The sequence below is a fragment of the Patagioenas fasciata genome, chromosome 11, assembly GCF_037038585.1.
Source record: "Patagioenas fasciata isolate bPatFas1 chromosome 11, bPatFas1.hap1, whole genome shotgun sequence".
In the NCBI taxonomy this organism is placed as follows: Eukaryota; Metazoa; Chordata; class Aves; order Columbiformes; family Columbidae; genus Patagioenas; species Patagioenas fasciata.
The window spans coordinates 12,311,227-12,779,301 of NC_092530.1; the positions used below are offsets into that span (position 1 = coordinate 12,311,227).

The 468,075-nt window shown below is 42.2% G+C and overlaps 11 protein-coding genes and 2 long non-coding RNA genes across 39 annotated transcripts; 7 read left to right on the plus strand and 6 right to left on the minus strand.

The window, feature by feature from the left end:
- Positions 1–12,682: 12,682 nt before the first annotated feature.
- LOC136106091 (phosphatidylinositol-binding clathrin assembly protein-like) lies at positions 12,683–46,223 on the plus strand. 11 transcript variants are annotated; one of them, XM_071813449.1, is made up of 23 exons: positions 12,683–13,164; positions 20,909–21,051; positions 23,868–23,943; positions 24,757–24,859; positions 25,038–25,131; positions 25,234–25,345; positions 26,407–26,513; positions 27,129–27,170; positions 32,035–32,120; positions 32,814–32,937; positions 34,704–34,840; positions 35,155–35,258; positions 36,000–36,146; positions 36,616–36,675; positions 36,771–36,881; positions 37,762–37,893; positions 38,000–38,030; positions 38,522–38,642; positions 40,593–40,616; positions 40,747–40,803; positions 41,142–41,249; positions 41,814–41,868; positions 42,079–46,223. In XM_071813449.1, exons 1-22 carry the CDS (start codon positions 13,035–13,037, stop codon positions 41,826–41,828), a joined length of 2,064 nt encoding a protein of 687 aa, XP_071669550.1. In that variant the 5' UTR covers positions 12,683–13,034; the 3' UTR covers positions 41,829–41,868; positions 42,079–46,223. The 11 variants fall into 11 exon arrangements, with proteins under 11 accessions (XP_071669550.1, XP_071669549.1, XP_065702220.1 ...); XM_071813448.1 differs by having other exon boundaries at positions 41,814–46,223; XM_065846148.2 differs by having other exon boundaries at positions 12,684–13,164; positions 37,798–37,893; positions 41,814–46,223.
- A 1,028-nt stretch (positions 46,224–47,251) lies between these two features.
- VBP1 (VHL binding protein 1) lies at positions 47,252–57,180 on the plus strand. 2 transcript variants are annotated; one of them, XM_065846189.2, is made up of 6 exons: positions 47,252–47,393; positions 51,688–51,812; positions 52,566–52,632; positions 53,095–53,193; positions 54,878–55,016; positions 55,984–57,180. In XM_065846189.2, the coding sequence occupies exons 1-6, from the start codon at positions 47,304–47,306 to the stop codon at positions 56,052–56,054; spliced, it is 591 nt and encodes a 196-aa protein (XP_065702261.1). In that variant the 5' UTR covers positions 47,252–47,303; the 3' UTR covers positions 56,055–57,180. The 2 variants fall into 2 exon arrangements, with proteins under 2 accessions (XP_065702261.1, XP_065702262.1); XM_065846190.2 differs by having other exon boundaries at positions 47,271–47,393; positions 51,692–51,812.
- Positions 57,181–58,399: 1,219 nt separating this feature from the next.
- Positions 58,400–66,253, minus strand: RAB39B (RAB39B, member RAS oncogene family). Of its 3 annotated transcripts, none has more exons than XR_010652084.2 (3): positions 65,961–66,248; positions 59,590–61,926; positions 58,400–59,414 (listed from the first exon to the last, which is right to left on the minus strand). XR_010652084.2 is itself a non-coding variant. In XM_065846187.2 (3 exons), the coding sequence occupies exons 1-3, from the start codon at positions 66,173–66,175 to the stop codon at positions 60,749–60,751; spliced, it is 528 nt and encodes a 175-aa protein (XP_065702259.1). In that variant the 5' UTR covers positions 66,176–66,253; the 3' UTR covers positions 58,400–60,748. The 3 variants fall into 3 exon arrangements, 2 of the variants coding, with proteins under 2 accessions (XP_065702259.1, XP_065702258.1); XM_065846187.2 differs by having other exon boundaries at positions 58,400–60,840; positions 61,706–61,926; positions 65,961–66,253; XM_065846186.2 differs by having other exon boundaries at positions 58,400–61,926.
- Positions 65,956–67,641, plus strand: LOC136106109 (uncharacterized). Its single transcript, XR_010652086.2, has 3 exons — positions 65,956–66,154; positions 66,991–67,218; positions 67,320–67,641. It is a non-coding gene; the product is annotated as an uncharacterized lncRNA (long non-coding RNA).
- Positions 67,396–152,079, minus strand: LOC136106105 (synaptotagmin-like protein 2). 8 transcript variants are annotated; one of them, XR_010652083.2, is made up of 20 exons: positions 111,851–111,895; positions 98,546–99,123; positions 96,146–96,297; positions 92,207–92,300; positions 90,693–90,786; positions 90,425–90,518; positions 88,684–89,802; positions 87,289–87,387; positions 85,198–85,289; positions 84,616–84,717; positions 82,725–82,894; positions 81,816–81,918; positions 81,006–81,167; positions 80,212–80,290; positions 79,539–79,638; positions 78,386–78,591; positions 75,576–76,676; positions 72,744–72,887; positions 71,261–71,463; positions 67,474–67,538 (listed from the first exon to the last, which is right to left on the minus strand). XR_010652083.2 is itself a non-coding variant. In XM_065846182.2 (17 exons), the coding sequence occupies exons 2-17, from the start codon at positions 98,644–98,646 to the stop codon at positions 76,531–76,533; spliced, it is 2,913 nt and encodes a 970-aa protein (XP_065702254.1). In that variant the 5' UTR covers positions 98,647–99,123; positions 151,948–152,079; the 3' UTR covers positions 74,887–76,530. The 8 variants fall into 8 exon arrangements, 4 of the variants coding, with proteins under 4 accessions (XP_065702254.1, XP_065702252.1, XP_065702253.1 ...); XR_011740847.1 differs by lacking the exon at positions 71,261–71,463 and having other exon boundaries at positions 67,396–67,538; XR_011740848.1 differs by lacking the exons at positions 67,474–67,538; positions 71,261–71,463 and adding an exon at positions 67,574–71,193.
- On the plus strand, positions 127,037–148,671 carry VSIG1 (V-set and immunoglobulin domain containing 1). The gene is made up of 8 exons (XM_065846843.2): positions 127,037–127,121; positions 130,442–130,602; positions 136,934–137,041; positions 143,453–143,651; positions 144,947–145,102; positions 145,797–145,916; positions 146,862–146,988; positions 148,381–148,671. Exons 1-8 carry the CDS (start codon positions 127,085–127,087, stop codon positions 148,562–148,564), a joined length of 1,092 nt encoding a protein of 363 aa, XP_065702915.1. The 5' UTR covers positions 127,037–127,084; the 3' UTR covers positions 148,565–148,671.
- A 75-nt stretch (positions 152,080–152,154) lies between the features above and the next one.
- PSMD10 (proteasome 26S subunit, non-ATPase 10) lies at positions 152,155–156,333 on the minus strand. The gene is made up of 5 exons (XM_065846185.2): positions 156,161–156,333; positions 155,938–156,036; positions 154,633–154,779; positions 154,364–154,530; positions 152,155–153,345 (listed from the first exon to the last, which is right to left on the minus strand). The coding sequence occupies exons 1-5, from the start codon at positions 156,272–156,274 to the stop codon at positions 153,192–153,194; spliced, it is 681 nt and encodes a 226-aa protein (XP_065702257.1). The 5' UTR covers positions 156,275–156,333; the 3' UTR covers positions 152,155–153,191.
- A 93-nt stretch (positions 156,334–156,426) lies between these two features.
- ATG4A (autophagy related 4A cysteine peptidase) lies at positions 156,427–168,710 on the plus strand. Its single transcript, XM_065846807.2, has 13 exons — positions 156,427–156,546; positions 158,046–158,156; positions 159,311–159,382; positions 159,734–159,832; positions 161,096–161,197; positions 161,744–161,816; positions 162,859–162,938; positions 163,766–163,953; positions 164,059–164,137; positions 165,051–165,196; positions 165,789–165,845; positions 166,986–167,097; positions 167,413–168,710. Exons 1-13 carry the CDS (start codon positions 156,537–156,539, stop codon positions 167,475–167,477), a joined length of 1,194 nt encoding a protein of 397 aa, XP_065702879.1. The 5' UTR covers positions 156,427–156,536; the 3' UTR covers positions 167,478–168,710.
- Positions 168,711–170,179: 1,469 nt separating this feature from the next.
- On the minus strand, positions 170,180–294,261 carry COL4A6 (collagen type IV alpha 6 chain). 2 transcript variants are annotated; one of them, XM_065846805.2, is made up of 45 exons: positions 293,837–294,261; positions 293,525–293,573; positions 250,446–250,529; positions 215,869–216,003; positions 214,767–214,811; positions 208,981–209,097; positions 207,516–207,584; positions 206,455–206,490; positions 205,983–206,045; positions 205,310–205,345; positions 205,147–205,188; positions 204,210–204,302; positions 202,727–202,780; positions 201,465–201,524; positions 200,477–200,521; positions 199,295–199,348; positions 198,052–198,121; positions 197,231–197,341; positions 196,257–196,406; positions 194,548–194,652; positions 193,517–193,677; positions 192,372–192,551; positions 191,594–191,777; positions 186,906–186,977; positions 186,367–186,474; positions 185,097–185,318; positions 184,701–184,862; positions 182,517–182,687; positions 181,691–181,834; positions 181,291–181,416; positions 180,795–180,976; positions 180,436–180,499; positions 179,829–179,903; positions 179,317–179,424; positions 178,446–178,553; positions 177,960–178,031; positions 176,590–176,715; positions 176,109–176,225; positions 175,474–175,635; positions 174,513–174,611; positions 174,102–174,248; positions 173,643–173,759; positions 172,714–172,905; positions 172,191–172,477; positions 170,180–171,547 (listed from the first exon to the last, which is right to left on the minus strand). In XM_065846805.2, the coding sequence occupies exons 1-45, from the start codon at positions 293,872–293,874 to the stop codon at positions 171,287–171,289; spliced, it is 5,103 nt and encodes a 1,700-aa protein (XP_065702877.1). In that variant the 5' UTR covers positions 293,875–294,261; the 3' UTR covers positions 170,180–171,286. The 2 variants fall into 2 exon arrangements, with proteins under 2 accessions (XP_065702877.1, XP_065702876.1); XM_065846804.2 differs by having other exon boundaries at positions 293,651–294,261.
- A 69-nt stretch (positions 294,262–294,330) lies between these two features.
- Positions 294,331–375,897, plus strand: COL4A5 (collagen type IV alpha 5 chain). Its single transcript, XM_065846806.2, has 51 exons — positions 294,331–294,719; positions 316,598–316,657; positions 326,783–326,872; positions 327,957–328,001; positions 328,873–328,917; positions 329,024–329,086; positions 329,856–329,909; positions 330,617–330,643; positions 331,872–331,952; positions 332,978–333,040; positions 333,573–333,608; positions 333,708–333,749; positions 333,857–333,949; positions 336,098–336,151; positions 336,259–336,315; positions 338,387–338,431; positions 338,537–338,590; positions 338,769–338,810; positions 339,272–339,404; positions 340,175–340,348; positions 341,538–341,621; positions 342,818–342,910; positions 343,470–343,540; positions 343,763–343,954; positions 344,417–344,585; positions 345,270–345,362; positions 345,453–345,557; positions 346,110–346,207; positions 346,474–346,624; positions 347,238–347,351; positions 350,656–350,823; positions 351,680–351,769; positions 352,567–352,716; positions 354,005–354,103; positions 355,120–355,209; positions 356,094–356,233; positions 357,169–357,295; positions 358,533–358,613; positions 359,186–359,284; positions 359,844–359,894; positions 360,737–360,922; positions 366,968–367,101; positions 367,495–367,567; positions 367,715–367,786; positions 368,172–368,300; positions 368,521–368,619; positions 369,881–370,093; positions 370,419–370,596; positions 371,101–371,215; positions 371,532–371,704; positions 373,189–375,897. The coding sequence occupies exons 1-51, from the start codon at positions 294,630–294,632 to the stop codon at positions 373,268–373,270; spliced, it is 5,067 nt and encodes a 1,688-aa protein (XP_065702878.1). The 5' UTR covers positions 294,331–294,629; the 3' UTR covers positions 373,271–375,897.
- A 3,024-nt stretch (positions 375,898–378,921) lies between these two features.
- IRS4 (insulin receptor substrate 4) lies at positions 378,922–400,481 on the minus strand. Its single transcript, XM_065846511.2, has 2 exons — positions 396,765–400,481; positions 378,922–381,130 (listed from the first exon to the last, which is right to left on the minus strand). Exons 1-2 carry the CDS (start codon positions 400,261–400,263, stop codon positions 381,126–381,128), a joined length of 3,504 nt encoding a protein of 1,167 aa, XP_065702583.1. The 5' UTR covers positions 400,264–400,481; the 3' UTR covers positions 378,922–381,125.
- Positions 400,482–401,159: 678 nt separating this feature from the next.
- On the plus strand, positions 401,160–448,771 carry LOC136106462 (uncharacterized). 6 transcript variants are annotated; one of them, XR_011740853.1, is made up of 5 exons: positions 401,160–401,907; positions 403,733–403,818; positions 409,517–409,672; positions 444,889–445,057; positions 448,553–448,771. It is a non-coding gene; the product is annotated as an uncharacterized lncRNA (long non-coding RNA). The 6 variants fall into 6 exon arrangements; XR_011740850.1 differs by having other exon boundaries at positions 444,889–448,771; XR_011740855.1 differs by lacking the exons at positions 444,889–445,057; positions 448,553–448,771 and adding an exon at positions 423,174–423,988.
- Positions 448,772–450,880: 2,109 nt separating this feature from the next.
- HMGN5 (high mobility group nucleosome binding domain 5) lies at positions 450,881–458,485 on the minus strand. Its single transcript, XM_065846791.2, has 6 exons — positions 458,263–458,485; positions 457,044–457,073; positions 456,572–456,601; positions 455,596–455,646; positions 452,842–452,985; positions 450,881–451,565 (listed from the first exon to the last, which is right to left on the minus strand). The coding sequence occupies exons 1-6, from the start codon at positions 458,275–458,277 to the stop codon at positions 451,518–451,520; spliced, it is 318 nt and encodes a 105-aa protein (XP_065702863.1). The 5' UTR covers positions 458,278–458,485; the 3' UTR covers positions 450,881–451,517.
- Between the last annotated feature and the right edge of the window lie 9,590 nt (positions 458,486–468,075).

Consider the following 468,075-nt stretch of genomic DNA (forward strand, 5'->3'; position numbering starts at 1 on the left):
CGTTGGGAGAAAGGGATGGTTTGATGTTATTCCATCAGGTATGGTAACCTATATACTTGTGGCTGCAAAATTGGAGACACCTAGGCGACAGCACCATTTTTTTTTTCCATTGGCAGCATAATGTTAATCCTCCTAATGACCTCTAGGTAACTTCACTGACCACAGTTATTCATTGAGAAAATAGAGGGAGGAGTGTGTGGAGTAGCTGTTTTGTATCGAGGGGAGGTGAGAAACAGAGACGTGCAGCAGTACGGAGCAAAGAGCAGAGCAGCTCTATCTATGAGGTTTGTTTCAATCCCATGGATGAGACACTGCATGGAAAAGGTTAAGTAGGTGAACAACCCTAAATTCAATTTTACAGGTTAGTACAAAGTCTACATCTTTTCTAGAAACAGAAGTTCTTATTCAGAACGCTATACCTTTATTAGTTACTCTACAGCAGTGAGGAAAATGTGCCAGGTAAGGCAGCGAAGCATCATTCAGTAGCTCTTTGCATCACCCCTTAGCTCTCTGACTCGTGCTCCCCAGAGGAGGCGGCTGTGGCCAGGCTCACCCTCAGCCTCCTCAGCGTCCCAGAGAGCAGAGCCTGACCATGCCGGCACGTCCCCAAGACGCTGCAAGACAGGTAAAGAAAATAACCTTTACAGGGAGAACAGCAGGTGTGTGCCAGCCCTGCAGATACATATCCAAGCGGTCTACAAGCAGAAAGAGGAAACAGCTTTGAATCGTGTCTTGTGTTTATCAGGGTTATTTTTCCTTATGGGTGCCCTTGATCCCTCTTCCCAGACAACTGGCAGGTTCAAGGAGCTCCATGGCACAAGGAAACCCCCAAGGTCGTTCTGCTGGGGAAGACTCAGCAGGTCTGGCCGTGCCGTGCACAAGTCCCACACCTGGCTGTGGGGATGGCTGCGTGTGCCCACCAGCTCTCAGTACAGGTCATTGGCTTTGTTTGACACATACATAAGCTGTCACTTAGCTTGAAAGCCCTGTGCAAGCTCTTCCTGCTGTGTGGATCAAGAGGACAAGACATGCAGCTGCTGGCACCTTCTCCCTTACTGAACACCCAGGGGAGACTCAGCCTTGTTCCTCGGGGGAGGGAAACCTGCAGCCTCAGGAGGGGGCAGACAAAATCACACTCAGCTGCAAGTTTTGCCTACAGATACTGTATCTTAGCAGCAGTTAGGGTGTGCTTTCTCAATATCCCCTACGCAATAATAAATGGTCAAAAAATACTTTAAAAATCAGATTTCCATGATAATTCTGAGAATCGCACCACAGCCAAGCGGAGTCCTCTGCCTGGAAAAGACTGACACAAAGGCTTCCCAGAGCTGCCAAGCAGCAGTCGGCATAAGACAGGATCAGTAACCACAGCCCAGGGTTGAGCAACCTGTTTGTCTAAGCGCAATCTGGCCACTTCCCGGGGCGGTGCTCGCTTCCCCCTGCACCAGCCAGCCCAGTACAAAGGGCCAAGGTCGGGGCAGGTGGGGGAAACCCAGCCAGAAAAACTGCCAGGCATGGGGTGAGACGGTGCGGGGCAGAAGCAAGTCCTACCCTGCTGTGCCCAACACCTGGCTGCTGCTTCCAGGGGGAAATTACGGCCCAGGAGCCTCCAGAACGTCCCATCACACCTTCACAGGAGGCTGGCAGAAGCTCTAGGATGTGCACAAGGTGTCCAAAGACGTCTGTAGCTGAGTAGGTGTGAGCTCAGGGGAATACAACTTCCACATCCCAAAACATCACCTTTTATTTTGGCTGTGAAAGCACGCAAATAGTTGTCCTTCAGAAGATGCAGAGCCTCTCCTTATCTGCTGTTGACATCATGCGTGGCCCCATGGCCATCACCCCAAAGAGGAAGAGGGGAAAAAGGGAAACTATTTGGTGAAAGAAGGTACTTAATACTAGTGAATGGCCACTGGAAGGATTTTCAGGGTTTGTGGGATCTACTTTGTGCCATGATTGCTTTTTTTTTTTTTTCCTTTTAATAACTAGCCTGAGGAAAAATCTCAAGGCAAAGCCAGAGGAGAGATCCAGCACCAAGATCGGGGGTCACACGTAACCTCAGGATGAATCTCTGCTGCTGTCAAGGCAGAGAGGAGGAATCGCTGCCTCCTTAAAGGCTGATCTTCCATCTCAACTTGCGAAACCTTTCAGGGGAAGTGGTCGATCTCTGGCTGTTGTTTGGAGTCATTTTCATGGAAGTCTCCAAATAGATGTTATGCCTCAGTGCTGAAGAAGGCATTTTTTAGAAAAGTAAACAAAGTGCTGTTGCCACAGACCATGTTTTGTCGAGGACAGTACTTAAAGTGGATGAAGTTCAGCTGTTATTCCTCTTGCTCTATTTTTGCTCACTTCTGCACATGCCCACAGCAGAGGGAAAGGAACTCAGCATCAACTTGTGCAGCCTGATGCGAAGCAGAGGAGAAATCCAGGACACAGACCCTCAAGTAAAAGCAAGTCACCTGAATTTCTTTGCACCAAAGGACATTTTTCATCAACTCATTGGCAACAAAATCAGTCCAAGAGCTGTTCTGACTGGTGCTAAGTTGACTGGAGGAGTTGCTATCCACGATTGCCCATTCTCAGCCCCTGCAGTGACCATTGCCGAGGTCTGCGAGGTCCAGCTCACTTCTGCCAACACCAAATAATCCAACTCTTGGACTTACCAAAGTAATCCAGGATTTGTGATGCGGGTTGTTCTTCTGTCACACTAGGTTAGACACATATGTGTGAGCTCGAGGACGGCTGGCGAGCAGGGCTGGCCTCCTCCTCCCGGGACACAGCCCCGTGCCCCCAGCTGCCGGACACCTTCCCCACACGCTTGTTCTTCACAGCCCCAAGGGAATGCCAGCAAAATAGTGTGTACTGGAATTAAAAACCAAGCACACCTATATCTGTATAAAAACTACTTTTCTCTTTATAGTGTATGTATATATATATGTATATATATCTATCTTGAGGACATATGTATGTATATATTCTTGAGAAGCACAAGATGTCTGTCTCTCGCACTGGGGCCAGAGGTGTGCAGGGCCAGCCTGGAGCCGTGCTGTTGCCAGTGGGCAACGGGCAGACCAGGGTTTCTATTTCAGCTCTGCCTCGCTGCCCAGTGCTTGCTCTGCTGCACCTGTGCACACCAAAACCTGAGGGAATGCGCACACCAGAGCTCTCTGTGCTGGCAAACAGGCAGGGAAAGGGAAAGTGCCTGTTTTCTCTGTCACCTCCTTCCATGCAGGGCTGCCCTGTGGCAGGTGTGACCATCACCGGCAGCAAGGGCTGCGACGGGGATGCTGCAAAACACACCCGACTGCGGTGACTCATGTTTTCAATTGCACAAGAGAGAACAGAAAACTTCCTATTTTGATATTTTTATTTTATTGCCATTGGAAACGTGCTCTCCCACGCTCTCAATATCTGACAAGTCTGAGCCCATGTTGTGGCTCCTGGTGTTGGGGTTTAATGTCCTGTTAAGACAAAGCCAGCGGTGCAGCCTCCTGCTTCCAGCTGCAGGACCACAGCCCTGCCCTGCACTACAGATGCATCACGAAGGGCAGAACTGGCCCTGCTCTCTGCGTATGCTTTCTGTAGACCAACATCACGTTCTTCTTTGGAAGATTAAGGTGAGCTGTGTGTTACAGAAGTTGGCACTTGTGCCCCCCGCAATGATTTTGCTTCCGTTCATAGATGACAGTGGTCCAACCTCCCTCTTACCCACTCACACGTTGAACTATGGGATTTATTGCAATACTGGTCATGAGTTTTGGTTTGCCACAAGTGGGTACCAACATAGTGGTCTCTGCTGCGCTGGTATGGGAGCAGGGGCACTGACCCTGCAGCTGCTCACCACGATCAGTGCTGGTGCTGCTGTCTGAGCGTGCAGGCATGCAGCGGGACAGAGCTGTGAGGGCTGGATGAGCTGGAAACACATGTTGGCCTTGGTACAAGTATCTCCCCTCCAGTGCCCCGGGCTCCTTGTCCCGGGGAGATAAGGCAGGCAGCGGTATCTGGTGGTGCCCAGGAGCAGGGTGCTCTGTGCTGGGGTGCACCAGCCCTGCACCGGGAACCTGCCAACACCCAGTGGCTTTAAGACAGAGGGCTCTGAGCCATGCTGTGGCTTCCCGATGCTATCAGTTTCTCATTCAAGAGGCTTCGCAGTCCCTGTTGTTATTTTTACTACTTTTTACCTTCTGAAGCAGGCAGACAGCTGACCACGTTAATGCAGGTGTTTTCCTCCATGGCATGTGGGCTTTTGCAGTTGTTGGACGGTTCCTCAGAACCGTGGAGGGTGGTGCTCCCAGGCACCTGATGCGGCGATGCCCGTTGCCCCAGGAACATGGTGCCCATTGCAGCTAATCTTGGGCTGAAGTTGGTCTGTTGTCCACCACTCCCAAGCTGTGACCCGCTGCCTGTTGCACACTAATTCTCGACCTGCCCTGGGCCAGTGGTAGGCGGCACCACACACAAATGTCTCTGTCATCGCCTTTACACTCCTTCAGTCTGCACAACTTTAGTTCTTCATAGTAAAACGGGAGCCAACGCCTTCCAGAGGAGTAAACAGCTCCTCTCCCCGTGAGCCAGCCTTGCCATTATCAGCTAATTAATTTGTTGTTGTTCTCCTTGGCTTTTCTCCAGTGCAGTCAAAAGCAGGACGGGGTTTCCTGACCCCGCCGCCGTGGCCTGGCCGGGTGCCGTGCCCGAGGCTGACAGCGCACACTCAGCAGCGGCCTCATCTCATCCCTGGCAGGTGGATGGGTGGCAGTGCCATAGCTGTCCCCCATAGCGATGCTGTTTAGTGAAACCAGCTCTCTTTTGCTGATATTTCGTACACCCATCCTGACCTCTGGGATGAAAATGGCTTGTGTAAAAAGAAGGCAAGAGGCCAGAAAGGAATGTGGCACCGTCTGCTTGGCTCACTTTGTAAAAATACCATGCATGGTTCTGTCATCCCCACAGTGGGCACGGCAGCTTCTCCCATCCCTGTTGGGCTGATAGGATCTGATTTTCAACTTGTTTTCCTGTAAGGTCCCACTCCATCTGTCCCGTCCCCAGTAATTCTTGAACCTGCTGCCCATCTTACTCTCAAGGTGTGAATGTCTGGAAAATATTAAGGTCTCACAAATTTTGTGAGAACGGGTAATCAGGCTGAGAAAAAAGAGACAGGCAACAACGCATTAAACCCTGGGAAAAACCTTGATGGGACTCCATGCCTTATTAGACACCAGAAAATCCACTCTTCAGTTAAGCTTTCTCTCTCATGTGGATTTGCTGGTGTTTAATGACGTGTGAACTCCCACTACAGCTTTTCCTGTGGTTAGGACGTTTGCAAAGTGTGGCTTCTCTGATGTCTTATTAGAAAAAGAGTTGTGCTGCGGCCTTGGAGAATCCTGTCTGTCAGTCCCCAGGCACAAACCCATAGAAAGTCATGTACTAGTTTATTTATTAGTTCTGTGGCACATGGAGCTGCTCATCAGATCAAGCATTTTCCCATAAAAACAGATGAAAGGACAAGAGGGAAAGGCAGGTTGTGTATGGCAGGAGCCATCCCACCCCATCCCATCCTGTCTCACAGCACCCGCTGTGACACCAGCTGAGGCTCCTTCCTCCACTGAGACCAACCCCTCATGTGTCTCTAGGCATTCCCAGCTACCTTTGTGAACACCCCAGTTTTGGTTAAATTCTTAGCGTCACCAGTATCTTGATTTGGTTCATTTTAACTTGTATGAAAAAAATTAGTCTCATGTAAAAAATTCCATCTCCTGGATGACTTTGAATCAACAGTGTTTTAGTGGCATTGACCTAATGCTTGTTCCATCAGCAATGACAGGTAATGCAAATAAGCATTTCAGTTTCAAAACACTTGTAACTCTACTGTTTGTGTCTACTTCTATTTCTCTCTTTCATGATCAGCTTTTCAGAGGTTTGTGAGCACCTGGTAACACAATGAGATGCCTCAAGGCCATTTCACAAGTGCCTTAGCTCTTTTGTCCATCTCTTCTTTTTTTCTTTTTCTTTTTGCAAGTCTGTATAGAAGGTATGTGCTGGTTTGCCCTTATCTTCTGTTTCACTGACACACTCAAGGAATTTCATGTGTTCTAAGGTGGAAGATTTTCCATTATAGACTTCAGCAGCTTTGTCCCTATTTATTCATGCTTAGCCAAGTGTCTCAGGTTCTGTTCCCATTCATTTATTTGGTATGAAACTAACACTGACTGGGCTGTAATTTCCAGCACTGCTCTAAGCTGATTTTAAACCAAGATTGTTTTTCATTGCCAGTGTTATATGTTTTTGGAGGCTGTGCTGCTGGCTCCTTCCTCTGTTGCCATGGCGCAGCCAAATCAGCTCTCCTGCCCCAAATCCTTCTTCCCAAAACCAGGATGGAAACATTGCAGGTGCTCTTTGGTCCACTATTTGTATAAGTTTATCAGGCTGATGATTCTGGATTTCTTACTTCTCCAGGGTTATTGAGTCTGTTGTTTAAATGACCAGTGTTAGAGCAGGGAACGCTTCTCCCGAGAAAGCAAACAGGTAGCCAAAATGCTGATGTCACTGGCCAGACTGAAAATCCTTCATCTACGGATTGCTTTGAAGCACAGATTGCCTTTCTGCCCCTTTCTCTCCTGCAGCTTATGGCTGCAGCGCCTGCACGACACCCTTGCCTTGGCTCCCAAACAACCTCGTGCAGAGACACCCCTGAACGCCGAGGTGATGGGAGCAGGACGGATTAATACATTGATCAGCTGCCAACCCAAACCCTCTGCGCTGTTTGGATCAGGGCAGATGAGAATTACGTTTCATTAGGTGTCTGCTACACATGCACACAGTTCTGGTGAATATCCAAGGCTTGTCCTGGGATGGTTCCAAAGCCAAAACAGCTCTGCCCCCACCCCATCTTAAACCGGGACTAATCTTCCAAGCCTAAACTTCATATTAAATTAATCACATAACAGACCAAACCGGAACAAGTTGAGGTAGTTGTCTTACACTGATTACATCATATTGTAGTATTTATTTTGCTTTATCTTTTTAAAAACCTTGCATTGTAGCATTAAAGATAGAAGTCAAAGAAAAGGGTCTTTCACAAACCTTAGTTAAATGCTCAGCAGTAAGAATCAGAACAGCTGCTTCACCAAACAGAAACTCTTTTACAGGGAGATATTTCAGAAATAATACAGAAATATTTTAATATATGTAATTATTGACAGCAATACACCTGTAGGGAATTACAATTAGTTTAAGGGCAGGAACTCGCAGTGGGAGCTGGGGGGCTCCTGCTTTTCTGCCTCCCAGCACTTTCGCAACCATGGCATAACTCCGGATTGTTTTTTCCTTCCCCTTCTTTCTTTTCCTCTTTCTTTTCTCCCTTCTCTAGACAGAGTCAGCAATTCAACAGTTCGAACTTCACCAGCAGTTTGAGAGGCAGAAGTTGTGGGTGTCCGAGGGGCAGAGGGCACAGCACCCAGCCCTGCCCAGGCCACCGCTGCTCAGCAGAACCTGACACAGAGAAAGGGCAGAGGAAACTTGGCTTACATGGGACATGGGATGAGAAAACAGGGCGACTTCTACCAGTCATACACTGTTAGGCACAAATTTCACGTCTGCAGAGCACATGGAAAAGGGGCATAAAGGCCCTGGGGGTTATGTCCAATTTTATTTCTTCTTCCTTACGATGCACAATATGTCATAAATCTTCTTGGAGAAACAAATGGTCCATTTTTTGTTTTAAGCACAATACATGGGTCAGGAGCTGTAGATACAACTCTTTCTAAGAGTGAATCACCTCCAGCTGATTTCTTGTCATTTTCAGGCCAGGTTGGTTTGCCACTCTGTAAATTTCAGAAACGTTACTGATGTCAATGAAACATCAAGATAAGTGGGTTTGTTCTAGATTTATGCAGAAATTAGCAAGCTCCATTAAAAAAAAAATAAATAAAAAAATCACAGTTTACTCTCCCAGCAAACTTTTCTCTTTCCCCCATCTCTTTCATGACTCCTCTCTGTATGCCATTCTGTCCTTCCACACACAAACTGAGAGATGAACTCCACTCCTTGTCGCTCATCTTTCTTTGCATCTTCACTTTTTTTTCTTGTTTTGTTATTTTCACCCTACATTTTGCTATTAAAATGTTTCTTTAAAGAGCTGCTTATTCAGGCCTGTCTCTCCCTGGAATTCTCTCTGATCCTGCACTAAAAACCCAACTCAGACATAGTGCTGAGTTTGGCTTACAGCCAGGCAACCTCCAACGACAGACTCATGATCTGATTTTTTCCTGTTTTGCAGTTAGGCAAGGTTTGGGTGAATTTGGTCATAGAGTGTCCCAGTTCTGGAGCTGTACTTCTTATCCACATTTTATAATTTGAATAGAGGGACACCAAGATCTTTAAAAGAGACTGGTAGAATATGATGCCCATAAATCCAAGTTGAACAGCAGTGTGGTTTTTTTTTTTTTCTCTCTCTCACGTCTCTGCCCAAGTAAGAATTAGCATTGAAACTTATTCTGGTTTCATGGTTTTTTATATGATGCTCATGTGTCATTTCTCTCCCAGAAACCTTCACATTCAGCAGCCAATTTCAACCATGTCTGACAGCAGTAAAGATCCCCAAGAGACTCTGAAAAACCCATGGAAAACAGGGAGCTGAGCAGAAAGGACTCTTGATGCCCCACAGAGAGATTTCGTAATTTTTAGATCACAATCACAATATTAAAAAAAAAAAAAAAAATTTAGCATTGATTTTTATCTCACCTCTATGTAGAAAAACAACAGCCACCAGTAAGGTAGGTTCTGCAATATTTTGGATTCAGTGTTGTTGAGCAGATGGTATTTATTGACAAACCTGCTGCTAAACTGTTTGCATTCCCAGGGCCGTAGGTGCAACCAGCCCGAAGCACACTCACTACTCATTACTGAAATATTCATTTCCCTGGAAAACCATCTGTGTCATTCAGTCATGGCAGAGGCCCAGAAACATCCCATTCCCTCCGCCACCACCTCCCCAGCACTATTTATGCATCCACGCCTGGAATATGTTTCCTGTCTCCTTTCTGAAGCCCTCACCACCCACCCTACAGTAAACACAGGGGAGCAAGATGAACGAGGTGTAAATTGTATATATAATCTCCAGTTTTTCATCCTTACAAATGCAAACTAAATCCATGGGTGCAGGAGAGTGGCTAAGAGCAAGTCTTGCTAATGGAACAACCTAAACTACATCATAGCACATAGTGCTTTCACATGAAAGGGGTGCAGGAGACAGAGGTGGGCAAGGAGTCTCACAAAGAGGTATGGATGTGGTGTGAACACAAGAGCTGCCAGCTTCCCTCTGTGAGGCGTGCTTTGTTCTGGATGGAGTTTGCCAGACCCACGGAGGCAGCGACCAGCAGATGGGCTCAGGCAGCTCCTGCAGAAACACACGACACCCCGGCTCACGCTGCCGTGCTGCAGGAGCCCGGCGAGGGAGACACCTCCGCCCCAAAAACATCCACGCTTCCTTGTCTCCTTGGGACCAGTGACACTTTTGGCATTGGGGAGCTGAAGGAGAGGTGGGTAAGGAGCTCCATTGAGCTCTATTGAGCTCCAAGAGTTCCATCACTCCCTAGGAGCTATTTACATACTTCTCAAATAAATATATACACAGCAATTTGCATAGCTAGTTGTGTATCATTCATGGTGTCATGCACAAGCCTCTGTAAATACATCTTTAATTTAGGATGATGAATGCACCTTGCCACTCCACCCTAGGGGGTGGTAGCTTCTTCTTCTTTGTCCTTACCTGATCCAAAAAGAGTAGAACTTCACCCAAACACAATCTCTTACCAAGAAAATAAAGTTCTGCACTGCACCAGGAATGTAGATGTGTCTCGTAAGGTGGACAGATGATGGCCCAGATTGGCTTGTCACTGATTTCCTCCTGACAAGAATTCCTTTTCCTTCACTGACAGATTCATAAGACACCAGATGTCTCAATAGTCTCATATCTGTGTAAGTCTGGAAAAACATAATAATTCCAGACTGGCAATGGATATGAACACAGAGTTTGCCCAGAGAGGTTGGGGAATCTTGGTCCTTGGAGACCTCCGTGTTGTTCTGAACAGGGACCTGGGTGACCTGACCCACTGTTGAGGCTGCCCCTGCTTTGGGATCCAGCTGTACCACAGGACCTCCAGTGGTCTTTCCTAAAATACACTTTCCTGTGCTTCTATGACCGTAGCAAGTGCGCCTATGGTACATTTTATTATTTTGAATAATTCTTTCGAGGATCCCATCTCAGCATAATCTGTTGTCTGGAATAGGAATTACACAGGCACTCTGTTTAATTAGTAAATTAAACCAAAAGAAGGCACATCCATAGAGCACCCCACTCAGACAGCCTGCAGCCACCCGCTCTGTGTGTAGGACGGGGGCAACCTGGAGCCAGTCAATGCACTGGTCAAAGAGGGACCTTTGAACTCAGATTTGTGCCTGACTAGCACATGGAGTAAAGGCAGAGCCATAGCAGCGGGAACACACTCAACTCAGGCAATTTTATGCAAAATTTAGGCTTTCTGGGACAGAATTCAATGAGAGAGTCCCTGCTGGGGTGAAGGTAGCACAGAATAGCTGCTGTGCTTCAGCTCACACCCTCACTCATTGCAAAATAGCTTCCCTGCTTAGACAAGCCCTGAGAGATGTAGACTTTTACAATATGTATTTAATCTTTCCATCTCATCTTTTCTTACTGTTTTGATGTTTCCTCAGGCTTTGAAGATTCAAGATCATTTTTTTCCCCAGAAACCGAGTCTTAAGGCAAAAAAAAAGGCAGCTAGAAATTGCCTGCTGCCAGTCCGACTAAAGAGTTTGTAACTTTTTCCACCACAGGAAATGTTCAATATTTTAATAGCAGTCACCATGTTTTAATGCATTTATGCCCTTAGGGCTATATAAATCCTTCACTCACAACGTTACCCACCTCGGATCATAGGACCGCTAATATTTGCACAGTGTACGGAATGGAAAGACAGACAGCTCCTTCTGGGAGCTGTTCCTGCTCGCTTTAGTTTGTTCTGTTTAATCCTGTATTGAGTCGGCCTGGGATGGGGTTAATTTTTTCCCCAGCAGCCCTCAAGGTGTTTTGCTGTGTATTGGTAGCTGGAAAGGTGCTGATAACACGCCAGGGGTTTGGGGCTGGGCAAGAACTTTGGAGGGGACATAACCAGGACAGCTGACCCAAAGGGATCTTCCACACCATATGACGTCTGCTCAGAAATAAAACCCATGAGAAAGGAGGAAGGCGGGGGTGGGGGGCACTCATTACAACATTTGTCTTCCAGAGCAACCGCTACACGTTCTAAAGCCTTGCTTCCCAGAAAGTGGCTGGACATCGCCTGCTTTTGTTTCCTTTTGCTTCCACGTGAAGCCATTGCTTTTGCATTATTAAATTGCCTTTATCTTGACTCACGAGTACTTTTCTATCTTATTTTCTCCCCCCCACATCCCATCCAGCTGAGGAGGGTAGTGACAGAGCATCTTGGTGGGCAGCTGGTGTCCAGCCAAGGTCAAACCATTACAAAACCTCTTCTACATTTTTAGACAAGTAATAGGCTGGTACGAAGATAGCCAGGCTGGGAGGACTGGGGGAGCTGCAGAGCCCGTGGAACCATTAGCATGTGATTGACGGTGGTTTGAAACACTTCCCTGGTAATGGTCCAGCTGCAACGGACCAGTGTCCATACCAGGGAAACCACTGTCACACCTGGCAAAAGCTGTGCCCACGCTCCTGTTTGCTCTCTGGAAAATAGCAAACAAGTGAACACACACGAATGGTGAGCCATCATCCTCCCTCCCATTTTCAGCCGGTCCCATCACTCTGTTCCCGTCCCACCCAGTTCTTTGGGGTAATTTCAAACATGCAAGACTCATCTCCTCAAAACCAGTTCAGGGCCAAGCGGATGCCGCCGCTGCTGCAGTTTAACAAGTTTCAGCCCCGCAATGAAACCTGTTCCCCCCCAGAGCAGCTTCTCATGAAGCTTCTCAGCAGCCCCACAGAGCAACCACACAGCCCGGACCCCGGCACACCCCAAGGGTTTGTAACCAGAACACGCAATAGGCTCAGCAAGGGAGGTCAGAATCTTTCTTTTTACAGATGTTGCTTCTGCAAATCAAGTTTGCAAGAGAAAAGTTTTCTGAGCTTTTATTCTTCCTCCTCAGCCTGTATGAGAGAGAGTTTCCCTGCAGCACGCAGCGATGCGGTGAGGTCCTGCAGGGACCCACGTCGCTGCACAAGGGTTCACGGAAAAACTCGTCCCGTGAAAAACTGGCAGCAGGTCCCGCGGGATCATTTCCAGCCCGGCAGCGCGCGGCCGCGCCGCTTCTCCGGCGGGACCGCGACCGACAACTTTGCGCTTTTATTTTAAACGCGCGAATGCCGCGGGGCCGGTGGCGGAGCCGCCCCGCACTGCCGGCCGGGCTGTCCCCGCGGTGACACCTGACGCTCGGCGCGGGTGGAGCGGGTGCTCCCTGACGTGACGTCATGGCGCGTCACTGACTCCTCCCGTGACGGAGGGGGCACGCGGGGCACGCGGCCGCCCCGAGCGCGGCTTTCCCGCCACGCGCCGCGCGTGTCCTCTCGCGCGGCGACAGCGCGCGCGCGCGCGCGCGCCGCCCGGTGCCGCGCGAGCCGCCGGAGCGGGGCGGGCGCGCGGTCACCTGACGCCGCCGCCGCGGCCGCCGCCATTTTGTCTGTGAGCGTAAATGTGAAAGGGAAAGCCGGGGCGCAGCGCGCACAGCGGAGCCGAGTGGGGCCGGGCGCGCCCAGCCCAGCCCAGCCGGCGGGGCCGGGAGCCCAGGGGTCGCCGCCGCACGGGGCTGCGGGAAGAGCTTCTGTCGCCACGGCGGCGGTCGAGAGGAGCCTGTGAAGGCGGAGCCCGGCGAGGACTCCCCGGTCGCCCTCGCTGCATCGGAGGGGCCGCCGGCGCCCTTCCCCCGGGGAGGCTGCTCTCCCTCCCCGGCCGCCGGGGAGCCGCTGAGCCGGCCTGTCCGCCCGCCGCGGGTCCGCGCCGAGGATGTCGGGGCAGTCGATCACCGACCGCATCACGGCGGCGCAGCACAGTATGACCGGCTCGGCCGTGGCCAAAGCCGTCTGCAAGGCCACCACCCACGAGGTGATGGGCCCCAAGAAGAAGCACCTGGACTGTGAGTGGGACTCCGCGGGGGGGCCGGGGGGGACCCGGGACCCGGGGCCGCTCGCAGCTACGGGGTGTCTGTAGGGGTCCGTAGGTGTCTGCAGGGCTGGGTGAGCCCGGGTGGTCTGCTCTTCAAAACTTGGCTCACACGTGGAGGGAGCGAGGTTTGTAACACCCCAAAACAAAAATATCCCAGCCTGGTGAACTCTTCTTAGCTTGCGTGCTCCGCTTACAGCAGCGCTTGTTAATCCGGAACCTGGCGACAAGGTGGGGTAAGCTGTGTGGTTTTGCTGTTGTGAGCGACAAGTTAAATTTTTGACTCTTTTTCCGTCCTTCTGTGCATCTGGTGGAATGCAGCCGTTTAAATATTCTACCATTTCCCGAAATATCATGGCTTTGCCTCACAGCTCGTGGAAATGGGTAAAAAGACTTGAAGCGAGGTGAAGGGAGAAGGCGCACCACTACATCTTTCCAGAATGAGAGTATGTTGCCGCTGACATTTTTTAAACTAAGTATATTATAACTCTTCTCTGTACCCCCAAAGATGCAGAAAGCTACCCTTGATAGCTACAAAAGTATCAGTGGTGTCGCTTTACCTCAGGTTTTAGTAACAGCATAGCAATTGAAGTTACTGTTTCACTGCTTAAAAGTGCACTGGGTGCTCCAAACCTTGTAATTGTGCAGTATACCCCTGTTAGAAGTGTGTGTTTCCATCGGGGAGAGGAAAGAAGATGGGAAGCTGTAAGTTGGCCTCTTCAAAGTCGAAGGAGCAGGCTGGTAGTTTTGCAGGACTCGTTCAACTTGGTGGTGCTAAGGGGAGTCTGCTGTTGAGGCTTTTGGAAGCGTACTCGGCTATATTGTTTGAGGATGGTTTGGCTGACACACTATGGCACTTATATGTTAATACAGACTTCTTGTGTGAGAGCTTTCGGTGTGGATCAAATAGTTAACAACCAGATATAAATCTCATTTGTTATTGAGCTGAATGAGTGGAATCCAGCTACTGTGTTGAAATTAAAGGCTTTAAAACTGGGTAACTGACTTTTTTTTTTTTTTTTTTTTTTAGAAGATACTTTTTTAAAGTTACCTTTGTTGTATCTTGTGTTCTGCCTGTGGCAGAACAACTTAATGAGGTAACCCTTGACTACAGAAGTGGCAACATAACAGGAAACCAGAAAGTGGTGACAGTTTGCTCAATAATTTGAAAGCTTCTGAAGCTTAAATGATTGTTTGAAAATATCCTTAAAATACTGTCATCTACTATAAGTTACCCTCAAAAAATAAGAAAACAGAAACCTGGAAAAACTCTTGCGAATGGCATAAACTGAGATTGCCTTTTTGACTTTCAAATTCCTTTTAGTATCTTTTGATGCAAACCTGTTTAGAGCTGTCAGTCTCCTGAAGGTCCCCTTCAGTGCTAGATGAGTTCTGTGTTTGGGCGTAATTCACTTTCTCAGACTTTGGTCTAAGACAAACAAAAAGCTTGTTGTTCTGACTTGGTATCTGAAATAGATGAATGCTTTGGTGGGGTGGGGGAGAAAAAGATACGAAATGTGAAATATATTACCATATATCTGTAAGGAGTTAGAAGAATCTCCATGAATATTCTTCAGTCTTCAATGAGTGTACCCAGGTGCTGCTTTTTAAATGCAAGCCTTTGCATGACACTTCTTATTTTTTCATTTGTACCTGAAACTTTTGTATTAAATGCAAGGAGGTAAGATACTGGTTTACGTACTGCAATCTCTGTAAAAATCACAGAAGGTATTTTCAAAGATACAGTGCAAGTACTTTGCAATTTAACTAAATTATGAAGGAAAACATAGCTTGGATTTAATGCAACACTGCTAGTTGTACCTTGGTTGCTACATGTGTGTGTTATTAAAAATGCTACACCATCTGGTATTACTTGTAATTGCTGCTCAAGAAAAAATCTTCACCAAGAACATGTTTTTGAGAGTTACTGTAGTTGCATCAGCGATTGTGGAGGAGTATCAGTTTGTGCACTCCGTTCAGATTAATTCTTAAGTCCTCTTATTGGCAAGTTTCCTTGTAAAAAAAAAAAAAAAAGTTATATTACACCATGGATATTTATGGGAAGATGTTACACGTGCAGTGTGTGAACTAATATTTAAGTCTTGGGTTTTGTCTGGCTGCTAACTGCTGAGTAGTATGCTCATATTTTTTTTCTTGAAGAGCAAAAAATAAACCACACACGCACACAAAGAAACCCTTAAGCAATGTCAATGGGAGTGCTTCGGTATTTTTTTCCTTCTAAAGTAGGTCACGGTGTCATCTAAATAAGTCAGCAGATCTATTTCTGTAGTATTTTTTAATATTTTAGGTTAACATAAAATGTTATACGGGGGCTGATCTTTTCTCTTAGTGGAGCACCTCAGAATCTTGTCTCTTCTTCTCCAGTGTGGGTTCTGTCACTTCACCTCAGCCTACTGAGTTTGGGTTGCAGTAGAGTGGGGCTGCACTATGCTTTTGGTGACATATCTCCTCTTGGTTAACTATTGAAAAGCCATAATAAAAAATAAATACATTAAAGCTGCAGCCAAGTTGGTAACTGGTAGAATAGACTTGTGTGTAGATCAAAATTTAGAAAAATACAAAACTTTAAATTAATTGCATCTTAGACTTTGAAATGAATATGGTAATAAAGGAAGAAAACAACTCCTGTTTTAACTTGTGTACAGCTCACTTAAGCACAGGGGAGGGGAAAGCAGTTAATGTTACTCATCAAAACTTAAAATTCCTATGCAAGCTTTGGGACTCTTATAACTCTTATAATTCAGGCACTGTAAAATTGTATTACATAGCAGAATTAGGCTCTTAATCCTTTTGCTTTAGGAGGAAATTCAGGTCTCCACCAAATTATCACAAAGTTTTTTCCAATAATGTCACCTAGTGACTGTCACCGTTTTGGTTTGGTTTTGTGTCTGCCTGCTCTTTTAGGAGCTATAGCTCATGACTGCCGGGCGAATGCTGATGCAGTGGGGTTCTTGCAGAGATACGCAAGTTGTGATTCAGTAGGAACAAACACTCTTGAACTCTTCCACAGGCAGTAGCGTGTCTGTCTTTAATTTGAAGCTCTATAGTAATCTGTGTAGCTTTTCCATATAGGAACTGAGGAAATTTGACTTGAACAAAAATAAAAGTTAATATTTTTTGTGATCTATAGGTGTCATTTTTGTTTAGAAATTGCTTAAAGTTTTTTAGAAAACCTTGTGGGTCATCGTTATGTATCCCTGTTTAATGGGGACAGAATAGCTAAATTGCTTCTGATATCTAAATTCAGATTTAGTTATTATACAAATGAAACTTAAAGATTGGTATAAAATCTGCACTAGAAAAGCACACAGGCATAAAAATATTTGTATCAATCAGGTGTTATCTTTGAATTAAGTCTTCCAGCAAGAATTGTTGGATTCCTTATGCTACACTGAGAAAGTTTGCTGAAGTGGCTCTTCTATTTTATGTGTTTATAAACTACAGTGCAACATCCAAAAATAAACAAACAAATTTACAATTTTCAAGACTGCTAGGGTTAAGGAAAGTGGTCTTAATTCTTGTATCTCTTTTAGAGCATTTTCAGTCCCATGACAAAATGGAAAAAATATGGGAGTATTAAACCATTATGGTAATCTCTAAGTATTTACGGTTCTCCTGAGAGAGATATTCCTGAATCAAGAAAATAGTTACTTTCTTGTTCCTTGAAAGTTGAAAACTGTCAGTTTTTGTCAGTACCTGGCTGAGAATTAAAAAAAAAAAAAAATATATATATATATATATATATATAAATATATATATTTCTAAACATATATATTTTAATATCTGGATTTATACATGCTGTTCTCCAAAGAGCTGTAGGGTTTCATAGATGATGTGCCAATGTTTCAGATGAGCTGTGGAAGAGAAATACTTAGTGCTCCTCCAGGCAGTAAGATTTCCACAGCTCTTCCAGGCTGCTTGAAAACCCTTATGGTACTCTTCTGGTTTAAAGCACTTTGATTTTTTTTCTTTCTTTTTTTTTTTTTTTTTTTCTCTTCTTCTCTATGTGATGTTAACATCTTTCTAAATTCCATTCTAGAAATAGCACCACAGTTTCACTTGCAGTTGAAGTGATTCCTCTGGGTAATTGGCAAAATGCTTTGAGTTGTAAAGTGTTTATATAAGCAGTGCGATAAGAAAATGAGCATCACTTGCCCTACGCATTTCATTCCAGTTTTTGCTGCCAACATCCGTGTTACAGTTGCCCAGCTGTCAGTCTCTCAGGTGCATGTGTTCCTCTGTGCTTCCAGATGTATGGTGCCAATGGCCTTTTCCTCCTTTGCTGCCAGCTGTAACAGATCTATACTGTTGTTTCTACGTAGATACTATTACTGCAGACTTAGAAGAATCATATTACAGAAATGACACTTGCTTTTTTGGTTATGTATCTCAATTGCTAGAATTCAAATGTGATGCTAACTTTAGTATTACTAGTTGTTAAATAACAATTTTAAAAGTTGCCCCGAGTAGGTTTATTAAAGAATATTTTTAAACTTGCATTTTTGCGATACAATCTATGGAAGGTCCAGTTTTGGCCTATAAAATGCACTGAGATTTTTTTTCCATTGCTCATTCTTAGCTTAGTAATTTAAATATATTTCATTTGCTTAGGCATGTGTTCTTTGATATTGTCAGCTGTGGCTTACGTATTAGTGCATTCAAGGAGATTCTGAAACCAAAGACGGCAATTGTGCCAAGTGCCCTCAATAAAAATTGTCTTCAGCATGTGTCTAATGTGCTTGGGACTTGCAGCTCACTCAGGTCCTCTAACCCCAAGCACAGCTTGAATTAGGCTCTGAGTAGCCCTACATATGTGAAAAATTTCCTTTGAGTTGCTGTTTTCAAATGGTCAGGCTCACGTCATCTTGTAGAAGCAAGTAGCACACGCTGGAAAACCTTACTAGCACTTTTACAGAATTATTGGAACCATACTTTTCAGTCACATGGAACCACATTTGTGGAACAAAGCAGTAACATGAACTTCTCAAATGCATCAGAAGTCTATCAACTTCTACTCTGTTACTTGACAGAAGACTTGTTTTAGTCTTGTGTACCAAAGCAGAAGGCAGTTGCTCCCTTCTGAAGGTAGATATCTGGATGGCTTTTTGCAGTAATAAACCTTAATGATGGCATGATAAAGCAAAACGTTTTTCAATAGATGTGGGGCTTAAGGGGACAGGTGATCAGTTACAGCATTTAATATGGTTGCTAACAGTAGGATTTCTATTACATTATGCCTGAGCAGCATTGTAAGAACACAATTTATATTAGTCTTAGACATAAATATATGCGAGGCATCTCCCAGGTGTTCAGCGTCATCTTAGGGTCTACTGGAACATCTGCTGGTAGACCTTAGCTTGAGGAAAGGTGGCAAGATTTGAAATATCTCTGGGGAGTGTGGCAAAATATGAATGAAATTAGCTTGGGAAATTTGTCTTGAGAGCAGAAAGTTTGTTTGTTTTAACCTGCATTTTCCCTCCCACTTTCATCTAGTATTTCATAATCACTCTTCAAATTGAAAATCTTCAATGAAAAATTAGATTTGCTTAGTGGTCATGTGAAGGAAAAGGACTTTGTGCAGAAATGATATTTTCAATAGGCTGTCTGTGTGGTCTTTGACCTCAGCAGATCAATGGAATTTCTTTAACTATTACCTACTTAATGTTATGGGTATTGCTGTGTATTGAGTTTGTGGGGGGTTTGTTGGTTGGTTTCTGTTTATTTGGTTTTATAAACTGAGAGTAGGACTTGTAACAGTTCTGTGACATTTCTGTGCTGCTTGCAGACATGTTAGTTACCTGAAAAATACTGAACAAGATCTAACATCAGTGTCTTTATGATGCTTACTTATAAACTGATTTGATTTAAGAAGACTTATTTTCCTTAATATGTTTTCAGTAGATGAGGCCATTAAATTAAAATTCACGTTTTCTCTCTGTATAAATTCTGGAATTGAGATTCAATTTGTGTGGCAGTCATTGTCTATGGACTGTTTGAACTTCAAGTAATTTTAAAGTACTCCTTAATGTGACACAGCTGTGAGTGGTGAGCTGCGTCTTTCAAATCACTTGCTTTTTGAGCGTCTTCACATTGCAAATATTGAAATATTTTAACACTATTCAACAAGAAGATTTTGATGCATAGCTTGCTTAAAACTTACTTTCAGAGCTCTTTTTGTGCAGTTATTTCTGTGGTTTTGTGTGTTACTAATAAGGATGAAAGTTTTCATCCCAGCTTGGGTGTTTTCTACGTATTTGGAAACTCAGAATGAAATTAGTCACTTGTTATAATTTGCATTTTATAGCTTTCTACCTCAACAAGATAATATCTAAAACTCTTTACTCTGTTAAAAGTAAATTATTCTAAACTGTGATCCTTAATCAAAAGACTTTATGTTCTTAATAAACAGATCTCTAATTAAGATATGTGGCTAATATATTCAGTGCATTAGAACAGATATAAATTCTAAGTGCAGTATTTCTAGCAAGTATTTTGCTCTAAACTATCAATGTGTGATCTCTAAGTTAGTGTTTAAATTGCTTATAATAATGTAGCCTGTCCTCTACACACTGCTAACAAGGCAAGTAAGTTGGCTGTTTCAGTGGTGCGGACAGTTTAGGATTCAGTTTTTGCCCAGCTTCCCAAGTGCTGCCCTGGGAGTTGTTGCACAAACCACAGCAACAGCAATGCTGCTCTGCAACCAACAGGCTGCTCGCAGGCTTGCCTTCAATAAGAGGCCACAAAGGAAGCTTTTCAAACTCCATGTTTGCTTTGCTGGCCTTGCCCAGTCCTCAAGGTGTACTTTGATCACACCTGAGCCAAATTTAGCTCAGAGAGAGAATAAATGTCTAATGTGCATGCCTTGAGGTGAGAATAGTCCTGGATTCAGTTCTTTGCCTTCTTCTCAGCAAGTGCCTTCCTTGGCTTTCTCAGACTTTTTTCCTCATGTAGCCACTGGAGTCTGTTCTGGTTTTGTATCAATGCTCAGGCAGGAGACTCAAAGTGCTCTGTCTCTGACCTCCTGAGTTCTACTCTTAAGTTTACAATCAGTCTTGGACACAAAGAGCTTTTTTTAGACAAAAGCCTGAGACCTGCCAAGATCCACCACAAAACATGCAGTAGGTTGTTGGTTAGGCTATTTTAACTGAGTGAAAAGATGTGTAGATGCAAATTCTTGCTCTTAATTCTTATAAAAAAGAAAAAGCCTTATTATAGTTTTGTAGCATCTCATTTGCTGTCACATGTGTCAGTATTCAGGCTTAGGTCAGAGTTATGGATGCTTCAACCTTTCCTTTCTTCACTGATTGTCTTTATGTTTTTTCTATTTTTGGTCCCTTTTTTTCTTTTGTTAGATTGGATGCGCAATGCCTGAAGCCACTCGGAGGGTCTGCAGTGGCTTTTGGGTAATAATTTGGGCATAGAATTTCTACTGGAGCAGGTTATTGATTGACGAGGTATTGGGACTCCATAAAATTATTAAAATGCCTTTGAAGTTCATATGTGGAGTCTTTTGGTAAAATGCTGTGAATTTGAGCAAGGAATGTAAAATAGCTCAATTATTTCTTAAAGAAAGACCTGAAGTTTATGTTTCCAGCACCAATGAATTTTCAATGTAAAAATATAAAGTAACATGATGATCATCTTCGAGCATATAACTCATTGTAATGCTTTGTGGGTTTTTTTTCCATTTAATTTAGATCTAATACAGTGCACAAATGAAATGAATGTGAATATTCCACAGTTGGCAGACACACTTTTTGAGAGAACTGCGAACAGTAGCTGGGTTGTAGTGTTCAAAGCTCTAATCACAACACACCACCTCATGATGTATGGAAATGAGGTAAGACATTAGTTCTGTTAAAGCCTCTTTGACTGTGTTTTAAAAAAAAATTGTCACAATCTATGGAGGTAGATATGTACTTCAGTTTTTCAAAGGTCTTTGTTTTCCTTTCTGATGGCTGTGAAGTGCTTCTTGAAAAAATAAAATGTTGCCTCGTTATTTCACAATACTGAAAAAATGCATTTGCTATTTAACTGCAGGTATCTGGGTTGGGCTGTGAAGGAATGATGAGTGACCTTTTGAGAATAAAGGCTTAAAAACTTCTGATGAGCATGACTTCATTAGGCTAGTGCTTATCAGTAAGAGCACAGCAAAGGAGTTGTTAGCACCCTGTAAATGTGCAGCCAACTCATTAGCAGATAAGAATACCTATTAAAGAGGGGGAGGAATATGGTGACTAGATTATTTGATCTTGAAAATCATCATCTTATGGGCTAAATATCCTTATGTTGTTGTCATTAACATTCCTCTGAAACAGGTTTAAATTGCATTTAGTTTACTTAAATTATGTCATCACTGTTTATGAAAAGCTTCCCAGACAGTAACGTGGTGTTAGAAATTTAGTCCTTCCTTTAAAACTTAAACTTTGTCTTGGTCAGGTGACAATTTAGTCCTGAACTTGTGTGTAGTCGTTCTCCCAATAAATGACTGTTGGCTACTGGCAATATTGAAATGATGATTTTTAAATGTACTGCTTCCAGCCCTAAAAATGCTCTGAAAACTTAGTGATGTCTCCTCTCTCCAAAGCTCTGTGTACTTAATTGCAATGATCTTTAAAACATAATGTGCTCTTTCTTAACACACTTCCCCAAGTTATTTATGTGCTTAAATTGTATTGTCAACAAACAAGAGGCTGAAGTTAGAGGATAATATAAAGTAAAATTCACTGCTTGGAATTCACTAGTTATTCCAAGTATAAAGCTAAACTGAATGCTGTAAATCAGTTTTTATATTTTACTTTCTCTTCTTCCAATACAGTTTATATCTACACACTGAAACTTGAAAGAAAAAGAAAAAAGCAGACAACTAAAACACAGAAGAAAAAAAAAAAAACCAAAACTTAAGAGTTGTGGGCTACCCGTCAGTATCTGTTTGCCCATGCAGTGTTTTGTAGTGGCAGAAGTGTTGATCTTTTATATCCGTACTGGAACTGCTCCTCACATCTGAATGGGTGTGTTTGGAAATTGAAAAAGTTTCCTTTATACCTGCTGAGATAAAGTGGCTGGAACAATAGTTCTGTAATGTCAGGTAAAACGTGAGTGTACTACTCACTTACTTTTCTAATACATTAGAAGAGACCTATTCCTTAAACATAAAAATTATCAGATGGTGGATTTCTATTTGAAGTACAAGCAAATACAGCACAAGGTCAAAATGTGTGAGCAGTCACTATCTTGCAGTTTCTTGTTCAACATGACTACCTATTTCTTGTGATGAAGTTTTGGGTGAAACAAGTTAAAACTCCCCCCACCACTGTGTTGTGCAATGCAAGAGCCCTGACCTCTGGAGGGTGAGCCATGGCCCTTTAGAAATGAGGTTCAGAACAGCAGCTAATTTTGAAATGTGTATGGACGTGTTTTGAATATCACTGTTCTTTTTCCTGATCGTGTTCCAACTGTTTTTCTCCTGTATGTTTTTAAATGCAGTACAAAGATGTACAGAGACCAGATAAACCAGGTGGAAAACAGAATAAGAAGTTAAAACAGTGCCAGAACTGTTGGTAGGCAAGCTGCATTTGTGTGAACTCTCTAGCTAGAGGCTGAAAACTCCTATGGAGTTACTGATGAGGTGATATGTGACAAGTTAGGAAATCACTTGGGCCCCTTGGAAGGTGAAAGTACTGCTTTCAGTTTAAACAGTACTTCTGAGAATAATCTTCTTGTTGCTGTTCTAAGCCCTCCTCACAATTCCTAATGAGCAGGTGCTATACTGAGCCTGACTGAAAAAAATGCTGGTTCTGCAGAGCACAGTGGTCCAAAGCTGGCAGGCAGGTGGATTTCTACCCTGAAGGGTGTAGGAACAGGCCCTGTGTGCCATGGCAGCAGAGGGATTCAGATCAAAGATGTAACAAGTCCCTTAAGCCATACTGATCATAATCCTTTTCTACAGACTAAAACACATACAAAGAAGCAAGGAAGTCAATAAATGACAATCATAGGAGATCTGTGAGGAACAGTGGCAGAGAAACTTGTTTTAAAACTAATTTGCTGTCTTGATGTGTGTCTCTTACTCTTGTTTATTTATGGAGCCAGCTATGATTTGTGTAAACTTAAATGTTGCTTAGTCAGATCACTGCATTATAAGAAATATAAATATATTTTTGAAATATATATATATATGTCATTATAACCCAACTTATAACTGCTCACCACAGTTCTAGAAGCATTATTGTTACTTACTACTTTAAAACTTTTTAACTAAGCCTGTCTCCCACTTCTACAGCAGCAGTAGAGCTGTGCAAACCTTGAGAGCTTGCATCATGCAAGTGGTTTTTCTGTTTAGTGTTTTCCAGCTTGTTTGTCCTAAACTACAGAGTTAACCTAAGCAGCTTCCTCTAGGATTATTAGTCTTTTATTGACAGGCAGGGATGTCTTTTTATTTAGTTTAAATTTATATTTTTGCCAAAAAGAATTTTGGGTTTCAGAGGGTTTCTAATCAGTAGTTTCAAGTTTTCAGTTACGTTTTTCCCTTTTAACTAATTTCTGTTGTTGATAAAGGTTACCAGAAACAATTACAAGGTAAGTGTGGTTTTCTTGTAACATGCTTAAATGTTATGACTCTCACAAAAATATTCTCAACTTTTTCTTCACCAACAGCGCTTTATCCAGTATCTTGCATCCCGAAACACTTTGTTCAATTTAAATAACTACCTGGACAAAAGTGCCATGCAGGGTAAGGATCTTTCACTGAAGGCATTAACTACTGCTTTTTTTGCTCTGATAGTGCCTGTGTCGGTATGTTATAGGAGATAAATGACATTTAAATGAAAGGGTATTATGATTTATATTGAATGAGGTACCTAACAACCAAGAATATAGGCACAAGGAAAGTGAGATTCTGAGTTACCTAGTTGAGTGCTAGAAATTTGTCTGCAGTGTATGTGACATGTGCATATGCAGCTGTAAATTTTAAGAAGTGAACTCAACGCTGACTAGAATAAACCTGATGACTGTTAGCACAATGATCTATTTTTGTCATCGCGTTTTAGTGCCTCAGGAGTAAATGTTTACTGTTAAGGTGCATGGAATGGGAACTAGGAGGTTCTATATAAATAGGCAGAACTCCTCCAAATCTCTGAGAAGTCTTCCAATTGCTTGCTGATGGTAGAAAACATTTTTGGGTTTTTATGTGGATTTGGAGGCATTGCAGATAAGCTACCAAAGTCTTTAGCATTTTACTAGGAATACATTTTTAGTCTTAATTTCAAAAGTAACTTAAGAGCTGCTTGGTTCTTGCCTAATATTTTAATGTGTTTATTCCAATAATTGTAATGAATGCTTTCCTAATCTTAGCAAGTTGGGAAGAAACTGTAACGTTACATCTCAAGGTGAAAAAGAGTGAATCTCAATGCTCTGGAAAGTGCCTTTGAAGGGCTTTTTATGCAAATTGATGTAAAAGGGACTGGTAGGAGAATAGTTCTTGAAAAGAACTTAAAAGAAGCTGTACCTCTTCAAGATGTCTAACTTATAAACGCTTAACTTGTAGGCTATGATATGTCTACCTTCATTAGACGATATAGCAGATACTTGAATGAAAAAGCACTTTCATATAGACTTGTAGCAGTTGACTTCACCAAAATGAAAAGAGGGTAAGACTGTTACTGCTTTTGTTTGGTCTTTCATGGCGGGAGGGAGATACCATTAGTTCTTGGGCTGATCATAGGTTGGTATTCCTTTTGGCCCTTTGAAGCAATATAGTATTGTTGAAACAGCATAATATGCTGAGGTCTCTAGGTAACTCATAAACATGTATCTTCTGCTCTGTAGGATAGATGGAGTGATGAGAACCATGAATCCTGAAAAGCTTCTGAAAACCCTCCCAATCATACAGAACCAGCTAGATGCACTCCTTGATTTTGATGTAAGTACTTTAAGCTTTGTGTTAGGTAACACTCTTATTTTGAAGTGAGAGTTTAATTATACTGTTAAATACTAATTTAATTTCTTATTGTTTTCTACACAGGCAAATCCAAATGAACTAACAAATGGTGTTATAAATGCTGCATTTATGCTCCTTTTTAAAGATTCCATTAGACTTTTTGCAGCATACAATGAGGGGATTATTAATCTTTTAGGTATGTGAGACTTTTTTTTTTTAGCATTTCAACTTTTGTGAAAGATATTCAGAGAACTACAGAATATAGACAATATCTGACTGCAATTTCCTAATAAATAGTCTCTGCTCCGTTTCCATTAAATTATACCTGTCTTGGTTTCAGTGGCAACTAGCATAGGCTTAAATGTACACTGCTACCTAGAAGAATACATCTTGAAACAGAAGTTGAGGTGAAAGGGTGACTGGTGAGGTGAAAACAGATGCTGTAAATGTGCAGTGAATAGCCTTTGCAATTGGACTGTAAAAGTATTAGTGAGATACCTGGTATTTTGAGTATTTCGTATAGTCACAGTGTGACTGACTTCTGGCTTCCTGTACTTTGTAGCTTGAGTATTCACCTTTACTTGGTACCTGAACCTACATGACCCTGCTAGATAACCTGCAGGGTTTTTTGTTCAAGAGCAATAAGCTCTTAGCAAAGCCTTATAATGACTATTTAAGTAAATTTGTGAAAGAAGACATCTGATCAGTCTGTTCTCTTAGTACATTAGTTTTACTCGATGAAATATCCATAAGTATATAACAAAAATGAAGGATGTGGTTGATACTCCTTTTAGTAGGTCAACTCAGTGTATGTGCCACTTCAGTAGCCATTCTCATGTCTTTTGGATATTGAGCCCACCTGCAAACCTTAAAATGTATTGAAACTGGGTCTATAAGTGTAAATATATACCAGGAATATTTTCAAGTGATAAAATAATTTGCCTCATTGCCAGTTAAAAAGATGACTTCTTGAAAATATTACCCATAATACCTAATTTAACAACTGCAGTGATTCACATCCATGCTTAGTTAAGCTTTGTGTTATATTCTAATGTATGAAATAGAAAAATCAATGTTTTTCTTTTTATTTACATGAACACCTGACAACTTTTGTAATAGATCAGCTTTAATATCTGAATAGCTTTGAGTTACTCCTGTCTGTTCTCTGAAGCTTGTCTCAAATTAACTTTTATAACACTGTGTCAGCTTTTTGCTGGGGAGTGTGTTATCTTACAAGAGTTTTATTTGCATCCTCAGAAAGATATTTTGATATGAAGAAGAACCAGTGCAAAGAAGGCTTGGATATTTACAAAAAATTTTTAGCCAGAATGACCAAATTGTCAGAATTCCTCAAAGTAGCAGAGGTAAGTAAGTCTACACCTATGGAGAGCATACAATTTAGCTGTGTGTACTGGTACAGTAGTCTATATTCATAAAAACAATTTCAGAAACAGATTAATGTTTGCTTAACCTCACTGTACTAGGAATTGCTCTATGGATCAGATATTTTAATGATTGTATAGTATAAATTCATTAACATAAAGTGAGATTCTTTGGTACCCTTTAGTAAACTTTCTGAAGTGTTGTTATAAATTTCATGAATGGTCCAAAATGAATGGTTGGAATGGTATGGTCTATTTGCAGTGCTTTCCTTTACTGTAACTGCTAAAAATGGAGAAGCAGTTCCAGTAAACAATGTGGGTGTTTCTAATGCTCCCAGTAAATATTTCTGCAGGAAAAAGGCTGGATGAAAAGCTGGCTTTGCTTTGAGATGCAATTCAATGCACTTGTGATATCTCAGGTGTGTTCCTAGTGAAACTTGTAACAGTTCAGAAAGTTATTAATATTCATTTTGAAGATCTTAGATTTTATGTAACATTCAGGCATCACTTTTTTTTAAATTTTCATTGCCACTGCATGTAGTAATGTACTTTTTTTCTTTTTTTTCTTTTTTTTTTTTTTTTGTTTTGTAAACCCAGCAAGTTGGAATTGATCAGGGTGACATTCCAGATCTTACTCAGGTCAGTGTACATACATTGATTAAACCAATTATTTTATTCTTTGCATTTTACGAGTTGGTGTGTATCATAGTAATCACTCACCTTGAGAATGTGTTCTCTTCTATGTACGTATAGATGGGAAATATGTACGGTGACTTTTTCCACGGATAAAATGTACTCAGTACTTTGTGGTTTACAGCTCTTACTAAGTTGTGGGGGTTTTTTATTCTTTTCTGTGAGTTTTATTGCTTTAAACAGTATTTTTCAAGAACTGTTTTTTGTCAGAGAGGATTTACTGGCATGTGAGCCACAAACATCTTGCCATGCCATGAGGCAAACCTTCCATTTCACTGTAACGTAGTATCCTCCAACACTCTTCAAGATTGCAGTTATCTAGTTCTGTCAATCATTTTTTCTTTCCAGTGAGCTCTGAATAGATTTGATGTTTCTATATCAGCACTTAATGCTGGCTTTGATATTACTCAGTAGTATGAGGGACATGTGCAATAGAAGTTGTGCACTGGAACATTTAGTCTAAAAGGTGGAATGCAGGGGAGCACCTTCTAGTGAGGATAAGTTGAGGGGCAGAAAGGAGGTGAGAAAGATGCTTTCACCTGGTAAATGGCAAACACTGATAGCTCACAGAAGGGCACAAAGTTGTTCTTTGCAAATTCATTCAGTTCATAGGGATGTTGTGTTTCTAACCTAGGACCAACCCAACAGGACAGAGTTATTTGGTATTCTTTCTGTAGTGCAGGGTAACCTGATGGGTAGAATGAATGGCAATTTGTCAGGAGACTTGGGCAATAAACTGCAGTGCCTTAGAGGTCTAGAGTACTCAAGCTGTTGAAGTGGAGTCAGTGTGAAACAGTTAACATCAGAATCATTTTGGTTGGAAAAGACCCTCAAGATCATAGAGTCCAACTGCTAACTGAACTCTGGCACTAAACCGTGTCCCTAAGAACCTCATCCATGCATCTTTTAAATGCCTTCAGGGATGGTGACTCCACCACTTCCCTGAGCAGCCTGTTCCAATGCCTGACAACCCTTTCTGGGAAGTAATAATTCCTAATTTCCAATCCAAACCTCCTCAGTGCAACTTGAGGCTGTTTCCTCTCACAGACCAATACCCTCTGTGCTACAACCTCCTCTCAGGTAGTTGTAGAGAGTGAGAAGGTCTCCTGTCAGAAGGTCTCCTGACAGTTAAATCTGAGCAGCTAAAATCTAATGTGTAAACTTTTAACAGTCATGTGAAATCCTATGCTACCTTCATGAAATTAAATTTCATGGGTTAATAATGTATAAAAATATCTGCTAGTAAAAATTTGCCTAAACTTCATCAGTGTCTCTTTAATATGGAAATCAAGTCTAAACCACAAACTTCCATTGTCAGTGTTGTTCATTACTGCTTGCTTTCTATCTGAAATGATACATGTTTCAGAGGACAAATCTCTAGTACTTGCTCCTAGCAATTCATATTAACCTCTCTAAGAACTTCTAGGCCTTTGTGGTAGGAAAGTAATAGGACTGTAACCAGTAGGGTAAGAGCAGCTAATGAGTGAAAACAGTAGTTTGATGTTTTCTGTTGGTGTTTGATCTTAATGTCGTACTATTTTGATTAGTACTGCAGTATTCAGCTGTTCTGTATTATGCTAATCAAATTATACTCAAGTCTGAAGTTATACTTCACTGGCTTTGTGTGCACTTGTCCAGGTAATTGGATCATTATAAGGCTCTTCAAAACAGGTTTTTTATTACTATTTACTGAGAATAGGGGATTTAAGTCCATTCTGCTACTTTTTGTATCTGGAACTTTTGGTGAGCAAAACCCTTTATCTACTATTCTCACAACATTTTTTCGAATACCTCTTTTGTTTAAATGCACTTAGAAATGAAAGGCAGTTCTGAGCTGTGGTACTAGATGGCAGCATCCTGTGTATTTTGGCACATTCAGCGCCACTGTTAAGCATTCCACTTCCATAGTAAATGTGTCATTTAATGAGTGGAATAATTGTACATCAATTTAGTACCACTTCAAAAGAATTTGATAAAGTTTCTTAATACAAGGATTTCACAAAAACTTAATTTTCAATGTGCTTATATTTCTGAAATGTTCTGACAGGATCATGTCCTTTTCTACTATTCTGGTCTACCATATTCAATTGTCTTCCAAGAACTATCTTTACATTTCTGGTGTATATTCTTTTCTGGGATTTGCATGTTTCAGAGTTTCCTTAGGCTGTTCCTGACAACAATGGTTTTAACTCTTTAGAGGTTTTTTATTACTGCTGGTCTATAACTGTTTTTATTCCTTGAATCTAATGTTCACACTACTGCCACTCTTGCCAGTTCCTATAAAGCAAACATTTTCTTTTGTGGATGCCCTGTTTCAGAATGATGGTGCTTACTTTCTGTTATAGCTGTTACTGTAGTTCCTGAATGCAACTGGGTCATTTTCCTCTGTATGGATGTTGGTCTGTCAGATGTCTTTGGGTGGGAGGAGGGAGGCTGAGTCATAAAATACAACCTTTTTCAGTTCATAATGTCTGTATTAGCCCAGGTGTCTTTTCTGACATAAAACTGCTAAGATCTGTTCACTCAAGATTTCATCTCTGATGTTTTCTTGTACGCCTGCAGCAATGAAAAAGTTCAGAGAAGTTACAGGCTTGTTGGGTTTGGGGTTTTATGTAGAGGGTTTTAGAAGCAATAAGTATAGAATATACATTTCCATGCAGGTAAGTCTTAAGTTTTAGAGTGGCTTTGGGGAAAAAAAAAAAAAAAAAAAAAAAAAAACAAAAACAAACCAAAACAACAAACCAAAACAACACCCCAAACCACAAACTATGAAAAACTTTCTGGAATTAGGGTATAATCTCCTGCTTTTAAGATTATCTAGCTGAGTCGTGCAATGCCTTTTGCAAACTGTTGTTCCTTCTGCAAGGTAAAGCTATGGGTTTTTTTGTTTTTTATTGGTGTGGGATTTTTTTTTTTGGTTGTTGCTGTTTTCTTGTATTTGTTTTTTACTTGTTTATTTTGGGGGATGGTGGTGTGTTGGTTGTTCTGTTGGGTTTTATTTTTGTCCCTGATACCTTTCCAGAAAGGTATTTCAAAATGTTCCCCCTTGGGGTTTAGCTGTCTAGTTTAAATTCTGAATTTGTTTGTGACCAGTTGTTGAGATAAATACACTGTCTTAGCTTACATAACTCTATTAATAGGAAGAAATATCAACTCAAGCCTCAACTTGAAGACAAGCAGTTTTATAGGATTATTCTCATTGCTTTTCTTTGCATCTCTTTTAGCTTGAATTGGCCTTTGTTGAATGTGGGAAGCTAGAAATGTGCTCAGTATTTCAGAGGGGAGGTTGCCAGAGCCTTTTGCGATTAATATTTTCTTCTTTCCAGTAGATGCTCTGGTCTAGCTTTTGCTACAGAAGTGCTAGCAAGGGCAAGCTTGTTTCTCTTCCAAGCAATGCCTATCATATCTGTTTGACCTACTGAAAGTTGGGAAGTGGTAAAAGAGGCTTTATTGTCTCTGAAACCCTGCCAGATGAGGAGGGCTGAGCTGGCAAATAGGTTAAACCTTTAGAGGTCTGTCCCCTTCATCTGAATCTCCAGTAGGATTTATTTCATTTGTTTTATGGAGTATGGACTATGTCGTTAAAAGCCAATGCGGCTAGAATAGCAAAGCAGTGAACTCTTCCAAAAGTGCCAGTCTAATTATTTTGTTCGATTGAGTTTGTTTTTTATAGGGCAATTTGGAGAAGTATTAATTCCTATTGTGTAATCAAGATAAGTTCAAATTTATTCTGAGCTTTGAAGCTGTTTCCTTTGGTATGGAAGAAATCTTTCTCTAGCGAATATGAGTATATGGCGGAAAGAAGGCAGGTTATGACTGCCAGTTTATGACTGGCACTTTTTTATTGGTTGCCATAGGAACCAAAGCAGCTCTGGTGTGCCTTAGCCTGTATATTTTACACTTGCTCTTTTCTGTTACCTGTCAGTTAAGAATCTTTGTCTCAGACACTGAATACAAGTGTTGTGGCTGTGCTCTCAAATGTCTCAGTAAGCTTGTGAGTATTGGTCACCTACAGCTCATTTAGGGTTCTCAAGGCTTAGCTGAGGTGTCCAGTGCCTGACTTCCTGCTGGATTTAGGTGGCGAGAAGCCTGGTTTTCCAAATCTTCACTGCTTTAAAAACAGCTTCATGTTTGAAAACTTCTCATGGATAATGCTTTTCTGGGGGACAAATCCACCATAAAACAACTTTATTTGAAATGGTGTTGCTAGTTTATAATGTTTCAGGCTATCAAAGGATTTGGAGTAATTGAATTGGTTTATTGAGTAGTCATGTGTTAAATAGTTGCTCAGTCTACAATAGTATTGTTGGACAAGGTTGAACTTGAGTGCTTTCTGTATCAAACCTAATGTTCTGCTGTAGTCAAGTGTTTCTGATTTAAGCCTTTGACTGTAAATATTGGAATGGAAAGGGAATGGGTTTTTGTTGTTATGGGGGAAAGGGAATAAGAAATGCAAAGGTTTCATTTTGGTACTTCGCTGAGTTTAAGGGAGTGCTGTTTAATCAGCTGTGATTATTGGATTAATCTTAATGTAACAAGTACTGTTGCCAGAAACAAGAAGGCAACTTGTACACACAGCAGCAGACCTACTCTGGGGGAATCCTTACTTCATGTCTCTCTGGTGCTACTCTTTTATAAGAACCACAACCAGGTAGATAGAATTCAGGTGTGCAGGATAGCAGCAAAACCCAAAGGCACAATTATTGATGTGTGGGGTTTTGTTTGTTGTTAGTAAATGAAGAGACTAATCTGCGTACTAAACAATGATGTGCTGTGTAGAAGCAGTGATTTATAAATACTTTACCTTTAGGCACCCAGCAGCTTGCTCGAAGCACTGGAACAGCATTTGGCTTCTGTGGAGGGAAAGAAAACAAAAGAAGTCTCTGCTGCCAGCAGGTGAGCACCCAATGAATTACAACGATGCCTATGCTTGGTATTTGTCATCTCCATAATAAGAATTTTCAAGATTCAGTCACTTGGTGTTCTCCTTGAATTTCATTCACTTCCAAATATACGAACAGTACTTCTGACTGGAGAGTGAGAGATCTTGGCATAGGCATCCTCCCCCAGAAACTTGGTGAATGTTGATAAATGTATTCATGTCAGCTACCTTCCTGAGTTGTTGTCTTGCTCCTCAGATTTTTTTATTTTTGCAAGTGTCTGAGGATTTACTGTCACAGTATTCTACTAAAAAAGTATACTATATAGGGAATAACTTCTATGTGTTCTTTACTGTTATATGTATAATATGTACAAACAAGCTTTCTGTGCCTCTGCCACTTGAATGGAATAGATTTCCAGTCTAGCCTGTATGACCTCATAGGAAAAAAAGACAACTGGTGTGTCTTGCACTTTCCAGTTCCTGCCCACTGAAGCTTGAGGGAGTAATCCTGTGTATTCATACTGCTTCTTCACCAAACCTCCCTCATTGGTGTGTTTGCTTTTCTGTACCAGAGTAAGGGAAGAAAAGACTGATGTGGAGAGGGAATGACGCACAACTAGATATGGCATTTGATGATTAAATGATAAGTTATGTATACCCGACTGTTCTTCTTAATGAAACTTTTTTAAAATTATTACTCTTTTTAGAGCTAGTGCCCTGTCCAGTGCTGTTTCTACACTTGCCAACACAGGAATGTCATTTAGCAGGATGGATGAGAAAGAAAAGCAGCAGGCGTTGGAGGAGGAACAAGCTAGACTGCAGGCACTTAAGGTACTATATTTTTTTACAATTTTGTATTCTGATTTTTTTTTAACCAGATACAAGTGAAAACTATGATTGGCTTAAAATGGGGTATGGTGGAAGAACTCTCATCTTAAGAGAGGCCAAGGCACAAGTCTGTAGGATGCAGGTGTGATGGCTGCCAATATGCAGTGACGCTTCTACCAAGAGTATGATTTGAATAGCAGACAGCTGATAGAAAAAAATTTATATTCTCCCTTGGAGTGTTATTTATCTCAAAGATTCACAAAATTCGTATACAATGCTTCTAGGTTACATCTCAGCAGCTGAACATACAGCATTGCTATTTTGAGACTGATTATTGGGTAGGAGGGAATTGTTTTTCCCCATGATATATAGAATATGGCTTTAGTGTGTTTCTTCAGTCATGTTGCTCATAATGAGAATATACACTACTGTTCTACTCACGTTATAACTGCTCTTATTTATAATTCTATAATTTAGTTTGAAAAACTGTTTGAAATACTAAATATTTAGTGTGTCTGTCTTGCTTCATTCCTTAAAACATTCAACTACCTGTTGAGTAGTCCTAGTAATATCCCTCTCTTAAGGTCAGAATCCTGGTCCTTCAGGTCCTTTTAACCTGTTTATAACACTGCTGCCTGAGAACATACAGAATATAAAATCTCGAACAAGGCAAGATTCTTCTCTTGCTGAAAGCTAAATCTCTAGTTCTGTAGTGTCCCAGGCACATGCTAGTGGGGCAGCTGGGAATTTTCTTTTGTTGCCTTAACATCTCTAGACAGACCTGAACAATGAAGCAACTCTGCTCATGTCATCTGGAGGCCGCGTTATGGGAGCCTTAAAACTATTTGGAGTGTGAAAGTAAACATTAATGGGAATGCAGAGTTGAGTTTCATCTCTGGAGTTACATAGGTCTGTTGAAGATTCTTTACTTTCCTGACTTGGTGTAAGGCATATTTTTCAAAATAATGTGAAGTAGGTCTTCTGCTATTAGACTACAGTCTCAGCGTGCCTTGCTGCCTGCTGCTGAACTGTTTCACTTGAATCTCATCTAGTGTTGTGATGTTGTTGGTTGGGTTTTTTTTGGTTGGGGTTGTTTTTTTTGTTTTCAGGAGCTGAATCAGATGTCACTGTTTCACTCCTGCTGCAATAGGACTTGCTGTTGTAACAGAATAATTCAGTTGGCTGATATAAGTTTCATTTATGGTGTGGGGAAGCTTGCAAGCTCACTGAACGTTTTATATCTGGAATGTAAGCTGTATAAAACGTATGCCTGGTTTTGACCTGTGCTGTATAAATGCAGATGGTGTATCTAGAAGTAACATGGGATATAAACCTAAAATTAATAACAAGCTTGATTTTTATTTTGCTAGTTTAAGAGCAACACCACATGGGTATTACTAGGATGCACATCATCAGTCTGACTTCTGAATGTCTTCTGGAGCAAAGGTCCAATAACATGTTTGAGTGACTATGAAGGAGCCTAGAATGTGTAGCTTGACTAAAAGTGTTTGACTTCTAGACAGCTGTAAATAGTTTTTTAAATAATTATTTAAAACCTCATTTCCCACCTTGAATTTTAAAGTCTTTTTTTAAAACAAATACTCTTATCTCCAATTTCAATCACCTTTCTGCTTTCAGGACTTTACAGAAGAATAACTGTTTTCTTTATTAAGACTATAGTTAAAATTTCTTCTTGGAAGAGGTCTTCAGGACCAAAGAGTTAATAAGTTAATAAAACTAAAATGCAAACTGTGTACATCATCTTTCAGGAGCAGCGATTAAGAGAGATTTCTGTAGTATCAAATTCCACTCCCACATCAGCATCCCCAAGCACCTTATCAGGAAAAAATGTGAATACCACTGTAGCTGTTGACCTCTTTGCCGTGCCAGCACCCACAACAAATAGGTGAGAGATACTTCCTTTGCTTTTTGAAGCAAGCAGGGATTACTGTGTTGGCCTGTAGCTCCGCAATCTGCTGCAAAGCACTGATCCTAGTTACTTCTCAAGTACTTCTCAAGAATAACTTCTTGCTGATGCTTTTCTGGTGTATTCATGGGAATTTTGATATCAATCAGTAAGATGTGCTTAATTACTAGTTTTGTTTTCTACCACTGTTATTGAACTAGTGAACCAAGAGCAAGTGAGATTGGTATGAGTGTTTGTCTAATGCAAGAATACAAAGCCTATTACATATCTTCATGTTTCTCTTTCTTACTCAGCATGCCCAATCTTTCTAGTGACCTTTTTGATCTTCAGCCTGCATTTGTTCCAACTGTGCAGAGTACTCCAGCTATATCGACATCGGCGAGCAGTGCCTGGGGAGGTGAGCTGATAGAACGATTTATTTTTTTTTCCCAACATATAGTAGTAGTGTCAATGTGCAGTAGATGCAATGATGGAGCTATTCAATAAAGGGGAGAGGTAGGAGAAATGTAACTAAAAATGAAAGTTAAAAAATGCTGGGAAGTAAAAAATCAGCAGATGTAACTGAAATGATGTTGGACTAGTGTTTCCCCTCCATTAAGTGATATTTAATGTATCTTTTTCATTTAAAAGATGTTAGTGACTTTAAAGCTCTTATAACAAAGCTATCATTCCCAGCTTCTTGGGCACAATGTTCTCTGTACCCTCGCTCATCTCTCCAAAGAGTGATCTGGGTAGATGGCAAAGAAATGTCTTAGGTGCTAAAATAAAGCAATGTTAACACCATTGCAAGTGTTTAAGTAAGTGTAAGTATTTTAATAGGTGGAATTGATACCCTTATGTGCTATTTAAAAGGTAGATTCTTGAAGACAAAAATGTAATATCTAACTTTCTTAACTGATATATGTTCTGTCATTTTCCCCCTCCCACCCAATGACAATACCAGAATGATTTTCCCTAAATAGAGTTGTTAGGATTTTTATCTGAAGCTAAGAATTTGTATCTTTAATGGGCTGATCACTAGGTGGAATATTTAGAGTTTGACTTTGTCTATAGGTTCTCATATTCAGTCATTTCAGTCTGTTTTTTCTCTTCCATTATTTGTACTCTCTATTCTTTCCTTCACTTCTGCATCTGAAAGGTCCTTTCTCGTCCTCAAATGGTTGTGTTGGTTCTCCACCTCATCTGGACATCTTTGACATGAAGCCCGTTGAAGAAGCTGTAAAATCTACCACCCCTTTCATCAATTCTACTTTTCCCTCCAAACAAACGGTGGAACTCTTTAGTGGTAAAAAACCAAAACAAACAAAAAAAAAAAACCCCAACCTCATGTAATGTTTTTGCAAGTGGAGATAATAATGCTCATGAACTGGGCCATGTAATCTTTTTGTGGTTTGAACCAATCTTCCCTTTTTGTTAACAAGTGGAAGTAGTGCATTAATTCCAGATGTAGTGAATTATATGTTTCTTTAAAGTTTTGTTGCTACAGGTGAAATATTTTGTTCAGATTGCCCAGCCTAGACATCCTAAGACTTTCAATGTTGCTGGAATTTTTGCTGATTTCTTTCAAACCACAACCTCCTTTCTCTTTTGTAATGGGGAATGCAGGAGTTACTTGAGCTTTTCAAATTTGTTAAATAAAAAAATCCTTTTTATTACTAAAAAGTCTAAATTTTTAACTGCAGACTTAATTTTTGGGTCCTCTCTTCCCTTTTCTCTCTTCAACTGACCTTATTTTCTTCTCTCTCTTTACAAAGATGATTTTAGTGGTCATAAACCCACGTATGCTTCTGTGTATCATCCTCTGACTGTTGATGGTAATTGGATTTTATTTTTTTTAAACTTTCTGGTTTCTCTGTAATGACTAGTATTATTCCATCCATGTCTTTGATTACTCTAAACTTCTTTTCAGGTTTTTCTCTTCATTCTGCTCCTCCAAGTACCACCTCTTCAACAATTAATGTGGACTTCGATGCTGTTTTTGGAGGAAAATCTACAGCACCAGAGTACAGGACTACAACAGGTAAAAACTAGTTTATGACTAATTTACACCCTACAGGCAACAGTTGCTTAACAATTTAGCACAACTGCTATTGCAGTTCAAAATTTAATCATTTTAACACGTTTGCAAGCTGATTATAGGGCTCATAACAAGCAATCAGTTAAATTGTAGTTATTTACTTTAAAATTAGCTTGGGCTAATCTCATATACTGTGTAATAATGGTTTCCTCTCTTTTTGGGGGAATGAACTTTGAATGTGACCCACTGGATCTCTCTTAACGGGTAAGCTTCTGTTGAACTGTTTTCAGTGCTTATCACTTCAGTGTTGGCTCTTGATGCATGATAGTGAGTTCCCTTTGACCTCATTGAGAGGTGTTGTACTTATAAAAATGCAAAACTACTTGTGTGTGTGTGTGTGTGTGTGTGTGTTCCTTGAAGAATAGCTGGGTGATGATCTTTCTCTTGGTTGGTGCTATTTTCCTATATATTCAAAGTCCTTATGAACATACAGCAAAAGAACTGTTGTGTACATTCAGGGTACTAGCAGAATCATTAAATTACCACTATATTGTGTTACAAGAACACGTTGAAACTATCTTTAACAACCTGCTTCCTCAGTTTTACGGGAGGTTCATCTTAATTTAAAAATATAATCAGTTACTACTGAAACAAAACTAAAGATTCTAGTAGATTAGTAGCTACTATATAGTATTCCATAAAAAAATGAGGTTGAACTATGCTGATCTAAGCCTTAAAAACTTCCAGCATCTTGAACCTCCATATATAAAAGTTCAAACTATTTAGTGTTCTATAAAGAAAATACCTCCCTGGCTTATGGATGTCTTTTGCTAATTGCAGTGTAACTGTTTTGTTAATAGTTGCTTTTTTGTTCTTTGTTTAGCTTTTAACTTTCTAGATGATGTTTTGCAACCCACAGTACCACCACAAAGTCAAAGAACCACTTTAGCCAACCAGCAAAGCGGAAAAATTTTGGCAAATGACCTTGATTCTTCCCTTGCTAATCTAGTGGGAAGTAAGTGTGAACCTTTTAAATTTAACTAAAATCAAAACAAGCTTCTTCCTCCCTCCTCTCAAATTAAAAATACTTATGGATTTTGCCTGTTTCTCTTTCCCCACAGATCTTGGCTTTGGAGGAACTCCATCCAAAAAGTAAGGGCATATATGTACTTATTTTTGCATGACTACTTGGTAGTCTCTGGGACAGTTAACCACCACTAATATGGCAAGAGTCTCAACTCTTGAAAGTAATCTGGTACCAAGAACAGCATTGAAACAGTGAGCATGTGGTCAGTCACCAAAACATGGTCAACCTTGACTTTTGAAGTAATTAATTTCAGTTACTCTTGAAATGGTTGTATTTTTAATTTCAGTGTTTTTATGAAGCATCGTGTTTAAAAAAAAAAAAAAATCTTGCTATTAGATAAAATTCTGTTAATCATTGTGCTGAAAGTGCAATAATGGTAGTTTACTTTTAATGCAAAACAGAACCCCCAGACTTCATAGTCACTGAAACAGAGGTCTCTTCTACCCATAGATTTCAGCTGTGTGCATGTATTAAGGCATGTTTTGGTTTTCCATTATGTTGCTGTTACTCTAGCTGTTGACTCTTTCTGAAAACTAATACTGCAGTTTCATTTTAGATCAGATATGCAGTGGACCCAGCCTACAGAGAAAAAACTTACTGGTGGAACAAACTGGCAAGCAAAACCAAGCACATCAACTACATGGAATCCTACTCCTTTACCCACTATTCCACATATGGTAATTTCTGTATTATTGAAATCACGCTTCATTCTAGCAAATGCTACTTTTCTGCTTGAATTAACTTAAAAAAATAGCAAAGGCTACCTGTGCCATGACTGGGAGCAGGGGCCAATGCTTGTACGATCACTTTGCAAACTGAATGAGACGGAGATTTTAGTATGCTTGGTTTCCCCTCAGCATCAAAGTTGTCCATTAGAGACTTAAATAATCAGCCTTTCAGTTGAGATATATCTCAGTTCTTAAGTTCTTTTTGAATTGGAACAAATGACCCCAAACCAGAAAATTTCTGATATACATATTTGAGATGCTCCTACCCTCCTCCCATGTACACACATGTGCACCTTTAAGAATCCTAAGAATGTGTTTCAAGGGCAAAACTGCTATTCCTTCCAGTTTTTGCTCCTTTTTCAGTTTTATTACATGAAACACTGCTGCAATCCCTGCAAGGCACATGAATTATCAGGTCAAGTAGTACCCTGGACTTTTGATAATGCTCAATAGCAACTTTGTATTTTTAATACTCTACAAAATACTAAGTGGAAGCTTTGTAGCTATGTAGTATTTTCATTTCTTGAAGGGATATTTGTAGACAACTGACTTTTCCTATGCTTTAAAAAGAGAATTTTAATTTATCTTCTATTAATATATATTCATACAAATACAAACCACTTATGAAATACAACTACCTTAGAGGGAAGTAGAATGTTAATCTCTGTTATATGTACAACTAGGGTAATTGCCACTTTTGCTATGAATTTTGGACTGCTATCGGACTTATTTTCCCATAGCAATAGCTTTACCTCTAATGTCTATTTTCCTCATCTTACATGAGTATGCTCATTCAAACTTACCAAAGTCGAATAGAATATTAAATCCAGTGTTGGATTCAAAACCAAACTCAACAATTCAGATGAGAGGATGTCTCATTTATATAGCACTTTTATGTGAGACTTCTGAGACCATAAAATATTTTTTTATCCACTCATGATGCTCTAGAACATGTTACATTTGAGTGCTGATGCATTCTTATTTTTAAAAACCAAAGGGCACCTTAGCACACTTTGGTCACTGTGGATGTGACCATGCTTAATGCTTTCTGGTCTAAGCATTTGTGTGCTTGGTGCCAGGTATCTGCTCACTCGTTCACTGGGAATTCCAGCAGTGAATGATGCAAAGAACTAGCTCGGCTGTGCACATCTTTAAAATTAGTCCCCAGTACTGGAAAGGTCGAACTGTCCTGGCCTGGTCTGTGGCATTTGGAGTATTAACCCTTCAATGTGTGTATCATCTGCAGACTCTTTCATAGTGAAGTATTTTAGTCAGCACTCCGTTTTTAATATAATTAGCACTACTTAACAATGCATGGCAACATAACATGAAGTGCTTACATCACTGTGCCCGTGAACATAACCTGTTAAAAGCTATTACCGGCTTAAGATGCTCTTTTTTATTTTTTTTTTCCATATTGTGATATGTTGCAGACATCAGAAATTAGGATGTGAGCAGCATTTACCAGACTAAACATCTTTCGCAATTTGCTTCTTAAGCTGAATGGTCACTGGCTTCCTTGGGGTTTTTTATACCTTTCTCACACCTAATGGGAGGAAGAAGGAATATTGCATGATGTGGCCTCTAAAAGCTTTTCACACAAATGTTTATACAAGCAATATACTTAAATCTGGCTAGATGTAGTAAAGCTTATATTTTTGCTCTAAGTCTTACTCGTGGTAACTTTCTAGGCAGGGAGCCTACCCAAGTTCACAGGCATAGTTAATGATGTTACTGTCTTTGCACTTTTTTTTTCTCCCACTTTAATTGTTTTAATACATTAGTTGAGCACAGTTACAGACAGTTATGGTACTGGACTTGAATACATCCCTTGGTTAGAATTTCCAGTTCTAATTCCTCTTAAATAATTTTCTGTCCTTACTCCTTTTGCTCTGCCAGAATGGAGCACACTATCCTGGATATGTAAGTCAATTTCTTGTAAATATGTTGGTTGTTTTAAATATTGAAAAATACATATTTTTTACCATTTTCATATATATTATTAGTATGCATGAGGTTATCTGAAATACATTAAAATTTTCTTAATTTGAAGGTACCTGCTCCGATCACATACCCATTGACCACACCTCAAGTGCCTGTATATGGAATGGTAAGAAATGTGGATGTTTTGTATTTCTGAAAAACCTACTTGTCTTTCCAATGAGTTTCATGGCAGCCATTGTTATGCTCAAATCATCCTGCAAACCTATGTTTTGTTTCATAATGTCAACAATGTGTGAAATATGATAGCTTTTTCACAATGTGCATTGAAAGAGATTACTCTAAATTTTATACAGCAAGTTTTTAAAGTCTTTGACTATACTAGGACAATGTGTATGTCTATATGTTTATTTTCTACTATACTTATAATGCAAAAAAAAGCGTATCTACTAGAATTACCTTGAATTTTATATACCTGTTTCGTGGGTTTTTTTGTTTTTCTAACAGGTACCTCCTCAGATTGGAGCTGCTCCTTTGATGGCACCCCAGTCAATGATGTATACACAGCCTGGTCTAAGGCCAACAAATCCTTTTGCACCTGTTTCTGAAACTCAGGTGAACTGTGTTCTTTAATCTTGATATCACATTGAAACTCTAGTCTTGGTAAAAGCAACCAAATGTCTCATGAAGGGCTACTTGTGTATTCCTGCATTTGGAAGTGAGGGCTTCCTCAGCTTTTGCTGGCAAGGAAGCAGATTCAGATGGTGAGACAATGCAAATATAGGAAGCAAGGACGTAAAAATCAGATGTAGGGCTAACTCCTTGCTGTGTCAAGGAAAAATGGGAGTGGTGAATATATGTAGAATTTAGACTTCCTGTGACATTAGCTGGATTCTTGGTTTGGTCATACTCACTAGAGCAGTGGTGAAAGCTTTCTGAAGGATCAGGTGATGGGGAAGTGAAAAAGGTATGGGCAAGAGGTCATTCAAGTTGAAGAAACTGTGTACTTCTGTCATCCAAATATGCTGGTCTTAGTGTTCTTTGGGGATTTTTTTAAAGTGCCCAAACCTATAGTCTTAACTTGAAAGTAACAAGGCAGTTGAACAGATTCATGATTCTAAAACAACGAGAAACCATATGTTATGTAAGTGGCATTAATATGTAATCTCTACTTCACAGATACAGTTTATGTAGAGCCGCCAAAGCAGCAAGATGTGAGAACAACCAAATACTGGTAAAAAAAAAGACGACTGAATTTCAGTCTTTACATGATGTATTCCTGAACAGGGCAACTGTTTCTTTCCCTGTATAATACAATATGATTTTGAATTGCAATGCTTTAGAGATTCTTGTTTATAACAGTCACTGCGGTGTGAAGTCATGTTTGTTCACGGTTTGTTTTTTTTTTTTTTCTTTTGTTCTTTTTCTAAACACTGATCACCAGAACTGTATTTTATTGAGAGTAACTCAGAAGGTGCAAGCTGGATTATCATCTTGAAAGCTCAGAAGAGGGGTTACATGATTGCTTTACAACCTTACTTATTGGTGGATTACCTTAGGAAGTTAACTGAAGATGTCAAAGCTATTTATTCTCTCCATAAATTCTGTGGCTGTTGTAACCAAGACACAACACAAATGAAGTTGAGCAATAAAGTTTTTATGTGCTCTGATAAATATTCTGATAGATCAGTGCTTGCATTATCATAAGGCAAATATTGTGTGAAATCAGACAGCTTTTTCACATTAGAATAGATTATAGTGATTTGCAAACTTTATAATGTGAGTTTGAAATGCTGTGAATCAACAAGATAAATACATATTATATATATATAGTAAAAATAATAAACGGCTCCATTGGTATGTCAGTGTTACGCAGCTAGTTGAAAGAGCTGGGCTCTGATCTGGGCTGAAAGTCTGTGACGGAGTAGGGGAAATGAGGGTGTTAGAGAACAGCACATGCAGCCTCCAACAGGTGACAGTGGCCGCGCTTCCATCGAGTGTCTTCTCTGCAGGCGGCATCTTCCACAGCTCAGGGAAGAGCAGCTTTGGGAGCCAGTGGATGTAGGTGTCCCCACTAGCAGCAAGTGAAAGCGATTTGAAAATCTTGTTGCTAACTGAAAAAGAGGCAAGAGATCCAATTTTTTTTGTTGTTTTCTAAAGTCAATTAGGTCAAAAGAAGCAAACCTTGCAGTAGTGCTGACACTTGTGAACTGGCAACTATATCAAAACTATCCAGCTGTAGAGAATAGCTTGTGCTGCTTTTCTGAAACAAGAACCTAGTTGTAAACCATATAAAAGTAATTATTTTTAAATGTGTAAATAAGTGCAAACTTTTAGATAATCTTTTCTTTAATGCTGCAGTAATCTTTTTCTTCTACAGTTATTTCAAGGGGAAAAATGCTATGTTATGAAATCCAGACTCCTTTTTGAGAGGAAAATCTTTTAAATCAACTAATTTATGAAGTATGCTATTCGTGATGGGTCAGATGGCTACACACTTCTGGCATGTCTTTTACATTTAACAATCTTCCTCCAAAACTGAAATTGGCTATGAAAATGCCTTATCTTGTTTTTTTTTTTTTTTTTTTCAATGTCTGATAAAAAATGATAGAATTTTTTTTTTAAAGTCATTAATAACAAGTCAATGGAATTGGGAGCAACCTTTCCAGAAGTTTTGTGGCAGAATACAATGAAAAGCTGTCCTGTAAAATGACTTCTACTCATGATTAATATTAAAGCTGAGTTTTCAAAAAATGAATAGTTTTCTATTGTTACAATAAATAGATCTCCAGAGTAGCATGTTTTTTATCATTTTGGCGAGTCTGTAGTTGCAGAAATATCGCTGACTCTCACTGTAAATGCAAATAGGCCTGAGAATTTTGTCAAACTGTCCTGCGGAAAACTTCTAAAATACGGCACTGTCCTCACAGTGGGAACAAGCCTTCTCTTTTTCTGTCCAAAGAGCGCAAAAGTAGTATATCTTAACCCCATGGAAATACGTTTGCCAAGTGAAACAACTCAAAAGCAACAAAATTAAAACCCACCCCACAAACCTTGGAATCTGTAGCCACTAACTTCCTGGGAAATGTAACCTTGTGGAAATTTAAAAGTCAGAGTGTCTGAATGTATGTTGATTTGAAAATAATTTTGACCAGTATACAGCAATATAATGTTCAAGTTTGAATTACAAAGGGCTTAAGCTTTAATCCACCTTCACTGGGTTGAACAATTGTACAATTTTAAGCCAATGAGTTCTTCAGTGCCTATAGTCACCCTCCATGTGGCACGGGAATAGATGCCATTTAGATTGGGTCATTGTGTTGAGGGGACTGTTTATTTGAGAAATAGTGAATTCCATTGATTTGTTCAGCAGTGAAAAGTTGAGTTCAGATCAGTACATGTAGTACTAAATGTCTGGGCATTACTGACAGAGCTGAGAGTGCTACAATCAGGCAGTTTCTAGCACTGTAAGTTGTTAGGACTCTTTCTCATACGAGTTGTATAAGTAATAATTCATTATTCTAATAAAATATGCAAATAAATGCCTGGCAAACAGTATATATTTGTTATAACTTTATTGCAGAGCATTCTGAATATCTGGAATATACTTTGCTCAGTAATTGATCTAGTACTAAGGTATAGCTTGCATTACTTCCGATTTGCTCTGAATTTTGTAATAGTTCTTTGCAAAGCTGTCTGATACCAATTTATTTAGTATTAAAACAGGAGAAACAGCCACAAAGTACAGTCTAAAAACTTTATAAGCTGCCTTCTTTTTTAGTCTTGTTCAGAATGTTTGATATGTTAAAACACGGCTTTCAGATTTATCTGAATGAAGAAAAGATTGCTTTACACACTTCTCTCTGCACAGAAGTCCACAGGACTTCTTTTTGCCAAGCTCTTTCTTGTGCACATATTGGAAATGCAGAGTACTGTGTTCTAAATAACATTGTTCATACATGAGAAGTAAAAACCAAGGACTTAGGATGGTGTCAAGGCTTTTACGGCTCAGAACTTGTTCTTCAAACAACCATCTTGAAGACAAAGGTTGTTCTTGAGGGTGACTGTAAGAGCCTCAAGAGTTGCAAATAGTAGTTGTGAGGAGTAAAACACTGAAGAGAGATGTATATAAATGTGACTTTGCTTTTTGTTTCTTTCCAACTCGTTTGGTCAGAATCCTGTTCTGAATACTTCAGAAAGCAGGTAACTAAGATGTCACTCCATGTTTGTCTGAACAAGGAGGAAGACTTGAAGTGTGCTGTGCACTTTGTGTTATTGTAATTTAGTGGGTCATTCAAGCCGAACTGTTGGGACTTGATGCTGCTACAGGGAGGCTGTCTTACTGGGAAGTACCACGAGAGAACTTCTGGGGAGGCTGGAAAGGTTGGACTTGGAAGTGTACCTCTCTTTGATGAAAAACCAGGGTTTTGTAATCTCTAGATGCAGCTTGACTTTGCCTCCAAGAAGTTACAGATTTTTTTTTTTTTTTTTTTTTTAAATTTTGGATACACGTAGTAGATAAATCTCAGTTCTGTTCACATAGTGGTGGAATACTTGTAGGTAAAAATAACAAATGGACTTGAAGAAAAAACAACAAACAACACACACACAAAAATCAACAACAAACTTATGACTATGAGATTGAATACAGGGTGTATCCTCGTCTGGGTTTTTTGATGTGTGGCAGGGAGGGTGGGGTTACAATTAGAATAGTATGCACTGTGGATCGGTGCTTAATTTGTACATAAAAAGGAAAACTTTGTTTAGGGTAGTTTGTATTGTAAGGACAACATCTAAAGGCACTGTGTATCGGTCATTTATTTCCATTTAAAAGATTATATTTTTGAGCAATGGAAACTGTACATGTTCTCATTTATACATTGCTGTTAGCTAGGAATATAGAAAACCTGTTGCTATTACTCTGAAGATGTATTTGACTTGTCATTGGTATATACATCACTGCATCACTACTTTATGCAGACTCTCATGATCGTTTATTTAAAGAGACTGTAGTAACTGGTACAGTTGCAGCAGGAATTGTAACATCAAATCTTTCAGTAGATCTCAAATGTGTATCTTTGTGATTAAGTTTAATCCTGTACCAAATGTTTGGCTGGAATTTCATTTTGGAGCAATGACAAAATAGGTGCTTGAACAGATTTCCCTCACCCCAACCCACACTTTATTTATTTAATAGATCTTGATTTGTATGTTATGTTTTTCCCCATAACAGGTTTGTGCCTTTTATTGGATATTTATTTAAAACAAGCTACTATAATTTAGGTTGTCCAGGCTTTTTTTCAGATGTATTCTTGTACAGCTGTTCCTTTCCATGAGTTCCTTCATTTTATAAGAATACAGAATGTGTGGAAAATATACTAGCCACAAACTTGGGAAAAACTTTGAGGGTTTATGTTCTATGACTTAATAATTTTTTAAAACGAAGCCTAGGCATAAGACTGGCTGTGATATTTTAATTGTGGAACTTCACAATTTGTTAATATACAAATTGTTTGTTTTTTAAAACTGCTCATATCCAATTATTTGATGAAAAAAGTTTTGGAAAAAAATAAACTTTGGCACATGCAAGATGTGTGTGAATGTGATCGTTCTTGAGCGTGTCCTTAGGCTTAAGGTTTTCTGTAATACCAAGAGCAACAGCTGAGCTGGGATGCTTGATTAGTTCGTTACTCTTCTGCATTTACATTTAATGTAGCATTACACTTTATTAGAAATGCTGGTGTAGCTGAACTTCTTCACTTGACAAGTTCCCTCGTGGTGCAGTTTCCTTTGGGAAGCAGTGCCTGTTTTTTCCTGTGCAGGGCAATAGCACAGCCAATGGCCGTAGATGGAGGGGAAGACATGAACCTGTTTGTGTCACACGTGGGTGACTTCAGGCCCTCCCAAGCTGTTCCACATGCGAAATGGGCCTTAACCAACACATACTGGGCTTTCCCATAATTTTGTACACATCGAGTCACTATGACAGAGGAAGCGTAAGGGTGCTTTGTACATCTGTGTAACAAGCCTCAAGATCAAACAGCAACAGTGTGAAAGTGTTTGACTGGGGAATGCTTATTGCTCACCAGCCTTCTGCTGAGCGTGGGCGAGTTCCTGTTCTCGGTTTTTGGGAAGATGCTTTGGTTTAGTTTGCCTGAAGTTAGGTCACCATTTTAGCAGCCTCCTTGTTGTAACGAACAGGGGGTAGAAATTTAAACATAGAACTACAGGCCAAGCTTCATTTCTGATCCCTTAGAAGTGTTTTTTTTATTCAGTAATTTTCAATAGAGAGTTCTTCCTGTTTCTCGTTTTCTGTGTTGCACAGGCCGTGTTTTACACGAGCTGGGCGAGAACATGGTATCCGCGCGGCTACAGACACAACAGAAGGGGCGGCTGCAAAACCGCTTCTAGCTGGGCTCCCGCGGGCCGCGCTCAGGGGACGGCCCCGCCCCGCCCGGCAGCATCGCCGCGCGCCGGGCCGCGCCCCAGCCAGCCAATGGGCGACGAGATGGGGCGGCCACCGCCCCGCCTCCCAGTCTCCTCCGCCCGCGCGTCATCGCGTCACTCAAAGCCTGACAGCCAATGAGAGGCCCGCGTTCGGCGCTGACGTGATGACGTACAGCACCGCCGTCCCAACGGAGGCCGCGCACGCACCGTTGGTTGCCCAAGATGGCGGCGGCCACCAGCAGCGAGACGGGGTGCGGCGGGGCGGCGGCCGACAAGCGCGGCCCCCTGGGCATCCCCCAGGCGGTCTTCGTGGTGAGCGGCGGCTCCGCCGGCCGGGCCGCTCCGCGCCCGGGCGGGAGGGTGCGGGAGAGGAGGGGAGGGGGCTGTGCTCCGGCAGCCGGGCCCATCCCCTGTGAGACGGCACCTGCGGCGGGGCCGCGGCCTGGCGGGCGGTGCCTGAGGGAGCGCGGGCGGCGGCGCGGCCCCTCTGGCTCGCGGGCTGAGCGGGACCTGCGGCGCCTTCCCCGCCCGCACCGGCTGTCTCCGGGGGGCCCGGCCTGGCCCGCGGTGTCGGCCCGAGCCGGCCCCGTGCCGGAGCTCGTCTTACCCCTGCAGAGCGGGCAGGGCCCTGCGCCCCGGGGCGGGGTGCCTTAGTCCTGAGGAGTAGGGTTATTCAGTTCTGCCTTGCCGTTACTATTGATACACTTTGCAGCAAACTCAATTCCCCGTTTCGAGCGTTATCATCTGATTTCACTGACCAGCTCCCATGCCAATGACGAGCATGTTGTACACACTGAGTCCTGGTTCCTTACGGCAGTTCCTCCTGCACGTGTCCATGTCTGGTTTATCGCAGACAATGCGCCCTTCCCTGCATCTTCCTCTTATAATCTAGTGCTTGACAGTTGAGCAGAATCACTCTTCTGAAGCATCCAACCAGGTTTCCTGACTTCCTCAGAACCAGAAAATGTGTATCTTTCAGAAAACAGGCTGAACTTGTTAATCCAACTTTAGAAAGTGATTTACCAAGCATTTAATAGTTCTGTTGACTGGTTGAAAATAATTTGTCGACTTACACAGTGATGTAATATCAAAATTATCTGTTGTCCACTCTCTGCTATAAGCTAGCTCTTGGTGTGCTATCTTGGTTGCTGCTTTATGTTGTTTGATCAATAAGTATTGATCAGACTGGCTATACCTGGCTATGTGGGAGTCATCTTGAAGTGTCAGATGTTTGCCCTGAACACTTTGTTTGCCATGCTGCTTTATTACTGAGATTTCCCTGCACTTTGAAAAGCTGTATTTCTCAGATCTGCCTTCATATCTTTACCAGAGCTGTTTGGACTGATCAGATATGACTGCTCTTATAGAAATAAATTGATTTGACTTGCATTTTGGTACTTCCAGGTGTAGTGCTGGTATTACCTATGTGTGTTGCTAGTGTGCAGGTCCTGAACAAATGAGCACAGTACACTTGCTTTCAGTGCATCCAGATCCTGCTTTTCCCTAAGGTTCTTTAGCAATTATTGGGGTCTGGCAAGTCCTCCTGGAATGCAAAACCATTGCTGCCTGTAGTGACCTTCCTGCCACTCCCTTATAGGAAACTGATGTAGATGCAAGCAAAAGGAAGGGGTCATGGCTTCATCTGCCCTGTGAAACCTGATCATGGGGACAGAGGAGAACTTGTGGTCTGTGCTGAGTCTGTGGTGGAGGTGGCCACCCTGGCAAGGAACAGGAGAGAACCAGCCTCGGCAAACACTGGGAGGGTGTCTGTCACATCCCTTGTATTCATGCTGATGCAGTTCACATTTGGTTCCATGTAATTCCCTTCTGATACTCATGTGTGAAGTATCCGATGTGCTGTATGTTCCGTGTGACCTGGGAGAGCTCTGGGGGCTGTGACTTAGGTCTGCGCTTCTCTTGAGTTCTTCACAACCTTGTGTCTGGAGGTAAAACCCACTGAAGTTTCCTAATTCTCAATTTTGAGAGGTGTTCTAATCAAAGGCAGATGTCTCTGCTGAAGAGATCCTTGATGGTGATTTTGGAATATTTGGATGTAGATGTTAAGACAGGCTTTATAATTCACAATAAGCGTATGCTAAGAAATTTTTAATGGCATTCTATTTCACGAAGTGAATATACCAGCTTCCTGAGGCTGGTTCTTGTTACAGGTTTTTCTTCAGAAAATAGGTTTCTGTTTTGAAAACATTGTATACTATCATGATGATAAAGACATCCTGATCACTTGCTTGGTATTTCCTCCACTATGGGCTACAGGGGCAGCCTCACTGCCAGTCTTGTCTTTAGAAATGTTTTCTTTAAGTATCTTGATTCAGTAAAGGCTCTTTAAACAGTTCATGGCAGATAGATACCTTTTCTTAGGCATTGATCTGTGGATTCTTATGCCTCTCCAGATTTCAAGTCATATTAAGCACTAACTCAAGGCTTCACTGGAGTTTAAAAACCCGTCCAAATAGAACTTCCAACTCTGTTTTGTTTTGAACTTTCGTCCAGATGTTTCCAGATAAAACGCCTTCCTTACTGTGCCTTCTTTAGCAGAGGTGTGAGTGGGAGGACAGGGGATACAAATCTCAAAATATGTCTCTTTTCCCTGTAAATGCCCACAGGCAATGATAACTCTCCACAGTAGCAGAGCGAGTGCCTGCAGCCCTTTCTTTGGGTCATCACTCAGAAGATAAACATAAGGCTGCATGGGAATGCTCTATCCTGCTCTGTTTCAGGACTTTTGCAGAGTGTCACGTGGCTTGGCTTGAAGTTTGCAAAGACTCTGTTAGCTTTATGACGTACAACAACGGTGTTTTGTCAGGGAATTCTTTTCCTTAAAAGGTAGAAATGACTTTTGGAAGGTCCTACAGAACCTGTCAGGTAATTCTGCAGTTGAGATGCTGCGTGACACACCGTGAAGCAGGAATCCTGATAGCATTGACACCCAGCTCTGCTACAAAGCTGTTCTGTTCAAACTGAAAGAAGCGACCATGTCTCAGCCTTGCAGTTGGGTAAGATGTGCTCAAAGCCCAAGCAGCAGGACTTGGAAGTCGCAGTTGAAACCTGGGTGGTAAATCTGAGCCCGCCTTGGACTGGGACATTATGCAGTGGGAGGAGATCGCCAATACACAGGGGGCCTGGATTCACATTGCAGCATCTTTGTTTCAGGAGGACTTGGGTTCTGTCTTGTCCGTCTGTCCAAGCAAACATTAGCTGAGGCACAGGTGGGCTGCTGGGCAGTGTGTGGGGTGAGTTGTTGCGCGCCTGCTTTTTCTTTCTGTCTTGGGTGATTTACATGAGTAGAATAGTTTCTACAGGAAGAAGTTTTGTTTCAGAACATCCTCAGGCCTCGCTTCTGCAACACTTGTCTGAATCTAATCCTTGGGTTTTTCTGGCTAAATCTTGTCTACAAGCTTCATCAGGAGGCAGGAATGCTTCTGGTTCGGGTGTCGGTGAGGTAGCTTAGGGTGTTCCTCAGGCTGTTGATCTGAAATGAGGTCTCTCGGGTTCTGTTGTACCACCTAGATTGTGCTGCCTGCTCAGGTCTGCTCTGGAGTTCTTATTTCTACTGCAGATTTCCTTAAGGAAGGTGGGTGACTTCTTACCAGGTTCAGTAATTTCACAGTAAGATTCTTTAGTCAAGAGAGCTTAGGAGTCATAATGGGGGGGAAACAGCTATATTTTGGATATTACTTTAGTAATGTGATGTAGGATTTTTTTTCTGATGTGAAACTACTGGAAGGGAAACACCTAATTAAAAGGGACAAGCTGAAGAGACCTCTGGTAGGCTTCCATCAGACTTTACAGAGCTATAAAGACAAATATGGACAGAATTACTGCAGTAGACGAGTGTGATCATTTTGAATTCTACATAAGTAAATGTTATCCAGGTCAGAAATGCACGGTTGGTCTCTGGACCGAGGTGCCCTCCGGAGGCAAGTGAATGATTCCTGGGCGTCTGAGGGAGCCATGTGCAGAGTCCGTGTCCTGGCCTGCTCCAGCCTGTCCGCTCTGGCTGCTGTTCCAGTTGATGGTAGGACTGGCTGGAATTGTTCTCTGGAGGTTTCTGTGGCGTCCTGCTGACTATAGGAGCAGCTTTTGAAGATAAGCTGTTTACTACCATCAAGCCTGCCTGAGCAGATACCACAGGTTTCCCCTCCCTTTGCCTCTTTCTCTGCCACAACATGCTTCATCAGGCCATGATTGTTTTCCTTCATCAGTCTTATCCTAAATAGTTTGTAATCTGATCAACCACAGAGAAGCATTAGCTCTGCTTTACAGATGGCAAACCAAAGTTTAGGTGTGGTCTGAGGATGTCCATCCATCAGCCAGGACTGAAGGCACCACCAAGGCACTAGCAAATATGGTTGTGAAATCATCCTTGCACCTACTCTGCAGTTCCCTACCAAAAAATGGGGAATGGGGAAGTTCAAAGGTGACTAAGAAAGGAAACAGAATGATTTTGTACTTCATGCCAGAAAAATAGAAGCTTGTGTATGTATAAAAGCCCCCTAGACTTAGCTGCACTAAGACGAGAGCATGACTGTATCCAGGATTTCTGTAAAACTCATCTAACACTGAGGGTTTCTTTCTCCCCTTCAAGGAAGATGTAGATTCTTTTATGAAACAGCCTGGAAATGAGACAGCAGATGTAGTTCTTAAGAAGCTGGATGAACAGTATCAGAAGTATAAATTTTTGGAACTTAATCTTGCTCAAAAGAAAAGGAGGTAAGTCATAATTTTTGCAGAATTGGGAAATGTTTAGCACAGTTTTCTTTTTTAAAAAATAAGTATTTTTTTTTTAAATATCCCAAGAAGTGAAAAGTTTCTGTTAGGAGAGCTAGTGTTTGCAGTACTTTGAGGAAAGCCCAGATTTTTTTCTTTCCTCTTCCTAAGAATTACATACAAAAGAACGTACAGTATTGCTGAATTGGTCCTTAGCTTTTTAAGGCCCCAAAGTACTGTTACAGTCTCTTAATTTTGTCAGCCTAATTTAAGTAAGAATATGGTTTGGTCAGATGACTCCTGTATCAAGCCTTTAACCTTTGGTGTGGTAATCTCGTCTCTCTTCAGTAGCTTCGGTCTTGATCTGAAGCCGGGCAAAAAGCACATTTTTAAAAGCTAAAATCCAAGTTTCAAGTAATATTTCATTTAGATGAAACTTCCCCCACGGACAAAGATTCCTCCTGATCTCCACTGGGGATTTTAGCAAAGAAGCGCCTGTTACTGTGAACACGTTGGTTGCAGTCTGAAAGCTGTTGCGTTGCTGTGCTCCAGAGCAGCGAGGCTCCGCATGCCCAGAGGCAGCTGAGGCCGGAGCTGCGCTGCCTGTATGTGCCGTACCTTTCAAATCTGTATTTGTAAACCCAGAGAGTGTCAAGTTTTAAAATGGAGGTTGGATTGTATAATAAAACTGATCACTTGTTTAAGAAACTTTGTGTCTCTGTAAAATAATAAATTATGACTGTTGTTAATTCACAGGCTAAAAAGTCAGATTCCTGAAATTAAACAGACATTAGACATTTTAAAACACATGCAGAAGAAAAAGGTAAACTATTTTGAATATCTAATGAGTATGAGAAAAGCTAACTACCTTTCCACCCTAACAGAACACATTGCAAGAAATGTTTTGGAGAGCACACTTAATATGCCTTTATAAATAACAGAATTGTTTTTAAAGGTATGTAGTACTCTTTGAAAGACAGTTCAAAAAAAGTTAATGTTTGTAATGCAAACTTCACTTTTAATACTGTATAGATTGCAGCTAAGATTTACCTTCATCTCTGTTCTTTAGAGACATTTCTATTTTGTTTTTAAATAGTATCCTTTTAAAATGCTTTATTCTTGGACCTCTAACTTTAATGTTGAATTAAAATTATGTAGAGTTCCACCTAAGTTAAAATTGTTTCAATGGCAAAAAGCAGAAAAGTGTGCTCGTTACTTTAAGTTTTATGTCTGACATAAATTTCCAGTGAAAATAGCAACTTTAAGTTTTATCATTTTTCTTAAGGATTCCACAAATCCAATGGAAACCAGATTTTTATTGGCAGATAATCTCTACTGCAAAGCTACAATTCCTCCTACAGATAAAGTTTGTTTGTGGTTGGGGGTAAGTAAAATGGACCTTTTTCTGAAACCACTTGAGTAACTTAAAAAAGGCTTATAAAAGACTGTTTGTTACTGTCTTGGGTGTACTTCTAGTGGCCATGGGCATAATTCTGCACAGTGAGCTGTGTCCTGTCAGCAGGACAAACCTAACGCAACAATTTCAATGTGCTAGTGAAGGTTTCACGTTCAGTTTTATTTGGTACCTGAATAGGAAGTCTTCAGAGAATTGTAATTTTGTTGGATTATTCTTTGCAAAAGCACGTGCATGCATGTTTTCCTTATAGCTTTGTGGTTCAAATTACCATTCAGTATTGCCTGGGGTGGGAATGTGCCCAGCAAAATAACTTAGTTTGGCAAGTAGCTCCCCAGCTTCTCTGCTGTATTTGTATTTAGCGTCTTGGTTTCCCTTTTCATGCATTTTTTTAGGGAAGGATGGGGTTTCTGTTACTTGCAGGTACCTGCCAGCATTTAGAATGGAACTTGCGCTAAAGACTGGTGGGTTCAGAGCTCTAAACACAGACTTCTAAGTACTTGAACGATAGCAGGTTGGAATATTTTGTATTCAGAGGCTTCCTTCTATGTGGAGGTAACCTGCTAATGTTTATTTTGAGACTTCCAAATCCTGGATGTTCCCAGCTCCCTGTGTTGGCTGCCAAACAAATCTACTTGGTTAGGACAGAAACTTTGTTGACATGTGCAGCATCCGGACTGATGGGGCAGTTAGTCCCAACCTCTCCCACTTCTTTTCTATCATAAAAAGAGATGATTTGTCTGATACCTGTTGCTTTTAGGAGACTGTCTTCAGAACTGACAAACATTGACTTTCGTGGAGCATCCCATGTTTATTTGTAACAGAGTATCAGAGAAAGTTCATCCTATTAACAGTTCATACAGAGAAGCTACAAGGAAATGCCACAAGCAATTTATTATATTGAGGTGTTCTTGGCCTTCTGCCTTTATCTGCCTTGTTGCTTACAGTCGCATGTTGGCTGCGTGTTTTACCATGACTGGGGCAACTATGTTGTGTAGTTATTTAAAAGCAGAATGGCTCTGGCAGCTCTGCGCAGCGTTCCCTGGGATCACGACTGGTCAGGAGTACGTGGCTCTGCTCAGGGCGTGGTTCTTGAGTGGGACAAAGCTCCACTGGTGCATCTTCACTTGTTACTGCTCTTTTATCTCTTCCCGTGGTAGCTTCTTATGGAAATAAAGATTTGTAGATTAAAAACCACCATGGCATAGGACAGGACTTTTATACCTGTTGTATCTTTAAATACCAGAGGTCTTAAGGTTAATCTCCAACACAACAGAAGTTGTTTCTGGAGTTTTGTGGCATTCAGAAGGTGCTACTAAGAAATGTGAAGTCTCTCACTTTTCAAATAGGTTGAAAATGAGATACTGATACCTGAAAGGCTGAATGCAGTCCACAGGGAGAGAAATCCCGTGTTCCTTAGCTATAGGAGGAGAACATTTTTTAAGTCACTAGAGGGATTTATGATTCAGTTGCTGAAGTGGTGGAGGCCTCAAGTGGATTCTGGCATTTCTCATCCTGAGTGTTGTCCTGACCTGTCAGGTCAGCCTCTTGTTAATGTGACAAGTCATAGACGACAGCCTGCTAGGGCTTATTCCTTACAATGCAAGAGTTAAAGCTGTTATCAATCTTTCTTTTCTTTTTTTTTTTTTTTTAGGCCAATGTAATGCTTGAATATGATATTGATGAAGCTCAGGCTCTGTTAGAGAAGAATTTGTCAACAGCCACAAGAAACCTTGATCTTCTAGAGGAAGACCTGGATTTTCTTAGAGATCAGTTCACCACTACAGAAGTCAGTATCCTTTCTTTTTTTTCTGATTTGCAGGGGAAGAGGTGTAAGTAAACCTAACGTACAGGTGATTACCAATTTCCTGACATGTTTTTATCTTAGACTGGCTGCCCTTAAAATTCCATAGCACTCAGGAGCTCAACCTTTTCTAGGAGTGAAACGGGATATTGTGTTTCCAGTGCTGATTTGTGTGTGGTTGATGTAGCAAAGCTTGTGTTTGTGGTCCGGTTCCCGTAACTCCAGCTGTGGTGGTCGCAAACCCGGACTGGGGCTGAGCGTGCCGGGTGCTGTGGGTTGATGACCAGGTGCCTCTTTACTCTTGCTGCTTCTCTGGAGCGTATGAACGTTGTTCTTCAGGCTGTTGCTGGTCAGACCCTATTCAGCTGCCAGGGTGATGTTCTCCACACCACACAAGCCCAGCTGCAGCAAGCTCCATGCTCGCTCGGGTAGCGCTGCACTTTTAAAAATGTCTTTATATTAATCATGAATGACCTCCAGGGGCGTGGGGGGCTTATTACAGTTTCTACTTAAAAACTCTTTTAATGATGAGCGTAGCCATCAACTGAAGCATTAGATTTAGGCACAATGAAGGCACAACTACTTGCTCTTTCGAGTTGATACTTAAGCTTAGTGCTGCGGGAAGTTAACGGATGCTTGAAATAGGCAAATACAGCAGATCCAGGCAGGTTGCCTGGAGTCTGACAGGAGTAGCTGGAAGTAAAACTAGAAGTGTGTTTCTCTGTAGTACCTTTTCAGAGCTTGTTAAGTAAACCGTATAAATGCTGCAGTTAGTAACAGTTACTAGTATTCCTGTGTGTTAAGGCTTTGCACCGAGTCAGCTCTTTGATTAAATTGTTTCTGTATTGACTGTTTGAAGTAAGTGAAGTGTGGCCAACTGTGGAACCTGCTTTTCCCTTTGGCTTTTTTTTCCTTTTCTGAATGCATGAACTGTTTCCTTGATTCCACACCCTCAGATATGGCTAGAGTTTATAATTGGGACGTAAAGAGAAGAAACAAGCAAGACCCTTCCAAAAACAAAGCATAGTTTTGCCAATTTTAAATGTGGTTTCCAATTCCAGATATTTTTTATTTAAACACCCCCAAGTTCATTGTTAAGGGACTGAGTTACTTTCAGCATTTCAGTAAAATATATAAAAATTAATGGTGAGCACCATTTTATTTATTTGTAAACTCAAATTTGGTTTCATGCATGCATCATGAAATGAATTATTTAAAAAGGCACCACACAGTCCAGCCAAGGACATAGAATTTTGATCAGACCAGTCTGTCATAAATAAATTTCTACCTGAAAGCTTGTCTGAAAAGTTGAGGGGCATGTATGAAATGGAGTCTGACGTTTTAGCAGGGGAAGGTAATGCAGGGGTTTACTTTTTCATCTGTGTACAGCTGATGGAGTTGAAGCTGACTTGGGATGCAGCTTGTACTGTTCTGGGAAACAGAAAAAATACAGTCAAGTCTTGGATTTTGTTTTGGTCAGTTAACCGGCAGCATCAAACTGCGAGCGTTCCTGGATATCCACTCTGGATAAACTTGGGTTTAGTAGTTATTGGTTAGTTAACTGCCTGTTGCTGAACTCTTAGTACTTTAGGTACAGCCATTTGTGGCTCGTCTTCAGAGAAGAGCGCTGAATGGAGTAAACAGCACAAGATACGTCAAGACTGCAGGTGATCTCACTCCTTTCTTTTTCATACATGTGCACACACTGCTTATTTTTGCAAATGCGTTGAACAAGGACCCCCAAATGCTGATAGCCTCCTAAATCAGAAACCCCCGATTTATGATCCCTTAGACAAGATGTCCAGTTCCTATGTCTTAATGCTCTCAGCCTTCCAGGTGGTGAAACCTGTATTGGGTAAGGATGGTTTCCTGAAGCGTTACTTCTGGTGTTAACAGTTGGAACATTTTTTTGGTTCTTATGCAGCCTTGCAAGTTTGTTGCCTTTTACCTCTGCAGTTTCTTTCTAAAATGAAATGCTCAGTGGTGATGTCAGTGGCTAATATTCACGTTCTGTGACTGAGAATACAGGTTTCGCTGTAAAACAAATGCAAATGTTAACTGTTCGATCTTCATGTAAGAAACAATATACCTGTAAATTTTTTGTACTTTTATTTCATGATATTAAAATAGTAAAACTAAACAGTTGTGGCAAACACCTGGTTTTGTGCATCTTTCTTTGAGAAAGTCATGAACCTGATTGGTGATCTCTTATATTTCCTTCCCTTACCTGGGGACAGGGCCGTGAAAAAATTCAGTGGAAGCTGCAGGAGTCAAAGCGTAGCTGCTGAATCGAGTCAGCGCATCTGTGTTTGTGAGTACCAGTGATGGTAACAGAGCAGGAGCTGCAGGGAGGGGCATAAACCAGGTAAATCCTAGAACCTGGGCTTGGCTCAGCCGTTCCTGCAGAGCAGTTCTCTTTGTTCAAATCTTGGGCTGTAGCAGAGAAAGGTTTAGATGAAATGCATTATTTGACTGAGAGGTATTTCTGTCCCCTGCTGCACTGGGCGGTGTGTGGGGCACTCAGGCTGCTTCTCTCTTTTCAGAACATCAGCAATGGCAGGAAGGGCAGCTGCAAACACCTCCTGATTTCTCTGGCAATTTTCCGTTTAGATTAATGAGATCCCAACAGGCGAACGCGTGCACCCCCCTCCCTCTGGCTGGTCCTAAGGCAGCAATCGCCTTTCTTTGTTGTGCACAATGAAATGACGAGTTAAGCATTTCTGCACCAGCAAAATAAATCCTGTGTGCAACTGCAACTGCCAATGACCTAATGCTGGGGATTGGGGTGCCAGCGTTAGAGCTTGACTTGCTCAGTAGGTTCGAAAGGTGTCTGCCTGGGGGATGGGAGATGGTTGCGGATGTCCTAACTCTTCTTGATACAAAGTAAATTAAATAAAGAAAACAAACAAACTCATAGGCAAGAACTCAGGCTTCCCTGTGACTGATCCTCATCCAGTGTTGCTCTGGTCTCAGTTGCTTTGAGTGAGAACAGAGGGTGAGTTTGCAGCAGCTGTTTTAGCAGCTGGGACACCCATCCCACTGCTGAGAACGGCCTCCTGGGGAGACCGAGGCTGTTCTGGCCATGACTGTGGGGAGCAGCGCCTTTCTTCGTTTTTGTTTTGTTTTATTTTAGAATGGCTGGTGTTTCTATAATTGCAATGTTTTCTCTCAGCAAGGGAGCCGGGCTGGTTCTGCAGATCTGGGCCTTCACGGAAGAGCGTATAGCGGAGTGTTGTAAAGAGCGGCTCTACTGCTGAGCCAGTCCCTGGTACGGCTTTCAGCTACGGCTGCAGCACAGAAGGGGTAGTAAAAAGGTAGTAAATTGGTTACTGAGAAAGAGTGGGGAGGGGGAAAGAATAAAAACCACCACAGTTTCTTTACAAGTTTTAAATTTCACGTTATCACGTAGTAACCATTTTGCTAAATACAAGCATATTTTCAGTCACATACAGACAGCTAAATACAGCATAATTTTCACATTTCGTTACAGTGCATAACAGAAAGCGAGGAAAGTGTATAGTATGCTTTTATTCTGGAGGTTCTGAGCAATTTCAGTCTAACATGCAGATTGTTTTTAAGGTGGTAGAGACCACAGAAAGTTAGCTTTTTTTTTTCACTTTTGTCCTAGAGTAAAAGAGCTCCTGACCTTTATCCTGTGAAAGGCATCACCTTCTGATTCTCTAAATCCCTCTTGCACTAGAAGTCAAAGCATTAAAACCAGTTGTTAGAAAAGAATTCTTAGCATTTCCTGTAAGTTCTTCATCTTAGAAAAAGCATTCCAAATTTTGTACAGATGAATCTACATTTCCTATATTTTAATAAGCTGTCTAGAAAATTCAAGGAATTAGAAAAACATGTATATAATGATTTCTCTATAATTTAATATAACCATTTATTACCTCTAAGTAGTTAAGACTGAGTACATTTTCTTCTGTACTGTTCCTCTTTAGAATTATGACACTCGTATTTTTCAATTGAAGATTTACTCCGAAGGCCTGAATGCACTTAGTTATTTAGGCTTTCTGCAACATCTCTCTGAGAGCAGTAGAGGGGAATTTCCAAAACTCATTAAATAAAGCACTGGTTGTCTCTTGAAAAGTGATCTTTCCCTGCTGGCCAGCTTCCTGCACAGAGAATCACAGAATTTTACTATTGCTAAAATGCTGTCTGACCCAACTCCTCAGTGCTCTGTTCCCTTCAGCGAGACAACCCAAGACACACCTCGTGAACAGCTGCGCCCTGACAGACCGGGGCGGTCTGAGAACGCAGAGCCGGCCCTTGGGAGCGCGTTTGTCCCTGCCTGGTGACAACAGGACGCACAGACCTGGTCCGAGTGAACCGCCAGAGCCCCGGCAGCCGGGCTGCAACCTTCTCCAGCTCTGCTCACCTACAAAGAGATGTTGTAAAGGGATTTTTTTTTTTAATTATTTTTTTAATCTTCAGGGTATTCACTCAACCACCACTGAATCTGCCTGGAACTCACTGGGCTGTAGCACAAGGGTTTTGATCCATGTACAGCCCGTTCAGGAGTGACTGGGGGCGCTCAGCAGTGACAAGCTTACCCTGCCCTTCCTGCAGTTTGCTGCCGGTGCCGTCCCAGCAGGTACAGCGCTGCTGCTGCGCCCCTGCAGAGCCCGGGAACTGAAACTGGTCCTAGAACACTGAAAATAAAAATGTTACTCATCTTCAGGGGTTTGGCTGGTGGTTTGTTTCTTTGTCGTTTGGTTTGTTTAGATTTGTTTTTAACAGCTTTAATACAGAAACCACGTTTTTTTTTCTTCATACACACCTGCCCATGTGCTGCCAACTATGAGAACAGGTTCAAAGGGAGAAATAGTCCAAATTCGACAGCAATCAAGAAGATTCACACTTCTATAGGCAGGGTAGCTTAAAAAGCTGTAAGAAGTATTTTCTTGTTCTCTACTTAGAGGCCTAAAATCAAATCCTAGATGCTTCCTGTGGTTTTTTACCTAACCCCTCCCTCCTGCCCATGAGCAGTTTGGTGTATAAAGCTTGCAAACTTGAGTAAAAAAAGTCACTATACTTTTGTTTGTTTTTAATGGGCTGAACCGCCCCAGTTTGCTCCAGGAGCACGGTTACCCTGCTGCACTTCAAAAGCTTGTTAAAACTTAGTGGAAGGAAAGCTCAAGTGGTCCACGGCGTTCCCAGAAAACGTCCACCTACGTTTAGCTTCTGTGACACAGCTGCCGCCCCACGCTGACCAACCCAAGGCTGCTCCTCTTTTGACAAAACACGGACGAAAACAATTTTACTCTTGAGCTTGTTTTCTGGCTTTTCTTTCCCCCGCTCAGCCAAGCCGTGTGCTGCTCCCTCCCAGTGCCAGTTCTCCCACAGATGCCAAGAAAGAAAATGGCCAACAGCAGAAAGTGCTGATGGAAGCTGTTGTTTTCCACACTATTTAACTTCTTTAAAAGCAAATCTCTCACTTTACGATGTCTGATGCACCTGAGTTAAGCTTTTCAAGTTTTTTATTTTGGAAGGGGACTGGTTTTTTTCCCTTCTCCATTCCTCCTTGTGACCTGGCTGGTAAGACACCCAACAGGCCAGCACAGCGCTGTCAGCAAGATGGAAATGGTGGTGTGTCCCACCTGGATGCAACACCTCAGCCTTAGGATAGGAGGACATGGTTCTCTCGTTACGCTCTTGATCACTTAATTCTATGGGAAAGCCCTGACCTCAGGGTACTTTCAAGGTACTCACCTAGGCAGTAGATGCGTAAAAATGCATGGAATAATTACTACTGGAACAGGAGTTGCCACTTAGAATCCCAGCTCGGCACAACAAGAAAAGCACTATGAGAGGGGGAATCATTTAAATGTTAATTATCAATCAATCAAATGACTACTGTTTTCCTCTTTAAATCCCACAGAATATTCTTTGCTATCAAACTAGGTTCAAGAACATAAGAAAGAGAACTCAGGAGTATGCATACCATGTCAGTAAACTCCTCCTGTGGAGTGAGTTGGCCTTATGAGGAAACAGTATCTGCGCTGCCTTTACACCTTCCTGGCAATAAACAGCTGACATAAACCAAGATGTCCTCTTTCTCTCTCAGCCCGTTTGTCATACTAATAAAGTATCCATTCTGTGGCTTTAATACCCAGCGTGGAGCTATAGATTCACTTAGAGGAGGACATGTACAGTACCCTGGGATGTGCCAGCCCATTCAGCTCTCTGCATAGCCTCTCCTGTCCTCTGCAGCCCCTCATTTCTGCTGCTTGTCCCCTTACAACATCTACATGCACCCTCACTCTCCGTTAGGCTTGTAGCCCCCAGTTCTGAAAGATTATTAGGAACAGAACATTTCTTCCCAGGGTCTGTTCTGGTGTCCAAAACAACGTGGGAAGCTGTTCACAATGGGAGCGTGGCTGTCCCTTCTGTCACGCTGAGTTCGCTTAGTAAAGTACGTTTGGTTAGTAGAGTTCATCACCACTTGCCTCACTAGAAGAGCTCAGCACAAACATCGCCTATCTGATTTCACCACTTCTTCTGAAGAGTGCACTACGTTTGGGACAAACCCACTCTTTACCCCTTCCCATCCCTCCTGGATCGAAATTTCCCCCCTTTTAACAAGCTCGTATATATCTCGAGTCAGATCCGTGAAGGCCTTCTCCACGTTTATGGCATCCCGAGCTGAGGTCTCAATGTACTTCATACCATATGCAGCAGCCAGTTTCTCAGCCTCGTGCCTGGTGACTTGTCGCTGTGTGTCAAGGTCACACTTGTGACCTACCAAAACGAAGACGATCTGGTAGGGCTGGACGTGCACCTTGGTCTCTTCTAGCCACTCGTGGACGTTCTGGAAGGACCGGCGGTTTGTAATGTCAAAGAGGAGGAGTCCGCCAACCGAGTTCCTGTAGTAGGCTCTGGTGATGGACCTGCAAACGAATGAGCCACAACACAGGTGTAAGTTACAGCTGCCTGCGAAAAACCGCAGAGCGAGTTTCACATGGGGTTTTGTTCCCTCATTTGTTTCTTCTGATTTTTTTTTTTCCTGAAGCCAAATGTAGCCTTTCTGAACATGCACCTTTTGCTGAAGAACACAGCATTACTGCCGCCCTGTCTGCCCTGCAGAATCCAGGGCAGAGAAGGCTATTCAGGCAACATCTTGCCACTTTCAGCTTGTGTTCTGTAGAGCTTGCCATTCAAAAAGACAATCTTAGCTTAAAGACTTCATCCTTGGATAACTAACCTCCCCACCAATTTAATACAGCTCTGTTCAACATCCCCACGGCCAATTTTGGACTCTATTTTCTATCCACGAACCCTGGCGCGGTGTCCCACCACAGCACTGCTCGGAATGCCGGCACATACCGCTACAGCTGCTGCACCAACAGGAGCAGCCAGTCTGACCTCCCGACTTACAGCAAAACGACACAACAGCTTCCCAGGGGAATCTGCATTGCGGTTGGTCTCTGTCCCGCCAAATCTCGACAACATTAAACAGTAACCAAAAAGATCCCCTGAAACACAGGCTGAGAACCAGAGCGCATCTTCCCCAGCTCCCCCAAGCCAGGGCTTCCATGCAGCCAAAACAGCACGTGAGATCAGCTCATGGCGATGGAGTGGAGCTGGGACCATGAGGCTGAGCGGAGCCACAGGTCACTGCTACACCAGGAGGAACCAAGAAGCGGTATGTTGTGTTTCTGCAAAGTCATGGATTTGTTCTAAATCCAGAACCAAGAATTGATTTCAGTCCCTGGAGGAATTCACAGCTGGGCCTGAACTTTCCTTGCTAAGAAAATGTAAGGACTGCAGCATTTTTACATTGGGACAACTGGGTCTTTTTGGTACATGCGAGACTGTTGTTAGTGGTTATTTGGTCCTGTACCTGTGTATCTAGCAAAACCGCCCCGAGAAAGGATGAACTGGAGGTCTCAAGGATTGCTTTATCCACAGACACGCAATGATGGATGTAAATCCACAACCAAAACTGAAGCAAGCCAGAAGAGGGGAAAAAAGAAGGCTGGTTGTGTTTGGCTAATTTCTTCTCTCTTGAGTATCTGGCTGAAGGACAACAGTAGCTCTGCACACTTGGCATGGAGGGAATTAGATCTGCCTTTTGCTATCTAGCCAGCTGCAAACTGACATTGGCGCTTTGAATTCACCCCCACACTGTCACGGGCATTTCTGCTTCTCCCTTGTGTTCGGTGCATCCGCCCTGGCTCCTCCTGCCAACATCCACAATGCCCCAGGTACTTCTGAAAGACGTGACAGGATCTGAGCTGAACACTGCTTTGAGGTAAAATCAGGTGAAGGTCTCAGTGCCTTTTCTTAAAGCCTTTTCCCCAGACTGTTCTCCTCACTGGCCCGCAGGAAGCAAACAGTATTGCCTGCACGCTGTACACAACTCCTTGACTGCCTTCCAAGATTCCTGGTTTCTCTCCTCCCACCGTGCCCATGCAGAGCAGTACAGGTGCTCTATGGTACATCTATTTTGGCCAAGTTTTAACAAAAAGGTATTGGCTCTGTCTGTGAGCTCTCCCCTGCTCTGTACCATGGTGGGGACTCTTGCACGTGGGGTCCAGAGCTGTTTGTTCGAGTCTCTCCCTCTCAGCGGGGCAGAGCTGCCAGCTGGAAGGAACAGCTCTCCTGTGGGTGCCGGTACCCAGCTCTGGGGCTGCACAGGCTTTGGCTTTTGTTCGCGTTACACAACATCACGTTTCAGACAAGGAAATCACAGTGTTTCAGTAACCAGAGATGGGCAAAACCTGCAGGATCTGGGAAGAATTTGACCCTGCTCTTCCACATCTCCAAAGCAGCCTCAATGCTGCCCCAGGCAGCATTTTGGAGCTTGATCTAGCAAAAGAGAATGGCACATGCTTAATTGTAATTTAAGCCTTGACTGCATGGAAATTGCTTCTAATTTATGGAGACTGAAAGAGCTCACAGCGGGGGCCAGGAAGAGCAGAAATGTAGCACAGCTGCAGACCAGAGAATGCCAACAAGGTGTCTTCAAAATAACTATGGTGGTTTCTTCCTTGTGCGGCAGCTGTTAAACTATGCAAAGCAGACTAGAACTGCTAAAATCAGAGAACTCTGAAAAAGCAGAGCTCACTCTTATGACTTTCCTTCTTAAGAAATTCCCTGTGTTATGACAAAAAGTTTAAGGGTTCTGGAGAGCACCTGCATCATCATGTTTCTTGCCAGTGCTTGCAAGCCTGAGAGGCTTCAGCTTACTTCAGTATGAGCTACATCTTGCCTTTTGCTTGCAGGAGCAGCCCAGGAGCTGCTGTCTTCATGGGGCACAATTTGCCACAGAGCTAATGGTGATTTGAAAGGGATATACACAAACCAGCCTTTTGCCTGATTTTTTCATACTTCAGAGTGCACCATCAAGGCACCTGGGTTTGCTCATTTCCCTATAGCTTCTTGCACTGGGGATTTAAGCTTGCACTTTGGCAAGGGCATTTCACAGTTGCACAATGCTTTTTTATGTCCCTCTCTGCTGCTGCCCCTCACACTCCTCCTGCCTCTGCCCTTGCGCTGAAGGTCGCCTGCTCATCACACCTGCAAGGGGCAGCCCCAGCACTGAGGGTGAGCGGCCTCCAGGGCCCCGAACTTCCTAATGTTTAAAAGGAAGAAAAAATGAAGCCATCCAACAGCTTTTGCGCTTCACAGCAAAGGCAGAAGCAGAGGACAGCACCCAGGAGGGTTTTCTACAGACCTCAGCCTGCGATCCAAAGCTGGAAGCTGATGCAACCGCAAGCTAAAGCACCTCCTCTCTCAGCAGAATGAAGCACCAGCTCCTCACCCTGAAAGGCTGCAAGGTAGCAGGAGAAAAACGTGTCCGTGGGTAAGGACTGACTGCTGCACATGCTGGGCCAGACGCCAGAGCCACACAAGTGAAGGAAGGTGGTGAGGGGTGGAGGTAGGGGAGGTTTCATCTATTGAATGAAACCAAAACATTCCTCAGGCGAGTCATTACAGCACAGAAGCAGAAGCTACATGAAGCTGCGCAGAGATGTGGAGCGAGGAACATGCTCCCGGACGGAGGAAGATGAAAGAGCGGATGAGCATCTAAGGCATGAAAATTACAAACAAACAGGAGGCAGGGAGCTGAGGGTACATTGAAACCCCTTCCAAATGAGCACTGTCTGAGCAGCACGTCTTGTGACAATACCAGCCCCCTGTTCAGACAGGAGCAAGCCTGCTCCAACCACTACTGCTGCTCCTACCATGCAGTTCTGCAGGAAACTCTTGGCACAGTCCCACATGGTGCCTTTATTTTTCCTCATTGACTCTTCGCTGCTATTGCTTAACCTCTCAAATGGTTTGTGTCCATGCAGCACTCAGTGTGATGTGCTCCGGCAAGCACCTGTCACCCTGCACAGCCACAGCCACGGGCTCGTCCTGTCCTACAGACAGCTGGTCTTTGCTGTCGCTGCGGAGAACCAAACCGCATATTCTATTGCATTTAGCGAGCCTCAGCGTAACTGTGTGCAGCTGCAAAACATCCTGGTTACTGCCTCTCTGCACCAGCGCGGAGCAGCTGCTTTCCCTGCCGAGCTGCACCCTCCACTGCTCCACTCCGGGCTGCCGAGCACCCCAGAGCCCCAGCAACCCCAGAGCCCCCAGTAACCCCAGGGCCGGGGCCCGCAGCTCCGGGCCCTCCCCAGCGGCAGCGGGGTGGCTCCTCGGTATCCACACCCTGCACATCCTATGCATCCCACACACCCTGTGCATCCTATACATCCTACACACGCGGCCATCTAGGCCTGGAGACCAACCTCGCCACACAAAGTGGTTCGCTTCCCAGGGGCTTTGGGGGCAAGGCTGCGAACAAACAAACAAGGTGAGGGACGCAGGTAAAGGGTGCAGTTGGACCCTTCTTTGTCTCATTCGCCAAACGCTCCCCCGCCGGTGCGCCCCCGCCGCCCCGCACCAGCCGGCCCGGCCCCGCCGGTCTCACCGGAACCGCTCCTGCCCGGCCGTGTCCCAGATCTGCAGCTTGATCCTCTTGCCCGGCTCGATCTCCACCAGCCTGGAGAAGAAATCCACGCCCACCGTGGGGTCGGAGATCTGGGCGAAGCGGCCCTCGGTGAAGCGGCGGATGAGGCAGGACTTGCCCACGGTGGAGTCGCCGATGACGATGAGGCGGAACTGGTACAGCCAGATGGCCTCCATGCTGCCGCCGCCCGCTCAGCGCCCGCCCGCCGCCGCGCCGCCCATGCCCGGCCCGCGGGCCCGGGGGCGGCCGCCGCGCCGCTCACCCGCAGGGGGCGCGCCGGGCGGGAAGCGCCGCCGGGCCGGGACCGCGGAGCCCCGGGGGCGGCCCGCCCTGACCCCCGCGGGCTGGCCCCGCTGTCTGCGCCGCGGCCGCGCCGCTCAGGCGGGGCCCATGGCGGCCGGCGCAGGCCCCTGCCCGGCACCCCCTGCCGCGTCACCGCCGGCGCATCCCGCCGAGCCCCGGCCCCGCCGCCGGGGTGCTGCGTGGAGCGCGGGGCCGAGCGGGTGCGGCCGCCGCCTCAGCTGTGCCGGCGCGGCCCCGAAGCCGCGGCGCCGGCGCTGGGGCCCGGCCGAGGGTCGCTCGCTCCGGCGCTGCCGCGGTGCCCGCTCTCCCCGCAGCGGCCGTTCCCTGCGGCTGCAGCGCCCCCGCCGGGGCCGGGCTGCGGGATGAGGCGCGGCCGAGCGCGGGGCGCGCAGTGATGCAATGGCCGCCGCGCTGCTGCGCTGCCGGGAGGAGCCGCCACCCCCGAAACGCGGCCGCTGCGGGCGCCGTGCGGAGGCGGGGCGGGGCGGGACCGTGCGGGCGGCGGGGGCGGCCGGGGGAGCCCGGGGCTGAGGGAGCCGTGCCCAGCACAGGGCCCGGGGGCAGAGGGGCCAGGCGGACCCAGGACTCAGGCCAAGTCTCACCTTCCTCAGCTATTCCCCAGGGCGAGGGGGTCGGGCAGGGCGCACAGCACCTTTCCGTGTTTGAAACCAGAGTGTCATTTCTGCAGAGATGCAGGCTCCTCCGCTCTGCGCGGACACATCGTTCCCATTGACCGCTCACGGGGCAGCCCAAGCGACCCTGGCGCAGCTGGAGAGCTCTGCACCACCGCCATGGGCACCTGCACCCTGCGCGCCTTGTCTGGAGAGGGACCATGGTGACAGCAAGGGATCTCATCAACCCGGAACCCAGCACAGCCATATGCACACACACACACGTGTGTATATATATATACAGTGTACGTGTACAATCTCAAAAATGAATAGTTACATTAAATACCCAGCAACTGAAATACCATAAATCTTCACAAATCCATTTTCCCTCACTCTGCTCGAGCAGGTTCTTGGCTCCGCAGGGCAAAGAACATCGTTCAGGAACCTGGGCGAACGTCGTGCAGCGTACACACAGCTACCTGGCAGTGCGAGCCCCGGTTCCGAGCGAGCTGTCCCGAACGCGGCTGGTCCCACGCGGGTCACGCTGTCACGGCAGCCCTGGCTGCACTCGCACCTCCGTGGGATTCAGCTGAGCTCGAGCACCTGCCAGAGCAGGTTCTGATCTCTAAAACGGAAAATTAGCATGCATGTTATTAAAAACAGTGACTTAAATGTGTGTATTAACTCAAATATACATTAAAAATATTACTGTTGATGCTTTTTTAAAATTTATGAAAGCGTTGATTTTTTTTCTTAAATAAAGATTACTTCATTAAAAAGAGCTCTTCCTGCGTGACCACTATTGAAATAAACACATTCACAGGGGCTATTATATTCACTAGGTCCTCAAAAAAAGGACACTTATATAGCCATGAGCTAGTTAGCCAGCTTGCAAAGCAGACTAGGACATTAGAGAGACCCTTTCAAGTCTTGAGGAATAAATGGCAAGGATTTTTTTCAATATCCTTCAAAATATATGTATTAAAAAATAATAACCCCAAATGACCCTATTTTAAAATACCTCAGAACAGGGGGGAAAAAAAAAAAAACAAAAAACAAACAGATGAAGCAATCTGCACACAACAGAAACAGTGCAAGAGAAAAATATTAAAGCCATAAATCCAAGTTAGCAGTACATTAACCGGTGACTGATGGCCAGCAATGCTTTGTGGGGAACTGTTGCACTTTACCATGATTTCTGAGTACTCGACGCCCATTAGTTCGAGCCCACAACAAATTGTGGTTTCTTGTATCTGTTCTTCTCTCCCCCTCACGCACTCACACAGACAGCCGCCCCATCCCCTTTCTTCCATGGGTTCCACGCACTTGAGCAGGCAGAAGGCGCTCAGTAATAACACACCCTGCAAGTCAGCGGCATCTCCAGGAGGTACCTCGAGGTGGAGGTGCCGGGGGACATCTCATGGCAGCAGCTGACGCACCCTGACGTGCGGGGCTGCCAGGAGCCAAGGAGAGCCCCGTGGGGAGGGCTGGTGCCCGGCAGATGCTGTCGTAGCCAGAGGAGTTCCTGGAGCATCAGGGACTGTTTTCCGCAGCAAAGCAGCCCGCGCAATCCCGTGATGCAGATACTATTTTCATCTTCTCTGAACACAAGCGTAGAGATGAACGCATGCTGCGTGACTAGGCAGCCACGATATTAATTAGCAGCAACTGAGCAGGTAGGAGAAAATGAGATCCTGGGAGAGCCTTTGTTCTGGTACTGCTTTAGAAAATGGAAAATCTGGTGTCTGAGAGACAGAGAATAACCTAGATTTGATGGAAAAGGAGGTTTGTTGGCTGGGGACAGGCCAGCAGGCCCCGGCGAGGAGCGGCAGCAGCGTGCAGGTGATAGCCGCGCTCAGAGCAGCCTCCGCAGTCCTGGGCGAGGGGCAGCCCTTCAGTGCTCCTTCCCGTGGGGCTGGGGGGCATTCTGGAGCGGCCCCTTTTCTCCTCACAGCTGCTGGTGCTGGGGGAGAGCTGCCCAAAACCAACGTCAGCACAGGTGAGGGCACGGCAGAGCCCACCCTGGCACACAGGGCCGGGCTCTTGCACCTGCTGGCAGCACCATGACTCCCTTGTTACCCGGTGCTGCCTGTGGTTTCTAGCCCAGAGCGGTTATGTTAACTTCCTTGCAGTGTTAGAGGACAAAGCCCTAATCCGATACTCAAGATGGGTTTTTGCAAACCCAGTTCCAACCCATTTCAGGCTGGTGGGTGGTGAGTGCTGTGTGCATTCCGAATGGCAGGGGTTGCTGCCATGCAACCCTGTGTTAAGAGCCTGGTGCCAGGCTCAGCAGCCCCTGGGGCTCAGGGTGGTTTCAAGGTGCTCAGCTCCTCTCGGGCTGTAGCTCTCTGCCATGAAGCCCAGGCTCCCTGTGGCCACACCACAAGCAGAGAAGATGTTGAGCCAGGGCCAGGGATGGCTGGGAGTCAGACACCCCCCCGGACACCAGCACTGCCATTCACAGAGGTCCCTCCCTCTAAATATTTCGCCTGTCAGCTGTAGTTTAGTTTTTCTCCAAAACCAGCCAGTGCCCTTTACACTCCATGGCTGGCAGCGGGATGCTGAGGCCACGTCTGAGCCCATGGCAGCACTACGAGGAGGAGAGTGCATCAGCACCATGCAATTTTAATGCCCTTTCAGTTTCCAAGGATACAAAAACCAATCAATCACACAGAATCCCTCGCTGCAGGGCTGACTGCACAGGAGCTGCCCCAGACGGTCTGTGCCTGTGCCCCAGCCTGGGAAGGCGCAGCAATTGCAACACGCTGGTGACCCAGAGCACCCAAAACCCACAGGCTGACGTCCCCAGCTCTCACAGGTTTTATATTCCCAGCCCCACTCGCAATGGAGCTGCTCATCACCAAGTGGAGCCCTGCAAGGGTACGCTACCAAACACACCGGAGACCAGCTACTGACTGAATGCGGTTGTGGGCCACACAGCAGGGCGATGGGAGTGATGACAGGGCTGGCTAACCAGACGTAGCAAACAATTTATTAGCTAGTTCCAAAAAACATCCCTGTCAAATAAGGCCTATCCAGGAGATGTGATGTGGAGACAGATTACACTGTTGACAGAGATGTGACGGCACTCATGACCTGCCAGCTGATGCGTGCCACTGTAAAACCCAGGACAGTGGGAAGGTATTAAGTGAAATAATGTTTATTATTTATATGATGCCCACAGTTAGGCAGGGTGGTGCAGACAAGCATAAAGCCAAGGGTGCTCGGGAACTGACAGCCCAGCTGACAGCAGGCACTAGGAGAGTAATTTAGGACTTTGTGAGTAATTTAGGACTGTGACAAGGTGACAGCCTTGGAGCCTCCAACAGCAGTAGCAGGAGGGAAGCACCAGCAGAGCTGAACACCACGAGGCACATGCTGAAGCTTCTGTTCCACCCTGGCTTTTGTCTGGGCTCGGGTGCCTTCTGTCGCAGTGGACTTCTGTGGCAGATCGGCAGCCTGTGTCCCCAGGAAATGTGTCAGTCTCCCCCCACAAATGTCAACCTGTTGGCAAAATGCTTCTGGTGAGCAATGGAGTGCTGCACACCGAGGCAGCTCCGGGTCCCTGCTGGCTGGGGTCCTGGGGTGGCACCCTGCAGAGGTACCACTGGTCCCCCAATGTCACATGGGCATCGAATGAAAAGCAGTAGAGCAAATACAGGCCTGATAAATGTAATAATTGCTGAGTGATGCTTGCTGTCCCTTTATAATGGTCCCCCATTAATACAGGAACGCATTACCTAAGTCTCTCTCCTACACTAGATGTCCAGGTTCCTTCTGTAGCCAACAGAGAGAGGCAGGAACATCTTGAGAGCTATTTATCTCACTTAGTTCGATGGGATAAACCATCCTCCACCACCATTGCTCTCTCCCTCGGCTGTAGAGAAACAAGGGGCCCAGCACCGAGCAGCTGCCCGACCTCAGCTTGAATTGCACCATCCCCTGAGCAGGAGGCTGTGCCTCCTCCCAAGGAGCTTAGCACCACCACAGAAACGGGGCTGCAAAGATCTGTGCCGATGGAGAACGTGGGAGACATGCAAATGCAGAGAAACTTCAGAAACAACCAGAAAACCCTCTCGAGTCAACAGCAGTGCTCCAGGGCAGTGTTAGCATTTGCTTTGCAACCTGAATGGACAGGGAAGATCAAACTCCTCTACAGTGGGACTCACACGGGCAGATATGCACAGAGGATGAGCTCATCCCTGCAAGTGCCACACAGCACCCACACGACGCAGACTCCAGCCCCACCAGCCTGCACACACGAACAAGTCAGCTGGGTTCTGAAAGAGATGAAAAACATTTCCAAAACGTTTCCCTGTGACAATAAATTAAATGTCCGCTCGTTACCATGGGCTTATTCAGATGCAGCTCCCAGTGTCTTATTTCAGATTATGATCACGTTAAAATGGTCATGGCTTGGCTGGTTGAAAAACGGGGGCTCCCATCAAGAGATCATTGTATCTGCCCAACTCTGAATTCAAGAACAGATCCTCCACTGGGAATATTATGTCCTTGTAGATGTTCAGGTCTTCCCAGGAAGGGAACAGGATCTGCTTAGAGCAAATAGGAGCCATTACAATCCGGATAAATTAGTAATGGTGAGTGGGAGAGAGAGGAGGAAAGCAAAAGAGGTTATTGTGGGTTTTCTTCCTACATAGAGGGTGTCTGAGCTACTTACATTGCCAGAGAACAGCTCCCTAGCTTTCCCCCTGAGCCCAGACTGCTTGCTTACAGCTAAAGAGCTACTTTGGGTTGTTAAAAACTAGCAGGGTGGCATTACGGGTTCTTAGATGCATGAAATCTGATTTCTGTTCCTACTGGTAGCGTCTCAAGTTTAGCAGCAGTACAGGCAGGTCTGTAGAGCAAGAAAAGGCAAAATATTCTTGCATTTGCTGTGTTCAATGCTACTAAACACATCTTTTTATCAGAAGCTGCACCTCCTGTTGAGGACTAATTGTGGAGGTCGTTAAGGTGCTGCAGGAGGTAGAACTGTGGCTCTGTGATTTTGTATATTTTCTATTTCATAAAATAAAGGATGCCAAGTAATTCACTAAACCCTGACTGCAGTCATGGAAGAAAAAGGTAAACGGAGCAGCAAAAATGCCTTCCTACTCAGGACTCCTTCCTTTCTTCCCAGAATGGTTTATTAAAGCAGGGCTGGTTTAGCCAGTTTAGGCCTACAATGGAGGCTGGATCGCCACAGCCCAGAGACCAGTCTAGTCATTCTATGATTTCACAGCATTTTGAAAAGCAAATATGTGCCTGCTGAAGTGAGCTTCTATTTCAGCTCACTTGCAGGGCAATGACTGTGCCAGCGCTGTCCCCTCTGCACAGGACTGCTACCTGGAGCCCTCCAGCACCAACCTGGCGCGACCATCAAACCCGGCAAGCTCAGCCTCTGCTCCTGCTTGTGTTTTTCCACTCCTCTTAGGATGCTGCTGCCTGTGGATGTCTTCAACCAACTTCATTTAGATTTTACTATCTGACATGAGGCATTCCAGCTGAGTGAATGGGCAATTAGTGCAAAACCAAAAGGAGTTTGGTCTAGGGCTGCTGAACTCCTGGAGGAGACACTCCCAGCTCTCCGCCATACCCACCCCTATCTCATAAGAAAGAGATCTCATAGAAGCCACTAATAGTAATTTCTCCATGGGCCTCCTGGAGGCTGATTCTCAGCCTCCCAAAAAGTGCAGCCCCTGGGAAAAAGCAGCTGCTCCTGGCCCACCCCACGGGAAGGGACTTCTGCTTCAAGAGCTTGCTTTCCACACATCAGGAGGATCTTGTGCAGCAGCGAAGCTGCCGAGAGCAGCACGGCTCTGGTAACACATACCTTCCAGCATCTTTGCAAACACGTTTTTGCGTGGTGCTTTACAGGGAGCTTCGCAGTGTCTTCTGACAACCTTCACGACAGCGCACACAGGGACATCTCCTCCCAGACATCCATTCTGACAGTAACAGCGGGCGACCAGGACACCTGGGGGATGGAAAGTAGGCAGGTGGAAACGATTAAGCCATTAAAGATATTAAAATACAAACCAGCCAACTAAATCAGACGTGGTGCTGAATATACTCACTCTTCGTTATCAGGCACTGAAGTGTGTTTATTTATTCAGCTTTTGATACACCGGTCTATTCAAGACATTTCTGACTTAATTTAACAGGCCTGAAAAAAATACAGCACTTCTTACTTCAACAGATCACATTATTACTGGGTTTATGTAGCCAGCACAATTTTCTCCACGAATCTCCATAGTACTTCATTTTTTTCCGGTCTTGGTGAAGGATAATTGATCTAACCACTCCTTTTCCATCTCCTCTGAGACGCTCATTCACTGGATGTTGTTCAAGATTCAACAATCATTTCTCTCCTCTTTGCTTTGCTTTTTTACTTTTCTTCCTTCCTTTCGTTTTTTCCTCCTTCCTTTCTTTCTCTCTCCCTCCCTTCCTTTCTTTCTTCCTTTCTCTTCAGTTAGCTTATAAACTATTTTCAATAGTTGCTGATACCAGTAATATGAAGAGTTTTGAATGGACATAGGCCACAGATTATATCTAAAATACCTTCTAGACTCTTGCTTTGTCTCCTTTTTATTTTTTTTTCTTTCAATGTTCCTGAGAAAAAGTTACATGAATAAGGCATGAACTCAGAGGAAGCACATTCACTCTCTAACGCAGAACATTCCTGGAAAGCAGTTGCCCAGCTCCACTGTAGATACTGAGGTTTGTATTTTATACCAATGGTCCCAGCCTGTGGCCCAGCATCTCCTGGGCCTGCTCCATCCCTGGGGTCACCCTATGCCCAGCACAGGCTCTGTGCCCACAGTCAGTTCCCGCTGGCCATGGGTACCGCACCCAGGGATGTGAGAGACATCAAACGCATTTACTGTATACATCGCGTCTTACCTTCTTATGGAACCTCGCTTAACCGATTCTGCCATGAATGTGTCAACACAGTCAGAAAACTTTCCATCTGTTTTCATCTTTTTTGTTTTTTTAAACCAGATCCTACCCGACTCACATGCCCACGGGCCTGAGTCTGTTACCTGTAGAATTCACACACTAGTGTCAACATCATAAACCAGATGCAAACAGGCCCTTAACCTTATACTCATAAGCTCCTCCACTCCTCCTTATGACAATGAAAGTGCCTTGAATCTTTTTCTGATAAAGCACTTTCTGCTCAGCGAGTGAAACAGATACAGCACAGCAAATGTCACTGCTGCAGATATAGCTGTGTTATGAATGTGCATGCAGTTTGGCAGCGTAATCTCTTACTCTGATAGACTATTAAATGCCAAAGAAAGCTTCTTAAGTTAATCAAGGCTCAACTTAAATAAACAAGCCAACAAAGGATTAACAAAAATCCTCAATGGAATCTGAATGCAAAAATTGTCTGTTCAGAAAGTCCTGGGTTAAGTTCACAAAAGCAACAGCACTGGGACAGAACTGGCCCACTGACCCCATTTTTCTCCCTTTATTGGCACCACCAACAAAAAAGATGATAATTTTCTGAAACACCAACATGAACATTTCCAGCTCCACTGACAGAAACAGCAGTTTTGGAAACATCATCGCAACCGCATGTGCTAATCCTGCACGTGAGGAGGAGGCGGATGGCTCCATTTTTGTGATGGAGAGGAGTAAGCTGAACCCTCTGGGAAGAGACCCAGACCTGCCCGAGCCAAAGCCCCCAGTGTTACCAACCAAGAGCAGCCCCGTGGGTAACTCCCCTGCTCCAAGCCATTGCTCCGATGAGCAGGGCTCCTCCAAGTAGTTAAATTATACACAGACATAAATATTCACGTGTTCAGCACCTAAGCAGGTAAAGGTAATAATTTAGAAACTCTCATCTTAAGCCCAGTATTGTTATTTTATCCCACAAGGGCAATAAACGACCAAACCTCAGTGAACAATACATGCCAGGCTGGAGCCCACACAAAGTACCTTTGGGCTGACATGCTACATGGATCAGGTCCTTCAGTAGACAGTCATTATTTATTTCTGCTGCTCTACAGACATTCTCTTAGTGCTTTCTGTATTATGACTAGTACATTTCAAAGTATAATACCATATTTTTCTAATTGCTAAACCATCTTCTTTATTTTTTTCCATGAAAGCTGCTGATTGTCTCCCAAATCTTCTGTTTCATGAAAAAGTCTTGTTATTTTAAGTGCACATTTTTCCATTCATTTCTTTACAACTATCTTTGCTAAGCTGAAAATTTATGCTGAGCTTGAGTTAAATAAAATCAATATGTTAAAGAAGAATATAAATATATTCACAGAGCCAAAAATCTAGCTATAAAAACACGTCTCCATGACATTTCACTTGCCCTTGGGCAAAACTGGTTCATTTTGGCATGACAAAATTTAACACCTCTTCTGCTTGCTTTTTTGTTACTCAGACCACGCTAAAAATAGGTACAAGGACACCAGTTGATGACTAGAGAACACCATTCTATTTAATCACAATATATACATCCAAAATAGAAATGACAAAGCTGCATTTCGAAAAGCGTTCACAACGCCACTCTGCCACGGTCGATGTGCCGGACGCAAAGCTTCTGCAAGCGACCGGCACAAAGGTAATTCCAGCCAGGGGCACCAGGCGAAGGGAAACCCCGAGGGCAGGAGCCCCCCAGGCAGTTCATTCACTCCCCACTTACCTCTCCCACCGGCTCCCAACTCCTGCGTTCCAGCGTTGTTCTGACCTTTCTCTCCTGACCCGTCATGCCGGGCTAACATGACTCTGTTTCCTACATCACTGTTTCCTAGTGAAATGTTTCGCACGCAAGGCATTTCAAAGGTGCGATTAGGCCCATTAGCAACGTAACTGTATTTTACATTTGGGCAAGCGGTTCAGTTTATATTGCACTGAAATGGTCCTTTCACTGAGAAACTTGCCTGAGGTCACTGGGGAAGCCAGTGGGGAACACAGCTCCTCATTGCAAAATCCCGCTAGCTGCAGGACCATCACTCCTCTCTTTCATATTAAAGCAGAAATAAATTAATATATTGAATTCCTCATAGTTATCCTCCTCAGGTTGCTTCATTTTCTGCTTCAAATAGTCCTTTCTTTCTTTAGATTCACCTTGGGTCTCAATTTTCCTCATGTTAGAGACATGTTATCACCAGCAAAGCTCCCATTCTCAGACTGTGCTGCTGGTGAGTTGGAGCAATTCTACATCGAGTACAAAGTGTACCACTTGCAGGGGAATATGAATAATACCATTCTGCTGCTTTAGTACAACTACAGCTCTGCACAGAAAAAAAATATGGCACTAGCAACAGTAAAAAAAATAATCTATTATCTCCTTTTCCTCCTGCCAGTGTTCCCAGAGCTTAATGGAATTCAAAGGTATTGGATATAAATGATTAAATAAAAAAGCAAATGATGTTTCTTCTTGGTCAAAATCAAGTATAGCATCAGTTTGGCATCCTCCATGTCCTCTGTCAGGGAATTAATTAGTACTTAACATTTAACATCTCCAAAGTGCTGTTCATCAATTGCCTTATTAACCTGACATTTCCCAGCCCCGTGGCTGGTCTCTGTCACCTCGGCGCAGGAAGTTTCCTAATTCTAACGAACACGTTCAGCCATTCTATGGCACGAACGGTAGGTTATTTCAGTTTTTTCCTCCCTGCCAGTGAGCGCAGTGGCAGCAATCCCTCGATCCATTCATTGGAAGCCGACATCATCTCCTGCCAAAAGGCCACCTCCTCTTGCGTGGAGTCCATCCAGTCCACAGAGATGCCATAGCTCAAACCTGTCAAGAACAAGAAAACCACAACACTGGGAGCTACTCCATGCACAAATACTCCACAGGGTGTAACTGTTGCAGGCAGCATCTTAACATAAAAGGTGCTGACTACCCTTCAGCAAGCTGCACCCTAATCATCTCCTGTTCTTCTGCCCATGACCTCCATTTTACACCAGCGTTCAGAATGAAGTCAATGGAAAAGCCACAATACGCAAGAACCCAAAAGATAACCTGCCAAGGAAAATAACACTGGGCTCAAGCCCCTTCTGTATCTTTCAGAATGGTAAAGAAGGTCTAAAAGGCTTGGGTTTCCCTTTAAAAGATCTTCTTGTGGACAGGGTGGGGTATTTGTCACAATTCTCTTGCTCTACACTTCATCTGTATAGGAATCAAACATATAATAGTGGTAACGTGTGTACATTAATTCCAAATCAATTTTCAACCAAATTTTCATGTGCCAACTACTTGCCAATGAGATAAAGGTCTAAATTCTGATCACAGCTTATCTTGCAGTTGGTATTTTTACATCTTGATTTTGAGCTTCTTCTTGTTGTGACTTCCACTGAATAGATAACAACCCTCTGGGTGACATGTTAGAGATTGAAAACGGAGAATACACAAGCAAATACAATAAATATATGTGTACCTGCAAGGCAGACCTTCCAGCTGTTACGAGCCTTTTCCTGATACCCTCCAGGAACAGATATCCTTTACTGCAACGTTCTGAAATCTTTCGTTTGCCTTTCACCTCACAGAGAGTCCTCTTGCTTAACAATATATAGTTTAGAAAACCTTGGATATCACACTTATAAAAATCCAAAGATGAACCTGCTATCTGTTAAAGCCTAGGTGCAGGCTACACTGAAAGCCAGGATAGAATGTTTACAGAGGGACAAACCTCCATGGTGGACAGCTGGACAAGGGCAGATGGTCCCGTCTGCTCTTTACAACTCTGGCTTAAAAATATTGGAATTTCCCTAACTTCAAGGATCAGTAACCCCATTGAAGCAGAACACTTTCAGCTAAGCACAGGTTTAAGTCCTTCTCTGAACTGGAATCTCATGCCATCAACTCCCAGAGGCAGTGACTGCCTCCCAGTGGAGCAAATGGCACCTTTGCTGAGGTCTTCCAGCGCTACACCGTCTAAATAAAAACAAAACCAGACCAATAACACCTTAGTCTACAGCCAGACAACTCCATTCTCCCAATCTGTGATTTAATTCCAGATGGTGCACCCTCGGTACTGATTACCTACCCAATCAACTACTGTAGTGCGCCCCGTTTTGCAAGTATGAGTTACTCCAGCTACCAAAGCATTTGAAGGGAGGAGGTGATGTGGACAGAGTCACCAGGTGGTGCTGTCCCACATGGCATTCCAGTTGCCTTCATGTGAGCACTCTTCCCTGGGAGAAGCAGCAATATAATGCTGATTTGTAACACCGTCTGTTTTCCTGTAACAGCAGGAAAACTCTCCGATGGACCAAGGAGATTCTTGAGTTTTGTCACACCTCAGCGCTGACGTTGGCAGAAAATGTGGGAAGAGAGGGTTGCTGTCATGTTACCAGGGCCCCCTCCATCCTGACACAGCGCAGGTACCAAGAGTCTCACTAATTACTGAGAGTCTCCACCAGGAAAATACTTTGCAACTTCCCATTATATCTTGTGGCTCAGCAATATGGTAACACTATTTACTTAATGTAAAGGAAACCACTTACCTGTCCCGAGGCCCAGCCTGATTCCTCCAAGAAAATGGTTGGTAAGTTTTTCATGATCCCACACAGTCAGTTCAACACAGGCATCCTTTAGGTCCTCAGTATGAAAGCCATCATATACAATAGTGTGATTGAAAACAGGGTTTGTGTCTCTTTTGATGATTCGGGTCTTTTGGTAACTCTTCTTACTGGTGTCTGGAAGCACATAGCTTTGAGAAGAGAAAAAATACAGCATGTACTGCAGAATATCAACTGAGATTTGAATGGTTCCTACGAAGTTCCTCAGTCTAAACAATCCTCAGTTCTGAAGAAAGGAAGAACTGGGTCTCAACATAAGAATCTATGTAGATTTAATGCAAAATGTTCATAATTCACAGATTAAACTTTTTTTTTCCCCCCAAGAAAATCCATTTTAAAAGGAAACATTTTCAGAAAGGAAGCTACTTGCTTAAAATTTAACGTTAAAAAATTGACATTACTTTCACATATTTCTATTTTCATAAATTTTCATCACTAAGAGGGCATTTTAAAATGGTTAGTTAAGCTTCTTGAGCAGCAAATCTTTCTGCAGGAGAACTCTATAAGGATTTAAAATATACAAAAAACATGGTGATCACTTCTAAGTACTGAAAATATCTCAAAATCTCCTTAAAAGAGTTTTAATTTTCTGGAATATTTGCAGCCCCTTTTCCCATGTAACAAGAGAACTGATGTTGCAGGCTGCAGAAAACATGCACATACTAAATTCTGGAAAAGATCAAAGCAGAATCCAACTGTATAACAGTTCTGATGAGCCCGTAACAAATTCTCAAAATCTGCATGCAAGCCCATATCAGGGCAAAATTCACAACTTCACATTAACACCCTGGGCTGAGGTGCAGGCCCCGTGTATTCCTTTCACTCTGATGTTATTGAGGCAAATCACTGAGTGAGTCACAGACAGTGATTGACCAAAAGCTTTATCACAGCAAGGATTCTCCTAATTTGGCCACAAGTGAATAACAAGGGCAATGCTCCCCTATAGAGCCCAAAGCAACAGGAAAGGCTTTACAGTGTGGAGGCACGGCTAGCTGAGCCTGAGAAAAGAGAAGAAAACGTACTGTTTGGTGGAGGCACTGCCCCAGGATCAAAGCCAAGACCATGCTCACGCACTCACCATTTCACAAAGGAGTCAACTCCCGAAGGACGCAACTGTAGCAGGTCCTTGACGTCTTTGACCCAAATGTGAACTTCACCAGAGGGAGGATTCTTGGGACCTGCCATTTAGGAGAAAAGAAAAACAATTGTGGCAGACCTTACAGGAGCTACAATAGCAAAATGACAGGTTTTCACTCCAGGGACCTGAGGAAGCAACAACACAACTTCTCTGCCTACTCACTCCCTTGTGAGCCCTGCACCCCCAGCTGCCACAGCACTGCTGCCACCCCACCACACTCACAGGGGACCCCTGACGCCACGTGCTGGTGCTGCTTTGAAACAAGAGAGGAGAAGGAACTGCTGGGCAAACCAAACCTTCCGCCTGCCCCACAGAAAGAGGGGCTGTGTGTTGCCACTACCACATCCCAGCACTCTACAGTGCCCCCAGTGCTCATAACAGCTGATGAGTTGGAGGTTGTTGAGCCCTTCCTCTCTCACAATAAATCCAGATGTGAAAATCAGATGCAGGCTGCAGACAGTGTGATCGGGCACTCCTGGTTGTGCCTCTGTGCTGATCTCTAAGATCCTGCTGTAATAAGATTACTCTTTAACCAGGCCTTAAACAGGCGAGGCATTGCAAGTTGCATGCCTGCACACCGGCAATGCTTCCTAACGCATGAAACACATTTTACCTAGGCTTCCTGGAGGGACGTACTTGATAGACAAATTCATCACTCCTCGATGATCCACACCATTAACAGCGGAAAGGCTCTGAAACAGAAAGAATTACGATTGACTAAACGAGGGATTGTGTAAACATGGCAAGCTCTTGTGACTGGTAGAGGGGCACAAATGGACCCACTCTGATTTTGCATGGCTGGGCCAGCCTGTTCTCAGGGCAGCTCCCCTCTTTGTGGCTTTGTTCTCAAACTCAGTCCCTCAGAACCAAAAGCCTGAGGATTCAGAGTGAGGCTGCCCTGTCAAACATGTCCAGCTGGACATAATTAAGAACCTTAGTTCTGATAGACAAATGTCCTTTATTTTATGAAACAGGATCTAAAATCAGACCTCTGAATCCAGAAGCATGCAGGAAGCTGTACACTTCAATATTTACCTCTCAAAGCTTGTTCAGCTGCATCACCTGGTACTCTGCTGTCTGTTTCTAAGGGATGGTCTTTATGTGAGTAGAGAGGGAGGCAAAGTCATGTCAGAGTTTCTGCTGATCGGTGTCAGATCACATTAATGCAGGTGTCCCTACAGATCAGTCACCAAATAAGACCCAAGAAGGCAGATGTTCAGAGTCCTGAATGCTGCACTAACATGTCCAGGGCTTGTGGGCGTTTTACTGTGCTTCCCTAGGTACAATTCAGGCTGTTCTGCTCCACCACGCCACCCAAAGACCTCAGAGGAGTCAGGAGGAACTTCTGCCATGCCTAAAGGCTCAGGGTTGGGCCAGCAAGCAGGATTGCAGCCGAGACGCACTTACTCGGGGCTTCAGCGGGTACCAGTTGAGTTTCCTGTTGCTCCAGTCCCAGCTGGCCAAGTCTATTTCGATCTCTCCCAAGAAGCTGTTACGTCCCAGTGGGTCATTGTGCCAAACGGAGAGATTTAATTTTTGGATCAGCAGTACCATTTTCTCTATTTTATACTAGAGGAAGAAAGAGAAGTCAGGTTGTTCAAGTTTTTCTTCTGTTTCTTTCACAATCTGCAATAAACTACCCAAAAGTTTGAATAATCTCTGACTGAGATACTCAAACCCACTCCACACTTGCACCAACGGACTGGCCCTGCTCTGAACGCCACTCTTTTTGTCCTGCAGCAATACTACTAACATGACAAGGCTTTTGCTGAGCACAGGGAAACCTAGCGCTCCATTTGTCACAGGACAGAACCAATATTTTTTTTAAGAATTATTAACACAGGCCCAGGCATTGTTAAACAATCCTCTAGGCTTTGATGGGTAAGATCAAACGACAAAGACGTTTCTTACTAGTCTCATGGCTGCGCACCCGGGAAGGGAAGAAGAACACCCCTTGCTCTGGCTGAAGACAGCTCAGGCTGCAGGTCCCGACCTCACCCAAAGATCATCGTGTGGTTTTGAGAAATCTTGTGTGCCACACAGACAGGTGCAGAGAACCTGGGACATCTCCACTCTCACAAACCCGAGGGGAGAGCAGTGCAGCGTTGGCAGGAGGCAGGCGGAAAAGTCTGGCCAAGAGGGCAGGATCTTTGCAGACCTGGCCCGTTGGAGGTGCCGGCTACAGCACAGGTTTTCAGAGCGCATATTTATTCTCACCCGTAACACCTCGTTGTAAATGGGATTCACTGTCCTCTTCTTCACTGAAGTTTTCCTTTTACCCATTCTAGCTTTGTCTGGGAGCAGGTAAGTTTTAACATACCTGAAAAAGAAAAACCAACTCCAGCTGGATGCTGTTCTGTATCGTCAAGCTCTAATAAGTGGGCAGCACTTGTCAATTGTAACATGAGAATAAAAGACCTGAGGTTGACTCTTTGCAGACAAAACTAATTTAGAGACCCACTAGGATATTAACTTGGCTTGCATGTGAAGTTATAAATCTCACTGGAGATGGGTGGATGCCACCAGCATTCAGAACAGGCAGCTGTCCAAGCAATATGGGAAGCCAGAAAGGTCATATAGCTATTTTCTGAAATGCCTGTAACTCTAGCATGTCTGTGCATTCAAAATCTGGGTGAAATTAGAGAGGAGGAATGAGGTGGAATGTCTTTAAGTCTCTCTCTCAGGGTTCACTCCCAAACTCCTTTCCATCACCTTTTAAACTAGAGATCACTAATCCCTGCACAACTACCATTGTGCCCCTAACAGCACTTCTTTACAGGCTTTCTTTCCGTATAGATGTGTGGGTTTACTGAAGTGTATGCACCATGGGCAGATCAAGGTTCACATGGATGAAGAGAGAACATATTCCAGTGATAACAGGAACTGTTTTTGTAGTGATCAAAGCTTTCTCAATCTGTTCAAATTTAAGTCTGTAACAACATATTTACTGATGCCAATGGTTCTAGAACCATCAGCTAGGAAAGTCCCAGCTGTAAGCATGCACCAGAAGTCTGAAGGAAGGAGGAAACCATGACACTTTAAAAGAGAAAACATCAGAAAAAAAAAATCCTCCAGAACACAAAATACAGTAGTCTAGAAGTCACAAGGCACCAAAGCGTCACTCACGGGTCAGATCTGCCTTTCTTTTCATCCACAACAGCCAAGTCCTTGCACTGGGACACATGAACCTGGAACTCCCGGTTCTTCTCGTCATAGTCTAGAGCAAACTCCACGGTACCTTGGGCATCCACGCTCCCAAAGTCACCACTGTAGACACTGAGCACACTGCCACTCACCTGCCAGGAGGAAGAGTAAGGTCAGTGCCAATGAAATCGGCACCATCCTCACTTGGTTTCTGGACAAAGATGATAGTTTGAAATGTGCATTCCCAGAGAAATAATCTGCAATGTCTGTCCTTGTGCAGTATTGTGTCCTTGACACAGAAATGGTACACATCTGCAGCTGTGCTCAAAGAAGCAAGGGTCAGAAAACCCGAATAAGGGTCTCACAAGGATGTACTATCCTAGCCCGGCACTTGAAGCACTATTCTCTGAAATGCTCAATAAATGCAGAAGATTTTTCACTCCTAAATCCCAAAGCTTTGGGAAACAGAGCCAAATATCACTGGGGGAGGCACAAAGTCTCTTCCCTTTCTCTGTGCTTACAGTACAAACAGCTGCTATCCTGTGCAGAACAGAAATGGATATAACCTGTCCTGAAAAGCCACTGATCCACCAGAGACAGCCAGTGTGCATTTACTTGGCACAAAAGCATGGCAGAATGGTATTTCTACAGGTACAAATCAGGAGCTAGGCACCCAAGAGTCCCTTGCTTTCCCAGAACAAACTGCATTTGCACATAGGCCTTGGGGTTCTTTTTCTGAAGGCTTTGTCTTCCATTGGCAGAAAGCAATGAAGCAAAACCAAAACACATCTCCAGAAAGATGAGAGAATTTTCTATTGCACCAATCACTTATGATTCCTCATGGGAAAACATAAAAGCTAATGTCATTTACAGAGCAAATAATTAACCCTCTATGCACTTTTCTGTGGTAGTCATGAGCATTTATCAAAAAACTTTCCTAGGAATTAACCCAATTCTTCTCTGCTTTCCCCTACATCCTCTGGTTCTGAATGTCATTCTATTATAATCAAAAGAATCTGCTAAATATCTCCTCCCAGCCCTTAGAGCTGCATTTACCATCCTATCAGGATACTCACCCCAGCAAAGAATCCTGAGTGACCTTTCCAAGAACACCTGTGTGACTTGGACACAAAAGGCTCATTTATGGCTCCCAGACTCTCCAGACTAGCAGAAAGGACTCACATGCCCCAAAGTTCCAGGCTTTTTTAAACATATTTATCTACATTCATGACCTCTCCTTACCACCTTTGCTTCATATATATTCTTTAAATCTCGCATATACACCTCGGAGATACCTGTGAGAGTAATACAGTGAATTCAAGCACTTTTAAGCTGCACCCCCCCCACACTGTTCTAAGAAATCTTTTAAAAATGCCCAACTGAACACACTCAGCTCTTTCCAGCTTTCCTTGGAAGCTGGAGCACTAAATCACGCTTTTGCTGTCCAACTCTTGAGTTCCCTTGAGTTTGTGGATAAAGTGAAGGATGAGCTTGAGAAGGGCACCTGTCTGCAGTCCCAGCTCTTCCAGAGCTGAGCCACAACCGTGTCACTTAACAGCTGTGTGCTTCATTTCCCTACCCAGAAACAGGCCCCCCTCTCTCCTGCACGCCGCCAGGCTCCAGAGCATCCGCGTTTCGGAGTGGGGACTATCGCTTACTGTGAATCTGTCTAACAATGACTCTAATTTGAGATGGTACCTGGAGACACTTCTTTAATGCAAGTGAGTAATTAACCATCGCCGTTCTTTTAATAATGTACCATGCAGAAATCAACAGGATACTCCGGAGGCCACATCAGTACCAGCCTAAATGCAGCATCATTGCATCTGATGGAGAAACGCTATCTAGCGAGATGTACGCGTTAAATACCTACCGAGGAGACAGATGCCATGTCGGACGAGTGGCTGCCAACGCTAGGCGTCTTTTTGTGCTTGTTAAACTGGAAGCTGATTTCCGAAGCCGTGTCTGATTCAGTCTGCTCAGAAAATAACAAGCATCTTTAAGCTCTGCCGTGTGAGTACTTTGCAACACCACAGCGACAAGCCAATAGCTCAGCAGAGTCCCATTAAGCAGCGATCAGGTTAGGAGAGTGGAGGAGAGCGCAGGGAGTCTCCCCAGAGGCATTCCCTCCGACCGGCAGCCAACGTCATCATTAACTGCCTCCAAACAGAGCTGCACGCAACCGCCAGGGCTCTTGGAAAGGGCATAGAATACTGTGGTTTGAGACAGAGACCAGGGCTCGAGATGGGAAACCAGGGCTCGAGATGGGAAACCAGGGTTCCTCTGGGTTACTGAGGGCTTTTTTCTTAAGGCTTTTCTCATTTATTTATGACATAACTCAGGCATGTCCTAAAGCAAATACTGTTGGGGCCCAGGAGAAACATTCTCATGAAACCAGCTGCCACTGAGGGGATGCTGTGAATGTGATTCCAGCCATTTCTGGCATCTAGCCTACCTCAGACAACAGGAGAGGCGAGGATCTGCTCAGCTCTTTGACTCTTTCAGGTTCAAGAAACTGATGGGGTATCAAATGAGGTTTATTGTATGCTGTAGGTACAAACAAAAAAGGCATCAAGATATCTTGTCAGAGTCAGGAAAACATGAGAAAGTCGCATTTTTGTTTAAGGGGAAGAGGAAAAGCTTGTGGGAGGCATCAGAGTACCACCTGCTCGCCCCGTCTCTCTCATCTGCCATTGACGCTGACCCTCCTCAAGACAAAATCTGCTATAATACCTAACGTCTTAAAGCTATTTTCAATGTGCTTCCATGCGATGTGTGGGAGTGTGCAAACTCCCTCTAGCGGCTAATCTAATCTACTCATTAGCCTAAGGATGTGTTATCTTGTTTGCACCACTTTCTCAGTGCAAATTTAATTTAGATTAAAACCATACACATCTGCCTCCTTGTCAAAGAAACCAAACATGCTCACATTTTCATCTCATAGCACATTGCCCTGTACAAAAGAACTGTAAAATATTTATACCTACAATTTCACCTTGCATACACCTCTCAAATACTCTGCTAGACAAAGAGGTGGATGATGGCCTGATATGTAAAATAAAAATAATTCAGAAAGCTTCATATCAACTTAGATGGTTACTTCACTGCTTAAATGTCTAAATAAAACTTCTTCATTCTAGCTTTATCTTTTCTCCATAACTCCCTTGAAAATTACTGTCTTCATCCCAAAATAACTTGTTTGTAGAAGATATTTGTGCATAAACACACATGCACATATACACACTTGTTTGGCATGTTGGCCATGATGATACATTCATCAGTGCTCAAAATGCCCAAGAGCTTGTTTCGCATTTTCCTTTAAAATGACTCGCCTTTTGTATAATTTGCCATTCTTTTGATAGCTACTATTCTTATTTCCAAACATGAGCCAAGCATTAAATCTAGCCCACTCCACAGACTACTTGTTACACTGCAAACAAGTAGGTGTACTTCTGCAGAGGATAAATTTTATGGTTTTATATATGCTTTAATAAAGGGATGCTAAAATCTTGGTTGTTTGTGTAAAGACCATGTCACTGAATAGCAATGCACGTGAGACCTGAAGTCTGGAGCCACCATGCTGTGTGACATATGTTGCCGCTCCACAGGACAGGGCACGTGCTTGGCAGGAGGCTCCTGGATGGGTGGGGACAGTCCCAGGGCCACGGTGTGTTTCCCACCCCCGGGTTGCCTTCCACAGGGACCTGAAGGGGATTCTCCCTCCTCCCAAAACAAAGAGTTGGGTTTACTTAAGCAGGCTCAATCGTTTCCTCTGAGCAGCTTTACCCATTCTTGGGCATTGCCTTCCCAGCTGCTCACCTCAGTCCTGGCAGCCTTGGCCTTACCACTTTGCTTTTACGCAAGCTCTCAACTGTCCTCTTGGGCTTGCCAGTTTTCACCTTTCGGGGACTTTTATTTGCTTTCTCGGCCACAGAGGCTGCTGCTGCCTTCCTTCAGGCCCCCTTCCTCAGCTGCAGCTTTCTTGAGCTTCTTGATGGCACAGACAGGCTTCTTGGCCATGGGCTTCTTCAGCTTTGCTGCTGCTTGCTTGGTTGCCTTCTCCATAGCTTCTCTTGGTTTTCCAGGTGGAAACTGTCACCATAAGGCATGTCCCAGGAGATCAGTCCAGCAAAGGGAGTCTGCTCTGGGCTCAGCAAACCCCGTGAGTGTGTGACAGGAGCCTGTGGCAGGACTCACACGCTGGAAGCGAGGTCTTGCACCCCTGATCGACCCACTGCCCAGGCTGCCAGGGTCCTCCAGTGCTCTGTGGGGCACGAGAAGAGACGGGCACAAGCTTCTTGCCAACCCTTTGAAGCCTGTGTGTTTTTTTGCTGAAGACACTGAGTAACATACCATCGATCTAGCTACAGTTTCCTGGCTCTGAATTTAATTTTAGGCACTAGAAGCTCTCTAATTTGATGATGAAACAATATGTCATTTTCCTTGCCTGCTACACACGCAGAAGCACCAGGGATGCACAACACGGGCATAATATATTATCTTCAGGGAATGTAAACCAAAAAGGAGAAAAAAAAACGTTACTCACTCTCTGTGGTTGTGTAAATGTTCACCATGCTCTTTGCAAGATTAATGCTATTTGCTCGGGCCAATGCCTGAGCGGCAGGAGAATGATCCCCATCTTCCTCTGGAATACATGAAAAGCCAAATCAACATGGTAAATAAATAAACACAAATGGGAAGTGTGTCAACAAGCGTGTGTGTGTGTGCCCCTCCTGGCTTGTTCACTCTGCTTAGAGCACACTGCAGTTACATTGCACAGGGCTGCCTTCAAATCATCAGTGCACTTTACACTATGATGGGAAACATAGACACTGGATTAACCCAGGCCTGAAAACACACCAGCACTTGCGAAGAGCTTCCTGTGCAACACAGCCATCTGCTAATATCATCCTGAAATGAATGTAATAATCAGGCAAAAAGCCCTGAGAAATAGAAGAATGATCTGGTATAGAAAGGAAATATTTATGTTTACCTGAAGCACAACTGAGGGTTTTCATAGAGATGTTACATGATGTAGGAAATAACCCAAGAAATAATACAGTTAAAAAATAAAAGTCAGTTGAGTCCATGGAAAATCCTCTCAAACAGGTCTTACCCAGGTACATGAGGACAGGAAATTTGGAAAAAGCTCTCTCTTCCTAGGTCTTTACTTGGCAGAGAGCAGAGCTGTGGGCAGTCAGAGCCCACGTGTAAAATGAACTGCAATTAACAACAGCTTTTGCTCATAGTAACAGTCATTACAAGAGCCCATGAAACCCAGAGGAAGAGGATGATGAAGTGTTGATACTATTGCCACAATCATGGTTGGGAACACGGTACCAGAACCCAGAGAGATCAGACTCCTTGTTCAGTCCACTTTGGTTGCAGTTTTATATCCAAATTCCCTTGTGCACTCCCAATAGGACCCAAAGCGTCATTTAAGCACTGACAACCAGCAGTTATATCAGGGTAGCCTAACAGCCAAGGTATTTATTAAACACTTTCCTTCACATTTTATTTCTTCTACTTGTGTCAGTCTTATCTCTACCACCAGAAAGGATTCCTCCAGCCCCACACCTGAAGATCGAGTACAGTCCTCCCAGTGAGGGAAATACAGTAAGTTCCTGTGACCTTTTGTAGGCAGTGCTAAAGAAACAGGGCTGTCCCAAGCGGAGGTGCTTGCAGGTAAGGCAGGAGGGCTGGCAGCGGGGAGGAGGGAACGGGGCTCTGACCCCTTTTACACTCGCACCGTGCGACACAAGATTTGTTTCCAGAGCTGTTTGCTAAACGCATTCCACACATGCAAACTCTGCACAAATTGCAATATAGAATAAATAGACAAATGAAGAAAATGTGCAAAATGCAGAAGGACTAGGGAAGAACCCAGGCTTAGGAATGACTCTGTTGGGATTTCACAGGGTGCAGTTACAGCCCTCAGTACCTGAGTAAACAGCCGAGTCCATTCCCTGAACGGCTTCTCTCTCTGCGGCTGGTTCACCGGCTGTTGGTTTGTCTGAAGACTCACAGGTTTTCTCCTCAGGTAGCTCTCCATTTATTTCCATGTTGTCATGAGTGCCCAGATTAGATCTTTCCTCTTTCTCATCATCATTTTCACCATCTGTAAGCACAGGCTCGATCAGTATCTGCACACTGCTCGCCAAGGAATTTGTTGTATGCTTGTGCTCTTCTGCCACGACAAGCTCGTCCGTAGGCGTCTCTGGCTCAAACGTGCTGCCAGACACTTCTTTGGTAGGCGACTCGACTTTGACGGAAGGCGCTCGCACAGGCAATCTGGATTTCTTGGAGCAGCGCTGTGCCGTCTTCTCTTCCTCTGGCACTGGCGGCTTCCCATTGCTCTCACTCAGCGAGTTATTCCTTGTAACCAGGCCACCTTTGCCCTTGGTGTACGTGGACCTAGGAATGACGGCAACCGAGCCTTTTCTTGCAGGGGCCACATAGCTTGGCTCTTCCTCACTAGAAGACAAGGTTATTGTCTTTTTGTAAGGGGTTCTTGTTTTGGGGAAGACACCAGGTTTTTCTTCACTGTTCTGGCCTTGCTCAGGCTGCACGGAGAGTGAGCGGCACAGCTTGAACTGCCTGCCATCCGCCTCCACCCCTCTCGGAGCCTCCGGCACATTTCCCACCATCGCAGATTCTGCTCCTTTCTCCCAGAAGTTCTTCAAGTTCTTGAAGTGTTCACGATCGAGGCCAATATCCTCCTCTTTGTTACTCATTGATGAGATTGTATAGTTCCCACCTTGCTTCACGGCCTGGCTGGTTTCCCCCTCTGTGGTCAGCGGTTTGGGACTTGCTGGCAGCTCCCTCTTTGCCAGGCTGTTCTCTGCCAGCCCCATGTGATTCACAAACTGCTCGGATCTGGGGGAAGATCTGCTTGTTTTCCTCTTAACTGGTATCTTGCTGGGAGCAAAAGTTTCTTCAGGTGGAGTTTTTGACCCCACTGTGGTGCCAGCGGATCCATCAACAGCTTCTCCAGCTGTATTGCTGGGCTGAGACACAGCATCCTCCAAAAGCTTGGTGGGCAATGGAGGCTCTCCGTGACCTACAACAACAACAAATGCTCACAGACTGTCCAACCACATCACATTGTATTTCCCCAGAAGATCTGGGTTGCAGCTTCTCAAAGAGAAGTCAGGGAGAGTTTCCAGAAACCATCAATATATTCCTAGTTCTTGCCCATTTTGAGACCCTAGCAAGCCCCCTTCCCTCCGAAGAAAGCCCTGAAAACCCCAGCCCTTCTCTCTGCAACGGGATGCGGAAAAACATCCACTGACCTCTAAAGGGTTGCTGAGAGTTGGGGATTTGTTTGCAGCTTTGCTTTCAGTTTGACAGTTTTCCTACTGACTATTTGCTATGTACTAAAAATACACTATACATTCAAGGCAGGGAAGAGAAGGTAACTTGGATCTGTGGATTAAGGAGTTGTGAGCCAAGCACTCAGTTTAAAATATATTGAGAGCCAGAAGGTTTAGTCACTGGATTTCTTTTCTTGGTCTCTGCTGCCTTGGGTGTAATTCATATAAATATTGGCCACCCATTCTTACATGCCATGGTAAGAAACATACTTTGTCATTCACTTCTACACACACAAAAAAGCACCTTGTCTCTTGGTGTTCGATGTTGAACACCAAAAACACCAATGGCTCACTGAACAAGAACCTTACCTTTTCTAGACACGTGCAAGCCGTTTGCTGCAGCCACAAAAGGACTTGTTCCAGTGTCACTCTCTGAGGAAGAGACATCATGTATACTGGATCTCTGAATGGAAAACAAACCCTATGAGTGTATATCAACCAGCAAGATTGGGAAAATGTATTTTATTTGAGCACAGACACCAAGGCAAGCAGCCTGTGGAGCACCTGCCAGAAGGTACAACCTGTGTGAAGGTCCAAGGAATAACAGAACAAAGGGCAGAGGCTGTGCCTGTGCTACCTTGTGTGATGCAGACAGCAGGACAGGAAGTCTCAGCTTCGGTTTTGGCAAGATTTTACACTCCTCTGCAGTACCGGGAGCAGGTGTGCTGGATCTGTGGGACAAGAGAAACACCTGAGCAAGGAGATCAGTGGTAGTGATGTGCCTGGTAGGGCGATCAGGCACTCTTCAACCTCATCTCAGTTCTGCTCAGCTACTTTGCCACATTTATCTACGGATCCAGTACAATATAAAGCTGCCCAGAGCCGGTACCTTCATTTATTTTCTCCATTACTGTTTGGAAGGACTGGGGAACAGGTTAAATGGCCTGAACTTGTAGTAAAGATGTGTCTCCCACTGCAGTCAGTACAGAGCTTGCTCAATAAACACAATGGTGTCAACTTCTATGTTTATTCAGACTTTCCCCTTCTGGGAGGAAACCACAGGAAAAGCCAAAGGAAGCACCAGTGCCAGAAGAGCCCAGGAGCCAGGCAGGAGGGAGATGTGTCTCCGTGCTACGGCCCAGCAAGAACAGACCAAAGGCATAACCACATTGATGGAGGATTTAGAAACTACAGGAATAATTATGACAATGACAGTTACGGCAAAACCAGAAGGAACAGATATAACAGACAGTTTACTTGATTGTATCTACCATTTTCGGGAGCGTCTAGTAGTAGCTGCTCTCCAGATGGAAAGATTAAATATGGGAATGCGTTGTGCTTAGGGTTGAATGAGAAAAACAAAGCAAGCTTTTCAGGACTTAGTCAAACCCCCAAAAAAACATTAGGATTGTTGCTGTGTCAGTAAAACAGGAGCATCTCAGGCTTGCCCACTCTGGTTCCTTTATTGAGCAATACCCAGTGACTGGCTGCAAGAGGTTTGGAAGTGTTGTCAAGGCCCATATTTAATATTTAACTGGAGCAATTGCCACCTGTGAAGAATGATTCCTCCTTCTGTTGACAAAATATGTAAATCAGATGGGAGCAACAATAAATGAATATGTGAATATTTTAATGGCTTCTCCATAATCCACAAATATTGAGTGAGGTCACTGATTTGCTCAGTGGAGTGCTTTTAGCGGGTGTTTCTGCTCAGTCAGCACAATGTGAAATCCTAACAAGCCTTGATGGAGACGGCTGAGCACTAGACACAAAGGCTGGCACCAGCAGGAAATGGGCAGTTTCCTCAAGTAGGTCATTTTGTTAGTGTTGCTCCATGGCAAAAATTAAACAAATAAAACCATAATTACTTTGAAAAACTAACCAGAATATCCTGACGTTAGAGACAGCTTTCATTTTACTGACCCCTTATCAGATCACGCAGGAAAAGACCTTTTTGTGGTAAGCACATTAGCACTTAGTTATTAGGGGAAGATTGACATTCTGACAATTCCTGGAAAAAGGATTTTTAAGATATCCTATATAACATATACAGTCTTGGAAACTCAGTTAAAGACCAGGATTGAATGGGTAGCATTCAGTTTCCAGTAGAAGTAAGAGCAGCAGCCAGAGCGTTGCAGGAGCAGCGGTTACCTCTGCTCTCCTGTACCAGCAGCGAGCTCGGGGAAGGCAGCGCTGGGGCCACCTTGGCTTTCCAGACCCATCTGGACGTGCTCCTTGGCCTCATCTGTAACACAACACAGACAACCCAAAAACGACACTTATTTAAACTTGTAATTGTCGGTGTGCTTTGTGTGGGGAAAGAAAAGGCTTGTTAAGTGAGCCCCATCAGAGCAAGCCCTGGGGATTTAACAGGAGCTGGCTGACGGGAGGCTCTCATCAGGGATGCCCTGAGCAGCATCGCCCACGCTCCCCACGCAGCAGCCGCAGCTCCAGGCCCCACGGGCTGCCCCATGCCTGACTCGTGCCAGGAGCTGCCACATCACTGGAACCCTCTGCAGGACCTTGCCGTGGCTGTGCATAAAGTTAATCCACACCAGGATTTAAATTCAGCCATTTCCTGTTTTGACTCAAAGTCATCGGATCTTGGCAAACAAAGGAGGCCAGTACAGTTAATGAGGAGATCCCTGTTATTTTTACTGGCACAAGGCTCAGCTATGTCTTCTAAGCTCTCAAAGACCCTAAAGAAAAAACAATAGAAGACCATAACCTTTAGAGTAGCCTGCCAGGGTATAAAGTTGCATTAGACATTTTGCTGGCAAGCAGACTTTCTTGCTACTGCAAAATTAAAAGCATTAAACTCTCACACAGCCAAGAAAAAATAAGCTTAGTCTAGTCAACAAGTTCTGCACATATTTATTCATATGCAGTTAGGTTTATTTTAAAGAATAAATCTACCTGCTATAAAAACTGCCAGATCTCTTTAGGATATATTTTATTACACAACACAACAGAATCAGAGGCTCAAAGGATTCAGATGTGACATTCGATAATACAGCCTTGCTTGTTATCTGGTTAGAAACCTGCACTAAGCCCAAGAGCAGAGAGGTCCGATGGACAGGCTGGGATATCCATGTCACACCATGTTGCGTTGTACAGTGAGCAACGTCCCCCCTGCCCCAGACCCCAGGGAGGGAGATGCTGGCAGGGAGATGCTCTGGAAGCAGAGGAACCCAACGCAGAGCTCCCATGTTTTCCCTCTGCCTGTCACCATTGAAAAGACCTCGACAACCAAAGACTGCATGTATTTCTCACCTCACATCCAAAGGCATTGCATCATATTTGCTTTTCACTGCCACTTGCCCCTCAGACAGAGCTCCCCCCTCCCCATGGGCAGAGGCAGTGGGAGGTGTTCAATTCCTCCCATCCAAATCACTGCCCATCCAAATGGCTCAGCACAGCTGTACCTGGCTTCTACAACCACAAACAAACAGGTTATTAGTACTTCATAATCCATCAAGACAAGCAAAATGCCTTTGCTAACTTTAGAATGAGACAGAATAAGAAGCAAATTCCAACTGAAATGAGTAGTGGCCTGACCAGTTTGACTTGTCCGTGCATATATTTATATACATATGTATACAGCCACTCCTGCTCTAGCGCTTTAGCTGCTTTACTCATTTCCCATCACTCTAAAACACATACACCCAACACTTGGGGAAAGCATGGCTGACCGTGCCATTGGGGCTGCCCTGCCTCGGTGAGTGCATAAAATGGTCTCTCCTAGACAATTTTTAGCTCTCATACATTGCACACAAGCTCGAGGAGAAGTTATCACCAGAGTCACCCATCTGTGCTGCTCTGCAGGCTGCAGTTTAAATATATGGTATCTATCTATTTTATAGATTTATATTACTGCTGATTACTAGTGTTTTCTATTATAATCAAAACCAACTGTGAAGACCCTTAGGGATCCCTGCAACCCTCCCTTCCACAGGTTAAAACCCTCCTCCAGAAAAGGTCACTGGGCATTTTCCCGTGCAGGCATCAATTTCCACTCCTCCTCTGCCAATTTACCATGCAAAAGGAATGCCAGCAATTACCTCAGTGGGGCTTTTCCATGCAAGAATTTTCTCATTTCACTCCCTAACACAGTCATCAAAAGCTTAAAGCAGTGTCATGACCATGTTACATAGATTTGGCTAAATGAACACACACTCCTTCGTCACCTTGAAAGCTGACAAAAGGTGAATGTCTCTGATCTTTCCAGAAGAAAAAAAGGTGTCAAAATGGCAAGCAAAAGCCCTTAGCGCATCTACTGCAGATTGAATGTGAGCTGCACAGCCAAACTGTTTGTAAAGGGCTTCATCCTTGTTCCCTGATGGCCAAGCGCTCACCGGTGCAATCCTCTTGCTGACAAGTCAGTGAGAGAAGTGCCTGCCCTCCTGTGTGAGGGAACAGCGAGGTGAACATATTAGCTGCAGTAGCTTGATGCTCAACCAGTGCTGTGATACAGCAGTGGGAAAAGTAAGAGCAAGGAATAAAGTCACGTCATACCCATGCTTTACCAAAATATGTCTGATAACAGAAAAGGAGAGAGAAAAAGAAGAAAAAGAAGTTGAAAAAGAAATAAAGAGGGCAAGATCTAAATATAATTACTATAGTAATTTAGTAACGTTTGCTTCTTCCTTTTAAAACAGTATTAGTCACAGAATCACTGAATGGTTGGAGTTGGAAGGAACCTCTGGAGATCACCCAGTCCAATTCATGATAAAGCAGGTTCAGCAGAGCAGACAGCACAGGAATGCGTCCAAGGGGGTTTGCATATCTCCAGGGAAGGAGACCACACAACCTCTCTGGGCAGCCTGTTCCAGGCTCTGGCACCCTCAAATAATAATGATATATATAAAATAAGTGATGGACAAGGCAATTTCTCATGAACTCCAGCCCTGGGCAGCTGATCCCAGAAGAACAGAGGTCCAGATGGCAGCTCATGCTCAAATCCAATTGCACTGAACAGTCAGTCCCAGAAAAGAGAGCACCCTGGTCCCAAACAGCTGACCCCTGAGACAGCAAAAAAGCAAAAGGCCAAAAGCTGAACTAACAAACTAACATGGAACTAACAAGCTAGAAAAGCTGAACTAACTAGATAGAAAAACTGGCTCTAGCTCTATATGAAGCATGACAGTAATGGTAAGGAATATTTCACTGACCAACCTGGATGTCAATCTAGGTGCTGTCCTGCTGTTCTCCCTCCCAGCTGCTATTTGCGCCTGCAGCTGGGAAGCTGAAAAAGTCCTTGTTCTCCTAGTCAACAGCCAAAACATCAGTGAGTTCTTACATTCTTTTAATATCAACTCCAAAACACAGCTTAGCTGCTGGAAAGAAAAAAGTTAACTCTTGCCAGGCAAAGCATGGGAAACCTAGCATGTTATCACATTATTCTCTTAATAAATCCAAACCAAAAGACTATGCTAGTTACTGAAAAGATTCTAACTACTATGAAGAAAATTAACTCAGTTCCAACAAAACCAGCACAGATGTGAATCATCCCCAGTTCTGCTTTGCACAAATGTTCAGCACGAAGTGCCAGCTCCAGGCTGGTTACATTTGGACTCAAAGCACAGTCCTGCTTGTTCAACAAGGGGCTGATCTGCTCTGCCCTGAGTCAACAAATCTGATTTATCTGTTTTACATACCACCATGAGATTTCATCTGCATGTCAAACAACACGCAATACATCTGCTTCGAATTAGCACAAGGACCCAGACATAGCCTTGCTCTGGCACAGCAGCCTGGGTACGATTCAGACTTAGCCCCAAAGCCCTTTTTACTTTGAAAACCACATCATGCATTGGAATTATTCCCATGTAAAAAGCTATGCATGGAGCATCATTCCCCTCTCGCAGTGGGCAAATACTTGCCAGGAGAAGAGAGGCTCCACATCCCTTTGCAGAGATGTGGCCCTGACTTTGATAATCTGGTATTGTTTCTAGCACTGAAAGCTTAGCTGAGAATCCCCATATCACAGCACAAAGGCTGGTCCCCAGCAGTACAGGGAAAACCCCATACCTGACCACTTTTTTCTGGTTCATCAGTTTGTTTTCTTAAGATCCACACTAACATACTTACTTTCCAGTTTGCCCTTTTTCCTTCTAATCGATGCCCGAAGTAGATCTGGCCCCTCTAAGTCTTCCTGAAACCGTTTTGCCTTCACTTCTGAAAACCATTCACCTGTCACAAACTTCTTCTTCTTTTCATCCTTGATGGAGCCTTGTATCCGCCTGAAAGGCAATGAGAACATTACACACCAAAAAGATGTCCAAGGTTTTGTCTTCCTGTGAGCTACCTTCATAACAACTGTCTGAACAATTCCCCTGTCCGATACTACAAAGGATCCAGAGATTATTCTCTGCAATCACAAGGTCCCAACCAGCATTAAAACAAAAGTTGATTTATTCTTTCTCTGAAATGGGAACAGCACCTTGAAAACACAGGCCTTCACCTCTCTCAATTTTTACAAATCCAAATCAGAGTCACCTGGCAAGGAGATTCATCCATTTGCTTTGCAGCCCTGAGGGTTTAGGAAGGGGTGGGGCTGTTTGCAGGTCTTGCACTTCTCAGTTTTATTTGTCTATCAATCTCTTTACGAGCGGCAAAGCCTTTTGGATCAAATCTGATGCAAACCACGGAAACAAATCATGTCATTGAGGGGAGCAACCTATCCCTGCAGCACTGTCCCTGGACACTGCTCCTCTCCTGGCTCCTCCTGCCAGGCCAATTTTGGCACTCAAACAGTTAGCTCACCTTCCTGAGCACAGCGTCTCCTCCCTGAGCTCACTCGGGCACACCCAGGGCTGGTTTTTGGCACCTAAACCTGTCAGTGCTCTGTTTGCTAGCCTGTACTTCTAACCCTCCTCCGGGTATTTTGTCTTTACACCACAGCTTGCTGAATTAGCTGCCTTTCTGCTGGCACTGCCTCCCACAGCTCAACCACAATTAGGGGTCCCTGCGAGGCCAGAGGAAACTCCCACCTCAGTCCAAATCTCAGCAGGAAGAGGGGGCAAAACCCCAGATAACTGTGGAGCCTTGAAGGGTCACATTTGGCTGCCTAAAGGCCAGAAGGCAGCAGGTATAACGGGGCTCAAGCCTCTGGGTTGCACAGCTCCCACCTACATCAGGGCTGCATCTGCCCTGTGAGGGTCTCGAGGTGCTGGGCCAGAGGAGATGTAGGAACACATTTTAATCTTGCTGACACCAGATCAGTGTAATGACTTCATTTCACCCAGCAGGCAGATTGTGTTGGAGCCAAATTTGTCTACACTCGCACCAAAGGTCTTACTGCATGTAGCCATACAGACAGCAAGGGGCACTTGGAACCAGCCAGTCAGGATCTTGCTCATTTCGCTCCCAAAGGAAAGCCTTCTGTGCAACAGCTTCCAAAGAGAAGTCAAACAAAACTGAAATAACCCAAGCACTCATTTCCCCAAACCTCTGCTGGTTTATCCACAGCAGAAATCGTATTGCATTTCAGAAAAATAAAAAAAAAAAAAAGAAGAGAAAACCTTTTTGAAACTGTGTTTCAATTCAGAGGCGATTGTAAGAGCATGCAGACACACACCTCAAGTCCAAGCTGCCTGCATGTCACCACCAGCTCTGCTCCCCAGCTCTCACCATGAGCAGAGCGCACGGACGCTCCCTGGAGCTGATGCACAGATACCCACTGCCCCTGCCAGCCTCGAGCATCCCTCCTACGTGAGGCTTACTCTTTTTTGGCTCAACAGCAAGTCAAAGACTCACATCCTTAGCAGGGGTAAACTGGCACAGTGCCACCCACACTCACTGAAATACTCATTCCTTGCCGTGTGCAGTTTGGTGCCAGCTTCCCGAGCCTGGTGCGTACTGTCAACCCAGATGGTCTAATGGCTGGCATTTAAAAAGTGACAGCAGCAACAAGCAATCCAATCAACCAGACTTGAGCTCCAGGATGGCCAGTGGCAAGTGAGCTGAACTGAGAGCGATTCCTGGCTCTGAAAGGGCTCCCCGAAAACCTTTGGCAGATCAATGTAGTCTCTCACTGCCCCTCTCTGCCTGCACGATGGATGCTGCATACACATCCACCTCAAAGAGAACCAGGGCTACAGAAGGAAGAGATAGGGATGTAAAGTCTCACTTAATACCCAACAGGATTTCTGTGCTACTGAGTAAGGAAAACAAGGTAGCAGCTTCTCCCCTGCTCGGGCTTCTTACACCAAGAAATCAGCATCTTCCTCCCTATAGCAGGAAAGGGATGATTTCCTTTGGCATTGCTGAGGGCTGCTGATTAACTCAAAAGGAGAGTCCAGCCCTGCAGTTCTACAGAGAGAGGACAGCAGGATGGCTGAGAAAGCAGGAGGTGCAATGGAAAGGTCCATGAGGATCTGAGTAAGAAGGGACAAGCACACACAGGCACACACACTCTGCTCTCTAAAAGAAATAAATAAATCCCCCCAGGGGAAGCTCACGTCCTGCTGTTATCACACACTCTCTCACCTGATGCGATCCCCATCCTTCTTCTTCAGCTCTGCATCTCTCTGCAGAACCTTCATCAGCTGCTCATACTCCTCCTCGGTCAGGAAGCTCAAGTCCAACATCTTCCCTGCGATTTTCTTCGGGTCTTCAGACAGCTGAAGCAACGACACACCAGGAACTAATCCAGCTTAGACTGTGGCAATGCCATGGGCAGACCCCGTGCAGCTGCCCTGGTGCACTGAGCAAGGCACGGCTGGAGAAAAAGGACTTTACAACAGCATGGCTTGGGTGCGAGTTGCGTTAGCACCTGGACTTGTGCTTCCAGGCTCCTCGCTGGCACGTTTCTCTGCACTGCATGCCTTCCCCTGCCAGGAAAATTCTCTCTGCAAAATTAGGCTCCTTCGCTTTTCTTCAGGCACAGTCGCAGTGATTTGGAAGCCAACGTCAATCAAACAGGCAAGCACGGGAAGGAGCAAGCTCGCCGCCTGCTTCAGCTGCCTCGACAGGCACGAAAGCTCATCTCACCAACAGCAACCCCAGCACCTCTGGCATGCGCGTTCTTCAGCAGACAAGTCTGCCTCCGTTGAGGTCACGCATCCCTGCAAAGAAATAACACTGAGATGCCTTTTACAATAAGCGTGACATATGGTAACCGAATGTGTACATTGGGGGTTTTTATTTGTCCTTCTGCACAAGTTCCAAAACAAGCTGCCCTACTTTCCTCCCCATCCTACAGCTCTTCACAGGGTATTAACCTGAACAAGACAATATTTTATTTTAGCCTCTTTCCTACTAACAGGTAAACAGTTGACTCAGCATGCTACGAACAAAATATGCATATAAATTACCAAATTGCTTGCTTGCTTTTTACCTCCATTCTTCTTTTCCTCACTTCTTTATGTCCTAGATGAGATCAAGGATAAGCAGCTGACCTTAGTAAAGCAATCGGAAAATTACAGAACAACAACCTGCAAGTGTTATTGCTGCATGTTATGCTATGAAATACCAGAGGCTGCTCATTTTCTAATATGTGTGCACTTGGCTTTACGCTGCGCTGATATTTGCTATTCAAACAGTATGGGCGCAGATCACTTAGTGTTTCAACAGACATCAAAAATGGCCAGAGGCTGCAGGGCATGAAGGAAGAGTAAATCATGTGTTGCTTTACTACTTTCTTTGTTTTCCTCTCTCCTGGCCAACTTGAGAGCAATAAGACACCCCTCCAAGGGAGCAGAAGCTCTGCTTGTGTCCATGTAGGCAGTTTCTAGCTCACCAGATGGGATTTTTCCACTGTTTCCAAGCCCAGCAGGTGACTGTGGGTTTTATCATATTTGGCTTTTTCTCCCAAAGCCACAGCCTTGGGAGTCAGGTCATTCAAAATGAACAAATCCAACTTTCATGGCAAACATGATCTGAAGGGCATCAGGCCCATTCCCTTCCCTAATTGTATCACCCCTACTCCCTGTCTGTCTAATGTGCCCCTTTGAGGATGGCAACTGCAGCCCTTCCAGGCCACCTATTTCAGTGCTTTGCTAACTGGCAGCAAGAAACTTCTTCCTGTTGCCCACCCCAGGTCTCCTTGATAGATGTCAACCTGTCCTGTCCACCATGTCAAGCAACCCCAGCTCCTTCAGGTTCCTCAGAGCTGGAATCTTCACCACTTTCGTCACCCTTCTTTAGACTGGCTCCAGATGGTGCATCTCTTCCTTCAGCTGGCATACCCAAAGCTGAGCACAAGCACTGGAACAGGCTGCCCAGGGAAGCGGCAGAGTCACCATCGCTGGAGGTTTAAAAGACACGTAGATGTGGCACTTGGACATGGTTTAGTGACGCACTTGGCAGTGTTAGGTTAATGGTTGAACTTGATGATCTTAAAGGTCTTTTCTAACCTAAATTGTTTTATGTATTATTCTATTTCAGCTGAATTTTGCTCATTTGTCATAATTTCATAGATTTAAATTATTTTATGGATGAAATGTTTGCCTCTTTCATAATGGTTTAACCAAATGTTAGAAGAAAGAATAGTAATCTGACCTTAACGCTTACAAAGATACACCATGGAGCACCATGTTAAAAGGTTTGTAAAGGGAATGGGCATTGTCATAAAAACTTCATAATTATTTGAAAAAAAAAAAATTGGAGGGAAGGAAACAACATTTCGTATTTCTTTGAGACAAGTATGGCTGTTCTTGTCACACTACAATTACAGCCTTTATCATCCGAGAAACTATTGATACCACCTAAACAGTTAGAAACAGTAATAAAAAGCCCTGATGAATCTCCACTGGTTAAACCCACGTTTCACCCACACTTGGTTCCAACCATCTTCTCTCCAGCTCTCGGGCACAATCCTGCTCCTATGAATACATTTACAGAAATTTCTGGGACAGATTTTATTTTTAAAAAAGTATCTAGGGACACAGTTTTCACAGTATTTGCTTCTCTAGAACTTCTATTTATTTTTAACAAACCCATGACGTGGGCTGAAAGTACTTCAGAAAACATTTTCAGCAAAGACTCATATTTATTCATTAGTACAGTAGTCAATTAGAAAAAGAAGAAAGGCTACTTCTTTGTAAATAGCCTTTTATTTTTTTCCTGAGAATGTTTTATCTTACTAGAGTAGTTACATTGGAAGGAAAAGGTTAACAAAAACCGAACAGCCACCTCCTTCTTTTGTTTTAAATAGTTAAAAATCAAACCACTTAATGCACTGGCTGTGGGAAAGTGAGCTGGTCCAGGAGACTGCTCTACCTGGGGGTTTTGCTGGCAGTCTCAGGAGCCACAAAGCTGTTGACCCAGGCCTGCAGCAGGAAACATGGCTGGGAAATCATCTCCATACACGCCACAGCCACAGGGCTGTCCCTGCTGCCACCGGAGCTTTTGCAGCCTGTGACGGGTGCACCGTGCAGCTGCGTCTTGGTCGCTGCAGAGGCTTGAAACAGCAGAACCCCACCATGAACCACGCAGGCACGCAGCCAATTAGGGAAGGCGTGTTATTTGTTTATTTGGGTCTGCAAGTGCAATATTAAGGATAAAAACTGACATGTACAGTACATTATCAGGCATGCAGACTGCACTGTACCTGACCATCGCCTGCTCCCCCAGATTGTTTCATCCCAGAGTTTACGCTCCTTAAGCAGCATCGCATAACTTTGATTTGCTTTGCTAGATTGCACATAATCCTCTCCCCTCCCAAAGCCTTGTTAATAAACAGTTTGGATACCACAGGGAAGATGCAGTACAAACACCTAAACCGACAGGTCTGTAAGAGAGCCAGGACGCCGTGGATCTCACACAGACAAGGCCACGCACCATGTGTCCTGCCCACCCCTCGTCACTTCTGCAAACTGCAGGGAAGGGAAACACAAAAGCTTTGCAGATTTGTAGGGCAATGATGGGAGCCAGCAGGCAGTGCTGGGGAAGATTTTGCCCTAGACTGGGACCTCTTCAGTGCAAGCACATTTTTTAGCCCGCTGATGTGAATTGGCTTTGGACAAACTGTGACAAGCGAAAGAAAGCTGCGCCCTCCTTCTCTCCTGCCAGTGGGAGACCCCTCCTAGGCCAGGATTGCCCTCTGGCAAGAGGAGCGAAACACAGAGTCATGAAAGAGCAAACTGTTTAGAGTCCAGATAGCAGCATCTGCTTGAAGCCTGGTGCAAACTGTGCAGGACAACCTCAAGCTGCTCTCAGGCGCAGCCCCAGTGCAGGGGGAGCAGCCCAGCCAGGTCCTGCCACTTGTCATGACAAAGCAGACAAGTGTTACGGACAAAACACATCAGCACGGCTGCAGGAAACACCATAAATTCGAGCAGAGGAGAACGCTGGATGTCCAAAGGACTTTCTTCACTCTAACTTGCCTCCCAGCATCTTGTCTCCCAACAGATTTTCAGTGTCCAGTTTAAAAATACAGGAAAGGCCACGCAGGGCTAGGCTGAAGGTCCCTGTAACACACTGCTTTATCTCCACAAAGGGCTGACAGCACACAGTGAGCCGTCCTGCGCCCCAGCCTCCTGCAAGGCGCAGGGCAGCGACCCCCCGAAGCAGGAGCAACATCTCTACATTTCACAGATCCTTCTAATTACTTTCTGACCTCACATTAATTTTACACATTTGCAATATCCTCAAAAGCCCCACAGTGCCATGGCCTCACTACGCTTTAAAGGCAAAAGTATCTGCCCTTGTTTTGTTTTGACCTGCCACTTGCTTCATTTTATATCCCCAAGCATATATTGGAAATATATTAGAAATATAGAAATATATTAGAAAACCCAGTAAGGATCACTCTGCATTTATGTACTCCATGTAGCTCATTATGCTGATCTGTGTCACATCCATGCTTTGTCTTCCAGACGAAGAAAGATTGTTGTTTGCTCATTCCAGCTTTGATCATTCTCCACACTCTTCTCTGCCTCCCATCTAGCTCACTACAGAAATGCTTAGCAGTGTTTTGGTGTGAAAAGCCTTTTCCTAACACCTGCAAGCTCTGGTATCTTCAACTGCGAGCCTGGTTTTGCAGTGCCAGGAGAAGCCGTGTGAGCCGTGCGCAGCTGCAGCTCTGCAGCCAGGAGGGACACAGGCAATGGATGCCAGCCTGCACACAGGTACGGCTAATGGCTCTGCCAGCCCCCTGGAGAAAAGACAGCTCTGATCCCCTGCAGAAAAGCTAAGAGGGATACTAATAAAAGGAACAAACCTTCCCTTTGTCAGCTGCTTGGACTGGGCACCAGCAAAGAGCACTGCCACTCAGTGAGAACAGCAGTGCCAGTGGTTTTGGAGCGGACAGCCAGGGAAAGGGCAGGTGCTGAGTGATTCCTATTTACACCAACTGAGACATGGAAATTTGTGACCTGCCCAAAACTGCCCCTTTCCCTTCAGTAAAGCATCAAGCGTTGGTATGGCACACATTCCCCTAGCACCAACCCAATATCCAACCCCTAGAAGTGAAAGCGCAAATAAACACCAACCTTTCTTCAGCGGAGCGCAACATCCTCTGGCAGGGCACAGACCCGCACCGGGACGCACGCAGCGAGAGCGTGTCCGGACAGCCCGCAGCCTGGAGAGGGCTCGTCTCCTCCTTCCTCGGCACTTTGCAGCGCGTTCCCACACATGTGATCAAAACCAGCTGAATTACCAGCGGTCCTGCCTCCTGTCGCCCGGAGCCTGCTGGCCGCACAGGGCGCCGGCAGCTGCGCCTGCGAGCCAGAGCTCGAGAAGGTGCAGTTCTGGAGCGCTTTCCAAAATAAATAGTTTGACTAACCCCATGTAGGGTTTCTGCAGCAGTAAGAGCTATTTATAAAAGAAGGTATGTTACAGTCCTCTCACCTGAATTAATATATCCTCTCCATGTTTTTTCTTTTTATTACTGTGGAGAAGGGTCTTCAGGGAGTTGTTTGGTTTTTTTAAGTAACTCTTTCAAACGGTTTTAACAGCTGAAAATTAAACACTTGCTTAGCCTAGCAGGCATGAAGCATAGCCTCTATTGGAAAGGCAGATGCTGAAGAGGCTGCTGCCTTCTTTGTGATGCATTTTCACTTTATTTCTGGGAGATTTAACTCAGCTCCAGCTCAAAACAGAATTATGTTAATGGTGTTCATAACTAACCCAGGCACAAACTGCTCAGATGCACAGTACCAGCTCAGTGCTCTTGCTGTCATCTGCCTACAGGCAGGAGTTATCTAGAGACCATCTACGGGGCACTCCAGTCTTGGTTCTGATTTCTCAGCGTGCACCTTTCTTTCCCAGTGCAGCACATCTTCCTCCGTGCTGGGATGTGCACAGATTAATGATATACACCACGGGCCAGGCAGATTTCATTGAGTAGACACTGTGTTGCATGCAAAGGAAGAGGAGAAACTACGAACTTCAACCTACCAGTTTGGCAGTCAGGTCCCACAAATGATGACAGTATTTAACGCCCCAATTTCATCTCTTAGGTCGGCATAGGACCATCCAGACCCACTTCACCCTTTGAGACCTGGAGCTGCACATAAGCCCATGTAATAAAGATATGAAAACATCCCTACCCAAAACATAACAAAACCCGGAACAGATAATACTGATCTCACCAAACTATTCATAGCCAGATGAAAATAGCAGCAAGCTGGAAAGGCTGCTTGCCTCTGTCCATACCTCTTTATCACATATCCTGTCACAATGTAAGGAAATAACCTCCTTTTGCTTTACAATGTGTAGACACTTCCCAATGCCCTTATTAGTCAAGACAGCTCTTGTAAAGCAGGGCGAAACCAAGGGTGGCATTGTGTCAAGAATGATGGATGTGGCCCTGGCACCCACAGTCACACTGCGGTTCCCAATACATGCTGTAATGAACAGTACCAGAAATGCTCAGTGTCAGAACTGCCATACCTGTACAGCATCTGCGATCACCTTGTGCCTCTCCCTGCCTCATGCCAGAGGATCCAGCCCCAATCTTCCTCCCATCTTACTTCTGCTGCTGTCAGTACCATGAAGTATGCAGAGGTATTGCCAGCACTATTTTACAGGCAAAACACTGACAGCCATTACAATACTCACAGGTGTAATACGATGACATTTGATTGACCTCCTTTGCCAGCAGAGAAGGAATAAAAAGCAAACTATAGGATGGTCTTTCCCTTTGTGAGGGATGGGCAAAAACACAGCATTAAGCTTCCTCTTCACGGAGACTGTGTCTCCCTGCCTGAAGTCTAGTGCTGCAGCCAGGCAGGGAGTGGAGCAATCCCACCTCTGCCCAGTGCAGGAGCCTGCTGCTGCCTGCAGGCTGACCCAGTTCAGTCCCAGGCTGGTAACCCACGAGCCGACGGGGTTGCTGTGGCAGAAGGGAGCCAGATGTGTGGGTCTCACTGAGACCTGGGGCAGCCGGACTGACGTAAGTGCTCCCTTTTACACAGGGACGAGCCCTCAGGGTGCAGCAATACAGGTAGGAAGGGTATTGCACAAACCTCCAAACATTTCTCGTAAAGGATCAGACTGCTGGATAACAGCAAGTGCGGTCAGTGTGTCACCTGCACACTGGAATTCAGGTGCTGCTAAGGCAGCTGAGGGCTGTCCCGGTGGCCAGGCACACGGTGACGAGTAGACATCCCCACCAGGTACATCCTGCCTGTGGCCACTGTCACACCACTCATCCTCTTTCTCCCTCTGTGTTCACATCTCCCCTCTCACTGTCATGAAATAAATACACATAATACTTGCCTCTTGGTGAGCCATCGCAAAGCAAAGCTCCACAGCATCATAAGAGCTCTTCCAAAGTGCACCATTTTCTCTTAATTTGCAATATGCTATTTGCAGCTATGGGCTGTCCAGTCCATAGACCAAGAGCAGCTGCAAGCTGCGAGAACATAGAATATATTTAATATAGTTGTTTTCTGAAAAGGTATTCCACTAAAAGTGCTGTTGCTGCACTGTCTGCAATGCTATTTTGTCTGACTTGTCCCAGCAAAAGGAGAGAGTAGAGGTCTACTGTTCCTACCCAAAAAACTCCTAAGGAACTAAGTCATATAGAAATGGCCTTCAGATGAGAGACAGCTGATAAGATAAAGAACAACTTCAAACAAAGCAGGCAATTGTGGTCTCCCAGAGCAGTCCATGTATAAATGCATCTGCTACCATCACACAGGGAATGTCAAGGCCAAATTCTGGTCAATAAGAGGCTGGTTTAGTCTCACCCATCTCCAAATGCTAAAATGACTCAAACCTGACTAATCACAGACTTCACACAGATTCTCCTCTGTTCAGTGAGGGCTGTACACGCCATGATGTGCCGTTCCCGCCTCAGACACAACGATGAGCAGCTGGTGCCCACCGATCAGCACCACAGGGGCAGTGTGGGCAGACCCGAGGGGTGGGCTGGAAGGCTCTGACCCTGCCCATGGCTCTTCAACATGCAGCACAGAACAAAAAATCCTGCTTAGTTCACTGCAAGCCCAGCCGTGGATGTTTTCTCTCAGTTTCAGTCAATGTCTGACATTACATTTTCCAATAACATCCAGCACGATGGAGAATCTCAGCTGTTTTATTAAAATCTTTTTCCTTCTCCTCTCCCCGTGCAGCTTTAGAGAAGGATGCCCATTGATCAAGAATGGCCCTGAGATGCTCTTGGGCACACAGGAATTGCAGGAATTTATCAGAGCAATAAGGTCTCTAGTCCAGCCACTTGAAAGCAGCCACTAGAAGGTATTTTTGAAGAACGACACAATGCTAAGCCAAAAAAAATTAGTAAACTCCCCTAGTCAGTGCATGTGGGGAATGTGTAATTGAGGAGACGCTCCACTGACCACATTAGAAGCTGGTGAACTCTGCTTATTTGCACTTAGCCTCAGAAATACCACTGCTTCTGAAGAAGCTATGAGACACACAATATTATGGAACAGTTATCTTTCATAAAAAAATATGCATAAGGATCTTTCTCCCGTATGCATTTCTGCCCAAAGCAATGTAACTGTCGCAAGTTTCTATCTACACTGAACTCTACCCATCTCCTCCTAGCGAGGAACCGCACGGGTGGAATTTGCATTATATACAATTTACTTCCTTTCATCCAGTTTTAACTAAATGAACCATCCTACGGTTACCACCTAGGGTAAACAAAAGACTGAGTTGCACAGTCCTAACCAATATTTCCCAGAGCCAGCATCACCAGAAAAAAACAAAAAAATCAGAGGAAACGTGTGACTCAGACTCCTTAAAGTCGATAAGGCCTTTTACTGGTAATAAACTGGTAATCCAACGCTTTAGTTTAAATATTTGAGACTTCTGTTTATTTCATAGGTGGGGACTATTTGCAGATCTTGCAGGATGCAGCCCATTGTAATTCTGCAGATTGCCAGAACGCAAATAAACAAGCACAGCCGCCTGGGACACTGAGAAATCCTCTCCTCTCCCATTGAACGAGGATGGCCGTGTCCCGGCTGCGAGGGAGGGTGCCAGCGTCTCCAGGACCTGGCTGTGCCTGTCACCCGCGCAGGCCAGGGGGTTTGGCGAAGGCGAGAGGGCCGCACTCCCACACCAAGTGCACCTGGTTTTGGGGAGGGGGCAGAGGCTTGCACTGAGGTTTGCACTAAACCTGCGCTCACATCCTCAGGAAAGCACAACTTTAAAAGAATTTGCAATTCCCTGTCTATTAGTTTGTAACAAACCCGTTGAGAGCTCCTCGTGCAAGTTGTGCTGCGTTTCTGCTGCACCGATATTTCCATCAGAGAAATATCCTGGTGTCCCAGCTTCCCTCTCAGCCAAGGGAGACAAGTCACCTTATATCAGCTTTAAAGAACCCAGCTGTCCTGCTAGCAGTCTTTTGATATGCCACATGTATGAAGGTTACTCCTAAAAAGCATCTTCTCAGCTGTTATACTTGAAAAGGCAACAAGTAAGCATATAGTACCTAAAAGTGAGAAAATAGCAGCTTAAAGCTAGACCACTGCACATGAAGGTCATGTATTTGGACTAATCACCTCCCTGTCCCCATTTGTCACTCACTCATCCTCAGAACCTGGATGTTCTCAGTATGATAAGGGAGATGAAAGATAAGTTTCAGCTGAGTTCAAACAAAGAAACTGTAGGATTGAAAGATTGAAGAAAAAAAGCAAACACCCATGAGAACTTCTGCCTTTTATTTTTGACCGTGAAAAATATTTGCTGACCTCAAATTTGCTTCCTTGCAAACATAATTCCTCCATGTTTACCTCCAGTGGTGACATGGCACAAATTGCTTTCCTGACCCTGCTCGTTATGCCCCAGTAATACAGAGCTCGCAACACCTGCCCAGCCATCTGGAGCAGGTTAAAAGCCCAAACCCAAACAAAACCACACAAAAAACAACAATAAAACAAAAACCCCAAACCAAAACAACAAACAACCAAACAAAACCCCGTTTTTGTAACATGGCGGGAGCTCAGAAGTCAAAAGTACGTGGGGCCCAATACCTTTGCATGCCTTTGCCTGAGCTCGATGGCACGAGGCGGAGCGCAGTGCCAAAACCCACGGGAAACCAGTGCTGCTTGTTTACGAAACTTTGCAGACTGAGGGATCCTTCCTTCTGGTCAGCGATTATTTTTAAGCCTCAGCCACGCCTGGATGATTCTGAAATAACTCAAAAGTGGGATGAAGGTAACTGCAAAACAGTGGGGTGCATCTCATCATTGCTTAAAATGAGGTATATCCGGAAGGTATAATTCCCTCCAGCATCTGGGAAAAGTTTTGGAAACAACCTTCTAAGAAATAATCTCCAGATCTGCAATTTCTAATTGTGATGCCAAAACACAGAGGAGCCATGTCCGGAGTCTGGAGTCAGTCCCTCACATTATGAAAGGAGAGAAAAATGAAGCTCCAGTCCATCCCTAATTTGGGGTCCCCACCTTTTTCTCTCCTAATTTCCAAGCATGTGTTGAGGCCTGGATTGGTTTGTGCAGCACCTGGTTCAAGTACAGAAATGCTACAGTTTTAGCTAAAGCTTGTTTACTTTATCATCCTGAGATGCAGTGAAAGGGAGCTCCAGTGAGAGCAATCCCATCACCGATGCTGTGACTTCACCTTGTGTCACTGACCTTCTTCCATGAGAAAACAAATTCATACATGGGAATATTTTTTAATAAACTGGTCAGTTTTCTTCCAGGATCAATGCAACTTTCCAATGCAAGCACAGACCCAGTCATTAATTCACTTATTGGAGTCATGTATGTGTTCTAGGAGCCGGATGACTTGAGTGGGACAGGAGGTATCTCTGGCACTGCTTGTTACCTGCAATAACAAAAAAAAAAGCACCCACTGCCACTGTCTGTCCCTCACAGTGCTCAGGTGAAAGATCTTGTATTTAAGCGATGTACAATACCCACAGAGGTGAGGAGGCCAACACTGCCAAAGGGCAGTCTGAATGCACAAGGAAATCAATTAAATAAATCAGATGCCGCACTCATTTAATCACAAAGGTGCAGTTCTCATATTAGGTTCTCTCTACAGGAGAAAGTTACAGTAGGTTAATTAACTACAGGCATGGCTAACAGATGTGCTTAAACTAGCACAGATCTGCATGTGGACATGGACTGTCACTTAGTTGAGCTCAAGATAAAGTTTAGGCAAGCTCAAGTGAGAAATGCAAACACAGATTGCTCCAATTTAATTAAATCACTAAAAATAAAATAAGTTTCAGATGATCATCTGGTACCATTTCTTTGTGCAGACAAGGTGCTTCTTCCATCTGTGCAGCTCCATGAATACTTAGCAAATCTTGAAGGGAGGTGGAGAAGACAGACTTTTTGGATAAGAATAACAAAATCACCTGTCCTGTTGAACAATGTAGATTTATTTCTAGGTGTTCAAGCTGAATAAGATTTGGAGCTTTTATATGAGCAGTGACAACCATAATTGTAATAAGTCACTAATAAACACATCTCAATGCAGCTTTGCTGCCTGTTGACCCCCCCAGACAGTGATGTACTCCCTTCAGCTTTGTGGCAAACATTTATTATTGTTCTTTCTCCCCTGCTACATCTCTGAAGTGTAGATAACAATATTGATTTAAATGCAATCAAAGTGAGCCTGCCGTACAATGAACACTTTGTCCACGCTGTGGCAAGGGCTGCCTCTTTCCCAGGGATGGAGGCACATTAAAGGGACATGATTTATGAATGCAGGAGGAAAAAACAAGTTGGCACTTCAATTATAGAATTGTGCAGGAGAGCAGAAAGTTGAGTCCCCAAGTGGAGCTTCTCAGATAGTCTGCCAAAGGTGGAAAAGGGAGGGAGGGAGGGAGAGGAGGGGAAGGTAAAGGAGATGGGTTCAGTCCTCATAACCAACTGATCCTCGCCTGCTGATACCCTCACAGAAGTTCCACAGTGGTAGGACAGTAGATCTCCACCACCTTGACCATACCCTGTGGTCTGCCCTGGAGGTAGAGACACAGGGGCCACTTTAATGTCACTGGGAAGGATAAGCTCCATTACAAGTGATTTCATTTAAAAATTATTCTCTGCTAAAGAAATCCAGGAAAGACATAATAAATAAAACAGCAGCAGCCACAGGCTACTGTAGCTTATACAACAGCATCGATCACACCAGAGAGCTGGCTACAAAGGGAGCAGAAATTAATAAATGCTGTTCTTGTTGCCATGCCAACTATTTACAACAATGATGCAGGAATAAGGAAGTAAATAAAACCAGGATGGAGCCAGGGGGGTGTATGGAAATACAGACAAAACAGCAGGAGAAATCACAGGGAAGTGACACTTCACATTCCAGGTTTTCACAAGTAGCTTTCAAAACAAAGTGGAGAAGCAATAACAAAAAGTACACTATAAAGTACCAGAAGTACACCTTACTTTCTAGGATTTTATTCTCTTTTCAAAAGTCTTTCATTTCAGATCTTTTTTACAACTTTGCTACATCTTTGGCCAAATATCTCTCCTCTGAAAACCAGCAGCCACCGCACAAACTTATTCTTATTAGAAGCCACAAAAACACTCTATGACCAATTGCAAAAGGCCTTGATAACACAATTCACCAATGCAAGATAAAATATGTGTTTATTTAGGTAGCAGCCCAAAGCCTTGACCAGTCTCATAAGTGTGGTGTCCCAACCTAGGTCTCCATTGTCTGCTGCAGCACAGGGCCATGGAGCTGACCCCAGCCCCAAGACAAGGGCAGCAAGAGGCCCAGATACCTCTGCTTCCTAAGGAGCCTTTGGCCCGGGCTGCTGCCCATTTCCCCTGGGTGAGATGCTTTCCTCACCGCGTTACCCCTGCAGCACGCTTGCACCCGTTCCGACGCTCCCTGCCAGCACTTCCATTCCCTGCAGCGACCGTCGAGGTGGCAAAGCCTCCCCACGTGCTCCCGGGCCAGCCTGGGAACTCATGGCTCCCGCCCGCCGCTGCGGGACCACACGTGCCCGGCGGAAGGGGAGCAGGTCCCGGCAAGCAGGTCCCACGAAGGCGGGCCCTGGAGGGGAACCGCGGCCAGCGGGGCACGGCTGGCTCCGGCGGCTGCTCGCTTTGCTACCAGCCCCACGGCTCCTCCTGCCGCTGGAGCGCAGCCGTCGCGGCAGGAGGCAGCGAAGGGAGCGGGACCTCAGCCGTGACCTAACCGCCTGCCGCACGGACGCTCTTCCCGCCCGGATGGCGAGAGACATCTGGCCGGCGCTGCCGGCAGCACCGGTACGGTACCGCCCCGCCGGGAGGTGCCGGGCGCCCCGTCCCGCGGCCGAGCCCGGGACATGCCGAGCGCACGGACTCGAGGCGCTCGCACTCTGCCAGGACCGGCCTGGGGATCGCCCTCCCGCCGCCCACGGGCACCGGGACTGAGCCCAGAACCGACGGAGCCCCCGGCGACCCTTACCTGCCCTCGGCGGCGCGGGGCGGCCGGCCGGGGCGGGGCTACGACGCGGGGGCGGGGATATCCCCTCGGGGGCGGGGCCGTGCCAGCCCCCGGCGGCAGCACCGCGGAAAACCCGGCCCTCGGAGTTGCGAGAGCAGGACTTGGGGCCGGCGGGGTTCGGTTCAGGTCAGCGGGGCCCGGGGGTCTGTTGGGGCGCCTCTCAACTTTCCCAGTTTTTCCTTGGTTTGTATTTTGGCTTGTAACTAGTCCCACCGTCGGCACAGCCGGGGCAGGACCCACCTCAGAACAGCAGCACAGCCATCCCAAGCAGTTGCAGATACAGCAGCTGCTGCAGTTTTGTCTTCTACAACAGATAAGACCAAAGCAAGACTTGTCACTTGTCACTTGTCACACTTGGACAAGTACACTCGGTTTCTGCTGTTTGCCTGCTACATACAAACTCTTTTATGTGACTGTCCCTATTTTAAAGATGGAGACATGAAGGATGCGAAGTGAAACACCTTGTCCCCAAGTCCAGTTTGTCCCCAGTAGCACTGCTGACCTGTTCACAACTTTCAGCCCTGAGATGAAACCCATTGGTCTACCCAACAACGTGCTGCTCCTGGGCAATGCTCAAGTGCCTCTGCAAGCCTGAGCCTCCACAATGGGATTAAAGTCTTATTTTGGAAAGAGAGACATTAAGAGTTCAGGACAAAGGAACATTTGCATTGGAGCACTTGGTTTCCCACTGTAAATGCTGATTTCCAGCTGAAGTAAACTAGAATCACTCTAATGATCTCAATTAGCTGACGTAAGTTTAATGGCAGCTGTGCATGTCCTCCAGCTTGGATAAACGGAGAGCCAATGAAACGGAGGCAGCTCTGCCAATGGCCTTCAGCTCCTGGGCTTAGTCTTTACAGCGGTGCCTTTGGGCTATAAAATGGAGCCCTGGCTTTGAAGGCAAATAGCCAGAGTCTTACTCCTGACCCTACCATTAACTTCACGTAGTGCCATAGAAATTACTTCACTTTTCTGTGTCCTGGCTCCAGTCAATGGCAATAACATTAAAGCCCGTTGAGATCAGTTGGAGCACAGTGTCGTTACTGCAGCTTGGCTCGGATGCTCACAATCCATTTTGGGGCTTCAGCATCAAATTAATCAGTGCAAACTGGATTCTGCAACTGCGGGAGGAATTTTGATATGAGGATTCAATAGAGTACAATGTGACTTGGATTTACAACCTGTACTTTCACACTTTTACCCAGGTACCATAAACCCAGGCCATTACATAACTAATAACGGGTGTAAAAAACCCTACAATGTGCGGTAAACTTCAGAAGTCATAGACATACAAAGTGTCCAGACATCTCTATGCATTTGAATTTCTGGGTGCTGGAGAGTCAATGCTCCTGCATTAAGTGAAGGAAGGAACAACAGCTTAGTGAAGGTTTTATTTTTGGCCGGTTTTGCTCAGTGACAGAGGAAAATGTGACTTGGAATTGAGCAAATACAGTCACATGGGGGCAACTTTACAACAGCCTGTAAAATCAGTGAAGAAATGCAATTTATTACTGCAGCCAGCTACTCCTATGCTCTTTTCAACTTCCAGCTTTTTAATGTCTTCATAAGAACAACTGGCAGAAGCCACGTAAAACACTAAAATAGTAGGCAGAGGTGGAAAAAAATGGATTTACTTGCTGATTTCTATTTAAGCTTTTATGGTCCATATCCTAAAGTGAACTGCTGATTCAAGACTAAGGTTTGGCCTATTAAGCTGAAAATACTGGGCGGGGGGGGGGGTGTTCTGAGCCTGGGAGATGCTGGTTGCCACCTGCCCTTACAAGTCACTGAGCATCCCTTGCCACCAGCTGGCACTTTGCTGTGGTCCACATGCAGCACTATAGATGTGTGTTCAGGATACTGGCCAAGTGCGTAAACCTCTGTGCCTGGGAAAGGAGACCAGAAATCCCTGAGCCAGACCAGTGTCTCTGGCTCTGTGAGTCTGGTTGAGGATTCCCCACTGCCCTGGAACACCCAGCCCAGGGGGAAAAACAGTGACAAGAGGGGACTTGGGCCTGTTTAAGCCCTCAGTAGGTTTGAAAACAGTCTCAGGCTTGCCCCAAGACAACAGATGCTTCTGCAGTACCCTTAGGCATGACTGCTCTCTGCAGCGCTTCCTCCCCTTGTGCCGTGGCTGAAGCGACAAGGGTTTGTGCGCTTGTATTCCAGTGAGGAAGAAAAGTCCCTCAAAACCGACACAACTTTTCAGAGCACAATGGATGAGCCCTCTTTAGATCAGGTACACCTTTAACTCGGATCAACAGTCCTTTTGCTATTTGCTCTGCATTTGGCCCTCAGCCATAACATGGCTCATTGTTCTCAGGGTTTTTTTCTTCCTATGCTATCCTTTTTCTTAACTCAAACCCCATTAAGCCTAGAGTGTTCTCAGTATTTTTAGCTGTGACTTTCAAAAGGCTGCCAAAAGATAGCTGAAAAGTATATAGCAGTGTGATCAATGCTCTCAGTGTTTCTTCATGATTTCTCAGTGTTAGAGGAACTTCAATGTGAAAGCATGACAAAATCGCTAGCAACTGTTTCATTGGGGTTTGCATTCAAATTTTTGCTGCCTCAATGGGTCTCTGTAGCTTTCCTCCCCAGCTACATAGCTGCAGTGCTAAAATTACCAGGAACACCAAGGGAAGAACACAGTGCTTGTAGATGCCATTTACTTCCCACTGTCTTGTCACAGGAATATTATACTGAGAACAAACTGTCTCTTAGTTTTGTTTACTGGGTGCTAAAATTTTAGTTTACAGTATGCCACAATAAAGAAACAGACAGAAAGTCCCTGTCCATTATTGGAAATACTCCAGCAGCAAGCCATAAACATAAATGTAGACTTCAAAGAAGGAAAAACAAACTCCAAAAAACCCAAACAAACAAAAAACAACCACCAAAACACAAACCACGACAAATCTGTGTATGAGCAGGATCCTACTCGCATCCGCAGGAACTGTGAATCTAGGACTGAACAGGTGCAGAATAGCAATGTGTCTCCTCAGACACATCCCTTGCGAGCCTGCTCTGTGTCTTACTTGCTTAGAGAAGGAAAGTTGTGTAACAGTCAAAATCCAGCAAGCAAAATTCATTGCGGGTTAAGTGAAGCTACATGGAGCTCATCCAGTTTAAACCAGCTAAGAACCTGGCCTTATTTTATTTGGCACTGTGGACCTCAATTTTTACTGAAGAAAAGCTGAGCTGTTTTAATCGAAAACTCAGGCTCTGTGTCCTTTCCACTGTAAGGTATAAATCTGTGTTGGTTGGCCGTGAGAATTATGGAAGATTTCTGATACTATTATATCTTGCTCAGCACTGCTAGGATAGTAAGATTTTTTTATTATTATTATTTAATAACAGCTTTAAAAGAGAAATTGGCTCATGTTTCCGAGAACTTTCTGAGAGGCTTACAAATCATATGTCCCAAGTCATGGGAAAGATGTTACTAACTGACTACAGCAAAGCCAACTGTTTTCACAGGGCCACTTTCATCCCGCTCCCAATGTCAGAGTGGGACAGCAAAGCACATGCAGCTCCCCATGGCTTGGGTGACAGGAAGGGCTGGAGTCGCACCCAGCGACGGGGACAAGGTCCAGGCTCAGACCTGTGGTGGGAAGAGCTGGTTACCAGAGGTTTCCCGGTAGAAATGAGGAACACAGGCACCTGTAGAGATGAATCACCCCATCCTACAGCAGGGGAGGAAGAGCGTGGATGTCCTTCCTGAGGTGACTCACCTTCTTTCACTGACTGCGTAAGGAATGAGACAAGACGGACAGGGAGTCCTGCTCAAAACGGGGTAAGTGGCATCTGATCCCAAACCAGACTCCTTTGAGACCACCGGTGGGCTTTAAGGCTTATTTCATTCCAGTGGCCAGACAGCCAAGCAACCATGCAAAACATGGCGGGCACAAGGAAAATCCTTCTGGAAAAAAGATCTACAAGCACAAGACCTCCAACCATATGTCAGGGCTGGTATTGATCAGTGTTAGTAGAGGAAACAGCTAAGAGTTTACATGTGCGTGAGAAAAAACAGCACTGATTGTATACTGGCACATAGTGTTCTGGTTGCAATACATACGTTTGTGGCCATATGTGTCTCGGTTGAGGGCAGTTCTACAACAGTGAAAACACCACAGAAAACGAAACGCTGTGCAGCTGCTCTTGCCACCACTGTCACTCCAGGTTTGCTGTGCCAAACTGAGGATTTAGGCCAGGCATGTGGTGCCTATGGCAAAAAGCATCCTGAGAAATCTGTTCTTAGGCTTCTAAGACATGCAGTAACCCACAGCTACAACACCAGACAACAAGGAACAGAAGGTGACTTTTCGAAGAGGCAATTAGCAAAGGTTTACCATTTTCAGACAGAAAAGTGTTGTTGATTGTTAAATGACACTGACATCCCTTCCACAGCCTGGCCCATCCCTGCCCTCGGGATGCTCTGCATGCTCCCTTCACATCAGCAGGAAGCCATCAGAAATACATGTTTGCTGCTAACTGGCTTTAAAAATGCACTATGTTGTAAAAGGAAATAATACAGCCTCTCCTGTTGGGAACACATCCTGGCACACCTTTAAAAACAAACAAACAATAAATCTTTCATACTGAGGTTTCTTTGAAATATTAGTGAGTTTGCTGCCCTCTTGCAGTCCAAATCATATTTTTAAACTGGATTTCTCTTTGTTTCTGACAGGGTGTCCTGAGTAAAGGATACACTGCAGCATGGTACCACACAAGGAAAGATAACACAGAGGCAAAGCCGTTTGCAAGATACAAAAAAAGGAATAGATGTTTTTCCGCTTAATGAGGATATTTGTGGTTGCATTAGCCTGTGAGTGAACAAACTCCAGTAAGAGTGAAGGACAGAGTTCCCCACGGGGGTACGACCTTCCCCAGCGATGCTGTTTCACCACCAGCGCTGCACAGCCCATTTCATGCTGTGCAGGGAGGTACCAGCATCCCAGAGAGCCGGGCCCTTCCGACCCCCCTCCTGCCTGTGAGATACATGGCACCGGGGTTTGTTCATGGATCTGTCATGTAAAATAGGACATCTAAGCAGAAATGCTGCTTAGCAATATGAAACTGCACTCTGCTCCTGCACAAGACTCGGCACACCAACATTTCAGGTCCGTAAAACTCCTTGTCACATTCAGCACTGCACATCGTCAGCTCTGGAATTTCCTTTTTTTGCCACCTATAACATACACATGCAACATAACCTAGTTCAGAATAAACATACTGCAGGCAAAGTTCAACATTTCGGCCATGCCTGTGCATTATCTGCAGTATGAACTCATAAAACACCCTAAGGACTAACTTTCCCAGAAATGGGCGCAGACTTTGGATGTTGTGAAAACCGATACTTTAAATATGGGTTCTTTACCAGTATATATACATGCTTTCATGCAGTCTCTTACTTAGACCATTTTTATGGATTGTACTGTGCTTTGCATCAGACCTTTAGTGACATACTCACTTTGAACTAAAAGTCCACATTTTCCCAGCGGATTTTAAGTACTATAGGTAAATGTCTATCCAGAGAAGAGTCCCCATTGAACTCCCAGGTATCAGTGCAAGAACTCCTGCTCAAAACAGAGGCATTTCAAAACTGCTTCTAACCAGAATTTTAAGGGACAAAACGCATCTGGTATTTAGTGCCTTGATGGTCAGATCCAAAATGCTCACCTCTGTGTATTCCCGACTCAAAAGGCTGCAATGAGGTTTTTAGCCATGAATGTACATCAAACTTTTGCATTGCAAACAAAGGTATTAAAATAGGTTGTTTACTGAACATGCATGGAAAACAACAACAACAAAACCCAGGACTCTGCCTGAATTTTATATTATTAAAATATTTTTTAAATGCTCAAACACATTATGCTGATATTTGCTCAGAGGAAGTATTGCTTTTGCTGTATGTGCCTTGAGGGATTACTGCACTAAATGAGTTTGCTTACAGGAAGGAGATCACAAAGACAGCATTTTCTAAGGAAACAGGAAATATTTGCTGCATGTTCTTTGGAAGTGCAAATTAAGCTTCTACAATGAGGGATAACATATTTAAGGCATATAAAAAATGTCATGGATTTGTGCTCAATCGCAATTAAACAAGTCCTTTTTAATCATTGAGAGCCACCCCTTGTGAGGAACTCCCATGTCCTTTATGTTTGTCCCTTTGTTCAGTTCACGTTCTAAAAAAGAAAACAAAAATGCAGGTAGCCTATGAATGGCATTTGAACTGCAAGAGAGATTATATTATTCAAATAAACGTTTTGCTAGAAATTATCAACTCATTGTCAACTATATTATTGTTATTATTGTTAATACAATGCTGAACAAGAAAAATCAGAAAGAGGCGTTGTCCTGGTTGGCTTTGAAGTCCGAACTGCAAGTAGCAGCTAATAGTTTTTGATCCCTTCCAAAGCCATGTGATGAAATATTCACGGTAGCTTTGTGCTTCAGTAGGGCCATACTGTTTAAAATATAACAATTATGTAAGTGATTGATTTACTTTCTGGATTTTTTTTTTTTCTCTTTTAGGGAATATTTGGAACTATTTTAAGACATTTCTGTGCAACCAAAAGGATAGAAACAACCTATCCTGAAAGAAAAAGCAAACAAACTGACCTTTTGCGTCATTATTCACCACCACACCTAGAGGTAAGGACTTAGTGGAAACCATTAATTAGCACCCGGTTCATGATCAATTTGACAGTCCTGGTGCACCTTAGGTCAATGTCTCCCCTGTTCAACATATCATGATGATGAAACACGGAGGCTAAACAGCAGCTTTCTCCAGCACGTGTGCTCCACAGTGTCCTCCCGTCCCCAGCCCAGCTCCTGCAGCTGCTCACATGTGGCTGCAGCATCACCCTGGCACCACGGGACTCCAACCAACACTGCAAACGGTTGTTTGCCAGGTCAGGGTCTTGCTGTCCCAGGAAGGCACTTTAATTACACGTAATTACTGTTAGCAATGTACAACCACTCTAATCCATCTGCTATAGGCTAGTTGTCAGCTGCAGTGTGACCTGACTCCCCAAATCACCAAGAACTGGAATCAGCTTTTTCTAGAGATGCAAAGACAGTGACCATCACGGGCGCTGGGTGCAATACTCCTGGCTGGATATATGGCACTAACCTGCAGAACGAAAAGGAGCAGAACAAAAAGCTAATGCTAATTCAATATCAGTCACATCAGTGGTGCCAATTAATTAGTCCTTGAACTGGATTTTAAGCTATTATTTCTTTCTGGGGGCTGTCTGCTTACAGAATTGGAAGCTTTTCAGCATTTCATACAGGCTCCAGGAACATATCACTCTACTTATTGAACATTATAGAAGAGGCCACCCAGTTCGAGCTTTACATCATCGCTAGCACAGCAGCAATGCTCAGTATTTGGGGAGGAGAAGAGCAAAAAGAGCCCCACTGCACTGCTGATAATTTTACAAACTGATTTGATTATTTGGGGACACCCGTACAAGCCTGTGGCTTTTTGCTTTTAGCTTGTGAGAGCCTGGGAATTACAGGGTAGTTTATAAATCGAGATTGTTGCAGCAAGTTGAGGGTTCGGGCAAGGCGCAGGTGAGGAGGAGCCCGGCCGGGGGAGCGGCTGCTGGAGGTGCGGGCACAGGACCCCGTGGGTGGCACTGGGGGGTTCCCCTGGCTCAGCAGCACCCGCACTGAGGGAAGCAGCCAAGACGTGGGGCTGAGGACGCGGCCACGTGTGGCGAAGGCACGGCACGCAGCTACCGGCCACGGATCAGTGGTTTCTCCACCAACACGACATGTTTGCGCAGCTGCAAACCCCTGCTGCCAGGAGCGGAGGCGTGACAGGGCTGTAACTGAGCCAGGCCAGGCTGCCCCGCTGCTTTTATTAGCTCATTTGCATCGAATTGCTGTGTACAACTGGATTAGACACTTGTTCTTCAAAGGTTACACCCTACACCCTATTAAGATTCATGTGTTTTTCAGATGAAGTCATCTGCGTTGATTGGTTTCCCAGCTGCTGCCATGATGTGCAGGCTGCTGACACTTTCATTTTCCATTACTTGCCTCCAGTTCACACACTCGCTGTCTGCTTGATCACCGAAGGATAACAAGGGCTTCCAAAGAATTTGAACTGCTAACACACGGTGTGTAACAAAGCTGCTGGGCTACAGGATCTGAGTCCTGACCAGCTGATGAATAACTCTGGTTGCCTGCCACAAGCAAATCAAAGGCACGACCAAAAAAGTGCTTAGCTTTATCTCAGCTGGTTTTCCACTGTGTTTTTTATTTGGGATAGCTGATCCTCTGCTCGACAACTTCATCACATCAAATCACTGCACTGTCATACTCAGTGTAATTAAAATAATTAAGAAAACTCTAACGAGATAATTAACAAAGCAAGATAGGAAGCATCATATCGTTCTTCCTGAAAATTAAAACCAACCAAACACGTAACCTTGTCCCAGTACGAAGCTCCTGGGAATCAAAAGGAAAAGTCTCATCCAAACCAGGCACTAAGCAAGCAGTCACTCTTGGCTCCCTTCACATTACCTTGCTCACCTTATCGTACCGCAGCATTTCCAGAACACTGCCCAGCTTTGGGGAATCTCCCAAGGAAAACAGGAGCTGGTGGCGGTGCTGCGGTGGGAAGCCAGTTGCTGGCAGGCAGAGCCCAGCCCCAGCCAGCACCGGGGACACCGCGACATGCACACCTGGAGGAGGGCAGCTGAGGGAAAATGAGCTTTACAACCGTTAATTACTGGCATCTACAATTATTATTCTGCCTCCTCAAGAAAAAGGCCACACAGTCTTGCTGAGCTGCAGAGCCTGGACATGGAAAAGCTTCTCTCAGAGACTTCAGTCCCCCCCGCGGCCAGTTATGGGAAGTAAAATGGAAAGGAGTAGCGCCCAGGCGAAACTCAGGCAGGCAAAGCAATGTTTGGACACCAGAGCCTGCTTCAGTCTCTTTCCTAAATGGGAGCACACCAAAAGCAAAGAGATATTAGCAATTCCTCCCTACGTGGAGTTGGTAGCAGCTGAGGTCAGCGCTAAGGTCCCTGTGTCCAAGTATGTCCTTGAAACAGTGAGAATTCAAAACTTGCTGTTCTTTTAAATAATGAGATTGTCTTGCATTCATTTGACAGCATGAATTGGAGTGTTTGAAAAGCACCAAACACTAGTGTTGTTTTAACATCTATTCACCTAAACCCTCCATTTCAGGGATGACAGAAGCAGGTGGAAATCATACAGTTTAGCACAATTGCATTAATTTTATGCCAGGTTTTAATTTGGCACAGTAATGCTAGAATTACATTACCATACCTGTTAAGGCAAGCAGGCACCACAGAAATTATACATTACATTCTTAAGCTGAAAGCATTTTTCATTTTAGACAAGTACAACAAATGCTGCCAAACTCAAGGCACAATAGCACTTAACAGTTTCAGAAACTGTTAACCTATGAAAACGCAAATCATTATTAGAAAAAAGACCTTTCCCTCCAACAAGGTTGACAGACAGTTTAATCTCCAGATCCCCACTGTGAATTTTCCATTTTGTTTTGCTTTATTAGCTTCAATTCTGAAACAACATGGAAAAGAACAAGGGAAAAAAAAAAGGCATAACAACGAGACTTAATCATATGCAGTGAAAAGGTTATGCAGCCAAAGCAAATTGAAGGGAACAGCAATTCTACAAAGATAGAACCATTTTACTGTGATTTATCATGCGGTGGAGAGCTTGCTCCGGTTTTGACACCTGAGCCACAGTGCATAAATGGGTTATTTGATGTTGGCACTTTTTGTTAGAAAGTCATTCTTTAGCCTGCACCAGTCAGGGCACTTGTGGTGCACAGCTCACCCACCAAACGAGGGGGTAAAACTTGCCATTTATGTTAATAATAACACCACAAGTGCCGCAAATCCAGGTCTCTGCCACTCCAACAAAACTCTCCCATCTCTCCCATCATCCTGGTCCAGCACAATCCACAGCAGCCCAGTTCTGGGTCACACAGATGCTGCACCCGCATTCCCAGGAGGGCTGGGGCAGCATCACGAGCAGCTGCTTCTCTGCTTCTTTACGCTTTTTTCAGGACAGAAGGCAGGGAAGGGGAATGTTACCATCAACCCAAAAGGCCTGAGCCAGACCCACACATGTGTCCAGGTGTTTATGTTTGCACCGATCTCACAGGAGACTTGGATGGCTAAATAAACATGGCTGTGCATACAGGCATTACAGTTCTATTGCAACATGTTGTACACATACAAATCCCTTCAACCACAGCAGGCAGCAGCTTCCTATAGCCACTACAGGATAAGAAAACTTCCTGCGTCATCTGTGTCTGTCAAAGAGGGCAGATCAGATGTCAGAGGTCTTAACAAAATCCCACTCAATTAACTACCTGCCACATTCTTGAGTAACTTAAAATGTCCAAGCTACCCCAACTGCAATAATCCAGAAATATGGAAAATGTTCAAATAACAGCCTGGGCCATTGCCAGCCCCACCGGGGGAACATTTGAAGTTCTTTGCTCGCCCACATCCCGCTTCTGTCAGGTGTGATTTTCTTCACAGCAGGGAGCTATTCTGGGCAGACTGGCTCAGAGAGTCACCCACTTGGGACAGTGTTTGGGTGATAAGGATCATTTAGATGCCTACTAGGGGGTCTGGCAGGGGACTGCACTTTTGTGGCTGGGTAGTGTTCATCCTCTGCAGTTTTATAGGGACACACAATTCTCTTGGATTCCACAGTTATTGCCTAGGACAGGGACATTTTCTTAGCTCTCCTCAGACAACATTCTCTGCTTCAGTGAGCCCCAGCTTACTGGAAGCTTGTTTGTTTATTTCCATTTCCAAGCTTTTGTTACGATTGTTTTTCAGTTACAGCTCCACAATGGTTTCCTTTTCTTCTGTTCCCTTTCGAAGAGGCACAGCTGTCTGCACAGTGGAAGTTCTGTGTCTGCCGATGCTGCTATTTTCCTTTGATGAAAAGACAGATTTGCTCTGGGTTTATGTCTGGTTTGTCTACCTGCTTGTTCACAGCAGATTCAAAAACACACTTAAAGTTTACAGCCTGCTGCCTTGCCTTGGTTGGGAGGAGGAGGAAGATGGAAGGGTACACTGCATCTGATTTTTCCTGAAAACTTTCAGACTCTATCTCCACAAAGGGCTCTTTGCAAGGGTTCCTCCACAGACAGCTGAGGCCAACAACAATGGTTTGAAGGTGGCCTTCTGTGGAGAACTGTGTCTAATTTTACAGTAACCCCTGCCATAAGCAAAATGAGCCATCACGCACAGTATCAGCAAAGCAATTATAGGGATGAAGGCAGCCTTGGTGTTGGGGGTTGAGTTCCATGACTAGGATGAGTCCATGGGACGTTGTGCTGGGGAAGGAGTTCAGTCCCCTTCCTCTCCCGTGAAGTCCTCTGTCCTGCTGACTTGCACAGCCCATGGCTTCTCTGAGGAGCAGGAGAGAAACCATGGGGCTGTGCTGGAAATGCCAGCAGGCCCTGTACCAAACCAGGGAAATGGCAAGCACAACGTTGTGGTGGGAAGGATGCAGGAAGGGGGTTAAGGTACCTTCAAATTACAGGGCAGTCTAGGGTCATGTCACAGCCACAGAATGGGAGACCAGTGCTGATAAACCTGGGTTTACTAGCGCTCATGTATAAAATAAAAACTCATACATAGTCAAAGGGGCCCCCAGGTGTCACCCCTCAGCACGCTGGCAGGGATGCAGAATGCAGCCGGCTTTGGGGTGATGTCTGTATTGTGCTTTGTGATAATAAGCCGGGCCTGTTCTGGGAATTGGATACAGAGTATATACAAAGTGTATTTCTGACCAGGCTATTTTGAGGTGACAAGCCGGTGCTCTCCTCAGAAGAGTCTATTATTATTGGTACCTTTACAGTCTTGCATTCTCTGCGTGCTTGAAAATAACAGCGAGTTCATGAATTAACTTTTAGGCAGCAAAACACTCCAGCAAAAGCTTATAAATATTTTTTTTTTACAACAAAGGAGGCTGTGCAATAAACTAGCAAACTGTAAAGTGCATTTGAAAGTCAACCTAATGGTGGATTTACAAACTTAAAGCACATCTTTTACTGTGCTTGTTTGAATCTTTAATTACACTCTTCATGCCCAGCAATCCGATGTGATACTGAAGTAGAGAGTTCTATAAATCACGTTATGCTGCATTTGGTGTCTTTGAACAATCACAGCCGTACCATCTTCCACGAAGACAAAGCAGCTGAAGTGCTGCTGAGCTTTGTCAAGTTAAACACGGAATTCTACAGGCCGTTGTTAAGTAGGTTTCAGGCCGACAGAAGCAACCCCTCACGTCAAGGCAGCACTCAGCCGGGCCATGTGGCCTGGCCCTGGGTGTGCCCTTGGCCTTCGTTTTTTTAATGACTGACACTTCTATTTATAGAGTGAATAGGGAGTTGCTTGGAAAGGAACATTTCTGAGTACGTTTCAGTGTACACAGATTTGAGTCACAAAGTCTGTTAACAGACGGTTCCTGGTACTGGCCCTTTCCATTTTATCTTTAGATAAGAGTCTTTGCTCCACCTGCGGCAAAGCGGCCGCTGCCGCTGCTGCGCTCTGCGCTGTGCTCTCAGCCCAGGGCCGGAGGTGTAAGCGAGAAATTCCTCCTTGTCCCACTGTCACTCAACCTTAACCATTGTCAAACCAAACTCGATTTTGCTTTCTGTGTTCAGTCCTTTCCTAAGGTGACATCTGAACAGGCAGCACTGCTCCCTAGCAGCAATGAGCTAGAAGCAAAACCATCAGCTGACAGGTACCATCTGTTACCATCACAGGAGAAGCACCCTGGATGGCTTGGAAGATGAGTGCCAGGGCACACACTTTTGGTTTGATGGTATAAAATGAGCCCCAGGCTGGTAATAATAATAAGTAAATGCTACTGGTGTTCAGCATCCTCTGTAAAACAGGATTGATGGTTGTACTCATTTGCTACAAGACACGCTCTGTAATTGGTAATCTCAGACCTGCATCCCAAGCTTAAATGGGTGTATATTAGTGCAGAAGCTGTGTTATTTGTTCCTGTTCTCTGGTCAAACTGAGCATTTTACCCTCCAGGAGTCCCGTCATCTTTCAGAGACTTGATTCAGAAGTGAATGTAACAGGGAGAAAATATATTTTAGTTGAGGATGCCTTAAGTGCCAGAGAAAATATTTCTGTGATGATAAATGAGAGGGAATTAGGGACACATTGATACTGTGGTAAAGACACAGGATCCTGCGGGTGCGTGCTGAGCTGCCGTGTGGGGTGGCAATGCTTTCTGCATCTTCTTGAAAACTGCTGTCCTTTGCAAAGGGTCAGTGCTCTGTGAGCTACTAGCCTGACTCCTTCTGGCTATTATGGAGCTGCCACAGGCAATCACTGAAATGGGTCTGCAGATTGTGCTCATATTCAGATCATTTGTGCTCATCCACAGCTAAATGATAGGAAACCACCAGCAGCTCCCATTTCAGACTGACCTGGGGACAGTGAGAACTCCCCATGAGCATTTGGGATCTCTCCATGCTTCCTCAGTGAAGGTGAGGCTAAACACTTGTCACGTTTTGGAAGAAATCTGAATTTGAATTTCAGTTTTTCAACATACATGTTCCTTTTCAGACCCTGGTCACCTGGGCATCCTTGGATGAGACATTTAACTATTCCAAGTCTTGTCCTCCCTGTCACTAAAAGGCAAGTGCTGCCCACTCTGTGGGAATGCCGTGTGAAGTGCTGACAGTCAGAATTAAGGAAAAGACATCTTTTATAAAACATTTGGAGATGGCTCATATAAGAATATAATCAAACCTTGACAACTTCCCATGGATTTTTCAGACAACCGCCCTGCACAGAAATATCTGGCAGGATAAAAATCACCAAAGTCCATAACCCTTATCTCAATAGTAACTGATGCAATGAGTAACTCACCACTTCTATGCTGAAGAACCCACCACTACATCACACCAAAGATGAGGGAGAGCCTGGACGTACCTCTCCCCTCCAACCACACCTGGCCAGACGCTGAGCCAAAGGGCTGCCCCAGCTGCAGCTCATCCCTGCCATGGACGGGTGGCTGCCCTCGCCTGCTGCTGCCACAATGGGATCGTCAGGCACAAACCAGGACCATGATTTCACCAAGAAAAAGCCATTGACCATTTCAATTGTCCTGGTCCCAGGCACAGGCTCACTTCGACAAGGCAATGCTGCCCTCTGTGATGTGTTCTGCCTCCCGCTCACGCGTGGCTGTGCGTGCAGAACCAGCTTCTCCCATCGCAGCGGGGGGTTTGAATGACCCTCAGTCAAATGGCAGGGGACAAAGCAAGAAAGCAAGCTGAGCACCTTCCCTTCCTAATGAGCTTTAGAGACTTAGAGAAAGCGTTTTGCATTCAGTAAGGACCATGTAATCTACTGTGAGTTATCATAATTAGTCCTTCAAATCCTAACCTTTATTCAGTGTTTCTTTCACTATACAAATCAGGTATTAACATTTAAATAAAAATTAATATATTGACCTTGTGGTTTTGTATTAGCGGCATCCAACTTCATGGATTAAAACTAGATGAAACAGATTTTAATATCAGTTTAGAAGAAAGCTTTACTCTTTATTTTGGTGTATTACCTTATTGATGAGTTCAATATGGAAATTTCAAGGCAATCACAAGTCCGATGTAATCATTCTGTATGAAACTGTATGAGAAATATCTTTTGCAATGAAAATATGCTAACAACGTATTATCTCCACATGCCCATTTAAAAAAAAAAAAATATAGAATTAACAGGAAATAAAGATTATTCCTTATTCATATTAGACCTGACTCCAACGCTGATAATCAGATTGTTAAATAGTTCCACAAATGCTTTGCTTGTACTCAGTGGAAGTGCTCACATAGGCAAATACTGCTGGGCCCTGGCAAAAGTGAGAGAATCTGGGCTTCTCTGATTCAAAGGTTTATTATTAACAAAACCCTCAGTTGCCCAAACTCCACAAATGGTTTCAACTGAACAGTCACACCACTAGTTGGAGAAAAGCACACACGTGATAAAGGAGGAGAACGAAAAAGCTTATTGGCGTGTTGATACACAGCTGATAAGGAAACAAAAGCCCGCTTAAAAAAACCCAAACAGTTGGGTTTTAGTCAAAGTCAGAAGCAGCATCTGGTCTCTTTTCTCTCCCAACGTCAAGGAGTTTGCAACGATGCTGAAGATATTTGCAATTCTAGCCATCCTTACAGGTAAGAATAATAAATATTGAAATAGCACTGGAATAAAGGAGCTTGTTGAAATAAGAGAGCAGGTGAGCCTGACTGGCAAACTAGGAGAATATTTAAGATCTATTTCAGGACGGAATGAAAATCATGGCCATGATGTTATGCCATTTTGTGGAAATCAGCAAGTTGACCACTGACTGGTCTGAGTTTTTTGCTTAAGAATAGAATTTTAGTTTTGGTAAATAAATGCTTTGCTCTCAAGCCAGGAAGAGGCAAAGAGCTCCCATGTAGAGTGTTAGGGGCTTTCAAGTATTTCAAGGTTGGGTTTTCTTACGTTCAGCTTTTGTCTCCCCTTGATAACAGCCCTGGGAAATGCTGCCTCCATCCCACCCCACCAAAAAATGTTTGGGGATGCTTAACTTTAAGCATGCAAATAATCCTTTGGATTTCCCTGAAATTAAGTGAGAGCGTAATATTGTGTGGAATCTAGGAATTATATGGTATATGAAAGACTATATATTATTCATGTTTCAAGGACATTTCATTGTGCTACGCTTTATTTTTAATATATACAAAAGCAGACAATTTTAGTCTAAAGCTCGAGTGAGGTGAAACAGTCTCTGTATCCAGTAAAGAAAATGGAAGTTAGTTTCCATATTTTCTTTTCATGATGGAATTATCTGGTTTGGATGCCAGATAAATATTTTTAAATCATTGCTCCTGGTGTTTCAATGTTATCTGTCTCATACACACATCAATCCCACAGATTTTTGCCTTAGCAATGGAAAGTAATTCAGTGTTAGTACCAATGCTTTTTGAAACAATGTCTTCTCATTTTAAAGTTGTGGATTTAAGACTAGCAGTGTGTCCACATTGATGGGGGTTTCTGTGATGGCTTGGTAAAGACCAGCAAACTTGGATTTACTTCGTGAGTGTTAAAACTGCATGGGACTTGAGCAAAAGTGGGTGACTCCCAATTAACCGCAATGACTTTCTCTGTAGCAAGGAACCTGTCTTACAGTAATATTGATGAGTAAAATACACAGATCAACTATTTTTAACAAGTTATGATCCTGTTCAGACTAGCTTTGTTCACTGTGTTACTTCTTACTCATGTGTTTTTTTCTCAATGCTGTATGTGTGAAATGGGATTATGAGTTTGAAATCGCAAACGGTGAACTAAATGCAAAGCAAAGCTCCCATTAACTTCTGTGATGAGGGAAAGGGCTGCACGGCTCTAGGTCACTCCATTTGCAACCAAGAGCTCCATCTTACAATTAGTGATGGCTCTAAATAGCCTCACTGGACAATGGAAGTTTGATAGGTTTTGCCTTTTTAATTTTACTAGACCCAAGCCTATTTCAGCTGAATGTATTTCTTCACAACATACAGCTTCATGGAAACTAGAATGCTTTGTGGAGTTGCTTATGCTAAAATTAATTTATTCTGGAAAACCTTATAACAGCCATGCTCTGTGGCACTCCTGATTCCACAAACAGAGAATGATAAGGGAAATATGTGGAGCAGATGACTGAAAAATGGATGTTTTCCGTAGAATGACATTGTGTTGCAAGACTGCAGCTTTAATCCTGCAAAGAGCAGAAAATAAATACATGTAAACCTGGAAGTATTATTGTGGCAAGAAACTATCATCCCCTGGCCAACTCTTAATTCTTAGAGCTGGGAACAGTGAACTGAGATATCCATAATAATATTACACGGCTTTTGTATTAGATCTCAGGATTCAGCTCCTGTGGACTTGCAGCCAGCACTGGGATCCCATCTTTCCCCAAGGCAGGTTTGACACATTTAGGTCAGTCTCCAGCCACCCCTGTGAGACTTCACATATAATGTACATCTTGCTGTAGTTCGAACCTGCTAGTTCTCATCCTCGCCACTGCCAACATGGAAAGTAGATTATGCTCATCTTCCTGGCAGTGAAATTCTATTATTGAAGCCAACAAACAAGGAAAAGAGACCCTGAAGAGTTCAGACAGTTTTGCATATTGTATCAACTGATGAACCTGCAATATTTACATGGTTAAAAATGCCCAAACAGATTATACTTCCTTTTTAAACATGGTTTTCTCTCATAGGGCTAATAATTTGAACAAAGTACTCTTTTGATATTAGTGGAGGTTCTGCCTAAACTCTGAAAAGCAGCACCCAAAAATAAGATGCACAGATATTTCATTGAGAAGAATATTTTGTATTTTTTCCCTCTATCATTCATACATGCAATAAGCGCACATGAAAACTATTATTATTATAACATGAAGTTCTGACTTTGCCTATTTTACTTAGAAAGCTCTGAAAGACTTATGTTTTCCTTTATGTTAAAAATAAACACGTTCTCCTTCAGAATCTTTAGACAGTAGCTTTAAAGCTGGACTCAGTGATTTAGCAAAACCCTGAAATGCAGGCTTATTTTTCTGACAGCTCTAACTTTGTTGCTGTAGGTCACCATTGCCAGTAACCTAATTATATGGAGGACAGAAACAGATAAATACTGTAAGATGGTGCTCGATTCCTTTCATTAATATGGTTGTGTAGCCAAGCTTGACTGGAACATTATGGGAAAGGCCTCACAAGTTATGTTTGCTCTCTTTCTGCTTTGAGCAAAACAGAAAGGGTTGATCAAGTTATCTCTGAATTTCTCACAACCCACATAATAAAACCATTTCCAAAAAGCTTAGTTTGACATTTCCATTGTAAAAGCATTGGAAAAGAACAGCTTCAAGCCCTAATAAACCTAAATAAAAGCAAAGTAATTAGCAAATGAAAAACAGAGGAAGGTTGCTGGGCTCCAACCTGGGGAAACCTGACAGCGCTACTGAGTCTGAGACAGAGCTAAGAACATAAAATGAGACAACATTGTAGGAGACAGTGATCCACTGGAAAGAGAATCAGACATCTAAAGGAAGAACAGCAAAAAGAAAAGGGCAAAAAGGGTGTAAAAGCAGGCTAGAGAGAGCTGTGAGTGTGAGTGCAAGGTGCAGGAGAGCATGGCGAGTGTACAAGAAAGGTTCGGTTTAGCCACAGGCTCCTGGTGAGAAGACAAGTCTCTGCAGGTGAGAACAAGTATGTTTTTACAAACTCTACCTTTTCAGAATATTATCCATTGTAAGGGCACAGGTATTCTGGGGGATTTATTTCCTTGTTAGCTTTTACCCACTCCCAGCTCATTATCACTGAAGTTTCCCCACAAAGCCCACGGGAAACTGTAGTGAAAGGAGAATGATGAGACATGTTCGACGGGTTCTGCAATGACGCAGGGAGCAAAGCTCCCGTGGCTCCCAGGGCTGCCCCAGCTGATCTGTCCTCTCCACACTTACTGCCCACAGGTCACGTCAGCGGTGTGGTGGTGACCGTCCCCGAGAAGATAGTGAATGTCGCCACAGGTGGAAACGCAACCCTCCTCTGTACATACACCAGTTCTGGAGCGCTGGATAACTTCTTTATTCAGTGGAGCTTTTACAGTGCCAAAGAGAGCCAGCTGCATACTGTAAGATATGTATTTACTATTAATATGAAGTTATATTTAAGATATCCTTAAGTGCTCAAAGAATCTTGTTACGTTTGATAGTGTTATCCTCACTACAGACCAGGAAGGCAGGGAATGTTGGTGTTCCCACACTAAAGACTGGGGTGCAATGAAATTTAAGGGCAAATGCACAAAGTTATCTAGGCTCCTAATTCCTACTGGCATGCCTGAGCTCCTTTAGAAATGTAGAAGAAGGTGCAAAAGGAATTCAGATGCTTCAATGATGCTCCAAGTCACACAGGGAATGTGAAGCAGAGCAACAACCAGGTATCCAAAAATCACACAAGTGCCCCAGCCCCTGGATCATCTATCTCCGTGTTCTCTTGTCTGGCAGATATTCCTGCCCCTGTGAGGGCCGCGTTTCTGGAGAGACGCCCTTGCCCTTGCAATATGTCCCCCATTTAAGGGCCAAACAAGAGCTCCTTGACTCAGCCACTATCGTTGCTATCAGGCAGCTCAGCAAGAGGAATGATGCACAACAAGTGGGCCATGAGCATTTTGGCAAGTCATAGCAGGAAATCTGCCACAGCAAACTTGTGTTGGTATTTCACGGCATCCCACAGGTACCTTTGCGGCAGCAGAACAATTACAGATCAAAGGCAAACGCTCCCTGCCCTTCCTGAGACCCTGAGAGGCAGCAAAGCCAAACTGGGTCTCTCTGCTGGGGTACGAGACCCTGTGGTAGGTTGGGGTGTCAGCACGGAGAGCACATCGGGACTGTGCAGGACACCAAATACTAGACAGCTACAACTACTGCCTGAGCTCTTCATGTGGCTGCAAAGACCTTGCAGAGCAGCCTGTTCTCCCTGCAAGGGTCAGGGATGGGATGGGATGGGATGTGTAGCTGCCTGTACGTACTCACGCTGCTGCCCAGGCTTCAAGAGCTACCCCTTAATCTGTCTTTTTGGTGGGGAAGCGAATCCATGAACCTCACTCACAGCATAACATGCGGGGCATGAGCTCCCATCAGCTCAGCCCTGACAGGTGCTGAGCAATCAGCAGCACCTTCCTTTGTAAGAAGAAATGCTGATTAGAGGTGTTACTGCATCCTTGAAGATGACTGTGATTTTTTTCCATGCCCTGGTTTTGGGCTTGTGCCTATTAGACAATCAGTCCCTTTTCTCTCCCATCATTTTTATCCTGTTGCTAACATTTTTCTTCAAAAAATTCAAGCCTTCTGCCTGATGTTACATCAGTTGACATAAAGATAGCTGACTTAGAAGAGTGTCAAGTCCACATTGATAATATTCCTGTCATGTTCACTGATTTCCTAATAGTATTACGTTAGGAGGTTTGCCATTGCTGATAGAGTCATACTTTCTATTTTGTTCACCAATTATAGCAGAATCAGACTGTCTATAATTTGCAGAAGGTACAGTATGTGATGTATTTGGCATTGAACAGTGATAGCCAGTGTGTAAGAAATTGCAGTTTAACATAGGACAATGGCTCACCATCCTGCGGTGTATTACAGCCACAGAGGAAGACTGTATCGGTGTGAAGTACAAACACTGCGCCCATCCCAAATTCTGACTCCACCTGAATGCCAGACCGACACACACACCCCTTGCCTGACTAATTGTATCAATACTTGTTACTCATCATTTGCTTTTTTCAAGTCGAAAGTAGTTTATTAAATGAAGAATTATTCATGAGAGGGTGGTATGTGCAGGTTTCCTAAGTGAGTTGTATATAGTACAATATATTATAATTTTAATCCAGTACCTTACATCACAAATTTTAATCACTTGTTCGGGTGGGAAGTACAGCATTGGGATAGGATAGAGCTCATCTTCTCTGGATTCGGTTAGAGTCTCTCTGTTCTACTTGCATTAAATTTTCCATATTGCAAAACAATGCATGCAATACATGTTCTAGTCACAACCAAGAGAAATAAGCAGATCGTAGTTGAAAGTATTTTAGAGGGAGAATCAGACAGTTTTGAGAGATCCGGGAAGGGAAAACCATTTATATAAACTGTGACCAATGACAGGAAAATACCCCCTGAGGATTATGATAATAAAATACTGTGGGTGATTCAGAATATACTCAAGAAGAACTGGTATAAGGCTACCAAACGTCAGGGAAACCTTATGGATCAACCCCTTCAGCGCTCAGCCCCAGCTCCTTTGGGTCCCAGCACCAGCGCTGGGAAAGCCGTGTGCCTGTGAGGGCTGGAGCAAACGCTACTGGGAAAAAACGCAGCTGGTTTGCCCCCCGTCTGAAACTAATTTCACGGTAAATTCACTTTTACACCACAACACACATACATTTGCAATGGATGATTTGCATTTTCAGTAAATAATGTCGGTTCAGTCTGGAGAGGCCACAGGTTGGTGCCCAGCCCCATTCTCCCAAGTACCAGCGACCCTGGGCTGGCAGCTCCATGGGGCCGGAGATGAGCACCCTTCACAGCCACGGTGTGCCCGGAGGCTGCCTGTGTGGGAAGAGCTGCAGGACGGGGCTTTACTCTTTCTAAAATGCATGTAACAACCCATTCGGTGCTGTATTACTCGGCCCTGTATCCTTTTGACCACAACATGGCAATTCCCTACCATTTGGAACCTATTCACAATAAAATTAACCGTGTTAATGCAAAAAACTAGGAATAAAGGGCTGTGACTGCTTGTGGAAAATACGGTTTAAGAAATTACACAACAGAGCTGAACATGAAATCGGATTTTCAATCTCCCTCTGAACCCACAGCAATACAAGGTTGCAATTTCTATTTCAGGCTGGTGACTTTTCTGAGTTTGAGAAAGGACAGAGTGCCTGAAAGCATGTGTGTTGTTCTCCTACCAGTTAAACAAAAAATAACCTCTCTTTCTACAAACCTGGCTTTGCTCTGGTTGCCTGGCATGTAGCCGAAGTTTCACATTTCATTCCAAGTAGGAAATACATGCATGGCAATGGAGGGGACTTCCAGCTTTGGCTTTCATTGTTTAGATGCAGTAACTTCAAAATGCAAGTCAAAAATATATTTAACATGCTGGTAAGATGATAAAAGCAACTGAATCAGATTGGCACTCCACCTTACTGAATACCAGAATGGTAGCTTGCACTTAAAAGGGATAAAATTATTTAATGTTATGAGATATTTAGATTCTTCTAAAATGTCCAAGATCAATGAACAAACAAACAAGCAAATGCTTCCTTATAAACAGCACATATTGTCCCCAAAAAAGTTTGTTGAAAAAGCCTGGCTTCATTCAAAATTTGCCATTTTTTTTCAGTAACTAAATGGATAACATTTTCAACTTGATTTTTTAAAGAACAAAATTTCTGACAAATACTTTGAAGATAAGAGACTTCTAATTAAAAAAAAAGGCAGAAAATACATCTTCTTATCCCACTGCTACAATTTTAAATATTGCTGACATTTTAGCAAACATTAGCTGTCTTGATGACTCTGTTATTCACATGGCTGATATATTCACAATAATAAGATTAAGCAGGGAGGATGTTCTCCATAACAACTATGAGCTAAAAAAAATCTTGATTTTGATAAATAAAATTTACTTACATAATAGTGAATATGACCCTTTCTCTCTACAGTGGCAGCAAGTGACAGAGCAAACTGTAGAATGACAGAATTAATGGAATTTTATGGCATAAAGATGTCTTTGACTAGAAGCAATAATGAGTGTGAGCTTTAAACTACTAGATTTTAGGACATAATATATAAGAGGCACAGAGGCCATAGGTACTCCTTTTAATAACAATGTCAGTATTTTTCACTGCCACTTACGTTACAGATTTTGCAGTGTTTTGAGATATGTGAGCTCAGGTACCATCCTGTCTGGTGTGAAATCAGTAAGATCAGGATCAGGACTAATGCCGGTGTTAATTTAATGCCCCAGAGTATTCAGCAGCAGATTTTACCTTGCCTCAAAGAGAGGCAGTGCTGCCGTTATTTTGCAGCCCTGACACAGATCTGCCTCCCTGTGCTGGTTTTGTGGAGGTGACCAGTGTCTTTTGGTGTTCGTTCTGGTGTTTTCATGCCCCGTTCCACGTTGCCCACCTTACACAACGCTGGTGCAGGTGCTCGACAGTTCAAAGTCACGGCAGTTACAGCGGGGAGGATGCAATACCACAAACAGGATGAAAAGGGAGGCAGCGAACAGCGGAATGGCAGGTGCGCGTGGTGCTGTTTTGAAGACAGCACAGCTATATATAGCATGCGAATATAGATCTTTTTACTAATTGGAGCCTAACTCTGCTCTTTTCCTGAGAAGTTTCTCCAGTGGAAGTAATTCCCCTCATTTGAACTAAATAATGTAAATATCAACTCAGGGAAAATAGGATGCCATACATATTTTTAACTTTTTCTTCTTGCCATTTATCCCTTAGCAACATGTCTTTTTAATGATAGATTTAACTTTTAAATAATAATGCCTAGCCAAGGATCTTGAGAACTTTCCAATACTGAACTATCTGTATTTTCCATGCAGACAAACTGAGGCAAACACCACTTATTCAGCTCAGCCAGGGTAACAGAGTACATCGCAGCCTGGGCTGGTTCATAAGGTGAAGTCTCAGCTCCTGCTAAGATCTACATCTGTGCTTCATTTAATGCTCTGAGTCACTCAGCTGGCCTCGCTGTGAAGAATATAAGTAAATGTTTGAAAGATTGAAGCCTGCTGTTGACTCTTCACAGGCGAGGCTACAGCCTCACAAAGCTAAATACAGCTCCTCAGCCTAACTAGGGCCACACCTTGAGTCTGCAGCCCAGGGCACCCACAGTTAAGTAAGGGAAACTATCAGAGACACCACCTGGCTACCTAAAATATGCCCAGGACAGAATCCTTGATTGAAATCTTAAATTCACTAGGGGAGTAAAGGGCATGAATGACTACTATTTGTGAGAGAAACTGAGTTATTGATAGACTTTTCATGTAAATATCATCTAAAAAAGCCAAGCTTGAAATACTTGCAAACAGTGACATTGACGCCGCTTTGGTAAAACTACTGATGGGAAGCTGAGAGGGAAAGCGTGTTAGCAGCAGGTAGCAGCAAGAATATCTTCCATTTATTCCATATATTGGCTTTCAACCTGCCAGAGGCCTGTATTTTCCTCATACCTGTACTACCAAGAGAGTATCACTTAGTGGCTAGAGGCAAGGAGGGTTTCACTTACTGTAAACCGCACAGAGGAGGAAGGCAGCAATGTTCCAACGCAAGAAACCCAGTGATGTCCTCATACACAGGCACACGGGCCTGATGAGCAACTTTGCAAAACCTTCACAGGAGCGAGCACACTTGTGTCATGGTGTTGGGGAACAGGGGACAGGATGGCGAAGCCCAAGGAAGGAAACAGATGCAAGAAGAGCGATTGGAGTGTACCTGTGTCTGCTCCTGTCACTCTGAAAGCCCAAATTCAGATTAGCAGCAGCACCAGAGCCAGCAAAGCTCTGCTGCCTGGCACAAAGCAAGGCACAGGCACGGGTACTGCGCTATAATGGGAGCGCCAGTGGCCAGCCAGCCTTGTAAGTGTGGCCTTCCCATAAAAACTACTGAAAGAACAAATTCCTGCCCATGTAGCAGGAGCAGTTCCTGAGACGCCATCACAGGCTTTCAGCCCCAGACAACCGAGATCATGGGCTACAGAGGCTGCCAGTGCTGCAGGGACACGGGCTGGGGGGCAGAGCTGTTCGCTCCAGCCCACGAGCCAAGATGAGCCTGTGCAAAGGGCCTTTCCAAAACATGAGCATTTCTTTTTGCCTAGATGTGATCTTTCAAAATCAAGCTTTATCTAGCACTTAGGTGACTGAGCACACACTTAAAAGGAATAACTTCATGGACAGCAGAGGCAACACTCCAATGCAGAGGAGCAGAGAGCCTGTTGTCGTGTCACCGCAGTCAGGGTGACTCCCGGGGTGTCACTGGGATTCCTGTGGACTGCCTGGGGTTATTCCTGGCACTGCAGTGACCGTCTGAAGAGAGAAGATAAAATAAAGCGATACACTGAAGCTGACAATCGTGAGAACACACAGCAAAGAGAAGACAAGTAGAAAATGATCAGGTTGTAACTGGTGTGTTTGGAGCAAACAATAGACTTCAATCTCAGCTTACCTAATTTTAGGTAAAATTTAGAAATAAGGTTATATTGCATCCTGCTGTTGACAAAGGCTTGATATATCTGCAAAATCCACTGAACACGAGGCACTCTGCCCTTGTGAACAGCACTGATGGTATGGATGGGGAGCTGCACGGAGAACAGGTTCTTTGATTTTGGGGGAACATTTAAAGTCTCATTTAACTCTCAGATCAGCACATTTTTACCCAAATACAGAGTTCCCTGTGTCACGATATTCTGAGTATGGATGAAAAGTCAGTCAGTCATTGTCAAAAGATGGTGTATGTGACAGATGCACGGGGAAGATGTAGCTGGAGATACAAGGTAAGAAAAACATCGCCACAATTTTAAGGGAAAAAAAAGAGCTAAATAGCTTCTACTAGATTTATGCTACTGTGAGACCTGTAATCATATTCTGGATTAAAACCTTCAAACCAGCACAGGACTGAGACAAGCAGAATCAGACGCATAATTCAGAAGTTTCAACTCACCTTATTTTTATTGCATTTTTCTCTATCAAAATTATTTCGGCTGTAGCTGGTTTTTTTGTTTGTTTTTTTCCCCACAGCTATTCTAGGTAGCTGAAGTAGCACCTTCTACCCAAAGGGCATCTGAAGGTCATGTCCACACACCAGGAGCCTCTGGGCTGAAATGTGAGCAAGTCTGGATAGCTCAAATTTGGGGTTACATATTTACATAGCAAAGAAAAAAAAAAAATCCTGGATCTTTTTAGAATATAGCACCATTTTGAGGTGTGATGGATATAGAGGGGCCCTAAGCTGCCTGCTGAACTGGCTTCGTCTCAGCTGGCAGCTCAACGGCCCAGCCATAATCCATTCCCAGCTCTCTGACTGCAGTGGGATTAAGTCTCACCAGGAAGTATAGGGTACAACCTGGTGTAAATTGAGGTCTCATAATAACTGCAGAGGAGCAGCTGCACCAAATGCGCTGAGAAAACATGTTTGTTGATGCACTGTACAAATTACTTACTAATAGTTGAGCCACAAGAACAAAACTGTTAGAATATGAAAGAGCTGCTCCTCAGAAGTATTTTGCACCAGTTAATGTTGCTGAATGATTAATCCTTTTAAGGCTTCTGACTCCAACCCTTTTTTCTTCTACCAATGAGCAATTGTGACAAGATGTTTCTAGTCATTATTAACATCTTCAATTACCCATGCAAAAACCCCAGTAACGCAGGACACAATATCCTCACTGCAGTCTGGCAGATCAGGGTTCTGACAAAATCTGTGAAAAACTGGGGATGAAAAACGGCATTTGGGGCCAGACTCAGCCACATGACACACGTCAAAGAAACCAATGCACGTGTGAGCATTTGCTTTCTCATCTAGCTGAGTTCAGAATCCGAGCCTTGGGCTTTAATTAACACTTTGAGCGCACAGCATTTGTTCTCTATTTAGATGGCAAGATGCTTAAGGGAGTGGTGAACGCTTTTTTCCCTTGTTGTTTTATAAATTCTGTCTGTACTCAGAATTCAAAAAGAGATCATGATCTCAAAGCAGTGAAGTTGTTAAGATCCTCCTTTGCATTTATCAGTGAGAAAGAGACTTTAATTGTTCTTTTTTCTAGTAGCTTGAAAAAGCATCAAACAGAAAATGGCTAAACAACCCAGTGATGGGGCGCTGTGAATTCCTGAGCTCTACAGCTCTCCTGGCAAAGCCTGTGAATCAGACGCTGAATCCATCAGCCTAGAGAAACGCCACTGAACAGGATGCTATAGCTTTGCATCTGCTGGTGGGGACAAGTGAGAAGGGGCTGGAGGAGGGACGACAGGTACTGGAGAGGAAATCATGTCCTGACACTGCCCCCTCAGTCAGTAAATTAAGGCTACTGTAAGGATTAAGTGGGACATTTTGTAACACATCTTCAAGTACATCTTGTCTTACAATTTTGATATCCAGACATACCAAGCATGTACAGCAACGTGAGGCAATGACACCAGGAGATGGGTGGTGGGAGGAATATTGACCTGGAAAGTATTGAGTTCATGCAAAGGCTTTTGAAAGACACATATTTATGCAAATTCTAGTACGTATTTGTCCTGCTCCAAGAAGAGAGGAAGCAGATGGAGGCGTATTTCTTCTAATTTACTGCCTGCTTTTTCACACATACCCTCCACTCCCTAAGGAAGATGATCTTTCTATGGAAGTTGTATAAAGAAAATCTGAAGGTGGGCTCCTCACTCTCTGCCAAACATCTGGCAGCCTTTGAAAATCTCAACTCAGCACCAGCTTTGCCAACTGCTTCCTCTTCAGGCAAATGTTCTCCTCACCATCACACTAGAAGAGGAGCAGCCTGCCCACAATTCAGGCAAAAGGAGAAGAAAAGGAGATGTGATTTCATGTACCAGATCCTTCAGAACTGCAGACGCAAATTATTTTGTCTCCAGCATCTAGAGTGCATTGAGATTACCAAGATTTTCTTCCAAATGAGTATGATCATTCCAAATTCCCTGTTCTGTTTGTAACCCAGCTCCCCTGAACAGGTACACAAATAATTGACTTGACTGCCTTGGAAGTCTATGAGCCCAAATCCTTTTCTTGGTTGCAGCAGAAACGGTGATGGTGGAAATGCCAAGCAATTATAGCACTGCCATAGCTGAGCAGGCCTGCTGCTGGCGCCTCTGGCTTTAGGCACTGCCTGCCCCATGGGCCAAACAACCAGCTGAACCCAAACCTTTCTAAGGTCGGGCAGGCATTTTCTGGGCAATTCAGCTGTTTGGCAGAAACTGGTTTTTTCATATCGTGGAGTTACAAGGGACAACATTTTTAGGAGTGATAATCTCCGCTCTTGTTTCTATCACTTGTTTGATTAGTCATCCCAGGCAGCTGCTCCCATGAAATGTGAAAAGGCACCATTATATAAAAACTTGCATGAGCAACTAGCTAGTAATAAGAAGCAGCGTCCATTACCGCATCCTCAATATTGTTTTTACACTGGTAAATCATCAGCTTCACTAGAGCTGCTCATTATTTTCTTGAGGACATAAAAAGCGGATTTATTCAAGAGAAGCATAACAGATTTCTTTCATAGTTTTTTACATTTGAGATGTTGCACTTTAAATATATTTCTCACATCAAATTAAAAAGGCTTGCAGGAAAAGTCTACCATTGACTAAATTTACAGTTTTCCCATACGGACATCTTAGGCACATTTTAGGTAAAATGCAAAGAAATGTCAATGAGATGTATGTCTGTAGGAGGGAACATTAACTGTCAGTTGCCCAAAAAGAAAAAGACTTCTATATCTTAACAGAAAACAAGTTTTTTACTTTTGAAATGGATTAGAAACATTTTTGCAAAGATTTTCATTTCAGCTTTTTGAAAGGCATAAACATGAGCTTTTCAAGGACAGCATAAAACCACTCTGAACAAGGGTTTAAAAACCCCATTTTGAGTGTATTGTTTAAAATGGGTTATGAATTCACTGTCAATTAACTGAAACATGTTCCTCCTAAATGAAATTTCCTGTGTACACAATCCAGTCATACCTTTGGGACAAGATATACACTCAGTAATTAATCACAACATTACTCAGCCTTTTTGGTGTTTACCACCTTCCTTCAGGCAATAAACTCCAGAGTTAGTGAGATAAGCATCATAGAGGAGCAGGAGAACTGGGAACAGGCAGGAGCCCGCAGAGGAACTGAATGCATTTCCTTAAGGTGTTCCACTGCCTTTATGTTCATAGTTGAAATAATAAATCCAAAACAACAAACAAACAGAAAGATTCTGTTTAGATCCATGAAGGAAACCAATATCCTTTGCTGTGTTAACACCTGCCTCAGCTTTAACAGTGTACACAAAATGTTTTCTCTGCATGCATTCAGACAGGATGAGAGAACACGGGGGATTAATTTTTCAGTGTATTGTATAAGGGCTTAGATACGTAATTCACCCTGACTTCAGATCAAATATACCGAGTTGCGCTTTCTCGTCTACAGTGTTCACTGGCATGCCCTGAATGCATTGAAGACTGGTAGTGCCAGTCCTGTTCCCAGGAGCATGTGCTATAGCTGGGCTGGCACTCACTGGGTAGCTTCTGCTACTGTTCACTCTCACATAAAGCCCAGATCACTCTGAGGAAGACTGGGTAAAATTTAGCCCCTTTTTTCAGTAATCAGACTTTTTAGTAGGATATAATGGGCCTGCTTCTTGTCCCATACTGCTGCAAGTCACACATTACCTCACTGAAGTCATAGTACAACTTAATTTCACATTAGTGCGATGAGCTGATGGAAGCCCTTTCTCTACCTCACTCAAACAGATGCAATTGACAGTGAGGAGATGCAAATCCAGCCCATTACTGCTGAGATCTATACAGGAACATCAGTTTAAGAGGAGTCTGAAGTCAGAAGTCACAGTTCTTGTAACTTCAGACTCTTGCAAGGAACAGTGTATAGCACTCTGTTGTTGCTCATACTCAGATAAATGTATAAGGAGACAAGAGTGGCCAGCATGGTTTTGTAATTACAGATAGAGCAGTTTTTTTATGAGAGGTTTGCTTATATTAAACTCTCTAAACACTCTCCGTCCTTGGGGAATACGAGGGTGTGCGTCCAGGCTCTAGTTTTGCAATACAGGTCCATCTCTAGACATTTGCAAAGCATAAAAGCAGTTTTCAAACCGATGGCATTGCATGCAGCAATGGAAAGGGGAGAGCCCATGCAGCTGTTTCGCAGGCTTTGGAGCCCAGTCTGCTCCTGTGCCACCACTGGACCTCTCCCACCTCCTCACTGCAGCACCAGCTCTGCACACCTTGAAAATGCGGCAGTGTAGCTGTGCTATGCAGAGCCCTGTGTCCATTGTACCAGGTATTTGTAATGCTGGGGCAGGAAGAGATAAAGTCTGGAGGTAAAATTGCACTTGAGCTGAGGCCAAGCTGCAGTACCGGAGCTGCTGGTGCTGTGCAGCCTGGGTTCTGACCTTCATTTCAGAGCCTTATCATTGCACAAAGCAGCTGTGCTCTGGCAGTTTTGGGGTGTAGATTGCCTTAAGCTAATAAAGGCTTTCAGATAACATTGCTTAAAGACTTCAGTCAACACCGTATCAGGGTGGACAAATAGAAGTAAGAATCAATATTCTTAATTCAAAATGCAATCAGTTGATCTGTAAAGTAAAGCATATTATACGTCTTGCCTGGGGATCTGCAGCGTACCTAAACACAGGGAACTTTGACCAAAAGGAGGTTTTGATACTAGTCAAGTGTGAATGCCATTTCATGGGAGTTTGTGGAGCTTTTTCCTACAAGCATTCTTCAGCTGTTCCCATTAAAAAACATGCTGTCAGTCCTGCTTCAATAAATACATTCACACTGCTGATTCTGGATTACTGTCAGTAGCAACGATGTTAGATATATTTGGCTCCCAACCTGTAATTCTATATGGTTACCTCTCATGTGTTTAAAAAAGGACTGAGTATGCTGGAACTGGTCTCTTTGCCTAGACAATGGAGTTCGTGCACGTAGACACTGGGGAACACACTGACTATCCCAAATATAGTACTATCACTTTTACACAACACTATCATTAACATCTGGGAAAAATAATTAATGTTCCATAGTTTTCCACATTAGCTTTGCTCTTTCAGATCTTGGTTTCACAGCAGACTCAGACTGGACAGAGTGTACTCCTTGAGAACTGTTATATTTACCCCAGAGCAGGTGAGATGCTGCAGTTCCTAAGCAGACCAAGGCCCCAGTCTCAGACTAGCAACCAGGCTGCACAGTGAGCACAGCTCTACCTCTCCTTTCCGCCAACAGACAACAGGTTTGGGCTTATAAGCTTCCGAGGCTAATTCTACTCCCACAGTGCTGTTAAGTACAACTGATGCTGCTGAAGTCAGAGAAACCAGTCAACATCAAACAGCAAATTTTTATGTGGGAGGAAATGCTGCATTCCTCAGAGACATTTACTATAATTCTGCAAAACTTTTTTACTGTTTAGTGAAAGGGGAATTTCTTGATCCCAAATAAGTGCCTCTCCAAGCACTGAATCCAACAGGTATTCTTGACTTCCACCTATGGAATAAACTCAAAACCGCACGATAGTCCCTGACACTGGCCCTGACCCTGATTATACAAACAAGGAGAACAGCATGGTTGCTCTCATTGAATGTGTGATGATTCTGCTAGTGTTCTTGTACTGCATTTTTATTGCTTCCAAATTTACTGCCAACAGATCAGGCGCCTTGTTGGCTTAAAGCTATGTCTTGTGGATTCATTTAAATTCTCTGTTTGCTGGCTTCTATATTTGGAAAGCTCCGCAGCCATCCACTTTTTGCAATGACATGTCCATTCTTGTCACAATCTTCTACTGAGCCACCTATTAATAATGTCACAAACTATTAGTGCTTCAATTAGTACCACTATTCATTGTGTATGACAGCATTTTTTCACAGAATTGTCATTTAGTGGTCAATGGTCTCACTTTTGTTTTTGCAAACGCATCAGTCTGTGACTGGAGTATCCACAAAGAACTAGCTACTGTCCATCTACACAATTAAAAAATCCCATTTCTGAAAAGCTTGTCTGTTACAAACTGCTAGAAATATATATACAAATGTACCATGTTTTCATCTCTGCTTTCTCGGGGAAGGGGGCCAGAAAGAGGGTGACATTGCTTGGCTTAATCACAAATCAACTATATTCCAAGTATCAAACAAAGCGTCAGGAAGATCTCATGTTATTAAACTAAAAATTGATTCTTTATCACAGATCTATTATTATTCAGAAGGCCAATCTTACTCCTATGGAGAGTTTAAGAACAGGATAACAGCTGCAACAAGTCCAGGGAACGCATCAATAACAATCTCCAACATGCAGCCCTCAGACACCGGCTCCTACACCTGTGAAGTTTTCAGCCCACAGGGTGACGCGGGACAGAGTCAAAAATCCGTGATTGTCAATGTGCTTGGTAAGCACCTTTCCTCTCTATCACTGCATTGTGGTTTTCTTCCCTTATTATGAAACACTGAATTCACAGCTGAAAATATGCAGGACCAGAGGGAATCAGAGAATGAGTGTGATAAACAAGGGCCATGCGGCAGGGAAGGGCTCGCTGCTGCAGATTTTGGCAGGGGTTCGGAGGCAGGCAGAGCCTGGGCTCCCCCTGGCTGCCAGATGCAGCAGACCTGACACCAGCCCACAGCCACCACCCTTGCTGGACCTGCTGTAAAATCTCATTCGCCCACCAGTGGCCTTCAGATCCACTTTGTATGTGTTGGATGGAAGTAATACAAAGTCTGTTTTGGATGGAAAAAGGCAATAGTTCAACCATAAAGAGGCAGAGCAGAAATGATGAAAAGCAGTGGAACGAGATCTTTCACATCCTAGTAAGATAACCCCATCTAATAATTGCTTTAATATTGAGAATTCATACCTGGTCAGAGTGACAAATCAAAGTCATCTGAAAACATGATTCCAGTACCATTTGCCTATCTGCTAGGGGTAAGACATATGCAAACTCAATCCATGAAAAATTTAAGTACTACTGTTAATTCTCATCTAAAATTCCCCAAACAAATAGTACATTTTGGAGCAGTTGAGTAAGAGACTGTAATTCACATGAAAAACAAGAAATGGTGTTCATTTACGCACACAAAACAGGGCTGTGCTCTCTGCTGGTATAGTTCCACTGACAGTACCCTAAAGAACCACAACATATCTATAGGTAGGAAACGAAAAATACTTGGTGTAAGTGAAGAAAGAATCTTCTCCTGTGTGCAAAGTGATGAAATGCTATCAAAAGCGATATGTTTTTAGCACAACTGTAGTTAATTTATTTCCTTCACAACTGCAGTATGCTGAAGAGTCAGGCCTTGACCCTTCCCCTTTATGTGGAAAAGCTCCTGCTGTGTCCCTAAAGAAAATGATGTTGCTGTGTGGCAGAATGCTGTACAACAACTAGGGATTGGCCCATTATAACTACAGTAATTGATAGTCTTCATCTCAACACCTCCATAATAGTATTTAGCATGCAAATGGAAGAAAATAGAATAAAAATATATACCAGGCCACATACATATATTTAATATTACTGAAATCTTTATGGGAGACCTTCTGGTCAGATCCATAAACAAGACTCTGGTCTCAGGTAGAAATCTGTAGATGGGGCTCAGCACAGGACACAGGACCAGAACTTGAGGTGGGTGCTTGCAGCCCCAGGTATGTACTCACAATGTGTCTGTTCTCCTCACTGTTATTTTACAGTCAAACCGTCAAAACCTTTCTGCAAAATAGAAGGAACGCCTGAAAGAGGCCACCTAATCTACCTCTTATGCAACTGTGAAGAAGGATTGCCTCGCCCTACCTACCGCTGGTACAAAATAGACGACAATGCCCTCAAGCCTGTGACCGAACAATTTAGTACGTAACTACAGGACTACCACACCGTGTTCCAGATCTGGAATTCCACAGCACCAGCCATTTCAAACACTGTGTATCACATAGGGTAGTTAAAACCCATCCTCTTTTTCTGGCAGTCAGTGTCACTAAATCGTATTTTTACGTATCCAAATCAACTGACAGCTGTTCACAAACACAGGGCTTTTTTCCTATTTGTTTCAATAAAATCATGTGGCATGCTAGTCTTGTCTATGCCATTACTCCAAATTGTTAAAATGGGAGAAATATTTATGCCTTTACAGCTCACTTCCCTTGGAACTTTGAGGGAACTCAAAGTCAATAAGTTAAGTCAATTCAATCTGTCATTAATGTGCTAAGTCCTCCATCCTGAAAACCTTCAGGACCTGTTACATTTTAATTCGTGAAGTTACACTGACAATAGTATCAACGCGGGTAAAACATCAGTCAGACAGACTGATCTGGAGAGCAGGAGGCTGCTTCTCAAGTTCTCATACACTCCTGCAGAATCCACTGGAGTATTTTTCAAGGAAGGTAAATGGTTTTTATTTAAAGAATATAAAAATTCTCAATGAATGAATAATTGGAGAACCCTGGTTCTAATCTCTTAACAGCTCTCAATATTATCAACTAAAGAAAACAGTTTCCCTCTACAGTGTACAAACATCAATCTGTACCTGCTCTCTGTTTGTCACAGACCCAAGCACTGGCATTCTTTACATTGGCAATCTCACCACCTTTGAAACTGGGTATTACCGATGCATAGCCAGCAACAGCCTGGGGAACAGTACCTGTGAGCTTGATCTAAGTGCAAAATGTAAGTTTAATACATGAAAATAATCACAAATATGATATATGACATGCACAGTTTGCAGGAAACTGCTATAACAACTTTAAATCTTACAGGCTTTGGAGAGCTCTGGAGTTTTCATCCTGGCATGCCCAGAATCTACACTGACCTAGACAACTGATTTAACATCCCCAGCTTCATTTCCCACGGGGAGCAGGAGGTGAACCTGGCTCTGACTGCAGAGCCTTTACCAAGAACCAACATGCATAGAGTTTAGAACCATTTTTTCCAGCCAACAGTCCCACTGAGCTCTCACTGCCCCAGAATTTACAACCATCACTGAAACGTGGTAGTAGAAGGACTGGGGCACTGCAGGTGTGACCAATAGCTAGAAATACTGCAGTCACGGAAAAATACCTTATCCTGACTGCCCTAAAGCAGTGATCAACCTTATCCAGACTGTTCTCAGGCGGCGATCAACCACATTCGCATGCAGATTTTTCATGTAAGCTGTAACATTTAACAAGAACCAAACATATGTTGTGCAACCAGCATGAGAGCTGTCCCTGACGTGGTGACTCAGATACTCAGTGGTCTATAGAATGACAACTGCAGGACAGAGCTAGACGCTGTACTGAAGTGGAAATAGGTGGTTTTGGAGGCCCACAAATGATCAAAGCACACATGTTAAATCTCACATGAAAGACAGAGACAAAGGCAACCTGAATTTCAGAATTTGTTTGCAAGGACTGAAGAGCAAAGGCCAGAGTTAACAGCCTAATGTTTTCCTTAGCCAGGCATAAACATCAGGCTTGTTGGGGCAGGGGGCTAATGGACAAGAAAGGAGGCAGCAAACCTCATAAAAGCACAGTTCTCTCCTGGAGAATCTTAGGCCTCCTCCACTGAACTTCCATGGGACTTTGCTATAATACTACTTTTTACAAAGTCAAGTAATCTCTTTTGTCTTTCCAGACTTGGACAGTGGTGTTGTTGCTGGAGCATTAATTGGAGCAATTCTGGTAGCTGCCATCATTTGTGTTGTTGTCTGGGTCTTAACCAAGAAGGCGAAGAAGAAGAAGTCATCAAGTAATGAGATGCAGTAAGAGATTCTGTTTGCTTCTTTTTAAGACAATTATTTCTGGAAAGCACTGCTGATATTCCATAACAAAAGTAAAGTGTAATTTAAATATTTTTTGAAAGGTAAATAATATGGGTTTTGAGAAAACCTCCTGAGTGAGAATATTTGCTTTTATGTGACTTTCAAGCTGTTGCTCTTGTAACCAAAGTTGTCATTACCCTTTCCACTAGGTCTACAGTCAGCTACCACTTACAAGTATCTAAGATAGCAAATGTTTTTTAAACACCACAAACTAGAAGTGGCAAGCTGGAAAAACAGTTTTTAATATTTAGAAGTTAGTAGTGACTGCTAACGGCAGGTGGAGGAAGTAAAAAAAGGAATAGCAGCTAAGGGTTGGCTCTGCAAATTTACTGGGATTGTACGTGACTGGTTTTAAACACAGAAAGCTCAGTTCGGTGCTATTTGAAATTACAGGACACACGCTTGGGATACTCAAACGGCAGGAGACACAAGGTTTAGTCAACAGAATGGAGCCCAGAATGTCCCTTTTGATCCTGCTCTGGAAATGCCTTTTCCTCTGTGCTTTGGTTGCTCATTTTTCCCTTAAATTGCCAAATCTTCAGGATAGGGATAATCTCACATACTATACAAAACTGTATTTAGCCCCATGATGTTAAATGTTAAACAAATACATGCAGCTGAGGCCAGAAAAAAAGTCACGTGGACACTTCCCTGTAGCACAGGTCTAAGACCTCCTGATACAGAATTCTGCTAATCCACACCAGTGGCCAGTCACTCATGCACCTGATTTCTGCTTTCCATTGATGTAGCATTAACATCTGATTTTGTTCTTGCATCCCAGTAAGTCTTACTATATTGAATTAATCCATTAGCTTCTGATATTTTTTACATGTGAAAGTGCTTAAATATCTGGAGTCAGTTTATTATTGTTTTGATAAGATAAATGGAAATTCATATCTGTTACTAAAATATTGAAATCAATTTCAGCCTTTACATAGCTCTTTTCTGACTGCACTTGAATGGGACACAAAATTTCTCAGAAAGCTCACACCAAGCAGCATGTTTTGCTGTCTCTTCTCGGATACTGTCTGCCAGCACTGTTTCCCATTCTGCTTTCATGGCTTAGCACTAAACACGCTAAATCAATTTTATTCCAAGGGGATCACTTCAACTAGTGATGCAGATCAGTCTTATAATCTAACACTCTGTCACTCTTTGTGTCTTAGCAGCAGTGATACTGTTGCCTTCTCAGGTGCTCTTGGAACAGAGTCATAATAATGAGGAGGTTGCTGTTTAGACAACAAAACCACAAAGACTCATTCTTTTGAAAGACTCTAGTGTAGATGGGATTTCAACATGTGAAATCACAATTTTCATCCTGTCTTCCTGCAGAGAAATGGCTCCAAAACAGCCCAATGCGGAATATGTTCAGGTACCTAATGAAGAAAACATTCCTGCAACCACAGTTCCATCCAGCAATGCAACAAATGAATACCCGAGTGCTGATGAAACAGCAGCCTCTGGAACACCTGGAAATGATGAGAAGCAAGAAGCTGAAAAACAAGAAGTAGCCTAGAGTTTTAATACAGCTTTGGACCCCTTTATACAAAAATTGTTGGCATTGAATTAATATAGAAGCATGACTAAAATGGGCATTTATAATGTGAATGACTGGAGACTGAAAAGGGTCTGTTACACATGCACTTTGTGAATAGCACAAGATTTAGCCTTTAAAGTTAACCAAATTCATTTATTATCTAGTGATAATTATGCATAAATATAAAAATACTATCATCCACATTTATCCAACGTACTTTGCAAAACTAGTTAGGAAATGGGCTGAAGCATTTGACAAAGTAAGAGCTTTCCAGTCAGCTACCACTAATGCCATGTGTATCTGTACAGTCCGAACCACAGCAGTCTTCTCCAGAACGTGTTGGCCAACCTCATGTTTCCTGTGCACCAAGAACAATCATCATGGCAAATACACTCCAGTGTTTAAAGGATCTGATTTGGCACGTTGAAAGTAAAAAGAAGTTTCATCAATGTCATCAGAGTGCAGAAACAGATGTTAAGACCTGGACCAATGAAATCTTGTGTGTCTGAATTGCACTTAAAGCTAAAAAAAAGTCCTGGAAACTTTTACCCTGTTGCTGCATGCCATGGAATACATTTTGTTGACAGTGACCTGCTTGGCTTTAAAGTTCACAAGACACCAGCACTGTGTGTTTTAGCAGTTCTGGTTTTCAGTTAAGGGAACCAGCATTCAGGTACCCACTTCAGACATCAATTGATTGGTTTCCAGACAAGAGGAGGTGGAAATCTAGATCACTTGCAAGGCTTGTCATACAGGTACACAGAGCATCAGATTCCTCACGACATGCAGACACAGCTGCTTTAAAAATTCAGAAATGAATACTGCCTACTAGACTACACCCTAGTTTTGATTGCTTTCTCTGCCTGAGGTGATTTAAATCTATTTCCAGGCAACTGCCCTACCCACAAAGCAACAAACTCCTGCTACTTTTCCACCAGTCTCTTTAGCCCAGTGTAACTTCGACTGTTTTCTATAGGAGAAAGCATCAAAAGGGAAAGTAAGTAGTGCATGCACACCAACAGCTGAGTAATGGGGAGAAAAGAGAATTGAACCACACACATTCTGATCACTAGACACTTGTTGGAAGATTTAAGCAAACTCAGTTCTTTGAAAGGGCAAAGACACCTCCTTTTAGCAGGCTCAGGGACCGCAGGGCCCAGGTGAACACATGCAGCTTCAGCAGCTCCCTTCTGAATTACATGAGGGAGGTATTCGCTGACACAAGGAGACACTGGTTTCAGTCTCATGCACTGTAGAAAAATGTATCTGGCTCAGGGATCTGGAACTTTTTGGCGCTTAAGTCTTTTATAGGATCTAATGCTCATAAAACCTTTAGTGACTGTTCCTAGCCTGTAAACATCAGTTATATGCAACTGTGATCTTTAAAATAGATGAAGGATACATCTGTGATACAATTTTCACAGTCAGTTCCTATTGGTATGTTCATCAACAGTGACCACAACAACAAAAAAGCTAGCAACATTTAAAGAAGATGTAAGGCACGAGGTCCTAATTATGACTCAACTTGGATCATCAAGCATGACTGTATTCACTACCCTTTCTACCCAGTTTTCTGGCTTTCATATATTTCTTTGAAATGTGCGTCCTAGTGTTTAGCATCATTGCAGAGTGAAAGCATTTACAGTGCTTTTATAATATGATTTTAGCTAAAACCTGCTTGTGCTGGACTATGAGGGTCAAACCCTTACTAATACCAACACTGCCATATTCTATCAGTGGGTTCTTGCAGTCCTCTCTCCCAAGAGCACTCAGGGTAAACCTTAAGTCATGACCTGTACAGAAATCTCTTGTTAACCAGGCATCTCTCTTACTGACTCTTGTGGCAGTTTTGCTAAGCAAAATCCACCAACTCGCGTCCTTCAATCTAGGTTTAGAAACTTACTGAAATTTCTAATATTCTCACCCAAAATTTTGTAAGCATGCGGAACTACGTTAAGCACGCTCAGTAACAGCAAGAGCAGAATAAGTGCTACCTACTCCTGTTTGGGTGCCATTTCTTATCAAAGCTGTTTCCTAATGAGATAATTCCAATCAATTATAGGTGCAAGGGAGACCACAACTTAGCTGACTGTGGCCTTAATTTTACATAATGTCTTCTGTGACATTCCTAGGCATTCTTTCACTCTTGCTCTTCACGGGAAAACATAAACAACTCTTCACAACACTCCTGTAGTTTTATACATACAGGAGATTACTTCAGAAGAGCTAATATGTCTTTGTTATATTTTTCTTACTGCAACAACTTTCCAACTTCCACATTTCTGCCAACCGCACTATTGTGATTGAAGAGGGGAAGCTATTATAATAATTTTTTGATCTTTCCTTAATCTCACCTCCACAAATTTATCCGCATACATTCTTTATTTAACTTGCTACAGTAAGATAGGAGCTTAGGCTGGTGAAGTTGAAATCACCTTCTACACTAATACAATCTTCCTAGAACACCACACGTCTTGCATTTGCTAAAAAAGTAAAAATTGCTCAACTTATGTTTTCTATAAAAAGAAAAAACAATTGAGCACGAGTTCTAGACTAATAATTCTCCTCATATCTCTAATTGCCAGTATGTAATAGTACTAAAAAAAATAAAAGGCAGGCAAAAAAAAAAAGCAAAAATAAGAAGCAAAACAGATTGCTGGGGGTGAGCAGGAAGGTAGGGAAAACAACATTTGGAATTTCTTAACATACTGAGGTATTTTTTAAGCCTTCTGGCAGATGTTTGTTCTCATTCTGAGTTTCCCTCATGCAAAACAGCTTTCTAAAAAGGATGGGGCACTGTTCCTAGTATTCCACTGATGCTCTTGGCAAAGCACAAGCCAAATTAGGTATTGATCCATGGTCTATAGCTCAAAAACCCCGCAGAGCTACGCAGGATGTCAAAACATTTTTCAGAATTTGCCTCAGACATTCCGACAGTCTTTGCTGCATGGCCCGTTTGTCTTCTCCTCAGAGAGTAGGGATCATTCATATGGAAACCAGACATTAAGCCAACATTCAAGCCACCATCTCCTGGGGAAGTGGATTTACAAAGCTACAGAGCTGTGGCAGGGCTTTTTTGCTACACAAAGATCAAGGATGAACACAGAATTTTAACTTCAGCTTTTCTCAAATCAAATTTTCAGCAGTGCCTGAAGAAACATTTACTCAGTCAGGTTATTCCTTCAAGCGAGCTCTGCATGGCCAGAGCTCCCTGTACAGGCCAGTTCTCCCTCCTGCTCTCAATAGGTACCCTCCATGAAATTTAAACTGCATTTTGCTTTCTAGGATAGGCTTAAAGTACTTCATGAAGATATTTGTTTGGTTTTAAGTTTCTGGCTCGCTTAATAAATAAATTGCTTTACCTCAATCCCTACCAGTCAAACTGTAGAAACTGTCATCTTCCAATTCAACCTTTCCTTGCAGCTGAAGAACAAACACGTTCTGTTTCCATACTGTGTAACAGATGGCAGGGTTTCATCTGACTTGTTCACATTCCAAGCGTAGATCTGTTTAGGAAATACTTTTTTTTGTTACATGTAAGTTTAATAAAGTTTTGTAACACCAAAGACTGTTGTTTAGGAAAGTTCTTTATTTCACACAATTTCATCAGCATCGTTGTTCAGAAGGGAGAAATCTACCCCACTAGTGTCAAAAGTGATCTTTCCAACATCAGAACAGGAGGTCACTTTTCAGACTCAGTCTCATTAGCTCTGCCTTCTAATAACTTAATACCAGGATTCGCTATGAGTAAATAGAAATTAAACCAGGCTTCCGTTATAAAACGAGATAGGAAACTGTGAGAAAAATAGAACAGAAAAACAAACCTACAGAAGGACAAAGAGGAAATAAAATTAGATTTGAAGTACATCCCAGAGAAGTATCCAGAGCCATTCATTATATAACACTGTATTTGCAGAGATTGCCCTGAAACTGCCTGTACTCTGCCAACAGCTCAGTGCACTTCACCAAATACACGTATTTAAAGATGCAAAGAAACAGGATAACAATAGATAACAACAGAAGAGCTTTAAAGACTTGGAGCTCACTTGAATAGACTGAGTAAAAATGGATAAAATTATGTAAGTAATTGAGCAAACTGCAACAAAAGGAAAGGTGTTGTTTAGAATCATCTGAAGGAAGAGAATCAGTACCTACAAAAAAAAACACACAAAAAACCCACACACAAGGCACAAAGGCTAAGGGGAAAAACAAAGACTCTAGAATAAGCTGCCAAAATAAAAGTGAATTTAGATGGCTAAAGCATTTTTGGTCCTGTTGTTTAAAAGAAAAAATCCTAAATTAGGTTCTGAAATAGAAGGAATGACTGCATTTATATATATATATATATATTTATATATATTATATATACTGTAAACCAAAAGAAAACTGCAAGATATTGAAAAATACTTTAAAAATCACTGAACTCTTTAATTAACAGGAAGTACAAATGGTTGTATTGGCACTGTACTTGAAGGCAAGCTAGAGATACACATTTTATTACCATGCTGATGCCCATACACGACATCCTAGTTGAACTACCAAAATACAAAGTTTGCAGACTTGAATACAAGTGCACCAGGAAAGAGAGTCAAGTGAGAAGTCCCCACTAGCCTTCCACCATTCTCTTAAGTCTGGCTCCCAGGCCACCCTTAGCCACTTTCAGTGGGGTCAGTTCTTCTTTATTCTCAATGTGAATACTTGCACCGTGAGAAACCAGCAGCTCTGCCTCTGCCACCCTCTCTTCATCACAGGCTAAATGACTGTAACAAGACCAAGAAAACAGCAGTCACTATTAAAACAGGCCAAGCTTATAAGGAACAATAATTATGCCTTGTCAAAATGACAGCGTGAATGTTGGAGGGGAAATACATTCTAGAACAAAACCACAGGCAACCAACTACCTACATAGATTCCAAAGCTCGCTGCCCAGTAACTCTGTTGTCACTAAGCAACTCAAGAATGTTTCTCCTGCTGTTGTCCTCACAATATTAAGACACTTCTTTAGATCAGGATTCGGCTCTGCAGCCAGCAAAGCTAAGAAGTACACAATCCACAATGAAATTGGAAAATGGTAATCTCTATTTGAATCAAAAGTGATAAACCAAACTGTATAATGCTTAAAAATAGTCCAAGTAAAGTATTACTGCAAATGCTTTTTTCCATTTGGCATAGTATCTTGAGAATAAATGTGTATGTCCCAGGACAATGCTGGGTTTTATGCACAGCTAAAACATACTGGTTGATCTTATTCATGGCGAAATCTTGATTCTGCTGTAGACAGGGCAGAGTGTTGCCACCAACTTCAAAGCAGCTGAAGTTTTATCCTTACAAATTAAAATTGATCTCTAAGGTAATATCAAACACTGGACTGACTGTACTTAAATTAAAACTTATTTTCTTAGACAGGTAAAGACAAGCTTCCAAAATTAGTTCTTACTTGGCAGAACAGAGCAGGCCAGCCTGCAAGACCAGTCTCCTCTGACTGTGATGTCATTAGCTTACTTTCTACCCTCTAGTGGCAACTGAATGTACTCCAAATTATTACAAAAGGTATTCTACACTTTTTAAGCAGATGTATTAACACAAAGCATGTATGTACAGACACACTTCAGCAAAATACTAAGGATGATATTCTCAGATCCTTTTTAATTACATAGGGATGTGAAGCAAGGGAGTATTTTGAGGCACTGAGAAATGTAAAAAAGAAATGGAAGTAATGGAGTTTGATTTCATGGAGATTATGCTACATTAAGCAAAATAAAAAGAAAAATGACTTACAGAGGAGTATTCCCTTCAGAATCCTGTATATTAACAGATGCATTGTAGTTCAGAAGGATCTGTACCATTTTTAGGTTTCCTTTGGCTGCTGCTCTGTGTAACGGGGTGGAATCAAAATGATCTGTTGCATCTGGATCAGCTCCATTATCTAAAAGCATGACTGCAATCTGAATATGCAAAAAGAGAAAGGGGGAGGAGGAAGAAAAGTTAATATAACTATATACCTCTTCCAAGAGCAACACTACCTCCAGTAGCATGGGCAAACATACCTCTTGTTCATTTTTGGAGGCTGCATAATGCAGAGGTGTACAGCCATTCTGATTGACGGCATTTACATGAGCACCCTTGGCAATGAGGGCTTTCACAATTTCATCACGACCTGCTGAAGCGGCAATATGTAAGGGAGTCCAACCAGCCTGCCAAGGCAAGAAAAATCCCACATTATTCAAACCAGAAGTTTCAGGCAAAGAAAACACAACAAAGCATAACACAAATACAGACTTGACTACTCCATATATTCTTATAACTGTAAAGCAAAACATTATTGATTGTCACCAGAGAGACAAGTCTCACGTCCTCTGACATGTCTGCGTTCAGTACCTGACAAAAGCTGCCAGCTAAATGACAGAAATCAGTTTTGTTCATAGAATCACAGAATAGTTTGGGTTGGAAGGGACCTTCACAGCTCATAGATGCAATGAGCAGGGACATCTTCACCAGATCAGGTTGCTCAGAGCCCTGTCCAGCCTGGTCTGGGATGTCTCCAGGGACGGGGCATCCACCACCTCTCTGGCCAACCTGGGCCAGTGTTTTACCACCATCATTGTGAAAAATGTCTTCCTCATGTTTTAGTTTAAAACCATCACTTTGCCTGTGCAGAATTAACAGTAGTGATTTTTAAAGCACAAATAAGAGTGGCAGAAAATGGTGTTCCAAAATTTATGCAATCTTTTCTATATCCTACCTTCTAGTTAACCTGATGGAACATTTCTTTAAGAATGATCTTTGGTGTGCCTCATAGTAGATGCAATTATTTCAGTCCTTTCTCTAGAACAGTAACAGACTATCTCCTTTGCAAGTGTCAAATCACTGAACCCATCACCTACTCTGTAATGCCTTCTCCAGTCATGAGAAATCCTCAGGGTACCTCAGATTTGGCACAACATATTCACCGGGATCACACTGAGCTAACGATAACATGAAAAACCCCAACTACAACCCAACCCCCCTTTTTTTTCTTGACAATAAGCAAGTCTCATCAAGGCTCATTACCCTCTCTTCCACATAAGTGGTGAAACACTTCAACTTGCCTCTCTAGCACACACTCAGTACTGCGGGCTTTAGTTTAGAAATCACACTGGACACACCAATTGAGGGGGGAACAGGAGGCAGTGACCACCAGGCCGGGCCGCTGGTGGGGGCACCGGTGTGGCTGAAACCGTAACAGCCAAGGGTCCGGATAGAAACTGCGCAACCGAACTCCCCGGGCAAACGGCACCTTCCCCGCCTCCGGCAGCAGCCCCAGCCCAGCCCCTCACGGGGGCGGGGGCTCCCGGCAGGCCTGCGACACTCACATCATCCTTGTCATCCACAGGCACGCCGAGCCCCAGCAGGAGGTCGGCGACGTCCGTCCGCCCCGCCGAGCAGGCCCAGTGCAGCGCGGTGCGGTTGTCCTGAGGGAGGGAGCGGCGGTGAGCGCGGGGCGGGAAGCGGCTGACAGGAGCCGCCTGGCGGGGAGCGGCCCCACAGGCCGCCGGCTCCCGCCCCGCCGTGCAGGGAGGGCCGCAGCCGACTGACCTGGTCGGCCTTCGTGGCCAGCGCTCTGTCGTGCAGCAGCTGGGCCCGCAGCTCCTCCAGGCGCCCGGCGTAGGCCAGGTTGCAGATCCCCACGTCGGACACGGCGCCCTCCATGCTGACCGACACTGACCTGCCCCAGCCGCGAGGCTTCGGCCCGCGCCTGCCAATCAGAGTGGGGAGCGGGGGCCCAGCCAATCGCACTCCCTGGCCTGTTCACCTCACCCCTCGGCCGCGGGGCTGCTGGGATTTGTAGTCCCGCGGGGAGGGCACTGTACGCTGCCGCCGGCAGGCGGGACTACAGTTCCCGGGGCGCCCTGCGCCAGGCCGTGTTGTGCCTCCGTGTCGGGGCGAGGAGGAGGATGGTGACAGCGGGAGGATGGAGGCTGGTGAGGGGCGGCGGCGCGGGGCTGCGGACGGGGCGGGGGGCGAGCGGGGCGCGGGATCGGCCGCTGGGGCGGCGGCTGGCGGGGCTGGGGCGCTGGCGAGGGACCAGGCCGGCGTTCCGCCCGCCTCTGGGGCCGTCAGCTGGAGGCCCCGCGGGCTGAGGGGCGAGGCGGGGGGTCGGGGGTTTCCGTCGTGAGGGGAGAGCCGGGGCCCCGCGGTCTGTCTCCTGGGTCGGGCCGGAGGGACTCGGGGCGGCCTGGGCGCGGCGGGAGGCCCCGGGCAGCGCTGTGCCGGGCTGCAGCCCTGGGAGAGCCGGGGGGCGGCACGACAGACACGGGAGGACCCGCGGTGCCTCCCCGGGGATCCGAGCTGTCCCAGGGAAGCGGGACACAGCCATGGGCACCCAGGGCAGCGCGGCTCTCGCCCCTCGGGTCTCCAGGGCTGAGTCTCGTAGGTCTTCGGACTCAAAAATAAACTGTTGACTCTGTTAGTGCAGTGGGTGATGAGTTTCTGACGGAGAGCAGAGCACGGTGTAAGAGGGTCTTTGCAGACAGGCTGAAGAAATAAGGTCACCGTGTTTATTGACAGCTGCCGATGCAATGTGCAGAAAGGTGTCTGTGACACCGCAGCGCTGCGGCCCTGGCTGCTCCCTCAGGGTGGGCTGCAGCTCAGTGTCGCTTCTGATTGCTATAATGTATGTTTTTACATTGAGTGGTTTTGTGTTATATACCTGTATATTTATACTGTATATATATGCACTTGACTTGAAGAGTAAAATATAATTGTGTTTGCTTTCACCTCCAGATTCTGAATTTTTAGCAGTATATTCCTTAAGATTGGTAAAAAAAAGAAAATGATTTATTGTTACACTTGAAGGTCTGTTTTCCTTTCCCAACAAGCCCTGCTTTAATTATCTAAAAATTGATTGAATGGTCTTCTTTAATATTAATTATAGTTTCTTCTTTGCACTAAACAGATCCAATGTTGAATAATGACATTAATACATCTCTTTTCCTGAAGTGTTTCAAATCTCCCGTTAGGAAAGTAAAACCCAGTCTTGCTAACACTTTTTACATGCTCCCCATTAAGCACAAGGACGTAATCACTGTGGGCAGCAGTATCTGTGCATTTAAGATTGCACGTGGGCACATATGCTGTCATGCCTAAATTGTTTTTCTCTTTCCTCATTTCCCTGAATCAAATCTTACTCTCACTGCAGCCATCCTGAACTTCTGCCACTGGCTTCGGTCGGCTACGTATAATCATGGTGTCAGCCGTGTTATTCTCTCAGCACTTGCTGAGGATCAAAATAAAAACCAGCCAGGACAGTGGATGTTTCAGTGGCAGAGCAGCTTGTTAAACGAAAAGAGCAAATGCAGCTGGCAGCACCGCTCAGAAGATCCAAACACTTGCTGCAGCTAATTCAGTCTGAGAACTCGAAGTTGTGCATGAAAGAACAAAGGGCCAAAATGGAGTTTGAATTTTGTGTATTCTTCTTCAGTTTTGTCTAGGTATGAAAACCAGATCACTATTTTGTCAGACTACTTAGAAGAATTTCCAGAAACTGATGAGCCAGTGTGGATTCTAGGAAGGCAACACCACCTAAACACAGGTATCGTTAGAATGGAAATTCACCTGTCACATCTGTAGAGCACTCATGGATTCACATGCAACAGCAGCTGCTGATTTCCTTGTTTACTCTAAATGTCTCATAAGAGAAGTTTATTTTTCTCCATCAACAAGAAGCCAACCATGAGCAGCGGTATTCATCGTAAAATGAAACCAGAAGTATATCAATGTACTTTCTACCATAATTTAAGTAAGGAAATCATAAATGTAGGAGAGGCTAGTCAGGTATGAAGCTAGTCACTTCTCAAGAGCAAATGCCTTAGAAATAGATAAATAAGTAACTTCTGGGCAATGTTCAGTATTAGTATTTTCCCTTGAGGGTTGATGCCTGCATCCTGTTATTTGCAACTAAAATGATCTTTCAAAAGAAAAAAGATAATACTCTAGGGTGTGTACTTTACTTTGATGAAAATAAATATATGACCTAAAGGTCACAGCAGAATGATGTATTTATATATCATATAAAAATACGATTTCAGAAGTGAGTTTTGCTCCCTGGGGAGAAGACCAGGGCATCCTTCTGTGTCACATGTCAAAGGCAGCGGCCACCAGCACAGGCACAGCGCTCACGACAGCCGGGGTACCACGTGCAGCCTTCATCCGCTGAAGGGCCTTTGAAAAGCCCCAGCTCAGAGAAAATGCAGCAAATAAGATTCTTAAGAATTCTCTGCATGCGTTAAAAAACCAAGGTGGGGTGGGGAGAGATTTAATTGAATTTAATATGATTAACCTTTTCTTAAAATGACCTTGTATTGGCTTTGGAGGTAATGCATAATTTCATGTTGGTTTGCATGTAGAATTTCTTCACCTTTCATAACTTGCTTTACCAGTTCTTTCCTCAGGACATAGTTCTCCATAGTTGTTTCATTTAAGCTGGGCACAGTCATTCCAAACAACTTGTAAAACTTCATAGCCTAATAATTACTTCATCTTTAGTAAATTGACTTTAATTAGCAGTCTACAAAAGCTCTCCATGTTTAAACAGCTAAAAATGTTTTGAGTGTTAAGGGTAAAATATATGTGAAAGTCAACAGGAGTCTTCTGTGCACTCTATATATTGACTGTACAGGGAAAATTAGAATTTCGCAATTTTAGAAGTTTGTTTTAATAATTTCTTTCCTCTTAAAAATATTCCAGACAAATCTAAGTTATTGTTGGATATAAGTGCTCGTCTCTGGTTTACATACAGAAGAAAGTTTTCGCCCATTGGTGAGTACGCTGCAGACTGTCTGCCTTGTTATAAATGAGATAGCAGGATTAGTGACGTTATTGTGGACTGAAAAATGACTTTTACAGTATTAGAACCTTTTGAGCATTATTTTAACTGTTTATGCAAACAAAACATTAAAGCCATTAAAAAATGTGTTTACTTGTACCTGCATAAAATCAGGTCTTCATGTTTGCGGAGCAAGCTGTAAAGTTAGACCAGCAACATGGTACAAAAAGGTCTTGCTCGGTGCCTTTTACCCATAGTTGTTAGAGATTTTAACTCTGAAATCTTCTGTGTGGTGCTGTGCTCTGTTTAAAGCCCATCCTGCCTGTAATGAACTTTTCTAACAGGAGGCACTGGTCCTTCATCCGACGCCGGCTGGGGATGCATGTTGCGCTGTGGGCAGATGATGCTGGCACAAGCTCTGATCTGCAGGCACCTAGGAAGAGGTGAGTACTGTCACTTTTAGTGAACTTTTGTGTTGTTTGGGGACCGTTTAATTTTTGTTGTAATTTTCCGTGAAAGCACAAAACTTATATTTATTAATGAAACTTTTTTTGATGCCCTGATAGAAGTTACTAGGGAATTATTCTTGTCTGACGGGGTGAAGACATGCCAGCCTTAAGCAGTGGAACAGAAATAGAGGGAGGACAAATAGAGAATCCTGTTGTCGTTATTTTATAAATCTTTTGAGGAACACCCAAGTTGAGGCCAAGGGAAAACCTGCTGCCCTGGGTGTGAGTTCTTACCCTTCTCTTCATTGCTTGCATAGCCACACATGTTCGCACACGTTGAGTGTGTGAGCAGTGACATAGTGATAGACATCACACAAAGTACTGCACAGACCACTCGCCCGTCACCAGCCTGAGCTCCAAACCCCCCTGCAGAGCCCATTAACACAAGCAGTTAAGCCTGTATCAGCACCTCGCATCCCGGGATCCCAGGTGGGTATCAGGTCCGGTCTGTGTGTAGCTACTGTATCCATTAAATCCTTAGGCTGGGTCTGTGATCCTTACACTGTTGCGCTGCGGTTTCTGTGGCAGCATGTTTGTGGAGTTACCTGCTTGAGTAAGTGAATCCACAGAAGGATGTGTCAACTTCAGTAACTGAATCCACAGAACAGAGGTGCAAAGATATAACTGGAGGAGTAGGCAAATAAACAATTTACCTGAGGAAAACTAGAATATGAATTCATAGTATGTAGCTCCTTCATAGTATGAGCCCTGTGTACGCACCTCTGTCAGTAACTGGGAGGTAACCACCTTACGTGAGAAGCAAGAGCATACATGGCAAAGCTGTATCTTGGATTTCACTGTGGGAGAGGGCCAGCACTGTGCTTGGACTTTGATCTATGGATCTTATTATCTGATGTATGTGTAGCAATCTAACAAAATCTAAACAGAGCGTATAGTTTTAAATAATCTTGAAGCTCATGTACAGCAATAGCTGCCAATTCTCAGCAGTGATCACTCAGAATATATTTGCAGTTGACATTTTATTTTCCCAGTTGTCACAATCTACCCTGTGATGATAAGGGAGACCTTGATAATAAGTGGCAAGCTGTGACTTTTAGGAACTCTAACTAAAATGTAAATTTTAGAGATGAATTGTACATTAGTCTTCTCATTGTATGGCTTTCTACTATCTAGAAATTTGATCAGCACAGTGGAAACATTATTATTTTTTAATCGATCTAACTTTTTTCCTGTAAGATTGGCAATGGGAAAAACACAAAGAACAACCAGAAGAATATCACAGAATCTTACGGTGCTTTCTAGACAGAAAAGATTGCTGTTATTCCATCCACCAAATGGGTAAGAACACACATCGACTTTTCTTTTTTCCACTGAAATTTCTACTGTGTTGAAGCTTTATGATTTGAAATATGTTCATTCAAAATTTTAAAAAGGTGATTATGAAAACAATGTATACATTTATATATAAATAAAAATGCATGGAAATGGTTACTAAGTATAATAATTCAGAAATGTTATTCACTGAGACCTGAGTGCATCTGAATGCTAGAATCTAGCTCTTGATAAAGTATGTAAGCCTCGGGCACCAGAGTTGATAGTATTAAAATAGTCATGAAGCTTATTGCTGTAATTTGTAGTGAAGGACACTAATATTTGTAATTCTCACTACAGTTTAGAAACTTTTTGTGAAGTAACGAGCAGTCATTAAGATTTGAAAAGAACATAGATTGAGAAAGTAATTGTTGTTGCTAAACACAGTTTGCAGTTGGTCTTGAACATGTGTCAAAATATTAGTAGGTCATGCTATTTAATATATATTGTGACCAGACTCTCTGTGGTCTTTTGCTTTTTTCTGCATGTGTGTGTTTTCCCTCATAAAAACAGCGCAGATGGGTGTTGGAGAGGGGAAATCCATCGGAGAATGGTTTGGACCAAACACAGTTGCCCAAGTACTGAAGTAAGTCCATTTGCACTGGTTCATTCAGAATACTCGCCCCTGGGGCAGCTGAGGCCCAAGACAGAGATTTAAAGGCCGATGTCCCTCTCTCAGAATGAGGGGTGTGTGTGGCGTGTGTTTGCAGTGCGGACCCTGGTGCAGGTACTGAGTTGGGATTGGGTGAGTTCTACATTTTAATATACTAAGATCTGCCAAAAGGTCCTAGTCTGGAAGGGCCACATAAAAACATTCACTTTGCTGCATTTCTGAGGGGCAGGTGGAGATGCCAGATGTCAAGTGGAGGCCGCACTGCAGGTCCTGAGTGCTCAGCAGCAATTCTTTGCAGCGCTGGGAGAGACACACATTCTGAAGGGAGAGAGAGGAGCTGAATTGTGCCATAGCCTCCAGCTCTTCTCACTTAGAAATTCCTCATGGCTTTAGTGCTTATGTACAGGTTTTTCTGGCTTATTTTAGACAGCTGACTGTCTGTGCAGCTCCCTTCCCCAGAGTTTTGGATTTTACACAACTGGACAGAAACCCGTGTGCCATAATGCCTCCCTCCTACCTTTTGGATGCCAAAAACCTTGAGCTGATCTAGGTTTTAACGCCCTGAGTCTGCTGTCCACACATGCACAGAAATAAGTAAAGTTCTTAAGTAAAAAGTTATGTGCAAAAACTGGCACAGGAATTCTTTCCTCTTTAGCCAATGCCAGATGCAATGGCAGGATCCCATTGCAGAGGCTGTTAAATGCAATAAAAAGTAATAAACTTCATCATGTGGTTGAGCTGTTACTATCTCTGCATTTGGCAAAAGGACAAAAGACTTCTCACATGGTAGTGTGTGTGCGCTTTTCCTGGTGCCACTCAGTATTTATTTTTCTAAATATATTAAACATTAAATATTCAAAGTTATCTTTTGATTACATGGAGACTTAAAAAAAAAGTCCAATAAATATGTTTTTCCGAAGACACAATTTTTTGGTCAAGAACCATCTTACTGCACTGAACGAAAAGCTACACTTGTCATGCTAATTATAGTAATTTTTACCTTAATGTTTTCTAGGAAGCTTGCTTTATTTGATGAATGGAATTCATTAGCAGTTTATGTATCTATGGACAACACCGTGGTCATTGAAGACATTAGTAAGTGAAACATCAATTCTCTGGTTACATTTTTTTTATTTGACTTGTGAATTTCCTGAATGTATTTAAATATGAAGAAAATACTTTTGGGCCATCCCTACTTGTTCCCAGGGTAAGAAAAGGAATAAAGGAAATGCAAGCTCAGGTTTGGCGTGCACAGAGCGATGTAAGCTTTTGGCGGCCAACTTAGATACCATGCGGTTTGGGAGAGGATGGAATTGGTCTGTGCCATCTGAGCTCCTACCCCAGAAATGGAATGAAGTTGCAGGATGTAGAAATACAGAGAATTGTTTTTAATGCAGAGTTTGCTGAAGAGATGGGCTTTTGTCAGGCAAAGGAGAAACCAGGGGCAGATCCTAGAGAAACAAGTGGCCAGGCTTGATTTTCTGTTGTAAGAAAGGTGGATTTACCAGTGGTGTTTAACCACAGCCTGTTTCTATGTTAGTCCCTACCTCTGATTATTTTATGTTCGCATCATTGGAATTGAAGCATTCCCTGAAGAGTTTCTAATGCTGTTATCTCTGCTGCTTCACTTCCCTGACATTTTATGGGAAGAGCTTGAAAATATTAATAATGCGAGTAGTAAATGGAACTTCAATCTCAAATTTTTATGCCCTGGTCGTTCATCTCATATCTCACTGATGTGCCAGCACATTGTCTGTCTGCTAGAATTACTTCTAAATAATTACAATTTCCATGCCCTGCTTTTTTGCCTTCAAACAGGAGCTCTATTAAGATGTCTGGCAAAGTAGCTTAATTATGATGGAGGGGAAGATCTGTTCCATGTTCCTTTGTGCACTCATCGATTTCTGGTTTTGTTCCCACAGAGAAAATGTGCTGGTCCCCCCCCCAGAGCAGCAGCGCGGCGCACAGCAGCGCACATTTGCACAGGAGCGCTCTTGGCCGAACGAAGAACGCAGCAGGATTCTGCACAGGCTGGAAGCCCCTCTTGCTTATTATACCTCTACGGCTAGGGATAAATCACATTAATCCAGTATATATTGATGCGTTCAAAGTAAGGGTTTTTTCAGTGAATGATTTGTTATTGTGAAATAAGTTCAGGTATCACATCGATAAATCAATCAACTACAATGTCATTTTTCTCCCTTTGAACTCTTAGGAATGCTTTAAGATGCCACAGTCCTTGGGAGCATTAGGAGGGAAACCAAATAATGCTTATTATTTCATAGGATTTTTAGGTAAGAAGAAAATAAACTTATTCGAAATATACATATGATCTGAAGAGAAAGGCATTTTTTTGGGAAGGGGCAATGGTAAGCAGTTTAAGCATGAGGACAGAGTAGAAGAAATGAAGAAACATACCTCAAATACTTAAGCAGCAGCGTGATACCATCCTCACAGGAACAGAGAAGTAGCAGCAAAGCTTGATGTAAAAAGAAGTAATGATATAAGCAAGAAAAACACCCTAAGAATTGCTGATAGTATTTGATAAGTGTCAAATGTCACTACTGCTAAAACACTGATGATTTTTTTTTTTCCCCTAATCACTAATACTTTCTAATGAAGGGTGTCTTGTTTTATTATTTTGCTTCACTGTTTCCTTAAATTATTTTATCGGAATTCAAACTTTTTCTACAGCAGTATCTTTTTCACCTTCTTCCATGCCTTCCTTTATTAATTAAAGCAATAGTTAATACTGGATTCAGGGTTTCAGATGTTTTGTTTTTCCTTTGGTAAAATCTGAGCTGTTTTAGTCAGACTTCTTTGTTCCAATTTCCGAATGAATGCCTAATGGGATTACAGATTGAGTTTGTGATCATCCTGTACTTTTTGATTTGTGGAATGTTGGGGTTACATCAGTTGAGGTTAAAAAAAATGTACTGGACCTTACAGAGATAAAGGGAAGTATGTGACAAAAGTAGAACAAACCAACCAACCAATCTACAGTAATAGGTCACAATAGAAGATTATACTAAATACTCTGTGGGAAACCACTGTGTCAAACTTTCTGATTCTCTTGAGGACTCCCTAGCTAGAATGTCTTGATATTGGATGCGATGACAATCTAATTTCTATTTTACAATTCTGGATGGAATAAATACTTATTAAAGTCTGTTGCTTATTACCAACATATGGATTTTACTCTTACAGGCAATGAGCTGATCTATTTGGACCCTCACACCACTCAGAGTTTTGTGGATTCGGAGGAAAATGGGACAGTTGATGACGAGAGCTTCCACTGCCAGCAAGCCCCGCACAGAATGAAGATCATGAATTTGGACCCTTCAGTAGCTTTAGTAGGTGTCCGGACATCATAGCCGTGTGTACTTTATTTCAAAGAAAGACCTCTGTACATTGGTAAGGGCACTAACACCTTTCCTTGAGCAGAACCAAGATCAGAGAACAGTCTTCTAGGACCTGAAATTCAGCACGTGGCAGTTCACATATTAACAGCATAGGATACACTGATCTCAGGTCAAATGGGGAACTGGCTCTTTGTGTCCTAGGGAGCCAATTCCTTTTCTTTACTGAGGGGCATTTATCTTTGCAAGAAATATTTGAAAGTTGAAGCAAGGAAATGAATCAGGTTTCCTTGTTTTATTTCATCACTACCATATATTAATGGTTGTTCTGGAGAAGTTACTTACTTAACTCATTTTATATCATAATTTATGAATCTTCAAATGGAATTAGTTGTAGAAGTCATCCAGTAGGTGTCACAAGGTTACTGTGCTAGTTGATTAAACTAAATCTGATCCGGTGCCAGTGTCCTTTGGTTAGGTTATAGGTGATTGTCACTGAGGACACGTTTCTAAAGCTTCAAGCAATGTGTAAGGATCCTGCATTGACAGACATTTAATACTACTACTGTATGTGTTTTTTCCTTAGGGCTTCTTTTGCAAAGAAGAATGTGATTTTGATAACTGGTGTAGTCTTGTACAAAAGGTAATAATACTATCTTTATTTGCTCTGTATGCAATAATGTATACTTTTTTTTTTTAAATGGAAATTCCCATTACATCTTTCTCTGCATGAAAATCAAATGAGCCATAGAGAAGACTGCAGTAATGAGTCAGGGAAAGCCAATACCACTGAACTGCTGAGCAGAGTTTGTTCAGCATTTTGACAACCACAAACGTGGCCACTTGGAACAGAAGTGTAGACATGTACCCTTCAAAAGTTTTTCTCTTTTTAGCACTACTGTGTTACTGGCTGAAACAGTCATTTACTGAGAAATAAATGTTAAAAGTAAGTTTTAGCTGCCGTGTTGTAGCAACTTAATGATTTATTTGCTTCCTGATCATTTTTTGTTTGACATAATATATTATTACGTATTCTGACTGTTAATTCCTGGTACCCCAAAAGATCTGATTCTGTAAGTGCTGAATCCTTCCAGCTCCTGCTGAAGTGCAGGACACATGACAGGTGCTTGCTGGACTTCAGGACATGTCTGTGTGCAGCTGGTAGAATAAGCAACAGAAGTAGGAATGTGAAGTGACATCAATATTTAAAGGCATTTACTAAAAAAAAGGCTAGAGAAAGTGGTTTGTAAATAACTGAAATACAGAATATGATGTAGCTTACCTGACTGAAGGGGACTGGAATTTGGCTTCAATAATAACTTTTCTCCTGATCAAAACCCACCCTTCAAAATCTGTTGGGTTTTTGGAGATGGTACAACTGTCTTTTGTTCCCATTGATCAACAGAAAACTTGAACACGGAGAGTCCATGCAAGTAATCTTATTTTAAAGGGCAAAAAATACTGTACGTTCTTGGTGTCCGTTTGTTACGTGTAAATAAAATTATAAGCACATAGATATCAAAGCTAATTGTAACACTGATAACCTGTAGGGCTGTTCAAGAGATCTGTCTTCCAGGTGTGTTTTCAGCTAGGAAAGCATTACAGAGGTCTGTGGAGCAGGGATGCATAATGGAAAGTACTTGGAATACCAGGTTTTCACTGTGTGTCTGCCTTTGTTTTTTGATAGAAACACATAATGAAAAATCTTCTTAATTCAGCAGACATTTTCATGTTTGAAGGTTCTTTTGAGGTTTCTTTTAAAACGAAAGCATTCTCTCCCCAGGAGATCCTGAAGCAGCAGAGCCTGCGGATGTTCGAGCTGGTGCAGAAGCACCCACCGCACTGGCCGCCCTTTGTCCCTCCAGCCAAGCCCGAAGTGACGACCACAGGAGCAGGTGCGGTGCGGGCTGGAACCGCTGGTGTGTGCCAGCACCTCCCTGGGTGCACAAGGCAATCACTGCGCTTCTTTCAGTGCCCAGCATTCACCAGGGGGTAAACGCCTGATTCTGATGAGCATCAGACAGTTCTCCAAACAGGCCATGTAACAATAGCTAACACAGACGTGTTATGTTGTTGGTGGTTTGTTTGGTTTTTTTCATCTTACAAAATACTTTGAAGGACACATCCCAGGAAAGTGGGGCTTTTGGTTTGTGGTTTTAAGTAAACAAAATGAGGCATGTCTTTAGATTCTTTTTTTTTTTTTTCCCCAGAGCTCATTGAATCTACAGACAAGCTATTTGAATTGGAAGAAGAATTTGAAATCCTGAGTGTATGAAGGAAACTGTGGTGACCCTTCTGAGTATTGAACATATTACAACTATTATTGCATTGACTTAAATAACAGCCATGTTAGCCCCGAAGTGCCTGAAATTACAGAAAACAGAGCACAAAAACCCAGTAGCATCCAGAAGTCCACCAGTGACAGTTCTGTTGTCAGAGAGCTTCCCAGATGGAAAGGCAGTAAGATCTAATCTGACGACCCTTAAAGGGAACTTGTTTTCATTGTATGTCTTACCTGGAGACAAATGGACCTTTGAGATTAAGGAAAAGCTAAGTCTATCACTGGGCTGTATCTTTGGAGAAAGGGATAACCCCACATGGATATTTCTTGCTCTCATATAATGCAATAGTTTAGTTCTTAAAGCAAAACAGTCTTCAGTTACGGAGGATGTTTACTTCTGTTCCCTCCTGTGGGCTGCATTGTAGAAAACAGATGTTGTCTTGTTTAAAAGATCGACTGGATCAGAAGAAAAATGTTTCCTTGTTAAATATTTTAACATGTATTTGAGCAACCACACTTGATTACAAAAATGTTTCTGTAAAAGGAACTATGTCTAATGTATACATTTTGCAATAGCCTTCCTGTTTCTGGGAAACCTGAAGAGGAACAGGAGACTCAAATAGTTGATATAGATCACAACCACTGTAATTGTTATGATGCATTTCACCTTGACCTTAAAATTCAGATCAATAAAACTTAGGCTGACTTTTCTTTTGGAGCTAAAATGAGGCAAAGGTGGTTTAACTGTACCTTATTTATTTTAAAAAAAGATTTACACAAGTTACTCTGTTACAGCACTTTATCTGTTCATCTAATAAATTTCTTAAGCTTCTCATAGGTTGTATGCTGCTATATTTTGTTAATTTGTTTGTGTGAACTAAATATAAACCAGGTTATCTTAAAACTTAATATATAGGCATATGCAAATTATGTAACTGTTCTTTTTTGACATGTTGCCTTTTGAAATCTGTTTTGGTAAAAGTGCCTTAATTCTACAGGTTTATCAGAACAGCCTGTGCAGTTTTATTTCTACAGCAGAGCATCTCTCTAGCAGCCAGAAGAAAAACAGCTCAGAATCATTAAAGGCAAAGATCTTTGGATCCATTATAAAGTTCCTTTGTACTGTCAGACAGTCCCCATTATGGTCATTTTGTCATGATAGTGTAATGGACACGAATCACAGAGTTTTGTCTTCACCAATAAATGACAACATAGAAAAACACCGAATCTTGTCTCCTGTCACTTGCAGTTCTGGATCAGGGCCAGTGTGATTTCCAAGAAAACAGGTTAAGCAGATCATATTCCATCTTGTTTGCCTTCAGTGTTTATTAACCAGTTTGGAAACTATACAGATATAAAAAATATTGTTTTCTTCCCCTCTCCATGGATTACCTGCATGTTTGTTTTAAAACAAAGCATGACTTCTTAATTAATACAGTAACTTATTGTTCATGTAACAGCAATTGTAGCACTCTCCTCTCCACAGATGAAAATGAAGCCCTTGCTTTGAAATGCTCAGTCTTGAGCAGTAACTGCTAAAAAAATAAAAGGAAGCCCCTACACTAAAAAAATTCCCTTGGTGGAGCACAATGTATTTACTCCAAATACAGATCTGTTCTGCAGACTGCTCAGAGGGCAGGTCTGCACTCCACAGACCTCTCGATTTTTGGAGACAAACAGGTTTATGAAAATGTGGCTGATGAAGAATGGCTGGTGGTTGGAATCCCCACCCCACGTACCTGGCATTAAACGGGTTCTGTGTGAACAGCGTGGGGAAAGGCTGGGCTGCTTGAATCTGATGAGGTTTGGACAAAGCAAACAACCAGGTTATTGCAAGAGCAGCAGCTCCCTGAGGCACTGATCCTGGGAGGGGGGAAACATATTTGCATGTGTCTGTGTTAAAAAATAAACCCAAGTCCCTGCAGACACACTACCCGATTGACACCCCTTTGCACAGCGCCATGGGAGCCCCAGGGCTGACAAACTTACTAGTTTGCCAGTTCTTTGCACCAATTTTCCAAAAGTAGTGGGCTTCACTGTGCGTACACTGTTTTCAACTTCTATTTGCATAACCCAAGATGCAAATACAACATGATCTATCTGCTAGGAGAGCTAAGCAGTACATTGGATATTCTGCATAAAAGGATTGTTACTCAGGAGCGTTAAAATGCCTTAAAGGTATTTGGAAAATACAGCCAAAGCAGTTATTGATCTTTCACAATTAGAAATAAGTTAAATGAAAGACTAAAATGTTCTTCATAAATTCTCTGCATGTCTCCAGTGTGGTTCAACTCTAGAACATGCAGAGCCCTCTGACCTCAATCTAGGAAGATAATATTATGCATGTAAATAATCATTAAGAGTAAAAATATTATCTGCTTAAAAGTAAGCATTTTCTTAAGTACTTTGCTGGATAGAGCTAGAGCCCTAGCACCTAGCAAAGAAATACTCTTTTAAAATAATTTATCAGTCTTGCATTAGTAATTTAACAACTTTTCTCAAAGATTTTTAGGCCAAGGTGACAGTGCATTTGCAAGGCACTTCTTCAAATGCCCTGGGATGTCAATATGTAAGGACGTCGTATGCTTCATGCTAGAGGGGTTGGTAATAACTTTAGCCCAAATAAATGAATTCATTATATATATATTAGCATACCTTTTCATGGCTTCCCCTCAAAATATACACAGATAATACAATTAGTGGTACTTCTTTTTAATTATGCCCTGAAGGAAAGTGTGACTAGTTAACAGTGCATACACTAGAAATACAGTTTTTTAAACTAACAGAAAAAAGCCCAGAGGAAAAAGTATACAACATATCGTAACTGCAGCAGTAAACACATCCCTCAACTGCTCACCTCTGTGTCTGCAGAAGCTTGTTGCTGTCTAGTAAAGCCTCTACTTTTCAAACACACACAGCCTGAAGAATTGCAAACCAAGTGTGCTCAGGCTACCTCAGAAAGGAAATGCACCTCCATAGTAATGAAACATTCCTGGTGGCTGCATGTCATTTGCCTGCGAGGAGATAAGCACAGACCTTGAAGGAGACATTTTACCTGGAACATATTTCAACAGAAAGCTATGAAAAGTGGTAGAGGTGGTTTGGATTCATCCCCACACCAAAAATGGCATTTTCCACTGGGGTAGCTCTTTAAAGCCAACTGTGGATGAGAGTCCGGATTTAGAACTGATTACCTGTCACTAGAAGAAAGAACATCCCATTTGTTTAATATGCAAAGCAAAACAAATTCATCTTTGAGTTTTCCTAGGAAAGTCAGTTATCAAACATTAATGCTTAGTGTTTCTAAGTCACCTGCAACACACTGATAAATTTCAGCTAGCTCTGTATTTCTTAAGAGAATGAGTCTTCATTCCCTTTTCACTAAATCAAATACTGTTTGCAAAGACACTAATAAAACATAACTTTTGAAAAGTCCCTTGATGCTGATTGGCATGTTCCTCGGACAGAGGAGTGGTGTGATGTGAGACCTCAGTTACTCTTTGGTCTGAATACAGAACTCACACAGACTTTCTGAGGTAGCCATAAATGAGGGGGGAAAACCCCATGGAAGTAAAAGTGTAGCACCATGTTCCATAAAAAAAATAAAAAGGGGTTTCAGAGCACTGGTCTTTCCCTCTTCTGTGTGCCGTCAAACTCCTGGACTTGACTCTCAATTTTAGTAGAATTCTGGCTGTCCTGATTCACCCATCAACCACACACAAAACAGGTTCATGAATTTATCCTTTCTCACGTCAGTGATGTCTACTCTTGGGTAACAAAGACTTAACATCTCATTTTTGTTACTACAAGTTCTTCATGCACACTTGGCAACGGCTGACCCTCGTGCGAAGCTGTCCCGCTTTCAGGGTTTCCGAGGGAGGAGCGCTGACAAACTGCTGTGACTGCTCCACCGTCGTCAGCCAGAAGCTGTATTTGTTTGCAAAGTAATGGCACGTTCCCCGGGCGCCGTTGCATTCGATGAACGGAGTGGCACGGAAATCCTCCAGGCAAGAACCGGGTGAGACGAGGGACTGACCTCCGCCTTCCGCACCAGCCGCAGTGTGCTGAAATAAGGATGTCAGTTTAGATGGGTTCAGAGGAACGGAGTGGGAGGTAAACAGGGGTGTCCTCCAGCTCCAGTGTTAAAAGGAGTACAACAGGTGACCACAATGGTACCTCGGCAGTGCCTGTCCCGTGAGTCAGGGCTACGGGTGAACGAGCAAAGGAATGTACTTAGGCTCAACGGACAGGCTTGGTATAACGGAAAACCAGCTTTTCACCTGCAAGCTGGGAAAATTTGGAAACAATAATGCTGACTTCATACTTTTCTAACAATCTTACACTAAGGAGCTTCTGGAAGGGTGCGATGGAAAATATTCTACTTTTTCCACTGAAAGAGGGGATTAAGACAATGCTATAGCTCAGTTAGTGTTTCCACATTTAAAGAACAAAGAATATCTGTGCAATATGGTACTGCTGCATCAACATTACTACTGAACTTGAGCAGTACAGGTGAGAAGAGCAGCTGAACGGGAACAAACTGAGCTGGTAGCAGGCCAGCTGCTAAGGAATAAACGCACCAGGGCAAGAAGCTACAGGGCCCTTGTTTCCTGTAAGCAACTCCCAGAATACAGTCTCAGTCACCTAATCAAAAAGGTGATCTAGAAATGTTTAAAGCTGCCTTTGCATTAGTGATAGCATCCTCACCATAAGGAAGGAGTATCCTATCCACAGGCTGCGCCAGCCAAGGGGACACTGCGGGATGGTGATGTCCTGGCTGTGCACGGCCACAGCCTGGGAAGGAGCTTCACAGACCGAGCAGCGGCTGATGTACTGCGGGATCTGCTCGCTGTCCACCGGCATCATGGGGATGGGCGCAGTGGTGGAGAGCCAGTAGGACTTGTCGTTTCGGCTGGCGTAGTAGCACACTTCGTTGATGTTGCAGTAAATAAAAGGCATGGTGCTGAAGCGAGGCAAACACGAGCCAGCAAAACCTGGAAAAAAAAAAATCAGAGAAGTGGTTCTGTCAAGTACATGCCAAAGGCTCCAGCTCACACACAGCACGTGAGTGGTGGAGGACAGGCCAAGTGACACTGCTCCCACTATAGATTCTGGCCAAGCAGACTCCCACCACCTCTACTACAACCACCTGCAGTACCAGTGCAGATTGCTCATTTGAAACGGGATTTTGGCTACACTGGTTATGCCTGAGAGAATTTTGTCAGCTCACCAAGATCCTGGTTGTGGGACTTTTCCTGCCCCTCCACGTACAATAAGCTGTAGCCGTCCCAGAGCTTATTCATTCCTATGGGACATGGTGGGATTTGGTCTGACTGACTGTGCTTCACCAACGTGTATCCAACGCCCACGCTCCGACCCGGCATTCCTGGCAAACCAAGCAAGCCTGGCTTTCCAGCAACACCTAGAAAACAGAAAAGGAGTCACTGTTACTAATAGGCAGCGTGGACATCAGCTGGCTCTGTACCTGATTTTGGCATCACTGTCATTGTGCTTATGTCAGTCTTTTACAATGAGGAGTTTTGATGGTTGTTACATGAATAATTAGACTTATCAATTCCAAAACCAGCCATTTCACAGCAGCATCCACCCATTTCCTACCACATTTAATTTTCTTTCCTTGCCCAACAGCTCTGGTGCCAATGTATTACCACATACATCCCAGTGCAATAATTCTGAGGGTCTCAAAGCACCAACCAAAGCTACAGTACTCTCCACAATGACATTCTTTTGACACAGGTCAAAAGTTGTACAACAAATCTCCGGCAGAATCCAAACCTTCTCTCTCTCGTTGTTGCTTTCCACTGCTATCCAGCACTCACAGCTGTGTTCACTGTGGATGCCACTTTGCTCTTTTAGATCTTCAAGATGTCTCCCACATCCACAAAACATCAAAACCAAAAGATGTTTGGAACTCTACCAAGGGAAACACCAGCAGCAATAGACAACAATGACATGTGACATAATCATCCTCACTGAAGATTCAATTTATTTCATTGCAGATGCAAGACACAAGATAAGGCACATCGCCTGGTTTCCTAAGGTAAGCGGGTGTTGGGAAGGGTATCTGCAGAACCTGCAGGCAAACAGAGTTCTACTGGTCGCTTCTTTCTGATCTGTGCTCCCCAAAGCACAAATTACCTTCAAATCCTTGTGGCCCTGGCGCACCCGGAGGTCCTGGATCTCCAACTATACCAGGCGTTCCAGGCAAACCATCACGTCCTTTCAAGCCAGACCTTCCCGGCAGACCTTTTGAACCTGAAATTAAATACAATTATTACTATCATTATTTCCTCATACTAATGCCTTCACTCCTGCAATCATGTTCCAGAAGAGAAATATGTTGTCAGCAGCCGTGCTGAGAGGTCACTCTTCAACAGCTGTGGTTACAAACAACTCACTCCACAGGGGGATTCTACATGATCTGATTGTCTGTTGAAGGATCAAGAGGTGCAGCTGAACATTAAGCAAGGCTGAAAATGGCAACACTGAGATCTGGGATGAGCTACTGATCTCAGTCTGAAGCCACATCAGACCTAAGATTCAGGTTTCCATTTGGTGGCTGTGAAAGCATTTCAGTGATCCAAGCGTACGTTTTACCTGGTTTTCCAGCTGGGCCCTGGAATCCATGATCTCCATCAAAGCCAGGGACACCATCTATTCCTGGCAGGCCAGGTAAGCCTGCAGGGGCTGTGATTTCTTCTGGCTGAGGTGTTATACCTGGAGCCCCTTGTCGGCCAGGGAGACCTGCACACAGTGCAAATGAGAGTGTAAGCACCTCACAAAAATTTCACAGTTTTGATGACAATACTGACAAAAGAACAATTAAATCTGCCATAGTACATCAGCACCGGATATCTTTGTAAAAAGTGATATGTCAAGCTCTTTCTAATTTATTTCAATCTCTAAGAAAATGAGTTCCCCAAATATGCCCATTCAAGGGAGCTCTGAAATGTTTCCTGCCAAAGCATGTGCAATGAAGTACAGCTTTTCAAATCCCCCAGTACTCACCTCGATGGCCCATTTCACCTTTCAGCCCAGGGTGACCAGGGTCCCCCGCAGGCCCATCTTTACCTGGCATCCCCATAAGGCCAGGGTCTCCTCTTATACCTGCAAAGACACACAGCTAAAGATCTCAGGGGCTAAGCACAAGGTCCTGATTCTGCTCCACAGCTGGGGCACTGAGAAACACACTGATGGCAGCAGTGGCAACAGCATTTCAGCTCTGAGAAGGAGGCGACCACAACCCTTCAGGAACTCTGACCATTCTGATGTCCAGAATGGCTGCAGAGCCTCAACACAAGAATTTTCATGGCTACATAATTACACTTTACTGAAAGCATTCTTCTCTTCCTTGGGTAACCCAGGGAAAGTGGGGAGTACACAACTTTTCTGTTTGAATCCATCTCTATGCACAGCTCAGCGGGATGGGCAGTTGCTGGCCTACAAAGACAGTTCTTCACCTGGCAATGGTTCTCTGTCCCTTCCTGGCCTTTGAGCTCTGCAGTTTCTTTGAAACCTTGCTAGCAGAGCCTGGAACAAGATCTCTTAACTCCTACAATCCTCTCAGCTTCTTGTGGAGACCTAAATCCACCACACTGTGCCTCTCAGCATACATAACAGGTGGGGTGGAACAGCATCTCCAGCCTTTGCCTAGACAGTATATGCAACTGAGTAACTGTAGTCAACAAGCACAGCACCAGTGCATGTGGACATCACCTGTGGGGAAGGGGAAGGGAATCGAAAGGGACACACTGCAGGGCACCTGGAGCTGGCCTCACTTTATTGCTTTTGGAGTCAGTAGGTAAAACCTGCATGGGCCAAAAGGGCAGACTCAGACGGCAAACTCAGCTGTGCTTACACCTGAATGAGGACTCGTTCCAAAGCAGTCACACTAATCACACAATAGCCATTCCTACTGTCAAGGTGACAGCTGCCAAGCCCCACCCAGACCCTTTCAAGGCAAGATTACCTTTTAGTCCAGATGCTCCAGGGAGTCCAACTGGACCAGTGGGTCCCACATCACCCTTAACGCCTCGCAAGCCAAGAACACCAGGGAAACCTGGATTGCCTGTGTCACCTTGGTCAGAAGCTGGGCCAGGGGGCCCTCGTGGTCCTGGAGGACCTGGAAGACCTAGAGACAACAGGAGTAATCAGCACAATCTGCTCCTCAGACAGGGGAAAAGCTGGGTCTATCCTGGGTCTTTCTAGAGGACAGTCACAGTTCAGGTGTCTATATTTTCAGGGGTGACCCCACCTGCTTAGGTCTCATAAACTTTAAAATACCTGTAACCACAGTAATTTAGCTTTGGATGCCATGCCTGAACATAGCCCTGGTGCCACCTGGTAGCTAGTCTGGTGATTCAGCTGTTCCCTAGGAGAATACGAGCAGTGGCTTCAAATCCTTAGCCAGGGAAAGGTCTAGAGTCTCAGCCTCTCTGACAATGCTGTGAGGTACTGAATGGGTACCAACACAACCATCACAAATCTTTCCAACTATATTTGCTGTCGACTCTACAGCAAATGCTTCTTATGTACCTCTGAGTAGCAATGAAGCTTTGTTGCCTCCCAGCTCACACACTCTCCTTAAAAGGCCTCTCTTCATACCTGAGCTCCCATCAGTTCCTGGATGGCCAGCATCCCCAGGTCTGCCACGTATGTCAGAAGGAAGAGAAGTTCCGGGTGTTCCTGGCAAGCCAGGCAGTCCCACAGGACCAGGAGGACCTACAATAAGAAATACAAAGTGAGAGAGAGTACCCAAAGCTCTTCAGTAATCTTCCCAGACATGGGCAGAAGTAGTGGCTGAGTAGTGTTTATATTGAGGAGAAAAAAGAGACAACTCAGTACATGCAGGAAAAAATTACCATATTCTGCTGTTCAGGAGAGGTACAGACACTGTGAGAACTATGTAACTAACATTTTCTCAAACATATAGCCACATTGCAGACTTAACGTGTAGCTGTCAAACTACTATTCACCTCTGTGGCTTTAGGAGTTCTCTTTGGTAATTCTGCTGATGATTGACAATGCAACCCATTAACCTGAGCTGCAATACATCCTGCTGGGCTTCCAGAATGTCAGTATTTACCCATGTCTCCTGATGAGCCTTTTGGTCCAGGGAATCCTGGAGCTCCTCTACCCAAGCCTGGAGAACCTTCTTCACCCTTTGGACCTGGGAGACCTGCAGGGCCTTTCAGTCCAGCTTCACTCAGACCTAATTAAACATGGTTAACAGAGACAAGAGAGCCTATTCAAATTGCCTAAAAGCAGTTAAATTATTACACAAATTGAGTTGTAATTAAAAAAAAAAAGCTATTTACTACTCTCTCTGCTGTTTTCAGCAGAGCAACAGAAAGATTTGGTCCCTCATGTGCTATTCTGGTTGTGCAGAGTGAATTTAAACAATCTGCAAGATGCTGAGAGAGAAGCGTACGACTGTCCTGGTCTTCCCACAAGCTCTTGCACAAGGCTGTGAACAGGATTTCCCTGCCAGCCTGTATACTGTGTCTCTCAAAAGGATGCAACATAGACTCAGGCTTCTGGTCTTTAAATAATCTGGTGGGCTACATGCTCCAACATGGACAGACCAGTTTCCACATCCCACTGCAGAAGACACAATGAGGCACAAGTGGTGCAGGGCAGGGGCTCCCCAGAAGAGCTGCAGGGACATGTTCCTCATGTCACTCTGGTAAGAGGAAACACTAAGCAGCTCCCTCAGATATTAAAATTGTGGAGGATCTATATGCTGCAAATCATTCCATAGAAAACACAAATATCATTTGAGTTGTACATATCAAGACTGTTTGTCCATTTTCATGTATAAAATGTCTGCCACAAATTTTAAGTGCTGCTTTATGAGATGACTTTAACTAAACATGTCTCTTTGGAAAGGTCTTTTTCCACCTCTTTACATTTAGTAAAACACTGTCTGCAAAACAGAAGCGTGTTCTATTTCATATAGTTAAGAATTTAAAACCAACCAACAAACAAAAGAAACAGCAGAAGCTTCCCAAAAGCAGAATCCAGTAACTGATCAAAGATTCTCATTTTACTGATGTCTTTTTCTTGAGCTCCACATAATAGAGGGCTACAGGAAACATGCCATCACCAAGCCCAACTCACAGCAAGCATTTGATAATGCCCTGCTAAAATCAAACACCCATTAGAATGGAAGAATTTTGTGATTTCATTCCATCAGCTTTCCAGCAGCGACATAGTCCTTCAGGAATACAAGGACAACAATCACCAGAAAAACCTTTTCACTCCACAGGCTGCATCCTATTCTTACTGGCATCAAAAAAGAATTTGCTCATGCACATTCAGTATCCTGAGGTTTTTCCTCATGTTATAATTAAATCCAGACCGAGGTGAAACAGGGGAATTTTGCGGGGAACACTGCTCTCATGATGGACCAGTGTGTGCACTTCCCCAGCTATGACATTGTTACTACTCCGTTACCTGGTGTTCCAGGAGACCCCTTTGTGCCTGGCAAGCCATTCAGACCATTTAAACCCGGAAATCCATGAAACCCTGAAGAGACATTGGGAACGCATAAGTGAACAAATAAGCAAATAATCTAGCTAGGTGGAAATGCATAAGATGTTTCATGGAGACTGCAACATGTATGAGAAATCTGACACATGGGTCAACACCGTATGTAAAGGTGCAGGACCCCTCCATGGAAACTCTTCCCACTGCTCTCATGGGTTTTACCCTCAGTGAACCGCCAGTGACCCAAATCAAGTGAGAGACTCTCCCTTTCCAACCACTCCTCTGCTCATTTCTAGCAGCTGGTGCCTGCACCAGCACTGCCAAGAAATGAGCTGATTTCCCACGCACAGCTGGCCCACACAAAGGAGAGCTGCCTGCCTACACTGACACACTTGGCTGAAACACCAGTTTTCTGACCCTATCGCTCCCCCCATGTGCACACTCCAGATGTACCTTTAGGTCCAGCTGCTCCATGAGCTCCAGGGAATCCGACAGACCCTGGCTGCCCTGGAGGTCCTGGTGGCCCAGGGGTTCCTCTCAGCCCAGCATTTCCAGGGATTCCTGAAAACAAGCAGACAAATGTTGCTGTACCACAGATCCAGGCTGGAACAGCTCACAGCTTGCATCTTGCAGCTCCTGTTCCTGCATTTAACTCATAAAATGGGTGAATAAACTACTATGTAGGTAAAGCAAAATGAGATCCAAATTTCTCCTCACTACCACTACTGGCATAGCACTTATCAAACTATTTACTTGACAGCTTTATTTATTTGTAAGTCATAGCAATGACATTCTTCATCATGCACCAAGTGACACATTGGAACAGTTCACATACTACATAACTAATTAAATTGTTTTTCAAACAAAATATTCTAATAACAACTGTCACTGTTCTGCCATCTTTAATCTTGAGAACAATTTGAGAATCTACCTGCTAGTTACACCACTACCCAAAGACACTTATAGCCATCCTTCTGGGTAGGTTTGGCTCTGGAGCGGGAACAGACAGAAGTGTTGCGATGGAAGATTTCGGAGCAGCCTTGCCCATAAGCAGTTGCAAAGAAGTTGCTACTGCTTCTACCTGAGGTCTTCCCTATTTGTTAAAAGAATTCCTTTAGGTTTCAGTTGTGCAGGATTCACATGGTTGACCCACAGGATCAGTCATGACAGCACAAGGTGACACTTTACACTAGTGTCAACAAATTTCCCAACTTCTTGTTTAAGCCTCAGCTAAGACAAACCAACCAGGGCTAAGGAAACAACCAGGTGAGGTGGTTTCACAGTCACACCATGAAGTTCAGAACTTAGATGCCTAATCCAGTACCTGCTGGTCCTTCTCGGCCAAGGTCTCCTGGGCTGCCTTTGAGCCCGTTGACCCCAGTGTTTCCTGGGTAGCCTGGTTCTCCCTTGGGTCCTTCTCTCCCTCTCTCTCCTGAAAGGATAAAAACAGATGGCATGCCAGAGCACAAGTCAAACTGCAGGAAGGAGTGAAGAGAATAAGAAACATGTTATGTTGAGGCTGAAGCACTTGTGTCTGCTTAGCCAAGGTCTGGGCTCTGGACTGGACTCCCTGGATCCCAAACACCAGTGCAAATTCACAAGTTCCTTCTCTAGAAGTGAAGTGGGACTCAGCATTAGAGTTGGGCTGCTCTCTAACATGTTCATTATCATCCAGACTTGTGCCCCACCTGGATTCCAGACTGCTCAAATCTCACTGCCAGGAGAGGGCTAAGATATTTAAATTTATAGATCACAAAAATACCCAAATTGGGCAATGCCATCCAGCTTATTCTCTAGAATTTAACATTATTGAAGTGAGCAATCAAGGGAATTTACCTGGGAAGCCTGGGTCTCCTCGCTCTCCTTTTGCTCCAGCAATACCAGGAATGCCAACAGACTCTCCCTGGTCACCTGGAAAAGAAAGACAAGGTAGGATGGCCATTTCCTAATTGACTGTGGGGAGCAGTTTTCAGGGCTACTCAACAGCCTTGTTTATGGAAATAAAACTCACTTACACTTCAAATCCAAGGAGCAAACAAAGACAATAGTAAGTGACATATTTGAGTTTGAAAATGCTTATAAACAGCAACAGATGCGAATTCACCCATGCAAGTGCGTGATAAGACAAACATTTATGGGTAATTGCACCACATCCTGCCCTTTATACTTTTGACACAAGGAGATGAGAGAGAAGGGTGCCTCTCGTACTGTTCAACATGCTTCGCACAGTGCCACGGCCAAACTTCCAAAAGACCATAAAGTATTCAGGCATTTGGCTTGGGACAGATCTCATCTGAATGAAGCCCCTTACGAGGAGACACGTAGTTTGGAGCTAGTCACTGGAGAGCAACAGACACTTCTAGAACACTCCTCATTCATTTCAGTCATGCCTGTTAGGACTGTGTGTACTGAAAGACCACAGACACTATGGAAGATTTGTTACCCTTTGGACCAGGGAGGCCAATAGGTCCTGGGAATCCAAGTGCTCCAGTGATACCATCTGGACCCTGAAAACAAACAAACAAACAAATAGATCACACCAAACAAAACCACAAATTAGTCTTTGCTTTTTATTCTTGCTGTTCCAAGTTTGAGTCATGAGGGATAACAGACCACAAAGATGTAGGAAGGAATAGTATTCAAAGTGTCATTCAACAATATGAGCCAAATGAAAATAATCTGGAAATTTTGTAAGGAAAAATCCTGCTCATTTCTGCTGCTTTGTCACAGAAGCACCAATTAGAACACAGGATTTTCCTGAGAGGACTTAGAGAAGATGAAGATACTTAAGAAGGTATTTACCCTCTCTCCTGGCATTCCTGGAAATCCTCCGATACCATGTGTACCCTTCTGTCCCGGCAGCCCAGGCTGCCCAGGTGGACCGGGGAAGCCTGGGTCACCATGAAGACCTTTCTCTTTGCTCATTGACCCCATTGGACCAGGGAGACCAGGCTGTCCACGGCTGCCTGGGATTCCTTTATCACCTGGGTTTACAAAAGAGTGTAATTTCATTCAATAATACAGACGTACAGCTCATTTGGGCCAACTGACCTGTTACCCAGACCTCCCTTTTTAGAGAATGAAGGGAAGATGTCAGTGCTGCAGAACAGAGCTTTAAAGGAAATTTGTTTTTTCAAAATTCAGAATTGCCGTATGCAAATCACGCTAGACCGTGAATGACAGAACAGAAAACAGTAATACTGCAGGGGTCGTCAAAAGGACAGACCATGCTCAACTGAGAATAAGCACAGTTGCTGAACAACTGACACTGGCAACTAACTACAATGTTGTGAAATACCTCTAGGTCCAGGGAATCCTCCAAGTCCAGCTAACCCAGGATCTCCTTTGTCTCCTTTGAACTGCACTGCCTGTTCAGGAAGCCCAAGAGCAGGAAGACCAGGTGGACCTACATCACCTCTGTCACCTGAAGAAATAAGAAGTCAGTAAATCTTCTTGCAAAATAATCTGAGAAAGGGGATAATGCTAGAAGTTGGCAGACAAAACCAGAACTTTTCCATGTCTCCTGATGCAAACTCATCAGTAAGTGCTCAGCATCTTTGGCAACCAGGCCAAAGTATTTTACAATGAAGAACAGAACACAGCATTTAGAAGAAAACATTAAGTATGCAGATATCGTAGAAGAGCTTCCTATGTCCCTCTGCTGCACAGCCAGCAAAAGCCTTTCAGCTGTTTCTCACCTTTTTGACCGTGGAGTCCCACAGCTCCAGGGCTCCCTTTACCGCCAGCTGTGCCAGGAGCTCCTTTAAACCCGTTCACCCCAGGGACACCTGTCAGGCCTGGCATGCCAGGGAAACCAAGCAGGCCAGAAGAGCCTTTCTCGCCTGTATAGAAAAGGTGAGAAACAGAAAGGGAAAAATCAGTCTCTTCTGGTATGCTGCATATCCACCTAGCTGGTGGGTAAGGCAGCATGAGTCCCCCGCATCTGAGTAGTAAAACTTCATGGCACAAGCACAGTGTGGCTGCTTCCACTCAGGGTATTTTCAACCAGCACTTTTCACTTCACCTTTGATAGCTTGGTCCTGCCCCCACTGGACAGCAAAACCCAGTCAATTTCCAAGAGAGCAACATGCAGTTGCATATTAATAGCTCTGCCACTCTCTGCCTAAAATAACGCAAAATTCCCCAAGTAGCCAACTATTGTATTGATGCTTAATGACCATACAGACCACAAAATTTTATTTCCCCTTCAGTTTGTGCTTCATTCTCTCCCTTCTATAAATTACACTGGCCCTCATTTCTTCAATTTTCTTGTCTTTCTATCTTGATTTACATGATCCTTTGTCCATAAGGGTCCACATCCTTTAAGATGGACTTCCTTATGACCATGATTTGATAATTAAATCCATCATTTGTAATTCATAACTCAGCAGCAAAAGAAATGCATTCCAACACTAGTTGAGAAGTCGTCCTCTTCTGACAAGCTGGGCCTAAAATCAGTATTAATGAGGTTATTTTTTTTGTGGACACAGTAATGTCAGGCTATCCCCCTAGTGGAACACATACCTTTCGGCCCAGGGAAACCTGGATGTCCATCTTGACCAAAAGGTCCAGGCAGCCCTAAGAATCCTCTTTCCCCAGGGGATCCTGGTGCACCATCAAGACCTGGGAAGCCTTTCATACCAGCAGGGCCTTGCGGACCTACATCCCCAGCCAAGCCTTTGGCTCCAGGAAGTCCTGAATCAATACAAGAAATAACTCCATAGATTATGTCACACAACACTAGGACAATTTGTAGACAGCTTCCCAAACTCCTTAAACACAGCATTGTTTTTAACAGGACAAATGGACCTTACTGCACATGCAGCCTACTAATAGGCATAAAGCTTAGAACTGCAAAAGCATTAGTCATCTAATAAAAAAATACATATGAAGAGGGTTACTGCCTACATCACTACAAAACTGGCAAGAGTGAAACCCCTTATGATGTATCGGTTTTTGTCTCCTTTACCAGACACTCAACTGTAGTACACCAGTCTTACCTTTATCACCATCAAGGCAGCCAAACCAGAATGGGCAGCACCATTCATGTCAGCTTCTGTGACCTGCCCCGGCCTCCGGGTGAACCAGAGATAATCGGAGAGGCTTGTTTTGGCAAGTTTCTTTTCCACATTGGTAGCTCAAGCGTTACTTCCAAGAGCAAACGGCTCAACTAGGGGAACAAGCTTCTGCTTGTGCTGTCACAAAACCAAGACCATATGCACTGTTTTGCTTCTAAATGTTTCGGGATGCTTCTAGCTGAAGCTTTGTAATGGTTTACACAATTTTAAGTAAAGGCTCAAACCACTGAAAAGGGAATGCTCAGATCCGAAGGGAGGAGGAGAAGGAAAAAGTAGGTGGCTTCTGAAAAATGGCATTTGCAGCAGTAGCACCCAATATACGAGCTTCGTTATGCTCAGGGCTTAAACTTTTTGAAGGTGCAACCCACTATTTTTAAAAGCAGATCATGAAATGGCTGCTTTATTTAAGAAGGCAAAGGAAACACACACTGAAGATCTGTATATATTAAGAATTTCCTTATAGGCTTCAGGCTTTGTTACTGTCTGAGCATTCCCACTACAATGGTTCTTTGCCTTCTGGTTTGCCTAGCAATAATAAGGGGTATCACCTACAGTCAATGCAATTCTTGTAGCATTAAAAGCTAGGTTGTTAGTCCATGAGCTTTTATGCTACACTGCATTTTCTCACCTTGACAGCCTATGTGAAGAACCCATAACCAAACAGTGTGACATCAGAAATGGAGAGTTGATGATAAATGGAATAGAAACATGGTGAAGGAAAAAACAGACAATATGTAAACAGAAAGAACAAGGGTACCAAAGAAATTAATGATTCAGAGAGACAACAGTAGCAAAAAACTTAATCATTTGGTGCCTGTCATCACAGCAATGGAAGGCTTTTAAAAACAGTTGAAGAAGAGTCATATATGGCAAACAGTCCAAAAATGTAAAACGATAAAGAGGCAAAAGCAATGTTAATGTTAAAATTTAAGAAGAAAAAAGCTTCAAAACTCTGTGATTTTCATCTCAAATGGTATTACTGCTTTCATTCATTTTCATTCATTGATTGTCACTGTCCTCCAGCACTGTTGCTCTGCATGTCAGAACAGATGAATTATATCACAGACCATTATCTACTAATTCACAGGTCCCTCTTTGCTTGATTGTCAAGTCTTGCATATACAGTTATCATGAAACACTTTAGTCTGTGCAGCTTGAGAGATACTGCTGTACTCAAGTGGTGTTTTTTTTCCCCTTAAAGTGAAGGGCCATAAAATTCTCTTCTGCCCCAGCAACAAGAAAGAGAAGACCAAAGTGCTTGTTCTAAGAAAGCTAACAATTTTTGAATCTATTAGTCACATTTCAAGCAACCCCATATATTAGAAAGTATTTGTCATGAAAATGGCAAATGAAGATTAGTCAATGATACAGCCAGCATGTAAGAGCAGAGATGTTTGAAATATTGAGACATTTAAGATGCTTTCTCCTGTCTTCCTGTTGTACTTCTTGGGGCACCATTTCTAGGCAGGAGGTGAAGGCTCAAATCCTGCACTCTCTTACCCCTAACCAGAGGCAGGAGCTCACCCCTAGCAAATACCAAATTTCTCCCACACTTAGAATCATAGAATCGCTTTCTCAGCAGCGCAGCATTCAGCTTAGCTACTTGTCTTCACCTGTAGGCATTACATACCTGGTACTCCTGCAAGGCCAACCGATCCCACGGGTCCCGGTTTTCCCTTGATGCCAAAAGGACCTCCTGGACCGGGAGGTCCCCGCAATCCAGGGACACCTGAATATCCTGGATTACCCTGTTCGCCTTTAATACCTAGGAGGCCTGGTCTTCCATCTAACCCTGGGAACAGAGAGATGGAAGGTTACAGAACAAATAAAACAAAATTCACACTTTTAATTAAAAAGCAGGTTTTAATAAAAGCCTTTGAGTTGCATTAGATTCTAAGAGAAAACCAGCAAATCGTCGCAGCTTAGAGGAATGCTAACACAGTATTCTAAGGAGACTGGAAAGAGGGAAGATTTTTGAAAGAAAAACAGTCTGATATTCCCAGATGCAAGCAGTATCAGTGCTTACCTTTTGGTCCTGGAAATCCATGATCACCTGTAAGCCCTTTATCACCTGGGAGTCCAGGTCGGCCACGCTCTCCCAGGGCTCCACTCTCAGCACCAAATACATCTCCAGGAGCTCCTTTTGTTCCAGCTAAGCCTGAGGCACCCATTTTCCCAGGCAGACCATCTGTTCCATCCAGTCCTGGAAGTCCTTGTAATCCTTGCTCTCCCCGAGGCCCAGGGAAGCCTTAGAGAAAACCAGTAAATATCATGCAGCAGAAGTACAGAATATCTGCTTCCAATAGCATCTCTAACAAAATCAACATCTTAAAAATTTCCGTTGAAGAAAAAGTTGTTTGGCAAGTTGTAGAAGGTTTCAGCACTGAATTAGAAACAATAAATGGTGACAGAAGTGATGAAACTGTTTAAAACAGCTAAAATATCCTCTTTTTTTTAACAAAATAATACTTTAGGAGTATCTGGGAGCTGCAGATAGTTGCAGTTTTACAAGCTTGGTTTCACCAGATGGCAGATTAGGCAAAAAGGACAAAAAAAAGGAGGAAGATGGTCATTTCAGGCTACACTACCATAATCAACCACAAAAGCTGCAAAGATATCATATTCACCACTCCTTTCTTACTCTGCCCTCTATGCCAGACAACTTGTGGCACTGTGGGCAGAAGACACTGGCAGCCTTGGTTCCAGGACTGCAAAGCACTCTCCCTGCGCCAGGCAGACACTGAGCTGCACTGCTGTGTGGATGCGTCACACTGCTCAGGGGTTATATCATGAAATCAGTGACTCCATAAAGATGACATCCCCCCCTTAATTGCAGTGAAAGGACAGAGATTTCTCCAGCCATATCCAGAGAAACCTGATGGATACAGAGCAACCTAGCTTTAGGAATATTCCCTCTCCACCTCTGCTGCTTGCTCTTCTGTTTACACAACCATCAGAAATTCCCACAGCTAAACTGAGTCCAAACACTGTGTACAGCATGGCACATTATGATGGTCTCAGGAGAAATAAATTGTGTTGGTTGTCCTCTTTTCTTTCAGCAGCGATGTCATATTACAGGAAAGTAACAAGTATCCTGAACATTTCTTTTGTTTTCTTCCAAGCTTCAACCGTTTGCTTGCAGAGATTGCATATGGAAGGAGCACAATCAAGCTCTCAATGGAGTGTTATGAATGTACCAGGCAGAAAAGCGGCCAGGACGGCTGGACAACTCATTTGATACAATATTGTACACATTAATTAGACAATAAAAAGAACTCCAGTAACTTCCCTCTTACCAGGTTCTCCTTGCAAGCCTATTATTCCTGGAGACCCTGGATGTCCTTTTGACCCATGTAATCCAGGCTGGCCTGGAATGCCAGGAAAGCCTTTGCTGCCTTTGGCACCTAAGGGTAAAAATGTATTAATAAATAATATTAATGAATGAATAGTGGAAGACAAAAACAGCGCACAAGAAAATAGGATCAGATTCTTTCTGCAAAGCTAGTGCTGAAAAAACACTCCCTGGATACACAAATTAAGCTAAATAAAGTCTCAAAGCTATGGCTGTTTCATCAGCTACAGAAACACAGAAGGAGAGGGCTTGTGTTCAGAGGCTACGTGAAAGGGAAGAAATGGTGCAGTCATCATGGTCCCCACGGGATTTAAGCCAGGTCTCTTTGGAGAAAAAAAAAAAATAAAAGGAACATTGTTCTGCCAATTAACTCTCTGGAATATCTATCACTTGGAGGAGATTAATTAGTAGGTATTATCTCCCTTGAGGAATAAGTGCTTCTTGGCAGCCAGCCAGTGCATTGCAATCAGCTTGTCTCCCTACCTGGCAATCCTGGAAAGCCGGGAGTCCCTGGGGGCCCATACGCTCCAGGAACGACACAGGGCAAGGTGATACCTAAAACAAAGAAACACTGGGGTTGCACATGGCCCCTTTCAGAGGGACGGTCAGAAGAGGAACATTCAGTATCCAGAGGTTTTTTATAGGACATATTGTCAGTGGTTGTGAGTGAACGTACACACAAACACTGCTGACTTCTCAAATGTGTAATGTTAAGGAAAAGAACAGAGGGTGGAATAGCAAAGGGTTTTTATTTCAGCCTTACTCTACAACTGTTTCTTCTACAGTCTGTCGGACTAAGAAATAACCACATGGTTTAAAAGTGTAATAGCAGCAAACACGACTTAGCAATTGTGAAGCTCTTTGACTGACTTTTACCTCTCTCTCAAAAAAAAAGCTCTGTACTAGTGATTCCTTTTCAGCAGAATGAAATTCATGTGGCATTATCAGAGCTGCTAGCACATCAGATTTACCTGAATGATTTCCAACACCTCCAACATTCCTCCTTGTAGGTCACCGGCAATTTGAAGTCACATTCATGCAGTCAGAGAAATTATTATCACAAAAAATAATTTGAGACATTTCAATTCCAGAAATGCTTCCAGTTATTTTAAGAGGAATCTGTGCTAGAACTATAGAATTAGCTCCTAGGCTGTCACAGCTGGCATAGACTTAAACAGTCATAGATACACTTCCTAAAAATGAAGATCTAAAGGACTTTAAAACTATTTAGTCAGAGAGGTCACATTAAGAAGATGACTATTATACTAAAGGAAATTTGGGGAAAAGAGGTGGGTTTTTTTTCATTACTCCTATGCACAGAGAAATGGCTGCCTAACTGCACTGTTGTTTAATATTTGCTAATTCAAATCTGGCATGAACTACAAGGCCAATTAAGAACAAGACAATCAGGTACAACAGACACATTGTTTCTCACTTCCTTACAACTCTCTTTGTAGGATCCTTCTATTCAAGCTCCATTCCCAGACTGACAAGCCAAATTTATTCATCAGCCATTCAAGAGCACTCCAAATTGTGACTGCTTTCGGTCCTAAGGAGCTAATCTGCTCTCAATCAGGCAACGCTGGAGGTACTTCCAGCACAGCAACATGAGTTAAACACTTCTTTTCAGAAGAGATTAACATGTTCAGATGACTAAAAAATTTTATTAACAAAAGACCCCGAGTCAAACTATTTCCTGGATAAATCCAATCAAACCAGTGAACTTCTGTATGGATAATAAATATGCCTCTTTGCTTCCAACACTGACAGTGGGAATCCGGGTAAAATTACATAAGTCAGGACAAAAACTCAAAATAACCCAATATGTTTTTTCTGGCACAAAGTCTGTAAAGATCCCTATGATTTTTTTTGGCCAAAACGGTCCTAAGAATTGGTTCAATTACATTCTTCTTGGATTCCAACGCAGTTGACAAAAGGCTATGTGAAAATCTTGTGACCTGGATGCCTGCATCCAAACAGAAACGGAAAAGTTAAGCTTTCAGCTCAGGGTCCAGCCCCAAACCCAGCCAGGATAGGCAGAGCTGAGCATCCCTCTCTCATGGTGACAAATGAGAGCGATTCTGGTTTGACCTCCCATTTTTACCCTCTTTCATTCCACGCTCAACCCTGATTTTCATTATTTCATTATTCAGACCTCTGAGAAGAAAGAAAAATCCTAATCTCAAATTCTAGCCAGTTGGGGGCTGCTAACAGGTATCAGCTCTGGTATAAAGCAACACGCAAGCTCATGTGGAAAGTGGGACGTAGCAGGGAATAAGAGCGAATGCAACCCCCAGGGTGTCTCATCTACTCACACGTTGAGATGCCATGCGAATTTGAAGGAAGCACGAGAACATTTTCTACTTTGATGAGATAGAATCAAAGGTCAGTTCTCAATACATCACTTTTACCTTGAAGTGAGGCATTCACTGAGAGCAAAATTAATCTAAAAGTGACTATACTCACGATAACATATCTACACAGAGTTGCAATAACACTTCCATTCTTACACAAAGCCAAGGAGTGCTCTGTTTTCATCTGTGACAGCAATTCATCTTTGTAGCCAGCATGAGCTTTAAGAACAGAGCTTCAAAACTAAAATACCCATGATCCAGTGTATGCTTTCAATGGATATGGGCACCTAGTACCATGACTGCAAATTGTAACACACACATTGGTGCCTGCACTTGGGTACACTTTGACAGAGCATTCTTTTGTTAAAGTATATGCTAGGGACACAAAATAAAAATTCCAGTTCTGGTCTTCTGCAATCCTGTGTGAGCCTGACGCTGAATCTTTATAAAACAAAAAGTTGAGGTTCATCTCTGAGACATTTCCTCCTCAGACACAGTGCAATAAAGAATTACATTTTTCAAAAAGCAAGCATTGACGGCAGCCACTGGCATGGAAAGGGAAGTTTAATTAATATTTGCATGCATGTCACATGGCTTTAAGGACTGTCTTATGTGACCTTTCCAAAAACAACTCTGTACAATAGTGTATGCTGTATTTGACGTTAATAGCCAGCAGGAGGATACCTGAACAATGGATATTTCATGTGAGGATTACTGAAAACCAAATAGGACTGTTTCCTTGTGTGTTTTGCAGAATGATGCAAGAAAGGCTTAGTGTAAAATTTATAAAAGCAAAACTTAGTGTTCCCCCAATACTTAATACCCTACATTAACACAGTTTACACAATAATATCCCAGTATCAATGAAATTAAACAATTATTAAACCATCATGTCAGGCATAAAAGCAAAATATAGGCAGTCCCAACACTTTTGAGTAATCTCATAATATCAGGTAAAATCAGCCTAGCTTTTTATAAAATACTGAGTTACTTTCCCAAAGCAAGACTGCTTCACCCTGTACTACTGCACGTGGCATGAACTCCAGCACAATTCCTCGGTGGTAACTTCAGTAGTTACAATCTCTTTTTAATGCCTTTCCTCATTTTCACGATAAAGTCTTTCAGCCTGGGCAGTGCAAGAAATTATTATTTCTTCCACCCACACACATTTCTTTAATATTAGATGAAACTTACTACATCAAAGAGCCTTTTAACATATGCAAACTATTTCCTAGTATGGAGAGAATGATGCATTTGCAAGTTTTCTTACACATCTCTATGGAGGTGCAAACTGAACTGGCTAATGACTTATTCACACTTTCCCACATATTTTGTCTATAGATACTCGTCTACAAAGGACCACTCATTGTCAGCAAAGCTTTGATGTCACATTCATAATGAGCTGGCTTCTGATGTGCTCCACAGAGTATCTAGAGTTCACATCATGCACAGAGCATTTTACTTTTACTTATCTTACAATGCAATTTTAATTTAGCGGATTTTGTAAGAGACAATTTACCAAACAAAGATGCAAGCATTCATAGCTATGTATTAGTAAAGCTTTTAGCATTTAGCATGTGACTTGAATTGGAAAAAGAGCTTATGCAGACTGTTTCCAGGGGGACGTGAATGCTAGTTGTCTCCTCACCCCATAACAACACCCGGCATGACACTGATGTGAGGTAACACGCCACCCGGCATGTCTGTGCAACCTCCCTGGTGCTGTTCTGGGCTGGCTCTCACCTCCCTCTGGGTCTGAGATTTCCCCGCCAACTCCTCATACTGCTGTGGTCTTGCTGCCAAGGTTTTTGAACTCAAAGCATCAGTTTATCAGTCCATAAACCTGCGCAACAATATTATGCTTGCAAATATATTATTGATTCTGCATTATTGGTACTGACTGAATTATAAACCTACAAGCCTAAATACACACAGAATGGGAAATATACCAAAAATCCGCAGCAGCATAGAAAAAAATACTGTTTACCTTAAACTACATCTAAATGGCTAACATGGAATCAAGACATTGGGACTAGCTCTCTGCAGTCATTTTGTTTTAAAACATCTTCCATAAATGTTTAGACATATGACTCCCCATCTAGCTCAGTCTGAACGCTGAGAATGAACATAAAACATCATACATGAAAAATTACCAAATCTACGTTTACTGGTTGTATCACTTGTCATTATGGTGTGCTTTAGGTACACATGATGACAAACCGACTGATCCAAACTGTACGACCTCAGGGAAGCACATCAGCCCAGAGCTGATTGTGTTGTCATGACTGAACTCCATACCTGCTATGGTAATGTCTTATTCACCGTACGTTCACATGTACAATGTACTACAGTTTCTTCTTCAAAAAAAAATTTAAAATCTGTAGTAGCCCTTCTTATTTGAATAACAGTAATAGTTCTGAAAATTGAGTCAGAAGTCTCAGCTGCCGGTGAGTTACTGTGTTTATCTGGACAAGGAAGTATGTTGTGCTCTTTAAAAACCTCATTTTATCAATCTTCCTAACTACCTTTGGTGTAAAATGGTTCTCCAGCAACAGTGAGTAGCTCCATCCAACATTCTTAGTATTTGAGTACTGTTTGGTATTATCTGTGTCCTTCTGAGCATGACAACTTGAACAAGCTGGGACTGCTGTGTGAGCTCTGGTGGGCCCACAAACCAGTTTCCATTATTTTAAAGAGCAATCTTTAATCTGATGCAATCTTCTGGCCTGGCTACAACCAGACCAGTAAGCTGAGTGCCATTTGGCTTGCAGCAGCTTTGCACCTTTTCAAACTAAGGGCAGACTCAGCAACACCCACCTGGAGGGCCTGGAAGACCTGCTTGTCCTGGAAACCCGTCTATTCCCGGGTCACCTGCTGGCCCACGAACTCCACTAGGACCTGGATATCCAACGCCAGGAGAACCAGTTTCTCCACGATGGCCCTTGGAGCCAGGCAATCCTGGCAGCCCTTTTTCACCTGGGAAACCTAGCGCGCCATCACCCTGTGCACAGAAAAGACAGTTACAGCTGGAAACCAAAGAAATGTAGAAAGAATACACACCACTATCATTTTAACAAACGCATAAGAGTTTGGTTGGTTCTGTGCAAGGTGCAGATGGGCCTGGGAAGGTACATGGAAACTACTGTAAATTATCCATCATTATTTCAAAATGAAGGAAAACCCAGTGACTACTAAAAATAATATTTTATGTTGTATTTGCCAAAATGTAAATATTACATATTATGAAAGACAAATACTTTCTTTTTAATTAAAAAGATTCTCATGTGACTTTTCTATTCTAAGATTTGACTCACAGTTATGCCTACAGTATCTCTTATCTTCTGGGACACAACATAAAACAGCATTACAGACTACCCCATTACTGGAATTTTATCTTTTGACTGGGCAGCCAGAGGTTTAATGAGTACCAGTTAATAATCCTGACCAAGACAAACTTGTGCTCAGGAACCGTGAATTCTTTATGTATTTGGAGACTTACCACAAGGCTAATCAGGACTAGTAAGCCAAGCCTTTCTATTGCCTCTGCTCCTTACTTCAATTCTGAAGCACTGCTGCTAAATTAACCAGAACTTACTGGAGGGCCTGGTGGGCCTGGCAAGCCTGGGAGTCCATCCCGGCCAGGGGTTCCTGGGATGCCCGAAGGTCCTCTGGGTGCTGTCGCACCAGGGTCCCCACGAGCACCTTTGCCTGTTGCGTAGGACGAATCCCCCTTTTCTCCCTTCAGGCCTGGAAGACCTGGCTGACCAGCCGAAGCCTACACACCAAAAGATAGAAAAACAAGAATATGAATATGCATAGCAAAGGCATTGCTTCTTAAAAATGTGATGAGGACAGGACATAATGACTGGAGCTAGAAACAACTGCCAAAGGGTTCCCTACTGTATAGATTACATTAAAAAAAAAAAAAAAAGAAAAAAAAAGAGGTTTAATTATTTCCAAATGTTTCAATATTTCAATCAAGTCACTATTGCCAAACCCTAGTGTATAGCACCACGGTGACAGCAATACTGGATGGCATCTGGGAACATTATATCACTCATGATATAACAGGGCCCAAGTATTCAACGTTCTTCCCTGTTACTTGATGTGTTGTATTTACTGACATGGACAAAGATACTCTGAGGACAAAAGACTGGTATCTTCATGGACTATGATTTTCAAAAGTGAATACTGCCAACGAGCAATGCTCAGCACTTTGGAAAGTCCTGTTTGTTATGGTTGCTGTTTCACATAAAACACAGCTCAACTCTTGCCAATGTATTTAGCATACAGCAGCTGAGGAGACTGCATCTATGGCACAGAGTTTTTATAGCTACGAGCAATGATGTGGGAAGACCTCACCATTCCATTTTTCAGGTCTTCTCTCCACGCAGATGTGTATCTGCTTCCCCAGCCAGCCCTCGCTTAGGAAGGGCCCTGGGTCTAATCCATGCACACTTACAGCCAAGAAGCGCTGGGATGAGTAATTGTTAAACATGCAGTACTCAGAACTTAATAACCATTTCTCTCCCGTTTTTAATAGGTGATAATTTCTCTACTTTCAGCTTCTTTTCACATATCAGTTTCAGGGTTGCTTTTTTTTTTTTTTTTTAATCCAAACAAGTAGAAGAATTCATGCAAAAAATGTGTTGCTTTCACTGCAGTCAACAGCAGCCACTGCACATGGACACTGTTTCTCCTTTAATTTGTGACAACCAATATAAACTCTTCCTGCCTTACCGCAGGGCCTCGCAGTCCTGGTGCACCCACAGTGCCTGGGTCTCCACCAATGCCCTTACTCCCCGGCACACCAGGGCCTCCCGACGGACCTGCTGGACCTGAGATGCCTTTTAGACCAACTCTTGTAACTCCTCCATCACAGGCACAATCACCTGCCTCTCCTGGAAAATACAGTCAACACTCCAAACTCAGTTTCATTTGGATAAAGACGCTTTTCAGTTGCAAGAGCTCCAGAAGCAGTATTTGATTCCATTAGGGCAAAGCCATTCTCCCAGGATTTGATTTTGTGCCTGCTCTGTTCAGGTGATGTCAATGTCAAGCAAGCGGAGCTTGGGTTTTGTCCAGGTTAATTTCTATGCAATACCCGCAACCAAATTACCATGTACAGTGTGAACCTCAGCACTTCTTCCAAAAGGTTTAGACTCTCCTAAATAGATGGTTTTAGGACAGATTTCTTGTGGGTTTTTTTGGAGAGATAGTTATATGTCAGAGAAAATAAATTCACACTCCCACTCACAGTAGGTTACAATGACCCACAGCTGCATATATTCACATTTCCCTGAATCATAACTGGCCATGGATCCAAACAATCACAAAGCAGTGATGTCTGCACCACTGTGGCTTTTGCTGCTGGTTCTCTCATACATCAAGACCCAAATTCTCATCATTTTTAGCACAGAACAGAATAAAATTAAGTTTTTCTGTCATTTCCAGCCTGTATTGCAAAAAGCAGTGAACAAGATTTTATTTCCAAATCTCATTACGCCTTATGGCTTTAAGGTATAACTTAGCTAATTTTCTGGGTATGAGATGTTTATCTGCTCATTTGTCTGAGCAGAGTAGAAAGTAGGAAACAGGATTTTGCTGGCAGTGCTGGGCACAAGTTCCTCTAAATTGTAAAGGCTGTTGGCTCCTTCAATCCACCTCAACCTCCTGTGATTTGTCATAAGGACAAGATATTAACCACATGTAAATAACTTTCCGACGCCCAATGACTGCTGAAAGGCTGTTCCAAAACAAGAGTCAATTACCTTTGTACCCCTTGGGACCCAAAGCTCCTGGCAGCCCTCTTTGTCCAGGCTCCCCTGGGGCCCCAGGCCTTCCATCTAGGATTGTGGCTGGGAGGGATGAAGGGCCTGCAAGCAGAAAGCAAGCAAAAGCCATGAGAAGGCTAGATTTCCAGCTCACTAATTACTTACAATGTCCGTTATACAACTGAGAGAAATGGCACTGGAGCAAACTGCAACTGTGGAAGTCACACAGGGAGATAGAACTTGGTCGATAGCACAGGCTGCAGCCCTCGGCCAGCTGTTGGCTTCTTGCTTCTCATACAGCAAAGCAAAAGATCTCACAATGCGGATACAACAGTTTCATCCCTCTACTATTCTACCATTGCACTTTTTCAAAGACTTAACGGCTGGTAGAAGAACTAACCGAACTGTGAACAGGTTGTATAAAGAAGGGCAAATGACTTAGTTCATGGCAGATGTCCTTTTACAGCTCTGGGAGAAGCAGAGTTTCATATGGATAGAAGCTGAAGGGACAAATCAATGCATTGGTGATGGTGATGATGGGCTATTTCCCTTTCTGCTGGTACAGAAGCTGTCACGTAAGAGCAGTGTTACAACTGCTGCTGGCACGGTAGAGTCATTCCCCAGGGCCACCTGCCTTCTGCAGAGCTCCTCAACTTCTCATTAAGTTGCTGCAGCTCAAAAAAAGAGACCAAACGGCAAAAAGGTTAAGTGGACTTTCCCTGTCCCTTGCTTTATGACTGCAGGATTATTTTCTACATCTCTTTATATGCTGAATAGAATGAAACATGAGCTGACAGTAACAGCAGTGGAAAGTGATCTACCATAAACTACTGTGTCTAAAAACCCTTCCCGTCAGTGACAGCAGTAAGATGGAGTGCTGACCAGCACCCACTGGTGTTCCATGCAAACAAACTGCAACCCTCAGCTAAAAACAGCTACAGGAGCTTTACAGACTCTGCAGAAAAATGAGCTGGATTTGACTAGCAAACAGTTATTGACAACAGAACACTGATTTCTTCTCCACAGAAAATCATTTCATCAGACCATGCTCATTGGCTCCATCACCGGAGTGTGCCCTGTTTCGAAACGTTGGCTCTCAAAAATAAAACAGGCTGTTTGAACTCAGTTTATGGCAGAATGGTAAAACACGAGGTTTGTGTAAAATCAACCCTTTTCCTGTAACACTTGATCTCTGAGGAAAACAGAACAATGCATGATTAATTCATTCAGGGTATCCACACAAACAACCATGTACAAATAAAATCAGATTTCCTTAGGTCTGAAAATTATCTCTTCAGGCATCCTATCTGACACCTGGTACCCAAAATATGTACTCACAAGACCAGATGTTTAGCCCAGGTGTTCACAAGGTCATGGGCTGTTCTTTATCTAAGCCAGTAGAAGATGAGCCTAGAACTTCAAAGTCCTCTGTATCATAAATTGTGTCTACATAACCTTGTGCTTCAGTCTCTCAGGCTACCACTCTAACAATTACTAGCTGTATTCTCTTACTTCAGAGGGGTGGCTGCTTATCTATATACTTAAGGTTGTGAGTTACAATCACAGTGAGGTGTCAACTGAACTTCTAAGATTTACAGACAGATAATCCTCACTTGCAAATAAATAAATAAATATATATATAAATCGTTATTTGTCTTGTTTCACTCTGAATCCAATACAAAAATAGATGTTAAAAATATACATACGTGGTGAACCAGGCAATCCTGGTGCTCCTGGCAGACCCGGTAAACCACCCCTGCCGGGACTGCCTGGTAATCCAATCGTTGCTCTTCCTGGTTCTCCCACTTCGCCCTTCACACCAGGAACACCTGGAGACCCACCAGGGCCCATTCCATCTAGACAACAATGACACAGTGAGCAGCTCTCCAGCAGCAAACACACTCTAGTATTTTTAATGTTATGTAAACTACTGTTGTGCTCTGAACCACATCCATGTCAGCACAGAACAATTTATAATTGCACACAAAGGAAAACTTACTAATTTGAGGTATCAACTGGCTTCCATTTACACACTCCTTTAGTCACTCAAAAAATGCCACAGGGCTGCATTCAAGTCCCACTGATCGGTTAGACAATTAACTACATAAGACTGTGGTTTATTTATTTTCTGATTTCCTCGGAGTGAGATAATTTCTTGAGCAGCTCCTAGTTTTTGGATCATTGCAGGCCAGGACTTCACAGATGACATTCAAGTGAAACAGAAACTTTCAAGTGAGATCTTTGGTGGGACAAGTGGGTTCTACCTACAGTGGGTTTCTCTATTTCAAATATGAATAGTCATAAAAAATTATTTCTCAAAAACATTTGCTATTATTTAAAGTGTAGGAAATGTTCTGCCAATCAACTCACTCAAACTAGAAATCAAACAAACAACCTCCTGTGTACACTGCTGCACTGAATATTCACTCCCGAAGACTTACCCAGGCTGTAATTATTGTGCGACTAATTCTGCTCCCATCCAAGTCAACATACATGTTTTCCCTGTGTGCCAACCCTGCCTCCTATGTCTCACACAGTATTCTGCAAACCAGTCAGCCGAAGGAGCAGGGAGAGGCTTTGCTCCTGTACCTTGACTATCTCCAGGCCACTACCCACAGAGCCTTCTCAGCACCAAACATAGAACACAGCCTGCGAAGGGCACCGTTAGCAGCTGCTTTACCTCTCTCCAGTCCTGGAAACCCTGGGGCTCCTGGAAGGCCTGGTAAACCACTGATCCCTTCTTCTCCTGGAGGACCAGGTATTCCTGGATTTCCAGGGTCACCTGGGCCACCTAATTAGACAGATATGGAAAAAGAAGGAGGAGAATCTCATGAGAGTGTCTGCTGAATGACTCTGTTCAATCAACTATCCCAGTGGTCACTGATCTCCTTGACAGCAAAGGATGCAAAGTCATTAGCAGTAACCTGTTAGTCAAAGTTAACAATAACGGGAAAAATTCCTCCTGACCTGTTAGAGGTTGTTTCAAACTTGACTGCATGCGAAGAAGGAAGAATAGGAGAAACCATGTAATTTGCCCTCTCACCTTTATAGCTTCAGAAACTGTTCCCATCCAGGTCTCCTTCAGCTGTGGTGTTAATTAAGCTCATTTTCTCAATGCTTTTCTTAACACATTGAATGACAAATAACAGCAGAATAACATTCAGAGTACCCATTTTTCCTTGATACACCGAAGACAGACACAGAGGTGGACACACAGCACTCCGCTGTGCTCACACACAGCTGCCCAGGCACTGCATTTCACCCTGCCTTGAAAGGTATCGCTCTGCAATGTGGAGGTGAAAGGTTTGTTGTGAACTCTGAAGTGATAAACATGGGGCCAAATGTATCCGTATGCCAACAATACAGATATTAAACAAAAAATAACAAGGGATGGGTCAGAATCAATACACAATGTTGAAAAGTAGTAAAATATAGTAAGAAGGAAAGTTGGACCAGAAGAATTGCTTTAGACGAGTTCCAAAAAAAAATGCAAACATGTACCTGAAATGACTACACCTTCCCTGTCAATAACAATAGGAGGGCCTGGGGGACCGATGTCACCTAATTCACCCTGCAGAAGAAAACAGATACACACCACATTCAGATGGGTGACAGAGGGGAAAACTGCTTGTCAGGAAACAGACTGCCTAGTGGTAGCAATGCCTGCGGTTGTTCACTGACTGACCATCACTCTTTGTCTTGGTAAAAATTCACTTTTTTCTTCTGCTATTCAAAGTCATCTGCTGTCCTGACTTACCTCCCTCCTGTCTTATGAAGCTGATGGATGCTTCAGGTAAAGTGTTTGCTACTATCCACCTATCCTCTGAAGGCATCCCGTTACCTCAATAGGAAGCACAGACATGCATGTACCATGTGTACTGGAGACCAGTTATCGTATCAGCATATTGACCAATAACAGGCAGATGACATTTGTTCACCTTGTGGTAAAAGCAAGAAAGCTGCTATGAACAAATCAATTTTTAAAAGTGGTGATCACTGCAGCTACCTTCCATATCCAAGGCAACACCTTGGAATCCTGAATGTCAATAATAGGAGTTTCCAGGTAAATGGATTTCTCTATAAAATCGTCCAGGTAGAACAAGCAACTTGTGACAAACCGTGGTATCAACCTGCACTACTACTTCTTCCACGTGCTCTCCACAAAAAAGTCCATCAGTGCTTGCATTTCACATGTCTGCCAACCATATACCAATCTTGGTGGCAGATAAAGAGTTTTTCACAGCAAACTACTATCCAACCATTTTCCACTCCGTTTCCAGATGTCTGCCTGAATTGTGAGATACCCAGACAATGTCTGCTATACATTGCCTATCTCCAGTATAAGGAATTGAACATATTTTTTTCAGGCTTGTCAATACTTGTACATCTGTGATCTAAGACTTCAGATAACCTTGACAACTATCTTAACATCCAACAGCCTCAATTATCCAGTAAATCTGGCATTGCTGTAAGGATAAAGGAGACCAGAGAGACTACATCTACAATTCTAAGTCATGAAGTTACATGAATGAACATTGAAAAGGTATTAAAATATCCCAGTGTCCATAGTTCAGCAACCATTCATTTTTATCCCTAACTATAAAGTAAATGAGGAACTGACACATTCTGAAAATTACAGCAATACACAGATAAAGAAGATATTTGATTGGAGCAACGATACTTATTCATTCATGCAAATATCTTTAAAAAAGCAATGCCGTAATATTTTAATACGAGAAGTTACCTTCATGCCTTCGACTCCATCCAGTCCTGGATAGCCTGGAATACCTGGATGACCCTGCAGAGTCACACACGGGAACATTGTTACACAGTGAGACAATAAGGCAGTGGCATTATTTGTTAGCTGAGACATCTGCAGCGCCTGGACACGAATCACAAACCAAATTCATGGTCCTACCGAACATTTGCAGAAAAAATAAAGAGAAAGCTGATAGCATCAATTCCTCAGCACTCACAAAATACCAGAGCTCCTTTAGGCCTTCTTGTGCTGTAGCGAACATGAGAACTTGCGAGCAGGCCAGAGTGTGTCCAAATCAGGACACCTTGGAGTTCTCAGAGAACTGTAGAAATTATTGTACAGTGAGGAGTCCAGAACATTATTCTCTTTGTCCCCTACACTTTCCCCATTCACACCGTTCCTCCTCCAACAAATTATCGACACCAAAACCTTTGAAGTGACACTGGGAAATCCAGCTCTCCAGTTATCCATTTCCTGGTAACATTCTCAGGGACACCAAAATTCCCCTTCTGGGTGTGTGTCTGGCAATCTACACAGCAGTGACTACTGTTCTTTCCTGGGTCACATATTCAACCTGGCCCAGCATGGACTGCAAATCCCACTGCCACTGCAGACAAAAGGGGACACAGTAGTGTTGAGAAACTTATCAAAAAGGACTTGCTTTTAATCATATTTTTTAACACACAGATATAAATTAGATTACATTGTAGATACCATCATCTTTGGTATATCTGGAAAAGGACATGCATAAAACAAAATATGCAAGAAAGTGACAGAATTCCAGGCTGCAAAAGGAAAATCGTATTTCTGAAAGTTGCTTTCTTGAACAATTTCCACTGCTGCATCTGGAAGTGCTCTCGACCACTTGATCACCCAGCCATTTCCACTCCCCAAAGGGGAAAAGTGGAAGAGTGGATTGTTCCAGGAGGGAATGTACAATTTCCAATCTGTGGAGGTGGTCTTCTGAATATGTAGTGATAACTAGAGAGACAGTTAAAGGGATCTAGAGTTCTACATGGACTTTCTAGTTAGCTCTCACTAGTTTAATAAAGGCAGGTGCATTCATCCATCAGAGAACTTGGAGCCACTAAATAAGGAAGTCAGTGGATCTGTAGCAAACGATTTCTGTAATTGTAAGCACAGTAAAAAAAAAAAAAGAAACTTCACCTTTCTTCCTGGAATCCCATCAGATCCATCCAGTCCCAAAAGACCCTAAAATAGGAAAAAACATTACATTTCAGAGGCTCCATCTCAGCCTGGGTTTATTATATCAGGCTCCAAATATCTCGGCACCAAAGAATGAAAAGTTATAACTTTCAAAAGGAGATGCTACCACTGATTTTCCATATCTCCCAAACACTAACGATCATAATTGAAAGAATTCAGCAGAATAACTAGATAAAAGAAGGCTTAACTTCTTTAGCCATTGTCTTTCTAATCAGTAGTTCAAGTCAAATAAGTCACAGTGTCTCAGCTTACTAGGAAGTTAGGCAGATAGTCTGTAGTTATAAAGCCATGAAAATCAACGCAATCAAAACTTTCTACCTTGACAATTTATTCTGCACATGCAGAACAGAATGCCTGTTGTGTACAAGCACATCTCTGCAGGGTCATGGTGGTTTGAAGAAGCTATGGCTGGCACGCGATGGAGCACGCTATTAGCTCCCACATTCATTGACTAGTTAGACCAATACTGACGGCCAGCTTTCCCATTTCTTCCCCAAATCCATCCATCCACCCATCCATCCCTGTTCTCTCATGGCTGGTTCTGGCACTGGTTAAGAGCTCCTTAAAGCTCCTGCAAGGTCTCTTTATTATCTTCATTTGGACCTCCTGCAAGCTTCCTTTTCTGTGAAGCTTTCAAAAAAAACTGGAAAAACACAGGCCCTGAAGTATCAAGACATCCAGTAAATACTTCTGTATGATTTTCTTGGACTGCTTTGTCTGTGTGCAGATTTCATCTCACCTTTAATCTGAGGCTTCACTGAGATAAGAACTATCTATTGGTTCTGTTATTGTATGGCGCTGGCTCCTGTGGCACCTAGTCCTATGTCTGCTACATGTCTCCTACGTGCTTTGAGAATGCTGCAGTTGATGGAAGGCCCACTTCATGTGCTCAAAACCAGGTATTTAAGGACTTTGTAAAATTACCTACCCTGCCACCCGGTAAGCCAGGCACACCTTTTTCTCCTTTCTCTCCAACACCTCCAAAGCCCTGAAGAAAAACATTAACGTTAAATCTGTGGTCTGTTTGGAACTGAATATTTCAGCCCTAAAACACAACGAGCACAAATCCATCTGTTAATAGGATAGGGTGCTGCTGTCTACTGTATTTTACATTTTGAAATTATCTCAAATCTCATTTCTTAACAGCAGCTCAAGGGAGTGCTCAGAACACGCTTTTTCATTTCTAAAGCCTAAGAATGACACAAAACAAGCATTTTCACGCTCAACATTTGGAAATGTTTGGTGCTTTTCCCAGTCAGCACGAAGACTCAATCCAGAGATAGAACACCAGGATTTAATTTCAGCGAGCGTTACAGTAGTTAAGCAATTTTCAGGCTTCAATCTTGAAATATCTTATGGTTGTGGTTAAGTTCACACATATGTTCAACCCTGCCAGCCTCAATGGGCCTCTTGTGATGCATAAAGCTAAACATGCACATAATGGAACATGTCCAGAAAGGCTAATAACAAACTGTGCTTCGTGTACAGGTTTTTCTTGCACGTCTTTCTACTAAGAACATCTGTATGTTGAAGAAACTGGGAAACAATTTATCTTATTAGTCAGAACTTGCACAAAATATTTATTCTCTAAACTTATCAAAATAACCTGTGTTTACAAAAGGTTATAAGCTGGGAAATAGTTCTCTGGAATCCAGGGATAAATCGTTGCTCTTGATTCATACAGAGAAGATGCTACACATTCCCAAGCTTATGAGCACTAATGTTAAACAGTCCATTTTAAAACTGGATATATATAGACAAGCAGAAAGATCTGCATGTGCTTTACCACTTTAAAGTAAAAGAATAAGAAATATGTTTAGACCTCATTGAAGGAAAGAAATACTATGTACAAAAAAATACATGTGAGACATCAAGAAACACTGCCATCAAGTGGCCACGGAAAGGGAATGTCTACTTGCAGGTCTCTGCAGATGACATGTACTGAAATGACAGCTGCTTTATAATGTCTATAGTAGGACAGTATTATCCTTCTTTGTATCTCCAGGACTAAAAAATTATCAGATTACAGTTACACTTTTCAAAACGTCTTGTGGACATGTTAATCAGATTTTCAAAGTACTCTGCTGCCTAGAGACTCCTGTAGAGACCTTGTGAGCTATTCAGAGGATGTTGAACCATCTAATCAACACCAGGCATATATTAATATTAACAGCTCTTCTCTGTCCTTACCGGCAGGCCAGGCAATCCTTTTTCTCCAGGGAATCCTTGAGGACCTGGCTCACCCTGACAAGGGGAAGAAGTAAACACAATAAATCACTCTGTCTGTGAAAGCACGACCTTCCCCATCCACTCATCATGTTCCTGACTCCTAAAGTAAGGCCTTGAAATTTGTCAGCAAGAATACTTGATCTGCCTCATCATGTGCCAGATATGCAGGGTGTTTCAAAAAGGTGGACTCGATTTCCAAGCAGTATATTTCACGATGGCAACATGTTACAGTTACACAAAGATGTACATATGGTTTAATGTGCCATCAAGTTTTAGTAACATTTTAATGCTTTTTATACCATTTAAATGCTCTGCGTCCCCTCCGTCTGCTGTACAGACAACACTGAGACAACAGCTGAATTTGTTCCAAATGCCTCTCAAAGTTTCTTCTTCCGCCGAGGTCACCAGTGCTGTGACTCTGGTTCTGAGGTGAAAAACTCTATGCCCCCCACTTCAAATGGTAAGAGTTTCATTCATGGGCAGTTTGTGGTTGCAGAGATACAGTGATTTCAAATTGGGTCCATCTTTTTGAACCACCCTGTAGTGTAGTGTCAGCACAAGGCATGCAACAGATTGTCTGTCACCACTTCCTATGGCTTCAGCAGCCACTACTCAGGAACTATTGTTCTGCTGTCCTCCACTAATTGCTGATTTTGGGTATCAAATCCAGAACCATTTCCTTTTGTCATCTAGGGGACCGGAACATGCACATCAAAAGCAGTGAAATAATATATGATGAGATAGTATAATACCTTCACAATCCTGCTTACAAATTCAAGAGCGAGCAAAAAGGAATGGTGTTTGAATTCCACCTCACACTAAGATAACTCCACCAAATAAGACAATCTCCCCCATGACTTATGCAGGGGCTTAGGCAAGCTCAAACTGGGCTCCCAAACCAGTCTGTATAGGTCCTAAGTTAATTCAGTATGCCTAAATTTCATGCATATAGAGAATCTTTAACTCAAGATCCATACAGCTTTTATAAAAAAATTGATGAGCTAAATATGTATCTCAGTAAATGCCAGGATAACAAAGGAAAGGAGAGAAATCTGATTATTTCAGAGTAGTGTGCATCATGGCCAAAGCAAAAGTGATGGAGCTTTTGTTTATTTTTCTAAACGGATTTGGGCTTTTTTTGCTTCACTTTACAGAATTTCACAGGTCCAACAGAAACAAACTACAGTTCATTTATTTTTAGGATTAATGATGAAAATCTTTAAATAGCTTTCAGATTTCTCCTTCTGAGAGGTATGCATTCTCCAGTGGTCCACAATGCTCTCAGCTAAGAATATATTTATTCAATAGCCGTCTGGCAGATTAAACTAGTACAGAAAAAGATTTTGATTTGGAAATATAAGAGCCCTCACTGTCCAGTAATTTCATTCAGCCTTGAATGAAGAAGCATTGGAAGGGGGAGGGTTTGTAAAGTGAATTTACAGACCTTTTCTCCTTGCTTGCCTTTTGGAAATCCCATGAATTCCAGTATTCCAGTGGATGGTGGGGGACCTGGAGGGCCAGGCAGCCCTACATCACCCTGTTGGCAAAAGAGAAAGCTACTAACATAGGCAGAACATGTTTGAATTCACATGAATGTGGCTTGTGGATCAGAAAAAAGTCTCTCTAATTATATCCCACGTACATAATATCAGTGTGCCTGAATGCTGGCACAGGAGTTTGGTCATGGAACTCCACAGAACAGACCGAAAAGTAATACGAACAAAATGCATTAAATCTGTTTCAGAAGAGTTGTGGCTATAAAACATGGCAAGGAAAAAAAAGGTTCAGCTTTTGAATCAACATGAAAACATTCCAAAAAAACTTTGGGGTGATATACAAAAGCAGACAAGAAACAATTAGAACTGTAGGATGATGAGAACCAATGTTAACAGCAGAGTCAAGTCCCAAATTGAGAACTTTGAGAAGGCCCATTATGCCAGTGTAAATTCTCACACATACTACAGGATACCCATTTAGGATAATGAGACTATAAATGACGCATCAGTTGACCCAAAGAATACTATGAAAGTCACAAAGAATAAAGTCAGTAGAACAATTCAATACGAGAGTCCAAAGAAACTGAGAAAGAGATTAAAAAGATGTCTAAGGAGCTCATTTCCCAATAACCATGAAAATATTGCACCAAACTGAGATTTTTCGCCTTCTCCCTCTTCATCCAGAAAAAGCTGCTATCCTTTTTTGTGTACCAACAGATAAAGAACCAGCAAGACTCTTTAGTATTTGGATCGCCAATCAGTCCAAGAGACTAAAAGGAAAGGAAGAAAACACCAGAATCTAGCCGCTTCTTAGAGTATTGAGATATGACGAAACACTAGAGTATTATTTCATGCTCTTTCCATAACAGAACAAGTTTCACCCACCTTTTCTCCTTTCTCTCCTTGAAAGCCTAATCCCATGTTACCCTAGTAGAGAAAAGAATGATGATGAATAATAAAACATTAGGACCACTATCATCTAGACCCACAGCACTGTTAAAAAAAGCCAAAAAACAGGTGTAGAAAGACAGTAAAGGCAGGTACTTACTTTTGGACCTGGTGGCCCAGGGGGACCCATTGGACCCTAAACGTGAACAAGATCAAGATTTTAATTCTTTTGACTACACTAGGATGCACACAATTGGAACAATGCTGGGATCTGCAGTGGAACCTGAACTTTCACCTCTTGCTCCCAAAGCAAAAGTAACTAATACACTTCACATCCATCACAGACAGCATGGCCCTTTGGTACTGTGGATAACTAACAGCAAACTTCAGCTTAAAAGCAACAAACACGGAGTTCATTTTTACCTCTGGCCAATGGAAACTCTCTGGTAACATCTTGAAAAAGGAACTCTTTGCATATTTCATGATGAGAAAGGCTCCCAACATGCAGAGGTCAGCATCATTCCCCTAGCCCCGATATGAGGAGATGCTCAGAACAGCATAACGCAGTGTTTGTATACAGCACCCCAGGGCTTTCCTGGAGCCCTTATTCACAATTGCTGCTCTGAACACCACTCCAGAAAGGAGCCTTCCCTCTCGCGAGGAGATCAAACTCTCTACGCTCAGGTACTCTGTGCTTGAAGTCAGCTGTGCTCAGTCCTTCTAGATGCACACACACTTTTGCTCGTTGTCATGAGGCAAACACAGACAAGCAGGGAAAACTACCAACATTTTGAACTGTTCTACCAACAAGTGCAACAGCTGAGGTCTCTTACCTGCAAACCTGGTAATCCTATAGGGCCTGCAGCACCTATGGGACCTGGGAAACCTTTTGGGCCCTATAAGAACAACATAGGACAAACAGATCATGTGTAGCACTTACCCCATCAAACCCTAATCAAAGGCAAAGTGAGTCTCAGGAAACATTAAGTAATATTCTCTCATTAACCATGCCAATTTAAATACTATAACAATCCCTTTAATATTATTAGAAGTGTTTTAAAATCAAAGTTACAGAGTTTAATGGCAGAAGAAAGTTTGATTTCAAAAAAGAAAAGCAGAACAGATAATAGCAAAAACTGAACTTCCTCTACCATAATGTGGATCCACTCAAACCATTACAAAGCTGGAATTGCTCATGCTACTGGTATCACGCAGGTAAATACATGGCCCACTAATTTGAAAAGTGTCTTTGAGAACCTACTTAATACTCTTTAAAATCATTATTCCCCAAATTAAATAACTTACAGAAATTCCATCCAACCCAGGAAGACCATTTTCTCCCTAAAAATTATAAATGCATGAGTAAAAATTACTATTGCAACAAGACATAAGGAACAATAAGTTTTATACAAATAGAAATATTTGCTGTTAATTAATATTAGATCAAGGGTCAATGGGAAACTATTTTGACATCTGTGCTTCCATATTTATGGAGAGATTCCAAAACTCCGGAGAAATAACAACCATTATAGAGAAACTAAAGTTGTATAAAAAAACCCCTGTATTAATTGTAAAACCACTGGAAAATACACTACAAAAACTCTCATTACAAAACTACTATAAAATATGTAAAAGCGTATCATTAGTATATATAATTATCTGTATTTCCCTTAAACACTGAAGTAAATAAAGATAGATCTATTTAACTTTTACCAACTTATCAGTGTATCTAATGTAGGTAGAATTTTAGAAAAGTTCTTAATTTGGACCAACAAAGTGTAAGGAGCCTTAAGTGACAGAATAATTTTCTTAATATTTTCAATATTTAATGAAGCACGAGGCTGCTAAACATTACTGAATTCAGTACCACAAGAGGTACTGAATCCTTCATAGATTTATTCCAAACCTTGTATTTCTGGAAAAAAAAAAATCAAACCCATGGCAAGCTGGTGAGTATTTGTTTCAAGGCAACAAAGAACCAAATCTCGTTTATGCTACCTCATATAAGTCAGGATAAGCTTACAAGAAATTCCTCACATCCACGGTTTGGCAGTGCAACCAAATGGTGGGAGCTCTCCAGAGACAGCCCCAGCACCTACACTGACCTGGAACAGGACGAGCAATGTCCCAGCATCCCAGCATGGGATGAGCAACATCTCTGCCAAGAGCGAGCAATCTCAAGTTCTGAGAGCATTCTGTGCTGTCAGTAATTAAGTTATTATGAGGCCTTTTTCACGGCTCTGCATTGGACATGCCCAGGATACCCACATCATGAGCAACCTAACACACAGCATAAGCCCTGCAAGCTGTAGGACATCGAAGTGTTTCTTGTGCTGTATATTCTCCTATGAGATGACAAGTCTTACCTTCATTCCTTTAAGACTGCCTTGTGCAAAAACAGGTTCTCCTTTAAGGCCTTTTTGGCCAGGACGACCCTGATTTAAAAAAACAAAACAAAACAAAAAAGTAAAAAATAAATTTCTGGAAAAGATACTGATTTTGTGTTGAAAGGATTTATATTCAGCATAATGAACAATGAAAACCCCCAGCCCCAGTCAACTGCAAAAGATAGGTTTACCCAATTTATTTTAACCTTGATCATCCCATCCAGTTTATTGGGAACGATTTCATTTAATTGCCAAATTCATTTGAGAGGGGTTGGTTGACCCAAGCAGCTTTTTTAGCCAAAAATGCAATCATGGAAACATTATAAAATAGAAATTTGAGCAATAGGTGTGAATAAATCGGTTACTTTAGAAAGCAGAATTTCAGTTTGATCTTATTGCTTCAGTATTTTTCAACATCATATGAATGTCAGTTCTGGGGAACACCTAAAAATGTCTTAGCAGAGTTTAGAAAAACGGAAACAAATGCCATTATTTACATCCCCTAGATGCATTTTCTTCCTTTCCTTCATGCATACGTGCAAAGCAATTCCACTACACAAATAGTCACTCACATGATCTGTGTTTGTAACATCAGACTTCAAATGTGAACAAATACTCAAATATTTGTCAAATATTTTAATATCAAGTCAAATTTTTTTTTGCTTACACTTCAAAAATAACAATGTAGTTTTATAAAGGACTATAGTTCCCAAAAGGATCTAAGAGTGGAGCTCTTATAACTAATCCTACCCACTTAAAACAGAGAGTAGAGCATGACCTAGCTACCTTCCCTTTCTCTACAGTCAATGCAGTTAAACGTGTATGTCCAAAGACAATTCATCCTGAAAGGCAGGGGGGAAGTGCTCTCTCAGGTACGCTCTCTGTGAAAGGGAAGTCCAGATGAACAGACTAGACATCTCACTTCAGGCGTCCACTGCAGACTAGATAAAACTCCAACCTGGTAGAAAAGTGTTTTCAAAAGTAAAACATACCCTGGAAAGTAAATCCTGTTGACACTCTGAGATTGAAGCTTTTGGCTATCTTAAGACATGAAGGAAGGCATCCAATATTTGATGCATAGACCTGAACACATGATAACATCCTTTCCTGAATTGGCATCCACTAACTTGAAACATGCCAGGTGGAAGATGTATGACACTTCATGGTTCTTAAACACTTTATCATAGTTTCTTCTGAGTTACCTTGAATACTGCCAGTGACAATGGTATAACTTGGTGTGGGAGCATAATGAATTCATGGGATCTTCATTTTATCACCAGAGTGTAATTTCAAGATGAAAATTGTACTGAGCACTAATAATGCTAATAAACTTCGGGTTATCAGGGTTCTTCCAAAGTACTTGGGAGTTACTTTTCCAACAATGGCATGAAAAGCAAATCCTGGCTTAGTAAGTACAGAAGACCATATTTGAGTTGGGACGTACAGGCAACCCAGGCAGGCCAGGAAACCCATCTGATCCAGAAACGCCAGGACTCCCAATGGTACCATTGCAGCCATCGAGGCCAGGCCGACCTCTAGGTCCAGATTGTCCAGGGTGACCCTGCGTAAAGGGGAAAAAGAGAGAATGGCTGACAGGATTAATTATTGTATTATTAGTACTGTCCCCAGAAAAGTGATATCTTCCAAATGGCAGCACAAAACAAAAGAAATACACAACTCCCACTCAAGTTCGGTGTATTACAGACTGTAACAGAACAAGCTTCTTTGGCCAGTGTTGCTTATTCTCCCCAAAGCTTAAACCCTAGAACATTGGCTGCGTTCATTTAATCATCTTTTTCTCTGAGGGATAATTTTCTGAAGGACATAACTTGTGCATGACTAGGTCCCAAAAAGGCAATAGTCATCCCACAGCAGCCTGAAATACACAGCATACCACACAGTGTAGAACAGCACTAAGGGTGCACCTGACACTGGGAATGGAAGTTATTCATGTAAAAACAAGGGCAGAGGCAGACTCAACAATACTGAGCATTTATGATTCCAATCTGCTTAAAGTTTCAGTGACTTCTCTTGCTCTCCATTGTGGGTTCTTCCCTTTCCTAGTTCAACAGATGTTACAGCTCCAGCATCAGGACACTCAAGCAAAACCGCTTTTCTTGTTATATTAAACATTAGGTAACGCAACTGGGAGAAAGACCTAATTAAACTAACAGCATTTAAAATAAAGTATTTGTAATGGTCAATTATTAATCAAGCAGAGTAGAATACAATTGTACCTAATGCTGATTTCACACCTCTTTTGTCCTGATATAGCTCTGTTAAATCGACTAGAATTTACTCAGCACGGTACTGGTATAAAGGAGATCAAAGTTTGAGACTTCAAGTTACTTTCTCTTCAGTGTCGTAAGGGTACAGGTAGGCAAAACGCAGAAAGGCAGAACTGTCAGTCACACTACCCAGGTATGAAGCAGCTCCTTCTTCTACCCTCCTTTTCACAGAGATCAGTTCTGTGGCTCTCAATACAGTGTTTTGTGGCAGGAAGAAAAATGAAACTTATGGAGACAGTAACTGACAGTTCTCTCTCTCCCCTCTGCACACCCTGACCTTGACTCATCCCAAAAGTACTTTTGTTTGATCCCAAAGATTCATCCTTAAGATATGGCATTAAACATGTTATGACTCACACTAGGAAAGTAAAAGTAAACAGGGATAAAATGGAGATAAAGCAGAACATTAATAATACTTCATGCCTGACACTTAAAACAAAACACACTTGTGTTGCTAAAGGCCTTCCCAGTCCAAGCCAACAACATATGCTCTGACCAAACCCAATGAGAACTTTGCAGTAATGTAAAGCCTTTTATCTATGGATCTTAAAATGCCTTGCAAAAATGCGGGAATGCTGTAATCTTCATTTTACGGATCACGAGCTGGGGGCACACAGTAGCAGAGTGACTTTCCCAAGGATGCAGAACAACAGGCTGTAATTACAGGAATGCTTGAGCTGATCACTGGGCTCAGCTGTTGTCGCGAGGGCCATCACACACTCATGCTTACTCACACCTACCTCTTCCCTCTGTAGGCATAAGCTCAGACAGAATAAGCGAGTTGGAGCAGGAAACCAACACAGCAGAGAAATAACTGTTCTGTTTCTTAATGGGGCTAATTTCCAAACAGATGAGTTCCTTGGTCCAGCTCATTTGGCATTTTGCTCTTTGTGCCAACAAAATGGAGAGGAGTGGAGAGAGCCAAGATCTGCTCTCTGTCAGCCAATAAGGGGCAAACTAAATGAACCTCAAGTGTGTCTCCACTATAGGATCAAGGCAGCTCACCCAGACAAGTAAAAATTTGAGATTAAACAAGGCCTCAGGACATGGAATGAAGTCATCCCAAAGCATCAGCATCAGGCACCACTGTGCACTGTGTACCAGTTGCCCTGATGACTAAAGTCTGTTTGTGAAAACACCCACATGTGGTGTGCAAGCAGGGACTTGCCATGCGACAGGAGAAGGCTGAAGCACCAATTTATTGCCACTGGTGCTTGTCTCTTAGAAATTATTTCATTTCATTCCCAAAGCTAGACCAAACCAGTGACAACCCACCTTCCTCCATCCATGTGCGATGTCACAGCCAAGAGCAGCGAGTCTCTGAGGGGACAGGCTGTGACTGCAGGGGGATGCCAGAGTGGGCAACATCTATCAGGTCTTTCACTTTATTTACAGCATCAACAAAACCAGAAGCTGTGCGGGACAAGTGAACATGTATCTGGCCACAGCATTAAGGTGACCAGCTGCAGGTCTTAGTGAATCTGAACAGCCAAAATCTGCCCCTCAGAGCCAGACAACGGGAGCCAAGCTGCCAAGCCCTCAGTGCCAGCCAAAAGCCAGCCCAGGGCAGGGAGCTCACCAGTGGCCTCATGTCTTGGGAAACGCTTTGGGTGAGACCTCCTAACTCTTGGCCCAACACAGTCTGTAAGCGGCCCAAAGCGATTTTGGTATCCTCTCAATATGTGAGGAGGGCTCACAAAGGGAGGATATAAAGTGTGCTGTCCACAGCGATTGCTTATGTGTACTCAATAAATCTGTGGCCCTGTTACTTAATCCCATGGCATCCATGCCTGTGGTTCTGAGCCAAAGCGTGACACTGACTGACACACGTGCACATGCCATCTCTTCTGCTTCAGGAAAAAAATCCACAGCATTTCCTACTTTCGAGCTAATCTGCTATCAGTTCACAATGTTTTGTTTTAAGAACCTTACATGAGGAGATACTGAGCACCCACACTGATTTCCTTGAGAGCTGTAAAGTTCTGGCTTAAATGAGCCATTTCTTTAAAATATTGATTTAAGACCCGATCTGACCTGAAAAACGACGATTAATAGTTTCACCGCTCTCACCTCCTCTAATTCTTGTTTTTGGTAGATGTGCCAATTCACCACAGGCGCCTCAATTGACTAAGGTGGAAAACTTTTACAGGCTTTACTTATACGTGGCAGGGTGACTAGTTCACAGACCTGAGCTAAAACACAGGCTGGAGAGATCACTTGTGCTCTCTGTTCTCACAAAAGGAGACATTCTCCGTGAGACAGATAAGGAAATTTGAACTGTTCATCTAGCCCCTTGCTTCACCTGACTCTCGCTCATACACTAACACCATGATCCCACGGGGCCTCCTTTCTAAATCCAGCCGCACAAAGGCAATCCCAACAGGAGAGCTCCACAAATATTTAAAAACAAGGAAACAAATGCAATTAAGGCTGAACACAAAACTAATTGAACAAGCACTTTCACAAATTGCTACGGCAAAGTGGCCTTCTTACAGCTGTCACCAAGTGCTTGTATTTCCTCTAGGAGGGTCACAGAACAGAGAACTTTGCATCTCCATGTAGCTATCATGGTACTTCTCAAAGCAATATTTCCTTCTAAAACGCCTTGGACAGTTAATGAAAAGCCATATACAGCTCCTGGCTCCAGTTGCAGCCTTTGCCAGAGGTGTCCTTGAATCTGGCCCCATGGGAAAAAATAAACTTCTTGAGTAGGGCTAAGGAGTTGAGGGTTTCTTCTGCAGCGTGACACAGAAAGACAAGTAATAAACACACGTAGCCGCTGTATTTACTAAGTTAAAGGGATTAGTCAGGCCAGCTGCAACAACATGATCTACTTGCCACCAGCATTCCCCAAGGGAACTCTGTGGTACACCATTGCCCTTAAGGTCAATAGTGGGATTCCCCTCTGAACCACAGCCTTGCAAGTCTTTTGGCCATAACTAAAATATACCTGCCCTCGCTAACATAACTGCATACTATGAAGAATCTCTCTTCATATTTCGATGTTAACTCTTGTGCAGAGATAGCAATATATTTTTAATTCTCTCTTACATATATCAGCACACACATGCTCTCTCTCCTTTGCTCTGCATTTCACACACCCATACAATGCACAGATGTTCATACACATTTCACAACTAACCTAAGCTACTCCCTACCCTGAAATGCAACTGGCAAAGGCATAAATATTTTTGGAAGTATTTATCTCAATGTAAACAATATGAATTAGTTTCCCATTTTTCTGTCCTGCAGTTGAGACACAGAAGAGCCACAGCGGTGAGCACTTTGCTGCTCACCAGCAGTAAAATCCTTTTCTTTCCCATTCGCCCACCTGCAGAATAGAGTAAAGCAGACAAAGTACATCTGCGAATGCTGGAGGCTTTGAATCCTCTCATCTGCCTCCCTTACTCTCTCCTTGGAATGCCTGTTGCTGCCAACTACCTGGCAATGGCTGCTGCTCTATCTCTGCTTTCACTCATTGTTGGGAATCCCCTTTCTCTAGAGCCTCATCTGAAAAAATACCCTGAGAACAGCACGTTCCCACAGTGCGTTCAATTAAATTAAGTATTATGGGAACAGCTTGTTCTCTTCAGAGCTAGAGATTTGGCTGGTGGGAAAAGAAAAAAATAGCAGCAAGGGAGTAGAGCAGGAGAGAAAACAGGCAAGGATGAGCGGAGGGGGAGAGAAGGACAAGGGCCAGGAAGGAACGGGAATCAAGGAAGCTCATTTACAGGGCCAACTGTGCATTTCCAGCCAATCTACCAAAACAATTCAGTTTTTGATAGGAAGTAAGAAAACAGAGCTCAACTGTTGGAGCTCTTGGTGAACTGAGGAAGTAGAGATGATGAGAAAGAGCATGAGTATAGTCTGAAGGCACAAGGATACAAAAGATGGAAAACAGCATCAAGACAAGAAAGAATTCTAATACCAGAAGGAAAAAGCAGAATGAGCTAAATAGAGAGAGAAAGGAAGTTTGGGGCAATTTCTAAAGCTGCTCCAGCTAAAACTCCCCTGAGGTGAAGTGTCTGTAAGACATCTTTGCAAAAAACACTGGGGAAAACCAAAGCAAAAGAAGTCCGGTCAAAATACTCTAGGCACATAACTTTTGTATGGTAAAGGAAATAACCAACACTAGAATGTTAAAGCTCTAAAGAATGAAGAAAAAAACAAAAAAATTCCTGATGGTTAGAGAAAGTGGTTACCATCCTCTGTCATCTGGAAAATGCAGCAGTTATCTCTTTCCTGTCTTAGGTTTCTGCAAGGCTCAGATCTAAACCAGAACTAGCATCCAGTGAAGAAGGAATGATTCTCTGGAGGGCCTCAGCTCTAATCACTGCTTTCACTCACATCATAGAAAAAGAAGACTGAGGGTGACCTGATACGTTATCATATACAAGGAGGTTAGTACAAAGTAAATGGGTACAATCTGCTCTCTGTGTCCATGATCAGTAAGATGAGAACTAAGAGGTTTAAACTGCAGAAAGAAAGACTGAAATTAGGCATTAGCAGAGAAGTTAAGAGGCCACATCATTATAAGGTTTTAAGAACTGGTTAGGAAAAACCTACTAAAAACAGCCTGACACATAGCTGATCATGCCTGTTGCGCTGAGGTTCCTTTCAATTCCATAAGTCTATGATTTCATGATACGGTATTTTCTAGACATGGTGCTGAAAGAAAAACTTATCAATGATGCAGTGTAGCCTCATGTTGCTCAGGCTCTCTTCCTGATACGTGTCAACTTCCTATCATCCCATAATAGGATCCAAACCTCTTACAAACCAGCATGGAACCGCCAGGTAGACTAGCAAACACTGCCATTTCCCTCCAGAGAGCAGTGAGCACTTGCAAGATACCCAATGCATGTGCTAGGACAATCTCATTGTGCTTATGTGCTTTTGGTTGTAACATTTTGGTGATTTATTTGTACAGATGCAAACTTACTGGGATCCCATTAATGCCTTGAAATCCTGGAACTCCCATTGGGCCCTGAAGAAAAAAAAAAGTAGATATTACATTTCACTTCATCAATCTGTATACTTCACTTACCTGTGAGATACTTTTCACTCCAACATTTTCGGTCTTGGACTTTAGCTTTCAAAGCCAAAAGGAGGAAACTATCTCATGCAGATTCTCTCTGACCGCAGGGTCAGTGAAGACAGGAACTGAGCATCTGAGCTTGACTGGGTGCCAAATGAGTGTTGCGGGAATGTTTTAATCAGGCAATTTAAAGTAAAAATATAATCTCCTACTGCACATCTGGGGAAAACAAGATGCCAGGAAAATAAACAATCCAGAATAAGCTTAATTCTCGGCGTTAAACTTGACCTTCCAAGAGTTTTAACAGAACTTATGGGGTTTTCTGTCTGTACTTGGATAGCACCACCCAGAGATATGCAGACCACTGAATTAACTTCAGCCTACTCCTGTCTGAGTTGCAAGTAATTACCAGTTCATTGGTTTTACTGCTCTGCTCTGGATAGTAGCAAAACAGATGGTGTAAGCTTAACCTAAACTGTTCTTGCTTTGGAGAAGTAAAGTATATTCCTTCTGCCTGCTCTTGCACACTGCATTCACTGATACCCACACTTTATGTGTTATTCCATTTTATATGACCTAGTTTACAATATTATTCCTGTTAAAAATAACTGCACCTGCAAAAATGAATTGCAGGTTTCATTTAGTACCCATTCTTTTTGCTTTTCTAGACACCAATTCAGGATCTTCTACACAGGAACCAGCTCCAGATCTCTCTGAACGCCCATTCTCCCTGGGCACGTGAAGTGAAAGACTGTTTGCAATGACCATACCCATTTGGTTATATGATCCATCTACCAGGATGGCTACAATGCTCAGCAACTTTAAGAACTGTGTTTCCTTTCCAAAATAAAAGAAGAGGATTCTCTGAAGACACTAATGAAATGCTGTTGTGTCCTTACCCCATAGCAGATAGACCAAGATTATCTTTATCCATTCAAAAATATATACAAGGCCATTGATCTATTGCAGCAGGGAAAAAAAGAAGAAAAGTCACTGTTGAGCCTACCTTGTCTCCTTTCTGTCCAGCTGGTCCAGGGGGGCCCACAGCTCCCTTCTCACCTTTTGCTCCTGGCAAACCTTCTGGGCCAGTAAGTCCAGGTGCACCTATTGGTCCCTGAAGCCCAATTGGTCCTGGGCGACCCTAAAATACAACAAAAAAATAAGTCAATGCACCACGTTCACAAACTTCTTTGCAATTATTCTATCCAACTCAATCTTTAATACAATTTGATACCTGTCAGGGTAGTCAGTACATCCTAAGGTTTTCTGTGTATATTCTCAGATAAACAGTGTTTAGAGGTTGTTTTGGATAAGTCATGAGTAATGGTAAGAAATCTCCCTTTTCCTGGAAGATTTATTACTACTACTATTACTACTACTATTGCTGTAGGAAGGAACAGGGGAAGACAACAGTGTTTCGAGATGAAACTGGCCACTTCTTCTTGAGTCTGCACCTCTATTTCCAAACTGCAAAGTACAAAAACATTTGGCTTATGCTTTAGATCAAGCACAACAAAAAGATAATACAAGATGCAAGAAGTCCATGGGTCACATGCAGTCGGAAAGCACAAGTTAGAGAATCTGAACTAGTACAACGGTCGGCTCAAAACTGGCACTGTGTTCTCCACATTTATTACCTTATAGTCAGGGTGTGGATTTTGACTTCTCAAGCACAAAAAGAAGGATGCGATGACTGAGCATTGCCCGAAGATGGCAGCCTTTTCTACAACTCATTGTTCTACCCGTTGCTGAAACAAGCCAATGTTTAAAAAATTTTGCTGTAGGTGCTCTGATTTCTGATAAGCATCAGAAGCTGCCTCTTGGCAGGTGAACCCTTAACGCAGAGTTTTGTGTTAATATTTTTGTACGTTTTATTTGGCTCATTTTGAGAGATCAAGAGAGTCTAAGGTCCCAAAGAATCGGCAGAAAATGGTAGTTTAGGGCTATGCTTTCTACTGGCAAGACAGTGGGTGGATTACATGAAGTTATCCATGCAAAGAATCAAGCCTTACGTTAAAAAATACAGATCAGAGGAAGAAGTTAACAAAACCCCCCCTTTCCTTTCAGTTCTCCTCTAGGCTCATGTAGTGTGTTTGCCTTCTATTTCCCTGACTCCTTAAAACAGCAGAAGGAATGCAGCTCCCTGCTGCAAGTGTTTTAGTCATCTCAGCTGGAGACACAAAGTCCTGACTCCATGCCTTGGCAGGTAAACGACTTTACAGTTAATTTAAAAATGCATTTTTACATGTTAATAATGAAGCAAAGTGAAACAAAAAGTAACTGATTTTAAAAATTCTTCTTCTGGGATCATTTTTAGTACCTGTTTAGGCTAAACCATTTCAGCCCATATTCCATGTTTCTTCACTCCTGGAGCAGTTTTTTTCAAAGTGCAGTGGTTCCCCTGTGTCACTTTTTCTGCTGTGCTTGTTTCATCCTGGCCTTTTAACTAAGGTCAAGTGCATGTTTTGTATTTCATACCTTTTCTGTCTAGACACTATCCATAGCGTGCACTTCCAGAGGCACATGCTCACATCTGAAAAGGCTTTTCTGTTGATTATTTTTAGCTTTCTTCACTCTGGGCTAATTATCAATGGAATCCTTTCTATTGGGAACCATATGATCATAACATTAATCCCCAAATCTTCAGTGGTCCTTGGCAACTGTACACAAGGAACATGTTACGGAAATCACATGCTTTGCTCTCACTTTCAGTCTCAGCTTTAAGTTTTTAATGTCCCGTGGTCACAAGCTGTTCAGAGCCGCTCAGACAACACCTGAGCAGCCACCCACCGTAACAACAGCGCCCAGGAGTCCACCATGGTTCTGGAGAAAACACACGGGGAATTCCTCACTTGTTTGAATTGCTAACACTTCTGTATGCAATTAGTTTGATCGCCTGGTTAATGACAGTGCTTCACAATGACCGGGAGTGATAGGAATTAAAATTTCAGGCGGCTTTTGTCTTGCTCTGCGGCAGGGCACTGTGAGAAACACATCTAGATGAGACGGTCAGGAGCAGCAACTGCACGTTCTGCAGCTCTCTGACAGGACAACTAAACACGTTCTCCGTGATTTCATTGGTAAAACGCTCTCTTTTGCCTTAGTGCCCTACAAGAAAGACTTTAACAGCACTTGAAGATTTTATCCAGTGCCTTAGAGTGTCCCGAAACCATAAAGACACAGTAAAGTGCTTCTAATCTCTCTGATAACATGATTATGCCATGATAATCAGGCTCTCAAGAATTCCTACTGTTTCTTTTGAAGTCTATGTGGATGGAAATCACGTTTTCTATGCTGAAACAAAGGACTTGCCTCCGCTGCTAAAAAAGCGGCGTTTTTCGCCCCTCTAGCACTGCCGTGAACGGTCCCAAGATAAAAGCATTATAAAGAGCAGGCACCATGGTGTGCAGGAGCAATTCCAGGGCAAAAGCACAAGGAGGGCTCAGGTTTTACCACAAGGTAAACTTACAGAGTTCAACCCCAGGTGGAACTACTGTTTGACCTCAGGAAATTTATCTTGTGGTAAAAAGTTAAGTGGTAAAAGTTAAGTCTTCGCTGTGCTTTGGCATCAGGATTGCTCTTACTTATCCAAAGGATAAAAGGCATAAAACATCTTCTAGTAGTGAGGACAAACTTAAACATAAAATGTGGATTACATAAAACAGAAACTACAGTGAATCAACAGAACTCCCTGTTTTTCAACTTTTTTTGTTCAAAAAATGTAGTCCAGTAGCCTGTAGAAAAGCCATTAACAATGAAATCAAATGGTATCATTTTGGTTTCCTGGCTGCATGACAACCTTTTTTAAAATAAGGAAAATTATAAAATGATATTGACACCGAGCAAGGACAAAGCTTATGAAATCACTCTGACTTCTGAATGTTTTCTCAAATGCCCATTAGAATTTCATAAATTTGAAAACCATGACCTGCATTCTCAAACACATTTGTGCACCAGGCTTCTATTACGCAGCCAGCACTAAATGATGCCCGTCTCTCTGGAATGAATATGCTGCTGGTAAAAAATGGCATTATTTTTTGATATATCATGGCATTTCCATAGATAATTACAGGATTTTGACCAGTTTGTGCCACAAGTTCAATATGAGCCATATGCATCTCTGTTATGCACTTAGCCATTGCAAACCATTAAAAATACAGAGATGTCTCGGACACCCAGGTTTCAATTCCCAGTGTGTGGTAACCAAGAGGAAAAAATGGCTGGGGTAGGAACCTCCCATTGCTCCCGAATCACCACACTGCAGAAAGCAGTAAAACAAAATGGCCTGAAAATCTAATTTGATGGCAGTGTCTTTCAAGATGGAAAACGTTCTGCAACATGTGCCTTCTTCCCCTCACCCTTTAAATTCATCTGCATCCCAGGGAACGGTGGGGAAGGGCCAGTATGATGGGTAATGATGGGGCCTCTAAGGAATTCACTGCTGCACAATGAAATACATCACAGTTTCTCTATTGTCCCTACCCCTTTTGCCAACTCTAATACCCCACATAAAATTTCGCCCACTGAAGCAGAGTTGCTACACATAGCATTGCAAATTCCAAACATTCTTTTTTTCCCCCTCCCCTCGTTGCCTCTGTGAGCTTGGGAAATACAGTGTAAATCTATTTGATTTGTCACTGTGCAAAGAAACATGTGACAGCGATATAGAACCAGTGGACATGCCCCTTATTTTAGGGACAAAAATAATACAAATACAAAAATAATACAAATGCCTACTTACTTGGGGGACAGTTCTATGAGCCTCACTCACTATCAAATACTATCTCAGTGTTTCATCACCAAAAAGGACATTAGAACTCAAAAAGTGAGAGAAGTTTAGCAGGACACCACTGATCAGGTAGGGCAGAACTGACCTCTATTTCAGTTAGTAAATTCGTAGACTACCAAATTTTAGGCAGCAAAGCATTATTACTTTTTTTTCTAAGCAAAATTAAGATCCAGTGTACGAAAACAGAATCTGAATTTAAATATGTTCGGGTTTTCTAAAACTAACATATAGCTCATTCTCTATGAGAATTCAGTGACCACACTTTAATAAAGGGTCTTGCTCACGCTATTTCTTTGTCCACTATTTCCCCCATAAACAAAGTTTTATCAACACAAAAAATTGCTAGTGACAAAGATTTATTTTACAAGCAAATGCTTTGTAGTCTGAAGCACCTTACACTGAGCCGATCCCATTAAGACAAACCAAGGAGCCAGCCATTAAATCATTATGGCCCTAAAGATGAATGTTCTCATATACTGCACACACCAAGCAGAATCCAGCTCGGAACTTCTAAGGAAGATCTATGTATCCGATTCCTGTGTTGCCCAGGACAACCTGTACAAGCGATGGACCCTTCGAGATGCTCTTTCACGCAGACCAATGGCACCACCCGCTTCCATCCTGGCCCTTCTCTCTGATCGGGGTGACGTGTTACAAAAGGCGACCTGGACGGAACTCGGCTGGAGTGTCTGTAGGTAACTTGTGGGTGCAAGGCCACTGTGTGGCTATTAGTGACCAGCATGACCTCGGGCCAAGCGCTTCTCCTCCCTGCCCCGTCCCCTCTCCTGCTCGGCAGGATTCCTGCGGCAGGGTTATCTCCAGCACCGGAGTCCTGCGCTCCGCGGGGGCCCCACGCTTCTACTGTAATAATAATAATTACTGATAAAAACCCCTTCACTGTTTTCCTAAATTACAGGTCAGGTACCCAGCGACTTGCTCACATTCCAGAGTAATTATTTTCCCTACTGAAAAATGCTTTGTACTTTTTAAAGAAAATTATTCTTCAGTTTTTCTTCTAAAAACTCGGCGAAATTCTGGTTCAAAACGGCTTCTTTATTTCTGTCATATAATTTACTGTTCCCCTGCGCAGCTTTTTACCTGCACAGCATGAGATGAATACACAAAACTGTACATAAATGCAGCAATAACAGACCAGAAGAAACACCCTGTGCAACAATGCTGCTTCATCCAGCACCTTCCCAAAAATCTCAGGGTTTTTTTCCTTTGTTGGTCTCTGCTTTTTTAAGGAAGGATATTGGGGTAATTTTTTTTTAATGTGTTTTTTTAAGAGAAGAGACAAATTATTCCCGTACCATGTGAAATTCTTTAATGTCATCATTCCTTTTAGAATCTCCGTGTTTCAGCAAAGCAGAGCTCGGCACGCTCACACTGCGCTGCCAAGGCTGCTCTGGGCATCTCGGGAGCAATTGCTGAATGTGGTAATGAGCAACTGCAGGCTGGTTCTCATAAGAATTTCCAGTTGTAGCTCATGTGATAGACTACATTTTCAAAAAATACTTTCGTTATTTCCACTAAGTCTGACTAGACATGATCACAAGTAGAAAATCTAGGTGATAAAAAGATGTGTGTATACATATATATATATATATATCTGTATTGTTTTACACCCTATTTTTAAACTGCTTAAAAAAATAATGAAAATTGATTCCGTAATCTATTTTGCTTCTTGAATCCTGTACTTCAGACACATAAAATTGCAATGGAAGATTTACCACATTATAAATATAGAACTGCATATAAACCCTGCACATGAAACAACAACAACAACAACTATTTATTTTTAAATTGGATATTTAAATCTCTGAAAACTTTGTTCTTCAGAATGCTCAATTTCCAGTTAACAACTTTCATGGAACATTCTGATCCAATCAATTTCACATATTGCTATTTCTATTCATAGTACTCAAAGAGACCACATACTGTCATCTTTTCCACACCAGGGACAATGCTGGGAGCGACTCAGTGTTAACTCTAAGTAATTATTCTGTTTTATACTTCATAACCTTTAAAGAAACTACTTAAAATAAAAAAAAAAAAGAGAGAGTCAAAAAGGATGACTCAGATTGCTTTTTTGCTTTGATGTACTGAAATGCCTAAGTTAGATAAGACAGCAAGAGGCTGTGGAAAGGCTCCGGGCCACAGAGAACACAGATAATGTGTGGGATGTGATACCCATGTGAGATGTGCGGGCGAGGTGACAGCGCCGCACGCCACGGAGAAGGGGATCCGTGCGTAAACCCGAGCGTCAGACAGAACGAACATAAAGATATTATTCGTGGGGATTTTTTAAAATAAAGAACAAGCAGCAGGATTTACAAAGGATGGTGGTGACTTACGTTGTATTTCAACTAAATGAATAACAGTTGTATGAAAATTATGAGTTTAAGCTTATTTTTAAGGAGATGCGCTATGCATTCGAATGACATTTACTGGCCCTTTTCATGATCATCACTCAGAATTATGCCTATTTCAGCAGAAACTGCACAAAACAGCTGTCGTGGTTTGCAGAGAGCAGGTACTGCTGAATTGTGACTCACAGTGTCAGCACAGCACAGGTGATCACCCTGCAATCCCCAGCTTACCCACTGCTCGTTTAAGCTAATTGGTCATGAGGCTCAGGTAATACAGTGTCATCTGAGATTAACTTTACGCTACTTGCCACGGCAAAAGATTTTTTTGCTAGCTTGACTGATATCTTTAGGGCCTTTTTGTGTTTTAAACTGGAAGGGCAATACTAGGTTCATACATAAACAGAGAGCAATTCACGTAGCCCTGTCGAGGGTTAAGATTGCGGGGTGACAATCAAACCCTGGCAGATGTATTGTTAACCTCCTCTCCCCCCCACTTCCCCCTTTTGCCCCTCCCTCTCCCCCCTTCCCACTCAGGACGGGTGATCGGGAGGGAAAGAAGGACAGAGAGAAGAGAGTTGGAAAAGTTAAAGATGTTTTACTAATGCTACTAATAAGAATAGAGAAAATAATACAAAATATACAAAACCAATCTTGTAAGTCTCAGCAACTGCAGAGCCAGCACCCAAAGTCCTGGATTAGACTCTGTAGCCAACCGGAGCTGGATTCAGTCTCTCACTAGGCCTCTGTTCGCAGGGACGACCAGCAAGGTCCTCTCCTAATGTCAGCCATGAGGAAAAAAAAAGGAAAAGGGAAAAAAAAGGGAAAAAGGGCAAAGGGCCGAGATCCTCGTGATCTCCCACTTTTATATGAAGTATTCACGTGAATGGAATGTTATACACCATTGGTCAGTCTCTCGATCACCAGTTTCTCGTTGCCCCTCTCGCGAGATGTCCATCTGTGCTTATCAATAAGTTTGCATTCCATTGCTAGGTTTAACCAAAACATGTGTTGGGTTCTCCAGGAAAATGCAGCTAACATGAAGGCTTTAGCTGACAGGCAAATTCACTAAAAAAGAAACTTGTTTTTAACAAAACCAGGACAAGCCCGCATACAGGACTGACAGCTGGCAGGACTCCTCTGAAATCACACGTGTTTAAGCCAGACTTAAATGCAAGGAGGAGGTACCAGTGGCCAGGAACCACTCCCACACCTTGTGGAGCTCTGGCCTTACCTTGCACTCATCAACATTGCAAAAAATGGGCCTTATGTTGAAAGGATAGATTACACAATTATGAAATCTTAGCAAAAATGTTGCAGCAAGTGAGGTCTGACTGACTTCAATCTGCTTATGAACTAAGTATTTTTTTTAAATTTATTTAACAAAAGAGCATAGTACAGCCAAAGGTTTGAATGGTTTATGAGATTTTATGGTCTTTTGCAACCTCTGTTCATCTTCTCCCCCTCAAGTCCCTGGTGCCTAATCTCTAAAAAATGTTTTAAGAAAGCCTTTACAGTTCCCTGACCTGTTCACATAGGACAGCAGCTGTCATAACATTTTCCTGCCCTTAACTGAAGGAGGGGCCCTTCTGAATATTGTGTACCTCTCATCTCTTGACAGCAGCACAAGTCCTGAGCTGAATTTTAATACAAAAGAGTTGGTTATTTCAGAAGAAAACACACGGTTTCCTTAGGACTTCCTTCCATTTTCCTGATGGCATTACGGGAAAGCAGACAAGGTAGCATACACAAAGCATTTTTTTTTCCCCAGAATGCACTAAGTCATGGCTGGTGAGGACAGTAGAAAATGACCAAATGGGAGCTCCTCAGCAGTCAGTCCCCAAAGCAGGCCTTGCATTATGTACTATGTGTATATATACACATGTATATACAATATACATGTGTATATATATTGGCTCTCCAACAAATTTGCTAAGATCAAGCATATTACTTTTCACAAACCATTTAAAGGGTTTTTACCTAACTCATTACTGAGGAAGATACCACACTAATTATAGATATTAGACACCCTACAACACACAGCTTTTTCAGGGATCTGCTCTGGGCTCAGCGCTGTGTTATTTTTCCTTCCACTTATCCCTATCGCCCTACAGAGCAAACCAAAAAGCCTGATGTCTTTCTGAAGCACTGGGTAAGTGAACAGCCATGATGAACTTTTTGCTACCTCCCCCTCTGGCTGGCATTTCCAAACTGCCTTCTTCATGGACTCAAGTGACAGAAGATTCATTGTTGTAAAAAAATGTTGTCAGTAGAAAATTAGTTGTATTAAGTAGTGTGCTGAACAAGTGAAATCTTGCCAGTGTCAGGCCTGCTAAGACTATTAAAGGGACATTGTATCTAGAAAGGCAGGGAGGGTTCGGCCACATGCTGCAGCCGGACAGACTCCAAGCCTCCCCAGGCACTGCTGTGCCCAGATCTGTTAATTTGCTTCGGGCTCCTCTCCAGTTCTTTCTTTTACAACAAACCCAATTTTAAAATTTCTAATTCCCCTTGCAAGCAGAGGCTGTGAAAAGTCAGCGTTTCCTCAGAGACAGAGCAGGGCTGTGCGCCAGGAGCTGATCTTGCAGGAAGAGGCTGCCCAAACCATTCCCAGTACAACCATTCCGCAGCAGACTGGGAGGTTTGTCTGTCCCTGTCACACCGAGGGGCACAGCTGCTGACTTCCGTGCGTCCCACACAGGCTGCAAGAGCCCAGGCCGTGCACGGAGAAAGCTGCGGTTCAGCTCTTTGAGAAGCAAACGAGGGGGAGAAACTGAACATCTGAGTCAACAAGTTGCTCTTTCGCAGCCAGAATTCTCTGTCCATCAGCCTCTATAGCACCCACCAAGAGCTGAGGGATTTAGAAAACTGAAGACTGAGACAGGAAGGAAGGAAATGGGGAACCGGTAATAAAAAGGTCAAAAATACCCCTCCACTGGCTCACAGTTTCTAATACGTTTTAACTACATTTGACTACTTTTCTCTTTCTGCCTAGGAAGTGGAAATCAAGTGCAGTCAAGACATGTCCTGCTCCCCTAATAACGTAGACATGAGATAATGCAGAGATAAGGAATATACCCAGAAGCATGAGACAAAGAGACGGAAAAGGAGCCGTGGAAGCCCCTTCTGCTCTGTGGATGATACAGAGAGCTTTGCATTTCCCCTGTGCTGTGGGAACAGGGAGTGCCCCTTTGTACCAGAACCTCCCCAAACGTGATGTTCAGCCAGTAACAAAAGGAACGAGGATGAAGAAACCAGTTAACCAAAAATACCGGAAAAGCCTTGAGGTTTCCATGTATGGAAACAGCTACAGAGCTGTGATAACTCACCTTACATGATGCCTTCTTGGCCCTTCTAAAGGGTCTCATGCTAGAGATAAAAATATAGTTCCTGAACGTCTTACAGAAACTGCACTAGCTGCAGCTCCTTATTGCAGTTTCAGCTGCAGATGAGCTATTCCCAGCTTCAGTTTCTATCAGCAGCTAAACTAAGTTCTGAGTCCATATGAACCCAGGCAGTTATCCTGAGGAGCTCATGTCCACCAGATCCATCTAAGACCAGCAGTTCAGGCGTATTTTTACAAGAACAGCCACACACAGGAGAAGAACACAGACATATACAAGAACAGCTGCAAAAATGACAGTTAAAGAGTTCTAGCAAAGATTTAAGGCCTTCTAGAGAGAAACCACCCACTAATCAGCAAGAGCCAGGAAGAAGTTAAAGGGTACCAGTCTTTAGGACAATTATTCCAGGCTTACCAGCTGGGTTCCCTGCTAAGCACTGGAGCGGATAGGCCTAGTTTTTTTCTGGGCCAGCAATAGCAATGTTCCCCTCTCTTTGGGCAGTTTTAGACCCAGATCTGGAGTGTGCAGCCTGGGCTAGGCTCACACATTCCCAGATTTCTGCAACGCCAAATCAAACTCATTTTAAAATCATATTAAAGGGCTAGAGGCATTTGGTCATTCAAATAAAATAAGTATCTGTTTACTTTGCATACATGCAAAAACCTCCAAAATGTTTTCTGCCAGGCAAAGAATTTCAATCAGAAACACTCAGTTCATCAGAGCTACAGAAAACAGTCCTGTCTTTGATGCCAAAGACATTGTGAGTTTCCACTTGATTTGCTGCTTCTACTTTGAAGGTGGTTATCAATAAAATGTATCAGTGAAGTAATAACTGGAAATGCCATTGGACAGCAGTTTATCTGAACAGATTAGAGTAAAAAAATGGCTAGATGTGATATGAGGAAAAAGTGATAAAGTAGTGTATGACACATCTCAAGGGAGACTGATCATTTATTTTCCATGGCAATTACTCTAGAGCAACAAATTCTCTTAAAGGACCATAGGGGAGGACCATTTTAATGGAGATATCATAATATCACATGGATTTGTTAATTAGCAGCTGTAGCTCTGCTGGGGCTACTACTCCCCTAGTTTTCACACTTCTTATGGAAGTTTCCTGTGTTGCTGTCAACCTTTTCACTGTATTCCAGAAAAACTTAGCTTGGCTTAAATGCTGCCAGGTTATCAACTGAGAGAACAATCTTCATATTTAACAGCTTGCCTTTGAATTTTCATAAAAGTTGCTCAATCTTTCCTTATTGCTCTTTGTCTATCAGCAGATATCCCAGCTACTGATATGGCTGTTTGTATTAGAGTGACATTAGTTTGTCTTACTGCATTTTGTTATAATCTATACATTGAGGTGACTTGGTTGCAGAAACTACTTAATACTAAGTAAAATAGCACAGATTTATTTTAATACTTGGAATAAAACATAGCTGTGTTTTTTCAGGTGCTAACTAACACGATAATTAAATAAAAGATGACATTTAATGTTTGTCATTGTGTTCTCTGTTTCTGCGAAATGTGAAGTGAATCACTGGAATACAAACAAATATGAACAACAGAGATTTGGATCACAAGCATAGCACTGGTACTCTACAAGTAGATTTAAATGCCTGTATCCAATCTTGCCCTCAGGAGTTTCTCTCAATTTGTCCCAAGCTCTTGAGAGAACAAGCTTGTAGACTGTTGAGATAGCCGAATTTAAATTCTGAAACCTTCCTCTAACTTAGCTTGCAATTCAAGTCATAGTGTAACCTGTTCTGGACCAGGAATCTAACACTGCTTTTTTGGCTCACTTTTATCATACTGGAACATCTAACTATTCTATTAAATTACGCTGTTACACAAAGTGTGTATCTATAAATTGCCACAAGTAAAAAAACGTTCCATATAAACAGTCTTGTCTTTTATCCTTTGTTCTTAATGATGCATTACTTATGTCCTTTCCCTGTCCCATATCCAGTTTTCATGCTATTATGACCAAATTTTAGTACTCAGTACAATGAGACTCTGAAACTGGCATCTGATCCATGCAGCATGCAGCTACCTCAGGCTTTACTACCATATCATGTACTAACGTTATTCATCTGGTGAATTCAATTTTTTTTTTTGGAAAAGAAAGAAAAAGACAAAAACCCACACACATTTAAAAAAAAAACAAACATGGTTTTAGCCACCAGACCATGTGCCACATGCTAAACATTCTGTTTACAAGAAAGAAACACAGCAAAAGTTCTCATTATCCACTAAGGTCACTCAGCTCCGAAGGATGCCTCTAGTTGGAAGGCAGGCGGTGAAAGTAGGACATTCAGAGATCTGTCCGGTGAGGGGTCAGCGCAGAACAATGGATTCTCTGCAAGCAGTTTCCCCTACATTTTGCCTCCCATAGCCTTCCCAGCATGTTGCTGGCACTTCAGAAAGGTCTGAACGGCTCTCCTTGCACAGGGCTCTGCTAAAAACAAATTTATCTGTTGGAACAGATAATATTAGTCAAGATTTAAAACTCAGATGGGAACCATTTGCTTATTCAAGATAGCCGATTTAGAACAAAAATGCTTCCCAGGGACCTGTTACACAGGAGAGCCGAGGGGAGTTTCGCAAACATGCAAACAATTCACTTTAAAGGGAAAAAAATGGAGTCTGTGAACTCTCATCTCCACATTGCTTGGAAACATCCAGACCAAAGCAGGAGGAGTGGAGGGTGGCAGAGGCCTGCAAATCTACAAACATAACATTTGGAGAGATTCCAGTTATCTCTGGAGGCTTAAGCAGAGCAGGTCCAGGCAAAATTTTACTGCAGTGCCCGATAAGAAGAAGCGCCAGTCAGTCAGTGGCTGGTTTACTAAGCAGTGTCAGAGAGTAAACTGCAATTAGTAAAAATAACTTCAAACCAAAGTCAGGGAGAGGAAAAAATAGAGGACTTTTCATTTCTCCTAGTAAGTGTTGCATATTGATCAAGATAAGGACGGAAATGAACTCTTCACCTACTTGAATTCCCACTGGCTAAGGTATATAGAATAAATGATTAATTCCAATTTTGCTTGTCATCACATAAATTGTATGTTTAAGTCCTTGGACATCTACTGCGTGGCTGTATTAACACTCCAAAAAGCTTCATTCATTTGTTGGTATAAAGTACACTTCCAGTCTGCTTAATCTTTGACAGACAGGTCTCATTGTCCCCAAAATCCCTCGCTACACAATACAACAAAGACTTAACTGAGTCCGTAGGGCTGCCCTGCTACCCACACTGCCCCGCGCTTCCTGCCCATATATCCCCGGAATTCATGACCACGCAGATTACTAAATTACACACTAGGCCAGGGATTAAGCCTGGCTCTTTGTACGGGAGCATCTGAGGTCTGGAAGAAGATTTTACCTGTCACGGTCTGTGCTCACTGGGCCTTGACGAGGGGCAGAAGGAAGCGGTGCTGCAGAAGATCACAAACGCTGCTGTGTGATACTCAGCGATCTGTGTGTGATGACGGGATAACCTGACCGGTGCTGCCCTGCACACAGGTCTAGGGAGCTTTACACAGACAATAACCAGCCCACTGTTTCCAAAGCAGCTCAGCAGCTTCTTCCCGCTTAAAATAAAAGGGGAAAATGTTCCCTGTTCTGACAGACTGCAAGCCAGATAATGGCCTTCACTGTACCCAAGCAGAACTGAAATGTCTCAGGGTTAGGAATGTATCCTGCAGTTAAGCAAACATACCAGTAAACCAAAGGGAGGGCTATGGGAGCTCATCAGTTGCTTTAAATTAGCTGCTAATCAAAGCTGGAATTGCTTCCGATTGCTTTCAGAATGCTTAAGAGCTACACATCCAAAAGAAAAAATAAAACCAAGAAAACCAGGCTTGAAATAACAGCATAAATTTAAACACTTTAAGGATATCAAATACCTTTTATCCATATGTACATACAGAAGTAACACTGCTTACTCCAAGCTTTGGCTAATTCTGTTGAGAAATTCAGTAGTTAAAGAACTACAGTAGTTAGGACAGTTTAATGATGGAAGTCAGGACAAGGCTACAGAGAGAGACAGCGTATTTTACAAATTGTTTGCCTGCCCCCCCCGTTATTTTTTTTTTCTTAAAACTAGTAGGTGTTACCACCTTGTTTGCTTTCCTTCTCTTTGTATGCATAGTCTTCATTTCAAACAGCAAATACTGACATGTTCCAGGTTTTATTAGTTATGTTGATGTAGCCATAGCGGTATGAAAGATGATATTAACATTTCTCATTGAATTTTGCACTCTCCTAAAGCTCAGTGAATAACAGGAATTATCAAAAGCCTGACAGATACAGAGTTCACAGCATAGGCTATTTTTTTTTAGACAGCAAACTCTGCTAATAAAATATAACAAAATGGAGAACAGTATACCACAATGCAGGGATGCTTTGGTTCAACATCATCCAGTTACATCAAAGAGTAGTGTTACTACATGCCAACATGATGACATGTCATTTTAGAGGAACCAAAACTGCCTCAGATCTGCAAATAGCCTCCTAGAAGCTCATAAAAAATTGCAGCCCCCCAGAAGCCCTGGGAGGACAAGCACTGGAAGCGGATCTGGTCTGCACAGACTCAGCAGGACTCTTTGGAAGTTGCTGCCAGTGCTCCTTTTGCAGCCAGAACAGCCACTGTTGAGCTACACAAACTACTCTAAGCCCTTTCCCTAGAGCCATCAGCTAGGAACAATCATTAGACTGCTGTTTGAGAAAAATAAGCAAAGCATACTTTACATGAATAGAGAAAAAAGAATCCTCTATTGATCACTGCTACAAACTGGCTTTGAATTTCCCTTGTTCATCAAGTGACTCCAATTTAAATTAAACCACAGCTATCCACAGCAGTGTTTTTCCATAGGATATTTTTTAAAAGCCTCACACCATGCTGTACTTGCCTAGTGTGCAATAAACTGTGCCCTCAGCCACACACACACATACCAGCCTCCGTCAGACACTTGATTAAGTTATTCATAATCCCTGCAGGTATTTGTAATGGCCTATTTTTTAGCCAGCAAGACCGGAAAAACAGTGAATATGAGTTAATGCATTCTCTGTATCCGAATCTCTGAAAAGACATCCACTTCCACAGAGTTTCAGATCATAGGAAAACCCCAGCGTTTTGTCACTGACATCAATACAGACAAATAATAACTTCAGTGAAGTACAACCCTGATGGCAGAGCCAGAAGAATCAGGCCCGGTGTCCATCACCCCTCCACTGCCACCGCTCTTGCCAGCACAGCTGATCTCTGCTGGGCTGAATCAGCATCAGCAGCAACGTCCTACATCTGCCGCTGACTGCAAACGCCAGCTCTGCATCTGCCAACTGAAGCCGAAGAGCAATCATGCCACCAAGGAGGGCTACAGCGTCAAGGCTTAAAAGCAGAATAAAAGGAATCTGAGAAATAAAAAAAAAGGAGATAATGGTAAGAAATACAGAGCAGGCACAGCTATACTGTCTGCCTTCGGTCGCAGCACAGACCAAACACACACCACGGAAGCCCACAAAAGTCAACCAGTCCTACACGCAGGGTAAGATGAAGTGTCTCAACTTGTGGTAATGGAATGGGCCTTGTCCTTGGTCCCACAGTGAAACTAAGCACTGCGGATGCATGTGGGGAACTCTTGCTGGTTGGTTTTTATGCGAATCTGGTGGCCACCTCCCTGCTTTTGCCATTGCTCCAAATGATAAAGCCAAGAGCCACGAATGCTGAGCAGCAGCTTTGCGGGCGGTCCTGGGCAAGGCAGGCTGCAGGGCCTGGGGTTCGCTTCCCCAGCTCTCCCCGAGGATGTGCCCGAGCCCAGGACTTGCATATCGAACACCGGGATTTTACTTGAGTCTCAAAAGCTGCATCATCTTCTTGTTCCAGAAACATGTTCTTTTATTTCAACACAAGTAACATTGCAGTGTCAAAGATTTTATCTGTCAACTGGAATAACAGCTTTTTTATCCTCGGGAAGTGAAATTTAACTATCCAGAAACGTTGTCTTTAGTGAACAAATAAAAGAGAAATTCATTTCCCTTGTCTTCATGTTACTGGATACAACAGCAGATGGGGAACAAATCTGGGACTTCTGCTATTCCTCAGACTGTGATTTACATGTATTGAATCAGTATTACTTAGTTTGAGATGAATTGTTGTGGGTTTTTTTTCCTATCACTACACCACTCTAGTGTTAACAGCTCGTACTGTAATTGTTAAAGAAACAACTAACCATGAACACCTATTTTCTTTTCCTCTCCACTGAAGCAACACGTGAAGCGCATAGCCTTTTCAAAATAGCAGCAGCTTCCAAGGCTTTTTTTTGGTATCTCCAAGTCCAGCAGCCTTCCGTGAAAGCAGGAGAGGTTGGATCCCCACCTGTATTTAGCACTTAGCAGGCCAGCACTCAGAGAGACAACACTATATTGAAGATATCTCACACCACTGATTGTAAATCTACCTAAATTTTGTGATCTACATACATTCAGCCATACAATAAGGGTTAAATGAGTGATCTATCTCTCTTTAAATTAAACAAAAGAATGCTAAAACTTGATCCATGCTCTAATGATCTGAAATAGGACATTCCACAGCTTCTTGCAGCGTTTTTATGGCTCCTTAACTCCTCTGAGAGCACATGCACTTGGTCACGTATAGGCCCTGTACGCTGCCCTGGCCCACAGTCAGCTCCGGGTGCAGCCCGCTTCAGCTTCAGTGCTTGATTGGTCCAGACTGGACCAACATACCCTCAGACTCCTTCTCTGGCTCATGTTCCTTGAGAGTCTTATCCTTCAACATTGCTTGTGTGTATACTGGGGCTCATTTTACTTTAATTATAGTGTGGATCCATTAAACGCATCTTTAAACAGCCTTATTATGTCTGCAGTGAACACTAAGTCCAAATGCTCCACAGTTAAAGCAGACGGATATCCAGACCTGCCCTTGTGTCCAGCTACAGTTTGGGACAGTTCCATGGTTTTGTTCCAGCTGTTGTGCTTTTCTCTGAAAATAAGTAAATTTAATGCTCAGAAAAGTTCTTTGGTGCAGGGTTTTTCCTGTTATTTGTAAGAAGTACAACTCATCCTGATGTGTAACTGAGGCCCCAGGCCCTGCTGTACTATAAATATTGAAAACAATCATCAGACCAAGGAAACTAGAATCTTTGCACAAATGCTGCTTTTCAAATATGAACCATGTGGATGGTGCCTTCCAATGCTGCTGGAAACAGTGTTACAGGACAGATATATTTCTAATTTATTGGAATAATGAGATTCTTCTACAGAGATGGTGTGTGAAATATCAGTAGTACTTGTAGTAGTTTGCAAGTTCAATGAAAGGAAAAAGTAATCAAGTGATAAGTAAAAGTAATTAATTTCAACAAAAACCTCTTCCACAATTAAATTTTCTGGTTAGATTTCAACACAAAAGTACCAGAAAATTCTGATATTTTTACACTGACATACTGAGAGAACAGCATCTCGAATGGTGTGTTGCGTGGCAAGAACCATAAAAAATTACACTAAGCAGACAATTTGTAAATATACTTTTTGTTTAGACTGCAACACAAATTTTATACAGCACATACAACTCTTTAATCCTATCCAAACAAAATTTGGGACAAAGTAGATTTTAAGAGTAGGTACCTAAAACTGTAGGTTTTGTTTACTTCCAAAACTTGTGCAAAATATTTGGAAATTAATTTAAACATAGGAAGTATTAGCTCAGAAAGATTCCTCAGAAAAAAAAAGCAAAGTACATTGTTAGTCATAACTACATTTCATTAGTTCTTAATCCTGCAAGAATAAGGCTCCTTCACTCTTGGAATACAGTGGTTAAAACATTAATTCCATAAAGCTAAAATCAGATCAAACACTATAGGTTTAGCAAAAAAAGAGTAAACCCTACTAGTTCTGACAAGCAAGTGGTGCTTGCTATGTTTTGGAAACTATCCAAAGTTTGTAACTTGAATAGCTAGTTGTGCTTCGAAAGAATTAGGGTAAGGAGTTTCTGATATGCAGTAGCATTAGGGAGCAAGCAAAGGGCACTGGATCTTAGAAATGTGTATAACTTTCTTCAGAGGCCATTTCTATCCAAAGCTGCCCAAGACCCGAGGCCACTACACTCAGGAGAAATAGTTAATGTTCCTTTATGTTCACACCTCATGGAAAAGTGAGCAGATATTTGCTGGAGGTGAGTGCGGATCAGATAAGCTCTTGCTGGATTTGCAAAACGACCGGCCAGCAGCACTTCCAGCATTGTACAGACTGCGTGAGATTAGAGAGCGCACCCCAAAACCCCGGCAGCGGCTTCACGCTAGTGCTCTCTAAAACGATGTACAACCTAGCAAGGTTACACATGAACAGCCAGCTTTCACGTTGAATAAAAATAGCTTTTGTTCTCCAGACCAGTGAAGCTTTTCACTCACACTTTGCTAGTTTAAAGAACATTAAGGTTTTTGCGTGTTTCTTCAAGTGATACAATTGTTAAACATGCAGGCAATCAGTGGTTCAACACCCAGAAGCTGCATTACCCTCTGCAAAGTCAGTTCAGGTTTCTTTCTGCCTTGCCAGTGAAACTGTTTTCCCACTAGTCTCTACTTCTGGATATCAGATTACATATGTAGAGTTACTCCTAAAGAAGGAAAGAAAGGCTAGATCTACATCCTTTCTTAAAAAAAGGATGCTTTACATAGCCAGCACACCTGTAACACTGTGGTCCAGGACTCCATTCATTTATTTTTTCTACCTAAACATAGAGCAACATCACTGAAGTCAGTCAAGTGGCTCCTTCATGCTAGCAACTGGTTTTCACTGAAGAACAGACCTCCAGCAAAGCTAAACCAGGGGAAACGCTGGTGCTTCTCCAGTATTTCTGATACTTCTCTATCTGGGAAGTGTAGGAATGCGGCAGAATTAGACTGAAATCAAGATCTGGTATTGAACGACATTTTGCTAATCACAATTTTAGAAACATACTTCTAGAACTGATACTTCTCCATTTAAAACTCTCCTGACATATACTCAGTAATTCAGTGAGCTCTTAATGCTTAATTTGGAAAGTTGAAACAAACTTCCCTTAAGACCTCGCTAAATCCCAGGTGTTCTGGATCTTCCCAATACAACTATACTATGAGGTAACAAAGTAAACAGTCTAGTCCATGTATAAATATTTAAGAAGATGCTTGCATCTGGAGCAAAATGGACCTAACTTAGTGTTCCCTATTTATAACGTAAACAGATTAGTTGCATGACACAGTGTTAGTACAAACTTTCCTTGACTATAAACATTTGCTGATGCATTTCACCAATAACGTAATGTATAGGAACAGAGGAAGGATTTTCTCTGAAGAGCGCATGTGGATAAGGTCCAATTTCGCAACCTCCTCTCACCTGACAGTGCCTTTTCCTGAAGGCTCTTGAGACGAGCTTCTGGTGCCACATACTCCTTTCTACTGGCAAAGAGGAAAATGACCCCAGTTAAAAATCACCAGCAGACACCAAGAGAAGATGCTGTTGTGCCGCCTGCATCCCCGCACAAAGCAGATGCCACCGCACTCGCAGCACTCTGCTTGCTGAAGGACTGGCTCACCAGCCACTTCAAACAAGGGCCTGCAAGTCAGAGTTCTTAAAACTAAACAACTTCAAACACGTTCACTTACTGCCTGAAGGAAAGTTTGTTCTGAAGACCTAATCCTGCAATGTCTTGATTGCCCTCAGCTTCTGTCCATGTTTCTGTGTCTTCAGCGAGGCTGTCAATGGTGTTATGGGATCTGGGTCTGACAATGTCAGCTATTGCTGATGGTGACACAAGCAACAGCACAAGATGGCCATTTGAGCTTCCTTCTCCCATAGTCTCTCTTTGTATTTATGTTACAAGCTTCAATGTCTCCCCAGAGCCCTTCTGACTGTTTCTGATGCTGAGAACTCACATACCCAGAGACTCTAATTTCAGTGCTGCACTCAGAGTTAACTCAGTACCAGCAGGGCTGGAAAGCTTGCCCTGTGCCACCTGGTTGTACTCAGCTCTCGGTGTGGACCTGATGCTATCCAGCTGAACCAGGGGTGACCACAGAGTATACTGTCCTCAGTGGAAATAAAAAGGCTCCATGATAACAGTGGGAGCGACAGCAGAGGGACACACTGAATTGCAGGGGCATTCAGCTGGGAGATCCCATCAGAATGCGTGTCCTTCCCGCTCCCTGCAGATGACAGGCACAACGGACAGTCCTCGGTCACTGTGCTGTCAGGAGCAACGAAAAGGCTACACCTCTCACAACAGGTCAGCTGAAGCCCAATGACATTAGCAGATCCAAATCTCACTACTATTTGGAACAAGGAACTCAATTCTATTCAACTTCAGCTCTGAAAAATCTCAGTCTAAACTCACAAGTACTTGCTAAAGACAATTCAGATGGGACCATAGCAGCCACAATTTCTGAGGTATTAAAAATGTACCTTTTCCTCCCAGAAGGAACTCCTCATTCCCCTTTACTGTCCTTCAGGAAGAAACCAACACATTTCCTCTCCCATCTCTTCTATTAATTCTGTTCATCTTCCATAAAATCAGACCCTTTTTGCATGGCCTTGTGATTTGAGACAGGGTGAAAGTACCATAATTCTGTCAGAGCTTTTTCACAGGCAAATTTTCATATGCCAGAAACATTAACACAGTAAAACCACACTGGCCACAATGCTCCTTAACTAATCAAACACTGAAGAGCGGCAGCGTCTTTATAGGGCATATTTCTATTGCTGATCTGTTGAGGGGATGGAAAAGCAGCTACAAATCCCATGGAAGCATAAAAGTCTTATAACTCTCCTGTTAACAGTTTACTTTACATCTATTCTGAGACCAACATTTCCACACACAAAATAAGTATGTGAGAAACTATTTGATTCACTTCAACAAAGAATTTAATTTACCTTTAATATCTCAGAGGATTATTTTAAGAAATAACAAGTAGGACAGGCAGAAAGTAAATTATTTTACGCTGCCACGTATCTTGAACAGGGCTACTGAGCCTTCTGGAGATGGTCATTTGCCCAGAATGGTCACAAAAGCACAAAAGCACCTCTTCCAAGGTCCTCTAAGAATTTCATGGCCCTCGTCTGAAGCACTGAAAGCGATCCCTGTTAACATAGTTGGCTACCAAGATGATAACAGAAGCCAGTTGTACCATATGCTTTCCAATATGTAATAACAACAACAAAAAGATTAAAAAAGATCCTACAAACAGGGCTTTAGGCTTCAAGTCAAATATTTTTATCTATTAGGCTTTACTCATAAGTAACCCCAAAGTACAAAGAGGAAATGTGAACCAAATGCTGCGCTTGTTAGTAAAGCATAAGTGAAAAGAAATTCATTATATGTATACCAGACGGTTCTTATCAGAGGTAAGTCAGTATTTCTCAAGGATCTTTATTTTTGTTTGTCAAAGTTATTTGTTTCTATGTCCAGTTAAAACAGAGGAAATTTAATTAAATGCAGGATTATTTAAAGAGGATTTTTTTTAAAAACAAAACACACTCCTACTTCTATTTCTCTTGTGCCAAGAGCTGCATTTGGTGAAAAAGTCTATGATAGAAAAAAATTAAAGACTCTATGTAAACTGCATTTTCCTCTGCAGGCCTTTAAACACTGAAATATCATTAAAACAGACACAACAAGCACCACAGACATTCAGAAGTCGTTATGACATTTTACAAAATAACAATAAAAATCCCAAACCCATTTTGCAAGGGCAAGGAAACCACTTTTAAATGCTTCTCCTGATGTGGCACTGCAAGTCACAGCCTGGGAACGTGGTGGAATTGTGCTCCTCAAAGAGGAGGTCTGGAAAACATCACGTATCTGGAGCTTTCAAAGAAGCCTGTTGCACAAGATGCAACGGCCATTCAAGCTTCACCACCCTTGAGGGACACATAGCTTGTTTTTTTCTTCAGGGTAAACTACACTGTGATACAGTAAGACATGAAAAAAACCCCACTATTCCTTCCTTTTCCCCGCCCATTCCTGTTTGCCCATCTGCTAGAAAAGAAAATCTTCACCTCTTTGAAGTAACTGAGCTGATCAAAAGCTCAACATCAGGAACTTGTGTTTGTAGTGAGCAGCATACAGAGCCGTCCCTGAAACCTCCTCCGAGGGAACACCCTGCACTGGAAGCCTGTGAAATGTGATGGATGCTGTCCTGAAATGCCACATTTACACGGTATGGTCACGTTATCCCGGAGCCGACACCACCATCACTGATGGGCTTGGGCTTGACCTTGCCCACCAGTGGGTCCCTCTTGGAGCCAACTGGGCTCTATCAGACATGGGGGGTAGCTTCTGCTATCTTCTCACACAGGCCACCCGGCTACCAAACTTTGCCACGCAAACCCAATACAACATGTAAACGTGGTACACCTGACACATGCAGAATACGACACCAACATTAACACTGTGAAGGAAACCCTGCCTGCTTTCTGTCACACCACCATAAGCAGAACTATTATTCACCCAAATGTTCTCAGGAGTTAATGCACATTCTGGCTGATAAAAATGGTTAGAATAGATTAGTTCAGGTTTTAGTCCTGATGTTAGAAAAACAAGTGAAGTTTAATTACACCACTGCTCTGGAAAAAGTCTGGAGATAACAATTATGTCATTTATTGTTTCAAGAGAAAACATTAAATCTCAGGAAAATTTCCTTTAATGCCCCAGGAACACTGATCCAAGCCAACAAGGAACCACCGGGTGTCCCGTTGCTAGTTTTGTAATGGTTTTGGATTTACAGCTCAAGTGCAGCTGGAGTTATACAGGGAATGACCACCTGCTGCCTTGATTTTGCATGCAGACTTTATTTATTTATTTTGAATTTGCTGTGAGACAGGCTGGGCTATATTTCCACTGCTAAGGGTATTCCAAATGTTGAGATCCTCCAAAAACATTTTGTACTGTTAGGAAGACATGTCCTAATTAAAATGGAACAAGAACAACCTCTTCTGTTATCTTCTCTTTCACATGTCTCTAAGTTTGGAAAGCAAATATATTCCAGAAGAATTAACTATTTTCAGAGGTCCCTTATTAAGGAGTACAGAGTGCTAACTTTTAAAAGCTTTATTTTGAAAGACTTTTCTATTAAGTCACCTACTTTCCTGAAAATACAGTTAAGTAACAGACTTAACTAAAACTTGAGAAAACATATAACTAAATTCTCAGAGAGTGAAAGCGCTTTGGAGCACCAGCTCTCTCCTACTCTGCATTTGTAACTGCCCCGCACTGCAGAACTTCCCCCATCTCAGCTGGGATCCTCAATCATTAGTCAGCAGCATAAAAGAAATGCCACAACAGCATCATGTAGGTATTCAGAATGGCTACAACAGTCAGTAGGTATCAAGCAAAATCACGTTTCATAAAGGAGAAACAAAAGCTAGAAAACAGCCATTACCTATATTTCTCCTATAAGAATATCCTGAATTCCATTCCAGCTGTTCAAAGTGTGATTCGTGATGACAGGGTGAGCAGTCCTCGGTTGTCCTGGTTTTGTTAAAAAACAAGTTTCTCTTTTAGTGAATTTTTGCCTGTCAGCTAAAGCCTTCATATTAGCTGCATTTTCCTGGAGAACCCAACACATGTTTTGGTTAAACCTAGCAATGGAATGCAAACTTATTGATGGATGGACATCTCGCGAGAGGGGCAACGAGAAACTGATGACCGAGAGACTGACCAATGGTGTATAACATTCCATTCACGTGAATACTTCATATAAAAGTGGAAGATCACGAGGATCTCGGCCCTTTTCCCTTTTCCTTCCGTTCTGCTTATGGCCGACATTAGGAGAGGACCTTGCTGGTCGTCCCTGTGAACGGAGGCCTAGTGACAGACTGAATCCAGCTCCGGTTGGCTACAGAGTCTAATCCAGGACTTTGGGTGCTGGCTCTGCAGTTGCTGAGACTTACAAGATTGGTTTAATATATTTTGTATTATTTTCTCTATTCTTATTAGTAGCATTAGTAAAACATCTTTCACTTTTCCAACTCTCTTCTCTCTGTCCTTCTTTCCCTCCCGATCGCCTGTCCTGAGTGGGAAGGGGGGAGAGGGAGGGGCAAAAGGGGGAAGTGGGGGGGAGAGGAGGTTAACAATACATCTGCCAGGGTTTGATTGTCACCCTGCAATCTTAACCCTCAACATCGGTACATTGGTAGAACTACATTAAACAATCCAAAACAGCAATCACTGCAGTCCAGGGTTCAACTTACAAATCATAAATTCATTATAAACAAACAAATAACCCATACTGAACAGGACTATTTATGAACCTTGCAATCACGGGGGGACAGGATGCCCAACTCCAAGACACCTCTTTGGTTCTATGACCACCATTCGCTATCTCTGGAACACAGGTACAATCTGAAAATACGCTTTATAGAATGACTCTGCCTCGCACAGCACGGGCTCTGCATGGACAGTCTGAGAGCTTCCAGTTCTTTTCACAACCAGAGATTGCTTTTTAATAATCCTTCAAAGTTGTGCATCGCTTGTACCGTGTTTATTATGGATTAAAATGAGACATTTCAAAATTACTTTGACTTTTTGTTTATCAGCTTTGGCAACACACTGCTGTGTTTTATTTTGTTTTTTTAAAAAAGGACCAAAAAAAAATTCTTTCAAAAATGACCCATTATTAAGAACATTCATACCCAGGCTACTTTTCAGACTACTAATTCATTCCTCTTTCCAAAACAAGTAACTGGATGAGATACCTGGTACAGCTCAAGTATCCCTTTCTTGTTGCAGTTCACACCTTCCCTCCAAGTTTTCCATGCTGGCAATTCCACAGAAGGCCAAAGAGTATGAAGCACGTCACCCATAAAGTCAGCTTAACATTAGATGGCTGTGAAAACGCACTTGTTCTATTTAATGGATTTATGACATATTGGAGAAAAACAGCTGAAAGGTCTCTAATCAACAGCTTAAAAGACAGAGACTGGCTAACAAGTTTTAACTCCTATATTTGCAGAATGAGGTTGAGGGAAAAGCTGCTACTCTTCTTTACCTTGTTTTAGCAGGATCTCTCTTTTCCCACACTTACACTGGGGAGTCTTTCAGCCGCGATCTCTCAGAACCTGCCCTTTTGCTCTCAGCCATGCGGTGCTCTCATTCCAACACACAAGCTCAGGATGCACCATCCCCACCTACCACTCGCTCCTCTTCTCTCCAGGCTATGTGCTCCATCAATTTATACCTATTTTTATACAATTTATGCTTATAGCCATATTCTTAGCCAGAGTATTCTGGATCCTGTACGCTATTCATTCACCTCTTATTCCCACGATGTTCTGTTATTTGGATGCTCCTTTATTTGTCCAAAATAAAGACATCATTCCTTTTTCTTATTGGTCACATCTCCTGCATGAGATGCCTATTGCGATAACAATCACTGCTTTCCCTTTCTTTCATTTTCTTCGTCATCAAGCGCTTTGGAAGTCAGCCCTGACATCTTCCTGGACATCAGCAAGCGTTCACAATCCTCATTCATAAGGACACAGCTTCTCCCTGTTCTCCTTGCCTATCATTCATGAACAAGCTATAGCATATTTACAGTAATCTTACATTTATTCTAATAATCCTTTGTAATATTGATGAAGTTTTGTCATAGATTAATCGATTAATATTTTCAGACCAAACAGCCCATTGAGGAAGTCATCTTTTGTTTTCAACTTACCAGACTCTGTCACACAGAAGATCAGGTAACACACTCCAGAATCCTCCAGATCATCTTAAGCAATGAAAACTAATTCTGAAATAAACTTTTTTGCATACACGACATTGTGATTCAGACTCCCTTTTCTTGTTTTTTTTTTTTTTTTTTTTCCTTCTTTTATTACCTTTTCCAAACTCAGAGAATACCTGGTTACTTCCATTAAAGGCACAAGAGGTGTCATATACTGAAGTGAAAAAGCAGCATTAACCTACAGTTACTTCAGAGCTCCTACCCTTTCTTGTATAAAAATACATGTCCTGTTCTCTTCTGAAGCAAGGGAAACCGTCTCTAAACAGCTCTTCAACCTCGTTCACCATGGAAAGTGGAGAAACATCAGGATGTTCTCTTCCAAAATCTATAATTTCCTATCAGAAAAAGCCGCAATTCACACCAAAAATACTGCACAGTTTTCCCCCAAACCAGGGATTGACGGCTGGCTTGGGGGACCCATGCATTTGGTTTTACTTTCCCCTAATTGGCACTGAAACCTCCTTTACCACTACAAACAGTCTTGCCTGGTTACCCATCTTCACTCTCTCTGGCTGCGGGCTCCATGACTTCCTGCTTGGCTGTTGCCTAATTAAGTTTGCTTTGTGGTAATCCCTGCTCTGGGCTGTTTTCCTGGCTCATGAATTGGCTCCCAACCTGATTGTCGGCCAAATCTCTTAGAACTGGGCCTTACCCATAGATTGGTTCTGCGACCCTTCTGGTTCCAAGAGGCTGACTTACTTGAGAGATCACAATGAAAATCTATGTCACGCTTTTTGTTTACTGCCAATGGAAACTCTTCAAAAAAGACTCTTGTTTCTGCAAAGGGTGCCTCTTCTCATTTTAAGCAGCTTAAAAAATAATTAGTACCAGGAACATTCTGAAACAATTACTCTTAATTGGAAGATGGGCAAGTCTTGAGATGTGGTGAGAAGAGAGAGGTAGGAAGAAAATGAGGTATTAAAGAGAACTTAACCTGGAGAAAAAGTCTAGTAAGACACAGTTCAGGTAGCAAATCCCATACACAAACAATACAGAATATGATGGATGAAAATGCCAATTGAGTAATTTCAAGGCAGGATATAAGTTACCCCTTCTTGTCTGTTAACTGCTTGGAGAGGAAAGGCAAAGCCTTGTGCTATTTCTCAGATGTAAGAGGGCATTAATTGTCTCTTTTCAATTGAGACATCATTGCAGGAATCATCAGACAAAAATCCTATAGCTTTTGTTAAGCAAAAGCCCAACTAGACATTCAGATGTTCCAAAGACTCGTGTTACATTTGCTTTTCCTGTCCTGGGCAGGACACCAGAGAGTTTCTCTTTGTACGGGAACTCTGAGTTGTCTTCCTGACTGCAAGGTGAAGGATAGGAAAGAAATGAAGAACATTTGCAACTCTTCACCTACTGTGAATAAATGAACCAGCAACAGAAACTGAAGGGTCAATATTAGTCCTGTTCTAAGGAGTTGTATGGCAAGTAAATCACCACAGATTCATCAAACACTCCATTCTATAGCCAAGAAAAAACAAATTTTATAAAGAAAAATTTGGATATGGGGATGTTTTTACTTTCCAATATTTAGAAAGCAAGGGGGGTTACCAGGAAACTGTTGTTGAAGTCTCCGGTTTGTCCATATGGATCAAATCTGTAGCACAACTTGTCATTTTTGGTGTTTTAAGAAAGTGCCACCCATCCAAAGCTAGAACAGAAGGCCAGTTGTGGCATGGCTCCAAGGAGGGAGGGAGAAGACTAGTCTGGTTCTGTCTTCCCATCTGTCGACATGTATAACATGAAATCAGTGGGAGTGATGCCATTGGCTTCAAGGGGAGCAGTACTTTACCCACCAGATTACCAACAGCAGCTGTGGCAGCTTGTATAAGCAAGAAATTCTAAAGTATCTATTCCCAGGGCAACGTGCATACACCCTCAGCTCACAGTGTCAGCAAAAGAACAGAGAGAACCACGGATTACTGTGTCCTCAGATGAGGAGGACGGAGCACAGCACTGGCAGAGCAACCCAGCTCTGCCACTACCTGACTTCCAGTAGCCACCTCAGCTTAAATCCATCCCAGTAACACCTCCCTTTGGGCAGCTCAATTTGAGAAAAATGGAACCTTTTTCAGGCTGGTATCTGAAACTATACAACTGCTTCTCAGGCTGAGACAACTCACAGCATTGTAGCATGTGGCAAGGTGCTTTTTAAATGCTCCATTTGCTCCAAAAACACTGGAAAGACTTTAAAATCCTGGGTTTCAATTCACATGAAGCATGATCACTTGAACAGTGACAGATACTTCTTTGCTGGGCTTTTCTAAGCCATCTGGAAGTGCTCTATGGAACGCAGTTTGAGGACCCATGTTCTGGATGATTTAAAAGTAAACACGAGCCCCCACTGCAATTACAAAATCTGCTGCCCTTGCAGGCAGATTTAGAAACAGTTTCAGGTCACAGAGTCACCTCAGCCACGCTGGTGATACTGCAATGCTACGGTTTCTGGTTGGCTTCCAAAGCTCTGGAAATCTTCTTAATGGGATATGTTTCCTAGAGTATATTTAGCCTCATCTACTGCACACATCCTTACGGGCAAACTGCAAAACAAATTATGGAAACATGATTTGCTACCAGGGGCTCCTTGGTTATCCTGCTGAAATGCAGTTGTTCACCACTACTGAATTCTGTGACGGCTGTAAGCAAGATAAGACGGGCGCCTGTCCCCTCCAGAAGTCTTCACAAATGTACTTGAGATTATGAGAGATGATGTAAGACTGTACACAGGAACAGGTTTGGTCTTGACACCCATTGCATAAGGGATACTTTCAAATGCAATGGGATCTGGGTTTTTTTATGCTTTTTTTAGTCAGTGTATGGTGTGGTTCTCATTAGGAGGTAAACTCAATGTATTTAGGTTGGGTCAGGAGGACATGTACAATAATTGCTTAATGCTGCGTTTGGAAAAGTTAGTTTTATTACTTAAAAAAAAAATCTTGGCAGTTGTTAAAAAAGCAGCTGGCACATAAGTTGTTTGACTTAACTATTACCTCATTTTCTCTCAAAATATTGCCAAAACTTCTTAATGACAGTGAACAGATGGTCAACGTTTTTCAACATTATAGATAATCCTCTTCCCAAATCAAACAATGCCATTTCATTTATTTAACCAGAATGGGACTTGAACAACAATTAGACATCATTTACATATATTCCATGAGCAGTATTTCACTAAGGGTAAAAGTATTGCAATATTGTCAAAACTGCAACACATCGAGATAATTTTAAACAAAGAATAGTTCTCACATTCACACTTGGAGGAGAAGGGTCTGGCTGCTCAGAGCCTGGCAGACAGCAGAGCAGCCTCACTGCCTAAGCTGCTCTGCACAGCTGGGTACACTGCCCTCTGCCCACCTTAGAGTCCAGCCTCAGGGAACACACAATAAGCTGGTGCAGAAAGAAGGATAAGGAAAGGAGAGAAATCGGACAGGCTGATGAAGTCTCTTACTTAGACATACAGGAAAGTCCAAGATCTTTCATCTTCAGGTATGACTAAAAGACACAAAGAGATGAAACGTGGGAATGCAGGTCAGGACAATGGTTTGTAAGCAGTATTTCCAGACACCAGTCAGAAAGGAAACTACAGCTGCTTCTGCTGTACCCAGAAGAAAGTGACCTGAATTGTTCATGTGTAGACAGGAAAGGAATAGAATTAGATGTATTGTAGAGAATTACAGAAATTGGTTATAACCTGGCAAGAAGAGTCAAGTCAAGGATGGCATCTAACACAGCTGATTAAGTGAAACGATGCTGGTGTTGACAACAGCAAAGAGCAGGAGGAAAAGGAAGACTCGGTTCAAAACAGGACATTGGCTTCTGGTATTGTTGCATCTAAGGAGACAGGGAGACATTTGTAAGGACGTGTACAGGTCTGGTGAGACATACAGCTGATGGCAGAGGGAGAGAAAAGGAAAACAACTCACTACATTGAGACAGCGAATGAATGAATAAATAGAAGAATAGAAGAGTGGAACTTTGAAAGCCAAAGAAGGGAGAAGTACTGAGGCCTAGTTTGTGTACCAGATGCGAGCCCCCGAGGTTTGGACACAAGACTTTGTTAAAGTCTTTTCAAAGAACACAGTGCAGCAGTTGGACTGGAGGTTGCCTACAATGCAAGTGGAAAGGAAGAATCTCCAACAACAGTTGCCAAAGCCTAGAGGTACAATCAGAGATTGTGGCAAAACATACAAATAGTCCCGTCCAAACTTTTGAGTTCTTGCGTAACAGGGAAAAAATAGTTGGCTGTACTTATACGCTAAGAGGAAGGATGCTGGAGAGAAATCTTTGGATGCAGGTAACAAGGAAAGAAAGCCAGAAACCATGGCTTCATAGATGTTTTAACTGGATGGTGAAGAATGACTCTAGTATCGAGCAACATTCCATTCCCACCTGAATTTCTAACCTCCTTGTCTGAGCTCACACTAACTAGAGAACTGACTCCATCCTGTATCTGAATTCAGTGGTATTTGCTACTGTGTACTGTCTTGCTTGACCAAGCTTAAACATATTCCAAGAGCCAGTGATAACAACCACTGTTAAATGGCCGGCATTTCTCAAGATACTATAATGCAATCATCCCTCCTTCTCCTGGATGTGAAGGTATCTTTACAAAAACAACTATATAATGATCCTGGTACTACCTCTACCATGCTGATTATCTAGGGTTAGTACACTAAGGCACCATTTAGAACTGGTCGTATCTTGGCACTGTCAGTTTGAAGGAAACATCGACATCTCACAGTCTGGTTCCATTTAATTGGTCCAGCGGCCTTCCTGCAGGCCACCAATATTGAAATGGCATCACTGTCCTACAGTGCCTGTCGAGTCAGGTAGTAAGAAGTCACATAGAAACAGAGAGAAGTTTGAACCAACGGTTTAACAGAATGTTCTCTCCAGCAAATATGTTTGGGTAAAACACTTCTGCAAAAAAAACCTTTATTTTGTTGAGTCAACACTACCAACGAAATTGTGTTTCATCAGCAAATCCCTAAACTCTTCCAATTAGAGTGTTTAAACAGCCAAAGCAGAATTCAGCAAACATTATTAAAAAAACACCAGTTGTAATTATTACAATTTCATAGCAAAGAAATGTCAACTGATCTTCAACAAATTATCACAAGAGAGGCACTCTGTACAACCAGTATTAAGCTGAGGGGATTAATTCCAGACAAAAGTCAATCTAGGATCTCTTGCCAATGCAACATTAGTTTATGCTAGATAACAATTAGATTAAATCATCCAAAGTTCTGACCTCAGGTTATGCTGTTGAGTGCATGGATATTGCATAAGAATATATACATTATTTGACATGATCGCATATCACAGGAAAAAATGACATATAATTGGTAACATCAAGCTCTCCCGATTTACAGCAACTCTATGCTGTAAAGCTGCCTCTCTGTTGAATCATTTGTGGAGCCTTGGAAAGAACTTCTAATTTGTTTTCCCTTCAGATCCTTTCTTTTGATGAGGGGGGTGAGGACAGGACTCAGAATTTAAAAATGAAAGATCAATATCAGCTGAAGAGCTCCAGCACATATCGAGCAAAGTTTAAAACAAATCCTAATATTATAAATTCAAAGAGAAGGGAACAGGCATCAGGAGGAGGTATACATGCAACAAGGACTGTGCCTGCTAGTTTGTCTTTGTGAGTGTTTGAAAGTAGATGACAGTATGTAAAAACAAAGCCAACACTATCATAAACACATGCAAAATGAGCTGCAGAGATGAAATGGTGCAGGCCTTCTACTATTTAGCACTTCTTGAAACTCTGCAAACAGGGAAAATGCCCTCCTGGTTACTGCTGACTTATTCGCAGTGCATTTCTTAGCAAGACAGCATGAAATTTTCAAAGGGCATTATCCCTGCCCATAAACTGTGGATCGAACAGTGAGAAAGGGGAGCGAAAAACAATTTTAAACACAATAATTTTCTTCTACCAGTCCCCAAAATGATCTTGCTGCAGATCACTCACCTGCACTGGAACCATACATACTAGAAATCCAACCTTTCACCAGACAGAGACAAACATCGGAATTTACACTCACTTCCTCACACTATCATTTAATTTGGTTGCTTTTTCCACCTTCCCTTTTGTGCTGCTTAGTTTAATATAAAGTGCTGTTGTGAAAGAGGTCTGTATGTAAGACTTGTGTGCAGAAGTGGGTTCAATAAGTGTAAGTTTGTGTTCAGACTGCCTCCCTTTGCAAGAAGATTGTATGTACCAGGGTCCATTTGGGTAACTCCACTATTTCCACAGACTTCCTTTCAAAATGGCCTTGTATCAGTTTGAACACTGAGATCTCAGCTGGTCAGAAGAACGGGAGTAGGGCCACAGATTTAGAAGCCCCACACATTCACCTAGAGACTCCAGCTGTAGGTAGGGCCTCTCATATTCTGTGTCAAACTACCTGGCATTTTCTTTGCACAGCATTATGTCAGATTTAAGTCAGTAACAGGTCTAACAACGCAGTTTAGAAAAAATGAACAACATATCCAAAATTCCTGGATTTATAATTGGCCAAAATCAGTTCGGTGGGCTGCCCCTGCTATTACATTTACTCTTAAACTGCTGTATGACTTGTAAGCTTAAACAGATATCTTCTTGTGCACTTAAGTACTAAGAGCCACATACTCAGTTTAACCTTTCGATTTCACCTCTGAGAAAACCTCCAGAAGGGTCCTAGCTGGGACCTTTCAGTAAAGGTAACACCTCCCCACTAAGAATTGGACTTCTGCACAAGTCACTGGACTGTTACCCATGAATCTTTACAAGAATGAACTGATAAAGAGGGGCGAATGGCTACAATGTAGCCCAGGAGTTTTGCCATTTAATTACCCAGAGCCAAACTTTAACTTATTACATACAAGCACCAGTTCTGAATCACTGGCTAAGGTGGAAGGTGCTTCCATAACAGATTTCTTCTTGTGCAGTCTTCATAGTAAATTGGATCACAAATTTACTGAACAGCCTAAAATGGGTACCAGCCAGTATTATGGCTTTTCAACGCTAATGTTAGTCACTGGGACAATTAACAGAAATGAAATTCTGCTCTTGTAGGAGACGTGCCTCACCACTCTGCTAGAAGAACTCCTTAAGTGGCTGCTAGACAACACTGTACCACCCTTCCTTCTAAAAAGAATTACCATCTGTTCCATAAAGAGTTGACTCACCTTATAGAGATTAATCTTCTACCAAGCTCCATCTCAAAGATAAGGACTTTATACTTGTTTTCTTCTTTATTTCTTTCTTGCACATGCATTAGAAATCTATAGTAAAAGCAAGAATCGTGGGGGTTCTACATGCCTACATCCCATTTCTAGAAATATCTTTCACTAATCAGGCAGTGGGTCTTAGACATTTTTGACATTTTTATTGCCAAAAAAATTTTCTTAAAGTATCTGGTCAGAAACAAGTTCCTGATGGCTTGGTTTGATCAGAAGTGCACTCAGAGAGGAGGACATTTAAGGACACTGCCTATATTATTTTCATTGAACTGTCAGCTTATTGTCATTTTCCCTGAGCTTTTAGCTATTTTTTTCTTTTAAAATGAAAGGTTAGCTTTATTCTGACCTGGTTAATTGTGCAAAATTGACAGCTGAAACTTTTCTTTAAAAAAAAACATGGACTCAGGGCATTGGCAAAGTCCCATCTCCCATTTGCCTGTTCTGAACTTAAAGGTTTTGCAGCAATGGAGAAGGTCAGCAGGAAGCCAAGGAATTAGCCTCAGGCTGTACAGTCTCCTCCAAGAAACAAGCTGTGCTGTAGGATACATAATCATAGCATCCCCTTTCCCAGTTCAGCCAGTCACCTCCTTATCCTCTGGCATGGCAGGACTCCAGTAGCTGCCTGCAGACGTCCAAGAAGGTGTCAGCAGGGCTCAGGATGGCTTGATGGAAGTAATGTTGTAAAAAGGAAAGATTACCACTTCCAGCAGTCAGTTCACTCCACAGACAGGTCTCAGTAGGTTGGAACGCATGTTTAAAGGACTGAAATTGCCTACCGATACAGGTCACATAAGAAACAAGCTAAAGGCCAAATGAGTTCTCAGGTCAGCAATGAAAACAGCCTAAAATCTTTGTGACATCTTAACAAAAGAGATGCCAAGAGCTCAAACTGCAAGGTCAACAGTGTTCTGGCCAGTTCAAACAATCAAGTTGAACCCCGGGAATGTAAAGAGACAGAAGAATGATGCTCATTGCTATCTAAAGGCCAGAGCATTTACAGGATATTGTGTTCCAGAACCAAACTAGGTCTGTTCCTTACTGTATTGAATCACAAAAGGTGTTGAGCAGTTGGTTTTAGCTCATATTCTAGGTTATGTTGAGAACTTCCTTGCAAGGTTCTTCCGCTTCTCTGTTTAGACATGCTTTCACCTTGTCACATGAGGATTTGGAAGAATTTTTGTATTTCCAGAGTAAACACGTCATCAGTTATCCTTTAAGATTTCATGCTTAAATGAAAACTAGCATTATTTCCCTTCTCCTTAAGCCCTTCCAAGTTAATTCTTCCAAGTACCTACAATACAGCTCTTCCCTCCTTTCATCTCTATAAGCAAAATTTATAAGATTCATTTTGATACATGTTAAGATACATTAGAGATCTTAAAAGAAAATATTAAGTACACCATATCTGGACAAAAATGAACATCGTAATTGAAGGCAGAGTGAAGTCAGCAGTTCTGCATTACCCTAAGATAGGAAATAACCAGTCACATGAAGATAAAAGTTATAACCCTTACATACAGTCAAAAGAAACGGAAGATTTTTACAGAAAACTTGCTTAAACATTTGTCTGCTTCAACTGCAGACTTCAGAGAGAGGGGCTCTAGCTAAACAAAAGACTTTCTGAAAGGGAAATGCTTTGATTCATTTAGAGTTTTGTTCCTTCATTAAAAAAACACCAAAGCCAAAAACACTTCCACAAACAAATAGAAGCAATTACAGTAAGGACTGGGCAAAGTCTGTACTGGAAGCCCACACTGCTTTGATTTTCCTTTTTAATTGTTGTAATCTACTTAAAAACCATCTGACTTTTTTGAACTAGAGCTCAGATCACAAATAAATGAGATTCCATTGAAGATTCATTGCAAAGCTAATAATTTGTGAACCTTTAGAACAGCTTTTGAAATCTTGGCCAGGGACATTTGAAATGCAGCTGGTCTTCATCATCTCTCTTATTTTATGAGGTCATTAGATGGAGAATTACACATATTAGTTTCAGTTCTATTTATTTATTTAGTTATAAAAAGATTGATAAGAGACACAAGGAGTAGTTGTATTAGTGAAAACAAGCTTACCCGTGCGCCCTTCTCTGGAAAACACTTGCATCCAGCGCTGCAATCGCGGCCCCCACATGGTCCACTGTAAGACTTCTTTCCACCCTATTTGGGAATAATAAAAAAAAAAAACACAAACAACTCTGAATATGATAACTATTTATCAGCTGATCATCTTCTTTAATTACAATGCTTTGTTTCAGCACTTTTCACCTATGTTATACTTGTCATGTGAATTTGCTGGGAAGTGGCAAAATGTAGTTACATTCTAACTTCTCCATGACTGGGCCATTTTCAGAATCACCCAACAGACAGAAAAAGTAGGTTTAGAAATCCTCTGAGAATAAGTGAACTTGCACAAGCTGGTGCTATTCTGCAAGGTGACGAGTGCTTTCTAGGGCCACCTAACCCCATAAAACTAGATGATGTTCTGAGATAGTGCAGTATTAGATTAGGACCACAATCAGTAATTAGAACTTGTGCCTCAGCCATCCTGTGTACACACGTATCTCTACAGCAACAAGAACCACCAAGACAAATTTAACTTTGTGATCCTTGCACATTTCTAAGAGCAAGCAGTTGGAACCCGAGTCATAAGAACAGAGAAACTCCCAGATGCGAGAAAGCAGCATTTTTAACTCAGAATAGATGTGCAATAAGACAGTAGGCAACCATCATGCATCTGAATTTAATCTGAAAATATATTCTGAATTTGCTGTGCTACCATTACTTATTAAGGATAATTTAAAAGTTGATGCAAATCTGAAGTCTCTGTATTACAAAGTTAATTCCCAGCTAGCACAGATGGTGACAGTACAGGAAAGTCAACTGCATGAGTTTAGTTTAGAGAGTTTGACCCTTTTCCTCATCAGGCTTGAACTGCTGAGCTGCCAAAAGCCCTGCAGCACTACTGACAACACCGTAACCATCCCGGAAAAAAGCTCAGGTTAGTGTTGGAATTTAGCCACTCACTAAGAACACCCATCGCTGAGGAAACTTCATTCAGGTGTGCTCAGGTGCAGTCCCTCGGGTTTAGAACTCAGAATGGAATGAACTTTTAGGCTTCCCCATACCCAAGGTGACCAAACTAAGTGCTGTGAAACAAGTCCGGACTGAACTGAACACTTCCTTACAAAAGCATTCACAGAAAATACTTCTAAAGCTTTTAAAATTTCCTCTACAGCTGTTGGTGAGGAATATGACAAATGAAAGACAATTGATGCAAGCTTATCGTGTGCTTCTGAACTTCTCTGCATCAGCTTTCTCAAAGAAAGTAACTAGTCTCACATCACTTGATAAGTTTTCTGCTAAAGGTAAAAAAACCAACCCAAAACCTCTATATACCCTGATGTTTGCACCATTTTGCTGAACTAAACACCTCTGGTTTTAAGGCAGTGTAGAATGAACAGATACTAACAAAAAGCCTTAAATTCAGCCTCCCTAGTCTGAAGGGAACATCATCTCTTGCTGCAAAACAGTCATAACAACCTTCAAGCAATTTTAAGGGGCATCAAGTGCAAAAACCCCCAAGCAAACAGTACTTCTGCAAATTTTTTGGGCAGCTTTGTTCAGATGAGACCCCGTTAGAGATGAGGCTTTTGAACTACCTGTTAACATGCTGTGGTAGGATGTAACACAAGGCTTGAGCAGAACAGAAAGAAGCACCCCAACAGGATACACAATGCAGGCAATTCTGACCCTAGGCAGCAGGACATAAAAGTAAGCTTAATTCAGTAAAAGTAAAAACAAACCAAACAAAAAAGCAAAAAACTCCAGTATCTACAGGTTATGTAATAGACTCTAAGAGCACCTCCAAACTGTCTGCTCAGACAAGCAATGACTGGCATGAACTTGAGTCTGCCACGTACATCAGCAAGGGCTCAGTGAAACCAGAAAATCTGGTCCCTGTCTTAAGAGACACACTGCTGAGAGGTCATTTCTGGTCACAAGTGGTAACGAGGCTTTAGGATCCGGTTCTAAGAAAACGTGAAGAGTGAAGTGCACCAAGACATACCTTTGGCCGTGATTATATGCATATTTTGCAGTGGAAATTTGCACTCATTGCCAGCCAATGTATACCTCATTCCTGACACTTAACCTTACATTTACACTCTCAGCAGACAGCTTTATGCCTCCAGGAAATCAGATTATGCCTTTGAGGACATTTATTCAACCTTAAATTCTTCAAAGTTTTCAACTCCCAAATTATTTTTTTCTCCAAATTTTTCTTTGTTCCAAGAGTCATTTGCACGAGGCTTTGGGTGCTCTGGTTCTGTTATTTCTTCCTGCCTTCTAGGAGTGAAACTTGATTTCTTCGCAGGTCTGGATTCCCCCGCAGTCACTGCCTTGCACCAGCTGCTGGCTCAGGGCACTGCAGCTCACCTTGGCAGAAACCCCTGTCTCGGGGGCAATCAGCTCCTCCCCAGAGACAGAAGGACAGACAAAAAGCAAATATTCTTTCCATGCCCACTGCTTGTGCCACTCCCCACAGTGCTGTGGTTAGCAAATATGCTTCTAGTCAAAATCCCACTGAAGTCAAAAGAAATCTTTCCATTGAATTTATTGGGAGCTGGATCAAACTCTCACTGAGGTTTATTAAAAACTGAAAATACGTCCCTATTCTGTGTAAAATTGTGTTCACAATGTATTTCTAGGTTCCTTTTCACAGCGTGAGGAGTCGTTTTGCTCAGTTGCGAATGAAAGCATTTGGAGAGGAAGCAAACCAAAGCCATTTGGCTCCAAACCAGGTGTTACATATCCTAGAGTATTTAATTTAGGGGAAGTAGCTGACATCAGACACTCCAATGCTACTTAAATAGCAAACAGTCATGTGTGTAATATTTATGAATACAAGCCATATGTACATGACAAATCATATGAATAAAGGTTGCACATAAGATTGTAGAGCATAATGTTCTCTTCTGAAGAGGCTTCTTACATTTTTCCATTCAAATGTATGAATGCATAGGTCATTCAAACATTTATAGATTGTAGTCTGAATGTTTAAGCATGGGCCCTTCATATGTTTTCTGTGTATGTACTCACAGAAGAGATTTTTTCCAACTGCTCTGAAATATTTCAGATTGATGAATATGGCTCCTCAGAAACAATAAGAATTAAAGAAATAAAGGTACTAGTTATAATGGTGTGACCATTATAGCTGAAATTAAACTGTTTTATTTTCATTGGCTAGAAGTAGACCAAGGTTTTCAAAACAAAACAGAAACACAAAATAGTAGCACTGTTAAAAATACATTCTCTGTGATTTAAATAGGTGTAATCTAAACTGATTAACATACATACTGATTTTAATTGAGTTATTTCACATTTACATAAGAATCAGTAGCATTTCAACAAAGGAAAAAACACTTTAAGAAGTACTGATATGAGTGAGAATCCATTTTTGAAAGACATTCAAAACGAGAGTCAGTGTGAGACCAATTTTCCTCTCCTGCTTCTAGTGTCCCTCCAGCAAGCACCCCTGGGCTGTTGATCCACTCGGACAGAGCGCCATGCGAATCTTTCCATTGACTTCAGCTTGCTCTGGAGCGGGGCCAAAGAGTAACGAAACCCAACAGCTGTGATGCCATGAGAGGCGTCCCAGACTCACCGTCATTCCAGCTTCTCTAGAGCAACACAAGGGAGCACAGAATAGCTGTGAATGATCCCAAAGGCCTCGCCTGCAACTCCAAAGACAACTGTACGTGCAGCACAGGCTGGAGTAAACCTACCACGGGATGGCAGCGGGAGAGCTCCAGGGAGCACAGCTCAGGTGCATGAGCTGGGGCCCAATTTTGCCCCAAAACTTCTGCTCTGGATCAGACTCAACTGCAGAAGGCTGGAAATGGATTGGCTGAAGACAATTATCTCCATCCGCCAGCAAGGTGAACCCGCCAGGCAGCGGAAGAATGCAACGAAGGAACATACTGGGAAAGGACAGCAGCAAGGTTAAAAACATCTTCTTTAATAGGAGGAGGTTAAAGTAGCAGTGTCGGCAATGGGAAAAACTGGAAACTTCTAGAAAATAATGGATTCTAAGGAAAGTCAGCACACAAAATCGGAGGAAGTAAAGCACACTGAAAAAACCAGCACGCCTGTGGTAAAAGAGGAAAAAAAGATAACGACAAAAAACCAAAGTAGAAGAATCTCACACTTGCACAAGATATGGCAGGGATGAAAATTTTTTCCCCAATACTTATTTCCAGCCACTTCCCAACTCCAGTTAAGGACTGATCCAAGTCCAGAGTAAAATCCTAACAAGAAACTTAGTCATCAAAAGCTGGCAGTGCAACATAATGAAAACTTCTGAAAACCTCAAATAAACATCTTTCATATAGTTCAGGATCCTATTATGTGCTGATGACTAATAAGGAAATTACATTTACAGTATCACACATTCAGACACCCTTGTAAAATGTCACAGTGAAAAAACTAGTGAAACATAATATCTCTGTTTACTTCATGAGGTAGGTAATGCTGCCGTGTTAACCTTGCTCTTTTTAGCCTTCATGGCTTTTAGGAAATCAATTCATTATAACATTTTTCTTTGCCTATTATTCTTTTAGTTGTTGTAATACAGGATTTAAAGCCAAATTCTGAAAACACTTATCCACGTGTACAACTCCTCCCTCTGAAATCAGCAGATTCTACTTTGCTATGCACATGTTAATACCGTACATAATTGCCTTACTGACATGAAAGAGCTTCTTCAAGGCTAAAAATCTCTGGGGAAAAAAAATGATAAACCAAGAATCTCAGCAATCTCTGCACTCAGAAATGGCAGCATGACCCACCAAAGACAGCAAACATGATGCAGCAAATGGGTGCAGTAATTCTTCCTAACGCATGAGGTGTCACTGACAGCTTTGCCAGTTAGAATGTACGAAAACAGTTGCTGAGATTTGTTTGGCAGTGAAATTGTGAACAGGTAAGAATAAAATTAATCATGTCAGCAAAACATCAGATAAAATTAAAATGCAAATACGTTTTTCCCATGAAGAATATCAAGTGCCTGAACTAATTTCAACTTTTTTCTTAGTGAGGTTCCCCAAACCTTCATTTGATCTGTCTGCTCAGTTTTTTTTAAATCATATTAAGAAATAGGCCAAGCCTAGGAACTAATAGGATTTTTTTCCCCAAACTGGGTGGGGTGCGTAATCAATGGGAAGCAGCAGATGAAGTTCCGAGTAACTACCAAAGAGAAGGATGATATGCAAACTGCCTCACCTGCCATGTCCAAGAACTTATCTGTTTCAGACCACTTTATCAAAGCTGTACACCCAAGAGAAAAAGTGACTACAGAGATATTAATGACATGGTACAAGCAGCAGTAAAATTTTAGCCGGAATACAGTGCACAGTTTCTGTTACTTTCAAGTTAGATGAACTCTGCACAGGCAGAGTGCTTGAACATCCCTTCGATGAGCAATGTGTGACCTAAGAGCCTTCCTACTACAGAGTGGGATTTATTTGGGCCAGCAAAATGAAGACTTGGAGGTGATGCAGTGATCATCTATACCTTCAGCAGAAAGGTAAATGCCAGAGAAGCAAACAAACTTTATTTAAACAATGTTCTGGATACCACCCTGCTGCTTAGGAGCATTTTAGACCTCTAAGTATCAGTAGCTGAGCAGTGTCACCAGGAAGATCTCTTTGTGGTTAGAATATATAAACCAGCACTACGGGTGCCTGCCAGGGACAGACCACTGGCTTGTCTTATACTAACTAGTCAGAGGAAAGGACAACAGCAGCACAAGAGCAGGTATGTATAAGCTTCCATAAATATATGCAGGAGAAAAAGTTTTTAAGCAGGGGGTAACATCCTTCCAGTTATAAAGGCAGGAGACTTAACTTCGATGAACTGGTGATCCCTTTCAACGGAGATTGACAGGATACAGTGGCCAGTCCCAGTACGAGACAGGACTCCGTGACTGCCCCTTCTCCTCTGGTGCTAAAGCATTTCATACCAAAGCATCACTTTCCTGCCCAGTCCAGCTCCAGCCACCAGCACCAAAAGTATCTAAGAAGGCAAAGCAGTGGGAAAAAAAAAAAAAATGGTGGAAACTGTCCTTTCCACACCTACAAACTTCTCCTATGATTTGCCACATTAAAATCCAGTGTAAAATTGTGACATGCCTGGAAAAGCATTTTTCACTGACAGGATTACAGTGTTAAAAATACACAGGCAAAAAAATCTCTATAGAGTTTAAATATCAACTCATAAACCACAGATAAAGCCAGACTTAAGCCCTTCCCTCATACCGAGTACCACCTTATTCTTCTTACAGTCCCACAGGAATGACTGGCCTCCGAACACGACAGCAATAGGAATGTCATATACAGGTTATTCAATGTTAACATATTTGACTCTGGCTCGGAACAGCTCTATCTTCTGATATTTTTTGGTTTTGTTGATAGGATTACACAAAGCTTTAGATACTCTTTTTTTTTCTGAATATTCTATCAGTCAATGGGCACATAGTTTAGACCAGACAGTTTATTTACAGCTTACATGAGCAAGCACACAACACAAAGCCACAAGCTTATCTTTTACTGCACAAAAGGTCTTTCAAATGGAGCGATTAAACATGAATTTGTAGCTAAGATACTAATTCATTTTAGGGTTCACTGATTTCTTCAGTTAACTGATGTCCTATAATATTTTCATTCATTTCATAGAGCTGGCAAACATCTTTACTGGCAGCTGAGACTAAATGATAGTTACTAATAGAAACCAACCCTCCTCCAATTCAAATGACACATGAGGTTACAAAACTTGGAGGAAATCCTGGCCTAGAGAAACTATAGTGGCAAATTCTGACTGAAGCAAATTCCATCCCATACCCACTCCCTGCCAGTGCTGCTGCATTGAAAATTAGATTTAAAACAAAATAAATGTTAAAGGTCAATTCTTCCACTTCATACACACAGCAAAAATCAACTGATGTCTTGCAAACTATAGAAGGGGTTGCTTGATTCACATTTTTTGAGAAACATTTATTTTTTATTCATTGGATAAAATTTAGAGATAGAGTTTGCAGACTTTTTAATCACTTTAGTAATTTTCATTCATACTAATAACGTCATCAATTTCTGTAAGGAAAACATTCACCCAACAAAGGATTTCCAGAGTACAAATTCGCCTATGACAGCTGCCAAGTGCACTATTTATCATATTTGGGGCATACAAATGGCCACAGACCTCACTACACCTGATAGTAGGTTGGAAAATTTAAAAGCAGAGAATGGGTGATTACCTGGTCTGAAAACATAAGTAACAAAATTCCAAATAGCTTCACGTGGTTTAGAAAATCAAAAGCTTTATCTCTGCGGCTACACTGAAGGAATGTTCTGTCACATCAGCCAAGGTCTGTTACTGCCTGGAAAGTCACCAGCATCAGCCTCATCTGAGCTTCAGCTGGGAGTTCAGCATCCCCCAGTTATTCCAGTAAACACCCAAGAGGCCAGTGCACTGGACCAGCTGCTTTATATCTGAGTGATAAGCACCAATCGATTTTAAAATACTCAGTATTAAGACAACTATTAAAAAATACTCTATGCTACCCTAATTTCTATGAAGACGTTGTCCACGCTGAGAAAGTTTCCTCATCTTTAGAATCCTGTCAGAGATCTTTGTTCTTCTAAAGCAACATCTCCATAACCAGATCCTATTCTACAGCCTTTAATATGTAACAATACAAATTAGTTTATCCTATTTCTTGAAATTGACAATGTATTTTTTAACAGATACACACGTAGTCAGTCAGAAAGGCTGTGTATATGGCTGTGGGCACTACCCACATGCAGGCAAGGATCCAAACTCCTGCTGGGCAGGTGCTGGGACAGGTTCTCATTCCCCACACCCTCTCGAGTGGGAGGGAGTTCCCTGCATTAACTTCACAAAACATCAGTGCTCAGGCAGCACAGGGAGGTCCCCGAGATCCATTATCACGCAAATGTGGCACCGCTAACAAGGAAAAGTAGAATTATTGCCCCCAGTTGTAGGAAAAAATGCTTGTGGAGAATGCACAGTGTCACCTCGGGGAAAAAAAAACCTGCATGGTCTGTTTGCGGTTTTAATTTTAATTAGTATGGAAAGAGACAACACGAAACTTACATGAAATTGCATTTTAAGAGCAGGTTCACATATTGGTGCAGCACATTACACTGAATAAGACTAACAGTATTAGCAGACTCTTCTTTCTTCGCACTGCTTTCTATCAAAGCTGGCTATATGTCAAAGGAAGAAGAAAAAGCATTGCCATGGTTCTGCAGCCACACAGAGCTATAAACCATACAACCTAAAGTAGCGACTCCAAAATCAGAGAAAACTGTTACTCATATCATTTAGCACAACTATTTACCAATTTTGTACCTGCCCAACAGCTTTATAAGGCTCACACAACCGTCTACCACAATCCCCTGGCTAAATCCAACACGTTACCAACTAGTACAGATATTTATTGTACTGAAGTTGCTGAGCACATTAATATTTAGGATACTAAAACCCAGGGTACTACACAGTTGGATATTATAAAAAGCATCGATGATGTCACTGTAGGAGCTGGGCCTTATGATACATGTTGTGCAGTGTATGTATACAATATGTAACACCATGAATCAACCCAAGCCTTTATAAATGCCACAAGCAAATCAACTAAAAGTCAGTCTTAAGAAAAACTACCCACACAACACCAAACAACAGCAATCAAACAAACATAACTCACAAGAGACAAAGTGCAGCCTTTCATCCAACAGCCTGCTTCTAGACAGCTTCTCACTTTATCCTTAAATGTCCCTGTGATACATATAAGATTTCACACAATCTCAGAAGTATGCATATAGCTTGGAAACAAATTTTCACCAACAGCTGCATTAATTCAATCATTGACTCACAGGACAATGCAATTCAAGCCACCCTTCTGCTCCTGACAGTACCTTGCAAAAAGCTGTGTAATAGATGAAACGCTTCTTTTTTTTTTCTCCAAAGCTTCCAGCATTGTAGCCAGTTTTCAGGTCCAATTATAGATATAACCCTTTCATATTAACACAGACCTTTTAGAGCCATCTTCAAAAGCGGCTCATCTTTTCTAACCCATTGCCAAAATGGGAGCACAAACTTTAACAACTGTAAAACATTTGCAAGCAATATAAAGTTTCACTTTCAAAAGGAAATCCCATATAATTATGATCCTGTAGAAGACCCTGCTGTAATTTACTATGACACTAACCATGCCCCTGTCTTTCTTTAAAGGGGAGGAAAAAAATCTTGCATTCAGTACATTTTTTGCTTTCCCACAACTGAATTTTCAAGCCTGCATTTCTATACTCAACATCTACAGAGTTCTGTTGCATGAGAAGTCACTCATTAAAGACATTTTTTGAAATGGTATAGAGTAAGGTTTTGGTTTTGAATACAAAAGCTTTTCATTCAACTGCAACAGAAATTAGGAAAATAATAACTTGAATAGCTTCATCTATTTCAGCTAAAATGCTTGTATTATATATCCAAGGTGAATACAAGTCCTTATCTATAATTTTATTACCTTTCTGCAGTTTTACATCCATACCAGATCCAGCTGGGTCAGTGGACAAGTATCAGCCCTGAAAGTGACTCAGCTCCCTTATCTTGTAAACAGTTCTAACAATTATAAATACTAGTAAAGGAAAATCTTCCCCAAAAGCCAAGGCAATGCTCATAGTACTTATCAGCAAAACATGTCCCAGAAGGTAAGCTGGAATGTGTCCATGTGATTCATCCTCCAATTTTATAGACAACACAGACCACCAACTTGGAAAATATGGCAGCAATTTATTATTTGCATCTTATTTTCAAATGCATACTCCCCAAAGCCATCTGGTAAAGAATACTTTTTGAAATGAAAGCTCCAGAGCTGACAATTAAACAGTATAACCCAAGCGAAACACTGGTAGAAACTGGCAGCACTTTTAGTGATGCTCTTGGCAAAATGCTGATGGATTAAGAAGTGAGGGAGAGAGCTGCATCTGGCCTTCCACTCCAAAGCTAACGACTAATCTCTCTCTGTATCTTTTGGATTTGAGTCAGAGAAAAAAAAAATAATCTCTGATGTAAGTGCTTACACTAGGGGTCAATATAACCTTATGTGTGGGAGACAGCTGGTATAAAGACACTTCATCTGTCTCCTGGGGAGCCAGCAAGGAGTGGGATGAGCACAAGGAAATGCACAGCTATGAACAGGAGGGGAGCTGCTTAACCCAAGGGGCTTTCAAGCCATTTCTGTGCTCAGCCAGTTTGGTGTGCAGGCTCAGCTGCTCCAGCCAGCACCAAGACACTGTCCGAAACAGAGCTGGAAGTTGTAAAATGGGAGCTAGAGCCAGTTAACCAGGACCACACTTCAATAAACAGCACTTGCACTGATTCTAGCCAGGTTCCTTTTTCTTTACTATTCTGTCTGCATCCTTGAAGGTACTGTCAAAAAAGTACAACTTGTTTAACACCAATCCCATGCAAAAGAATGCTGTTGATTTCAATTATTTTGATGCCAGTTTCTTGCATTAAATTATCTTTCTCTCCTAAATAAAGTAAATCAACTAGTGGCAAAAGAAATCGTCAGAATTCCCATAGTTCTGTTTTCTTTCAACTCTGTGCACATACAGCACACATATCAGCAGCATTCTCAATATCTTTGTTAACTATTACTTTATTTTGCTAAAGAAAACATCACCTTCCCAAAAGCAAGGCTCCACATTACTATACACTGTTAAACATACCTTTAGTGAACAAGCTTTGAAAGACTCAATTCCACAAGGCACTAAGAACTATGCCTAATTCTGATGAATTCTGAATGAGGCCAAAGGGCACAACTGAACACCTTCCTGAACAGAAACACTCAGCCAAACGCTGGTTTTCCTCAGTGAAGGCCTCAGAAACAGCCCCCAGGATACCTACCTGAGCACAGAGCAATCCTGAAAGACAACAGGAAAAAAAAAAGTATGCATTACCTCTCTTCTGGCACAAAAGAGGCTCCCAGGAAGGCTGAGCAAAGCGCTACACCTGCCTGCCCTGCCAGGGATGGTTCTGAACACAACATGGAAAGAAAAACCAAACTGCACCATTTCTTCTTCAGGAATAACCAACATAAGCAAGATGAAAATACCTTTGCTCGCATAAAAAGCAATGTTACTCCCAAACAAGGGAAGGAAGTGTGTAAAACTCAGTCTTTTATCTAACACCTTTAATTTTAAATAAATATGCCAAGCTGCTTTTAGCTGGAGTGAGGCACACGTTTCTTGTGATTAGCCCAAAAGACAAAATAAGCTGTTCGGAATATTCCAGATTCCTTCCTTGCCAGGATTAGGAAAAGGTTGCCCTCAGCACTGAATACCCAAGTATGTGCATTTCCATAGACACTGAAAATACCTAAACAGCTAATGCTCTCCACAGCAAAGTGCCCCAATAATCCTGATTTAGCCATAGCCATCTTATGCCACTAATATTTCCAGAACATATACAAAGAAATCCTCCTGTATCCTTCCCCATGACATGGTACACAATAAAAATGCCTAGGACTACTTCAACTACCACATTATTTTGACAAATAATGCATATTATACAAAAATCCTTATTTTGAGGAGGGAATGCAAGCCCTCCTGTTAATAACTGCAGTAGCGATTCCAAATCTGCACTGAATAGGCTCACAAAATGCCTTGCACTCAGTTTCCTTGTCACATTACCAATAGACACTGATCAAGAAACCTGATGTTCCATCCTTCATTACCAGAGGACTACAGCTTTGAAAATGAAAATGAGCAATTGAGAACTGGCTTTACTTTAAAAAAAAATGTTCCCGTAGCAAGATACCATTGCTGTTGGGAGTCTGTCATAGGTAACAGATCGGGTGGGCATTTCCATTTTATATATAAACAATTAGCTTCGCCTGTACCCCAAATTAACAGCTATGGCTGTGGCATTTGTCTGCTCAGGTTACTAATATATCTACCCCAGATTATATTTCTAATAGGACGGCACATGTCAGCTGCAGACAGGGTGGAACCAACTGAGAACCACTCCCATGTGCAGAAATGGTTTAGTTAGCAAAATAGTATAGCCCACAGGCATAAACTTTACCCAGCTTTTCCAGCTCACTTACAATATCTAAATCAAGGTCACTCATGCTCCTTTTTGGGATGGGACAGATAAACAACTCAGGTGACTTGTTTTCTCTCACTTCACCTTTCATCCTATTTTTTAAATAGAGTATCTACATCATAAGTTACAGAAGGACTAAAATGCCCAAACAGCTGAAAGTCTATATAATTATAGTCCTCCTAAATAAAAACATATGCAGTCATCTGGAACAGTCAGAAGACTACCTGTTCTACTACCAACATGATCAACTCTTTAACCTCTGTCTCTATAGCTTCACCAGTTTGCTTGCTCTCTGCATACAGTCATTTAAAGTCGATTCACTTTGTACTCTCTGATCCTGCAAACATGAGCTGGCTTGCACCCGGATGCCTCCTCACCAGCATCCCTGGAGGTTTTGTCATTGATGGAAGCAAGAACAGACTAAACCCATCGCAAATAGCACAGTGAGGCTTCCCACTGTGTCCTGTTCGTCGAGGCTTCTAGTACAGACTTACTACATCAGCTCTGGAAAGTACCAAGCACATTGTGTGTTCTTGGTTAATAAAATATCAAAAGAAATTAGGGAAGCATTTTGAGTTCCACCTACAAAACACTTCAAAGAGTAGCATCATTGAGAAATTACTCTCCTTTGGGGGAAAAAGGTGTCTGCTCATGTTTGTTTTGGACACTGCACGATGGGTACTTGATGTTGAGTAACCTTTGGGCACCATAGTAGTAAGCATAATGAAGATTTTTTTTTTTCCAGAAAACATTTTCGGAGCTGCTCCTCTGTCCTCTATCATATTTCTGGTATACTATTTCTATTTCCGGGGAGTGGACTTACCAAGTCAGAATTTGTTTTTCTTCTCCCAGGAACATACAACTGTCAACTCTTGGCTGCTAATTACTACGCAATCTTGATCGGTCAATTTACCCATTTTATCAGTAACGTAAAACGCTACCAGGTCAGTCGTACCGTCTCAAACCTATTGCACAAACATCAATGTCAGTGAAAAATCAATTCCTTTATATTAAAATGAAAAATAATAAATTATGCCTAGAGTACATCCTCTAAATTGCATACAGTCCTGCGTACACCTTAAACCAAGCACGCAAATTAAAAAATAATAACGAGTAAAAGCAGACCTGCTGTTCTTCTGTAGCCCTACAACTCCCCAAAAGGAAAGTTCCATAAAAGGCCCATCCAAGCAGCAAATGCAGCCTAAATGCCTTTTGAAGTCCAGAGGCTTCCCACTTAGTCCCTAGCAGGGATCAATCGAGTGGCAACTAAGAATTTTCCAAAACTACAAAACCAGCAGAAATATAAAGAGTAAGCAACAGGTGGAAAATCAGAAAAAAAAGAAGTTACATTAAAAAAACCAAGAGCATGCATTCAAGATTGATTATATCACCATGCAAACAGGTTTACATAACTAAACTTGGATTTATTATAGTAGTTCTCTTTTCTAGACAGTGAGGTGACTTTGATGAGTCCTTCTATCACAGTGATGATAAGCTGTGTTTCTAAACACAGTTTATCTACAACCACATTTATCTCAAAGTCCTCTACAAACACAGTGGTGGTCCTGCAAGGCATTTTTCAAACAAGCTGTCTCTGAAAGGAGACAGGGAAGGCAAAAATTTTATCTACTGGAAAAACTACATTTCAGACATTTTTTTCATTCCATATGGAACAAGGTTAGGAAAAAAAATCCTGAAAAATTAGTTTTTTCAGTATAAAATAAAATGGATGTTTTTAACATTGGAAGAAGAATTCTGGGCGTACCTTTTGCACTCTGCAGCAAGCCCCAGGAGCTCAGCTTTGAGCAGTGTGTGACACCAAGGGCCTGGAGGCCGAGGCTGCTGAGCGGCCGGGAAGACGGAGAAGTAGCCAAGACACCAGATAGGTTTTCTATAGAGCAAGCTTCCACCCCAGATTCCATCTACATCAACAGGTTCCTTGTGGCCTTTCAAGTTTTACCTGAGCAGCTCTCCCAGTGAAAAAGGGCTTTTTGAAACCCTGGGAGGGGGCAAATAAAACAACTGTCCATCAGTTGGAAGTGAGCAAAAGTATGTAACATCCCAAAATGGCAAGGTTGAAGGGGTGCAAGAAAGACAGAACAGCTCCAGAACAGCCAGTGAAGAACAACAAGGGGTTGGAGGTCACAAGGCTGGGAATGCAAGTCTTTTAAATAACAGAAACAAAACCCTTCCCAAACTCTACCCACCCAGTGCTAACAGAGCTATGGCCAAGTCCGCTTCCTTCCTATCCCCAGCAGAGTATTTCTGGGTTGCTTTGAGGGCATCAGCTCCTGCTGCCTTCTCCGTTCCCCTCCTCCAGCTTTAATTTCATGTAACAGCTCTGTGGGGACCTGATCTTGGGCCCTGGAAATTCAAAGAAGTGAGCAAACCAAATTTGCAGAGGAAACTCGAAGCAAAAGTGTGTTTTGTCTGCACTTCTTTCTGCTCTGTAGAGCAACAATGGCACAGGCCCCAGAAAAGGTTCCTGGACTTTATCTCTGAGCCTGGTTGGACATGTGTGCAGAACGATCACAGCATCACAGTCCACAATTTAACACAACCACTCAAGACTTTGAGGATTGTGGTGTATGTAATGAATCCAAGAAGTTAAACCAGTTTTCTTACTACAGAATAACTCCACTTTCATCATACTTACACATACCACATAACATGCACAAGAGGATGCTGTATTTAGTACCAAAGCTGTCAGTTCAGACTGATTTTCTGGGTTGCCCTTCTCATTTCACTGAGGCTTTGGCTTGCAAGAGAAGGCAAGAAAAATGTCCTTTCATGGTAAAACAACTCTTAGTACTAATTCAGCCAGTCAACCCTTCCCTGCAGGGCAGAACCGATTTGCTTAAGGAATCCTCTCTTTTCTACCCAGGGAGTACATTACTACATGGTTAAGCCAGATGTAAATGAGACAGTAACTTGAGAAACCAAAAAAGGATGTGTTCCACATGTTGGAGAAGACCACTGCTATCATGCTAATTCCTCTTCCTAGCGACACTGATAAAGGAGAAGTGAGGAAGGGAGAAAATATAAACAGAGGCAAACAACTATAAGATGACAAAGGAAATTTAAGTAGTTCCATTGTGTAAACGTAATTTACTGTTTGGCCTATTTGATTTCAAGTAACACTTCTGAGCAGAGCTGATGTCATTCTCATCAACTGTGGATGTTGCAAAGTTCTGCCAAGACAAAATGTACAGTCTCCATTACGGATAATCTTACCTGTCTGGAACAGGAAAAGACAAACTGCCTTTATAACATTTATCTAGATTAAACAGATCAGAGGAGGTATAGCTTGATGCCGTATTTTGACAGGAAGAAGGAATGTTTGCTGAGGAATAGGTACTGATTAAATCTGGGACAATGTGTGCCACAAACTTCTACTAAGGAAACCAAAAAAGGACAAAACATAGAACTGGCAGAATAGATGGATCATTTTATTTACAAATATCCTATCTTTTAGTGTGTATCTAGGTTACTAAGCAGATTATTAGCTTTAGAATGATATATTACAAGACACAAAACCAAATGTCCCAGTTAGTGCTGGATAAGGGAAGGAAAAAGTGAGACAAAAGGAAACTATTTTTAGCGATGGCTAAGAAAAATATGAAAGGATAATTTTTTGAGAGATCATTATCAAAACTTCACTAATTAAAAACAACACAAAGGATTCATTTAATACTTTAATTTTCTTTTTTATATTTATATATGTAACATGTATTTTTTAGAATTTTTGTTTCCTGTATTATTTTATACGTGTGGGGGAATTGAAAACACAGCTTTTAGCTTCAGATTGTCTTACAGACAGAAAAAGGCATGTAGTAAGCATATGGAACATCAACTTTCGGATGTCTAGTTTGTCACAGAACCTGATACTAAACCATACTAAACCATGCAAAGGAAAATCTGTCATCAGAAAGACTAAAACTATCTACAAAATTAGATTGTGGAGTCTGATGCAATTTAGAAGTGAAATGCCTACTTAAAATAATCTCCAGAACTCATTTTTGCCAAAGGCATAGATCTTTATCAATAGGTGTGTGCCCTTGCAAGCAACTGTTTGGAATGGTGACTTGTTAAAATGCTTAACCCTCTAATTCCTGTATACCTATATACTGGATATATACATAATCCCCATCTACTGGGTACAGTAATGTCTAACTGAACACATACTGGGTGAAAGACAAAAAGTGGCTCAGGAAGTAAAAGCAGCTAAAATCAAGTTGCAACCAATTAATGTAAAGAAAGGGGCAAGGCTAAACAATTCTTTGATTTTGGAAGTCCAAGCAAGTAAGTATGTTTACAAAAGTTCATCTGTAAAATAACAAAGTTCTTCTGTAAGAACACTTTCATCCTGTTCAAGGCATTACCTTGCCCTGTCTTCCCTGAAACCCTCTAGAGCTAATAATAGACAGATGTCAACTAAACGGGGAAAACCAACATGGTGCTGATAAAAATCACAAATTTTCACTTAAGCTTTCAAAATGTCCTAAATTGTTCTTAATTTGAGTTCATTTATTTGTTCTTAGCTCTCAGGCATAGCATGATAACAGATGATCTACACAACACACACAGCACCCACCAACGAGGCTGAGAGGTGCAATGTAGAAAGCGTGCTACTAGAATATTATTGGTAATTTAATATCAACCTTGAACATTATCACTCAGAACAGCAAACCCAACAACTCATGAACAAGTGTAGAAGGAATGAAGATTATTGCTATGAGCAAAAAATTTCCTGTCTAGTTGTGCAAGATGCCAGCTCAGCACAGATGTCTCTTCTGAGAAATTAACACCCACACTATCCCAAACAACTTTTTTCGAGGACTCTGCCAACTAAAAAAGCTTTTTTTTTTCTCTCTATTGGTTACTAATCTCTCCTATGTGTTTTTGTACCACCTGCCTCACTGTCTCATGTTCTTTTAGTGTGAAACTTTTGGGCATAAAAATGGAATAGATTACAGAATTTAAACTGGAAAGTGAGATTATAATAAAACAGGTGGCCATAGACGTAAAAGAATAAAATGTCCATTTGCACACTAGTTCAAGTTGTACTGTCTTAAGAAAAGACTGCTCCATTTTTTTCCTTAATTTGTAAACTGGATTGTAACTTTTACACTGTCTCCAGGTGAAAAACACCATGGTTTGTGACTTGAAACAACAGATGTTCTTAAATAACACTCAGGTATTTCCAAGTGCTGTTGCTCACAGAGAAACACCAGGAGAGAAAGGAACTGTTCCTACCAACACTGGCCCCCCAGGGAGGAGAACTACAAAGTGCTGAGAAACCTGGAGAGATTCAGCGAGGTGAGAGCCCAGTCAGCAACTCAAGGACTACCTCAGAACCAACAGAAAATGTGCCAAACACAATACCGTGGAATAGGGCACAAAGGGTTTTAAGTCAGTCTGGGCCCAAGAAAAGTTCATTTGAGCCCTGGCTTAAAGCTGGCGGTACCAGACCAAGCTGGCCCCAGCCAGGACTAACCCCCTAGCTCAACACTCAGATACACATTTTCAAGTGCTACAAAATCACAAAGACTTCTGCAATCATCTGGTACCATCTCCCAATTTAATTTCTGTTTGAACTACAACGTATCTTTTAGGAAATCATCCAATGCGCATTTGACTATCTAAACATGAAAGTTCTACGACAGGATTAGATGCAAAGTGTTTTGATTTAATTGTTTATAATTTCCTGTAAAAAAGGTCAACAAAAACTGGTCCATTGGCTCAAATTCCTTGAGTTCACCACATCAGCATTTTTTGGCAAAAAATCCTTCCATTTTTAAACACAGTTTTATTAGACAGTATGTTAATATGTATTGAGAAAAATATGTAAATGCATACATAGGTTTAATTAAACAAGTTAGCATCATCTTGGTTTCAACAGTGTGGGCCATGAATTACCATCAAGTACCACTTCCTTTCTCATCTAGGTAACTCCACAGCACTGCTGGAGTTTTACGCTCTAAGGTTTAAATGAGCTTTACTTGTATTTAAGCCTACCAGATGTAAATCCAACACCAGCCTTTCTGTGTTACACAGAATAGAAACTGGGAGTTAACAGCATTTGTGATTATCTGCTCTCCCGCTTTCAACCAAGGCTTATCCCAAGACTTTTATTTTTACTCCTTATATTTCTTCATCTGGTTAATCAAACAGGTCCTTCACTCGCCTTTAGTCCCACCAAGGCCACTCACAAATCACCTGTGTTAATTTGCTGAAAAAAGCTTCTGAGATTACAAGCAAGTATCATTCAGGAAGAAAAACACGCTGGTTCCATGGCAACGTGAAAGTCAATGAGCCCACCTTGAAACCGGGACACAATGGTCCCTTTCAGAGCCCGCAGCAGCGGGGAGGGACCATGGCTGATGGAGATGTTTGGTTCTTTCCAATTATTTGCCGGTGAGCTTTTTTAAGGAGAAAAGGCACACTGTAAATTTGCCTTGCACAAGCTCATTTGATTTTGGAGCGCATTACCAAGACACTGTTGAATTCCCTCCCCACAAAGCAGCAGCACACAGCACAATGAAAGTCACCCTCCTGCAGCCCTGTCACTCGATTCAGGGTATTCATGTTCACAACTTGACACTTAACAATTCTACAACCACTACAAAGAACAGATGGCCTTCAGGATAATATTCTAACCTAAAGAAGAAAATCTTGAGAAATTTTGTAGGAAAAAAAAAAAAAATCAGGAAATTTAGCATGAAAAAAGAAACCCCTGTCCATCAGAACTGATGTAAAACTGCAGCTGAGCTGCTGGGTGACAGCCAGAGCAACACGTTGCAAAAAGATGGCTCATTTCTTTGTGTTGCACAGTCCTTTGCATAGATAAGAGTTTTGTTTCGTTGTTGTTGTGTGTTCTGTTTGTCCAGTGGCAGGCAGTGGGGGACGTGCAGGTGAAGGGCTGCCCTGCTCCTGCTGCACAGCCTTCTGAAAGGGTTAAACTAGAGACTTTAGATCTGGACTAGAGATACAGTGCATTTTAAGTTTCTTATTCTCTGGAACTTCTGAAAATAAAGGAGTTGAAAGAATTTGTACTGTCCAGTAAGAACAATTCTCCTTGTCACAGTTATTTAGGTAATTTCTGATTAAATACATTTGCTTTTTACAAAATTATTTTCTCACCAGCTCTCAGCAGCTGTGACTCGTAGAGCAGCAAGATTATAGCAGTCATGTACCTGCAGATGGACCTGGCCATTACCTTGCAGGTTATAATTACAGACCACAGCTACCTCACCCACAGTTTGAACAGCCCAGGTGTGTTCTGCTAGGGAACACACAGGAGTCAGACTCCCCAGCCTCCTTTCTTCCCTAGCTCCTTTTTTATTTCAGCTGTGGATAGAAAGGGAGATAGTAAACGCACCCAAGGCAGGGACATCACCTTCTTGGGCTCACAGTACACAAACATCCAAGAAACCTACAAAAGCTCTAGGAAATATTCGCTGCTATAATGTTAAAATCCCCAAAACAACCAGTCACAAATTCTGGTTCAGATACTTGAAGATGTATGTCAAAGCCATTTGAAATCAATTTCAGAAAACAAGATATGTTTTGAAAACCCAGGTTTTCATTCTTACTATTATTGTTCTCTGCATGGAGGAAAAAACAGCAGGAAAGGCTGAAAATCTTTAATCTAGGGAGTAAGCAGCATTAGAATTACAGACTTACAAGCAAAATAAAAGCCATTCTAGTGGAGAAAGTCAGTAGACAGGAGTAAGAATGCATCCTACTGCATGCATCATTCCTGCACTTCAGCATTATTAACGCATGCAGAAACTGAGAGTATAGATCACAGACATTCAGCCAGCCCATTTCAGCAGGACAGCCTACTAAAACATGCACAGAATATTTCTAGGTAAAAATCAGGAAGATTCAACTCTATCCAAGCTAACGTTAGTGACCTGGAAGATGTAAAAAGAAGAGCAGATAATTTTATTTGAAAGGACTGCTCATCTGAGCCTGCAATACAATGGAGCAGAAAAAAATTTTCAGCAAAACTATTTTAGTATTTAGTATTTCCTTTTGCTTAAAAGCCCTTTACAAGAAAAAATTCAAAAGCCCTTCACAACAGATTACATGCACTATCACATCTCCTTAGTTACCTGCGCACACAAATACATTTCTGTTTCAGCATGCTTGCCAGCCACCCGCAGCAGCAGATGATCGCAACTCTCTGGCCCAGCAACCTTGTTATTCCCTAGAGTCAATGGCATGGAAGTGGGCTGTGAGTACAACAGCTATTTATAGAGGCCTTGTCCTTTAAAAGATCCCAAGAAAGTTTATTTGTGGTGGATGCCTCTGAACTTTATAAAATAGACATAAATCTGGAGCAGAGCACAGTAATTATGAAGAACTTCTTCAAGAAGTTACTATGGAGAAAAAAACTGAAAACACCTCCAGCTGAAACAAATAATTTCAAATAGCAGCAAAACATGACTTGGAAAACTATGGTTTTTTCCAGCATACACAATCAAGCATCCTTGCTTAAGCGAGTAGTCACATCTTTCACTGCCATGGACCAACGACATGAGGAAGGACCTTCACAGCAGCCACACTTCTTCAGGTACCCTGTACCTCGTGCCCATATGCATCTCAACAGCCAGGCCGAGCTCCGGGCCCCAGCTCTGAGGACACCTGCAATACAACACTGGCACCGCGTTCTGCTCCAGAGGCGGCACATCAAGCAACGGTGAGAAACAGCTGCACAGTTCTTCAGTCCCTGAAAGCATCCTGCCAGCAGCAACCTCCACCACACACCTTGTATTGCTGCCACAGTACAATCTATGAGACAGAGACACGCAGCACTATCTGGCTGCAGTGCCACTAGGCAGAGGAAGAACGTTTGAGATGCCCTCTTTATTTGTACAGTACTCTGAGGTTAAAGTTTCTGTATCTTGCTCATTTGCTTTAGGAAAATTACTAATACAGTCTCCATTGAAATCATCATGTATTTGTCCTGACACGAAGTGATTGGAAAGTTGATATCATCCAAAAAAAAAAAAAAAAAAAAAAAACCCAAACCAAAAAAAAAGGCAAGCATGAATGTACCTTGCACTATTCTTTTCATCTTTCTCACCCAAACTACAATGTGTATTGTGATGATTCTTCTTTCCCCTACCTGAAATTTAAGTAACAAGGTCAATGAAAAGATTTTGAAAGGATGGAATGTTTTTCAGTAGATTACTTAAAGCAGTGTTTAAACAGCTATGAAACTTCCCTTGAAGAAAACAGCACATACACTTAGGCTTGTCTCAGCCTGACACAACTGGAAACTAGTGCTATGTTAGTGCTTAAATGTAAGAGACAGAACACATCTGCTGCAACATTAAGAGTATCTTTGCTGCCACAATTCTAGCAGATTTGGTCCTTTCACTCTGCTCAGTCAATAGAAGGTTTTGGTACCTGAACAGGCCAGAAGGAGGGTTTGATTTGATAACTTGCACTCAAAAAATTATCTTTACTTCCATGTTCATTCCACAGGACTGCAGGCTGCTGCCCCAAGTCTCATTTCCACTCTCATATATTCCTCTCACCATCTTTGTGTCTCCCCATTCCCACCCATTCAGAGCTGGCAATCACATCAGCCTGCTGGTAACCATGGGTCAGACCATCAGCAGGGACGGGTCTTCTGTCAGAACAATAAGATGATCCAACTCACCCTGTAATCAACTGGGAGGCAGGGAAACATGATCAGGACATAGGGTGGCCCACACTTAGATTGGATTAAGTGCAGTATAAGACTGCACTTCATAGAAGACGGGAGATAAAAGGTTTGAATTTAAGTATTAATTGTATTTAGTTCCCTCACTTTGATGGGCTCAGCTCTTTGCAGGATCAGTCTTTTTCTTTGCTGGGTGCACTGGCAGGAGGGGCAAAGAGTCTGACTTCACTCAAGATTTCCAAGTAATTGTGAATCCTGCATTCAATGAAGTCAATGGAAACTTCCTGCTGACTCCAACAGAGGCGAGACCGGGCTTGTTATCAAAATGTCCTCTTAGGCAAGTCCAAATGTCATTTTATCTGGTGATTGAGTACAGGCTGTGTCTTAGGGGATTAATTTATACTTTGTGCCCAACCCTAAGTTGATATTTAGACAAAGTACCTTGTGCATGCATCAGAAATCATATGTGTGTATATATGTATACACACACATATACAGAAATCTACAAAAAATACAGCCCACATTTTAAAGTTATGTATAGGGAACAGCCATGAACAATATTTAAATGTATTTTTGTGAGTATCTTCATGTTTACCAGCATCAAGAGAGGACCTCTGGATTTTAAAGACAGACCTCAATAAACATACTCCAGTGTAGGAAAAAAGTCATTAAATACTTAGCTCCTTGTTTCCATCTCTGGTACTTGTTACATGGCTGCTCCCTGGCACCTGAGATTTCCTCCCGGTCAGCTCTTGCCCAATATGCAAAGGGTCCACAGCTATTCAGCTCTCAAGATCAGGTATTTTTAACCCTATTCAGGATTACTTACTTCCCATACTATGAAAGATTTTACATTTCATTTCTATCCATAACAAAAGCTATACAGAGAAGGGAGCTGTGAGTGGATCCGACACAAGACAACTGGACAAACATGCCAAGGAAAGAGCTGCTGTACTAACCGCATAGCACATCAGCACGGGCCCAATAACATGTTATGCATGGCAGCAGTCACTGCATATTATGTACTGCGATCTAGTGGTCTTAAAGACTGAACTGTGGTGTGAAGGAACTCCTGATGCTGTTCCAAGACTGGAACCACTAGACTGCTAGTGCTACTCTTTCCTACACACAGTTTTAATATGAAGACGACATATGGTAGAGGTGCATTTTCCCGGCAATGCGTTAGCTACTAGACCATCAAAAGCACCATTATAAGACAGTAAATAATTACACTGAGACTGATAAACTTCCTTGCCTCAGCTGTTGGAAGTTAAGCCAAGACTAAACACTTTTGTACAGCACTAGTAAACTTTCACCATTTGAACAGCTTTCCTGTTATTGTCAAATCTATAAGCAAACAATCCTTCTGACTGAGCATATAGCAGGACGACAGCAGCCCAGAGAAGCAGCAGTACGGGGGAGGAATTTAATGTGTCAGTACAGTTTTGTACTCTTAAATGAAAGAACAGCCAGTCCTTGTAACAAAAGTTCCAAAAATGTCATTTTAAGAACAAAGTGCTCTGACCTATAGTCCTGCTTAACACCCTCTCTTTATAAGCAGATGTTTTAAAGGTCACATTACGTTCTTTTATAAACTAAATCACAATAGCAATGATCATTAATTTCACAATCACATTTACAAAGCCAACATTTTAGCCCCTTATGGAATCTTAACCTGCATGTGGATCCAGTATCTTCTAGATAGTGGCTGCAGCCTGTAAAACTTTCCTTCCTGGACAGGGAATATTTAAACAAATCAGACATACACAAGTTCATAGGACCTGACAAACGCGCCCATGAGGGCTGTGGGAGCTGGCTCATGTTGCACAGTTACTGTTGATTATCTCTAAAAAATTCATGGTGACCAGGACAGGTTTCTACAGTCTGGAAGAAAGCAAGAAAAGCAAGAAGGAAAATCTCGGGAACTAGAAGCCAGTCATCCTCATCTCAGTCCCCAAGAAGCTAGCGGAGTAAATCCTTCTGGAAACCAATTACAAACACATGAAGGACAAGAAAATAATCAGAAGCAGTCAGCACAGTTTTGTGAAGGGGAAATCATGCTTAATCATTCTGATATCCTTCTACAATGAGATGGCAGGCTCGATGGATGAGAGGAAAGGAGTAGAGGTGGTTTATCTTAACTTTAGCAAGGCATTCAACACTGTCTGCTTTAACATCTTCATAGAGAAATGATGAAACACAGGGTAGATGAGCAGACAGCAAGATGCATTGAAAACTGGATCAATTGCCAGGTTCAAATGGCATTATAAAAATAAACTGAATGAAATTTTACTGCTTATGTACATGAGAACATGTGCATGAAGTCATCATGATTAAAGAAGCTCAATATCATCCAGGACAAAGCCCTTTGTTTCAATGGTTACAATATTAACCTGGTCCGATCCAGCTCCAGCTGGGATGAAGGTACCCAGTACATGTGACAGTCAGGTCTCAGGTGTCGCTCCTTATGAGCCAGCCTAGATATTTCAGTTCCTTGTCATCTGAAGGCTAGTAAATAATTTGTTTCACTAAACGGAGAAGCAATGGACAAGCAAAAGCCTGCAAAGGTGACTGACTGAAAAGTGAGCAGTGAGGTGAAAGAAACAGTTCCTAATTCTGATTTCATATCACTTCGAAAGTGACAAACTACAACTAATGTCAGAAAGTAAAAGTAGTTCAGCAGACAATCTACCATTCCCCGTGTCTTGGGTGCTTCCACTAATTTAAGACAAAGCATAATTTATCCCAAACATAATCTGTGTTAAGTAATCTCAAATACATGATACTTGAATGCATCTGACATAAACATCATCTTAATCCCACTTCTGTAAAAGCTCCTGATCAAAAGCAAGTACAGTCTCCTAAGATATTGCTGGCACATCACCAGAAATATATATCTTTCTCTCTCTCCATGTTTTTGCAATTATGCTGTGCTGCTTTATGTTGTAGAACATAACCTTTAGCACTGCTCACATCCTTGGGCTGCTTTAAAAACTCTTCTCCACCCACTGCACAAAAATATTTTAGGTCATTTACCTTGCTAGAATCCTTCCTCTCCTCTGAAAATGCCTTTTCTAATAGTTGATTTTAGGATTCCAACAGAAATAGTATTGCAGAAATCAGAGACCACCACTGTAAAATCAACATGGGCAACGTCAGACTTGAGAACAACTTCTACATCAGTATCAGCACAGTTAAATGTTCTAAACTTGTTTTCCTGGCAAAATGTTTCTCTATACATGGCATCTGAACATATTTGGTGCCTAAAGCATGTTGGAAATACTATATACTTTATCAATGCTAGCCAACAGCTTTTCATTATCTGTACCACTATTGCCATTGACAGCTGCAGAGTGAAAGGCAGAGGGCAGTTAGAAAAATAACTCACGGTCACACAGCGCTTCCACAATCAACACTGACTTTTTGATTCCAGCTTGGCACTTTCACTGTGACTCAAGGCTGTTTCTCTTACAGTAGACCATCTTCAAAACCTCCTTTTATGTCAGCAATGAGAAACAAACAAGTGTTTTCAGAAAACAGGAACTGGCCAGATGCAAACAACCATGAGCAGACATCTGGAGGGCTACCATCTAAAGACACCAGAACACAGTCATTATTCACAGAGAACAAAGTTCTTCACTTTCCATCACATTTTGATTAGGCCAATTCTACCTTCATTTGCACATATAGCTTTTCTGTCTTTAGACAAATATATGGTGTTGCTGTTAAAGCAAAGTAAACAGAATTCTGTCAGGGGTATCTGTTAGGACTGCTTTTTGTTTCTCCAGTGAGGAATTTGAACAGTATGTTTCAAGAAGACAGCTCAAGGACAGTTTTACAAACACTGACATTTTAAATGGTGAAGACACTCCAGGGCCTCTTAAATCATAAAATGTCCCCATTCAGCTCAATGTCTGGACTATGAGAAGAACTGGATGTTCTGTGACTTCTACCTGGCTTAAATGTAGTTGAAGCATAAGAATGTAGGCAAAGGCTCAGGCTTCTTGATCTTCAAGGTATCCTTGACCACAGACTGAATGACTGCATACCAGCAGATGAAATGTGATTTTAGATATTAACACACACACACACACACACAAAAACTCAAACAAAAACCACACCACACCACCACCCAAATCAAACCCAATCCTCAGGATCTTTTAAATACTATTCCTTTGATTCGAAAATAGCATCTCTCCTAAGAATAATCAAACTCAAACATTTCTGCAGCCTAGGTAACATGCACAGGTTGCCAATTCCCTGCCACTCTTGAAGAACTCGTGCTCCTCCCTTTCACATTCTTTCTTGTATCAACGTATTTTGAGCTACTCAGCACATAAGCATTTAACTCTGATTTCACTAGGACAGCTGAAGACTCTTACTGGCCAATAACTTCCACATGATCTTGTTTGAATATTATATGTTCTCCCAACATTCAGGTCATTCTTAGACATTACATTTTCAAAAACTTCAGGGAATGGGAGGAAGGCCTGGCTTCCTTATTTTGTCTCAGAAAAGATATATATTTGCATGAAGTATTGGATTCAAATTCACAACTGATGCAAGCAGACTTTGAAGTCAACCAAGAATACATTTGGCTAATTTTTGCTACTTTAGCCTCACGTTTGTTTTGACTTGCTTGACACTGAGACTGACATGCCCAGAATAGAATTCATAAAATTAATTGCAGTATCCTTACACATCTTGGCACTGTAAGGTGCAGTATAGTACTGACACAAACATAGCCCACGCTGTCTAAGGCATTTTTATGTCAGATTAGAGATACACGAGCTGTGTCAATAATTATATTTTGACAGCAGCAGTACTGTCTTCTTGATGGAACTATTGCAAATGAAAGTGTTCAAGTCGCCCTCTGCTTTTAGTACCTTTTTTCCCAAAACGAGAGCAGAAATACCCACCTGTACTTGGATTTTAAGAAAAAAAAAATTGTACAAAACTGAAAAGAGCTCAATATTTGCAATAATATTTTGAGGCTAATCTTTCAACAACATCCAAGTGTCAAGTTTTAATGTAGGTTGAACTGGCCTGAATGTGCAATCCTGATTTTCTCATTGGATTTTGCCCTTGTTCAGGAAGAACTTTTGCTGCTGGGAGGAGATGGACAAGACCTCTGGCCCTGCCCCAGCCCTCTCCTCTAGCACTTGCTTGGAGGGAGGGCAAAGGTCACACAGAAGGAAAAAAGGTTTGAAGCTCTTAGTGGAAGGGCAGATGTGGGCTGGAATTCAGCTGGAGGGAGGGAAAGGAGAGGTGAACGAAAAAAAAGGCAGAAGAAAAATTCAGTGTGTTCATAGCTCTTTCACAAATGCTGAGGTATATCAAACGCATTTGCAAGCCTTTAAGGATTAAGGAAGTTCTTGCTTAAGTACAGTTATGAAACTTGCAGCAAAAATAAAGAACACTTTTCTGTTCCTATCAACAGATATTGCAGCTCTCCATACATGCACTGTAAAGCCAGCCTCACTCTCGCACGTTCATCCACTGTAAATTCAACCTTATTCTCAACTGCCACACAAGTGCTGTGTGGTTTTCATTTTATTCCCCAAGACACAGGCTTTTCTTGTGTACTTTAGACCTACACAGTCAAGTTCACCTTTTTTCACTCTTCCTCCAGGATAAGTAGACGCATTTCCCTAAGCAATCTGACTCCCCCCGCTCCCCATTTTCCTTTATAAACAGAACCACTGGAAACCTTGATGCTCTCGTTTGCAGCTACTGCTGAACTCTGGTAGTTTTTTTAAGAGAAGAACACAAGATGACGAGTAGTCATACGTGCAGGATCAGAAAACTTTCCCTAGGGTTTGTCTGAAAGAGAAGGACGGTGACTGAAAGGTTCCTCTTTCTACTTCTGGTCGGAGTTTATGTGGACCATTCACTGCAGTTCCGTTCCGCTGGAGCAGACGGCTCCTCACAGACTCATCGCTGTCCCACGATACCAGTGGCTTTTTCTGCACATCTACTCCCGCTCACCACTAAAGAGGAGCTAGGTAACAGACTGTTCTTTTGGCATGACCCTCCAAGCCCCAGTAACAAAGATGCAGGGCACAGCATACAGAATTTAAGGTGGTACTTCAAAAGAGTGGTCAAAGAGAAAGATCCTACATATTCATCTGGAAGATGTGGTCTGTTCCTGCATTTATAGGTAAGTGTGATGGCTGAAAACATGAACCAGCTGCTTGAGGAACTACGGTTGCTGATCATCCTCTTTTTGAACATCAGCTAGTGTCCAAAATTTCAGGGGCTGCAAGACTTGCATTTCTGGCCACACAACATACAAGAAGGAAAGTTCAGAAGAAAAGATTTGTTTTCTTTATAGTCAATGGTAGTTGGTCATAGCCCACACAACACTTCTTAACAAATCTAACACAATAAAGTTCTTTAACGTCTCTGAAACATATCTGCCTATGTATTTTACAAATATCTAAATAGCTAAATAAATACAGAAAGCAAAACCAATGCACTATGGTTTTCTTTCTGACAAATGACTGTATTAAAGAAATATTATATGTTTCCCGATTCACAAACAAGATTGTATTTATCCTCTTGCTTGCATGTACTTTAATATAATCATTATTGAATCCATGAGGTGAGGGAAATTAACATATTTACTAATATTTAAGCACTAAAGTATCCTCACTGACTAGAAGTCTGGAAAAGTATTTTGCAGCCTGTTGTTCCCCAAGTTCCTGAGTGAAGATATCACACAATAGTACGACAGAATCACTCAGACCTAAGAAGGAACATTATTGTTCATTTATTTTCTTTACAAGGCCAACAAACATACATAGATTTGCAAAGTAACTCAGAAAGAAGCCTTCTGAAGAATACTTCATGAAACACCTATTTTCTTGCACACGATCAAGTATCTGATTGCTTTGTTAATAATTTAAAAAAAAAAAAAGGAAAAAAGGGGCAAGAGAGAAGGCTCATAGAAGGAAGAACACTAGCAGTCTAGCAGTGAAAGGGCACCCACTAAATTCCCCCTTGAAATTAAAAGCAGCAAGCTGATTTCTAAGTAATTCTGGCTCCAAAACTACTTCTGAATTCATCACTGAACACAAATCCTAATTTTAAAGACTGATCATTAAGTTATTCCCAAAGGAGAGATTGAATATTTTAAAAATATTTTAGACAAATGTGTTTGGATGTATTTTGTCTTTGTTATGATGATAATCACCATAACCCTTGCCTTGACACAAAGGAATGTGTATATCTCACAGGAAAGCTGCAACCTTTTGCACCTAACCCTGTCAAAAATTCCCAATCTCAGCACAACTGTGTTGTCATAAGAAGCTTCACCAGCAATGTGAGTGATAGAACAGGCAGGGCTGGGAATTAGCAGGAAGCATTTGTATCTCAGTCCATCCTGAGCTATCAGGGGTTCTGATGACTTGGCCTTTCTTCCAGATGAGATAAAAACCAGAGGTCCTGGCATCTGGTGGCCATTAGGAAACCAAAGAGTTATTAGACATTGCATTCTGGTCATAGTCCAGGACAAACAATGATTTTCAGCCTTCTTAAAATTCATTACTGTTTCGGAGAAAGTCATATATTCTCCTACCCGTTCAAAGGTGCTGTGTGATGTTTAGTGGTATGCTGCAAAACAAAACACTAACACTGTAGAAATCTAATACACTGTGCTCAGCAATGGCCTGATGCTTCATCTCTTATTTATTATCTGAAAATGGCTATATTATGTTTTGCTACCTGCTTAACTATCCTGAACCCTCATTCCCCAGAGTGATGGAATGTGGGCAGGCTGCAGACCCCGCAATGGGAGCAATAGAAATAGCTCACATCGGTGAAATCCTTTAGACTTGCCTGAGTATCATTGCAAGGAAAGCAGAAGTGAACAGATGTACTCTGTACCATCCTTGCTCCCTTTTCTGTTGATCTCTCCTGTACTGTCCCCATCCACAGGCCAGCTTACAAGAGTTTTTCATTTCATGGGGGATCTTTGTGTCAGAAGTAAGCATTTATATCCCCTGCATCAGTCATCCATCTGACCTTGGTGCTCCGAATTATCCCTCTTGCCACCTTCCTTTGGCCATAAAAGGACTGAGGTTGTTAATGGTCCTTCTGCAAGTTACACCTCAGTTACATGGATAAATTAGCTCAGGGCTAGATTGGCAAATATCCTCTCCTTCTTTAACTTTCCAAAGACCAAAAAAGTCAGTGAGAGACACTGAATAACTAATTCTGGATAGGATGCCAAATTTACCCCAAAAACTCTCTCCACCTGCTGTTACTGCCCTTTGAGATTTCCAAGAGGTCAAAACTAAGCAATAGCTGTATATAAACATACACCCACACGCATTGTTACTTGAATCAAGTATAACAGCTTTGGACACTCTAATGTTAATCTTAACCAAGGATTACAACCTTGATTAATTTCTCCATTTGTAAGAGGCATGTGTATTGTCCCCAGAGTGAACACTGAGATGTATTTTCTGGCTTGACCAGGTTTCCTGTGTTTTTTTGGCTGTACAGGGGAAGATTTATTCTGAGTACATGAAATAATTTGATATTTTCTGGAAGAGTAATGCTTCTGTTGTTGCAGGAAAGAGAATGATCCCTTTGGATCGCTGATCATTGGCTCAAAAGATTTATGATCTGAGCTATCACATCAACAATCAGCTTAACAATAAAATACTGTTGCAGAAAGGTTCCTCTTTTATGGCCTCTATTTCCACGCCAGCAACATAAAGCACAGCTGTGCTCTGAGCTTGCCATCCTGCCACTGCTTTGCAATACTGAGGAGAAAGTACAGTTTTTAGAAAAATGACAATTGTTTCCAAGACTTTCCTCAGCTAGCTAATTACCAACACCTTCCTACCGCAATAAGTGATTTTAAACTAAAACCAGGCTTGAACCTCCACGCCTCTACCCAGGAAAAACATTTAGCTCAGGCATTCTCTCTGTTTTAGAGGCAGAGGAGCTGCCATCATTAAACAGAATGAATATCAGAGAAAGCTGTGTGTACACAGTTTCTTAAACAGCAGCAGTGCAATTCCACAGTTGGCGTGATGAGACTGCCCCTTGCTGAGCAATATTTTCCCATGATTTCTTCGGGTTTTTCGTGTACCCGGCAGGTTACAAGTCTTTTGGAAGAGGGATTGCATTTTAGTTCTGACTTTTCACACCCAAGAATACAGTAGGGTCAGATCTGGTGACCTGAGTTCACAGGTGTGAGCATTACAGTAATAGTAAAAACATGAGAAAGCTCACAACTTCACAAAGTGACATTTCAGAAAAAAATATTCCTTTATGTGTGCACGAAGATACTTAAAGCTCATGGATTTTTAACAAAGTTAATATAAGTACTATCTTAAGAATATTTTTGAAGTGAAAAATAAAAATACAATTGTGTGCTCTGGACTAAGCGCTACACTTCCTTCAACTACAAGAAAAAATTCACTGCTATTTATACACCCACATTCATCACTTCGACTAACTCCTGCGATGGGTACAAGACCCGCAGTTGCAGTGGGAGAAATACAACCAGAGCTGAAAGTTCAGCCTATGAACTGATCCAAACATTAATTCCTAAAACCCCCTCCAGAGGCAAACAGCAACTTTAACTGAAGAGCAGGGGTTGCACATTGAACACCCTGACGCCCTGCAGATTCCTTTGTGGTACAGAATACATTAAGAAGGGCAAAAGGTTATTTTCCAGCAAAGTTTGTAAATTAAATTCAATAGAAAACCAAACAAAAGGTTACATGAGTATTCACTCATCTATGAGCAGTGAACCCAAAAGAAAAGATTTCATTTTTGATTTTGCAAAGATGCCCTAACAATGGAAGCTTATACACCACAGGTACTCGGCAAACAAGGCTAAATTAATTAATATCAAATTTCAGTCAAATGTACGGACCTGAGAAAGGTTTCAAAGGATTTTTTTTTTTTTTTGTCAAATGAGTTTTGGTTTTAAGACCTTTGCTAACAAATAGTACAGAAAGAGTAACTAAGAACACATTTTCTTTAAGTTGATTACTTTTAAAGCATATGGGATAGAAACTGAGATTTTATTTTAAATAAGAGTGACTGTTCTCATCTTCACATGATTCCAACATCTCAGGTTTTAAAAAAGTTCTTTGCAATAAAAATTAACACCGGATATTCTGCAGGACTGATAAAGATTGGCATATACTACTGTTAAAACAATAGCATTCTAAGGCTAGTACAATTAAGACTCATGAAATCCTTAGCGTTCTCAAGACCAACCGTCTTGAAATCCTCTAAGAAAAAAACTGGTGTCACCTGTATCTCTAAGCAATATACTGTATTACTTATGGTTTTATTTGCATTATGCCTTTATAACCTGAATAAAACAAAGTAATGCTATAAAATATAATTCTGTTGCTTTACACAGATGCTATTTGTCTGGTAGAGTCTAGACTTTTATGTAATCATAATTTCTAATAAGCCTCCTGGGACCTCAGCGTAATATATGTAAAGAAAAGTACCAGATTCAGGTAAATTCTTTAGGTTTGTGAAATTAAAATTTAAAATCAAAGTTGTATCCAGATCAATTTTTACAAAAATACTTGAAAGAAAAATTAAAAATATTTTTCCTCTCCTTGAAAATGTACATACAAACCACCAGGATCAGTATATGCACAATTATTTTACAGATACGTATTATACAAACATGACATGGAGCATTTAAGAAAGTTACATGTAGTCATTCATAAGTGATGTTGAGAACAGACTGTAGGTTTCCCTATTACTTGTGAGACAAGCAAATCCCCATGTCTTATCTGCAAAATACTAGCTTCCTGCTCTAACCATCAAATATCTGATACAAGTCAATAACCTGCTGCAGTTTCTTGATATAATCAGACAGGAATTAGTGATTTGGGGCTTATCAAGAGCAGAGGTTGTGGTGGATATAAACTGAGCAAGTACAGTAAATTTCACAACTCTGCCAAATAACTGAATGAATTGCAGTGGTTTCATCTTACAGAGAGAATCTGGTTTCAAGCAGATTTTTAACTACTTTCCCATAGTAGTTTTAGGATGAACTTGTTTAATGGAAGCATTTTAGTTCTCTTCTGCAACTTTTTCAAGATACAAGTTGATACTAGTGTTACTTTGATACAGTGCGAGGTAACATGTAAGTAATAAGGCATAGGACACCACTGACATTCAACCCATCAGGAAAATAAGGATTACTCGTGCAAGACACTAAATAAAATTCCAAAAGAAACTGAGTATAATCAGTTCAATGAGACCCAAACAACACACTATGCAAGATACAGGCTGAATACTCACTGACCTCAGTTAAATACAGTATCGGAGACTACACCTGACAGCACAGTGTGTTTTAATTTTTTCTACCTTTCTTCTATCACATCCTCAACTTTAAAGGGTCTCCCAATAAACTTTAACTGCCTATCTATAAAAGCAGAATGAAAAAAAGAAAGAATACCCATTATTTGAAAATTAAACTTGCAGCATTCTTCGTGAAGAATGTCTCTTCGTTTATTTTTTTAAAACAAAACCATGCAGAGAAAGAAGTGTTGTAAATTAATCTGTAAGCTACAGAAGGGCCCCTCCACAGCAGTACGGCGTGGAGCCAGCCTGTACCTGTGCCTCGCTGCACATTCCTTGGGAAAAGGAATTCAGGCCCGAAACCTGGTGCCCCTCTGCCCTCCTGTGAGTGAGCTCATGACGGCGGAATGAAGAGGAGGGAACTAACTTTCTCACTGGAATTTCTTTAATGGAAATTATAAGCTTGATGAAATGGTTGCGGGAAGTATTTTGCCTGGTTATTCTTACACACACAGAACACTTATTACATATAGAAAACATATAACTATCTCGGCAAAATTAATTTCTGGTCAATTCAATGGTATCATATAATCCAAACAAAATCTGTAACCAGTATCACTGCACAGAAATGACTGGACTGTCTTCTGTGCAGGGAAAATGGTAAAATGATCATTCTAGATCTGGACAGTAGATTAATAAAAAATGTAAGAAACACAAAAAAACCCATCAAAACAAAACACCCAGGGTTTCCTTTTCCTTTATTTCACAAGCTGAGGGGTAAGAAGGAAAGGGAAGATGGATCTGGAGAGCTATGGCCATAGAAACTCAGAATGAAAATTATTAAAATTATTAAATTCCTGTTACTGTTTGCTGAAGTTTGTTCAACATCTACTGTTTCATAAATCAGATTTGTGTCTCGGAAAACAGACAAATACACACAGCAAACCACAAATCATTTAAAGTCACAGAATTTTTTAAAAAAATATCACATTAGTTTACTTCTATCCAAAATACTTGGTAAATATTTTGGTTTGCAGTTCATAAAGTATCGCTGAATAGAACTGAAAAGTCTCAGTAGCACTGGAGATGTGATATAAACATGAATTAATTGTACTCTACCCCTGTCAGACTGCAGTTGAGAGCAACTAGCTAGTTTTTAATCTTTGTCACTCCTCTCTGAAACATGTGCAGAACTTGGCTGGGTAGTGTGAAGCTGAAAGATAAAAACCAACCAGAGTCTTTGGAAACTTCACAGTAACATGCTAGAACATAGAAGAGAATTCAACTGAATAGAGATTCTTTAAATAGCCATAATCAACTTTTTACAGGTTTGTGCCTTAGTGGTTAGAGGTTCAAGTCTTGCAGATCTCCAAAAGCAGATTGTACAAGTCTTCTCATTTATAGGAGAGCCTTAGGGCATACAAAGCAGTACCAGCTTTGGTGCAACACTTCAAAGAAGAAAAGCTACTAATAGACTTATGATCATTATACAAAGTGATATTTTGCATTTCCTGGCTGTAAAGTCTGCTTTAATCCAGTGGCTAGAGCAGAGAACTAGGAGGTGCAATCCAGCCCAGCTTGCTCTATGACTTGAGGCAACGCTTTTTTCACACATGCAAGACAGTAATACTATTATCAGCTCAATCACTGATATTGAATCACCACCCCTGGAGGGGTTTAAAAGATGCAGAGATGAGATTCTTAGGGACATAGTTTAGTGACAGTGCTGCATTAATGGTTGGACTCTACAATCTTGAGGGTCTCTTCAAACCAAAATTATTATTTATGATTATTTAGCCTGCCACAAAGTATCATGTGCAGGCATAGTTGCAGGACAGCTGCAAATCACTCACACACGGGGGTGAAAGGCAATATGATAATGCAATCAGTGATTATGTATTTCAAAGTGAAAATTGGAACACATTATTTTGTCTTTTTGTAAGAGCATCAGTGTCAAATGCATGTCCATGTTAAATGAACTCTAGAAAATAGACAAACCAGACCGAATATTGTTGCTATAACTTTAACTGGAATGTTCCTTTCACTATCCAACCCATCCTGCAACTCTCAGCACTCTGGAGGGTCTGCAAACACATTTTACCTTCAACAGAAAACGTGCTCTGGAACATTAAAAGATATTCTGACCCAGACCCCAGTCTGCACAGTCTCATAGGGCAGTCTTTGCAAAACCTCTGAGGTGATTTTCTGCAGATTACTTGAGATGTTGGAAGCCCTCAGCTCCCAGGGAGTCTGCTGAGGGCTCTCAACACTCCAAACCATACACTTGGAAATCACATCACTAAGAGATCACAGTTTGGAGCTCACTACAATTATCTAGTCAGCTTTTGTTTTAATCCTAACAAGATTACAGATTCACAGAGATTAAGGTTATTAAAAAGTACCACAGAGCAAACCATAAAATCACTGCCTTGAAGAGGCCATCAGAAGTATTCTGCTTATGGCCACCAACTCATTTAATTTTAAAACCTCTGGAGTTTAAAGAGTATTTCCTGTATCTATTTGTGGTAAAAATAGGCTAAGGATCTACCATTTACTTTGGTGACTAGAACACTTCACCTTCGTTACAGGAGTGGTTTGAAAGCTTCTTCCCTTCAACACCCTATTAACATTTGTTCTCTACATTTTTCTTAAGCTTACACCCTATATATTTTCAAGTCACAGCAGAAAGCCAAGTACCATCTGTAGGAGATACCCCAAGCAGTTTTCAGTTTAAGCCAAAGCCACTTTATTAGGTTAAAAATGCACTACTTCTCCTTCATAAAAATGATCATATAAAGCTTACAAGAAGAGAGCCACTAAAACATGTTTCAGATGAAAACAGGTACAAAACCTTTGCTAAACAGCAATCAATGCATTTGTGTTACACCTGCTCCCCCAGTGAAAGTAAAAAGCCTAAGCATTTTGAAATATACTGGAAATAAAGCACCTTACTTTTGGCACCCAGGACTTACTGTAGACCACCTCAGTCATGCCCACAAGTCTGAGACCCACCACACTTCAGTTGTTTCCGATAATAAAGAGTTGGCATGCTCTGTGCAGAATACTGTACTGTGCAATGCAATACAGGACCTGCCAACCTCACCTTCCAGCTGAATCCACACTTCACATGTGCTGCAGTTCATGTAGAAGGTATCTACAAAGATACATTAATGCTCCAACTTTTCAACCCCTTCACACACACTTTCACACATTCTAAAATCTCCCAAGGAGGGCTGAGGCTGAAAGCCCTACAGGCTCCTTTTATGGAAAACTCTGAAGACTTCTATAAATTCTTAATTTTCCAGGCTTGCTTTCTGCCAAATGTTTTTGCTCCTGCGGGCTATGTTCTTCCAGTTCAGTTACACCCTGCTTTGCAGATAGGTTTAATCATCAAATACAATGATTCACGTTCCTATTGTTTTGATGTGTTTCTACTATGGCACTAGTAATCATTTCAAACGGATTTTGAAATACACACATATATATTCTATGGAGCAAGTGATTTCTGCACATTCCTTCACAGCTAAAGTTTGACTGGTATAAGGAGAACCATTCCAACTTCAGAACAGTCCTGCTTCTCCTTGAGAAAGTCAAGCAATTATTCATTGCAGTAATGAATCTGTTTCACTTTGTTACAGTAATGAGACATGTTTATATATGAATTCCTGGAAAACTGACTTGCCAGCTTATGAATTCTAAGTAGACTTTAAATTAAATCATTAAGAGTAACAGATTCATCATTCCTTTTATAACTACATCATTTTCTAAGGAAACACTTTTTGGTTTAAGATTCCTTTTAAACACTTTTTGGTTTAAGATTCCTTTTTTTTTTTTTTTTTGAGCTAGATATTATTTCATGTCCACAGCAAGGCAGCCTTACTACTTGTGTGGGCATGACCTTCATTGATAGAAAATAATATCTTCAGTGATTCAAACAAAAGGATAAGGAACATACAGAGTTGAAAACTCTTTGATGCAACGTGAACAGGTAAAATACATGCGGTAATAGAAAAAGTTGGGAAAAGACGAAGCACTGATTTGTCACTATTTAGAGCTTTACAATGATGCTACTAGCCAACAAAAGTATGATTATTCTAATTTTCACTGACAGTTAATTTGTGGAGATTTTAAGAGGCATGAGAGCATTTATAAGTCCAGTCCTCGTTTAACTGCACTGTCATTTCCCACCTCTGCTTCTTACATCAAAATCAACCCCTCCTAACAGCGCAATAAATTTACGAAGTTGGCTTTCAGCTTACCCTGTACAAACATTTTATTCCCCATCTCTAGAAAGTGATCCTTCTGCCAGCCAAAACAAAATGTTAAAGAAACAGTTAATGTTGCTGTTGTTACCTTGTTTGCAATCTCTTTAACCTCCAACTGAAATGGAAAAATGACAAACATGCAAAACCAAAGGAAAAGGAAATATTGCACTCATTTCTTATAGAAACCTTGATGTATTGTCTCTTCTAGCTAGTTCCCAATTAGTCTGGATACAACACCTAGATGTTTAGATTTTACCTGTGTTATACATCACACTGAGATCTTGCTAAATCCTTGTGTCAAGGATGAAATTGTTTGTTCCTATTAGCAATGGGGAAAAAAAACATTCTGTGCAACAGAGATTCCTAGGTAACAGGCACCGACACGTCCTCACTGCTGCTAAGTGAGGCACCAGAAAAAGCCCGATAGGGTGAACTGCTGAGAGTCACACCATCAGCCTCCCAAGACTGCCAAGGCTCAAAGGTGAGCTAGGAAGGCAGAGGAGCTTGGAGCACATTGAGGCAATGGCTGAAGGCTGCACAAAGTGCAGCAGTTTCCAACTAAATGGGAGAAAATAGATCCAGGAGTGAATAAGGCAAATTCAGAATACAGTAGGTACTGACAGCAAAGTGGACTGAAGCAAACAGCTCAGTTTGGTTCACAGCATTGACTCTCTCAATATGAAGGTAACCAAGAGAGCAAGGGCTATGCAAACATGACAGTGCTAACGGATAATCCCATAAAAGGCACTGACAAAAGGTTAAAACTGGCTAGCATCTCTGAAATCCATTTCTGTTTCCTCAGCACTGTTTAATACAGAATCCCGCTCCCCTTCCAGGTTAATCTTAAAAGATGTTCAAAAACCAGGTAGCTCATATTCTCTGATACATAACCCAAACTGTCTGACAAGAGACTAGCTGGGTGTCTAATCGTGATGCTCCAGTCAGCACTCAGCCGCAAAAGTACTTGCAGAAACAACGCAGAATAACTTTACAAATATTAGATAGCTTTTGGATCAATTATGCCCCTTTCCAAAAACACTGCAGCTTCCCATGGATCAAAAAAAAATTCTGATTAAACACCAAGAGCTGGTAATACTTGGACAACCTTGCCTGAATGGATGCTGTGTCTCTGGGGATATGAAGAATAAATAGTTCTTTTCTCCCCCTATAAATCAGGGAGTTACCAGCAGCTGGCAGTACAGTTGGCTTCTCCAGAAGGGGAAACAACACACTTCTGCAGGTCACACGATGCCTTTCACACCTGTGCAAAAGGCAGCCACAACCTTACATGGGTGAAGATATAAAAAAGCTCTTCAGAACATAACCACATGTATTACTTCATTTCATAGCTGCTGTGACCTGAAACAATATCTGAGTGCCAAATAAAACGCCACATTTTATTCTCAATTATCTTCAGTGCACAGAAAACGTTCAGCAAATAAACAATTTGTTCAGATGAGAGAAAAAGGGATATTCAGCTTTTAATGAAAACTTTCATAAAATTCAATGTCTTGGCAAGGCCTAGATAATTAGCACCATTATGAACTGCCTTTTTTTTTTAAAGTAATTCTCTTTGTTTTGCTACTGAACCAGCTGATAATTCTCATTATTTTGCTATAGATTTAGAACTCTTCAAATTTGACCTTTGCAGCATGATCACTCTTACTCTCTACACGAATCTTCACCAAACAAATGCCTCTACACCCATGCATCCTTACAGATTATAAGTGCCTTTTTCAGTAAACAAACCCTGAAATTTATGAGATTAAGCTTGCATCTTACATTATTTCTTGAACTCTGTAGGCTACTTCCTCATACGGGTAGCCTTACTACAGATATTATTTCTTTCCTGATACAACTCACTCCTGTGTAAGATATAGCTGTAAAAGTCAAGTTACAGAAGGATTGCATACTTACAAATACTGATTAAAATGGTAAAGAAACAGAAAAAAACATTTTAAAGAGGACGTAGTGGATAAGATCATATTTGCAGAAACTGAACTGGAAAGTGGAACGATGAGAGCTGCAACTGTGATTTTAAATATCCACAATTGAACAGCTATTTTTCCCCTTCTGTCAGAGCTCCGGGACAACATTTATTTTGGGCATAAGGCCACTGAAAACATTGAGCTTGGTTCAATTAAGCTGGTCCAATAGAAATTAAATAAAAAGCCACTACCAAATATTTGTATCATAGATATATTAACAACAACAACAAAAAAAATTGCACAGAAAACCTGGGATATATTAAGAGAAGACAGAAATAAGATCACTTGGACTAGCTTGTCATACACTAGCAGAGCTTCAGTTACTCAAAATAGAACAGACTGCCCAGAACTGGTTTTGGCACATAGCTTTTATTTGTCTTACTTGGATACTGTAGATGTTCTGCTGAACAAGATACCAAGTGCTAGAAAAAGAGGGTATGTCTAGTTAATCTGCACATTTATTAATCAGCACATGAAGTCCAGACTCATAAAAGCAAACCGAACCCCATCTGAAAGCTCAGCTGTGCCAAGAGAACATGTCTGACAGCAAGTCCTTAGAGTAGCTCCTAAGAGTAATTCCTTAGGATAGCACATCCAGACTAGCACATAGTCCAGGTGTGCTCAACTAGCTGAAGAGCAGAAAGGAAATAAAAGAGGAGTTCTCATCTCAACTGTATGTCAGGTATGCTCTCGAGTGGGCACAGAAGGACTGCTAGGGCTAAGATGCAGCTCAGCTGAGAGCTTTGTGAACAGTTGAGAATCTCAAATTTCATTGCAAGAGATTGTCTCTAGACTTTGTGACCACTTTCATCTCATGCTGCACCTCACGTTTACTGAGAGGACATCCCAGAAACATCAGCAAAACTCCAATTATCCTTTTAAAAGTCCCTCTACTTATAACTGTATTTTGCCCTGAAGGCTGGAAAAGCCTCAGGAGCGGGCAGTGATTACTCAAGGCAAACACCTGCCTCTCCAGAACTGTTCCAACCTTTTTTCTTATTCCCCCCAGCTCTGGACCAATTTTTGTCATTTTTCTTACAGCATAATCAATGTCTTGAAGAAAATACTACATTGTTGCCTTATGTTTTCACAGCATCTTGTAATGACACTCCTGGGTCATTACTAATGCAAATGACTGATAATAAATGATTGAAAATGTGAATGAAGCATAGCTTCTAGAGTGACTTCAGCTGAAAACTATGAGAGGAAACTCTTAGGTCACTCCCTGCAATTGATCTACAAACAAGGTAACAATCCCTGCAAGGTAACTCCATGTGTAACAGCAAGTCATCCACATTTTCAACATTTAGCTCAAGAAAACATAGGTTGCATTACAAGACTAATTTTGTATTGCCATTCAAAACATATCAGAATTTATATGCAGGAAAAGTAAAAGCTGAGAAATCAGTTCTGATACACTTTAAAATCCTATTCTTACGGGGAGAGGAATTTTAGAGAATTGGAGAGGAATGTACTTGCGACCTCTGAGTCAAAGCCATTTTCGATACAACTTTATTCAGGATGCTGGCCTGACATACTTGCTACATTATTTTAGGATTTTTTTTTTTTTTTTTTACAACAGATAGGTTATTGAAATGAGATTAATTGAAAGAAAGAGAAGACGAACAAAGTTTTAAGTCACACCATGTTCAGCAACAAGTGCTTTTAATAGTTGACTGTCTCTGTGAATAGTCTTCTGGAAATTTTAGTATTCTTTATCCACCTAAAGTTTTAACCTCATTTTATTAAAATTGTACTTCACTATGCTCAGTCACTCTAAATTATATAGCAGAAGACTATTATGAAACATCTCAGATCCTGCTTTTCCTAAGAAAGCTCTGATTACCGCAAAAACAATTTCCAACATTTGTATTTTCTCTTAACAGCTCACTTCATGCTGGAAGGTGTTAGCGTGTGTTTTTAATTCAGCAATACCAGAAAGTCATTCACCTACTACTGTATTTGAAAAGTTGACAAAAAACATGGTTGTCTATCATTCCTGTTGAGCATGTTTGACCGTATTTTTAATAAGAATACTTAAATGCATTAGCTGCTTAAGCATATAAAGCACTGAAACTAAGTATTTTAAGGACCCTTGCCTGTTTCTTTTCCATACTTTTAGACTGATAACACAACAACAAAAGATTTTGCTTGTTTTCTAGCCCTCAAGAAAACAGGCAAGAAGACTTAGCAATGGCATGTAAATATTAATCTTATTCATTGCAATAGACTTAAGTTGACAAAGCTCCTTTATGGGCAATGAAACATGTCAAGGAATTAACAAGAAACTGACTGCTTTAAGAGATGTGCTTTCCAACAGGTATGAAGCAAAATGGGAGCAAACAATTAAATACCTGCTCTCAGTTCCATCTGCATCAATCAGGAATAATTTCCCTGACATAATGCATGAATTTATAAAAATTACTGCAAAATGCAGCACATTGTTTTCAAAAACTCTTGAAAATACTTGCTTTATAAAAGTCATTTCAACATAGATTCCACTGCAGCAAGAACACTTGGAAGAACAGTTCTTGGTTTTGTTGAAGGAAAAAAAAAAAAAAGAAACAAAACTCTCACAGCTTCCCACATTGTCTAATCTTTTAATCTTTGAGAATATTAGAGCTTGTAACTACCACCTGATCAGGATGATGAAATTCTACTAGTGCAATTGATTATAAAACGTGCAAAGTAGAATCAAGCCTTTCACATTTATGAAAAATATAAGCCTGTCTGCTATTAAAGCCTTTTCAGATGATTTCTTCTCAGCTGCACAGGAATATATACTCTAAACCCTTAAAAATTTAATCAAGAGTAGCAAAAGCAGTAGAAAAATATCACCTGATAAATCAAGAACCCATGTTTTAACTGTTTTTGTTAGAAGTCTGCTAGAAGTTGAAATAAGATAAGCACACTTAAGGGACATTATACTTCCATTACTCATCATTGCACATGTGCTACAAAATCCAGACCACAAAGATTAGAGTATTGTACAATAATAATCTGCATCACAATATAACAAAGGGGTTTTTTAACTGCTGACTGTACATCAGTTTAGGCTACAGATTTTCCAAAGGAATCTTATTCACTACAGTTGAGTAGGCTATTTCACCACTCCAGTTGTAGAAAATCTATTGCAACATATACAAAAAACCGAACATTTAAAAGCCTGCAATCCCTTACTAATCTGCTTAAGCATTAATTAGCAACAGCAAGAGGAAAAGTGCGTTTATGCCCTAAAATTGTCAGACTAACCTATCATAAGGTCATTGCCAACTTCGAATTTATCACACATCAACTAATTCATAGTCATGAACCCTGACACAATACTGAGCAGCTTAATCTTTCAACTTCTCACATCACCTTTACTTAGCTATGAGGTGTTCTGGGATGGTTCCCTCGTGAGCGAGGATCTAAAGGGTCAGCTTTTAACAGAAAGGTTTGAGAAGAGGCTAAGAAAGAACGAAAGGAAGCCGCTTGCCAAGGGAGATACTGATCATCCTTTCAGGCACACAAAGCTGTTACACTGAATGCAGACGCTCTTCCACCTCAGCGTACTTTGCAAAAACGAATCAAAGTCGAGCAGACGAAAGGAAAGCACAAAGGAACTTCGGAGCGGAGGTGTTCGGCAATTAAAAACAAACCACAAAACTTTCGGAGAGGGGCGGGAGGGTGTCTGCTTGTTGGCCCAAGGATGCCCAAACCCCGACAGGTTTAACCAGGCACGTCCGGGACCTGCACACTTACCCCACTCGCCAGCTCCGCGCCCAGGCAGAGGAGCAGCAGCACCAGCGCCCTGCGGGGAGACGAACGGACAGAGTCACCCGTGGGGCTGGGGGGCACCCGGGGAGGGGGGGGCGCCCCAGCACTCACCCTGCGCGCCCCGGGGCAGGGGCGCAGCCGCGGCCCATCCTCAGGCGGCCGGCGGGGGTTGCGGCGGGGGCGCAGCCCCGTTACGCGCTGCTGCTCCGCGCGGGCGCCGGCTCCGCGCCGGCAGAGGAAGAGGAGGGCCCGCAGGCGGCACTCGGGGCGGGCACGCTGGGGGCTGCCGCCGCTCACCTCCGCGGTGCGGTTGCTTCGCAGGCTCGCTCCCCCATTACGACGCAGGATCGAGGGTGCCTCGCTCAGCGCTCGCTTCCCGCCGCTGCCCTGCGGAGCCCCAGTCCCCTCAGGGCCCCCACCGCCTTCCACTCCCTGCGCTGGTGTGCACAGTGCCAGAGCGTGCCCAGGCGGAAAGTTTGCGCGGTCTTCGCCGGGACGTCACACCTGAATGGAGCCGGGCAAACGGGACTGAACCGGCCGGGCCGGGCTGGGCTGGGCTGGGCTGGGCTGGGCTGGGCTGTGCCGTGCCTAGCGCCCCGCGCAGCCCAGCACCCGCCACCCGGCCCCTCCTGAGGTGCGACCCGGCACTGCCAGCAGCTCCCCCTGCCTACACACTCCGAGCTGCCTCCGCCGGAGAAAATAGTCCGGGATCCAGCGGCTGCCCGCCCGGTGGAGGTACGGGGCGGGGAGAGGCAGGCACCCGCCCTTCGAGACGACAAAACCCCGGTGCGCAGGGTGGAGGCGGGCAGCGGGGAATCATAACTCTCTTAGAGTGGGGCAGCTGTCTACCCTGCCCCTCATACCACATGCGCGCACCCTCACCGGGGCCACTCGCCCGCCCACGGTGCGGATGAATACTGCGGGGCAAGTAGTCCCGGGAGGACTTGAGCCGGGAGAAGCGGGCGACTGCGGCAGAGGGGCGGGCATTGGAGTTGGGGCGGCCGGCGGGACTCACCGGGAGGCAGCTGCGTTGCTCTGCCGGGATATGTCCACGCTGCAGGGCCAGCTCCGCAGCTCCTGAGCGGGCAGGATGGAGCCGCGGTGGTGGAGGCGTAGCCTGGCAGCTGGCTGCCTGGTGCTGCTGCTGGGGTGCTGGGGGCCGGAGGAGGCGGTGGCGGCGGTGAGTGCGGGGCACCCTCCTTGTTCTCCTCAGGCGCTGCCTGGCGCCGCTGTCCCTGCTGGGCGCGGCGGCGGTGCGGAACCGCGGGGGTGGTTTTCGAGCCCCTTCAGCAGTGGGGTGGCCGCGCTGGGGCTGAGGGGCCGCCCGGGCCGCGGCCCCTGACAGGAGGCGGGCGGGGGTCGGCGGCGCGAGGCCGGGCCGCGCGGGAGGGTGTGTGCCGCGCTGCCTGCAGGTGCCGGGTCCCGCTCGGCACGTTCCGGGCAGTGCCCGCCGCGGACACGGGCTCCCTGGGCCGGCTGTGCGCGGTACCTGTGCGCCGCAGGCACGGCTGGGCTTGCCGGCGGCTGTGGGGAGGCAGGAGGGAGCGGGAGTGTGAGGCGGGGAAGCTCGGGCGAGCTTTGTGCGTGCGCTGGACCCGCTGTTTCTCTAGGACAATGGAGGGCAAAGAAACCCCCGCCTGCTTTCCCCCCGCCCCCTCCAAAGGACCCTCTTGAAGAGGTGTCTGATCTCTTTCCTCTGAGCCTTCACCTGCATCTGTAAGTCACACCTGGATGTGGCAGGAGGCTGGAGGCTTGCGGGCATGGTTTGTCAGAGGACTGTGCCTCAGGCTATGATTCGATTTTCCCGAGGGTTGCATTTCTGCTTTCGTAAAACCCAAGTAGAGATGCTAGTGGAGACCGTAGATGTGTGCAGGGTTGCAGAGGATGCATAGAAGGTGGCCTGGAGAAGAATTTTGTTTCTTCTCTTTGGGAGAGGGGTGCTGTCCCAGCTTCCCTGGAGTGGCCAGGCCTTGAAACTGGGAGGCTGGAGAGGTGATCGTTAACTTCATGTTTTGAAGGTGCTTGACTAACACCTTCAGCTGTTAACAAGTGATGAAATTAACTAAAAGGCTCATATTTTAACGTGAGTCAGTTTCAGATTTTTACAGTCTCTTCCTCTGGCTGTTAACTTTTTAAAAGTTTACATGAAAGGGAAAATGAATCCAGATTTCTGTTGTTTAGGGATTACTCTCTAATTGAAAAATCATACTATATTTTATGGTAGTAGTTATAGGATACCTTTTTGCTACTCCCCCTTCCTCTAATTTTGTAGTCAGAGCTGACAAAATCTTATTTGTCTTGAACTCTCCTTTGAAGTGCATTCCTTTACAGTGAAACTCTGTAGACCTTTCATCTGCTGTTCCAAAAAGTGAAGACCAGCTATAATATGCTCCTTCCCTACCCCTCTTCCTTAACATACCCAGGTGTGTACCCAAGTGTAAGTGATACTAGTGTGCCACCAGTGCTTTCTGATTTGGAGATCTGATTGTCTGTGTATTGTCTGTAATACTAGTTCTGCTGCTCTGTTAAGTACCGCCTCACTCTAGACTCCCTCCTGTAACTTTCATCCCCCAAGAAGGTTCTGGTCAGTCCCACCTACAGGACTTCACTGTTTTAGCGGGGGGAGGTTGAAGATGAGGAGATTTACATGTATAAATGTGGCTTATTTCTTCAGGAAGGTGTCTGAGTAGAGTTTTGTGTGTGCGATTGGTGGGCATCTGTGAGGTCCAGGAAGGGGATAGTGCTGGGCTGAGCCTGTAGGCAGTCCTCTGCCTCAGGGATGTGAAGAAAGGAAAAAAGACAAGGGTGTAGTTGCTATTTCTCAACACCACCTTATGCTACAGCCTCTCCTTTAGGATGAGTCCCTCTGGGGATTTATTACCGCATACTGAGCTGAGACTGACTGAAGACCCAAGGGATGATGGGGATGGGGAAGAGAGAAACACACCTCTGTTCACTGTCCCACTGACATTTGTCTATTGGTCTAATGGTTTTCTCAATATTTCAGTGTTCTGATGTCCTTGAATCTCCTGTGATAACACTAAATTGTGACAATCCTTAGTAATGAGGATCACCACTTTATTTTTCTCATTGTCACAAAGGGATGAATTAACACTGTAGCGATATGCTTGATACACACTGTCTCTTCTGTGAGTTTTGTTTTGGCGCCTTCTGTCAGAATCCTCCTCCTTCCCTCAAAAGGATAAATCTGGTGGGATGAGTGCAAGTCATTCTGATGTCCTCATTAAAACTATATCTGAAATTGTTATTCAGCCTCATCATGTGCATTTCAAATGCAGAAGTCATATTTTCTTTGCTTCAGATTGTTCAAATAGTGTGTATGGTTGTGTGATCCATTAGAAGGTGACAAAACATAGCTGAGAGTTATCTGCCAATGTGGACATCATAGGGAAATCCCAATGCTTTACAACAACAACAACAACAAACAAAAAAAAACCCACAAAAACACAACCACCTAGATCCTCATGCTTAAGGATGACTTTTATTGTTCAGATTTTATTGCTGGGTTTTGTGGCCCATTGTCTAAACTTGGTGAGTTAGTATATGGGTCATGTCATGCACTTGTGCAGACTTGCTGTGGATGCAGAATGAAGTGTGTAACTACTGGTGAACAGTGTAAAAGCAACTGGGAGTTTGAGAATGGTCTTCAGAGTGGGAGAATGAATGAGGCAGGAGATAATGTCATCAATGTATAGAGTGATTTCAAGTTACAGTATAAAAGTGTTTATTTGTTGTATGCTTACATTAGAGGATGTGAGTGCTTATAGAGTGTTATGGGACGATATTATTGTTTAAGTGCTCTGGTATTTCTAATATAAATCTACATACATGTATATAAGGTGATTAGCTCTTCCTATAAGTAATTTTTTTTTCTTCTCCTAGTGGGTTTATACTTGCACTGTGTTATACTTACACTGTGTTATAGAAAAGTGATTGCAAGTTGTAAATTGGAAACTTATTTAAAGAACCTTGGTTCCTGAGTTGTGCTAATCTATAAAAGTCAATTGAAGTTAGTGCCTGTCAACTGGTTTATATTGAGAAAAGTTTCCCTTGTAGTTAAGACCTCGATTTTTAGAGTGTAAATAGACTTTGTCAGCCCAAAAATTATTGAAAATGAAGTAACTTCTGCAATGTCTTTTTTTTTTTTCTATTTTTGCCTTTTGTTATAACTCCAGTTTGCCTGAAAGTGTAGGGATGAAAGCCGTTGTTCAAATATGGTAGGCAGGCTGCCAAGATGGGTGTCATTTGTGTTTAAGAAAGTGATGTGTTATTCACTAAAGTTCTATAAGTTATTTGGGATTTTTTTCCTTTCAGAGGTTACCATGTATGTAAATACATGATACCGTGTCATTAATTACAGTGTACTTGATTAATATGGTTAATTCGTAAGTGATGGTTATTGATGTTTCTCTGGTTTACCCTAACTATTTTATCATGGTAGTTGTGGTTGTTATTATTTCCTGTTTCATAACTGGCTGTGGCTCTTTCTAGTTATGAAAGCTACGTCTGTAAAAGCAGAAAGAAATGGATGCTGGCTTTTAGGATTCAAAAAGTATTTCATTCTGAAATTCCGTGGATGTGTCTTGATTAGTCATGCACAAGACTGTGTTTCATAACATCAAGGCTCAAGCCCCCCCACTTGCAATGTGTCATTTGTCATGTTTTTTGCTTTTGACCTCTCGTGGCTCTTAGTTAAAGATCTATAGTAAGAGCTGTATCTCAAGGTGTGTTCTGGCACATACTAAAATGCAAACAAATCAAAGAAATCCTGAATGAAACCTAATACATAAGAGCCATTTGGACCATAATAGGATCTTTTTGGCTATGCATAAAAAAAAAAAAAAATCATGTATCTTACTCAGTTTTACCATGTGATGGAAATAGACTGGTAGTTCAGTGGAGACTCCCTGGGCTTTAATTTTCGTGGTCATTAATGAATTAATCTACTAGCTGAAAGCAATTATCTAAGTCACTTGCCCTCTCAAAGTAGAAAGGAATGCTTTCCTAGGATTAAGTGTTACTTAATTTGTTTAACAGCAAAGGTAATTTACATGTTGATCTTCTTCAATATAAGCAATAACACTTATGGTAATGCAATTAGTTGATGTTGGTTTTACTAGAACATGTGGAAACTTTTCTATATTACAAACCAACTGGAATCGGTAAGGATGTCCCAACAAATCTAATATGCATGTTTTCTCTTTGGGGCAAAGTGCAGTAAGGCGTCTGTTCTGCACATAGAGTGAAGATGTATTGTGCGTTTTTACCTTTCATTCGCTTAGATTAAAATGCTTCCTTCTCTAATTGCGTTGACTGTGTAAACTCTCCACTGGTATCACCACATAACAAGATGCCTAGATAACACTCGCTTGTACGTTCTAGGAATAGTATTACGCAAGTGTACTGAATGGAAAGCAGCCTCTGCCAGTAATGATAATACCAGACAAATTGCTTTGTATGAAGATGCTTTTTGCTTCTCTGTTTTGTAAGGCTGCATGGACTCAGTAATGTTTAAAACCACTGGGTTGCTTTTAAGTTCTTGCTATATGCAGTGTTTGGCTGTTTGATGCAAACTGCAGACTTTTCTGTCCTGTAAACATCTCTTCTCAAGAGTACCTAAAGTAAAACTTGTTCAAGAGATATAGTGCTGGTACACTTTTAAGGTTCCTTAAGCAGCATTCTTTATCCTGCTGTGAAAGGTTAGCAGTACAATTAAACTTTATTAAGTATCATTGGTATAGCACAGCTTCTGAAAAAAGGAAATGTGCTGAGCATCCTGATTATGTAATTGCCAAGTGTGTGGTATGTGGAGGAAAAGCTTCAATGTAATGTGAAATTGTCAACAGACAAAGCATAGCTGAGCTGAAGAAGAAAGGGTCCAGTTATAAAAAAGAATTCTAACGCTTGTTAAGAAAAACTGCATTGCAGTTGTCTCAAGTCATTCTTGCAGAGCTTAAGTCTTTCTTGGAGAATTTGTGAGGAGATGCAGGAAGCAAAAACTGGGGGATGTGATCTTAATTTTAGGAGAGATGGATATTGGGCAATTAAGGAACTGGAAAGCTATATCACAAATTGAACTTTTTAGCTTAAACTTGTTAATGCTTTAGTCTCTCTCCCTCTAAAGGGCATGATACTTAAACTGTAATATATTAATAGGTGTGTCTTTAGTCTGCTTGGAAAAGGCTTTACTACTGTGTGATTCTCACTTAAAAACTCTGCAGCTCTGTTGCCATTATTTGAGTGGGAGGCTGGACTATAACCTCCTGAGGCCCCTTCCAGCCTGAATTATCTTGTAAGTCTAAAACTATGTGAGAGTACAGTCACGTGCCAAGGTGTGCTTTCTGTGCAGAATTTTTTTCTGTAGTCAAAAATTAATCATAATTGTGTAGTTAAATTGGGAGTTGGAACATTCATATTTACTTAAATGCCTCTTTTAATTGTTGCAACTAGTCAAGAAGCCAACTCTTAAGCTGTCAGCACACCAACATTCACAGTTTTAATTTTGTTTTATTTTGTGGAAGGTGTCTTATGCAATGTGTGTTTGTATATGTATTATTCTACTGTAATGTAACAAAAGACAAAAATTTGTAGAGCAAATATTGACAGTGAGTTTTTTTTCCACCCAAAGTCTGTGTTTTAGGACTTGGAGAGGAACTTTAAAGCTATGGATTTCATCTGACTTGAAGGTGATAGCCTTCAAGGCTTCTAGTTATTGCAGCTCTGTGGTTGAATTTCTGTCTTTGTCTCCCACTCCAGTCTGGAGGGGAAGGAAAATAGTTTAGTCTCATTTGTATTTTGTTTCTTTTACCTAATCTCTACAGAGAATTGAAAAGTCAGAGTTGAATTTCAATCTCTCTTCTCTCCTGGCGCTGCAAAAGGTGTCTGTGTGCAAAGCACTTAAACTAGAACCAAAAGTAAAATCGGTATTATCTACAAAATGATTCTTTTTGTTGGGGCATATAGCTAGACCTGCAAAACTGTTCCACTGTAGTCTAATATGACCTTGCTGTGTGCTAGATAAGCTTTGCCACTGCAGCTCTGCTGAAACCCCTTCTTTCCCTCCTCTTAACTTTCCTTGAGATAAGCAAAGCTCTGTTCGCTTCCCTGGATGACAACAGACTGGTAAGTCTGTTATTACCCGGTTACTTTGCCTGCTTGAGAGCCCCTGAAACCCTAGTGAGAACTGTGCTGGGATTTTTGCTTGCCTGTCATGCTATAGGCTGGCAATATTTTTATTTTTTTCCCTGTTATCAACACCTCCATGCTGTTCTTACAGTTGGAGTTTTGTACTTTTTTTCCCTAATCTAGAAAGATGTTGTTTATGCTTCTTAATTTGTCTACTAGTGTAAACAGTATGATGCAGAAATGGTGAGTTGGAATTGAGGACTACTTAAGAGTGCCCAGTGCATTTTTTCATTCAACTGTGGACTTACGGGTCCTACTATTTTAATAACTACTTGTTACTAAACAAATTAACTTTATATGAAACACTTCCTGGTAGTATTTCTCATCTCCATGTGTTGAAACAAGTTCTGAGTTCATATACTTCATCTCTGTCCTAAACACTGTTTTCTTTGCTGTTTTCCTGGTAGGCATATTCTTGTCCTTTCCCTATTTTTTTGTAATGCAAATGAGAGAAATTAAGAGTGATGATTTTGATGACATCTGTGACTTATTGGTATTTCTCTAGGGCTCTAAAAATGTCAGAAGTTTACAGTATATTCAGAAAAATTAATTTCATTACTGTCCATTCTGGTTCCCAGCCTCTTTAAGTCCTGCATCCCTGGTGGAAAATATAACAAGCATTAGTTATTAGTTACATAAAGCCATCAATCTTAAGCAACTGTTAATTCAGCACTTGCATTTATTTTTTTGGCTTCACCTTGTTAGTGATGAGGGCTAATCTTCCTAAATTAAGGAAAAAATATATTGACAGCTCACAAAGAGACTATCTAGCATTAGTCTGTGTCTATTAAATACAGCATTGATTCTTCAGAAGCAAACTTGTGTCTTTATGCACTTAAATCCTGCAAATGTCCAATAGAGAAGAAGAAAATTACCACCCTGGGCAATGAATGGTGGTTGTTCTACACCTTGAATTAAAGTAGCAATTATTAAAAACCACAATTAAATAGCTTTACTTAAAGCAATGAATCCTAACATGACCTGCAGGTAAGGCTAGACAAGCCTTCAGCTCCTAGAAAATTAGATTTCATGACAAGAAGTGCCACTGCAGACAAAAAAAAGAGAATTGGGTGAAGGAGCTTATGAACTCCATTTAAAAGCCTTTTGTAAATAATCTTTTTTATTGGGCAGTGACTTTTCTTGCATCAACTGACTTTAAACCAACCTGTTATACAGAATGACAGCAGAAGACATTGTTTCTGAAAGGTAATTTCTAGCTGTCATTCAGACAATATGAATTGACTTAATCAGAAAATACTTACTCTGAATTAGTTTAAGAACACTTCTCTTATATGTTGAACCTTAAAGAGTGAAGATATTCAGAAGGAAAAAGCGACTTCTTCACTGGACTGAAAAATAAGAGTTTATATTAGACTTCTTGTATCTCTTTATCCAGTGACTGTGTAGTCACACATGAACACAAAACCTTGATGTTTCTCCAAAACCATTATTTTTAAAAATTCCTAAGTCATTAAATATTTAAAACAATAAGGAGAAAATCCAGAGAGCCCAAGAAAAGTAGCAAGGCTCAAGTGATTTTTGTTATGATAGTCAGCTTAACTTCCAGTATTCATTCAGCCCTTTCTTAATTGGGAAAGTATAGTGCCATGAAAATCCAGAAGCCTGTGCCCAGGCAGGCAGTGAAAACTTAGATACAAAAGTTGCTGTTTGGGTGGGTGGGTTGTTTTTGTTGTTTTGGTTTTGTATTTTTGACTGAAAGAGTATATGTAGTGTCATTTACTTGCTGATCCAGAATGCTTCTGGAAAATTCTTGGCAATAGAACTGGTGACACTCCTCCATGCATGTGTGCACACACACACAAATCTTGAAAGTATCTTTTCTGTTCTAAAAGCTTTCAAACCCTTAAAGCAATGGTAGTAACAAAGTGTTAAAACATCTGTCTAAAGTATTAAATTTTTGTGTCCGAAGTGAACCTAGAAAATTCCTTAACTGTAGAGTTAAATGAGAAAATGCTTGTTGACAGGTCTAGTCATGCTCGGAAAAATGTGTATTTTAGAACATCAGCATACTGTAACTAAGAGTGAGAATAATCAAATAGATCTTTTTAAAGAACTTTACGTTGCTAATATACTACAGAAGTAATTGTGGAGGAATAGGACAGCTAGTCATGGCAGTGATGGAAATAGTATTGCTTTATTTTTTCTTCTTTTTAGATAGCCTGACTAAGCAAATGTGTCTAACCACCAATAAGACAATGGATCACTGTGAATGTATCATCCTAAACTTCGTTGTAAGCTTCTCAATGAGATTTCACTTTAAGCTTTTCAGTGGCTTTGTCTTGATGGCAGAAAAGAGTATGTTGATAATTTTGGTAAAAAATAATTTAAGATAGCAAGGAAACCCTTAAGCTTTTTTGGTGGTGTTCAAGAGTATGCCAGAGACAAACTTTTAAGTTACTGAATACTGATCCTGCAATGAAATAAATACTGTGTTAGTGCCAGTTTTTAAAAGGATTCAGAGGACAAATACAGAAGGTGGATGTTTAACATGTAAAGATTAATTTCTGAATGCTAATCATTACAAACTGGTAATGAAGTCTGGAAGAATATTCTCCAGGCGTACAAGATTTTGCTGCACTTGAACAGCGGTTTTCATTGATTATCGGAAATATGCTGCCTAAGAAGCTTCAGTTCCTCACCTCAGAACACTGTCATGCTCTCTCCTGGGAGAAGAAAACTCCTGTCCAAACCAGTGCGTATATTTGAAATGCTGTGATCTTTTGATAAATTCTCTAGCTTTTTGGTTCTCTGCTTCAGACCGAGCATTTTATTTCATATTTCATACTGTGGTAACAGATACTGATCAAATGTTTGGCATTCTTGACATCTGAAATGTGAGCTACAGTTGTACCTTGGTAATTCTTTTCAGTACTGATTCTGTATTCCATTCAGCTTTGCAGAGTGGAGACTTTTAGTAACTTCACTATCTTCTCCTATGCTTGACTGCAGAGACTAAGCAATGAAAACTGTATTGGGTTTGCATGGTCAGGTTTTGGTGGCAGAGGGGGCTACAGGGTTGGCTTCTGTGAGAAGATATCTGAAGCTTTTACCATGTCAGTAAAGCTAATACCAGCCAGCTCCAAGATGGACCTGCCGCTAGCCAAAGCTGAGCCCATCAGTGACGGTGATAGCACCTCTGGGATAACATAGTTAAGAAGGGGGGAAGAAGCTGCAGGAGCAGCAGCCAGGAGAGGAGTGGATGTGTGAGAGGAACAACTCTGCAGACACCAGGGTCAGTGCAGAAGGAGGGCAGGAGCTGCTCCAGGCACCAGAGCAGAGGTTCCCCTCAGCCTGCGGTGCAGCCCATGGTGAGACTGGCTGTCCTCTGCAGCCATGGGGGTCAGTGGTGGAGCAGAGATCCACCTGCAGCCCAGGGAGGACCCCATGCTGGAGCAGGGGAAGAAAGTAAGGAGGAAGGAGCAGCAGAGACAATGTGTGATGAGCTGACCACAACTCCTATTCACCATCCCCCTGTGCTGCATGGGATGGGGAAGGTGGTAGAGAAAATCAGGAGTGAAGTTGAGCTGGGGAGAAAGGGAGGGGTTGGGGAAAGGTGTGTTTAAGGTCTGGTTTTATTTCTTGATATCTTACTGACTTTTGGCAATAAGTTTAATTAATTTAAATTTAATTAGTTTTCCCAAACCAAGTCTGTTTTGTCCATGACAGTAACTGCTGAGTGATGTCTCCCTGTGCTTATCTCAACCCATGAGCCTTTGGTATATTCTCTGTCCCCTCTCCAGCTGAGGAGGAGAGTGACAGAGCAGCTTATGCAGGCGCTTGGCATCCAGCCAAAGTTATCCCACCACAAAACCATTGTTGGATTGAGTTCTCTGAATACTTTTACTTAAATATAGAGAAAAATTTAAAAGTGCTAAAATTCATGCTTATCATTTGTTGTAGAATCCTAGAAAAATGCAAGTATAATCCTCTTGCTCTGAAGGCTAGATTCTGTCACCTCTTGCTCAAAGCACAGCTGTCTTTGAAGCATTTGTTCTTGTGATAGTTGCAAACTAAAAGGATATTCCAAAAATATCTTTTATTTCAAACCTTGCTTGCTGTAGGAATGCAGTTAACACTGTGGAAATGCTCCATATTGAGTGCTTATAAGTAACCTACCGGTTACTGCAGGATGCAGAGCACAGATCACAAACTTGCAGCTAGTTATTTTCTTGGCATATGTTCAGCTCCAAATAGCACTCGTGGGAGTTGGTATCCTCCCTAAAACAGGGTGCCTCGGGAAACACTTTCCCTCAGAGAAACTGACTTTCTGGTTTGGAATGTGTATGAATGTCAGGGGCTGTTTTTTGCTCCTGCCAAGCTTCAAACTGAACTGAATCTTGAGTTTTAATAGTACTTGAGGGCTCTTTCTTATGAATGGATACCCTTGCTTTAGTTATTGTAATAGGGTGTTGACACCATGCGTCCCTATTCTTGCCTACTCCCATTCTTTTTAAAAGGACAGAATTTTAGTCCAACTCTGCAAGGAAGACAGCTTACTGGCATACTGATGTGGTCAGAGAATCACCTTAGCAAGATACTCTAGGTTAGATATGGTTAGCTTGCTACTGAGTAACCCCCGGAAGGTGACTGTGAATAAAATCAATTGCAGGAGAAAGCAATAGCTAAAGCAAGGAGAAACTTAATACTACTGCTGAAGACTTTCTCTCTTCCCGAAACAAATATTACAGTACTTAACTATTTACACAGCATGCATTGAAAGTGATACTTTGCTTGCAAGTTTCAAGAGGATGATATCCCTTTAACTATTTTGAAAGAGAAATATTTGTGTTACACATTTTAATTTATGCCTTTACTAAAGCACTATCAGGTACATTTTTCATGTACTCGTATTCTACTGAAATGTTTTTATTACTGAACCTCTCAGGAGGATTACTCCATTGTGACTGTTTCTTTAAAAAAATCTTTATGGTCTGGGGGTTCAATAGCGACAAAATACGGAAGAAACTATAAAGGCTTAGACATTAGCTTCTGTTTGAAACAAAATCAAACTGCATTTCCTTTCCCTCCGTATCTCCTTCTTATAGCACTGATCAGATTTATTTTGCCTTTCCCACTACTGATACAATGTTAATACTTAAAAAAACTTGTTGGATTTTACAGTGCTTTCTGTAAAGATCTTATCTGTGGTCTGTTTAGCTAGTTCTTTGGCAGAGGTTCGACATTTTGTTTAATATAGCAAGCCTCTGACAAGTGCAACTCAATTTTCAGGGTGTGCTTTCTGTTTAGTGATGATCAGTGCAAACCAGGTGTGATCCTTCTCAAGGTAATGTGATGTATAGCATGTAGGTGTGTAAGGGAATTAAATCTATTTCTTCCAATCAAGTTTGAGTATTTAATTCCATGATTTGTGTGCTAGATAGAATGTTCTATTTGCACTAGCCTGCAGCTGTCTCTTCCAGCATTTTAGAGGCAATAAAATATACTCAGGCCTCCTTTTGCTTTGCCTCTGTGAAGTAGTCTGTGGGTAATTACTATTGTGATCCTCCATATCACTATAAGGTCAGTTTTTCATAGCAAGGTGCACCTTGGTATGGAGAACCTCATCTGAAGTGCCAGGTGCTCTAAGGAGACCCTGAGCTATTGCTAGCACATAGCCAGTGAATGAACTCGAGACCCTGAGACCGAGGGCTACTCTTTATCTGAAGTTAGGCATGTGAGCTCCTCAACAGGCATCTGAGAGCTCCTGCTCAGTTTTAGAGATTTCTGAACCCATGTCTACAAAAGAAGGGGGCTTCCCTAGCTCATCAGGTCCTGATGATCTTTTCTGTTTTAAGTACCTCTGACTTACGGGGATAGAACAAGTGCTTTGTCTTCATTGCTACCTTGTTTAACTTGGCCCTCTTCAGTGCCAGTTACTATTTCAACTTTGATTACCTGAGACTGGAGAGTAGCTTTTTTTCTTAGTATTAAGTAATACAGAGAAAGTGTTCCCTATAGTGCTGTTTTCAGATATTAAAATGCACACACAGAGTATGCTGATGCTATAGACTTAAACAGATTATAAACCAGCTTTAACTAGAAGAACCTTGGAGCTATGATACTTGGTCCAAGAACTGAAGGAGAATGGAGCTGATAATCTCCTCCACCACAAAAAAAAATCCCCCAGACACCCACCAAGCCTTGAGTTAGGTCTTGTTCTGACAGTTACGAGGGTGTGTACTTCTTTAGATAACATCTCAACATGATAGCACTCTGCACAGTCTCTATTCTTCTAGCATGTATATTTGCTTAATCTTTGGTATTAAAGGAGTACTTTCAGTAGTTTTAAAGTAGACCATGATGGGGTTGGATTAATCTAAAATGCTGCTCTATTTTGTCTCGGAGGAAGAAGTGGATTTCTGTTCTTGTGTGGTCAGCTTCTTGCACTTGACACATGAAGGTGTGGTTTTCAGTGACAAATGACTGACATCTAGTAACAGGACTCTGGAATTGAAGCTTCCTCTGTTGCATATTATATGGATGAAGGTGAAGAACAGGACATTTTCTGGGGAAGTAGTCTGGAACCTGTATCTTTATTCCATTTCCTTAACCAGGAAAGGATTAAAACCAGACTGCCAGAATGAGTGGTGTTACGACTGTGTAATACTAGGCTTACAAGCCTAGCAGACAGTTAGGTCTAGGTTTGTGTTACATTTGGACATGGTTATAGAAAGTGGTAACATCTAACACCTGTCACTTGGGAAAGGTCCTAAATGACTAGTAAATCTTAACCTGTAATGAGTACCATATGGCATTTCTTATTTGCAGCTGGAAAAAATCAGGAAGCCTCAAGAGGCTAGTGATTAGAGACTTGTGTGTAAAATTCAAGTAAAACTGAGACTTCCTGAAAAGCAAAGTGGCTTACTGTTTGCTGCCACTGCCTGAATGTCAGGTGCTTAATGCTTGTGTCTCAATGCAAGTGTTAGCTGCAGAAATGTGTAACTGGACAAGCAAAGATGGAGGCATGCTTAAAGCAAACCATTCTCCTAATTTGCTGTGTACTTGTTTAAAGAGTTTGGTTATGCTCTCCATAAAACCTAGAGGATGCCTTGCATTCAGAGTTCAGCGTTTAGAGCTGAAATGAGCAGTTGTGAAGTGCAGACTTCCTACAGAGGTGGTATTAAACTTGTCTATCCCCAAAAACCTCCCATTTCAAAACTGAAAAGCCAACCAGTTATTGTTTAGGCCCTAAGCCTGGGGTGTGTCTCTATTAATGCTGCTTGTTTAGAGGTTCATGTGGGTGCTGCACTGCCTGCTGAAGAGGTAAGCGTGGTATTTGGCTTCTGTCAGTTCATGAACTTAGAGATGAAGTGGGCTAGAAGACCATGTGGTAGTTTACATTTTGTCTTTAGTGCTCTTTGCTTGCATTATTTATCAGGAGGTGTACTTGTCAAATGCAGACATAGATGCTGTTAGGATGCTGCCTCTGGCAGCCTAAAGATAGTGCTTTACTGCACTCCTATTAAAGGAAATTTTTGCAGATTAATACAGTGTGATGCGGAGCTGTTTGGAAATTTGCCTTCATTAAGAGAGGAGTAAAAGTACTTGGCTTCTCAGCTGTCTTCAATTTTAGCTTTGAAATGCTTGTGAGAAGGTTAGTGGAGTTTAATGTGATGATTTTGCTTTCTGTGTGTCCCACCTTGTAAAATATACTACACTGGAGCCTATTCTTTGTCTTGTAAGACTATCAGACCACAGAAATGTAAGAGTCTTCAAAAGTGTGAAAACTGTCTGCTTTTCCTTGCCTACAGTTGAGTGCAAGGCTGGCAGCACTTATTGAAGCAGAGTGGCAGCATTTTTGAAGATGGAAGGCTGTGTAGAAAATTACAATGAGCTACTGTGAGCTGTGAGGGCTAACTCCATTCCTTGTACTGCCTGCTGAAAGTTTCTTTGTGTCCTGAAGCGTTCTCAGTCTTCCCTCTCTTAAAGCCAAGTTTGGAGAAAGGGAGCAACATCTGGGATTGCAAGGAAGTTGAGTGAATGCCCAGCAGGGCTCTTGCACTTTCTGTCCTCTTCTCTGGTTCAGGAATTGGATACAGGATTCTGCCAGGCTGCAGTACCTCCTGTTCCAGGGGAATAACTTATATGCATATTTGCTTGCTGCTTTCATCGTAGTTGTTAAAAAAAGGAGGTGGAAACCTCTGACTTCTGGGAGGTTAAAAACTGTTTCTGCAGAAGCTTCTTCCTGCTGACTTGCAGCCCCTCTGGGGCTTGTTAGGGATGAGTCCTTCCCACTTTTTTTTGTTTCTAGAAATCCTGATCAGCAGTTCAGCCATTTGAATAGCCAGCCCTTCTGCTCCCCTTGTTTGCCAGTTGAGTCTTTTGTGCAGTGGTAGCAGCTGCTACATGGCAGGTTGCTTGACCTGCCAAAATCTGGAGGTGAGTGCTTCTATGGATCTTGTCTCTGAACCTTTCTTAGGACCTTCCAGGAAAGGAGAGAGAAATTATTCATGGTGTTGCTGTTGCATTTATAGAGAGAAATCTTTATGGGCAAATAGTTGCAGTTTGCAGATAAATGAATATCAAAGATGCTTTTGGGCATTAATTCAGTTACAGACAGTCTGAAAGTTGTCTGTGGTCAGACTGTGTCAGCTGGTCTAAGGACAGATCTATTTGTGGCAAACATTGCCTTTATTTTAACTAGAAACTGCTGTGAAAGAACCTGTACAGAGAACTGTGTGCTAAAAAGCTTTAATTAGTTCAGTTCAAAGCAGCAGAATTCCATATGATTCTGCTACGGAGTATGGACAGAAAATTCAATATTCTATAGAAAAGAGCTCACCTCTACTTCTTGTGGCAAAATATTTTTAACAGACATACTTTTTAAAACTTTAGCAAGTTCTGAAGATAACTATACCAAGATTCTTTTTTTTTTTTCAAGTGTTCTTTTAATTCCAACCAACTAATAGTAATTATATGCTAAGAGAAAATGTATCGATCCATAAACTTTTTGTATAATCAGAACGTTTGTTTGTGGTATGGTAACTAGATTTAGCAGGTGTCTTACAGTTATATTTCATGTTATTACTGCAATATAAGCTATTCAGGTGTCTAAATAGCAAACAGCTTAGTGCTGGGCCTGAAGAGGAAAAAGTAGTGTTCTTTATCCATCAGGTGTCTTGTTTTTTCCTCTGCTTCTGTTATGTACTCGCTCAGGGTGGCTGGAATTGTGGCTACTACAGCTAAGAGCTTCCTCTACAAGTCTGAACAGATCTTGTATTGTGCAGACTTCAAAGATAGTGCCTCAATGTGTAACAGGTTAAATTACATGTCAGAAGTTACTTTAAAAAAAAAAGTTGGTCAAGAACTTCTGCAAACATATTTTGACTCTTACACTTTAGACCCGAAGCTTTTTTTGTATTTTCTTTCTCCTAGTATGTCTAGCTAGGTAAATTGAGGGAAACTATTACTTAAAAGTGTATGTAATAATATTTTAATTCAGATTCTGCTTTAGAAATGTTACTGCTTATAAATGTAATACTTCAGTGAGAAAAGAATTGGCATTTGGATTATGGATCTGTGATGGCTTTACTGCCATAGTTGACTTCACACAGATATTTGAATAGTAAACTTCTATCTGCAGACTAGTATTCTTGTTAAGCCTAAATAGCATGTATGTAAAATCATAATTAGAACTCAGAACAGCAGCTTTAACTCTGCGTGTCAATCCCCACAAAACCTTTTGTTTTGTGGTTATATTCATGTCCAGGCAAGTGAAAGGAAACTCAGCTTGCTGAAGATAAATGGTGAAATCTTTGACCTGGATGAGTAGTAAATCCTTAGCTAGATAACTGTGCAGGTGTTTTGTTACATAGATCTTGGCAAGCTAATAAGTGTATGTTCTTCAGGACCACCACCAAAATAAAGCTTAATCTTTGCTTGGCACTTAAAGGCTGAATTTCTTTTCTGCTATAGAGAGATGAATAATTGAATCTGAGACTTTTGCAGGGTTACAGCAGAAAGAATACTGTAATCTTCCTACTAGGGCAAAGGCATTTGTAATTGATGCTTTTTTGGTTCTTGAATTCCCTGACTTTAATCAGAGCAAATTTCTAACAGCAGAGTCAGTCCTCATGTTGATGGAATTATCCAATATTTGTTTCCTTTTTTTCCCCAATGTTAAAACATTCTTCTGTTCCCAACTGGTAAGCTGTCATATTTGAATGCAGAGGGTGATGTTAGTATTATAGTGTGGAGGCAACTCCTGTCAGCAGTTAGAATAACTACATGAGGTGCAGGATTTGTCCACTGTGTATAAGCATTATTCTACAAATAGGTCTTCCGCAGATGTCCAACAAGTAGTTGCACAATCTACTGTGAAAATTCTCTTCTACCCACCTTAAATCATGAACAAGAGTGAGAACTGAGACATTGTGATTCAGCTTGGGAACCTACTGTTTGATAACTGGATGGAGAATTAATTTGTAAGCAATTTGGGTCGTGTCAGAACTCTTTTGATAATTTCCAAAGGCACCTTATTGATTAACCGACTGTGCTTTTGTAAGAAGTTGAATCTTTTTATTATTAATTTCCAATCTGTGAATTTCAAACTCTGTAAATGACTGGCTTCCCTCCTCACCCCTGTAATTTTCACATGTAAATAGTATTAAAATATTGTTAAACTCCTATATGTTCAAGTACTTATATATTATGCAAGTACTAATATATACTTTAGTTTGGGGCTTTAGATATTCCCTACACCACTCCCTATGTGCACACAATTAACTGTTTGGTTTCCCTGCAGCTGCATTTATGTAATGGTAAATCGCTTCCGAAGCATACCTAAACTTCCAATCTAATTTTTTTAGGCAGCTAATGTATTGCTGAAATTGTGCTGTTACTCTAATTCTGACAGACTGAGATATAAAGTCAGGCTAACCTACCTGAAACCATTAACCAGTCCTCTATAACTTTCATTAACTTGCTCTGAGTAATCGGTAAGAAATTCTTTTCCCCTTTGTGGTTTTAGGAACTCCCAAGTTGCCGTTCTCTCTGGGAATACCTAAATCTGGTGGTTTTTAGAGATATTTTGTCCAATGCTGTTGTGAATGGCAGCTGGCAGGTGGGGAGAGAGTGGAATATGCTGGGGTTGCCTTGTAACTGACAGCTCAAGGCATGATGAGAAAGGGGAGGAATGTGTTGAAGACAGAAGGCAGTCTTCTAGCCAAAACAAATTCTGAGGATAAGTTGGACTTTTTCACTGAGCTGGCTGTAACAAACCTGTGGGCAAGAGTAAGAAGTGACTTTGATTTCAAATATGTACTCTTTTCTTCAAACTGTATAACATACAAAACCATTCTGTTGGTGGCATAAAATAGTTTTCCTCAGTCCATGTCAGGCACAAAAGACTGAGCTTGTTCTGCAAGAACTATCCTTTGACCAGTAAACCAATACCATCCCTTCTTTTATATACTAATGAAAAGAACTTGCTTTCCCCACATTGATTCAATGGGGTAGAAGCTGTCAGGAAAATCCTGTGAAAGGATTAGTTAGGTTTTAATTAATCTATTAGAGGTTTTGATTGTCTTGCTATGCAGAAGTCAAAGCAAAGGCAATGTGTCCTGGCTCATCTTCACAGGTACGTACGTGATAGAGAGGCAACAGTAATACCATGGGTAAGAATAAAATCTGACCACTTTCAGTCTTGTTCTTAAAAGCTGCCTCTATTCCTTATCCATCTTCATGTAGTTGAAAACTGGAAGTTTAATAGACGTGGAGATTGTGACCAGCTCCTAATGATCAAGTCACAACTCACTATTACTTGCAGTATTTTTGTCATCTTCCTTGTCAACATAAGACAATGTGTCCTGCTGGCCACAACTAGGTGTTGAACTACTGCTGAGGGCTTCTAGCTGCCAAATATTAATACAAGGCAGGTGACTCGTTCAGTTCCCTGACCTGTAACAAATACACCAAGTGTAACTCAGAGTTCCACGGAGGTTTGGAGTAATTTAGTTTTCCATGTCTTAAAACCCAGTAAGTCACCCAATTTTTAGAGCTGGTGATGTTTAAGCTATTGCAAAGGGCAAATTACTGATCACAGCTCTTTAAATCTTGCTCTTAATGTAGATTTTTCTATGCTTGAAGTGCAGTCATTGTGTCTGCTTGCTCTGATTGTTTTTCTTTGCATTAATATGGGAGACAGAATTAAATCTGTGACATCAGAAATCTCTAGCCTGTAGCTGCTGAGTGGCTTTCATACTTGTACTAGCTTGTTATGCAGCATGCATTCTCCTGTAGCACAATTTTTGTGCCTGTTTTCCCGAGTAAAAAAGACCTTGAGATTATTGAAAAGTCTAAACAAGAAGAAAGTTTTCACTTAGAATGGGTCATTAACTTTATTTGCAGTACCAACATGTTTCAGTTCATTTTTTTATGCCGTACTGCAATATGACTTGTAAGTGGCCTGAATTCATCTTGATACAGTACAAATTCTCAGAGCTTTTTTTTTTTCTTCAAACTGTTTAGTTAAAAAGAGGATAGTTTGCTGGGGATACAAGTTGATGCAAATAAGAAACACAATCTGCCAAATACAGCTTTTGTACAGGAAGATAAGTGCTGAGGGAATACTTCTTGATAAGCTCTTGTGGGTGAATAGATTTTCCCAGAATTTAAGCCAAAAATTACTACCATTTGGTTACAGTAGGTGTTTGAAGGGTTTTCTGATTTCAGGGTTTTTTTTTTAGCTTCCCTTCACTGCTGTCAGTGAAAAAGTGTGGTGCCTTCCTGTGAGTAAGGCGTCAGAACTGGATATTCAAAGCCATCTGTCAAAAAGTGTTCAGTGAGTGCACAGAACTCTTCAGGACAGGCTGATTGTGTGCATTAGGAGTCTGCTCAAAGTGTAAGGAATCCAGTCAGAATAGATAGATGACTTCGAAAGATGGTTACAGGTTTAAAAACAACCCACAAACATTTTGATTAAAACAAAGCTCTTTTTTCCTTTAAACTACAGATAGAATAAGGAAGAGAAGCACTTTTTTTAAAAACATATACGGGAACATTTAGACTCATCTCAAGAGCTATTTTTTTATTGCCACAGTATTGGTAAGGACATGCTTTATCTTTTTACATCATATCCACCATTATTTGTTGTCAGCATATGCAGGAAAGGTGATCCTTTGTTAACTCTTTAAAAATCAGCAAAAGTCAGTCCCTGACTCTAAACTGGCTGATATAAAGATCACCACCCTCTTTGCTTTATTTTGTGACACCCAGAGTAGAGAGGTTGGGTGTATGGGCAAGTGCTGGGACTTGAGAGAAAAAGGCTTCAGGGGAGGGGGTGAATCTCATGCCAGTCCTCTTGCTACTTAGGATATACCAAAAGTGGAGCCAGGCTCCTCTCATCCTGCATAGGGTAAGAGGCAATGATACAAGTTGCAATGTAGGGAATTCTGGTGAGGTTGTGGGATTGGGGAGGGAATTTACCATGAAGGCAGTCAGACACCAGATCAAGGGCCTGGAGAGGCTGGGGGATCTCCTTGACTGTAGTTATTCAACATGAAGCTGGACAAGGATGTGTGTGACCTGCCCTAAGTTGCCCTGCTTTGAGTGATTCCTTCCATACCAAATTATTCCATGATTGATTTCTTTATGAATTGAATGTTTTGTGTAGTTTTCACACTGACAGGATCACTTTTGAAGATATGTTAGCACTACCCATGTAGTTTTCTGCTGTTTTACTGTAGAGATACGGTAGCAAAGGGCAGAGACAGTTTCACTGTGTAAAAACTCACCTTCACAAAATTGTGTATATCTAACCTGTTTTGTGAAAGGGCAATGTAATCTCAAACCATCTTTTTTCCACCTCCAGCTTCCTTTTCTCACTGTTCCTGCCAACAGTTCCCATGTACCTGAAAACTCAGGAAATTTCTGTTAGAAACATTCTCTGAAAGTTGTGAGGAACACTAAATAAGTTTCTTCTGTTCTGTAACCTAAATAAATTCTCCTTATGCTGTGTAGGGTCTTGAGTATGCTTTCCATGTGTGTTATTTTAGCCTATATGTGTTTTACCACTGCACAGCTTTTGGTAGTTTTAATAAGTGCTGATTTATTTCAGTTTTCCTCCCCCTGCCTCTTGGAGGCAGCAGAGGCTTTCAGGTGGCTCTCACTGTGCTGTCCTTGTAGTGAGGACACAGCACTGGTGCACAGCGAGGTAGGGTGCTCACTATTCTTCGTGTTTGGCTTGTACTGTGAGGCAAGGGAGTATTGCATATAACTAAGGTTAATCCCTTTTAAATGAAGCTTTGTTAACAAAGTTAATCCTAAAACTGATTCACAAGGAACTTGCTTTTTAAAAATTCACTTTTTAAGAGTTAAAAGGATCCGATACCAAATTCAGAGGATGACTTGGATTGAAGGAGAACATCAGAAGGGCGTCTACCAAATGCACTGCTCCAAACAAGGTCAGCTATGAGGTCAGACCAGGTTACTCAGGGCTTTGTCCAGTTGCATCTTTGAAAACCTAAACTGGCTAATAAGGTTCAATTTCACTTTAGGAAATAGCTCAATAGACCCCTGTTAACTAAGAATTTTGAATTTTTGTAGTCATCAAATCAAGAAACTGATTACCAAAGCCCAGTGAAAGATTTGGAGAGATGCCTTGGTCATGTTGTGTAGCCCTAGCGCTGTACTTAAAACTGAAAGCTCTACCTTTTGCTACAAGATGCTTTAGTTGATCCTGGGTTTGTAGCTCCAGGTGAATTAAGCTGATTCTGTGTTTTCAGTCTGCTTAGTAGTGTGTTTAGGCAAAGAGCCAGGACATTCCTAATGCCAGGTAGGTGATGGGTCATGTCTCTAAATGCCCCCGATAATGAGATCATATCTGACACACCAACAGGTCTCCCGCTTGACTGAAAATTTGTACATAGTGTTCTCTGTAGATTACTGGCTGGGGGAGGACCCCAAATGCTCAGCTTTTCAAACTTTTAAATTATGTGCTGTATTTTTTTAATACAATGCCACACCTGTTCTGAGAACAAGTTGAACCCTGAAGTATCGTAGGTAGTGTGTCTTCTAATGTGGGTCATGGTTTTGACTGTAAAGAGGCTAAAAAATGTTGAGCACATGTATTATATATAGATATTAAAAAAATTCATTTATTCTAGAAATCTCATGTCTAAACACATCTGCTCATCTCTGAAATCAACACAGAGCTCTCTAATGAGTATCCCATGTTGGGGTGGGGGAGAAAGCAAATGTGGCATGGAAAGGTTAGCTGACTTGAATCTTCTTTCTGTATTGAGCTTCCATATTTCCCTCCTCTGACCCCTTAATATGTTTGTCACTCCCCTTATGCTATGGACTGTTGTAGCTGACTTGTCATGCTTTGTGATGGAGTATGAATGTGTTTTTTTTTAAAAACCTTTTCTCAGTAATTGAGTTGTGGAGGGAAGAGTTAATTGTGTAGTAAGTATTTTTTTTTTTTCCCCAAAACTATCACGAATATGCTCATAAGCTTCAGGCTTGGTTAAACTCTTGTGCAAAACCTGACATCTACTGGTGGCAACCATAATTGGACTCAGTGTGGAGGCATGTGCTGAAGAGGCTGTTTTGTTGAAATTCTGGCCACTTTGGTCATAGGTGTTGGATTGTACCTTGTCCTAGAGTAAATGGTGTTTAAGGAGAAGTTTCAAAGTCTAAAATTTCTGGGGAAACTGTAACTCTACTTATGTAGAAGCATAGGTATTAATAAAGATGATTGAACTTTAACTGTATCTGCTTTGAACACCTGTGTAATGGCTAAATGATAAAATGTGTAGGCTTACATTTTAGACTAACTTTTGTAAACAGTCTTATGCTGATTTAAAAACTTCTATTCTTCTTTCTTTAAAGGCTTGCCATGGATGTACATCTTTATCCAAATGTGATTGCAGTGGAGTAAAAGGTGAAAAGGTAAATATCACTTGTGTTTTGTTTTGTTTTTTAACTGGCAGACCAACACAAACCACTTGAGCCATATACCACCTTCAGATTAACTGCCACCCAAGGAAGCAGCTAGTTATTGGCCAAACATGTATTCTTGGATCAAGCAGACTAAAAACCATCCAAAACAACTGGCCCTGTGTGATTCATTCAGTGCAACAGGCTGCTTTGGGCTGCCCAACAGTGTACTATGGTCAAGAGATGTGTTGACACCTCAGAGCTTTCCTGCTTCCATGCAGCTTTGACTTCAGTCTCACTGCCTGAGCTCTGTGTATCTGTGCAGTAATTAATGTCTCTATCACCATTATTTCTTATTGTTTGACAGTTTTATGGGGTGTGTGGTGGTGGTTTTTGTTACCCCTTTGAGGAAACAAGTGCCCAGGATTTCTTTTAGTTATAGTGGCATGTAGATGCACAGCTTGCTACTTATGAGAGTTGAGCCTTTTCTCAAGTGTAGGAGGCTAGTTGTAAGTAAGTAGTTGTTAAATAGTTCCCATGTAACTGCTGTTGTCATGAGGAATGAATGTGATATGATCACTGCAAGGGGGACAGACTGCCTGAAACATTTCCCCTCTTAGTCTTGTAAACAGCTTGCTTGAGATAAAATGGAGTTATCTTAAAGATGTTAACTGATAATGAAGAGTTTGATAAGCCTGTCTTATCAAACCACTTACCATATTGCAGCAAGATTCTAGAAGAGCTTCAGTGCTCCAGATTAGCTTGACACATTTCAAAGGTGATTTTTGACATTGCATAAACAGGTGTAACCTCAAATGAACAAAAGTAATGCAAAACAATCAGTCACTGCATTGGCACCATAATGTGCTGATGCAGAATTTTGCTATTGGCTGAGGTTAAACAAGGCAGATGTCCAAAATCCGAAGTAATTCTTGGTGTCACACCTGCCATCCAGATAGCTCCAGACAGAGGAGTTGATTCCTTAGCACTTACTTGCTTTCAGTTCAGGAAGTTTATTCCCCAATTTACACACCTAGTGAAGAACAGTATCCCCTTGGATTTGGCTAGCCAGACATGAACCTCGTTGATGGATTCCTACAGGATCTTCAGATGCAGGTGGCCAAACCAGAGGTATCTTGACAGTAGTCACAGGACTATTGCAGGTTTAGTTTGGAGACACTTAAGCATTAGGCTTGCATTCGCAATACAATCGTAACAGGTGCAACTTTGCAGAACCTTTCTGTAATTCTAAGTTGGCCTTTTTCTGACTAGGCACAGCTGTTTTGTGAACTCAGTAAGCACATGGATGTCATCTGGCTAGTGTGGATAAGGAAAACCTAGAAGTAAATGTTCTGGCCAAGTCAAATCAAGTAATTTTTTCCTGGTGATCCAGCTTTATATTATTGTTACACATGCAGGGACAGTGACTCACTTTGATACATTTGAGTCCTTCAGCATCACTAATGAAATGGAAATAATCACCTTTGTTGGGTAAAGAACATCTTGGGACTGTTTGGAATCAGAAGGAGCTTTTTGTCCAAATATAGTCAACAGCTGGAGCATATGAGCCTTGTCCAAGGTGAAGGTCTTGAGTGTCATGTATTGTGGGTTTTGTTTCTGCTCCTTCACCCTGCCCTAGGCAATTTTTAAGGAGAGCTGCACAGAGGAAACTTTTCCACTTTTAGTTTCCAGCTTGTGGCCTTTTCTGCTGTGAATTATAGCAAGTCCTGAGCATACGAGCGGGAAGCTTGCTAACATTTTGTGAAAAGGAATTGGGGAAGGAAAAAAAGCCTCCAGTAAAACAAGCATAGCATCAGACCAAATATTTATATAATGGTTCTGCATCTTCCTGGAAAATCCTCAGGAGGCTGCACACTGATCTAAGTTTAATCTTTAAATAAAATAAAAACAGAAAAATACACACCCAAAAAAAAAGCTTCTCATATGCTAAGACTACTTTTATTTCTCTTTTTTTTTTTTTTTTAATGTCCAAGTCCTCTTAGGGAAGGGGGGATGTGTGTGAGAGTCACTTATTAAACTGATAGCTATAAGGCAAGTTGCTGTCAAGGTAAACTTGCATAATTCTGAGGCATGCTAAAGGTTTTTTGGGGGTTTGTTGGGGGGGTAATGTCTTTTTGTTCAGTTGAGTTTTTTGGTGTGTGTATTTTTTTAAGTAACCCTTCAGAAGCTTGTGGACAATCATGTACATTTTATGTAAAGGAACAATGAAAAGAAAAGCTCATTAAATATGACATGTTACTAGTGGAACTGGTTTGATCATATCTGCACACACCCCATTATGTTATTTGCCCTATAATAACAAAACCCTCAGTATTTGATGCGTTGATGGATTCAGTAGTTCAGCTCTGAGGAACCACAGGAGTTCTTTGTCACATAATGCCTTCTCTTAGAAGTTCTTTGGAGGGGCAAGGGGGGCTTTAGATTTGGGGGGCTTTTTTTTTTTGTTGTTGTGGTTGAGGGTTTTTTGTTTTTTTTTTTTTTGAGAGGTTTGTTTGTTTGTGGTGTGTGTGTAGTTTTTAGGGGATTTTTTCTGGGGTTTTTTGTGTAATTTTTTTTCTCCAGACTTAAACTTTTTCTGGAGTCTTGTACTACAAGACATCAAGGACTATCTTAAGGTGATTAGGTTGATCCATCATGTTTTACCACTTATACATGTTTGATGTAAGTTTCCAAACCTGATACTGTCTTCATCTCAGCTTTCTTGCAGATATTATCTTTATTTCAGTTGAGTGTAAACTGCTACTACAAGTTGTTTCAGGCTTTTACTTTGTATTTGACACTTGACATTTGGTGTTTATGCTTCCTTTTCCAGTGACCTCTGAACCAGGAGTCAAACTCTATAGCTCCTTGCATAATTGGTGTATGGAGAGTATTAGACAAGGAGCTGTTTAAACAATCACTGCTCTTTGACTCTCCTGTTGAGAATGTGGCAATGGGCTTGTAGAACTACTGGAAGCCAGGCTTAGAGAACCTGGTTCTGCACTGGGAAGACAGGAAAAGCCTTGTCAAGTGCATGCAGCTGAGCCCCATGCTTGTGTTCCACTGTTTCACTTCTGGCCAGCAACCAGCTTCCTCAGCCAAGTCGCTGTCCACTTGCATTAAGTCAACTGAGAAGTGCTGCTTTGTTCAGCTTAGCAGAGCCTTGTGCGTTCCTTTTGGGACTTAAAAGTAGCCTTCTTCCTAAGCACCCTGGCATTCCCTGCAGGATATCCAAATTTGACCAGATCAGGTAAAGGTAATACTAATTGAATTGTAACAAATAGGAGAACTATATTGTCTTACCTTGGGGAGCCACAGCTCCTACTGAACTGCTTATGTGCTGCCAGTGATTCTTGTTTAACCCTGCCTCTGCCATGAGCCCTTATAGCATCAAGTAGCAAGAATCAGAGCACAGTCAGCTATTTTTTTCAGAAGCCCATAGTACAGTTGCTGACAAAAATTTGTACACGAAAGTTTTCTAACTCTACTCAGGCCCACCTTAATAAACTTAAATATAAAATGGACAGGGTAAAAATCAAATATATTGAAAATAGTATAATGAAGAAATAAGAGTAATTTAGCAGAGAACTCAGTAAAATTGGGTGCAGCTGGGAGCCAGTGTGCTGTTACAGTAAGAGTATTAAAACTGGCGTAAATTATTAAGCTGCTAATATGGGTGCTTATAGGAATTGTTCTCACTTTAACTGAAAGTGTATGATTGCTTCTCACTTAAGGAACTGGATGATGATTGGGTTTTAAATATTGCTTGACACTTTTGAGATTAACTTACTTTAATGTTTAAAAGCTAGTTCATGAGCTAGCTAAAGAAATAAACACAACAGATACTGCACAAGTCTTACTGGTTTTTATTAGAAACTGCTTTGTGTAGATTATTGGGCTGGTTTTACCTCAGCTGAAAACAAGATCCAAAGATACTGGTAAGATTGGCTTGACAGAGACTGGGGAGGATGGGTGGGATTGTGCTGAATCTCAGCTGCTCCAGCTGTTGGAGACTGAGAGCCAAGGGCTACAGCAAGCAAGCTGCATGCATCTTAGTCACCAAGAGGGCACATACCCCGAGACTGTGGGTTTTGCTTTTAAATGGCAATACCTGCTGCTGCTGCTGAAACAGGCTTTCATACCTTCCCTTAGCTAGATTTTCTGGTTTTTCCCCTGTGACCTGTGTGGCCAAGTTTAGAGCTGTCAGTGAACTGATCTTGCTGAAAAGAAGTTTCTTAGTAAACTAGGTTAGTTGTGAGCCTGATCAGTTTCTGAGTTATGTTGCAGCACTGTGTTGCTGTGATAGAAACAATGTGGCTTAAGGTGAAACTGACTCTGTTTTTCACAGCATCTAGGACACAGTTCGCCTGAAAATGACTGCACATATGTTTTGCTGTTTTTAATGAGCAAGGCTATAGGGTTCTACCCATTCAAGTTAAGTTAAATTAAGGAGGTGTTAGTTTTTAAATATGGCTAGTCCATGGCCTTTTAAAGGAGAACTTCAGAAGGTGCTGAGTCTGTTTGTTGATCACAATATAAGGAACACAACTCCAAAGACTCAGCTGAGCTGCACATTCCTAATATGGGAACTCGTACAAGCTTGGTGCCTGTGCTTATGGCAAGAACAGCTTGTAGTATCTGAGTTCTGAAGGCATTTAAGATATTTTGGCTTGGCAGGCAGATAAAAAAATCCATACTCCTCACAAAGGAAGAATATCTTCTTCTTGGACTTTTTGGATGTATATTCTTGGAACTCTGAGTCTCAGAAGATAATTCCCTCAGAATGACCTTGAGATCCCTGTTTCCTTCTGCCTTTATCATGGTGGAACTTAGCACAGATGTGACCCAAGCTCAGCTTTTCTTTACACTGTTGAATGCAAATTGCAGAGTAGTTAAATATTTTCAATTTTTAATCACTTTGTCAAGAATAATTACATTATTGGTGTCTGTGCTTCATAAATGTTGACCTGAACTGCACTAATATAACCCTGTGTTCTGAAAGGTTTACAACTCTGATGACCATTAAACTTCAACCGTTTCATCTTACAAAAGAAAATACATTGCACACTACCCAGGGACTCAATCCCACTGTATCCACAATCATATAATGTCCATTTTTGGCACTGACTTTTTGGGAAGGCTTTTTAAAAGTGTCTTTTCAGTTTTGTCATGTTCTTGCAAGGCAGCAGGCAGTTTTTCTTGGCAAATTTGTAGCACGCAAATCTTCATGAAAACAGTATAGTATATCTAAGGAGTGCAATAGGAAAAGTCTGGAGACAGGAGCAATGTCTGAAAAGTGTTCTTGCTTGTGAAATCCCTCTATCCGTATTGAACTATAAGACACTATTCCAGAGAGCTGGATCAGCTTAGTTTCTCCCCCTACCCAACTTGCCCACATTTCTTTCTCCATCCAATTTTTTGATCAAAAATAGTGATGATAGTGCAGCTTTTTCCTCTGTAATTAGTTTGATACGGTTCCCCTGGGAAGTGTCTGCTGTAATCTCTCAGCTGTTCCCAAGCAAGTCCTTCAAATCATCTGTTCACCCTTGGGGGTAATTTGCTAGTAAACTCCACAAGAGTTGCTCTGGCAACTGTTTGCTCATGCCAAGGCTCTCATTGTTGCTACTCACTTTCAAAGTGGGCTTGGAAAGTGCTCATTTCAGTTTCAACAGTGCAGTTTACTAGTAGCATCTGTTGCTGTTTCCATTTTTTTTTTTTTTTTTTTGCTGAACTGTTTGGCCTCTTATGTTTCTTTTTCAGTTTAAATGCCTTGGCTTCCCAGTTCTGTGGCTACTTAAAGTGGAGACCTCAGAGTAGTTGCATTTTAAAGAATGGTTCTTCAGCCTTAGACTACACATAAGGCCAACCCTCTGCTAAAAGTCTGTTCTAGTAACCAGCTGCAGATGTTACTTTCTCTAACAAAAATGTGAAGTGTGACCAGACATTAGCAGACATTGTGTAGCCTAGCTAGCACCTGACACATCTGACATGCCTCTTGTATGCAGGTGTGTTTCCTTTAGTGTGCAAACACAGTTCTTGCCAGAGCTTGCTCCAAATTCTGGCTGTGTAATGTTTTCCTTTTCAGGCACTCCCAAATTCCTTATTCTCTGTCCTTCAGGGACACTCTAACCCTTTCATATCCTGCATGGAGATAAAAACACTCCTCCAGTCCTGATTTTTCAGATGAGGTAGCACACCAGCTGTATAGCTCCATGTGAAAGTACAGCCTGGCACTTTGTGTGTAAAAGCAGTCTGCACCCTGACTGTCAAGCTAACCTGAATTTAGGATGTAATTCAGCATTTCCCCAGGGGAGAAAAAAGAATGTCTATCCTGTATGAGAGTGCAGTATGTGACCTACAGTAAAAGATGAGTATGTTTATATTTTAATGAAGAGGAAACCAGCTTTAGCAGACCAGTTAATGAGCTGCCCATTCCTATCCAAGGAATCCTTCTCAATCTCACTGTGTAGGTAGGATGGAGTACAGTTTAGTTGTTTTCTCTGTAAAGTTGCAGCTCTTGCTTGTACTCTGCCTTTAATCTCTCATCTAAAAGATTTTTCTCATGTTTCCAATAAATAGTACATCAAGTACTGGAACAGAAGGCAAGAAGAGAAGCCCTGTTACTTTCTCTGAATTTTTTCCTGACATCTCAGCATCTTGTAAATGTTTTAAATGCAACTCACAAGTTCCTGCTCCCAACAGTGGAATACAGAGCACCTACCTGAGCAGTACAGTGAGAAAATCAGGATTTAAGAATGAGATGTAACACTGCTCTCATGCTCAGTATACAGCTGCTTAGAGCAAATAAAGGGGAGATGAGTAAAGCCTTAATGTTGCCTTTTGTATATTGTGCTCAAGGATGTGCTTAGATGCTTCTGTCTGTTTGTAATCCACAGCCTTCAGATCTCTGCTACTGTCGTCTTGAAGATGCAAGATTGCTGGTTTGGTTCTTTCACCTAAGAAGAGCTAGGCAGGACCTCTCAAGTTCCTAGAGTGCCAGAGCTGGTAGACTGCCAGATAATAGGTGTGGGAGCTACTACTGCCATTGTTGCTGAAGCAGTGCGAGAAAGTAAAAATTCAGGATTGAGTGGCTTAAAGAGAACATGCAAAAGCTTGCACAAATCTAACCTAGTGATTAAGGTGTTTGTTACAGTCATAGGATTGTTTAGTTTGGAAAAGACCTTTAGGATCCTGCAATCCAACCACTAACCTAACACTGTCAAGTCCACCACTAAGCCATGTCCCTAAGCACATCATCTACATGTCTTAAACGCTTTCAGGGATGGTGGCTCTACCACTTCCCTGAGCAGCCTGTTCCAGTGCTTTTGCAAACCTTTTCCATGAAGAAGTTTTTCCTAATATCTGACCTAAACTGCCCTTGCTGCAACTTGAGGCCATTTCTTCTTGTCCTATCACTTGCTACTTGAGAGAAGAGACTGACAGCAATCTTGCTACAATCTCCTCTCAGATAGTTGTGGCAAGTGATAAATTCTCCCCTCAGTTTCCTTTTTTCCATGCTAAACGACCCCAGTTTTCATGAGGAGCAGTTGAGGGGCTTGTGCTCCAGGCACTTCACCAGCTTTATTGCCCTTTTCTGAACTCTCTCTGACCCCTTGATGTCTTTATTGTAGTGAGGGGCCCAAAACTGAACACAGGATTCAACGTCCAGCCTCACCAGTGCCCAGTACAGGAAGATGATCACTGCCCTGGTCCTGCTGGCCACATTATTCCTGATACAAGCTGGGATGCTGTTGGCCTTTTTGGCCACAGTGCTGGCTCATGTTCAGCTGCTGTCAATCAACACCTCCAGATCCCCTTCTGCCAGGCGCTTTCCAGTCACTCTGCCCTGAGCCTGTAGCGCTGCCTGGGGTTGTTGTGACCCAAGTGCAGGACCCACCACGTGGCCTTGTTAAATCTCATACGACTGGCCTCAGCCCAGTGATCCAGCCAGTCTGGATCCCTCTGTATGGTCTTCCTATCCTCCAGCAGATTAACACTCCCAGCCAATTTGGTGTCATCTGCAAGCTTACTGAGGATGCAATTGATCCCCTCGTCTAGATCATTGACAAAGATATTAAAGAGAACTGGCCCCAATACTGAGCCCTGGGGAACATGAATTGTGACTGGCTGCCAACTGGATTTAACTCCTTTCTGCACAGCCCTTTGGGCTTGGCCATCGAGCCAGTTTTTTACCCTTCGAAGAGTATACCTGTCCAAGCTGTGAGCTACCAGTTTCTTCAGCAGAATGCTGTGGGAAACAGCATCAAAGGCTTTACTAAAGTCTAGGTAGACAACATGCACAGCCTTTCCCTCATCCACTAAACAGGTCACCTTGTCATAGAAGATCAGGTTAGTCAAGTGGGACCTGCCTTTCACAAACACATACTGACTGGGCCTGGTTGCTTAGTTGTTTTGTATGTGCTGTGTGATGCCACTCAGGATGATCTGCTCCATGATCTTCCCCAGTGGTGAGGTCAGACTGACAGGCCTGATTTTTACCCATAAACACTCAACCCTGTCATCACCATCACTCCCTGACAGACAGGGCTGTCCCACCTCCTCTCCTTTGTTGCCTGTCCCGTCTGAAGAATTGATAGCTATCCATTGCTGCACTCCAGTTGTGTGAGTCATTCCACCATGGTGGCAACGATATCATAGTTTTCCTGCTGCACAGTGGCTTCCAGCTCCTCCTGTTTGTTGCCCATGCTGTGTGTGTTGGTATAGATGCACTGCAGCTGGGCTATTGATCCCACCACTGTTTTGGGGGGAGAAGCCCTAATTCCTATGTGACCATTCCCAGGTGCTTCTGTGGTTTCTAACACATCCATAACCCTTGCGACTTTGGTGCTGTATGGATCTCCATCCCCTTCCTCCACCAAGAAGGCAGACTGATAGACCTCAAACATTGGCTGCTGCCCCAGGCTTTTTTCTAGTGAGCCTAGTTTTAACCTTTTCCACCTACAAATGTTAGGGCGGAACATTTCTTTGGCAGTTCCTGTAGTTTTTGTGAAAAAAACGATTGGGGTAAATAAACACAAGTATTTTTTGTAGATAGGTTTGATTGGTGGGTTTGGTTCCTATCAGTAGAGCAATAAGGAATAATGTTTAATAACTGCCTGTTTTGTAAGCGGTTATATATCCTGGTTGGTGTAACAGAGTTGTAGGAAATACCTGTTTATGTACTTGAAAAATGTGCCATTATATATATATATATATCTATATATACACACACATCAAAATGTTTAGTAACTCCGGTATTTTCTATATTTTCTGTACCAATTGAAAATTTAATATTTACTGATTTTTGTGAATCCATAATATATAAGGAATAAAAGTAAATGTTTTATGAATTTGCAACTATACATATTCTGAAACCATAGGTGACATTGTGAACTTACACTGACAAAGGGCAACATGTGATGGTGTGCGGTATTTTTTACACTATCATGGTTGATCATTGCATAAACATTTAGTAAAATATAGTTGCTGCTGGAGAGCTCATGATTTTGGGAAGAGTTGACAAGTAAAAGGAGAAACAAACATATTTGCTGTCTTGTATCTCTCTCACTTGATTTAGATTGTAAGCACTTTGGGCTGGAACCTCGTTTATGTTCTGGTTTTGTGCAGTGTTTGGCCTACAGTGCACTTACAGGCTCTTAGTTGCTTTTATATTGCAAATTACAATCTTGCAACTGTGAAATAATAAACAACAGTCGTAGTATAGCAGCAATTTATACCCCTCAGAGAGTTTTTATAGGTATTGCAGCAGAGGTGAGGTTTTGGGAGAGACTTACTAACTAATAAAGCTGTGGTTTTATAGGAAGGGGTGGGAGTTCTATGTATTTAAGCAGCACAGGAGAAGCAGATGGTTGAATTATTTTGGTAAATAGGTGGCTTAAATACTGGATAAACATCCTATGAAACCTGTTTAAGTGGTACAATTAAATGCAATCTGTGTGTATGATCAGGAATGTCTGTAGATAAGCAGGTGAGATGTTTAATCACAGTGTTAGTTAGTTTGTCTCTATGATTACTTCCTACAGAAAACCAGAAAGATAAATGCATTTTCTGAATTTTTCTATCATAACTTGTCCATTTGTCATGTTATGCTTCCACAACCACCTGTCCTTTTTGTAGGGTGAAAGGGGATTCCCAGGCTTGGAAGGACAGCCGGGTTTGCCTGGATTTCCAGGACCGGAAGGACCACCTGGTCCGAGAGGCTCAAAGGTAGGAACCAATCCACTGGAACAGCATGAAAATGCTGTGTAGGGTGAGCTTGCTTGTAGACCTGATCCTAAATCATTCCAGAACTTCTGATTACTGTTGGTTTAACAGTCAGAATCTTCAGATGTTGGGATATGACACAGGTTTTTTGGTTGGTTGATCTGAATAGTCAACTAAAGGAAAAAGATTCCTCTAAGTTTCCTGCTCTTCACCTACACATGTGCCCACAAATGCTACATGGGCACTTAGATCCTCTCACTAGGTATTGCACAGGCAAGTGAGGGATGTTCCTTGCTTTCCCTGGAGAGTTTCAGTTTATTTTTGTTTGCTACTAGATTACATCATTGTGGTTAGATGGTGCACTATAGTATTAAAAAGTTGAAAGGCTTCTTCTGAATGCATCGAAGTTTAATATATACAAGGTTATCCAGAATCTACCATTTCTTTTGCAAATGCTCACTGTGTAAACTAACAGAAGCACATCAAAAAGAAATAAAGAAAGAAACAAGTAATTGATGAGGAAAAAAATGAGTCTACACTAAAAGATTAATTGGATATAGCAAGAATGAAACAACAGAGAGATCTTGGGCATGAAATTTTAATCATATTTTTATTCCATAAATCCCTTTTCTTCTCAAGATTTTGATGTGAAGTTCTTAATTATCATAATAAAAAATAATAATAGTGCAGTATCATTCACATTTAATCTTGTATCTCTTGTTTTGCCCACGAGAGGTCACTGTAGGATGGTTGGTGAAAACACGTGACAGGTGTCTGCTTATATGCGATCTTAAATATCTTTGATCCTTTTTAAAAACATTTCCTCTAAGTCATGGTTTATCAGCTGTAACAAATACTTTTCAATTAGAAGTCCAACGCCCAAATTAAAATAATTTTGCACCCTTTTACACAGGAAATGACAACTAATATAACTTTTAATCCACTTACTGTAAACACATTAAAGAAATATTTTTCACGCTTACAGTTTAATTTGATAGAATGGCAGATTGCAAACTTGAGCGTGGGTTTTTTTGTTGGTTGGTTGGTTGTTGGTTTTTGTTGTTTGATGTTTTGTTGTGTTTTTTAGGGTGATGATGGACTTCCAGGGCCTATTGGACCCAAAGGAATCAGAGTGAGTATTGATGCAGTTTTAGGGTGACAGATGGGGATTATGGATAAAGACTGCCAGGCATTGAGTGGGTCCCCACAGAAATGGTGATTTATGGTGGAAAAACTTAAATATGAATTTATCTTCTAGCTAGAAGAGATTGTGTTACTTGTTACTGGTAACATAAGATTGCATAAAGTAACACAATCTTACGTATTGCTGGTATTACTTTCATAAATTCATTCAAGAGAATAGCTCAAATAATTATTTGGTCTGTTTTACTATACAGGGCCTAAACAAGTGCCAGTAACTTTGTTTCAGTTTATTCTGAAGTAGATACAGGTTTTGTGCTTTTTCTTTTTGTCAGATCCGTCAGGTAGTGACAATTGATGCATCTCTGACACATCCATTCTCCACACTATGAGTGTTCATTTTTTTCTCTGTGTATCTACATACGATTACTTTAGTTGTTCTGCATTGTTTTCTCTGTGTTTTTGTGGATATTTCCCTGAAAGAAGGGTAAGAACCTTGATGGCTGTCATGCATGACATTCTTTTTTTTTACAGGTGATTCAGATATCATGTAAAATCATAGAACCATTTCAGTTAGAAGAGATCCTCAGGATCATCAAGTCCAATTATAACCTAACCTGACTCTAGTACTACACCATGTTCCTAAGAACCTCTTCTAAATGCCTTTTAAACCCCTTCAGGGATGGTGACTCCACCATTTCCCTGGGCAGCCTGTTCCAATGCCCGACAGCCCTTTCTGGGAAGAATGTCTGTTTTTCTTATATGTGCACAAATAGGTTACATTTAGTAACATCTTGATAAATCCCTTTGCCCATCCGTTCATATCACACTGTTGAAAACATATGTGGTTAATTTCCTTCTAGGGACCACCAGGGCTTCCAGGATTTCCAGGAACACCAGGACTTCCTGTGAGTAGGAATGGGCTGTAGAAATAGAAATCGGTTCCCTTTTGTCTTTCAGGCCTAGAAGAGAATCCTACAAGCTAACTCTTCTTCCTTCTTTTCCTCTTTAAAGGGATTACCAGGACAAGATGGGCCACCAGGACCTCAGGGTATCCCAGGATGTAATGGAACAAAGGTGAAATCCCTTTAAAATTCTTAATAATGCAACAATAATATGATAAAGAGCTCTTATTCTCCTGGCTGTAGCAAATAGGTTTAGTTTATTATGTGCATCAGTACTTGCTGTTACTGAGTTGTGCAAGTAATTCCAGGATAATTCAGACTACACACGCATCTGAGAGAAGGGATCATGGTCTGGTACTTGAAACTCAAGTTGTGCCAGAAATCAACAGCACTAGGACACAACATCTATACTATGTAGCCAGTATTGTTAAATTCCTTGTTCTAATCCTTGATTTTTTTAGTTAACAACTGAGCGGAACATCCAGTAATTAGATGATAGCATCTCGTCTTTGTAGAAGATTCATGCTACTAATAAAAACTCATTCTATAACAGTGGGACTTTTTTGATTATTAATTTTTAATAATATTGAGTTGAAAATACTGATTCAGTATCCCTGTTGGAAGGAGTCATTTTCATTCTAACATTTTGCCTAGCTTCACATTATGGTCTTTCCATAAGAGAAGTTGCTCTTGTGTAGCACTATGTGTGTTTTCCATCTCTGTAGTATAGTACTTTGCCTGGAAGTGTGTGGAAATATCTGAATGTGGAAAGTTCTGTTTCAGTCAGTTGTGAGATTTAACAAACTATCCTATAGCTTGTTGCTATACAGTTTGCTACTCTGGAGTCATAAGCTAACAAAGAAACTGGACTTTTGGGTCAAAATTTGTTGATCTGTTTTTGTTATGTTGTGTTTTGGCTAATAATTTTCTTCATCCCCAAGGGAGAGCGTGGATTCCCAGGCAGTCCAGGTTTTCCTGGTTTACAAGGGCCTCCTGTAAGTAAACGATTTCCAGATTCAGACCTATAATCTATGGAAAGACGTCTACATAAACCTGTGAAAGATAAGATAAACATCAGCCTCTTTTTGCAGTTGTTCTTTTAATAAATAAGAATATATTAATTCTTTTTATTGCTCAGATGTCCAAAAAGAGTTTTTCTACTGCATGCCGTGCACGTGCTAATAAAAAAACCCTTTGAATTATCGTGCTGAGACGCTTTGCCACCTGCAGAGAAATACAAATACATGCATATGTGTCTGAGAAGTAAGATCTTGATACTGTCATCAGGTACATCTAAAGAGTCTTACTGGTGATTAACGGGGCAGAACAAAAGGGACAGCGTAGAGTGTTTTCATTATAAAATACGAGGTACAGCAAAGCAACTGTCAGAACCGAAGTACAAACAGAAAGAAGGGTTGTAGACAGGATGGATAATAGGAGGCAATAAAGACATAAATTGCTAGGAAATGGAAATATAGTCCCTGTAATGGTCAACATTCACTGTGAAAGTATTTCTCAAATTCTTCTATTCGATTTTAAAGATCATAAAATAAAACGTTTTCTCCTGTTTCATATCTTTTTTTTAGATTTCTATCTTTAATGCTTACCTGATGATGTAGGTCTGATTAGTGATTTGCAAATAACATACCAATAATTAATTTCTATTGATCTTTCTTTTATTTTTTGTTTCTTTTAAACAAAGGGACCCCCTGGTCTGCCAGGTATGAAGGTGAGTGTTCTGTACTAACCAGGCATGGGTGCGCAGTGTGATCTGGCATGAAAAACCTGCTTGCTTTTATGAAAGACCATGTGCATCCACTGCAATCTGGAGTGACATTTTGCAGAAAGCTTAGTGTTTCTAGGCCACTCCAGTGCAACTAACTGGAAAATCTGCAGTAGCTTTACTCAATTTTTGTCAGTAGTTCCAGAAGTAGCAGACTGTTTTCAGAAGCTGGTTTCCTTGGGGATGTGGGTGACGGTGTCTGTGTTGTGAGGTACCAGGTTAGCAAAATGCCTATGAAAACCCAAATGCACCCGCAATCTACCTGCGCATGCTCAGGAGCACTACTAGAGGCTAGGCAATAATAACTTAAAATAGCCAATGAAGAGAATAGTGCAACATCTTATGTTCCTTATGGAAATGTGCTTTCTACTGTATAGATTGCCACGTAGATGGCTTTTTCTCCTAATCTGAATAGTCTCAAAATCTGATTTTGAACCTTAAGGACTCCTTTTATTTTTAAGGGGGTGTTTGTTGTATCTTTGACCTATTTCAGCATGGGCCAAAACATCAATTTTGGATCAAATATATTTGAAAGAAACTTGACCCACAGATTATTCCAATAAATATCTGAGAGGACAGCATAACACTGGTACTGGGAAATTGTGACTATTAAGCTGAATTGCTTTTCTCAGCTCCTTTTCTTCCCAATTGTTTTAAAGATATTAAAAGGCAAACTGATCAGAATATCTGCTTTTAAAATAAAGATCTTCCCTGAAATCAATAACAAAGTATAGATCATGAAGCATGACTATTATAACAGCATACTCAGCATTAGTCTTATGAGGCGGGATGTTGGAAAAAGCTGAATGGGCCTTTTTTCTCTTGTGTCCTCTCCACTGTTTTCACATGGAACTAGAATGTCTGTTTCTTTTGTGAAGCATTTGTATTTCAATCCCCTAGTCTTTTGGAATTCAAATCTATGCTGATATATTCATACATGTAAAAAGAGAGCTTTTCATAGCTGGTAGTGTTTAGCTATTTAAAGAGTCCTGATCTCTCCTAAAAAGAGCTGTTCTTGGAGAATCTAGTACTTATATTAAAAAGTACTGCTAGGGTATAGGTTAACACTGAGTTTCTCAAAGTCTTAGGAGCTACCGTGTGTACTTTAGAGTCAGAATGGTGATAAAGACTTGTAAAATACGCTATTAATTAAAGTCAGCTCTTTTTCTTCTAGGGTGAAGCAGGTGAAATAATTACATCATTGCTACCAGGACAGAAGGGCGACCCAGGATTTCCAGGTCTTCCAGGGATACCTGTAAGTTGTATAAAGTACTATTAGGCTGTGTTCTGCCAAAGAGAGAGCACGAAAAGAATATACAAAGCACAGCTGGAACATTTGGTGCTAGGGGATCCATATACTTACGTGAAGAAGCAGGGCTCACATTTCATGTACCTCTAGTTTAGTGGCTGGAGGGGAAGTCCTTCCATATTGCTCTCAATAAGGTGACCTACAGAGGCCACAGGTACCCTGGTCAGGGAATTGGTATCCAGCAGTACTCACAATTACTGACTTGCTTCTTTTTTCCCCTTGCCTGTTACCCCTCCCTAGACATTCTCTGTATCAGTTCTGGAGTTCCCTTCCCTTCCCTTCTGCACCCTGAGAGTAAAGCAAGTAACATCTGCCTTTCTGGGCTGTAGCCACTGGTTTAGATGGTGGGAAGAGAGAGTGATATCTCAGCTGTTCTCCTCATGTTGCACCTCCTGAACAGTGTTTCTGTTCTCCCAGCAGTCTTCTGTGAAAACAGCTAGTGACTCCAGGCCCTGTGCTTCCCCACTGAGCCATTCATTGCTTTAGTGGAAGAACAAGGGGAGCAGAAAATGAGTCTATCGGCTTGGACTGGACAGAAGCCAGAGACTCCCATTTCCTGGTACAGAGAGCAAGCCCCAGGCTATTCTGACCAGACTGAGCCTGTTAGCATTTCTGTTCCTCTGATCTGTGCTTCCCTATTGTCTGTTTCTGGCTGGGAGGAATCACAAATACAAAGTGTTTTGTTGTTCTCTCTCAGTGCATGAAAAAAAAGCACAAAGTAGTTCAAAACAAACAAAAAAGCATTCCCTTATCCAAGCCAAAGAGATGTATTGATGTTGAGAGCAGAACACTTCTAACACGATGTATGCTCCTTTAGGCCTTTCCACAAGGACAGATTGGTAGGTTAGCGATCAGCTACTTTGATTTGATGTGTACAGGGTGCCAGCTGCTGGGCTTTTTTGACCTTGAGGATCCCACTGAAAGAGGCATCTTTTATGAAAAAAACATAGCCTTCTCCACTTTCTCAACAGGGCCCACCCGGCTCCATGGGAGTTCCAGGTCCAATTGGCCCCCCAGGGCCCCCAGGTTTGACAGTAAGTTTCTTTAACTTGTTACCTATAAAGTGTTAAATGGGGAGTTACTTCTTTGTTTCATGTTCTCAGAGGTAGGTCAGTAAAGTGCAGAGATCTTCGTAATCAAGGCTTGATATGAAGAAAACAGAGCAACCATGCTACTGTGCACATTTACGTGTGATATGTTTGAAACACTCAGCCTGATTCCAGACCTCTTTTGCTTTATTTGTGTGAAACCTGAGAGACAAGATTTAGCTTATTTGGGCCAGGATGATTCTTTCATTGATGTTTAATACCTGACTGTTTCATGTCATTTGACTCTCTCACTCAAAGGAAGAACTAGTTTCTTACATATTTGTGAAGTTGAATGGCATGAGGAAGAGCTGTCAGATGCCTTGTCAACATGGGTATAACGCACAGGTGTCAAAGTAGCAACATTTTTGGTTTCAGGGTTTTGGTTTTGTTCTGGGTTTTGGATTTTGTTTGGTTTTCCGCAAGGTGGGGGGGCATGTAAAATGCTTGGAAATTACTTGTTTGTTTCCTTTTTTAATAGGGACCTCCTGGTCCACCAGGACTGCCAGGACCTAAGGTATTTTCTTTACCGCACTTATGGTGGTGATTGGACTGTTTTGTTTTTCTTTCATTTCCTTTGTGACTGCTAAGGGCTGATGAGTTATACTTTTTGCAGGGTAATATGGGGTTGAATTTTCAAGGACCCAAAGGTGAAAAAGTGAGTAGGTGATCATGATGATGTTTTTACTTATTACTTTAAAATACTTATGCATGCCTTTTTGGCTTGTACTGACTGTAACAAACTGTGGTTTTCTTGCACATTAGGGTGAACAAGGTCTTCAGGGACCTCCAGGGCCACCAGGACAAATTGGAGAACAGAAGAGACCAAATGACATTGAGTTTCAGAAAGGAGATCAGGTGAGTGGGAAACTACATCCACCTGCAGCCTCCACTGGTTTGGCTCATCTGTACTCGCATCCTGCTTGCTGCAGAGGTTCTATTATTTTTTTCTTGAATTACTGACTATGTCAGGCCTGAGTACTTTTCTTTTAGTAGATGGCAAGCCAGTCATGTTAGCTCAGTTACTTTCCTTAGTAGAATAACTATTCTTAAGAAAGTCTCTTAAAGGAAGTTCATAGTAACAGTAAAAGCAGTTAACATATTCTCATGCCTTGAAACACCCAGACTGGGATTTTCAAAGCTGTTTGGAGATTCCCATTAATTAACCAGCTATGTCATCTATTGTGAAGAAGTCTTTAAAAATTTTAACTCCATTTCTTCCTTTTTTTCTTTTTTTTTCTCCTTTTTTATTTTTGTCATTAGTGATGGCCCAAGATTGATCTTCCCTGTGGTCTCAATAAAGTGCTTTCCCTGTTTTTGGCCTCTCAAAAGTAAATACCAAGCCATATTATGACAGTAAGCTTAAACTGTTGATTTGATTTATACACATCCTTCCCAACCCATAAATGCCAAAAAGTCTTTGGGAGAGTAGCCATTTCTAAAGTTATTACACTTTTTCCTTCCTTCTTCACTGGGGAACATTTCACAGTGCCATTTGATTCTGGGTGCCAGTTGTAGTCTGAGCAGCACCAGCAGCGTTAGTTTTTATAAGTTTCTGTGGTATTCTCAAGTACCACCCCAAGTAATAGAGTTGAGGTAGGTATTTTGAGGCAAGAGTGATGAGTGATATATTTTTATACTCTGGTTATTTTGCAAATGTCATGTGGTAACCAAGCTTTAAACTTTATTAGTTTCCTTCATCTGTATTTGGATCAGTTTCTTGCTTTCCACCTTCTTGGGAAATGTGTCAGAGAAGGTGAGGTTGGTATGCAGCAGTATTTTATTTTGGCAGGGTGTTAAACAATCCTGCCCTTCATCGGGATCGAAATGGTTTGTTACCCTTCCTTTCAGAAGAGCATTAGGCACCACTAAGGCATTCCCTAGAGCTACACCCACTGATGCACATTTGCAGTGCGCAGTCGTGCTAGGAAGGCCTCAGTCTTTGATTCTGTCTCTATTTTACTGAGTAGCAGGACAGAAGCTAAAGAGCAGCATTACATGTCTTTCTAGTTTTAAGAAAACACTAGGTGACATTTTGACCACACTGTGTTGGAAACAAAATTTCATCTGACGTTATTAGGGTCAGAGTAATTTACCTCTGTCATCAAGGATCTCTGAAGGATTAATTGTACTGGCATTAAGTTATATAAATGTATAAAATAAAAGCATTCTAACCATATTCCTTTTAAAGCACTAAGACTTACAAGCACAGTCTGAGTGTGTTGCCTTTGACCACTATGAACAATGATTTCAAAGTTTAAAAATTTGGTTTTATTTCAACAAAGGTTATGCTTGGTACTACACAATCCATAAAAGGTGTCAACATTGCACTTTTTGTGAAATACACAGAAAGTTCTGGTGTGTACCCCCACTTATGATCTCTGACTGAAAAATCAAGTACATAGATGGGCTTGTAAAAATCTGGGAGGTCTCCAAGAAAATAACAGAAACTCTGCACAGAAACCTTTTGTGGATTCAGCAGCCTATAGCTTTTCTTTAGGTTAATGGTGAAGAGATACAAGAACTTGTGCAGAAGTGTAACAGGACAATATAGAAACCCTAACTTTTTAACACAGTGATCCTGTGACGCTTTTCTGACAAACACACTGTTGATCCTGATGGCCTCACAACTTCAGCAGTTACCAGTAATCTATTTGACTGTTGTTCCTGTAATTTCAGCAGGATCTGACATTTGTCTTTCCCCTTTCCTTCTTTCCTTTCTTATTGTTGTATAGCAGCTGCAGGTCACCAAACCAGCTGCTGCAGTGCACACAAGAGGCAGTTGTGTCTTAGTAGAGTGAATCACCTAAATAAACAGGATGAACAGTTAATAAAATTTATAGATACACTTGAAGTTCCACACAAAGGAAGAATAAATGTGATTCATAGTACTTGGAAATCTAACTGACAGAAAAAAAATGATTCTATTAAAAAAAAATAATCAACTGAGCTACTAGGGGAGTAATGGAGGCTTTAATCTGTTTTTTCTTTGCCCATGCTTGACAGGGTATTCCGGGTGATCCAGGCCCACCAGGACTTCCTGGGCCACAAGGCCCTCCTGTGAGTAGTCCTCTTTTAGTTCTTTTTGTGTTGTGTTTGTATCAGAACTGTAAATTCATTCTACTCTGGCTTATGGACTCAGTTTAAGATGACGTTTGTGTGTCCAGGGTCTTCCCGGTGGCGTAAAAGGTGAAAAAGGTGAGCAAGGAGAACCAGGCAAAAGAGTAAGTAGTTTGTTTAACCAAACATTTATCTTTCCAATCAGTATTATCTTTGAGAATTAAGCAAATGTTGAATTCAGGTTGGGCCATCACCCTCTGGGTAAGAGACTTCTTTTTTTCTTTCCATAACCTGGCAAACTAGTAGGTGACACATCTGGTTCATGAAAGTGCTTTTAGCTATGGATCTCTCAGTGCTTTCTGATGTCGACATGTAGATCTTGGGTTTGGGGGCAGGAGAAGCTAATTTGAATGATGTTATCTGGTCACATGTGGAAACCTTCTTCAAAGTAGTTGTCTGCTCAACCGAAGCAGCAGTTTTCTGTTTCCTTTTATGGAGGGTCTTCATTCAGTTTGCTATGTACTAGGTTGCCAAGCAGCATGAAATTGGTATATATTTCAGCTGGTCTATGTAAACTCATTCTCAGTGGGTTTACTTGTGAGGTGAGTCACAAAACCAAGTCTCCGAACACTGCATTAAGACCAGAAGTCCATTTGTCACTTCCCAAGAGACTCCTTCAACTTGTACTATCTGGGGAGTGGACGAGTCAGGACAGCTGCATCTGGAGATACCATGAGTCACTTTGCTCCTGTCTGGACTCAAATCCATCCTGGAATTTGAATATACTTGGATATCACAGCTCAGAAAAGCTCAGGAAGATTACAGAAGTGCTAAGAAATAGGATGAAAATAATATGGACTGGACCAGCAAGGAAAAGACAAGCTGCTACCAGCTCAAAACATGCTGCATTTTCACCTTCATAGCTACTGAACCCATAGTTTCATCAACATAATGAGCCCCTTCGAAAACCAAGACACAAGTCTTGCTCAGGTTAATTGGACAATACATAAACACTGTTTAGAAAGATGCTGACAACAGATTTTCCAATTTCCATTGGAAAAAAATACAACAGAAACGAATGTTTGGTATTCTAGATAAAATCCTTCTTAGTTGCTTAGATTTACAGGATGGCTTTGATTTGCCTTCTTTAAGGAACATAACAAATGAGGCAGATTTACAAAGCCAGAATTCTCATTGTATTTTGAGTGCTTTTTGAATTGTATTTTCCAAGTTGCATCTCTCTGTGAAACCACATAAATTGGCAAAAAATTGCCAAAAGCTTGTTTACCAACATTTTTATTTGGTTTTATTACTCTGAATTCAGATATGATGCATACTAAAAGTGCAGTTCTGCTATTAATTTCCTCTTAAGCTGCATTTTAGTGCTCTATGTGATTCGGTGTGTCTCAAACCCATTTCAGATATACTCATAAAAATGTCAGTGTATGTAATCAAACAGATAGTTCTGAAAATTCACAGGAAATCTTAATAAAATTCATGAATCACATTTTATTCTAATACACTATATCTATCAGGTGAAACTTAATCACCTGTTGTAGTTATGTTCCAGCAGGCATCCCCATCCATGCTGCTTCTGCAGTGTTGGCAGTAGAGTTCTGTTTGTCTTGCCCAGTGAATGGTCTGGAATAAAGTGGAGCTTGAACTACTTTTATTGTAGCAATGACAAATCTGTTCAGCAAGAATATATGGGTTTCAGAAGTCAGTTATTTGGGCAGAATTGCACTTTGCATTTTTGTTGATACTTTTCAGAAAATCCAATTTGATTTAAAGGAGAGTTAAAATTCAAACACAAAAATATTTGTATTTAATTTTACCGGCACATTATACTAATTTCCTAATGAAATATGATGTTTTAATGTTTAGAGAGTTAGGATCTGTTTACCAAATGGAGGATTTCTCTAGTGTTAAAATAAAGGGAGTTATTAAACACAACAAATAAGCAATTGTTAACTGGAGGTCATTTTGTGCTGTATTCGCACAGTATTTTTTTTTTGAGATGTCTCATGTTTTTGCACTCTGGTTTTCCACATGAAAACCTCAGTTTAGATAACTCCATTGATTATTTTTGGTTGGTCTCTTCGATGTGTTTGTCACAAGGACTGCATTCTAGAGCAAGTTTGGTTTACTGAAAAATGGGAAATAAGTAACACTGTTTCCATAAGAATTCTTCATCACTGAAGCATTTTATTTCAATGCATGTTTATGTCTTTGAAGGGAAAGCCTGGCAAAGATGGAGAACCTGGTCAGCCTGGTAGGGATGTGAGTAACTCATACATTTCTAATCTAAGCAGAATCCATATAAACTTTTCTTCTGGTGTGGAGAAGATCTGAGCGTGATTATCTTTCCCTTCTTTTTTCTTGAAGGGTTTACCTGGTGGGCCTGGAATAAATGGTGCTCCAGGAAGAGACGGTGAAAAGGTATGCCAGGTTTTTTGTCATTATTGCTATAGTAGCTTGAAAGTCTGCTGTCACTGAGTTCAGTTCTGGCTGAGTGTTAATTGCATTGCCTATGCTGTTACACTGTTGAGGAATATTTGCAATAACTTTCTTGTGTACTAATGCACAGTATAAAAAATGCTCTCAATTTCATTGGTAGGGTGAAAAAGGTGACATTGGTCCCCCTGGTCCTCCTGGAATTGTAAGTTGCTGATCTTTTCTTTCTGCATTTGGTTTATGGTGTGGTCTCATCATAGTTCTTGGGTGACTGTGAGTCACATCTCCAGGTATATCAATAACAGAATCAGTAATAATTTCATATATTCACTAATAGAAACAATAGTTTCCTTCTTTCAAGATAGATTCTGTGCTCTAGGATTTGCTAAGTTGCAAACACAAGACTAGACTATAAGCTCAGACCAGCAGAAACTTAGTCAGCTTCACTGAAGCCAGTTCTAATCATGTTGGCTTGGCAGTAAAAGTGCTTCCTACTAGAGAGGGCTCCTTACTGGAATTCTACTGGAATTCAGTGGAGCAGGAAAAGCATCCTGTCTTTGGTATAAGATTCAAAGTATGATGAACTCTTCTTCCCTCATGTATCTTTACCGTTCCAGTGACTCTTTTCTTGACAACTAGTTTCACATGAACATGAAACGTTTACAGGTCATTTCAAGACCGGGCATCGATGCCACAGTGGGACCAAAAGGTAGCAAAGGATTGCCAGGACTTCCAGGAGCCAAAGGGGAGCGTGGATTCTCCGGTAGGCCGGGCCCACCTGGCTTGCCAGGTTCTCCAGGTAGGAGTGCAAGCATTAAAATAAGTTGTATGCTCAAATGGCTGAGTGGATATTTAGCCTCACAGTCTTTTTGCACTCATTTTGACAAATGGACTGAGGAGAAGCAGAAGGCAGAAATATTTAAAGCTACCCTTGAACTTAAAGGGTGGGCCTTAGCTTATGGGGATTATATGAGGAATTCTGAATATTCATTGCCCCTGCTGTGGTGACAGAGGATCCTAATCATCAAGGCTGTCAAACAGATACTAGTTTGATCTTAGGGGTAGTTTATCTCCTATCACTTACCTGTAACATACATTATCCATTATCCAGATAAAGTATTGTGTACAAGAAGTTGGGTTCCTGGCCATCAAACCTAGTCTCTGCTGTACATTGGCCAGTACTAAAGGAGATGATCTGAGTCTGCAATGGGAGTGAGCAGTGACACCTGTGTTTGCCTTGTACATGTACAGAGAAGAACATTATGATTCTAATGTTACACCTCATAAATGTTCCTTTTTTTCTGTCAGTACTTCCTTTCATTAATCCTGTTTTATTTTTTTTTTCCTTCATAAACTTAGTTGCTGAGTCTCGGGTCAGTTTTTTGAACAAAAACTCTGGAAATGGAGAATGTGCATATGTCAAACACTGCACATCAGCATGTAGCTTGATTCCATAAAATAAATGTTATGGACAACTTACCTGGAAATACAGTCTTATCTGTAGCATGTCATTCATTATGTGTCACTGTCATCCTTGAGAAAAGGTGATTTAAGTTCTTCCCATCTTAGGGATCACTACTATTGGACCTCCTGGCCCACCTGGCTTACCTGGTGAGAGAGGACAGAAAGGAGATCCGGGTTTACCTGGTGTTTCTATTCCTGGGCAACCAGGGCTTGATGGACCACGAGGACCTCCAGGACCACCAGGTCCCCCAGGGCCACCTGCACCATCAGTTCCTTCTGGTAAGTGATGACCACACAGACAGCAAGTAGAGGACACTAAACAGTTTTGACATGCTTTTTTTTTTTTCCCCTCATATTTTCTTTTTCTCTTTTTTTTTTCTAATTCTACTTCCAAAGATGTAGTTTATCAGCAGCTGAAGTCCGTGAGATTCCAGGCTATTCATATACGTTGTCCAAGTTGCTCCCATTGCAAATTGCAACATTTATGGGAGAGCTCTAACCCTCAGGACAATTACAGAATTTGGAAGTTCAATGGTGTGAGTTGCAGTCTGGCTTTATTATGTCTTTTTCTGCATCAAGTGAGCCCTGCTGTGACTTATCGGTGAGATTCAGTTAGACTGGAGGAGAAGTCATCTTTTCATACTTTTAGAATCTTTTTGCAAACTCACACAATAGTGACAGTCCTCCAGGGCCAAGCAGATTTGGCCCAGATGTACAAGATTAAGTATTTCTCCAATTTATGTTCCATCCTATTTAATCCAACTAATGAAAGTTAACATTAAAATTTGTGTATAAAGCAGGAGGTACCCACTTTGACTCTGTCTTGAGTAAATTTAGCTTTCATGATATGATCTGATACATGCTTGGAGGGGCTATTCTCTACTAAGAGTTGTGATAGTGGGAGAGTCAAAGGAATAATTTTTCACAGAATTCCAGTTTCACAAAAATAGCTTGGGAACAGACACTTTGGGTAAAGGCTCTTAGCTGCTTTTTGGTCTTAAGGGAAATAGGGAATGGGAGATGGAATATGAGAACTGGAAAGCTCTAGTGGAGAGGGACTGACAAAATTCAGGGAGGAATTTCATATCTAGATGACATTGGCATCTTTAGTCCCCTCTGATATTTCAAACACATGCTTTTCTGGTATGAGGCTGAATAGCAGAATGCAATGTAAAGACAGAACTGTGCCAGCTGTGGGAAGTAGTGGGAGATAGTTGAGGCTGTGAAGGAGAACTGATGATTGTTGCATAATATCACTGGTTGTGTTCCTTTTGAGTTTGGGTTACATTGCTGGGTTTTCATTGGCAGTTCTCTGACTGAATTGCCATAATGCTTGGTCTGTGATTATGAGGGTATGTTAGGATATCCACACAAATACCAGGAAGTATATTTTTGTACTATTTGAATATTTGGTGCTGCTGTGAGTCTAACACAAATTGATCATTAAACCTCTCCCGATTCTCTTTAGGTGAAGGGTTATGTGAGCGGGGGCCGCCAGGTCCTCCAGGAATTCCAGGGCAACAAGGCTTTACGGGGGAGCGAGGCCAAAAAGGTACGGTGCCATGGCTATCTTGTTTTTTCTCTTTTTGTTAAACTATGTAAAGTCTGCATTAAATAAGGATAAACAGTGTCTCTTCCCAGTCAGGTTGAGTGCAGATATTTTCTGTTTCTGGGTAAGAAAGCCATTTTATTTGGACATGGGATAGTAGCTCATCTAGTGTTAAAGCACAGGAATCTCAAAGTGACTGAAGGTACAACCAGTGCTCAGGCCTAGCATGGATCAGGATTAAAGCAACATGGAACTTCAGGTTTATGAGTACCTGCCAGGTAGAGACAAACTAAGTGCTTTGTAAGGGCAGTTTCCAACACTATTTGAAAAAGTTTTATACTTAATTCATGAATAAATTAGACATTTTTAAATGGAAAACAACGTTGAAATTGTAAATGCAAGATTCCTAATTTGAGTTGGTCAATCTACAATGAGTTTGTTTGTTTGGTAAGAAAAAGAAAGACATCTTTAATGTGTATCCTTGTTTCCAAAAAGACAATCTTGCAATGGGGATGCTGATATGGGTAAGTGAGAATCTTTTCCTAGCTCAACAATGGACATCTTAGATGACTTCGGGCATCTCACTTAATTTTGTACGCCTCAAACAGAAGATTTTTTTCTCATGGAGATTGTAAGGATTAATTAGTTAACCTGAATGAAGTGCTTAAATACTTCATTAGTGAATGTCAGAAAAGTCTGTATGTGTAGGAAAATCCTAGGCTTCTTGAACCTTTTTTTTTCTTTCTTTTTTTAATGAAATAAGTATAGCCTATTGTCAAATCAGTGAAACATTCTCAGCATTTGTTTTGCACTCTTGGACCTTGATTAAAGTTTGGAATTTTTATGTACATGTTTTAGAGTCGTAGTTTGAAGTGTCAAGTACCTACTTGAGAAGAGGACTCCTTTGCTGAGAAAAAAAATTCCACAGTTTTTTATTATTGAAGGCTTCTTTTTGATTTTGTTTTAATTTATTGTCCACTATCCTAAATAAATTCTGATCGTATCTGATACTGGTTGTCTGACTCCTGGCAACCAAAAAGCCTCAGTTCAACTTTCATGAGGGAAGCCCTCTAATATTTAAGCAATCGTATGATTACATAAAATGGTCATTTTGGGCTTGGTATTATAGATCAGTAGCAAGAAAACAATTGCTGTTGTGCTGAATTCCTTTAATAGTTTTTCAATGCAAATCTTTTTAGGTGATCCAGGAGATACATGCTTCAATTGCATAGGAACTGGACTAACTGGGCCTCCTGGGGAGAGAGGACCACCAGGACCTCCAGGTAGTCCAGGTAAGGCTGTAGCCTTAACTGTTTTGCTTAATATGCTCCATAAAGGTCACTTTTGTATCTGAAGATCTATGTATAATGCTAATGAGATATCTGTGTGTTGTGTACAAATTCAGATGCACAGTTGTCAGCTCCAGTATATAGTTCATGTATGTCCTGTTTTGCACAGTTGGGGAGTGTTAGGAAGAAACAGGCTGGATAGGTGTAAAAGAATCAGTCTTGTCTTTCAAAAACAATGTCCTCATCAAAGATAGACTTGCAAACGTTCTGCATATTGAAGGTTTATGGTCTGCTATAGATTTAACTGAAAGAGAGAAATAACTTATACAACTTGCTATTCCTGAACTCAGAGAGAAGCTGGAGCTTTTTAAGTGTGACATATTTTGACACTACTGTTTTAACTTAGAGTTGCAAATTTGTTCAGTTCAAATAAAATGAAGCTCTCCCAGAACTAAAATTTGCTTGGTTTTCAAACAACTTAGTTACTATGCAAACAGCATGCATGATATTTACAGCTTCTACAGTTTTATCATTTTCTTTTATGTTTTTCTGCACTACTTAGGTTCTCCTGGTTTTCCTGGACCAAAAGGTGAAAAGGGACTTCCTGGATTAACTGGCCTTGTAGGGCCACCAGTAAGTGGTGGTGCTATGTTCTGGTGGGAAAACAGTATCTCATTTGTCTTGCACGTTTGGTAGATCTGTGCACAGCAGATATGAATTCTTGTCTAATGCTTCTTTGTATCTCCATAAATAGCTTGAATGCATAATTCTTATATTGTGGCAAACTCAGAGAGGGATTCAAAGAAAAACTAACGTGGCTTTTTAAATTTTTTTTCCCTTCTTCTTCACCCTCAGGGATTGCCAGGCCCCCCAGGTGCTCCTGGGAGACCTGGTCCTAAAGGAGATCCAGGGGATGTCCTGCCTTTCCCAAGAATGAAAGGTGATAAAGGAGACCCCGGCTTCCCAGGACCTCCAGGTCTTCCTGGCATAGATGGCACTCCTGGACGAGATGGACTGCCAGGTCTACCTGGCCCTAAGGGAGAACCTGTGAGTTCCAGTTTTTGCTGTTCTTGATTGGACAGATGTTTTGGGAAGTCCTGAATGCATTTAACCTTGTGCAGATAAGCGGACTGGCAAAAGGACTTTTTTCTGAATGTGGCTAACGCGGTAGTTCTCTTCAGTAGATGCCCATCTAGTGATAATATACAGAGATACTCCCTGAATCTGCCTATGCCTCTCAAAATAAGCTGAGACTTGTCTAGAGTATTGTCAGATGGTCCCTTCTGCCACTGTCTACTTTTCACCTATGTAGTGTGAAGAATTAAGTAGCCAGGTTTAGACCTTATCTCTGCCATGTTAGTGAGATGTAGGCAGCTAATGGCCTTGAGACCTGGAAGGTCTCTGCTAAGGAAACTGCTAAGAAGTTTCAAAACAGAAGCAATGAAACACTTTGCTGCTTTGTTAGTAAATATATGTTCCTCTTTCCCATCCTGTTCTTCCTTTTTTCAGGGCAGTGTTGCATTCAAAGGAGAAATGGGTATTCCAGGTGATCCAGGAATACCAGGTCTTCCTGGAGAGAAAGGACTTCCTGGACCTCCTGGTTTTGGTCCACAAGGTTTACCTGGTGAAAAGGGCATCCAAGGTGTATCTGGCCGCCCAGGGCCTCCTGGAGTTCCAGGTGAGTTGGTCTCTGTGTGCTATTGAACAAAAACTGTAAAATCAACTTTTGTCCTTTTGCTCCAGATAGTTCTCAGAAGATAATGCTGCTTTCAAGCTTTTCCCAAAGGCATTGTAAGACCTGGTATTTGTAAGCTCCCTTTCTGAAGATCATTGTACAAATGCAAAGTGAGCAGAATTTGTGCTATTTTACTGTAGTCACATGAGTCACCCTTCTGCTCTGACCGCTGGAGAAGCCTTTCCTTCTCAACTGACTATAGTGGAAATGCATTGTAACTACCATCTTATGCTTCATAGTACTGCAACTACAACAGTTTTTGAAAACAAGGGTTTTCCTTGAACAAGTTTGCTTTTGTTACTTGTCAGCTACACAGATCCTGATCAAGTTGTGCTGGGGTTAGCTACAGAAAATACGATGATGGTACGTAGTACCAATACTTAATACTATGATGGTACCTAGGAGGAAATCAGAAAAAGCATTTCAAGAAAACTGTTAACATTAAAAAATGTTTATAAAGCTGTAAGTGCTGTATGGGGCTCACAGGCAGATAGCCTCTTGGGTCAAGTCTTGCTGGTGTTTAAGTTCCTTGTCAGTTTGGGATGTGGCTAGCATCTTTTTCTGCTCAGAGGAAAGCAGAAAAGAAGCTCCTACTGAGTGATACATATTTCTTCTTTTTGGTTCTAGGTCCAAAAGGTGACCCTGGCCAGACTATTACAGAACCAGGAGTTCCTGGACCCCCTGGTCCTCCAGGAAGAAATGGTGACCCAGGTCTTCCAGGTAAAGAAGCAGCTCTATATCCAGGGAATTCCAAGAATTTTTTATTCTGACTGATTCTTGATAACTATGTTGATTTACTCCTTCTTACAGGAGATCCTGGTCAGCCAGGTCAACGTGGCTTACCAGGCATCCCAGGTGCAAAGGGAGAGCCAGGTATTCCTGGCATTGGACTTCCAGGTCCACCAGGTCCCAAAGGTACGTTTAGAGCCATGTTACTGTATTCTACTGGCTGGCAGAGTGGATGCAGAGGGTTGTGTCTCTTCACTTTTTCCTAGTGAGTTGATTTCTGTTTCCAGAATCCTTTAAAAAAAGTTTGTCTTGAATTTATACATCTCTATAATAGTATCAGGGAAAAAAGCTGCTGAGCCCTTATTCTACTGTTCACTGTACTGCTCCTTCACAGTAGCTTAGATTTTTCAGTAACCCAAGAACACAAAAGTAAATGGGAAATGATGAATGTTTGTGCTTGAATCAATAAATGATCTCCAAATGCTGCCTCAAGATGTTAATGTTTCTGACATGTACTGTTTGTAATTTTCATTAAAGCACATGACAAGTCCCAGAGATCCTCTGTGGCAAAGACTGTGCAGTCAAAAGTTATCTCAAACTGGTACTCCTCAAGTATGCTTGAGCTGGCACAGCACCTCTTTTCAGAGATTAGTTTGTGTGGGCCCTAAGTGTTTCTGAAAGAGTTATTCTAATGCTCTCTGGTGTCCTCTGCTGCCCTAACCTCCATGTCATGTGTAGGTTTCCCAGGGACTCCAGGCCCCCCTGGAGCTCCGGGTACTCCAGGTCGCCCTGGTCTAGATGGACCTCCTGGCCCACCGGGTTTCCCAGGACAGAAGGTCTGTATTTGCTTGCTTAATATAAAACTTTGCTTTCTTAGAGGTTCTTCTGCGTCAGTGGGAAGTTGGTGGGCAGGATTTTACCTCTTCTTGTCAGCTTTTGGTGGTGAGGGAGTCACATTCTCTACTTGAGATTTGAGTGAGGGTAGTAAAAAAGAAATGAAATTTAAAGATGGTGAGCATTTTTTGCTTTGCTACTTTAACATTTCTAGGAGAGGCTGAGCTTGGAAAACCCCCTTTTAAAACAAATTGTAAATTTCTTACAGGGGGATCGTGGATTTGGAGTTCCAGGGCCACCTGGACCCCCAGGACCACCAGGCACAAAAGGAATTCAAGGACCTAAGGGTGATCCTGGCTTCCCAGGAAGCCCTGGTCTCCCAGGACAGGCAGGCTTTGATGGAACTCCAGGGCCCAAAGGTAAGGAAAACTCTCCCCCTTTTCTGTTCCCTGTTGAACTTTAACAAATGTAGACATGCTGGGAGTCCATACAGCAGTTAAATACAAGCAGTGCTGACTGTAGAGCAGTTACTTCAGGGTCTGTTTTTCCAAATCAGACACATCTGTGTAAATGGAATCTTGTGTTCTCTAAAGCCAAGCAAGCAAGGGAGTAAATACCAACCTGTGGGTCAGTATCTGGAAGTCTATATTCCAAAGACAAATCATGTTAACATGGGGGTAAAACTTTTTAAATAGAATAATTGTGATTTGGATACACTTAATCATTGTCTGTGTTGAACTGCAGAGCATGCCTGGTTTGCTGGAGAGCATCTGTTGAGTTTGATGTGGATGATGACACAAGGACATGTCTCTGTGTAGCCTAGAAAAGTAAACTGCATGCGTTCCACACAGACTGAGGACAAATCTCTGACGTTCAGAAATAGCCTCTGAAGTGTGTTTTTTCCTTCATCAGATCCATATTTGTTTTCATGCAAGGACAAGATTTCAAGTACAATGTGCAGGCGCTCTGCTTCTGAAAGCAAGTATCTCTGAACTGAGTTCACTATTTAACTAAACAAGAGTGTTCTTTTAGGTGACCCTGGACCAAGTGGACCACCAGGACTCCCAGGCCCACCAGGCATCCCTGGCATTGGTGGTCAAGGTCCACCTGGATCTCCAGGACCTCCAGGTCCTGTTGGCCCCCCAGGTAAAATTCATGTGAATTGTACCCTTAGGTTATTTCTGGCATACACCAAGCAGGTACACAGGACACTGAAGGTCCCACTGAACATACAGGCAAGGACAGACAGACTTCATGTCTATTAGATTGGCTGTTTTGCCAGTTAAGCAGGCAAAACTCGATACATCATGTTTTTTACTGCCATTTGCACAGCTTAGAGAGGTCTCAAGGGTGTAAAAGTCCACTTTGGAGAAGACTTGGAGCCTCAGCAGAAATTCTAGAAAATGTTGCGCACAGACAGTGACAAAATCTCTGTGAAAGGGGTTTATAATCTGATAGAAGGGAGCACAGTGTCAGTGCAGAGGTTTTGTCTGAAATGACCTGTGACTGATGAAGATATGAACTTGTTCCATCTCTGTGCAGAAAGGGTCCATGTGGGTGCATGCACATCATTCTATTCACAAAGTTTGTTTAGGGAAATTCTTTTTCCCCTTCATTCTGTGAATGGGCTTGCTGTGTACCAGCTCCTGGTGTTGAAAATGTGTGGCAGTCACCACAGCGAGAACATTCTCTGTGTACATGAGCATGCCAGCTGCTGAAACTCTTCAAAACCCATCTGGTTCTTGCCATGCTTCTGTGACTTGTTCACATTGCATGTTTGTGAGCTACACTTTTTGAATGTGTTTGTGTGCCAGCACTGGGATTGGCATTGTTCGCAATGCATGCTGAAAAGTTTCTGGCCAACTGTAAGACCATGGGATGCAGATTGGTTGATCATATTCAGGTCTTTATGAATGGTGAGCTGAGATTCAAAGTGCTTAACTTGAAAGTAGGCAAGCACTTGAGTAAGTAGGCCCATGAAATTTGACTTCTACTCACATACATAAAGTGTGGGTCATGTTTGTTTTTTTTCACAAGTTTTCGAGTGGGGAGAGAGATGTGTGGTCGTTGCACCAAGCGGCCTTGACTGTCTCAGGTATTAAGAGCGAGGGGTCTGGTCAATGGGGACAGAAGTTCTGTGAGCCAGCAGCTGGGTGCTCTACCTGGCTGTGCTCACTGTGCTGTCCTGACCCTCTGCTTGTGCTTGGTGCTAAACTGAAACAGAAGGCAGCACAGGTGTGTGTTTGGCGGGTGGGGTGTATTACTATGGGTTTGAATGTTTCATCCAATGCATGTTCTTTTGTATTACTGTAACATCTCTTCTGGTGTTAGCCAGAATTTGATTTCGTGTGATGACTGATTTATTCTGCAAAATATCAATTTTGACAAATGCACAATTATTACTAGAGTTGGTGGATTTGAAATGCTTATGGTTTTGCTCTTTATGTCTGTATTGACTAATCATTGTGGCTACTAACAGCGTAGTGGCTCTGAAATCCAGTGCATGGTTGAAGGTCCCACTTACAAAGTCCTTATTATTTGCCTTGCCACTGCTATTTCTCTGTTTTGTGCAAATGCCTTACATTCCCATCTTCCATCCCTTGTTTGTTTAACTAAGCTGTTTTGATTCTGTTCCCTTATGCAACGTTAGGATAAAGTTTCTGAGGCACTGTTTTTCAGGTAATTTGGAAAATTCTTGAAAGGATTTCCCTGTTCAGAATTTCCTTTCTCTGCACCACCATTTCTTCAAATAGTTTGCAGTAAATCAACATTATTTTTTTTTAATATGTAACTTTAGAATTTATTGTTTTCCCTATATTGTTCTAATTAGGATACAGCCATGTTTTTGAGAACCAAAAATTCAATTAGAATGAATTTCTATTTGAAAAAGTATCTTTACCATTCTAGATGCGGAGTTTGTCCTATTACTGGGTTATATATTGCTTTCTCTTTTTTTTCCTATTTTTTTTCATGCTCACTGATAGAGACCCCTTAAACACAGAGCATGTGCATCCCTGGTGCTGTTTTGTCTCTGTCAAGTAAGCAGTTCCAGGCACATGACGTGATAGGTGAATGCAGTGATAACCTGTTGCCCAAGAGGAGCATGTTTATCATTAACTAAATGGAAGTCTACAGTCCATGCAGTCAAGAAAACTTGATCTGCCTTTTTACTATGCAAAGAACACATGTAAATTTGCATAATAGAACTAAAAGAAGGGGAGGGGGGTGGAATTAGAGTTTTTTTGTGTTAGAAAGAAGCAGCATCTTTTGAAAAATCTCTGTGTGACGGGATTTACCAGAACATGATGCAGATCAACAAGAAGCTGGTTGGTAGGATGTACTCTGGTGTTCAGAAGGTGTCCAAGCAGTATCTAGTAATGACAGGTTTGTGTAAGAAACAGTTGAGAAAAAGCTTATTCCCCAGTTGTGAAGAGAATACTAGACAAGGAGAGAGGGGAAAAAGAATTTTATTTCTAAAATGTATCCTCCATATTTGAAAATACCTCACCGAGTTTCCCGTTTCTGCGTACAGTGGTGGCTGCACTTTGAAAGAGATCTCCAAGTTTCCTTGCAGTCTGATTTCTCTTAACTGTGTTAGTGTTGTATTCTTTGTACTTAGATCTGTTTTCAGTAACTTTAGGGTAGATTTTTTTCTTTGTTCTAATCTGTGTGTGCTTTATTTTGTTTCCTAACTTAACGACTATTATGCTACCTGTCTCAACTTCCTGATGAGCTCTAACTCGTTGGCTTTTGAACCTCAGGTTCCCCAGGTACTGTGGTTTCTTTACCAAAGCTTTTTCTTAACTTCACAATTAAGAATAATCCTTTTTTTGTCAGCTACATTTCCAGAGTGAGTATCTTCACTGACACAGTGCACTGTGTCAAGCTGTCTGCTTGCTTCAGCACTGCCTTGAGCTCAGTATCATTAGTGTTTAACAATCTTAACCGTATTTTGACAATTGTTATTTTTCATTCAGGAAAATGTAATGCAGTGCAGGATTTTGTTATCCTTCAAAAATATTCAGCTGATGCCATCTTAGAATGTAGTAAAATGGAATCATTAATGGAAATATAGTTGTAAGAATCTCAAAACAATGATAAAACACAAAGCAGTCAATCAGTATTGGTGTTTTGTTTTATTAAGCAGACTTAAAGGGTTGTTGAAGAGAGTTGTTGTTCTCCTTTTGATATTTTTTTGAATTGCATTTGCTATAAGTTGGTAAAATTTTAGTAATGCTTCTCTTGAGAAGAATATGGCCTTTTAACACCTGGAAGCCATTAAAAAATAAATGGATAAATGGCTTTAGAAGAATTGGAGGATTCTCATCAGTGCTGGGAATGGATCACAAATAAATCTTAGCTCTTCCTACAGTACTACACCCAGAGACACACAGATCTCAGCCTTGCCTGATGTTTTGCTAAAAGATTTTGTCTTAAAAACATTGTCTAGGTTTGCAGGGCATTCCAGGGGAGAAAGGGGATCCAGGTCCTCCAGGCTTCGACGTTCCTGGTCCTCCAGGTGACCGAGGAGCCCCAGGATATCCAGGACCCCCTGGTCTCCCAGGGCCTCAGGGTTCGCCTGGACCACCTGGCCGGGATGGAATCCCTGGATTTCCAGGTAAGTTCATATTTTTTACCTGTGGACAAAGACCAAACTGTAGTTACAGCTGGATGCTCTTTATGTTTGGGAATGCCAGCTTAATGAGCCTCAATATTCATCCTATCCATTTAAATTTGGATGCATTATATCTCATAATTTTAAAAAAGATTATAACAAAAAAGATTATAACAAAATTTGTTGCAATAAAATCCTTGTCAACTCTCCATTTTTCCCTGTAACTTGATTAAAATATTTTTCACATTATTCCACATTATTCTGTTTCATAATTTCAAGCGTGACTTTCTAGTCACTGCTGCAATTTAGAAATAGAATTTGCTTAAAGGAAATATTAACAAAAGTTATCAATTGGATCCAGAACATAGTTTTTCATATTAATTTCCTTATTTTGTGTGTTAGACTATTCAGTTAAGATGGTCTGTGTCATCCTCTGGAATAGAAATCTTGAAAGTGAATTTTGAGAATCTCTGTCTTTAGATAGAATCTTCTGTATTGTGGCTTCTAAAAGCAGTGTATTCCTGATTGTCTTTTTGGCTTTCAATAAATTTAAGTATGCTTTCAAACAAGCATTTATGTTTTAAACAAGGGAACTAAACTTATTGGAGTTATAAATATATTTTCTACCAAAAAGAACAGTGCACTGCAATTTTTCTTCCCAGGACTTAACTGTAGAAAATTTGGCACAATTTTCAAGTGTCATTTTATCTCATTTAGGTGTATACAAGAACTGAGTGTTTGTAATTCCCTTCAAACAGGATTTTATATGCATATGCTGTTTAATAAATATCATATAGATTCAGGGAAGTAAAAGTTAGAGTTTTTGTTCGGAATGACAACGGTGATTCAATGCATTTAGGTGCCAAAGGCGAGATGGGCGTCATGGGAGCTCCTGGTCCTCCAGGGCCTCCAGGAGCTCCTGGAAGAAATGGCCTGCCTGGTGTGAAAGGTAATGTTTGCTTTATCCTCCCCTGAAGAGAAAGCAGGATGCTATTTTCTGTGTCCTGTGTGGAAACATGCTTTGTAATATTAGCATCTAGACCTTCATTACTGGGATCTGCTTAGGTTATCTTTTGGCAGTGCTGGTGTTTGGAATTGCTTTGCAGTTTTAAGCCATAGCATTCAGTCACTCTTTTTTTAATTGATGTCATGAGATGTTAGCTATTTTTAAGACATTAGCTCTGGATTGATGGCATTGAAGTAGGATAATATTTCTGAAGTATGTTGTAGAATCTGCTTTAAGCAGCAGCAGGAGGAAAATCAGTAGCTTTGCGTTATGGAGGCATCCAGTATCAGCTCTACAGGTATCACAGAGAAACCATCTACATTTTCCCAACTGCCTTCTTGGAGACAAATTTTGAGAGTTTGGTAGAAGAAAAACCCACTCATGTCCCTAGAACAAGAAGGCTGTGAATCCAAAGCTGCCATAGCTGTTGCCAGTGGCACAGTGTGGTGGGGCTGTGGGAGCTCCCTGGTTGCGGGTCACCCAGACAGCGGGTTCCCCTGAGCTGGGCTGCCCGGAGCTGGCAGGCTACAGCACCCAGACATCCCCGTGCATCCGCTCGCTCCGCTGTGTTCCAGGGATTAACATGCTGTGCAGAACCTTGCACAAAATCACTGATCATTTAGTGAATTCCAACGTCATGAATAAATCATGTGTCCCTATGTAGGAAAAAGCACTACAAATACATTAGCCTACCTTAAGGATTGTATTTTTTTCCCTTTTGTTGTCTGTACCTACTGTAGGTAATACCGGATTACCTGGTCCACCAGGATCTCCTGGGCCAGTAGGACAGAAAGGCATCAAAGGTGAGGCAGGCCTGCCAGGTCCACCTGGAAAAGTCGATCCAAAACAGCTAGGAGCAAAAGGAGAAAAAGGAGAGCCAGGTGTTCCAGGTACTGAACTTTGCATGTGGGTCTGGGGAGGTGGTTTGTCCTCTACAGGTAACAGTGACTTGTAACTGAATCCATTACAGCTTATTCTTTCTTACAGAAAAGAAGCTCAGAATACAGAGGTGGCTTAAGGTTCTCTTATTTTAGGCTTTTTTTAAGTGGTTCTATGAGCAAGTTACTCTGTATGGTTAGTTTGCAATGTCCTTGCTCATGAACTGTTACTATTATTTGCCATACGGTGATATTGTAATAGCACTAAGATGCTTTCAGCAGGATTACGATTCAGTCTTCCAGATGTTATTCCTAAGGATGATGAGAGATAGTTGTCATGGCTGCTGTGCTGGCTGCATTCCTGCTGCCTCGCAGGCACTTGGGCCTTTGCCTTGTAGGATGGAATTGCACAGGTCATCTGTATCACCTCCAGATTCTCCCTTTGGGTGTCTCTGTAAGCTTACCCTCCCCTGAGTTAAGTGTCATCTCTCTGTGTGTTTCTACTTGGGAAGTTGGCAGCCTGGAAGGTTTTCTGTTCATTCAAGTCTGTTTTCTCTCTTGCTTGCTTCCCCATCCTCCCTCCGCAAGGGTTCTGATGTCTCCTTTGAACTCTAATTTAGTCTTGAGAAGAATAAAAATAATCTGCCCTAGAGAGAACCAGAATGCCTTTCTCTAATGTTGGCCCAGCAATTATTGTGCTAGTTTATCTATTCTATTAATTTCTGTGAAGCCTAGGTAGGATCCTAAGACACCTCTTTCCCTGCCCCCCCAACCCTACCACCCCCTGCCCCTGTTATGTAAGAGCTGTAGAGGGCAGATTTAACTATGCTTGCAGGGCAGCACAATGTTATTGTAATAACCAGGTAGATTTTGTAAAATCCGCTAAAATACCTGTGTTACTTTTTATAATATATCAGTCTGAAAGTGTTTCTGGTGTAGCAATATAATTAAACATGTATATAAACAATCTAGATGAATATAGAGAGGTTAGCATGGAGCCTGCTCATCTGAAAAGACAGTCCCTTCTGAATGAAGTATATTGGCATTAGTCATAAAGTTACTTTTTCCTCTGCTTACTTATATTGTTCCTGTTCTGTAGTAATTTAAAACTTTCCAGAAGCAATATTTTGTGTTTTGTGATACTTTTATTTGCTGAACTATGGGGAATTATATTTACTGGAGAAAAATCCCTATATGGATTTTCATTCACCTATAGCTACATCTGATCTTCTAAGGTAAAAGAAAACATACAATAGTAGTAATAGTAATAATAATAATAAAAGTGTCTTTTTCCTTTGAGGTATTCCTGGTTTGTCAGGACAGAAGGGTTATCAAGGTCTGCCGGGTGACCCAGGCCCACCGGGGCTCAGTGGCCCACCAGGTGTTCCAGGACTGCCAGGTAGGTAAACAAGGCCTCAGATGGACAGTTTTGATGTATAAAAATTTGCACACATGTTTATCACATGGGATTGGGATGTTAATCCAGGTATATCTAAGCAAAGCCTAGGGATTTACACTTAAAGCTGCAGCACAGTTTTGTGATATTTAAAATCATTATCCAATGATAATGAACATGTTTTGAACTCTTTCCTTTTAACAGACCCAAAAGCAGTTTTAAGCTGATCCCATTGAAGGTTAGGATGGCATTTAGGATGGCTGGAAAAGTGCTTGCTACTTAAGCAAACAACCTGACTGCAGGATCTGCCAACAGGACTTGCCTGTTTCATGTGCTTATTATTTATATTATTAGTCATTATACTCATACTTTGCAAACAGCCAAACAAATGTATTACAAAGGTTGTCTGCATGTCACATCTTTGCTTTCAAGAATTGCAGGTGTCAAGAAAACAAATTCTGGCATGCACTATTTCTTCCTGCAGCCATAACAATTTATCTGAAATCTTGAATCTTTGCTCACTGTGTCTAATGTAGGTCTTGCTTTAAATCTTTTTGGCTTGGGGAATTTTTTTAACCATCCAGGACTGAAACTAGTTTGAGCATTGTAGGTTGCATTGAATTCTGTAATAAAAGCTACTGAATACCTATTGCAGCTGAGAAAGAGATAATGTGTTCATTTTGCAAGAACAACTCATGAGAGATCTAGTCATACCACTACTAAATTGTTTCAGATGGTTATTAAATTGTGGACTGAGATTTGACACATTTAATTAAACTAATCTTCAAAACAATGAAGTTGTTCCTCTGTTCAAATCTTGGCTTGGGACAAACTTGAAAACGTTTAACATTTTGCTACAAAGGGGTATGAAAAAGCATGTAGGAGCAGTTTGAGGCATAAAGTGACTCCAAATCAATTGCCTTTGTAATTAGATTACAATCATATTCATATGAGAATGAATGAATATCAGAAACTTTTAATTGTTGCTATTAATTAACTAACACAACAACTTTTCTTAGGCATCAAGGGAGACACAGGGCTTCCTGGGCAGCCAGGACCAATAGGACCTCCAGGGTTAAAAGGTGCCATGGGAGAGATGGGCCTTCCAGGTCAGTTTCTGTGCTTGTATTTTACTTCATTTTAGCCAGTGTTTTCCTTTTATATAGTAAAAAGCTAGATAAGCTTGTGTGCCGTATATAATAATATTTAAATGGCAGTGCAGATGAGGAATAAATAGAACCCTACACACATATTTGTTGAAATGGTACATAAGGAATTGGAAATACCCATTAAAACAGAAAATGTAAATAGCAAATATATTGTAAATGCATACTATTTAAAGTGTTTATGGATGCAGAAGCAGAATTATCTACGTTTTGTATCTTTCATACTTTTCTGGTTTCTCAGACTCGACTTTACTGAAAGTTCAGAAAAAACTATGATTTTGCAAACCCACCTAGAATCATGGAATCATTTTGGTTGGAAGTGACCCTCAGGATCATCGAGTCCAACCATAACCTTTAAACAGCCTGTTCCAGGTCTTCACAACCCATTCTGTGAAGAATTTTCTCCTAATATCCAATCTGAACCTTCCCTGGCACAACTTGAGGCTGTCAGAAGACAGACATCAGACACAAGCAAAAGGGGACGGAAGAAGTTAATTCTGTTATTTAGAAAGATTACTGAAACAGAGATTCCGTTTTTCTGAGGATTCTAATATTAAATTGTGCCTAGATAATACAAAGAGATATTTGGATTTGTGTAAATTAAGAATAAAAAAGGAAAGCTTAGAAATGTCTTGCAAAAAGCTATGACAGCTTTTAGGTAATTGTTTTAGTTTGTTTTAAAAAATAAAAACACATTAGGTATTCAAAGCCAGCCAGTCAATTTGTTATCACTTTCTCGTTCAGTTGCTGTAATTTGAGTGATTTCTCTAAACCACTGCAGAAGTTTTATTTATATTTACAAAACTCATGTTTTATCTTTTGGGCAGGTCCCCCAGGGATTAAAGGCAGCCAAGGAATAGCAGGACGTCCAGGGCAGGCTGGGCCTGCAGGATTTCCTGGACTGAAAGGAGAGAAAGGTGACCCTGGTCTTCCAAGCATTGGTATTCCTGGTCTCCCTGGACCAAAGGTACATTTAGAAAATTGTTCAACAGAAAATTCCATGAGGATATTAGATTCTGTATTATTTTTTTTACCCATAACTTAATATGTATTATGTATAACTGTAAATATTTATATAAATATATTAATAACAAGCAGGGCTGAATGTGTTTTTTTTCTTTTCAGGTAGAAGCAAATATTTCTAATTTTAAAGGTGAACATATTTATAGATAATCTAGTTAAATGAGAAGATTGTTTACCAGACCTTTCAAGTTGGGTTCAGTTAGTGGCCTAATCTTCACTGTGACACCTGCTGACATTTGGGTAGTTGGTAGGGATTTATACAATTAATATTGTTGTTCCCATGCCTAATTATGTAGTTAATTTTTTAAAAATTAAAACAATATGCCTTTAAAAATAAAGCACTAGGGAGCTGATATATCATGACTACTGCTGCTTAAAATTTTTAAGTCTATATAAAATATTTGCAGTAATGTTTATCTATATCATCCTTTCTGTCACCCACAAAAAAGTGACAAAAATACCTACAGAATATCAGGCAGCCTTTGCTGATGTGTTCCAGTTATGTTGAGCAGCCTCTAATGTAACAAAACATTACATGATTAAAGCTCCACAGATCTCGTATTTTCTTCTGCCTTGTCATGGGGTCAAATCTCTGTCTCTTTCGATAAAAAAGAGAATGCTTTTTTTTTATTAATGAAGGCCAATTCTGAGGAAGGGCTATGATACTTGATGCAAAATTGTAGGGGAAAACTGTTAAAGTCTTTACAATTGCTATTTCCAGTTAATTTTCTGTGTGAGACGGTCAACATTAACTGGATAGAAAGAGAAGTGTACACAATGTAATAGTGATCTTTTTGTGATGATAGGACTGGGAGCACACAAGAAGGACTTACCCATCATACAAAGGCTGGGTTCTTATTTCTGTTTGCTGTTTTCTAGGGTGACCTTGGTTTGCCTGGATACCCAGGTAGTCCAGGCAGTAAAGGTATAGCTGGAAATCCTGGTTTGCCTGGATTTCCAGGCAGTCCAGGTGCAAAAGGAGAACCAGGCCTTCCTGGATTCCCAGGTAATTCTGAGCAGGATTTTTAATTTTTCCTTCTTCCTCTCTGATACTGATAAAAATATCTAAACACAGTGGGTAATTGGTAGAGGGGTGTAGCTTCTTTCAAAGTTTCTAACAATTGCTGCTTGTAAGCTTCGTGCTGTTGGAGTTCTCACTGCAAGAGTAAGTGTGTGAATGCATCCCTGAAGAGTGCCTTCTGACTTGACTCATCTGCTCTGAGGGGATGGAGCAGTTGTGTTAGCTAATGCTGTCCACCCCCAGCAGCACTCAGACTATCACCTTCTCTGACTAACAAAATACACGTTTCGCTTCATATTTTTCCTTCGTGAATCAATAAAAAAGTGTCATCAGGAAAACTGGGCTTTGTTAATAGCATTGTCTAATAATATCTTCTAAAGATAAATCTCTTTCTGAAACATAATGGAACTAGGTTTTCCGCTCTTCTCTAAAAAAATCTTAATATTGTTCATGGGTATTTGTCAGTTCGTTCATCCTCAGTTGGTTTTTACCTATTCTGCATTTGCAGCCATAAAGGCTGTTCTACAAGCATGCTTGAGCTGCTTTAACGTAGGAAATAAGGGAATTTATAACAGTGTAGTCAGCAGGAAGCTTAGAAGAGAACAAAACCTGGCCATGAACCTGATAGTTTTTTAACCTCTGCTTCATGTCATGCCTGAAACACTGTGAAGAGTCAAAATGGTGTATTGATACAATGCCTTGATCAGGCTCAGATGCTGCTCAGAACACACGTTGTTTCTCCTACCTCCCACTCACTTCATGCCATAGGAGTGACAATCCAGTGTAAATTCTAATTAAGACAATTTTTATTGGGAGCTGTTTTCAGGAAAGGAAGAGAGAACTGGGAAAGGACTGGCCAGCCACAGTTTCGTAACGCTTTCACTTTGTTGTCAAGCAGAAATATCTGTCTCTAAAATGGTAATTTCCTAGCAGACTGCCAGACTTGCTGTGCCCTTATCCATGGGCACTCAACAATTCAGAAGACTGAGTCTTGAGAGTAGCAGTAAGGATGGTTGTGCCTGTATGGTTTTTTCCTCTGTGCTTTCTTTGCTTTATAATTCATCTCCTTGATCAGCTGTAAATCTGCAAAACGAACATAAATATGATATCTTCATACAAATTATCTCATTTGTTACTCAGGGTATCTCACATTATAGCATTTTAAGATCTGGTGAAAAGCCAGTTTTGTGCTTAATTTGACTGAAATGCCTGTACTTTACAGGAACACCGGGAATTCCAGGACCAAAAGGTATTGAGGGGCCTCCAGGTAATCCTGGCCTGCCTGGACCGCCTGGGCCAGTAGGTGAGCATGGGCAGTGCAGCAGAGGCCAGCTGCTGCTGTGAAAAACACAACGTGCGAAGCCACTTCCTCTCTGCTTATCTGTATAACATCCTGAAAGTGCATCTATATATATATAGATGCTCAAACACCATTACACACACTTAGTTCACTGAAATCAAACAGACAAGAAAGAAGTTTTAACTTTCTCTTGACAACTTGTGTCTGCTGTCATACTCATATCATTAGCTATTGAAACAAGAAGCGTTTCAGCATTTACCATTTTTATTTATGTTTAGTACTGCAGTGGTCTAACCTGTTCTTATAGGAGCAAAATTCTAATTTATCATAAAAAGAAGCATTGTATTATTTTTAGCAAACACTAACTGCTTAAAAGCTCACAGGCCTAGAAGCCTTTTCTAAATTGTCAGGAGGGAAGATAGAGAAAATCTTTAATTTTAAGATTACACTGTTGCGAATTTGTTGGTACCTTGTCACACCTTCAGATTCAGATGGTTGGGACGTGGGGGAGATTGCTTTTTTTTTTTATTGCGGGTTAGGCATTACTGCGCTAATGTGTTCTATCCCCCTTTTAGGTGACACTGGTCATCCTGGCCCTCCTGGTCCTTCAGGGGAAAAGGGACAGCCTGGTCGAGATGGTATCCCTGGCCCAGCTGGTCAGAAGGGTGAACCAGGTGAGGTGTCCTTCCCATTTGTTTTCTCCTCTTCACTCTGCATTGTGATGTCCTGCTTTCTCTATTCTATTTTTCCTATACACCTTCAAAGCTGCTTCTGGTTTCGCAGCTGCTGAATGGTTCACAAAGGCTGGGTGTGCTGTCAAGCTGCCAGTGAAGCACAGGACAAGAATTCAATCAGCTCTTAGATTATTATTACCTGACTTCAACATCAGCCCCAGTTCCTGTATTCCATGGTAGTTGTATTGTTCCAATTCAGTTAGAATGGATAAATTATTTAATGTCTGCCTTAAAGATAGATCCTCAAACAGAAATGCAAATGTATCGACTCCCAAAATCTGAAATAGTATCTTGTGAATGGATGGAAATATTTAGGAAGGTTACTGATGCATTTTGTAGAAAAACCTCTAGCTTTGGTGTAGACTGGTGAGTGAATGAGAATCCTCAAGGAATCAGTGGTTTAGACAAACTGCACTTTCATAATTCTCAGCCTCATATTCATATTCCCGGAAACTTGAAAGTTAAATGTTCATTATTAACTGAATCTGTTTCTTTTCAGGTCTACCAGGTTTTGGGCGCCCAGGACCTCCAGGACTCCCAGGATTGTCAGGTAAAGTTTCTCTGTTGTTCTTTGTTGAAAAAGTTAAATGTAAAATATATCTGTACAGCAAAACCAGAAGAGCATGCTGTACGTTTTGCAATAAATGAATGCCATGGCAACAACTAAAATAACATATTTTTTCTTCTCAGCCGACTGTTTTCAATTAACCAAGGTAATAAAGACACTCATTACTGACTACTGCATTTTGTAAATTAGCAATTATGCAGACAGAATAAATTCAGACAGGATAATAGTAGATAACACTCAACTGCATTGTGTGGCATTTTACTGATTTGTCTCAGTAAATAAAGCATTCATACAACAGATGAAATGTGAAGCTGCTTTGAAAATATAAGTGTTTTCTATATTTTCAAAAGCAACTTCACAACCTCACATATTATTTTCCAGTAGCATTAAAGCTCCTAAATTCCTCGGGTTCATTTGAAAATTTTGCAGGTATGCCTTAACCTTCAGCAGTGTCTCAAAAAATGATGAAGTTCTTAATATTAACAGATTTCTTCACAGGTGTATAAAAGCTCAGGAAAGCATTGCTTGTTGGCTTACAAACTCAGAGGATGTTTATGAATTGCAGCATCACTGAGCAGTAAAGTGAGGCTTAGTAAGAGCTTTTAACATGTCAGAAACCAGAGCACTTTCTCCTGCAAGAATTATCCTTAACTCTTTTCTGAATGTTAGACCAATTTTATACTGTCTCACTGTGCAAATGAGGTGAGTTGTGGCCAGACTCACACCTTCTGCAAGAGAGAGGAATGGCTCCGCAAGTTGACATTTGGAGTCTTTGCACATCAGTTTGTAACAGTGTTCATAAACATGGCTGTTTGGTTTTACAGGGCAAAAAGGAGAAATGGGGTTACCTGGCCCACCAGGGCCCCCTGGACTTCCAGGTCTGAAGGGAGAACCAGGTTTCCAGGGATTCCCTGGACTACAGGGTCCGCCAGGTCCACCAGGATTACCAGGGCCACCTCTGGAAGGTCCCAAAGGTAGCCCCGGCCCACCAGGTGCTCCAGGAAGGCCAGGTAAGGGCGTGATCCATACCTATCAACATCTGCTGGTACTTTCATATTTTGCTGGTAGGTCATCAGCCTTTAAACTTCCTCAATTTATTTGAATGGATAACTTCGAGCCTCATGGCATAAGTCTTCATGTTTGTGGGCAACCAGAGGATTTTGTTGCCAAAAGTAACCACATCTAAAAATAAACCAGCCTCAGTTTCTATTAATTTCTGATACCTGGCAGCAAAAATCCAATGCGCTTAATAAACGGGAGACTTTCTGCATGCTGTCACAGTAATCATCTAGCGAGCACGATATCGACTTTTGAACATCTGATACCTTTGCAGTATTGTCACGTGATCAGCAAATACCACCGCGCACACAAAAAAAAGTAACAAACCCCATCATTTTAAATCATGAAAATCAAATTCACGCTAGCATCACAGCATGATCAAATTGGATGGCTGCCTCCTCACCTCCGTGTCATGTAACATAAGTCATTGCTCCATTGTTCACGTGGCTCCCATGGACTCAGTGCACCGTCATGCCGTGTTCACCTTTCCATTCCATGTTTGCGTTTTGTTCCTACACCAACTAATTCTGGGAATGAAGAAAACACTATACTGAGTTAACATTGCTGAGCAACTCCCCTGGCATGTATTAGAATTTGGTTTACATTTTGTGTCTTAGACAGTGTATTTGCATTTAGATACTGCTGTTAAAAATCTAATTTCAATGAGCTTAGCACTCTATCTTGAGTCCAGAAGCACTTTCCTACCAGTAAAACTCATCTCACCATACCTGATGTTCTCCTTAAAGGAGACTACTTTCAAACCAAATTGCTTGATTACAGGTTCTTTTTTTTCTTTGCAAATTAAGAGAGAACTAATTTTATTTATTGCTCTCTCTGACCTCAGATTTTTCTGTCATTCAAAGATTTGTTTGGAGATAGTTAGTTTTGAGTTAGTGTATTTGTAAAATAGCTGCTACACATGTATTTGTCATTTTTGGGCATCAAGGGAGAATTTAGTTTTGCAGTCCATGCTTGGAAAGATTTTAAGATTCGCTTTTTCCTCCTCCTTGCTTCTGATACAGAAGGAGGCTGCCCACTGCAAAAGGTTTTTAGAGTGGAATTTTATCCAAATATTTTCACTGGAACTAGGATTGAGTAATGTTTGATTATTCTCAATGGCAGTTTGAGCTTTTCTCTTGTGCAGAGTATGCTATGAGCGCATTTGTCCTAATCGTGCATTTAATAAACGAGTCATTATAAACAACATTTTAATTTATAACACCTTAGGAAAAATTGCAGTGCTGTTTGTCAGTATAATGAGGTTTTCTTTTAATCCTAGTAAAAATACTTGAATTGTGTTGTATCCTAAACCTGTTTCTTGTGTGACTGGTGTGGAACAACCCAGTGTGTTAATACAGCAGTGAAAATTTTGGCGCAGGAAGCTGATTGGTCCATAAGAGTATAGGCTTTCCTTGTTCAAAGATTCTTATACAGAGGATATCTCCAAGTTCTAACAAAAACAAACAAACAAAAGGTAAACCAGCTAAGCACCTCCTGATGTGTGATAAATTACCAGCTGAGAGTCTGTGCTCTGCTGTAGCACTGATGTTTTTATGAAGTTTCTCATCCTGGTTACACTTCTCTGTATAAATCTGGTGCTTACTGACTAATCAGCCGGGGAGGCAGAGGAACGCTGGGACTCATTCTGTGCAGTTTGATGAGCATTGGCAGGGGGGAGACAACCAGTGAGGTTCTGCTCAGCCATGTTCTCTCTCTCTTTCTTTCTCTCTTTCTCTTATTTCCATTTTTGTTGCATGCAATGTATAAAGCGAAGCATTTGTTTTGCTCAGTTATGCGTGAACTAATGTGGATAAACCAAACTATTATTGCAGTTCTGGTACAATCAGCACTCCAGCCTTTTGTTTCAAATGATAACACAGTCTATTGTTGGGATGCTGATTTTGTAACATTTCGACATAAGGCAGTTAGTCATAAAAGCAGCTGTGTGGCTGTCAAATTACCCTCCTTCTAGGGACGTAAATCGAACCAGAAGCTGTATGTGTTTGTTGTTGACTTCTGGGTGTATTCTAAGATGAGTAAAAGTGATAAAGCCAAACATGGTGTAGCTCTCTGACTTCAGTTGAGTTACCTCTAAACCAAACACTGATAGATGGTGTTGGGGCGGATTTATACATCGATTATAAAATTAAGCCAATTTCCAGGGCAACACAACATGGTTGTTACTCCACGTCTATTTTCATTGCTATGAATAATAATAGTTTGGTGTTTTGCATAGTGTATGTAAATGAATATTGAGCTAAATCTAAAAAGAAAGGTTTAGTTGAATATGTTAGCTTGTTGATATTTCTAACAATTTTGATGTTTTTCCCCTTGTTCTAATGATGACCTTGGTGAACTCTGACCCCCCTACTCCCAGGTCCCTCAGGTTAGCCCCTTAACTCCAAAATAATAACTTAGCATGAAAATGAATGTATATACTTCTCATACTGTTTAAATGTAGATATACTGAGTCATTTTTCAGACATACCTTTTAATTTGTGGTAGAAAAGTTCCGAGTTGGCTTTCAGACTTTTCCTCCACGGTGCTGTGGGACTGGTACTGGAAGGACATGGTGTTCTCTTGCCATGGAGGAAGATCATGTGGCTACAGATTTGCAAGGCTTTTATAAAGTGTCCCCAGCTGCGAAGCTTGTTTTAGCATATTTATTTTCAGTTGAAAAAAAAGATATACTGTTTTTCATCTCTTTTAAAAAAGCATATTGCCTTGTCCTCCTATGTTTTTGCTGTATAATTGTGTTTTGCAGCTTGGGCAAATGACAGTATTCATTTTTGTAACACCTGCTGCTGTTGATTTTGGACACTCTCAAGTGGCTTAAATTAGATGCTTCTTTTCGACCAACAGTCTGTAGGAAAATTTATACGGAGTAACAGTGATGCCTTACATCCCCACCTTAGAGCACTGTAACTTTCCAGTGCAGACAAATCCTTATTTTCATTGTTTTACTTCACCAGCACGGCAAGAGGAAATGAGGAAAGCTCTTCCTTTATATGTATTTAATGAAAATGAAGCATACAGCCCTCCCCTCTGTAACACGAGGGCAGTAGAACACGATTGGTAAAAACATGCTCATTTTCACAAGCTTATCCTAACTTTAGCATATCAGCATATAGCACAAGCCAGCTCTTGGGAAGATTTTTAGCACCTGTGTCTACATTGAAAATGACTTGGTATATCTATGTAATAATAATGATATCTTTAGGTTTTGCTATGATGACTTTCAGGAAGCAGAAAACTGTTAGTTTTTATTGTGCTGTCCTAAGCACAGTGAGGTAGCAAACGTGATGTTTGAATCCCAGCGTTACGCAGTCATGTAAAAAAAATGTATGTGGCTTTACCTTTTAATTAAGCTGTGGTCACACGAGCAGTAAGCACACTGCCAAAGAGGGGCTGCCGTCCTGGATATGCCGAGCGACTTCTCAATTGCTTCATGTTGCGTTCCACTCTGTGACTGTGCCCAGCCAGAATTCAATAATCAACAAGTATAGAACAGATTTATAAATCATAGCAAAACTTATCTAACAGTGGCATATAGTTTATAAGTACTTAACAGTAACAATGAAATGTTCGTGTCATTATTTTTAACAACCGTATTACAGTTACTATTTAAAATAATTTACCAAACACATAAGAAATAGAACATTGAGGTAAACCCAATGTGTATTCATTGTAGTTTTTAGCTGCAGATTGCATGGTGATATGTTGATATATTTAAATCATTTCACTGACATAAAAGATGCAAATGACACAGGAGCTAAAATATGTAATAATTCAGGAGCATGGTAGGCACGAGCAGTTTACCGTTTGAAAGAGGACATTTAAATTGGTTTTCTAAGGATGTTATCACATGCCACTTTCCATCATAACAGGTAAATTAGCATCTTGGGGTATTTTTATAAAGAAAAAATGATGCCAACAGTAAAGACAACAAATTCTAAATCTGTACATTTTGCTGTATTTTTGCTCGCAGCATTTGCAGCCCTTTTGATCCATGTCATTGGTGCTTATCGCTTGGAAGAGGGTATAAGCCTACTTTTCAGTTCTAAAACTGAATTCACAGATAGTTGAAGCCCATACATGATTAGTGGTGATGAGTCCTGCTGTTAATCGCACTTCCCCTTTGCCCAGAGCAGAATTTTGCTCAGAAGTTGTCATTTACCATTTACCTGCATATTTGCCACGGTCCAGGCCCTGTGGCTTTGAATATTGTCAGTGAAATGGTTCCAGAGTTTAAACCCTGTTGTGAGTAGGACTAACCAGTCACAAGCCTCAGCTGTAATGTTAAAGCAATAACACGTTCTTTAGTAAAGCTTTAAGTTTGCTGTTACATGAAGTGTCGAATTAGTCTTAGTAGAGCCTAGTCACCAGAATAACTTGTATCTGAAAATACATATCGTTGTGTATTCATGTATGGTTTTATGCATGCATGTGGATTGTGTTGTAAATACAAAATATGCTGGTGAAATGGGTTGTTGTGTAGTGTATATGCTGTCATCTGTACTATTTCTAACTAGTAATCTTGTTTTGTACTGTGTGATGTCTGACCCTTCTAACATCGATCATGGGGCTTTGGTGAACTCTGATCCTTCCAGGTCTTCCAGGTTAGACGCTTAACTCGGTCAATTTATTTTACTGCATTGCACGTGATGTAAGAGAAACGGATGTTTTCCTGTAATTCTGTGATTATCTCTTTAAGGACTGTGGTTACCCTGCAGATCCTATGTGTTTGATTAGCATGCTTCAGATGGTAACCTGTTGTTATTTTGCATGCATACAGTACTAGACCAGTATAAAAGAGCAAAATGAATACAAAATATCTTTGCATGATGGGATGTTTCTGTAGCTGAAGCTGCTGCAGGATATGTGTGAAATCTGGAACCAAATTGCTGTTGGTTTAGAAAGGAAAATTTTTGAGGGAATTCTATGCTCAGATTTGCATGCAGAAACACAGCTAATCAAATTTTTCCACTGAATATAGACTATGAGGGTATCAAAGGAGATGTTAAATTATTTGAGACTGCAGAAGAATTGAAAATCCAGCACGCTGATAAATGTCATTAGATTTGTTGTACTACGGAGTAGAATGTCATAGCACTGTCCTGCATAGAGATCCTTTTGTTAATCCAGTCATGACATCTAAGTTGTAAAAAGTTATTAACTGTTGCTGCACTTGCTTACAGTTTGTTTTCCCACAAATTAATACCAGTAACCTTCTATTTATATGGTGTCATAAAGGCGGGGGTCTCATCTTTCAGTTCTGTTAATACCTAAGCTTCACTTAAATCCACTGCTTTGCTTTGGATTAGTGTGGCTGTAGTAGCAAAGGGAAAATATTTAAAAACCAGCCCAGTTCCTCTACTGGATTTGCACAGCATAATTCTACTAGGGACAGACAAACCAGCTGGAGGGAGGGTCATTCAACATAAGGAAATTTCTGCAACTCAGGTGAGTGTTAGGCAAGGCAGAATGTGGGCTGCCTGCTGCCCAGCTCTCAGGAGCTGGTGTATACTGGGCTCCTCAATACGTATGTCAAATTCTAACGGCAAAAAAGCAGCAATATTTTACATTGTTGAGACTGGCTTTCTGAAGGAATTCAGACTGTCAAGATAGCATCTAAGAGGTGGTGACTGTAGTGCAGGTCAGCAGAGGGGATCTTTGTACCATCTAATTCTGGGTTTCTTGGCTCCTGCTGGAGGCACGGGTCTGGTCACTGCTAAGCTGCTGCTGAGGTGAGTTGCACTGCTTCTGGAAAGACCTGCTTCCCTTCATCAGCTGGAGAAGGAGCCTTGGTTCCTGATTTGGGTAGTGCAAATAATCCCTCTAGTTGTTTTTTTTTTATTTTATCCTGAAATCAGCATTAAAATAGAGCTGGGAAATCAAGCCTTTTTTTTTTTTTTTTTAATTAACACTGAAGGCACAAACTTTGGCAGAATGGTTGATGTGTACTGATATATGCATATTTGTTCTGCAATGTTAAGGTCCACCAGGCCCAGAAGGTCCACGAGGGCCACCAGGCAATGGAGGACTTAAAGGGGAAAAAGGGAATCCAGGTCAACCTGGCCCACCTGGCCTGCCTGGTCAAAAGGGGGATCAAGGACCACCTGGACGCCAGGTAGGACAAGAAATTGAGTCTTCTCCTACCTTATTTTTAAATGCAATAAAAGTGGAATATATTTAGATGGACTATGCAGTTTATCGTAGTAAAAATAAAAGCCAAAGAAGTGCGGTAGCAAGTAAGAGGGTCTTTTCTTTACTTATCCCCCAGTATCTGGGCAGGGTGTCTCCATCGTATTCTAATGGGAGCTGGAGCTGTCAATGCACACGTCACATTACGGTGTCCTCTGATGGCTCTCGGTTCAGTGAGCAGAATGTGTGGCCTCAGCCCTTCAAAGCACTAGTTCCCAGACCCAAAGTGTGCTTGTCTGTCCCCCAGCCACCTTTTCTAAATGTTTTTTCTGAAACTGTTGAGACAGATGAGTGAATAACATGAAGCTGTTCTGTTCAGGGGGAGCCTGGTCGTCCAGGTCTGAATGGAATGAAGGGTGACCCCGGGGTTCCAGGCGTTCCAGGATTCCCAGGTATTTAACTAGCATTTCAAGTGAAAACCTCCAGACACAGTAACAGCCCCTCAGGGGAAAAGAAGCCTCATTTTGGCCATTCCTGCAGCACATTTTGTAAGACAGCGTGTTCTTTCATTGCATAACTGTGTGAATTTGTTGTTTCAGGTATGAAGGGTCCCACTGGACCTGCAGGACCCTCTGGCCTCACAGGCAGTCCGGGACTGCCAGGCCCACCAGGTAGGGGTGCTGGGTAGTTTTGTTGTCACTTTTGCTCCCTGCCGGTAAAATTTGGTACACAGATGTTGGGACTGAGCCAGTCTCAGTCAGCAATGAAAGTAGTTAGGGGAACAACAGCTTAAACACAATTCTAGGCTACGCTTTTTAGCCTTACAAGTAATCCTACCATATTTTATACTCTGTATCCACTCTATGTGGATTAACTGCTGCAAGAGCTGTCTGTTGAAGGAGATCACCAAGAGCACTTTTTTGCTTTATAAAATATATACACTTATTCTTTGCATCAATAGAGCTCTTGGCTTCTGACTTTGCAAAAGAGAATAACAGAAAATGTTTCTAATGTTCTTTTCCACCTTGGTTTATCTAATACTAAGCTTTCTCTCAGGTCCACCAGGTTTACCGGGTACCATTGGACGAAGCATTGTTGTCAAAGGTGACCCTGGTCCCCCAGGTTCTCCAGGACAGCCTGGGTCAAAAGGGCCACCTGGATTGCCGGGGCCGCAGGGATTGCCAGGTATGATCCCAGGTGGCTGTGGGTTGCAACACGAGTCCCTCAGCATAGGCTGCAGAGAAGATACTGAGTTCTGCTAGAGATAAATGCAGGGTCCTACCATATCCACCCAGTTTAATGATCTGTACCAGGAAGAAACGATAGATGAGTCCCAAACAATTTAAAGATTTCTGTAGTGAGATTTCAAGACCTTTCATTTCACTTATGCATTTGTCTGTTCTAGGTCCAATTGGTCTTCCTGGTGACCCAGGGCGAGATGGACTACCTGGCTTTGATGGTCCAGCAGGACGTAAAGGAGAGAGAGGTCTTCCAGGCCAACCAGGTACGGTGTTTGTCCTATGGAGGACCCTTTTGCGAGTGCAGGCTAATATTGGGAAGTGAGATTTTTGCCTCATGGGAATAATAATGAAATCATAATTTTAGGATTTGCTTAATGCAAAAATATTACATGCAGCTGGACGTACTTTGGTTTGTAATATTCTTGGTTCTAAGACATTACCGGTCACTGTTGAATAGTATTGTAGAGTGCTTTATCTCAAGCTTAATGGCATCCCCTTTGCAGCACATGTGGTACACAGGAGATAATGAAGATAGTAACAAACAACAGAGAGAGATTAGTAAAATAATTTTAATTTTGCATGGAAATCATGAATGGAGATGAACAGACTTCATAAAGGGGAGAATTTCACCAAAGTCAGAGATCAGGCTACCATACAGCTATTGCTTGGAATTCCTGAATTAGGATTTGAGGCTAGGCACTGGGACAGTTTTCTAAAGATTGTACATATTAAGTAGCTATATATTGCAACTTGTGAGAAGTATTAGAATGTAAACAGTTAAAACAGTAAAAATCCATAATAACTTTTTTCCTTTTTCTCCAAGTAGCTCTGTGAAATCTGCTAGAAAAATGTAAATAACAACTGTGGAATAACATAGTCTAAATATTTGTAGTTATACCTCCTGATATTTTTGCTATTCAAGAACAAATGCCTTTTCTGATACCATTCTCAGTCAGATCAGTCATTCTTGCTGTCGTTCAACGTGGTTGTCGCCAGTTTCCACTTTCTGTAACCTCTTCCAAAGCGGACTGCAGCTCTTCTGTCTGTTTTGGTGAGCTTTGGTTCAGGTGTTACAATAGCATGGCCTGGAGAGAGACATGCTTCTCTTTCTGGCTCTGCCATTTATTTTGTGATCTGAAGCAAGATCATTCAACATTATCTTATTAAGCCCTATAAACAGATTAATATGTTTTGGAATGGAGGGGCTGATTGGGAATCATTTCAGTGCCTGTCGTGTCCATTGCAGTTGCTATCTTGGTGCCTCAGAGTCTGAACATATTTAACTTTGCTGCAACATAGGGAAGCTGCACTGTTATTTCATAACTAGCTATGACAGCCTCAGTGATTTAACCAAGTTTACATGAAAAATAATTTGAGGAAGATGGTGTTAGCAGATACCAGGTCCCTCAACTCGAAAGCACCTAAATCACAAGACCATAGTACCTTTCAGAGCTGCATTAGTCCGAAAAGAGCAAGAAATGGCGTTAATAAATACTGTGTGTTGTGTTTCTCTTGTGTGAACAGGTTCACGAGGAATACAGGGACCTCCTGGTCCTGATGGCTTACAAGGCCCACCCGGCCCTCCTGGAACAGCTTCTGTTGCTCACGGATTCCTTATAACTCGGCACAGCCAGACCAGGGATACGCCACTATGTCCACAGGGAACAGCAAGAATATATGATGGATTCTCTCTTCTATATGTGCAAGGAAATGAGAGAGCACATGGCCAGGATTTGGGTGAGATTTTGTATGCTCTGTCTTTAAGGGGAAAGAGGTTGTAGCTGCTTTTTCAAATGCACTGGTTATCTGAAGATACGAAAGTCTTAGAGATTCCTTCAATGGGGGTTGCATACTGAGATCTGCTGCCTCTTCTCATTCAGGATGAAAGAATGTAAACCAAAACCGAGAAGTTAAGTTTTTCCCACATGTGACAATTTGATAGTGCATGCTGTGCTCTCACAGGTGGAGAGGAAGAATACACAATTATTGTTCTCAGAGAATCGCTGTAAAAAGCAATGAAGTGAAAATGCTGCTGTCACATTTTATGCATCTTACTCTGTAGGTACCGCTGGGAGCTGTCTCAGACGTTTCAGCACCATGCCCTTCATGTTCTGCAATATCAACAATGTTTGTAATTTTGCATCAAGGAATGACTATTCCTACTGGCTGTCAACTCCAGAGCCAATGCCGATGAGCATGGAGCCACTGACTGGGCAAAGCATCCAGCCCTTCATTAGCCGGTGAGACAAAGCACGCTATCGGGTCTCTTTTTTTAATATCTGGATAAATAACACATCTTAGCCATGTCATGTTTTGCTCTAGAAAATACTAGGAAAATAGCTTGTTTTAAAGTATTCATTGCCTTAGAAGGCCTGTCTGTGTTTAGGGACTGCCAGGCTATAAGAGTTCTGCTCGGCTGAGGCAGCGGTGTTGTCAGCGGTGCGAGATCGCCAGGACAGGAAAGAGAATGTGAGAGTCGTTAGCTCTGGGGTTAAGGCCTTCACTTGGAGCTTCCAGTTTGCATTTCAGGAACTGCTTCAGTATTTTACCCAATGGCTGTCTGTGGAAGTACAGGCAGACTTTGCACTTCCAAACACTGTCTTATGGCAGTTACAAAATATGCGAGAAGCAGAAGTCTAGATTAATAGCTAGTTTTCTCCCTTTCTCTGTGTAAGAATACTTATTAAAATATAATAGGAGTATGTTTTATTATCATGTTTCTCTGATCCCTCCCCTGTGCCCAGCTGTGTTGTGTGTGAAGCTCCTGCTATGGTGATTGCTGTCCACAGCCAGACCATTCAGATCCCTTCGTGTCCTCCAGGCTGGGACTCCCTTTGGATTGGTTACTCTTTCATGATGGTAAGAACGGCTTCCTGTTCCAGAAGGGGCTGGTACCCACTTTGTCCTCACCCACCTGCTTTAGGGCTTTGTTAAAACTACGGGGCTTGTAATTGAAAAGCCTTTACCCTCAATTACTAACCATGGTGGCCAAGACTAACAGTGATTTTTCAGTACACAGAGCCCAGTGTAACTGATACTCATGGAGGTGTCTGACCCTGTATTATCTCAACCAAGACTGAACAGTGGCTCTTTCTGTAGTTGAATGCTGTGCTATTTAATTTTTAGCACCTACGGTAAGATTCTTGTTTCTGTGTTTCTTTCTTCCTTCCACCAGCACACTAGTGCAGGAGCAGAGGGCTCCGGCCAGGCCTTGGCATCGCCTGGATCCTGTTTAGAAGAATTCCGCTCTGCTCCGTTTATTGAGTGCCACGGTCGTGGCACTTGTAATTACTATGCCAATTCATACAGTTTCTGGCTGGCAACTGTAGAGGTGTCAGAAATGTTCAGGTAAGACAACCTGTTTCTTGTACATTGCTTTATTCCAGAAAGCAAGCTTTGGAAACTGAATTTATTCCAAAGATCAAGAGAGATTAATTTACAGGGGTATAGGGAAATAATTTATTTGTTTTCCCCTCACAACCAGTTTTTCAAGTGTTTCCTTGGTAAGCCTTGGATATTAATATAAAAAACTTGCTAGGGCACATTCTGTTTTGCAAGGAGTGGGATTTTTTTAATGTCAATTCTAATTCACATCTCATAGTACTTTCTCTGAAAGTAGTCCTACTGCAGTTACTGTATTTGCAGTCTAAAAGATCATTTTTATTCTCTTTTTTCCTTGCCAGCCCTTTCAATAGAGTCAAATATCTGAAAAGGTAGTTGACAAACACACATGGGACTGGTATGAAGGGCAAGATCAACTCTGCTAAAACCTTTTAAGGCAGCTGTTCAAATAATCTGGTTTTAAAAGTCTTTTGTGAAGGAGGTTTCATACCCTCCATGGCAAACACTTTTTCCAGTACTATGCAGAAGAATTAGGATGACATTTTGGCAGCAAGGAAGCCAATGCATGTTCTGTCCTCAGCTTCTCAGCAATCAGCATTCCAGACAGGGTCTCTCAGCTCCTCAGACTTTCTCCCCTTCTACTTGAGTAGCAAAATCATTTTTTTTCTTCGAAAAAACATCTCATTTTAGAGAGTAAATTACTACTGCCCTGTTTGTGTACTGCTAAAAACCTCATAAATATTCCCAATGCCACCAAATTGAAAAATGTGGCTTTGTGGTATAGGACTGGCAATGTACACTGTCTTATATAGCAGCAGTAGCCCCTCATTTGGTTTTATGTATCACATACAACTGTGATACTTAATGTGCATTAAACAGTCATTGCTCTAAGTTTTCAGGCTAGTCGATCAGTGGTAATTCACTAGTGGAAACTGCCTACTAACAACTACCATGCACCTTTGAGTTTCTTGTCTCTACAATTTTTTGTCTCCCATAAACACAACTTCCTTTTTTAAAGAATCTTTTAAGAATTGAACTTACTCTGTGTACATGCATATTACACAAATATGTTATATTAATCTCCCACCTTTCTACCCTATCAGAATATAAGTAAATAATTTGGTAAAGTCATCACTTAAATACAAATGTCATTGTAGCAGTATTCTTTAGGAGTCGTTAAACTACCCTTCAGCTGAGAAACCCAAAGGTTATACTGTCTCAAATGTCTAAAATTTGCCTTAGGCTTGGTTCAGTAGTTGTGCCACATCATACGCTAAGCTGATCTGGGTGATTGGTATCTCATGTGTGCTGAGACACTGGGCAACAGTGAGCATCTGTCACCTGGTGGTGAGGACGTACAGAAAGATCCTTCTTAAGGACAACTCCCCAATACAGGACTAATTCCCCACTTACAGACTGAAGTGTTATCTTAAACTGCCCTGTAAACCAACGAAAAGCTGACCTAACCTTACCTTTGTGTCTGTCACCAGTAAACCTCAGTCAGAGACACTGAAAGCTGGAGACTTGAGGACACGTATTAGTCGTTGTCAAGTTTGCATGAAGAAGACGTAACGTCTCGTAGGACGTTTTACAAAACAGTTGAAAACTCCTAAGGTGCACTGTCTTCCAGCTGCAACAATGGTGCTACTGTGCAGAAAGAGAAAAACCGAATCCAAACTGTTTTAACCCTGCAAATTCCAGTGTACCTCACTCGTGCCAAACTGAGGGTGGTTTGGTACGTATTTGACAACAGGACTAAGATGAAAGAATTGACCTCTTGGAAATAGAAAAGAACACTTGAGGTTCACGATGGATCCGAAGATGAATTTTTTCATTTCTCTCCCTGTACCAAAATGGCACCTTTTAGATCAACCAAGAGAATAAAGAAAAACACGATGCACTGAGTATGTTTAAAATAACAAGACTGCAGTTTTGAAAAACACTTTTCATGGTGCTACTAACCCTACTGTATCCCAGGTTTTTAATATGAAATTTTAAGCTTATTCCTCTTTGTAAGTAATGAAATGTGTATATTGTGTAAACACCTTTTTAGTTGAAACTTTCAGTCATTTAGAAACAAACCAGACTCTGATATAAAAATGATATAAATGATATAAAAATGCCTATGTCTAAAGTTAAAACATACAGCAGTATTTTATTATGAAATTTGTGGTACAGAGAGAATTTACCCCTCTTACACCAACTTATTAATTTGTCATTTCCTTCCTCAGTTGCCCACCTGATATATTTGGGGAATGCACAATTATTCTGAAGTCATTTTGATCAGGGTTTTAAATGTTGTACACCATGCTACCAGTGGTTTTATTTGTGCTTAGAAATCCCAATTCACTTGAAAAGATTTTTTTAATCTTGTGAAAATATATGACATTATTAGCCATATTCTATATCCTCCTTAGCTGAATAAAGGTCACACTCACATTTTAGTAACCAGTTTGGTTTAACAAAACCTGTTTCTTGGGAACATCCAGTTACCAAAGCGTTTCTGATTATGCTGACATGAAGCCTCTTCTCTGAAGTGGTATCATGCATTTTATCCAAAATAGCGTATACGCTAAGAAACATTCTGAATGAAGTAAAGCATAAGCTGGTGGAAACTTTCCTATTTACAAATTAATCTTATGTGAATTTATATGCATCCACAGTGTATTTACAGTATACAGCAAATCTTGCGTATGTATAGTTCACATAAGGCCTTGAAAGATGGTGCATGCAGCCTTTCTGATGTCATTTGTACCAATCCTCCCGTGTATGTCTTAGAGTGTCACTACTTGTGCAATAGCTGAAAAGTGATCACTTTTGTATGCATGACTGCTCAGCTTGTCTGGCCAGTGCTGTTTCATTTACCCTTCTGTATAAACAGAGCTCCCTGACAAAGCAAGACTCTTTTTCAAGTGACAATACTTTAATATTTTTGTTGTATATTGCCACCTCTGCTATCAATACAACTTAACTTGTGAATTAACACACTGCTTTATACAGGTGAAGTGTATTTGTTTATTGCCTACTGTTAAGTAATTTATCAGCTAATGGTTATTCGTTCTTACCTTTCAGTTATCATTGTAAACATGGAGTCTCAGAAAGCTCCCTGTTTTATGCACATTTGAAAAAACCATAGGACTGGTGACTGACCAGGTGGCAGTGATTTATACAATGAGATTGGTGCTGATTTTAAAGCTTTCAACTAAGTATGAAACTGAAGTTCTTTAGTTTAAAATGCAAAATATTAATAGCTTTCTCTTTTTTCAGTTAGCTGCAGTTATGTATGTTGGTAGAGAGTGGACAATTCAGCAATGTGCATCCTTCAACTCATTTGCTTTTGGTTTGCTGATGCATATAGAAATAAACTGAACCTGCTGCTACCTCCAAGTCAAGAACTTGTTACCAAAGCTGAAATAGTAAGTCTCTTGTAAACACAAGCCCTTACCCTTACTGCTGGCTCCTCGGGAGCCTCAAGTGAACACAGCAGCCTCTCCCCAGCCCCACAAAGGCAGAAGAAGATGCCAAGGCCAGGGAGCTCCTTCCCTGCTACCCTGCCTGGTGCTTAACAAACCAGCGGCCATCTCCGGGGACCCAGGAAAGGGCAGAACATGTTGGTTCTGGTAGTGCAGAAACAGCGCATCTCTGTGACTGGGGCTTCTCCTGCAGCACGTAAAACAAAGCCAACTGAATTGAAAAGACAGGAGATACCATTCCAGTCGAAGGTAGAGAGCGCCACAAACAGCCGGTATTGCGGCAGCTTTAGGTTCCAAACCTGTGAGATGACGATAGAAAAATGAAAATAGGTGAAGTAGCTACACTTCTGACACACATTTTCTGTTCCTGCAGCTCTCACCCTGACCTGGAGAACAGCCCTGAACCTTTATCAGCTTCAGGCTGAGATTCCTGAACAGGCTCATTTTTATTAAGAGAAAAATGGTGTAGAGAGGAGCATCTTTTAACTGAAACATGCAGCATAGATTCAAGAGATGCTGGTTTAATTCCCACCACACATTCTGTGCCTTAGAGCAGGTAAATCACTTGACCTGGTCTATAAAAGCAATCATGGGTGTTATTTTCTCCTACTTCTGGACTGCTTAGACTGTAAGCTCTTTGGGGCAGAAACATGGAGGGGGCTCAAATGTTGGTTGGGGCCTCTAGGTGCTATCCATCAGTATATAAATATTAAACTACAGGTAAAAGCTTGTGTTTCCAGATTTATTATTAATACTAAAAAAGTAAACTGTTTTGAACATGAGAGCTTTAAAATACTCTTCAACCACAGCCTAAACATGACCTTTCTCAGAACACCACTTCATCTACAGTGAAGGCTCTTACCTGCAGCTGGATTGTTTTTCCCTTAGCTAATCATGTAAAGTCAGCCTATCTTAGTTACTCTTGAGAAGGAACCTGGAAGATAATGAGAACTCACTTAGTTGTATGGGGACAAGTTGCACACTGCAGCCACTCGAGGGCACCACGTCGCTCCCAAAGCAATGAGAACACAAACTAAGCTCCTGGGACTGTAAGCAAAGCTTACTAGCAGGAGCAGTACCTTACCTTGCTTTGGGTAGTTTGTGTTTATTCTAGTGTTAAAGAACAAAGTTCTGCTTAAGATAGACTTTTCAGTATCCTCCCTCACTCTAGTAAGTCATATTATAATCCTTGACTAAGAGCAAAAAGCTTCTTTCAACCTCCAATCCATTTATAAAACAGAATTTAAACTTCTGAAACAATTCTGCAGTCAAAGTACAGTCTATAGAGCAAGGTAGGCACACAGAGCAGCACAGCAATGGTTTCTGTACAACGGACTAGACTACTACATGTGAACCTGGTGCTTTAGCAGCTCTTCAGCATCGCAGGATTTTGTCCTCTGCTGTAAAGGTCAGTACCCTGCATAGTGTAGATTTCCCACATCAAAGGCTGGAGGAAGCAGCTGTTTTAGAAAGATGTTTTAGAAGGTGAAAAAGTGATATATTCATTTTGCAAGCAACAAATGCTCAAGTTCTAAAGCTTCATCTTCTGCAATTATTTTCTACATACTTCGATACGTAGCTTAAATATTTTGTAGTCAGTACGCTGTCTGACCTGTACAGAAACGCCATCCTAAGGCTGCCTCTGAGGAACCATGTTGTGCTGGACGCGGAACTGCGCCACTGCGAGCAGCAGCACGTTCCCAACAGCTCCCTCCCAGAGAGGTTGCGCTTCGGATGCTCCGGCACTGCTGCTGCACACAAGGGTGCTGCTGCTGCTGCAGAGACGTGCATGAGAAGCACAAGCTGAAAATCGTGCCAAGCAAAGAAGCAGGACAGTACCAGTGCTGCTGAGGGCAGCGATGGGCTCAGGGGAGCGTAACCGCGTTCTACTTTAAAAATGCAGGGTATCTAGAACTATTAGCCTTGGAAAGAAAGACTATTAACTATTAACCTGTTTGACTACTGCCCAAGAACAGCCTCAGCTGGCAGCGAGGGGAAGAGAACTGGTTAGTAAGGGTACTCGCTGTAGCCCAGGGTGGAGCAGAGAACGGTGGCTGAGGCTGTGGTGCCCAACAAGCTGCTTCAGTGACCAATGGGTGACAATTCCTGATAGTCTCCCATAACCTAACACTGCTTTAAAAAAGTTTTACATTTATAACTCAGAAGGAAACCCAAGAAACTGAGCTCGGCGTGTTTCTTTACCAAAAGGAGGTGCAGGGAAGAAGTTCTTACCTCCCAGATCCATACAGCGAGCTCAGGGCTGCTGCTCTTCTCCGACACATGGTGCTTCACAACCCCTCGGGACAAGTGAGGGGAGAAACTTCTTTAGATTTGCTAAAGCCAAAAGAGGATGCTGGGATGAAAAAAACCAAACGTAATACAAATCATACTGTTCCACGGTAACTCTGAAAAGGAGCTCCTTCCCTGCTGGGAACCTCTCTCCTTCCCAGTTATTTGATTATTTGCAGTAAGATGCCAGGTCCATTCGAACCGGTCAGTATAATTCAAAACAAAGACTTTTAATATGTATTCTAGTGCCTGTCTTCAAATCCAAATAGGAAGTCCCTTGCCTGGTGGTTCTGGTGGACAGCTTTCACCATGCCTTAGAGTGCAGAGACTTCTGTCAATGATTTGCCCAAAGGGGCTTGAAAAATCAGTGCAAAACTAATGTCCTCCACACCACCCTCAAAAAAAACCCCACCCTTGAGCAGTTCACCCATTTCAGATCCAACCAGACATTCAAAGGTCCCTTCGAGCAGCTACTGTGAGACTGTTGCAACAGTCCTCACAGTGTTTGGGTAACTTCCCCTGTGTGTTTACTGCTGGTAGGGCTGTTCCTGCTTGTGCGAGCAGCACTGTTCCCTTCCCAATACAGGGGACATGCTCTAAAATGAGGCCCCGAGGAAAACCCTGTTCTTGCGGCAAACTTGGCTTTCACAGCGCCTTGTTTTAACACGCTATTCTGAGTAACAGGGTAAGAATTAGATCAGGTTTTTTTAAGAAAAGTCTAATCCAAGACATTTCAGAGTAATCACGCACATTGACGGAGATCATGTACCCTGACATCTGTGGATAAAAACTGTACAGAACTGACACATCCTCTGTGTCAGTAAGGAATTTGAGAAGACACTACATTTTGTTGGTATTTTCCAACTTGAGTTCAGTTGTTTTTACAAGTGAGTGCATTACTTGAAATTATGACATGTCTATATGTGTTTTGGTTTTACATACTAAGACCTTATTTAACACATACCAAACCAAAGTAACATTAATACTACAAAACTTAGAACAGCAAGTCGTACGCGTTCCCTTCCCCCGAACTCTGAAGGCAGGACCCTGTTGGACACCCACTGCTCAAGAGTCCTGCCAGGACTTGGAGGCTTTGATCATGAAACTTCCATACCCAGTGATGGATAAAGTCAAGAACCAAAAACTGCTATGCTCTCTTGCATTTAAAGGAGAGAAAGTAAGTAGCGGGCACGGATATTCTTTTCATTCAGAACCTCAGTTGTTACCAGCCCTACGGATCTGTGACAAACTGGGTGTCTTTCTGTGCGTTACCTTTTGCACGCAGTAGCAGAGAGAATTGCACAGACCGGGACTCGCTCCTGTGAGATACACTGAAAGCTGCTCCAAATCGTCAGGGGGACACGGTGACAAAACCACTGCGAGAGGAAAGCGGGAGGAAACGCGTTTCTGACCGACCAAACCAACCAAAACTGATTTAAAAATAAAACGCAGACACGGAGCTACATGAACACGTATTTACTGCAAGTAGCTCTATGGAAAGCCAAGTCAGATAAATATAAACACTATACAGAGCTTCAAGCCAGTCTCCCAAAACCGCAAACGCGATGTGTTTTACAAAGAAAACAACATAATATTTACAATGGAAGACAAAGCCAGATCAATCAGCTCAACTTTAAAACAGATCTGTGAAGCAGAAATAGCAAATATAATGAACAGTTTTAACCATATATGTTTTAGTTTGTACAGACAATAACTGTCCAATATCAAATTAAATTTACAGGACAAACATTGTTCTATCATTGGTATTTTTGTACTATACAGCAGCATAAACGGGTAGCTGGAAGGTAGTATATATAGTGATATGTTTTACATCATCTGAAAATGTTCTTCCAGCACAATACTGAATAAATTAGTTGCTGTAAACTAAGAGATTCAAAAAGATTGCATATTTATTATGCCGTACCTATTAGTATTTGTACCACTATACTTGAGGTTACCCATTTACTTATTTATTCAGCATTTATTAAACCAGTGCTGTATATTGTACAACGGCAGCCTCAGGGGTCTAATATGAAATAACTACGTAACAAATTTCTTCAAAACAACCTTTTCCTTTCACATTAAATGTTTAGATCTATCTTCATCCAAATTTTGATTTCTTAGAAAAAGATGTAAAGCTTTATAAAAAGCTGTCTACATATTGCATTATTAATTTATGAGACCAAACAAAAGCTATATGGCAAGACAGTATCCTGGTCTGTAAGAGTGGTCTTATTTTTAATTAGTGTATTTTTAGCAGCAACAAGTAACTGTACCAACTTCTCTTCCAGAATCAAAACCAGATCTGTGCTTTTAAACCCGGTAGCAACAGTTTTCCTGCCGCTAGACACGGTGTAAACTGATCAGTACCATGTTTCCAAAAACCAAAAAGTCTTTGTATTTTAGTGACGTGTACATTTTAACACTACTCCAAAGCAGATCTGGGTACAGGTCACCGAACAATCCCAGCTGACAGTGCTCGATGTGCGACACCGGCCGGCTGTACCGCTCGAGGCTCGTGTCCCAGCGCAGCCCAGCCCGCGGTCCAGCGCAACCGACAGCAGAGCGGCGCGACACCTGAATTGTTCCAGCCAAAAAAAATACTCAGTACAAGAGCAAAGCACGTAATGGTAGAAAAATCAGGGCTTGTTCTAAAAATCTCCAACTGTCACTGTTCGCATTTCTGTAAGTGGGACCAAGACAACTGAGGAGCCTACATTCTACTTTTTCGCCATGATGCCAGGAAGAAAGAACAAAAATAGTCCCAAATTGAAAACGGGGCTTTGGTTGACAGTAAGATCAATTAGGGTGGTTTCTTTTTAAAAAGCTACAGCTGACAAATATAATGCAGAAGTCACAAACGCTGGATACGACTCTGCAGTTCTCCATTCGAATGCATGAACAAAAACCTCATTTTGCACAATTCGTATTTATAAACAAACATCTTGAGGGTAAGAACAAAACCAATCTACAAGACAACCAGCCCATTAATCCTACTTTGTACATAGCAAAATTCTGAGCAAAAAAATAAATTCGGATTAAGCTCTGACAGACATTTGATTCAAAATACTCTAGCCTATGATCAAGAAATACCTCTTGTACCATAAAAGGAAAACCTTAACCAAAAAAACAACCAAAAAAAAAAGCAGAAGAGGTCTCCATTCCTCAGAGCAGTTCAGTCCCACGGGGTCAGCCCAGTCACCTGAAGAAATCCTGAACTGCCAATATATTTCTAAATGATACATGTTTTAAGCTAACCACTTGTTAATGTACCAGAGAAGCAAACCCATGTTAAACAGACAATCAGAAACCAGCTTTGACTTCTCAGAATATAAGTTAAAAAATCAACGGGAGAGGCAGGAGGAAGAAAGGGGCGCATGGGGGTCTCCTATGAGCACTCGCACTGCCTCCCAAATAGATATGACATGAAAGACCAAACTCCATCACCAAAGCACAGCTATGAAAAAATCTCAATTCAAATTAATTCAACTGTAGAGAGCTGATGTCTATGAAAAAAACAATTAAAAGGATGAGTGTCTATGTCCGTGCTGGTGGAAATGAAAGTAGCCGGCTGGAGCTGAGCTTTGCTTCCAAAAGCACCACACAGTTCCTGGAGTTACCAGCAGAAGTCTTCTCTCCCAACAATGGTTTCCATGGCAATGCAGTCAGTCTAGAGAGGAGAGGGGGGAAAAAAGAAAAAGTCAGTGATATTTTAAAAGCAAGTTTCATGGTGAAAATAAATGTTTCCTAGTGAGAGAACACAGGGAGCTTGTCCATTGCAGAAGTGACAGCAGCGGGATGCAGAACACAGGTCCCTCGGAGAGGGAGGTGACACTGCCCAGTGGCACCGGCTTGGAGATCCCGAGCCACCAGGAGAGCTACGAGGTCCGAAGCAAGGACCCAAGAGCCACTGCGACCCCAGCACTGACGCTTCACTATCGGTGTTTCACTCCGCAAGAGCTCGATCCTCCCAAGGTGGTGGGTGCTGTGCAGAGGCTGTCGTGAGCAGGCAGCAGGATGAGCACACAGCGGTTCTGCTCACCCAGACACAACGGAGCTTGTGGCAAACGCTCCCGTTCGCAGCCGGCGCTGAGCTGCGGAACAAACCTTTCCCGCAACCCCAGCTCCAAACAGTCACGACAGCTGCACGCCCCATCCTCAGCTTTTCAGGAATAAGCTTGATTTAGTTACGGTAAGAAGCACCTCAGAGTACAGTTCTCCCTTTTTCAAGAAAGCTGCACTAAAAAGCGACACAGGGTACAGAAGCACATAGCTATGGCAGACAGAATGCCGACAGCAAAAACCAGTGCCTTCCAACCAGCTGCAAAAGGCAGAATACTAAATGCTTGGTAAAATGAGGGCGAAAATAAATCTATAACCTGGTGTTAGAGGAAGGTACAGTGGGGTGACAAAGCAGGAATGGACACTGGGGAGAGGATGACCTCCAAGCTGAACACACCAGCTCTGAAATGAGCCCTGCATGTGCCAAGGTCAGAGCCGCTCAAAAAGTTCCTGACACGGAGAACTCTGATGAGGGGGATGCAAAGACTTTCTGCAGCGGCGGGAACGCAAACTGAGGAACGTATGGAAAGTCATTTCCAGCTCACTACAAACCCCTTCCACTCCCGCCCGAGCCAGCGCGAACACACGTTTCCAGTCTGGAGGAGCACGATCGGCCACATCGCTGTGTCACACTGTCTGCAGGCCCAGACTGTCCCCTCCCAACAGGCCTATCCCCTTGGCCAAGGCTGAGGGCACCGTCCTCTGCTGACAGGTGGCTTTGGTCACCCTCTTCATGGTTTGAGGCACAGGGATGTGTTCGCTGACACTCCACGGAAGAAGGACACAGCAGGTGGTAGCTGTTGGTTCTCAATGAGAGCAAGAAGAGATTTAGTCTTCAGAAAACTTCAATACAGAAATGTAGTCTGCTTTTCCCCCCAAAGCCACACAGCACAAGCTCTGTCACTGCTCCGGGACAGCTTGCTGCCGCTGAGAGCTGCTGCAATATGGGGAACACTTGGTATGGAAGCCCGGTGAGGGCAGCACAGCACGCTGCAACCAAAGGGGCTTCAGAGCTTGGTCCTGCCCGTGCTCTTCTGCAGGGACGCGAGGAAATCACCTGAACCTCCTTGTAAAGACACTGTTGTGCTTCACTGCCTGCACCACAGGAACATGCTGAAGAAAGCGTGACCATCTAAAGAACAAGCGTTATATATATTAATGCAAACCTGTATGTTTACTTACATAACCAATCATAAAGTATGCACAGACCAGCTCCACCCTAAGTTAAAGAAGTTCTGATTTCTGACCAGCTAAAAATAGTATCCCTTCAAAAGAAAAAGAAAGAACAAAAGAACAAAGCTGAGCTGCCTGGAGCAGCCCGGCCCCACCAGTGCCCCGGGACAGGGGGTCCTGAGAAAACTCCCTTTTATCCTGCACAACCCACACACACGTCTGGGTTGCCGAGTTTCATTTTTCAAATACAGAGTGATTTAAAAAATAAAGTAACTTGGTTTTCCACAATTCAAGGAAGAGACATACAAAATACACCCACAACTCAAGAATCTCCATTTGTATTATTTCACAGACATAAGATCGCTACAAAAAGCTATTGCTCGTTACACACAGAGCGTGATGTGGTTAGCGATGCCTTTGTTTTCACAAAAGCCAAATGAAGCTATTATTTCTTCCTCTTCAGAAAATCATTGTTTTGTTGTAGGACCAAAAGAATGAAAATACACACCACAGCTGGCAATGAACCTCACCTCAATGGTGCATCCAAGTCAAATGTTGGAACAATTAAGACTTCTATATTAAACTTATCCACAGTAAAAATTAACATTTATCAGCATCCCCCCACCCCTTCCTTGCTGTGGACCTATGAGGTTACATAAAAGGAACTTCAAAAACCGTCTGTGCTTTTGTCAGGACATTTTTCCTCCACGCCTAGCACACTAGGCACACCTGAAAGCTGCTGGACGAGTTATTCTAATCTCTCCAAGCATATCCCCAAAACATTTAAAAGAGCAAAGGCCCAGTTGTTTGCATTGGACAATCCCCATGTGGCAGAACTTGGTATTTATAACTAAAACTTTTTGAGAACTTTCATAAACTTACACCAAATTACATTTAAGATACTTGGAGGGCAAGGGGGAGAGCTTAAGAGAAAAAAAACCTGCTCAACTCTTTGATTCTTTGAACAAGCCTGGTATAACCAGGGAGGCAGCACGAGAAGCAATTCCAAAGCAAGCTCACCGGTAACTCCGGCCAGAGCCCAGACTAACACACATTAATGTGTAAGAAAACCAGAAGAAAGTATCCTCAGCTCATCCTCATTACAGCTTATAAACCCCCTGGAAGTCCGGGCTAAAACACAGTTTTAAACCAGCACAAAGGCAAGCTCAGGACCGCCCCGTGGCATCCCCATTCCCCGGCCTCTGTGCTTCTCACACCATGTCCCACCAATCTGGCCCCCCTTCTCCCCATGATTATAAACCTTCGTCATTTTTAAGTTGAAACAGAATTGTGGGAACCGTAAATAAACAAAAGGGAGTTTCATGTCAACATTACCTACAAGCTGGTAACAGCCTCATAAAGCCTTGAGTCTTTCAGACATGGAGTTAGCGGTTGTCACCGCTTCTCTAATCCCCTTGTTACAGCTGAAAATGTCAATACAGCAGCTGGAGCAGTACAGGGGGCTGACGCCCTGAGTCACCAGCTCTTTTTTTGGGATAAAGGCATCAACCATTTATGCATATACACGTATATATAGATACAGATATATTTGAGAGATACATATGTGCTCACGCCTTAAGGTCCTTGTTGGCTGTTCTCTCCACACCTGATCTTCCATCTTTCGACAAGTCAGTAGGTGAACGTAAATTAATGGAGGACATGAGGTGCTCCAAGAACACGACACAGCTTCTGGGAAGCTGGATGATCTTATTTCAAGCTTGCATAAGGTAAGATTCATCAGCCAACAATTTTCTATGTTAGCAGCACAAAAATGAGAATTGCCAATCAACAACAAAAACCAGATTAGCATTGTGCTATGGATACCATACGAATGTATCTGACTCAACACAGAACACTAAAGGAAGCTGCCAGAGAAATGGATGGAGCCACTTGTGCAAGGAAAACAACTGGTGAGATGTGAAGTGGCTGGGCAGAGCAGAACGTCGCTCGCAGGGGGCACATCGGCCCTCGCACTTCTCAGAACACGAACACCACCACAGACAGCTCGGTGGCCAGATCAGACACGACAAGGTATCTTAGACATCTTCCACTCGCCGTGTAAACACGCTGCTGTGCCTGGACTGTCACAAGCTCTCCCAAGAAAACCTGCTCAGCCTTCTGAAGAAAAATATCTGATAACCGATCATCACAACAGAACAAGCGGCAAACACCTGAACTCGAAAAAAAATGTGCACTTTTGAAACAGCCCAGAAACACACTGTTCCAAATAGTTTTCATAGCAGCCTTCTGTTCACTCAAACTTCACCTCTGCTAACAGCTTCTAAACAAAAGCTTCAGCCTTGATTCAAAATTAAACTGTACTGCTTCAAATTGTTGACAACAATACAAATTAAACTTCCTATGAACATTTAATAGGGAAAATGAGTCCAGAAAGCATCCAAACATTTTCACAGATCACCTCTTAAAATATATATGCAAAGTTTAGGAAATTAAAACAATGTTCTCTCCATTACACAATTCTATTTGAATTCACTGGTTTAAGACAGGATCAGATTGTAAAACTACACACAGCTGGTTCAGTCTTTCTGAGGAACAATCAGAGGAAAAGGATCGCAAAGGCAGAAGAGAAACTAAGAGGGCACATATTTAAGATAGAATAGCAGTGTGCCACTGCTAAGAAATGTTTTGTTTGAAATTGAGGAACACACTGAGAAAGTGCTCCTCAAGGTTGCTATGCAAACAGAATCTATAGCTTTATAAAAATTAGGGGCAGAGAATTAGATTAGTTTTAATTCATTAGATTGCAAATCCAGTGTGTTCCATTTGAAAAAGTATCAGATGAGAATATATCCAATTTACACTTCATTTCCTGCATCTGAATTATTCAGGTCATACAAGTCAGGCCACTTTGAAACAAACCGAGAGGGTTTAAGAACATAGCAGACATGTCCTCTCAAAGAAATCCACTCTAAATAATATCTGTTTCTACAGGAAAGGCTTCTACTGACATAATTCTGCAACTGATTCCTAGAAGGATAAAAGCTTTGCTTGCAGAAGATATTAATTTAAGATAATTAAACGATTAAAATCTCCATGTCAAAGACTAAGCTTAAAGCTTTCTGGAGAACACCCCTGAAGTTCTCCATTTCCTGAACTTCAGGTTAGGGGGAAATGGGAGTTAATCCCACTTGTGCAGATCAAAAGCAGCACAGCCCTAGATTTTCTCGTGCCCATGGTCACACACAATATTCCTGTAGTTCAGGAAAGCACCGAACCCCAGCACAACCTCAGGACACAACGAGCGTGTCCAAGGGCATTTTGCTCGCACCCTGACATGATTACATTTCAAGCCTCCCACCTGGCACACAGGCCAGGAGGAGGGAGGTGATTTGCCCAAATACATTCTTCACAAATCAAGAGATAATCTTTTTTTGCCCCACATCTTTCCAAATACATCGTTACGACCCGATGTCGTTGTCCTGTTTCTTCAAGTTCGTATTTTAATGGTGTAGCTTTAGACCTTGCTAGAGTTGAGTGGTGTTATTTGAGAAAAGCAGGATTCCTTCTTAATTTGCACACACAGACACCACATCTGCAAATACAAATCACAAAAACTGACACATTTGCTGTGACCACTGCAGACGCAATTACTGCACCTGGGACACCCAAACGAGGCCCCGACACAGAACAACATCCTTGTTTGGGAAATGGGTTAAACTATTAAGTACAGACTTTCTTCACTCAACAACAAACTAATGATGCTCAAATGGAACTAAGGAATACTGTGGGTATAAAAGATATTCATGACTTTCCACAAGCAAAAGAAAAAAAAGCAAAATTTGTTTTAAAAACCCCACCTTTTAAAGGCCCACTTTTCATTGGGTAAACTATTTAAACACAGCGACTAGTAACAACACATCCCAGTAAATGAGATTCCTCCTCCTAAAATTCAGAAGACAAAGTTACCCTCACAAATAAACTTTATCCACAATCATTTGTTTAAAATGTGGTTCCACTATTCTTAGTGCTTCGCAATTTCATGAGCTAAAAAAAAAAAACAAACCCTCCCAGGCTTTAAGATCATTTTAATTCCCTTTGCAGAAATGCCTTATCTTTTGCAACAGTGGCTTTTCTCCTGTAATAAAGCGTAGTGCTGTTTCCAGGAAGGCCTTGCGCTCCTTCATCTCATCTGTTTTACTGATACTATTCCTAGAACTACTCCTGTGGCCACAATGCCAACTCAAACTGCACCAGACTGCTTGACAAGAAGTTGCCAGGGTTGTTTTGGTTGTTTGTTGTTTTTAACTAAACTCCTATTACAACAGAGTGAGACAACACTAAAAATTAACTTATTTCCCCTTAAAAACGCATAGAAGTTCAAAAATATCACATTTTCATGTTGCAGAAGAATGAAAAAAAAGTTCTGCTTTTTCAAAAGCGCTCATGGCAAGTGTGTGAGATACCACCACTGACCTCCGAAACTGCAGGAACATCGGTAAATTTTAGCGAAAAGATAATATTTTTATATATATATATATATATATCTTGTTTGTGTGGCTTCTGACAATAGCATCTGCTACAGTTCACCCCGCTCTCGTGACATGAAGTGCCAATAGTGCGGAATATCCTTCCTGCCTGCGCTCTTGCCATAAACTAGATGGTAAAAACTGTCAGGAAATAAATAGGAAGGAAAACAGCTGCGCCAAATACGGCGCAGAACAGCACAGGCAGCTCTGTGCCCTCCTTCAAAGGGGGCTCGGGATAACTGGAAGAGTTTGAGTAGTGCAAAAAAGCTCTGGAAAGGTGTGAAACAGCTTCCCGGCAAGGGACAGCCAGGTAACATGGAGCTTTCCGCCTGCATGTATTAGGATGCCATCAGGAAATTTAAAAACATATTATGCCACAGGGCCCTGCAGCGTGCAGTACAGGGAGCCACTGACAGGACACTGGCCAAGTGCATGGCAAAGGAGGATACAGCATCTACACAACCCTGAGGGCATGGAGAGAAATGATAGGGGTCCTTATCTCTCCCAATACACAAACCAGGGGCTGCCAAAACAAGCCAGTATGGAGCAGGGTCCAAAACATGGAGGGACCTCTGCATGCAGTGTGTGCCACGGGCTGCTGTGGATACAAGGAGTTGACACCTCATCAAAAAGAGACTGGAGAAATAGTTGGGTTAGAGATCCGTGGAGGATTATAAAACACACAAACTACATCAGGCTCAGGAAACCCCCCAGGTGGAAAAAAATAAATAATAAAAAAGAAAGACGCTGGGTGTATGTTTGTTTGGCATTATTACTTACGCCTGCCCTGCTCTTCCTCTGCTGGGTGGTGTCTGCTTGCAGGCACAGGTCTTGGGTTTGGGTGAGCAACACTATTCTTATAAACACAACTCAGAGAAAGGACAGTGTCACTCATGACTAATGAAACAGCTCCCCACCCTTCAAATCACCTTTCCTGGTATTTCCTTTCTACAGAAGTTTTCACATGTTCTAATTCATCCCTTTGCTCTTCCCAACCCCTTTAGCCATTGACGTCCGAAAGCATGTAGCACTACCTTTTTCTTTCACCTCCATCACCATGACTGACTGTCAAAAGGCAGAAAGTTACCACATGGCCACATACTCAAAGAGTTACACCCTCGTCTCCCATCCCTTTTGCCCATGCTTGCCTGCACAAAAAAAGTACTTTGCCATCAGCCACTACCTACTTCCACTCACAGCAGTGGCCCACAGCAGTTTTTTACATTTTCTGATTACCACACTAAGCCTGCATTAGTAGTAGGATACCCAAACCCCTGGTTTACACAGGGGAGGAAGAAGGGTTCGGATTCCATTGCACACGTGAAGCGAGCTCTTCTCAAATCACAGCACATGCACAACAGGCAAGGATGGGGCCTCCAGCTGCCAGGAGCAGCCCAGGAGCTCAAAACGGGCAGAGTTAAACCGTGGCTACACACAAGTTTTAATCAACAGTGTGCAACTCTTGTTTAGCGTTTACCTTGCGGAACATGCCAACATTAATATTTCAATCCCTTGTAACCTCAACGGTGAATCAAGACTCCCTGATGCCACCACTTCCAGACTCCCCCACAACCACTACAGTGTCTGTTCAACCTGATCTACCGACGCAAAAATAAATTAACTTTCTCCTGTCAAAGCTATGGTTTGGCACTCCAGGTTCTGCAGAGCGCCACAGCAGTGACGATCAGGTGCCAGCCAGGCCTCCCTGTTCAGAGCTGGACTGCAAGCGCTCCTGACCATGCCAGCTACAAACCCTAAAGGTGACACACTGCTGCCTCCTCCCTGATGCTAGAAGATGGCCCGAGTCCCAGAGATGCCACCTAAAAAGGCCCTCCAAAAACAAGAAGGAACCAGTTGGCAAGGCAGTTCCATCATGCAAGCTGCTTCTGGAGCAAAGCCTCACAAAGAACAGAGGATGCAGGTCCAGGCGACGGTAACTGCTGAGGGATGCTGCATGGGGCGATGCTGGGCTCCCGTACGCACTCCTGCACCCCTGCTGCCACCAAACAGATCAGTCACACAGCCGCAGGAAAACTGACTTACAGAAAGGGAAAAGGAAAAACTACATATCATCACATTCCACATCTAAAAGGGAGAAGTAAACATTGGGACATGCTCCTAACTCGGAGATACATGTTGGCCCACATTCCTCTTACCAAGATTAATATCCTGGCCAGTGTTCTGACATTTACCTCATCCTTTTCAAGTCATTTAAACCATTGCAACCACTGTATTTATAGCTCGCTACCTTCCATCGCTCCCTGCCGTGTGCATACCCTCCCAAGCGCCTCTACCAGCTTCCCCTCCCGCAGCCTTTTATCTCTGCCAGGCCAGCTCTTATCTTCACTCTGCCCCTGGCAGCAGCCTTGATCCTTATCTCACTCTCCACCCCAGCACATTAAGTTTCATCCATCTCTTCAGTTTCATCTTTTAAATTGTAAGCTCCTCAGGGCAGGGACCAACATGTTTACATGTGTGGCATGGTAGAGGAGACCTTCATCCTGCCTACCTGGTCAGGTTCTACACAACGAGCAGAGATCACATCTGGAGCTACAAGCTTTCATTAACAGACTCAGTGTTGTAATAGTGTCTGAATTACCTCAGGATCAAGTCTGTTCATTTTTTCAACTCATTTCTAGCTGTTCAACACAATCTGCAATTTAAAAGCAATGTGTTCTAAAAACAAACAACCCATCCCCCCTAAAAAACACTGCTGAGTTAAATATAGAGGGCAACTACATCCCAAAGTGTCCCCATCAGAAAAAGCAAATAATCTGGAAGTTTGAAGTCAACAGTGGATGTTACTACTGAAAACCCAAACAGCTTTAAATTGTTTCTAACAAGACTAAATAAAAAAACAAAACAAAACACAACACAACAACCAAAAAAACCCTCAAACATACAGCTAACAGTATCTTTTTGCCCCCCTAACCCATATTGGTTTAGGCTTACAAAACTTTATTGGTTTAAATTAACAGATGTGTTGATGGATGTTTTTCCCTGCATCCAGCTGGTGCTGAAGAACATCCTCGGCCAACCCTCTGCACACAGGCTCCGTTCCCTTGGACCAACAAAGCAAAGGTGCCCAGCCCTGAGGAGAAGCCTTTCCGTACCATCTCCTGGTTTCTCTCGGCCATTTCAGCTCAACAGTCGAGAAGGTGCCACAAAAGTGGCAGCAACACCTGTCAATAGCTTAAAGAGGGTTTTCATACCAATAGGGTACCATGTGGTTCACAGTAATAGTTTTTCCTCGATCTAGTATGCAATAGCTTCTCATTTATCTAACACTGCATCTGCTTCACTGTCAGAAGAACTCTCCAAACTCCCAGTAGCCAAAGAGATCTGTGTGCATCAAAAAAGTTACACTGCAAAGTCAGCTGTTCAGCCCTAAACGCTAAAGCAAGCTGGCTTGCCATGCATAGGGAACAGAACCGCACTGTTCCCCGGGGAAGGAACATATTCTTTAGTGACCTAACAAAATTAGAATCAATTTTACCAGGTTTCTTGCACACCTTTTGGTATTACTTCTCATGATTTTCAGAAAAATAAAAAAATCATTTTGATACTCAGTCATTCCACTAAAAGGGAAACCTCTTTACAAGTAGGTAGCATCTTTATGAGCCTTTCATGCCCTAGCAAACAGGAAACACTATTCTTACCTATCTTATGCCCTAAATAATAATTCAGTTTGATAAGTTCATTATCTACATATGCTATACAGTGAACACATGCACTATTCACCTTTTAGTAGTAATTTGAAAGTTTCCCATTTTCTTGAGTCACATTAAGTTGTATCATCACCTTGGAATTAAAGCCAAATCTTAACTATCTCAATTTCAGTATAAGCCAGCTCTTCCAAAACCCTTTCTTCTCGGGAGATTAAAAGAAGTTTAGACCTTACGCTTAACTCTCAAATCACTGACATGCAGCACACATGTACACACACACACACAAGCAGCCTGAATTGTTAGCACCCAACCACACAGCAAAAGATCCTGGTTTGAAATAAGCAACTTTTGCCCCTTAAGATACAGCTCATGACTTAACCAGAGCAGGAAATTCTTGCTAATAGTCTGTGACACTGCTGCTTTTGGGGTAATACTACATCTGAAGCAAAATCTCCACAAATCCAAACACTTTTATGTTCAAGATCATTTAGATAAGATACTCAGCAACCCCTCTGAAATGCTTTTGATGAGTCAGGCTAATTTACCTTTGTCTTCCCACTGTCCCCAGGTATGTCACAAATCCCTATTGATCAAGGCTCTCAACCACAGGGAAACCATCCCTAAGCTGAGTGACCTTTACAGAGATGCAGGGCTTGATTAAAACAAGAACACACTTCTTCCTTGTCCTCATGCCATTGCTGCAACCTGCGAGACAACGGGGCAACTTGGTCACTGAACTGTTGTTAATCTGCAAAAACTAAACGTGGAAAAAAATTCAAACAACAATTTTGCAGGGTGGGCCATATGACGGCTCTCCAGCCAAGTCATTACATACTGTTTAAAGATGAGTCATAAGATAATGCCACATTTTTATGACAAAACAGCAGTAATAATACATCCCCAGGCTCCAGAAAACTTGCCTCCCTCTCTCTCACCTGCCTTTCAGATTTATCATTCCTTTGGGTTGAAGAATGCCACATTTCATCACAACAGTACTTAAAATAAAATTGTACAGTTTATTTCCTGCTTTGAATCAGCAAAACAAACTTGTTAGTGCAATCAACATACTGGACACCATTCAGCATGCTTTCGGGAGCACCACAGACGCACAAACACACACCGAGGTACAACGTGGTACTATAAACTCTCTTTAGAGCTCCAAAACCTCAAGGTATAAACCCTCCCCCCAGCAATCAAGATGAAATAAACTTATTAAAGATCCCTTCACAAAAAAAAAAAAAAAAAAAAAAAAAGAGCATATACAGAAAAAAATAAACAAACCCCAACTCTACCTACTGCCACCACGCTGCTGGACATACAAATAAAGCCTAAGAAGTAGCTAGTGACAAACCACCCCAGTAATCCTGGGCTGGAACCCGGCGCTGGAAGGAGGGAGTTACCGCACACCTCCTGCTGCCCCCACCCGCCGGGGAACAAGGGGCCCTCAGACAGCCGGGGAGGAGGGAAAACGTGAATTTAGAGAGAAAACTCAACGGGTAATCCTGCATTCAGGATTTTAGCCAAGAGTTAGAAAAGGAAAAAAAAAAGGCACTTTGAATGAGGACTGATTTCTCCCACAGCTCCCCATGTCCTGCAGTGCTGCCTTAACCTACAAGACGGCTACAAGCAGAAAGTGTAGATTCCAAAAGACATATGCAACCATAAGCTTCAGCTATAGAGTCTGGAAAGCTGATTTCCAGAAGTATTTCAACACTGACTACAAGCGCATGCTCCCTCTCCGTGTCAGGGCAACTTGCTCGTCTCACTTTCTCACCCAAGGACAAGCAAAACCCAGCTGGTTCTTGGTCACCTCTGTCACCATGAGCTCACTCCCCACTGCACGGCAAAACCCCGCTCTGCAGCTCTAATACCGCCCGGGAAGTTTCCCTGGGTATTCTTAAGCAGAGCTCTAAGTCACTCAAGACTGTTCAAGCGGCATCTGCTACAGCAAGAGTAAAATGTGGGGGTTTGGGTTTTGGTTTTTTTTTTTCTTATAATTATTATCCCAGCATTACTTCAAAGATGTAGGACACATAGCAGCTTTCAGATGTGCTTCAATCAGGTTCAAGATATTTTTAAATGGTCCCACGCCTTAAGTATTCTAGCAATACAAAGGAGCATCAGTTTGAAGCAAACTTTTAAACACCACTAGTCTGAAACCCAAAACGGCCATTTGTTTGCCTGGTATCCCATAAACTGTAATTTACTACATTAGCAATAGCTAAAACTCCCAGCTTCCAAATTTCTTGAAGTGTATATTGTTTGTTGTATTCTTCAAGATTTTGCATTTGAAATACACAAGTTACCATAAAGGCTGTGGACAATTCAGAACACAAGTTACACTTTACAGCTGCAGTGGTTGCTCCTCTCAGCTCCCCAAGGTACACACAGCACCCTTGCCCCGTCTAGCACAGGACAAGATTAAAAAGGTGAGGAACATTTAAATTATAATCCTGCACTTTAGAGAACTTCTGAAATAATATCTTAACATAATGTTAGAGTATCAGGTAGAGATAAGATTAAAGAGTGGGTGTAAAATAGGTGGGTCGATATTAAGCTGAACATTACATTTACTCTGAAGAGGCTGTTTTGGTTTTGGAGTCCAGCGTATCTTTGCAGGTTTAGTAGTTCTAATTAAGTCTGAAGAAACCTGTATTATACAGGACCTATTATGCAGTTTATTACCACCCCATTCTCATTATCCTCCTCAGTTTCTGCAAGGTCCAATAACAGGGTATACATTAGCTAAGCCCTGTTTGAAGTAGCTTTAGTGTTCTGTACTCCTAGCACAAAATTTCATGACTCAGATTCATGTAATCAAAACTGCAAACCGCTTGCTTCAATATTGTGTAACAATTTTGTGATGAAACTGTTTTCCTAATGACCTCCTTACACTTCAAGCATTAAAAATCATAACTTTATATTCTTTTTAGCATCATTATCAACATGCGTTCAACCTGAGCTCAATTTTGCCCAAACCTAAAAACAAAAGTTTAATAACAAGTCAGGCCTATTCCAAACAAAAGCAAAGAATCCCATGCTGAGAAGCGTGTTTGCCATTCAGTGAAACTGCAGTTTATGGAGAAGAGGTGAAGTTCTCTACCTGATAGAATTTATTAAATATGGGATAGCTCCCTTCTAGGAAGTAAAGGGTAAACATCTGCAAAATATTTTCCTTAAGAATGGGTTAAATCACAGAGTGTTTTTCAGGCAAAAAGATCGGGATGGAGAGGGAAAGAAAAGACAGCACTTGGTTCTGCTAAAACTCTCTGAAAGCATTAAAAATATCAATTACACACGGGCACACTGCACCTCTTCAGGATACAAGAGGTTTAAAAGTGAAGCTTTATTTTCACTATTCCAAATGGAACGTGAAAGTGGGTTTCTGGATTACAGAAAAACTTTTAAAATATCACAGGAAAAGCTTTACTGCTGTAGAAACTGATAAGCTGTTTCAAAAATAAAGACTTCTCAAATTCTGCATGCTATAGCTCAGAGACCTCATTTACTACGTGAATGAAAATTGGTACCTTTGTAATCAAGAATTTTAAGTCGTTACTAAAGAAACGATATACAGCACCAATTTACAACACTGTCTGCAAGTTTGGTGAGCTACTTTTAGCCTGGACTGTTTCAAAATCTGTTCACCCCTCCATGAGCCACCTACCAGCAGACAAAGTCCACACCCCACTTGCCCTCCTATTATATACCAGAAATATTTTATCCTGTCTTTATAGAAAACTCCTAGGCCTTGTTTTGGAGCAGCACTTTATAATTTTGTTTTTCTTTTTAGGGCTAGAAAGAAACCACCAACCTAAGCTCTTACTATTCTTATGGTTAATTTCCTGCCAATGCCCATGGTTTTATGCACAGAGTTTCTTTCATTTCATTTTAATGCCTGCTTCACTTCCAGAAAACTTCACAGCAAAAACCAGCAGCTCTAGGTCTCTTGCCCCTCTGCAATTTGTGACAGACCAGAGAAAACCCCAAGCACAGGGCTCTAGGTACTTTGCCACAGCAGCAGCAAGCAAAATGTTTAAATAAATACAATTTCTAAACACATTATCTCTTGAAAAACATTTTAAATGTAATATTTACAGTACAGCCGAAAGCAAACAAGTAGTAAGTTTTATTTTATAACAGATCATACTCATATGAGGGGACTAAGATCAAGTAGGAATTCTGCTGGTTTGGGAGGTGCTGTAACAAACAAACCAACCCCCACAACTACAACTGGCCACAGCAATCAGTGTGACTTCGACTTAGCAGACACATCTCTGAAGTGCCAAAAGACTAACTTTGGAAAAAAGCACTTCTTGGACTGGCAACTTTCAACGTCTTCTAAATTTGATTCCAACCAACAAAACAAAGCAGAGGAAAAAAACCACTGAGGCAAACCACAGGTTTCTGAGCAGCCCCGAGCAGCGCTGCCAGACTTCGAATGGCATGTGAGCTGAGTCAGGCTTAGACCTTCCACACAATTTTAAGCTCCTGCAGTACCTTCTGCCTTTAGACACTTAGTGTTAAAGTGAAACTAGAAAAAAACCCCTATCATTTCAGTGTTTGAGATGGTAATTAAAAATATAAAAAGCCAGTAGTAGCCTGCCTCTTTACTGCTTTCTCTGTTGACAGAGGAGTAGACAAATATCAATGTCCAACAGCGATTAAATATTTCCTCTTAGTACTCATCAATTATTGACTACACACACACTTGCAAAGAGAGGAAAACATCATTTCCAACACACGCGGTTTTCTATCTGGGCGGGTGAATTCCTGTAAGGAGTTCAGTGGGTCACTAACACCAAAACAAGGATTAGAATTCCAAAGTCACAGTGCAATGCAGTGCCTGCACAAACACTGCTGTTCAGTCAGTGCACAGCCAAATACCAACGGCTAATTCCTATTTTTTTGCTCTCACCATGAGAGCAAAAAGCTTAACACATGAGTAGGAGCGTCTCTCCTCTTTCCCATATTCTTCCTCCTCATCCCCAACGCTTTTATTTTTTATGCACACCTCAAAGCTCGTGACCTCAGGTTTGGTCAGGCTGCTGCTCACATGAAAGCTCGCAGCCTCCCCTCCAAAGTTTCAGAGCTGGAAGACACCACTCAGAGCCCACTTCTCCTCTACTACAGGTGTTCCTCACCTGCTACGCAGAGGACAGATCCCTCTGTACAGCAAGGAAGGGTTAAGCTAAGCCCTGGGCCACCAGCGAGGGGTAAAGGTGGGGGCATGGGCTGCAGGAGCCCCCCGGCTGCACCAGAGGACACAGCATCCTTTGGAGAGCAGAGCTCAACCAGAACACACCAAACCTCCAGGGGAAAAACAAGGAGTTCTGTTCACCTAAGATTCAACTACATAAATGTGGGCAGATTTGGACATGAAAAACCCCAAAACGTGCATTTCACCTACAGTCATTGAAACAAACACATCTAAGCCCCAAATTTTAATGTTTAAACCCAATTTAGCAATTTTCAGCTTCCCCATCTATGACACAAATTACAAAATACCAAGCTAATTAAAAAAACAGCAAAGAGTCGTCTAGTTGTAAGAAGGGAAGAAGGGGAAAACAAAAGCAAAGAGAAGAAAAGAGTTACCATAACCTCAGGACAAGAATTCACGATATAAGATTAATGTTTATACTAGCAAGATTATTTTATAAAAAAAACAATGCAGATGACAGTTTGATAATAACTCTAACTGCCTGCAAGAGTCACATAAATCCTTTAGGCCAAGGACCAGGTTCCTTTTCATCTTTGTTCAGCTGTTAAGATACTGCATTAAGAGACTGCTTGTACTAGAGTACCACAGATCATAAAAATATTTACCCCACCCTGAAGACCACATTTTAGTATTGAGAACTTAATTCCTGCAGTTAAACAAGCATGAAAGGAAAGTGCTTTTTAAGTTACAAACCTTTTCTTGCAGCGTTACACTTCAGCCCATCAGATCTGCTGAAATCTATGCTCACGTAAGCTCCACCGTCCAAACCTGAAGTACCATTTTGGAGATGGCAAGTTGGCGCTGTAGTACTTGCCTCACAGCTTATGGGGTCATCGCGTAAATTCAAAGCGATGTAGTTTAAGCCATTCTGAAATCCAGTTGAGGTATCCCTGGACATTTTACTTTCCTGACCATCAGAAATGTTTTCTTCTGGTTTTAACCAAACATTGTCAAATGAGGCAGAGCTGTGTCTTTTGCTACTGTCAGTAAAGAAAGAGGAGGAGGTTGTCACAGTCCCAGCAGAAGAGAACGTTTCGGAGCTGTGTCTCCTCCTGCCTTGAGGATCGGCTCGAATCACTTTCGGTCCCGTAGGAGGCTCAGTGCCAGGAACAGAGAAGCTACTGCTACCGGCGTATCGATCAACAATGCACAGTCGATTCACTATGGAAGAAGGGCTCTCTATCTTTACACCATCATTGGATTCGGCAGAAAACGGCTGCGGTGGCGTTGCTGCCATGTTGAATGTCATCTCCGTGTAGTCATCAGTCCTGTTACTTGCGGTGCTGACACACGCCGTACCAAACGAAAGCCTCGCGTAGTCAGGATTGGGTTGGTTTCTAGGAATACTGGAACTTGCGTAAATGGAAATATCTGTTAGAGAGTTGGACAGTTCCTTCGCCGCTTTCGGTGACTGTACATCCAGGTCAACGCTCATGTAATCAGAAAGTGGGGACTGTCTGTGGTCGCTGCTCGAGCCCAGAGAGGATGGTGATCCTTCTGCAGATAAGGAATACGGTGTATTACTTGCCTTTTCATTAAAATCAATATTTATGTATTCCCCAGGACTCGCTGGCTCAGGTGGAACTGTACGATCATACATTCTTGGGATAGTATTACTCCCTCTCGTACCGAGGGGGAGTCTTGTGGGCCTAGTAGCCCTGTTCTGAACAAGTCCTTCCTCTGAACCTTTCACCACCGGCGATTTAGAGATGCCATTAGACAGAGCTTCACTGCTGACACCTTTTACATTTTCTGGTCCACCATACAAGAATTTTCCAGGTGAAGACATTGGAACATACTCACTGTGGTCACCGTTTTGTCCTGATAATGCCTTAAAGCTTCGGGGCAAAGAAAAATATGAACTGAAACCTTTGGAAACAGAAGTAGTGTGAATGTAATTCGAATCACTGGGGTGCTTTGGAGCCGAATTACCAGGTGACATATCCATATACTCGTTGTTTGTGATCTTCTCATTACTTCCTTTAGAAATAAATCCAGTTAGCGGACTTCGTACAGGGGACGAGCTGGCCTTTGGAAACATCATCATATATCCTCTGGAGTCAACCTGAGACGGTGACCATGAATTGTTAATCTGCTTCGGAACAGACATACTTTTGGGAGTCATTGGCAAATAATCACTGTTGCTGGATAGCGAAGATGCAACTCCAGGCATCATTGGCATGTACCCATCATCCCTGGCTTTACTCCTACTTTGGTTGCACACAGAATCAAGGTTGGTGTCACTGTACTCCAATTCATAGTTATCTTTCAATTTTGGTGTTTCAGAGTAAAGTAATCGCCCATGGCTTCCTGCAGAATCTTCATCTAACGAAGCTGTAGTTTGTGTCGTCTTCTGCTGCACCGCGACAGAAGTTGGCTTTGTTAGAGAGTAAGTTCTTTTCCTGAAGCACTTTTCAGCCTCCATATAATCGTCTCTTGAGCTATCGTCTGCCTGCTGCTTGCTCATGGACATATACTCACTCAGGCAGTTCTCCTCTCTGATGGGCGGCGTGTTTCCCAGGGAATCCGGTGTATTACTCCGGACCCGAAAGTACCTGAAATCACCAGGGCTGGAGCCGTATTCATCAGAAGAGATAAATCCCCCATCACTTGGGGAACCACAAACGGATGAGCTAGAAGGCCTGGTCAACATGTCCGAAGCAGAGCCATGGCCACTACTGGAAGAAACGCTGATGGGACTTGTAGTGGAGGGAAAATGAGAAACAGGCAGCGAAGCAGACCTGGTGTGGTAAGATGAGCTGAAAGCGGCTCTTACGTACCTTCCGCTCCCTTCTTGCCGGCCCAAATTCATCCTTGCGGTGTTCAGGTGGATTAGACTCCCAGTTACTGACCTAAAAGGTCTAGTCATGGTTCCTTCTCCTTCGCTGGACGTTCTGAAGCGATAGGAGTTGTTGCTTTTGGTGGTAGGAGGAGTCCCTCCCGCAATGCTCTCAGTTCTAGATCGTCTCTGCAGGCCCGTCTGGCTGGGGGGCAGGTTGCCCAAGTGCCTCCTGGTGGTGATGAAGGAGATGGGATTGGTACCGCTACCACCACCAGAAGACTGGCTCTTGCTTCGGGGCCTGAACTCTGCAAAGGCCTTTAGAGCTTTCATGGTGTCCAGAAAAGTCTCATGCATATTCTGGGCAACCACTGAATCATCCACTTGCATCCAGAGCTCTCCAGGTCCAATGGAAGCAGACCTGCCCACTTCAATGAAGAAGAAGTTCTCCGAGTGTCCGCAACGGCGAATATTCATCAGCTGTAAGTGGACAGAGGGCACCTCCGAGTTCAGCTTGACGAGGTGGATGGCTTTGCTGGAGAGGCACAATCTGTACACCCCGGTAAGGTTTTTCGTTTGCCCCAACCCTTTGGGCTTAACGTTGACCTGCCACACCTCCTTGAAGACAGTGCCGGGCCTCAGGGCAGCTCCATAGTGCTCATCATCCTCATCCACCTGCTGATCAGCCTGGTCCTCCTGCTCCAGGAAGCCCCTCTTGCTCTGGCTCATGAGCTCGCTGATCGCCTGGTACCAGGCCTCCTGCTCGGCCTCGTTCTCGGCCACCATGGCGAAGTACTCGTCCTTGGTGTACAAGGCGATGATGTGCTTGTGCTTGGCGTCCGCCCGCCGGCTGACGGTGAAGCACTGGTACAGGGGGATGACCCGCTTGGGCGGCGGGCAGCAGAGGGAGGCGGCCCCGCCGGCCCCCGCCGCCCGCTGGCTGCTCTTGAACTTCTTCTCGCTGTCGTAGTACTCCAGCCGGGCGGGGGCCAGGTGGCTCTCGGCCCGCAGCACGAAGTAGCGCTTGTGCCCGTGCTTCTGCTTGCGCAGGTACCCGCACTTCCTCACGTCCTCCCCGGCGGCCGCCTGGACACCGCGGCCCGCCGGGAGGGGCTGCCCGCCGCGGCCCACGGCGGGGGCGGCTCGGGTCGCCGCGGGAGCGGCCTCCGGCGCCGGGCAGAGCGAGGCGCTGGGCGAGCGCCGCAGCAGCAGCAGCAGGTGGTGGGGCTGGGGGGACGGGCAGCGCCCGCCCTCGCCCGCCGTCGTCTCCCCCTCGCCCGCCGCCGTGCCGGGCACGCCGGGCTCCTGCTGAGGCGCGGCTCCGCCTCCCGGGTGGCGGGGGCCCGGCTCCTCCTCGCCGCCCCCGGCCGCCGCGCCGCCGCCGCCGCCCGGGCCATTCATCCCACTCGCCATCTTAGGGGCCAGGCAGGGTCCGGAGCGCCGGGGAAGGGGTCCGGAGCGGGCAGCGGGAATCCGCCCTCACCGGGGAAGCGGCCCGCGCATGAGGAGCAGGCAGTACCTGTGCGCCCACCCGCCGCCCCCGTCCGCGCCCTCCCGGCGGCCGCGGCGCGTCCGGCTACTCGCACTCACGCAGGCGGCCTCGGCGGCACCGCGGCGAAAACATCACGTGACCCCGCGGAGGGCGGGGGCGCGCGCCGGGAGGGAAGCGGGGGCGGGGCCCCGGCCGGCGGCAGGAGGAGCCCCCGGCGCCCAGGCGTGCGGGGCGAGGGGGGCAGCGCGGAGCCGGCCGGGCGGGGAGCCGGAGTGGCGGGAGGGCGAGCGAATAGAGAACCGCGGCCCTTCCCCAGAGACCCAATCAGCGGGCGGAGGTGATGGGGAGGCGGGCATTGCGACGCGGAGTCTAGGGGAGGCGGGACTCCGGCAGATCGGCAGCGCAGCGGACCAATGGAGGCCGGCGGCAGCACCGGGCTGGCCGCGATCTAGCGGGGTGTTTCCTGTGCTGGAGACGGGTGAGTGGGGAAAGAGGCGGGGCCGACGCTGACTGGCGGGGAGGGGTGAGCGGCGGGGCGCCAGCCAATCCGCGCCTCACACACACAGATAGGGAAAGCGGGGGCGGGGAGCGGTGCGTATTTGGCAGCGCAAGTAAAGGGGAAGGCGGGTGCGCGGAGAGATGGGCAGCTCCCTTGGCCAATCAGCGGCAAAACCCCGTCCGATGAGCGCTACCGGCTGACGTTGCCATCGCCCAGCTCCTTTTCGGAGGAGCCTGCCCGGCCGGGGGCGGCCCCGATTGGCGGGCGGGCGGGGCGCTCGGCGGGGGGAGCCCGGGCGCGCGGGGCGGTGGCGGAGCGCGGGGCGGGCGCGGGGAGCGGGCGCGCGCCGCGGAGGAGGTAAACAACCCGTCAGCGCGCGAGCGGCCGTTGGAGCCGAGTGCAAAGCCGGCCGTGCCGCGCGCCCGCCCCCGCAGCGCGCTTGTTTGTTACTGTTAGTTTGGATACGCTGCGGTGCCAGTTGACAGGTGTCGGGGTTCGGGATCGCCCGGTGCGAGTCAGGCGCGGTTCTGGCACGATTACCAACCTGCGTTACCGCCGTGGCTGCTTGATCCAGCATGTGATCTTGGGGCTGTGGCATCCGAGCAGGCCACGGACATAATCCCTCGATTTTAGATCAAAATATGATGAGTGAGGAGCAAAATCCTTCTGGTTTGCAGTCACATCGTGAATGGGCACTTGTGTGCTGTGAAATTCTCTCTCTCCCCCACCTAGAGTAATTGCTGCATTGTTAACACACAGGGCTGGGCGTTAGCAGACGTGCCACCATGTAAGAGGGAGCACTGGACAGTGTGGGGCCGTTTCTAGCCCTTCACCTGCCTCCGTAAGGCTTTCTTCCTCAGTTATTCCCTTTGCCAGCTCGTCGAGTGACCCAACGGAGCATTTAGTTGGCACAGAAGCCACGGGCAGAAGCTGCTCACCTGCCGAATGGGGTGTCACAGGCAGTGGAAGCTTCCCCACCAGCGCTGGCCCTCATGCCTCCTCATCTTCCATCAAAGTGCCCCTGCCAAAGGGATATTTAATTCAGGAGTCTCTGTATATCAGTAATGTAAGTGTGAAAATAGTATTTTTGCCGTAATACGAAGATCATTTCCCTAGCATTCAGACCATGCGTCTCTTCACTTGCTCTCCCTTCTGTCACTCAAACATCATGTACTTGATTTGCCTTCAAGGTCGTTCTTTGTCCACCTCACCTATCATTCATTATTTAGATGACAAGTCTCACCAACCCCTGACACCAGCCCCTACTTGTTAAATTTTTTGAGAACTAGCTCTATGTTTTCTTTCATTTTGCCTCTCAGCTGTGAGAAAAGATAGTTTTTGGAGTCTCCAGTAACTCAATGTGGAAGCTGGCAGGCCAAATATTGAAGTTGCCATATTGGTTGTTAATGCCTAATTTTTTTTTGTACTTCTCCATTCTCTGATCTGTTCACTGCCTGCTCGTCATGTGTTTAAAGTGCAATCTTTTTCTGTTTTGTGTTTTTACAGCATCTAACACAACACGTTCTTGTCCGTGACTATAGCTCCTAAGCATTATGGCAATACCATGAATAAGTTGTAACTACAGAAATGTAATTATTCCCAAAACAAGTATTATAAACACTAGGAAACTAAGATTAAATTTAGTTTTTAAAGAACTTCAAACATGTTAGTATGAAAATACACAACTAAACACTCTAGTAACATTGATTCTGTCATGCGATGTTATCATGCAATAGCTATACAATTATATTGTTGATAGTCCCTGGTCGAATTAAGCTTGTTTTTGAAGATTTATTCCTTTTATTTTTCATTCTTTTCTACCTGGTCCATCAGTTGGGTAGAGCTGAGATTGCTTGCACATTTCCACGTATTGTTTGGATTTCTTTCTATACTTTTACAGGAAAATGTAAAGTGATCAAAGTTTTAAATCTGTTAAAGCCTTACAACTAGAGAGCAAGGTGAACTGTGTTCATTGCCAGCTCATTCTGGCTGGTTGCTGAAGGATACATGTGGGAGGAAGAAAGGAAACAATTTGAAAGAAAGGGCTTGGTTTTTCTGTTTTGTTTATGGTTTTTTTTAGTCATCAACCTCTGGGCATGCTTGACAGTAACTATGAATAAACTGTCTCGTATGTAAGAAGAAATGCATGAGTGTTTTCTGGTCTCTTTTAAAGTCTTTTGCTTTTACATTACACTTGCTATGCTTTTGCTGGGGAGCTGAGAAAGCAACATATGCATAACTCAGTGATGTAGAACTTTGGGGTAGTGAACACGCACGATCACACCTATGGGTAGCTGTGAAGAACAGAGCTAATAGAAATGCATTTTTCTGGTGGGCACTCTCTGGCCTAAAAAGCGTGCTTAGCCTTCCTAAAAACATAAATTGTTCCTCTCCTATGTGACTATTAGGAAATACGTCCCCAAACTGCGAACTAATCTTTAATTTGCATACGCTTTCTCAACTTTCATTAGTCGGAAAAATAACTAATGTATCTCTGTTTAAATAAACGTTGTTTAAAGTATTTGATGCAGTTATTGAGTCAAAGTTATTGATTTTCTGTAGTGATTTTTTTTGGTAGGTCATATAAAATATTTAAGAATACCTGTTAGCATATGATATCCTTTCATTACTGAAATAATTGTCTAGATATGGGATAGGATCTAATTTTACTATCTTTTATGTCACAAATTATTGTGATTTTCATAGCTCTAGTGGGTTTGTGTCTCAGTGTTTCTCTGACTACTGGTCTAGCACATAGACATAGTTTACTCTGTAAAGCCAGCGCCCCACTGTTAGATAGAGTCAGTTTTATATCCTTGAGCTTTACTTTTAGAAACCAACATCGCCTGAGTATGAAATTGTTCCTTAACTGTGCTTGCATTGTCTTCCAGCATCTCTGAAGGGAAATCAAGAATCCCCTCTTTGTGTCTCTTGATCTTCACCAGACTTGAAGAACCTGTAGTTCTTAGAGCTGGAGGTATGTTTGCTTTGTGTTTCATTTATTTGCTCTTTTTATCCTACCAAGTGTCTGCATGAAGCAGGCACTGTAAAAGACCAGAAATTTGAAACCTTTCCTTTCATAGTATTTTCCACAAGTGGCTATAATGTCTATAATATGAAGTCATTAAGCAATCGGTAGTCGTATGGTTGCTATGTCATCTGTTGCCAAGTGTTGAGGGACAAGTAATGGGTTCCTGGAGGCCTCTGTGAAATTCCACAAAGTTAAACAGTTTTGGACACAATGTTTCATGATTTATTGCTCATTTCTTCTAGTTTCACCAGTCTACATTATGTCCATCCTCAGCTGCATCTGCAGGGGTAATTACCCAACAAAAGGCAGAAAATAAATAAGTTCTGTTGAGTAGTAAAACACAGTCATAGGTCAGTTACACATGATATGTTCATAAAAAGGAAAGGAACTCCAGGTTACCTCTCTGTGGAAAATTAGAATAAAAATATCCCAGAAGTATTATATTTACCAACCAAAGGATGTTGAGTGAAAGGTAAGCTTCATAGTTTTTAATTTTATGTGTTACACTGTTTCACTGATTATAGATTTGTATACATTTCTAACATTTTTATTAACTATTTTAACTTAGTTGACAAAAGAAATTAATGTAATTCTTCATAATATATAGTTATGGCCCAAACTCTTCCATTGGAAGTCTCATTTTATCCTTACACCTCCAAAGTAGCCTGCTCTCGTTAACTACTTAGCAGTTCTGTTCTCGGTATGGACATACTGTGATTTTTACAAGAGGCAAAGTCAGCTCACAAAATCAGATAGAATGGTGGTTTTAAATTACTCAGTGATAGTGAGGTTATTCTGCAAACGGTGAAGCTTCCCCATGCATTGTATGTTAGTGGAATGAGAAAATGAAATGATTGTGACATTTCTTAACCATCAAGATCTAGAGGACAAAAACGCCCTCTGTTTAAGGCACACATCAGAAATTCTAAGCTGTTGCTTTAGTTTGTGGCAGGTTTGCCCTATGTCCTTGGGCATATCTCTCATTCTATCTTGTTCGTCCATTCCTTAGTCGTTAAATGGAAATAATAATTCCTCCTTTTATCAAAAGATTGGTTTTGGAGATTAAAATCTGTTAATGGCTGAGAATCTCAGATATTATGCTATCTAAGGTTATACAAAAAACATAAAAGCCAACCTGAGGGCTTCCTTTATCCCTACAAATGCACACAATCCACCGTGTCAAGAGTCCCCTAAATGTGCATTTGCCAGGGATGAGCTACATGAGCTCTTACTTCTCTCATCCAGGCTTTCCTTGCTGTGTTAAGATACCAGAACCTTCACATCATTTATTATGATGCTCATTTATGTAAATGTATAGATTTGAATTTAAGATTTTTAGGCGCAAAGATTAAAGGCAGACATATTAAAGAGTTGCCCAATTTAATTTAGAAGGAGCTGCGGGTGCTCAGCTCCTCTCTGGTAATGCAGATCTGGTTGTTTACTTGTTCCACTATACGCCTTTCACCATCTATCTAACCCTATCACATAATTGTCTACAGAAAATACTCCGACGCTTGGTTTCTTTACTGTTTTGTATAACTGGGGATAGTGTCACCATGCAGTGAAAAGAACCACAGAATGCTGGTTTTTAAAGGCATATGCTCAAATTTGCAGAATGTTTTCTCACTGGATCGGGAACAAATAGTAAGATTAGTCTGCCTGTTTGTTTTCCTCTTTAGGGGTAGTTGCTATTTGGGTTACCTAGTGATGCTAGCTTTGGGATTATGTGAAATATTATGCAACTACTTTAGTGAAGAAACATAAACGTGCCCTTTTATGATAAGACAGTTTTTGGCTGTATGTCCAGGTCAGTAAGATAAGGAAACTGTTAGAGCAACCAGAATTTTATTCACTAATTTCACAGATTGCCTTTGGAGAATAGCAGGGTGGAACAGAAATTAAAGATACTCCTTTATAAAACTGGAAGTGAAAAGTGTTATAATTAGTGTCAGTTTTCAAGTATTAATGATAATGAGTAGAGAGGACTGTTTTCATAAAGGAAAAGCTTTTTTTCCCCAAATTAAGTGCAAATGAACCCTTCCTATTACTTTCTTTGCTAGTACCACGTATATATTGAAAAGGTGTTATATATTGGTTAGCCAGCACGTCTTTAATTCTCTGATTTAAAAAAAAATTAGTGAAAGTTAAAGGAAATGCCCTCTAGACAGTATATAAATGAGAAATTTCAACTTATACTGGATGATATAGCTTCTGCAATTATCATCTCCATCTTCACCTGTAAAAATGCCTTAAGTTTAAAAAATAATAATTTTCACTTGGGAAGTTGCAAGTTATTTGTGTTTTCCTTTCCCGATGGAGGTTTCTTTAGCAGTTAAGGTAGCAAATCGAAGGTTGCAAACCGCATTTGTGTGTTTGTTGCACTTTGTTTTTCTGATAAAAGCTTCAGTCCTAGAGTGTCAATACTTGAATACCAGCGGGGGTCAGATTGTTTTTAAGCTGAATCTCTCCAGCAGTATGTGTCTTGGGGAATGGGAGTGCATGTGCTTGTCTTAGCCACAGCCACGCTGAATTGACTGTTACTTAGGCAGTTTCATGTGGTGTGATTTTCCTTTAGCTTCTATATATATTTTTTATTGTCCAATTGACATAAATTGCCCTTCTTTTTTTTTGGTATGAGAGAGAAAGAACTCTATCTCATCTGTACAGCAAGATACATTTAATTTCTAATCTAGTCATGGCCAACAAAATAAGTTTCTGAAAATAATTCCTGTGGAATCTCCTAATTGTGTCTCAGTAATTATTCTTTGTTGTGTAATGGCCTATATTTTAAATGTTTGTGAACAACTGATTTAGAAAAAAAAAAACTGGAATGCACAGTTGTTCATTCACTAGCTATTTATTTAGATTTCTTGTACTTTGTGATAGACAACCATGAAGAGTTGAGTTTTGTTAGAATTGTGATGTTGTATAACGGAGCAACAGATGATCACCCAAGCTTAAGCAAAGTATCTGAAAAGAAAAGATCAGCTAACTTAAGAGAAAATATTTTAAAGAAGGAATCCTGGCACGTAGAATCCTTTCTAACACAGAAGCTGGTAGTCCCACATGTTGTTGTCTTTATCAGCTGAGTCTGAGCTTTCTGTTGGAAAAGTTGGGCTGGTATCTTTGACCAAGGCTTAGAATGCCTCTACTTGTCATATAGAGACAGCATAATTAATTTGTGAGGATACCAGACCTTCTGTGAGTGTATTGTACCTTCACTATTACTGTTTTTTTAAACAAATATGGCCAATTTGCATTGCGGGGGAAGTGCCAGCTTAGGATAGTGTTTCAGTTTTCTTCAAACAGGAAGTATCTGTGGTAATTGCAGTAGTCAGTGCATGGAAAAGGCAGGGTGAAAGTGCCTTTGCTCCTTCCCCTGTGGAGCCATTTTTACACATGCAGACAAGGACACTAGCAGCTTGGTACATGTTTCTCTTACTTACACGCTATTATCTCAATACAGGTAGCCCATGCAAGATAGGAAAGGGGTGGTTTATGTCTCTTCACTCTATTGAACTGGGAATGATACAGGTTATAGTAAATGATACTATTCCAAAAAACTTCCCATTCTAAAGCACAAATGCCTACAAAGAGGTAAACTAATTGTGTAGAGCTCTGCAAGAAAGCACAGGGTGAAAGGGAGAACAGAGCTTCTCTCTGCCTGGGTTGCAAAGGCAGTGTCTGCATCAGCATTTTAGGTTTGAATTCACTTTTGAAGAGGTCAGTCTTGGAGTATGCAAACTGAATTCCTTTTTGATGAATCTAAACCAAAAGCTGCATTCCAGGAGCACAATCATAATGTGTCTACATTTGTGTTTTAGTTTGTATTAGAAGTTAACTTTTGAAATTAATTTTTCATTTGTCCCTACTCACCAGCTTTGATTTGCAATGTGTAGCAGTTTTGGAATGCCCTGAGTTGCTTTTGGATGAAATCAGACCAAGAGCTGTGATACGGCAGGATAATGATGGGTTATCTGTTCACTGAACCAGCCTAGAACTACTGTCAGGTAAATTGCAAAAGGCATATAGAGTGGACATCAAGTTTTCAGCACAGACTCTTTGCACTCCACATCTGCTCTACTGTTCTGTATTTGTTGCTGATGCAGACATAGCTGGAATGCACTCCAGCTCCTAATGAGCAGTCAATCTACAGGACCAAATTAAAGTTAGTGTAAAGTAAAACCCTGGAAATCCACCTAGTACGGACCCCTCAATCCTGGAACCCCAGGGATTTGGTTATGTGAGGAAATCAAATGCCCAGGATAAGGGAAGATGTGGGTTGATTTACATCATTTTTTAATATTTGTTCAGGATATAATCTATCTTGGGCTGATGTTAACCTGTTACTTAAGAGTTGTTCTGTCCAGACAGAAAGATAATTGAAAGGAATGTGTAATTAACCCTACAGGCAGGGGGGAAATTGGACTGCTTGGCTTCAGGTTGATTCTAATTGGGATTATAATAATCACACAGATACACATAATTGCTAAACAGTGATTAGAAATTTGATAAATGTGATTAGACTTTGTGAGAAGAGAAGAGTTAATGGAACAAAAGTACAGAAATGTAGACGGAGGCCAGAGGAACACCCCAGCCACTGTGGCGGAAGATCACAGCAGGCTTTGACGTACAGGAGAATGACTCTCAGGAATTTTAATACTGAATTGGCAACAAGTGAGTTTGCGGAACGAGAAAATTTGCAAAATATTATGTTACGTGGAGGTATTGGACTGGTACAATATGTAGATGATCAGTTATTTGCCATCAAGACATACAGAGATTGGTTTAAAGATACTATTTATGTACTGCTTTAGCAGAAAAAGAGATCACTGTACATCTCTTTCTAAGCTTCAGTTGTGTCAGCAGAAAGTAAAATATTTAGAATTTAAGATTATTAGGCCCAGAACAGGTCCAGGCTATTGTAGAAATACTTCGACCAGTAACAAAGAAACAAGTGTGAGGATTTTTAAGCGCAGTAAGATACTGCAGACCCTGGACACTGGAGTGCTAGAGGAGTAAAGTAAGCCATGGACAGAAGCTACCAAGGCAGAGGAAGTGGAGACTATACACTGAGGTCCAGAGAGAGAAGCAGCTTTCCAAGCTGTAAAAGGAGCTTTAACTTGTGCTCCAGCACTGGGATTGCTGGATTACTCCAAGTCCTTTGAGCTATTTGTGCATGAGAACAAGAGTAACTGGCAGAGTCCTTACTAAAAAGCTAGATCCACATCACTGCCCTGTGGCTTATTACTCAACTCAACTGGATCCTGTAGCAGCAGGGAATAATTCTTATGTTCGAGCAATAGCAACAACAGCATAAAGGAACCATAAAAAGGAACAGACCATTAGCCCTGGGTCACCCAACAACCGTGTATGTTCTGCATGAAGCAGAACTGATTCTTAGACATGCTACACAGATAGTGTCCCCATAAAGAGCACGTCATTATGAAAGAATTATTTTAAATGCAAATAACATTACTTTTAAGAGATGTAACGTTTTGAATCCAGTAACTTTACTGCCTGTTGCCTCTGATGGTGAGCCGCATCATGATTGTGCTAAGGTTGTGTTCCACTCCAGCTGCCTATGGGAAAATCTGCAGGATCAGCCTCTAGAGAACTCAGACATAACCCTTTTCACCGACAGATCATCATACTCCGTGAATGGAAAACAACAGATGGACTATGCAGTGGTGAGAAACTTAGAGCTACTTAAAGCAGAACCTGTACAACCCTTGATAGTGCCCAAGGGGCTGAATTAAGTGCATTAACAGAAGCAGCCTGGTGGAGGCATAATCAGGGGGTAGGTATTTATATTGATTCTAAATACACTTTTGGAATGTGTCATGGAACGGCTATGCTATGGTGGAAAAGAATATTTCTAATAGAACTGAAATCCAAATGCTATTAAGCTTTCAAGGGAAATCACTGTGATACACTGTCCAGCTTATACCAAAAGCTCCAACAAAATTAAGAGAACTAATAAAATTCTTCAAACTTTCAGTCAGGCAGGTTTGAAATATCCTGAAGTTTTAGGAAAAGTATTATAGGATACTGGAAATACCCCTCACCAACCTCTAAGGTTGTCATCAACAGGAATAGTGTTTGGCAGATGTTTAGCGATAGCTAGGACCTTTGTCCCCACTAGGACTGGCCTCTTAGATGGAGATGAACAAGTTACCCAATTTGTATAAGGGATACAAAAACATCTACAAAAATGTTTTAAACTTAAAAGAGTTCATGCTCAGTGGTACCAACCCACCCCTCCAGAGATATAGGTACATGATTTGCAGCCTGAGGATAGAGTTTTAATAAAAGTATCTTCCTGCAAATCTAAACTGTAACCCAGGTGGGCAGGACTGTATACTGTCTCACAAAGTTTTTATTTTGCTGTGAAGGTGACAGGAAAGGAAGCTTTGATCCACCACTCACAGGATCATTTGGTAGATGAACAATGACCAGTGATGAAAAAATTACCACAATTGCTAGTTTGGAGACACAAACCATTTGAATTTCCAAAGGACAAAAGTGTTACGAATTTGTGTTATTTCTTTTTCCAGAGCTACTTGTACAGGGGACTTCCCAGCCGTCTGGTTAAGCAGACTTTCTGAGACTGTCGATAAGGGGTCCTACCCCTCTTTGTATAAATATCACCCTTATAAATTATGGAAATTTTACGTGTGAAGTTACTAACATTCACTGTGCTTACTACATGAGTAAAGGAATATCTAAATTTGTAAAGCCCCATTACGAGTGGAGAGAAAACCTCTGTTTGAACTTGTCACAAACCACGGTCCATATTACCAAACAGGCTAACTGTTGGATATGTATTCACCTCCCAAGCTTCAAGCCTTCCTGTTAGGGATTTCCATTGAGACCACATTGACTCATGACAATGGGAGGTGACAGTCCCAGCAGCAAAGAGCCTCATACCTGTGGTAGAGAGGCACCTGGGCAGGTGAGTTGGGCAAGGAGGGTGTTCACTTGCTGCCCTGAGTGTGGACTTGCCTCCATTCACTCCTTTCCTCTAAGCTCCTGCCTTCAGTCTGTCAGCGGCAGGATACTGGGTCCCCTTGGTCTTGGCTTGTTCCTGGTGGCTGTTTCTGCCTCAGGGAGGGCAGCTCATGGTCCCACCAGTCTCTTTCTCAATCCCTGATGCTCCTTAACTTTCTCTTCCTCTCACAGATCTGCCACCAGGCTGAGCAGATCGCCCACCTGGTCACCCCTCACACAGCTCTCTCACCTCTGCCCCCGGGGACAACAAAAGATGATAAAGGGAGTGGAGCAGCCCCCTTATGAGGAAAGGCTGAGGGAGCTGGGGCTTTTTAGTTTGAAGGAGACTGAGGGGTGACCTTATTAATGTTTACAAATATATAAAGGGTGAGTGTCACGAGGATGGAGCCAGGCTCTTCTTGGTGACAACCAACAGTAGGACAAGGGGTAATGGGTTCAAACTGGAACACAAGAAGTTCCACTTAAATTTGAGAAGAAACTACTTCTCAGCGAGGGTGACAGGACACTGGACCAGGCTGCCCAGGGAGGCTGTGGAGTCTCCTTCTCTGCAGACATTCAAACCCGCCTGGACACCTTCCTGTGGAACCTCAGCTGGGTGTTCCTGCTCCGGCGGGGGGATTGCACCGGATGAGCTTTCCAGGTCCCTCCCAACCCCTGGCATTCTGCGATTCTGTGACCAGGGACAGGCAGCACAGCCGGCAGCCCAGCCCTGCACGGCGGGAGGCTGTTGTGGGAGCTGTGTCTGGGTTGCAGGGGACGTGGCTCTCTGCCGGGTGGACACCGCAGCCGAGCTGCTGGCAGGGCGGTGACCACCGGCTGGACTCCCCCGGGCAGCGGGTGACGGGCGCTTCCCGCGCCAACTGCCGCGCTGTTCGCAGCGCCGCGCGGGCGGGCGCGGGGCCTCGGCACGGTCTCGCGAGAGCTGCCGGGCCGCGCGAGTCCCGCCCAGGAGCCCCCGCGGGCCAGAGCAGCCGCTCGCTGCGGGATCTCTGTGAACTTTAGGTCGTTAACGTCTCAGCTTCCCGCGTGCACGACGGATGTGTCTTATATACGTGAGATATGACCTTAAACGTGTAGCAGGACGATACACTTGAGAAAACACAGATACTAAATACGTTGTTTTACTATTTAAAATCATGAGCAGTAGGCGGTTGCTTTTGTGTGAAAATGAAATATATTAGTGTTGTTTATTCATTCCAAAGTGAAGGAAGTAACGCTCAGTAGAACATAATGTGCGTTGGTACCCCTCACAGAGTCAGTGCTTTTGAACTCCTTGACGCGTTTCAGGTGTAGGGTGAGATGGAATCTTTGCTGGTCGTTCCAAGCGTGGGACAAATGCAGCCTTACCGGTTCCGAGGAGCTGGGGGAGAAACGGTGACTCAGAACAGGCCTCTGAATCATCCAGGCGGGGAGTTTGCCACCAGCCCTTTGCCAGATGGACCATGTTCCCTCCCGTGGCCTGGCAGCTCCTTGCTGACATGGAATGGAGCAAAGCAACAGTCGTGTTTACATCCAACCCAATTTCCTCTGACTTCTCCACTTGCTCGCGGAAGGAAATCACAGCTCTTTGAGATTTGCTCATTAATATAGTGCCTTTAATATAGTTTTCAGGAAGGATGGTGTGATGACTCAGTACAAGGCCCTACAACTTCCATACAGAACTTTGTGACCATCAGGTACCTGGAGTATTAAGTATGTTTTACTGCTTATTTGCAGACCTGACAGTGTACTCACTTGTCAGGTCTGAAACTAGTGCTTGTTCCTCGGGCATTCACTTTTCATCCTGTAGGAAGCAAATCTGTCGCAGTGAGAGCATGTATCAGCAACACCTACATGGCTTTGAGTTTGATTCCAGGCAGATTTAGTGAGGCTAATAATTACCAAGTAATGTATGACGAAACAAATCTGAGGTTTTGGTAATTATTTAAAAAATCCCGTGTGTTAAATTTAGTAATTTAGGAATAGCAAAACCAAATGATCAGCTGATCAGCTAAGTAAGCTCTGAAATTACTTAACAGATTCAGTCAGCAGATTTTACAGATGGACAGTGATTTACCTGTGAATAATTGAGATTAAAGGATTCATTTGTTGGTATTAGATCAGCTAGCAATGCAAAGGTCCATTGTTCTTAATGGTTAAAGAGGTTAATGATTCTGGTAACCTGCTGGGAATTAAGCATTTAGAATTCCTAATTTGGTTGCAACAGTAATTCTATGTGAAGGCTGACAGTGAATAGTATTTATTTTCTTTCCTGGTTTATGAAGGAGGAAAATCTAAAGTAGCGTTGTTGTAGTTGGTCATTTCAATGTTAGACATCTATATTTCCATAGTGAAATTTTAAGAGAATTTTACCTGAACCTTGTACTCAAGGGGCAAGTTATGCACCTATAAATACAGGAGGAAATATGTGAAGAAATATGAGTTTGGCCCTTGGACTGCTTGGATAAGAAGCTGCTCACAAACACAAATATAGATTGTGCAATCTCATTGTAAGTATATAACTTGGAATTCTGTTCTATGTGATCCTTCCACCTACGTTTTTTCTTCAGAAAGAGCTTTCACAGATCCACAAGTAATTTTAACAGCAACTGAAAATTTTTATGAAAGAAAATAGTCTATAATAAAGCCAAGAAAAAAATTATGTTGCAATAAATTGAAAGAACAGGAGATTTTCACTGAGTATTTGCTCTGTCTGCTGATGTTCCATTGCTGGGGCTGTTCTGTTATTCTTGTTGAACTTTTATGCTTGCCAAACTTTATTTTCTATCACTTTCCAAAAAAAAAGAAGAATAGACTGAGTAATAAATGATCATAATTATAAAAAATATTATGTGACTGTGTTTTTTAGGAACCTAACAGTCATTCTGAAAGATATACCCCTCTGGTGTAGAAGGTAAAACTGATGAAGCTGCCGCGGGCTGTGACTGGCACACCATGTGCAGTGCACGAGGGTTCGTCTGCTGCCCTGGAATTGTTGATGGTTCTTTGGAGCTTTGAAAAGAGGCGTTATCTATAGTGCCTTTTTAAATAATTGTGACATCATTTATATGATTTGGTTTATATTGTACTTATTTTTAATACATCAGTACATTCAGCACTTCTTGGTACTGATGCTTCTTGCAGAATAATGTTGGTTTACCAAATACCCATGGCTTGATGTGAGTGATAGTAGGGGAAAGGAAAGAGTGTGTGTAAATGTGTTGTATCAGTGCTAAATCAATCCCTTAATGCCTTTCAGGGCTTCCCTTACTACTGTGCTTTCCCTAATAGAATATTCTGTTGCTTAGTTCAGTGTTGTTTCTGTGTATTTGTACAATATACAGCATAATGACCATTACCACAATATAAGGAATAAATAATAATACAGGGGCAGCGTGTCCCTAAATTGTATTTCATACTAGATTAGAACAGGCTTCTCTTTTTCATAAAGGTATTTGATATATTTCAAAATAAAGTACTTCATTTTTTTAAATCAAACCTCCAAAATTTCTGTCCTAAAACTGCTGAAGATAAAATGTAGAAGGTATGCATTTGTATTGCTCCATTTCGTTGCAGTGTATTTCTCATCTCGAGGCAGTTTATAAAGAAATAATGTTCATATAGGCAGACATATATGTATATATAGGGCAGACAATCAATGAAAAACAGGTCTGTACAAGTGAGTCACTTGTTTAGAATCATGGTATACTTAGAATCACTGTGTACAGTCAAGTAAAGCAGCTGGCCTAGTTGTGTAAACCTGGTTCTCCGTTTTGCTGCAATTAAAAAGCAGAAGACAAAAAGAAAGCTTTTGCTATATTTTTAATCCTTGAGATAGTTAATGAATTAAGAGCACAGCTCAACTGATTATTTATTATACTCAGAGCTTATTAAACTCAGGCTGCTAACCCTAAAGTGTTGGAAAGTAAAATGTGGGAAAGCAAGATGTGCAGTTCTAGCCACCTGGATGATAAAGGAAGATCAATACTAACATGACCATCTGGACGGTCAAAGACATAATACTAACATAATAATATATAAAGGGCAGCCTTGGACAGACTATTCTGAAGTACGTTTCTCATAATTATAAAAAGTTATAGCCCAGACTCGTGAGAATGGTATCTCGGGCCGGATAACTGCCCCCATATGTATAATCTGTGAATGTCCTTGGGCTTGGTCTGTGAATGAGTGGGACCGTAACTGAAACAAACATAACATGAGTGTGGTGTGTTTTTAATAACAATTATTGGAAAAACATCTTATGTAACATCTTAGTCCAGGCCCGTATCTGTAAGTCCTATAAATTGTCACTGGCTAATAAAGAGGGGGTCTCAGCCTGGCTCAGCTGTCTGCTCGGCCCAGCTCTGCACTCCTTCCTGAACAAGATCTCTGACTGTACATGCATCTCTGTCTGCGTCCTGGTATGCGTCGTTTCTAATCGCCACACTAAAGTTTCTCCTTGGCTGAGGGAAAAAATGTAATTCACCATTCACACTGTTATAATTTATTTCATTCTAAAACCCAGTTCTTATTTGGGGATATTAGAGAAGGAAGGGCTAGTCAGTTATTTGCTCAGATATACAGAGGGTCTTTTTATTTCAGAAAGTTGCACTGAAGTTACGTGCACCATTTGAAGATGTACCCAGGTACTCTGTGCGCAACAGTCGGAAGCTGACTCAGAGCAGCTCAGTGCAAAAAACCAAAGTGACTGATCTCTGTAGAACGGAGGCTTTGCAATTTTGCTCTGAGTCATTGTGACAGCTCAAAGGGCCTAGACTTAGTACAGAAGTAAACAGATTTAAACAGAGCACTTGCTTTCAAAACAAACATTACTTCTGGTTCTCCTGTGAGAATGACCTTGGTCACACTATTTAACATCAAAGTGTTGCTGATATGCAAGGTAGTTTAAAATCTCTAGAAGACTCTTAAAGTGGAATCTCAGAAGTTAAGGGAAGATGAAGAAAGAAAGAATGAAAGAAGGAAGGCAAAAATATTTACCTACCCATTAAGAGTGCCACATGTAAAGAGAGTGGGAGCAAACATTTGTGTACTAGCAAGACTGGAACTAAAAGAAAAAAATGGAATTGGTGGCATTAGGATGCGTAAGGGAGATCTTTAATAATTTGCCTGTTCTTGACATATTCTTGCCACCCTGAATTAGTCCCTCACGTTCTAAGATCAAATAAATAACCAAACTAGTCCGCAACGTTAATCCTGCTTTATTCAGCAAATCTCTTTTTGTGTTAAAAAATTATAGTCCTGTATCTCTGCTGCTGTCTTGAGGGTAAATATTAGCACAAGTTGAGCCAGCATCTCTTCTGCAATGGATGAGCGGTTGCTTCAGGCACCTCCGGGTTGTGGGAGCAGATCTTTCACTCAGTGGCACTAGTGCAAATTTGGAGAAGCAGACCTGATGTTAATGATCTGCAAATTAAATACGAAAATAGCAAGTTACTCCTGACTTGCTCTTGTGTAAGTAAGGGTAGTATTTGGCCCTATATATTTATTTCGAGATGATAAAATATATTGTAACCATTTTGAAATCTTTACTAGAATGGGTCTGGGCATGTGTGTGTAGGCAGACCCAGGTTTTTATGCCTGTCCAGGATAGCCGGCCACGATCTGGCTCTGACTCAGAAGCATTAATTCTGTGCTGTCACAGAGCTCAGAAACCCTCTGTGGCATCCAAAAACCAGACAGGTGTGTTAGCGCGATTCTGTGCCCAGACTAAGAAGTCCAACCATTCTACAAGGTTGTTTAGCATGGGCACTTTTTAAATCCGAAGTTGGTTTACCTCAGCATAATGTACAAGCAGTGTGAGTTCAGGTCTGCCAGCATGTCTGTTTACTAATGCCCAATATCCATGTGCAGAGCATCTCCACCAGGGAAGGAGTACTCCAGAACAGAAAAGAAACAATATAGAACTTGTAAACATAAATTATGGGTATCTAAATGAATAAATGTAGTCATTAGATAATCAGCGGTAGCATTGGGTATATTACAGGGCTCGAGGTAATAATTTGGTTTGTTACACATATACTACTACATCTCTAATTAATGTATATATATGTAGGTATTGAAAAATAGTTTAATAGAAATGATATCTCATTTAGTGTCTCATTTTTTATCGGTTGCAACTGCTGCAATAGTGAAAAAAGTAAATAAATCTAACAAAACACCAGAAATGAGCAATGCCTAATGTCCTGTTCTTTGAGTCACAAAATCAGCAAGAGGTAACATGTGAATCACTTTAAGAAAGCTAATAAGCATGTTAGTTTAAATGCTTTTGTGTAATATCTCAGAAACTAGGCAGAGTTGGGCCTCGTCTGTACTTGAACGGGATATGCGTAAGAAAAATTCATTGCATTACGAGAAAGGATGTCAGTGGTTTAATAGGTTTCATCAGGATAGCTGAGTCAGCATTGAGGTCCCGGCTGCTGCGGTGCTGAGGGAACATTCTGCTGTTGGAACCGGATCGCAGATTCATTCGGTGGTATGGTGAAAATTCGGATCCGCGGTCTGTGGCATTATATTTAGGAGAACTTTTTGTCTCGAATTTACAGCAGTATCCTTATGACAACAATTAAAAATGTGCAAATTTTGACAATCAATACAGTATTAAAGTAATATCAATATACTTTAGTTATTATTAATTGCTTGATACTTTTTCTGTTGTCTTCAGCATAGTAGGAGGATACGGTCATCATTATAGTTTCTCTGTCTTCTTTGTTGCTCACAAATTTTTTACTTTTAAAACAATTGAGGAAAATTGATAAAAGGAAAACAAAAAACAAACAAAAAAAGTAAATGTTCCTTGTATCACAGCCACATTGTAGTCCAGAAATTACTGTTGTTTTTATGAGATTGAATTTGATTTTTTCCTGTTTTTCCAAAGTTGCTCTGAAATCCAAAGGATTTAATTTCTGTTGCTGGTTAGCTCTGTCACTGATGTAGCAATCACCCCAGTTGTTCAAACAAAAAAAGGCAGAGGCAAATTTGAGGCAGCAAGTATCATCAAGTAACATTGAGATTGCTGAAGACAAAAGAGAAAGGAAATTTCTGAAGCTGGAAAATAAAAATTGCATGGAAATTTTCAATATAAAATATTTTTCTCCATTCCTGTTTATTTTGCTCCTATTGATTAAATCAAAACCCTTTATCTTCATCCTGAAAACTCCTGTTCCTAAGGGATGGAGAAACATCCTCCACTGTTTCATCACGTTTCTCTATCTTGAACTATCGTTCCTTTCATAAGAAATCAAGGCAGATTCCTGAAAGAGGTGGTCATTAATATTTCTTCAAAGATAATAGTGTTTACATCCTCTGCGCAGTGTTTGCTCTATTATCTGCTGTATTTCCTGTTGATGTGAGTAACTCAAAAGACTCTGCATGTAATACACTGTATAATTAACCATTTCTGCAGTCATTACAGTTTCACTCCTTTGTAGTTGTTACTGGGATAATGAAAACACTTTTTCAATTGTTGCCGGAGCAAATGCCTTATTATTGGATCCAAGAGACATTCTGACATTCCAGTGTTTGGAGGTCTAAAAAGCACTCACTTCAGAGGGCAAGTGAGAATTTCATCTTTTAAGACTCAGAATGTCCGTGATCTGGCAGAGCTGCTATCTCTGGAAATTAACCACATGTTTGTGAACCAGTGTTGTGCTTCTTAACAGGAGAGCCAAAATAAACTATAACGTATAGTTACAAGGTTTGCAAACTAGTTTGTTTGTATGTGGCAATAAGGTTTAAATATAATTAATGAAGTCAATTAACATAGTTATTGATCATAAATCTGAGGATTTGAAAAACAGCAGTGTGTTTCATAATATCTTTTGGGAATAGTATGACAAATGTATCTGCAATCCGGTATCACCTCCTGACTCCTCAGGTGCTTTCTGGAAATATAGTGTGATATGATGTTATAATGACTTGTTGGATTATATTAACACTTAAATTATTTAAACTGTGTCTGCCTCTCTTATACAGAAAATGAAAAGTGGTATTTTTAGAGAGATTTTGATCTGTTTCCCAATTTTTGGAGTGAAGGAAGTTGCGATATAGTAGAAGAAATGTTACTTTTGGTGGGATTTATTAATATAAAACCTTATTTCTTTTATTTCATGGGAGAGCTGACAGAGATTAGTTTTCAAATGAATACCAGATAATATTCTGCAACAATATCACACCATTGTGATATTTTCAAAATAATTATATGTTGGAGTAATGAATAAGTACAGATAACAAAGATAGCTGAAAGCTGCTCAGATTTGCATGGGCAAAGCTAAAATACATGTTGAATTGTATTCATTCTTAGAAGTCTTGTAAGCAAATATTACATATCTGAGCTAAACATGCTTGGGTTTTTTTATGCAATTGTAAATTAAAAATCATATTTTTACTACTGTTCACACAGTTAATAAAATAGTTTCTTTCATGTGTCTATGGCCTGTTATAAAGATACGTGCACTGAGGGTGATTGTGCGTGTTAGTGAACCTTCCTTCTGCATGCCATGCAAAGAGAATTATATGTTACAGTTTTAAGAGCAAAAAGGCAGGCAAAGTTGTGCTTTCATTGCAAAACAAATTACTCATAGTATGTCAGAGAATGAGTGTATTTCATTCCCCTTTCTCTGAGACTAGATCTGGTTTTAGCTGCATAACAAATCTAGACCAGCTTCATAGAAAGTAAGACCACTTAACAAAGATACAAAAGGTTTTACAATTTGTGTTTATACTCAATCACATTTTTTGTATCTTGGAATTTGGAGTTTTTGTCAATTTGTCACCTGCCTTATCTCTGAACTTTGGTGCCTTCAAGCAAATACGGTACTGTATGCTTTTTCTAGGGTCATATTTGTGAAATGATTTCTAAAATTGCTTTGCTAGAACTCGGATAAAAATTTGTTCAAACCTGAAGAAGAGGAAAGAGAGAGTGTAACTTGAAAAGTTACACTTTTTGGAATTTGGAATCAAAAATTCCAAATACAGTAGGGAAAGCCTACCCTCTTGAACTCTGATAGGAACCATATTTTTCACAAGCACCTTCTAAAACATTTTTTACACATGCAGATGTTTATATGCAGTCCGAATTTTCTTGTCTAAATTCTCATGCAGAAACTGGTACACTTTATTTCCAGAGCTGTTGATCAGTTTTGAGGCTTGTTGTTAAATCGATAGAATGCTAAAATAATTGGTAGTGATCTGGCTGTACAAATGAAAATATTTGTGCATACATAATGATTAATGCATGAAAAATATTAAGATTAAATTAGTGAAAGTAACATTTTTAAGAGGACTTGGATATTTAGAATTATAAAAAGGAAAGATAGATTTTTTGGTAAATGGCCTTCATTTTTCTCTCTTCCCATCTCTTTTGGATTTCATCTGTAGGGGATAAAGGGTGCTCGAGCCTGCCTGTCCAAGCAGAAACGAGTGCCGAAGATTTAAGATGTTTCTCTAAATTTTAAAGCATCTAATAGAACTACTCTTTGCCAGAAAGGGCAAGAATTTGGCCCTTTGGCAGTGTCTTTAACGGGAGAGACTCTTGTGTACATTACCTGACCGAAAGGTGCTAGAGTGCACTGTTGAGTCAACACAACTGTTCTGGCTTGTTTTTTAAATATTTGCAGGGAGTTCACAGATGATTAGCTGACAACCAACAACAAGACTCTATAAATGTATTGTTTAAGAGAATCCTAAGCTTTTGACTCACACACAAGAGCAAGTTTTTAGAAGAATAACAGAGGGGCACTGGGTTCATGGAGTAACGTATTGGGTGGAATGCAGGCAGCTGTAGTCACGTAGCAACAGGAGTGCGCTCCAGAGGGTGACTGCTTTCTGTAACTTCGTAAAATATTTCAGAAGTCGCCAGAGCAATTGAATATAGAAGCACAACTTCTTTTTTTTTTTTTTAAAAAAAAAAGTGTCTCTTTTTTATTATCTAAAAGTTGGACGTTTATACCGAGGCAGATCTTGTGTAATAGTGTATGTGGCCCATCACCACTGGCTGTGTAGAACAGAGATAAAGCCATAGGAAAGATGCTCCAGAGAAGGGAAATAACAGCAGCTATTGGAGTTTCTATTGCTTCCCAGCTGATGGAGGTGAGTGAGTAGGCAGCTCGCTCCCGGGGCAGTCTGCAAGTCCCTTAGCAGAGTATTTAGAATACCCACATTTTTGTTGCTAGTTCAGTGGTGCAGCTTTGGTGCAGAGCCACACTCAAGTTGTTCACAAGTCGTGTACGAATCAAGAGCTATGTATATGTTGGTAATAATGTCGTATAAACACAGACCTACAATGCTCATGACTGTAGGGCATTAGAGCAAAAGGCAAATGGATTTTTTTGTTGTTAATCTTACTCATTTTAGGGGCAAATTCTGCCCAGTCATTTGCTAGTTAGAGGTCCATAGTACACAGTCTAATGTTAGAGATGCATATACTCCTACACAGAAATAATTTTACAAAAGATTGGAAAGAGTTCTGAATTGTGAAAATATGTTAATATGTAAGAATCCTATTGTAGGCTTTCTGGGACAGTTTTTATTCAGGCAAAACTGCAATTGAATGATTTTCTAATCTTCTGTAGACAATAAATATGAATACTTAGAAGAGCAACTAAAATCACTGTAAACTAATCTGTAAACTAAACTAGGATCAATAGAAGTAATTAAACTAAACAGGTAAAGAATCTTGATTTCTAATTTCCTTTTAGACACTATGCAAATATGGACAAGGCTCATTTTGAGAGGGCATCTGTGTGTGCTGTTAGGGAGCTCCATTCTTGTCTACTGTGAAAGTATAGAGGACAGGGCAATTACATCTTAGGAAGTGAACTTAATTCACAGAGATGCTCTGCTCAGCTCAGACATGCTGATAGGATCAGTGCCTCCAAAATCTTTAAATGCATTTTATTACCAATTACTTTTCCAACAGTGCATCAGCTGTATCAAGTACTATTTGCCTAATAGTGAACCAAGTAAGTAATTTATTGTCTGTTAACATAAAATATTGGTATTTTAAAGGCTGTACTTATCTTGCATTCAGTCACTGGAATGAAAAAAAAAAAATATATATATATATACTGGGATGTTTATAACTGATAAAATACAAAATATCCTTATCTACTGTACGGGAAAAGCTGGACTTTTTTTTTTAGAGAAAGAGGGTACAATTCCCGAATTACAATAATATACTATTGTCCCTCCTCCATCCTGCTGGCAAGTAATGATGGTTTCCCTTTGCATACAAGTTGGTAACTTTGAAGATGTTGTTTATGCTATTAGGGAGGCAAATAATGTTTACAATGAAAACCTTTAGGCTAAATTCAGTTGCACATGTTTTTAGTTGTATTTTAATAGCTTCCTTTTTGTAATTAACTGTGTATAGCACTGGTTTAGGTTTAGAAAATGTTATGTATTTTTCTTGAAATACTTTTCCTTTTTTCTTTGATGAAGGTATGTCTTTGCTTGTAACTAACCTTAACACTGTATATTTTCAGTTTTGAAAACTAAAATCATTAATAAATTTATTCATCATGAATTGAAATTACACAGGAAGAAAGAAATGATCCTGATAATTTTTATTTTCTTGCCTGTCTTTTCTAGAAATGTCAATTTAGCAGCAACAGTAGGGCTAAACAAAGTCAATCTTTTGATATATGAGGCCTAACATTTATTGAATAGTCAGTTAGAATTCCTTGTTCTACATCAGCTGTGATTCTGTATTTTATGATCTCCCACCTAAATGTTAACCAGGGTTAGTAATGTTTAGTTCCAAGATCAGATGTGATTGACCCTGTGTGGGCAGACTAGCAGGAGAATAAAATTACACGCGCCTGATAATACCCAGTTGACTTTTGCTTACATTGATTTTGTTTGTGTCGGTATGTACAGAATGGAATATTTGTTCACAAAATAGGTAGTTACAAGTTCCAGAAGGACAATGTGTCTATGGCTAAAATACTTAAGAAGAGTGTTTTAGTGAAGCTACTACACATCTGGATGAATAATACTTGCACATACAATGTGCTGGAGCACTGCATAGAGCAAAAAAATTGTTCATTCATTTCTAATACACCTTTTCTTAAATAAAGTGGTTCATATCAATACTTCTGTAGAGGAATGCACTATATTTTTGTTACTGAAACCAGGCTGCAAGAGCCAACAGAAGATCTTTCCAGTTTCTCTTAGGACAGGGCTCTGTAGGAGTTTTTGTTGTTGAATAGAATACAAGAGAACATTGACAAAAATTTAAGTGCAGGTCTGATTTAGATTCTTAGCTGATGGAAATACCATTTGCTGTTTTTCAGCAAAGACATACTAGTGCATGAAGGATAACAGCTTCTGGGAGTGGGGCTTGAGAGAATGAAGAAAAAAAAAACACAACAAAAACCAAGACCATCTTCCAAGTGCTGCAACGTAAGGAACAGAAGCAGCAAGTACCTTTTGTGTGTCTGTCAGTGTCCTACCACAGCTAAAGGAACAGTCACGTTGCTCCATGTCTCATTGCTGGTTGCTACAAGGCAAAAATGCCGTCCCCTCCAAGGGCTGGATGAGGCACTGGGTCTGTGATGCCTTTCACCTTTAAGCTAGAAATATGGTTTATGGGTAGAACATGTCTTGTGTTCAGTTCTGTATCTAGATTTGAGCACTGCTAGGTCCATAATCTCAGTTCATAGTGTACTTTTTTTTTTAATGTTCATCTTTCAGGCTTTTGGCAAGATATAATGCTCCTTTCAGTTATCTTTCCCATCTTGAGAGTAACTTTTGCTTTGAGATATTACTTATTATTGTGCCCAGTAAACAAATACTTTTTCTACAAATGATAAACTGTTGTTAACAAAAAAAAAGAAGCACAAGATCACTCTAAGAATGAAGAAGCAAAGCTTATTTTAAAATCCAGTTTTGCTGAATATGCACTTTGCCTCATGTTTGTATTCTCTAACTTTTCCCTGTGCAATTCTCTACATATATTAGTGGGGTGGTATTAACTTTGGAGATATATCAATGTCATGGGAAAGGAATAGGAACAGATGAATGAGAGCGCATAATTAGAAGCAGCATTTTTTCACAGAAGAAGCCACTGTGATATCTGCTCAAAAGATAAATAAACGTATTTGTCAAGTAAGGCTGGCCTTGGGTTTCACAGACTTGATGGCCAGCAGAGATTGAGCAAGACCTTCTGCTTTCTCAGTGCCAGAGTTGTGACACACACACAAGCAGTTTGATTTCTATAGAAGGAACTAGGAGGTAGCATGTCAACATTTTTAGGCTATTCCATGACACAGAAGAGACTGGGAATGTGGAGGCAGGAGCTGATGGGCAGGGACACTCACATTTTTTGGCACAAGCGCACAGTAAACATGTTGGGCGGTGACACTGGGCTGCCCCTCAGTACACATCACAGCTTGGCTTTTCTTAGAAAAGCAGCTGAGTCTCAGTGGAGAAGCCTAATAATGGGTGCGTTTAAAGCCGTGATCTGCATTCTTGCCTACTGAAGTATTTCCTCTGAAGGACCTTAGGGAGTATGAGAAAGGCGACCGGAGAAGCTAACAGGGTTGTTACGTTTGCCCTGGCTCATCTGTGAGTAAACAGAAGGTCTCAAGGATGTTGATGCGGTGCTGTGCAGTGCAGAGCTAGCTCAGGTTCTGAGAGCAGTACAGCTACATTAACAGAGTGCTCTGCTCAGGCTTACTGGGGCAGCAGCCTTTGCAAAATAGCCGTGCAGCTACTCAGCCATACGTTGCACTGTGTAAACTTTCCCTATAACCTCCAGTTCCAGTATAGCATAGGTAGTGGCAGGTATTTCTGCAGTGCTCCACATCATACTGTGGGCAAATCCTTGGTTTCAGAAAATCAATTAAGTATTAATGTAAACAGTCTTTGAGATCAAAAGAAAGCCATAAGATTGTTAGGACCGACATTCCATTAAAAATAGCTGATGAAGGATTCTATTACTGTTTCCAAAACAAAAATGATAGTGATTACATATTGATTGATTTGTAATCCCACTTCCACAACAGGAGAAATTTTTACTAACTAAATTCCTAAACTTACTGCAAGGATCCAAAAAAAGACTCTGGTTTTGTTTTAATATTCAGTTGCCTTAGAGCTTCAGAAAATGTGTCAAAATAAAGGAGATAATCCATGGAGACAGGGAAACTGGTAAGCAGCCAGCTCCAGGACTAACAGAAGGGGGTACAAATAAATGAACTGTCAGTGGCAAACAGCTTCTGCTGGTGCCGTACAACTGGGCCACCAACGCATGACACACATGACATTTTTTAAGAAATCCAAAAAACTGGCTGGCTAACTAGTGTATATTCTCTCTCCTGTGTTTTCCAACATCTATTCACAGTTCGTCATTAAAGTAAAAATAATGGGATGTCTAGGATGTCGCATGATTAAAATATTATTGGCATTCCTATCGTGACTAGTCAGTCACCATGAATGGCCTACTGCGGCTTTTGGTGTTTCAAAAGTCTGTTTAGGAAGCAAAGCCATCCTGATTTAAATTTTCAGTCTTTCCTGCATAGCGTGGGTTATGCTTGCAATTGTGTGAGTTGATGTAGTTCTCCTGATGTTTTTTAAGAATTTAGTCTCCCTGGCATGAACACAGCACATTTTTGGAAGAGAAATCTAGATAGCTGTAACCCTGCTAGAGCTAAATGGATAGTCCCGTGTGTGTTTTGATGTTGCCTCTTCTGAAGCATAATATGTAACATACCAGTAGTAACATTGAAGGATTACTTTCCAAAGCATTTTAACAATTTTTGTCTTCCATTTTACAGTTTTGTGATCACATTTTCTAACATGAAAAGCTAGGTAATTTGTGCAGGTCATCAGTTTATTTGTATGCCATTCTACTCATTAATACTTAACAAGTATTGGTTTTGCTTGTGTGATCTGAAAGCAACATGGAAATTAATCTGATCTGAAAAGACAAAAGGCGTTTCTCCAACATTTGCTAAAGTGTCTTCAAGTGCATTACTAAGCCAAATGGTTAAGACATCTCCTACTGTATAAGAACATAAAAGGCATGCACTGCTAATTTACAGCCAAAATACTACTTTACATTTATTGAATATTTTACATAAAGAAGAAATGCTTCAAATGTACAAAACGTTACAAAAGGTGTTTTCACTGACAAGCAGGGTGAGAGAAACGCCTGCACTGCGTGCCGCTGGATATTTGTGCATTCCTTGCAGTACCACAGGTAGGGCTGGGTTATCCCTGCAGCCGGGCAATATAGCACTTGGTATTTAACCATTGCCATCCTAAAGCCAGCGGTGTGCTCATTAAAAATTATTCCGATCCATTACTGCGCGGCCATTCTTTGAGGCTGGGCAGCGTGTCCATGAGTGGGAGAGGTGAAGTCGGGCGGGGGAAGAGGGAGTTCCGTGATTTCCCTTTAACTTTGGCATTGTAAACACAACTCAGCTCTGCAGACTGATTTCAGCAGGCAGCCAATGTCAATGCTGACATTTTCAATCTCTTTCTTTCATGTCATATTAGTGGAAAGTGACCTGTTGTGTTTGTGGAAGCTCTGGAATCCTGCGGGAGAAGGCTCGCTCGGCACCATGGCCGGCTGCCAAGTACAGCTTGTTCTGAGACGTGGTGGTGCCGAGAGGTTGCGTTATCCGCCGAACCGCGGTGTCGGCGTGGCAGGAGGTAGGTTAGACTGTTGATTAGCCAAGTTGTTACAACCAGCTTACCACCCAGGGTACATTGCACCACTGCTGCCTGGCTCGTCCCCTTTTCTTCGCCTTTCTACTTACGTGTTCTCTCGCTCTCTTCTTTGGGGTGGCCACTACAGACTTCAAAATTACACCCCATTTCCAGCACTGCACCGTATTCAGCATCTATTTGTGTACACCAGGAATGGAGGGCCTTCATTTAAGAGGAATAGTTTCTTAAACTGCTGAATTGTTCAGAAGTCATATGTTTTGCTCCAGTGATAACAAATGCTAAAAGTGTAAGATACTAATTTAAGTTTTATTTCAAGTATCCTATTTCTTTGGCCTGTTTATGAAGGCACCAGTCCTAATATCATCTCATGCTAATAAGAATATGATAATAAATCCATCTAATCAAGCGAGAATAATGAAATAGTTTAGCCCATAGGAAGGAGAAGTAGCTCAAATAAGTGTCTTGCAGATGGAAAAGACATAATGTGTGCTAAAAATACAAACGCGTTTGTATTGTTCCAAGAACTCCTGATTAATGAGAGCTAACAGAGCAGACTAGGATTTGCATCAGGACTTGAGTACGAGTAGGAAAGAAGGTACTTCAACCCACCAAAAAAAAATGTGTACTACAGAAAGATAATACAAAACAAACTGTCATGCAGATCAGAGTCACCTGATCTTTGTCCAAAGCTCCAAATATCCAAAAGGTCTCACGGGCTCACTTTTATCTCCAGTCCTCAAAGCCATGACTATACTTTGTACTGCTGGGAAGGGTTTGGGACTTACAAAACCCGCTGAGAGGCCCTCATCATCCTCTGCAGTCTCTGGTACTGCAAGACCAGGGCTTCAGTATATGTTGATATGGTGTCTGTGTGTAAAATAAATGAGGAAATACACTAGAATATACTGGGTAAGGTAAGCAGATGGCTGAAAAATCTGGGGTTGAACAAATCTATATTAAAAGTCAATATAAAAGTACTGAAAATGTAGAGTAGACTTTCAGAGGAAGTAGAGTGAGTATTTGTGTAACATGCAAATAAATGTGGTTTATACACATTTATGCATAATATAAACTTCAGGATGCAGACAGAAGAAAGGCCTAATCTGAAAAGAATGAGGCAGGCTGGTATGCCATTTTAAGGAAGAACTGATGGTCTCAGAATTGTTTTTACAATTTTACAGAATTTTTACAGTTTTTGGTTGAATGTCTGACTTAAAGCTTAGGGAAATTCAGATGAGTTTTTCCAGTGGCTGACCTAAGCATCATACTCATCTTTGTTCACATTAAAGGAAAATAGTAGATCATGAGCTATATGTTTCAAGTTAAAAAATCACCTTTCCAATCACGAGTCCGTTGTGCTTGAAAGAAGTGTGAGCTGACTCTGATGAACTTTAGTGAAGAAGGGAATATACAGACAACCTTGAACTCTTTTATTTTAATTTAGTTTCATTTGGCAGTGTCATGGATTTAGTTCATTAATTATAGTCTTCTTAAACCATTGGGATGAATTTCTCTCAGTCTTGTGTAAAGCGTAACACAGCCCACTTTGGGATGTGGAGGGAACGTCTGTAAGACTCACACACACGTACCCAGGATCGTGCGCACAGAATCGGACCAGCTGAGGGGCTTCTGGAAAGTGAAGGTTGAGCAAAAAGAGCGTTTCTTCAGGCCTGATGCTGCAGCCACACTTGCCATGGCACTTGCCTTGAAGTCACGCACATTTTAATGAGATTTCTTGCCGTGCTTTTGCAGACAGAAACCTGGAGAAATATCCAAACTTGCATGTGTTGGATGAGCTAAAGTGTTTAATTTCTTAAGCACTCGAACTAGAGGGTCAGGTTATTTCTGAATTACGGGAAGCTTAGATCTGAATTAAAATGCTTGTAATATTGAGTTACCTCATGTGTGCATTAAAAAATGCCTGGGATAGTGTGGTTAAAGACAAAATTCCTCATGATCTAAATAGTTTAATATTACAAAATACAGTGAATGAATGTTTCACACCCAAAGAGAGCTCTGTTTTCTGCAGGAAAATGGAGACAAAGCACAAAAACCAGACTGACAGAAAATGAAAGGTAAATTACTATTCCAAATCACCATTTCAGACTATGAATTAGAAACCTAATTAGGAGTACTTTACCACAATAACAATAAAAGGTGATTATAATAAACTGCTCCCAGTTAGCATTCTATTTCTACTTCATAACAGGCAATTTTTAGTATGAAAATACTACTTGGGCATCATCAATACGTAACTTTAACATTGCTATTATTAAATAAATAATAGGCATTAATTATGCCCAACTAGTGATATAATATTTTGAAAATTGAAATTAACTTTTGGTAATAAGATGTAGTTTGCGTTCTTTTTATTTTAACTCTACTTAGAAGTATTTAATACCTGTTATTATTTCCCCCCAAAAAAAGGCTATGCTTAAATTTTGACAGTTGTGAGTCACTGGTAGTTTAATCTGTTAATTTATCATAGATTAAAGTTCAGTCTTTTACCTGAAACATTTGCATCTACCAAGGGACCAATTCAGGAATGGGGCATGCTGTTAACTGCAATCTTTAATCAGTTTTTCTGCACTGGCAGCAAAATCGCCTTTTCTTTAGGTTTGATGTGGAATATCTGTAGCGTCCTTGAACTCCCCAGTGTTTCTCCCCACTCCCCCGACCCCACGCGTACGATTAGCTGAGCACAAGCGGAATCAAACGCACCAGGCTGGCCGGACACCGGCAACCGCAGCGGCGCAACCTCCCGGCGGCCCGTTCGAGCCTACGGGTGCGCTATTTGCATAGCCACGCCCCACGGTTTATTAGAGGCAAGCCGCGCCTACGCCAGCTCTGTAGAGCCCTCGAGCCCCTACGCCCCGCCCCCTCGGTTCCCTCTCGGCGACCTCATTGACCGGCTACGCCGCTCAATTTCCATCCTTTCCGCCTATCACCTCGCTCCGTTTTCCCTGCGCTCCGCCCCTCAACTTTTTTCGCGCGACCTGATTGGCCCGCTCTGCATGTCCATTCGCGTTTTCTCCCCCCACTCACCTCCCAGCCGGAACCTCGAGCCGATTTGCATATTCGGCGCGGCTTTTGGTTCCCTTCTCTTTCTGATCACGCCATTTCTTTCTATTTAATTTCCATTTCTATTTCTTTCTCTTTTTCTGTTTATTTTTCCCGGCAGCCAGTTTGAGCCCTCAGGTGGTCCATTTGCATATATAAACGCATATATAAAATTTAATATATATATTAAAAATATACAATAAAATGTCTCTATATAAATCTATATAATATTAAATATATCTAAATATAAATATTTATATAAATCTGTATAATATATAGATATAAAAGTAGACCTATATATTCCCAGGGAAAACAACTGCAGTGGGGCTGGAGTGCAGAGAAGCGAGTGGGTGGGTAGGACAGAGTGCGGGAGGGGAGACAATGGGCGGTTAGGGGGTGCAGGTGCCCCAGGGCTCCAAGGGCAGAGGGGCTATGGGGGGCAGCGCAGAATGGGGGGGGCTGGAGGGGAGAGAAGAGGGAGTGGGGACACGAGAACAGAGGGCAAAGGCTGTTGGGGGGCGTCTCACGGGGGAAAGAGCCCGCATGGGGCACGTTTGGGGAGGGGTAGACACACGGAAGGTTGTGCATCCGGCTGAAAGGCAACGTGACCAGTTCGTTTGGAGCTCTCTGGGTCTTGTGAAGCTTCCAGCTCCAAGCAGGGGGAAGATGAAGTCAGTATACAAAGCTAAGTTTTGGAAAAGAACTAAATTATCAAGAAGTTTTAGCAAATAGAGGCAAATGATACAAGGGCATCTAGGAGTCTATTTACAATTTTGGATGTTGAGACAAAGCATATAATAAGTTACATTAAAAACATAACGGGAGGAATGATGATGTATTTTGAGGAAGGAAAACGTCACGTTCAGAGAATCTAATTAACTTGGTTTTGAGCTGATTTTATTCAGTTTCATAACTTTTGTCACAGATCTGATCCTGTTCCCATGCAGTACAATGTTAAAATGCTGGCTAACTTCATAAAAGCAGAGGCAATCTAACAGTTACGATGTAATGGTTGATTAAATGAATACGGCAGAATATATACATTAAGGAGTAGTATAAAATTAACTTTCTAAATCTGTATTTTTGGAAGTATAAACTTTCATTTATCCAACTGGGATGTGCATTATCCTTCTGCCACTGAATATACAGAGGTGTGACTCCTATGAAAATGATAGATGATAGATGAGCAGATACTGTGTGGAGCTGGAGGGAGCAGAGAATGCTACATCATCTTCCTCAGAAGTGCTGGCTGTTGGGACTGTGTCAAAATAACGTCCTGTGAAGTGACAACTTCATAACACAGAGGAGAAAACCAAAAATTGTCTGTTTCAAACACACAGTGACATTCCTTCATCTTCTGTATTTATTTACTGTGTGTTATATTTAAGTTGCCAAGTATAAAAGTAAGGGCAAAGAACTTCCTAGGTAAAATTTTACTGTAAAGTCTAAACAACAAAATATACACAGTTGCAGCCATGGAAATTCGATTCTTTCTTTAAAGGATGTCTTTCCAGTTCTAATAAAATATTGCAAGCGATCTGTAAATATGAAATCAGAATGCTTACCATAATAATCAGTATAGACATAAATTGATATTTCTTTTACAAACGTCTAAATTGTTTTTAAAAGACTCTGGTTCTCTAGAAAATTATATAGTTTTTTAGACAAGCAACATTCCTGTAGAACATTTTTCTCTTTCTGTAGAACCTGTGTTTTTTCAATCTATGCTACAGCTTTTTAGGTCTTTTCCACAAATGTCCAACTTTTGCTGCTACCACAAGGGAAGCAAATATTTTATTCCATAATCTTTTGGTGTTATTCCTTAATGGACCAATTTGAGGAAATCTTTCTGTCCCATTTGAAAGTTACGGGTCTCTTCCTTTGTAGTAAAAAAATCATTAGATTATTACCATTGCTTCTTACTGAACTTTCCCCACTCTGAAAAGCTGAGGCAGATAGCTCAGCAGAGCTTTCCTAAGGCCATTGATGGATCCAGGCAGGACTGGAAATATGGAATTCCTGGGTTTTGCTACTGTACCCAGACCACTAGACCACATATTTTTATGTCACAGAAAATTAAACCCAATTACTTTGCAAGATTTCACAATGTGTTGCTTCTCTTACCCTGTTTGCATTGTTCTTTGCTGTGGTAAAGGTACAAGATTCAGATTTTAGAGTTAAAACTCAGCTTTTAGTGAATCTGGAAACTGAAATCTTTTGAAGAATAACACTTTTAAACCCCCAGTGTTCAGATTACTGCCAGATCAATCAGCATTTCAGCATGGAATCATACTGTTTTCTTTTAGCAGTAAGTAGCCCACATTATGACTTCACCTCTTAAATTTCCTCAAGAGGTTTGTTTTCACTAGAAATGCAGTTTTTCCAAACCATATTCAACTTAACCGTATCATAATTTAGGAATTTAATTTGTTCCATATTCTTGCAGCTGCCGCTCTCAGCAGTTCAATGGACGGCACTATTTTTTCAAAGCTTCTGAGCATAGGATTTGTTTGCTTAGAGTTTTATAGAGTTTAAGAAATTAAAAAAAATATATAATCCATTTCTATATAAGCACTTAGGTGTGTATATACATATATATTTTTTCTCTTCAAAAATAACCTGAATAATTTTTTATATTGTATTTGTATTATCAAGCAGATAATGCCCCTAAGAAAAATCCATTGCATTAAAAGAATTTCTTATGCATGTGATATAGGCATGGGCAGCCCGTTCCACCCTTCTCACAGTAGTTTCCTGGGCAGGAAACACGTCACAGGTTTTCTGGGACATTCGAAGAAATACCCTGAGCCCCGCAGTATCTCAGTATTATTTATGTTAGTTGATGGGGGTCTTTTTTATTTAAAGCAATACATAGCAGTTCAGGACTGATCCTTTCTCTTAGGTCCGGAAGGATGTTATATTGTTTGTCTTGTAAAAACAGCTGCTGCCTTTGTGCTTGTGTTCAGGAAACAGATAACTTTAATGATTCGCGCCTCTTAACATTTATATACACGAGCTGTATTATCAAGCTCCCCGTAGCTGCCGCACTCACTCACACGTTGGGCTGAAGTCCAATATGGGCTGCAAGAGCATGTTTGATAAATACTGAAGATTCTGTTAAATCCAAGATGAGTCTTCCTGCTGCGGGGATGCAGTAGGAAGGGAAAGAGCTTTCCCGTTGTGCTGCAGAAGTACAGAATCACTTTTGGCTGCAGCCCTAGAAATTCTCCTTCACGGGAGAGGTACAGTGCAGGATGGAATGAGCTCATGCTTTCATCTCCCCCACACACACCTCATTCTGGTGTGCAAAGAGCTGCAAGTAGGGCTCTGCATCCAAAGTGTGTCATGGGGAGAGGAGGGAAGAGTGGAAAAATAAGGGAGAAGCAGGAGGAGAGTTTAGGACTCTTAAAACCTCCCTTAGGAAGGGAGCTCACAGCCAGGCAGTCTTCTGAGAAGAGATTTGCTCCGTGGTGCTCTTACAATTGTCCTTAGAGCAGTAGGAAGTGCAATGACTGAGGATTGGAGCACCTCAAATGCGAACCTGTCTCTTAGCTTGATTTTTCTGTTGCTTAAATTAATCTTCCAGCTACATTTTATGAATGAAACCAGTCACCTCCCACTTGTTGCTTCTGCACAGGACAGGAAAGTAAATGTATTATTTTTCAAGATGGGATGGCACAAGTCCAAACATATCCACCAGAGGAAGGAAGCAATCTTATCAGCCTTTCTGGCCCGCTGATAAAACCATAGAAGGAAATCATTCAGTTTTAAATGAGGAAAAGGAAGTCTTAGATAAAAATTAGAAGTTGCATTGGGAGTTTTCATATCACATCAATGAAAAAGCCACATACAATTAACCAAGCATTCAGGTCTGCGTTAAGAGCTGTGTTTGTGATATCAAAGCAGAATTACCTACAGTTTTTGACAAGCTTCTTTACAGTGGATCGGTTGATGTTCTTCTGGCCTGTCTCCTTGGTCATATCCCTGTTATCTAAGCTCTTCTGTGTGGACAAAAAACTGCAGCAGCCATCCTGGAACACTTTTTTCTCTCCATTCATTTAATAGATTGTAGTCTTCAGTCACATGCAGTATTTCAGCATCCTGCTCTTATTTTTAAGTAAGAAATCTAATTCTTTCTATTCAAAGCAAATAATAAACACTGTTACTGGTTTTAATGTACCTAAGCTGTTATCTCTACTGGCAGTGTGTCGTGCCATATAAAATCTTAGTTCAAGGTAGCACCAGCTCATGAGTCTCTGCAGCGTACCTTGTTTGACAAAACAGACATATCCAGTGGCTCATGTGTTTTCTAGTGAAGTAACCAGTCACACCGTGATTGCCGTGGTAACGGAAAACCGTCATCATCCAAATTTAATTAGTCCGGTGTAGCACTATTGGGATTGTTAAGGTAGTTCAAAGTAGTTGGGGAAAAAGATCCTGGTTAATGCCAAGTACCCGTATCTTCCTGCTAAATTAATCACAGTTAAGGGTGTCCATTTGGGCTTATTTCACAATAGTGGTATAAGAATAAAATTGACCAAAAATGAAACAGAATGCTCCACAAAGGCAGGACTTTCAATATATGGGTTATATTTTTTTAATGAAATTCTTACGTTTGAACTTGGATAAGAAACTTGGAAGTTGGAGCAAGCCCTTGTGGATGCAGAATGTTCCTTTCTGACTGCTGACACAAACAAGCAAATTGAGTACACAGATAAAGCTGGATTATATAAATCAAGTGTCAGTCTATGCATGCTTAAAATACACAGAAAGCAATAATCAACAACACTGTACTCAACTGAGTGTATCTTGAGGGTAAAATTGGCTCTCTGTGAAATCAGAAGCATGTTCTTGCCCAACTCTCTCACTTGCAAACTTGGTCATCCGTCAGACATTGCTTTGTTATTCCAGCGGATCTGCTGTATTAAATTTTATTTTGATGTATTTGATCTCATCATTCTATTTTCAGTTTTATAATAGGTGACAACTGCAGTTACCATTATGGGCAGGAAGTTTGAAGCATAATTTCTTTTTAGGAATCGAAGTATTTTTCTCTGAAGAAATGAGCAGGTTGCCTGCATGTATGTAGTAGTAAGTATATGGGATAGAGAACTGTATGAGATTCCATCCCTCTTGGAATTAATACTGTGATGGGCACCTGAAAAATGCCCCAGACAGCAGCAAATGTGCTGCTTTCATACTTACAGCTTTTCTGTTCTAATCGGGCTAGAATAGGATTCTGGCTGTTCTACCTACTTTATTGTTTACTTATTTTAAAGCTTCTTGTTTTGTTATCATGGACCCGCTATGCGGTTGTCAAGCCTGATTTATCAGAGCCCTGTTCAGTGTGACCTTTAAAGTACAGCATGTTACTGGTGCAAAGTCAGTTTTCCAGCAACAGAGAAATGAATCGGTTGACATAGCCATGGCCTTTTACAGTTGCAGAATTTATGGGGTCACAGACTCTCTTTGTGCGGTTGGGCTGTAGGTCAGTAATCCATGAGCCAAGTCCAATCGCAAAATGTCTTTTTCTGTCCTGCTCCTGCCTGTTACAACATGAAGGGCGCTTTACATACAGCAGAGGTAGAAGTATATCCACCAAAACAAAAAGAAAACCATAAGCTCCTACAGAATCAGCAGAACAGTTGTTTTCCATCTGTCAAAATGTGATAGTCCTGGTTGCTGGTCGTTTTTCAGACAAAAGAGATAGAACCCAGCATCTTCAGTCATCCCATGCAGTCTCCAGCACAGTCAAAACAAGCTTTACCAGAATGACAAATGCCACAGACCTTGGTCCAGTCGAGTGATTTCTTCTGCCCTAACAAGCTACTATAAAGTATTAATAACTTTTTTTGCCTCCCACTTCCGGTTGTCTGTAATTTAGAGCAAGACTCTAAAATAGAAAGGGGACACATCTGGGCAGTCTCCAAACAAGCTCATATACAGAATAGATGTAGTTACAGAGATCTTTGAATTGTTTATAGGTGTAACATTTTGTCATACACACACAGATGTATACATATATCCTGATTATTCAGCTTAAATGCTGAACAAGCTATGTCTTTAAAAACAAATCATTCAAAATACTTTTTTAAAAACCACAACACAACACAAATTGCACACCGACTTTCCGATGACATGATTTACTCTCGACTGAAAACCAGGATGAACTATGTAACGTAGAATTCCTGGTCACACCAGTTCAGCTCACAGGAGCATCCAGTTGCATTCCAAATATGTTTCCATGTGTTCATAGTAGAGGGTGATAAACAAGTGGTAGAGGGCAAGACCTTTATGTTAGTGCAGTTGCCTGAAACACTTAGAAATCAGTGGATTGGAAGCTGTTAAAATACAGCTGCTCTCTGTGTTTTAAGTTCTGGGTCATTCCTTAAAAATCAGATTGCTTGTTTCACTTGTGGCTAATACCGGTGTATATCTGGAATAATTTAATTGACAGTTACCCAGGGAGAGGTTAGGAGAGACCCATTTATGCCTACTGAAACCCACAGAACATCTCTTTATCTCCTGGAAATGCTTAACATCCAAGATGCTTATCCAAAGCATAGCAGCCCCTTATTTGAGTTTGTTTAATTCCTCTGTGTGCAGCGTATTCCAGCTGTGATGTTTTTTCAGGCTCGATACAAAAAGGTAATTTGGACAGGTGTAGCACAGGTTTCAGTCTTCAATTAGGTCAAATTACAATTAAATCTGACAGTAAGAAATAGGTTAATTGCCTTAGACCAAATTTAACAAGACTTAGCCCTTGTATAAAAACACAGAAAAAAATATCATTTTTTGATCTAGGTGAAGGAGGAGGAAAACTTTGCTTTATTTTTAATATCACAATAAGAAAACTTTTAATTTTGATCGTTTTAAAGGGACATTCAAATATTCAAGTGTTAAATAGTCAATGTAAACCCTAGGTCAAATCTGACAAGGTATCGTCTTTTACAGCTAACAGAAGACTTCTTTCTGAGCTATTCTTAAGAGCAGCCCAGGTAACCTATGGAAGAGACAACAGTCTTTCTTTTCTCAGCTGTTTAGAAAGACTGCTTGGCTTGTTGGTTTTATTTGAGGGGAACCTATGCAGTCTTGATATGTTGCTAACTGAAATGAAAGGAATAGAAAAATGCAAGCATTTTAATGTATCTTCTTGTGGACCTGCACGTAAGAAGTTCTCTGATCGGTGTTGCCCAGTTATTGCTTCCCAACAGTCGTTACTGGAATAGCTCTGCCAAAACATTGATGGGACATATGTGACAAAGTATTTGCAGTTTCAGGAGCTAACGGGAGGGTCATGTTATGTGTGTGTTATACAGGAGAATGTGGCTTCTCTGAGAAAGAGAAAGCTTTGTTTCCCATCCAAGACTCAAACTAGGTACAAGAAAATGTTTGTAACAGCACATGAGATTAAGACCACATAAAAAAGGAAGAAGAGTGAGAAAATATTGATGGAGGGAAGCAAAGGGTAGTTTGGTTCCTCTGGCATGGAATTGCATGTCTGGACTTTATCTCACAAGCAGGTTTGACATTTATACCGTGTTTATCTCAGTGTGGCATCAGAGATCTGGATTTCTGCCTGTGTGACTATAGGCAAGTCACTTTGCGCCTTTGTGCCTCCATTTCCACCATAACCTCATATTTGTCTTCATTTAGAAATTAAGTTCTGTGGGGTTCAAAACTGTGTTCATTTGTGCAGCCCCTAAGGCATAAATCTCAGATGCAGCCTCTGCATATTGCTGAAATACGAACATTACTATGTCTGTTGTGACTCTAAAGAAGCCATTTGATCTTTTTGTCTTTATTTCCTCAACTTTAAACTAGGTCAGTAACTCGCAAATGGGTTCTGAGAATTAACTGATTCATGCTAATGAAGTATTTTTAGTTCCTCAGAAAGCTTTTAAGGACAGCAAAATATTGGTGAGGAAACGACAAATGCATTCCATTTGTTTTCCGTTAATTCACATGCTCTATATGGTTGCCTTAAAAAAATGCACTTTTGATGGATCACATGAAATAGTCCATCTCATGGCAGAGGTTTGTTAAGTGTTGTAGCTGGTGTTTTACAGCAAGGCAAGGGCAGCGGAAAGAGGACAGAACTGTGCACAAGTTTGCTTCAAGAATACCAGGAATTTTAACGATTTCCTGTGTCAGGTCTGAGCGTCCTCCTCTACCATTCGGGAGCGACGCTGTGTAAACAGCAGCAGCGTAACCTCGGGAGGCTACTGAGCTCCCTAAGACTGAAAAACAAACCAGCATGTAGCTTTTTTCAAAGCCTGCTAGAGAAGCATACCAGAAACCGGTTCACATTTCAATTAAGAACGTGGAACAGCGGTTCATATCAAAATCTGACTCATTTTAGCATTGCGAGGTATGGAGAGTGGGGCTAGCGGTCTAGTGGTAATACCACCACAGATTCACAAGGGACCGTTCCGTCTTTTGTTCTCCCAAGTAACCAAGAATTAGGGAACCTTGCTACATAGAGTGTCAGAAATTATATTGAGAGGCCAACATGAACGGGTCAGAAAAGCCATTTTTCCCAGGAATCCATTAAATAAAAAGTGAAAGAATAAATAAAAGGAGAACCTGCAAGCTTTTAACACAGACAGAGGATAAAAATCCTTTCTTCCGAAATGTTTTTCCTAGGGAATGGTGATAAGCTCTAATTGTGGATAGAAAGCTTCCTCAGAGATGGTGAATGGCTGGATCATTTAGTTGATAGTGGGAGTGTGTAAGAAACAAACCAGCTAGATAGTTTTTAATTTTTAAAATGTTAATTTTCATATTTTTACAAGATTTAAGGTCTGGCTATAATTTTTTTTTTTAGCTGAAATTACTTACCAATTCATATGGGGCTGTTATCGTCAGATATGTATATACTAGAACCAATAGCTTTTCAGTGATAGAATGCTCCAGAAAAGCTTTTAAAGTCAGAAGTATTCCATATTTGTTTCCAGTTTGCATGGCAACAGGAAACTATCGTGATATATTGATATTTGCTTGTGTCTGCATATATGTGCATATAGGGAATTTAGCAATACAACAGCCCTGGAGGGATGCTGAATGTGTTCGGACTGAAGAAGAGAGACAAGCTGCCTGATAACTGGAGAAAAAGCTCGTTTTATTGCGCACAGGCAGGCAGGAAAGGGAGTGCGGCATAAGCGAGACGTTTCATTTGTGGTTGAATCCACAGATGAGCTATTGTAGAAAGTATTCCTCAAAACATGCTTACATGAGGGATGGGGCACGTGGTACTCATTAGGTTCAGTACCAGCAGGGCAGTTTTATTGCGCAGAAACGTTAGGAGTTCGAAAGCTGCAGACGTGTTTCGGTGTCAGACGACTGGGAATTCACCGAGCTCTGCACCTTCTCAGAATGGGCTCAGCACCGTTTTGCTTTGGCTGGTGTTGTAGTTGGAGAGACTCAAAGCTAGAGACGATGTTTTCTTTTAATAGTCAAACATGCTGGAAAACAAAGGAGAGAGCATGCCTCGCATTCCTCTGGAGTCAGTGGTTTGTGTCTCTGAGCAGCTCCCATCGCTTCCAGCCCCTTTGGCCGGGCAGGAACAGCCCGTGTTGGGCTCCGGCTCTCGATCCCCCATCAGACAGGGCGCGATGCCCCTCGTGTCACCGCGCTGCTCCTGCCGTGCCCAGCCGCTGCCTGCCTTCTTGCCTATTAGCTGACGGGTTAACAATAAGAACAAAAAAGAGAATATTTTTTAAAAATCTTACTTTTTTTTTTTTTTTAACTTGATCTTTTTGCCGATTTGATTTACACTCCTTTTATCTAGATGATACCTAGAAGGTTAGTCAGTGGAACGTTTAGTAGTATCTACTCACATACATTAGATCTATAAAAACGTGAGACAGAAAAAATTTAAGTGTCCGTTTGAAAATGTCAGTGATTAAATACAAGCTTGGGAAACACAAGGCCCGGTGTGTGTACGGTATTGTTATTCTCAGAGCATCTTTTGAGCATTAGTGTATCAAGCATTCTGAAAAATGTTGAGTGCCGTTCTTTGCCATTATTCTTCTGCAACAAACAGCTTTACACAGCGAATCAAAATGCTTTTAGAATCAGTTTAACCAAATTAAGAAGGTTAAGAAAATATATTACTATATGTTGGATTTAACACAATACTTCAGCCTTTATTTGTCTGTTTTCTGCTTTTTACCTTTTCTGGGATTTTTTTGGACTATAAATCAATGGAAAGCTACATTTCCAGGTCTAGACTTCGTTTCAATGACTATCTTTCCAAAGCAGGGAGAATAGGAATGACAATAAATATACAATAATAAAAACCAGAGAAAACTGGTCAGTGATTCCTGATTGGATTCATAGTGATGAATGGAAGAATCCCTAACTAATTTAACTTTTTTATAAAATTCCTCTTTCAGATTTCCCTTTATCCTTAAACTATTGCTCAGCAGAGCATTCTGCAAGACAGTACCAAAGCAGCATTTGATATATAACCTTTTGCTTTCTAATTGTTTGGTTTTACATATGGATTTAATTTGTTCATCTAACAAAAGTCAGGGTAGCATGAACACAAATGATCTAGCAAATATGCGAGATTGAATTATAAAAAAAACACAACTACTGTGCTTGTTAATAGGAAGTGCCAGGGGCCCTCCCAACATGAATTGTTAATTACTTTCCTCTTCTACTACCATAAAGAACTCATTAAATGCCAAATTACTTCCCTAAACAATGAGTAGCACTGGTTCCTCTTTGGCCTATGTGCTTATTTATTAAGAATTACAACTTCCTTAATTCATACATAGGTTCAAAGGAAGAGGAAATCCAACAGTGAAGCTATTTTTGAGTCAGTTGTGGTCAAGGAAAACGTCAAAAATATTCTTTAATGATGAAAACATTAGGTGATGAGGTGACTTTTTGCGGACGGCTCCTCCTTCCCCTTGTCCTTTTCCACCTTTTCTGCGTGTCCAAGATCTCAGCAAGCGAGAGCGGGTCAGAGCCCATTGCTGTGTTTTAGTGATCTGCATCCATCAGAGTTTAGATTCGTTTGTCATTCTGGTCCTTAAATCTCAGGCCTGATGTAGTCAGATCATTTCATACTTGAGCACCTTTCTCCGATATCCTCAGGTGATCAGTTTTCAGAACCTCCCTTTAAAAATCTTTTTTGGCCTCAATTTCTTAGGGCTTGTGCTCCAGCCCACTAGAATGCTTGTTTTCTCTCTCACCGCCATCTGGAGGTGACTCTAATTTTTGGAAGGTCCCTCAAAGCTTTTCTCGATAGGACTAATTTAATTTAGTCTCCGATGAGTTGTTTTTCAACATCCGCAGCTACCTGCCCTTTTGGCTGTTCTCTTTATTTCTTCTACAGCAATAAAAGAGTTGGGGAGCACCCCGCGGGCGCTGGGTGTGCGGGGAAGCTGCACATGGTGCCCAGCAAGGCAGAACTCGGTCATCGCTCTTTATTTTCTCGAGGTGTTTCATTCTTATTGCTGGATTATAATGAGATAAGCATGGAAGACACCTCCATGGACTCTAGAACTGAAAGAAAAGCATCTCCTGTTTATGCCCCATTAAGTCTACACGATCCCACTGTTTTCCTGTTGAGGATCCTCTTTTGTCCGTGTGTTTTCACGTGCCTCTCTGGACACCTTTCTGTTGTTTCTGTGGCACTCTAGTAGATCTCAACCTCTTCATTTTTTATTTCTTTGCTCCTTTCTCCTGTTTGGGTGACTCAGTTTGCTCCAGGGAACATCTTTCAGACCTTGACCTTTCTTCCAAACCCTTCTTCCTATCCCGACTTTGCTCTCACTGCCCTTGCCTTTGTGCTTTTTGCCTTTGCTACGACTCTTCCCGAGATGCTTCTAGAAAGACCAAGGAACATTTCCCTGGGAGATACAGCGCAGCCGTGGAAGGGGCACTGAGCAATCCCGATGGGAGCGATGCCGACCTTTCGGCACAGGTTTTTATTCACTGCTGGCTGAATGCAGCTGCGTCAGGTTGGAGGAAACATCAGAGAAATGACCAGCAAAAGAATTTAAGGAGAATTGAGCTCATGAGCTGCCTCAATACTCTTTTAATAGTCTCATCTTGTCTTTTTTTATGAGCATGTGGAAAAACAACCCACGTTGCAGCACTCCCTCCCTGTCAGGAGAAGAAAACAACGGGACAAAAACTCTTGCTGGAACTTTCCTTCGGCAGCGTTTTCATCCCGTCCCTCCCGAGGGCAAAAGGCGTGAGCTGCGAGGTCTGGGGACAACCCGTCCTGTTGCATCAGTGCTGTCCCGGGGGGGACACAGGCGTCCCCAAGCTGGGGCCTTTGCTTTGTTCCCTGCAGCCCCGCCCGCCTCCCCAGCTGAAAATCAGATTTTTTAGCGGACTGCCTGAATCTCCTGCTCATGGCTTAATATTCATTGTGCCAGTTTGCCCCCAGACTTATCCGGCGATCAGCACGGTGGCCCCGAGCTGCAGCCCCATCTGGGGCGACTGAGTTTGTTTCCTTTGACAATATGGATTTAATGAACAGCGCTGGGAACCGGTTCCCTCAAATAGCTGCAAAATAAATGATGGGACGTTTTCCAGTGCAATGCTGCCACCTCGCAGAATAGCACTGTGAAACTCCAGCCGCACAGCGGAGTGCCTGCATTAAGCAAGGCTTAGGAGGATTGTGCAACTAAAGCTTTGCTTTAATCTCTGCTGGATTTAGCCAGATGCAGCAATCTCTGGAAGGGTTGCGTGGGTCTTAGGTCTTCTGCACGCGCATAGACGCGATTCGATATCCGGAAATGGTCTATTCAAAATTAAAAATAAAACCTTTAAAACTGCTTTGCTGGAGCTGCTTTCACTGTGCAGCGGGACAAGCGCCCAGGCTCTCGGTCAGGTACGTCGTCAGGCACCCATGGGATAGGTTTTAGACTAATACGGGGCACACCAGGCCTGCTTTAATTGAAATAATTATAGCAAAAAAAAAAAAAAAAAAGGCATTTCCGTTTTAAATATTTTGCTATTTTAATGACATATTTTCTTTAAATATTTACTATATCAATATATAAAATTAAATATTAATTTCCCATGCATTTATAGAACCCATTTCACCCAAATGACTGCAGAACTATTTCCTTACCAGGGAATCCCTTTTCTTTGCATAATTCCCAATTTAAAGTCTTTCTTTTAGTACACCTCTCAAAATAAGTTCATTAGGCATGAGGTAAAGAACTGAAACAGCTTTGTAGCAACTTGTAGGATTTACAGAGATTTTAAGCTCTTTGGGGCATATTTTTTTTAACTTCCTGAACTCGTGACCTATCAGACGCTCATGCAGATTAAAAATAATGCGATTTCTCTTGGTGATGAAATGAAACTGAACACAACCGCATCTCCAGCCCTACAAGAAATGATGCCACCAATGTTATAAACCGGGTTGGTTTACAACCGCCAATGCCTTTAGCTTTATATTAAGGGGAGAGCAGGGTCCTGAGGTCGTCACTGCACAATTACCAGGAACAGCGTGTTGTTCTGGGCTGAAATCAAAGCCCCGGTGACCTGTGCCGGCCTTTGTACCCTCCTGTGCCTCCTGGGCTGGGACAGAATATCTCCTCGCTCGCTGATGTGGATGATTTTCAATTAGATGCAATGAAGGAAATATCTATTTTTTAAAAATAAATGGACACAAGCATGTATCTGAGCATCTTTTTTGTCTTTAAATGAGATTTCCTTGCATACGGGGAAGGATAACATTAATATCTCCTTCCATCTCGCGATGATGGTCGCGGATCTTTCTTTTTGCTCGTTCCCTCACCCAAGGTTTTAAGGGCGACGGTCGTTTCCCACGGATCGTGTGCAGAAGTGTTTGGCTTCGAACAGCAACAGGGAGACAAAACAAACTCGTGTTCTTCAATTAATATCTCTGGTTAGGAAGAAAGCCGAAATCAAATGACATTTCCATATTAAATATGAGCAACGGGTGGAAATTCAGCTCCAGATTTAATTACTCTCTCCTCCGGAGCTAATTAGGAGTGTGGTCGGTCCAGAGGCCGCGGACGGCGCCGTCCCTCCCACTCGGTGCCATCTGCCTTTGCTTTTCACGCCTGGCTGGGCGCGATGGATGCGCAGGGTAATGGGGCTGTTTCCACCCCCGCCTCTCTTTGGAAAGGAAATTTAAAAAGAAAAAGAATGGTTCAAACTGCTGCACGCTGCCCTTTTCCTTTCCACTTTTTCAGCCTTTCAGCGTGCCGTTTTCCAGCAATTGGGAGGAAAATTGCCCTGAAAGAAAGAAAGAAACAAAAAAATTGGTCTTATTTTTTAAACAAAAACCTCTGTGCCACACAAGCAGCTGCAGAGAATTTCTCTTCCGAATGGGCGGTGTAATGGGCTTTGTCAGCCAATGCTATCTTGAATAAAAACCTCGACCCTCAGAATCATCCAGGGTTTGGATGGAACTCGGGAGGTTCCTGGTGCGAGCGAGCGCCCAAACGTGCTCGAGACGATGGGTTTGTCATGTAGAACTTGACTGGAGATGGTGAGTCCAGGGCTCGAACTGAGGCAGTAACCAAAACCACTGAGTTTTGCACCCACCAGCCTCACCGAGGGAGAGAACAGAGCCAGGGGGACCTGGGGGCACCCACTGAGGGGACACGGGCCCTGGGGACAGCTGGGTGCCACATATCAAATGGGGCTTTCAGCATCCACCAGGGAGTTGCTTTTGCTGTAAAAAGTGTGACCTACAACCACATTATATATTTTTAAAAATCTATTTTGATATATATATTTATATATTTAGATAAGCCTTTATTATATATAAATATACTACAACATACTACTGTACTACGCTATACTATACCATTATATTATAGCATATCATCATATCATATCATATCATATCATATCATATCATATCATATCATATCATATCATATATCATATCAATCATATCATATCAGTATGTTGTAGTATATAATACATATTGAAAATATATATAGCTATAAATAAAAAGCCACATTGTTGGGCGTGTTGCTGCTCTCCCGAGCACACCCCGGGATGCTGCTGAGGTCGGGTGTCCCGAGTCAGGTCCCATCCGGGCAGGGGACGGGTGCCGGTGACACAGAGCAAGGGCAGCGCCCGGCAGGTGACAGCGGGATGTGTGGGACGGGGCCGGGCAGGAGAACCGGGGCTGGGAGCCCGCAGGGCTGGGGGGTTTTGCTGTTCCCACTGTTCTGATGCTCCTGGTGGGATGAGCTGAGGCCAAGCAGGGAACACAGAACAAATTGAAAAGCCTTTTTTTTTTTCTTGCCCCAACGGAAGGACCTGCCTAAACAAATGGAAAATCATCAGCAAGTGCCAAAGGCAGATGCTCCCCTGCAGCCCCCGGAGACCCCGGGAACAGGCACGTCCCCCCCTGGCCCAGGGGCTCCCGACTTGAGCAGCGTGTGAGTTGAAACTGGAGGTGATAGTGCTGAATCATGTTTATAAGGTAATTTTAAGTTACAAACAGAGGTTTCTATGCATGTGCACGAATTGGCAGCAACTCCCGCGCATATTCCTCATCCATGTCCTGCTATGGCTCCAAGCCGAATCGCACTGCGGGATGTCCAAACATGCATTTGGATTGTTTGTAAGATGTGCGTAACCCACCCCATGGCTTATAAAATATATATGGTGAAATTATTATCTGCTCTCTAAAATATATTTGACTTTTAGAGAATGTGCCCATGAGATGCCTTTGTAGACCCATTTCAATTTATTGATGGGTGCGGCAGGACAGCGCGGCCATCCCACCGGTACCCGCTGCCCAGAGCCCACGGGTGCTGCTGCGTCCCGAGGGAATACAGCCCTGATGGTGGGGACCGGAGGATGGGGACACGCAGCCCCCAAGTTTCCATGGTGAGGAGGCTGCAGGGCAGGCGGGGAGGAGCAGCTATCACCCCGGTACCTGCTCCTGCCATCCACCACCCCACCAGCTGATTAACCTCAAACCCATGATCCAGTTCTCTTTGCCGTGCAGCTACAGGCGAATATTCAGACATGACCACCACCTAGAGGCTAAAGCACTAAGTGAAGCCATTTTAGGAAGGTTTATAGCCAAGATGGGCCAAAAAGGGCGTTGGAAATATTTCAAGAGCCTGAATTGAGCAGCAGTGGGAGCTGGGGACCTGGACCACGCTCCTTCGACTCACTGGTGGCCATCACCTCAACCTCAGCCCACACAACAGCAGCACCAGGCCAACGTGTCACGCTGTAGGGACACTTTAGGAGACAAGTTTTGCAAAGGGCAGAAGAACAAGGTGTCCCTTCCCTCCCGCGCATCCTCCTCTCCATGACGATTTTTGGGATCTGTGTGGGCAATGAGTTCTGCAGCTTTAATTCCACATCGCGTGAAAAATGTTCGTCTTGCATCTGCCACTGGGTAATTTCATTTGGTGCCTCTTTGTTCGCTTTGTTTTCCAACACAAGAGCCATCGACCCCTGTTCCCCCTCCCCGTGCCACAGCACGAGTCTGTACATCTCCCTCCTCCTTTTTTCACCCCAGTCTGTCAATTCTTTGCAAGAGAAAAAGGGCAATTTATCTAATCGTTGCTGATATAATGTGCTAAGACTCCCCTTTACCCTCCAACAGTTAATTACACTTGTTAATTATTTTAATTGCTCCCAATGTAATGGGCCAGGTATAGAGGAGGATCCCAGTGGGCTGCACGGGCACAAACACAGAGCAGGAAAGTCAGCGTTTGCTCCAAAGAGCTGCGTTGATATAATCAGTCTATAACCGTGAAGCTGGAGCAGGGAAAGCTTGGCTTAAATTTGCAAAATTCGATTTATGGCATGGACAGATTTATAGGAGGCAGCCAAGGGGAAAGCCGATCTGGAAGAATTCCCCTTGGACTGGCCTGTCGGGGCCACTTCCACGCAAAATGCAACTGCGACTTGGCTGTGGGGTTACAGCCGGCACCTCTGCGATGGTTAAATATGGTTATATGAAGGAAGAAATCAAATCAAGCAAACTTTGAGCCCAGGTGGAAAGCTGAGGCTCAGTCCTAGGCTGAGCGACAGCCTCCCGCTAAGGACACGACTTGTGCCTTGGGGAACGGCAGCCCCATATCGGTAAAACAAAAAAGATGATTTGTGGCCTGGCGGAGCAGCGTCTGCCAGTGCCCTCGTAGCCAGGACGAAACCCGAGAGTCGCCGCAATCTAAACCTTCTCTGCTGCTCCTTTTATCTTATGGGGGGGGAGAATAACAAACAGAAGAGAACCAGAAAGCTTTGTGGCTAAGATGTCTCACATCTGGTTTGAGCTCCAAGAAATGTACTTCCCCCCCAACACTCCTCCCTGAATTGTTAATGTTAAACAAACAAAACCCCAGCGATTTTTCTGGATTTCAGCTCTCGTGTGACTTCCAAGCAGCTTTGACTGTGAATTCCAAGCTGGTGCCTCCGTCCCTGAGGAAGGCGACACACCTCGCTTGGCTGGGGGGCAGGCAAAGCCAAAAATCCACATCCTAGGATGGCACGTGGGTACCAGCTGGGGACACCGACGCCCGGGGGGACAAGTGGTTTTGACCACTCTATTTTTAGATTTCAACACAGCACTTTTTGCCCGTGTTATTTATTCTTCCCTCCTCCCCCCGCCTTTTTTTTAAGAACATCTGGAAATGTTTTAAGATGTGTCCAATTGTATTAACATGCCTTTGCGAGCTCTGGTGTCAATTGGATTTCCACTGTTGGAGCTTTCTAATTTGTGAGTTTATTCCTTTTATATTATGCAAGCACCAACTTAATTTCGCTGCTCTCAGGTGTTACGTCAGCCTGAAGTTCACGCTGATGCATCTGGACATCACTTAAACATTTCCCTTTGACACCTTTGGAGCGATTTCCTCGCTGGTGCCATGGGAAGAAGGCAGTTTGGTTTCTCCAACACCTTCTCCTGCTGGCCTGTCGCTGTTGTCTTCCAGCAGTGTGGGCAGATGAAGCTAAATCGGGGCAGATGTAACCGTTAAATAAAAGAACTCGAGGCGGGGTGCGGGACCACCACACCGCTCCCCTCCTTGAGTCTAATCCTCATCACGCTGTTTCAAAAGCATGGGACGGTGGCTAAATGAGACACCGATAAGTTCTGTCACACACCTCAACGCTCACTGGTGACCACCCCTCCTCTCCTCGGGGCACAGGGACGGTCTCTGGCCAGAAGCCACAGTGACATTGTTCTCTCTGAATGCGAGCGGCTCCTCGAAAGCTGCACAGCGCCGGGGCCCGAGTGTGTTCCCGGCTCTCGGGAACCCATCCAGGGCATCGCTTTGCAGAGCAGGAGCCCCCACGCCAGCTGCGCGGGGAAGGAACATCACCACTGGGACAATTAGAAAGGAGAACCATCCGTTTCTGTTCAGAAGATTCAATTTTCTTCCTGCTTCATCAGATTAACACCAATGTAACTCCATTAACTACCAGGGAAGTTGCTCTTGATCTGAAAATCAGACCTGTCGGGTTTTCTGGCTTTTGCATGCAGCTGCTTCATTCCGAGGAGCAAAGGTGGATGCTGATGTGCCTACAAAAGCCTTCGTCATATGTGGTTTGGGGGCGGGGGTTAAGTTTTTTTTCCTTTCCCCCATTTTAAATGCATAATTTACTCTTTTTTTTAACACCTTGCTCTGATATTCTTTGTCTGCTTGCTGATGGCAGCCACGCTTTTCCTCTGCTGTTCCTCCCCCCGTGCTGCTCCAGCACATCACTGCTGGTGGCCACTAGAAGCCCGCGCCAAAAGTCCTGTCACGAGTCGTATTGATGCACCAAGAGAATGATAAAACAATCCTAGCGAAGAGCCTTGCTTTGTCCAATGACTCCCACTGAATAGAATCATTATGATGAGCCCTTTAGCAATAAACATTAATGTGATCCCTCCAGTGTTGCACTACAACAGGGTCATCGCTCACTGTTGTCTCACTGTATTAACCTTGGCTCTGTATCCATACACTCCCAGGTGAGGTTTGTCAAACCACCTCAAACAACGAGGAATATCCACAACACTATGACCAGCAATATCGCCTCCTTTCACCAGGTGTCACTGCAAAATCCAAGTCAACGGCTGAATGTAGATAACTGAGCTACAAGGGCATCTCCCCACTGCAGGCTGTCGCCGAACTCGCTTTAAATCTCTTCCTCCAGCTAAAAATATCATCATGCCACCTCAGAACCCTCAGTATCTTTAGACTCGTGAATCCGTTCACCACGTCACATCTTGGAAGGTCTGTAATTGTTACTATTTGCTATGATAATCAAGCTCCTGCAGCTCATTTTGTTTGCCTGGCAATCCTATTGATTTTTCGTAATTGGCACTAGAATAGGCAAGAATCTGCCGCTTGCACTCTCTGTGAAGGAAGGTTCTCCACATATTCCACCTGAAAGCAGATACACCCAGCTGACCGCTCTCCAAAAAGGTTTTCTCCCTTCCAAACCTCGGCTTTTTGGTCAACCGTAACCAAAGCAAAGCTTGTGAGCTGCCATGGAGCTTTGATTTAGCGCCTGGACATGAGGATTTGGCAGAAGACAGGCGATATATTCAGTTGTGCAACTCGCTCAGTGCCCCATTGCTCAGAAAAGTTGGGAATTGGAGCAAGGAGGTTTGCTTGCAAAGCTCTTAAGCAATTTTCTGTACTTATTTGAAACAGGAATCTGATCAGAACAATAGTTATAGAATTAAGAACAACTCTTGCCCTGGCACTAGACGAGGAAGAACTAAACAAAACCAAACACTCAATTGTATGCTTTTGTTTGACAACCTCAGTATTAAAATGGAGAAACATGGCTTGACATATAGAACGACCTCAATTAGTGTCTGATGGGCTGATTATACCTTGGCAAATGGATGAGCCCTTTGCTAAGAACAAAATATCAACCATATTCATAGCGGCTGCTGTTACTTAAATAACCGCGCTTGAAATGCTCCATGACGAGAGGATAAAGCCAAAGAGAAATGGTCCCAGGGTACTGAGGTTTGGAGGAGCTCACCTCAGTCAGACCCTAAAAATGACTGTCCTATGTCTGAAGCACACTGCTGGGCTCGCTAGTGATCTTTTCTTATGCAAAAGCAGCCAAAATTCAGTAATTTTTAGGTGTAAAAGTATCAGGATGACATTTGAACTACTGTTGGATCCTCTTCAAACTGGGACATTCAGAATTGCCCTGATTTTACTAAATTAGTTGACCTGTGCACCTGATAGGAAACAACCCCAGGAGGAAAAAAGCAAAGCAAAAGGCCCTTAAAAACTCTCTCCCTTCCACTGCTGAGGAAGATGTAGCGCAGTTAACCCTGGTGCTTTATAGAGCAGTTCTACAGAATAAAAAGTTGTGCAGGAGGAATAAAAATCCCTGGTGCTTTAGGCCGTGAAAATTAAATCCCCATTAAAACATCATCCGGTAGCCGGTGCCCTGGGGCACTGATCCCCAGACACACACTTAACACAAGACACTGCGCTGAGACGCCAAGTTAGGTTTTGGATACGAGATCAAATACGGAAGCTCTTGGGATTTCACATATCTGGGCTGTGAAACAATTTAATGCACAAGATAAGGTTTCTGCATTGCAGGCATTTTTCTTCTTATTAAATATATAATGTATTTGGTTATCAGTGTGAAGAGACTTTATATAAAAGGAGGCTTTATAAGGAAAAATTGAAATGCCCTTGAGAAAATTGTATAGAATAGCTGTAGCAATAAACCTGAGGCTAGGTAAAACCAGTATTAAACCCCCATTTGACTACTGTCTAGTCTAGCTGTCATTTCCCAGAAAAATGAAGCTCACATTAAAGGAAAGCATTTCTGCACACATAGGTGTTATCGTGCTAGGAGAAGCCAGGCGGGCCCAAGAAAACATTCTGTAACATGAGTTTAAAGAAGAAAACCGTAGCAGTTGTGCAAGTCTGCGCTTTAACCAGGGCTATGATCATCCCGGCATCCATGATTTCAGCCGTGAAGGGTTTAACGTAAACGTGGGAGTCTTGAAGCCTCTGCAATATTTCCAAGAGGGAATTACCCCCCTCTAAATCATAATCAAAAGGCACATAAATCAGACAATACCCTTCAGAATTTATAACAGCTATAATGCTCAAGGTGTATTGATGAACCAGCACGTTTCCTCTGAAATCATCTATTCCCACGCTGGCTGCTCAGAGGCTGCCCCAAAAGTTGGGGTTTTTTCCCCAGCAGAAGCCAGGGCTCGGGCTCTCACCGCACCGCAGCCCAGTGCTCCTCAGGAATGTGACAACTTCCAGCAGCACATTTGCAGCACAAGCAACAAACCACAATCAGCTTTTGAGGAGTCTTTTTTATTAAGATAAATCCAGCAAAATTCCTAACAGTGGGTACATACAACCAACCTGCCCTTTTAAAAGAAATGTTTGTATTTCATTTAAAAACATGATTACACTTTTATTTATTTATTTTTTTTCCAAAACTGACAAAATAAAATTACATTTGGGAAACAACAGATTTCCAGCTCTTAGGTTTTTCATGAAAATAGCTCACCTTCTTTATAAAAGCAACCCACAGAACCACTGGAATGTTTAACACAGTTATTTGTTTTGAGACCTCCCCACTTTAAGAAACCATACAACACATACAAGGGAAAAATTAAAATCTGAAGTCTGTAAGCATGACTTACACAAAAAGGGACACACTGACAGAAGTCAAAAGCTACCACCACTTATTCTTTCCATGTACCATACAAACTATTACAATCACAAAATTTAAAAACAATGATTTTTTTGTTGTTGTTTTGTTTGTTAGGGATTTAATTCCCAAGTAACCGAGATGAAGATGTTCCATAATTAAATTCATGCTAAAAAAACCTGCATTTATAAAATAGTTGATAAAAATATTCCTCTCTGTTAACAATACAGCATGGAGGTACGGATACCAAATGATGGAGATACAGGGCAGGGTGAACATTACTCGGACTTGGCTTCCTTATCATCAGATGCTTCAGCAGCTGGTGCCTAGAAGAATGTTTGGGAAGAATAGCAATATTATTGGTAATGCTAATCGGACTCCATTCTAGCGAGCAGCAAAGAGAGACTAGTTTGTTAGCACACACAGACAACATTTTGTGTTGACAGACAAGAATGTACAGCTACTAGCAAAAGTATCAACACAACACCACGTCAGCTGGCAATTCTAAAAATTAAAACGCAGGTATTATTTAATTATGGAGTTAATGTTGGAAAGTTAAGTGCCTCCAAAGAGGCAGAAGTTGAGAACATATTTTAGATTAATCATATGCTAGGGAAAGTTCAAGTCCTCATCTCTGTAAGTCACAGGGACTTGTAAGAATTACACATGGACGTGTGATACTTGTCTACTGTCCAAACTTTGGGGAAATCAGTACTCACCTGTTTTCTATATAAACGTCTGCTGTTATTTTTAAGTCAACATACCAAAATCACAAAGCTGCTACCACAGATCCTTTCAAGTACATTAGCCCCATATTAATTTTTAGCAAAGAAGCTCCCAAATTAGTTTTAAAAATGAAAGAACAGACAACCCACTAAGTGGATAATGAAACTCAACACATGAAGAGAGATCACTGTAAATCAAAAGCACCACAGGCTAGTCTGAGCCTACAGGGGCAAAGGGAGCCTGTAGAAAATGTCATGCTTCTAACTATCAACAAGAAATCTGCTCGAGAAGGTCACCAGGAGGCGAATGAAGCCTGTAGCTACTCCTGGCAAACATCAGCTCTTGGGTAAGGAGCTGATACAGTAATAACCTCTAAGAAACAGGCTTGCAGATCAAAAGACAAGACTGACTTGATTTCGCAGATCTCTCGTTGAATTGTTTTGAGGCAAAGAATTGTTTTAAAGAATTGTGTAAAAACTTAAAACCAGATTTCTGGCCCATTCCCAGCCCGTGCTGAGCAATCCCTCAGCCCAGAGAGGACACGCGAAGCCAGCTCGGGGTTGGAGAGCAATCTTACTGAGTTATTGTTCCCCAAATATTCTGCATCGCACTTGTGCCAACCCCAGGAGGGACACCAGGACAGCCCAGACCACCTGTGGAAGGGCTCTGGCATGCAGCAGGAATGATTCCAAAGGAGAACGCTATTCTTTCGCGCTGTCCCTGGGAGCTGCCCTGCGCAGACACTGCAGCTGGTCTCTCTTTATGGGATGGCAGTAAAAAACACCCCCCTCTGACAAGGAGACCCAATCCTTATTTCCTGCAGATGTGTTATCAATATATCCATGTTTATTCTTGTGTTTACTGTAGCTAAAGTACCTCATTAGTTTTGGTATCTCCGTTTTCAGAGTGGTTTTCTTCTTTAGCATCCTCTTGTTTAGTTTCATCTTTGCCTTTGGCTCCTTTCTTCCCTTTTGTTGCTGCCTTTTTGTCCTCCTTTTTATCATTTGCTGCTTTTTCTTTCTGTTAAGAAAACAGGCCATGATAAGGTGAACACTAATTTCCACCTCATACATCTGCATACCCACATTCTCAACTCCAAAAGCACCTACACGATCTCTTTCTCCACCGAACTCCTTATTGACAAAGATGAGATGGAAGTTTCTAAGGAGAAGTGTTCTCCTTCTGTTCTGTCCTGAATGTGCTACTGGGAAGTGCATAATATAAAAGCAGCCATGGCCGGGGTTAAGAGAATTCCAGTTTTTAATAGGCATTCAATTAAATTAGTTAAAAAATATTGGAGTTGAACTGGCCTGTATTTCTGCTGTGCTGCTGAAAGGCATACCATAGAACAAAAAGAACATGTACAACCAGTGGAAATACCACAATACTTCAGATGTGCTATTAATGCCTATTTAGAAAACTGCAACCAAGCTGTAGTCAAAGGACTTTCTCCCTTCCCTGCCACAAATGTTCCTTCCTATAATAAACCATTTGCGTGATAGACAAGCTGGGGGCCCAGGAGCATCACTTCAGTAACGACGAGAGCTTTCCATTTATTACTCAAGCACAGTTGCTTATATGTGGATCAGGATAAATCAAAACAAAACTTGATGCTACAACTTCGTAGGAATAGTTTTCTATATGGCAAGGGCAGAGACCGACCCAGTACAGTAACAACCACGACTCTCCTCAGTTTCACTCCCAAGATCTGCCTCTTGCTGCACTAAGCACATGAGCTCAGTTCCTTGCTTGATTAACCTAATTCCAACACAGCAACCAGAAGTATCTGCAAAGTTACTACTCACAGGTAAGTGAAGATAAACAGGTAATTACTGAACATGTGTATATATTTCTACTCAGAAGATTAAGTTGTCTCAGTGACTAGAAGTTACAAAAAGTATAACCTCTTATTTTGACACCTTATTAGTCTACAAAATTAATTCACCTTAAAAATGAGCTGCTTGCTAAGGGTAAACTCAGACACAGAGTGTGAGGAGCAAAGTCACCTGTTTCTTCAACGATACTGATGATTAAAAATTCACCCAAATTAACACTAAATCCTATAATAATGCAGAAAACTTAAGACAGGAGGTGAGTAGCACTGGAATGGGTGAGGGTCTCTTTCGTCTCCCCAGACTGACCTTGCTGAGGGATTTCAGCCCACCTGGGAACTCTGCTACGCAGTGTTCAGAGTCCCCATCTCCTGCGCTGTGCCCACTCTGGACAAGCCTCTCACAAGGCCTCACTTATCACAGACCTGGAGTTCTCTGCAGGCCCACTCTTTGCTGATAAAGCCCCTGTTTTTGAGGAGAATTCACAGAAACTGGCTTCCACAGCCGGACTGAGTGAAGGGAGCGTGTCTGGCCACGTGCAGCTGTGAGGGAGGGTCCCCCGGTCTCTGCTCTGACCTGCAATGTCCCTGGCTTCTGGGGACAAGCTAACAACTATTCTGTAAACCCCCTTCCACAACCCAGTGAGTCCAGGGCAAAAAATAGCCAAGGAGATAAACACTCAAAGAACCTGACGGTTGCAAAGTTAAGCATTCGGGGAAACAAGAATTAAAGATGCCTGCACTATTCTTATTACATCACCTTTTACACAGATGTTGATCCAGTCTTTGGAGCTCTGGAGAGTCAGAAATGCAGCTCAGGTATCCTGGCTTCAAACCAGCACTCCAGAAGAGGACCAACATTTTCCCAGTCTGACTGGGGCAAGTTTTCATCTTCTGGAGTTCTGCTGTGCCATATGCACCTGCAGCACCTTTTAAACGTACAGCAAAGAGCTCCAGGTTCCCCAGCCCATCATCCCCTTCTATACCTAAAGCATCTCGCCCGCACTTTCCCCACATAATCATCCAAAACCACAACGGAAAGTGTATGATGGGAACAGGCTAAAAAGAACACTAAAGTTTTGTCATTTTCCACCTGCAAAATCCTAATACAATCTGATCATTTACAGATCTAAAAAGAACCAAAAGCACTGCAAACTGTGACTGCTGGGGAAGTTTGTGAGAGGAAGGGACTATAAAGAAATACCTCGTGGATTGCAGAATTGTCCCTTTTTAAATTCCAAACTGTTGCTCCAAAGCACAAAGCAGCTTGAAATAGTTCCTTCTTTAGCTACACTGTCAGATATGCCAATATTTTTGACATTTCCAAAAATATCCAGCTTAAGAACTTAACGGGCATGTAGAATTTTATCTCCAGTGATTAAAATCCAATAAACAGATAACTTACTGAAGAGATTGCTTTTGAATGAAAACACAGTAAGAAACTGTAATTAAAAGCATGATTTTCAATGCCTTCTCTAACTGAGTCTCTGATCTCTATTCAAAGCATCGTTTTCCCAACAATGCATTATATGAAACTTCAGAACAGCCTTGCAAGGCAGGCAGTAAAGCCTCACCACAACTGATTAAAAATCTGTTCAGTTCACCACATTCCTTCACTAGCAATTGGAAAAAAATATCTTTATATCTTTCACATTACTTCATCTCACATAATTCAATCATAAATCTTTAAAGAAAATTACGAAAAACCAAAGTGGTTTGTCATGGATGCTTCTCACTCCCCTATAAACAGCTTGAGAAAGAAAATTATAACTTCAGTTCAAGAGATCTCTAACACTTACCTTAGGTGCTGCCTTTTTGGGCTTTGGCTCCGGTTTAGGTGGAGCAGGTTTCTGTACAAAACATACATAAGAAACAGAATCAGATGAATGTTATGAATGTTTTAGCAGTATGTTAGTAACTTTTGAGAACTATTCAAACATAAACCAGTTCAGAGCTGTCTGCTTAATTCTGTAGTGTAAAGGAGTAAATGTCAGAGACGGATCAGAATGTTTTGTTATCCAAACATGGTACATGATACAGATGCTGACAGTAGTATTAAGTAGATCCTTACTGCGTCTGGGTGTCACTGTCTGCTGTGAAGGCAAGTGTGTGTCAAAAATGAACGGCACTAACATTTGGGCATAACTCTACATAGGAATACACATCTTAGCTTTCACTAAAATTAGGTACTTTATTTTTTAAATAGCAAGCATTACCCACTTGGCATTTCCAAGCTGGTTTAAAAAAGGGCTGGGTGCACTAAGCATCTGTAGAAGAGGATGCCGAGAGCCTGTTTAGGGCTGTGACTTCAGGCTGAACCCTACCGCGTGACACAGATTTACACCCTCTAGGTCTCAGTTTACCCAACAGTCGGGCCCGCAAAATCAATGGGCAAACTACAAGTCTAAGAAGAGAGCAGGTAATTTATAGAGCTACAAGCAGGTATTTGTATGGAGAAGACCTACAGAGAACAAATGCATCTTAAAATCAATATTCCTTGACTCTGGATACTCACGTGTCCAGACTGAATTTTAACTAAGGCCTAGGTTGTATCTCATGTAAGATGTCTACAAGGAAGCCTGTAATGTGCTGATACTCAAGGACTGGAAACACAGAATAGGAATTTTACCTTTAAATATTGCAATACCCTAACCATACCTGTCATAATACTGGTGGGGAAAAAAACCCAAAAACAACCCAAATGGTTTCTAAGTGTCCCCCAGAACTTAGCATCCCATGTGACGTAGTATTAAATGAGTAAATAAAGATACTTACAGCAGATAGTCTAGCTGACCTTCTCTTTGGCTGCGTAAAGAAAGACGTGTCACTAACGTTCAGAGAGCATACAAAGCAGTGCTTTCTCAGAACTAAAACCCAGAATTGCACAGCACATACATTACACCACGAAGCGCCGCGCAGATTCTAGGAATTATGAAATTACGGGCATTATGGTGATGACGTCCCAAAAGCGCAGCTTTGTTCAGTAGCTCCCGCTCTGTGCTGCGATGTTTTTACCCTACTGAGGTGGTGATAAAGTTTCTTTATTTCCAGGAACTGTGCCATTAAGGCTCTGTCAGGCTTAAGGGGACACATTCCCCTTGGACACTTGGCGTCCACCTCAGGTGAAAGACCCAGGGATGGGCCTGGGGACCTCAAAACCAAACCCCTGAGGGTATGCAAGGGGGTTATCATTTCTGTGGAGAACCACAGTAGGATGGGGGAATGATGGGGAAGAAGCAGCTCCTACCTCCTCCTTTGCCTCTCCTTCAGCTGGAGCCTGCAAGGAAAGTGAGACACCGAGGTGAGAAGCCGCCACTGAGGGGAATTCGCTCCTCTGAACCCTAATTCGCCGTGCTCAGAACCCTAAAAAGCGTGAGGGGAGATCCATGGCGGGTCATCCTCCCTCGCCTCACTTCACAGACTACAACTCCCACAATGCCCCGCGGCCGCAGAGCCGACGCCATCACGCTGAGGCGTCCCCGCCGTTTAAAAAGTTCCCGCCAAATTACCTGACACAACAAGGTCGTCGCCGGCCCCGCGCAAGGACAATGACGGCGACATGGAATGGGTCGCGGAACCGCTCGCCGCCCGTGGGGGCTTCGACCCGGTCCCGCCGGTCCCCCCGCCCCGCCGAACGGCGGGGCGGGGGGACCGGCGGGACCGGGTCGAAGCCCCCGCGGGCGGGCGGGGGTCGCGGCGGGTGGGGGACTCGGAAAAACGGGGACACACACACACAAAATTACTAATTATGGTGGTGAATCCCCTCCCCGTCGTGTTGCCTTTTCTTTTTATTATTTTTTTAATTTTTTTTTTTTTTTGCCTTCAAGGACAGTTTCAAATTCTGCGCCGCCTAATGGCTCCAAATTACCATTGCACAACCATCTGGTATGACAAGAAGTGGGAGAGGAGGGAGGAAAAAAAAAAAAAGAGAACAAAGGCAAACGCAGGAGAAAGAAGCAAATTTAGCCACAAATCCTCCCGAGGGGTGCCACGATCCGCCTTAAAATGTTGCGGGGGGCGGGAAAGGGGGTTTGGGGGCGTTTGGAGAGCGGGTTTTTGGGCGGCGGGAGAGCGGCGGCCCCGCCGTGCTGAGCCTGTGTTCTCCACAGGGGCAGCAGCAGCACTATGGCTGTTTGTAATCCAGCATGGAGACACCGCTCAGCCTTCTCCTCTGCAAACAAAACAGCCCGAAGTGAACTCGCAGCTTCGCTCCCCCCCGCAACAACCCAACCCTGCTACCCGCACCAACAACACGCCCTAAACCCTCTCCCCTCCAGTCCCAGCTCTACTTTAAAAGACAGGCACGAAAAATTTAAAAAAATGAAAAAAAAAAAAAAACACCAAACCCCACTCCACATACAGGCGCGCGCGCAAAAATTTTAACAGATAATTTCGCAAAGGCCGCTTTAATCTCTCCCCTCCGTTCCCTGTCTCTCCCCCTCTTTTTTTTTAATTTTTGTACTTACCTTTCTTTTGGGCATAGTTGCACCTTAATAGTTGATTGCAAAATATACAGATAGAGATATATATCAAAAATAAATGCAACCACCTAAAAACTGTTTCAACCGTTCTGCAAAATTGGAAAAAAAAAAAAAAAGAAGAAGAAGATGTATAAGGGACCAAGAGTTAATTGCAGCAGAAACTGAACAAAAAAAAATCCCCCCCTCTTTATTGCAAACAGTAAAATACACCAACACGCAACCAAACTGCATGAATGGGGAGCGCGAGATGGGCCCAGCCGTCGAGTGACGGGCGCGACGGCCAATGGGAGCGCGGGTAGCGGCGGCGGGAGGCGGGGCGTGGGGCGGAGGGGGCGGGGCGGCGGCCGTAGCGCGAGAGCCGCTGGCGGGCGGAGGGACGGCGGCTTTACGCTGTCTGCGCAGCGCGGCCGCCGAACGCGCGCTGGATGCGGCGTCGCGGGGAGGGCCCGGCCGGCTGCCCCCGCTCTGCCCGCGGCAACCGCGCACGCCACGCGTGGAGCGGGGGCGGCCGCTTCCCCCTGGCGCTTCTCCGAGCGGCCTCCGCGCCACGGCGCGTCCTGCCCCGCTCGGCCGCAGATCCCCATCCCTCCCCCTCCCGCCTCGTTCCCCCCAGAGGCCGGGAAAGAAACTTCCCCGAAAGTTACCACAGGCCGCAGGACGACAACATGGCCGCTTCGGCGGCGGCTCCGGCCGGCCCGCCCGCTGCGGGGCTGCGGCCTGGCTGCCGGGGACGGGCGGCGGCAGAGGCCCGGGGGGAGCTGGGCCCACCGCCTCCCGCCTCTGCGGTACCTGTTGGAACGGGCCCGCGGTCCCTCAGGCGGCTGCGGGGGCTGCGGCCTTTGTCCAGCCCGGCCCCGCGGGGTGAGCGCGGGGCGGAACTGCCCCCGGGGCTGGGCAGCGCAGCCTTCGGGAGCAGTTTTGTCCGCAGAGTTGCGTTTTGGTGCGTTCCATCGCAGCTCTGGGGCGTGAGATCTTTCGGAGATGGGCCTGGGAGTTTTGGTTAGGCCCTGAGGTGGAGGCTCAGATTTGTGTGCGGATTAGGGAGAACGTGCTCGTTTCCAGCATAGCTAACTGCAATCTCTTGTCAGGGTCTCCACCACCTATTCTGTGTATTTCTTTGGGGAAAAGCACAAACTCTGTAATAAAACCACCTTTAGGACCGAAGGATTTTGCAAGCAAGACCTAATGCAGGAGCTACTGCTCTGGGGTGTGACTGTTCTCCCAAAAGCCACTCTAATCTCTTTCTAAAAACCTACAGTAAAGGAGATTGTGCAGTCCTCCTAGATACACTGTCTCAGCACTCAGCTGCCCTTAAACCCACCAAGTTTTCTGAACTGTGCTTTGGTTGTGGATCTAAGTTTCTTTGCCAAGTGTTTGGCAGATACAGAGAACAATTAACCAGCATAAATTTACGTTAACATTTTAGATACTTTTTCACCTCACAATATCATATTGTCAAACTTAACTTTTGTAGACTGAACAAATTCTCACAGGTTTCATGACCTCGTAGGCCTTTTGAAACCTTCTGTCATTCTTAGGCTGCTCCAGGCTCTTTCCAACTTTGCGTACTTCCTCACATCTATATCCAATAATCAGGTCAATTAGGTAACCTGTCTCAGTGTGGTATTTGCTGACTGTGCAACAGCATCACCATGTTGGTTCAGATTCTTTTTCTGATCCCCTGTAATCCCTGGATCCCTTTCAATGCCGCTATCTGAACAGCTGTCACCCCTCTTTTTGATAAAATCATGGTGACTTTTTGATTTGTCACTTTTCACATTCTCAAAATTCTTATATGTTAATAGTTGATTATCTTCCTGGTCTTTGGAGTTAAGCTGAGCAGTTGTCCATCCATGGGTCCACCTTTCCCCCTGTTCCTCCGATCAACGTAGAACCATCAAAAGCCTATTTTTTTTCTTGATACACACTAATTATTCAAAAATGTATATGAGTGGCCTGCTAAATACTGGGGAGTGTATTTTCTGGGCACTGCTAATCTTAGTGTAACCACAGAACCAACTTCATGTGAGTTTTGAACACGAGGAGTTTCCTTTCCACCATGGGATCCTGGTTGCCTTGCAGCTCTCACGGTCACGCTGTTTAGACCCGAGACATTTTATTCCCTGATTCATTTGTCTCTCGTGTGCAAAGAGTCCAAAGGCAAGGGAAATTAGGATTCTGTCGTAGTGCACATGGCAAGTAATATTAATACAGGCATTTTTGTGGCAAAATATCACAAAACACGTTTTCATGTTATGTACCTGGCTTTTAAAATGTCCGTCGGCCTTGTTTTATATAACTTTTGGGATGAGGGGATTATTGATCTATAGAAGATGTTTGTGCTTGGTGAATTTTATAGTTTGTCCTAAGTAATTTTATGGTTTGTCCTGGGTAAAAATTGATTTATGTGTCACACTCAATGTTGACTACAATGAAACATTCAGTGCTTGTTAATTTGGGAGCACAAGGGTGTAACTTGGTTGGTTCAGGATTCTCATTGAGTCCGTTTGTTCATCTTCAGTAAAACCTTTGGCTCAGTTACAGCTTCCTGCCTGGTCCCTGATAGCAAAGGGGATGACAACATGCACCAAAGTAAACGCAGACTTGTATTAAACACAAAATACAGCTAAGAAGAAATTTCATTCCATTGAAGTCAGGCAAGCTGACTGTGAGCAGCAAGTTCGTATTTATTTATTTCTTCCCATTTTGGTTCTTTGAAAAAAGATGTTATTTGGAAAAGCAGTCAAAACTAAGACCACTACTAAAATGAAGCCACAAAAAACACAAAAGAAAAATTATTATTAGTTGGCAGCACTGTCTTTTATTTGCCTTTTCCTGCACAATTCTCGCAAAGCGTGCACTGCTGTACGGGTCTCAAACTTGTGGCAACTGCCATTACGGAAACAATTCTCTCTCTTCAAAACCAGGAGGTTATGGTAGCGCATGTGAGAAGAGAGAAGCCTGAGGAGCGGCAAGAGTCGTGTGCGTGGGTGGGCAACGTGTTGCCAGTTCTTGGCCTCGCGTGGAGTCCTGTCCCCGGAACGGGGAGACACCTTCACCACAAGGTCACACGGTGGCAAAAAATGCAAATGTCATACAGGGATGTGTAAATAATACCATCTGCAAAACAGGAGCGACTTCCAGGCAGACTCATCTGTCCAGAAGCAGCTGCTCACATGTGAGTTAGTTGGACTCCTGTCGTCGGCAGAGAAAAGCAGGTACCTTCAGGGCTCCATTCTAGGACAGATGTGCAATCTGGCATTAAAAACAAGAAAATACATTCCCTCACCTAACAGGAGGAGATTAGTGACAGATTTGGAGACTTCTCAACATAGAAATAAGTGGAAATGTCTGTTATAACACGGGAAGACGAGGGAGGCGGCAAGGCCAGAATACACAGTTGCAACGGGAAACATCCAGTGTCTGTATGTAGCCCACACAGATGTTACATCTGAGCGTAAATGATTACACACTATTAATTACTTTTTATGGAGCAGCTGGTCAGGGAAGCCACAAAAGGAGAAGCAGCTCTTGATTTGGTTGAGGGCAGCAAGCAGGACCTAACTAATCATTCTTTGAATCGGTGACTGTTACATACTTGAGTGTCACCACTCTGACCAGAGCAAGAAAAGCCAAAGAAATCCCCTCTTGGTCTTAATTTTGGAAGGGGAACTCTGTAACAGTGAGGTGGCTTCTTGAAAACAGCTGATTGCGGTAGCTAAAAGAATAAAAGGGTTTAATGCAGCATGGAGACATCACATTGGAAGCTCTGACCAAATGCGTATCACCTGTTGAAAACACGGAGGAGGATCAAGCATGGCTATAAAAATGACTGAAAAATCACACGTGGCTAAAAGGTGGGAGGCCATCAAAAACAAAAGGCATCCTTCCAAAAGTTGGATTTGCATTTTAATGAGGAAACCAGAACATTTTATAAACAACTGAAATGCAAAAATGGTTGTGTGAAAACCAGAATCGGGGGCACGACTAGCAAAATGACTTAAAAAGCACAGTAAGTCATTTTTCAGTCTCATCAGGAGCAGGAAGCCTGAAAGACATTTTCTAGAATGAATCGACTACTGAGATATAAAAGGAACATGTAGAAAAGACAATACTGGAGCAGAAAACCCAAATTAGTTTTTTTTGCATCTGTGTTTATTGTGGAGGAGGCTGGGGAAGTTCCCAGACAGGAACTCGCAAGCTCGCCTGAGGATCTGTCTCGCGCTGAAGCATCGGTACGGGCTAGAATAAATCGACAAAGCGAATAATGACATGCTAACCATTGCCAGATGGTCCTCGCCGCACCCGCAGAAGCGTGCGAGCCCTCCTCTAAAACCGGCTCCGCACACAACTCGAGGAGATGACCCATGTTACTTTTCGCATCCTTTCCTGAGGAGGCTCCACACCTGAGAGGGTTTTGAGCATGTAAACACCGTGAAGGTTTACAAAGCCTTTAGCACTTTTTTTTTGTTTTTTTTTTTTTTTTCTAACAAGTCTTTCCAACAGCCATTTGAAGATGCCCAGAACATGAGTGGCAAGCAGGAGAGCAACCCTGTGAGTGAACCCTTTGACCGAAGCTGACTTGGTCCTAGGAAACCCCAAGACCTCTGCAGCTGTGAATTCACGGGCTGTCTCCAAATATGTCAAAACTTCTCTTCGAACAACGGCACGGCAGGCGTCACGAACCATTGGCAGCTGCGCTTCCCCTTCTTTCAGCTGGCTCTGAGCTCACAGCGTGCAGGAACTGCAGGTTTCTCACTGGATGGGCTCAGGGAAGGCAGGATTTAGTGTTCAGAACACAAAAATGTGTTCTGTCCAGACCAGGTCCTGAGTCAGTGGGAGCCAGGGAGAAGGCCAGGCTGTTGGCAGACTTGTGGACTGCATCTTCTCAGAGGGCAGCAGCTCGCTGAGAATGCCCAGTTGAACAAACAGCCCTAAAACAGCATTAAAGGAGTGACTATTCCTGTTGTTCTGGCTGAAATCCTGGTACCTCTAGTGTTCCGTGTCCTTCCCTTGGGTACTTTAGGGTAACTAAGTGCACATCAGGAACATGTGCAGGGCTTGGCAGAGCCAGGGCTGGCCAGGGGCTCGGGGCTGGCAGGATGGTTGGCCAGTCTGAAGCACAAGGAAAATGAGAAATTAAACACTAAGGGGGGGAGTTACGCATGGACAGAAGTTAGCAGAGGGACGGGAAGGTGTCCGGGGCAGGGAACAGTGACAATCCCCGTGCCAGCTGCTGTAGCTGAGTCCTGTGACACTGCTGTTGCTAATCATGTCAGCCTGGCCGCGGTGCAGGCAGCAGCAGGGAGCCAGAGCAGGGTCTGGGGTCTGGCTGCCGATACCCAGCGCTGGCTGAGCAGGTGGCCCTGGCAAGAGCGTGACCTCTGCTGAGCTCCCAGTGCCGGTGCAAACATAGTGCTGGAGCAGAAATGCAGAACCTCCAGCCCTTGGACTAGTTGGCACCTCTAGCTTCAATTTAGTGGTTTTTTTTTTTTTTTTTAAATGAATACTTTGCCAAAAACATTTGAAAGGCTTGCCCGGCCTTTGTCTTGGGTAAAGATTGCACACCTGCCCAGAGCAATCCTGGCAGGTAGTTGGCTTTAAAGGGAACAAATCTGTAAAGCGGAACAGCCGGTGCAGAGGACCCACACGATGTACGCTGTGCAGCTGCGGCAGCGCGCTGTGTGTGCACCTGGAGTCACCCTCCAGCTTGCTTTCATCCAGATGCCATCGCACGCGCCCGCTGCGTGGCTGCTCCCCACCGCCAGCTCATCACAGCGTGGGACCTGCTGCTGGGAGATTCACTCTTGAGTGTGTGCTGCAGATCCCAGCTCGAATCCTCGGGTCAGTTTTGGGCCCCTCATGCCAAGAAAGGCCTTGAGGTGCTGGAGCGAGTGGAGAGAAGGGAACGGAGCTGGTGAGGGGCTGGAGCACAAGTGTGATGGGAGCAGCTGAGGGACCTGGGGGGTTCAGCTGGAGAGCAGGAGCTGAGGGGAGACCTTCTGATCTCTGAACTGCCTGAAAGGAACTTGAAGCTGGGGGGTCAGGCTCTGCTCCCAAGGAACAAGCAAGAGGAAACAGCCTCAAGTTGCACCAGGGGAAGCTGAGGTTGGATCTTGGGAACAATTTCCTCCCCAAAGGGCTGTCAGGCACTGGAACAGGCTGCCCAGGGCAGTGCTGGAGTCACCATCCCTGGAGGGGTTTAAAAGATGTCTAGATGATGCTCTTTGGCACATGGGTTAGTGCCAGTGTTGGGTTATGGTTGGACTTGATGGTCTTGAGGATCTCTCTAACCGCAATGATTCGGTGATTCCACATCACAGCATCCCTGCTCACAGACCGCTCCTTTGCTGTGAGCCCCGCTCCTTTGCCCCAAGGGAAATCCCGCCCCACAAAGGGACCGGCAAAGGCAGGGGGAGCTGTTCGGTGCCCCTGTAACATGCCCTCCTCCCCCTCTTCCTCCTCTTTTCTTCCCCCTCCCCCTCTCTTCCTCCTCCTCTTCCCGCCCGAGGCGCGGCCGCTGCCGCCTCTGTCCAGCAGGGGGCGCGGCGGGGCCGGCAGCTGCGGGGCCGCGCGGGCGATGGCGGCGCTTGCGGGCCCGGGGTGGAAGCGGTTGCGGGGCCCGGGGTGGAAGCGGTTGCGGGGCCCGAGGTGGAACCGGCGCCGAACCGGCGGTTCCGCCCCCGCGCTGCCCCCGCAGCCGCTCTGAGCTGCTCTCACGGCAGGGAGTGTTTGCAGCCTCGCTTTGAGCCGCCTCTTGACCTTTAATATCCGTAGGGATGCGTGTGGGTCGGCGAACGCCCTGCACCCCAGCGCCGGTGCAAACGTTAAACCAGGAGTAGGTGCTTTGTGTTTTACGGCACACAGGTACACACCGCTGTACCGTGAGTGGTACGGTAATGGTAATCAATAGACAAAAAGCAATTAACACTGAGCACCAGGTTCTGTGTGAGGTGTTTTACTCCCTTGTGCACCCACTGCCACGTCGTGCAGAATTCAGAGAGTCACAGAATGTCCTGAGTTGGGAGGGACAAGGATCATTGCGTCCAGCGCCTGTCCCTAAATTCACGCCGTGTGTCAAAGGAAGCAATGTGAAAACCAAAATAAATGCTTCATAAAAAAGGGTATCTTACCTACTCTGGAAAAAAAAATATGTTTTCAATTGAATAGCGTCTACAAGGAGAACTTTCTGGAAAACATTTGCCAGCTACTCAGACACTTATTTTTGCCTCTACCAGAAAAACAAAACAAAACAAAAACCAGCAAAACCAAACTCAAACAATAAACCAACAAAAAACCAGCTCTCCTATCCCGCAGCTCTGTATATTACAGCATATTCTATATGAGAACATGGGAACTTGGCCTTACTCTGTTTCCAAATGAGGAGGAGGAGGAGAAGCAGATCTGCTGGGCTTCCACACCCCTTTCCACACACAAGTTGTGGCCGCACATGGTTGAAGTCAGGGGACACTCGGAGTCACTGTTTGCTGCCTGGCTCTGGTTATCGGCCAGTTTGGTAGGCTGGGGATGGAAATGAGAAATGGATTTCTGATTTAGCACTGAGCTGCCATTTCTTACCGATCCGATGTTCCTCCATGTCGGGAGTTCTGACAGATCTGCATCGTCTTCTCTCACGATAGTACAAGTGCAATCGGAGAACGGAACCTGGCACATTCTCGTGTTACTGGCCAAATATTTGCGATTGGATTCTGGATGCATTTCTCTCCGTGGTTACAGAGGAGCTGTTGAGCCTCTGGAGCACATGTGCTTTCTGACCCTTTGTACAAGAGCGATTTTTCAGTTGAGTAGTGTAATATCTTTCATTGTGAGATTCTACTACATTTTTTTAAAATAGCTTAATTTTCCATTGCTCAGAAGCCCCCATCCTTGTCTGTGCTCTAAGAAAAATGCAAGTTTCTTTTTTTTTTTTTTCCATTACTGGCAATATTTTTATCTGAAACCCTCGATGACTCCGGGGTGGCCAATCCATTGGGCTCCGCAACAGAGAGCAGTCACGCTCATGCTGCCGCTTCCTCAGTGTTGCGGCTTCATAATATAGAAAATAATCCAAACCAAAATGCAACTGCTTAATTTTCCTTCTGGTGAAAGAGATGGCAATAAAAGATGCCACCTGACGAGATGGCCTTGTACAAACAGGCTACAGCAAGTGCAGAAAGGAATCGAGGAAACACCAACTATCACTAAATATTATATACATATTATTTTGTTGGCTGCACAAGAACAATAGATTTTCCTCTTAGAGGCATAATATCAATTTGTTCAGTTTGTTTGAGGTTTCGGCCTACCTTGAGAAGGATAATTAAACACTTCACAACTGTTTAATAGAACAAAAATAATACCATGGATTTTATATGAGTAGCCTGGGAATAGAAAACATTGTGCTTTTCTGCCAATAGAGTAGAAAATTTACTATTATGGGTCAGGAAAACCTCGTTGTTTCAATAATACCCAATTTGTGTATTGCTCTTAACTCAATAAATCTTCTTTCATGAAGATAAAATGCTTTCTAAAGTGCACTTTTGAGAGTAATGATTACAGCAGCTTTTTAGTAGGCAGAAAGACAAGGTGCAGCTCATTCGGAATTCCAGCTCGGAGGAGCCGAAGGGCGTTGCAAGAGGAGAGGAGAGGAGGGCAGGCGTCCTGCCAGCGGAACGACCGGTGAGCCCAAAGTTCAAATAAATCATCTTTCCCCTTCTCCACCTGCATTTTTTAGTTCTTTCTGATAAGCCGTGGTATCTACCTCTCGTGTTCCTTGCCAGACCGGCACGGAGCGCGGGGCATTGGGGGAAATGGGAATTATCAGTGCGTTTCTCAAGCAGCTGTGAAAGGGGCTGTACAAACAGATCTGAAGAAACATTCCTTGAAGAATTTTAATCTCCTGGACTTAACTCAGTTTGTTTTAAAGAGATTAAAAAGTACACCATTTATTTTATTAAATTTTGAAATTCCCGGAACCAGGGAATTTTGTGTACCATCATCCTAAATAGATTTTGGTTTATTGCCTTTTCAAAACATACATAAATCTCATGACAATCTCGAAGATTCAGGTAAGTATCGTAAGTAATATCAAAATCAAGCATGTCATCCTCCAGATAGTTTTCTTTCCTCTTATTATGGACAAATTAATAAAATGAATATAAGTGACTTAATTCAGTAGACCTTTTAATTCAACAGGCTTTTAAAAAAATCATAGAATGATAGAATAGTTTGGGTTGGAAGGGACCTTCAAAGGTCATCTGGTCCATGTGTGTGGTTAGAAAATCGTAATTTGAAACAGGAAGGCTTACTTTGGGAAAATAATTTCAGAAATACCCTTCTCCTTTTTGCCAAGAACAGAACAAACATCTTTCTATCATCTTAGCTTGTACATGGTAAAATTTCAGCTTGCTACATTTATCACCATAAGTATTTTTCTGTGAAGTTGCCATCAGAATGTATACTAAAATGTATATAAGCTAGTATTTGGAGTAACAGAGGCATGTGGAAGGCAGGTGCTGAATATAAATTTCCTGAAATAATGTGTCACCACAACTATAACCATTAAGAACTCTTTGAGGTCTCATCTAGTCATTCTAATTAACACAAATGATGAAATACATGAAGTCCCTGGCCATGGTACAGATGAGAGCAGACGAGGGAAGGGAAGCGAAGGGTGAGCGGGCAAACCCATGATAGCCGTAGTGATACGTGGCTTTTTTATGCTTTGTGTGGATGATCCTTTACAATAATTTTGGGAGGGCGAAGAACTGGACTGGATGCCCAAGCAGTCCGTCTTTC

Excerpts from the sequence above, each read along its gene's own strand:
- IRS4 (XM_065846511.2), bottom strand. The coding sequence starts at position 400,263 with ATGGCGAGTGGGATGAATGGCCCGGGCGGCGGCGGCGGCGCGGCGGCC.
- HMGN5 (XM_065846791.2), bottom strand. Across the intron at positions 456,602-457,043 it reads AAGGAGAGGCAAAGGAGGAG|CCAAAGAGAAGGTCAGCTAG; the intron begins GTAGGAGCTGCT and ends TTCTTTACGCAG. Across the intron at positions 455,647-456,571 it reads GGTCAGCTAGACTATCTGCT|AAACCTGCTCCACCTAAACC; the intron begins GTAAGTATCTTT and ends TGTTTTGTACAG.
- RAB39B (XM_065846186.2), bottom strand. The coding sequence starts at position 66,175 with ATGGAGGCCATCTGGCTGTACCAGTTCCGCCTCATCGTCATCGGCGAC. Across the intron at positions 61,927-65,960 it reads GCCGGGCAGGAGCGGTTCCG|GTCCATCACCAGAGCCTACT; the intron begins GTGAGACCGGCG and ends ATTCGTTTGCAG.
- VSIG1 (XM_065846843.2), top strand. The coding sequence starts at position 127,085 with ATGCTGAAGATATTTGCAATTCTAGCCATCCTTACAG. Across the intron at positions 143,652-144,946 it reads CGTGATTGTCAATGTGCTTG|TCAAACCGTCAAAACCTTTC; the intron begins GTAAGCACCTTT and ends GTTATTTTACAG. Across the intron at positions 146,989-148,380 it reads TCATCAAGTAATGAGATGCA|AGAAATGGCTCCAAAACAGC; the intron begins GTAAGAGATTCT and ends GTCTTCCTGCAG.
- LOC136106091 (XM_071813448.1), top strand. The coding sequence starts at position 13,035 with ATGTCGGGGCAGTCGATCACCGACCGCATCACGGCGGCGCAGCACAGT. Across the intron at positions 34,841-35,154 it reads CCAGCACCCACAACAAATAG|CATGCCCAATCTTTCTAGTG; the intron begins GTGAGAGATACT and ends TTTCTTACTCAG. Across the intron at positions 36,147-36,615 it reads AACGGTGGAACTCTTTAGTG|ATGATTTTAGTGGTCATAAA; the intron begins GTAAAAAACCAA and ends CTCTTTACAAAG.
- VBP1 (XM_065846189.2), top strand. The coding sequence starts at position 47,304 with ATGGCGGCGGCCACCAGCAGCGAGACGGGGTGCGGCGGGGCGGCGGCC. Across the intron at positions 47,394-51,687 it reads TCCCCCAGGCGGTCTTCGTG|GAAGATGTAGATTCTTTTAT; the intron begins GTGAGCGGCGGC and ends CTCCCCTTCAAG. Across the intron at positions 53,194-54,877 it reads AAGTTTGTTTGTGGTTGGGG|GCCAATGTAATGCTTGAATA; the intron begins GTAAGTAAAATG and ends TTTTTTTTTTAG.
- COL4A6 (XM_065846805.2), bottom strand. The coding sequence starts at position 293,874 with ATGGGGGAGCGAGCCTGCGAAGCAACCGCACCGCGGAG. Across the intron at positions 180,500-180,794 it reads CAGGAATGCCAGGAGAGAGG|GGTCCAGATGGTATCACTGG; the intron begins GTAAATACCTTC and ends GTTTGTTTTCAG. Across the intron at positions 174,249-174,512 it reads AGGTGAAATGGGCCATCGAG|GTCTCCCTGGCCGACAAGGG; the intron begins GTGAGTACTGGG and ends CACTGTGTGCAG.
- COL4A5 (XM_065846806.2), top strand. The coding sequence starts at position 294,630 with ATGGAGCCGCGGTGGTGGAGGCGTAGCCTGGCAGCTGGCTGCCTGGTG. Across the intron at positions 341,622-342,817 it reads GGGGGAGCGAGGCCAAAAAG|GTGATCCAGGAGATACATGC; the intron begins GTACGGTGCCAT and ends AAATCTTTTTAG. Across the intron at positions 368,620-369,880 it reads AGGTCTTCCAGGCCAACCAG|GTTCACGAGGAATACAGGGA; the intron begins GTACGGTGTTTG and ends TTGTGTGAACAG.
- LOC136106105 (XM_065846182.2), bottom strand. The coding sequence starts at position 98,646 with ATGTTGGACTTGAGCTTCCTGACCGAGGAGGAGTATGAGCAGCTGATG. Across the intron at positions 87,388-88,683 it reads GGACTCGGCTGTTTACTCAG|AGGAAGATGGGGATCATTCT; the intron begins GTACTGAGGGCT and ends CATGTATTCCAG. Across the intron at positions 80,291-81,005 it reads GGTACCCGCTGAAGCCCCGA|AGCCTTTCCGCTGTTAATGG; the intron begins GTAAGTGCGTCT and ends TTTCTGTTTCAG.
- ATG4A (XM_065846807.2), top strand. Across the intron at positions 159,833-161,095 it reads CTGCAGGCACCTAGGAAGAG|ATTGGCAATGGGAAAAACAC; the intron begins GTGAGTACTGTC and ends TTTTCCTGTAAG. Across the intron at positions 165,846-166,985 it reads GGTGTAGTCTTGTACAAAAG|GAGATCCTGAAGCAGCAGAG; the intron begins GTAATAATACTA and ends TTCTCTCCCCAG.
- PSMD10 (XM_065846185.2), bottom strand. The coding sequence starts at position 156,274 with ATGGAGGGCGCCGTGTCCGACGTGGGGATCTGCAACCTGGCCTACGCC. Across the intron at positions 156,037-156,160 it reads TGGCCACGAAGGCCGACCAG|GACAACCGCACCGCGCTGCA; the intron begins GTCAGTCGGCTG and ends TCCCTCCCTCAG. Across the intron at positions 153,346-154,363 it reads TCTGAAGGGAATACTCCTCT|TCATTTAGCCTGTGATGAAG; the intron begins GTAAGTCATTTT and ends GTCTTGTTACAG.